The sequence below is a fragment of the Scyliorhinus torazame genome, chromosome 9 (assembly GCF_047496885.1).
Source record: "Scyliorhinus torazame isolate Kashiwa2021f chromosome 9, sScyTor2.1, whole genome shotgun sequence".
Taxonomy (NCBI): Eukaryota; Metazoa; Chordata; class Chondrichthyes; order Carcharhiniformes; family Scyliorhinidae; genus Scyliorhinus; species Scyliorhinus torazame.
The window spans coordinates 68004555-68554601 of NC_092715.1; the positions used below are offsets into that span (position 1 = coordinate 68004555).

The 550047-nt window shown below is 49.4% G+C and overlaps 5 protein-coding genes and 1 long non-coding RNA gene across 9 annotated transcripts; 5 read left to right on the forward strand and 1 right to left on the reverse strand.

The window, feature by feature from the left end:
* Positions 1-548: 548 nt before the first annotated feature.
* Positions 549-95246, reverse strand: hmgcra (3-hydroxy-3-methylglutaryl-CoA reductase a). 3 transcript variants are annotated; one of them, XM_072516064.1, is made up of 20 exons: positions 95060-95246; positions 77464-77649; positions 74720-74831; positions 74483-74570; positions 73717-73801; positions 70904-71009; positions 70447-70553; positions 70180-70299; positions 69717-69877; positions 67610-67821; positions 65657-65847; positions 57599-57793; positions 43612-43770; positions 43337-43494; positions 32073-32178; positions 27532-27702; positions 26926-27066; positions 25674-25832; positions 11041-11195; positions 549-4107 (listed from the first exon to the last, which is right to left on the reverse strand). In XM_072516064.1, exons 2-20 carry the CDS (start codon positions 77626-77628, stop codon positions 4053-4055), a joined length of 2646 nt encoding a protein of 881 aa, XP_072372165.1. In that variant the 5' UTR covers positions 77629-77649; positions 95060-95246; the 3' UTR covers positions 549-4052. The 3 variants fall into 3 exon arrangements, with proteins under 3 accessions (XP_072372165.1, XP_072372166.1, XP_072372167.1); XM_072516065.1 differs by lacking the exon at positions 95060-95246 and adding an exon at positions 94979-94994; XM_072516066.1 differs by lacking the exon at positions 95060-95246 and adding an exon at positions 94642-94658.
* Positions 95247-142088: 46842 nt separating this feature from the next.
* Positions 142089-232830, forward strand: LOC140429276 (uncharacterized). The gene is made up of 7 exons (XM_072516067.1): positions 142089-142218; positions 144499-144581; positions 148694-148782; positions 155167-155232; positions 190784-190830; positions 212134-212225; positions 230248-232830. Exons 2-7 carry the CDS (start codon positions 144500-144502, stop codon positions 230493-230495), a joined length of 624 nt encoding a protein of 207 aa, XP_072372168.1. The 5' UTR covers positions 142089-142218; position 144499; the 3' UTR covers positions 230496-232830.
* Positions 230839-278358, forward strand: LOC140430110 (uncharacterized). The gene is made up of 7 exons (XM_072517626.1): positions 230839-230982; positions 234401-234530; positions 236311-236499; positions 257781-257851; positions 266781-267518; positions 276090-276209; positions 278272-278358. The coding sequence occupies exons 1-7, from the start codon at positions 230839-230841 to the stop codon at positions 278356-278358; spliced, it is 1479 nt and encodes a 492-aa protein (XP_072373727.1).
* Positions 278359-281186: 2828 nt separating this feature from the next.
* Positions 281187-302469, forward strand: LOC140430111 (uncharacterized). The gene is made up of 4 exons (XM_072517627.1): positions 281187-281754; positions 292216-292421; positions 293977-294162; positions 302315-302469. The coding sequence occupies exons 1-4, from the start codon at positions 281264-281266 to the stop codon at positions 302467-302469; spliced, it is 1038 nt and encodes a 345-aa protein (XP_072373728.1). The 5' UTR covers positions 281187-281263.
* Positions 302470-322988: 20519 nt separating this feature from the next.
* LOC140430112 (uncharacterized) lies at positions 322989-445669 on the forward strand. The gene is made up of 17 exons (XM_072517629.1): positions 322989-323118; positions 329904-330046; positions 332135-332264; positions 340509-340582; positions 346244-347999; positions 349370-349546; positions 360505-360647; positions 390210-390366; positions 394434-394574; positions 397057-397145; positions 397274-397373; positions 411497-411593; positions 422594-423830; positions 439139-439279; positions 440202-440346; positions 440993-441118; positions 444653-445669. Exons 1-17 carry the CDS (start codon positions 322989-322991, stop codon positions 444814-444816), a joined length of 4950 nt encoding a protein of 1649 aa, XP_072373730.1. The 3' UTR covers positions 444817-445669.
* A 16449-nt stretch (positions 445670-462118) lies between these two features.
* LOC140429992 (uncharacterized) lies at positions 462119-478125 on the forward strand. Of its 2 annotated transcripts, XR_011949258.1 has the most exons (3): positions 462119-462266; positions 472834-472974; positions 477565-478125. It is a non-coding gene; the product is annotated as an uncharacterized lncRNA (long non-coding RNA). The 2 variants fall into 2 exon arrangements; XR_011949259.1 differs by lacking the exon at positions 472834-472974.
* The last annotated feature ends 71922 nt before the right edge of the window (positions 478126-550047 follow it).

The window sequence follows — 550047 nt, forward strand, 5'->3', positions numbered from 1 at the left end:
TCCAAAAAGGCATTGTGAATGGATGTCAGTGCCAAGTGCATTGGTCAGTACACCCCAATGAATGGCTGATCAAATAGCACATTCCCAAGTTCATAATATGCAGAGAACATACTGCATTTAACCAACTCCATGCTTGTGAAACAGCTGTTTGATTAATGCAGTGTTCCAATAGCTAGATAACCTACTTAAGATAAGTCACACTCATACCAAGGCTCTGCAGCCACCCATCTGCTAACAAAAGGAATATGTTCAAGAAGCCTTGCACCTTTCTTGAAATACCCAGGAGCTTGTAGAGGCTATGGTTAGCTGTTGCCTTCTCAATCAGTCAACTTATCAACCCTTTCACCTGTAGTATTAAGTGAGATTGTTTGAAATTACATTTTTTCTTTGATCCTGATGAGTGAAATATAAAAAGCTTTAGTAACGTGTCTCTTTTCAGCAATACTTGGAAACATATTAGGGAGGGACGAAATCTTTAAAAGTCTAGCTTGATCAATATCAGAGACAAATACATTCTATATAAAATGGTGGAATAACATTTTTAAAACTTTTTTTTTACAAAAATGTATTTAATGAACATACATTGTAAAAGAACTTACTAGAATTATGCAATACTGGTAGTTGTTTTCAATGTGCTTTCATTAGCAAAAAAACTCCTCAGTATTTTTACAATTTAAATACATCACAGTACAGTCACAATTTTGTTATAGTTTCAAGCATATGAAGTGCCTCAGGGTTGAGTCTAAATACATCATGTCCCATTAGGTAGTGTACAACACCAGAGCCAACCAGAAGTCAATATATGTATTATATATAATTTACTGTTCAAGAGCAGTAGAGGGAAGTAACAATGAGAAAATAGGTACTCATCCACTAGGGGTTTTCTTTGTAGCAGAGAGAACATCTGCTGTCAACAGTATGCAGTTTTGTTTATATTTTATAACGAGCAGGGCTAAGTTGGACCTTTCATCAAATGCCTGACTTATTCTAAGGTGATGTTGTCCAGTTAGCATTTTTGATTGATAATTGGTCATGTGATCTCAATTACGTAGTGTTTGCATGTATATTTCAAAACCGTTAGGAAAGTGAGAAACAACCAATTTTTCAAATTCTCGAGAACTTATACTTCCTGGTTAAAGAGTAATACTCAAACTGTAAATGAGGATTAGTGTATGAGACGCATTTTCTGTTTTAGTCAAATGAATTTTCAGTAATGTTGACATGGCAAATTGAAGGCTAGTCAGTGACTATTCAATGGATCACCATGTTGAGCATTCTAGGTAGCAACATTGCAGAAAACTCTTACCAACTGTGGCTGGAAGATTTGCGTGAACAATCCACATCTACCACAACTTCAAATATCTGGAAAAGTTGGCGCAAGAATTTGAGTGTGATGTTTTAAGATTTTATTTTAAAGAAAGACAGTGAACCTTCTCAGCAGAAATGGATGATCTAGAAAGGGACTACGCAGAAATGTTCAGCCCATCCTCAGCACAAGTAGGATGTTAAAAGACAATGTAACCTGGAGGTAGATAATTAATTTTAACTACAAAAGTGTTACTTTGAAATGGAGTAGACAGCCTAACGGGGGATTATTTCATATGTCAGATTGACATCTCATTTCACGTGTGCAAACCTTGATACCCATGGATAGATAGAATGATTTGCATGTAGATTAGTTAAAAATGTAGCGTTGTTTAAGAAATCACGTATAATGGAAGTAAAAATGTGAAATCACCCAATTTCATAGATTATCATAGAATTTACAGTGCAGAAGGAGGCCATTCGGCCCATCGAGTCTGCACCGGCTCTTGGAAAGAGCACCCTACCCAAGGTCAACACCTCCATTCTATCCCCATAACCCAGTAACCTCACCCAACACTAAGGGCAATTTTGGACACTAAGGGCAATTTATCATGGCCAATCCATCTAACATGCACATCTTTGGACTGTGGGAGGAAACCGGAGCACCTGGAGGAAACCCACGCACACACGGGGAGGATGTGCAGACTCCTCAGACAGTGACCCAAGCCAAAATCGAACCTGGGACCCTGGAGCTGTGAAGCAATTGTGCTATCCACAATGCTACCGTGCTTTCTGGATGAAAGAACATAAAAACATTCATCAATGTCAAATGGTGAGAGGACATACACAAGAAAGCAATTTTCCAACACCAGGAAGCAATTTTCCAACATGTCTCACATAGATGCAAGTTAATGCAGGGTCAGAAGTTCTTGAAAAAGGATAGCTGGCAATTTATGTTAAAATCTACTGTGAGTCCTCCTAATGCATTTTGGTGAAATTCTCACTCATTTCCATACACTGGAACAAATTGGTGTAAATATGGGAGACGGAGGCATCCAGAACCAGGGGCCACAGTCTAAGGACACAGGGTAGACCATTTAGGACAGAGATGAGAAATTTCTTCACCCAGAGAGAGTGGTCGTCCTGTGGAAGTTGTTACCACAGAAAGTAGTTGAGGCTAAAACATTGTATGGTTTCAAGAAGCAGTTAGATATAGCGCAATGGGGATCAAATTGTATGGGGGTGGGGGGGCAAGGCAGGATTAGGCTACGGAGTTGGATGATTAGCCATGATCATAATGAATGGCGGAGCAGGCTCGAAGGGCCAAATGGCCTCTTCCTACTCTCAGTTTCTATGTAATCCTAAGGAAAGCATCAAACATGCACCACATTCCTGCAAGAATGAACATTTGAAACCAAACACAAGGCACTGTTTTGAAAAGTTGTTCTATTTACCATGCAAATCATTGATGCCGTAAAGATGAAAAAGATAGTCAATCCAAGGACTTTTAAAATACCAAGACCAGCAGACGTAATTTGCAAAGTTCTGTTGTGCCTAATCTTTGATGACAATAATTATAGCTTGGTTAGAGAGGTGGTGTAAATTCTGGAAATGCGTGCAAACTACACTTGAACATGGGCTGGAACCAAATTAATGCACAGGGGTTCACAGAATCAGCACTAAAAGGTCAAGGAGATACCCATTAAAAACTAGGTGCAAGTCACACACAGGTTTTCCTTGATCTTTTGTGCCATGCACAATGGTCAGGAAATTCCAGGTCAATTATTGGCAAAGATTCAATGCAGTTTTCAAACATGCAGCCTCTAGGACCAGTAGATTACTTCAGGTAGCTGATAAACACATTAAAACGGTTGGTTAAAATTCAGTTTTCTTCAAGCTACAGTGGAATTAGCAGCAAGAGGCAGGGAATGTTTTATGTTCACATTATCACATATTCTGGCAGCAATTTCTAAATGAGTAGTTTTCCCTTATTTGAAAAAATGCTTTAATCTCTATTTTTGGCAATGGCTAAGACCTGAATACAGTCTGTACCGAGTATATTTGAAGTTAGGGGTAGATTGGATGAAATGTCAATGTACTTAATGTCTTGGGCATGTAACTGTAATTTCTCCTGAGAAGACACTGCAAAGAGCAATGTACATTGCACAAAGTTAACTAAATTTTCAAAAGCAAACGGTAAAACCGGTTTTATTCTGGCTAGATTAGCCGCACTATACAACCAAAAGAAAAAAGGCCTGCCGCCAGGAGTTTTCTTTTGATCACGAGACTGCCATATTCTTCTTAGTAACTCTTTCACCGAAGACACTGGTTTTACTGCAAGCTTTGAAACCAAGTCAAACTTCAAAAATACACACAAATAACATAAAGACAAAGAAAGCATCATAAGACCATCGGAATATGTAGGAATAGCAAACATTCGCAAGGTCCTTTTATTTTGTAGTTTCTTCCCATGTTATGTCCCACAGGCTACTCAGTCCTATGTACCACTGTACAATTTCTGGTCACGACCATTGGATACTGGTATTTTTGCTTTGGGAGTAACCCTTGTGCATTCAATTTCAGATATACTGGCTGAACAAGAACATTCCAGCAATCCTGAAAATTGACCATGAAGCAACACCAAACTGTCCCATTATTTTAAAAGAGAAAAATCCAAAGCATCTTTCCAGTGTACAAGTGCCCCTCTTTACAGTGAATCCCTTTTGATTTGCAAGATCCTACAGCGATCAAGCTGCTTTCTTCATACAGTTGCCAGGGAGCTCCTGGAGATTAACTTTTGACCTGCAGAAACCAGATTTAAGCACATCGTTAGGATCAGTTATCTTCACATGCTGTAGGTTCAACAAAGACTCGACGGTAGAAGAGGCAGTTTAGCTTACATATAGTTACTTTAACCAATAAATATAAAATAGCCCTTACTTTCCAATTTCCTCGTTTAAAAAGGTATAAATTTCTTGCTGAACTATGGATTTGATCTCTCAAGCAACTGTCATTATGTTTGTCTCCTCAGCGAGTGGAATATTTAACAGCACTCAAAAGATGAACTTCCAGCATGGACTTCGATTGGAACGAAGGACAAGAGCCCTCTCAAGGAGATATGTAGAGGCTGAGATACGCCAAGTCAGCATTGACCAGGGATCAAAAGTGGGGTCTTCCAGGTCTGCATGGTTCAACCATTATAACTACATAAACTGAAGTGAGGTAGTAGCAGGCAGAGTTATTCAGGACTGCCATGCTTCTGAAATTTATGGCAAACTTCCATGATTTGGTTGACTGCATGCTTTGGTGAGGTTGGGATATGTCAAGCTGACTGTCCACTAAGCAGATGATGAGGGCACAGCACAGTAAATGTCCTCAGCACCCCATTGGAGGACAGAAAACAACTTCCAGATTCATTCCTTGTTGCAGTTCAGTGACCCTTTTTGGCTTCTGCTTGGATAAATGTCCCCTTCCATGGTGATAAAATGCCTGCTGACACTCGCCATTGAATCACATGCATTAAGGACACATTGGACAAGGTTCCAGAAGATCATCGCCCATGACACTGGATTCCAAGGCATGTAACCATTGTGTGCGTGTGGGCAGTTCTATAATTCAACTGCGACTTCCGAGAGCTAGGTCGCATATTCGGTAGCTCCCGCTTGGAACGGACTTTTGGGCTCTTTTACAGGCCCCCCACGGCATTTGTTTGACATTTACCGGTGTGGGAAGAAGACTGCAACATTCCACTGACAGTGTCCCCCAGGAATGGTATATCTTTTGGTTACCAGACCCGGCAGAAACAGTAAAAGATTTGGCTGTAACTGCAGGGGAGAGAGGGGCCTCGTCCAGCATGCAGGCGGGGGAAGGGCAAGCTTAAAGCTGCAAGCTGACTTGAGGGCCTCTATTAAAAGGTGAATTCTAGCAGCAGAGGGAACAACTGTGAAAAGATCTACCAAGGCCATTGAAGAAGCGGGGACGAGGCTTCCGGTGGCGGCCATGGAGGAGTAGGTCGCGCATTCGGCAGCTCCCGTCTGGAACGGACTCTCAGACCTTTTTCAGGAGTTTCCATAGACTTTTTGGGGCAGATTGGTGAAGCGAACACTGCCAAAAGGATTCCCTCTCGAGACTTCCGGTTGCGGCTATGCGGAGCTAAGTCGCACATTCGGCGGCTCCCGCAAAAACGGACTTTTGGGCTCTTTTCAGGGCCCCCAAGGGCACTTTTTCAACGTTTCCCGGTGTGGCAAGGAGTTAATAATAGCTCCCCGGCAGTATATGGCTTTAACTAGGAGCGGGGCGACAAAAAAGGTGGTGGTGGACCAGAAGAAAGGAGGGAAGAAGGACAAAATGGCGGCGGGCGGAGACCAGGCAGCGTGGAGGCAGTGGGGGGAGGAGCAACAGGAGGGTATCCAGCGCTGCCACAGAGAGATTAAAATGGACCTGCTGGAGCCGATGAAGGCTTCTATTGATAAGCTGCTGGAGACACAGAGGGCCCAGGGGGTGGCGATCCGAAAGGCTCGACAAAAATCTCTGACAATGAGGACGAGATATTAGGCCTGGCGGTAAAGGTGGAGGCGCACGAGGCGCTCCACAAGAAATGGCAGGAGCGGTTCGAGGAGATGGAGAATCGGTCAAGGCGGAAGAATCTGCGGATTCTGGCCCTCTCAGAGGGGCTGGAGGGGCCAAACGTGGAGGCCTATGTGGTCACCATGTTGAACTCGCTGATGGGAGTGGGGTCCTTCCAGGGGCCCCTGGAGCTAGAAGAGGCCCATAGAGTGTTGGCGAGGAGGCCCAAGGCTAACGAGCCTCCGCGGGCGGTGCTGGTGCGGTTCCATCGGTTTGTCGATCGGGAGTGTGTGCTCAGGTGGGCCAAGAAGGAGAGGAGCAGCAGGTGGGAGAACGCGGAGGTTCGGATATATCAGGACTGGAGTGCGGAGGTGGCGAAGAGGAGGGCCGGGTACAATCGAGCGAAGGCGGTGCTGCACAGGAAGGGGGTGAAGTTTGGCATGTTGCAGCCGGCGCGACTGTGGGTTACCTACAAGGACCCGCACCATTATTTTGAGTCTCCGGAGGAGGCGTGGGCCTTTGTTCAGGCCGAGAAGCTGGACACAGACTGAGGGTCGGGATGGGCGATTGAGGACTGCGGTGGATATGTTATGCCTATTTTTGGTTCGGGGGCCTTTGCATTGTTTGGGGTTTCTTTTTCTCTGTGTTTTTCTCTTTCGGGTTGGGGAGGGTGGATGGGGCGGGTTGGGCACTGTTTTGGTTGGTGGCGGGGCCTGGTAGGTGGAGAGCGTGGGCTTTTTTCCCGCGCCGAAGACTGGGGGCGGCGGGGAAGTGAGGATTGTTTCCCACGCTTAGAACGGAGGGGGGAGGGGGAGAGCCTGTGGATGGGGAGCGGGAGAGGAGAGTGTGCCACACAATGGGAGGAGTCGAAGGGGAGGCTGAAGTGGCCGGGGTCAGCAGGAGTCAGCTGACTTGCGGAAGTGCAATGGGGGGAGTAAACCAGCTAGGATGGGTGTGGGTGGGGGGGGGGGAGGGGGAGGGAATCGAGTTGCTGCTGCTAAGGTTAAGGAGGAGCTGGAGCGAGGGGGGGGGGTCGAGACGGGGGTATGCCACTGTGGGGAACGGGCCGGGAGTGGGGTGCGCGCGTGTGGCTGGCCGAGGAGGGGGGGTCATGGCTAGTCGGCGGGGGAGGGGGGCGGGTAGCCCCCGATCTGGCTGATAACCTGGAATGTAAGGGGACTGAATGGGCCGGTTAAGCGGGCCAGCATTGTTCGCGCACCTGAAGGGGCTCAAGGCGGATGTGGTTATGCTCCAGGAGACACACCTGAAGGTGGCAGACCAGGTAAGACTGAGGAAAGGGTGGGTAGGTCAGGTGTTTCACTCGGGGCTAGATGCCAAAAATCGAGGGGTGGCGATCTTGGTGGGAAAGAAGGTGTTATTCGAGGCGTCGAGCATTGTGGCAGATAATGGCGGTAGGTACATAATGGTAAGTGGCAAGTTGCAGGGAGAGAGGGTGGTACTGGTCAATGTGTATGCTCCGAACTGGGACGATGCGGGTTTTATGCGGCGTATGTTGGGTCGGATCCCAGACTTGGAAGTGGGGGGCCTGATAATGGGGGGAGACTTTAACACGGTGTTGGATCTGGCACTGGATCGCTCCAGGTCCAGGACGGGTAGGAAGCCGGCGGTGGCTAGAGTGTTGAGGGGATTTATGGAGCAAATGGGAGGGGTGGACCCTTGGAGATTTGCAAGGCTGGGGGCTAGAGAATTTTCATTCTTCTCACATGTCCATAAGGATTATTCTCGAATCGACTTTTTCGTTTTGACTAGGGCGCTGATAGCGAGAGTAGAGGATACGGAGTATTCGGCAATAGCCATTTCGGACCACGCCCCGTATTGGGTGGACTTGGAGATGGGGGAGGAGAGGGACCAGCGCCCGCTGTGGCGCTTGGAGGTGGGGCTGTTGGCGGACGAGGAGGTGAGCGAGCGGGTCCGAGGAAGTATAGAGAGGTACTTGGAGACCAACGACAACGGGGAGGTCTGAGTGGAGGTGGTATGGGAGGCACTGAAGGCGGTGGTGAGGGGAGAGCTGATCTCCATCAGGGCCCACAAGGAGCGGAGGGAGCGGGAGAGGCTGGTGGGGGAGATGGTGAGGGTAGACAGGAGGTATGCGGAAGAGCCTGAGGAAGGATTGTTGAGGAAGAGGCGCAACCTCCAGGCAGAATTCGACCTGGCGACCACCAGGAAGGCGGAGGTGCAGTGGAGGAAGGCCCAGGGGGCGGTCTACGAGTATGGGGAAAAGGCAAGTCGGATGCTGGTGCATCAGCTTCGGAAGCGGGACGCAGCTAGGGAGATCGGGGGAGTTAAGGACAGGGGAGGGAGCGTGGTGTGGAGTGGGGTTGGCATCAATGGGGTCTTCAGGGACTTCTACGAGGAATTGTACCGATCCTAGCCCCCACGGGAGGAGGGAGGGATGGGCCGTTTCCTGGACCAATTGAGGTTTCCAAAGGTGGAAGAGGGACTGATGGCGGGACTGGGGCCCCGATTGGGCTGGAGGAGCTGATCAAAGGGATAGGAAGCATGCAGGATCCCCTGCAATGTGGGTCTTACAGACCGATTTCCTTGCTAAATGTAGATGCCAAGGTGCTGGCGAAGGTCTTAGCCACGAGGATTGAGGATTGTGTGCCGCAGATCATCCATGAAGACCAGACGGGGTTTGTGAAGGGGAGACAGTTGAACGCGAATGTACGGAGGCTTTTGAACGTTATCGTGAAGCCGGTGAGGGAGGGGGAGGCGGAGATAGTGGTGGCGATGGACGCTGAGAAAGCCTTCGATAGGGTAGAGTGGGGGTACCTGTGGGAGGTGCTGAAGAGGTTCGGGTTTGGGGAGGGGTTTGTCAGGTGGGTTAGGCTATTGTACGAGGTCCCGATGGCGAGTGTGGCCACAAATAGGAGGAGGTCAGAGTACTTTCGGTTGCAACGAGGGACGAGACAGGGGTGTCCCCTGTCCCTCGCACTGGCGATTGAACCCCTGGCTATGGCACTGAGAGAGTCGAGGAACTGGAGGGGGTTGGTGTGGGGTGGGGAGGAGCATAGGATGTTGCTTTATGCGGACGACCTGCTGCTGTATGTGGGAGGAATGCCAGAGGTAATGAGGATCCTTAGGGAATTCGGGGACTTTTCGGGGTACAAGCTCAATATGGGGAAGAGCGAGCTGTTCGTAGTTCAGCTGGGGGACCAGGAGAGGGGGATTGGCGAGCTCCCACTAAAAAGGGCGGAGAGGAGCTTCAGATATTTGGGGGTCCAGGTGGCCAGGAGCTGGGGGGCCCTGCATAGGTTTAACTTTACAAGGCTGGTGGAGTGAATGGAGGAGGACTTCAAGAGGTGGGACGCGTTGCCACTGTCCTTGGCGGGTAGGATGCTGTCAATCAAAATGACAGTGCTCCCAAGGTTTTTGTTCCTGTTCCAGTGTCTCCCCGTGTTTATCCCGAAGGCTTTTTTCAGGCGGGTTAAGAGGAGTATAATGGGGTTTGTGTGGGCGCGAGGGACTCCAAGTGTGAGAAGGGTGTTCCTGGAGCGGAGTAGAGAAAAGGGGGGGGGCTGGCGCTGCCCAACCTCTGTGGGTACTACTGGGCCGCCAATGCGACGATGGTGCGCAAGTGGGTGATGGAGGGGGTTGCATGGAAGAGGCCGGAGACGGCGTCCTGTGTGGGCACGAATCTGGGGGCGCTGGCAACGGCGCAGCTGCCGCTCCCTCCAAGGAGGTATACCATGAGCCCGGTGGTGGTGGCGGCCCTCAAAATGTGGGGGCAGTGGAGGCGGCATGGGGGGGGGGGTGGGGATGTTGGGGCCTCGCCCCAGGAAGAACAGGTGGAGGGTTTTCGGGGTGGCACAGGGCAGGGATACGAAAGTTGGGGGATTTATTTGTGGATGGGAAGTTCGCAAGCTTGGGTGAGCTGGAGGAGAAGTACGGGCTCCCCCCCGGGGAACACCTTCAGGTACGGGCGTTTGCCAGACGGCAGGTGGTGGAATTCCCACAGCTACTGCCACCCACAGTACAGGACAGGGTGCTCTCGGGGGGGGGGGGGGGGAAGAGAGAGTGGGGAAGATCTCGGAAACTTACCAGGTGATGCAGGAGGAGGAGGAGGCCTCGGTGGTGGAGTTGAAAGGTAAGTGGGAGGAGGAGTTGGGAGAGGAGATCGAAGAGGGGACGTGGGCAGATGCCCTAGGGAGGGTGAATTCTTCCTCTTCGTGTGCGAGGCTCAGCCTCATACAGTTTAAGGTGCTGCACAGGGCACACATGACCGGGACAAGGGTGAGCCGGTTCTTTGGGGGTGAGGACAGGTGTGTTAGGTGCTTAGGGAGCCCAGCAAATCACACCCATATGTTCTGGGCGTGCCCAGCGCTGGAGGAATTTTGGAAGGGCGTAGCGAGGACGGTATCGAGGGTGGTAGGATCCAGGGTCAGACCGGGCTGGGGGCTCGCAATATTTGGGGTGGCAGAGGAGCCGGGAGTGCAGGAGGCGAAAGAGGCCGGAATTCTGGCCTTTACGTCCCTGGTAGCCCGGCGAAGGATTCTCCTTCAGTGGAAAGATGCGAGGCCCCCAAGCGTGGAATCCTGGATCAGCGATATGGCAGGGCTCATTAAATTGGAGAGGGTGAAATCCGCCTTGAGTGTCGGTACAAGGGTTCTTTAGGCGGTGGCAACCGTTTCTGGCAGAACGATAGACATTGGTCAATGGCAGCAGCAGCTCCAGGGGGGGTGGGGATTATTTTATTTTTGTTTATGTTATGTACACTGGAGGGTCTGAGGGTGTATACACCTGTTGTGTTAAGTCGGGGTGTTAATGTTAATTTATTATTTATGTATAGGGGGCGGGGGGGGGGGGGGGGGGGGGGGGTTTGGCCGGTTGCTTTTTTAGATTGTGTTTTGTACTTCACCCTGTTGGGTTCTTTTTTCTTTCTCATTTTGTTATTGATATTTTATGAAAACCTTTAATAAAAATTATTTTTTAAAAAAAAAAATATATATATATATATATAATTCAACTGCATTATCGTTTTTTAAAAATGCAACAAGAAAAACACAGGTTTAGCATAGCATCCCAGCACAATGGGTTGAATAGTCTTTCTAGGTGCCAAGTCATTAACAATTGTGTGGTAAATGTATACATTACATTTGATTTTCAAAACTAACTACTAGCAAAAAATTAAATGAAAACCCACTTTACCTGTTGTGGATCATGTGGCTCTTTACCAGATGTCCAGCTGCGAGTGCTGCCATGAGGGACAGCTCCCCTGCCATTACTGTGCCGCAAACAATCTCTGCCAGCAGACGTGCATTTTCACCAGGAAATGTTCTACTGGCACCCTGAACACCAAGCATCTATGAGAAGAAAATAAGTCTGGGTATTTCTTTTAAACAGAATTTTCCATTAGGTTACCACACTGACTGGCGGCACAGTGGCGTAGTGGTTAGCACTGCTGCCTCACGGCGCTGAGGACCCGGTTCGATCCCGGCACCAGGTCACTGTCCGTGTGGAGGTTGCACATTCTCCCCATGTCTGCGTGGGTCTCAATCGCAAAACCCAAAGATGTGCAGGGTAGGTGGATTGACCATGCTAAATTACCTTTAATTGAAAAGAAAAGAACTAGGCACTTTAAAATTTTAAAAAGGTTACCACAACTGAACAACAGCTCATCTGCACATATTGCAGTTAACACGCAAATTTCCAAATAATTTGAAGTTGCGTCAGGGCCAGAATACTCCCAATCGTCTAGTTCAATTGGCATACAGGAGCTTCATTAATAAGATATGAATTCACAGCCCCCATGATTATGACTGTGCACATAATTCAAATAGATGGTGCTATCTTTTGCCTTTTGTTAATGGTGTGTGGGTGTCATTGGCAAGGCCAGCCTTTATTGCCCATCCCTAATTGTCCTTAAGCGAGTGGATTGCTAGGCCATTTCAAAGGTTAGCTATGAATCAACATCATTGCTGTGGATTTTGCGACACATGTAGGCCAGACAGAGTCAGGATGGCAGATGAAAGACATTAGTGAACAATGTGGGATCAATCAATGATAATTTCATGGTCACCATTACTGAGACAAGCCTTGTATTCCAGATGTATTCATCAAATGTAAATTCCACCAGCTGCCATGATGGAATTTGAATGCTTTGGGAACTAAATGATGTTTCAATCTACTTTTACTAAAGGGAAATCTATTAAGAATTTTTTTTTTGAGGATGTAACTAGTAAGGTAGGTAATGGGGAATTAATTGATATAGTATCTGGATTTTCCAAAAGGCATTTGTTAAAATACCACATGGGATTTATCCTAGGATTCTCTGGGAAGCTAGGGAGGAGATTGCTGAGCCTTTGGCTTTGATCTTTAAGTCATCTTTGTCAACAGGAATAGTGCCAGAAGACTGGAGGATAGCAAATGTTGTCCCCTTATTCAAGAAGGGGAGTAGAGACAACCCCGGTAACTATAGACCAGTGAGCCTTACTTCTGTTGTGGGCAAAATCTTGGAAAGGTTTATAAGAGATAGGGTGTATAATCATCTGGAAAGGAATAATTTGATTAGACATAGTCAACACGGTTTCGTGAAGGGTAGGTTGTGCCTCACAAACCTTATTGAGTTCTTTGAGAAGGTGACCAAACAGGTGGATGAGGGTAAAGCAGTTGATGTGGTGTATCTGGATTTCAGTAAAGCGTTTGATAAGGTTCCCCACGGAAGGCTACTGCAGAAAATACGGAAGCATGGGATTCAGGGAGATTTAGCAGTTTGGATCAGAAATTGGCTAGCTGGAAGAAGACAAAGGGTGGTGGTTGATGGGAAGTGTTCAGACTGGAGTCCAGTTACTAGTGGTGTACCACAAGGATCTGTTTTGGGGCCACTGCTGTTTGTTATTTTTATAAATGACCTGGAGGATGGCGTAGAAGGATGGGTGAGTAAATTTGCAGATGACACTAAAGTCGATGGAGTTGTGGCCAGTGCGGAAGGATGTTACAAGTTACAGAGGGACATAGATAAGCTGCAACGCTGGGCTGAGAGGTGGCAAATGGAGTTTAATGCAGAAAAGTGTGAGGTGATTCATTCTGGAAGGAATAACAGGAAGACAGAGTACTGGGCTAATGGTAAGATTATTGGCAGTGTGGATGAGCAGAGAGATCTCGGTGTCCATGTACATAGATCCCTGAAAGTTGCCACTCAGGTTGAGAGGGTTGTTAAGAAGGCGTACGGTGTGTTAGCTTTTATTGGTAGAGGGATTGAGTTTTGGAGCCATGAGGTCATGTTGCAGCTGTACAAAACTCTGGTGCGGCCACATTTGGAGTATTGCGTGCAATTCTGGTCGCCGCATTATAGGAAGGATGTGGAAGCATTGGAAAGGGTGCAGAGGAGATTTACCAGAATGTTGCCTGGTATGGAGGGACGATCTTATGAGGAAAGGCTGAGGGACTTGAGGCTGTTTTCGTTAGAGAGAAGAAGGTTAAGAGGTGACTTAATTGAGGCATACAAGATGATCATAGGATTGGATAGGGTGGACAGTGAGCCTTTTTCCTCGGATGGTGATGTCTAGCACGAGGGGACATAGCTTTAAATTGAAGGGAGACAGATATAAGACAGATGTCAGAGGTAGGTTCTTTACTCAGAGAGTAGTAAGGGTGTGGAATGCCCTGCCTGCAACAGTAGTGGACTTGCCAACACTAAGGGTATTCAAATGGTCATTGGATAGACATATGGACGATAAGGGAATAGTGTAGATCGGCTTTAGAGTGGTTTCACAGGTCGGCGCAACATCGAGGGCCGAAGGGACTGTACTGCGCTGTAATATTCTAAATACAAGACATATTTTCCTCGAAATACATAGAAGATTAATTAGGCAAAATAAGGGCTCATGATGTTGGGATAACATATTAGTGTGGATAGGGGATTGGTTAATGGATAGAAAACAGAGAATGGGCACAGACAAGGTTTTTTCAAGTTGGCAGGCTGTGACTAGAGAAGTGCCACAAGTATCAATGCTGAGACCTCAGATATTTTACAGTCTATATTAATGACTTAGAAGAGAAAGAGAGTAACACATCTAGGTTTGCTGATGATACCAGGCCAGGTGGAAAGGGACGCTATGGGGAGGACACAAAGGATTCAAAGAGATACAGACAGTTTAGGTGAGAATAAAGCAAGATGACAGGTGGAGTATAATATTGGGAAGTGTGAAGTTATTCACTTTGGTTGCGGAATTGAATAAAAGCAGATTTAAAAGGTTAGAAACTTTTAAATGTTAATGTTGAAGCTATTTGGGATCTGCTCATGCAAGGAACGTAGAAGGTCAGCAAGCCATTTGGGAGGTAAACAGCATGCTGGCTTTTATTGCAGGGGGATTGGACGACAAGAATAAAGAATCATAGAATCATCATTGAATTTACATTCGGCCCATCGGGTTTGCACCGGCCCTTAGAAACAGCTCCCTACTAAGCCCACGCCTCCACCCTATCCCTGTAACCTCACCTAACCTTTTGGGGCATTAAGGGCAATTTAGAATGGCCAATCCACCTAACCTGCACATCTTTGGACTGTGGGAGGAAACCGGAGCACCCGGAGGAAACCCACGCAGACACTGGGAGAACGTGCAGACTCCACACAGTCAGTGTCTCAAGCCAGGAATCAAACTTGGGACCCTGGCGCTGTGAAGCAACAGTGCTAACCACTGTGCAACCGTAGTCTTTCTACAACTGTACAGGGTTTTTCGGGAGACCACATCTGGAATACTGTGCACAGTTTTGGTCTCCATAATTGAAGGATATACTTGCAGTGGAGGCAGCACAGCAAAGGTTCACCAAATTAATCCCAGAGATGAGGGAGCTATTCTCTGGAGTCTAGAAGAATGAGAAGCTCATTGAAACCTACAATATTTTGAAGGGACTTGAAATGATGAACACAAATTAGAACCATAGAAACGTGACAGCACATTGGGAGGCCATTTGTTCCATCTTTCCATGCTAGCCCGAGGACACCCAGGTGCCCTTTCTAATCCCACCTTCCTGCACCCAACCTATAGCCCTGTAGCTTACAGCACTTAGTACTTTAGGGGGAAAAAAAAGAGTTTAGGGTCTCTGCCTCCACCACCAACACGGGCAGCAAATTCCAGCCACCCACTACCCTCTGCATTAAAAGTTCTTCCTCATGTCTATACCTTAGGGGCTGGTTTGGCACAATGGGCTAAACAGCTGGCTTGTAATGCAGAACAATTCCAGCAGCGCGGGTTCAATTCCCGTACCGGCCTTCCCGAACAGGTGCTGGAATGTGGTGACTAGGGGCTTTTCACAGTAACTTCATTGAAGCCGATTTGCGACAGTAAGCGATTATTATTATTATTCTGCATCTTGATTCTATGTCCCCGGTTCTCGAATTCTCTGCCAAGGGAAACAATTTTATCCTGTCCACTCTATCACTTCCCCTCATAATGTGTATACCCCAATCAGTCACCCCTCAGCCTTCTTTGTTCCAAGGGAAATAATCCCAACCTATCCCATCTCTCCTTGTAGTTACATATTTTCCTAGCCCTGGCAACATTCTTATACACCTCCTCTGCACTCTCTCCAGAGCAATTTGATTCCTCTGGTAATTGTTTCTGCTGGTTAGGGAATCTAAATCAAAGGTTGTGAATCTTTGGAATTCTCTGTGGGCTGTGGATCTCCAATGTTGAATACATTTACGGCTGCAATAGGCAGATGTTTGGTATCTCGGGAAATTAAGGGATGTGGGGTGTAGGTTGGAAAATGGAATAAAAGCCAAGATCTGCCATGATCATTCTTAACTGTGATGTGGACGTGTGATCTACTCCGGCTCCCATTTCTTGTGTTGCTGTTTCCCCCCCACTTTAGAGAAACATGGACATTTGCAAAGGCTCAAGGGACATATGGCCAATACAAGATTCAGGCAGGCTCAGAGCCTAAATGTATATTTGTAAGCAGAGAACCAGACAGTATCGAAACCCCCAGCCGATTTGCATTCTAATGACTCATTTCCCTAAGACAAAGGACTGGTACTCAGGTATCCGATACAGATTCGGACAATGGCCACTGTTCCTCTGGCCTAAGCCGGGTGCCTGAAGTTAAGTACAGGTTGTCATAGTGTTAGGTGTAATTTAGCTCGTAGTGTTTATGTTGCATGTATAAGTTAATCTTGTGTGTGAATAAAGTATTATTGAACTTGAACTAACTGGCTGTTGGGTCTTTGATTGATATCGGGCTGAACCTTGTGGTGGTATCATTTGATACTTGGCGACTCTGAAAGCAATATAATATCAATATCTAGACAAAAGGGCAACCTTATTGACTGCCATATTTATAGCGAGTATATATATATATATATATATATATATATATATAGCAACATTATTGGCGACCTCTGACGGGACTCGACCCAGAAGTGATTTTGACACTGAGAGAACCCACAAAACGTTTGAATTAGAAACCCAATTGGAAAAGTGAAAGAAACCACAAGTGTAAGACCAGTATCGATCAAATCTCCAAGATTCGGAAGTGTGTAGTAATTTGCATGCGTACTAACAGGGATATAAGGTAAACTCGTTAGATTTTGTTGAGTAAAACTTTCGGGAGTTGTGTGAACCGGAAAATAGCTTAAGCCGTACCCACTGTCTGCATCACCGCTTTATTCCCCCCTGTCCCAAATTCACGGTAGATACAGAGATTACGGTAGGAAAAGATATAATCGTAGAAATGGCAACGAAGGCAATGGAATGCCTTATGTACCCACAGGAACCAGAGGTCACAGCGACCAATAGAGCAGAGCAGTGTCCCATATGGGAAGAGGAAATTAGGAAGTACCTAAAGGGGAAAGGATGGCCCCTATGGTCTGAGTTTTGTGCAAATGAAGGAGACAGGTCATGGTAGTATAGGACAAACTTGGTGTGATAACCTGACCAAGAACCATAAAAAGAGTTTAGGTAAAGTTCGTAAGCCGATGGCAATCGTGGCCCATTTGGCACAATTGCGAGGCACAGAGGAGGTCGTGAGGACGCTCCACCGACAGCTTGTAGAGAAAGAGAAGAGTAGTGAGGGAAATGTTAGTGAATGCGAAAAAGTAAATGAGCAACTCCGAGAGCAGCTAGCAGTGAAGGACAAGGAGATGGCTGATGTTAAACGGGCACAACAATCTGGTCTAGCTCACCCAAGCAGCTTTCAGACACAATATGATAAGGCCTACCAAGACACGCAACTCGCAGTTTTGGTAAGGGAAGAAACGGAACACCAAGCAGAGCAATTAAAGAAGCAATGCAAGGACTTAAAGGCAGCCCTACGAGCACTCCACAGTTCCACAACGGAACAAAGGCAGAGTTCGGTAGACCACGCCAAATGCAGGCAGCAAATTTCACGGTTACAGTCACTGCTCTCTGTGCAAAATGGTTTCAGAGACACCTTTGGACCAAATTAAGACCAGGACGATGGCCCCAATTGGCAGGAATGAAACTGCCTATCGATACGTAAACAGAACAGAGATTCAGAATAGAGCCCCCCAGACCCCAAAAAGGAAAGCACCCGCACCACCGACTACACAGGCAGCACCCAACCCTATGAATCCAGTCACCACGCAGCGCAGAGTACCGACAGAAGACCAACCCGATTTTGTGTACACCACCCCACTAACCATCACCCAGTTAAGGGATGCCCGTGATAAAATAGAAACCTTTCAACCCACATCAGACCCACACCATTTCTTCGAACGAGTTAGACAACAGACAGTCATGTACGGTCTGGACGAACAGGAGCAAGTGAAACTCTTAGTAATGAGCCTTGGCCCATCCGTTAGTTCAGCCCTTCCCGACCCACAAAATGTAGGAGGAGGTAGCCTCCAGGATATGAAGACAGCTATCCTAGATGCAATTGGCTATAACCGATGTAGGCAGGAGAAAGGAGAGCATCCAACAGCATTTGCTGGATGCCTCTGGATACACTTCACAGCAGTATTTGGAGATTTAGCGCACGCCCATTTAACTGCAGACAATACGGCCAAATGGACCCGTATTTTAGTCTCCCACGCCCAGATGCAGGACAAAAAGCATGTGCAAATTATGACCCCTCAGACGCCACACACAATGAAGTGTGGGTTCTGAAGAGACTCTCTAGAGCATGGGAACAATCCCTACATAAAAAGGCAGAGCAGGAGAAGGTAGAAGCAAACATGAATCCAGTAAGGACACATCAAGACCCCGCATGGGTAAATGAAGGTAGAAATGACACACAGCACCATAAAGCACAGGGATGCTACAATTGTGGACAGAAGAGACAATACGCCCGAGAATGCAATGCCCCCCCGAACCAGCAACGGAATCAGCATGCAAATGCCCCACATAGGAACAATGCCAGGCCTATCCACCGCGTCAGCGCACGTTCAGATAATTTGGCCATAAATGACACCGATTGACGGTGTTCGGACTCCCCAACTTGGGTCTGCGACACACATTGGGACAAGTCCGGAAAACCGGTAGTCACAGGCACAGTCCGGGGACACCCCGTTTGGGACACAGGAGGGTCCCGGACCACGTTAAACTACTCCATGATGTACCAGCGAGATATATGGCCCACTACAGACACTATCACTCTTAGTGGATTTAAACATCAGAACCAAGCACTCAGTCGTTTTAGTAGATTTACCCCAGACAGCAGAGCACATCTTGGGGATAGATTTCATGAGCTCACACCACCTTTTTTTTGACCCTGTGAATAAGTGTGTGTGGAAAATGACTAGAGCAGCACGAGCCCCCGCCACGCTCACAGTAGGAGACTACGAACACAGGATTAGCTCAGTGGGAGATTACTGGTTTGATCCACAAACCATTACCACAGACAAAACAATTAGAGAAGTCTTAAAGAAACACAAAGCATCTTTTGCCCAGCACAAGCACGATTGCTGTAAAATTCCAGGAATGGTCACCATTACAGGTCCCGATCCGAAGCCCTAGAAACAACATGGTTTTCCACAGCAAGCCGAGGGAGAAATAGCTACGGTAATTCAAAGTTTATTGGATCAAGGTGTAATTCGGCCCGTAGCCTCAACAAACAATGCCCCAATTTGGTCCATAAGTAAACCAGATGGTTCATGGAGACTGACCATAGACTATAGAGAACTCAAAAAGTAACTCCATTAGCAGCCCCCACCGTTGCCACGAGTCCCGAGACAATGTTAAAGCAGGGAGTTAAGTCAAAATATTTTACGGTTCTGGACATTAGCAATGGGCTTTTGGTCCATTCCGTTGGATACAAATTGCCAGTATAAATTCGCGTTCACCTTCCAGGGACAGCAATACATAGGACATGCCTTCCACAAGGTTTCCACAACGCCCCCTCCATTTTTCAGACAATTGGCGAATGGATTATCGAAATTTTCCCGACCCGAATGCCTCATTCAGTATGTGGACGAATTGCTCCTACAGATTGACACCAAGGAAGAGCACATTTCGCTTCTTTCCGATCTATTAGGTCTCCTAAAAGAAATTGGATGTAAATCAACCCCCAAAAAGCCCAAATTCTCCAAGAAAAGGTCATTTATTTAGGAACAGTTATAACGCATGGTAAACGTGAGATAGAGCAAAAACAATTGATTCAATTGTTAAATTGCCCTTGTCCCATAATGTTACAGCACTCCGGTCATTTTTAGGACTGGTTGGTTATTGCAGGAACCATATAGATGGTTTCGCCACAAAGGCAGCCTCACTTTTTGAGCTCCTTAAGAAACAGGCCCCATGGAAATGGCTTCCACAGCACACGGATGCCATTGATGCACTAAAACACGCCCAAGGTACACCTCCCGCTTTGCAGGCACTAGACCCACACCCCCCAAACGCAATAGAGGTAGCGACCACCGACCGATCCCTTTCGGCCGTACTTCTCCAGGAAAAGCACGATTGTTTAATACCTGTAGCCTATGCCTCACGAATTTTAGATCCGGTAGAGCAAGGATTTTCAGCCTGCGAAAGGCACTTGCTCAGTTTTTTGGGCTGTTCAGTACTTCGCTTACATAACATAACTCAACCCCGTAACCATTTTGACTGAGCACACCTCAGCATAGCTACTGTAAGACGGTAGGCTGAAGGACGGTACAGTTAGCCAAATTAGAGCAGCGCGCTGGACCCGACCCCGACAAGGACGCAACATCACAGTGAAAAGGACAAAGACACACATGTTTTTGGCAGATAATTTACAGTTTGCAGGAGCCCCACAGGAGTGTGAAATCATTGCAGCCAGGCACAACACAGGACCCTTTGTTCCTGAATCATTACCGACAAAAGCAGGCATCAGACCACAGAGAACCCAGCCCACAGATAATTCTCTAAAAATCTATGTAGATGGTTCCTCCACCATTGGTAATGGGAAAAAGATTACAGGATGTGGCATATATGTAGAAGACGTGCAGGGACGCGCATTAGAGGAGATATCATTAAAGTTACCAGGACATTTAGGTTCGCAGGCAGCCGAGTTAGCAGCCATCGCATACATTGTGCAGCATCCAAATTCGTTCCCAACCCCCAGAGATATATTCGAACAGTCTATATGTCTGCAACAGTTTGACGGAATTCCTGCCCCTGTGGGAATCTAGAGGATTTATATCTGCCGACGGTAAACCCCTACCCTCAGCGCCATTATTCTCGAAGGAGCTAAAGATCGCAAATATGGCATCATAGAGGTTAGAAGCCATCATTGTTCCGCCCCACCCGGTAACATAAAAGCAGACGCCCTAGCAAAAGCTGGATCACGACATGGTCACTTTTGGCAACCCCCCGAGAGTGCCCCAGTTAACGCAGTCCAGATCTCACAGACCAATATTCAAGATTTAGCACAGGCGCAAAAAGCAGACAACATCCTTAAGGAAATTAAAAAAGGTGATTATCCAGCACCCTACGACAAATTCAACGACACGATTCAGGACAGAATTATATTAAAGAATGGTATTTATGTGGTCCCCACCCAGGACAGGAACAGATTATTTGCCAATGTCATGACGGACACGGACATCAAGAGATAGAAACCACCCTTGCCCACCTAAGACCTCTTTGCTGGTGGCCCGATTTAAAAACAGATGCCACCCTTTACATTGAAAACTGTTTAATGTGCGCTCAGAACAACCCAGACAGATACACAAAGAAAGGTCAGCTAAGACACACCCACCCTGTTAATGGCCCATGGACGAACTTACAACTAGATTACATTGGTCCCCTTCCCCCCTGCAGAAATGGTTTTAAATATGTGTTAGTAGTGATCGATACCTTCACAAAATGGGTGGAAGCATTTCCTTCCAGGACAAACACGGCTAAAGTGACAGCAAAAATTCTAACTCACCAAATACTTACAAGATGGGGACTCCCCCGTAGTACTGAATCGGACCAAGGTTCGCATTTTACAGGAAGAGTGATGAAAAATGTTCTCACAATTTTCAGCCTTAAAAAAAGTTTCATATTGCCTATCACCCACATTCCAGCGGCATTGTGGAACGCATGAGCCGAACCCTAAAAACGATTAGGAAAATGGCACAACAGCACAACACGACATGGGACACAGTTCTCCCATTTGCACTGATGTTTATTAGAAACACGGTGTTAGAGTTCAACAGGCTACATCCCCCACACCCACAAGGCCGGACGACCCATGAAGGGAACCGAGCATTTATTTGGACTTGATTTGGCCAGCCCCACAGTCACCGCCCTTACCCACGAAAATGCGGTCCAACAAGTAATGGAAAATATTAAAGCTGCACAGCTCGCTACAGCTGCTCGACTAGGCGCTAGGAAAAAGCAGAGTAAGGCCTGCTTTGATACAACAGTACACCCGGTAGAATATACAGTCGGACAGCAGGTGATGGTCTCCCTGTAGAATCAGAGTTCATTCCTCTCTCCCAAATTTGCAATTTCGGATAAAGTAACCCCCTCAGTATATAAAATTACGTATCCAAACGGAAAAGCAGGATGGTTTCATATAAACCAACTTAAGGGGTGGGATTCTCCACTCCCACGCCGAAGTGGCCGCGCCGTCGTGAACGCCGTCGAGAGTCACGACGGCGCAAAACGACCCCGATCCCGACAGATTCAGGCCCTGACAATGGGCTAGGATCGGGGCCGCGTCATCTACACGCGCCAGGCCTTGTCGCCCGCGTAAAGGCGGCACCGCATAGATGACACGGCCGGAGCTGCATAACTGGCGTCATCCGCGCATTGGCCGGCGCCAACCTGCGCATGCGTGGTTGCCGTCCTCTCTAGGTCCGCCCCGCAAGAAGATGGCGGACGGATCTTGTGGGGCCGCGGAATGAAGGAGGTACTCCTTTGGAGAGGATGGCCCGACGATCGGTGGGCACCGATCACGGGCCATGCCACATTTAAGGTAGGCCCTGGTGCAGGATCCCCCCTCCCGCAGGCCGCCCCCCCAGCGTTCACGATGACAGCGACCAGGTGTAGACGGCGCCGGGGGGAACCCGCCGTTTTGGCCTGGCCGCTCGGCCCATCCGGGCCTGAGAATAGCGGGGGTGCCGGAGAATCGGCATTTTGGGCGTCTCCGACGATTCTCCGGCCTGCGGAACTCGACCGGGCCGTCCCCGCCGCTTGGGATAATCGCGGGAGGGCGTCGGACCTGTGTCCCGGGAAATTTTGGCGGCCCAGGCGATTCTCCCAACCGGCACGGGAGTGGAGAATCTCGCCCAAGGTTTATGGAACTCAGTGCAGCTACTCACACCACATTTCACTGACAACCCGCCCACTGGCAACCTTATCGAACTCTCCCCCAGCCAGGACAGTATTTCCACAGACACGACTTTGACTCCACCCCCAGGGACGAGTTTCCACCTCGGACTGGATTCGGCCGATAGAGAGAGCAACAGCACAACGGACTTACTTGAGATCCCCGACCAATGGCAAAACAGACCAGGCCCCAGTCACTACAGCCCCAGTAACACCAACCAAGATATGTTTGGCCCCTCAGATACCATTTATTTGCCTCAACCAGAACCAGACCCACTGCCCGACGATACAACTTCCCCCTTTGCCAAGAAACAATGGCATCCTGATAACTCTTGTCGGTTGACAAGAAATTATGAAATGGATCCCATGACGGCCCACGCGGCCATGGCACAGAAACGCCAGACACGAGTTTGGCAACCAGGAGGTGGTGATGACTCAGAGTCTGACTCCCACCATGGTAACCCATTTACGACCCTTTTCGGAATGGAATCCTGAGGTGTCCAGATGATGAGAGAAAGGAACCGATTGAGATTTACAGTGTCCTATTTTCTGATGGAGCCTGCCCACTTTTCTTTCTTTAATTTGTTATTTTTAAATGTTGAATGTTTGTCTTTTGTATGACTATTTGTGTCGACCTCTCACTAAATTTTTGATACAGTTTCTTCTTTCGGTCTCATGCTAAATTTCTTGATGCACTCATAACTACTCTTTTGCCGCCAAAATGGTTGTTAAAGGAACAAGTTTTTCGGAAGTCTATAGATATTCAAATTCTTTCCGTTCTTGTAAGGTCACCCAGGCAATGGAGTAACGGCACTAATCCCATGCCCTGCCTGAGGACCTCCTATGTATTTGGTCAGCCAAGCTCGGGTATTGGAGCAATGGCACTGATCACCGCCCTACCCGAGGATTCCACCCATTCTTGCCCTGCCGATACGCACCCCATGTCCCACTGATTTGAAAAGTTATTTTCAAAACACTTTTAGCGTTCTTATAGGTGTGGTTTAAAGAATGCACTCTGCCAGTTTTTTTTTTGCTTTCAGACGACCTTTCGGTCGCTACCCCCCCACAACTGCTATTTACATATTCAACACACTTGGTTGAAACAAAATGAAAACTACCCCAACACTGGACGGAGAAACTGTCCGCCCACTTAACGCATCGACCACTGGCTGCGAGATTGCTCGCACTGTGACAGAATTTTTTTTCTCCCTCAAATGTCTCGTCTCCAAAATGGTTGGTTTAAAAAAAAAAGAGGGAGTCACACATGGTGACAATTCTAATGGGAAATTGATATTAAAGAGAAACGGACAAACGAGATATTAAACAAAGGTAATAATAGATATTATGCTAGCACCCCCAGGAATATACGAGGATACAAAGAACAAAAGGCAAGATGAAGACAGAACTGATGACCTCCATCATGATCATCGTTGGATCACTACAGTTGCGCGCCTCGACGGCCCCTGTAACCCACACCACATTGGCCCCAACACAAACATACCACACAATACCCCTAGCCCGGACACCACACCTCACATGGAAATAAACATTGATACCCCCACATGGTGCGATATCATAAAATGGTATTCCCTCTCATACATGGTAGAAGCCCTATTAGTTATTGCAATACTATGCAGTGTCGTTCAGACACTTCGACTTCAGAAATGGCAAAGGAGAGCCTCCTGCTCCCCAATATATACACTCAGAGCCCCTTTTCTCGGACTTAACAGACCCCGCACTGTTTTTGAACCCTTTTTCTGACTTAATAAATTCTGCGGTTTTCAATAAAAGTTGCATTTGCTGTAAATGTTACAAGTTTAAGTAGAAATGTGATGCTGCTATTGTTTAAATTTTTGTACTGTAATATAAGTTCTTTTGGTTATTAGCTAGCAGCATAAATGTAGTTTAGGTAAAGACAGTTAGAGGTTCCCCTTTGTGTAAAGAAGTTAAATGAATGGTTCAATGTTATAGTGCCCCTTAGAATTTTTATAGATGTGTGATGTATTAAAAAAAAAACTTGGGTAAATGTTCCAATCCATAGGACAGAGTAGTATAGAACCTGTCCTTGATTAAGGGTACCCGGCACACCAAAGAACAGATGAAGATTCAGTATCGTGTTTAGGATCAAGAGGACGGACTGTAGCCATCTGGGATGACCATTTACAAAGAAACATGGGCTTTTGCAAAGACTCAAGGGAAATATGGCCAATACAAGATTCAGGCAGGCTCAGAGCCTAAATGTATATTTGTAAGCAGAGGACCAGAAAGTATCAAAACACCCAGCTGATTTGCATTCTAATGACCCATTTCCCGAAGACAAAAGGACTGGTACTCAGGTATTCGATACAATTCCAGACACATCGGCACCGCTCCCTTTACTCAGGAAGCATAAACAGCCAAGGTCAATGACCGCTTAGGACACGCCCAGCCATCAAGACACCCGCCCCTTTATTGGCTCAGATCGAAGGCAGTGATCGACGTCTGCCGAATTATTGGGTCCAAACCCAAGGACCGCCCAAAAGAGCACAAAACCTCCCAAGGATAAAGAGAAACACTGCCATGTGTTCAATCTCTTTTGGACCTGGCGCTCCGGCAATGTCCATCTCCAACTGCAGCACCACGACCAGAAGTAAGTCCAAGTTCAACGTTCGCTACCAGACGGATGAGCCTAGCTGAACCGCAGTTACTTCTCCAGATCCAGATTCGAACAAAGGCCACTGTTCCTCTGGCCTAAGCCGGGTGCCTGAAGTTAAGTACAGGTTGTCATAGTGTTAGGTGTAATTTAGCTCGTTATGTTTATGTTGCATGTATAAGTTAATCTTGTGTGTAAATAAAGTATTATTGAACTTGAACTAACTAACGGGTTGTTGAGTCTTTGATCGATATCCGGTTGAACCTTGTGGTGGTATCATTTGATACCCGGCGACCCTGAAAGCAATATAATATCGATATCTAGACAAAAGGGCAACCTTATTGACAGCCATATTTATAGCGAGTAAATATAGCAACACCCCCAAATGCCTTGGCGTAGTTAGCAATGACAATCCTAATCTTTAGTAAGAAACTGAACATTAAGAACAAAATATGTGCAAGAGTCCTCACCTGCAGGCAGGTTTGTTGTGGTGGCAAGTTGGTCCCTCCTCCAACAGTACCAACCTCTATGGATGGCATGGTGCAGCTGATGTACAAATCTTCATTACACATGCCAGTTGATTCCATTAACGTAATACAATTTGAGCTACTAACATTCTGGGCTGCGTCCTAAATTAGAAAAACATAGCATCAACTCCTGTTGTACAGTACCTAGGCACCTGCAAATTACAACAATCTTGGTAGATTGAATGTTTTTTTTTAATGATTAGACAAAATTGTGAGATACCGACCCAGATTAGGTTTTTCACCAACACTTTAAATATGCATACAGGTGGTTTGTAAAGCTTAACTACCAAGAGGTTACATTCAGTGTGGCAACATGCTAGTTCACTGTGCAAATCATGGAAGAAGTTTTAAGGAGTCAAAGTCAGTGAATAGGAGACATTCGTAGCCTATTTACATTTCAGAACTGCATCAGTAACTGGTTATTTGTAGGATTCCACCAAAGTCAAACTGATCATTTGAGTTTCTGTTCTTTTTCTTTATTCATTCTTTCATGGGATGTGGGCATCACTGACAAGGCCAGCATTTGTTGCCCATTCCTAACTGCCCTTGAGCCGAGTGGCTTGCTAGGCCATTTCAGAGGCAATTAAGAGTCAACCACGTTTCTGTGGGCCAGGCCGGATAAAGATGGCAGATTTCCTTCCTTAAAAGGACATTAATGATACATGGGTTTGGTGGTTATTCCATGGTTGCAATTACTGAGACCATCTTTATACTCCAATGTATTAATTGAATTTTAATTCCACCAGCTGCCATGGTATGGTATGAACACATGTCCCCAGAGCACTAGCTTGGACCTCTGGATTACTAACCGAGTGACAATATCACTAGTAGCGCAATGGTTACATGGTCTTGGAAAGGTGGACCTCAGGCTCTTGAGGCAGCATCTGTACTCTATACTATTAAGTAGCTTTATGGTAAACCACATGGTTTCCCAAGACACTGTTGCCCTAAATTTATTAATCAAAGTCTATTCAACAGAGACATCAACTACAGTCGAATTTCTGATTTACTAGTTTTCCACATCAAGATCTGAACACTTACTCCTTAGATAGCTACTATACAAGTATATATTCCGGTAAGGTCTTTGTGAAGAAATGTTAATTTTAATTATTGGAAAATTGCTACGTTCTGTTAGTCCCACCAATGCAAACTTATAAGCAGTAAAATAAAAGTTTCAAAGGATCCCTGCACCTACCTGCCCACATGCAATATAAACAGCGGTAACAATATTTGCAGCATGTGCATTGTAACCACCAAGACATCCAGCCATAGCTGAGCCCACCAGGTTTTTGCTGATATTCACTTCTACAAGAGACTCCGTAGAGGTTTTTAATACCTAAAGAACATAAAATGTAAAGATGCAAAGAGGGTAAGTTGTAGAGCAAGGTAGGCGAGACTTACAATAGCAATACATGCCATTTTAAGAAACTTAATTGAATGCTCAATCAGCTCTACAATTGAAGTGTGCCCCGCCACGTCTGGCTGTTCATAAAAACAAAATCTTCCATTAGAGTGCTCTATTCTAGTATGACGAGTCTTGCCTTGTTAACAAAATCCCAGGCTTAAAGGTTAACGGTCATCAGAAATATCACGTACAAGAAAAGAACCATCAGGAACATGGCAAGCTTTTCCTCTGCCTCCCACCGTGTTATGGGACTCCAATACCATCCTTGCTTTGCAAGTTAAGTACATTAATTACAGACCATTATTGGAAAACCCTAGATGAAAGCTTAAATACTATCCATTCATCCATAACTCTTTCTGAAGAAAGATGAAATAATCCAAAACTGTGTGGAAATACCTCACGCACAACTTTGGCTGGAATGACTGCTTCACAGACTATAGATTTCCCCCTTCCCTCAATCCAATTAATTGCAGCAGGTTTCTTGTCTGTGCAATAGTTGCCACTAACTGCTAGAACACGCATAGATGGGAATTCTTCCTGCAACCTGGTGAGAGCCATCTCTGTGCCCTAAAAAAAAAGAGGGAAAAAGACGATGTTAAAATCTGGACCACTGCAAAAGGATTTCTCTCTAGTCATCCATCCATCTCACAGAAAAAGGCTCAGTTTGCACAGCATTTCCAGTTCCTGCTTTCCACAATATAGTGCTTATCTGCATGAATACACACGCTTCATCAGACTGAAGCTTACTAACATATTTAACAGCAAAGTTCACAGAATTCCTTCAGGTTGAAATCAAGTAATATTCAGGTGCTGCAGATTAAAATGGTAGCCTTGGATTGGATGTGTTTATCGTCAGGTGTACCGAGGTACAGCGAAAAGTATTCGTAGCCTGTTTCATTGTTTTTCACTTTCTCTCTCTACCTTCTCCATCAAAGGTAGGGTGTGGAGCCTTTTAGGATCATATTCTGTTCTCAGCTGACACAGAACTCATTGACAAAAATAGTAGTTAAATGGCATGCATGCCTTCAGTGCATTGTGTAAAAACTGTTTATTAACGAGGTGTAAATGTTAATGAAGAGACTATTGTGCTATCTGAAACAGGCATGGGCATAAACATGATCTTAAAGGCAACATGGTTAAGTTATAAAATTACTGTGTGTATGACACTTTCAGAATAAGTATTATGGAATTGATAGGCAAAACACAAGACCACCTCTATAGAGAAACTCTTTTTCTCTCTGGGAAAACACAAAGAGTCCGTAGAAATGTTGAGGTCTCTTGGTTCCGGCTTCTAATGTTGACATTTCCAAGTCGTCGTATCGGTAGGACAGCACCTTTGGGGTCCTTTTTATTGATAAGAGTGTTTGGTAGGAGCTAGCATATGATCCTCAACGGGGGAAGGGTGTGGACCATGTTGAAATTTTGGGTACCAGTCCTGCACTCATTGGTTAGCAAGGTTTAAACAAGTATCAGAACCTTGAAATATAGTATATTAATGAGTGCTCGAAGATGAGGGGCATTCCTTTGTAACACCTTGGACAGAAAGTATGATATTGCTAATGAGATCAACACATTCCATGCCAACTATCCATTCGTCTTCTGGGATTAGTGAACCTCTCTCATCTGTCATGGGTTGTAAAGTTTTCTTGTCTATTTAGCTAATGCATCATAAAGTTGTTTGTAAAACAGGTTGAGAAATCCCTCATCTGAAATCCGAAAAACTCCAAAATCTGCACTTTTTTTTCAAGCGCTGACATGATGTCAAAAGTCCCTAGGTGATGTGCAGTTCCCAACACGCCATAAATGCACATTATATTCTGAAATTCGATACACTCAGCCCCAAGCATTTCAGATATGGGCTGCTCAATTTGTTCAGAACTAGAGCATCACTGTAAAAACACGGGCGGCACGGTAGCACAGTGGTTAGCAATGTTGCTTCACACTGCCAGGGTCCCGGGTTCGATTCCCGGCTTGGGTCACTGTCTGTGCGGAGTCTGCACGTTCTCCCATTGTCTGCATCGGTTTCCTCTCAAGTCCTGAAAGACGTGCCTGTTAGGTGAAATGGACTTTCTGAATTCTCCCTCAGTGTACCCGAACAGGCGCCATAGTGTGGCAACTAGGGAATTCACAGTAACTTCACTGCAGTGTTAATGCAAGCCTACTTGTGACCCTAATAAAGATTATTATTAAAAGACATATCACAAGATTACCAACATTAAAGGCAACAATTTACACTGCATGAAAAGAATGTTGATTGGCTGGAAAATGGATTCTAGGAGAATGCAGAAGCAAAAGGCTGTTCCCAAGCTTGTGTTTAGTTTGAAAAAAAGAGTAAAGGACAGGGTCCTTTGTGAATACACGTAACTTGTAGCTTGTGTAAGTGAGCCATGCTGTAAGTCCAACAGAATTACAAAGTGTTTTTTAAAAATAGTATAACAATGAGGATTATTTAGTCAGTGTTGTCCAATCACGAATCACATCTAATATTGGGCGCTATATTTGGAGTTTTGCAAACATGGGCTGGTTGGGTAGTCAGTGTTTTGCCCGTTTGAACAGCCAAAGTTATGTGTTGTTTGTACAAACTATTAGTCACTGAGACGTACAGCCTACATACATGGCATCACATCTGCATTGAAATTCTTATACCACATTTGTGTGATAGGCAGAATGTCTTTTTGGTTTGATCATGTGAAGACAAGGTATGTAGCAAAACAACTATGGCACAATGCCCAGACACAATTGGACACTTAAGAATTGGACATTATAAATTAAAACCACAGACAGGCCTGATGGGAAGTCAAACAGCCAAACTCGAGTACACTGGACAGAGACAGACAGCGATCACATTCATCGGCACAGGTAGTGTTAAGACTCTTGGGCATATTCTAATTGGGATAACTTGGGGGGGATAACGGTTTTATTGTGTTTGAAAATAAACTTCAGTTGAATTGTTAACTTGTGCCTGTCCTTTGTTCATCTTGCAAATAAGGGTACCTGGTAAAACACTTGAATAATAAACTGGTCAAAGTGTCTGAATTTTACAGACAGCACAACCAATCAGCACCCTTCTTATGCAGTATAAACTGTTGTTCTGTTTACTGTTGGTAATCTTGTTATCATTGAAGAGACAAGGAACAATAGAGGAGAACCAGAGAGGTGGTGAGGAGGCAGGGGAATGATAGCCGGAAGGAGGGCACGAGAAACTATAACAAACTTGGCATCTACAGGAACAAAGAGCAAGGAAAACCCAGGCGGTGACCCCCCCCCCCCCCCCCCCCCACACACACACACCACAAAGAGATGCCTACTTATGTGTTGTAAATAATATTGCCAATTGTACAGAGTTGCTGCTGTTGAGTTGGTGCATAATACCTTACCAGTTATTTTATTTTATATTTCTTTATTATTTTTTTGTGGTATGTTTGTGTGTGCCCTTCTCTTCTATATATCTTATTCTGTGTACATAACGGTAAATATACTTTGTTCAAAAACCCAATAAAAACATTTAGATAAAAAATAAAAATGTTCACGTCTGTACTCTATTTTGGTTTCAGTATCACTTTCATAAGAACATAACAACATAAGAACTAGGAACAGGAGTAGGCCATCTGGCCCCTCGAGCCTGCTCCGGCATTTAATGAGATCATGGCTGATCTTTGTGGACTCAGCTCCACTCTCCGGCCCGTACACCATATCCCCGAATCCCTTTATTCTTTAGAAAGGCATCTATCTTTTTCTTAAAAACATTTAAAGAAGGAGCCTCAACTGCTTCACTGGGCAAGGAATTCCAGAGATTCACAACCCTTTGGGTGAAGAAGTTCCACCTACACTCCGTCCTTAATCTACCTCCCCTTATTTTGAGGCTATGCCCCCTAGTTCTGCTTTCCCCGACCAGTGGAAACAACCTGCCCGCATCTATCCTATCTATTCCCTTCATAATCTTATATGTCTCAATAAGATCCCCCCTCATCCTTCTAAACTCCAAGGAGTACAGTCCCAGTCTACTCAACCTCTCGTCATAATCTAATCCCCTCAACTCTGGGATCAACCATTCAATACTGTAATAGACTGCACTTCAGAGAAATATTTGCACAATTGTTCTTGAAAATGCTGCAAACGTTCAAGAATTTAACTAACAAGTAGCTGCCTGTCAACTGCGGTGCTGACTCATGTTTAAACTGCAGGTTGTTATTTTAGTCAGACATTTTTATTGGCAAAGACAAAATATTGTGAATGCTGGAAATCTGAAATAGAATAGAAAATGTTGAGATACTCAGACCTGGCAACATCTGTGGAGAGAGAGAGATAAAAGTTAAGGCTTCAAGTTTGTGATCTTGTCAGAAGTGGAAAGTATTATAATTTTTAAACAACTGCGGAGGGAAGGAAGGGGAAAGAGGAGGAGGAAGAATGAACAAAAGGGAAGGTCTGTGATAAATTGTAAAGCAGGAGAGATTACATGACATAGCAAAAGGGGGCAGTAACAGAATGAGAAACAGGTGAGTCCAGATGGACTGGAAAGGGTGACAGCAGAACCATTACTAGGACCTGCTCCTGGAGATGATAATGATCTGAAAGTGCTAGTTTGGAAAGCTGTAAAGTGCTTAATCGAAACAAGAGATGCTGTTCATCAAGCTTCATTGGAAAGTGTAGGCGGAGAGACAGCGAGTCATAGTGGGAGTGGGACAGAGAATCAAAATGCAAGCTGCTCAAAGCTCAGGATCACAGTAGCATTTTCCATTTTGGCATATCAGACCTTCCCTTTGTTTTCTAACCACCCCTTTGACCTGCCTGCCTTTGTGGTTGCCTTAAATCTGTTTCCAGTTTTGACAAAAGGTCATAAATCTGAACATCAACACTGCTCCTCTCTCCACAGATGCTGCATGACCTGTTGAGTCGTTCCAGTATATTTTGTTTATATATTTAAAAATTGTACTTACCTTTGAGATCATGTTCATGCCCATGGCATCTCCAGTCTTGGATTGAAAACGGATATAAAGGTTGCGTCCAGCAAGTCCAATCTGCAGCTTTTCAAGCCGGGCAAACCTAAGTATTAGAATTGAAAACATAATGTAGACATTAAAAAAACTTGGGATTTGACGCAAGACATATAGTTGATTTGTGCAGGTCAGAAGTTGAGCCACCTGATATCATACAAATACTGTCTGGTTTCACAGAGCAATCCAATGATTTATGGGGCTACGGTTTTGGGCTGGAATGGGTAGCGGGCTCGAGATCAAGAATCCTCCACGTCTCCTCCAATCCGCCAAGCTGAGCCGAGGGGAATTCTGACAATTATACAAGTTCAGCCAAAATGAATAAGTGCACTGAAAAAAGGTCTAGTTGGGATTGTGAGGAATGCTACATATTGGTTGAAGCAGAAGTCTCTCAAAGGGTTAACAGCAGCAGGCCAAGTTGAAAACAGACAGTGCTTCTCACTCAGGCTTTGAGATAACAGCACCAGTCTGTAGTGTAATCGGATACCTTTCCTTTGAGTCAGTGAACACCAGCAAAGTTACGTTTTGAATTAATTAAAGGAAACCAGTGGGTTTCTCCACCTCTTTGATAAAAGTTATTATTTTCGAAAGCAATTGATGGAGATTAATAGAAACTTAAAGAAGATCATGGACACCATTTTAAAAAGTGTCAATCTGGAGATGATAGTTGATTTTGCTAATACTTATGTGTATGTAAAAGAAAAAAAAAAACTTGTTAAAAGAAAAATTGTTAAGATAAAGAAATAATTAAGTTGTAAATGTTATACAAGTTTGTGTTAAGCAAATTGTAAATTTAGTTCTGAGTTGAGATCAGAGCTAAGCTTGCAAGTTGCAGTAATTCAATTTGAATTTTCAAACATTTTTAAGTTTAAAAAAAAAAAGAGCAAATAGAGAAAAGAAGGACACAGATCTTGAATGCGTTGAATAGCACATTTCAAAGGCCCATAAATCTTTCTGTTATCTTAGACCTAAAACCTAGGAAGACTGAAGAGACAGAGGAATTTCTGGAGCGTTTTAATGAAATCTACCGGGGGCAGTCAGGCGATTTGCTGTATCAAAATGGTCAGAATTCCCCTCAATACTGTGCTATGTTAATGCATTGCCTTCTGTGGTTACTGCTGTGAAATGTAATAACATGAATTGGACAGAGAACGACCCTTCCCAGATGGCAAGGGCAGTCAGATTTTACTGGAAGGAGGGTGTAGGCCAAGAAGGAGGCTCAGTTACAAAGGTTAAGACTGAGTATGTAATGAAAAAGGATGATCTGCGACCCCAACAAGCGGCAGAAATGGTAGTTTACCAGCAGGAGCCCCAATATAGTGACTTTGGGTGGGTGGATCAGCGAAGAGGAGGATGAGACAACAGTGCTATATTTCTATCACCCCCCCAGTGGTGGACGTTCGATGTTGAACAGTCACTGCATCACGTTACCCTGGCCTATGACAGAACTGGACGAAACAGGGAGTTGGAGGACAAATACCGGCCATTACTTGAGACCGAATGGCCAGTCAAGGTTACGGCCACAGTCACGGGAAAAGAAGGTACAGCCGATTTTGTTACAATATCACCACATTTATGGCCACAGTCAGCTTTGGTAAGCCCTCATATTACACGTCAGGTCCATGACCAGTACCATGCCAGGGATATGGGGCGAATGGTCAGCATCTTACCGCAGCTCGTCAGAATAGGTATGAGATATACCTTTTGAACAATCCACGTCTGACATTTAAATACTGTACCACTATCAATCCAGCCTGTTTTCCTAGCGGTCCCCCTGTCCATGAGGACGCGCCAGGTCAAGAATGTTTAGCCTTGATTCAGGAAACTACCACAATAAGGGGTGATTTGAGTGACATTTCGTCAGAACAACCTGACATGATTATGTGTGGTCAAATATCGCACCGGGGTTTAGTTAATGACCTACTGCAGGCCCTCCTTATGCCAGCGCAGATTTCCGTTATTAAATGCGCTGCCCACACGAATGGTACAACCCCAGTTGACGTTGGTAATGAACGAGCAGATCGTGCAGCGCGAACAGCCGCGCAAATTCAGCAAGTGATGGTGCCTAAGATGTTAAGTCAGACTAAACGATCTCCTATAAATATGTCTGCTTCTGACAAGTCAATGCCAACCATCCAAGACGTCATAAGGTTACAGGAGGACGCTCCTGAGAGTGATAAACAAATGTGGAAACGGTTAGGTTGTACATATGATTCTGTTTCCTCTTTATGGACCACGTCTGCACATCAGACTTGTATGTCTGATGTGCTGGCTTTATGGGTCATTGAATGTGTACACTTTGCAACTCATTGTGGGGCTCGAGGGACTAGTGATTTGTTGCTGGACACTTGGTGGCACCCTAAAATGCAGGGGTTGGCCCAAAGTATCAGTAATCGGTGTTTGATTTGTCAGCAAGATAACACCGGAAAAGGTATCCCTTGTGGGAAGGGGCAAACCCCGTTGCCCAGTGGTCCCTTTGAGACGCTCCAAATGGATTACATTGAGTTGGAAAGGTGTCAATGTTACAAATATGTTTTGGTCATTGTGGATGTGTTCAGCAGATGGGTCGAGGCGTATCCGACTATCGATAATAAAGCTGCTACTGTGGTTAAAGTCTTGATGAGGGAAATCATTCCCCGGTACGGTATACCAGCTCAGTTAAGTTCTGAATATGGGCCTCATTTTATTGGACAAATTAACAAGGAGTTTTGCTCCCAGTTGGGCATACGCCAGCAGTTACACTGTGCTTACAGACCGCAGGCGGCCGGGTTGGTTGAGAGACACAATCAGACCCTCAAAACTAAATTGGCTAAATTAAGAGCAGACACGGGACTGACATGGCTTAAGTTGCTCCCTGTTGCCCTCTTCCAGCTGCGGGTTACACCTGTGGGACCGGCCCGGCTCTCTCCCGCCGAGATTCTTTATGGCAGGCCTCTTAGAACTCCCTGGAGCCTGCAGGTTCCCAGACTGGTTCAGTTTCATCAGATGACCGAAGAAATGACCGCCTATGTTCTAGCCCTCACGCAAGTGCTCAAGGAACTCCATGGCCAGGTCCGCGCGGCTCACCAGCCATTGCCCCCAGTACCTAGCTCACTTTCAGTCCAGCCCGGTAGTTACGTCATGGTCAAAAATTGGACTAGGAAGGGGTCGGAGTCGCGATGGGACGGGCCCTTCCAAGTTCTCCTTACCACCCCCACAGCAGTTAAAGTGGAGGGGCGAAGTGCTTGGGTCCACCTACATCACTGTAAATTGAGTCCATCTCCACTACTGTAAAAGGTCGGATACTAACCTGCCTCCCTTCTCCAGTGCTATTTTACAGGTGTGGAGCATGATGGAGTGGCTACGCATCGTCTGTCTGATATTTGGTCTCACTTCGCTTGGCGTGTTATTGGCGATGGACATGGAAAAGGGGAATATTATGTATCTGTGTAGCCCCAACCAATCTACAAGGATACATCGCCTATGCAAAGGTGATGTTCTTCGCTGCCCCCATATACGAGGACATGGTATCGACTCATGGAAGGTCATCAAAGTTAAGGAGAATGCAGGAGTCATGAAGCAGTTGCACCGGTCCCGGCGATGGGAAGGGAACATTATATGGACATTGCCTTGTTTTTGGAATACATGTAAATTTGATTTTGGATGTGTTAAGAGTGGTGCAATAAAGGTAATATCAGGCTGTCAGAAGAGCGTAGGAAGAGGCTATGAGGAAGTGAAAGGGACTAGAGAGAGGACAGGGCGTATGAGAAGGGAAGTACAGCTAGAACGTAGGTTACCGGGAGATACACTTACGTTAATTAAAGGCCAAACTGAGGAAAACCCGGGTAGTATGAATCTCTTCTACCAGATTTACCACCGCTTGTATGGCCAGGGACGGGTTGTCTGCTACCCAAACCCCGCAGCGGTGTCTAGGTTATTTTCTGTTTCACTGCTTTGGGGCACTCCCCAAACGGTGGTTCATTGTCAGCATTCCGAACCACTGCCCGATCAGGTCACTCTTCCTTACGATCCGGGTTCAGCACCACCGGCTATTTGCCTTCTCCTTCCTCGGTATAATTCCCATTCACAGTACGATAGGCTGCGACGGTGGAGGGCGCACATACCTAGCCACTTCACTCCCAATAGGGATTCCCGGTCGTACGAGAATTGCTTCAGCAGTGAAGGATATGGCTGTTTGCTGGTAGAGGTGGACACAAATATAACACGTCTGTTTCCCACCTGTACGGACAGGAGGTGCCATATCACCCAGGCGTCTGGCCAATGCGTCTGTTACAACACCACTTGCGTTCCATTGAACGCCGGCCTCCAGCTCCTCTGTGGCTGGGCGAATGTCTCTCATATCACTGTTGGGACTAGGGCTTTCCGCATTGCTGGGCGGCCCGAATGGCATTTCAAAGTTGGATAAACTGGGAGGTGTGGGGGGTTCCTTGGCTGTCAGTGATCGGAATTATTTTATTTGCGGCCTTACCATTTTGGGAAATGAAACCTTGGGAGCCCTCGGGGCAATAACCAAGGAGTTGTCTCAGCTACGGTTGTTTGCAATGCAGAACCGGTATGCTCTTGACTATCTTCTGGCCCGTGAGGGTGGGGTATGCGCCATAGTACAGGGCAAGTGTATCATGGGAGTTCAGGACTTGACCGCTAACATCACTAAATTTATGGATCGCATACGGGATCACTTGGACGGGATGCAGGATCCTGGCTCTTGGGGTAACTGGGGATTTGGAGGATGGAAGGACTGGTTGATAAATATGGCCATGTATCTAGTGGTAGCTATCGGCTGCATCTTTGTGGGCCTGGCCATCCTTAAATGTGTGATGGGTAGAATGCGGGGTGCACTGGATCAGATCACCGCCCCAATCACCAAAAAAAAAATTTAACTGTTAAAATCCATGAGGGTGACTTCCGGGTGCGGCGATGACCAGCTGAGTCGCACGTTTCGGCAGCTCCCTGTGAAACGGACTTTTGGGCTCTTGATAGGAGCCCCAACGGCAATTTTGACGGCTAAAAACACTGTGCGGTAAACCAGAAGGGAATCCCCCCTGGATACGGATGGAAAAAGGAGGAGAGACTGGCCAGATTGCAGTGGATCCTTTAGAACAGCGGCAAGGAAGGCAAGCAAAAACCAAGATGGCGTCGGAAGGTGGCAGTTTAACATGGGGCCCTGAACAACAAGAGTTCTTGAAATGCTGTGTGGAAGAGATCAAAAAGGAAATGAAGAAAGAGCTGTTGGCCCCGATACTACAGGCGATCGAAGGGCTAAAGGAGGAACAAAAGACCCAGGAGCGGGAGCTTCGGGTCGTGAAGGCAAAGGCAGCCGAGAATGAGGACGATATACAGGGCCTGGTGGTGAAGACGGAGACGCAGGAGGCACATCAGAAACGATGTGTGGAAAGGTTGGAGGCACTGGAAAACAACGCAAGGAGGAACAACCTGAGGATTCTTGGTCTTCCTGAAGGTGTGGAGGGAGCGGACGTCGGGGCATATGTGAGCACGATGCTGCACTCGTTAATGGGAGCGGAGGCCCCGGCGGGTCCGTTGGAGGTGGAGGGAGCATACCGAGTGATGGCGCGAGGACCGAGAGCAGGAGAAATTCCCAGAGCCATAGTGGTGAGATTCCTCCGATTTAAGGATAGAGAAATGGTCCTTAGATGGGCGAAGAAAACTCGGAGCAGTAAATGGGAGAACGCGGTGATCCACGTTTATCAAGACTGGAGTGCGGAGGTGGCGAGAAGGAGGGCGAGCTTTAATCGGGCCAAGGCGGTGCTTCATAAAAAGATAAAATTTGGAATGCTGCAACCGGCAAGACTGTGGGTCACATATCGAGGGAGGCACCACTACTTTGAGACGGCGGATGAAGCGTGGACTTTTATTGTGGAAGAAAAACTGGAATGAGCGGGTTATTAAAAAGAACGTTCGAACAAAGTGATGGGGCGAATGTGGGGGGCAAAGAGGGGTTTTATGTACTAATCCTGCGATGTGGTAACTTTTCTCTCTCCCACAAGTGGTGATGGGGGGAGGAGGGGAGGTGGAGGAGATGGGGCGTTGGCCATTGGGGGCGGGGCCAAGGGAGAAGCGCGGGCTTGGTTCCCGCGCTATGATAATCATGGCGGGAATAGAGAAGCAGGAAGGAGGGGGCGTCGCACGGTGCGAGCCGAGGTCACGGGGGGAAGCCGAGGTCAGCCAGAGTTTGCTGACTTCTGGGAGCAACATGGGGGGAGTAATTACGCTAGCGGGGGATCTAGCAGGGGGGGGGGGGGGGGGGGGGAGGGGGGAATTACTGGGTTGCTGCTGCTGGGGAGAGGGGGGAGCTGGTATGGGAGAGGATGGGTGGGGGGGCACCGCCTGGGGGAGATACAGCTGCGTGGGAACCGGGTGAGGAGCTGGAAAAAGGTGATGGCTAATCGACAAGGGGGGGGGGGGGTAGGAAGCCCCCCAACTCGGCTGATCACGTGGAACGTGAGAGGGCTGAACGGGCCGATAAAGAGGGCACGGGTACTCGCACACCTTAAGAAACTTAAGGCAGATGTGGTTATGTTACAGGAAACGCACCTGAAACTGATAGACCAGGTTAGGCTACGCAAAGGATGGGTGGGGCAGGTGTTCCATTCGGGGCTAGATGCGAAAAACAGGGGGGTGGCTATATTAGTGGGGAAGCGGGTAATGTTCGAGGCAAAGACTATAGTGGCGGATAACGGGGGCAGATACGTGATGGTGAGTGAAAAACTACAGGGGGAGACGGTGGTTTTGGTAAACGTATATGCCCCAAACTGGGATGATGCCAATTTTATGAGGCGGATGCTAGGACGCATTCCGGACCTAGAGATGGGAAAGCTGATAATGGGGGGAGATTTTAATACGGTGTTGGAACCAGGGCTGGATAGGTCGAAGTCCAGGACTGGAAGGAGGCCGGCAGCAGCCAAGGTACTTAAAGATTTTATGGAGCAGATGGGAGGTGTAGACCCGTGGAGATTTAGCAGACCTAGGAGTAAGGAGTTCTCGTTTTTCTCCTATGTCCATAAAGTCTACTCGCGAATAGACTTTTTTGTGCTGGGTAGGGCATTGATCCCGAAGGTGAGGGGAACGGAGTATACGGCTATAGCCATTTCGGATCACGCTCCACACTGGGTGGACTTGGAGATAGGGGAGGAAACAGGAGGGCGCCCACCCTGGAGAATGGACATGGGACTAATGGCAGATGAGGGGGTGTGTCTAAGGGTGAGGGGGTGCATTGAAAAGTACTTGGAACTCAATGATAATGGGGAGGTCCAGGTGGGAGTGGTCTGGGAGGCGTTGAAGGCGGTGGTTAGAGGGGAGCTGATATCAATAAGGGCACATAAAGGGAAGCAGGAGAGTAAGGAACGGGAGCGGTTGCTGCAAGAACTTTTGAGGGTGGACAGACAATATGCGGAAGCACCGGAGGAGGGACTGTACAGGGAAAGGCAAAGGCTACATGTAGAATTTGACTTGCTGACGACAGGCACTGCAGAGGCACAATGGAGGAAGGCACAGGGTGTACAGTACGAATATGGGGAGAAGGCGAGCAGGTTGCTGGCACACCAATTGAGGAAAAGGGGAGCAGCGAGGGAAATAGGGGGAGTGAGGGATGAGGAAGGAGAGATGGAGCGGGGAGAGTGAATGGAGTGTTCGAGACATTTTATAAAAAATGATATGAAGCTCAACCCCCGGATGGGAGGGAGAGAATGATGGGCTTCTTGGATCGGCTGGAATTTCCCAAGGTGGAAGAGCAGGAAAGGGTGGGACTGGGAGCACAGATCGAGGTAGAAGAAGTGGTGAAAGGAATTAGGAGCATGCAGGCGGGAAAGGCCCCGGGACCGGATGGATTCCCAGTCGGATTCTATAGAAAATATGTGGACTTGCTCGCCCCGGTACTGACGAGGACCTTTAATGAGGCAAAGGAAAGGGGACAACTGCCCCCGACTATGTCTGAAGCAACGATATCGCTTCTCTTAAAGAAGGAAAAGGACCCGCTACAATGCGGGTCCTATAGACCTATTTCCCTCCTAAATGTAGATGCCAAGGTCCTGGCCAAGGTAATGGCAATGAGAATAGAGGAATGTGTCCCGGGGGTGGTCCACGAGGACCAAACTGGGTTTGTGAAGGGGAGACAGCTGAACACGAATATACGGAGGTTGTTAGGGGTAATGATGATGGCCCCACCAGAGGGAGAAACGGAGATAGTAGTGGCGATGGATGCCGAGAAAGCATTTGATAGAGTGGAGTGGGATTATTTGTGGGAGGTGTTGAGGAGATTTGGTTTTGGAGAGGGGTATGTTAGATGGGTGCAGCTGTTGTATAGGGCCCCAGTGGCGAGCGTGGTCACGAATGGACGGGGATCTGCATATTTTCGGCTCCATAGAGGGACAAGGCAGGGATGCCCTCTGTCCCCATTATTGTTTGCACTGGCGATTGAGCCCCTGGCGATAGCGTTGAGGGGTTCCAAGAAGTGGAGGGGAGTACTTAGGGGAGGAGAAGAGCACCGGGTATCTTTGTATGCGGACGATTTGCTACTATACGTGGCGGACCCGGCGGAGGGGATGCCAGAAATAATGCGGATACTTGGGGAGTTTGGGGATTTTTCAGGGTATAAATTGAACATGGGGAAAAGTGAGTTGTTTGTGGTGCATCCAGGGGAGCAGAGTAGAGAAATAGAGGACCTACCGTTGAGGAAGGTAACAAGGGACTTTCGTTACCTGGGGATCCAGATAGCTAAGAATTGGGGCACATTGCATAGGTTAAATTTAACCCGGTTGGTGGAACAGATGGAGGAGGATTTCAAGAGATGGGATATGGTATCCCTGTCAATGGCAGGGAGGGTGCAGGCGGTTAAGATGGTGGTCCTCCCGAGATTCCTCTTTGTGTTTCAGTGCCTCCCGGTGGTGATCACGAAGGCTTTTTTTAAAAGGATTGAAAAGAGCATCATGGGTTTTGTGTGGGCCGGGAAGACCCCGAGAGTGAGGAAGGGATTCTTACAGCGTAGCAGGGATAGGGGGGGGCTGGCACTACCGAGCCCAAGTGAGTATTATTGGGCTGCTAATATTTCAATGGTGAGTAAGTGGATGGGAGAGGAGGAGGGAGCGGCGTGGAAGAGATTAGAGAGGGCGTCCTGTAGGGGGACTAGCCTACAGGCTATGGTGACAGCCCCATTGCCGTTCTCACCGAGGAACTACACCACAAGCCCGGTGGTGGTGGCTACACTGAAGATTTGGGGACAGTGGAGACGGCATAGGGGAAAGACTGGAGCCTTGGGGGGGTCCCCGATAAGAAACAACCATAGGTTTGCCCCGGGGGGAATGGATGGGGGATATGGAATGTGGCAAAGAGCAGGAATAACGCAACTGAAAGATCTGTTTGTGGATGGGAAGTTCGCGAGTCTGGGAGCGCTGACCGAGAAATATGGGTTGCCCCAAGGGAATGCATTCAGGTATATGCAACTGAGGGCTTTTGCGAGGCAACAGGTGAGGGAATTCCCGCAGCTCCCGACACAAGAGGTGCAGGACAGAGTGATCTCAAAGACATGGGTGGGGGATGGTAACGTGTCAGATATATATAGGGAAATGAGGGACGAAGGAGAGACTATGGTAGATGAACTAAAAGGGAAATGGGAAGAAGAGCTGGGGGAGGAGATCGAGGAGGGGCTGTGGGCAGATGCCCTAAGCAGGGTAAACTCGTCGTCCTCGTGTGCCAGGCTAAGCCTGATTCAGTTTAAGGTATTACACAGGGCACATATGACTGGAGCACGGCTCAGTAAATTTTTTGGGGTGGAGGATAGGTGTGCGAGGTGCTCGAGAAGCCCAGCGAATCATACCCATATGTTTTGGTCATGCCCGGCACTACAGGGGTTTTGGATGGGGGTGACAAAGGTGCTTTCAAAAGTAGTAGGAGTCCGGGTCGAACCAAGCTGGGGGTTGGCTATATTTGGGGTTGCACAAGAGCCGGGAGTGCAGGAGGCGAGAGAGGCCGATGTTTTGGCCTTTGCGTCCCTAGTAGCCCGGCGCAGGATATTGCTAATGTGGAAAGAAGCCAAGCCCCCGGGGGTGGAGACCTGGATAAATGACATGGCGGGGTTTATAAAGCTAGAGCGGATTAAGTTCGTCCTAAGGGGGTCGGCTCAAGGGTTCACCAGGCGGTGGCAACCGTTCGTCGAATACCTTGCAGAAAGATAGACGGAATGGGAAAAAGAAGGCAGCAGCAGCAGCCCAGGATCGGGGGGGGGGGGGGGGGGGGGGGAGGAACCAGAAGGACTCTCAGGGTTGTTAATATATACTGTATAGTGTGTATAGGTCGTTGCTACAGATAATTATATATTGGACTGTTAAATTATATTTTTGGAGAGTGTTACTTGTGACAAGGCAGTTGCCAATTAGGGCTAGTTTTCATTTTTGTTATTTATTATTTATTCATTTTTTTTTTTTGTTTATAAAATAGGTCATTGTTATTTGTGTTGTTATAATATTGTGTAAAGGATGCACAATGTACTGTGTTGGTTGACCAAAAATTTTCAATAAAATATTTAATAAAAAATAAAAAAAATCCATGAGGGTGAGGCAGATGAAGGGGGGCCAAGACAGGAATTGGAAATGCAGCGACGGATCTTTTAGATGAGGAACCGTAGCTATGGATTGGATAGTTCGGTTATCATGGAATGATAAAAGGAGGGAATGACGAATGTGATATAAAATAGTTACTTTAGAGATACTAGTTAATGTAATGTAGAAATAAGCCACTTTGATTCTGGCAGTTAGGGACAAAGGGATTTGAGACCGCATGGAAAAAGCAGGAAGAGGTGTGTCTATGAGAGTGATGCTGCATTGATAGGGGCCAGAGAAAGGGATTGGAAGTGAGCCAATCAGAATAGATCAAACAGGTCAGGAGGGATATAGGCTGACCTATGGGCGTCGAGTATGTGAAACTTGATACCATTTGAATTGATTTGCAGAGATCCCTTTGTTTCTTTGTTCATTCGCTTTCTGGAGTATAGGAGACTGGATGTCTCTTATGTTTCTATGAAATGAATCAAGCTTGCAAGCTAAATAAATAACTTATTTTTACGTGCAAATCCATCTCAACTTTTATTGAGGCCAGACTGACAGAGAAAGAAATTTGGGAATCGACATGGCAGCCAAATGGCAACACTGACAATTACCAAGAGTCTCACTAATTTGGAAGGGTACACAAAAGCTCACCTGCTAGTGCTATCAAACATCTCTTTTATAATCTGAAAACCATCAGGGCTGTCCAGCCAAGCTTTCACTTCTGCAGCCTCACACGCTGTCGGCAGCCTTACAACTGGCCCTCTAGTCATTCCATCTGCCAGTACACGGCTCTGTGCTCCACCACCAAGCTTAAATAAAATGTGATAAAGTATTTTAAACAGATTGCATTAAAATTCTGATGCAAGAAAGTATTCAGTTACAAAGCACTTGTGCAATAATACTGGCAATTTGTTTTTCCAACTTACACATATTGCCCTGCAACCTCGGTTAGTACTGGCCACAAGACAGCCTTCAGTAGTTGCCATAGGCACTTGGAACTCCTTCCCGTTCAGACAAAGTGGTCCAGCAACACCCACAGGAATGGGCATGTAGCCAATGATATTCTCACAGCAAGTGCCCATGACCTAAAGATTCATGTTAGATGAAATAGACAAACACAAATTAAGAATTAAATTTGCAAACCCAACAGCAACTATAAATCCTAGATTTAAACAACTTCTGCTAAAGCTCTGCAGGTTATGGATGAGTTGTTAACTGGATTCTCCTGGTTTGATCTCCAGTCAGAAGTTCAGTGGCAGTATAAATGTCCTCAGAGCCCTTGATTAAAAATAAATTAACCAAAGATTTCCATTCCAGAATACAGTACCGTATACACATTTGGATGTCAAGTAAAAGGTCACGATGAAACTTCACTGGTTTGTTAGAAGTCTCGAGCACTCACCATCTACCCTTGCAGGTGAAACATGGCACTTGAATGAAGATGAAAGGAATGGGAAAAGCTTCTCCTGTGTATTTAACTGTACTACAGAAAAAAAAAGTCAAGCATTGAGTGGTGGTGGGCGCATGAGGGAGGTGCAGGTGTAAAGGAAAAAAGGCAGGTGGGGGAGAATAAAATTCTTTCCTTAAATGTTGCTGAAGAGACATGTTGCTGAAACCGTTTGTCTTTTCACTCAATCAGGATGAAAGCAAGGATGACAAATTGTACTACAGAGAAAAGGATGCGGATTGAGTTCACTCTGGTGTTCCATGGAGAACTAGGCTCCCCAAGCACCCGGATAATTCAAAAAAGGTTCAAGGATTGAACGTATTCATTTTGATTGCAGAGAGCGGATCCCTTACAAGGTGCGCAAGTGTTGAGAGACCTATTTACAGGAATGTTGAGGCCAATTTTAATAATGTGAGGAGCTATATGAATCCCAACATATATATTGACCGTTTGGTAGGCTTGCGGTAGAACACAATAGAGAACACTTCTAAAAATATATATTTTTATTATAGATTTTTCATTTACACTGCACTGAGGACCCTGGTTTGATCATGGCCCTGGGTCACTGTCTGTGTGGAGTTTGCACATTCTCCCCGTGCCTACGTCGTCTCACCCCACAACCCAAAGATGTGCAGGGTAGGTGAATTGCCCATGCTAAATTGCTCTTCATTGGGAAAAAAAATGAATTGGATACTCTAAATTTAAAAAAGATTTTCCATTTACAATAAATTTTATAACAAAGCCAACATCACACAACCGCGGATGTAACAGAACAATGTAACAAAAACACCAACCATATGCACCCAATAATAATATCTTGTATTATTACAAGTAGGCTTACATTAACACTGTAATGAAGTTACTGTGAAAAACCCCTAGTCGCCACATTCCGGCACCTGTTCGGATACACAGAGGGAGAATTCAGAATGTCCAAATTACCTAATAGCATATCTTTGAGGACTTGTGGGAGGAAACCAGAGCACCCGGAGGAAACCCACGCAGACACGGGGAGAACGTGCAGACTCCGCACAGACAGTGACCCAAGCCGGGAATCGAGCCTGGGACCCTGGCACTGTGAAGCAACAGTGCTAACCACTATGCTACCATGCTGCCCACCCCACAAAAGAACGGAAAAATACCACCCCCCCTCAGCAAAGGTGACTAATTCCCTAATGTAAGCAATGAATAGCTGCCATCTCAGGTAGAACCCCTCAACCGATCCCCTGACTGTGTATTTGACTTTCTCCAGGTACAAGAATTCCATTAGGTCACCCAACCATACCAAGGCACTGGGTGGAGCAGACCTCCACCCCAGCAGAACTCTCCATCGGGCAATCAGCGAGGCAAAGGCAAGGACACCTGCCTTCACCCCTGGCGGGTCCGACACCCGAAAATGGTCCCAATAGGACAAGGCTCCAGATCAATATTCAGAATTGCCTCATGGTGCTAAAGGAGACCCAAACGCTTACCAGTTTGGGACATGACCGGAACATATGTGGTTCGTAAGCCCTCCGGCGCGCCGTTCACACCTGTCCTCTACCCTCTACCCCCCGAAAGATGCTGCTCATCTTAGCCATGGTAGGGTGACCCCTATGCAATACCTTCAGCTGGATTAGGCTGAGCCGCTTCACCCTATGAAGAGCTTCACTCCACACTTCTGCATCGAAAATAGGTCACAAATCTCCCTCCCACTTCAATTTCCCTCATCCACCAGAACAGATTCCTCCAACAGGATCTGCCGCCTATCGATGCCAGTCGTGCTGGGAAACCTGCTATTAATGGATTTCTCAACTAGTACATTGAGGAAAGGAAATGAGTTAGACAGCTGTAGGAATGAATTTGAGCCTGGGTTGAAGCATATTAAAGATGTAGAAGGAAATATTTCAACGCAGCTGCACTTAAAGATTCCGAACATATCACCCGCATATCAGACACATGCACAGGGTTAGGGTTCATTTAATCAAAAATATGTTTCTTACAGAAACCAACAAAAAGAACGTTAACGAGCACTGAACCTAGAGGGAATTGAAATTAATCAATTGAGCTCCAAACGTGGCGCAGTTACATACGCTGTGGAGGCATACGTTCGGACACAGGGACCCATTTTCTGCTCACAAAAAGGAATAAGTTCAAGCCTTATGCATTTGTTGAATAACCCAGGAGATTGAGGAGCTGACAGTTCCCCGTTGCTTTTTCCATGGCAACACCCTGGCCAGAGTCACAAGAACTAGGAGTAGGCAATTCAGCCCCTTGAGCCTGCACCTCCATTAAAAATGATCATGGCTTGCACCCCCCCCTCCCGTCTGCTTGGACAATATTGGCCCATTGGTATTCAAAATCTTACCCTCCCCTATCTCGGCCAAGGACAGGACCCTGTCCAAGAGCGAGGGCAACAGTGCCAGGGAAAAGGAAGAAAGTTCTTTATGCGGTGAACGGTGTCCTGAACGGTGAATCCAAGCCGAACAGCACCAACCTACGGCTTCTGCTTTTGCAGCCAAAAGCGACATGGAGCCCAGTTTAAAATACTGTCTAAACTGATCCAAATCGTCAAAGCGGCTGTCATCATCAGGCTCCAAGGGAATGTTGCAGGAGAAAACTGGAGTGAAGCAGTAAACAGGGCCCTCAGACTCAACCCTGTGCACGCACCCTCCCCCTTCCGCCCCGGTATAGAACCTGGATTCCTGAGCCACCCCTACACCTCATCAATATTTGCTGCCAAATAGTAACAGAACAGATTAGGTAGTGCCAACTCCTCCAACTGCTTATCCCTCTGCAGAAATGTCCTATGAACGTAATGGCTAGCGGCTCAATCCAAAGGCAAACAAAAGCGAGGACAATGACACTCCTGTCTTGTACCTCTATTCAGTTGAAAATAACCTGAGCTCAGGGCATTAGTTGTCACATTCGCAGTGGGGGCCCTGTACAAAGGCCCATGATATAAATTTTGGCCTAAAGCCAAACCTTCAAGGATTTCAAAGAAGCACCCCCACTCAACCCTGTCAAATGCTTTCTGCGAGTCAATCAAAATAATCACCTCTGGCCCAGGCCCCAAAGAGGCCGACAACTTAACTAAACTCCTCAGAAATCACCCCAGGAAGGCAGGGCTCCAAACGAGTTGCCAACACTGTAGCCAACGTAGCGACAGCGTTTAACAACGAAATAGGCCGATACGACCCACATTCCATGGGATTCTTACCTTCTTCAGGATCAAGGAAATCAATGCCTGCACCAACGTGGGTAGCAACACCCCCGGGACACTGATTCGATAAACAAATCCAGGAGTGGGACCAACTGACCAGCAAACTGCGTGTAAAATTCAATAGTGAATCCATCTGGACCCAGTGCTTTACCGGTTTATATTAACCTAATACAGTTCATGACCTCCTTTGGCCCTCTCAACACCTACCAACTCCCTCCTTCTCTCCTGCTCCACCTCCGCGGGAAGGTCAACTCATCCTAAAACTGCATCATTGATGATCTCTCCTCTGGGGGCTCTGACTTATACAGTTCTAGTTAGATGGCCTCATTAACCTTCCCTGGGGCAGAAACCAATCCATAGCCTGAGTCCCTGATCTACACTATCTCCTGGGAGGCAGCCTGCCACCTCAAGTGCACAAACACCAAGGACCCTTTTCCTGGGCCGTTTAACCCAATTTCATTCCAAGTTATCAGCTGGACAGGCCCGGCTCAGACCACCCCCTTCCCCACCCCCCCAAAAAAACTCACGATCAGTCATATCCACCCTGGGAGGCAATCCAGCAGTCCTTCAGCCTGCACCAGCTCTGGGCCCACCAAGATGGCCACCAAACCCCACAAAGCCAGCACAAAGACAAATAAACAGTCACCGTCAGCAGTCTACCCCTGCCCCCCCCCCCCCCCAGTCCAACTCCAATTACCAAACAAATGCTAAAGAACAAAAGCCCCCTTTCCCAATCCAAAACAAACTGAAAACAGAAACCCTGAGCTCATTTCCTTTAAAAGGAAAAAAAAACACCCCAACAGTAACAAGCTGTGGATACCCCTCCTTCTCCACTCCCATTAACTAGCTTTACAGCTAACAGGGTGACCTGGCACAGGGTAAAATCAAAGACTAAACAGAATACCAGCAATCAGCCTCCCACCAACACAAAACTTTAATACAAAACATTAGAGGAAAATCCCAACCCCCATCCCACAAAAAAACCCCAACAGTGCAATATTAAAAACACCAACTTCACCCAGAAAAAGCACCCAACAACAGAGCCCTATAACAACGCCATGTCCTCTCCCACAGTACAAAAATCCCACAAGCACAGATACGAATGAACCCAACAGTGAACAAGTATCTAACTTAAGTCCACGAGCACTTTCAGCCCCAGTCCATGTTTCTTGACAAAACCTTTCGCAATTACTACTGGTGCAGAGTAGTAATCTCCTTGAAAGTCACCCAAAGACGAACTGGATAGACCACACCAAATCTCATATTATTCTTGTACAACGCGGCCTTGACCTTATTGAATGCCGCACGCGTTCTCGCCAGCTCTGCCCCAACGACCTGCTAAATCCCAATAGCATGGCCCTCACATCTATACTCATGGTAATCTTTCACCGACTTCACGACCCATTCCTGGTCTTGGTACCGGTGAAATCTGACGATCGCCCGTGGTGGCTCTCCAGATCTGGGCTTCTGCCTCAGCGACCGATGGGCCTGGTCCAATTCAGGAGGGGCCGGCAAAACCCCTCCCCCTTTCAAAACATCTTGGAAATATAGTCCATGGAGTTTGAGCCCTCCAGTAGCCCAACGAGATTTGCCGCCTGGAGCGGTTCTTCAGGTCATGTACCTTGGCCGTCAATGCTTTATGCTCTTCAGCCAGCAAAGTCATCTCTGCCTCCAGGGAGACAATCTGGTCACTATGATCTGAGAGCACCACCTACACCTTCTATCATCACACGTTACTCCTCTATCCACCGGTCCACCTTCTCCAAGGCCACCCGAATACGGGTCAAAGTCATTGCCTTCTCCAGGTCCTCAGGGATCGCCTGCCGCGGTTCTTAAATTCGTCCGACAAAAAGCTAGCTAATGTCTCGACCATGGAGAGGCCAACGACACAGCAAAAGCCTCCACCCTGTCCCCAACCCCCCATCCAAGGCTCGACGGGCTTCGGAATCCGACGACGATCTCTTGCCCAACTTCTGCCTTGTATCGTTCTTCCGGTTGCAGCGATGCGGAGCTAAGCCGCACATTTTGGCAGCTCCCGTGATAATGGACTTTCGGGTTCTCCAGAGGAGCCCCAACGGAACTTTTGTGATTTGATCCCGTGTGGGAAGGTGCAGTAAGGTCCCCCCTTACGGTATATGGCCGAGATTAGCGGTGGAGCGGTGAGAAAAGAGGCTCTGGAGCAGCGGCAAAAACTAGGGGGAAAAAGCAAGATGGCGGAGATCGAGCAGCATGGGGGCCGGACCAGCAGGAGTTCCTTAAGTGCTGTGTGGAGGAGCTTAAAAAGGAGGTGCTGGCGCCAATGCTGTTGGCGATCGAGGGGCTGAAGGAGACTCAGAAGGCCCAGGCGGTGGAGCTTCGTGAGGTGAGAGACAAAACGAATGATAACAAGGACGAGATCCTGGGCCTGGCGGTAAAAATGGAGGCGCATGAGGCGGTGCACAGGAGGTGGGCCGAGAGAATCGAGGTCCTGGAGAACAGGTCGAGGAGGAAGAACCACCGGATTCTGGGTCTCCCCGAAGGAGTGGAGGGAGCTGATGCCGGGGCGTATGTGAGCACGATGCTCCATTCACTGATGGGAACGGAGGCCTCTCCGACCCCCCTGGAGCTGGAAGGGGCTCACCGGGTCCTGGCGAGGAGACCCAAGGCTGATGAGCCGCCAAGGGCGATAGTGGCAAGGTTCCATCGCTTCGCGGACAAAGAAAGTGTGCTGAGATGGGCCAAGAAGATGCGGAGCAGTAGATGGGAGAATGCGGTGATCCGAGTTTACCAGGATTGGAGCGCGGAGGTGGCAAGGAGGAGAGCTGGCTTCAACCAGGCCAAGGCGGTGCTGCATAAAAAAAAAAAGAGTTAGGTTCGGCATGCTGCAGCCTGCGCGACTGTAGGTCACTTATCAGGACCGACACCATTATTTTGAAACACCAGAAGAGGCTTGGACCTTTATTCAGACGGAAAAACTGGACTCGAACTGAGGGGATGTAGTTGTGGGGGGAGATGTTGGTTGTATATGGGGTTGTAAATATGGGTAAAGAATACTTCCTGGGTGAGATGATGGACAGGGATGTGGGTAGAGTTCTGGTTAAAATTCCTTTTTTCTTTTCTGTAGACAAGGTGATGATGATGAGGAATGTGGGCGTCGATGCTGGAGGGAGGTGAGACTCGGGGATGAGGGAACTGGGATAATGGCCGCAACAGGAGCTGCGCCACAGGGGGCGGGGCTGGTTCAGGAAAGCGTGGGCTTTTTCCCGCACCAAAAAAAAAAGGGGGGGAGGGAAATGGAGGAAGGGAAGGAGGAGGAGAGACTCCCACACGGGGAGATCAACGGGAAGGCGGGGTAAGCCGGGGTCAACAGAAGTCAGCTGACTCACGGAAGTAATATGGGGGGAGCAAAAGAGCTAGATGCGGATCTAGCGGGAAGGGGGGGACATTAGGGTTGCTGCTGCACTGTCCGAGGGGGAACTGAAAATGGAAGAGGTGGTCGGGGCGGGGGTGTCCCCGCCTGGGGGACTGGAGGGTGCGGGAGGCGCGAGCACGGGACTGGCCTAAGATAGGAGATGGCTAGTCGGCGGGGGGGTGGCCCCCCAATCCGACTGATCACGTGGAATGTGAGAGGCCTAAATGGGCCGGTTAAGAGGGCCCGAATGTTCGCGCACCTAAAGGGACTGAAGGCAGACACTTCTGAAGATGGCAGATCAGGTCAGGTTAAGAAAGGGATGGGTAGGACAGATGTTTCATTCGGGGCTGGATGCGAAGAATAGAGGGGTGGCAATACTGGTGGGGAAGCGTGTCGTTTGAGGCCAAGAACATAGTAGCGGACAAGGGAGGTCGATACGTGATGGTGAGTGGTAGGTTGCAGGGGACGGAGGTGGTACTGGTGAATGTATATGCCCCGAACTGGGACGATGCTGGATTCATGAAACGGATGTTGGGGCGTATTCCAGACCTGGAGGTAGGGAGCTTGATAAAGGGTGGGTATTTTAACACGGTGCTGGACCCAGCATTAGATCGCTCCAGATCTAGGACGGGGAAGAGGCCGGCTGCGGCCAAGGTGCTTAGGGGGTTTATGGACCAGATGGGGGGAGTAGATCTGTGGAGATTTGCCAGGCCTTTGGCCAGAGAATTTTCTTTTTTCTCCCACGTTCATAAGGCCTACTCCCGGATAGATTTTTTTGTTCTGGGTAGGGCATTGATCCCGAAAGTGGAGGGAACGGAGTATTCGGCCATAGCCATTTCAGACCATGCCCCGCATTGGGTGGAGCTAGAGCTGGGGGAGGAGAGGGACCAACGCCCGTTGTGGAGGTTGGATGTGGGACTGCTGGCAGACGAGGAAGTGTGCGGGAGTGTATTGAAAGGTATCTGGAGGCCAACGACAACGGGAAGGTACAGGTGGTAGTATGGGAGGCGCTGAAGGCGGTGGTCAGTGGAGAGTTAATCTCCATCAGGGCTCATAGGCTGAAGAGAGAGAGCAGGGAAAGGGAGAGGTTAGTGGGGGAGATTTTAAGGGTGGACAGGAGCTATGCAGAGGCTCCTGATGAGGGACTACTCAGGGAGAGACGAAGTCTCCAGACGGAGTTCGACCTGTTGATCACAGGGAAGGCAGAGGCACAGTGGAGGAAGGCACAGGGGGCGATATATGAATATGGGGAGAAGGCGAGTCGGATGCTGGCACATCAGCTCCGTAAGAGGATGGCAGCGAGGGAAATAGGTGGAGTCAAAGATGGCAGGGGAACTACGGTGCGAAGTGCGGGGAAAGTGAATGAGGCTTTTAAGGCCTTTTACGAGAATCTATATAGGTCCCAGCCCCCAGGGGGGAAAAGAGGGGATGCGGCAATTCTTGGACCAATTGAGGTTCCCAAGGGTGGAGGAGCAGGAGGTGGCTGGTTTGGGGGCGCCAATTGGGGTGGAGGAGCTGGTTAAAGGACTGGGGAGCATACAGGCAGGGAAGGCCCCGGGGCCGGATGGGTTCCCGGTGGAGTTTTATAGGAAGTATGTTAGCCCCGTTGCTGGTAAGGACCTTCAATGAAGCACGGGAGGGGGGGACCCTGCCCCCGACAACGTCGGAGGCGACGATCTCTTTGATCTTGAAGCGGGATAAGGACCCACTGCAATGTGGGTCGTATAGACCCATCTCGCTCCTTAACGTAGATGCTAAGTTGCTGGCAAAAATGTTGGCTACGAGGATTGAGGACTGTGTCCCGGGGGTGATTCACGAGGACCAGACGGGATTCGTAAAGGGTAGGCAGTTAAATACTAATGTGCGAAGGCTCCTAAATGTGATAATGATGCCATCGGTGGAGGGAGAAGCGGAGATAGTGGCAGCTATGGACGCGGAGAAGGCCTTTGACCGAGTAGAGTGGGAGTATCTCTGGGAAATGTTGAGGAGGTTTGGGTTCGGGGGAGGGTGTATTAGTTGGGTTAAGCTCCTGTATAAAGCCCCGGTGGCGAGTGTGGTCACGAACCGGCGGAGGTCGGAGTATTTCCGGCTGTATCGAGGGACGAGGCAGGGGTGCCCCCTGTCCCCTCTGCTGTTTGCATTAGCAATTGAACCTTTGGCCATGGCGTTAAGCAAGTCGGGGAAATGGAAGGGGGTGGTTCGAGGGGGAGAGGAACATCGAGTGTTGCTGTACGCAGACGACCTGTTGCTGTATGTGGCGGATCCAGTGGAGGGGATGGTTGAGGTAATGCAGATCCTAAGGGAGTTTGGAGACTTTTCGGGCTATAAGCTCAATGTGGGAAAGAGTGAGCTCTTTGTGATACATCCGGGGGACCAAGGAAGAGGGATAGACGACCTACCGTTGAGGAGGGCAGAAAGGAGCTTTCAATGCTTGGGGATTCAGGTGGCTAGGAGCTGGGGGGCACTGCACAAACTTAATTTGACGCGGCTGGTGGAACAGATGGAGGAGGATTTTAAAAGGTGGGACATATTGCCGCTCTCGCTGGCGGGCAGGGTACAGTCGATTAAAATGGTGGTCCTCCCGAGGTTTCTTTTTGTATTCCAATGCCTCCCAATTGTGATTACTAAGGCCTTCTTTAAGAGGGTAAGCAGGAGCATTATGGGATTTGTGTGGGCGAGCAAGACCCCGAGGGTAAGGAGGGGGTTCCTGGAGCGTAGCAGAGATAGAGGAGGGTTGGAGTTGCCGAACTTGGGTGGTTACTATTGGGCAGCCAATGTGGCGATGATCCGTAAGTGGGTGATGGAGGGAGAGGGGGCGGCGCGGAAGAGGCTGGAGATGGGGTCCTGCAAAGGAACGAGCCTGGGGGCGCTGGTGACGGCACCGCTGCCGCTCTCTCCGACAAGGTACACCACGAGCCCGGTGGTGGCGGCAACGCTAAAGATCTGGGGGCAGTGGAGACGGCACAGGGGTGCAACGGGAGCCTCAGTGTGGTCCCCGATCGAAGACAACCATCGGTTTGTCCCAGGAAGGATGGACGGGGGGTTTCAGAGCTGGCATTGGGCAGGGATTAGAAGAATGGGGGACCTGTTCATTGACGGGACGTTTGCGAGCTTAAGGGCGCTGGAGGAGAAGTTTGGGCTACCCCCGGGAAACGCTTTCAGGTACATGCAAGTGAGGGCGTTTGTGAGGCGACAGGTGAGAGAATTCCCGCTGCTCCCGGCACAGGGGATTCAAGATAGGGTGATTTCGGGCCTATGGGTCGGAGAGGGCAAGGTGTCGGCGATATACCAGGAGATGAAAGAAGATGGGAAGGCTTTGGTAGAGGAGCTGAAGGTTAAATGGGAAGAGGAGATTGAGGAGGGGCTATGGGCTGATGCCCGAAGTAGGGTTAATTCCTCTTCCTCGTGTGCCAGGCTTAGCCTGATACAATTTAAGGTTGTTCACAGAGCGCATATGACGGGGGCGAGGCCGAGTAGGTTCTTTGGGGTGGAGGACAGATGTGGGAGGTGCTCAAGAAGTCCGGCGAACCATGTCCGTATGTTTTGGTCATGCACGGCACTGGAGGGGAGTTGCGGGAACAGTATCTCAGGTGGTGAAGAGATTGAGGAGGGGCTATGGGCTGATGCCCGAAGTAGGGTTAATTCCTCTTCCTCGTGTGCCAGGCTTAGCCTGATACAATTTAAGGTTGTTCACAGAGCGCATATGACGGGGGCGAGGCCGAGTAGGTTCTTTGGGGTGGAGGACAGATGTGGGAGGTGCTCAAGAAGTCCGGCGAACCATGTCCGTATGTTTTGGTCATGCACGGCACTGGAGGGGAGTTGCGGGAACAGTATCTCAGGTGGTGAAAGTCCGGGTCAAGCCAAGCTGGGGGCTAGCACTATTTGGAGTAGTGGACGAGCCGGGAGTGCAGGAGGCGAAAGAGGCCGGCATTCTGGCCTTTGCGTCCCTAGTAACCCGGCGAAGGATCTCGTTAATGTGGAAAGAGGCGAAGCGCCCCCCAGCGTGGAGGCCTGGATAAATGATATGGCCGGGTTTATCAAGTTGGAGAGGATAAAGTTTGCCTTGAGAGGGTCTGCGCAGGGGTTCTACAGGCGGTGGCAACCGTTCCTAGACCATCTCGCGGAGCGTTAGATGAAGGTCGGACAGCAGCAACCGGGGGGGAGGGAGAGGAGAGGGAGAAGGTTTTTTTTCTGGGGGGCATCTGAGCAAGAAAACACATGAACGATCCGGAAACTGACATGTACGGGAAGAATCCAATGTACAAAGTTCTGTATCTTACTGACTTGCCTGTTCATGTCTTGCCACACAAGCTTTCTTTCTTTTCTTTGTTACGGGGGGGGGGGGGTTGTTTGGATAGTGGAAAATATTGCTGAAAAATTCTTCATAAAAACATATTTTAAAAAAAACTTCTGCCTTGTATTGTACTTGCTGGCCATTACCTTTGTGAGGGGACCCTATCCCATCAAACAAAACAAATTCCCCCCGCCCCCAAACATCGCGCATAAGCTGCCCAAAAAGAGCCAAAACCAAAGTGCCCTAGCGGGAGCCACTGCATGTGCGAGTGCTCACCACAGAGCTGCCACCGGAAGTCAGCTTGTTACATCTTCGAAGAACTCCAGCAAATTAGTCAAACACTATTTACCCTTCATACAACCATGTTGGCTCTGATGGGTTGCATTTTGACTTTCCAAATGCCTTGTGTCATGTGAGAGTACCTTTAAGAAATGTGTGCTTAAGAAATGTACCTTTAAGAAATGGGTGTTTATCAGTGATGTCAGAGTGTGGGTGGAGCTGGGCTCTGTCGGCTTTTTACTTTCGTTTTAGGCTGTTTGCTGCAGGGTGTGTTTTAGTTTCGTTTTCAGTGTTGGAGCTGAAGCCAGACCAAGCAGGTGTACTGCTGTTCGCTCTGCCATCAAAAGACTATCTCTTGATCATTTGGTGAATTCAGAATTATAAATGTTCTCAGTAGTGAATGTAAACCTAATGTGCTTCTGTTAAAAGGTGTTTCTTTTGTCTTTTGGATGCTGTTTGGGAAGTTATTAAGCATTACTTAGTGTTGTATTCTTTGGGGGTTATATTTGAATTAATGGTTGCTAAGATGTTCACTGTATGTTTTAAAAAGGTTAACTTGAGTTCATAGAATAAACATTGTTTTGCTTTAAAAAATACTTTCCATTTCTGCTGTACCACACCTGTAGAGTGGGCCATGTGCTCCCCATACCACAATCTATTAAAAGTTGTGGGTCAGGATACACTTTGGAGTTCTCTAAACCTTGGCCCATAACACCTGTTACTGCTTTCTTAATAATGGATTCCAACAGTTTCCCAACAACAGACACTAAACTAATTGGTCTATAATTTCTTACTTACTTTCTGCCTTTTCCCCTTTTGAACAGGGGTGTTTTTCATTGAAACATTCCAGAATCCAGGGAATTCTTAAATATTAAATCCAACGCCTACATTATCTCTACTACCACGTCCTTTAATACCCTGTGATGTAGACAATTAGATCCTGGAGATTTGTATGCCTTTAATCCCAAAAACTTGCTCAGTGATGACAATAATTTTAAGATCCTCCTTTTCAACAATCTCTGCACCACCTGTTACTATTGGGATTATTCTAGTGTCCTCCACCATGAAAACGGAGGCAAAATATTGATTTAGTATCTCTGCCATTTGTGTTTCCCATTGTTAACTCCCTGGTCTCATCCTCTAAGGGACCAAAGTTGATTTTAGCTACTCTCTTTCTTTTTACACATCTATACATGGGGGCTGGTTTAGCTCACTTGGTTTGTAATGCAGAGCAAAGCCTGCAGCGCGGGTTCAATTCCTGTAGCTGCTGAGGTTATTCATGAAGGCCCTCCCTCGCCTTCTAAACCTTACCCCTCCCTTCACCCAGAGGTGTGGTGATTCTCAGTTACATCACCACTTGTCAGCTCTCCACCTCAAAAGGGGAAAGCAGCTTATGGTCATCTGGGACTATGGTGACTTTACCTATATATTTATAGAACCTTTCTATCAGTTTTTATATTTTTTGCTAGATTGCGTTCATAACTTACCTTCGCTCCCTTTTAAAAGTTTCCCAATCCTCCAGTCTGTCACTGACCATTGCAATATGGTATGCCTTAATTTTTGCCTTGCTTAGCGACAGATGCATTTCACCCCCTTACAATCTTTCCTCTCTGTTGACTAGCCAATCAGCACCCGTTTCTCCATTAGTATAAATTGTTGCGATTGTTTGAAATTTGATGTTCTTGCATTGATCCCGTGTGCACGATGAAAGGTTTCTGCAACTTGTTGCTTTTCAGCAACATTCAAAATAATTTACATTCATGTAACTTTACACTTAAGTACTAGAAAAAAATAAGTACAGCAGTATACCTGGAAGATGTTGTAGAGTAGCATGATATAAATTTGATCCCCTAATCTATGGATTTAAGATCCTGGAGGAGGGATGATTCTTTATGGAGATGTGAAGAGTTCCATTGGTGTGGAAAGTCTCTACTCTCTTCCTATCTCAGGCTCCTCAGGTTACATGGTTGAGTCATTAAGGACCAAAATAAAGTAAACTAAAGTAGCACACAGCAACATATCAAGTTAGTGTAAATCTTCAAAGAAAAGTTGGGAAAATCAATTTCCTACTAAAAAGTAAAATTAGCATCACTAAAAATAACCAAAGGTTAAAACTACAACCTTGAGAAAGGTTTTCCTTTTAAACACATGCTTAGCCTATTAACCCTTACCTCATTTGGAGTCAAACTAATAATGGCTCACCTCCCATTTCTTAACAAAACACACTTCCACATTTCAATGTGTTTGCAACCTGCCCCACTCTTCCAGGTCGTAATTGTCTAATACGGAGAGCTCTGACTTACCAACGAGTAATCGTAGTCCCTATAGGGAAGAAGCTGTAGTGCAGTGGGTTTTGGGAGTTTTGGAGCCAGAAGCTGTCTACGTATGAACACACCACGCTCGGGGCTTTCCATCATATTCTCCAGTTTGTAAACTGGAATATGTTTGGCATTCACCAAACAAATTACCTCAGCATCAGTAAGGCATTTTGCTCCTCTCTAGAGAGAGAAAAAAACCATTAAATCACTGGTATCTTACACCTAATTCAATCACAAGGGTTCTACAATAAATGTTTTTTCATAATTCTATAGAAATTAGATACAATCCAGGAAGTAAAACTGCCAGTTTACAATGCAGTATACAAGAGTTCATTAAAGATTATTTCAAAGTTAGGGGGTTTCTGCAACGCGGCAGGGGGTGAGAGATGACATGGTCAAGGGCGAAGAAAGGGGCCATCTGGGATGGGCTAGGTACAGAGTGGAATTAAAGGGGCAGGAGTTAATTGGGGAAGATGACGGACGGTAGAGGGGATTGGAGGCGCAAGCCTCCGGTAAGGTTGATAATGTGGAACGTCCAGGGACTGAATGGGCCGGTTAAAAGGTCGCGGGTGTTGGCACACCTCAGGAGCTTGAAAGCGGGGGTTGTCTTTTTGCAGGAGACACACCTCCGTGTGAAGGACCAGGTTAGGTTAAGGAAGGGGTGGGTCGGGCAGGTTTTTCACTCGGGATTTGATTTGAAATCAAGGGGTGTGACGATTTTAATGAGCAAACTAATGGGATTCATGAGTGCGAAGGAGGTGAGGGATCCAGGTGGGAGATATGGGATTGTGAGTGGGGTATTGGAAGGGGCACCGGTAGTGTTGGTAAATGTGCATGCCCCAAATTGGGATGATGTGGGTTTTATGAGCAATCCCAGATTTGGCCACATACCAATTGATCATGGGAGGAGATTTTAACTGTGTCCTGGAGCCGAGTGTGGATAGATCGAGCCCCAGGTCGATGGGTAGCGTACGAATGGCAAGGGAGCTGGAGGTTTATGGAGAGGATGGGTATGGTGGATCCATGGTGCTTTCAGAACCCAGGGGGAAGGGAGTATTCCTTCTTTTCACACGTCTATAAGGTGTATTCGAGGATTGATTACTTTGTAGTGAGTCGGGAGATTTTGGTTGGGGTGGAGGGGGCAGAGTGTGCAGGGATAGTTATCTCGGACCATGCTCCCCACTGGCTGGATATTCGGTTCAGTACGGGATGAGAGCAGAGGCCGGGGTGGAGGTTTGACTCGGGGTTGTTGGCGGATGGAGGTTTTTGTGATAAGGTGCGGTTGGCGACTAGGGATTATGTGGAGTGCAATCAGAATGGGGAGATGTCGGCGGGCATTTTTTGGGAAGCACTGAAGGCAGTGGTCCGGGAAGAAATGATCTCATTTACAGTTCGCGAATAAGGAAAGGAGGGCGGAACATGACCGTCTAGGGAGCGAGATAGTGGAGGTGGCCTGGGAACATTCGAGGGTGCCCACCGTGGCAGGATTGGCGAGGAGAAAAAAGTTGCAGGGGCAATTTGATAGGCTGACAATGGGGAGGGTGGTAGGAAAACTGCGTGGGGCAAGAGGGGTGCAGTACGAGTATGGGGAGAAGGCGAGCCGCTTGCTGGCGCACCAGCTGCGGAGGCAGTTTGCGTCCAGGGAAATATTGAAGATCCGGACTGGGGCTGGGGATGTGGTGTCAGAGCCAGGGAAGATAAATGAGGCATTTAGAGAGTATTACCAGGGACTTTATGAGGCAGACCCAGGAGGAGAGGAGGGGGACATGGGGTGGTTTCTGGACGAGCTGGAATTTCCCCAGGTGGAGGAAGCAAAAAGGCAGGCGTTGGAGGAGCCCCTGGGGCTGAGGAAGGTGCTGGATAGTATCAGGGGTATGAAGTCGGGGAAGGCCCCTGGGCTGGATGGATACCCGGCAGAATTTATAAAGAATTTGCGGCGGACCTGGCACCACATCTGTTGGGGGCGTTTAATGAAGCGCTGGAGAAGGGGGAGTTGCCGGAGACGATGAAGCAGGCAGTAATCACACTAATCCCCAAAAAAGGGAAGGATCCGGTGGAATGTGGGTCGTACAGACCCATATCACTATTGAAGACGGATGTGAAAGTATTGGCCAAGTTGGTGGCGGGGAGGATGGAGGATTGTGTCCCGGGGGTGGTTGCAGAAGATCAAACAGGCTTCGTGAAGGGCAGGCTGCTCGCGAGTAATAGAAGACGACTGTTGAAGGTGGTGATGAATCCGTCGAGAGCTCTGGTACCGGAGGTGATGGTGTCGATGGACGTGGAGAAAGCATTCGATTGGGTGAAGTGGCGGTACTTGTTCGAAGTTTTGGGAAGGTTTGGGTTTGGGCCGAGATTTGTGGCATGGGTGCGGTTGCTGTATGTGGCACCAAGAGCGAGGGTGAGGACGAATGATATGAGCTCATGAAGCTTTGAGTTATACAGGGGTACGATGCAGGGGTGCCCGCTGTCGCCGCTGCTGTTTGCGCTGGCCATAGAGCCATTGGCGATAGCTCTCGGGGGTTGGCAGAGTGGCAGGGGATAATGAGGGGACAGAGGGAGCATCGGGTGTCGCTCTGACCTCTTGCTATATGTTTCGGATCCGTTGGAGAGTATGGGATGCATTATGGGCCTGTTGGGGAGGTTTGGAGGGTTCTCGGGATACAAACTGAATGTAAGGAAAAGCGAGGTATTCCCGGTGAATGAGCTGACACTGCGGGCTAATTTAGGGGGGATGCCATTTACGAGGGATAGGTTTAGATACTTGGGGATTCAGGTAGCGAGGGAATGGACGGGGCTCCATAAGTGGAACGTAACAAAGCTGGTGGAGGATCTTAAGAGGTGGGATACACTGCACTTAACGTTGGCGGGGAGGGTCCAAGTGGTGAAAATGAATATTCTGCCACGGTTCTTGTTTACCTTTCAGGCCCTCCCGATCTTTATACCAAAGGCCTTTTTTCGGAAAATGGACACAATCATCTCTGACTTTGTATGGGCAGGGAAGGTGCCGAGGGTGGGGAGGACCCTGCTAGAGGCAGCAGCGGGGGTTGGCGTTGCCAAGCTTGCTTCATTATTATTGGGCGGCGAATGTGGACAAGGTGCGGCGGTGGTGGGAATGAGAAGGGGTAGAGTGGGTTAGGATAGAGGAATCTTGTAAGGGGTCTAGTTTGAGGGCTATGGTTACGGCAGCATTGCCAATGACTCCGAGTAGGTATTCAGGGAGCCCAGTGATGCAGTCCACGGTGAAGATATGGAATCAGCTGAGGAGGCATTTTCGGGTGGAAGGGATGTCGGTGCGAACGCCGCTGTGCGTGAATCATGGGTTTGAGCCAAGGGGGGGGGCAGTCTGGATGAGCTAAGGGAGAGGGTAGAGCTGCCGAGGGGTAGTGAGTCCAGGTATCTACAGGTTAGGGATTTTGCACGAAAGGTCTGGAAGGGGTTCCCTAGATTGCCGGGATACACCCTGCTGGAGCGACTGCTGCTTCTGGATGTGGAAGGGGAGAGAAGAATTGGGAATATATATAAGTGGCTGGGGGAGCAGGGAGGCGAGTGGGTGGTGAAAATCCAAGGAGAAATGGGAAGCGGAATTGTGAATGGAGATCAATTGGGGAGCATGGAGTGAGGCACTGCGAAGGGTAAACGGGATCTCCTCTTGTGCAAGGATGAGCCTGATATAGTTTAAGGTGGTGCACAGGGTGCATATGACTCGGGCGAGAATGCGTGGGTTCTTTCAGGGGGTAGCAGATGAGTGCGAGAGGTGTGGGCGGGGGCCAGCGAATCATGCGCACATGTTTTGGGGTTGTGAAAAATTGGGACGATTCTGGGCAGGGGTGTTCGCGGTCTTAGCCAGGATAGTGGAGGAGGGAGTGGACCTGGACCCTTTGGTGGTGATATTTGGGGTTTCAGAGAAGCCGGAGCTCGTGGAGAGGAGGAAGGCCGATGTCATGGCCTTTGCCTCTCTGATTGTATGTCAACGTATTTTGCTGGAGTGGCAGTCGGCATCACCACAGGGGGTAGCAGCATGGTTGGGTGACCTGTATGACTTCCTACAGTTAGAGAAGATAAAGTATGAGATATGGGGCTCAGCAGGGGAGTTTGAGAAAAGGTGGGGGATGTTTGTGACCGTGTTTGAGGAGCTGTTTGTCGCAGGGGGATGGAGGGTGAAAAAGGAGAAAAATCTGTACAAACTGTATTGTTGATTGTTGGGAAGAATGTTTCCCGGGGTGTTTATTTGCTGTAACCTACTTTGATTCAAGTTTGAATAAAATGCGTTTTAAAAAAATGATTACTTCAAAGTTAATAATAATCTTTATTGTCACAAGTAGGCTTACATTAACACTGCAATGAAGTTACTGTGAAAAGCCCCGAGTCGCCACATTCCGGCACCTGTTCGGGTACACAGAGGGAGAATTCAGAATGCCCAATTCACCTAACAGCACGTCTTTCGGGAGGGAGGAAACCGGAGCACCCGGAGGAAACCCACGGAGACGTAGGGAGAATATGCAGACTCCACACAGACAGTGACCCAAGCCGGGAATCAAACCTGGGACCCTGGCAATTTGAAGCAACAATGCTACCCACTGTGCTACCGTGCTGCACTAGTTTGATTAATTCAGATTATAGTCACGTATTTTAATTAACATTAAAAGCCACTGGAAATTTAATTAACTGTATAATCTGCTTAGCTGTTGACAAACATTACCAAGTAACTAAACATTCAAGTTTATCTCAAATGAACAATTCCCAAACAATCATCATTCTAGCAGGACAGACAATAAACTTCAGAGAATTGCAATGTTCAACACGACTACTGAAGACATACAGGATAAAAATTGATGTACTCAACACTCAGCATCTAATATCTACAATAAGTCACTGAATCTATTGTAATGGAATTTAATAGAGGCCTAATCATTTTCAGCATTTAACAAAACTGATGGTCACTGAATAAGATTCAAATATAGGAGCACAATCAAATGGAAAAGTTTCTAAGTGTCATTTGTGGTGGGTTTTACTGGGTGTTTCTCACCGGCTCGATCGGCGAGCTCTCCAGCACTATCTAACGACACTTAAGTCACCTTTTTGGGCCCTAGAGAGTTTCTCACCGCTTTAGCTCACACTTAATTATTTATATCACCGGGAGCTGAATTTGCTTGCCAGAGCAGTTCCTCAAGAGATCGGATCGCCATTTTGAAAGGGTGCCCGATCTCCAAGTGAGCTGGATTGCGCCCCCCACCCCCACGCAATGTCACCTCCCACACACATTGGCATTAGTACCCCAGACCACCCAAACTGAGGACACCCCGCTATGGGGACCCTGAGGGGCTTCCCATACCCCATTACAAGAACCTCCCAGAGGTCCTGGTATGGCAGTGCCAAGGTGCCCATGTTCCAGGGAGAGGGTCAGGGGGCCACCCTGCCCTTGGCCATCCAGGGGCCCCTGATAGCCTGAGAGATCCCCTGGGTTGTGTTCCGCCTGGTTGTGTGGACCAGTACTGAACGACACCTGGCTGGGGTCTCAAGATCCTGGGTGGGCATGCCCAAGTAGGTTTAAACACTACCTAGAAACGCGTGGCCTAGTCACATCCATTGTGCGTGTGATCCTGATTCTGATGCCTTGCGAGATCTGGATAGATCTCGCGGCATATTGACTGCCAGGAATACATTCCAGAACACATTCAAATTCCTTCAAGAGACCAATTAGGTGGCTCAGTGGTTAGCACTGCTGCCTCACATGCCAGGGACACAGGCTCAATTCCAGCCTTGGGTCACTGTCTGTGTGGAGTTTGCACTTTCTCCCAGTGTCTGTGTGGGATTTCTCTGGGTGCTCAGGTTTCCTCCCACAGTCCAAAGATGTGCAGGTTACGTGGAATGGCTATGCTAAATTGCCCCTTGGTGTACAGGGATGTGAGAGAATGGGTCCAGTTAGGATGCTCTTTCAGAGTGTCGGTGCAGATTCGTTGGGCCGAATTGCCTCCGCCTGCATTGGAGGAATTCTAATACAAAGTAGTTGAGACCATGACTAAATTAAAAATACCAGGTTAAAGTCCAACAGGTTTGTTTCGATGTCACTAGCTTTCGGAGCGCTGCTCCTTCCTCAGGTGAATGAAGAGGTCTTTTCCAGAAACACATATATAGACAAATTCAAAGATGCCAAACAATGCTTGGAATGCGAGCATTAGCAGGTGATTAAATCTTTACAGATCCAGAGATGGGGTAACCCCAGGTTAAAGAGGTGTGAATTGTATCAAGCCAGGACAGTTGGTAGGATTTCGCAGGCCAGATGGTGGGGGATGAATGTAATGTGACATGAATCCCAGGTCCCGGTTGAGGCCGCACTCATGTGTGCGGAACTTGGCTATAAGTTTCTGCTCGGCGATTCTGCGTTGTCGCGGGTCCTGAAGGCCGCCTTGGAGAACGCTTACCCGGAGATCAGAGGCTGAATGCCCTTGACTGCTGAAGTGTTCCCCGACTGGAAGGGAACATTCCTGCCTGGTGATTGTTGCGCGATGTCCGTTCATTCGTTGTCGCAGCGTCTGCATGGTCTCGCCAATGCACCACGCTTCGGGACATCCTTTCCTGCAGCGTATGAGGTAGACAACGTTGGCCGAGTCGCACGAGTATGTACCGCGTACCTACTGATGACATTTTTTTCCTTTGGACCCACGGCGAAGAATCACTGAAACGACTACACGATGACATTAATAAGTTCCATCCAACCATCAGACTCACCATGGACTACTCTCCAAAATCAGTTGCATTCTTGGACACACTCATCTCCATCAAGGACGGTCACCTCAGCACTTCGCTTTACCGCAAACCCACGGATAACCTCATGATGCTCCACTTTTCCAGCTTCCACCCTAAACACATTAAAGAAGCCATCCCCTATGGCCAAGCGCTCCGTATACACAGGATCTGCTCAGACGAGGAGGAGCGTAACAGACATCTACAGACGTTGAAAGATGCCCTCGTACGAACGGGATATGTCACTCGACTCATCGATCGACAGTTCCAACGCGCCACAGCGAAAAACCGGACCGACCTCCTCAGAAGACAAACATGGGACACAACCGACAGAATACCCTTCGTCGTCCAGTACTTCCCCGGAGCGGAGAAACTACGTCATCTTCTACACAGCCTTCAACACGTCATTGATGATGATGAACATCTTGGCAAGGTCATCCCCACACCCCCACTACTTGCCTTCAAACAACCGCGCAACCTCAAACGAACCATTGTTTGCAGCAAACTACCCAGTCTTCAGAACAGTGACCACGACACCACACAACCCTGTCATGGCAATCTCTGCAAGACGTGCCAGATCATCGACATGGATACCACTATTACACGTGAGAACACCACCCACCAGGTACGCGGTACATACTCGTGCGACTCGGCCAACGTTGTCTACCTCATACGCTGCAGGAAAGGATGTCCCGAAGCGTGGTACATTGGCGAGACCATGCAGACGCTGCGACAACGAATGAACGGACATCGCGCAACAATCACCAGGCAGGAATGTTCCCTTCCAGTCGGGGAACACTTCAGCAGTCAAGGGCATTCAGCCTCTGATCTCCGGGTAAGCGTTCTCCAAGGCGGCCTTCAGGACCCGCGACAACGCAGAATCGCCGAGCAGAAACTTATAGCCAAGTTCCGCACACATGAGTGCGGCCTCAACCGGGACCTGGGATTCATGTCGCATTACATTCATCCCCCACCATCTGGCCTGCGAAATCCTACCAACTGTCCTGGCTTGATACAATTCACACCTCTTTAACCTGGGGTTACCCCATCTCTGGATCTGTAAAGATTTAATCACCTGCTAATGCTCGCATTCCTAGCATTGTTGGGCATCTTTGAATTTGTCTATATATGTGTTTCTGGAACAGACCTCTTCATTCACCTGAGGAAGGAGCAGCGCTCCGAAAGCTAGTGACATCGAAACAAACCTGTTGGACTTTAACCTGGTGTTGTAAGACTTCGTACTGTGCTCACCCCAGTCCAACGCCGGCATCTCCACATCATAAATTAAAAATATTTTACCTCTGGGCTTTTGAATATGAACAAGCATTCTTCAATTGACCTTGGCTCTAATGGAAACTCAGTATCCAGCTCTTCAGGTGTTCCTGAAGATGAAGAGCTAGGCGGAGTGAAGTCTCCCAACATAAAATTTGCTTTCGACATACATTTGGTTGAATTGGGGATAAAGCACGCAATGGGCTTAATTACTTCATCTACAAGAAAAATAACTTACGATTAGTTTATGTGGAAGCACAGGCTTCACAATAGAAATAAATTGTGTCTCATTGCCAATAACATGTAAACAAGATTAATATGCGCAGTGCCTGATGGATAGAAGAAATATGTTAACAATTACATTTATGGAAAGGCTTTAATAGCTTCAATTATGGTTGGTCCCAAAACGGAGGGAATATTGAGAGGACAGTTTGTTTTCCGGCAACTTGCATGGGAGAAAATGTAGCAGTGTGGGATTTTAAAGAAAAAGCTCCTGTGTGGGTGGGGAAAGAACGAGAAGGGAGCAAGGTAGCCAAAAAACATCAACCTTTACTCTCACTTGAGCTTGCAACAAAATCCAACTTAAATTACTGCATAGGAAAAATACAAATTAAACTTCATTAGTTGTTGCCAGTCTTTCCTTATTTTGTACTTCCTTATCAAAGTCAGTATCAGTACTGCAGAATGGGACATTTTCTTATGTTTTGCACTATCCTTGGTCACCAGGATTTTAGCCAACAGTTGAAATGTGTGTGTTACATCGACATGTGCAAGAAAAAGTATTTATAGGTTTTGCCCTACCAATTGGGGGCATGGTCTGGGAGAATAATTAGTACTGTGGTGGAATAAAGTATTGTTGGTTCAAATTGGTCAGGGTTCAGGTTAGAAGAAACATATTTAATAATAATAATATCGCTTATTGTCACAAGTCAATGAAGTTACTGTGAAAAGCCCCTAGTCGCCGTATTCCGGCGCCTGTTCAGGGAGGCCGGTACGGGAATTGAACCCGCGCTGCTGGCATTGTTCTGTATTACACGTCAGCTGTTTAGCCCACTGTGCTAAACCAGCCCCTATTTGAACTGATTCAAGCATATGTATAAATTCTCTAGTGCATTGGTTCAGAAGGCTATTTAAACCCAGTCACAACATATTTGAGTTTGCCTCCGGTAATATATCAAACTGTATGGTAATGTAGTGATTATATGACTGGACTAAGAATCCAGGAGAACAGGGGCGGGATTCTCTAATCCCGCGGCAGTGTATCCACGCCGTTGTAAACGCGTCGCGTTTTACGACGGCATGAACGGGCCGACGTGACGACTAATTCTGGCCCGCAAAAGTGGCCAGCACGGCACCGGAGCGATTCACGCCGCTCCAGCTGCTGATCCCTGCTCGAACTGGGCGCCAATGCGCAGTGACAAGGAAGAAACGAGGCCCCCAGCCAGACAGGCCGGCCCGCCGATCGGTGGGCCCCGATCGTGGGCCAAGTCATAGCGGAGGAACCCCCCCTACCCACCCATAGGCCGCATTCCCGCCGGCTGAGAGCAGGTGTGGACGGCGTCGGCGGGACTCATTGATTTCACGACGGCCGCTTGGCCCATCTCGGGCCAAGATTCGGCAGGCCTGCCGCGTGGAGCAGCCCCCGACCGGCGCCACGCCAACACCAGTTCTCCGCTCAGCGGAGAATCGCGTGCCGACGTGGAGCAATTTGCGCCAGTCGCGGGGATTCTCTGGCCTGGCCACGGACTGAGAGAATTCCGCCCCAGATGTTCAAAGCTCAGAGTGATAGTTTGAGAATTTAAATTGTTAAAAATATGAAACAAATTGTAACAACCCAACTGGCTCATTAAATTACTTTCAGAAAGTAAATCTGCCATCCCCAAACAGTCCAGTTTATGTGTGTCCCAGTCCCTCAACATAGAGCTCTAGTTAAAGTTCCATTACAGTGCACAAAATTCTGTAACAACATCTGTAACTCACCTGTATTTTCTTCACTGGTTAATTCCTCATCTGCTGGACAAGACTGGAATCTAGTAGCTCCAGTATTATTCATGCAATTACCAGTATTCTTTTTCTGCACCACCAGTGAGAAAGGGGATTGAGTTTCTGCTTTCTCAAAGAAGATGTATTTGATAGCGAGGAAGAGTGCCAAGCCAAGTGTAATTACTTGTTCAATATCCATGCTGACCATCCTGTAGAATGAAATAAAACACAAAATGTATTAACTAGCTGTGATAAGTTTTGTTAGGCACAAACTTTATCTTGTTCGGTACCCTGGCTAGAATAAATTTACAACACTGCGTCTTGCACACACGGCAGGCAATACAAAAGCTTTAAAAAGTCACAAGGATAATCACTATCTTAAAATATCCTAGTTATACAGAAATACGTAAAAGACTATCTATTGTTACGACACTCTGGGCAAGTGCACTGTAAATTCCAGTCCATTGTCCCCGAGTCACAACACAAGTGGATTAACCAATAATTCTTATACAAATGCCCAATTATTGGTTGTCCAATAATTAGAGCCACCAGGTATGTAAAAGTAAACACAATTAGTTTATTTATAACAGCTATGATGAATTTCACTTCAAAATATTGCTTTCAATTTATGGTTTGTCTTCAGGCCTCTGTAGTTCCAGGAACACAGCACCCACAGGCTACTGGAGAGAGACAGCCCTTCCAACATGCTATCTGGAGAGAATTAGCTGGGTCAGTTCACAGTGCTGCCAGAATCAAAACTGAATCCTCCTTGGGTCTCTGAACCATCCCACTGGGATAACATCCATCACCCCTTACCAGGGAGAGCACAGTCTTTTAGGCCAATTCATTAGCCACCAGCCAGAGTCCCAGCCCACATCACTCACTCACTGATGCCAGCAAGTCTGCAACTCCAGTTTAAACCAGCAGAGGTTCCTGGATTCTTCTGCGGGAATTAAAGATATAGGCTGCCTGCCTTAAAGACATGCCCATGGATTGAAAGTTTTAAAAAAGGGAGATAAGGGAATAAACCGGGATCCTTACACTATTCCCTCTAGTAGACATAAAGGTGATTTGATAGAGATATACAAAGATTAAGCATCTTCATTCCTGTGCCTTGAGGTTATTTCAACTAGACAGACAGAGATCTTGTGTAAAAGCAATTCAAGGGTTCGACTAGGTTAGATGTTATGCATTTCTTTCTCTCGCCCTTCCCCCTGCATGTTAAACGACCTACAGATACAACTTTTGATTCATTTGGTGAGGGTAGACATTTCATATGCATCAGTTCTAGGTGGAAAACCACGTCTTGTAAAAGGCAAGTAAAATATGCTATATGTTATATCAGGCTATAGTTGTCTACCACTTAAGTGATCTGGGCGTGGGTGCCTAATCATGCTTCAGGTGCCACAGTTAAGATGCTACTGGCTCAATGAACCAGCTGGCCTTCACCGGCTGTTAATTTCCACATTTCCAAGTTTGGAGCTTCTATGGTTTTAGAATGAAAATTATTCCCAGCGTACTATTTCATTACAAATACTTAATCCCAGAGGTCGAAATACCCCATTTTACACTTTTACAAGGCATTTGCATCAATGTATTCTGATTCTAATGTTTTAAACATTCAAATATACCGTTACTCTTCTGATGGATATCTTAGGATTTACAATAAAGGAATCACGGGTCCACATATTGAAGAATGTTATGATGTTAGATCGCCAAATGCAAGTGATTAGAAAGTTTGTGAGTTCCTCAGTCTATTTTCAGAACAGGGCAGACTTGGAAGTCATTTATTGTGGTGCTTCTTCCCCATAGCTCAACAAAAGAACTAATTTCCAGTTCTTCCCCATCACAATAACAACTGGATTGCTTAGGCGTTAGTAAGATGGGCGGATTAGATTTTGAAGCACAGCACGCTGAACAGAAGCACCCAGACAACTGTACTTGTACAACTTGGTAGTGGTTTCTCCTAAGGATGGCCGATATACTGGACAACTTAAATTACCTTGTCCAAGTAACTTCCGCATTTGCTTGATGTAGCTATTTATGGATGCAACGACGTCAGAATATTTTAAACTGACAATTGGCTGACGTTAATTTCAGTTACCTGGAAAGATAAAATTGCCAGAGTGGTACTCCTGGATCAATTCGTTTTGGCATACTCTCATCAAGTCCTGTTCCAGATTTAGGCATCTGTAAGGTGTTATCCTGTGAAGATGGTTCTGCTATCCAGCGACTATGAGCATGAACTAGAACTAATCCTAGAGACTGAATACAGACAAAACAAAAATTCATAATTTATTTATCCAGCCACAAGTAATTACAGTTCAATCTTTCATTTGATGATCAGCAAAACTACAAAATTCAATAGATTAATTTAGCAGTACAACACTTAAAATATCTAAACACCTAGATATTGGTTGAGCCACTTACTTGGAAAGTTTTGGCTTGTATGCATAATTTTGCAATATTGACAGAAACTGAATTTGTTGCAAAAAAAGTTAGTTATGCAGAATTGGGAGTGAAATCTATTACCACATTTTATCCAGAAAATGCCTTTGAATACTGACCATGATGACTTTTACTCTCTGTGTTACAGGATTTGGTTTGTTATCTTCCTCTTCCTCTAAGACACGAGCAAAATGGCCAAGCTGCCAAATTGGACGACCCTCACGGCTTTCTCGGGAAAGCTATGGGGGAAAATGTGATGTTTAAGCTGCTAAAGAGTTTCAAAGATTTGTTTGAAGAAGAAAAAAATCAAATTATGCAATAAATGCATGTTGACAGGCATCAAAATCCTGTTAATGTTATTGGAAAATGTCTAACTTCATGCTTACCTCTAATACCAAGGAGACACAAGCTGGGAAGAAGGTCATGAAGACAAAATAGTTTGCTAAAACAGACATACAGCCAAAGCAGCACATGATCTCTAACTGTCGCACCCCTGAAGGAAGAAACAAAAATGTTAATGAGTGTTTTGTTTCCTGCTTTTTAAGTAAATATTCTCACCTTCCACTTAAACAGGCTGCTGCTCTAATATCACTGTTAAATGATTTTCAACAATGCCTTCCTAACTCCACAAGCTGTTTCCTTCTGAATCGTGCTGAGAACAGTAACACACTCATCATAAAAGTAGTTTCAAATCCACATTCTACCAGAAAAAAATGGAACAGCTTAAAGATTAAAATTCACCTTTCCACAAAACCCCGTTTAAACTAACTTTTCAGCAACTTCCTATGAAACTAACAATAGACACACTCATGCACGCAAGGAGGAAAATTTCATGTGACCTACCAGACATAGTACCAACACCTATCACAAGACATTCCACAAGGGCATCAAGAGTAAAAGTGGGACCCAGAATGGCCATTCCACGTGCAATGTTTTCCCTTACTTCATCCTGTAAATCAAAATATGTACATTTAGAATCTGCTTCTAAAGAACTACTGCAGGCCTGACTGAACAAAAGATAAAACTAACAGGCGCGCTTCAACCAAAAAATATCTAAGTGGCATTTTAGGCGAGTTTGGCGGGGTGATTTTCAGCAGCTTTTTCGGGCACATCCCAACCACTTTTCAACTACACAAAGTCATTTACTTTCAGCCTTGAGGAATTTCTCCCCAAACAAGTTTTTCCATCACTGGGGAGCTGAACTCACTGGTTCCTTGGAGATCGGGCGACATTTTGAAAGGGTGCCCGACCAAGTGAGCTTGAAGGCCCTCCCCCACCCAACTGCACACATTGACATTACCCCCCGCCACCCTAAGTGAGGACACCCTGCCGCTGAGGGCCCTCTCCCTTTTCAGGTCTCCCCACAGCACCTCCCCTTTATTAGGCCCCTTCATACCTGCCCTTCACCCCCCCAACCTTCCTCCCATCACCTTTCATGGGCATGGTCCCTCAGAACCTTGGCAGTGCCGCCTTGGTACCGAGGCACTCTGGCAATGCCACGGTACCAGGGCACCCTGGCAATGCCATGGCACCAGAGGGAGAGCCACAGGACCACCCTGCCCCCGACTACCTAAGCGTCTCAAAAGGCCTGGGAGCCCCCCCCAGCAGCCGTTACGCCTGTGGTCCACATTAGTGAGGACTAGGACTAAACAGCGCCCGGTCGAGGCTTCGCTGGCGAGGCTGTTAGTTCCTGGGCCCCGGGAGAATATAGCACATTGATATGTGCTGATCTGGACCTCGATTAGAGATCCGGATTTATCTTGTGCATCTCAAGTATCGAGAATCTCACGAGAGGCCCCTTGTGAGATTCATCGGCTTCGTCATGCCACTAGGTTGGGCGCAAGAAGGCCGTTAAACCGCACCCAATGTGTTAAAGTTTGCATTTACAGAGTAAGTCATAAAAAAATTATTTTACAGCAGAACATTTAAAGACAGGACTGAGTGAAGAAATGTCTTCTCATCTCAATCCGAAACGATCAGCCCTTTATCCTGAAACTGTGCCCAGTGTTTTGGTTGCTTCCAGCGGCTGGGATATTTCAGCTTCTACCCTGTCAAGCTCCTTCAGAATTGTGTGTTTCATTGAGATCACCTCTCATCCTTCTAAACTCAAGAATAAGGGCTCAATTTATTCAGCCTCGCATCCTATGACAACCTTCTTATACAAAGAGCCAATCGAGACAACCTTTACTGCACTTCCTTAAATATGGGGATCAAGATTGGACACTACTCTAGGTGTGGTCTCAAAGCCCAGTGCAAGGCTTTTTCACTCCTACACTTCAATCCCCTTCCTCCAATCCTCTTGCAATAAAAGGTCAAATGCGATTTTCTTCCATTTTGCTAACTGGGACTTTGGTTAACGTTCCTTGTAAAAGAACATCCACATCTCTCTAAACATCACATTTAGAAGTTTCATGTCCTTTTGAAATTATCCTGCTTTTTTTTTTACTACCAAAATGACTAATCCCCACTTCCTCACATTATACTCCATCTACCATCTTGTTGCCTATTCATGTAACCAGTCATTATTGCTTTGCAGCCTCCGTGTCCTCCCACAGCTTACATTCCCACTAACTTTGTACCATCAACAAATTTAGATGCATTACTCTTGGTCTTATAGGAGTGCGATATTTGTTAATTTCAAATCCACTGCCACCATTCTAGAATCAATGGCATTTTGGAAAATTATAATCAGCCCATCCTCTCTCTGCAGCTACAACGTTTAGAACTCGAGGATGTACACTAAGGGTCCCGGAGATTCCGACTTTAGTCCCTCAAATTTCTCCAATACTTTTTCCTCTGCTGTTAACATTTCTCACTCTTACTGGTCTCTAGGTTATCCTCTATTTCTGGTATATAATTTGTGTCTTTGTTCAAAGTCTCTGCCCACTTCCTAATTCCCATAAATATTTCTTCTTTCTTTGCCTCCAAGGAACGTTTACTTTAGCTACTCACTTCCTCTTGATACACAAAATTTGGTTTTCATATTCCTGGCAAATTTACTCTTAAAATCAAATCTTTAAGAGGCCCGTTGCTGTTGGTGACGCTGCCTTTACCATTCTGCCCATCTTTTTCAATCATCTGTACCCTGGAATATTTTCCAACCTTGGTCACCTTGTAACCATGTCTCTGTAATGGTGATCAGCCCAAAATCATTCATCTCTCTGCCACTATAAATAGATGGTACTGCGTACTCCACTATTCAGATTATAATCTAGAAAAAGTATTTCTCTTCAGTTTACATATATAAACTGAAATATAGAATACTATTTTAAGTTGCTACTATACCAAACAACTTTCCGTTAAGTAATTTGGAACTACACACGAACGCAGGGATCGATTCAAAATGAAACACATCATTAAAGACGCTAGGAGAGAAAGGGATTCACAGAGCATGGTGTGTAGATTGCATTGATTCCCCAGAGGGTAAGCAGCACCGCAGGCCACTAACTGATATCAATGAAGAATGCGATGGAATGAAGAATGTTCAGTGGGCTCCACAGAGAGCAGCCCACTGCATGGTGTCAGGCAAACAAATTGCTCCCATTTTGTTTATTTGTAACCAGTCCTCAGTCTGGATTTACCAAAATTGTTTAAATCCAGTTTTTGATTCAATACCATCTGCAAATAATCCATGACAGGCAAATGTAGTACAGTACCTGGCAGTTTGAGCTCAGTGCAAATTTGGCCAGAGCACTGGCTTTGGACAGATCAATCAGCAACAAGAAGAAAGGCAAGGCTTCACTGTGAAGAAATAAGAATTTAGTGTTAATCTTGGTGCAAACATTCCTGAGAAATTAATAAAATTCTTAAGTATCTCAAGCTCATGACTTTCTGACTCTGAGAGGGTGGAATGCTACCATTAAGCAGAGTGTCGGCCAGTTTGGCATATGTCAGTTACACCAAGGGTATGCTCCACTGGAGATGCCCTCTTTTAGAGGTGGTGTTAAACTGAAGTTTGATCTACCCTCTCAACAAGCAAGTTCTCATCATTGCACTTTTCAAAGAAAAGCTGGACAGCTCTCCTGGTGTGCAGGTAGCATTATCCCTCAACTATCACCAAGGAGAGTTTAATTGATCATTTATTTCATTGCCATTATGGGAATTTAATATGCACAAGTTAGTTGCCAAATTTCCTACATTGCAACAGCACTTAATTAGCTGTGAAGCACTCTGGGACCTCCCAAGGTGGTGAATGACACTATTTAAATGGAAATTCTTTATTTCTTTGTCTGCTTGTCCGCAATTTTAATTACTGGTCACTTAAAATGTCAAAACATAGTGTACATTCTATTAAATATAAAACAATCTGGTCCATTGTTGACTTAGTACAAATTTGCACTATGAAAGTAGTAATGTGAATGCACTATCACATCTAAAATGTTCTGCAAAGCAAAATGTAGAGTTGAGGATTGTTTTACTCACTTTAAGCCAGTTAGTTCTTTATCCAGAAAATGAATCACAACCGTACTAAAAACAAAGCTGGAGAAAATGGTGAAGAGACCAGCAATCCCTAAAAAGAACAGATTAAGTTAAAATTCAATTGCATAAACACTACAAATAGGCATGCATAGGCAAATTCAAATGTTAGTTCAGATTTAAGGGAGTGCACTCAGTCACTGGTCACACATTTTGTTTTTAAAAAAGATGTTTCGAACATACCTAGCATATACTTGGAACCAAGTTGTCGAAGATTCTGGAACTGGAAGTATATGTACAAGATTGCCAAGCAGCGTGTGATGGTCAGGATGATGATATCACTGCTCAATATCTCCTGTAAAACAAAATCACAACAGTGAAATTTGGTCAACACCGTAAACCACTGACAGTTACAGGAAAAGCTGTGCCTCAAAATTGTACCTCCGTAAAAACATATTTAAAATTTTCCCCAGATGTATGTCAGACTGGCCAATGCAAAAATATGCAAAAGATTCTCAGCTTGCTGAAAAGTGATTTTAAAAAATAAAAATAGTGCACTAGTAAAAATTAACCACATTTTTGAGATTCAGGCCATTCAGGAACAAAATTCAAATACAAGAACTGTTAACAACTTAAACATATAAACAAATAACATTCAATAACTTTCAACATGGAAACAAGTTCAGAGCTTCAGCTGCTTCTTGGGTTGGAGCTTGGGTGAAATAGAAGTTAATCGTCCAGAAATCAAACCTGAGGCCCACAAGGATCTCAACACCTCTGTTCAGTCTACATGATCAAGTTTCTGGTCATGTGTCACTGTAATTCTCCCACCTTGCTTGCAGACAGTGCTCCCTGTCCTCAGGCCTTCTGCAGTGTATAAAGCTCAGTGCAAGTGAAGGACACAGCTCAATTTTTTATTATGGCACTTCAGCTTTCTGGATACAATATACAGTTCAATAGTTTTAGATTGTAATCTCTGCCCTTGTAGTGTCCTTTTTCTCTGTAGGTTCTGGATTTACTCTCAATTTTCCCTCATTTTTGTTTATGGCAGCTGTTCATCATTCTGCCATTCAGAACTTCACTGAACACATCTTCTTCATTTGTCCCATTTGGCCTTGCACCTCACACTCGTCATTTACCCTCCCCATGTCCCACCCCATCACAGATCATCCCTTTTCACCACCTTCCTCTTCCCTTTCACTTGCTTAAAACATGCCTAACTTTTCCCTGTTTTGATGTTAAGTTAGCAATCTAAAACACAACTCTGCTTTTCTCTCCATGGATGCTGCCAGACTTGTTCAGTATTTCCAGCATTTTCTGCTTTGATTTATAAATATTGTCAACATCAACATCCAAAACATTGCCAAGCATATTTGTGACAATAAAGATTATGTAAAAAAAAAAGCTCTGCCCTACCTCAGCATAGCTGTCGTTAAAACCTGCATCCATACTTCTGTGACGTCAACGCTCAACTATTACAGTTCTCATTTTAAATTAATAGAGCTTATGAGTACATCACCCCACTTCTTTCTATGCGTCATTAAGGATGGTGCCTTGAATTCACTCTGATCGTCCCAGTATCTTTTTCTTTAGTTCACCACCCATTTTTGTGAAGCAGAGACATTTTTCTATGGTAAAGACACTATAAAATGGAAGTTGTTGTATTCATTCTTCAGTGGAGAGGCAAAGTACCACTTCAAAGTCAATGCAAGTGGGCAAGATTTAGAGATGTGGGTTTTTGCTTTTGCATTGGTTATTGGATTTCAAAAAGTATCAAGCCCCCAGTTGAGGCAGGAGGAAGAAATAAAACCTAGGCGAATAATAGTTGAACAGTCATCCAGACTCGAAACATTAGCTCTGATCTCTCTCCACAGATGCTGAGAGCATTTCCTGCTAAAAGCCGTTTATACTTGGGTCACAATTTCTATGCAAGGTTTTAGGTTAACAAAGAACATGATTATAAAGTACGTGGAGCAACTAAAACCATTCAGAGGGCATTTAAGAGTCAACCACCTGGAGGCCTAAAGGACATTAGTGAACCAGATGGTTTCAATGACAATCGACAATGGTTTCATGGTCATCATTAGACTTTTAATTCCAGAGTTCTTTTTTAAAAACAGCAAATTCCACCATCTGCTGTGGCGGGATTTGAACCCGGATCTTGCTCGGAATTACTAGTCCAGCAACAATACCTCTGCGCCACTGCCTCCCTATACAAGTCCCAGGCTTTGTTCTTAAATCTAAAATACAACAGAAATCTAGATGACACATCAATCTGTTTGCAATGGATTTATGAGTATACCAAGTGGACTCAAATTATTGACATTAAACTTATTCCAAAGAGAATGGTTATTTTTGAAATATTAGAATGGCAACACCCAAAATTTTATCCACTACTCTTTTTAATAATAATCTTTATTGTCACAAGTAGGCTTATATTTCAATGACGTTACTGTGAAAAGCCCCTAGTCGCCACATTCCAGCACCTGTTGGGGTACACTGAGGGAGAATTCAGAATGTCCAAATTACCTAACAGCCCGTCTTTCGGGACTAGTGGGAGGAAACTGGAGCGCCCGGAAGAAACCCGCACAGGCACGAAGGGGACGTGCAGACTCCACAAGCGGGATAGTGACCCAAGCGGGAATCGAACCTGGGACCCTGGAGCGGTGAAGCAACAGTGCTAACCACTGTGCTACCATACTCAACAGTAATTTTAGGAAAGAAAATATGGGTTATATAGTTTTTAGGATGCATTTTGCTTGAATATGTTTAAATATCCAGTAACTGTACATGACTCCCATTACATAATCTTGAAGCACTCACTTCCTGCAAAAATAATCTTCTAATACTTTCTTTGGCCGTTACTGGTTTTCAATTGCATGTAGGAAGCATTCTCTGCAAAACAAACCTGCTCTGAAAAAAACAATTAAAGTCTGTAACAATATTTCAGAGGCTCAGGAAAGAAATATTTGTGGTAGTGTCCTTACCTCTTCAATCTTTGGACATTCAAAATTCCATCCACAAATCTGATTATTGCCAGTAAACATATTCATGGACATCATACAGATGGTGATTGTAACTGTTCCTACAATCACCTCCCAAGGATGAGAAGCAACAAAAAGTCCATGCATGCGGAACAATCTGGACAGCATTTTTCCGTTTCAAATTTAACCCTGTTTGGAACGGTAGAAGAAAAAAAAAATCAATGAACATTAAGAGTCAAAAATATTACTCACTATTGCTACCAAATGAAGTGATCTTTGGAAGGGACCACAGCAGAAAAAGTAAAGTTTGCTCAACTGTCAATATAGTGAAGACGTATAATTTTATAGAAAGCATTAAATTCCTATTTTCTCCATATGTCAAAAGCTACCTGGATCTCTCATACAATCTTGCTCTAAATTGACCACCAGGAAACTTGGACCAGTTGGTTTGCAGAAAAAGAATATACTTCTTTAAAACAGATGCAATGAAGGTTTATTAGTTGTTCCCTAGGATGACTTACAAGGAGGAGATAGAGTAGAATGGGCATTTTGAAAAAGTACATGTGATCTCATGGAAACAAATAAAATGAAGACTTGGCAGAGTAGATGCTGAGAGCCTGTTTCCCCTGGTCTTAGAGTCTAGAACGAGAGGGCATTGTCTTAGAATAAAGGGGTTAGAATCATATAATTCCTGTACTGCAGAAGGAGGCCATTTGGCCCATTGAGGCTGCACCGATCCTCCGAAAGAGCACTCTATCCAGGTCCACTCCCACCACGGCAGCATTGTGGATAGCACAATTGCTTCACAGCTACAGGGTCCCAGGTTCGATTCCGGCTTGGGTCACTGTCTGTGCGGAGTCTGCACATCCGCCCCGTGTGTGCGTGGTTTTCTCCGGGTGCTCCAGTTTTCTCCCACAGTCCAAAGATGTGCAGGTTAGGTGGATTGGCCATGATAAATTGCCCTTAGTGTCCAAAATTGCCCTTAGTGTTGGGTGGGGTTACTGGGTTATGGGGATCGGGTGGAGGTGCTGGCCTTGGGTAGGGTGCTCGTTCCAAGAATGGCTTCCTTCTGCACTGTAAATTCTATGTTAATCTATGTTAACCTGCCCTATCCCCAAAGCCCGTAACCTAACCTGCACATCTTTGGACTTGGGTTGGCCACTTAAGACTGAGATGAGAAATTTCTTGACTCAAGAGGGTTGTGAATTAATTCTCTACATCAGAGGGTTGCTGATGCTCAGTCAATGACTGCACTCAAGACTGAAATCAATAGATTTTTGGGCACTAAGAGAATCAAGGAGTATGGAGAAAGGGCAGGAAAAGTTGAGATGATGGTATGGACAGTGAGTTTACTGGGCGGTACGTTCTTAAAAAAAATATTCTTATTTACCCATGAATGATTGACTGGTTCTGAGATTGTGTCTCATCCATTTGAAAAACCACCCACGTCGGCGCTACGACCAAGAAAGCACAACAGCGTCTATACCTTCTCAGGCAGCTAAGGAAATTGGACATGCCCACATTGACTCTTACAAATTTTTTAGATGCACTATAGAAAGCATCCTATCTGGCTGCATCACAGCCTGGTATGGCACCTGCTCGGTTCAAGACCATAAGAAACTATAAATTGCATAAATAAGAAACACCAGCCATTGGTGGAAGATAAAAAGGCTGATCCTAAACACTTACTTGGATAGTATATTAAACATTCAAAATTTGGCTGTTTATGCCTTTGATTATCAATTTTGTGGCTGGCAACAGTACATGCTGGGTATTTGCAAAGTCGCCATAGTCCCAGATGACCACAGGCTGCTTTATCGTTTTGAGGGGGAGAGTTGATTGGTGGTGATTTAACCCGAGGATCACACCTCAAGCGAAGGGCAAAGTTGAGAAGACGAGGCCTTCATGAATATATGTAGCACCCGCATAATTAAATCTTCAAAAGATGGTTTTGAATTCTGAATACAAACCAAAGAAAGCAAGCTGTGATAACCATTTGTATGTAACCCATGTGCTTTCTGAGCCAGTCACTCAATGCAAAAAAATATGCAACTTCATAGTTTTATTTTAGCTTCTCTGTTTCTTTAACAAAAAGCACACAGGGAAAAGCCACGCAGAAATTACAACTTTGAGGGAACAGATTGCCTGTCAATATTAAATGTGCCTTTTTCCAAGTGAAACTTGCAGAATAAAGTCTAGTCTTATCACAGCACAACGAAAAGCACACATCCACTTAGAGGGAAAGGAATCATACTAATTAATACATGTTAGACAATTGCCCACCCACTCTGCAGATCCTGAAAATTGCAGGCACAGATGTATTTGCAACACTCAATAGTCTTGGGTAAAATCAATTGCAACACCAGTCTTTTTTTTTAAGATTACAGGTATATCCAGAAATCCAAAAACAGGAACAGTCAAAAAACAATATTAACCAATCCATAATACAGTAACAGTGCATATAACACTATAGCAATATAATAGCAGGAACCCCCCCCCCATATATACATCAGCCCCCACCCCCCAAAGGAATTTTTAGCCTAAATAAAATATCCACACACCCAATAACCAATAGTTGCTATACCCTGCCACCGACCCCCCACTGACATTCTTATACGTCTTGAAAAAGTCACTGAACAGCTTCCACCTCACGAAGAACCCCTCATCCATTCCTCTAATGGTGAACTTAATTCTCTCCAAATGAAGAAACTCAGTAAGGTCTCGCACCCGATACTTGGATAAAACAGTGGACTGCCAGTTTAGCAAGATTCTCCTCCGGGCCAACAGGGAAGCAAAAGTCACAACATCGGCCTCTTTTCCCACCAAGACACCAGCATCTTCAGACTCCCCAAAAATAGCTATCCATGGAGAAGGAGTGACCATTATTCCCATCACCCGAGACAAAACATCCGTGACTCCCTCCTAGAACCCCACCAATTTTGGACAGGACCAGAACATGTGGGCATGAATCGCAGAAGCCCTAGCACATCATGCACACTGATTAACCACTTCTGGGAAGAATCGGCTCAGCCTTGCTGGTGTCATATGAGCTCAGTGTACAACTTTAAGCTGAATAAGATCAAGTCTGGCACATGACAAGGATACACTAATCCTATGCAGAGCTTCTTCCCAAATCCAACCTTGCAACCCACCTCTCAATTCTTCCTCCCATTTTTGTCACATTTCCATCCTCCTCCCTCCTGGTCAGCTCAGCGTACATTTTGGAGATCTTGCCATCCCTAATATCAACCCAAGGGCTGCAACATTGGGAACGAACCCACCTCCTTACTCAAAAAGGCCCTTATTTGGAGGTATCCAAACCCATTACCGCTGCGCAATTAATAAGCTTCTGTCAACTCAGTAAGGTGCGCACATTTCCCACCCAGAAACAGGTCCTCGAAGCATTTGATCCCCAAACGATCCCACTCCTTAAACCGGACATCCAATCTTGCTGGGACAAATCTATGGTTACCACAGATCGGGGCCTTTCTCTACATGCCCTCCAAGCCAAAATATGGACGGCACGGATTCCACAAAACTACCAATGGATTCGATGAGTACCTGTTCGGTGAGAACATTAGAGGAACTGAAATGAAATGAAAACCGCTTATTGTCACAAGTAGGCTTCAAATGAAGTTACTGTGAAAAGCCCCTACAGCGCCCTTAAGGAGGTCTCTCCACACAAGGCCTCCTCTACCCTGCACCACACTGACGTTTGGTCTAAGGCCCATTTCTGGGCCATGACAATATTGGCAGCCCAGAGTAACTCTAAGTTAGGGAGAGCCAAGACACCATTCCGTCTATCCCTCTCGAGATAAACTCTCTTAATACGGAGAATCCTCCCCATCCACACAAAACTCAGAAAAATAAAGATTTAGGCAAAAACATTGGAAGATTCAGAAATACAAAAAGAAACCTCGGCAGTAGACGGCACGGTTGCGCAGTGGTGAGCACTACTGCCTCATGGCACCGAGTTCCCGGGTTCGATCTTGGCCCCGGGTCACTGTCCTTGTGGAGTTGGCACATTCTTCCAGTGGCTGCGCGGGTCTCACTCACACAACCCAAAAGATGTGCAGGGTAGATGGATTGGCCATGCTAAATTGTCCCTTAATAGGGAAAAAAGAATTGGGTACTTTAAACTTTTTTAAAAAAAGAACATCGGCCAGATCACCAGTTTTAATTTCTGGATTTGTCAGGGGGGGGCACGGTAACACAGTGGTTAGCACAGTTGCTTCACAGCTCCAGGGTCCCTGGTTCGATTCCCGACTTGGGTCACTGTTTGTGCAGAGTTTGCACTTTCTCTCTCCCCGTCTCTGCATGGGTTTCCTCTGGGTGCTCCGGTTTCGTCCCCACAGTCCAAAGATGTGCAGGTTAGGTGGATTGGTCATGCTAAATTGCCCATGTCCAAAAACGTTAGGTGGGGTTACTGGGATAGGGTGCAGGTTTGGGCTTGGGTGGGGTGCTCTTTCCAAAGGCCGGTGCAGACTCGATGGGTCGAATGGCCTCCTTCTGCACTGTAAATTCTATGCTTCTCCTGGACAACCTGTCCCATCTTTGAAACTCCTCTTTCATCCCCTTCATTCAACTTGCCAGATTTAACTTTTGAAGCTATACCCAGTCCTGTGTCACATGGATCCCTAGATAATGAAAGCTCTTTCTTGCCAAGTGGAACGGGAGCGCACTCAAATACCCCTTCTGCCTTCTGGAGCCAATCAGGAACATCGCTCTCGTCATACTGAGCTTGTATCCGGAGAAGGAGCCGAACTCACTCAGAACCCCCAAAATCTTGTCAAATGATTCCGTCCAGAATCTTGTCAAGTGGGACGAGAAATGTACAACAGGAGGTCATCCGCATACAAAAAGAGAGCCAGTGCTCTACTCCTCTCACTCAATACCCTTTCATTCCCAGGACGCTCGAAGCCCCAAACCCAATCGCAAGGGCAAAGAGCAGAGGAGAGAGTGGATTTCCCCACCTCATCCCGTCTTGCATGGTGAAGTACTCTGAATTAATCCCATTAGTGGAGATGCTTGATTTCCACAACCTCCATCTCACTTCCACCTGCGGGCATCATGATTACGTGTAATAGCTTTCGTATGTTAGTCACTAATAATCTGTCCTTTACGAACCCGGCTTTGTCCTCTCCAACCACGTCTGGCACATACCCCTCATTGGGCGGCACAGTGGTTAGCACATTTGCTTCACAGTGCCAGGGACTCGGGTTTGATCGCTTCATTGTACATCCGCACCATTAACGGACCCAGCAACACGCCAAAGTGTTAGTAAAATTTGGCTGGAGATCAGTTTGGACCCGGGGCCTTCCCTGACTGCATCAAACTCACATAACCCAACACCTCCCATAGACCCATTGGGTCTCCCACCCCCTCGCCTGATCCACCCTCAAACTCCAATCCATCCAAAAATTGCCATCTCAGTTCATCCCCTGGCGGAAGTTCCGATTGGTATAGTCTCTGATAGAAAGACTCAAAATGTTATTGATCCCTACTGAGTATGTTACCATCTCGCCCCCTTCGACCCTCAGCCTACCTATTTCCCTAGCCGACGTCCGTTTCCTCAGTTGGTGGGCGAGCGTTCTGCCAGCCTCCTCTCCGTATTCATACACAAACCTCCAGCTCTGCGCAGTTGTATCACCGCCTTATCTGAGGTGACCAGATTAAACTCCATCGGGAGCCTCTGGGATTCCTTCAATGGTGCCTCATCACGTGATTCCAGGTAACTACGATCGACTGCCCAGATCGCCTCCACCAATCCTGTTTGCTCCTCTCGCTCCACCCTCAGTCTGCGCACCCGGATCGAGATGAGCTCTCCCTTAACCACAACCTTCAGTGCCTCCCACAGCATCCTGGCAGAGACCACCCTCATGTCATTCTGATCCACAGAGTTACGGACGGCCCTTCCAACCTCACATATTTCCTTATCTGCAAGGAGGCCAACATCCAGTCTCCAAGGAGATGGCTTTTCTGCCCTCAAGTCTTCCCAGCGCAGAGCGCATTCAGACATCACCATTGCCGAGTACTCTGTCCCCACAATTCATGAAATCATCTAAAAACAAAAAGGTCTATCCGGGAATAACAATTGTGAAAATAAAGAAAACTCCGTTGTCTTAGGTTTCCTAAAACACCATGACGGATCCATGTCACAATCTGTGTGTATCCAGATCAGGAACTAAACCTGCCTCATAAAATCCACATCATCCCAGTTTGGAGCGTATACATTGCGGGGAACCCTCCAACCACCCACTCACCAGCACAATCTTCCACTTGGATCAGCAATGAGCTTCATCATTGAAAAAGCCACCCTCGACTGGTGGTGGACTGAGAACTTTTGAACTTTGCTGCAACGTTCATGTTTTTCTCCCTTTTTGTTTCTCTTCTTGAAAAAAAAGTTTCTCGTTTGTGTGGAAGCTGTTTGTAATGCCTTCTGTATGGGTTTGGGACTAGTGGCAGAGCTGGGAGAGTTAGGTATTCATTTGCACTGTTGGGGGATGGAGGTGTGCTTGTTCAGATTTTGGCATTTTTTCTGTCAGGCAATTGTGTAATGTTGCAGAATATTTGTATGGGGGGGGGGAATAGGTGGGAGACTATCCAGCGCCAGGGGGCCACCAAGCTAGCTGGGCGGGCTAGCTCACGGAAGCGCAGTGGGGGGTGTGCATATGCTCAGCTTATCAAAGGGGTTGCACGGAGCATGGGCTGGAGGCGGGCCCAAAAAAGGGATGGCTGAGCGGCAGCGGGGGGGGGGGGGCAATGAGCCCCCCAACTAGGCTGATCACCTGGAATGTTTGAGGGTTAAATGGGCCAATCAAGAAGGCACGTGTGTTTGCGCATCTTAGGGGACTGAAGGCGGACGTGGTAATGCTGCAGGAGACGCACCTTAGAGTAACTGACCAGATTAGATTGAGGAAAGGCTGGATCAGTCAGGTCTTTCATTCGGGACTGGATTCAAAGACTAGAGGGTCGCGATCCTGATCAATAAGCGGGTGGTGTTTGAGGCGGGTAGAATAGTTTCGGATGTGGGAGGTCGATACATTATGGACAGTGGGAAACTGGAGGGGGTGCAGATGGTATGTGTATGCGCCAAATTGGGATGATGTGGAGTTTATAAAGAGGATGCGGGGGAAGATACCGGACCTGGACTCACACACGTTGGTCATGGGAGGGGACCTCAACACAGTTATTGACCCTGGCTTGGACCGGTCAAGTTCGAAAACAGGCAGGGTGCCAGCAATGGCAAAGGAACTAAAAGGTTCACGGAGCAGATGTGGCGGGGGGGGGGGGGGGGGGGTGGATCCATGGAGATTTGGGCAGCCGAGGGTGAAGGAGTTCTCCTTCTACTCACACGTGCATAAAGTGTACTCCCGGATAGATTTCTTCATTTTGAGCAGGGCCATACTGGCAGGGGTGGTGGATACGGGGTACTCGGCGATCACAATCTCAGACCATGCTCCGCACTGGGTTGACCTGCAGGTTAGCAAAGACAGTAACCAGCGCCTGCACTGGAGGTTAGACGTGGGACTTTTGGCTGACGAAGGGGTGTGCGAACGGCTGAGGAAATGTATTCAGAACTACCTGCAGGTCAACGACACGGGGGAAATTTCAGTAGCGATGGTCTGGGAAGCACTAAAGGCGGTGGTCAGAGGGGAGCTGATCTCGATACGGGCCCATAGGGAAAAGGGCAGAGAAGGACCGACTGGTTAAGGAGATACTACAGATCGATAGGATCGATGTAGAGACCCCAGAGGCAGGGCTTTTAAGGGGACGGCAGAGGCTACAGGCGGAGTTCGGCTTGTTAACCACAGGGAGGGCGGTGGAGCAGCTGGTAAAGGCGAGGGGGGCGATCTACGAGTATGGAGAGAAGGCCAGCAGAATGTTTGCAGAGCAGCTTAGAAAGAGAGAGGCAGCCAGGGAGATAGGGAAAGTAAATGACGGAGATGGGAACCTGGTTGGAGATTCAGCAGGGGTGAATAAGGCGTTTAGGGATTTCTGCAGTAGGCTGTATAGGTCGGAACCCCTGACGGGGCTGGAGGAGATGAGGCACTTCTTGGGGGGGGGGGGGGGGGGGGGGGGGGCTGAATTTCCCAAAGGTGGACAAGGAGCTGGTAGAAGGGCTGGGGACCCCGATCGGGTTAGAAGAGATAGTGGAGGGTCTGAAGGCCATGCAGGTGGGTAAAGCTCCGGGGCCGGACGGGTACCCAGTAGAGTTTTACAAAACGTTCTCTGGGATATTGGGGCCAGCGTTGATGAGAATGTTCAATGAGGCAAGGGAAAGAGGGGTGCTGCCCGGACGATATCACAGTCCACGATTTCGCTGATTCTAAAGCGGGACAAGAACCCGGAGCTGTGTGGGTTCTACAGGCCGATATCCCTGTTGAATGTGGACGCCAAACTGCTGGCCAAAATTTTGTCCTCCAGGATTGAGGATTGTGTTCCGGACGTTATTGGGGCGGACCAGACGGGGTTTGTTAAGGGTAGGCAGTTGGTGGCCAACGTAAGAAGGTTTTTAATGTGATCATGATTCCCGCGGAAGGTAGGGAGGTGGAGGTAGCGATCGCAATGGATGCAGAAAAGGCTTTTGATCGGGTAGAATGGGATCATCTGTGGGAGGTACTGGGACGGTTCGGATTTGGACGGGGCTTTATTGACTGGGTCAGGTTGCTGTATCAGGCTCCTGTGGCAAGTGTACGGATGAATAGGACAACATCGGACTATTTTAGACTGCACCGAGGGACAAGACACGGATGCCCCCTCTGCCCACTGTTTTCACCTGCTTCTGTATCGGACCCATTAGAGGGGATGGAAGAAATCATGAGGATTCTAGGGGAATGTGGCCGGTTTTCGGGGTACAAGCTAAATATGGGGAAAAGTGAGATGTATGCGGTCCAGGTGAGGGGACAGGAGAGGCGATTGGGGGAGCTGCCGTTTAGATTAGTAGGGGGAAGCTTTAGGTACCTAGGCATTCAAGTGGCGCGGGAATGGGACCAGCTGCAAAATTAAATCTGGCCTGGCTAGTAGACCAAATGAAGGACGATTTTCGGAGATGGGATGCGCTCCTGTTGTCATTAGCTGGAGAGTGCAGATGGTGAAGATGACGGTCCTCCCGAGATTCCTGTTCGTGTTTCAATGTCTCCCCATCTTTATTCCGCGGTCCTTTTTTAAACGGATCAACAAAGTGATCTCTGGCTTTGTTTGGGCGGGCATGGGAGCGTATGGAGGCGGCTTCATGCAAGGGCACGAGCTAGTTGGTAACTGCGCCTCTACCGTTCCCACCGGCACAGTACTCCACCAGCCCCATGGTCGTGGCGGCCCTGAGAGTCAGGGGGCAATGGAGAGACATGTGGGAGCAGAGGGAGCATCGGTCTGGTCCCCAATTTGTAATAATCACTGGTTTGCCCCGGGATGTATGGATGGGAGGTTCCGGATATGGCGGAGAGCAGCGATTGAGAGGACGGAGGATATGTTTATAAAGGGGAGTTTCAGAGTAAGAGGGCACTGGAGGAGAAGTTTGGGTTGGCGAGGAGAAATGAATTTAGGTCTAAGCAGGTGCGGGACTTCCTACGTAAACAGGTGTCAACCTTCCCGTTCCTACCGCTAAGGGGGATTCAGGACAGGGTAGTATCCAGAGGGTGGGTAGAAAGGAGCGTCTCGGACATTTACAAGGAACTTATGGGGTCAGAGGAGACGCAGGCCGAGGAGCTGGAGGTGAGATAGAGAATGGCCTATGGGCAGATGCGTTGAGTAGTCAACGTGTCTGCAACATGTACCAGGCTCAGACTGATACAATTTAAGGTCGTTCACCGGGCTCACATGACAGTGGCCCGGATGAGCAGATTCTTTGGGGTGGCAGACAGGTGTGCAAAATGTGCGGGAGGACCAGCGAATCATGCCCACATGTTCTGGGCATGTCTGAAGCTTAGGGGATTTTGGCAGGGGTTTGCAGATGTCATGTCCACGGTGTTAAAAACAAGAGTGGCGCTGAGTCCAGAGGTGGCGATTTTCGGGGTGTTGGAAGACCCGGGAATCCAGGAGGAGAAAGAGGCAGACGTTCTGGCCTTTGCTTCCCTGGTAGCCCGGAGACCGATACTATTAACTTGGAGAGACTCAAAGCCCCCAAAGTCGGAGACCTGGCTATCGGACATGGCTAGCTTTCTCTGTTTGGAGAAAATTAAGTTCGCCTTGAGAGGGTCACTGTTAGGGCTCGCCCGGAGGTGGCAACCGTTCGTCGACTTCTTCGCAGAAAATTAATCGTCAGCAGAAGGGGGGGGGGGGGGGTGTTAGTTTAGCTTAGAGTAGGGGGTTAATAAAGGTGGGACCTGTAAGGGAGGGAGACAGCTTTTGCACTATGTTTATAGTTTCATGTACATTGTTTATTGTGTTGATGTTATAATTCCAAAAAATACGTCAATAAAATGTTTATTAAAAAAAAAGAAAAAGCCACCCTCTTACTTATTAACACAGCCACCCCTCTCACCTTCATGTCAAGTTCTGAGTGGTAGACCTAGCCAACTCACCCCCTTCGCAGTCTTATCTGGTCTTCCACCTTTAAGTGAGTCTCCTGGAGAAACATCAAGGTGCCCCCAGTTTCTTCAAATATTCAAAAGGTTACCCTCCTTACTCCACCTCGTCCCCCACATCCCTTCTGTTTACTGGTTCTCACATCAGTATGGTAGCCCCCGCATGAAGCCTGCGACTACCCTGAACCTGCCATATCATCCAAATCCGATGAAAAATGACCACTATCCCACCCTCTACATCTCCCCCAACACACCTCAATAAAAAGAAAACAGGAAGGAGAATGATAGAAAGGGCATAACAAAGGTATAGAAATCCACAGCAACCAAACTATCAACATTATCACAGAACTGCCACATTTCAACATATTTATAGATTCCCAATCCCCTGGTCTCGAAGAAACTGGTCTGCCTCCTCTGGGATGTCTAAAAAGTACTACTGGTTACGAAAGGTGATCCACAAACAGGCCGGATACTGTATTCCAAATCTCACACCTTCCTTATGCAGGACAGCCTTGACTTTGTTGAATCCGGCTCACTGTTTAGCCAGTTCCATACCCCAAATCAGGTTATATTCCGATTACACCCCTCCCACAAGCTCATCTTCGCCTGCCGAGCCCATCTCAGAATTTTTCCCTTGTCCGGGAAATGGTGCAGTCGCACCACCATCAGTCTTGGTTGCTCGCCCGCCTTTGGCTTTCTTCTTAGTGCTCTGTGTGCTCGAGCAATCTCGAGAGGTTGGCCGAAAATGTTCTCACCTACCAGCTTTTCCCTTTATCAGATTCTGTAGCACCGGTGCAACGTAGTCCCTGAAGATTGCAAGCCCTCCAACCCCTGTGGCAGACCCACTATTCAGATATTTTGCCGATGATCGCGATTCTCCAAACTATCAGCCACCAAAGAAACCTCTGCTTCCACCGAGGCCAGCCTGTCCTCGTGTTTGGCGACGGACTCTTCCATTTTCTGTATTGACGCACCCTGAGCCTCCAGATGCTGCTCAATACTTTCCACTGCCGCCTTAAAATCGAATCAATGGCCCTCACCAGATCATAAGAGGTTTCCAACCTCTGTTTTTGGAATTGAGCTGTTAAAAAATCCACCAGCTGAGATGTGGACCATTGGGCTGGAAGTGCCGACTCCGGGCCCATCGCCAACGTGCCTTCCACCATGCTCTCCGGTGCCTCGCAGTCTGCTTGCCGCTGCTTTTTTTTTAACCATTACTCTTGGTCATGTGCATGCCGGACCCTCACTCAAAAGATTGCCGATGCCGTTAGATACAAGAATTGGGACGTTGTTCAAAGGTTTGATTGGGGTCTTCGGGGCGAAATAAAGTTTCCCCGCGTGGGAGTCACCAGATACACGACCGTCTAACGCATGGCCACTATCGAAAGTCCACAACCCCAGTCTTGAGGGGCCGAGGTTTCCAAAATAAAAATATTAAGACAAATTATTAATTGTATGGCAAGTTGAATCAGGTTATGAAATACATACGTTTATGTTAAAAACTTTATCGTGAATCTGCAGTTGGCAAGCTGAGGGGAAAAGTGCAATTATTTTGCTGTTGAACAAATTGAGCAGAAGCGGTGAACCCTACAGGGTTTATTGTTTTAACCCTCTAGTTTCTTTTTTTTTAATTAAGGGGCAATTTAGTGTTGTCAATCGAACTACCCTGCACATCTTTGGATTTTGGTGGTCAAACCCACGTAGACGCGTGGAGAATGTGAAAACACCACACAGACAGTGACCCAGGACCGAAATCGAACCCGGGTCCTCAGCGCCCTGAACCTAGTTTCTTGTTCATTGTTTCCCAACCACTTTTGATTTCCCAATCTCCTCCACTTTAACCCATTACATGAAGGATGTTGAAATATGGAAAAAGTGCACCACTGATTCATCACATTATTATCACTATCTGATAATTTGTGTTCATTGGTCAGACAGATAGGTAGAAATTTCAGATTATCACTAAACAATTAAATAAAGACAGATTTCTTTAAATATACAAGATGTGGATGCAAAGTGAATCTCTCGGCCAAAACTGGTGCTAAACTAGAATCCATACATACTTTTAAAAAAGGAAACCCATGGGGAAAGGTATCAGATTTCATGGGTGAAGTGCCCTTCTATGGATAAACAGTAGCCGTCGCAACTTGAAATTTGTCAAAGAAGCAATGTATTCGCTATAAATTTAACATTTTAAAAAATAAATGTGATTTTATTAGCAGGGGTTTCATCAGCCAAGAATTCAAACTAGTTATAGCAAGTCAGTCAGCATAGAGGAATGAGAAACTATTAAATTTAAGACTGTCAAGTGCCAAACTACATTTTTCTCCCAGCTTTCACTTTCTTTACTGGTAATGTTGCCAAGTTTTATTGGGAGGGAAACAGCCGCACCTTTTTACACTAAACAGTGGAAATTCCAAGCTTCCTTTCCAATATTCCTCAAAAGACACCTTTGATATCCCTCTGACAAATATTTAGAGAAAGGAATGTGAATGCAGATGAATATAATCCAAACTTTTCGGCAATAAAGAGACAGGGTCAGATAAAGAAAGCAGAAATGGAACACGAGCAGGTTTACTTGATATTCTGCTAGAATCAACAACATCAATCAACAACTAGAATAAACAACAACACCTCCTCCACGATAGTCCTCAATACCGGGGGCCCGCAAGGCTGCGTACTTAGCCCCTTACTATACTCGCTATACACATATGGCTGTGTGGCAAAATTTGGTTCGAACTCCATCTACAAACTTGATGATGACACGACCGTAGTAAAGCGGATCTCAAACAATGATGACTCAGAATACAGGAGGGAGATAGAGAACCTAGTGGAGTGGTGTAACGACAACAATCTCTCCCTCAATGTCAGCAAAACTAAAGAACCGGTCATTGACTTCAGGAAGCAAAGTATCGTACAAACCCCTGTCTACATCAATGGGGTCGAGGTGGAGATGGTTAACAGCTTCAAATTCCTAGATGTGCACGTCACCAACAATCTGTCCTGGTCCACCCACATCGACCCTACGACCAAGAAAGCGCAACAGCATTTATACTTTCTCAGGAAACTAAGGAAATTCGGCAGATCCACATTGAATCTTACCACCTTCTACAGATGCACCATAGAAAGCATCTTATCTGGCTGTATCATAGCCTGGTATGGCAACTGCTCGGCCGAAGACCGTAAGAAACTACAGAGTCATGAACACCGTGAGTCCGTCACACAAACCTGCCTACCATCCATTGACTCTGTCTACACCTCCCGCTGCCTTGGGAAAGCGGGCAGCATAATGAAAGACCCCCTCCCACCCGGCTTATTCACCCTTCCAACTTCTTCCATCGGGCAGGAAATACAAAAATCTGAGAACACACGCTAACAGATTCAAAAACAGCTTCTTCGTCGCTGTTACCAGACTCCTAAATGACCCTCTTATAATGGACTGATCTGATCTCTTTACACATCTTCTCTACTGAGTAGTATTACACTCTTGTATGCTTCAACCGATGTGTGTTTATGTATTTACATTGTGTATTTCACGTTTGCCCTATGCATTTTTTTTTCATGTATGGAATGAACTGTAGGCGCAACAATATTTTCACTGTACCTCGATAAACATTATAATAAACAAATCCAATCAAATCCTAGTGCCTAGTATATTGGGGTGACATGAAAGGGCAGAACTGAACTGAAGTGAATTATGACAACAAAAAATGTTTTGTTAATCACTGGCTAGCATTAATGTAGAGCATGAGAATGTATGAAATCATGCAAGTTATTTCAGTTCCCAATGGGCAGGATTTTCCATACGACTTTATGGAACAATTAAGCTTATTTAACAGATCAAACCATTACTCTATGCATGGTAATATCCCAATTATGATGCACATATAAGCAGGGAGCAACAGTTCTAGCAACGTGTAGGGCATGTGTACAGGGTGTAGCAAAGAAGGCATGTAATCAAGTACAGAATACTGTTGAAAGAGGTGCGAGGAAGCCAAGAAACAAGAACTATTCAGTAAAATCTGATGTATCCTTATGAATATAGAATCGTAGAATCCTTACGATGTCCATTGAGTCTGCACCGACCCTCTGAAAGAGCACCCTACATCGGTCCACTTCCCCAACCACCATGCCCTATCCCCGCAGCCTAACCTGAATATTCCTGGACACTAAGGGGCAATTTACCCTGCCAATCCACCTAACCCGAATATCCGTCGACTGTGGGAAGAAACCGGAGGAAACCCATGCAGACACAGAGAGATTGTGCAAACTCCACTCCACACAGACAAGGCTGGAATTGAACCTAGGTCCCTGGCAATGTGAGGTAGCAGTGTTAACAACTGTGCCGCCCCATATACCTGTGAACTAATTTTGAATGACAGGTTTTCTAAAACGGAATCCTACATACGCACACATAGAAGCAAAGAAAGGTTATAGCACAAAAGAGGCCATTCAGCCCATTTTGTCCATGCCAGCCAGAGGACACCCAGGTACCCTTTCTAATCCCATCTTCCAGCACCCGGTCCAGAGCCCTGTAGCTGAGAACACTCAAGGTGCAGATCCAGATACCTTTTATAAACTTTAGAGTCTCTGCCTCCACCACCAACTTGAGCAGCGAATTCTAGACTCCCACTACCCTCTGCGTAAAAATATATTTCCTCATGTCCCCTCTTCACCTTCTGCCACTTAACTTGAATCTATGTCCCCTGGTCCTAGAATTCTCCATCAAGGGAAACAATTTTATCCTGTCCACCCCATCTCTTCCCCTCATAATTTTGTACACCTCAATTAAGTCATCCCTCGGCTTTCTTTATTCCAAGGAATATCCATTCTCTCCTCGCCACATCTTTCTGACCCTGGCAACATTTTTGTAAACCTTCTCTGCACTCTCTCCCAAACAATAATGTCTTTCCAGTAATGTGGCGACCAGAACTGCATACAATGGGGGGGATTCTCCGAAATGTTCGCGCCGTCGTGAAACACGATGGCGTTTCACGACGGCTCGAAACAGGCACGAGGACAACCGATTCTGTCCCCGACAGGGGGCCAGCACAGCGCTGGAGCGGTTCACGCTGCTCCAGCCTCCCTTCCCGGCGCCAAGCCAACCCGCGCATGCGCAGTTGGGCGGCACCAACCTGCGCATGCGTGGGGGACTTCTTCAGCGCGCCGGCCCCGACTCAACATGGCGTCATGGTTCAGGGACCGGCTGCACAACAAAGCAGGCCCGGGAGGGGGGGGGGAAGAGGCTGGGCCGCCGATCGCGGGCCAGACCCCATTGGAGCCCCCCCCCCCGCCGAAGGAGCGCTTTCCCCCACCCTTTCGCGCACAGTTCCTGCCGGCAGTGACCAGGGGTGAACGGTGCCGGCTGGACTCTGCCGTATCTGCGCGGCCCATTTGGGCCCGATTCCAGCGGCCTGCAGCAAACGCGCCGGCACAAATGGCGCCGATTCTCCGCATGTCGGAGAATCGCGCACCGGAGAATTGTGCCCAATATTCCAGCTGTGACCTTACTAGTGTTTTATACAATCCAAACATTAGATCCTTATCTCTGTCAATGAAGGGGCTGTTTAGCACTGGGCTATATCGCTGGCTTTGAAAGCAGACCAAGGCAGGCCAGCAGCACGGTTCAATTCCCATACCAGCCTCCCCGAACAGGCGCCGGAATGTGGCGCCTAGGGGCTTTTCACAGTAACTTCATTTGAAGCCTACTTGTGACAATAAGCGATTTTCATTTTCATTCAATATGCTTTAACAACCTTGCCTACTTGAATTGCTGCCTTAGGGACCTGTGTAGCTGTACGCCAAGATCTCTCACTTCATCTACCCCTCTTAGAATATTCCCATTTATTGTGTACTCCCTATAACTTTGTGACCTCCCGAAATGTATGACCTCACACTTCTCTGCATTAAATTCCATCAGTCACATTATCGCCCACTCCACCAATCCATCTATATCATTTTGAAGATTATAGTTATCCTCTACAGTGTCGGCCAATCTTTGTGTCATCTGCAAAGTTCCCAATCATTAATATAGAACACAAATATATATATAGTGCCATTTTGTCCAAAACTTCAAATATTTGCTTTTCTTCAGCTATAAACCAAGTCAATGGGATTTTTTTTTTTAAAGGCAGGTAAAAATATAAAAACAGAAACCGATCGAGAAAGCAAATATGGATCATCTATAGACATCCAAGCTTTGGTGGCAGACTCACACTTAAAATTTAGAGAATGTAGGCTGCCTTTTGAATGACACATCAACTACGTCAAATCTCCGCGGGTGTTAAAAATAACAGAACATTGGCCGCAGTTCGGGGCGGGGGTTTGCAAATATACATCTGCACACTGTAACTGGGTTGGAAAAGGATGAGGTGCAGTCAGCAACACCAGCTTTCAAAGCACGTTCTAAAAAAAAAACAAATCAGAAGGAGGAGGATGGAGAGAGTAAGCTGGCTTCGAATTCCACAACAGAACTAATAGGCATATTATTAAAATAAACAGGACGGGCACAAATAGACAGGACAAGCAGCTAATGGTGATCAGCATCGTTAACAACAGCGTCCACATGAGACTAATACAAAAAAAAAACAGGTCAAAGGGATATGGGGAACAGGTGGGGAGGTGGATTTGAGACCAGAAAGAGATCAGCCATGACCTGATTGAATGGCAGAGCAGGCTGCTCCTCATTCCTATATTCCCGGCCGATGGCGATGTTGCAGGGAAGAGCGAGAGGGTCCAGCCACACGGCTGCTGTGGGTCACCTTCAGCGGGGATGGGAGCCCGGGTTCTACCTGTCGTGCGTGAGTGTCTACAGCCCTGGACCACGGACGGCCCTGCCGATGATGATGAACATCCCCAACCGTCCATTGAGGACCCCGTTAAAAATAGCCCCCCCCCCCCCCCCCCATATCCTCCCGCCCGCGAAAACAAAGTGGCGGCAGTTACATCACAGTCAGCGGCTCAGCGGCCTTCCACCCGCCCCAGGGCCTTACCGGCAGCAACGACGACACCTTTACCACGTAACCGTCCAGAAATAAACACCCGACGTTTAAAAAATAAATAAATAAACTCACCCCGGGATTTAAAACAAAGCCCCGAAAACGGCTGATAAGCGATCACGTTTTTTTTTTTATAAGCCGGATGGGTTTCCTCCACCGCCCAGGCGCCGCCAATCCGTCTCTGTCTCTCCCGGCTGTCCCCTCAGCCTCAACCGCAGCGTCGATCCGTTTCTCTGGGCTATCTCCTCATCCGCAGCACTGCGCAGCCGCAGAACACCACCGCTCCCACAGCCGAAGATGGCGGCCCCCATCGCCCGATCCGCTTCGCCCTCTGATTGGCCGACCTGTTGATTCCCCGCTCCTCCGGATTGGCGGTTCCGGTCATCTTCCGGAATCTTGCGAGGGCAGGCGAACCAATCAGGGCCGGGGGCTTCGGGCCGCGCACGTACCGATTGGCCTGACCGGCACTGACGCCAGGAACTTGCGGCGGGCCTTGATGAATACATTAGCATAAGCAGCAGCAGCATCTGTCAGGCTGCGGGAGGGCTGAGCGCTTTGCTCCCTCTGCAGCATTCACCAATGCGATACATAATACAGCGCGGATGAGAAATCTGAAATAAAAACAGAAACTGCTGGAAACATTTAGCAGGTCTGGCAGCATCTGTGGAAAGAAACAAAGTTAATGTTTGGAGTCAGATAAAGAGTCAATCTGGTGGAAAAGGTCACACTGTCTCGAAACATTGGGCGCGATCTTCCCAAAAGGGAACAAAGTTCCCGAGGGAGCGCATTTAGCCGCATGTTTCCCGGCACTCAGTGTCGACGAACACATGGCTATTCAACACAAATCACTTTGAATAAGGGGCCTAAACGCGGAATGTGGGGCTGAGGCTGCACAGAGGTTTGTTTTTTTTACAATTGGGAGCTCCGCTTGCCGGATCTCCCCGTTGTAACGAGAGATCGGGACATCGTTTTTAAATGGCGTACCAATCTCCGAGGCCCACAAAAAAAATCCCCAACCTCCCCCCAGCCCGAACGCAACATGGAAGGGCCCCCTGGCACACACTCCCCAACACTCATACTGGCAACCCCGGCCCAATCATGAAAAAAATGCCAGCCTGGCAGTACCAAACTGGAAATGCCACCTTGGCAGTGCCAGGCTGAAGCCTGGTTCAATGAAGAGTGCAGGAGGACATGCCTGGAGCAACACCAGGCATACCTAAAAATAACATGCCAACCTGATGAAGCTACAACATTGGAATACTTGGATGTCAAAAGGTGGAAGCAGCATAAGCGCTCTCACAAGCAACAGATCAGATGTAAGTCCTGCCACATCCAATTGTCAATGGCTGTGTACAATTAAACAACTGACTGGAAGATGTGGGGCCACAAAATATCCCCAACCTCAATAATAGAGGAGCCCATTACATCAGCGCAAAAGCCACAGCTGGAGCATTTTCAGCCATCTTCAGCCAGAAATGCTGAGTGGATGATCCATTTCTGCCTCATTCTGAGGTCCCCAGCATCACAGATGTTAGTCTTCAGTCCACATTCGATTCACTCCACATGATACCAAGAAACAGCTGAAGGCACTGTATGCTACACAGGTGGTGCGCCCTGACAATATTCCGGTAATAGTACAAGGAAGATGGTTGTGGTTGTTGGAGGTCAATCATCTCAGTTCCAAGATAGCACTGCAGGAGTTCCTCAAGGTAGTGTCTGAGGCCAACAGTATTCAGCTATTTCATCAATGACCTTCCCTCCCTCAGAAGTGGGCATGTTCACAGATGGTTATACAACATGCAGCAACATTCCCAACTCTTCAGATACTAAAGCAGTCTGTGTACTCATAGAGGTTTACAGCACAGAAAGAGACCCTTCAGCCCATCATGTCTGTGCCAGCCATCAAGCACCTATCTATCCTAATCCCATTTTCCAGCACTTGGTTGTATGCTATGTATCTAAGCTTGTATGCTATTGTGTTTCAAGCATTCATCGAAATACTTCTTAAATGCTGTGAGGGTTCCCACCTCTAGCACCCTTTCAAGCAGTGAGTTCCAGATTCCTCAAATACCCTCTAAACCTCCTGCCTTAAATCTGTGCCCCCTGATTATTGACCCCTCAACTAAGGGAAAAGGTTTCCTCCCATCTACCATAGCTACATCCTTCATAATTTTCCGCACCTCAATCTTCTCAACCCCTTCAGCCTTCTCTGCTCTAAGGAGAACAATCCCAGCATAACCAGCCTCTCTTCATAGCTGAAACACCCCAGCCCAGGCAACATCCTGGTGAATATCCTCTACACTCTTTCCAGTGCAATCACATCCTTCCTATAGTGTACCGACTAGAATTGCACAATCCCCTAGCTGTGGCCTAACGAGCATTTTATACAGCTCCATAATAACCTAACTGCTCTTAATCTATGCCTCGGCTAATAAAGGCAAGTCTCCCATATGCCTTTTTAACCACATTATCTACCTGTCCTGCTGCCTTCAGGGACCTATGGAAATGCACCCCAAGGTGCCTCTGGTCGTCTGTATTTACCAGCAGCCAACCATTCATTGTATAGTCCCTTGCCTTGTTAGTCCTCCCAAAATGCATCACCTCACACTTTTCAGGGTTAAATTCATTTGCCATTGTTCTGCCCATCTGACCGCTTGTTTATAACACCCTGTAATCTAAGACTTTCCTCCTCGCTATTTACCACATCCTAATTTTTGTGGCATCTGTGAACTTACTGGCCATACCCCCAATATTCCCATCTAGATCATTAATATACACTATAAACAGCAAAAGACCCAGCACCGATCCCTGCAGTACATCATTAGACACAGGCTTCCAGTCACAAAAACAACCCTTTGCCTCTTGCCACTTTTGGATCCAATTTGCCAAATTGCTCTGGATCTCATGGGCTCTTAACTATTTGATCAGTCTCCCATGCGGGACCTTGTCAGAAGTCCATGTAGACTACAACAACTGCACTGCCCTCAGGGAGTGGTGTAGTGGGATTGTCACTGGTAAAGGTAAATTCGCCACAGTCCCAGATGACCATAGGTTGCTTTCCCCTTCGAGGAAGAGAGCTGATTGGGCAAGTAGAACGGGATTGATGTGGTTGATGTACGATCAATTGCACAAATCTAAAGTTGGGTACAACTGTGGCTTTATTACAGTCAGATGCGTGGCCTCCTGCTGCAGCTGGCGAAATGGCAGGGCACTGGAGGTCATGCATATTTATACAGTTCTCCGTGGGTGGAGCCAGCCAGCAGGAGCTACCGGCGAACCTGTAGTGCAGGTCCTACCTAACAGCTCCTATTACAGTGGTTCACCACATTCACCCCATGTTAAAAACGAGTCCGGCGGGGTTGACGTGAAACTATATACAATTAGTGCAATTATGTACAGTGGTAGGGAAAGAAAAGTTGATGTTGACGGTCCGGAGTCCGTCAAAGGTTCAGCCGGTCCGGTGCTTTGGTGCTTCATTGGGAGCGGCGTAACGGTGGCGGCAAAGTCGGTGCGCCGATGGCGGTGGTGGCGCTGCTGATGCTGGCCAGTCATCGGGGAACTCCGGGAGCGTGCAGAAGTCCTCTTCGTCCTCTTGTGCGGAAAAGGGGAGGGGGGGGTGGTCTGGTGGGGTCAATATTGGCGGCGCGGTGGGAGGTGGGGGCGCATTGGTGGGTAGGGTGTGTTGGGGTGGAACCTGACGGTGCCAGGTCCCTGAGTGAGACAGTATCTTGGCGGCCGTCGGGGAACTCAACGTAGGCATATTGAGGCTTGGCATGGAGTTGAATATAAAATGCTTTAATTGATTTGATTTATTGTCACATGTACCGAAGTATAGTGAAAAGTATTTTTCTGCGGCCGAGGAACGTGCACAGTACATAGTAGACACAAGAATAATCAATAGAGAACATTGACAAATGTCCACCAAGGAGTCCGCCTTGTGGAGTCGGACGTGCCCATGGGGAAGGACCGGTCCTGGAGCAGCGTGCCAAGTCGGGAGCGACACCCCGGATGTGGACTTCCTGGGGAAGGTAAAAACACGTTCATGGGGTGTGTTATTAGTGGCGGTGCACAATAGTGACCGGATGGAGTGTAGAGAGTCAGGGAGGACCTCCTGCCAGCGAGAGGTTGGGAGGTTCCTGGATCGTAGGGCCATCTGGACGGCCCTCCAAACCATCCCATTCTCCCGTTCTACTTGCCCATTTCCCTGGGGGTTGTAGCTGGTCGTCCTGCTGGAGGCTATATCCCTGCTGAGCAGGAACTGACGCAGCTCATCACTCATGAATGAGGATCCCCTGTCACTGTGGATGTAGGCGGGGAAACCGATCAGAGCGAAGATGGTGCTGAGGGCCTTGATGACAGTGGCAGACGTCATATCGGGGCATGGGATGGCGAAGGGGAATCTGGAGTACTCATCGACCACACTGAGAATGTACGTGTTACGGTCAGTGGAGAGAAGGGACCCTTTGAAATCCACGCTGAGGCGTTCAAAGGGGCGGGAAGCCTTCACCAGGCACGCACGGTCCAGCCGGTAGAAGTGCGGCTTGTACGCCGCACAGACCTGGCAGTCCCTGGTGACTGTCCTTACTTCCTCAACGGAGTAGGGCAGATTGCGAGCTTTGACCAGATGGTACAATCGTGTGACCCCCGGGTGACAAAGGCTGTCATGTAGGGCCCGGAGTTGGTCCACTTGTGCGCTGGCACATGTACCTCGGGAGAGGGAGTCTGGGGGCTCATTGAGTTTACCGGGGCAATACAAGATCTCGTAATTATAGGTGGAGAGCTCGATTCTCCACCGCAAGATTTTCTCATTTTTGATCTTGCCCCGCTGTGTGTTATCGAACATGAAGGCTACCGACTGTTGGACCGTAAGGAGAGTGAATCTCTTACTGGCCAGGTAATGCCTCCAATGTCGCACAGCTTCAACGATAGCTTGGGCCTCCTTCTCGACGGATGAGTGTTGAATTTCCGAGGCATGAAGGGTGCGGGAAAAGAAAGCCACGGGTCTGCCTGCCTGGTTTAGAGTGGAAGGACATAGAGGCGGATGTTACTAAATTCTACACCCTGGACCGTGAGGGTGACTGTACAAAAACCTCTGATGGGGACGGAGTGAGATCCGGAGGCTAGGGAGATCCTTTGCTTGGCAGGGTGGACCGCAAGGGAGCAGCGCCTTACCGTATCTGGGTGAACGAAGCTTTTGGTGCTCCCGGAGTCCAGCAGGCACGAGGTCGCGTGGCCGTTGATTTTAACCGTCGTCGACGTGGTGGCCAGGTTGTGCGGGCGACATTGGTCCAGCGTCATCGAAGCGAGCTGCGGGTAGCTATCGGATGCTTCGGGTGGCAAGCGTGTGCGGTTCCGATGTCGGGATGTCCGGAGACTCTGTGGGGGACAAGGTGGCGGCGCCCATTGGTCGCACATGGACCTGGGAGGAGAAGATGGCGGTTCCCATTGTGCATCTGGCGTGGGGGAGGGGGCGATAGCGGGCGCGATTGCAGCGACTGCGTGGGCCTGGCACACCGCTGCAAAGTGGCCCTTTTTACTGCAGGCTTTACAAACGGCAGTGTGGGCCGTGCAGTGTTGGCAGGGGTGCTTCTGCTGGCCGCAGAAGTAGCAGCGGGAACCCCCGGGGTGCGCGGGTCGGCGTGCGGCGCAGCCGTATTGGAAATGCAGGGCCCCGGCTGAGGAGGTCATCGGCGGGGTCCAGGGGGGGTAGGAAGGTGTAGAAGGGTGGGCAGCGCGGCGGGAAGGGTACAATTGTACGTTACGGGATGCGACCATCATGGAGAGCGCCAAGGTTTTCGTCTCCGCCAGTTCGAGCGTGGCCCCTTCCAGTAATCGTTCTCGGATGCGGTCCGACGCAATCCCCGTCACAAAGGCATCGCGCATGAGGAGATTCGCGTGTTCGGCGGCCGTGATGGCCTGACAGTCACAGTCCCGGACGAGTGGAATTAGGGCCCGCCTGAAGTCTTCGATGTACTCACCAGGTAGTTGCGAGCGGGTGGCGAGTACATGCCTGGCGAAGAGCGTGTTCGCCTTCTGCGCGTAGTGTTCCTTAAGGAGCTCCATTGCTTCTGTGTAATTCGTGGTGTCTTGGATCAACGGGAACACGCTGGAGCTCAGTCTGGAGTACAGGACGTTTATCTTCTGAGCCTCCGTTGGCTCGGGGTCTGCAGCCTTGATGTAGGCCTCAAAACATGCCAGCCAGTGCGTAAAGTATTTTCTGGCGTCGGGCGAGTGCGGATCCAGCTGCAGGCGATCGGGCTTAATTCTGATATCGATTCTGTGGAACATCTGACTGTAATAAATTGATGCACGATCAATTGCACAAAGACTAAAGTTGGGTACAACTGTGGCTTTATTACAGTCAGATGTGTGGCCTCCTGCTGCAGCTGGCGAAATGGCAGGGCACTGGAGGTCATGCATATTTATACAGTTTATCCAGCCGGCAGGAGCTACCGGCGAACCTGTAGTGCAGGTCCTACCTTACATCTCCTATTACAGTAGTTCACCACAGTGGTTTAACCTAAAGTTCACCACAGCTCAGGTGAGGGGCAAGGTTGAGAAGACGAGGCCTTCATGAATAACCTCAGCCGGTACCGGAACCTGCGCTGCTGGCCTTGGTCTGCATCACCAACCAGCTGTTTAGCCTACTGAGCTAAACCAGCCCCGACTCGTCACTGGACTAGTAATCCAGAGACCCAGGGTAAAGCTCTGGAGTCCCGGGTTCGAATCCCACCACAGCAGAAGGTGAAATTTGAATTCAATAAAAACCTGGAATTGTAAGTCTTACAAAGTCATACAGCACAGAAAAGACCCCTTGGCTCATCGTGTCTGCGCTGGTCAAAAACAACCACCTAACTTTTCTAATCCCTTTATCCAGCACCTGGCCCAAAGCCTTAGGATTGCAAGTGCACATCTAAGTACTTCTTAAAAGTTTTTTAAAAATAAATATTTTTATTCTCCTTTTTCACATTTTCTCCCGCATTTACACCCATCAACAATAAACAATAATCAACAACAGATATGTCAATCCCCATAACAGTAACAAAGCTCCCATCCTCCCACCAACCCCCAAACATCAGCCCGCATGGTTACATAAACAAATGACAAAAAGGAATCAGGGATTACCCATAGTCCCCCTTAATCTACACAGCTCCCCACCCCCACCCCAACTAATGTTCGATGTTATCCAGTTCTTGAAAGTGCATAATAAATAGTGCCCATGACTTGTAAAACCCCTCCGAGCTTCCCCTCAGTTCGAACTTAACCTTCTCAAGGGTCAAGTATTCCAACAGGTCCCCCCGCCACGCCAGGGCACAGGGTGGAGAGGCTGCTCTCCATCCCAACAGGATCTGCCTTCGGGCGATCAACGAGACGAAGGCTATGATATCTGCCTCCGCACCCGTTTCCAACCCTGGCTGGTCCGACACCCCGAATATGGCCTCCCGGGGACCCGGGTCCAGTTTCACGTGCACCACCTTGGAAATTACCCTAAACACCTCCTTCCAGTACTCCCCTAGGTTTGGACAGGACCAAAACATATGAACGTGATTAGTGGGGCCCCCCCTCCGCAATGCTCCCACACATTCTCTACTCCTTCAAAAAATCGGCTCATCCTCGCCCTCGTGAGGTGCGTTCTATACACCACCTTCAGCTATATCAGCCCCAACCTCGCACATGAGGTGGAGGCATTCACTCTCCGGAGCACCTCACACCAGACCCCCTCCTCTATAACCTCTCCCAGCTCTTCTTCCCACTTTGCTTTGATCCCTTCCAGTGGTGCCTTATCCTCTTCCAAAATAGCTCCGTACACCGCTGACACTGCCCCCTTCTCCAGTCCCCTTGTCGTCAGCACCTCCTCCAGCAATGTGGAGGCCGGTTCCTCTGGGAAGCTCTGTATCTCCTTACTGGCAAAATCCCGAACCTGCATGTACCTAAACACTTCTCCCTGCTCCAGCCCAGACTTCGCTTCCAGCTCCCTCAATCCTGCAAACCGACCCCGAAGAAACAAATCTTTTAGCGTCTTAATCCCCCTCTCTTCCCATTTCCGAAAACTTCCATCCCGGGCTCAAATCTATGGTTCCCCCGAATCGGCATTTCCCTTGACACTGCCCCCAACCCGAAGTGTTGATGAAACTGCCTCCAGATTTTCAATGAAGCTATTATTACCGGACTCCCTGAGTATTTCCCTGGAGCTATCGGGAACGGCGCTGTTGCTAGTGCTTTTAGCCCCTACCCCCTGCACAAACTCTCCTCCATTCTGACCCACTGGGAATCAACCCCTCTGACCCAGCTCCACACTTTCTCCACATTTGCCACCCTGTAGTAGTACAACAGGTTCAGGAGACCCAAACCCCCTGCCTTCCCCCCTGTAGCGGCACCTTTCTCACTCTGGCCACCTTCCCTCCCCATATGAACAAGGTAATCCTTCCCTCAATCTCCCTGAAAAAAGACTTTGGCAGGAAAATCGGTAGGCATTGAAAACTAAACAGGAATCGCGGCAACACATTCATTTTAGCCGCCTTTACCTGACCCGCCAGTGACAGAGGAAGACCATCCCACCCTGCCAGATCGGCTTTCACTCTCCCCACCAAACTAGTGATGTTGTACCTGCGAAGCCTCCCCCACTCCCGGGCAACCTGCACCCCCAGATACCTAAAGTGAGTCCCTGCCCTACGGAATGGCAGCCCCCCCACCCCTGCCCCCAACCCCGGCCGAGACACCACAAAATACTCACTTTTGTCCAGGTTCAGCTTGTACCCAGAGAAAGACCCAAATACCCGCAGTAGCTCCAATATTCCTCCTATCGACGCATTTGGTTCCGACACATACAGCAGCAAGTCATCGGCATATAAGGACACCCTATGCACTATCCCCCCGCCCACACTATTTCTTTCCATGCTCCCGAACTTCTCAATGCGATGGCCAACGGCTCAATCGCAAGTACAAACAGCAGGGGGGACATAGGACATCCCTGTCTCAACCCACGGTGGAGAGAAAGGTATCTCGAACTGATATTATTTGTGCGGACACTCGCCTTCGGCTCCTTATATAATAGCTTTAACCAGTTCACAAATCTTGGTCCAATCCCAAACCGCTCCAGCACTGCCATCAGGTACCCCCATTCTACCCGATCAAACACCTTCTGGTGCCATAACGACGTTCAAAACCTCCTCATGTTCGAAAACAGCTGCCTCACTTTCACGAACCCCGTCTGATCCTCCCCTATCACCTTCGAGAGGCACTCCTCCAGCCTACCCGCCAGTACCTTCACCAACACTTTTGCGTCCACATTCAGAAGTGATATGGGCTGATACAACCCACACTCCGTCGGATCCTTGGGCGGGATTCTCCGACCCCTCGCCGGGTCGGAGAATCGCCGGGGGCTGGCGTGAATTCCGCCCCCGCCGGTTGCCGAATTCTCCGGCACCGGATATTCGGCGGGGGGCGGGAATCACGCCGGTTGGCGGCCCCCCCCCCCCGGCGATTCTCCGGTCTGCGATGGGCTGAAGTCCTGCCGCTGTCAACCCACGCCAGCCGGCGTGGATTGAACCACCTTTGGGACGGCGGGGGACGGCGGGGGACGGCGGCGCGGGCGGGCTCCGGGGTCCTGGGGAGGGGCGCGGGGCAATCTGGCCCCGGGGGGTGCCCCCACGGTGGCCTGGTCCGCGATCGGGGCCCACCGATCCACGGGCGGGCCTGTGCCGTGGGGGCACTCTTTTCCTTCCGCCTTTGCCATGGTCTTCACTATGGCGGAGGCGGAAGAGACCCCCTCCACTGTGCATGCGCGGGGATGCCGTGAGCGGCCGCTGACGCTCCCGCGCATGCGCCGCATGGCAAAGTCAGTTTCGCGCCAGCTGGCGGGGCACCAAAGGCCTTTCCCGCCAGCTGGCGGGGCGGAAATCAGTCCGGCGTGGGCCTAGCCCCTCAAGGTGAGGGCTCGGCCCCTCAAGATGCGGAGAATTCCGCACCTTTGGGGTGGCGTGATGCCGGACTGATTCGTGCCGTTTTTGGCACCGGTCGGCGGACATCGCGCCGATACCGGAGAATCCCTTATCTTTTTTTAGCAACAGTGAAATCGATGCCTGCCCCAAGGTTTGCGGCAACACCTCCTTCCCTATTGCCTCCTCAAACATCCCCACCATCAGGGGTGCCAGCCTATCCTTGAATTTTTTATAATATTCCACCGGAAACCCATCCGGCCCTGCCACCTTCCCCGACTGCATCCTCCCAATCACACCCTTTATCTCCTGCTCCACGATTGCTCCTTCTAATGTAGCCCTGTCCCCCTCCCCTAGCCTCGGGTACTCCAACCCATCTAGAAATTCCTGCATCTCACGGTCTCCCCCGGGTGGCTCTGACTTGTACAACCTCTCATAAAACTCCTCAAAAATCTTTTTTTTTAATTTAAAATTTTTTTTTAAAATTTAAAACAAATTTGTAACATTTTCAGAGAGATCACAGGGCCTATGCTAAGGGCCTTAACATAGTGAAAACAAACAGTGGGAAAGAATAAACATGTTAACAAAACATTTCCCCTATCAACTCTGTTTGCCATGCCCCACATGTTCAACTAAACTAACGTGGCTCTAACCCCCCCCCCCCCCCTCGGGTGCTGCTGCTATTGGTTTCCTGCGCTGCTCCTTGAGAGTCTGCAGCGACTCTCTCCCTCAGGGGATCCCTCAACACCCACCCCCCCCTTGCCCCTTAGGTCTTCTCTGCTCCCCTTCCCGTCTGCCCCCCGCCCCCCCCCCCCGACCTCTCCCACCCCCCTGAGTCCTGACCTGCCAGGCCAGCCCCGCACCTGGCCCTAGCCCGCCCCTCCTCCTACTCTCCCTGGTGCCCCCTGACCTACACTAGCTATGCTGACCCCTGCCCTTGGCGCCTGTCTGTCTCCTACCCGAGCACTCGGGCCCTCCCCTCACACACCAAGGACCCATTAACCTGATCGTATCTCCCCGTGCCCTTCCATGTCCCCTGACCAGCCCCTAGCCCACCCCCCTCTCCGAGGCCCTGATCTCCCGCCAAAAGTTACCAAGCGCGGGACACCCTTTGCAGGGCCCTACAGCACTGAAAAAACTAAGTGCCCTTTAGTTCAAGTCCAGCTTCTTTTCTTGATAAAAGTCCAAACCTGTTCCGGTGTCTCAAAATAGTAGTGGAGTTCCTCAAACGTAACCCAAAGCTTCGCAGGATACAGCATTCCAAACCTCACCTCCTTTTTGTAGACCTTTTTGTACAGCATTCCAAACCTCACCTGCCTTTACCTTGATGAATCCTGCACGCCTCTTGGCCAGCTCCGTTCCCAAGTCCTGGTAGATGCGCATCGCACAATTCTCCCATCTGCTGCTCCTCTCCGCCTTGGCCCATCGCAGCACACGATCCCTGTCAGCAAGCCGGTGAAAGCGGACCACCAAGGCCCTCGGTCGGTCACCCGTCCTGGGCTTCCTTGCGGGGGCTTTATGCGCCCCATCCAACTCCAGGGGTCGGGGGAAGGCCTCATCAGCGCCTCGAGCATACCTTTCACGTATGCACCCACATCCGACCCCTCGCAGCCCTCGGGGAGGCCAATGATCCTCACATTCTGCCTCCTGGCTCTGTTCCCCAGCTCTTCAAGCTGCTCCTGCATCCTCCTCTGGCGGGCGTTCAGCTCTTCCACCTCGTGCTCCAGCTCCGCCACCGTGTCCGCCTGGCTGGAGAGCTTCCCCTCGACCTCCCTGAGCGCCTTCTCCTGGACCAGCTGCGCCTCGACCATTCAGTCCATTACCGCCCTCATCAGGTACAACGTGTCCCTCTTCAATTCGGCAAAGCAGTTCTTAAAAAACTCCATCTGCTGCTCCCTTGGCCAGTGAGCCTCCGCTCCCTGGTCCCTGCCGTCCACCATGTTTCGCTTCCCGGCCTGGAGTCCCTGCTGCTCCCGCTTTGAGCCCTGCCGCTCCACTCGACCACTTCTGGTCCAGCTGCCCATACCCCGGGGGGGGGGGGGGAAGCCTCTTCCCTATCGTCTCCTGTAGCCACCTAAAATGGCTGATTCCCGAGTAAAATGGTCAAACCCCGATCTAAAATGGCGAACAAAAGAGGCTCATGGGAAAATCAGCCAACAGGACTCAAACGGACAGCTGTAGGCAAAGCACTGTATTCGGCTCTGGGGAAGTCGGCCCCGATTGATACCTGGGGAACAATTGCTACATCAGCAACATAAAGCCGATCCAGACTTTTCGGCGCCAGCAGTGGCTGAGACAAAGAAAGGTGGACGACCACCCCCCGATCAAGAAATCGCCCCATTATTGGAGCATATCGAACCCAGTGATTGGGACCAAATCCAATCACTTGGAACCAGGGTCAAGGTCCGCCCTGAGAGGCGGGAAGCCCCTGGGAACTATAAAAATAAGGGGCCAAGTTCAGATCGACCCTTCTTCTCCTACTCGCAACCTTCGAGACCCTTCAACGAAGAAACAAGTAAGTGTTACTCCAGCGATCGCTACCAGATAGGTGCTCCTGACTATCGACTCGTACCAGCCTTTTTGAATCCCGCAGGCCAGACCCAATTCGATAGACCATTCGTTTCCCTGACCTGGTGGGCCATCACCAAAGTTAAGTAATGGCCTTTAGTGGTCGGTAATAGTCTAGAAGTAGGATTATTGTATAAGTATTTATTGCTGTATATGATAAATGATCGTTGATTTAACTTTTACTAAGTGGTGTGCTGCATTATTAATCATTACTTGAGCTTGAACCACGTGGCGGTATCAGAAAGATACCTGGCGACCCGTGAGCAAAGGTGACAGAATTAGAGCTAATAAAACTAAGGCTCATAAGAGCAACATTTTGGCGACTCCGCCGGGACCCGATCTAGAAGTGGAAAACCACTCCGGGAGAACCCAATAAATTCTGAATTAGAATCCAATTGGAAACAAAAACCCACAAGTGTTCAAGCGGTTCTAATTAATAATTCATAATTCGGAAGTGTGTGTATGCATGCGAAACTAACAGGGCTTTTAGGCAAAACTGATAGATTTTTGTTGCGTCAAAACTGTCGGAAGTCTGTATTTTCGGAAATTAGCGCAAGCTGTACCCGCATCTACGACACCACCTTAGCCCCCTGTTCCAAATTTAACCGAAGCAAGCGGATAGGAGAGATGGCCATGCAGGCAATGCAACGCCTCATGAACCCCGAGGAATTTGCGGTTGCAGCAACCAGCAGCAGTAGAGTGGGACAGTGCCCCACTTGGGAAGAGGAAATTCGGAAATACCTCAAGGGCAAAGGATGGCCCTTGTGGAATGATTTCTGTAATAATGACGACTCAGGTCCCGGAAGTATAGGGCATACTTGGTGGGAGAACATGAGTGAGATCCATAAAAAGAACTTAACAAAAGCTCGCAAGCCGATGGCAATTGTGTCCTGTCTGGTACAATTGCGAGGCACAGAGGAGGTCGTCAGGACGCTCCGCAAAGAAGAAGAGGGCATAGATCGTATGAGTAAAGTCGATGTATGCGAGGTGGAGAAAGAGAATCTGGAATTAAGGCAGAAATTAGCAGCAAAGGACGAAGAGGTGGCTGACGCCAAACGGGGTCACCAGTCTTGTCTGGTGCATTTGAGTAGTTTCCAGTCCAAGTACGAAAAGGCTTATCAGGACACGCAGCGTGCAGTCCTGGTAAAGAAAGAAACAGTGAAGCAGGTGGAGACGCTACAGAAACAATGTAGTGATCTCAAGGCAGCCTTGAGAGCGCTCCACGCTGCAACCACGGAACAAAGACAGAGCACCATAGACCATGCAAAGTGCTGGAAGCAAATTGCAGACCTGCAGTCACTGCTTTCTGTCCAGAAGGGATTTCAAGAAACCTTTGGGGAAAAGTTAGACCAGGAAGACGGCCCTAATTGGGAAGAATTACAGGAAACAGCGCAGAGATATGTACAGGGAACATGTGCGCAGGGAAAGCCCCAAAGGAGAAAAGCACCCCCACCCCCCACATAGCAGGTAGTTCAGGCTCCAATGAACCCTGTAACAACCCACCGCACAGCCACATCAGACGAGGCGGAATTCCTATATTCCACCCCCCTAACAGTGACCCAATTACGGGACGCGTGTGCAAAAAATCACACCGTTCCTCCCCGCTTCAGACCCACAACATTTCTTTGCCACCATCAAACATCAGGCGACCATGTACGGCCTGGATGAGAGAGAGCATGTAAAGCTCATGGTTCTAAGTTTGGATCCATCGGTAGCAGCAGCCCTTCCCGACCCACAGAACGTAGGAGGAGGCACCCTTGCAGAAATGCATACCGCGATCCTGGATGCAATCGGGTATAACCGGGGTGACCCCGTAGATGGCCGAAATAAGTGTAGGCAGAAGAAGTCTGAGCACCCCACAGCATTTGCAGGACGCCTGTGGATTCACTTCGAAGCCGTTTTTGGAGGCGTAGACCGTGCCCATTTGTCCCCAGACAATATGGCCAAATGGACCCGCACCCTTATCTCCCATGCCACAGAGGCAGGACAAAATGCCTGTAGTAGTTATGATCCCTCGGAGGAGGCTCATAACGAGAAGTGGGTGGTTAAAAGATTGTCCCGCGTTTGGGAGCAGTCTGTTTACAATAGACCCGCCGCTAAAACCACCGAGGAAAAGCAAGCCGCCGCAGACATGCAGGCAGTTAAAGCCACACCTCACAACCCCGCCTGGGTAAATGAGGGGAAGAACAGCCCCCCAACAAAATCACAAGAATGTTACAACTGCGGACAGTTGGGACATTTTGCAAAAGAGTGCAATGGCCCTAAAAAGCCACCGAGAGCCCAGCAAACAGGCGCTCTGAGTAAGAAAAAGGCAGAGCCCATCCATAGCGTTAGCGCCCGTTCGGATCAGACGGACTTGACCGGAATGGATTGACGGTGTACAGGCTCCCCCAGTTGGCTCTGCAATACCCTTTGAGATAGGTCAGGACGACCCGTAGTCGCAGCGAAAATTCGGGGACAGCCCATCGAGTTTCTTTGGGACACAGGTGGGTCCCGCACCACCATAAATTCCTCCACCCTTTTTCAGGACACGTGGCCCACTACAGCCACTATCACCCTCAGCGGCTTTACAGGCCACTCACAGCAGGGACACATCACAGCCCCTGTACCCATTCAAATAGGAAACATAACCACAAAACACCCCGTAGTTTTAGTAGACCTGCCCCACACAGCAGAACACATTCTGGGAATTGACTTTATGAACTCCCACCACCTATCCTTCGATCCAGTCAACCAGTGTGTCTGGAAGATGGCGAAATCCGCTAGAGCCCCCGCAACGCTCAACATAGGGGACTATATGAACAAATTTAGCGCAGTAGGTGAGTTTTGGTTCAACCCCACCACACTCAGCACGGACCGGCAGGTTAGGGCAGTCCTGCAAAAGAACAGGGCAGCATTCGCGACCCACAAGCACGACTGTGGACGGATGACTGGCTCCGTACAACTAACAGGACCGTACCCTAGACCCCCAAAACAGTACGGATTCCCCCTAGAAGCAGAGGGAGAAATCCTAAAAGTTAGAGAGAGCTTATTAGAGCAGGGCGTACTAAGACCGGTAGCCTCTACTAATCATGCCCCGATTTGGCCAGTGAGAAAGCCCGACGGATCATGGCGCTTGACCATTGATTATCGGGAACTCAATAAAGTCACCCCCGCAGCAGCCCCCACCGTAGCAGCCCCCATGCTCAAACAGGGACTCAATTCCCGATATTTCACGGTTTTGGACGTCAGTAATGGATTCTGGTCCATTCCATTGGCAAAGGCGTGCCAGTATAAATTTGCCTTCACTTTTAAAGCGCAGCAGTACACGTGGACATGCCTGCCACAAGGCTTCCACAACTCCCCCTCCATTTTCCACCGACAGCTGGCAAATGGACTAGCAAAAGTTTCTCGCCCCGAATGTCTGGTACAGTATGTAGATGATCTACTACTGCAGACAGACACAAAGGAAGAGCACATTGAGCTTCTGTCCGAACTCCTGGAATTGTTACATTCCATTGGCTGTAAAGTAAACCCCAAAAAGGCTCAGATTTTGGAAGAAAAAGTGGTATATTTGGGTACAATTATCACACACGGCAAACGCGAGTTCGAGCATAAAAGAATTGACTCGATCGCTAAATTGCCCCTTCCCCAGAACGTTTCAGCCCTCCGGTCGTTTTTAGGACTGGTTGGCTACTGCCGAAACCACATCGACGGTTTCGCCAGCAAGGCAGCGCCCCTCTCAGACCTCCTAAAGAAAGGAGCCCCCTGGGAGTGGCTTCCACAGCATACAGATGCTGTGGAATCATTAAAACAGGTGCTCATAGCCGCCCCCGCACTACAAGTTCCAGACCCGCTTTTCCCTTACGCAATAGAGGTAGCGACCACATACCGCACCCTTTCAGCCGTGCTCCTGCAGGAACGGCACGACCAGTTAAGACCCGTGGCTTATGCCTCCCGAATTTTAGATGCTGTGGAGCAGGGGTTTTCAGCCTCTGAGAGGCACCTGCTCGCAGTTTTCTGGGCAGTCCAGTACTTTTCCTATATTACCGGACTGAACCCCATCACCATTCTGACCGAGCCCACCCCCACCCAACTTTTACTGGACGGACGACTTAAGGACGGTACCGTCAGCCAAATACGCGCAGCTAGGTGGACCCTTCTCTTGCAAGGACGGGACATCACAGTCAAACGGACAAAGACCCACACATACTTAGCGGACAATTTACAGTACCCCGGAGCCCCCCATGAATGTGAAATCATCTCTCCACACCACAACACAGGCCCCTTTATAGCAAAAACACCCCCCAGAAAAATAGGTACTCCATCTCAGAGCCCCCTCACCCGGACACGTCTGACCCCATTAAGATTTATGTGGATGGATCTTCTACAGTCTTAGATGGGCAACGCATAACAGGTTGCGGGATTTATGTTGAGGACGCACAGGGACGCGCCCTCGAGGAGATAGCATTAAAACTCCCCGGACACTTAGGCGCGCAGGCAGCACAGCTTGGAGCCATCGCCTACATAGTAGACCACCCAGATTCCTTCCCCAGCCCAGCAGACATATACTCAGACAGCCTATATGACTGCAACAGCCTTACAGAATTTCTGCCCCTGTGGAAACAAGAGTATTTGTTTCCGCGGATGGGAAACCCCTCCCCTCAGCCCCATTACTCCGACATATTTTACAAAAAGCCCAGAACAGGACTTTTGGGATCATAAAAGTCCGCAGCCACCATCGTTCCTCCCCCCCTGGAAATGTAAAAGCCGACGCACTTACTAAGGCAGGATCCAGGCATGGGTATTTTTGGAAACCCCCCGAAAGCGCGCCAGTGAGTGCAGTTCAGGTCATGCAGACTAGGATCGAGGATCTAGTAGAGGCTCAGAAGCAGGATAGCGCTCTCACTGAGATTGTGAAAGGGAAGTTTCCAGCCTCCTACGAGAGGTTCAGAAATACACTAACCACACATGACGGTGTGGTGTTAAAGGACACCCTTTATGTAGTTCCTGAGCAGGATAGGAACCAATTAATCTGTTTATTCCATGATGGTCATGGACACCAGGGAATCGATCCCACCACAGCCCACCTCAAACAGCTTTGTTGGTGGCCAAATCTCAAGGAACATGTAAGCCATTACATTGAGAATTGCCTTATCTGTGCGCAGAACAACCCCGATAGATATGCCAAAAAGGCCCACCTCAGCCACACCCGACCCGTTAACGGCCCCTGGACTAACCTCCAGATTGATTTTATAGGTCCATTGCCCCCTTTCAGGAATGGCTATAAATATGTTCTGGTGGTCATAGACACTTTTACAAAGTGGGTGGAAGCATTTCCAGCCCGCACCAACACCGCGAAAACCACAGCCAAGATCCTAACCCACCACATCTTTACAAGATGGAGAGTCCCCCGCAGTATTGAATTGGACCAAGGTTCGCACTTTACGGGACGGGTCATGCAGAACGTCCTCACGATATTTGGCACTACCCAAAAATTCCACATTGCGTACCACCCACAGTCGAGTGTATAGTGGAGCGCATGAATCGGATCCTAAAAACCACCCTCCGAAAAATGGTCCAGCAGAACAACACCACTTGGGACTCAGTCCTCCCTTTTGCGCTGATGTTTTGCGTCACATTGTTTCCACCTCCACAGGTTACACCCCACACACTCTTAACCGGACGCCCCATGAAAGGGACAGAATACTTGTTAAGTTTAGACCTGACCAGCCCTGAAGTTACGGCCCTCACCCACGAGAAAGCCGTGGAGCAATTAGTTGCTAATGTAAAAACGGCTCAGTTAGCAGCCGCAGTTAAATTGGGCACCAAAAAAACACAGAGCAAGGCCTGTTTTGATAAGGCAGTGCATGCAACGGAGTATGATATAGGACAGCAAGTGATGTTGTCTGTATATAACCCCAGCACATTCCTGTCTCCAAAATACTCGGGTCCATACTCCATTACGGATAAAGTAAGCCCATCGGTATACAAAATAAAATACCCAAATGGTAAGACTGCGTGGTTTCATATAAACCAGTTAAAGACTTATGGAACACAGTCAAACCACGCCCACCACGTCATGCTTGACACAGCAGACCACACCCCGCCCACAGCCAACGTAACCAGACCAATCCCCACCACGTCCAGCCCAGACACAGACTCGCCCTCGACTCCACCCCCAAAATTTACACTCCGCCCCGGAACGCCCACAGACTGCAGCAGCAGAGACAGCGACTGTGACTCGGACGATAGCCACAGCACGCCCCCCTACTATCCCCATACAACCGGACCCACACCCAGCGACTCCGATTTCGACTCCAGTGACCCCTTCATGATCACTTTTCTAAACAAATCCCACCACCGACCCCCGAACCACACGGACGACCCCGACTTTGTCCCCACACAACTCGACACAACTTATTGGCACCGCGACAATTCCTACAGACTCGTCCGGAATGACGAAAGCAACTCCAACTCACACCAAGCAGCCCTTTCAGCCTTAATTCACTCCAGAGTTTGGCACCCGGGAGAAGGGGACGACCTCGAGTCCGACTCCCAAACCGCCAACCCCTTTGCGACCCTGTTCGCAACAGAGAACGGAGGTATCCACATGATGTTTAAAGGAAACGCTTGGGAGAAGTGTTGTCCTTCCTGATGGAACCTGCAGGGTGTTTTATGTTGTTCGTATGTTTGTTTAATGTTGTTTGTCCGACAGGAGAATGTTTCTCACTGTCACACACCCATTCACCTGAAACATCTGAGCTCTTGCCCTCAGAGACCCACCGCGGCCAGACGCTTGTTCAGCGGTACCAACTTATCTGCAGATACCTGGTCAGCAGACCAGACGCTTGTTCAGCGGAACTAGCTTGTCTGCAGACACTTCGCCTGATACCGGTTCGGGTACCAGACGCCCGATCATAACTGCTCTTCTGATTCAAGGATAGAATCACTATAGCAGCCCCACCACGATGACTACATTTTTGCCCGTTCTTGTCGGTTGCTCAGCCAGTGGAGAAACGGCGTGAGACCCGCCCTGCCTGGGGATCCCCCCGTTGGTCAAACACGCTCGGGTAGGGGAGATACGGCATTGGTAGCCGTCCTACCCGGGGACTCCATCCAAATCTTACCCGTAGCAGCCCATACGCACCTCATTTGACATTTTTCATTTCAAAAAGTTTTATTTGTTTAGGCGACCTTTAGGTTGCTGCCATATGCTATTTACATCCTGGAACATTTGGATGGTAAATCAGCACTGGTCCGTCATTGGGAAGTGTGCCGTGTCCTAAAATTTGTTTTTGGGGAAACAAAATGAGGGAGTCACACATAGTGATAATTATAAGGGAATAATTGGCCCCAAAGGACAGACACACTACCACACCGGATATTAAACCAAGGTAGTTACAGATACTACGCTTGTTTTTACAGAACTCCAGAGGCTCCAGGACCGGAGAAAACAAAAGAACACAAGGATCCTGGGATTATATTCATTGGAGTTTAGGAGGTTGAGGGGAGATCTAATAGAAACTTACAAGATAATGAATGGCTTAGATAGGGTGGATGTAGGGAAGTTGTTTCCATTAACAGGGGAGACTAGGACCCGGGGGCACAGCCTTAGAATAAAAGGGAGTCACTTTAGAACAGAGATGAGGAGAAATTTCTTCAGCCAGAGAGTGGTGGGTCTGTGGAATTCATTGCCACAGAGGGCGGTGGAGGCCGGGACGTTGAGTGCTTTTAAGACAGAAGTTGATAAATTCTTGATTTCTCAAGGAATTAAGGGCTATGGAGAGAGAGCGGGTAAATGGAGTTGAAATCACCCATGATTGAATGGTGGAGTGGACTCGATGGGCCGAATGGCCTTACTTCCACTCCTATGTCTTATGGTCTTAACACAAGAAGGAAAAGGAAAGAGGACAGCCAGGACAGCCATGAGGACTTCTTTCATCGTGCTCAACACTCTTTTTGTGGACATTTGGTTGCGTGGGAACGCAACTTCAAACCTCCCTGCCGTTAATGTTTCACTGCCCCGCAGTACCCAAAGCCCAGTCACCAGCGACACTGCATCTTCCTGGTGTGCCAGGTTCATAACCTGGTACTCCCTGTCCTACGTGATTGAAGCACTGTTAGCGCTGGCGATACTCTGCTGTGTAGTGCAGACTATGTGCCTCCGCAAATGGAGAAGGAGAGCATACCGCGCTCGAACCCCGGTATATCGGATCCGATCCCCTATATTCGGTTATGACCAGACCCCCGATCCCCGTGACCTATAACAAAATAATAAAGAGCATGCACTTGCGTTATTACTGTAAATAAAAAGATGTACAAAACTTTTCATCAACAAAAAAAAAAGTATGATCCTGAGCTTGACTGCCAAGCCAGGAAAGAGTATATTAAATGTTGTGATTGTTGTTGTATGTTTTAGGAAGATAGGGTAATGCAATGTTTAGTGAGTATAGTGTATTTAGGTAAAATTAGAGGTTCCAAGTTTGTTATTTTGTAAATGCATGTCCCTGCCTGACATAGCGCCCTTAGAATTGTTTAGGTAAAAACATTTTGTGCATAGCTAGGGTCAGAGCAGTGGCCATGTAGGAGGTGTCCCCCCCCCCCAGTCAGGGAATGGAAAGAACAAAATTTATGTGATCCTTCACGCTTCGCGTTAGGATCACAAGGAGGGAAAGTAGCCACCTAAAATGGCTGATTCCCGAGTAAAATGGTCAAACCCCGATTTAAAATGGCGAACGAAAGAGGCTGATGGGAAAATCAGCCAACAGGACTCAAACGGACAGCTGCAGGCAAAACAGTGTATTCGGCTCTGGGGAAGTCGGCCCAGACCGATACCTGCAACCATTAACAGCACATCAACCCAGCCATCTGCATAGTAAGCAGCCATCCCCTGGAACAATTGCTACACATTAGCAACATAAAGCCGATCCAGACTTTTTGGCGCCAGCAGTGGCTGAGACAAAGAAAGGTGAACGACCACCCCCCGATCAAGAAATCGCCCCATTATTGGAACATATTGAACCCAGTGATTGGGACCAAGTCCAATCACTTGGAACCAGGGTCAAGGTCCGCCCCGAGAGGCGGAAAGCCCCTGGGAACTATAAAAATAAGGGGCCAAGTTCAGATCGACCCTTCTTCTCCTACTCGCAACCTTCGAGACCGTTCGACGAAGAAACAAGTAAGTGTTACTCCAGCGATCGCTACCAGAGAGGTGTTCCAGACTATCGACTCGTACCAGCCTTTTTGAATCCCGCAGGCCAGACCCAATTCGATAGACCATTCGTTTCCCTGACCTGGTGGGCCATCACCAAAGTTAAGTATTGGCCTTTAGTGGTAGGTAATAGTCTAGAAGTAGGATTATTGTATAAGTATTTATTGCTGTATATAATAAATGATCGTTGATTTAACTTTTACTAAGTGGTGTGCTGCATTATTAATCATTACTTGAGCTTGAACCACGTGGCGGTATCAGAAAGATACCTGGCGACTCGTGAGCAAAGGTGACAGAATTAGAGCTAATAAAACTAAGGCTAATAAGAGCAACACTCCTCAACCTAACCAGGTCGCCAGGTCCTGCAAAAGTCCCTCAAAAACCTTGTTAATCAGCACTGGAGCCACCACCAACTTCCCTGCCCTATCCCTCACCTTAAGAATTTCCATTGCTGCTGCCTCCCTCCAAGCTGACCTGCTAACATGTTCATAAACTAACATGCTTATCTCCATGTTCATAAACTGCACCCCTTGCTCGTCTCAGTTGGCGCACCGCCTTCCTGGAGGACAGTCGGTCGAAGCTCGCCCGTAGTTCCTTCCTCTTTTCCAGCTTCGCTGGTTCACCATCTTCTGCATACCTCCTATCTACCTCCAACATCTCATCTATTACCCTCTGCCGCTCCAACCTCTCCTCTTTGTCCACCCTGGCCTTAAAAAAAATTACCTCACCCCTCACCACCGCCTTTACGGCTTACGCCTTTACGAAGACGACTGCCTTCGACACCTCACCCGCACAATTGAAACCTACATATTCCTTAATTACCTTTTCAATTTTCTCACAGAACACTTGGCTCCCCAAAAGCCCCACATCCAGTTTCCACTCCGGTCTCTGTGCTACCCCCTTCTCCAGCACCATATCCACCCCACGTGGAGCGTGATCTGACACTGCAATTGCAGAGTATTCTGATCCCTTGACGCCAGCCAGCAAAGCCTTTCCCACTGCAAAAAAGTTGATCTGCGAGTATACCTTATGGACCGCTGAGAAAAACGAGTACTCCTGTTCCCTTGGGTGCAGGAACCTCCAAGGGTCCACCCCTCTCATTTCCACCTTTAGCCCAGCCAGCGCCTTCGCCCCCCCCCTGATGGGACCAGCGAGCGTGGCCGTGATCTGTCCAACCTTGGCTCCTACACCAAGTTCCAGTCCCCCCCCACAATCAGCTCATGCGTGTCCAAGTCGGGAATGGCCCCAAACACCTTCCTCGCGAATCCCACATCGTCCCAATTGGGACCGTATACACTTAACAGTGCCACTAATCTCCCCTCCAGTACCCCTGCCACAATCACATATCTACCCCCCTGATCTGCCACCACCTTCTCCATCTGGAAGAGTACCCTTTTGCTGACCAACACCTCGAGCCCTTCCATCAAATCCGGAATGAAACACTTGGCTAACCCAGCCCTTTTTAAGTCTCACCTGGTCTTTCACCCTCAAGTGAGTCTCCTGCAGCATTGCTACATCGGCTTTCAAATTTTTAAGATGCGCAAGCATCCTTGACCTCTTGACTGGACCTCCTAGCCCTCTCACGCTCCACGTGACTATCCTTACTGGGGGCCTCTCACCCCCCCCCCCCACCTTTCTTATCCACCATCACCATACCACCGGGTCCTGCCCCATAAGCCTGACCCGCCCCAGTCCATTGTTAACATCGAACCCCTTCCCCCCCTCCCAAGAACCCCCCCTACAAAAACATCACCCAACATCCATCCCTTCCCCCCTCTCGCTCGCCTCATAGGCCCATTGAAGCCTGCTATCCAGGCTCCAACGTTCGCAGCCCTCTTCTCACCTCACCCCCGTTCACTAGCTGACTTTAGTTAGCTAGCGCGGGTGGCTCCCCCCGCCAAGACATCTCGCCCCCTTCCACCCAGTCCCAGAGAAAGAAACACCAAAACAAACCCAACAATCCAACACCTACAATTCACTAACATAACATTTAACCGTCGCAACACAGAACGCCAATCAACACACCATTAACTTGAACTCTGTAACAATGCAAAGAGAAGTAAATTGCAATACAAATCAGTAAAAAGAAAGTTGTAACATTTGTACATTTTCCAGCCGCTCAAACACAGTCCACAGTCTCTCTTCCAGTTCCACTCTTTACGTCTGTCCCAAGCCTTCTGCCCTCACGAACGCCTCAGCCGCCTCCGCTGTCTCAAAATGAAAGTCTTTGGTGTTATATGTTACTCTCAACTTCGCCGGGTACACCATACCAAATCGTACCCCCTTGTACAAAGCCACCTTCACTCGCCCAAACATCACTCGTCTTTTTGCTAACACCACCGTCAAGTCCTGGTAGATCCGACCTGCAGTACCATCCCACAGCACCTCACGCTTCTGCTTCGCCTAGCTTAATACCTTTCCTTCATGCAAAACTTATGGAAGCAGATAATTACTGCCCTTGGCGGCTCGTTCACTTTGGGCTTCGGCCTTAATGACCGATGAGCTCGGTCTAGCTCGTACAGGATGGGGCTCTCACCCTCCCCCATCAGCTCCGCCAACTTCTTAGCGAAGTATTGCGTTGGCCTTGGGCCCTCTGTCCCTTCGGGCAAGCCCACAATTCTCAAATTGTGCTGTCTTGAGCGGTTTTCCAAGTCTTCCAGCTTTGCTCGGAGTCCTCTGTTAACCTCCACCACCCTCCGCAGCTCGTCCCCCATCGAGGTGACCTGGTCGCTGTGTTGTGACACGGCCTCCTCCACCTCCTTCATCTTCTCGCCCTGCTCTCTCACCTCGGCCAGTGCCTTTGCCACCTCCACCCTCATCAGGCCGATTGCCTCCTCCACCAATGACTTCAACGCGACCGTTGTCTCCGTCCTCAAGGCCTCCATGTGCCTCGCAAACTGTTTTTCCAGCTCCACCGCCAACACCTCGGTCATCTTCTCCACCGTAAGTAGTGCGGCCCCGCCTTGCAGTTCGGCTTCCGCCATCCTGTCAACACTTTTGCTCGTCTTCTCCTTCAGCGGCGAACCCGCGTTTCCTCCTTTCTTCGACGCTGCTCTTCGCATCCTTTAGTGGCTTTTTGTTTTTTATTTTCTTTCTTTTCTCCTCTCTCCCCCTTCACCCTCCTGACCTTCATCAATCTGACTTATTCTTTTTTTGAAAAAAAAGGGGGAGAAAAAAACTTTTACCAAACTTCCTTAAACCTTCTTTCTTTCTCCTCTGCATTCACCCAGAGCTCCCCTGGGACCAGGCTTCAGCCTTCTTTCTTCCTCCTAGGTGGGAGCCATCCGACGTGGAGCACCCTCCCTACATAGTGCCCTGGCCTCGGGCCTGTCGCCTCGACCTCCTCGTAGCTCTGCCCCACTGCTCTGACCTCGAAGCCACGCTGGGCCAGCGCCTCAGCCCCCACCGCCCGACACCCGCGCGGGGTTCTTCGCCGGTTTTTAAACCGGCCCCGCTGGCTGCTCTTGACGGCCCCAAAGGCCGACAATAGTCGGGGGTGCGTGAAGACTCGGGAATTTCCCCGAAATCGCCGCGAATCGCGGCCACCGGCGGGAGCTCTTGTTGCTGCTGCCACCCTGCTCGCCCATGCCACCGGAAGTCCCATACTTCTTAAAAGTTATGAGGGTCTCTGCCTCTGTAGCCATCTGGGATGGCCATGTCCCGATTACAAAATGGACACCCGCGAATGCAGGGAAAACTGGACAATGCTAAGAAACAAGCAGGTGCAAGCTCTGTCTGTTGATTAGAACCTTAAACGCTCAGACAGGACAGAAACTACCCAACGATCTACATACTAATGAGCCATCTCCGGGGACAAAAGGGAAACATTTAGATACACAATGTTAGGACAGACTCCCACCGGTGCCATAAGAAGCAAAGACAAAGCAGACTGACAGTCACCAGGACACGCCCAGCGATCAGGGAACCACCCCTCTATTCGAGGAAAATCGATACAACTGATTGAGAAAGACCCAATTAGTTGAGGCCAAGTTCAAAGCCCGCCCAAAAGAGCGCAAAGCCCTTTGCAGTATAAGAGGTATCACCCAAGGCAGAATCTTCCTCCTTTGGCTTTGGCTCTCGCCGAAGAGAGAGACCTGACTAGCAGCTGCATCAGACCAAGTAAGTCCCAAGTCAACGCACGCTACGAGATAGACGCTCCTAGTTGCTACCCTGTAAACAGCTCAACCCAGCAGCCTTAGAACCGAGCAACGGCCATTGTTCCTCTGTGACTCTGGATCAGTCCCAGCCTCGAACACTCTCAACTGCTACAACGACTGTATTTATCAACGGGCATGAGAAGTCCTGCCTAATCGACTCTGGGAGCACGGAGAGCTTCATACACCCTGACACGGTAAGGCGCTGTTCTCTCCTTGTCCACCCCGTGAATCCAAAACTCTCCCTGGCCTCCGGTTCCCACTCAGTAGAGATAAAGGGGTTTTGTGTAGCAAACCTCACAGTCCAGGGAAGGGAGTTCAAAAATTACCGGCTCTTTGTCCTTCCCCACCTCTGCGCGGCCACACTCCTGGGTTTAGACATCCAGTGTAATCTCCAAAGTCTAACTTTCAAATTCGAACCCTATACCCCCCTCACTGTCTGCGGCCTCGCGACCCTTAAGGTCGACCCGCCTTCCCTGTTTGCAAACCTCACCCTGGATTGCAAACCCGTCGCCACCAGGAGCAGATGGTACAGTGCTCAGGACCGGATCTTTATTAGGTCAGAGGTCCAAAGGCTACTGAGGGAAGGAGTCATTGAAGCTAGCAACAGTCCCTGAGAGCTCAAGTAGTGGTGGTAAAGACCGGGGGGAAGGATAGGATGGTCATTGACTACAGTCAGACCATCAACAGGTTTACGCAGCTGGGTGCGTACCCCCTCCCCCGCATATCCAACCTGGTAAACAGGATCGCGCATTATAAGGTCTTCTCCACGGTGGATCTTAAGTCCGCCTACCACCAGCTCCCCATCCGCACTAGTGACCGCAAATACACTCCCTTCGAGGCAGATGGGCGGCTCAATCACTTCTTAAGGGTTCCTTTCGGTGTCACCAACGGGGTCTCGGTCTCCCAGCGCGAGATGGACCGAATGGTTGACCGGTACAGTTTACGGGCAACATTCCCATATCTCGATAATGTCACCATCTGCGGCCACGACCAGCAGGACCACGACACCAACCTCCGGAAATTCCTCCAGACCGCAAAGATCCTTAACCTTACATACAACAAGGATAAATACGTGTTTAGCACCGACCGCCTAGCCATCCTCGGCGACATAGTGCGAAATGGAGTTATAGGCCCCGACCCTGAACGCATGCGCCCCCTTATGGAGTTCCCCCTCCCTCACTGCCCAAGGCCCTGAAGCGCTCAATAGGGTTTTTCAGTTACTACGCCCAGTGGGTCCCCAACTATGCGGACAAGGCCCGTCCCCTGAACCAATCCACAGCTTTTCCCCTGTCGATAGAGGCCCTCCAGGCCTTCAGCCGCATCAAAGCAGACATTGCAAAGGCCATGATGCACGCCATTGACGAGTCCCTCCCTTTCCAGGTCGAGAGCGACGCATCTGACGTCGCCCTGGCGGCCACCCTCAACCAAGCGGGCAGGCCTGTGGCCTTCTTCTCACGTACCCTCTATGCTTCTGAAATCCGCCACTCCTCAGTCGAAAAGAAGGCCCAGGCCATAGTAGAAGATGTGCGAAATTGGAGGCATTACCTGGCCGACAGGAGATTCACTCTCCTCACTGACCAACGGTCGGTTGCTTTCATGTTCGATAATGCACAGCGGGGCAAGATAAAAAACGATAAGATCTTGCGGTGGAGGATTGAACTCTCCACCTACAACTACGAGATCTTGTATCGTCACGGGAAGCTAAACGAGCCTCCTGACGCCCTGTCCCGTGGCACATCTGCCACCGCACAAGCGGACCGCCTCCGAGCCCTCAACGAGGACCTCTGCCAGCCGGGGGTCACTCGCTTTTTCCATTTCGTTAAGACCCGCAACCTGCCCTACTCCATCGAGGAGGTCAGGACAGCCACCAGGGACTGCCAAATCTGCGTGGAGTGCAAACCGCACTTCTATCGGCCAGAGAGAGCGCACCTGATAAAGGCTTCCTGTCCCTGTGAACGCCTCAGCATGGACTTCAAAGGCCCCCTCCCCTCCACCGACCGCAACACGTACTTCCTGAACGTGATTGACGAGTACTCCCGGTTCCCATTCGCCATCCCCTGCCCTAACATGACCGTCATCAAGGCCCTCCATAGCATCTTTGCACTGTTTGGGTTCCCCGCCTACATACATAGTGATAGGGGGTCCTCTTTTATGTGCGATGAACTGCGTCAATTCCTGCTCAGCAAGGGCATCGCCTTGAGCAGGACGACAAGTTACAACCCCCGGGGTAACGGACAGGTAGAGAGGGAGAACGGAACGGTCTGGAAGACCGTCCTACTGGCCCTACGGTCCAGGAATCTCCCAGTCTCCCACTGGCAGGAAGTCCTCCCGGATGCCCTCCACTCCATCTGGTCACTGCTTTGTACCACAACCAACCAGACACCTCACGAACGTCTCCTTGTCTTCTCCAGGAAGTCTTCCTCAGGGACCTCGCTCCCGACCTGGCTGGCAGCTCCCAGACCCATCCTGCAAAAGCTCCGCCGATCACAGAGGACGACCAGGGCCCCCGATCAACTGATTGCTTCATTTTAAATTGTAAATTTATATCATAAATTGTAAATAGTTATTAGAATTGTAAATAGTTACAAAACACTGTACAGAGGTATTACAGTACCTCCATAACTAATTCTACCACGTTGCCATGTTTGTAGTATCAGGCCACCACCCCAGCCGGACTATTTTTTAACAGGGGGTGAATGTGGTAGTAGAGGTATCACGGTACCTGGTAATGCTGGAACACCATTGGTAGAAACTGTATGCTTCCTATTGGTCAAGATGTATGGTAGCTCCTCGCTGCTAGGCGGGGTATAAGAGCCCGTGCCACCCCAGCAGCCTTCATTCTGTAACTGAGCTGCTGGGGGAAACATCTAGCTTATTAAAGCCTTCAGTTGGACTACAACCGCGCTTTAGTGATCATTGATCGTGCATCAGGGCCTTAATAAAGTGGGTAGCCCAGGTGACCCCCCGGGTGACAGAGGTGATCGTGGATAGCCCAAAGTCGGTCATCTTGCGCGCTGGCGCATGTGCCGCGAGACAGGGCAGCTGGGCGCTCAGTGAGCTTCCCAGGACGATACTTGATATCGTAATTGTAGGTGGAGAGTTCGATCCTCCATCTCAAGATTTTGTCATTTTTAATTTTGCCCCGTTGTGCGTTGTCAAACATAAAGGCAACCGACCACGGCTTCCACTATGGCTTGTGCTTCCTTCTCGACCGAGGAGTTGCGGATCTTGGAAGCATGGAGGGTTCTAGAGAAGAATGCTACTGGCCTGCCCGCCTGGTTGAGTGTGGCGGCCAGTGTGATGTCTCACGCATCGCTCTCTACCTGAAAGGGGATGGACTCATCCACCACGTGCATTGCGGTCTTAGTGATATCGGCCTTGGTGCTGCTGAAGGCCGCGCGGGCCTCAGCCGTCAGGGGAAATGTAGTGGTTTTAATCAGTGGGCGGGCTTTGTCCACAAAGTTGGGGACCCACTGGGCAGAGTAGGAGAACAGCCCCAGGCATCGTTTGCGGGCCTTGAGGCTGTGGGGAGGGAGAAGTTCCGTGAGGGGGCGCATAAGGTTGGGGTTGGGCCCTAGGACTCCATTCTCCATGACGTAGTCGAGGATGGCTAGTCGGGTAGTGGGAAAACGCACTTCTCTTTGTTATATGTGAGGTTGAAGGATTGGGTGGCCTGGAGGAACCTCTGAAGGTTGGCGTGATGGTCCTGCTGATCATGGCCGCAGATGGTAACATTGTCCAAGTACGGGTATGTAACCCCCAACCCGTACTGGTCCACCATTCGGTCCATCGTTCTCTGAAAGACCGAGACCCAGTTAGTGACGCCGAAAGGGACCTTGAAGAAGTGGAAGAGTCAGCCGGCTGCTTCAAAGGGAGTGTAGTGGCGCTCTTCCGGTGGATCGGGAGCTGGTGGTAGGCCGACTTCAGATCGACCGTTGAGAACACACGGTACTGCGCGATCTGGTTGCGTACGGGAGGGGGTACGCATCCAGTTGCGTGAACCGGTTAATGGTCTGCCTGTCGTCCACAACCATCTGATTCTTTTCCCCGGTCCGGACGACCACCACTTGCGCTCTCCAGGGGCTGTTGCTGGTCTCAATGTTCCCTTCCCTCAACAGTCGCTGGACCTCCGACTTGATAAAAATCATGTCTTGGGAACTGTACCGCCTGCTCCTAGTGGCGACGGGCTTACAGTCGGGAGTGAGGTTCGCAAAGAGCGAAGGGGGGGGGAACCTTAAGGGTCGCGAGGCTGCATACCGTGAGGGGGGGTAAGGGTCCGCCGAACTGTAGGGTCAGGCTTTGGTGACTGCATTGGAAGTCTAATCCAAGCAGTAGGGGGGCGCAGAGGTGAGGGAGGACGTACAGCTTAAAACGAGCGTACTCGGCGCCCTGCATCGCGAGGTTTGTGATACAGTACCCCCGCATCTGAACCGAATGGGATCCGGAAACAAGGATGATTGTTTGGGATGTGGGGTAGATGTGAAGGGAGCAGCGCCCGTGTCAGGGTGAACGAAGCTTTCCGTGCACCCGGAGTCGAAAAGACAGGGGGTCTCGTGCCCGTTGACCCAGACGACCATCATAGAACTTTTCAGGTGCTTTGGCTGCGACTGGTCGAGGGTGACTGTGCCAAGCTGCAGGTAGCCTGCGTGGTCGGCGGTATCGGGGTCACAAAATGGCGGCCCCATGAGTTGCACTTGTCAGGCGGGTCGAAGATGGCGACCAAGATGGCCGCCCCCATTGGTCGCACGTGTCGGTCAGTGCCGGAGCCAGCGGCCAAGATGGCGGCCCCCACAAGACGCACGTGTCGGTCAGTGTTGGAGCCGGCAGCCAAGATGGCGGCCCCCACGTGTCGCACGAGGCTGATGACGCGTCTGAAGGGGGCGTTTCCGGCAGGCACGCAGCAACATTGCGGAGTCTGCGGGCCTGTGAGTCCATGGGTCGGGCTTGGTGAGCTTTCGACTTCTGGGCATTAGGTCGGCCCAGACAGACTCTGGCGAAGTGTCCTTTTTTTGCCACAGTTGCTACACGTCGCTGCGTGGGCTGAGCAACGCTCCCGTGGGTGTTGACCCAGGCCGCAGAAGTAGCACTGCGGTTCCCCGGTCTGGACGGGCAGCTGCGCGGCACAGGCCTGTGACGTAGTCTGATCCGGTGGGGGCCGCGACGATGGTGTCCATGCGGGGTTCGCCGGGTCCGCGGGGAATTCACTGAGGCTCTGGTAGGCCACCTCTAACGAGGTGGCTAGTTTTACCGTGTCCTGCAGGTCAGTGGTCCCATTTTCCAGCAGGCGCTGCCTGATGTAGTTAGATCGGACCCCAGCCACGGTGGTGTCCCGGATCTGTTAGCTTCATGTGCTCCTCTGCCGTCACATCCCGATAGTTGCAGTTCCTTGCGAGTAGGGTCAGGTTTTCCAGGTACTCGTCCAGAGATTCCCCAGCGCGTTGATGACGAGTAGTGAGGAGGTGTCGCGCAAACACCTCATTTACGGGCTTCACGAAATGCGCCTTGAGGGTCGCGACTGCCGCGTCGTACGTGGCAGCTTTCTCTATCATTATAGAGATTCGATGGCTCACCTGAGCGTGGAGGAGTTGCAGCTTGAGGGTTTCATAAGAACATAAGAACTAGGAGCAGGAGTAGGCTATCTGGCCCCTCGAGCCTGCTCCGCCATTCAATGAGATCATGGCTGATCTTTTGTGGACTCAGCTCCACTTTCCGGCCCGAATACCATAACCCTTAATCCCTTTATTCTTCAAAAAACTATCTATCTTTATCTTAAAAACATTTAATGAAGGAGCCTCTACTGCTTCACTGGGCAAAGAATTCCATAGATTCACAACCCTTTGGGTGAAGAAGTTCCTCCTAAACTCAGTCCTAAATCTACTTCCCCTTATTTTGAGGCTATGCCCCCTAGTTCTGTTTTCACCTGCTAGTGGAAACAACCTGCCCGCATCTATCCTATCTATTCCCTTCATAATTTTATATGTTTCTGTTTCTGTAAGATCCCCCCTCATCCTTCTAAATTCCAACGAGTACAGTCCCAGTCTACTCAACCTCTCTTCGTAATCCAACCCCTTCAGCTCTGGGATTAACCTAGTGAATCTGCTCTGCACACCCTCCAGTGCCAGTATGTCCTTTCTCAGGTAAGACCAAAACTGAACACAATACTCCAGGTGTGGCCTCACTAACACCTTATACAATTGCAGCATAACCTCCCTAGTCTTAAACTCCATCCCTCTAGCAATGAAGGACAAAATTCCATTCGCCTTTTTAATCACCTGTTGCACCTGTAAACCAACTTTTTGCGACTCATGCACTAGCACACCCAGGTCTCTGCACAGCGGCATGTTTTAATATTTTATCATTTAAATAATAATCCCTTTTGCTGTTATTCCTACCAAAATGGATGACCTCACATTTGTCAACATTGTATTCCATCTGCCAGACCCTAGCCCATTCACTTAGCCTATCCAAATCCCTCTGCAGACTTCCAGTATCCTCTGCACTTTTTGCTTTACCACTTATCTTAATGTCGTCTGCAAACTTGGACACATTGCCCTTGGTCCCCAACTCCAAATCATCTATGTAAATTGTGAACAATTGTGGGCCCAACACTGATCCCTGAGGGACACCACTAGCTACTGATTGCCAACCAGAGAAACACCCATTAATTCCCACTCTTTGCTTTCTAATTAACCAATCCTCTATCCATGCTGCTACTTTACCCTTCATGCCATGCATCTTTATCTGATGCAGCAACCTTTTGTGTGGCACCTTGTCAAAGGCTTTCTGGAAATCCAGATATACCATATCCATTGGCTCCCCGTTATCTACCGCACTGGTAATGTCCTCAAAAAATTCCACTCAATTAGTTAGGCACGACCTGCCCTTCATGAACCCATGCTGCATCTGCCCAATGGGACAATTTCCATCCAGATGCCTCGCTATTTCTTCCTTGGTGATAGATTTTAGCATCTTCCCTACTACTGGCCTATAATTACCCGTTGTAGCGCACAAAGACTCCGTGAGACGAATAGAGTGAAGTCGATGAGGCTTTATTAAGCGTGTCTGTTCCCCCGCAGCTCGATAGTAGAATGGCCTGCGGGGGAGGACTCCGGCTTCTTATACTCCGCCTTCAGGCCGGAGCTAGAGGTCAGCGGCCATCCAGGACCCGGGATCTGTCAGCCAATGACATTAGGGCTTCCAGTCCCACATGACCCCTAATACATACTACCACATTCACCCCTTGTCAAAAATGAACCCGGCGGGGTGATGCTTCGCATGGTGGTAAGGGTTTACAGGGCTGGTCCTGGGAGGAAAACATTCATATGGCAATACAGTATGTCCAATTTTGTCCTGTTTCAACTATTTACAGAAGGTATCGGGAGAAAAGCAAAATGTTCTTGTGAAAAGTCCATATATTGATTTAGATCGACACCACGAGTCGGTCGGGCGGTCTGGTCGTCCGTGTCGATCGCCTCGGCCCCGGTGGTGGTGGTGGTGCTTGTACCGGTGTTGTCGTCTCCGGGAGCCTTACGGTTTCAGCTTGGGCTTTATTCTTGGTCGGGCCTGAGGGGAGGGGAACCGATCCTCCTGGGAAGGGGACGGTCGCGGGGTGCGGTGGTGGCAGGAAGGGGGGGGGGGTTGGGTGAATGGTGTCGGGGGGGTGTGTGTGTTGCCGGCGGGCACCAGATCCCGCAGGGAGACCGTGTCCTGTCGGCCGTCGGGGTACTCCACGTAAGCGTACTGCGGGTTCGCGTGGAGGAGGTGAACCCTTTCGACCAACGGGTCTGCCTTGTGTGCCCGCACATGCTTTCGGAGCAAGATGGGTCCTGGGGCCACCAGCCAGGTCGGCAGCGACGTTCCAGAGGAGGACCTCCTAGGGAAGACAAGGAGACGCTCATGAGGCGTTTGATTAGTGCTCGTACATAATAGCGACCGGATGGAGTGGAGAGCGTCCGGGAGGACCTCCTGCCACCGTGAAACTGGGAGGTCCCTGGACCGTAGGACCAGTAGGACGGTCTTCCAGACCGTGCTGTTCTCCCTCTCTACTTGCCCGCTCCCCCGGGGGTTGTAGCTGGTCGTCTTGCTTGAGGCTATGCCCTTGCTGAGCAGGAACTGGCGCAGCTCGTCACTCATGAAAGAGGACCCCCTGTCGCTGTGGACGTATGCGGGACAACCGAACAGTGTGAAGATGGTGTTCAGGGCTTTAATGACTGTGGCCGCGGTCATGTCAGAGCAGGGAATGGCGAATGGGAAGCGGGAGTATTCGTCCACCACATTAAGGAAGTATGTGTTGCGGTCGGTGGAGGGGAGGGGCCCTTTGAAATCCAGACTAAGGCGTTCAAAGGGGCGGGAAGCCTTAATCAGGTGCGCAGAATCCGGCCTGAAAAAATGCGGTTTGCATTCCGCGCAGATGTGGCAGTCCCTTGTGACTGTACGGACCTCCTCTAAAGAGTATGGGAGATTGCGGGACTTGATAAAGTGGAAAAACCGAGTGACCCCCGGGTGGCAGAGGTCATCGTGGAGGGTTTGGAGGCGGTTAATTTGTGCGTTGGCACATGTGCCGTGGGATAGGGCATCGGACGGCTCGTTCAGCTTTCCGGGACGATACAAGATCTCGTAGTTGACGGTGGAGAGCTCGATCCTCCACCTGAAGATCTTGTCGTTTTTGATTTTGCCCCGCAGTGCATTATCGAACATGAAGGCTACCGACTGTTGGTCGGTGAGGAGAGTGAATCTCCTGCCGGCCAGGTAATGCCTCCAATGTCGCACAGCTTCCACTATGGCTTGGGCTTCCTTTTCCACTGAGGAGTGGCGGATTTCTGAAGCGTGGAGGGTTCGAGAGAAAAAGACCACGGGTCTGCCCGCTTGGTTAAGGGTGGCCGCTAGAGCTACGTCGGAGGCGTCGCTCTCGACCTGGAAGGGGAGGGACTCGTCGATGGCGCGCATCGTGGCCTTTGCGATATCCGCTTTGATGCGGCTGAAGGCCTGGCAAGCCTCTGTCGACAGAGGGAAGGTCGTGGTCTGTATTAGGGGGCGGGCCTTGTCTGCGTAGTGGGGGACCCACTGGGCGTAGTATGAAAAAAACCCCAGGCAGCGTTTCAGGGCTTTTGAGCAGTGCGGGAGGGGAAATTCCATGAGGGCGCGCATACGTTCGGGGTCGGGGCCTATTATCCCATTGCGCACTACGTAGCCCAGAATGGCTAGCCGGTTGGTGCTAAAAACGCACTTGTCCTCGTTGTACGTGAGGTTCAAGGCTTTGGCGGTCTGGAGGAATTTTTGGAGGTTGGCGTCGTGGTCCTGCTGGTCGTGGCCGCAGATGGTTACATTGTCGAGATACGGGAACGTGGCCCGCAACCCATGTTGATCAACCATTCGGTCCATCTCCCGTTGGAAGACCGAGACCCCGTTTGTGACGCCAAATGGGACCCTTAGGAAATGGTATAATCGCCCGTCTGCCTCGAAGGCTGTGTACTTGCGGTCACTTGGGTGGATGGGGAGCTGATGGTAGGTGGACTTGAGGTCCACGGTGGAGAAGACTTTATATTGGGCAATCCGATTGACCATGTCGGATATGCGGGGGAGAGGGTACGCGTCTAGTTGTGTGTACCTGTTGATGGTCTGGCTATAGTCTATGACCATCCTTTGTTTCTCCCCTGTCTTCACTACTACCACCTGTGCTCTCCAGGGACTATTGCTGGCCTGGATTATGCCTTCCTTTAGTAGCCATTGGACTTCGGACCGAATGAAGGTCCGGTCCTGGGCGCTGTACCGTCTGCTCCTAGTGGCGACGGGTTTGCAATCCGGGGTGAGTTTCGCAAACAAGGACGGGGGTTGCACCTTGAGGGTTGCGAGGCCGCAGATAGTGAGTGGGGGTATTGGGCCGCCGAATTTGAACGTAAGGCTCTGTAGATTGCACTGGAAATCTAATCCCAGTAATGTGGGGGCGCAGAGTTGGGGAAGGACGTGTAGTTTGTAGTTTTTGAACTCCCTCCCCTGCACCGTTAGGGTAACTATGCAGAAACCTTGGATCTGTACGGAGTGGGATCCTGCAGCTAGGGAAATCTTTTGTGCGCTGGGATAGGTGGTCAAGGAACAGCGTCTTACCATGTTGGGGTGGATAAAGCTCTCCGTGCTCCCGGAGTCGACTAGGCATGGTGTCTCGTGCCCGTTTATTAGCACCGTTGTCGTCGTCGTCTGGAGTGTGCGGGGCCGAGCTTGATCGAGCGTAATTGAAGCGAGACGTGGTTGTAGTAGTGGAGCGTCTTCCTCGAACCCTGTGGAGCCGTCGACACTGGGGTCCGTTGTTGCCGTCCAAGATGGCGTCGGGGATGAACAAAATGGCTGCCCCCATACATCGCACATGGCTGGGGGGTCGCAAGATGGTGGCGGGGGTGGACAAAATGGCCGCCCCCACGCGTCGTACAGGTCTGGGGTGGTCCAAGATGGCGGCGCCCTTCCTCCCCTCGTGGTGGCCTGCACCCAAAATGGCGGCGTCTGCGGGTCGCACATGGGGCGCTGGGGGGGTTGGGGAGCGTTAGGACCGCGCGGGGCTACCTCATCTCTGTGGACAGCGGTGGTCGGGACCAAAATTGGAAGCGCCGGCGGGTCATACGTGGGGACGGGGGGGGGGGGGGGGGGGGTTGGGGAGCGTAAGCGGCGTGCAGGGCTCCCTGTTCTCCCGGGACCGCGGTGGTCGGGACCCAGAGCGGCTGCGCCTGCGGATCGTACATGGGGCGCCGGGGGGGTTGGGGAGCGTAAACGGCTTGCAGGGCTCCCTGTTCTCCCGGGACAGCGGCGACCTCGCGGGACCGGCACACAACCGCGAAATGGCCCTTTTTCCCGCAGCTCTTGCAGATTGCTGCGCGGGCCGGGCAGCGCTGCCGGGGGTGTTTCGCCTGGCCGCAGAAATAGCAGTGGGCGCCCCCGGTGGGACTTGGCGTTTGGACTGCGCAAGCCTGTGGGGTGTCCGGGGGGGGGGGGGGTTTGTCGCGACGGGTGCGTACGGAGCCCAATGGGCTGCCGCACGGTCGGGGCCGTAGGCGCGGGTATTAAGCGCGGCCACGTCTAGGGAGGCTGCTAGGGCCCGTGCCTCTGAGAGTCCTAGCGACTCTCTTTCTAGAAGTCTTTGGCGGATTTGGGAGGAATTCATACCTGCCACAAAAGCATCGTGCATTAACATGTCCGTGTGTTCATTTGCGTTCACCGAAGGGCAGCTGCAGGCTCGTCCCAAAATCAGCAGCGCGGCGTAGAATTCGTCCATCGATTCTCCGGGACCTTGCCGTCTCGTCGCGAGCTGGTAGCGAGCGTAGATTTGGTTAACTGGGCGGGCATAGAGACTTTTCAGTGCTGCGAATGCCGTCTGGAAATCCTCCGCGTCTTCGATGTGGGAGAAAATCTCCGTGCTTAACCTCGAGTGCAGGACCTGTAGTTTTTGGTCTTCTGTGACCCGGCTGGTGGCCGTTCTGAGGTAGACCTCGAAACAAGTCTGCCAGTGCTTGAAGGCTGCTGCCGCGTTCACTGCGTGGGGGCTGATCTTCAGGCATTCCGGGATGATCCTGAGCTCCATAGTCCTTTTTAGGCAAGCTTAATAAATTGTAGCGCACAAAGACTCCGTGAGACGAATAGAGTGAAGTCGATGAGGCTTTATTAAGCGTGTCTGTTCCCCCGCAGCTCGATAGTAGAATGGCCTGCGGGGGAGGACTCCGGCTTCTTATACTCCGCCTTCAGGGCGGAGCTAGAGGTCAACGGCCAACCAGGACCCGGGATCTGTCAGCCAATGACATTAGGGCTTCCAGTCCCACATGACCCCTAATCCATACTACCACACCCGTTTTCTGCCTACCTCCTTTTTTAAACAGTGGTGTCACGTTTGCTAATTTCCAATCCGCCGGGACACCCCAGAGTCTAAGTGAATTTTGGTAAATTATCACTAGTGCATTTTCAATTTCCCTAGCCATCTCTTTTAGCACTCTGGGATGCATTCCATCAGGGCCAGGAGACTTGTCTACCTTTAGCCCCATTAGCTTGCCCATCACTACCTCCTTAATGATAACAATCCTCTCAAGGTCCTCACCTGTCATAGCATCATTTCTATCAGTCACTGGCATGTTATTTGTAGCTTCCACTGTGAAGATTGACCCAAAAAACCTGCTCAGTTCCTCAGCCATTTCCTCATCTCCCATTATTAAATCTCCCTTCTCATCCTCTAAAGGACCAATATTTACCTTAGCCACTCTTTTTTGTTTTATATATTTGTAGAAACTTTTACTATCTGTTTTTATATTCTGAGCAAGTTTTCTCTCATAATCTTTCTTACTCTTCTTTATAGCTTTTTTAGTAGCTTTCTGTTGCCCCCTAAAGATTTCCCAGTCCTCTAGTCTCCCACTAATCTTTGCCACTTTGTATGCTTTTTCCTTCAATTTGATACTCTCTCTTATTTCCTTAGATATCCACGGTCGATTTTCCCTCTTTCTACCGTGCTTCCTTTTTGTTGGTATAAATCTTTGCTGAGCACTGTGAAAAATTGCTTGGAAGGTTCTCCACTGTTCCTCAACTGTTTCACCATAAAGTCTTTGCTCACAGTCTACCTTAGCTAGTTCTTCGCACATCTCATTGTAATCTCCTTTGTTTGAGCACAAAATACTAGTGTTTGATTTTACCTTCTCACCCTCCATCTGTATTTTAAATTCCACCATATTATGATCGCTCCTTCCGAGAGGATCCCTAAATATGAGATCATGAATCAATCCTGTCTCATTACACAGGACCAGATCTAGGACCGCTTGTTCCCTCGTAGATTCCATTACATACTGTTCTAGGAAACTATCGAGGATACATTCTATAAACTCCTCCTCAAGGCTGCCTTGACCGACCTGGTTAAACCAATCGATATGTAGATTAAAATCCCCCATGATAACTGCCGTACCATTTCTACATGCATCTGTTATTTCTTTGTTTATTGCCTGCCCCACCATAATGTTACTATTTGGTGGCCTATGGATTACTCCTATCAGTGACTTTTTCGCCTTACTATTCCTGATTTCCCCCCAAATGGATTCAACCTTATCCTCCATAGCACCGATGTCATCCCTTACTATTGCCCGGATGTCATCCTTAAATAACAGAGCTACACCACCTCCCTTACCATCCACTCTGTCCTTCCGAATAGTTTGATACCCTTGGATATTTAACTCCCAGTTATGACCATCCTTTAACCATGTTTCAGTAATGGCCACTAAATCATAGTCATTCACGATGATTTGCGCCATCAACTCATTTACCTTATTCCGAATACTACGAGCATTCAGGTAAAGTACACTTATGTTGGCTTTTTTTTACCTGTTTTGAATCTTAACACCTCGATCAGTAACCTTTCCTAAGTTATATTTCTTCTTAATTTTTCTCCTAATTTTCCTTGTCGTTGAACCTATATCTTCATGTAACAACCTGCCGCGTCGCTTACCATTAATGTTTTTACTTCCCGTTTTATTCCTTTTAGTATTACTGGTCCTATTCACTGAGCTCCCCTCAGTCACTGTACCTTGTACTGTCGCCCTTTTTGATTTTTGACTATGGCTTCTCTGCCTTACACTTTCCCCCTTACTGCCTTTTGTTTCTGTCCCTGTTTTACTATCTTCCAACTTCCTGCATTGGTTCCCATCGGTTTCAGAGGGAGGCGTTGCGGAGGAGTCGAGGTAGGCCTCGAAACAGTGAAGCCAGTGTGAGAAGATCTCCTTGGCCTCTGTTGCTCACGCGTCGAGTTCGAGTTTATCTGGCTTTAGAGCGGCTTCCATGGTGCTGTCGCTGGATAATAAATTGTTATACCGTCAATTCACTGCGAGACTGTGAAAACGAGTGAATATAAGGCTTTATTATCCAGGAACTCGCCTGCCAGTGTCTGCTGTACAAATGAGTGCCACCCACAGGTGGCCGGTCTATATATCGCAGGTCATAGGTCACAGCACTATATAGACAGTTCCTACTTAGGTGAATACATTCACCACAAAACCCAAAAGGACGATGGAGGAATGAGAAATTTGGAAAATATTCTAGTTTTAAAAGGAAGATTCTGTTATGGTTGCTAAAAATGATGATATCAAAGATGAAAGTAATGTAAAGAAATCTGTATGTTTTCATTGTTATAAGCTGGTACATGTAAAAGTGAATTGTTGAAAGTTTCAAGCAAAATCATTTACAGTAATAGGACACACAATTTGTGTTCTGCCAGGGTCATTCAGTTCCTGACCTCATTACATGCAGCCTTGTTTCAAACATGGACAAAAGAGCTGAACTCCAGATGTTAGGTGAAAGTGACTGCCCATGATAGCAAGGCATCATTTGACCATGAGTGACATCAGCCCTAGCAAAGCTGGAGTCATTGAGAATCAAGTGAAAATCTAGCTACTAATTGGAAGATGACTGTGGTTGTCGGAGGTCAGTTATCTCAGCTCCAGGGCATAATTGCAGGAGTTCCCCAGTGTAGTGTTAAAGAGGACAATTTGGGCATCCTTAGATGAGAGCATAAACTGCAGCCATTTTAAAACCTACATTTCCACCATTTTGGTGGAATTGAATTCTTCAATTTCAGACTATGGAATTGTCATGTGAACAGATATAACAAGGACACAGTGTGTCTCTGAGAAGCCAGTTTTCAATCAGATAAACTGCATGTTACAATTCAAGGTCTATCTTACAATGTGTAACAAGGTACTCTTGTGATGGCTCTACTAAAGCTGCTGATAGCAAAAGGGCTACACCCAGATATCGGACCACCGATATCATTAATTGCAAGACAACATACGTGCCTTTGTAATGATTGGATGGTTTAATTAAGCATGCGGATCTTTAATGCGATTGGTTAAGTATTCTCATATACTATGCATGATGTAACCTTAATCGATAATCATGATTGGATATAGATAACTAGTAACAAATGATTGGTATATGCTAATGGCTTGTAATCGAATCTTAAAGTATAACTGTCTGTACCATTCTTGAATTGGGGCGTTTTGCTGTCCTAATTAGAATGCCGAAAGCTCTCGTTATAGTCTGTAAATAAAGACTAGATTTTAACTCCAAGTGTCTTCATCTGGTCTCTCATGAGAGTGAAGGTGAAGTACACTACAGTCAAATGGCTGTGGAGTTTTTCCTTCAACAAGTGTTCTAGGCTCAACCATCTGCAGCTGCTTCATCAAAGACCTTCCTTCCAGCATAAGGTCAGAAGTGGGGATGTTCACTGACGATTTCACAATGTTCAGCACCATTCGTAACTCAGATACTGAAGCGGTCCATGCCCATATTATGCAGCAAGACCCAGACAATATCCAGGCCTGAGCTGACAAATGACAAGTGGTATTCGCGCCACACAAATGCCAGGCAATTACCATCTCGAACAAAAGCAAATCTAGCCATAGCCGCTTGACATTCAACGGCATTAACATTGCTGAATTCCCCGCTATTCTTAATATTTTGTGAGATACTGGATCAGTTCATTGATGGTTGCTAATGATGCCATTTCTCTTACAGATAGTCCAGTGAATGCTAGGGGGCATTCATGGGAACCTGTTTCCTTAGATAAAATTCTGCTATTAAATGACTTAATGCACAATAGTTATAGTAGGAATTGTTCCTCGCTTACCTATTGAAAGGGCAGATTTTTTTATTGGGAAATAATTTGGCAGATGATGACATTTTCAATAGTTTCAAGAGAGCTGGTTGCAGTGAAAGAACATTGAAACATAGAACCTGGATTGTTCCCAGATTGTGTAGTAATAAGGTATCAAGCTCATAAAGCAAGACAGGAGGAAGAAAATTCAACTGAAAGGGAAGATGATTCAGGTGTTGGATTAGCCAATATTTTTTATTTATTCACTCTTTCGCGGATTATTCTTTTGCCACCGGTATTTATTGCCCATCTCTAACTGACCCTGAGATGCTGGTGATGAGCTGCCTTCTTGAACCCTGCAGACCATGTGGTGTAGTACATCCACAATGCTGTTAGGAAAGCATTTCCTGGATTTTGACCCAGTGACAGTGAAGAAACAGCAATCTAGTTCCAAATGAGAATGGTATGAAGCTTATAGGGAAACTTACAAGTGGTGATGTTCCATGCATTTGCTGCACTTGTCCTTCTAGATGGTAGAAGTCATGGGTTTGGAAGGTGCTGTTGAAGGAGTCTTGGTGAGCTGCTGCTGTGCATTTTGTAGTCAGTACACATGGCTGCCAATGTGCATTGATGGTGGAGTGAATTTTTAAGGTGCTGAATGGGGTGCCAATCAAGTGGACTGTTTTGTCCTGGATGGTGTCAAGCTTCTTGAGTGTTGTTGCACTCATCCAGGAAAGTGGAGAGTATTCCATTACACTCCTGACTTTTGTATTGTGGATGGTGGACAAGCTTTTGGAGGACAAGGGGTGAGTTGACTCCCTGCAGAATTCACAGCCTCTGACCTTCTCTTATAGTCACAGTATTTATATGGCTAGTCCAGTTCAGTCTGTGACCAGCAATAACTCCCAAGATGTGGATAATGGGGAATTCAGTGATGGTAATGCCACTGAACATCAATGGCAGATGATTAGATTTTCTCTTTTTGGAGATGGTAATTGCCTGGCACTTGTGTGCACAAATGTTACTTGCCACTATCAGTCCAAGCCTGAATATCGTTCAGGTCTTGCTGCATAATATGGGCATGGACTGCTTCAGTATCTGAGTCACAAATGGTGCTGAACATTGTAAAATCATCAGTGAACATCCCCACTTTTGACCTTATGATGGAAGGTCTTTTTTGAAGCAGCTAAAGATGGTTGGGCTTAGCAAACTACCTTGAGAAGTTCCTGCAGCGATGTCCCAAACTAAAATGATTGACCTCCAGCTACCGCATTCACCTTCCTCTGGGCTAGCTATTACTCCAACCAGAGAAGATTTCACATAATCAACATTATAAGTATTTTCTATCCACCATGGTAGTGACTCACCAAAAAATGTAACTAGATTAGTGGATGATAGTTCTCTTTGATCAACTTGTTTAAGTTATGTCTCCAATGATAGATTCCAGTAATTAATGTTAAACTGACAGGATTATTATCTGGTTTCGTTTACCCTCCTTTGTGATTTTCCAATCCAAAAGCGCAATTCATGTATCAAAAAAGCTTTAGAAAATTGTTATGATAATGAGAAATCTGGCATTCGTGTTTGTCCTGATGAGTGCAAGACAAAAAGCTTTGGCAACATGTGTCTCTTTTTGGAACTATTGATTCTGTAATTTCTATTCTTGCATGTTTTAATATGCTAGTATGGAAACCGTAATATTAGAAATAGGCCAGAGAATTGTCAATTCTAAGTCCAATTAATTTCTCCAATCCAGTTTTGCCCAGAAGTTCCATCATTTGACGTATTGTAGGTTCCCTTGCAAAACTGGTATTTGCCCTTTTCCACTATTGTGAATAAGGTTTGAATAAAGCTATAATATTTTGACAAGACTTAATTGCACTTTTTATTGATATTTGCAGTTGAGATTTGAAGGAGCTTTTCAACTGGGGGGAACATTGATGGTTGACATGAAATACAGAATGCTGTTGGCTGCACACAGCTGAAAATGTTTTTCATGACAGATAATGTCACTGGTAAAACACTTGCAGAAATGTTTAGCAAAAGAGACAAAAGCTGTAAAATTGAGATTTAACCAATAAACTGACATTCTTTAAAGCTATACTTTGCTTTGATGCCTAGTCAGAACTCTGGAGAATCTTATATAGTCGTTGCAAAGTTATGCAATGCTTAAGTCAGGTGGCTTGTTCAGCAAGCTAGACGGTACAATTGGGCAGGACGTTGACCACTCATTGGGTGATCGTATGTATGATTTCTTGTGACATATTTGTGACTAATGGGGCATATTATTAATCAATGTATTGTAATGGGGTATTATTCAAACCTGGTAAAGCTACTAGTGTCTAATTTGAGCTTTGAGTGTTGTTTCATTATTCCTCGTAATGTCTCATGTCTGAACAGTAATCTGCCAGGGGTTCAAGGTTTGGGCGTGATTATCTGGCCTTGTTATGCTCGCGCTCAAGTGACACAAGGCCGGTAATAGCAGGAGAGGCCAAAAACGAGAACCATGCCAGGCGCCAAATAGTTTGCGACGCTACCGGCCTGATTCTGTAGGCGAAATCGGGATCAAGCCGCAGCGTGGTGATAAACCAATTATCACCACTTAAGCCCTATTTCCATACAATTAACAGGAGCCACCCCATATCCAACGGCCTCCGTCATTCAGCGGCCTCCCCAGCAAGTGGTGCCAATTAGTACTCCTTTTGAAAAACGTGAACCTGGCGGAAGGGCTTCTACGGGGAGCCGAGGAGGTGAGTAGCCATCTTTGCTCACAGGCAAAGAGCCCGGGGTTGCTGGGCGTGCCACCCAAGTGCTAAATGGGGGGCCCTCGCTGGGGGTGGGGGATCCTCCGCAAAGGTGGGACGCCATAGGATTTGGATTTGTTTATTGTCACGTGTACCGAGGTAAGTGTTTTTCTGCTTGCAGCCCGAACAGATCATTTAGTACATGTCCACGGCCAGAGGGGGGGTGGGTGCCACAAGGACAGGGGATTTGCCTGGAGAGATGGGCCAAGTGTTCGAAGGTCGGCCCGCACTGCGGAAGGAAGTGACAGAGGCATCAAAATGGATGTGCCCCAAGGGTTTTTAAGGAGTAATACAAGTTTCCACTCTCCGGAAGGTGCCACTCTACACCCCCCCCCACCCCAGTTCCCTCAGTGATTCTCAACATGCTTTGCCCCTCCTAACTCTGCTACTATGTCTAGGTGTTTTCCTCAGGATGCACATCTGAGGTGGAGGCAGCCAGCTGCTTACCATGTCCCGTGGCCTTCGATGCCCCTGGCCGACGTCCTCTGGGGGCTCTGGGATCAGAGGGCCCTGGCGCACTTGTCGAAGCACATGCACAGCCATGCCACCCTGTACCGTGTGCTAACTTCGAGACGTGGCCTCATCAGAGGGGTGGAACTCGGGGGAGCTGGTGGCCTGGTTCCGGGTTGGCACCCAGCGCCCCCTCCTCCCTGTTGGTAACCCATAGGGCCCTAGGGTTCACCTTGGGATGAAGGGGCAGCTAGTTCAAGCCCTGGCTGCCCCTTCATCATCTGGCTCTGCCAGCTTCCGTGGTCTACACCATTGTGTCGACGCCCTCTGCGATGCACCTGTGATTGGGCTATGCTCTGCAGCGCCTCGGCAATGCCCACCTGCCGACTGGAACAAGCTCCGCAGTGTCTCAGCCATGCCCATCTGAGAGCGGAACATGTCCACAGACCTCATCAACGTTAGGCCTGGTACTGGTAGACATCCCCCGTGAGTTGGACACTCTTCTGACCCTCACCGACTGCTCGACACCTTCACTAATAGTACTGATGTTGTGCACCAGGCTTTCCACTGCGGTTGCCACCCTTGCAGTTGTTGGCTTCAGTGCCACGCATTGCTGGCGACATCTGCGCTCGTAGCCTCTGGGACTCCTCAAAGTGGCTATGGATCTGCTGGAGTGATGCTGACATCTCCCTCTGAATGTCCCGGCTGCTCCCTATCGTCTCATCAGCTCCGGGTAACTCTGTGACAACATCAGGCTGGGACACAGCTGAGTTCTGGGATCCAGCAGCCCGCCGATTGCTGTCTCGCCTGGGGGTTCCTGCCTCTACCTGATATGCCATCGGCAGCAGTGTGGTGCTCACCAGATTGTGCCTCCGAAGCCTGTCCACTAACAATTCCCACCAAGGTGTGTGTATCTGTACTGGTGGAGGATGGGGATGGCAGCTGTGCCGCGACTATAATGGTTGCATCTCGGAGCTCCCATGGGAGGCAGGAGAGGGTGCTGTCGCCTGGAGGATCTGCGGGAAAATGGACATGTGGTCATTGGGAGGAATGGGTCAGTCAGTAAGGCAATAACGACTCACGTTTGACAGGTCCCCCGGGTGGAGTCTGGTGCTTCCTCACCTCTGCAGTGTCCGCCCAGCCTTCGCATGGGTGACTGCCCTGTCCTCGGCCACCCCAGTCACCTCCAGGACATGCCCCTTGAAGGAGGTGAGGATTATTAAGTCCGGCACCCCCTTTCCTGAGAAGGGGCAACTTTCCACAGTGGTAGGATGGAGGTCTGAAGGGAGGTTTACCGAGGGTGGAGGGAGGGTTGGGGGGGGGATGGATGGGGACATTGGTGTCTACTCACTCGTGCTGGCCCAGTGTAGGTCGTAGACCTTTTTTCGGCACTGGAGATCAGACCTCCTGGTCACCTCGTCCCAGGCAGCACTGGCTACCCTATGGTTCACCCTCCGGACCCTTTCTGGGATCCCTCCTGGCATCCACCACATCTAGGAGTCTTCTCAAGTTAGCGTCCCCGAATTTTGGTGCCGGTCTCCTTGGTGCCATTATTGTGAGCTGGCTGGGGTTGGTTGAGCAAGTGCAGCTTAAGTGCTGCTCGACCTTGTTAGCGGGGGAGGAGGGGGGGGGGGGGGGGTCGTGAGTGCAGTGCCTGCGAATCAGCTGGCGAGTCTTCATTTGCCTGCAAGGGTTCGTTAAGTGGATCGTTGAATTGCGTTGCCAGCCTCGGTGGGCTGAGCACCGGGACGCTCACGGCAATTCCCCGCTCGCCACCAGACTTAGAATTGTTTCTGGAGAATCGCACCCTTTGTTTTACAGCTTAAGGTATTCATTTAGTAAGTGTGCCATTTTCTTATCCCCTGCATGGCACAGACGCATCCTCGAACATTATAGAAGAGCAAATTGGACCACATCAGATGCACTTGTGTAACACAAACATTGTCATAATTGTCCCGGTAATGTATTGCACAATAAACAATCTAACATCCTTTTTCTTATCAAATAGCATACATATTGATGTTGCATCATAAACATACATAATATTTCGCAAGCCAATAAAACCCTTGAAAAAAGTTTACAAAAAACCCAGAAAGTCACATTCACAAAAATATTTCTCATTGGAGAACCTGGAGTTTAAGGGGCATTAGCTGCTTCATATTCAGCAACCTATTAATATCCCTCCCCTCTCCTCATCTGGTTAACACCAAAACGACTGCTTGCACCATTCTGCACACAACTCAGGAACTTGGCAAGTGCGCTTGCGCTTGGGATGCCGCGCGATGCATTTTACATAGGACGCATGCGCATGTCCTGTTGAGTGAGTTGCGGGTCCGCAGCCTGATCGGCAGACACGCATGCGTAGATGTTGACACCTGACTGGCGCATGCTCTCAGAGACGCCGCTTTCAGCGCGAGGATGGAGCTGGAAGCGATGTCGGACTGTGAGAGTGAGGAGACCATCGTGGAGAGTTCCGTCTCAGGACAGTGAGGGCGAGGAGGAAGAGCTTCACGTGGAGAGGTATCCAAGCGAAAGTTGGAGCCAGAGATCTCTTCGTGTCACAAGATAGCCCGAGAACTCAGTCCCCTCCTCTCCCCCCTCACTTTCTCCCCTCTCCCCCCACCCTCACTTCTCTCCCCCCCCCCACCCTCACTTCTCCCCCCCCCCACCCTCACTTCCTCCCCCCCACCCCTCACTTCTCCCCCCCCCCACCCTCACTTCTCCCCCGCACCCTCACTTCTCCCCCCCCCACCCTCACTTCTCCCCCCCACCCTCACTTCTCCCCCCCCCCACCCTCACTTCTCCCCCCCACCCTCACTTCTCCCCCCCACCCTCACTTCTCCCCCCCACCCTCACTTCTCCCCCCCCACCCTCACCTTCTCCCCCCCACCCCTCACTTCTCCCCCCCCACCCCTCACTTCTCCCCCCCCACCCTCACTTCTCCCCCCCACCCTCACTTCTCCCCCCCACCCTCACTTCTCCCCCCCCCCCTCACTTCTCCCCCCCCCACCCTCACTTCTCCTCCCCCCCCACCCTCACTTCTCCCCCCCCCACCCTCACTTCTCCCCCCCCACCCTCACTTCTCCCCCCCCACCCTCACTTCTCCCCCCCCACCCTCACTCTCCCCCCCCACCCTCACTTCTCCCCCCCCACCCTCACTTCTCCCCCCCCACCCTCACTTCTCCCCCCCCACCCTCACTTCTCCCCCCCCACCCTCACTTCTCCCCCCCCACCCTCACTTCTCCCCCCCCACCCTCACTTCTCCCCCCCCACCCTCACTTCTCCCCCCCCACCCTCACTTCTCCCCCCCCCACCCTCACTTCTCCCCCCCCCACCCTCACTTCTCCCCCCCCCCACCCTCACTTCTCCCCCCCCCACCCTCACTTCTCCCCCCCCCACCCTCACTTCTCCCCCCCCCACCCTCACTTCTCCCCCCCCACCCTCACTTCTCCCCCCCCACCCTCACTTCTCCCCCCCCACCCTCACTTCTCCCCCCCCCACCCTCACTTCTCCCCCCCCACCCTCACTTCTCCCCCCCACCCTCACTTCTCCCCCCCCACCCTCACTTCTCCCCCCCACCCTCACTTCTCCCCCCCCACCCTCACTTCTCCCCCCCCACCCTCACTTCTCCCCCCCCACCCTCACTTCTCCCCCCCCCCCTCACTTCTCCCCCCCCACCCTCACTTCTCCCCCCCCCACCCTCACTTCTCCCCCCCCCACCCCCCCACCCTCACTTCTCCCCCCCCCACCCTCACTTCTCCCCCCCACCCTCACTTCTCCCCCCCCACCCTCACTTCTCCCCCCCCACCCTCACTTCTCCCCCCCCACCCTCACTTCTCCCCCCCCACCCTCACTTCTCCCCCCCCACCCTCACTTCTCCCCCCCCACCCTCACTTCTCCCCCCCCCACCCTCACTTCTCCCCCCCCCACCCTCACTTCTCCCCCCCCCACCCTCACTTCTCCCCCCCCCCACCCTCACTTCTCCCCCCCCACCCTCACTTCTCCCCCCCCCACCCTCACTTCTCCCCCCCCCCACCCTCACTTCTCCCCCCCACCCTCACTTCTCCCCCCCACCCTCACTTCTCCCCCCCCCCACCCTCACTTCTCCCCCCCCCCACTCTCACTTCCCCCCCCCCCCCACTCTCACTTCCCCCCCCCACTCTCACTTTCCCCCCCCCACTCTCACTTTCCCCCCCCCCACTCTCACTTTCCCCCCCCACTCTCACTTTCCCCCCCCACTCTCACTTTCCCCCCCACTCTCACTTTCCCCCCCCACTCTCACTTTCCCCCCCCACTCTCACTTTCCCCCCCCACTCTCACTTTCCCCCCCCACTCTCACTTTCCCCCCCCCACTCTCACTTTCCCCCCCACTCTCACTTCCCCCCCCACTCTCACTTTCCCCCCCCACTCTCACTTTCCCCCCCCACTCTCACTTTCCCCCCCCACTCTCACTTTCCCCCCCCACTCTCACTTTCCCCCCCCACTCTCACTTCCCCCCCCCCCCACCCTCACTTTGCTCTCCACCGATTCTCTCTGCCCACCCTTCCTCCACGTATATTATAAACCACATCTTAATTGACAGTGAAATCAACACATTTTTGAATGATACCAGTATTGCTTACTTGAGTACATAAATGCGTGCCTCCATCCAAGCTGTGATTTTGGTGAACATCGTCCATAGCAATGGGCCTGAATTCAGCAGTGTCATTTGTCTGTCGTACATATCCATGGCTGTTGTAACTTGTCAAATTACACTTTTCAATATTGCTGTTATAAATAGATTTCTATGCTTTCATGTAGGATGCTGTTTATTCACAAAAATGCTTTTCAGCTGTACCATACAATGAGTGATTTTACTTCGGGCACAGAAGCCGTGTTTGGAGGTAATTTTTTGGGTTTTATATGTCTAACTTTATCAAGAGGTACATATGCTCATATTTTCCCCACTATCTTTTTGTTCCTTTTGTCCATTTATTCACACCCATGTGACGATATTGACATTTCTTTAAAGATAAAATTCACTGGGTGTCAGCAAATCGTATGGTACCTCACCCATGAGTACATCCTTTGTGTGAGCTTAAACAGTGATATTGAGCTGACTAACGCCCTATTAAAGGCATCATAGCTCATTCCAAATCTTTCTCAATGTTTACACAGGCATAAATATCAGGAGGAGTCTCAACTTCACGATTAGAATTGGAATAGGGAATCGGAAGAGATCGTTTAGAATAAGAATCTATAAATACTAAATATAATGAGGATAAGAAACTTAAAATACGAAATGTGACAAGGGAATTTGGACACTTTTTGAATAGCAAAGGTTAAGAGGATATATGCCAACTGTTTAAAATTAAGGCTTGACTAAGGGAAAGAGAAAAGTTATTTCCACTGGTCGTAACTCGGGTAACAGAAGGAATGCACTTAAGATGATAAAAAATGAGGGGGGAACTTAGGAGAACTGTTTTAATAATGCAATCGGTTATTAAGACATAAAATAGATGAAAATGTTTAATAGCCCTCTTAATGAGAAATGGATATATATTTGAAAAAATACAAATTAAGTCTGGAGACACAAATATGGGACTAAATTGTCTGAAAGCTGATACACCGGCATGATCAAAAAATAGCTGCCTTTTTCATTTGATTCTAAATTGGGTGGCACAGTAGCACAGTGGTCAGCACTGTTGCTTCACAGCGTCTTGGCCAAACCCAACCTTGCCCCTCACCTGAGGTGTGGTGACCTCGGGTTAAATTGATACAGTCAGCCAGGAGCTGGGGGGGCCCTACATAAACTGAATCTGACGAGGTTGGTGGAGCAAATGGAGGAGGATTTTAAAAGATGGGACATGTTACCGCTCTCGCTGGCGGGTAGAGTGCAATCGGTCAAAATGGTGGTCCTTCCGAGGTTTTTGTTTGTGTTTCAGTGCCTTCCCATCGTGATCACTAAGGCCTTTTTTAAGAGAGTAGGCAGGAGTATTATGGGGTTTGTTTGGGCGAATAAGACCCCGAGGGTAAGGAGAGAGTTCCTGGAACGCAGTAGGGACCGAGGAGGGTTGGCGCTGCCAAACCTGGGGAGCTACTACTGGGCAGCAAATGTGTCGATGATCCGCAAGTGGGTTATGGAGGGAGAGGGGGCGGCATGGAAGAGGCTGGAGATGGCAAAGGAACGAGTCTGGGAGCGTTGGTGACGGCACCGCTGCTGCTCTCGCCGACAAAGTATACCACGAGCCCGGTGGTGGCGGCAACGCTAAGGATCTGGGGCCAGTGGAGACTGCACAGGGATGCAATGGGAGCATCGGTGTGGTCCCCGATCAGGGGTAACCATCGGTTTATCCCGGGGAAGATGGACGGAGGGTTCCAGAGCTGGCATCGGGTGGGGATCAGAAGAATGGGGGACCTGTTCATTGACGGAACGTTTGCGAGCCTAGGGGCACTGGAGGAGAAGTTTGAGTTACCCCTGGAAATGCCTTTAGATATATGCAGGTGAGGGCTTTTGTAAGGCGACAGGTGAGGGAATTCCCGTTGCTCCCGGCACAAGGAATTCAAGACCGGGTGATCTCGGGCGCATGGGTTGGGGAGGGTAAGGTGTCGGAAATAGACCAGGAGATGAAAGAAGAAGGGGAAGCGCTGGTAGAAGAGTTGAAGGGTAAATGGGAGGAGGAGTTGGGGGAGGAGATCGAGGTAGGTCTGTGGGTGGATGCCCTAGGTAGGGTTAATTCCTCCTCCTCGTGTGCCAGGCTCAGCCTGATACAATTTAAGGTGGTTCACAGAGCTCACCTGACGGGGGCGAGGTTGAGCAGGTTCTTTGGGGTAGAGGACAGATGTGGAAGGTGCTCAGAGAGCCCGGCGAACCATGTCCATATGTTTTGGTCATGCCCGGCACTGGGGTTCTGGAGAGGAGTGGCGGGAGCAATATCTCAGGTGGTGAAAGTCCGGGTCAAGCCAAGCTGGGGGCTAGCAATATTTGGAATAGTGGACGAACCGGGAGTGCAGGAGGCGAAAGAGGCCGGCATTCTGGCCCTTGCGTCCCTAGTAGCCCGGCGAAGGATCTTGCTAATATGGAAGGAGGCGAAGCCCCCCAGCGTGGAGGCCTGGATAAACGATATGGCTGGGTTCATAAAGTTGGAGAGGATTAAGTTCACCTTGAGAGGGTCTGCGCAGGGGTTCTACAGGCGGTGGCAACCGTTCCTAGACTATCTCGCGGAGCGTTAGAGGAAGGTCGGTCAGCAGCAGCAGCAACCTGGGGGGGGGGGGGGGGGGGGGGGGGAGCTGCCTGGGGGGTGGATGAGCAAGAGATAACATGAAGAGTCGGGGAAACTGGCACGTACGGGAGAGAGCCAGTGTACAAAGCTATGTAAATATACTATTTTGCCATGTATATATCTTGCTCCGCGCGATTTCTCGTTTTTTTTTGTTACGGGGGGAAGGGGGGTTATTGTTTGTAAGGGAGAAAAATTGTGTTAAAAACTTTAATAAATAAAAAAAAAATTGATACAGTCAGCTCTCCCCCCTCAAAGGGGAAAGCAATCCATGGTTATCTGGAGCTATGGAAGCTTTACCGTACCGGATTATAATGCTGAGGCTAATGCACTGGGAACATAAGTTCAAATCTCACCATGATAACTGGTGAAATCTAAATTTGATTAATAAATTTGGAGATGGAAGGTGTTCTTAGTAATGCTGACAAAACTATCATCACATTTGTAAAAACATATCTCGTTCACTATTGCCCTTTAGGAAAGATATCAGGCCACTTGTGACTCCAGACTCACAGCAAAATGAGTCTTAACTGCCCTCTGAAATGGTCTAGAAAGTCACTCGGTTGTACTGAACCATTACAGAAGAGTTAAAAAGGAATAAAACTGGATGGGCCAGTATTGACTTAGGCACCGAAAATGACAACAGCCCACCAACCCTGTTGACCGTGCAAAGATCTCCTTAGGAACGTTTGGAGGCTTGTGCCAAAATTGGAGAGCTGTCCCAAAGAATGGTCAAGCAACAGCCTGACATAGTCATACGAACAAGGATCAGGAGTAGGCCATTCAGCCCTCCCACCTGCTCCACCAATTAACAAGATCGTGGCTGATACGACGGTAACCACAAATCTGCATCCCGCCTACCTCCGATATCCTAGGAGCAGGATTAGGCGTTTACAGGAATTCCAAACACTTAAAACCCTATAAGTGAACAAATTCCATCTCATCTCTGTTTTAAATGGGCGATTCCTTATTTTTAAACAGTAACTCCTTGTTCTAAATTCTCCACATTCACCTTGCCAAGACCCCTCGGGAGCTTGTACGTTTCAGTCAAGTTGCCGCTTATTCTTCTATTCCGAGTAAATGCTTTGAGTCCAATGTGACTATTCTCCCGAAGTTTCCCAGAAGAGTCATATTGGAGTTGAACTGGTAGCTATTTCTCTTTCCACAGATGCTGCCAGATCTGCTGAGCTTTTCCAGCACCTCACCTGGTCTTATTTCAGATCTCTAGCACCCACAGTATTTTGCTTTTATTTTACCATTTCTTAAAACTCGACTTGGTTCTCCTATCACAGACTCGCTTTCTTCTCCGATTGCTGGGAATCATTCCCATGGGATGTCGTTTTAGCCAGCTTAAAAATGGGAAATGAATTGGAATGCTAAACAAGGGGGTGATAGATTATCAGGGGTAGCAGGATGCAGATTTGAGTTTATAATCTGATCAGCCATGATCTTATTTAATGGTGGAGCAGGCTCGAGGGGCTGAATGGTTTACTGCTCATTGTTTGTGTCTTCAGCAGGACCGCAAAGTCCCTACCTAGCTGGGTTATTCAGTTAGCTTCAGCCTTCGTTGCACTCTCCACGTTAACATTAAAGTCCCTGTCTCCTTTCTCTTTCTACCAAAATCTATTCAATGAACAATTCTATTTACATTTTCCTGCATGAGGTTAATGCATAGAATAAATAATTTGAAGAACGATGACCAATCAAAAGTGAATAATCTTTTTTTCTTATTTTAGGAAATTCTTCACCTGTGATACAGATGATTCCTAAAAGTAAATGTTTTCGATTGCATGTGGAAAATCGTCAACAGCAAGTGAAAACTCTGGTACGGATTACATTATCAAAGTTAGAAATTGTCTTGAAATAGAGGACGAGTGTCAGATTTCTGAGCCCTGAAATTGCTCTGGAAATAGTGGCTGATCCTGAGGAACCTGGACCGGACCCTAGTTGTGCTGGATCCGCTGTCCTTTTTTTTTTTTTGATTAAAATAACAAGTTCCACTGGAAATCTGAACAAAGTTACAGTTTCCCCATCTAAACCTTAATTGAATTGAGGGTAGGAATGCATCACTTGTCAGAATTCCTGCCAGTTTCCCTCTTCCTCTCGATTGCCTCCAACCTGGGATGGTTTGTGTATGGCAGCCAATGCATTTATACTGGGACTGTTCATGGTGACCACCTGTGCACTTTGAACAACATTTCTTAACTCAGAACAAATGTCCCCTGTGCTCATAATTGCAAAGCTACAAATGGCAGGAGTCATTTGATTTCTTATCATTCACACTTCATTCTAATATGTCCATCCATGTTTGGACAGCATCATTTTCTGCAAGTGTAGGAAGCCAGCTGAGTGCTGATAAATACTTAAATTCCTGCGTGTTGTTGGAAGGAAGCTTTAATTTTCTGAGGCCAATACTGTGGCAGTGTACAAATTAGGAGCAGCAAGATTCCATTTGGTCCTTTGACCCTGCTCTGCCATTCAGTAGAATCTTGGTTGACCTGACTGTTACCTCAACTCCACATTCTGCCTACTGCCGATAACCTTTGGCTTTTTTGTTAGTCAAGAATCCATCTACCTCTGCTTTAAAAATATTAAATGATCCTACCTCCACCATTCTCCGGGGAAGAGAATTCCAAAAACTCATGTCCCTCTGAGACAAAACAAAATTACTCCGCATCTCCATCTTAAATGGGAGACCCTATTTTTAAATTGTGTCTCTAGTTCTATTCCTTCCCACATGGGGAAACTCATCCTTTCAGCATCCACCCTGCCAAGTTCCCTCAGGATATTTTTCAATAAGATAACTCGTCATTTTTAGCTCCAATGGATACAGGCCCAGCCTATCCAACTTTTCCTCATAAGATAAATGAGAGAGGGCAGCACGGTGGCGCAGTGGTTAGCACTGCTGCCTAACGGCGCCGAGGTCCCAGGTTCGATACCGGCTCTGGGTCACTGTCCGTGTGGAGGTTTGCACATTCTCCCGTGTTTGTGTGGGTTTCAGCCCACGACCTAAAGGTGTGCAGGGTAGGTGGATTGGCCACGCGAAATTGCCCCTTGGAAAAAATGAATTGGACACTAAATTTTTAAAAAGTAAATAAGCTAATGAGAGAACACCTCCAACCAAGGTGTCAGTTGAGTAAACCTTCTCTGAACTGTTTTTAATGCATTTATATCCTTTCTTAAATAACCAGACAAAAACAGTATTCCAGATCTGATCTCACCAATGATCAGTACAACTGCAGCAAAACATCCCCATTTTTATGTTCCATTCCCCTTGGAATAAATGACCACATTCCATTTGATTTCCTAATCACTTACTGGGCCAACATACTAACTTCATATGATTCAGGACATCCAGGTCCCTCTGTAGCTCGGGGCCAAGAAATGCCAATCCCTTGCCATTTAAATAATCTGCTGCTTTTCTATTCTTCCTGCCAAAGTGGACAAGTTCACATTTTCCCACATTATATCTATTTGTCAAATTTTGGCCCACTCACTTACCCTATCTTTGTCCCTTTGCAGACTCCTTGGCCGGAATTATCACAATATCCAGGCTTGGGGTGACAAGTGACATGTAACATTTGCGCCAGGCAGTGACCTGGACTTAGGAGCCTGGAGATTGCTGCAAATCTCAGAATTCTTGCAACCTAGCCAGCTTCGTTCACTGTGAAAATATAATGATGAGCGTTACTGTAGAGGGCACTGCCTTTACACATTTATGTGTTGAGGACTGAGGAATGCCACATAGATTCTGTGTTGCTCCTTGGAATGAGCAGCTTGCAAGAAAAACGTGGAGTACGGCTGTGACCTTTAGGGGCACTGAAAGGGAATGGCCTCGCCTCAGATTTCATGTGGCGTCAGATTCTCCTGCATGCTGTAGCATGTATGATCCAGCCATCTATTGACAAAAGTAGACATGTGTTGAGCTGCCTGTCTCATCTCCAAATAGGAGAGATGTTTTTGGTAGACCTTGATTACGTCAGTTGGCCTCCATGGGATGGGACTGACCTCAGTCTCTGGGTCATGGGCACATCTGGATCATGCGCCTCAAGCCGCGGCTCTTTAAGCAGTACAAGATGGTGCCTGGCCTTCCTTCTCCTCACCACTGCCATCAAGAAGGCAGCATTGATCGCAGCCTGCATTCTGCAATCTTCTTTGCTATGGACAGATGCATTCATCACTTTGGTCTGTCTCCTCCAACAATTACAGACCTCCCACTCCAATCCAGAAAGCTACTGTTATACCCTTGTGCTGCGCTTGTGGTACCTTATTTTCCCAGGCCACCCTTGAAACTGAGATCCTCCCACACAGATCATAGATGTTATAAGAAGTCACCCTAATAACTAGTGGAAGAGCACAACCCTAAAGTAATTTTGACGTTCACTAAAGGCACTTATCCGGTTCCTAATTTGGATTTGAGATTATCCCTGCCATGAACTTTTCCCGAGAACGGATGCTTTGTTCCCTGTGATTCATGTTAAATGGGCAGTGCAGTTTGCATGGTTTGATAGAGCTTCTTGCATATATCCAGCAGGTGTGCTTCCTTAATGGCTGGCTGCCACATTTCCTTCTCCGATGCCACAGGCGCTCAATGAGACCACCTCTATTGTGACCCCAATTCCTAATGTAGTCTCATGTAAAAGCATACCAGCTTCAAACCGTCCCCTGTTATCGTGCACGTGCCTCCAATCATCCTGGATTCCTGTGAGGTAGACCTTCCTTTGGTCACTCCAGCCTACCCCAGTAACCCTGGATCCCATAATGATTGTTGTGGACATTCCTGTCCTCCCCCTGAACCCATCACTGTGTTTGTCCCCATGCCTCATGTGGACCTCATCCCTCACCCATCTTGCCCAACCAGAGATGCCCTTCCTCCCACCCCACCTCCAAATGAGTTTGGAGTACACCCTTTATTACATTTTCCCCATATACAGGCAAGGCCTGTCTGATCAATGGGATCATGCAGAATATGGTGTGCAAGGCTTGGTCAGTACCACACACACAGTGATCCTGGGGATGGTTGGCTCAGTATAGTCATGAGTTGAATTTTTAATGAGTATTCATGCTAATGCACTCAAATGAAGCTCCCGACATGGATCAGTGGGAAAGTTGAGTCACCATTACACCTCCATGAAAGGACCATTCTTGACTTTTTCACATTGGTGGAAATCCGACTTTTGGCCTCAAAATTTTTAGTGCCTGCCTGCCATGGCTCATGCCGCTGGCAGGACTGGAAAACTCTATGCCTTCTGGTATATCCAGATCTGGTATACCATGTTCTCTGGTTGGTGCTAGAACATACTGCTCTAAGAAACTGGCCCGAAAACACTATGATCTCATCATCCAAGCTACCTTTGCCAATCTTTCACCCATTCTATATGTAGATTAAAATCACCCATGATTCTATCCATATCTTTTTCACAAGCTCCAATGGTATCTTTCTGCACACCCATCTTCCAGTGTGGTTATTGTTTTGGCAGGGGGGGGGGGGGCTGAAAATCATCCCACAAGTGACTTTGTACCTTTAGTATTTTTCATCTCTAACTAAACTGATTCTATGGGTGAGTTTTCCTCCCATTGGACTGGGAGTGGGCATCAACAGTAGCATTCTAGTTGCAATTATTTTTTTCACGATGTATCGTTCACTCCATGCCACTTTAATGATGCAAGCATGGGAAACATGTTGGGTCACTGGCATGTGGCCTCTGATTTGCCCATCCTGCCGTCACCTCACCGCTTCTTCACTCTGCGCATCTTTTTCAAAAAGTGCAGATGCACACAGTCTTCTCAATGTTGGCGGCCCAGGATTGCTCCACTGAAGGCTTGACCTTGAAACCCAAGAAGATGGCAGCCCCCAAGTTCAGTGACACTTCACTGGCGAGCCTACAGGATGCAGTCAAGGCCTGTCACCATGTCCCCTATCGCTATCCTGGCCGCAGGAATTCCAGCAATGTGATCAATCCAGTTTGGGAGACGGTGGCAGCATTGGCTAGTGCCAATGTGCTACAGAAGAGGTCAGCCACCCAGTTCAGGGGGAGGATGAATGATTTTGTGTGTGGCAAAGTCGATCATCTCATCACTCAATTTGCACTCTGGGCCCATCACACATTCGCTGGCATCTCTCATACTGCCAGTTCAAGGGACATCACCACTCACTCTTTCACTCACACCTTCACATCTCTATTTGACCTAATTTCCATTGGAAGTTGTGTCCTCATCATGTCCATGGCTCCACACACCACCCACACATGTCGTGCGTTCCTACCATTTGCCCTGGCATGTGTCTTGCTCACAATCTCTTTGTCTGTCTTTATGCAGGATGAGCTTGCGCACAATTGCAGGGAAAAGTCCCAGAATAGGGGGTGGAGTGCTGGAAATCAAGATCCTCTCTGTTTGAAAATAAAGAGAGCTGAATGGAGAGAACATTGTACATGCCTGTGTCTACAGTGAGGTGAGTGGCAAAGTCCTAAATGAGGAACATGCACCAGCTCATCCCTCAGACAATGATACTGTGAGTGTTTTGTTTTATTTGTCATGCAATGATTATTTCTCCTTTCTTTCAGAGGCACTTCTGAAAATCTTCTGAGGGCATCCACAAGCCAGGTCCTCGCCTCCAGCCCCAACACCACCTCCGATGAGGAGCCACTGGACAGCACAGCGGAAGACCTGTTGGAGCATTCACTCCCAAGCTCCACTACCATAGAAACATATACCTCAGTGGGGCCTAGTTCTAGAACATGCTCAAAGTCACAATGTGGTGAGCACAGCACATAATCTGGTCCACAGCAGGCAGAGGATGGGGTTATCTGAGGTTGCCAACACTCTGAGGACAGCTGACGGTCACGATTCTGCTGTGTCTGAGTCAGATGACGAGCCTCTGAACTGGATCTTAAATCAGTTGGTGGATCTGCATGTGACAAATCATGGGAGCACCAGGAAGCAATGTCAGCTGTATTCTTCAGATTGCAACAATGGAGGAGTCTGTCCGGCTTCAATCTGAGGTGATACTGCTGACATCTCAAAAAACCGATGTCAACACTGGTATGATGGCAGCTGTCATGGAGTGCCCCGATCTCACTCCAACTGCCCCTTCTGAAGGAGTCAGCCAGGGACCCTCAGCATCAATAGGCAGGATGACCAGCAGCTGGACACCAGTGGGTCATCCACCCAGGTGCCTCTGGGACTCTCCGGCTCAGGCAAATCCCCTCATCCTGTGACCCTTTTCACCTCCGAGGAGGGTGCACCTGCCCCACAGCAGAACATACCAAAGCAGGACCCGGTCCCTCGAGGGTGCCCACTAAAATCACAGTCAACAGGGCTTGGCAGTCAGTAAGCTGCCTTTACCTCGACTGTGAATGTTGGGATGTAGCAGTAGGGTTCGGGAAGTTTAAAAGATTTAGGAGAACAGCTTTGGCATGGGTGTTCATAATATCTATATAATGTACACAAATGTAAATAGAATTGCATCCATTTCACATCTCCTGTGTACGCCTCCTTTCTGTGATGAGCTGTGTTGCTGTCGATCTGGGGGAAGGGGAAGAGTGGAGGAGAAGAGTAAGGAAAGGGAGAAGGTGGGGTGGAGAAAGAGAGGGGCAAGGGGGAAGAGGGAGTGGGAAACTAGGTGGAGACAGGATTGTGCTGCATGGGTTACAGATTATAAAGAAAAACGTAAAAGTATCTCATCAAAACAGGGTTTGCATTTTCTAAAGTTAGCTCACTTTTATGATAAAAGCAAAATACTGTGGTTTCTGGAGATCTGAAATACAAGCAAAATGCTGGAAAAACGCAACAAGTCGGGCAGCATCAGTTTTATGATGTTTGAAGCTATTGAAATTCTGAAATATAGAAAATGAACTCTGATCATTTTTGGTGTCTGAATGCTTAAGTGATGTTGCTAATCGCAAATGTTTGAGCAAATAGTTTGGGCAACTGATGATATTAATGTCAGTTATGTTACATGTAATGTTAAATTAAAGTTCAATGATTGTTTTTGAGTGCAATTGATGTTAAATGATAGTTAATTAATTTCTATTGAGCACAATTGATATCAAAGAATGCAAATGAACACTTCAATGTTTCTTCTTGGCTGAGGTGTTCTCCTATCTCGTCTGCATTCTTGAAATGTGATGGTCTAGTGTACAAGAAATATGTGCAAAGATGGAGAAGGATCATATACTGTGCAACTCAATGTGCTCTTTATCGTTGGCAGAGTTTTCATGATGTGAGCCCCTCCTCTGAGCTTGTGTGTGCTGCCATCAGCCAACCGTGTTTTCAGGTTTGTGTGTACATCTACTAAGTTCACCAATAAGTGGGACCACCTTGCCACTTCAAGGCGATGAAGCTCAGCCAAATTATTAACCTGAATCTTAAGCGCCCATCCTTGAACATGTCACATTTGAGAGGGAGCCTGAGACTTCTGTGAACTGTCCAGCTCCAATTTTCTAACAGGCTTCTGGGGTTTGTCCATTTGCCTAATTGCTCTGGAGTTTGTTATTACTGGTGAATTTCCATACTGCAAACAAGGGACGCAATTCTCCCAGCCCCGCGCCGGGCTGGAGAATCGCTGCAACCGTGCCACGGTGTGCGATTCTCCGAGGAGCGGAGAATTTGCGCTGGCGTGTTTGGCGCGGCGCCGGTCGCGGACCCCTGTACGAGGCCGGACCGCCGATTCACCGGCCCGGATGGGCCGCGCGGAAAAAGCAGAGTCCCGCCGGCGCCGTCCACACCTGGTCGCTGCCGGCGGGAACTCTGCGCGAATGGTCGGGGGACGGCCTGGGGGGGCGGGGGGAGGGAGGTGGGCTCCAACCCTGGAGGGGGCCTCCGATGGGGTCTGGCCCATGATCGGGGCTCACCGATCGACGGGCCAGCCTCTCCTCTCTCCTCTCTCTCCCTCCCCCCCCCCCCCGGCCTACTTTGTTGGTCCGGCCCCGGAACCCCTGTGCCATGTTGTGTCCGGGCCGCCGCGTTCTGTAATGCCACAGCGCATGGGCGGGTTGGCCCCCAGTGCGCACCAGGAAGTGAGGCTGGAGCGGCGTGCTGGCCCCCTGTGGGGACCAGAATCGCTAGTGCCCGCGTCCGTTTCGCGCCGTTGTGAAATGCGACGGCGTTCACGATGGCGCGGACACTCTGTCCCGCGATCGGAGAATTGTGCCCAAGGAGTTTATGCAAGGAGATCAATTAGAGTCACTTTACGAGATTAGTCTCGCGTGAATGGGCATCGTTGCTTCACTTTACTGATTCTCTTGTGTTGTCATTAAAAGACTCCTAGCATATCTTAGCTGTGCCTCTCTCCTTCAGTTCAGTTGAATGCCGATGTAATCAGCCTCTCCCCACACCCCAATTATATGTAGCTGCCCTCCAATCCACCCACAGAGCCCTCATCAGCAGAGCTTTGCCTTGTTTTAATTTTGTACTGCACCATTGCTGCACGAAGATGGTTGGTGCAGAACTCACTGCCAGACCAGCTTGGACCCTGCTTGTGTGAGTATGGAAATCCCCCTCCGTGACCTTGATGTTCAAGTATCCATCCCTCACAGACCTTTCAATCATCCCCTTGTATTACTTGATCCCATCGTGTTTGAGGTGCATATCCGTTAGTTAACGCCTGAACAGTTTGAAGTGGATGTGCCTTTGCCCTGTTTGAACCTCACCCATCCCCATCTTGAGGCCGCTTAAACAGTAACCCAATTCCCACCCCCTCACACCCTCGGATAGCTGCACACCCTGAGATACCCCCTTTTCCCCAGATGAAGGCAGCAGATGCCTCCCCTGACTGAGCTGTGGCCCATTATGATTCCAGAAATTCCATGGGCCAAAACATGATATATTATGACCATGCTCTGTGCACAACATGTTGGGCATGTCTGAGTTAGCCTGACGTGTCCTTCTCCTCCATGGACTGGGTCAAGGACAATCTTTGCTAGCTCAACAACTTCTTTATTCTATGCTCCTCCCATTCTGGCTCCATGTGGCTTATGCCAATCAGTGAAATTTTCTCTGATGATTCCTATGTGGCTGAATGTAATGTTTTGCACTCATAGCCCCCAGTGGAGCCCTAGCCCTGCAGCCCATTAAAAGCCACCCCTGCCTAATGAACCCCTTCCGGAGTGAGAGTTCTCGTATTGAGCGAGTAGTGGTCCACCCGGTAGGGGTTTGCTAGCGGGACCTTAAATACCGTGACCAGACCTGGACTGAGTTCCCAATGGTCCTGGGCTGAGACGATTGTGTTGTACGCTGTGGCTTTTCTGTTCAAGAATAAACCTTTGTTATGCCTACCCTGGCCTCTCCTAGAGTTATTAAATTGGTGACGAGGCGCAAGAATAGCATTCTGAACAGCCGAAAGTAAAGAAAACTACTCCGGTAAGGGGGCAAAAATGTAAATGCGTTTCTTTGGCAAACTTGAGCCATGATGCAAACGTAAAATATTGGGCCTAATATGCTGAGTGCAAGCATTATTTCTTTTGCGCCAATAGCATTGAAGGTTGAGAAGCAGACTGTAATCTTCCTGACTATGGGGCTCTGCTGTTTAGCATCATAAAAAGCCTAACTTAACCAATGGTCCCAGATTCCAAAACGTTTGTTGAGCTCGTAGATCTTGTACGAAATCACTATGACCTGAAGCCTTCAATCATCCTCCAATGTTACTGTTTTAATTCAACTGGGCTTGTAGGATTATTTAAGATTATTATTAAATACCCAGACATCTTCCAAGAGGGCCTCTGTAAAATAAAAGTAACAAGGGCCAGGATCTATATTGACCCCGATGCCATGCTGAAATGACCAGCCCTATTATTACTCGAGAAGGCGGAGACTAAGCTTGGGCCTGAATAAAATATTTTTAAAAGCTGGGATGAAGAAAGGACGACCGGATCCATGGAGACAAGGTTGGCAGAATTCCTGTTTGATAATAGCACCACACCCCATACCACGACAGGAGTTGGCCCGGCAGAACTGCTGATGGGACGACAACTTCGCACCAGGCTGAGCCTGCTATTTCCCATTTAGCGGAGAAGGTAAAGACTAAACAGAGAGTCAAAAGAGAAGTTATGACGCCAGGAGCCTGAGAGAGCATTTAAGACAGGGGTGCTGTACAAGTGCAAAACCTCAGCAAAGGGTCCCTGGAGTCGCATTAGAGAAAATGCAACCTGTCTCCTACAATGTTACGGTCCAACATAAAATTCCTTAAAAACACCTGGACCATCTTAGGAGTAGTGTTGCCTTTTCTCCTGGCTCTGCTCTAACTACGGCAATCAGTGGGTTTGCCATCCTTTCTTTTGGTACCTATATTCTAATGCTCAGAGTCGCCAAAGATAGCCAGAAACGGCTATCAATCGAAGAGCCAAACACCAGTTAGTTCAAGGTCAAGGGTATTTTATTTGCACATAATTAGTCATGCAACATAAACACAACTAGTTAACTACACCTATCGACTAAGACAACCTTTACTTAACTTCAGGCACCCGGCTTAGGCCAGAGGAACAGTGGCCGTTGTTCGATTCTGGATCTATGGAGTCTGGAGAAGTAATTGTTGCTCAGCCAGGCTCATCCGTCTGGTAGCGAGCATTGAACTTGGACTTGCTTCTGGTGGTGCTGCACTTGGAAATAGTCGTAGCCGGGGCGCCAGGTCCAAAAGAGGACGAATACATGGCGGATTCTCTTATGTTTGGGGGTTTTCGCGCTCTTTTGGGCGGTCTTTCTGTTTGGACCCCACTAATTGGGTGATCCCTGATCACTCTGTTCAATTTCTAACCAATAAATGGGCGGGGGTCTGGATGGCTGGGCGTGTCCCAAGCGGTCACTAACCCATTGTTTAAGCTTCCCTAGAACAGGAAGTGGCGCTGAAATGTCTGGGACTGTACCGGTCGCTCGAGTACCAGTCCTTTGTCTTGGTGAAGATGGGCCATCAAATGCTAATAGGCCCATCAAAATGCTAATTGGTCGGAGTTTCGATACTTTTCAACTGGCTCCGCTCTAACTACGGCAATCAGTGGGTTTGCCCTCCTTTTGGTATCTATATTCTAATGCTCAGAGTCGCCAGGTATCAAATGATACCACCACAAGGTTCAACTGGCTATCGATCAAAGAGCCAAACAGCAGTTAGCTAGTTCAAGGTCAAGGGTACTTTATTTGCACACAATTAGTCATGCAACATAAACACTACTAGTTAACTACACCTATCGACTAAGACAACCTGTACTTAACTTCAGGCACCTGGCTTATATACATTTCAGGCTCTGAGCCTACCTGAATCTTGCTTTGTCCATTTTACCTGCCAGGCTTTGCGAGTTTCTCTGTTCCTGGTTGTAAGTGGCCATCCCAGATGGCTACACTCCGTCCTCTTGATCCTCAACGTGAAGCGTTGAAGGATCACACTACTGGGTCTTCTCCTGTTCTCTGACATGCCGGGTACCCTCAATCAAGTACAGGTTCTATCCTACTCTGTCCAATGGGTCAAAACATTTACCTAAATTTCCCTAATACAACACATCTCTAAAAATTCCTAAGGGGGCATTTAACATTCAAACCTATATTCCATTCTCCTTACACAAAAAGGGGGACCTCTAACTGTCTCTAACTAGACTACACTCATGCTGCTATTTAACAATCAAAGATCTTATCTTACAATACAAAAAATATAACCACTAGCAGCATCACATTCCTACTTATCAAATGTCTACGTACAAAGAAGTAACTTTATTAAAGAAACAACAACCGCGGAATTTATTAAAGAGGAAGGTTCAGAAAGAGTGTGGGGTTTGCTGGAGTCCAAGGAAAAGGGCTCTAAGGGTGTATACTGGAGGGCGGGAGGCTCTCCGTCTCCATTTCTGCAGTCTGATTGTCTGGATGACACTGCGCAATATAGCTAGCACCAGTAAGGCTTCTACTGTGTATGACAGGGAGTACCATTTAATGAGATTCTCACACCATGTGGGGATATCAGTGGCTGGGTCTATGTATGGTGTGTCCGGGCTGGGGATGTTGTGTTGGGTAGTCGTGTTTGGGGCCTGTGTTGTGAGGGAGGTAGAGGTGGGTAACGCGCGCAACTGTACTTTTCCAGCGACGATCATGATGCAGATCATCAGGTTCGTCTTCATTTTGTTCAGGCTTTTCTCCGTCTTTAAGTATCTTTGTATCTTCCTAGAGGTACAAGCATAATATCTGTTATTATCTTGTTGCTTAACATCTCGTGTGTCTGTCTGTTGCTCCTTAACGCCAATTTCCCTTTAGAATCGTCACCATATGTGACTCCCTCATTTTTTTTTAAAACCACCATTTGCGGAGACTAGACAAATTCTGTCACAGTGCGAGCACTCTCGCAGCCTGTGATGGGCTGAGTGGGTGGACAATTTCTCCGTCTCTGCAAACTCGTTTTTCCAACCAAATGATTCTGACATGTAAATAGTAGGTGGGGGGGGATAGCAACCGAAGGGTCGCCGGAAAGGGGCAAAAGTTGTGGCAAAGTGCATTCTTTAAACCACAGGTATGAAAAAGAACAGCAAAAGAGTTTCGAAAACAATTCTCCGAATGGGGTGGCGCAGCAGGGCAAGAATGGGTGGAATCCCCGGGTTGGGCGGTTGACCAGTGCCGTTGCTCCACTACCTGAGTTTGGCTGACCAAATGTATAGGGGGTCCTCAGGCAGGGTGGGGATAAGTGCCATTACTCCACTGCCTGAGTGACCTTCCAAGAGCGGTAAGAATTTGGTAATATATGGGCTCAACAAACTTGTTTCCTTCACTGCCATGTGGCGTCAGAAGAGTAAGTATGACTATCAAGAAATTATCCGTGAGGCTGACACACAAAATCGTACAAGAGAGAACGTACAACATTTAAAACAAGCTAAAGAAGAAAAGTGGGCAGGTTCCATCAGAGTATAGGACACCGTAAATCTCAATCGGTTCCTGACTCTCATCAAGGTTCCATACCAAAAAGGATCTCAAAGGGGTTACCATGGTGGGAGTCAGATTCGGAGTCATCACCATCTCCCGGGTGCCAAACTCGTGCCTGGAGTTTCAGTGCTAACGCGGCGTGTGCCGATGTGGGGTCCATTTAGTCATTTTGTGTCAGATGACAGGAATTATCGCGGTGCCAATGTTTCGAATTCTGTAGGGCGGTCGGAGCAAGGGGAGTGTCGCTATCGCCGGGTGATGGGTTAGATTCCGGGGTGGGTAAATAAATCGTCTCAACGGGGCTGAACATATCATGGTCGGTGTCTCTGGGACTAGTGACTGGGGCCTGGTCTGTGTGTCCATTGTTCGGGTCTCGTCGGACGTCAGTTGTGCTGTCGCTATCGCTGTCGCTTGCAGCCGAATCAAGCGTTAGGGTGACATTTGATCCTGGGGGCGGGGTCAAGGGTGTGTCCTTGGACGTGCTGTTGCTGCTGGGGGAGGGGGAAATTGGGTTGTCAGTGAGCGGGTCTTGGTTGTTTGCCATTGCCAATGAGAGGTGGTGCGAGTGGCTGCACTGCGTTGCATAAACCTTAAGCTGATTTACATGGAACCATCCTGATTTTCCGTTCGGATATGTGATTTTACAAACTGAGGGGCTTACTTTGTCCGAGATTGACTAGGGTCCTGCAAATTTAGGGGAGAGGAATGAGCTGGGGTTGTATAAGGAGATTATGACTTGCTGTCCGACTGTATACTCTGTCGGGTGTACTGTCTTACCAAAGCAGGTCTTACTCTGCTTTTGTTTAGCGCCTAATCGAACAGCTGCAGCGAGCTGTGCTGCTTTAATATTTTCTAACATGTGCTGGACGGCTTTCTCATGGGTCAGGGCGGTGACTGCGGGTTTGGCCAAATCAAGTCCAAATAAATACTCGGTACCCTTCATGGGTCGTCCGGTCATGAGGGTATGCGGGGTATATCCCCCATACTCGGCACCGTGTTTCAAATAAGCATCAGTGCGAATGGGAGCACTGTGTCCCATGTCGTGTTGTGCTGCTGCACCATTTTTCTAAGTGTGGCCTTCAGTGCCCGATTCATGCGTTCCACAATGCCGCTGGACTGCGGGTGATAGGCAATGTGAAACTTTTGCTTTATACCAAAAATGGTCATGACATTTTCATGACCCTGCCTGTAAAGTGCGAACCTTGGTCCGACTCAATACTACGGGGGAGTCCCCATCTGGTGAAAATTTGCTCGGTTAGGATCTTTCCCGTTGCCTTGGCTGTATTTGTTTTCGAGGGGAAAGCTACGACCCATTTTGTAAATGTGTCGATTACGACCAACACATATTTGTATCCATTTCTGCAGGGGGGGGGCAGGGGACCAATATAGTCTAACTGTAAGTTTGTCCACGGGCCATTTACAGGGCGGGTGCGTCGTAGCTGGGCTTTCTTCGCATATCTATCCGGGTTGTTCTGTGCACAAATCAAGCAATTTTTAAAGTAATGGGATACGTCGGTTTTTAACTCAGGCCACCAGCAGAGAGGTCTGAGGTGGGCAAGGGTGGATTCTATCCCTTGGTGTCCATGACCGTCATGGCATTTACAAATGATCTCATTCCTGTCCTGGGTGGGGACTACATAAATGTCATCTTTTAAAACGATTCCCTCATGGATCGTTAAAGAATTCCTAAACTTTTCGTAGGGAGCTGGGAAGTTTCCTTTCAAAATTTCCTTCAGTGTCTCATCTTCCTTCTGTGCCTGGGCTAAGTCTTGAATGTTGTTCTGTGAGACCTGAACTGCGTGTACTGGGGCACTCTCGGGAGTTTGCCAAAAGTGGCCATGTCGTGAGCCTGCCTTCGCTAGGGTGTCAGCTTTTACGTTACCGGGTGGGAGGAATGATGGTGACTTCTTACTTTATTTATCCCATATTTTCTGCCTTTCGCTGTCTGGAGGATGTAATGGCGCTGAGGGTAGAGGTTTTCCGTCGACGGAAATAAATCCTCTAGATTCCCACAGGGGTAGGAATTCTGTTAGGCTGTTGCAGACATACAAACTGTCTGTATATATGTCTGCTGGGGTCGGGAACGAATCGGGTGCTGGACAATAAGGGCAGCACGGTAGCATTGTGGATAGCACAATTGCTTCACAGCTCCAGGGTCCCAGGTTAGATTCCGGCTTGGGTCACTGTCTGTGCGGAGTCTGCACATCCTCCCTGTGTGTGCATGGGTTTCCTCCGGGTGCTCCGGTTTCCTCCCACAGTTCAAAGATGTGCAGGTTAGGTGGATTGGCTATGCTAAATTGCCCTTAGTATCCAAAATTGCCCATAGTGTTGGGTGGGGTTGTTGGGTTATGGGGATAGGGTGGAGGTGTGGACCTTGGGTAGGTTGCTCTTTCCAAGAGCCGGTGCAGACTCGATGGGCCGAATGGCCCCCTTCTGCACTGTAAATTCTATGAAATGTAAGCAATGGCTGCTAACTCGGCTGCCTGAGAACCTAAGTAGCCAGGCAACTTTAAAGCTTTCTCTTCTAAAGCGCGTCCCTTCGCATCCTCTACAAATAATCCCATCTGCGGAGCAGCCATCTACATAAATTCTCAAAGCTTTGTCTATGGGCTGGGTCGTCTGTGGTCGGATGCCTGTCTTTTTTGGTACCGACTCGGGAACAAAGGGGCCTGTGCTGTGCTTGGGGGCTATGATCTCGCACTCGTGGGGTTCCTGCATAGTGCAAATTGTCGGCCAGAAACGTGTGCGTTTTTGTCCGTTTTACAGTAATGTTGCGTCCTTGTCGGAGTATGGTCCATCGTGCTGCTCGAATTTGGCTTACTGTGCCATCTTTTAGTTTGCCGTCCAATAAAAGCTGTGTCGGGGTGTGCTCGGTCAAAATGGTTACAGGGTTGAGTCCGGTTATGTATGAGAAGTACTGTACCGCCCAGAAAACTGCTAGTAGGTGCCTTTCGCAGGCTGAACACCGCTGCTCTATTGGATCTAAAACTCCTACTACGATTGTGCCTTTCCTCTAGGAGTACGGCCGAAAGGGTTCGGTCGGTGGTCACTACCTCTATCGCATATGGGGAGTGTGGATCTGGGGCCTGCAAAGCGGTGGCTGTGCTCGGGGCACGTTTCAACGCATCCATGGCACCCGTGTGCTGTGGAAGCCATTTCCATGGGGCCTGTTTCTTTAGGAGCTTGGAAAGTGGGGCTGGTTTTGTGGCAAAACTGTCTGTGTGGTTTCTACAATATCTAACCAGTCCAAAAAATGACTGGAGTGCTGTAACGTTTTGGGGCAAGGGCAATTTTACAATTTAGTCTATGCCTTTGTGTTCTATTTCACGCTTCCCATGCGTGATGACCATACCTAAATATGTGACTTTGTCCTGGAGGATTTGGGCTTTCTTGGGGTTAAATTTGCATCCAATTGTTGTGGGTAGTCCTAATAATTCCGAAAGAAGCGAGATGTGCTCTTCCTTGGTGTCAGTCTGTAGGAGCAAGTCGCCCACATACTGAACAAGGAATTCAGGGCGGGAAAATTTTGATAAGCCGTTCGCCAATTGTCTGTGGAAAATGGAGAAGGAGTTGTGGAAGCCTTGTGGAAGGCACGTCCACGTGTACTGCTGTCCCTGGAAAGTGAAAGCAAATTTATACTGACTTGCTTTGTCCAGTGGTATGGACCAAAAGCCATTGCTAATGTCCAATACCGTGAAAAAGTTCGACTGGAGTCCCTGTTTTAACATGGTCTCGGGACTCGTAGTGGGGTTTGCTAGGGGAGTCACTTTGTTCAATTCCCTATAATCGATGGTCAGTCGCCATGAACCATCTGGTTTTCTTACTGGCCAAATCGGGGCATTGTTTATCGATGCTACGGGTCGAATCACTCCTTGGTTCAATAAACTTTGGATTACTTTGGCTATCTCTCCCTCGGCTTGCTGGGGAAAGCCGTGTTGTTTCGAGGGCTTAGGATCGGGACCTGTAATGTTAACCACTCCTGGGATTTTGCTGCAGTCGTGCTTGTACTGGGCAAACAAAGCCTTATGTCTTTTCAAGACCTCTCTAACCGCGTTGTCTGGTAATGGTTTGTGGATCAAACCAGTACTCTCCTACTGAGCTAATTCTGTGTGCATAGTCTCCTACTGTGAGCGTGGCAGGGGCGCGCGCTGCTCTAGCCATTTTCCATATACATCTATTAACTGGGTCGAACGAAAGGTTGTGTGTATTCATGAAATCTATGCCCAGGATGTGTTCTGCTGCCTGGGGTAAATCTACTAAAACAATCGAGTGTTTTGTTTTAATATTGCCAATCTGTACATCCACAGGGGCTGTGATGAGTCCCTGCTGGAGGTGACCTGTAAAGCCACTAAGGGTAATGGTGTCCGTAGTGGGCCATATCTCTCTCTGATACATGGTGGAGGAGTTTAACGTGATGCAGGACCCTCCTGTGTCCCAAAGGAACTCTACTGGGTGTCCCTGGACTGTGTCTGCAACTACCGGTCTTCCGGACTTATCCCAAAGGGTATCGCAGACCCAAGTTGGGGAGCCCGAACACCGTCAATCGGTGCTGTTCATGGCCAAATTATCTGCTCGGGCGCTAACACCGTGGATGGGTCTGGCATTGTTTCGAGGAGGGGGCATTTGGGTGTTGATTCCGTTGCTGCTACGGGGGGGGGGGCTTGACATTCTCGCGCGTAATGTCCTTTCTGTCCGCAAGTATAACATTCCTGTGCTTTAGGGTGCTGCACGTTGCTTCTGCCTTCATTTACCCATGCGGGGTCTTGGTGTGCCCTTACTGGATTCATTGTGGCGTCTACTCTCTCCTGCTCTGTCTTTCTCCGCATAGACTGTTCCTAAGCTCTTGAAAAGTGTTTCAGAACCCACACTTTATTGTGTGCCGGGTCTGAGGGGTAGTAATTGGCACATGCTTTCTGTCCTGCCTCTGTGGCATGGGATACTAGGGTACGGGTCCATTTGGCCGTATCCTCTGCTGATAAACGGGCGCGGGCTAACTCACCGAATACCGCGGTAAAGTGGATCCAGAGGCGTCCAGCAAACGCTGTTGGATGCTCTCCCTTTTTCTGTCGGCACCGTTTGAATCCTTCTACCTGATCTCCTCTATTATAGCCAATGGCGTCTAAAATGGCTGTTTTCATCTCTTGGAGGCTACCTACTCCTACATTTTGTGGGTCGGGAAGGGCTGAACTAACTGACGGGTCAAGGCACATAACTATGAGCTTTACCTCTTCCTTCTTGTCTAAACCGTACATGAGGGTCTGTTGCTTCACTAATTCGGAAAAGTGGTGTGGGTCTGATGTGGGGTGGAAAGTCTCAATCTTATCGTGGACATCTCTTAACTGGGTGATGGTTAATGGGGTTGTATACACAAAATCGGGTTGGTCTTCTGTGGTGACCCTGCACTGCGTGCTGATGGGGTTCATTGGGTTGGGTGCTGCCTGTGCAGTTGGTGGTGCGGGTGCTTTTCTTTCCAGGGCCTGGGGGGCTCTATTCTGATTTTTGGTCTCACTCACGTACTGTTGGGCCGTTTCACTGAGTTCCTGCCAATCGGGGCTATCTTCCTGATCTAGCTGTGGGCCAAAGTTGTCTCTGAACCCATTCTGGATGGATAGCAGGGATTGCAATCTTGCAATTTGCTGCCTGCACTTGGAATGATCCACCGAACTCTGTCTCTGTTCCGTGGTGGAACTGTGGAGTGCCCGGAGGGCTGCCTTCAAATCATCACATTGTTTCCTCAATTGTTCTACCTGGTTCTCGGTTTCTTCTCTTACCAGTACCGCACGTTGCGTGTCCTGGTAGGCCTTATCATACTGAATCTGGAAGCTGCTGAGGTGGGCGAGACAAGATTGGTGTGCCCTCTTGACATCATCCGTTTCCTTGTCCTTCACCGCTAGCTGCTCCCGGAGCTGCACATTTAATCCCTCGCTTTCACTAATGTCTCCCTCTCTACTTCTCTCCTTCTCCTCAAGCTATCTACGGAGCGTCCTCACGTCCTCTGTGCCTCTCAATTGTGCCAAGCAGGACACGATTGCCATCGGCTTGCGAACCTTACGTAAACTTTTCTTGTGGATCTCGGTCAGGCTGTCCCACCAAGTCTGTCCTCTGCTGCCAGGACCTGTTTCCCCATTTGCGCAAAATTCCGACCATCGGGGCCATTCTTTCCGCTTTAGGTATCTCCTAACCTCTTCTTCCCATACGGGACACTGTTCTGATCTGTTGGTCGCTGCGACCTCGGGCTCTTGTGGATGCATAAGGCATTCCATTGCCTTCATGGCCATCCCTACAATTACTTCTGTCTACTGGAAATTTGTAACAAGGGGGAATAAAGCGGTGGTGCAAACACGGGTACGGCTCAAGCTAATTTCCGGTTTACGCAACTCCCGAAAGTTTCACGCAACAAAATCTATCGAGTTTACCTTACATCCCTTTGTTAGTGCGCATGCAAATTACACACTTCTGAATTTTGGAGGTTTGATCAATACTAGTTTCGCTTGTGGTTTCTTTTACTTTGCCAATTTGGATTCTAATTCAAACACTTTTTTTTTTAAATAATATTTTATTGAAAATTTTTGGTCAACCAACACAGTACATTGTGCATCCTTTACACAACATTGTAACAATATAGATAATAATGACCTTTTTTAAATTTAAACAAAAACAACAACAAATAAATAAATATTAAATAACAAAAAATAAAAAAACTAGCCCTAATTGGCAACTGCCTTGTCTCAGGCCACACCCCCCCCCCATCCCCCCCCATCCCCCCCCCCCCCCCCCCCCCCCCCAAGTCCTGGGCCGCTTCTGCTGCCTTCTTTGTTCTCCCCTATCTATCTTTCCGCAAGATATTCGACGAACGGTTGCCACCGCCTAGTAAACCCTTGAGCCGACCCCCTTAGGACGAACTTAATCCGCTCTAACTTTATGAACCCCGCCATATCATTTATCCAGGTCTCCACCCCCGGGGGCTTGGCTTCTTTCCACATTAGCAATATTCTGCGCCGGGCTACTAGGGACGCAAAGGCCAAAACATCGGCCTCTTTCGCCTCCTGCACTCCCGGCTCTTGTGCAACCCCAAATATAGCCAACCCCCAGCTTGGTTCGACCCGGACTCCTACTACTTTCGAAAGCACCTTTGTCACCCCCATCCAAAACCCCTGTAGTGCCGGGCATGACCAAAACATATGGGTATGATTCGCTGGGCTTCTTGAGCACCTCGCACACCTATCCTCCACCCCAAAAAATTTACTGAGCCGTGTTCCAGTCATATGTGCCCTGTGTAATACCTTAAACTGAATCAGGCTTAGCCTGGCGCACGAGGACGACGAGTTTACCCTGTTTAGGGCATCTGCCCACATCCCCTCCTGAATCTCCTCCCCTAGCTCTTCTTCCCATTTCCCTTTTAGTTCGTCCATCATAGTCTCCCCTTCGTCTCTCATTTCCCTATATATATCCGACACCTTACCGTCCCCCACCCATTTCTTTGAGATGACTCTGTCCTGCACCTCTTGTGTCGGGAGCTGCGGGAATTCCCTCACCTGCTGCCTCGCAAAAGCCCTCAATTGCATGTACCTGAATGCATTCCCTTGGGGCAACCCATATTTCTCGGTCAGCGCTCCCAGACTCGCAAACTTCCCATCCACAAATAGATCTTTCAATTGCGTTATACCTGCTCTTTGCCACATTCCATATCCCCCATCCATTCCCCCCGGGGCAAACCTATGGTTGTTTCTTATCGGGGACCCCCCCAGTGCTCCGGTCTTTCCCCTATGTCGTCTCCACTGTCCCCAAATCTTCAGTGTAGCTACCACCACCGGACTCGTGGTATAGTTCCTTGGTGAGAACGGCAATGGGGCTGTCACCATAGCCTGCAGGCTGGTCCCCCTACAGGACGCCCTCTCTAATCTCTTCCACGCCGCTCCTTCCTCCTCTCCCATCCACTTACTCACCATTGAAATATTAGCGGCCCAATAATACTCACTTAGGCTCGGTAGTGCCAGCCCCCCCCTATCCCTACTACGCTGTAAGAATCCCTTCCTCACTCTCGGAGTCTTCCCGGCCCAAACAAAACCCATAATACTCTTTTCTATCCTTTTTGAAAAAGCCTTCGTGATCACCACCGGGAGACACTGAAACACAAAAAGGAATCTCGGGAGGACCACCATCTTAACTGCCTGCACCCTCGCTGCCATTGACAATGCTACCATATCCCATCTCTTGAAATCTTCCTCCATCTGTTCCACCAACCGCGTCAAATTTAGCCTGTGCAATGTGCCCCAATTCTTAGCTATCTGGATCCCCAGGTAACGAAAGTCTCTTGTTACCTTCCTCAACGGTAGGTCTTCTATTTCTCTACTCTGCTCCCCTGGATGCACCACAAACAGCTCACTCTTTCCCATGTTCAATTTATACCCTGAAAAATCCCCAAACTCCCCAAGTATCCGCATTATTTCTGGCATCCCCTCCGCTGGATCCGCCACATATAGTAGCAGATCATCCGCATATAAAGATACCCGGTGTTCTTCTCCTCCCCTAAGTATTCCCCTCCATCCCTTGGAACCTCTCAGCGCTATCGCCAGGGGCTCAATCGCCAGTGCAAACAGTAATGGGGACAGAGGACATCCCTGCCTTGTCCCTCTATGGAGCCGAAAATATGCCGATCCCCGTCCATTCGTGACCACACTCGCCACTGGGGCCCTATACAACAGCTGCACCCATCTAACATACCCCTCTCCGAACCCAAATCTCCTCAACACCTCCCACAGATAATCCCACTCCACTCTATCAAATGCTTTCTCGGCATCCATCGCCACTACTATCTCCGTTTCACCCTCTGGTGTGGCCATCATCATTACCCCTAACAACCTCCGTATGTTCGTGTTCAGCTGTCTCCCCTTCACAAACCCAGTTTGGTCCTCATGAACCACCCCCGGGACACATTCCTCTATTCTCATTGCCATTACCTTGGCCAAGACCTTGGCATCTACATTGAGGAGGGAGATTGGTCTGTAGGACCCGCATTGTAGCGGATCCTTTTCCTTCTTTAAAAGAAGCGATATCGTTGCTTCTGACATAGTCGGGGGCAGTTGTCCCCTTTCCTTTGCCTCGTTGAAGGTCCTCGTCAGTAGCGGGGCGAGCAAGTCCAAATATTTTCTGTAAAATTCAACTGGGAATCCGTCCGGTCCCGGGGCCTTTCCCGTCTGCATGTTTCTAATTCCTTTCACCACTTCTTCTACCGTGATCTGTGCTCCCAATCCCATCCTTTCCTGCTCTTCCACCTTGGGAATTTCCAGCCGATCCAAAAACTCCATCATTCTCTCCCTCCCATCCGGGGGTTGAGCTTCATACAATTTTTTATAAAATGTCTTAAACACTTCATTCACTCTCTCCGCTCCCCGCTCCGTCTCTCCATCTTCGTCTCTCACCCCCCCTATTTCCCTCGCTGCTCCCCTTTTCCTCAATTGGTGTGCCAGCAATCTGCTCGCCTTCTCTCCATATTCATACTGTACACCCTGCGCCTTCCTCCATTGTGCCTCTGCAGTGCCTGTGGTCAGCAAGTCAAATTCCACATGCAGCCTTTGCCTTTCCCTATACAGTCCCTCCTCCGGTGCTTCCGCATACTGTCTGTCCACCCTCAAAAGTTCTTGCAACAACCGCTCCCGTTCCTTACTCTCCTGCTTCCCTTTATGTGTCCTTATTGATATCAGCTCCCCCCTAACCACCGCCTTCAACGCCTCCCAGACCACTCCCACCTGAACCTCCCCATTGTCATTGAGTTCCAAGTACTTTTCAATGCAACCCCTCACCCTTAAGCACACCCCCTCATCCGCCATTAGTCCCATGTCCATTCTCCAGGGTGGACGCCCTCTTGTTTCCTCCCCTATCTCCAAGTCTACCCAGTGTGGGGCATGATCCGAAATGGCTATAGCCGTATATTCCGTTCCCCTCACCCTCGGGATCAATGCCCTACCCAACACAAAAAAGTCTATGCGTGAATAGACTTTATGGACATAGGAGAAAAACGAGAACTCCTTACTCCTAGGTCTACTGAATCTCCACGGGTCCACCCCTCCCATCTGCTCCATAAAATCCTTAAGCACCTTGGCTGCTGCCGGCCTCCTACCAGTCCTGGACTTCGACCTATCCAGCCTTGGTTCCAACACCGTGTTAAAGTCTCCCCCCATTATCAGCTTTCTGGTCTCTAGGTCTGGGATGCGTCCTAGCATTCGCCTCATAAAATTGGCATCGTCCCAATTCGGGGCATACACGTTTACCAACACCACCATCTCTCCCTGTAATTTGCCACTCACCATCACGTATCTGCCCCCGTTATCCGCCACTATAGTCTTTGCCTCGAACATTACCCGCTTCCCCACTAATATAGCCACCCCCCTGTTTTTCGCATCCAGCCCCGAATGGAACACCTGCCCTACCCATCCTTTGCGCAACCTAACCTGATCTATCAGTTTCAGGTGCGTTTCCTGTAACATGACCACATCTGCTTTAAGTTTCTTAAGGTGTGCGAGTACTCGTGCCCTCTTTATCGGCCCGTTAAGCCCCCTCACGTTCCACGTGATCAGCCGAGTTGGGGGGCTTCCCACCCCCCCCCCCCTTGCCGGTTAGCCATCATCTTTTTCCAGCTTCTCGCCCAGTTCCCACGCGGCTGTATTTCTCCCAGACGGTGCCCCCCCGCCCATCCTTTCCCGCACCCACTCCCCCCTTTCCCCAGCAGCAGCAACCCAGTAATTCCCCCCTCCCCCCCCCCCCCCCCGCTAGACCCCCCGCTAGCGTAATTACTCCCCCCATGTTGCTCCCAGAAGTCAGCAAACTCTGGCTGACCTCGGCTTCCCCCCGTGATCACGGCTCGCCCCGTGCGGCGCCCCCTCCTTCCTGCTTCTCTATTCCCGCCATAATTATCATAGCGCGGGAACCAAGCCCGCGCCTCTCCCTCGGCCCCGCCTCCCATGGCCAACGCCCCATCTCCTCTCCCTCCCCACCTCCCCCCATCACCACCTGTGGGAGAAAGAAAAGTTACCATACCGCAGGATTAATCATACAATCCCTCTTCGCCCCCCCCCCCCCCCCCCCACTCGTCCCACCACTTTGTCCAAACGTTCATTTTCGTAGTCCAATCATTCCAATTTTTCTTCTACAATAAAAATCCACGCTTCATCCGCCGTCTCAAAGTAGTGGTGCCTCCCTTGATATGTGACCCACAGTCTTGCCGGTTGCAGCATTCCAAACTTTATCTTTTTTTTGTGAAGTACCGCTTTGGCCCGATTAAAGCTCGCCCTCCTTCTCGCCACCTCCGCACTCCAATCTTGATAGACGCGGATCACCGCGTTCTCCCATTTACTACACCGAGTTTTCTTCGCGCATCTAAGGACCATTTCTCTATCCTTAAAACGGAGAAATCTCACCACTATGGCTCTGGGAGCTTCTCCTGCTCTCGATTCTCGCACCATAACTCGGTATGCTCCCTCCACCTCCAACGGACCCGTCGGGGCCTCCACTCCCATTAACGAGTGCAGCATCGTGCTCACATATGCCCCGACGTCCGCCCCCTCCACACCTTCAGGAAGGCCAAGAATCCTCAAGTTGTTCCTCCTTGCGTTATTTTCCAGTGCCTCCAACCTCTCCACAGATCGTTTCTGGTGTGCCTCCTGTATCTCCGACTTCACCACCAGGCCCTGTATGTCGTTTTCATTCTCTGCTGCTTTCGCCTTCACGACCCGAAGCTCCTGCTCCTGGGTCTTTTGTTCCTCTTTCAGCCCTTCAATCGCCTGTAATATCGGGGCCAACAACTCTTTCTTCATTTCCTTTTTTATCTCCTCCACGCAGCGTTTCAAAAACTCTTGTTGTTCAGGGCCCCATATGAAACTGCCACCTTCCGACGCCATCTTGGTTTCTGCTTGCCTTCCTTGCCGTTGTTCCAAAGGATCCGCTGCAATCCGGCCACTTTCCTCTCCTTTTTCCATCCGTGTCCAGGGGGAACACCCTTCTGGTTTACCGCACGGTGTTTTCAGCCGTTAAAATTGCCGTTGGGGCTCCTATCAAGAGCCCAAAAGTCCGTTTCACAGGGAGCTGCCGAAACGTGCGACTCAGCTGGTCATCGCCGCACCCGGAAGTCTAATTCAAACACTTTTATGGGTCGCTCGGAGTGACACGGTCACTTCTGGGTCGAGTCCCATCAGATGTCGCCAATAACTGTTGCCTTTTCTCCTGGCTCTGCTCTAACTACGGCAATCAGTGGGTTTGCCCCCCTTTCTTTTGGTATCTATATTCTAATGCTCAGAGTCGCCAGGTATCAAATGATACCACCACAAGGTTCAACCAGCTATCAATCAAAGAGCCAAACACCAGTTAGTTAGTTCAAGGTCAAGGGTACTTTATTTACACACAATTAGTCATGCAACATAAACGCTACTAGTTAACTACACCTCAACTAAGACAACCTGTACTTAACTTCAGGCACCCGGCTTAGGTCAGAGGAACAGTGGCCGTTGTTCGATTCTGGATCTATCGAGTCTGGAGAAGTAACTGCTGCTCAGCTAGGCTCATCCGTCTGGTAGTGGGCGTTGAACTTGGACTTGCTTCTGGTGGTGCTGCACTTGGAAATGGTCGTAGCCGGGGCGCCAGGTCCAAAAGAGGACGAACACATGGCGGACTCTCCTTATGTTTGGGGGTTTTCGCGCTCTTTTGGACGGTCCTTCAATTTGGACCCCACTAATTGGGTGATCCCTGATCATTCTGTTCGATTTCTAACCAATAAATGGGCGGGGGCCTGGATGGCTGGGTGTGTCCCAAGCGGTCACTGACCCATTGGTTACTCTTCCCTTGAACATGGAGTGGCACCGAAATGTCTGGGACTGTACCGGTCGCTCGAGTACCAGTCCTTTGTCTTGGTGAAGAAGGGCCATCAAATGCTAATCGGCCCATCAAAATGCTAATTGGTCGGAGTTTCGATACCGTCTGGACTCCTTGCTGGCAAATATACATTTCAGGCTCTGAGCTTGCCTGAATCTTGCTTTGTCCATTTTACCCGCCAGGCTTTGCGAGTTTCTCTGTTCCTGGTTGTAAGTGGCCATTCCAGATGGCTACAGTAGGGAGCCTGCTCCAGTTGAATCCATATCTCTAACCCCGGTTGCAGCCATGGGAGCACTCTTCCCCCAATGGTGAAGACTCAATGTTTGATATGGAGGCTTGTGTCTGATATGGAGGCCAGTGAAACTTGTCTACCCACAGTGACGAGAACCTGCATCAGTGACCCTCAGGTGCTCCTTGAGGAAATGAAGGTTACCTGATCACTATACAGCCCCCTGATCCAGCTCCACCTGCCACAGACTCAGCCTAGCGCTAAAAGGCGGAAGAGACCTCATTGTTGCAGGAGCAACGGGGCTGAAACAAACTTAAGAGTGAGGGAGGGATGTTATATCCCCCAAAAAGACACAGAGATAGTCGATAGATCTCCCTGTATGATTCATGGAGTACGAGTTCCCATATTAAGCGCGTGGGAGATCCACCCAATAGGGACCTTAAATACTGTGACCCAGATGCAGACCAACATTTCCGATGGTCCCATGCTAACATAAACGGCCCATCTAGTCTGCACCAGCCCTCGGAAAGAGCACCCTACCTAAGCCCACACCTCCACCCCATCCCAGCAACCACACCCAAACTTGTTTGGACACTAAGAACAATTTAGCATTGTCAAGCCACCACCTAACCTGCACATCTTTGGACTGGGTGGAAACCGGAGCACCGGGAGGAAACCCACGCAGACACGGGGAGAAGGTGCAGACTCCGCACAGACCCAAGCCAGGAATCGAACCTGGGACCCTGGAGCTGTGAAGCAACAGTGCTAACCACTTTGCTACCGTGCCACCCCATATGTTGGTATGGCTGGTCTGGCCAAGCTTCTGGCTTGATGGGTGCAACTGCAATGGTGTTGTGTTGCTTCCTTTAGTTTGAACAGGTCAATTTCTGACAATTAATTCATTACATTGTTTAAGATGTATAGCAGACGTAAATTAAGAAATAATACGTAGTTGGAAGCTTGTTACTGGAATATATTACTGAGGCCAAAGTGACTTGAACATTTGGACAAATGAGCTGATCAGTGCGCCAGCAAGGATTTGTAATTGTAAGTCATATTTAACAAAACTGGATGAGTTTTTTTAGGAGTAAATAGGGAATAAAAACAAAATGCTGTAAATAATCAGCAAGATTGCCATCATCTATGAAGAGAGAATTATTTACAAGATAAAACATACCAGAAGTATCCCAAAACCACAGACTATTGTAAATTACTAGCTGCAGACAGCCTTCAATGTACTTTTATAATTCAATAAATGTGACACAGCCTATTGCAAAATTGCTGTATCTGGCACCTGGATCGCTGATACCAATTCCTGCAGCTCGCTTTGTTTCTCCTGTCGATTGTGAATTCAATATGAATTAGTCAGTGTGAGGTGGAGCAGGTTTTGTGAAGTGATAGGCCATTGGAAAATGGCAATCTCTGCCCACATGCATAGTGGCAGTAAAAATGCTAAATTTCTGCGTTTCCATAGCTCTATTCCAGGGAAGGAGCAATTCTTCTGCTACTATCTTTTGTAAATCTTCACCATGTATTTTTTCATAGGGCCTCAACATCTTATCTGAAGCGCGGTGCCTAGAATTGTCTATAGCTCTCCAGCTAAGGCCTAACCAGTTATTTATAAAGTCCTAGTGTCATGACACCTTGGGGTAGTGCGCGGTCAATTCCAGCCCCACTTGACCCAGAGTCACAACACAGGTGAAATTGTAATTTATTTAAAGTACCCAAGATCCTTGGTTGAGCCCAATAAATTACAGTCATCAGGTTTGTAACTTTAAAACACAAGTAACCTTTTATAATGTACAGTATTATAATTAAATGGACAGAAAATGTAACTGACTATCTGCTAACCCTTTCCCTACCCCCCTTTCCTAACTTGCTCCACTCTCTAGACACACGCACACACAGACAAACAACACGGGAAAGGATGGTGGAAAGGGAAAGAAAATGTAAATAAAAATAGAAGGATAAGGATATTTGCGTGGGATGACTTCCAGTCAATGTCTTTCTGAAGTTCAGGCTTTTGTTTTGGTACTTCTTCCTTGATATGGTTTTCTCTGGCAAGGTATCTAGTTTCTCTGCAGACTCAGCATAATTTCAGGTTCACAGTAAAGGTTGTACCAGGCACTAACTCTTTTCAGAACAATAGAGCAGTTCTTTCACTTCAGCAAGCAGGAGAGAGAGAGTTCCTTTCAGTTACAAGGTCGAGATACTTCTGCTCAGTTCTCTCAGAAATTACCACGCTGGAACCAATCACTGACCGTTATCAGGTAGAACACTGTCCCTTGCCTACCCACCAGTTGCTAGTTAACCAATTGAACCAACTCCCTCCAAAACTGGTTCCTAAGATCCACTTGGTGCCAACGAGTCTGACTTATGCCTTTCAAAATAAAAATACTGGGAACACAGTGCCTTGGCAAGCAAGCTGCTTCAACTTTGAATCTCCTGCTTAAAGACAACATGCTGAACGAACGTGTTCCACTTTATTGCAATGGTAACACTTAGGCTTTCGAGTCTCACCTCCACCCTCTGTACCTTTCTTCCTGGTCTGAGGAGGGGGTCTCGGATTCCCAGCTATCCATTCCTTACCTTGGCTGCCTGCATTCCTTTCATTCTTCCACTTCCTATCCTTTTTAAAATATGGAGGTGACAGAACAAAAGTTTACATTTATGCATCAGCTCATAATCATCTGCCATTATTGCTGCTTGTCCAGCGGTTATAACCCTTTGGTCTTCAACAGGGTTCTTATTACAGAGGATAGTGAATTCTTAAAATTTCCCCAAAGCCTGATAGTTTCAAGTCCCGATGCTTGTACCCACCTATTAAAATTGATTTGCTTAACCCTTTCAAATTCAGCATAAGTCTGTCGTGGCTGTTTCCTTAAATTCGGAAACAGTTGTCTATATGCCTCTGGATCTAATTCATATGCACGCTGAATTGTCTATTTTACCTTGTCGTAATCCTGAGATACCCTCTCTGACAGGGATGCAAAACTTCCTGACTTCCTGCGGGGTACACCATCAATAATAGACGACGAGTGATAAACGTAACTGAGGCTTTAATACACTAAACAGCAAGCCTCCTGCTTCTGGACCCGAACTGGGTCCGGAGGCGGAGACTTGCCACTTTTATACAGAAGCTCCGAGGGGAGGAGCCACAGGCGGAGCCAGCCTGGACAAGCCCAGGCATGTACAACACAGCACAGTGAATATAATACAATAAACACAATAACATGGTTTACCACATTCACACACTGTTTAAAAAAAAGTCCGGCGGGGTTGAAGTGGTGTTAAAGGTTAAGTCTGTCGTGGGCCTTGACCTTCTGCTGTGACCTCCACAATCCCCGCTGTGGTGTTGGCGCCCAGATGTTGAGTCGGCGAAGGGGGGACGGTGTATGGGGTGGTGGTGCTTGTCCTCGATGGGCCTGCGGGAGTCAGTTCGTGAGGGAGGTGGGCGGAGGTGGGGGGGAGACGTTGTAGAGTGGGGTGTGGTGGTGATTGTCGCTGGGGAGCCTGCAGGAGTCAAATCCCGAAGGGAGACCGTGTCCTGCAGCCTGTCTTGGTGTGTCACGTAGGCATATTGGGGGTTTGCATGAAGCAGCAGGACCTTCTCGATGAGGGGACCGGTTTTATGGCTCCTCGCATGCTTGCGGAGAAGAACGGGCCCCGGGACTGTCAGCCAGGACGGAAGCGAGACCCCGGAGGTGGACTTCCTGGGGAAGGCAAACATAGGCTCATGAGGAGTCTGGTTAGTGGCCATACATAGAAGCGACCGAATGGAGTAGAGCGCATCGGGGAGGACCTCCTGCCAGCAGGAGACTGGAAGACTTTTCGACCGTAGGGCCAGGAGGACGGCCTTCCAGACTGTCGTGTTCTCCCTCTCCACCTGTCCGTTTCCCCGGGGGTTATAGCTGGTCGTCCTGCTGGAGGCGATGACTTTGCTGAGCAGGAACTGATGCAACTCGTTGCTCATAAAGGAGGAGCCCCGATCACTGCGGAGATAGGCGGGGAACCCGAACAGGGTGAAAAGGCTGTGCAGGGCCTTGATAACGGAGGCAGAGGTCAAGTCAGAGCAGGGGATGGCGAAGAGGAATCTGGAGTACTCATCAACGATGTTGAGGAAGTACACGTTACGGTCAGTGGAGGGGAGGGGCCCTTTGAAGTTCATGCTGAGGCGTTCAAAAGGGCGGGAGGCCTTTACCAGATGTGTTCTGTCTGGCCGATAGAAGTGCGGTTTGCACTCCACGCAGACCTGGCAGTCCCTGATCACGGACCTGACCTCCTCGATGGAGTAGGGCAGGTTGCGAGCCTTGCTAAAGTGGAAAAAGCAGGTGACCCCCGGGTGACAGTTGTGGAGGGCCCTGAGTTGGTCTACTTGTGCGCTGGCACATGTACTGCGGGAGAGGGCATCTGGGGGTACATTGAGCTTCCCGGGCCGATACAGGATGTCATGGTGTAGGTGGAAAGCTCGATCCTCCACCTCAGGATCTTGTCGTTCTTGATTTTGCCCCGCTGTGTATTGTTAAACATGAAGACAACCGACCGTTGGTCAGTGAGGAGAGTGAATCGCCTGCCGGCCAGGTAATGCCTCCAATGTCTCACAGCTTCTACTATGGCTTGGGCCTCTTTTTCGACGGAGGAGTGTCGAATGTCAGAGGCATGGAGGGTACGGGAGAAGAAAGCCACGGGCCTGCCCGCCTGGTTGAGTGTAGCGGCCAGAGCAAAGTCCAACGCATCGCTCTCCACTTGGAAAGGGATGGACTCGTCCACAGCGTGCATCGCGGCTTTGGCGATGTCTGCTTTGATGCGATCGAAGGCCAGTCGGGCCTCAGTCGCCAGAGGAAACGTGGTGGACTTGATCAGTGGGCGGACCTTGTCCGGTTAGTTGGGGACCCACTGGGCAGAGTAAGAGAAGAACCCCAGGCATATCTTCAGGGCCTTGAGGCAGTGGGGAAGGGGGAGTTCCAGGAGTCGGAGTCGGGCCCTAGGACTCCATGTTCCACGACATAGCCGAGGATGGCCAGGCGGCTTGTGCGAAAGACGCATTTCTCTCTTTTATAAGTGAGGTTCAGGAGTTTTGCGGTGTGGAGGAAGTGCCGGAGGTTCTCGTCATGGTCCTGCTGGTCACAGCCGCAGATGGTGACGTTGTCTAGGTATGGGTACGTGGCCCGCAGCCCGTACTTGTCAACCATTCGGTCCATTTCCCTTTGGAAGACCGAGACCCCGTTGGGGACGCCGAAGGGAACCCTGAGGAAGTGATAGAGGCGGCCGTCTGCCTCGAAGGCAGTGTATTGGCGGTCCTCCGGGTGGATAGGGACGCAGACTTCAAGTCGACTGTAGAGAAGACTCGATACTGCGCAATCTGATTGACCATGTCAGATATGCGGGGAAGGGGGTACGCATTGAGCTGCGTGTACTGGTTGATGGTCTGGCTATAATCGATGACCATCCGGTGCTTCTCCACAGTCTTGACGACCACCACTTGGGCTCTCCAGGGGCTGTTACTAGCCTCAATGATCCCCTCTCGCAGGAGTCGCTGGACCTTTGACCTGATGAAGGCCCTGTCCTGGGCACTGTAGCGTCTGCTTTTGGTAGTGACGGGCTTACAGTCCAGGGTGAGGTTTGCAAAGAGGGAGGGTGGGGCGACCTTAAGGGTTGCGAGGCTACAGAAACGCATGCGCCGCCTGGCAAAGTCATTTCCGCGCCAGCTGGCGGGGCACCAAAGGGCTTTCCCGCCAGCTAGCGGGGCGGAAATCAGTCCGGCGCGGGCCTAGCCCCTCAAGGTGAGGGCTCGGCCCCTCAAGATGCGGAGGATTCCGCACCTTTGGGGCGGCGCGATGCCGGACTGATTCACGCCGTTTTTGCCACCGGTCGGCGGACATCGCGCCGATTGCGGAGAATTCCGCAGAGGCCTATAATATGGGTCCCACTCAAATTAGTTATGTCAGCACAGGCATTCCTCCAGTTCACATATGATATATATATATCTTTGCTGAGTTACAAATGATACAAATATCGCTTCTCTGCCACTTTTATGAATAGTTCTGCCTTTACTTGAGTCTCCTTCTTGTTTTCACCTTTGCTGTTGCAAAACATGAGTGATGAATATGAACACTTTCTTGACAGGCTTTGATTACCGCCTTCGACGTGAGGTCGGACAGTTTCACCACCTCTGGGTAACTGGAGAAGTAGTCGACCAGGTGTACGTAGTCACGCCCCTTGGCGTGGAAAAGGTCTCCACCTACTTTGGACCACGGAGAGGTCACGATCTCGTACTGCTGCAGCGTTTCCTTGGGTTGAGCTGGTTGAAACTTCTGACAGGCAGTTGAGGACTGTCGGCAATATCCTGGCTGATGCCCGGCCAATAGACTGCCTCCCGAGCTCTGCCTCGGCATTTCTCGACCCCAAGGTGACCCACATGGAGTTGGCCCAGCACCATAGCCCGCATGCTCTGAGGAATTACGATCCTGTTGAGTTTGAGAAGGATTCCCTCCACCACTGTCAGGTTGTCTTTTACGTTATAGAACTGGGGACATTGTCCCTTCTGCCAGCCATTGGTAAGGTGCTGCATCACACGCTGAAGCAGAGGATCCTTGGCCGTTTACTCATGAATTTGGACCACCCGTTCGTCAGAGGCCGGAAGGTTGGTGGCACACAACTGTACTTGCGCTTCTATGTGGCAGATGAAGTCACTTTGTTCACACGGTGTGGTAATGGACCTGGAGAGGGCATCTGCAACGATCAGCTCTTTGCCTGGCGTGTAGACAAGTTCGAAGTCGTAGCGGCGTAGCTTAAGTAGAATTTGCTATAACTGAGGTGTCATGTCATTTAAATCCTTTTAGATTATATGGACTAGAGGCCTGTAGTCCGTTTCTACCGTGAATTTTGGCAGGCCATAAACGTAGTCGTGAAATTTGACTATCCCTGTCAGGAGGCCCAGACACTCCTTCTCAATCTGAGCGTACCGTTGCTCAGTGGGCGTCATGATCCTGGAGGCATATGCCACTGGAGCCCAGGACGAGGACTCATCTCGCTGAAGGAGCACCGACCGCCCCAATGCCGTCCTGGCTTGCATCAGTTGATATCTTGGTTTCCTTGGTTGAGTCGAAGAATGCTAGAACCGGGGCTGTGGTGAGCTTTGCTTTCAGCTCACGCCATTCCTCTTCATGCGTGGACAGCCAGTGGAATTCCGTCGACTTCTTGACGAGATGGCGGAGGGCCATGGTGTGGGATGCCATATTGGGAATGAATTTCCCCAGGACGTTGACCATCCCGAGGAAGCAGAGGACTGGTTTCTTGTCCTCCGGGGTCTTCATGGAGTTGATATCCGAGACCTTGTCGGCATCTGGCCGCATGCCTTGCCGCGAGATGTGGTCACCTAGGAACTTAATATCAGATTGGCCAAATGAGCACTTGGCCCTGTTGAGCTGGAGACCATGTTCATGAATTCTCTGGAATACCTGCTTGAGGCGAGCGATGTGTTCCTGGGGCGTTGTGGACCAGATGATTACGTCGTCAACGTATACTCGCACCACCTCGATGCCCTCCATCATCTGCTCCATGATGCGGTGAAATACTTCGGAGGCAGATTATGATACTAAAGGGCATCCGTTTGTAGCAGTAGCGACCGAACGGGGTGTTGAACGTGCACAGCTTGCGACTGGACGCGTCGAGCTTTATTCGCCAAAAACCCTTGAAGCTTAGTAAAGAATTTGGCATTAGCCATTTCACTGGTCAACTCTTCATGTTTTGGTATCGGGTAATATTCCCGCATGATGTTGCGGTTTAGATCCTTCGGGTCAATGCAAATGCGAAACTCCCCTGACGGCTTCTTTACGCAGACCATGGAGCTGACCCAGTCTGTTGGCTCTGTGACCTTCGATATGATGCCCTGGTCTTGGAGGTCCTGTAATTGCTTCTTCAGACGATCCTTGAGAGGTGCCGGCACCCGGCGTGGTGCATGAATACAGGGGTGGCGTTCGGCTTGAGCAGGGTTTTATATCGGTATGGGAGTGCGCCCATCCTATCGAATACGCTGTGGTACTGCGTGATAATGTCATCTATGTCGGCTTGCAAGTTACCATCAGGCGAGGCCGTCGCCGGTGATGATGACATGGTGTGGACTCGCTGAACCAGGTTAGGGAGCTTGCAGGCACGAGCACCGAGCAGGGACGCTCTGTCAGGCCCGACGATTTCAAACCGCAGCGTCGCCTTCATCGCCTTGTTGGATACCGCTAGTTGACACGAGCCACTGGCAGCTATGGCATTGCCATTGTAGTCAAGGATCTGGCAGACTGGTGGAAGAATGCTTGGTCTGGTGCGGATGGTGTTGAGGTCGGATTTTGAGATGAGGTTCGCCGATGCGCCGGTGTCCAGTTTGAACCGGATGCGGGCCTTGTTAACTGTGAGGACAGCACACCACTCGTCGTCGGGATCCACACTGAGGATGGATAGGCGTTGTGCCGTTGTGGTGGAAGGCAGCGCATGTGTAGTTATGATGCCCACCCAGTGCGGGGACTTGAGGCACTCAACATCAGGGTCTGTTGGGCTGTTGGGATTGGAATCTGGCATGCCTTGCTGTATTGAGCGGACACTTTGCGCCACAGCTGGGATCGCTGGCTGCTGAGCGGTGGAGCAGATCTGCAAAGGGCTGCGTAGTGGCCAAACTTGCCACACTGTAGACACCGGCGTCCTTTTGCCGGACATTGCCGCTTTAAATGGGCGGAGCCACAATTCGGACACGTCATGACGCCGACGTCAGCGCGTTCTGTGCGCCATCGTGCATGCGCAGTGCGGTCGGTCGACGTAGGGCACCTGCGCAGTCGGGTTGTCGGCCTCGTCGTCCACTCGGTCGTGGCGCGCATGCGCAGGGACCCTGGAAAAGCACGCAAAAAGGCCACTCTCCACGATGCTCAGGCCCTGCATCTGTGCAATGGCCTGCACCCGTTCCGCCTCGTGGGAGGCCAGCTTAACAGTTTCTGCTGCCCTGATGTGGGAATAACGATTCTTAGCATGCTCATGGACAACGCATGTCTCGATAGCGACATGGAGGGTCAACTGTTTGACTTTCAGGAGCTGCTGCGGAAGGGAGTCGGTGTGTACCCCGAAAACGATCTGATCCTGGATCATGGAATCAGCCGTCGAGTCATAGTTACATGACTGCGCTAGGATGCGGAGATGGGTCAAGAAGGACTGAGAAGGTTCACCCTTACCCTGAAGCCTCTGCTGGAAAACGTACCGTTCAAAGCTCTCATTCACCTCAATGTCGCAGTGGCTGTTGAAATTTAGCAGAACTGTTTTGAATTTTGTTTTGTCTTCGCCTTCAGCGAACGTAAGGGAATTGTAGATGGCGTGGTCCCCCGCTGTTAAGAGAAATAGCGCGATCTTTCTGGCATCCGATGCGGCCTCGAGGTTGGAGGCCTCGATGTACAAGAGGAACTTTTGCTTGACGATCTTCCAATTGGCGCCGAGGTTGCCGGAGATGCGGAGCTGCGTAGGAGGCTGGACGGCGCTGAGGTTGCCGGAGATGCGGAGCTGCGGAGGAGGCTGGATGTTTTCCATTTCACCGGATGGCTGCTTACTGGTCAATGCTGATTCGCTAGAGGTAGGTCCGTCAATATCAGTATCACTCCTGTACCATGATGTGTTAGGCTGACTGGTTCGATGTGGACTGCACTTGATGCAGGGAAGCTAGAAGCAGACGGCTAACACTGGAGAAAATCCAACACTGTTTTATTCAACGATAGAACTGATATACATGTTCAGCTGTGGGTCGACGCTATACTGAACTGACTGGAGACCTTGTATTAGCCTGACCAGACTCACTAGCTACCGCATGGTGTTTGCACTGTGCTAGTTTGTGGACTCTGACTGTCTCAGTGGCTGGGTCCAGAGAGCGAGGGAAACCTAGTGCCCTCTGGCTTTATAGTGGTAGTGTCCTGTCTGGTGATTGGCTGCACTGTGTTGTGTGCATATTGGTCGTCCTGTATGTCAATCACTGCCTGTCTGCACTTCTGTATATACATGAGTAGATATTATGACACTTCCTTTTTCCCCAAAGTTTCATATTGATCTTATCCTTTATTTTCTGCAAACAAATGCTAAGGCTTTACAGTCTCCATCTTATCTCTTCCATTGTGATTACAGGTTTTTAACAGAGTATATCCTTAAAGAAATTTCACAATAAAGCAAACTGACACATAATTAGTTGTTAGTTTAACAGTTTTTTTACAAGCATAAAATATGTTATTGTCTGCACTCTTTTCTTGAACTGTATGAGTCAGCATGTGGCTTTTTTTAACTGCATAACTTCCTCTTTCTTAGTGTGAGCAGTTTCTCTCTCTATTTCACACAAACATATTCCGAAAGTGACAAATTGCAATTTTTCAGTGAAGCTAACCATCATGCTTTGTTGTCCAGCCTTGAGATTGCATTTTTTAAAGACTATTACAGAATTATTATTGTAGGAAAATCATAAAAATCTACTAAACCCAACAATAGTCTCTGCTCACATCCACAAAATGCACCATTTTATAGCACTCCGTGTTTTCATATTAGTCCTTACTTCCCACTTCTCCACATTGAACTCGACATACCATGCTTCTATTCATTCCGTCAACCTGAAGCCTATAACTATCCTTGTTACTCTCTACTATTTTAATAGTAATCATTTGCAAATGTTATAGTCCTGCTCCCTGCATCTGTCTAAACCATTTATAAGAACATCACCATTAAAAACCACCTTTCAGTCTGATAAATATACATTCACCACCATCTTTTGCCTGCTATGGTGTCATTTTGCATTCATATCACCATTTTCCCTTTATTTCATGGGCTTCCAACTTCTTAATAAGTGTTGCACTTTGTCAAATAAATCTATCACACTACTTTGATTCCTTACCTCAAATAACCTCATCATACAATTCTATTATTTTAGCCAGCACAACTTCTGTTTAACAAGCCTGTTCTGGCTTTCCTTGATTTACTTGTACCTTTCCAAATGAAAGTTTATTTTGTACTGGATATCGGTTTGAATACAATTATGGCTGATCTGATCCAGGCCTCACCTATACTTTGCTCAATGTTCCCATAGCCCTTGCCTTCCCGATTGCTTAAAAATCTGACTATCTCAACTTGAATATATTCACTCATATAGTCTCAATAGCTCTCTAGGATAAAGAATTCCAAAGACCCACGACCCTCTGAGAGAAACAATTCCTCCTCATCTCTGTCTTAAATGGCGACCCTTTTTCTGAACAATGCCCCCCAATTCTACATGTCCTCATTAGACAAAACATCGTCTCAGTACCTACTTTGTCAAGCACCCCCAGAATCTTAAATATTTCAAAAACATTTCCTCTCATATTCTAAACTTCAATGTGAACACTGCTCAACCTCTTAACCCAGGACTGCATCAGCTTACCTGAACAACCGGAATGTGGACTAGGGGCTTTTCACAGTAACTTCATACTTGTGACAATAAAAGATTATTATTGTTACCTTCAATGCAAATAATAAGCCCAATTTCAGGCAGCACAGTGACACAGTGGTTGGCACTGCTGCCTCACGGCAGCAAGATCCCAGGTTCGATCCCGGCTCTGGGTCACTGTCCGTGTGGAGTTTGCACATTCTCCCCGTGTCTGCGTGGGTTTCGCCCCCACAACCCAAAGATGTGCAGGTTAGGTGGATTGGCCACGCTAAATTGCCCCTTAATTGGAAAAAGAAATGAATTGGGTACTCTAAATTTATTTTAAAAAGAAAAAAAAATAAGCCCAATTATTTCCCTTGCTAACCACATCCACTTTATGGGGGCAGATTCTCTGCCCACGGTGCACCTGGCACACACATAGCTATTCCCGGAGAATTGTGGGAGAGCCCCTAAATGGGCGATGCTCCCTGCTCACATTTAAGCATTAAAATATGCTCCACCGGTTTCAAGCCGGAGTTTCCTGGCTACTGAGATTCCCCACACCCGCCAGCACAGAGTGAGGCTGGCGGAAATAGCAAGAATGGCATGATTCTAATCCCCGCTGTGTCCAGTGCACATCCTGTTATTCCTGGAAAATAGCCGAGGGCCACTAAACGGGATTCGGGCTGGGCGCAGAATCCCGGCCCGTGGCACCCGATGCGTTCCGTTTCTCACTCTCACTGGGCATGAGCCAGACTTGCATATTTAAATGAGTTTTTAAACTCATTTAAATATGCTGAGCCCATTCAAGGCTGGAGTCTCCTTCTTCCGCGATTCACCACCCACGTAGGCACAGTCTGCGGCCGGCGCGAATGAATACCAAAAACGGAAACCAGACATGATGGCCACGCTGAAGGTCTTGGAGGCTATTGGAGCCCCCGGTTGGTCAGGGACAGGGCGCTGCCAAGGGGCGTGGTCTGAAAGTGAGCATAGCCAGAACAGGAAAGCATGAAAGGAGCCATGAAAGACGGGGGAGGGGGGGGGGAGCATTGAGGGGGCCACGAAGGGGGGCGGATTGGGGCGGCCATGAAAGGGGTTATGGGGGCAACCCCATAACAGTGTGTCTCTGATGTGGAAGGGGACGGGGGAGTGGGTGACTGGGCACTCTGGTGTAGTCGATTGGCATATGGTGCTTGAAGAGAAACCCGTTGGCAAGGTGGGAGGGTCCCAATGCCAACAATCCTGCACTCTCACTTTGAGATTGGGATGCCGATCTCTGTGAGGCCCAGCTTACTGGGGTGTTTGGGACTCACACACCAGGGTGAATTCTCTGTCTCCCCAGCCCAAATGTTCCTTGGTGACGTGCTGTCGCTGGCAGCAGGATCCTCCATTCCTGCCGCTGGCCAATTGAATTTCCCATTGTTGCCACCCCATACAGCTGGGAAACCCGCAGGCGGGTGTGTGCTGCCGCCTGAAGTAAAAAACTCACCACTATTCTTAGAATTTCCCCTATACCAAAAAGGGTCAATAAGACATTCTAAATGATGAACAGGGGGCGAGATTCTCCACTTCCGCGCCGGTTGGGAGAATCGCCTGGGCGCTGTCGTCGGGAACAGCGCGGGAACGCTGGGGGGAGGGGGATCCTATACCGGGGGGTACCTCAAATGTGGCATGGCCCGCGATCGGTGCCCACCGATCATCGGGCAGTCCTCTCTGAAGGAGGACCTCCTTCCTTCCGCGTCCCCGCAAGATCCGTCCGCCATCTTCTTGCAGGGCGGACTCAGAGAGGACGGCAACCACGCATGCGCGGGTTGGAGCTGGCTAACCCACGCATGCACGGGTGACACCAGTTATGCGGCGCCGGCCGCGTCATCTATGCGACGCTGCCTTTAAGCGGCGACAAGGCCTGGCGCGTGTAGATGACGCGGCCCCGATCCTAGCCCATTGTTGGGGCCTGAATCGGTCGGAATAGGGGCCGTTTCGCGACGTCGTGAACCTCAACGGTGTTCACGGCGGCGTGGGCACTTCGGCGCGGGAGTGGAGAATCCCGCCCAGGGATTCTCACTCCCTGACTCCTATAGAGACTTAGGTGGGTGCTATTCGGGTCAATCTATATTTTCAAGTTATCCCCCCGGTATAACCCATATCGTCATAGAAGATTTAATCTACTTACCACTTAGTAGCTGGGTCCCGCATTGCTAAGTAAGTAAAGTAGACTTTGTAATAACCACTGTTTCAGGTTAAAACTTTAAGCTATTTTATTTATTATTTTTTTTTCTTTTAAAAGATAAAATAACTGTCTATACAGAAAAATAAAAAGATCTTGCTTCTGGATTCTCCTGGTTGGTTGAAAAGACCTTCAGGTCTACCTTGACAATCTCTCTATCTTTTGGTTTTCTCGTGATGGATTCGCTGTTTCGGTTTTCGTGTTCTATCCTTCCCATGACCGAGGGCAGCTATGAGAGCTGACTCTGCTGGCTGTTACCGATTTTGGGTTTATATTTCCCTTCTAGCAGTTATTAAGTTTATATGACATTATCGTAAAGTAACTTTGTTTTGCTCTTGATTGTTCAATGTACCTTTAATCTTAATTACTTCTAATACGACTATGTATTCATGTTGAGCATGACTTTAGTTCATCGAACTCTGATTACATTTTTTTCCTTTGTAATGTTCAAAAGTGCTTTGATCCGAGAGGGGTTCTGGTTCCTGTCACTTCTAAAGTTGCTTTATTACCAAATAGCGCCCTTAGCTTGTCAGAACTCTGACTCCGATTTGGGATTAACTTGTGCTCTCGTGGACACGTCGTCTCCGGCTTCCCATATTCAACTGGTGTCAGCAAAATTTTACACCTAAACATTTGTCACCTAATTCAACTGAAGATCCTGGCAATTCTTTAATAACTGCTTACTAAAATAATTAACTTCAAAGAAGGTGCAAAATATTGTTTCCCTTCATGTAACTAAAAGTTCAATCTGCTTTAACTTGAAAGACAGCTTGAGCAGTCACAAGCTGTTTTCTTAATGCCTGTTTGATAAAGGCTATCTGCATTTCAAAACCTTCTTTTGCTGCTGTTAACCCTTCGTGGGATTTTTCCCTACATTTGCCCATGTACCCTCAGGTCAGGTTTTGTCAGCCTTCCATGTTTCAAATGACATATTTTCCCATTTTTACTTTACTTGCCGGAACAGAAAATTCACCCCAGCCGAGAGTTTACCCCATCATTTCTTGCCGGGTTTCACCCCTGGTTCCAAAAAAAAAAAGACTAAATGTGAGAGAATTATGATGGGACTCGCAACGGAACAGCTGGTGGGATTCTCACCAGTTTTCCCTCCCGAAATGACACTTGGGGCAAGCTTTTTCCACCGTGTTGCGGCCAGCATCGGTGCCATTATGCTGGGTGTATAGCGAGAGACTCCAAAAACGGGTTTTGTACCGGGTGACGAGACAGCATGCGATACACCCAACCCGCTACACCCGACGCAATCTGGATCATGCCCTCACTGGGCGTGATCCAGATAAGCATATTCAAATGAGTCACTCGGCTTATTTAAATATGCACAGCTGGTTTCGAGGCTGCAGTCTCCTGGTTCCTGGCTCCTGGTATTAACCAGCCCCACCAGCCGCCATGAATTAGTGTTGGTCTCCAGAAACGGAAACCAGACGTGATGGCCAGGGGACTTGGAGGCCGTACTGTTTTGTCACAAAGGACTTTATAAAGAGGTACCCAGTACTTTTCCTGGTTGGTTGAAGGAGCGCACACAAAATATGTGCTTTCAATCTCAAGAATTATTATTCCATAGAATTGTACTAGAACTACCCTGCTTGCAGCGACTGTGATTCAAAATGTTGTGGGTGGCATGGTAGCACAGTGATTAGCACTATTGATTCACAGTGCCCGAGTTCCAGGTTCGATTCCCGGCTTGTGTCACTGTCTGTGCAGAGTCTGCACGTTCTCCCCATGTCGCCGTGGGTTTCCTCCGGGTGCTCCGGTTTCCACAAGTCCCGGAAAATGTGCTTGTCAGGTGAATTGGAGATTCTGAATTCTCCCTCAGTGTACCCGAACAAGCGCCGGGATGTGGCGACTAGGGGATTTTCACAGTAACTTTATTGCAGAGTTAATGTAACCCTACTTGTGAGAATAAATATTATTATTATTATTATGTACTTCCATAGAATCCCTACAGTGCAGAAGGAGACCATCTGGCCCATCGAGAGTGCATCAACCCTCCGAAAGAGCACTCTAACTAGGCCCATAACCCCGCCCTAACCCTCAACCCCCAACATTGATCATGGCCAATCCACTGAACCTGCACAGCTTTGGACATTTGTATCATTATTCTTAGACCTAAGTTGAGCAATGAACCTCTTTAAGTCTTTGTGGGTCATTTTAATCTTAAACTGTACCAATAAATAAATTAAAAACCTGTGTTATGCAATCACTTTAGTCATAAGATTTGGCGCTGCCAGTCTCACTTCCTTGCCCATGACCGACCTCCACCCCAGCGACCTCCCTTTCCTCCGGGCCACCGACCACATCCAGGGCCCTCTGCTCTGCCATGGTCAGTGGCCGCAGTTCCGGGAGTCCCCATCCAGTTTTCTCCCGCTCCCGGTGGTTATGAGCGGCGTTCTCCTGGTGGGGGGAAATGAAAATGACATTGTTGGACAGTCCGAACGCATGCAGCCCAGGGGGTGGGTAGCTGGTGGCCTCAGTGACCAGGGCACTCGGTCATGGTGGCCGGTGTGGGTGCCGGCATGTGGTGCAGGGTGAGGGTTCGGCTGCCCTCCGTGTTGTGGGGGGGAAGGGGGTGGGGCTTGGGTTATGGGTATGTGGGAAGTGGTAAGTGCCAGGAGCATAGTGCTGCCTACTCACCCTGGCCGCCCTGACGAGGTCGTGCAGTTTTTTACGGCACTGCTGGCCAGTCTGGACAGTGTTGCTGATGGCGCTGACCACCTCTGCCACCAGCGCCCAGGCACGGTGAATGGCGGCGGCTGGCAGCCTCCTTCCCAGGTCGGGGTACAGAGTCAACCGTCTCTCCTCCACCGTGTCCAGGAGGGTCTCCAGCTCGGTGTCCATGAATCTCAGGGCCTCTCTTCCCACTGCCATCTTGTTGGCTGGGATGGTGTGTGTGGGGTGCAATGTGTGTAAATGCAGCTGCAGCTTGTCAGCTTCTTGAGTGTCAATTGCGAATCTGGCACTGTTTCTCATTGGAATCGATTGTGTTCCATGTGGCGCCGGTGCTAGCCCCTTAACAGTAGTGGAATCAGTCCAGGTGCGGCGCTAGTTTTGCTGTCATGGAAATCCACGAATCTTGTGCCGGCCTCAACACTTAGTCTCAGGAATGGAGAATCCCGCTGAATGAGTTTCATCTTCCTCGAATAGAAAACATCTTTGATTCAGGTCTCAGTAACCTCCTTACTCTGTCTTTCTTTCTGTAGGCTTATGATCGGACAACACAACCTGAGCAATCTCAGTATTTACTAAGGTAGGATTGTATAAGATACTTAAGAGACCAAATCTATTTTTCAAAATAGCCGCTGGCTGGAGATTATTATTGTGTTTTGTTAAATGATGACTAAGTATAAATTATTTTAATTTCTGAATTGTCAGCAATTCAAAGGGCCGATTCTGCCTGATTTCTGTAAAGAGAAATGACAATTATGCACTCTTCTAGTGAAATGTACCTGGGGCGGGATTCTCTGACCCGCCGGGGGTCAGCGTGAATCCTGTCCCCGCCGGCCGCAGAATTCTCCGGCCCCCCAAAAATCCCCCCGTCGTGAATCGCGCCACCCGCCTTGGAGAATGGCGAGGACCAGCGTGACTCAATGGGCCTCGGGGCCCGAATTCTACGACCCGCGATGGGCCGAGCGGCTGCCCGTTTTAGGCCCCTCCCGCCGGCGTAAATTAAGGTAGGTACTTACCGGCGGGACCCGGCTCCACGGGCGGCCTCCGGGGTCCTCGGGGGGGGGGGGGGGGGGGGGGGGGGATCTGGCTCTGGTGGGTGCCCCCGCAGTGGCCTGGCCCGCGATCAGAGCCCACCAATCCACGGGCGGGCCTGTGCCGTGGGGGCACTCTATTCATCCACGTCGGCCGCTGTATCAGTCCGCGATGGCCGACGCGGAGATGAACCCCTCAGCGCATGCGCTGGGATGATGCCAGCACACGCTGGCGCTCCCGCGCATGGGCCAACTCGCGCCGGCCGGCGGGGGCCCTTTGGCATTGGTTTGCGTGGCGCCAAGCCCTTTCCCCGCCGGCCGGCGTGGCGCAAAGCACTCCGGCGCCAGCCTAGCCCCTGAAGGTGCGGTGGCCTTCGAGGTGGCCTGACGCCGGAGTGGTTCACGCCACTCCTTCGCGCTGGAGTTGCCCGCCCCGGTTCGCGGAGAATCCCGCCCCTTAGGTTTCAAAAAGGTTGAGCTTGCCCACATTTCCTGCCTGAGACTGATAAAAAGGGACTGATAAAGGGAAACCCTATCTTCAGTCAGTCTCTATTTTTGGGTTGCTTCTGCATTGCCTGGTCCCTCAACCTTCTCAACCCACATGAGCTAAGCATAACAGCTGGTTATGAACCTGTGGAGATTCATGTACAATGTCACCAACGTGAGCCTTGAGCATGCAAATCTGTGTGGCATATACTTGCTTGTTTATAGCTGTATGTGTGTATACTACTAGATTTATTTACATGATAGGGATGAGGGTAACCCTGGTCTTAAGGTGCTAAACTGGGAAACAGCAAATTCCAATAACATTATGTGGTGAATGTATTGCTGCCACAATTCACCACTATTGTATTGTGTTATTTTGATGCCCTTGTGGGCTCCACCTGTGGCTCCACCCCCTCGGGGGTGGTATATAGATCTGCAGCCTTTAGGCGGCACTCAGTACAGAGCAGTCGCAGGCAGGCACAGATCTAGCTTATTAAAACCACTGTTCACTTCTACTAATCGTCTCGTGTGAATTGATGGTCGCATCAATTTAATAAGCTAAGATATCGCAATGGAAGCTGCCCTCAAACCTGATCGACTGGAACTCGACCCACAGGCAGCTGAAGCAAAAGGAATCTTTTCACACTGGCTCCGCTGCTTTGAGGCCTACCTCGCCGCCTCCTCCTCGCCCGCCATCACCGAGGCACAGAAGCTGAGTCTCCTCCACGCCCAGGTGAGCCACAGAATCTCTGTACTAATGGAAGACGCGACCACGTACGCAGACGCGGTCGCGATCCTGAAAAGACATTATGTGAGGCCGGTGAACGAAGTGTTCGCGTGGCATCTCCTCACCACACGTCGTCAACGCCCCGGGGAATCGCTGGAGGAATATCTACGCGACCTGAGGTACTCGCTCAAAACTGCAACTACAAGGACGTCACGGCCTCGCAGCACATGGAACTCGCCATCCGGGACACCTATGTGGCTGGAGTCCGGTCCAACTATGTCAGACAGCGCCTGCTCGAAAAGGGCGCCCTTGAGGTAGCCTTCCAGAGCCTAAATGCTTTCCCCTCCGACCACATGATTTCCTCGTGGGCGGCGGAGACGCAACCATCACCCGGCCCGAGGGTGTCCCAGGCCTGTGTCGCGCGGCTGCCCACCCAACCCAGGGGGCCGCCTTGCTATTTCTGCGGTCAGAACCAGCATCCCAGGCAGCGTTGCCCAGCTCGGAACGCGACCTGCAGCGACTGCGGCAAGAAAGGACATTTTGCCAAAGTCTGCTTGGCCCGACCCAAAGTTCCAAAATCGCAGGCCCGACTCACAGGCGCGCAGACCCCGCAGCGTGGCTGCGTGTCCGACACGTGCGACCGATGGGGGCCGCCATCTTGGGACCACCCCGCTACCACCGACCACGCTGGCTACCCGCAGCTTGGCGCTGACACTCTCGACCAGTCACAGCCCAAGCACCTCAAGATCTCCATGATGACCGTCCGGGTCAATGGGCACGAAACACCCTGTCTCTTTGACTCTGGGAGCACGGAGAGCTTCATCCATCTGGACAGGGTAAGGCGCTGTTCCCTCCAGATTTCCCCTACACCCCAAACAATCTCCCTTGCGTCCGGATTACATTCAGTGCAGATCTGGGGGTACTGTGTCATGAACCTCGCGATACAGGGCGCCGAGAATGCTGATTTTAAACTCTATGTCCTCCCCCATCTCTGCGCTCCTCTCTTGTTAGGACTGGATTTCCAGTGCAACCTCAGAAGCCTGACCCTGAAGTTCAACGGACCCCTACCCCCTCTCACCGTATGTAGCCGCGCGACCCTTAAGGTCGCCCCTCCCTCGCTCTTCGCGAACCTCACCTCCGACTGTAAACCCGTCGCCACCAGGAGCAGGCGGTACAGTGCCCAGGACAGGGCTTTTATCAAGTCAGAGGTCCAGCGGCTCTTGAGGGAGGTGATCATCGAGGCCAGTAATAGCCCCTGGAGAGCCCAAGTGGTGGTCATCAGGACCGGGGAAAAGAACCGAATGGTTGTAGACTACAGCCAGACCATAAATCGTTACACACAACTTGATGCGTACCCCCTTCCCTGCATAGCGGACATGGTTAATCAGATTGCACACTACTGGATTTTCTCCACGGTAGATCAGAAGTCTTTATACCACCAGCTTCTGATCCGCCCGGAAGACCGCCACTACACTGCCTTTGAGGCAGACGGCCGCCTCTTCCACTTCCTCAGGGTCCCCTTCGGCGTCACCAATGGGGTCTCGGTATTCCAAAGAACGATGGACCGAATGGTTGACCAGTACGGGCTGCGGGCCACGTTCCCGTACTTGGATAACGTCACCATCTGCGGCCATGATCAGCAGGACCACGACGCTAACCTTCCGAAGTTCCTTCAAACCGCCCAATACCTTAATCTCACTTACAACAGGGAAAATTGCGTTTTCCGCACAACCCGACTAGCCATCCTCGGCTATGTCGTGGAAAACGGAGTCCTAGGGCCCGACCCCAACCGCATGCGCCCCCTCCTGCAACTTCCCCATCCCCACTGCCCCAAGGCCCTGAAAAGACTCCTGGGGTTCTTTTCATATTATGCACAGTGGGTCCCCAACTATGCGGACAAAGCCCGCCCACTTATCAAAGCCACCATCTTTCCCCTGATGACTGAGGCCCGCCTGGCCTTCAGCCGTATCAAGGCAGACATTACCATGGCCGCGATGCACGCGGTGGACGAGTCCATCCCCTTCCAGGTGGAGAGCGACGCGTCGAATGTCGCCCTGGCTGCTACCCTTAACCAGGCAGGCAGGCCCGCGACTTTCTTTTCCCGTACCCTCAACGCCTCCGAGATTCGACACTCCTCTGTCGAAAAGGAAGCTCAAGCCATTGCGGAAGCTGTGCGGCATTGGAGGCACTACCTCGTCACCGACCAACGATCGGTAGCCTTTATGTTCGACAATACACAGCGGGGCAAGATCAAGAATGATAAAATCTAGAGGTGGAGAATCGAACTCTCCACCTATAATTACGATATCGTGTATCGTCCTGGGAAGCTCAATGAGCCCCCAGATGCCCTGTCCCGCGGCACATGCGCCAGCACGCAAGATGACCGACTTCGGGCCATCCACAATGACCTCTGTCACCCGGGGGTCACCCGGCTTCTCCCCTTCATCAAGGCCCGCAACTGATGTGTTGGGTATGCCAGGTCTGCGAGGACTGTGTTCATTGCAGCAGTGAGACAGACAGGCTTCCAACACTTGAAGAAATGCAACTCGATTTTATTGAACTCTTAACTATCATACATACTTTAACTGTGGGTTGACATTATGCTGACTTGACTGGAGACCTGAGGTTAACCTGACCAGACTATCTTAGTACCACATGGTGTATGTTCTAGTTGCTGCTCACGGGCTCTGACTGTCTCAGAGGCTGGATCCCAAGAGAGTGGGAAAACTAGTGCCCTCTGGCTTTATAGTGGTTGTGTCCTGTCTGGTGATTGGCTGCTGTGTTCTGTGTGTTCACTGGTCATCCTGTGTGTCAATCACTGCGTGTCTGTGCACCATCATATACCTGCGTGTATATTATGACATCTCCCTTTTTTTTTACTTATTTAAAAAAATATGTGTAGGTTAATAAATAGTGTGTGTATACAGGAGCCGGACTATATACAAAGTATGTTAACGTATTTACATGGGAAGGTGTCTAGTGCAGATAGAAGGCAGATAACAAATTAGGAAGAAACAATATACAGATGTGTAAACGGATCACAAGGTAATGCAACATTCAGTCTATAAATTCAGTCTCTGTGGCGGGCGACGAATTCTGGTTGACCGCCTCAAGGGTGGGTCAGGGGCCGCCTGCACTTGAACGGGCGGAACTGCCGCCCATGTAGAGGTCGGTAAAAGAACTGGCAGATCGGTGGCTTCGTGGAAGGGCCCCCTGAGGAACCAGCATGCGAGGCGGGACATCACGTTCAGGTGGCGGGCGTGGAAGTAGCCGCAATGCCCGCCTATTACGCCGAAGAAAGGAGCCATCATGCATGCGAACGAGGAACGATCTCGGGGCCACTTGCTTAACCACCTCAGCCGTGGCAGACCAGCCACCGTCAGGTAGCTGAACACAAACTCGGTCAGCAGGAGCCAGAGCAGGGAGATCTGTGCCGTGGGCGTCGTACGCCGACTTGCATTGATCCCGAGAATGTTGCATCCTCTGCTGGACTGGAAAATTGTCAAGGTCCGGGATGTGGATAGCTGGCACCGTCATCTGTAGTGTGCGGTTCATTAGCAGCTGTGCTGGGGACAGGCCAGCGGACAAAGGAGTCGCCCTGTAGGCTAACAGCGCCAGGTTAAAACCCGAACCCGAGTCAGCAGCTTTGCACAACAGTCTTTTAACAATGTGGACCCCCTTTTCAGCCTTCCCATTCGACTGGGGGTAGTGGGGGCTTGAAGTGATGTGCGTAAAGTTGTACAGCCGGGCAAAATCCGTCCACTCCTGGCTGAAGAAACAAGGGCCATTATCAGTCATCACTGTAAGTGGAATGCCATGAAGGGCAAAAGTCTCTTTGCATGCCTTGATGACCGTTGCTGATGTGAGGTCAGTCAGTCTGACCACCTCGGGGTAGTTGGAAAAGTAGTCCGCGAGGAGGACATAGTCTCGGCCCTTTGCATGAAAGAGGTCAATACCAACTTTGGACCATGGAGAGGACACCAGTTCATTAAATGAAATGAAATGAAATGGAAAAAAAATGAAATGAAATGAAAATGAAAATCGCTTATTGTCACAAGTAGGCTTCAAATGAAGTTACTGTGAAAAGCCCCTAGTCGCCACATTCCGGCGCCTGTTCGGGGAGGCTGGTACGGGAATTGAACCGTGCTGCTGGCCTGCCTTGGTCTGCTTTCAAAGCCAGCGATTTAGCCCTGTGCTAAACAGCCCCTGTCGAGTCTCTTTGGGCTGAACCGGCTGGAGCCTTTGACACGCTGGGCAATTGAGGACCGTGTTGGCGATATCCTGACTGATGCCTGGCCAATATACTGCCTCTCGGGCTCGACGGTGACACCTTTCGACCCCCAGGTGACCCTCGTGGATTTGGCCGAGCACCAGCTCTCGCATTCTCTGTGGGATTACTCCCTGTCCAGCTTCATTAATATGCCGTTCACTACCGCTAGATCGTCCTTTATATTATAAAACTGGGGGCACTGCCCCTTCTGCCAACCATCCGTGAGATGTCGCATTACCCGCTGGAGTAAAGGATCCCTTGCCGTCTCCTGACGAATTTGCACGACCCTTTCATCAGTGGCCGGAAAGTTGGATGCACAAAACTTTACCTGAGCGCCCATCTGACAGACAAAGTCCGACTGCTCACACGGCGTGGTGATGGATCTGGAGAGTATGTCAGTCACAATGAGCTCTTTGCCCGGGGTGTAGACCAGGTCGAAATCGTAGCAGCGGAGTTTGAGGAGGATACGTTGTAGCCGTGGCGTCATATCATTGAGGTCTTTTTGGATGATGTGAACCAATAACCTGTGGTCTGTCTCGACCGTGAATTTGGGGAGTTCATACATGTAATCATGGAATTTGTCAATCCCTGTGAGGAGGCCCAGGCATTCTTTTTCAATCTGAACGTATCGTTGCTCAGTAGGTGTCATGGCTCTAGAGGCATATGCGACTGGGGCCCAGGAGGAGGATTTGTCCCGCTGGAGGAGTACTGCCCCAATGCCAGCCTGGTTCGCGTCGGTGGAGATCTTCGTCTCCTTGGCGGAGTTGCAAAACGCCAGTACCGGGGCCTTGGTGAGTTTGCTCTGAGCTCACGCCATTCTTGCTCATGAGCGGGGAGCCACTGGAAATCCGTAGTTTTTTTGACAAGATTGCGGAGAGCTGTGGTGTGTTATGCAAAGTTGGGGATAAATTTCCCAAGGAAATTGACCATCCCTAGGAAGCGGAGCACTGCCTTCTTGTCCTCCGGGGTCTTCATGGCGTTGATCGCCGACACCTTGTCTGCACCTGGCTGCACACCGAACTGCAAAATATGGTCGCCAAGGAACTTTATTTCTGCTTGACCGAATGAGCATTTGGCTCTATAGAGTCGGCGGCCATGCTCGTGGACCCTGTGGAACACTCGCTTGAGGCGATCGATGTCCTCCTGAGGAGTTGTGGACAAGATAATAATATCATCGACGTACACTCGCACCCCCTCGATGCCCTCCATCATTTGCTACATTATGCGGTGGAACATCTCCGAGGCGGAGGTGATGCCAAAGGGCATCCGGTTGTAACAGTAGCGACCGAACGGGGTGTTAAATGTACACAACTTTCGACTGGACGCGTCCAGCTGTATTTGCCAAAACCCCTTGGAGGCATCCAGCTTCGTGAAAAGCTCGGCGTGAGCCATTTCGCTGGTGAGCTCTTCTCGTTTAGGTGTAGGGTAGTGTTCCCTCATGATGTTACGGGTAAAATCTTTGGGGTCGAGCCAAATGCAATGTTCCCCTGACAGTTTTTTGACACAGACCAGGAGCTAACCCAGTCCGTAGGTTCAGTGACCTTAGAAATGATGCCCTGGTCCTGGAGGTCTTGCAGCTGCTGCTTGAGGCGGTCCTTGAGGGGTGCCGGCACCCGACGCGGTGCATGAACCACAGGTGTGGCATTCGGCTTCAGTATCTTGTATCGGTAAGGTAGTGTACCCATACCTTCGAAGACGCTGTGGTATTGTGCTATGATGTCATCTAATTGGGCTTGGAAGTTGACATCTGGCGAGGCCGTTGCCTCTGCGGACGACATGATGTGAACCCGCTGCACAAGATTCAGGATTTTGCAGGCCCGGGCACCGAGCAGGGAAGCTCTGTTGGTTCCTACAATTTCAAAACGCAGGGTTGCTTTTGAAGAACGATGGGATACCTCAAGCTGGCATGAGCCACTGGCAGCAATGGCATTGCCATTGTAGTCAAGGAGCTGGCAGGCCGGTGGAAGAATGCTTGGCTTGACGCGGATGGTGTCAGGGTCAGACTTTGAAATGAAGTTCGCTGAAGCGCCGGTGTCCAGCCTGAAGCGTATGCGAGCCTCGTTGACTGTAAGTGTGGCACACCACTCGTCGTCCGGATCAATGCTCATCACTGGGAGTTGTTTTACCTTCTTCGCTGAAAGCATCGTATGCTTGGTGATGATGCCCACCCGGAATGGGGATGTAAGGCCCTCAGTGTCGGAATCTGGAACCATGTCGGAGTCTGCAACGGGTTGCTGTACTGACCGGACGTTCCTGCACTGAACTGGGATCGCTGTGTATTGGGCAGTTGAGCAGATCTGCACAGGGCTGCGTAGTGGCCAAGCTTGCCACAGTGGAGACAGCGTCGAGATTTTGCGGGACATTGCCGCTTTAAATGGGCGGAGCCACAGTTGTTGCACGTCATGGCGCCGAAGTCAGGACGCTCCGTGCCCCAACGCGCATGCGCGGTGCGGTCGAATGATGTGCGCACCTGCGCAGTTCGGTCATCGGCCTCGCCGTCCCCTTGGTTGTGGTGCACACGCGCAGGAGGCCAGGAAAAGCGCGCGAAATGGCCGCCCTTATCCAGACTCAGGCCCTGGAGCTGTTTTACGGCCTGAACCTGCTCCGCATCGTGGGGCCTTGCAGCACCATCTCTACCGCCTTGATATGGGAGTATCACGTGTTATTAGCGTGCACGTGGAGGACGCAGGTTTCGATGGCGATGGTAAGGGTGAGCTGTTTAACTTTAAGGAGCTGCTGGTGAAGAGGTTCGGAGTGGACCCCGAAAACGATCTGGTCGCGGATCGTGGAGTCGGAAGTGGAGCCGTAGTTGCAGGACTGCGCGAGGATACGGAGATGGGTTTAGAAGGACTGAAAAGGTTCATCCTTACCCTGAAGCCTCTGCTGGAACACATAGCGTTCAAAGCTCTCGTTGACTTCGATGTCCATGTTACCGGATGGCTGATCGCTGGTCAAAGGCAGACTATCTCAAGGTAGGTCCGTCAAACACGAGCATGACTCACTGGTACATAATGTGTTGGGTATGCCGGGTCTGCGAGGACTGCGTTTACTGCAGCAGTGAGAGAGACAGGCTTCCAACACTGGAAGAAATGCAACTCGATTTTATTGAACACTTAACTATGATACATACTTTAACTGTGGGTTGACACTATGCTGACTTGACTGGAGACCTGAGGCTAACCTGACGAGACTATCTTACTACCACATGGTGTATGTTCTATTTGCTGCTCATGGGCTCTGACTGTCTCAGAGGCTGAATCCCAAGAGAGCGGGAAAACTAGTGCCCTCTGGCTTTATAGTGGTTGTGTCCTGTCTGGTGATTGGCTGCTGTGTTCCGTGTGTTCACTGGTCATCCTGTGTGTCAATCACTGCCAGTCTGTGCACCATCATATACCTGCGTGTATATTATGACAGCAATCTGCCCTACTCCACCGAGGAGGTCAGGGCCGTGACCAGGGACTGCCCAGTCTGCGTGGAGTGCAAGTCGCACTTCTATCGGCCAGACAAGGCCCACCTGGTGAAGGCATCCCGCCCCTTTGAGCGCCTCAGCGTCGATTTCAAAGGGCCCCTCCCCTCCACTGATCGCAACGTGTATTTTCTTCACGTCGTTGACGAGTACTCCTGCTTCCCCTTTGCCATCCCATGCCCCAACATGACCGCGGCCACTGTCACTAAGCCCCTGCACAGCATCTTCACCCTGTTCGGTTTCCCCACTTATGTCCACAGTGACCCTGGCTCCTCAATTATGAGCGATGAGCTGCGTCAGTATCTGCTTGGTAAGGGCATTGCGTCGAGCAGGACTACCAACTACAACCCCCGGGGAAACGGACAGGTGGAGAGGGAGAACGCGACGGTCTGGAAGGCCGTCCTTCTGGCCCTTTGGTCTAGAAGTCTGCCAGTTTCCCGCTGGCAGGAGGTCCTCCCCAACGCGCTCCACTCCATTCAGTCGCTCCCCTGCACAGCCACGAACGAGACCCCTCACGACCGTCTATTTGTCTTCCCCAGAAAATCCACCTCCGGGGTCTCGCTTCCGTCCTGGCTGACAGCACCGGGGCCTGTCCTCCTCCGAAAGCACGTGAGGAGCCATAGGTCCGACCCCCTGGTCGAGAGGGTCCAGCTCCTACATGCCACCCCTCAGTATGCGTACGTGGCGCACCGCGACGGCCGAAAAGATACAGTCTCCTTCCGGGATCTGGCACCCGCCGGTTCTCCAGCGACCATCACATACGCCTACACCGAACACCGCCCCCGCCCCTACATGGCCTACACCCCCCCCTCCTCCCATCGCCGACCCACCGTGATGAATCTCCAGACGACACGCTCCCGGAGTCAACGAGCCCAACACCCGATCAAGGCGCCGGACAGACTCGATCTGTGAGCCCACTTCACCCCCGTTGGACTTCAGTTTTTTAACAGGGTGTGAATGTGGTGAACGTATTGCTGCGACAATTCACCACTGTATTGTATTGTATTATGTTGATGCCCTTGTGGGCTCTGCCTGTGGCTCCGCCCCCTTGGGGGTGGTATATAGATCTGCAGCCTGTAGGCGGCACTCAGTACAGAGCAGTCGCAGGCAGGCACAGATCTAGCTTATTAAAACCACTGTTCACTTCTAGTAATCGTCTCGTGTGAATTGATGGTTGCATCACATTAGACAGGAATTGAAATCTGGATTGGGTGCAGCTGTTGCAGAGTAAATCAACATCGGACATGTGGGAGTCTTTCAAGCGACAGTTGATTAGGATTCAGGAAAGTCACGTTAAGTATGGGAAATTTAGGGAGCCTTGGATAACGAGGGATATTGTGAACCTCGTCAAAAAGAAAAAGGAGATTTTTATATGGTCTAGAAGGGTGGGGACAGTCGAAACCCTTGAGGAGTATAAAGAAAGTAGGAAGGTACTTAAGCGGGAAATTAAAAGGGCTAGGAGGGGGTCATGAAAATTCCTTGGCAAGTAGGATTAAGGTGAATCCCAAAGTTTTTATTGTAAAAAGCAAGAGGATGGCCAGGGAAAGGATTGGACCACTTAAGGACAGCGAGGGGAATCTATGTGTTGAGCCAGAGGAAATGGGCGAGGTACTAAATGAGTACGTTGCATCAGTGGTCACCAAAGAAAAATACTTTGTTGGAAGATGGTTCTTGGGTAGGGTGTGTGGTCAGTCTGGGTCATGTTGACATCGAAAAGGAGGAGGTATTGGGTCTTTTAAAAGATATTAAGTTAGATACGTCTCCTGGGCCTGATGGGATTTACCCCAGAATACTGAGGGAAGCAAGGGATGAAATTGCTGGGGTCTTGACTGACATCTTTGTATCCTCATTGGCTACAGGTGAGATTCCAGAGAATAGCTAATGTGGTACCGCTATTTAAGAAAGGTAGCAGGGATAATCCTGAAAACTATAGGCCGGTGAGCCTCACGTCGGGAGTAGGTAAATTATTGGAGAGAATTCTCTGGATAGGATTTATACCTATTTGGAAACAAATGGACTCATTAGCGATAGACAGCATAGTTTTGTGAAGGGGAGGTCGTGCCTCACTGATTTGATCAAGTTTTTTGAGGAGGTGACAAAGATGATTGATATGGGGAGGGAGTGGATGTTATTTATATGGACTTCAGTAAAGCCTTTGACAAGGTGCCTCATGGCAGACTGGTACAAAAGGTGAAGGGACACAGGATCAGAGGTGAGGTGGCAAGATGGATACGGAACTGGCTCAGTCACAGAAGGCAAAGGATAGCAGTAGAAGGGTGTTTTTCTGACTGGAAGGTTGTGACTAGTGGTGTTCCACAGGCATCGATGCTTGGGCCTCTGTTGTTTGTAGTGTACATAAACAACGTGGAGGAAATGTAGTTGGTCTGATTATTAAGTTCGCAGATGACATCAAGGTTCATGGAGTGGCAGATAGTGTTGAGGGTTGTCAGAGGATACAGCGGGACATAGATAGGTTGGATAGAACGGCCTCCCCACCGACTGTGGCGGCGCTGGACACAGTCTTCAGCTGCCACTTCAGGTTTATGAAAAATGAGAGGACACACGACCAACGCTGTTGGGAAGTTGGCCCATCGGGGCGGAGCATCAGGGGAGGGCCTCAGGTGACGTCCTGAGGCTGTCCCAATGGGTGCGCCGTACGCCTCGAGTCCGCCGTTTTTGAGGGGGCAGAGTATCGGAAAAACGGCGCCGTCGCTCGATTTTGCCGTAAAAATTGATTCTTCGGACGCGATATCGGCAATCGGAGAATCCCGCCCCCTGTTCTCCCGCTGGAGGTGATCTGCAACTGGCTAACGACCCCCCTGGGAGTGCAAGCCGGCAAGCAATTCAGTATTCCCCGGCATGCAAATTTATACATGGCATGAAATGTGAGGGATTCCCGACGGAATCCAGTTATCGGGTCGCCTTTTTGAGCGAGCGACCCTATAGCGAGGTCCTGCGGCTAGCCCCCCATGCCCGCACCATAAACCAGCCCCGAACCTCCGAACCCCACACCCCACACTGGCCCCCGCACCCCCCGGATTACCTGGGTGCCCCCATTCCCAAGATTGGGGATGACCCGATCTGCCCCCACCCCAAGAAACCCTGTAACAGGGAGTACCCCTCCAGGAACCCCTATAATAGGGAGACACCCCACAGGGACCCCTGAAGTACAGAGACCCCCCGCGGACTCTTGGAATAGGGAAACACCCCCCAGGGACATGGGGAGAGAACGTGCAAACTCTGACAGTCACCCGAGGCTGGAATTGAACCTGGGTCCCTGGAGCTGTGAGGCAGCAGTGCTAACCACTGTACCACCGTGCTGCCCCGTCAAGGGCGGATATGTCATGCGCGCACATGGACATTGTTGACAGTGTGTTGCAGAGCTTGTCCCATTCACACAGTGTCATGGCTGAGGCCATGAGGGGACGACGAGGCATCCATGGCAGATGAGGGAAGTCAAGGACAACATTAAAGCAAAAGAAAAAGCATACAAGTGGCGAGGATTAGATGGAAACCAGAGGATTGTGAAGCCTTTAAAAGCGAGCAGAGAACAACTAAAAAAAGCAATAAGTGGGGGAGAAGATGAAATATGAGTGTAAGCTGGCTAGTAATATAAAAGATACTGTGGGGCTCTGGCTCCCGAGGGAGGTTTCGGGCTTGGGAGAATTCTGTCCGAATAGGGATCCGTTCAGACTGTAGTCCACCGCACACCTGCTCTTCCTCAAGACTACGAGTGCGGTCAGGTCCGAGCATGACCGCTTTAAGGTCACAGACGGCATCGACTGTGAGCTGGACGCCCATCGGCGCTTGATATCCCAATTCACAGGGTGTCATCCAACCCACTCCTCCGCTATCCAACACGTCACGACCCTGGTCACCTGACAGCCATAGCCCTCTGCTTAACCAGCCATTAGAAATGGTACTGGTAGAGGTGCGGATTCCTGAGTAGTGACTCCCTGACGACAGACACTACTTCTGACGGAGGTGAGTTGTGGTGCGAGGCGACCATGTTCCAAACTTTGAGCAGATGATGGTAAAAGACGGGCAGCGCCTGGAGAGAATAACGAAGACTCCTCAGGTCTAGGAACAGAAGCTACACATCATAGTTCAGGCCGTGCACCTGGCAGAAGAAATACACCGCCAGAGCACACCATTGTGGAGGAGGCTTTAAGTAGAGGGATTGCTGCAGGATCTGAAGGTGGAAGGAAAACTAGCACCTGACCGTCCTCCCTAAGCGGGAGACTCAGAACCTCAGCAGCGACCCAGTACAGTCTCCCAGAAGAAGCGAACGAGCATTCTCTGGAGTTTTATGACAAAGTCAGGGAGAAGGATCAAAGTGACCAGCTGGTACCAGAGTATGGAACCAATCAGCTGGTTTATGAAGAGAACTTGGCCCCTGTAAGGCAGCACTCAGAGCAGTCCTGTCCAGCGTCACAAACAAGCGGTGACATTGGCCTTTAGTTCCTGCCAGTTTAACGGCCAGGATTCCTCAACCGGACGAGGCGACTCCCAAGTAGAGGATGTTGGTCCTTGCTCCAGGTTAAAGGCCTGAGCTCCTCTGGGAGGGTGTTAATCTGCTATGGACCGATCAGGAGTCCGGAACATTTGGCCTAGTTGATCCTGGCCGAGTAGAACATAGAACATAGAACATAGAAAATACAGCACAGAACAGGCCCTTCGGCCCACGATGTTGTGCCGAACCTTTGTCCTAGATTAATCATAGATTATCATTGAATTTACAGTGCAGAAGGAGGCCATTCGGCCCTTTGAGTCTGCACCGGCTCTTGGAAAGAGCACCATACCCAAACTCAACACCTCCACCAAACACCAAGGGCAATTTGGACATTAAGGGCAATTTATCATTGGCCAATTCACCTAACCCGCACATCTTTGGACTGTGGGAGGAAACCGGAGCACCCGGAGGAAACCCACGCAGACACGGGGAGGACGTGCAGACTCCGCACAGACAATGTCCCAAGCCGGAATCGAACCTGGGACCATGGAGCTGTGAAGCAATTGCGTTATCCACAATGCTACCGTGCTGCCCTTAAGAACAAATAAATCTACACTATATCATTTTACCGTCATCCATGTACCTATCCAATAGCTGCTTGAAGGTCCCTAATGTTTCCGACTCAACTACTTCCACAGGCAGTGCATTCCATGCCCCCACTACTCTCTGGGTAAAGAACCTACCTCTGATATCCCTCCTATATCTTCCACCTTTCAACTTAAATTTATGTCCCCTTGTAATGGTGTGTTCCACCCGGGGAAAAAGTCTCTGACTGTCTACTCTATCTATTCCCCTGATCATCTTATAAACCTCTATCAAGTCGCCCCTCATCCTTCTCCGCTCTAATGAGAAAAGGCCTAGCACCCTCAACCTTTCCTCGTAAGACCTACTCTCCATTCCAGGCAACATCCTGGTAAATCTTCTTTGCACCTTTTCCAGAGCTTCCACATCCTTCCTAAAATGAGGCGACCAGAACTGTACACAGTACTCCAAATGTGGCCTTACCAAAGTTTTGTACAGCTGCATCATCACCTCACAGCTCTTAAATTCAATCCCTCTGTTAATGAACGCGAGCACACCATAGGCCTTCTTCACAGCTCTATCCACTTGAGTGGCAACTTTCAAAGATGTATGAACATAGACCCCAAGATCTCTCTGCTCCTCCACATTGCCAAGAACTCTACCGTTAACCCTATATTCCGCATTCATATTTGTCCTTCCAAAATGGACAACCTCACACTTTTCAGGGTTAAACTCCATCTGCCACTTCTCAGCCCAGCTCTGCATCCTATCTATGTCTCTTTGCAGCCGACAACAGCCCTCCTTACTATCCACAACTCCACCAATCTTCGTATCGTCTGCAAATTTACTGACCCACCCTTCAACTCCCTCATCCAAGTCATTAATGAAAATCACAAACAGCAGAGGACCCAGAACTGATCCCTGCGGTACGCCACTGGTAACTGGGATCCAGGTTGAATATTTGCCATCCACCACCACTCTCTGACTTCTATCGGTTAGCCAGTTCGTTATCCAACTGGCCAAATTTCCCACTATCCCATGCCTTCTTACTTTCTGCATAAGCCTACCATGGGGAACTTTATCAAATGCCTTACTAAAATCCATGTACACTACATCCACTGCTTTACCTTCATCCACATGCTTGGTCACCTCCTCAAAGAATTCAATAAGATTTGTAAGGCAAGACCTACCCCTCACAAATCCGTGCTGACTATCCCTAATCAAGCAGTGTCTTTCCAGATGCTCAGAAATCCTATCCTTCAGTACCCTTTCCATTACTTTGCCTACCACCGAAGTAAGACTAACTGGCCTGTAATTCCCAGGGTTATCCCTAGTTCCTTTTTTGAACAGGGGCACGACATTCGCCAATCTCCAATCCCCTGGTACCACCCCTGTTGACAGTGAGGACGAAAAGATCATTGCCAACGGCTCTGCAATTTCATCTCTTGCTTCCCATAGAATCCTTGGATATATCCCGTCAGGCCCGGGGGACTTGTCTATCCTCAAGTTTTTCAAAATGCCCAACACATCTTCCTTCCTGACAAGTATTTCCTCGGGCTTACCAATCTGTTTCACACTGTCCTCTCCAACAATATCGCCCCTCTCATTTGTAAATACAGAAGAAAAGTACTCGTTCAAGACCTCTCCTATCTCTTCAGACTCAATACACAATCTCCCACTACTGTCCTTGATCGGACCTACCCTCGCTCTAGTCATTCTCATATTTCTCACATATGTGTAAAAGGCCTTGGGGTTTTCCTTGATCCTACCCGCCAAAGATTGTTCATGCCCTCTCTTAGCTCTCCTAATCCCTTTCTTCAGTTCCCTCCTGGCTATCTTGTATCCCTCCAATGCCCTGTCTGAACCTTGTTTCCTCAGCCTTACATAAGTCACCTGTTTCCTCTTAACAAGACATTCAACCTCTCTTGTCAACCATGGTTCCCTCACTCAACCATCTCTTCCCTGCCTGACAGGGACATACATATCAAGGACACGTAGCACCTGTTCCTTGAACAAGTTCCACATTCCACTTGTGTCCTTCCCTGCCAGCCCATGTTCCCAACTTATGCACTTCAATTCTTGTCTGACAACATCGTATTTACCCTTCCCCCAATTGTAAACCTTGCCCTGTTGCACGTACCTATCCCTCTCCATTACTAAAGTGAAAGTCACAGAATTGTGGTCACTATCTCCAAAATGCTCCCCCACTAACAAATCTATCACTTGCCCTGGTTCATTACCCAGTACTAAATCCAATATTGCCCCTCCTCTGGTCGGACAATCTACATACTGTGTTAGAAAAGCTTCCTGGACACACTGCACAAACACCACCCCATCCAAACTATTTGATCTAAAGAGTTTCCACTCAATATTTGGGAAGTTAAAGTCGCCCATGACTACTACCCTATGACTTCTGCACCTTTCCAAAATCTGTTTCCCAATCTGTTCCTCCACATCTCTGTTACTATTGGGGGGCCTATAGAAAACTCCCAACAAGGTGACTGCTCCTTTCCTATTTCTGACTTCAACCCATACTACCTCAATAGGATGATACTCCTCGAACTGCCTTTCTGCAGCTGTTATACTATCTCTAATTAATAATGCCACCCCCCCCCCACCTCTTTTACCACCCTCCCTAATCTTATTGAAACATCTATAACCAGGGACCTCCAACAACCATTTCTGCCCCTCTTCTATCCAAGTTTCCGTGATGGCCACCACATCGTAGTCCCAAGTACCGATCCATGCCTTAAGTTCACCCACCTTATTCCTGATGCTTCTTGCGTTGAAGTATACACACTTCAACCCATCTCCGTGCCTGCAAATACTCTCCTTTGTCAGTGTTCCCTTCCCCACTGCCTCATTACATGCTTTGGCGTCCTGAATATCGGCTACCTTAGTTGCTGGACTACAAATCCGGTTCCCATTCCCCTGCCAAATTAGTTTAAACCCTCCCGAAGAGTACTAGCAAATCTCCCTCCCAGGATATTGGTGCCCCTCTGGTTCAGATGCAACCCGTCCTGCTTGTACAGGTCCCACCTTCCCCAGAATGCGCTCCAATTATCCAAATACCTGAAGCCCTCCCTCCTACACCATTCCTGCAGCCACGTGTTCAACTGCACTCTCTCCCTATTCCTAGCCTCGCTATCACGTGGCACCGGCAACAAACCAGAGATGACAACTCTGTCTGTCCTGGCTTTCAACTTCCAGCCTAACTCCCTAAACTTGTTTATTACCTCCACACCCCTTTTCCTACCTATGTCGTTGGTACCAATGTGCACCACGACTTCTGGCTGCTCCCCCTCCCCCTTAAGGATCCTGAAGACACGATCCGAGACATCCCTGGCCCTGGCACCCGGGAGGCAACATACCTTCCGGGAGTCTCGCTCGCGACCACAGAATCTCCTATCTATTCCCCTAACCATTGAATCTCCTACAACTATTGCTTTTCTATTCTCCCCCCTTCCCTTCTGAGCCCCAGAGCCAGACTCCGTGCCAGAGACCTGACCGCTAGGGCCTTCCCCCGGTAGGTCATCCCCCCCAACAGCATCCAAAACTGTATACTTGTTTTGAAGGGGAACGGCCACGAGGGATCCCTGCACTGTCTGCCTGTTTGTTTTCTTCCCCCTGACTGTAACCCAGCTATTCTTGTCCTGTACCTTGGGTGTGGTTACCTCCCTGTAACTCTTCTCAATCACCCCCTCTGCCTCCCGGATGATCCGAAGTTCATCCAGCTTCAGCTCCAGTTCCCTAACACGGTCTTTGAGGAGCTGAAGTTGGGTGCACTTCCCGCAGGTATAGTCAGTGGGGACACCGGTGGTATCCCTCACCACCCACATCCTACAGGAGGAGCATGTAACTGGCCTAGCCTCCATCCCCTCTTACCTTAAAGAATATAGCTGCTGTGTGGACTAACTAGATCTCCGCCCTCCGACTCTGCTCCCAGTCAGCTACACTTCCTGTAAACTCCAGGCTCTCTTCGCACTCTTTGCGGAAATGTCGGAAACAAAATGAAAGGAGCACCTTACTCCCTCCTCACCTAACTCCCTCGGTCACCAAACTCTCACTATCGCACTCAAAAAGCACCAAATTCAGCACTCAGTGGCAGAGTACACAGCCTGGCACTCGCATATCCTCTGCAGGTCAGCAGGGTCCGTGAACATTAATAATAATAATAATAATAATAATAATCTTTATTAGTGTAACAAGTCGGCTTACATTAACACTGCAATGAAGTTACTGTGAAAATCCCCTTGTTGCCACACTCCGGCGCCTGTTCGGGTACATGGAGGGAGAATTCAGAATGTCCAATTCACCTAACAATCAGGTATTTCGGGACTTGTGGGAGGAAACCAGAGCACCTGGAAGAAACCTATGCAGACACGGAGAGAACATGCAGACTCCGCACAAACAGTGACCCAAGCCGGGAATCGAACCCGGGTCATTGGCATTGTGAAGCAACAGTGCTAACCACTGTGCCGCCTTTAGAAGCATGTCATCAGCTTAAGCCGAAAGGATGCCCAGCCCACGCAGTTAGTCCCGATAATCTCCTCCTCAGGAGGCACAAATGGAGTAGAGTTGGCCAGACAATGGGTAGCCCTGACACACTCCTCTCCCAAAGCGAAGGGTGCCGTCAGGGACACGTTAATCTCCGCAGTAGTGTCCTGAAATCAGATCTGGGCGACCAAAAGCCTTCCGAACCCGAATGCTTCCAGAGTCCCGAGTAAATACTTCTGATCTACCCTGTCGAACACCTTCTCCTGATCAAGGGACAGGACGGCACCCAACAGACCAGCCCTCTGCGAGTGGTGGATCAGGTTCCGGCCCAGATGAATATTATCATGAATGGTTTGACCCGGACTGTGGAGGACTGGTCAGGGTGGGTCATGTGGTCAGCACAGTGCCAAAGCACAAAGACAGAGCCTTAGCGAGGATTTTGTAATCCATGCTGAGGAGGGAGACCGGTTCCTGTTCTTAAGTAGGCAGAGTGCCCCCTGCTTGGGAAGATACCAGTATCCAAATCAATCCACCACTCCTCCCCCTCCCGCATCTTGCAGCAACAGACCAGCCGGGAAGCTATACAGACACAGAACATGGCAGAAGAGAGGGAGAGCACCCCATTCCCAGACTCCCACCACAGACAAAAAGGTTGCGTTTGACAAACATACGGGCTCCAAACAGGAAACGGTCAACAATATAGTGAGGTTACCAGCATCTGAGCCAACTCTCACTCTCTCCTACCTGCAGCTTCTAGCCACAGGACATAGCGAAACAGCGAGTGGATACCCATTTCCAGACTCTCGCCTCTGCCAAAAGGGGCTGCAGCTAACATACACACGGTCTCCAGACATAGACCATTAAACAGCCACCAATATAATAAATTTGCCAGCATCCGAACCAACTCACCCTCTCTCCCCTTCCCATAGGGCCCAGCTGCACAGATTGGTGGAACACTGAGTGAAAACCCCTTTCCAGTCTCCCGCTCAGACAAAAGGGGCTCCAGCTAACAAACACAGGGCCTGCAGACATTGAACATTAAACAGCAAGGTACCAGCATCCGAGCCAACTCACCCTCTCTCCCCTTCCCACAGTGTCTAGATGCAAAGCATGGCGGAAGAACAAGTGAACACCCCTTTCTGAATTCCCACCTCAGACAAACAGGCTGCGGCTAACAAATACACGGTCTCCAGACATCAAACAATAAACGGTCAATAGTGTAACACTGCAATGAAGTTACTGTGAAAAGCCGCTAGTTGCCACATTCCAGCACCTATTCGGGTACACAGGGAGAATTTAGAATGTCCAAATTACCTATCAGCACGTCTTTCGGGCCTTGTGGGAGGAAACCCGAGGAAACCCACGCAGATACAGGGAGAACTTGCATACTCCGCACAGACAGTGACCCAAGCCAGGAATCGAGCCTGGGACCCTGGAGCTGTGAAGCAACAGTGCTACCCACTGTGCTACCGTGCTGCCCCTGGTTTCTCGCTATGCCACGTGGGATCCGGATCTCCCAATGGGAGCGGACTGGTTAGATTGGAAACCAATTGGTGCCCGGCATAGTTCCCGATTTCGGCCTTTCCCTCTATCTATCCGCCCCCCTCGTTTTCGTGGCCGGCGTGACGTGGCCAGTAGATCGGGCCCTCAGTCTCCCTAGCGGAGAATCGTGCTCTATATAAAGCTAATATATAGCTAAGGCTCCAGTACCAAAGAGTCTCTCAATTTGAAAATGCCCTGTTTACCTCTACTCTTGCTCCCTGACCTTTAACCAATTATCTGTCGATGATAATATATTAATCCTAAAGCCCTTTCAGATGTCTAGTTTAACCCATTGCAGGCTCATGCACAGTCTGTGTCTGAAGGTGAAGATGTTGGTTCAAGGAAAATAAAATGGCACTACAATTCTCCTTGCATTCCCGTGCACTTTGCTTGGTGACTCTTGCATATCAGAAAATATTGTCTATTGCACATGATGGAGCCATATGTTGTGGCTTTCACACTTCAATACAACTAAAGTACCAGAAAAATGCTCCAAAATGTAACTTGCATTATTTGTATAAGAGTGCGCTTAAAGCCTAACAGCAGCTGGGGTGTGTACAGGACATGTCAGCCCCTAAAATTTAAACTTACATTTTTAAAAATCATTTAGCGAACAGAAACTTTACAATGGATTCTAAGATGTGACTTATACAAGAGATGTAGCTCAATATCTCATTGCTTATAAATTTAAATGAATTATATTTCCGAATATAATATTAGGATAGATAAGCTGGCTTGGAGGTGTTAAAATGTTAATAAACTTTTAGCTTAAGAAATACTATTTTGTCATAACGCATTTTGGTTTATTAAGTACAACAATTTTTCTTAGGTCTGGTGTGACCCATTTGGCTGGTACATCAAGCAGTGGAAGAATTAGCCCCCCAGTGACCCACATTGATATTGATCATAACTATAGTCGAGGTATGTAACCGATTTCTGTAACAGAAGATTACATTAGAATGCTGGTCACTGGATTTGCTGATAGATTTACACTTATTATACTCTAAATCATATTTTTAAAGAGAATTGTAACAGTACAAAATTAGTTAGCAAACAAAAATTGCACCTAAAGCTATGCCATTGTTACCTTCCCTGTCTGATCCATATAAATTGAGAAGATCATTGATTTGATCCTGAGTTTGAATTGATAGCTGATTTCAGCTGTGGCAGTAATGCCTGAGGTCGTGACTTTGGGCTCTCGGGGGAAAATCTGGCCAGATTTCCAGCTCGTTGTCACTTCAATTTTGCTGTGCCTGTCCGTCACAATGTAGTTGTAGGCTCTGGGCAGTAGATGGCATTGTGGAATGCATTTGTCTCCCAATAACGACCTGAACATAAGAAATTGGAGCTGGGCTTTAGGTCTGCTCCATCATTCATCAAGATCTTGGCTAATCTTCTACCTCAACTTGACCTTCCTGCACCATCCCTTGGGTTCCTTTGTACCCAAAAGTCTATTGAACACTATACTGAATATACTCAAGGGCTGAGCATCCACACTTCTGTGGTGGAGAATTTCAAAGATCTCAACCTTTGAGTGTAGAAATTTCTCATCATCTCGGTCAGAACTGGCCAACCTCTTATTCTGAAACTAGCCCTGTGATCAAGATTCCACAGCCAGCGAAAACATTTTCTCAGCATCTACCCTGCCAAGCCTCTTAAGAATGTTATATTTCAATTAGCTCACCTCTCATTCTTCTAAACCTGAGAAAATATAGGCTATTGTTTACTCAATATCCCCTCATAAGTGAATCCCCTCATCCAAAGAACCAATCTAGTGAACCTTTGTTGTATTAGACAAGATGAGGAGACCAAAATGACACACAGCCTCAAGAAAGGGAGGGGTGAGGTGACATGGGGCATGGGAATGGTTACTTTATAGATCTCATGAACACCACAGAACGGAGAGTTGAAACCACTAAGTACGGGCTGGCACAGGGGTTAACATTGCTGTCTCACAGTGCCAGAGACCCGAGTTCAATTCCGTCCTTGGGTGACTGCTTGTGTGGAGTTTGCATTTCTCCCTGTGTCTGTGTGGTTTTTCTCTGGGTGCTCCGGTTTCCTCCCACAGTCCAAAGATGTGCAGGTTGTGGTAGTCACCACTAGTGGTATATTATATGTATTACGGCACTGCCCGTATATTAGAGGTACAATGGTAAATCCCTGCCTGCTGGCACCGCCCAGCAGGCGGCGTATAAAAGTTTGTGCTCTCCGCGCTGCAGCCATTCTGGTTCCAGCTGCAGGAGGCTCAACATCTTGTTCAATACCTCTGCCACCTGGGGGTCACCCGGTTCTTCCATTTTATCAAGGCCCACAATCTGCCCTACTCCATTGAGGAGGTCAGGACCGTCACCAGAGACTGCCAAGTCTGCGCAGAGTGCAAGCCCCACTTCTACTGGCCAGATAGAGCGCACCTGGTGAAAGCCTCCCGCCCCTTTGAACGCCTCAGCGTGGACTTTAAAGGGCCCCTCCCCTCCCCTTCACCGACCGCAACACGTATTTCCTGAATGTGATTGGTGAGTACTCCCGGTTCCCCTTCGCCATCCCATGCCCCGATATGACTTCTGCCACAGTAATCAAAGCCCTGTAATCTTCACTCTGTTCGGTTTCCCCACCTATATCCACAGTGATCGGGGATCCTGTTTCATGAGCGATGAGTTGCGTCAGTTCCTACTCAGCAAGGGCATCACCTCGAGCAGGACGACCAGCTACAACACCCGGGAAAATGGGCAGGTGGAGAGGAAGAACGGGACGGTCTGGAAGGCCGTCCTGCTGGCCCTGTGGTCTAAAAATATCCCGGTCTCCCGCTGGCAGGAGGTCCTCCCCGACGCGCTCTACTCCATCCGTTCGCTCCTCTGCACCGCGATAAATGAGACTCCTCACGAACGTGTGTTTGCTTTCCCCAGTAAGTCCACCTCTGGGGTCTTGCTCTCAACATGGCTGACAGTTCCTGGACCCGTCCTCCTCCGGAAGCATGTGCGGACCCATAAGTTGGACCCCTTGGTCGAAAAAGTCCACCTCTTACATGCAAACCCGCAGTACGTCTACGTGGCACACCCTGGCGGGCGCCAAGACACAGTCTCCCTCCGGGACCTGGCACCCGCTGGATACCTACCCATGACCCCCAACCTGACACCCCCACCCCCCCACCCCCCGGTTGCCTCATTCATCCCTGCGCCACTCACCCTCCCTCCAGCGAACCTCACCGCAGCCCCACCCCAGCAGGATCCGTCCTCCCACTGATTCCACTCAGGGGTGACGAAGACGAGGACAACACGCTCCCGGAATCGCAGGTGACCAAGTCGGTGCCCACATCACCACCAGGACTGAGGCGATCGCAGAGGAGGGTCAAGGCCCCAGACAGACTTAACTTGTAATGTTTCCACCACCAGACTCTTTTTTTAACAGGGGGTGAATGTGGTAGTCGCGACTAGTGGTATATTATATGTATTACGGCACTGCCCGTATATTAGAGGTACAATGGTTAATCCCTGCCTGCTGGCTCCGTCCATATGCTTTTGCTCAAACTATGAAGACAGCCCAGTGTTGATTAAATAACATAACTTGTAACCCTCAAGGAAAAATGAACACACACAAATGTATGGTAAGGCCTAACTGTTCCGCACTGAAGGTGCAGACACTCGCAGAAAAGAGCTTGACACATCTCCCTGACATTACACAAGGGGCGGGCAATTAACATGAATCTGCTGAACATCACTTGAATCTGAGGCTCATAAAGGTAAGTAATCACAGAATGAGAGCTTGGGTCACGCTCGCAATAAGGGGGCACATAGATGCATAGGAATGATGTGTTCAAATCATGAGACAAATGTCAGGAACAGGAAACAGTTGCATGATAGGTACAGTGAGTGAAAACCCGTGCCCCCATAGTGATCTCAGAATTTAAAATATTTTTTTCCTCACTGTACTGCTCCAACTTGGTACATCCCTGACACCTGGAGCTGATGTGGAGGAAGACTGCTGACTGCTTTGCCCTACTGTCTTTGATCACTTTGATCTGTGATCATTCTGTGGAGGTCTCTGGCCTGCTTTGGGTGTGAGACAGGTGCATTCTACTCTGCCTGTGAAGCTGGAGGTGATGGGATCGCAATGATAGGATATCAGAAGTGGTTGGACACTCAAAGTCACCTGGGTAGATGCCCAGGAGTGTCCAGTTGATGTTCCTCCTCCCTGTGAGTGTCCAAGAGCCCCTACCTGACACCTTGTGGAGATTGGGTTCCTGGAGGGATGTTTAGGTGCCCCACCTCCTCTTGACTGGCCATTGATGGATCCCACCTATGTCTAGAGCAATGGAGTGCATGTCCAAATGCAAATTTGGCAGAACCTAATAGACCAAGGTTTCCAAGGCAGCCATCACCCTTCCCATAGAGACCTCAAAGCACTCACATATTGGAGCCATGACATTAGACAGAATGCAAATGGACACCTCCATCCTTTGCTCTAGTTTGTTCACTGCCTCTCTCAATTCTGTCTGATGTTTCACTACCTGACATTGAATCTTCAGCATGTCAGTGATGGCCACTTCCAGAGGCTGGTCATCTAACATGGTCTCAGCAGGTGCTTGTTCTGCAGCAGTCCTTTGAGTGTCAGAGACCTGGCTGTTACTGCCTCCACCTGCTGCAGAGAACTGTCAGTGAGATGTTCTCCAGGATGTGACGAAGAGCCTAACCTAGATCTATGAACTACCAGGGTGTGTATCTCTGCGCTGGTGGAGAGTGCAGGTGAATGCAGTGACATCATCTGCAGCATCCCCAGCATCCTCCATTGAAGTGGCCTGGGGGATGGGGCTTATGTCACCTCTGGTGATCTGTCTTGGAACAGAGGGTGGGAAGCATGCAAGCAAGTCTGTGTGTGCCTAGCCCTCCCCATTAAGCGCTGAAGATGCTGCTTGTGCAACGTGATAGAGTAGAGGCTGGTGATGTAAAGTGTCCATAAGAGGCTAGGAATCCTCCTGACTCCCCAAAGTCTGTCCACCATCTACAGGGCAGAAGTCAGAAGTATGATGGAATACTCTCCACTTGCCTGGATGAGTGCAGCTCCCAACAACACTCAGGAAGCTTGTCACCATCACGTACAAAGCAACTTGTGTGATTGGCACCCTTTCTGCAAACATTCATTCCCTCCACCACCGATGCACAGTGCAACATTGTGTACCATCCACAAGATGCGCTGCAGAAATTCAACAAAGCTCCTCAGACAGCACTTTCCAAACACACGACCCCTACCATCTAGGAGGACAAGGGTGGCAGGCACGTGGAAGCACCACCACCTGTAAGTTACCCCCAAGCCACTGACTTTGAAATATATTGCCGTTCCATCACTGGGTTAAAATTTTGGAAGTCCCTCCCTAACAGCACTGTGGGTATACCCACACCACGTGGACTGCAGCAGTTCAAGAATGTAGCTCATCACCACAAGGGGAATTAGGGATGGGCAACAAATGCTGGTCCAGCCAGCGATGCCCACATCTCATGAATGAATTTTTAAAAAACATTCAACGCTGATATCCTCCCACTAGTGTGAGATTCCTGAGGAATGTGATTCTTTGAATGCATGATGCTTTTACGAGAGTGACAGATCAGAGTAAGGTGAAGGTTGTCTTACCCTGGCAGTGCAGTTGAGATCATTCATCCTCTTCCTGCACTGCAGGATATTTTGTTGAGAGTTGCCCAGAAAACGTAGGCTGGCAAGGTGAGGTTGGTGGACCTTCTGGAGCCATTTCTTTGGTAAGAAACATCCTGGTGTTGCCAGACACACTCTTATTAAAGCCTGGAGTTATGGTTTAAGCTCAGAGATAAACTCTGTGTCCTGAGGACCATCTTGGGGTTGTTGATGAACACAGCTGGGTTATAGAGGGGGCACATGAGTATACAAATGGCGTTTTAAGTATGGTTCAACCCCATTCGGTGATGGTGGGGTGGAATCAGTGCCCACCACACCATTTGATTCAGAGAGTTGCTCACCGATACATAATTAATAAGGTTCAAAGTGTAAAATCAGGTGCGATATCCCACAGCACAGCGGGAAACCTGCCACTTAACCCATCCGCCGCTACACTTCGCCTCCGGAGCAGAAAAGTCCACCCATTATAAGCCTCTTTTGATCTGATGCTATCCGTAAATTCTCATGTTAGCAACAGTTGGACCACTTGACTTGGGTTTTGTCTCTTAAAATAATGCACATGTGTTGCACATTATTTATTATTGATATGCTAGCGATTGCTTGTTTCTCAAAATACCTTTTAGGTGATTTTCCAATTTGCCTTAGCTGATTTGCCTTTCATACCTACAGTTTGCTTTGTTTAGATTTAAGATCCTAGTTTCAGACTTAAATAAATCACTTTCAAACTCAGTATGAAACTCTATCATGGTCACTATTCCCTCGAGACCCTCATACTAAAAGATTATTCATTAACCCTTCCTTTCTGATTGCACAATACTAGCTGGATCCAAAATAACCTATCACCCAGTTGCTTCTTTGACATACTGATCGAGAAAACTATCTTGCATACATTTCATGAACTTGTCTTCAATGGCACATTTGATTTTCCTCGTCTACTTGAAGGCTAAAGTCCCCATTGATTACTGTGTTACCCTTGTTATATGCATTTTAATTTCCTGATTTATACTCCGACTTACACCACAACTAATGTTAGGGGGAGCCTATAAACAATTCCCACCTATGTTTTCCATTCAAACTGATTCTACTTTGTTATTTTTCTGAGCTAATATCCTTTTTCTCTCTTCTCTTTGTACTATCCTTTATTGTCAAAAGTATCCCTCCTTCAACTCTTTCAGTACTGTGAAAACCCAGAGCTCATTAAATGGTGGCTTGAGGGCAGCACGGTGGCGCAGTGGTTAGCACTGCTGCCTCACGGCGCCCAGGACCCCGGTTCGATCCCGTCCTGGGTCACTGTCCGTGTGCAGTTTGCACATTCTCCCCGTGTCTGCTTGGATCTCACCCCCACAACCCAAAGATGTGCAGGGTGGGTGAATCGGCAACGCTAAATTGTCTCTTAATTGGAAAAAAGAATTGGGTACTTTTAAATTTATTTATTTTTAAATGGTGGCTGAACTGTTTCCACCGTGGCACACACAGTGCCCTGTGATTGTAAGGACACTCGAGCATGAATACAAAACATGTAGAGTGGTCTGATTGTGACGTCAAACAACATCTAATGCTGATTTGGTGAATGACAGGCCATTTTGTATCTCACAGGTATTGTTACCACCCTCTCTTGAACATACATTCAGTTACACTAATGCTGTTTAAGTGATCATTGTGGTAAACCACTGTAATAGGCGATGTAAGGTAGGACCTGCACTACAGGTTGGCCGGTAGCTCCTGCCGGCTGGCTCCACCCATGGAGAACTGTATAAAAAAGCATGACCTCCAGTGCCCTGCCATTTCGCCAGCTGTAGCAGGAAGCCACACATCTGACTGTAAAAAAGCCACAGTTGTACCCAACTTTAGTCTTTGTGCAATTGATAGTGCATCAATTTATTACAGTCAGATTTTCCACAGAATGGATATCCGAATTAAGCCCAATCGCCTGCAGCTGGATCCGCACTCGCCCGACGCCAAGAAAGACTTTGCTCACTGGATAGCATGTTTTGAGGCCTACATCAACGCGGCGGACCCCGCGCCAACAGAGGCTCAGAAGATAAACGTCCTGTACTCCGGACTGAGCTCCAGCGTGGTTCCCGTTGACCCAAGACGCCACGAATTACACAAAAGCAATGGAACTCCTTAAGGAACACTACGCGCAGAAGGCGAACACGCTCTTTGCCAGGCATGTACTCGCCACCCGCTCGCAACTACCTGGTGAGACCATCGAAGACTTCTGGCGGGCCCTGATTCCACTCGTCCGGGACTGTCAGGCCGTTACGGCCGGCGAACACGCGAATCTCCTCATGCGCGATGCCTTCGTGACGGGGATTGCGTCGGACCGCATCCGAGAACGATTACTGGAAGGGGCCACGCTCGAACTGGCGGAGACGAAAACCTTGGAGCTCTCCATGACGGTCGCATCCCGTAACGTAAAATCGTACCCCTCCCGCTGTGCTGCCCACCTTTCTGCTCCTTCTTACCCCTCTTGGAACCGCCGACGACCTCCTCAACCGGGGCCCTGCCTTCCCAATACACCTGCGCCACACGCCGATCCGCGCACCCCGGGGGTACCCACTGCTGCTTCTGCGGCCAGCAGAAGTACCCCCGCCAACACAGCCCGGCCCACACTGCAGTTTGTAAAGCCTGCAGTAAAAAGGGCCACTTCGCAGTGGTGTGCCAGGCCCGCGCAGTCGCTGCGATCGCGCCCGCTATCACCCCCTCCTCCAGACGCACAATGAGAGCCGCCATCTTGTCCTGACCCCGCAATGTGCGCACCATGGGCGCCGCCATCTTGTCCCGACCCCGCAATGTGCGCACCATGGCGCCGCCATCTTGTCCCCCACAGGATCTCTGGACATCCCGACATCGGAACCGCACACGCTCGCCACCTGAAGCATCCGATGGCTACCCGCAGCTCGCTTCGATGACGCTGGACCAATCTCGCCCGCACAACCTGGCCACCGCGTCGACGATGGTTAAAATAACGGCCACACGACCTCGTGCCTGCTGGACTCCGGGAGCACTTGTTCACCCAGATACGGTAAGGCGCTGCTCCCTCGCGGACCACCCTGGCAATCAAAGGATCTCCCTAGCCTCCGGATCCCACTCCGTCCCGATCCGAGGCTTTTGTACAGTCACCCTCATGGTCCAGGGCGTAGAAATTGGGGAGAAACACAGGATGGTCGTGTACTACAGCCAGACCATCAATCGGTACACGCAGCTCGACGTGTACTCCCTCCCACGCATATCTGATATGGTCATTCAGATTGCGCATTACCGGGTCTTCTCAACAATTTACCTGAAATCCGCCTACCACCAGCTCCCTATCCGGAAGTCAGACCGGCCATACACTGCCTTCGAGGCAGACGGTCGCCTCTACCACTTCCTTAGGGTCCTTTTCGGTGTCACAAATGGGGTCTCGGTCTTCCAAAGAGAGATGGACTGAATGGTCGACCAGTACGGTTTGCGGGCCACCTTTCCGTACTTAGATAATGTCACCATCTGCGGCCATGACCAGCAGGACCACGATGCCAACCTCGATAAATTCCTCCGCACTGCCACTCTTCTCAACCTGACCTACAACAAAGAGAAGTGTGTGTTCAGCATGACCCGGTTAGCCATTCTTGGCTATGTAGTCCAAAACTGACTTTTTGGGCCCGACCCCGACCGCATGCGCCCCCTCATGGAACTTCCCCTCCCCCACTGCCCAAAGGCCCTCAAACGCTGCCTGAGGTTCTTTTCCTACTATGCTCAGTGGGTCCCAAACTATGCAGACAAGGCCCGCCCACTCATTCAGTCCACCCAATTCCCCCTCGTGGCCGAGGCACAACACCCTTCACCCGCATCAGAGCAGACATCGCCAAGGCCGGGATACACGCAGTGGACGAGTCACTGCCTTTCCAAGTAGAAAGCGACGCTTCAGACGTCGCCCTTGCCGCCACTCTAAACCAGGCAGGCAGACCCGTGGCATTCTTTTCCCGCACCCTTCATGCCTCTGAAATTCGGCACTCATCCATCGAAAAGGAGGCCCAAGCTATCGTTGAAGATGTGAGGCATTGGAGGCATTACCTGGCCGGTAAAAGATTCACTCTCCTTACGGACCAACGGTCGGTAGTCTTCATGTTCGATAACACACAGCGGGGCAAGATCAAAAATGATAAAATCTTGCGGTGGAGAATCGAGCTCTCCACTTATAATTACGAGATCTTGTATCGCCCCGGTAAACTCAACGAGCCCTCAGACGCCCTCTCCCGAGGTACATGTGCCAGCGCACAAGTGGACCAACTCCGGGCCCTACATGACAGCCTTTGTCACCCGGGGGTCACTCGATTGTACCATCTGGTCAAAGCTCGCAATCTGCCCTACTCCGTTGAGGAAGTAAGGACAGTCACCAGGGACTGCCAGGTCTGTGCGGAGTGCAAGCTGCACTTCTACCGGCCAGACCGTGCGCGCCTGGTGAAGGCTTCCCGCCCCTTTGAACGCCTCAGCGTGGATTTCAAAGGGCCCCTCCCGTCCACCGACCGTAACACGTACATTCTCAGTGTGGTCGATGAGTACTCCAGATTCCCCTTCGCCATCCCATGCCCCGATATGACGTCTGCCACCGTCATCAAGGCCCTCAGCACCATCTTCGCTCTGTTCGGTTTCCCCGCTTACATCCACAGTGACAGGGGATCCTCATTAATGAGCGATGAGCTGCGTCAGTTCCTGCTCAGCAGGGATATAGCCTCCAGCAGGACGACCAGCTACAACCCCTGGGGAAACGGGCAAGTAGAACGGGATAATGGGACGGTCTGGAGGGCCGTCCAGCTGGCCCTACGGTCCAGGAACCTCCCAGCCTCTCGCTGGCAAGAGGTCCTCCCTGACGCTCTACACTCCATCCGGTCACTATTGTGCACTGCCACTAATAACACATCCCATGAATATGTTTTTACCTTCCCCAGGAGGTCCAATTTAATAATGGGAGATGAGGAAATGGCTGAGGAACTGAACAGGTTTTTTGGGTCGGTCTTCACAGTGGAAGACACAAATAACATGCCAGTGACTGATGGAAATGAGGCTATGACAGGTGAGGATCTTGAGAGGGTTGTTATCACCAAGGAGGTAGTGATGGACAAGCTAATGGGGCTAAAGGTAGACAAGTCTCCTGGACCTGATGGAATGCTTCCCAGAGTGCTAAAAGAGATGGCTAGGGAAATTGCAAATGCACTAGTGATAATTTACTAAAAATTCACTAGCCTCTGGGGTGGTCCTGGCGGATTGGAAATTAGCAAACGTGACACCATTGTTTAAAAAAGGAGATAGGCAGAAAGCGGGTAATTATAGGCCAGTGAGCTTAACTTCGGTAGTAGGGAAGATGCTGGAATCTATCATCAAGGAAGAAATAGCGAGGCATCTGGATGGAAATTGTCCCATTGGACAGACGCAGCATGGGTTCATAAAGGGCAGATCGTGCCTAACTAATTTAGTGGAATTTTCTGAGGACATTAACAGTGCGGTAGATAACGGGGAGCCAATGGATGTGGTATATCTGGATTTCCAGAAAGCCTTTGACAAGGTGCCACACAAAAGGTTGCTGCATAAGATAAAGATGCATGGCATTAAGGGGAAAGTAGCAGCATGGATAGAGGATTAGTTAATTAATAGGAAGCAAAGAGTGGGGATTAATGGTTGTTTCTCTGGTTGGCAATCAGTAGCTAGTGGTGTCCCTCAGGGATCAGTGTTGGGCCCACAACTGTTCACAATTTACATAGATGATTTGGAGTTGCGGACCAAGGGCAATGTGTCCAAGTTTGCGGACGACATTAAGATAAGTGGTAAAGCAAAAAGTGCAGAGGATACTGGAAGTCTGCAGAGGGATTTGGATAGGCTAAGTGAATGGGCTAGGGTCTGGCAGATGGAATACAATGTTGACAAATGTGAGGTTATCCATTTTGGTAGGAATAACAGCAAAAGGGATTATTATTTAAATGATAAAATATTAAAACATGCTGCTGTGCAGAGAGACCTGGGTGTGCTAGTGCATGAGTCGCAAAAAGTTGGTTTTCAGGTGCAACAGGTGATTAAGAAGGCAAATGGAATTTTGTCCTTCATTGCTAGAGGGATGGAGTTTAAGACTAGGGAGGTTATGCTGCAATTGTATAAGGTGTTAGTGAGTCCACACCTGGAGTATTGTGTTCAGTTTTGGTCTCCTTACTTGAGAAAGGACGTACTGGCACTGGAGGGTGTGCAGAGGAGATTCACTAGGTTAATCCCAGAGTTGAAGGGGTTGGATTACGAGGAGAGGTTGAGTAGACTGGGACAGTACTCGTTGGAATTTAGAAGGATGAGGGGGGATCTTATAGAAACATATAAGATTATGAAGGGAATAGATAGGATAGATGCGGGCAGGTTGTTTCCACTGGCGGGTGAAAGCAGAACTAGGGGGCATAGCCTCAAAATAAGGGGAAGTAGATTTAGGACTGAGTTTAGGAGGAACTTCTTCACCCAAAGGGTTGTGAATCTATGGAATTCCTTGCCCAGTGAAGCAGTAGAGGTTCCTTCATTCAATGTTTTTAAGATAAAGATAGATAGTTTTTTGAAGAATAAAGGGATTAAGGGTTATGGTGTTCGGGCCGGAAAGTGGAGCTGAGTCCACAAAAGATCAGCCATGATCTCATTGAATGGTGGAGCAGGCTCGAGGAGCCAGATGGCCTACTCCTGCTCCTAGTTCTTATGTACATCCGGGGTGTCGCACCCGACTTGGCTCGCTGCTCCAGGACCTGTCCTTCTCCGTAGGCACGTCCGACTCCACAAGTCGGACCCCTTAGTGGACAGGGTTCACCTGCTCCACGCCAACCCTCAATATGCCTTCGTTGAGTTTCCCGACGGCCGCCAAGATACTGTCTCACTCAGGGACCTGGCACCGTCAGGTTCCACCCCAACACCCCCCCCCCCCCCCACCAATGCGCCCCACCTCCCACCGCGCCGCCAATATTGACCACCCCCCACCCCCTCCCCTTTTCCGCACAAGAGGGCGAAGAGGACTTCTGCACGCTCCCAGAGTTCCCCGATGACTGGCCAGCATCAGCACCGCCACCATCGCCATCGGTGCCACCTCCACCACCGCCAGCACCGACTTCGCCGCCACCGTTACGCCGCTCCCAATGAAGCACCAAAGCACCGGACCGGCTGAACCTTTGACGGACTCCGGACCGTCAACATGGACTTTTCTTTCCCTACCACTGTACATAATTGCACTAATTGTATATAGTTTCACGTCACCCCCGCCGGACTCATTTTTAACAAGGGGTGAATGTTGTGAACGATTGTAATAGATATAAGGTAGGACCTGCACTACAGGTTCGCCGGTAGCTCCTAGAGGCTGGCTCCGCCCACGGAGAACTGTATAAATATCCATGACCTCCAGTGCCCTGCCATTTCGCCAGCTGCAGCCGTAGGCCACGCATCTTGACTGTAATAAAGCCACAGTTGTACCCAACTTTAGTCTTTGTGCAATTGATCGTGCATCAATCATCATGGGCCTTACAGATAAGTTGCTTTTAATTTTCTTTGCTAGTGCAGAATGAGTGGAAGTACAAAGTTCACTGTTGTTGGAGGACTTTAGAAAAGGTGGTGGACTTTCACAAAAGAGATCAGAGGATTTTGAAGTTCTTGTAAGAGATAATCTGCATTGCGGAAGCAGACAAAGTTGCAATTCCTCAGGCTGAAGCTTGATGAGCATTGTATCCAGGCGGCAGAGAGGAGATTGGGGTCTCAAAACCTACTAAGGGTTTTCAGGGAGTCCGTCTCCAGGAGCAGTGTCTGAGTTTGCTCCATTTGGTACATTCAAACTTGGTCGGGTCAGCATAATTTCTCTTACTTGCAAGTTTCAAAATGATACTTTTATTGATGACAATGGTTACATTTTATTGAGTATAAGCAAGACTACTCTTTCATGGGATGTGGGTGTCGCAGGCAAGGCCTGGACATAGCCCATCTCTAATTGCCCTCAAACTGAAAGGCATTTTTTTAAGAGTCGGGATCTGGAGTTGCTTGCAGGCCAGACCAGGTAAGGACGGCAGATTCCTTCCTTAAAGGAAATTAGTGAGCCAGATGGGTTTTTACAACAATGTTTCATGGTCATCATTAGAGCTTTAATTCCAGATTTTTATTGAATTCAAATTTCACCATCTGCAGTGGTGGGATTCGAACCCAGATCCCCAGAGCATTACCCTGGATGTCTGGATTACCAGTCCATTAACCATACCACTCCACCATTAGCTCCCCTACTGATTAGTATCAAAGCATAACGGTATTACCATTATACTCTGGATAGATGTGCGATATCTATGTGCTTTCTCTGAACGATTGTGTCCAGGCATTGTTGTGTCATTCAGTGCTATGCTTGCACATGTATTCCCTCTGCAGCTCATTCTTTGGCATGGAATCATTTCTTGGTTGGTCCCAAACCTTTGACCAAATACCTCTACATCTTAAGTGCTTAGATTACCTTTTCTTACACACTTTTTCACACAGTAGCCTGTCTATTTTCATATAATTCGGTCCCCAAAATCTTTGGGGTCAATAAAATATTTAGCTAATGAAGGTCCACGCCACAGTTTGCCATCAAGTCAATTTCCAGTCATTTCTAACCAGGGATCAATCAGGATTAAAAAATATAGTTCAGTATAAGCAGTATCATATTACAATTATGGAAAACTCATAAATTACAATCAGTCAGTAATTGTATTTCAGTTAACTCTTGTTAGTTAGCAAAAATATCCAATGTCGGGATTTCTTAGCACTCTTAAGGGCATTCACTGAATTATAACTCCCACAACTGGATTTGCAGCCCCATAACAGGCCAAGGATGGCAGTGCCAAAGACCATGGACAGTACCCATTGCCCTCAATTTCTACATTAGCAGAGTCTTCTAAATGAGAGCTGATGGCATTACCAATGTATCACAATTTAATGCATGTCTTGCATTAGGGGGCTGACAATGGGCATGTATACCAAGAGAGGAGCTTTATAGTCTTCTCACTTACTAGGCAGAAATAGGAGGAGCGGGCAATTGACTTTGCCGGGCTAGTGGCAAAGGGAGTCATCAACTGCATGCATATGACTGCAGACTCCTCATATTAACAGGCAGGTATACTGCTACTGCACAGGCTATCACTCCCTGAATGTAGAGTTGGTATTTGACCACACACAGAACATTATGCTGATGAATGCCCGCTATCCTGGTAGGAGCCACAACTATTTCATCCTGTAGCAGTCAGCTTTATGCTATCATATTTGAACCATTAGGCCGAAGCCAGGGTCTGACTTCTTGACAGCTCTACACTGTTATGATCCCAACATGTCATCCAACCACATGTGGACAACATGCCTACAATGCCACCAGAAGCCTTGAGCAAACAATTGGTTCTGCTGCCTAGACTGCATTGGGTGGGGAGGGGTAGGGAGAGATGGAATTCCTTCAGTACTCATCAGGATTTATCTCCAAATATATGGTAGTCTGCTGCATTCTCTAGATTTGCTGTCACCAGACCTTTGGCAGGCACCTCGGTAAGAGGAAGGAAGGTGGCGTTTGGGATCCGTTCACTTCGGATGGGCTACTCAGTTCTCTGAAAATCTCATCGCGTTGTGATCCCAGTTGAATTTTTAGACTATTGTCTTTAATTAAATAGTAATAATTGCTTAAAAGATCTGCAAGAAACCTGCATATTATTTTCTTAAAATACTTCCATAACAATAAAATAATTCCAACCAAATATTTATCCTTCTTCCTCACAAGAACATGCCAGTTGAAAGGAATTCAGGACCGGCATGTTCCTGTGAGGAAGAACGATAAATATGGCAAATTTCAGGAACTTTGGATAACGAGATATATTGTAGGCCTCGTCAAAAAGAAAAAGGAGGCATTTGTCAGGGCTAGAAGGCTGGGAACAGAAGTGTGAAATATAAGGAAAGTAGGAAGGAACTTAAGCAAGGAGTCAGGAGGGCTAAAAGGGTCACGAAAGTCATTGGCAAATAGGGTTAAGGAAAATCCCACGGCTTTTTACACGTACATAAAAAGCAAGACGGTAGCCAGGGAAAAGGTTGGCCCACTGAAGGACAGGGGAGGGAATCTATGTGTGGAGCCAGAGGAATGGGCCTGGGTCACATTGAGATCCAAAAAGATGAGGTGTTAGGCGTCTTGAAAAATATTAAAGTGGATAAGTCCCTAGGGCCTGATGGGATCTACCCCAGAATACTGAAGGAGGCAAGAGAGGAAATTGCTGAGGCCTTGATCTTTGGATCCTCACTGTCTTCAGGTGATGTCCTGGAGGACTGGAGAATATCCACTGTTGTTCCTTTGTTTAAGAAGGGTAGCAAGGATAATCCAGGGATCTACAGGTCGGTGAGCCTTACGTCAGTGGTAGGGGAATACTGGAGAGAATTCTGCGAGACAGGATCTACTCCCATTTGGAAGCAAGTGATTGTAATAGCGAGAGGCAGCACGGTTTTGTGAAGGGGAGGTCGTGTCTCACTAACTTGATAGAGTTTTTCGAGGAGGTCACAAAGATGATTAATGCAGGTAGGGCAGTGGATGTTGTCAATATGGACTTCAGTAAGGCCTTTGACAAGGTCCCTCATGGCAGACTGGTACAAAAGGTGAAGTGACATGAGATCAGAGGTGAGCTGGCAAGATGGATACAGAACTGGCTAGGTCATAGAAGGCAGAGAGTAGCAATGGAAGGGTACTTTTCTGATTGGAGGGCTGTCACTAGTGGTGTTCTGCAGGGATCAGTGCTGGGACCTTTGCTGTTCGTAGTATATATAAATGATTTAGAAGAAAATATAACTGGTCTGATTCGTAAGTTTGAGGATGACACAAAGGTTGGTGGAATTACGGATAGCGATGAGGACTGTCAGAGGATACAGCAGGATTTAGATCGTTTGGAGACTTGGGCGGCGAGATGGCAGATGGAGTTCAATCCGGACAAATGTGAGGTAATGCATTTTGGAAGGTCTAATACAGGTAGGGAATATATAGTGAATGGTAGAACCCTCAAGAGTATTGACAGTCAGAGAGATCTTGGTGTACAGATCCACTGGTCACTGAAAGGGGCAACACAGGTGGAGAAGGTAGTCAAGAAGGCATACGGCATACTTGCCTTCATTGGCCAGGGCATTGAGTATAAAAATTGGCAAGTCATGTTGCAGCTGTATAGAACCTTAGTTAGGCCACACTTGGAGTATAGTGTTCAATTCTGGTCGCCACACTACCAGAAGGATGTGGAGGCTTGAGAGAGGGTGCAGAAGAGATTTGCCAGGATCTCGCCTGATATGGAGGGCATTAGCTATGAGGATAGGTTGAATAAACGTGGTTTGTTCTCACTGGAACGAAGGAGATTGAGGGGCGACCTGTTAGAGGTCTACAAAATTTTGAGGGGCATAGACAGAGTGGATAGTCAGAGACTTTTTCCCAGGGTAGAAGGGTCAGTTACTAGGGGACATAGGTTTAAGATGCGAGGGGCAAGATTTAGAGGAGATGTACGAGGTAAGATTTTTACGCAGAGGGTAGTGGGTGCCTGGAACATGCTGCCGGAGGAGGTGGTGGAAGTAGGACGATAGTGATGTTTAAGGGGCATCTTGACAAACACATGAATAGGATGGGAATAGAGGGTTACGGACCCTGGAAGTGTAGAAGATTTTAGTTTAGACGGGCAGCATGGTTGGCGCAGGCTTGGAAGGCCGGAGGGCCTGTTCCTGTGCTGTACTTTTCTTTGTTCTTTGTTCAATGGACCAGAGAAATAAATAGTATGGTTATAAAAGCTGTGTTCTCTTTTTAACTACCACTTCCTATGAGGCAAACGTAATAAATAGTGGGCGGGATTCTCCGACCGCCCACCGGGACGGAGAATCGCCGGGGGACGGTGTGAATCCCGCCCCCGCCGTCCTCTGAATTCTCTGGCCCCCCAATAATCGCCCCGGCGTGAATCTCGCCACCTGCCTTGGAGAATGGCGGGGACCAGTGCGGCGCAATGGGCCCCGGGGCCGCCCGAATTCTCCGGGCCGCAATGGGCCGAAGTCCCGCCCGTTTAACGAAAGTCCCGCAGGCATAAATCAAGGTTGGTCCCTACCGGCGGGACCCAGCTCCGTGGGCGGCCTCCGGGGTTCTCGGGGGGGCGCGGGGGGATCTGGCTCCAGGAGGTGCCCCCACGGTGGCCTGGCCCGCGATCGGGGCCCACCGATCCGCGAGCGGGCCTGTGCCGTGGGGGCACTCTATTCCTCCGCATTGGCCACTGTGGTCCTCTGCCATGGCCGATGCGGAGACGAACCCTCCCGCGCATGCGCCGGGATGATGCCAGCACACGCTGGCGCTCCTGTGCATGCGCCAACTCGCGCCGGCCGGCGGAGGCCCTTTGGCGCCGGTTGGCGTGGCGCCAAGTCCCTTCCCCGCCGGCCGGCGGGGCGCAAACCACTCCGGGGCGAGACTAGCCCCTGTAGGTGTGGAGGATTCCGCACCTTTGGGGCGGCCTGACGCCGGAGTGGTTCACGCCACCCCTTGGCGCCAGGACTCCCCGCCCCGCCAGGTAGTGGAGAATGCCGCCCGGTATCTTTATAATGTGCATAAATGATTGTCATGGGTTATCACTTTGAAGTACAAAATATACACTCATACACATTCTATACTCGTTACTTAACAAAAGTCTGTGAGAAGACTTGCTTTATGAAATTTAGAAGCAATACAATTACTTGCAGCTAACATAAGACAGAAGTAAATGACATGTAATGTAATTCAAAGAAAACTAATGCTTAAACATCTGATAGGCTCAAAAACGTGGCCTACCATAAAGTCAAGAAATAATTATATCCATTTAAATTTTGTGGATATTTATGAAAGTCACAGCAAAAGAGATAATAAAGTTTCTGAAAGAAGGATGCAGAAAAAGGGCACAGACATCACTTGAATACCTGAATACCAACTCGTTGGATATTCATGAAACTCTTTCAGGACCATAAAATCTCACATTTGATGGAGCCACTCTGGATGAGACTAATCCATGTGATACGTTAGGTATGCTCTTTTTTTATTTTATTCCACATCAACATAATTAAATACATTTGTTTTCTAATCACTTAAACAGGAAAATATTTAGTAAAATAGCAAATAATTTTAACATTCAAGTTGAATGCCAAAGGACATCCTGCAAGTTTAAATAGTTTTTTGTAGACCTCCGATTTGCTTTCACAGCTAATTTGAGTGATAATTATAGATTAAATCAAATTAGAGAGACAGCCACTAACCAATAACAATAGCATTGTCATTCCTCTCCTAAAGGAATTCAACAAAATTCAACAGATATGCATTTGGAACTTCTTCAACTGAAGAAAGAGAAGTTACAGTTGGAAATACTGAATGCCAAACTATGGAACAAGGTGCTTGTTCTACAAAAAGATGTTTTGGACATTCAAAAACAGAACCTACAGACTTCAAGCACTGCATCGCCAGTTCAGTCCCCCAAAATAGCTTTCCCTCTTACAAATGATGTTCCATATGTTTTGCCAAAATTTTCTGTAATAGGTTGAGTAATGGTTTTGCATTAATTTTTTTTTATGTACGTAAAAACTTAAATTTGTCAAATATTAACCAAGAGTGTTACGTTTAAAAATGTAAGATGAAAGTTTTAAAAATTATCAAGTTGGTGAAGTATCCTTTATTAGTTAAAGAAGTTATAATTTATTGTGAGATACTATATATAATATACATAGAGGATATTTTGTTAGGAGCAGTGAATATTTTAGTTCACTGACATTAGCATGGTTCCTTATAAAAGAAAACAAAATGGTTATCTGGTTAGTCCAAAGTTATAAACTGGGAAATTGTGCTATGTGGTGGCATCGGATTATTTTTTATCACTCTTTAGTAGAAATGATTAACACCTTTAAAATAAGTGGGTTGAAGACTCCAAAATTAAAGGAATTTGATACAAAAGCATTAATTCAGTACTATCACTGTATGATTACAAGAGAATACAGCATAAAATATGTCATTCGGTATATCCTCCGAGTACAGGTAGCCCTTTGTTTAGTTTTTGAGTTTTTATCAGTTGAACTCTCAAATAGAATGTGTAAGAGAGAAAAAGCCAAGGGAGATTGGAAGGCCCAGAGTGGTGATGGGGAGAGTTTGAAAGGGTGAAGGAATTGGAAGTGGTGGGATGCTGAGCACAGAGGAGGAAGGGAGAGATCAGAAAAAGTGGGAATAATGTAATCTAAAAGTGTGCCCTCGCCCTCCTTTACCTGCTGTATTCCTGAGGCCTGGGTAATAAGGCCAGCCAATGTAAAGTTTAAAATGGAGGTGAACTCTGAGGGACGCAGTCATTTGCCTGTCCTGCTGCCTTTAGCAGTGAAAATGGATGGGATGGGTTTGGATTTGAGATTTTTAAAAAAATGAACATTCCACCTGACCCCAAATCACCCATATATTTGGAGATTAAAATTCTTCCTAATGCATATAACTAGAAATATAAAAAAAAGTTTAAATTAAATTTAACCCACTTCAAGCGCAGAGATTTAAAAATTATTCATAGGCAGTATGAATGACCTTTCAAATTGCATTACCACAATACTGAAAGTTTTCCTCGATGAAACAAAGAATTAAAAGTATGGGGCTAAATGCCCCAAAATAGGTCAGATTGGAAATTGAATCCCTCTTAGAATTTTCATCCGTCCTTCTGTGCTTTCTTTTAACCAAACAGACATTCTGTGTTTTTAAAAAAAATTTCTCCCCCCTTAATTAGAAACAAAAATACATGCATATATAAATTGGCAAAGTCCTTCACAATTTCAAGTGTCAATTAAATACATTTGCAGTATTGTGCTTGGATATTAGAGTAAATATTTAAAACAATTCAATATTGCATCATACTGCTGGTATTGTAAGAAGCAATTGGTTAAATACAGTTAAACTTAATATACTGTAATATATTTAAGTACACCATTTCTATGTAACATACATTTGAAATTAGAAGCCAAATTTTGTGGTGTAAAACGCACGCAACATTGTGCTTCAGATCACATGATCTAATCATAATCGCTTATCAGTATATATGGTAGAGATTAACAATTCAGAAATGTTTCAAAACCATAAAGACTTCTTGTGGTATGACTAGTTTTGCTCTTGTAGTTTATGGTGCCATCGAAATGCTTTAGTGTACTTTGTAACGTAATTTAGATATATCCCAAACCTAAGGGAGAATTTAAGTATTTTTTATTAGTAATTTATCTTCACGTGCCATAAAGGCTTTACATTACAACTGGAGAAAAGCATTCTTATGTCAAGAATGTTCTGTGGTGGTGTTGCCAAACATTATGGTAATACGAAAAAGGTTGAAGTCCACCAGCTGTTTTGGAATACAAATTAGCCAATCAATTATTTGATGCATAATTTAGATTTTTAACATTCTATTATTTTACCAGTACATAGCTACTATACCTGTGTATGCCTATGTCATACTTACAGTCTTCACTGACTTGCATTATCCTGTAGCACAATGATCAAAACACTTGTGCACATCAGACATTTCTGAACTCATAAAATGAATCTCAGGGTTTAGATGACTTGCATGAAACCATTCATTCAAGTTGTGACATGACATTCAACTCTGCTGCTATATTAGTCTTTTGTCTATAATGTTGAAAAATTATTTATATAATGTACTGCTCGATTTATGTATATACATTTTAAGAATACTAAAAGTTATCTTGAAAACTTATTCCACTTTTTTATTTATTGTACTACATGATTTGAATGTCTCTTTTGGCTGTTTAATTCCACTGAATCTCCTTGAACCACAAATGTAAACTTTGCTTATGGATATATCTACAACCAGTGTTTCTCAATTACGAGCCAATAAAAGATTTGAGCTGACTTCTAGCAACTGATAATGAACAAAATATAGTTACTTCAGTGCTTATACTCTGTTCAATTATGAACATTCCTACAAGAGTTAAACTTTGGGTAGTTGCGGCTGTTGGTGGTATTGTAATTACTCTAGAATTTGGGCAAAAAAACTCATTAAATTCTAATGAAATGTGCATCCACAGTACCTATCACCCACTTGAAGTAGAGGAAAGGATATCTGACTTAACAGCAAAATACAGACAACATGGTCGACACTTAAGTATTTAAGCTTATTCACAGTTGATTTGAGTAAAGGGTACAAATGGATGCCTGCTGACTGAGACCATCAATCAAAGACATTTCTACAGTGAAAGTTACATAGATGTTTTGTTTCTCCTTTATAATTGCACATGTTATTAAGTTCAGGACTGGAAGCAATTTTATCCACTTTCCAGAGTAGCTTTTAAATCTAAATATTAAGATAGTTTGGGTACAAAGAACTAAATGGGTTAAGATGTCAGAGACTAGTTGAAATAATCTTTCATCATCTATACAAACTTAGTGAAAATGTATATCCTGATTTCTGTAGAACGGAATTAAAGACAAATCAATTAGACGTTTAATTTCTGCAATTTGAAATCATAGATTCAAGTCCAGAAAATTATTTTGCTACAGGTACTGGAGACAGCTTCGGAGACTTTTAAAGAAATGAAGCATTAACCAATTAACCCTATACCTGCATCAACTACTGTTTTTCGGTTCCAATCAGCCCCCATTAAATAGGGGGCTGAAAACTATAATGCTACAAAGAGCCCAGAGTTTTGTCATGTTGTGGTGGAATGGCCAAAAGTTCTAAGTCCCATCCCTGAACATGATGCACCTAATTTCCCATTCAAGGTTTAAGATACTAAGTGCGATGGCGGACAGGTTCTGTGGCATGTTTCTCGCTGGGCAGTGTGGTGGGAAATTGTGGCTGATTTCATGCTTGGAAGCTCATTAATTATGCATCGGCAAGTTTCTCCCAATCACGTGGTGGACGGGAACCATATTTAAATGCTACCCTCACTCTCGCCAACCCATCCTTGAAAAGAAGACATTTCCAGATGGCTACGACAAAGAAGAAAGCTGCCCTAAAGTTCAATAACAACTTCCTGGAGGCTCTCATCAATGGTGTGTGGCAACACCAGGATATCCTCTACCTCTGGGTTGGCTCTAGGAAGCCTACCAACCTTAGCTTGCTGGCCTGCGAGGTCATTGCAAGTGTGGTCATTGCTTCGGGCTACCGCACCAGAAACACCATCCAATGTAGGAAGAGGATGGATTAACTCATCTGTTCTGCCAGGGTAAGTCAAACTTCAGCTCACTCCAGTCTCACACTTTCATAATGGCATCATGCACTCAAAGGATTACACTACTCAGCGATCTCACACAAATTAGTGGAAAACATATCACAATTGTTTGTCTCACGGGCACTCATCTCATCTATCATACTGCACAACCTCCATCCTTACTAGAGAAGGCTCAGTACACACAGAAGACAACCTCGTCTCCATCTCTTCTCACCACACTTCATTAATTTGTCTTTATTTAGGTAAAGCTTTCCCACAACAAAAGGAAGAGATCCCAGACTGGAGAAAGGAGGGCGAACATGGAGATAACCAAATTTAGGGAGGATGCCGCTGGGCTGATGAGCGAGGATAGGGACCACCCCTGTGGGGAAGGTGAGATTAGCCTGTCTGAGAAAGGTAGTATGAATGAGTCCTCCATGAGTTAATCGCATCCTGACATTCTCAGTGAATGACTTGCAATGCTTTATGCAGTCTATTCATGAATTAAATCTATCTGCTCTCTCTTGCTGGCACCAGCAAGTCCAGTCACAGCTCCAGACCCTACATAAACCCCAGCCCCCAAGCCACCATAGATGAAGCTGAAGAGCCAATAGAAGAAGACCCATCACTGCGTTCACCTACACCCTCCACCAGCTCAGAGACATGGGGCGTCATTCTCCGACCCCCCGCCGGGTCGGAGAATCGCTGGGGGCTGGCGTAAATCCCGCCCCCGCCGGTTGCCGAAGTCTCCGGTACCGGATATTCGGTGGGGGCGGGAATCGGGCCGCGCCGGTTGGCGGGCTCCCCCGCTGGATTCTCCGGCCCGGATGGGCCGAAGTCCCACCGATAAATTGCCTGTCCCGCCGGCGTGGATTAAACCACCTTTTGAACGGCGGGACAAGGCGGCGTGGGCGGGCTCCGGGGTCCTGGGGGGGACACGGGGCGATCTGGCCCCGGGGGGTGCCCCCACGGTGGCCTGGCCCGCGATCGGGGCCCACTGATCCGCGGGTGGGCCTGTGCCGTGGGGGCACTCTTTCCCTTCCGCCTCCACCACGGCATCCACCATGGCGGAGGCGGAAGAGACTCCCTCCACTGCGCATGCGTGGGAAACTGTCAGCGGCCGCTGACGCTCCCGCACATGCGCCGCCCCGAGATGTCATTTCCGCGCCAGCTGGCGGGGCAACAAAGGCCGTTTCCGCCAGCTGGCGGGGCGGAAATTCCTCCGGCGCCGGCCTAGCCCCTCAATGTTGTAATTGTAATTTAAATTATGACAATTGCTAATTAGCCCCAAAGTATGGGCTAAACCAAGAGGAACGTCTTATTGACATAGCACCCACTCTTCCCACAAAGACTTTAAACATTCAATTTAATGGAATAATTAAATGATAGTTAACTTGCAAGGGTCTACGGTTCTGTAGAACCATATTTAAAAATTGTAAGTAAGTGGGAATCAGATAATTGATAATAGTACTTTTTGGCAATACACGATTATTGGTTTTGGTTTTGTTTTTACGACGTTACGTCGGTGAGGTTCACAACAGCTTTATGAAGACAGGAAACAGCTGAGTGCATCCCGCTGGGGTTGCCACGGTCACTATAGGCCTCAGAAGGACAGGGGTACGCCAGGGACACTACCCGGCACTGTCCCTGGCAGGTTGGCATTGCCAGGCTGTGCCGGGGCGGGCCCTCTGGGGAGCCTATTTGTTGGGGGGTTCCCGGTTAGATTTGAAACTGATCGCTGCCCAGCTCGGTTCCCTATTTCAGACTCCCGCGATCTAACTGGCTCGCTCTGTCTCACGCCCCGCGTGTCGCGGCCGTTAGATCGCTCCCACTATCTTTAATATTCTTAGTTGACCACAGATAATGGACCCTCCCCTTGTAATTTTTATTTTTTATTGGAATGTGTCTATTCTGTGTATTCTGAAATATTCCTTTAAATGTCTGCCATGAACCTCTAGTTAATCTAGCCTGAAGCATATTCGCCAATTCATTTTAGCTAACTGCTTTATTGCCCTCATAATTGCCCTTATGTAAGTTTAAAATACTATTCTTGGATGCACTCAAACTGAATGTAAAATTCAATCATATTATGATCACTGCTACCTATGGGTGCCTTCACTATGAGACTATCAATTAATCCTATGAGGTTATCAATTAATCCTATCTCATTCAGAGCTTGTGGTCAAATTCTGGGAACACCTCATGGACACATCTCCAAAGCAGGTGGAGGCAGTGACAGCCCATGTTTCTGGAACTCAGAGGAGAACTGGAGATGAGACACCCACTGATTCCGAGCCTGATAATGTGCCGCTGGAAACAGTTTCACATGCTGGAGATGCAAAAACAGGTGGCAGAAAGTCAGGTAGAGTTGCAAGATGCAGTCAACAGGCTAGAATGGAGGAGTAGTGCATCGACATTCTGTCTGCTATTGTGGCTCTGATATGTGAGTGTCCAAGGGAAGTGTGGCGACCACCTTGGAGACCTTGGTCCAGCAGATACTGCTGGATTTGCGCTTGGACCTGCATTCCATCGCTATAGGCAATGGCGGAATCCATCAGTGAGTGGACAAGATAGGGGTAGGACACCTTGACCTTTCTAAAGGTGCCCCTTCTCCTCATGATGTGGAGATGCCAGCGTTGGACTGGGGTGAGCACAGTAAGAAGTCTTACAACACCAGGTTAAAGTCCAACATATTTGTTTCAAACACTAGCTTTCGGAGCACTGCTCCTTCCTCAGGTCACCCTTCTCCTCAGGGAGACAGACAAGGGTCCAGGCAAGGGTCCTTGGACATCCACTGGGAGGAGGACCAGCAGCTGGAGACCCTGTTACCATCCACCTGAATGACTTCGGGAATGCCCAGATGATCTGCCTGTGACTCTTCCCTTGTGTTATGTAAGGGAGATGTGTCAAAACCTTTACTAAATTGTCTTCAGAATGCTTCAGCTCTGGTAGTTGAGACACCCCAAAGATCGCCATCACTCAAACGGCGACATCTTCACCCCCAGCACTTTCGATAATGTTTCAAACATCGAGCCCCAGAACTCCACCAATCACGTACATGACCAAAACATGTACTTTGCTGGCCCCCCTCCACATTACTCACACTTATCCTCTACCTCCGCAAAGAACCCACTCATCCGTACCTACGTCATATGGGCCCTGTGCACCAACTTGCAACTGTACCAAGCTCATCCTGAATGACATAGCATTGACCAGATGCATAATCTCACTCCACAACGCCCATCCCAACTCCATGCCTAGCTCCTCCTCCCACTTCTGCTTTACCTCCTTGATTGGTGCTTTCCCTGTGCCCACCAGCTATCCATAAATATTCACGATCCTCCTGTCCCTCAACTCATGAGTGAGCTCCAGAGCCTCTGGTGAACAACCCATTAAGAAGATGCTGAAGTCGTGAACAAAGCAGTATAAACATGATTTCTTGAGCTATACCTTTATTAATTGTGCCATTCCAAATCAGAATGCAAAGCCCATGTGCGTTATATGCAGGGAAGCTCTGGCAAATGAAAGATTAAAGCCCTCAAAACTTCACAGGCGTTTGAAGACTGAAGCATGGTGAGTTCAAGGAGAAACTTGTTTTTTTTTCAAATGATGCAGCAAGAACTTAAATCGGCAGTTGAAGTCTTTAGCAGAAATGTAACATTGAATGACAAAGCAAGTGAGATTGTGAGGACCCAACAGGCTCACATGTCGCATTAATATGAGTGAAAATGGTGGGTCGTAAAGTCCGGGGGATTGGGTCGCCAAGGTCAGCCGTGTGGATGGCCAGTTGGTAAAAATGGGTCCCAGGAAAAAGTTTGAAAAACACTGCCTTAGACAGCGTCATAATCACATTTAATAAATGTCTAATATTACTCAACAGTTGCCTCCCCTTCACAAAACCTATCTGATCCGCTGACACCACCTCCGGCAACCACCCTCGAGGCGCCTCACCAATGCTTTAGCCAGCACCGTCACATCCGTGTTTAATAGGGAGATGGGCCTATAAGACCCACACTCCACCGTGTTCTATCTTTCTTGGGGATAACAAAATCGGCGCCTGAGCAAGCGTGGCCAGCTGCTCTTCCCGTGCCAATGAGTTGGGAAACATCTCCAGGAGATGTGGGCTCAACTCCGCCTCAAACAGTTTGTAAAAATTAACCAGGGAACCATCAGGTTCCGACGCCTTCCCTGACTGCATCGACCCAATTGCCTCCATCTCACCTCCTGTAGCCCCAGTGGAGCCTCCGATCCCTGTCCCTTCTCCCTTTCAACTTCTGGGAACACCAGCCCATCAAGAAATTGCCCCATCTCAGCCCCCTCCCCCAGCATCTAGACTTATACAGCCCCCTATAGAAGGGCTCAAATGCTTTATTAATTCTCTCCAGCATTGTCACCATCACACCCTCCTCACTTCTACTATCTCCCACGCAGCAGCCTTTCGCCTCAGTTGATGTGCTAACAGGTAGCTGGCCTTCTCTCCATACTTATACAGAATCCCCCTTGCTCTCTGAAGCTGGCCCACCGCCCTCCCTATCATCAATAAATCAAATTCCCATTGCAGCTTCTTCTGCTCCACCAAGGGACTCGATCAGTCCAGCTGAGGCTCCATCACTCAGTTAAAATTGACACATATTATTAATTTATTCGAGTCTAGATCCGGATGTCTGCAAATATACGCTTAACAAATTCCCCATCGTCCCAATTAGGCGCATAAATGCTTACTAGCACAACCGGGGCCCCCTGCAAAACCCCACAAACCGACCCCCGGGGTCCCGCACAACTCTAGCCAGCACAAACGTCACCCTCTTACTAAATAGAATAGCAATCCTTCTCGACTTGGAGTTAAATCCCAAATTGAATGTCTGACCCACCCACCCATTTTGCAACCTCACTTGGTCCTTAATCTACAAGTGTGTGTCCTGAAGAAATATCACCACCACCACTGTGCACTACTAACTATTGACCACCAACGCGCCTGTATCTGTGTTGGGGATTGGTGCAGAGAGAGGGTGTGACACGGGCAGATCTGAGCAGCGACACCTCCTCAGGTGTTAATGGAAGATTCTGGGGGTCCTGGCTGAAACTGGAGAATGGCTCATCTGAGGGAGGAAAATAATCGGTCAGTAATATTATTCATCACACAATCAATGTCCATGCTCGGCAGCCGGGTTCAACTGATATCAACGGCATCATAGTGGCATCATTGTGGCTCAGCGTTAGTGTGTCTTCTCTTCTGCAAGTTCAAGTGTCCATTCATTTCTTAACCCTCCATCTCCAACACCAGACAATCTCTTCCACCCCCTTCATGTTGAAATTCCTGACATCTTTGCATATCTGACCCTTAAATAGACCTACAGCTTCCGACCATATCTCCCAGTCCCATGTGCTCTGCGACTCTGATCCCTACTCCTCTGAGCACTGCTAAAGGTGGGCACCCTTCCACACTTCTCCACACTGGACCAACTAGATACTCATCCTTGCCACGTGCAGAAGATAATTGAACCTTTTATGGCACTGCAGCCAAGTCCGATGCACCACGTCATGCTTACTGACCTTGGTTGCCACCGCTGCCCAGGCCTTTGGTGGGTGACCTTTTCTTGCTATCGTGTGGCATCAGGTTGTCCTGCCTGGTACTCACCACCTCCATGAGAGCATGCAAGCAGTCATCTGAAAACCAAAGTGGGGAAGGGCACTGAGTGCCCGCCTGAATTGCCCTCCCCACATCGTATGTCTCCGCGTGGTGCTGCTGACCATCTGGAGAACTCACTGCCTCATACGATAGCTTCAACGGCCTAATTCAGCTGCATTTGAACCTCTTTCCAGGACCCCATTGGACCGTGCACCTGCCACGCTCCCATCTCTGCCGGCCTCACAGCGTTTATGTCGGGGCACGTTTCATACTGGCCTGGGGTTTCACGATATCACAGTGGTTAGACTGTTGCTTTACAGCGCCAGGGTCCCAGGTTCGATTCCTGGCTTGGTTCATTGGCTGTGCGGAGTCTGCACATTCTCCCCGTGTCTGCATGGGTTTCCTCCGGATGCTCCGGTTTCCTCCCACAAGTCCCGAAAGATGTGCTTGTTAGGGGAATTGAACATTCTGAATTCTTCCTCTGTGTCCCCGAACAGGCGCCGGAGTGTGGCGACTAGGGGATTTTCACAGTAGCTTCATTGCGGTGTTAATTGCCTACTTGTGACACTAATAAAGATTATTGATTGGCCGGCAAGTATGATCGTTTGATCATTTGGTTGATCTTGGGAAGAGGCTTCCGGTCTCGCCCGCTGTGCACGTCTGGCATGGTGGTTTAAAAGTAGCCTGGATTGTTTGATATTTTAACTCATTACTCTCTGTTGGATTGAGCAAACCTCCGACTGCTGTTGGTCATCCCTGCCTCTGCCTGATATGCATCAGCAACTGCCGCAGAAGCCTGTCTACTAATGTCGCCCCTGGAGGTGTGTGTCTCTGTGCTGGTGGAGGGTGGGTTTGACAGCTGTGATGCCTCGCTGGTGGTCTGCGCGGAACTCTCCTCCAAGTTGTTCTCTTGGGTGGTGGGTGGGGGGCGGGGCGGACCTGACCCCGGATAGCTCGGCCCTATCAGAGGGAGATCCTGCAAGAGAATGGACATGTGGTCAGTGAGAGGGAAGGATCATTTTGTTTGACATGAACAACTCACTTGAGTCATTTGGGTGAAGGGGCAGTGGATCCTCACCTCTGCAGCATGGGCCAACCTCGCTGTCAGTGACAGCGCTCTCCTCGGTAAACTCCGCGATCTCCAGGGCCCGTTCCTCATAGGAGGTGAGGACTCTGATGTCTGGTATCCCTCTGCCCATCTGAGCCTTTTCCCTCATATTATGGGCTAACTTCAGCCAGTTCCACCGTGAAGCTCGTGGGGGATCTTTTCCAGCACAATGTGGGTTAAATACGGACTGCAGTTGTCGGGAAGCACCCAGAATGTCACGTCTGATACGCACTTAGAACTTCTACCGTTAAATCGCTCCCAAGATTTCAAATATAGCACATGTCACGGTGTATGAATGAGATTAGTGACAGGAAATAATGGTAACTGCAAAATATACACTGACCCGGATCACGATCATTCACGTACTTTTTACGTTTATGAATTATGTATCCAACATCACTTGGGGCTTTATAATTATGGAGTGCAGGTTGAGTATCCCCTACCTGAAACCCTTGGGGCTGATTGCATTTCGGATTTCAGATAATTTCAGTTTTCGAATACTGCATATAGGACTAGGCTATTTACATTACAATGTTTGAAACCTAGGGTATCATCTAAAGTAAATTAAATGGCTAGAAGAGCAAGATGTACCACTGAATAATGGATACCTGTAATAATTTCCCACCCTTGGAGCCATCTGTGATTCTGCTTGCTTGACAAGGTTTGCTAGGTAAACAGTACACATAAAAATTGCAAGGTAAACAGTGCAGACAAACAACTAATTTCCTTGTGCTAAATGCTTAGTGCTGTTGGCGAGGTTCGTATCGGCTGGGGTCGTGTTGGCACGGGATAGAGACTCCCCACGCTAAAGGTTGGGTGTAGTTAGTGAGGTTCGTGTCAGCTCGGGTTATGTCGCCTTGGGTCAGAAACTTTGGGGGGGGGGGGGGGGGAATTTGTCGCTCCTGTTTTCAGTGGGGGGGGGAATGGGAATAGCGACGGGTGAAAAATCCCATGGAAATCACAACATAACTTTCATGCCGGTGTTTCATGCCAGGATTTCCCTGATCATTTGTCTCTGCCCCTGCCAATTGCGTAATGGAAATCCCAGTTATCAGGCCATTGTATCTGATAGTCCTCCCTGTGCTGGATTGTCCATTCATGTTGGGGTGAAGGTACATCAACCTGAATCACGACAGGTCTCCACGATGTGCACCTGGAAAGCAGAACCCGCCGGAGGTGCACAGGTGAGTACAGCCCCCAGGGAGAGATGGTCATGTCTGGGAAGTACCCTGGCACTGCTTGCTGGCACTGCCTGAGCACAGATCCCTGGTACAGCCCCTGATACTGCACCTTGGCACTGCCACAGGCACTGCCCTGGTATTCCCTGGCACTGATCCTGACTATATAATCCTGCTGCTGCCCATCGCACTGCCCTGGTGCTCCCCTGGTACTGTTCTTGACACTACAGTGCAAGTGAGTAGCACCAGGGAGTAGTCTGTTGCAGGGGTTCCGTTTCTGTGTCGGGGGGACTCCGTGCAGCTGTTGGGTGACGTTTTGTGGGGTAGGGGGGTGGGTACATTTAAAAAAAATATTCTTAAATCAGGATGGATCCTGCCTACACTACATCATGGCGCCCGTCCTGCAACTGTTTTTATATTGAGGGTTAAAAGTATGATGGAGGAAGCCGTCCTTGCGTCCAGCAGCTTCCCACCCGTTTTTCCCGCCTGCTGCTCCACTCTGCAAAAAATAAAACATTCTGTCCTTTGCGCATTAAAGGTTGGCGTGGTTCAAAAAAAATGTTGTTTTTGGATGTGTTCGGATTTCGAATTTACGGATAAAGGATGCTCGATCTATAATCATAGAATCCGTACAGTGCAGAAGGAGGCCATTTGGCCCATCGAACATAAGAACATTTGTATCCAAAGATTCATTAATTTGCATGCAGTTTCTTTGCCACTTTCAGAGACCTGTTTAAATATATCGGTTAACACCTTAGTTACAAAGAAATTTAATAAAAATGCATTCAGGATTACTATATTAATATTACCAGTTCAGCTTCAAGACTATTTTTTTTTCAGTAAACCTGCCATGTATGGCAGAATCAAACTAATTTGGCAGGGGAATGGGAACCGGATTTGTAGTCCAGCAACTAAGGTAGCCGATATTCAGGACGCCAAAGCATGTAATGAGGCAGTGGGGAAGGGAACACTGACAAAGGAGAGTACTTGCAGGCACGGAGATGGTTTGAAGTGTGTATACTTCAACGCAAGAAGCATCAGGAATAAGGTGGGTGAACTTAAGGCATGGATCGGTACTTGGGACTACGATGTGGTGGCCATCACGGAAACTTGGATAGAAGAGGGGCAGAAATGTTTGTTGGAGGTCCCTGGTATAGATGTTTCAATAAGATTAGGGAGGGTGGTAAAAGAGGTGGGGGGGTTGGCATTATTAATTAGAGATAGTATAACAGCTGCAGAAAGGCAGTTCGAGGAGTATCACCCTATTGAGGTAGTATGGGTTGAAGTCAGAAATAGGAAAGGAGCAGTCACCTTGATAGGAGTTTTCTATAGGCCCCCCAATAGTAGCAGAGATGTGGAGGAACAGATTGGGAAACAGATTTTGGAAAGGTGCAGAAGTCATAGGGTAGTAGTCATGGGCGACTTTAACTTCCCAAATATTGAGTGGAAACTCTTTAGATCAAATAGTTTGGATGGGGTGGTGTTTGTGCAGTGTGTCCAGGAAGCTTTTCTAACACAGTATGTAGATTGTCCGACCAGAGGAGGGGCAATATTGGATTTAGTACTTGGTAATGAACCAGGGCGAGTGATAGATTTGTTAGTGGGGGAGCATTTTGGAGATAGTGACCACAATTCTGTGACTTTCACTTTAGTAATGGAGAGGGATAGGTACGTGCAACAGGGCAAGGTTTACAATTGGGGGAAGGGTAAATACGATGTTGTCAGACAAGAATTGAAGTGCATAAGTTGGGAACATGGGCTGGCAGGGAAGGACACAAGTGGAATGTGGAACTTGTTCAAGGAACAGGTGCTACGTGTCCTTGATATGTATGTCGCTGTCAGGCAGGGAAGAGATGGTCGAGTGAGGGAACCATGGTTGACAAGAGAGGTTGAATGTCTTGTTAAGAGGAAAAAGGAGACTTATGTAAGGCTGAGGAAACAAGGTTCAGACAGGGCATTGGAGGGATACAAGATAGCCAGGAGGGAACTGAAGAAAGGGATTAGGAGAGCTAAGAGAGGGCATGAACAATCTTTGGCGGGTAGGATCAAGGAAAACCCCAAGGCCTTTTACACATATGTGAGAAATATGAGAATGACTAGAGCGAGGGTAGGTCCGATCAAGGACAGTAGCGGGAGATTGGGTATTGAGTCTGAAGAGATAGGAGAGGTCTTGAACGAGTACTTTTCTTCTGTATTTACAAATGAGAGGGGCGATATTGTTGGAGAGGACAGTGTGAAACAGATTGGTAAGCTCGAGGAAATACTTGTTAGGAAGGAAGATGTGTTGGGCATTTTGAAAAACTTGAGGATAGACAAGTCCCCCAGGCCTGACGGGATATATCCAAGGATTCTATGGGAAGCAAGAGATGAAATTGCAGAGCCGTTGGCAATGATCTTTTCGTCCTCACTGTCAACAGGGGTGGTACCAGGGGATTGGAGAGTGGCGAATGTTGTGCCCTTGTTCAAAAAAGGGACTAGGGATAACCCTGGGAATTACAGGCCAGTTAGTCTTACTTCGGTGGTAGGCAAAGTAATGGAAAGGGTACTGAAGGATAGGATTTCTGAGCATCTGGAAAGACACTGCTTGATTAAGGATAGTCAGCACGGATTTGAGAGGGGTAGGTCTTGCCTTACAAGTCTTATTGAATTCTTTGAGGAGGTGACCAAGCATGTGGATGAAGGTAAAGCAGTGGATGTAGTGTACATGGATTTTAGTAAGGCATTTGATAAGGTTCCCCATGGTAGGCTTATGCAGAAAGTAAGGAGGCATGGGATAGTGGGAAATTTGGCCAGTTGGATAACGAACTGGCTAACCGATAGAAGTCAGAGAGTGGTGGTGGATGGCAAATATTCAGCCTGGATCCCAGTTACCAGTGGCGTACCGCAGGGATCAGTTCTGGGTCCTCTGCTGTTTGTGATTTTCATTAATGACTTGGATGAGGGAGTTGAAGGGTGGGTCAGTAAATTTGCAGACGATACGAAGATTGGTGGAGTTGTGGATAGTAAGGAGGGCTGTTGTCGGCTGCAAAGAGACATAGATAGGATGCAGAGCTGGGCTGAGAAGTGGCAGATGGAGTTTAACCCTGAAAAGTGTGAGGTTGTCCATTTTGGAAGGACAAATATGAATGCGGAATACAGGGTTAACGGTAGAGTTCTTGGCAATGTGGAGGAGCAGAGAGATCTTGGGGTCTATGTTCATACATCTTTGAAAGTTGCCACTCAAGTGGATAGAGCTGTGAAGAAGGCCTATGGTGTGCTCGCGTTCATTAACAGAGGGATTGAATTTAAGAGCCGTGAGGTGATGATGCAGCTGTACAAAACTTTGGTAAGGCCACATTTGGAGTACTGTGTACAGTTCTGGTCGCCTCATTTTAGGAAGGATGTGGAAGCTTTGGAAAAGGTGCAAAGAAGATTTACCAGGATGTTGCCTGGAATGGAGAGTAGGTCTTACAAGGAAAGGTTGAGGGTGCTAGGCCTTTTCTCATTAGAACGGAGAAGGATGAGGGGCGACTTGATAGAGGTTTATAAGATGATCAGGGGAATAGATAGAGTAGACAGTCAGAGACTTTTTCCCCGGGTGGAACAAACCATTACAAGGGGACATAAATTTAAGGTGAAAGGTGGAAGATATAGGAGGGATATCAGAGGTAGGTTCTTTACCCAGAGAGTAGTGGGGGCATGGAATGCACTGCCTGTGGAAGTAGCTGAGTCGGAAACATTAGGGACCTTCAAGCAGCTATTGGATAGGTACATGGATTACGGTAAAATGATATAGTGTAGATTTATTTGTTCTTAAGGGCAGCACGGTAGCATTGTGGATAGCACAATTGCTTCACAGCTCCAGGGTCCCAGGTTCGATTCCGGCTTGGGTCGCTGTCTGTGCGGAGTCTGCACGTCCTCCCCGTGTCTGCGTGGGTTTCCTCCGGGTGCTCCGGTTTCCTCCCACAGTCCAAAGATGCGCAGGTTAGGTGAATTGGCCAATGATAAATTGCCCTTAATGTCCAAAATTGCCCTTGGTGTTGGGTGGAGGTGTTGAGTTTGGGTAGGGTGCTCTTTCCAGGAGCCGGTGCAGACTTGAGGGGCCGAATGGCCTCCTTCTGCACTGTAAATTCAATGATAATCTATGATTAATCTAGGACAAAGGTTCGGCACAACAGGGCCTGTTCTGTGCTGTATTTTCTATGCTCTATGTATCTGCTGTTTTTTTAAACATTCATTTATTGGATGTTGGCCTCGCTGGCTGGGGCAGCATTTATTGCCCAACTCTAATTGCCATTGAACAGAGTGGTTTGCTATGCCACTCCTCCGGGTGCTCCAGTTTCCTCCCACAGTCCAAAGGTGTACAGGTTAGGTGCGGATCTGGAGTCACTTGCAGGCCACACAAGAGAAGGATGGTAGATTTCCTTCCCTAAAGGAAGGAAATTAGTGAAACAGATGGGTTTTTACAACAATCGACAATGGTTCCATGGTCATTGCTCGACTCTTAATTCTGTTTTTTGGGGTTTTAAATTTAAATTCCGCCATCTGCTGTGATGAGATTTGAACCCAGGTCCCTAGAACATAACCTGCGTATCTGGATTACTAATCCAGTGACAATTCCACTACACCAGTACCTGGCTGAAAACATCAAACATGTTAAAATAAGGTAACCGTGAGATAAGACGGCTTTTCACAGTAACTTAATTGAAGCCTACTTGTGACATTAACTGATTATTATTATTATTTAGCATGGCCAATCCACCTAACCTGCACATCTTTGGGTTGTGGGGGTGAAACCCACGCAGACATGGGGAGAATGTGCAAACTCCACACGGACAGTGACCCAGGGCCGGGATTCGAACCCGGGTCCTCAGCGCTGTAGTCCCAGTGCTAACCACTGCACCACATGCCGCCCTCATTTGAAATTTTTGACGACAATCTTCAGACACCTACTTGCAGATTCAATTTCGGAACCTCCTCTTCGCCACAATAACCAAATCAAGCAATAAACACTCGGGTAGAAATTGGCCATCATTGCACCAAACAACCAATGAGCTGAAGTTAGTAATTTTGGAGCTTATGCTCTGCTCCCTAAGACTGAAAAACATCCAATGCCAAATTGACTTTGGATAATAATAACCTTTTATTGTCACAAGTATGAAGTTACTGTGAAAAGCCCCTAGTCGCCACATTCTGGCGCCTGTTCAGCTAAGGCCGGTACGGGAATTGAACCAGCGCTGCTGACTTTGTTCTGCATCACAAACCAGCTGTTCAACCCACTGAGCTAAACCACCCCTAAACCAGCCCTGGATCACTTCCAGATGTCCAAGATAACCACCCTAAAACAAGCATTAGGCCCCTGTGTGCTAAAAGAGGGCCCAACACCATCCAAAAAATAAGACCCCCCTGATTAGAGCTGATTTTGGGCCTGCGTCTCTCAGGATTTCTAATTGTGCGGCTAAGGATTGGCTGCCAGCAAAAAGATTAATTTATAAAGTAATGTGGAACCGTGATAGGCAGACATGCTTCACACAGCCGCAAGGTATTCCTGCTGGCAGCATTTGCTCCTCCCACTTCCTGCTTTTCTTCCACCTACACCGCCTGTTGCGTCCCTGCTAGGCAATCACCTGATGTCCATTGGTTGATCATTGACCGGTGGAAATACAAGCAGCCTGAAATTATAGAATCATAGAATAGGTACAGCACAGAAGGAGACCATTTCATTGATGTGCTGCATTGAACAAGCTACCTGTTACTTTGGAAAAATTAAGATTACAGAATGAAATTAGGGTGCAAATAAAACAGGGAATTGATAAGGGCAGCTGTCTGAAATGGTTTTGATATATGAAATGGCATAGCAGTGAGAAAAGCAAGGGCGCCATCTCCCCAAAAATGACAAACGGCGCAATTCTCCAGCCTCGTTGCTCTCTCGCTCGAGCGAAACGAGGCCGGTGAATAGCGGGAGAGGCTGAAAACAAAAACCACGCCAGACGCCAAATAGCTTGCAATGCAATCAGTTTGCTCCCGTAGGTGAAATCGGGAACTTGCCATAGCATGGCGAGAAAGCAATTATCACTACTTAAGCCCTATTTCCATACAATTAACGGGAGCGACTCCATATCCAACAGCCTCCCGCCATTCATCAGTCTCCCCAGCAAGTGGTCACGCTAGCGCCGTTTAACACTCCTTTTGAAAAACCTGAACCTGGCGGCAGGACTTCTGTGGGTAGCCGAGGAGATGACTAGCCATCTTTGCTCACAGGCAAAGAGCCCAGGGACTTTGGCTGGGGCTGGGGGCTGGGCTGGGCTTGGCAATCCAGTGCTCGGCGGGGATGGGGGTGGGTATCCTCAACTGTGGGGGAGAGGGAGGGCCCTCCACAGGGGTGGGCCACCATGGGAGGGTGGGGGGGAAACGCTTGCGGGGGGCAACTGGTGAGCAACCACGTGTGGCATCACCATGCCAACCCCTGGATCGTGTGTACCCATTCTGGGGACAAACCTAGCCCCTGCCTGTCTGCCCCACTGACCACCCATAACTCCCCCGACTGCCAAGGCCTCTGGCCGTGTGGCTGAGGCAATTACTAATAGGGAATTGGCAATCTTGGTTGTGAGCACTTCACACAAGCTAAGTGGATTCCCGTGGGTGTTCAGGCCATGTAGCGTGCGGGAGTCATTGCCTAGCATCCCAATCAGACCGTGATGCCTGGACACTGTGCCTGAACAATGCTGAAGGCAACATCACACACGCAGCAGTCTACATCCGAACATCCAGGGGATGGGACACAGTACCAGGGACATGTTCACGGCCTCAGGATGGGTGAGTGCCACAGGGAGGAAACCAACGCCTGGTCCAGGTGACGTTATGTGCAGGTGTCTGGGTATAGGGTCTGGGGTCAGGTGAAAGGGGCCCGTTGCAGCCGGGTATATGTGGGCAGGGTGTTCTGGGGGGTGTTCTGGGTGGTGGGGAGGCGGGGTCAATGGGGGAATGGAGGGTCCCAGGTTGGGAGCCACTGCAGTTTCACAGTCTAACACCCTCTCCAATGCCTCACAGATATTGAAAGCTATGGCATAGATTTTGGACCCAGAACTTGCCCTAGTGGTGCTGCTACAAGGCCGGGTAACCAGACACCGGAGACGGCAGCAGCAACAGTGTCTGCAGTTACTTGAGGAGGCGGACCATGTGCCGGACCCCACCCCACACCCTGAGGACATGGACAGGGAGGGACCCAATGGGGGAGTCCCGCGACGGCCCATGGTGTACAGGCATCGCTGGTTGTTTGAAAAGATGACGGACTGCGCGTGCCGCAAAAGACTCTGCCTCAATAAGGAACCAGTGCGACACCTGTGCCATGTCCTCGCGGACGTGGCTCCACATGGCGGAGGAGGAGGACACCCACTCCCGGTGGCCACCAAGGTCACTGCAGCTCTGAACGTTTATGCCTCAGGACTGTGACTCCAGCGGGGACCTGTGTGGTATCTCACAGCCCACCGGTGCATCTGACAGGTCTGTTATGGGTCCGGGTTTACAGAACCCCAAAGTGTTTCATGAAGTTCAACCGACCCACAACTTTTAATAGATTGTGGTGTGGGAAGCACACGGCGTACTCTCCAGGTGTGATACAGCAGAAATGGACAAGTGGTTTTTAAACCAAAACAATGTTTAGTCTATGAACTCAAGTTAACCTTTTTGAAACAAACATTGAATATCTTAACACCCATTACTTCAAAGATAACCCCAAAAGACTACAACACTAAATAATCCTTCAAACTGTTCCTTTAAACATCCAAAAGACTTCAAACCTTCAAAAATAGGAGCACATTAGGTTACATTCAATATATTTATAGTCTTTGGATTGCAGAAATCAACAGACCAGCTCTGTGTTTCTTCATGCAGCTCACAGTAAAACACACAGACACTCCCAGCTGTCTTCTCAAACTGAAACTCAAAAAGCAGAAGTGAGCTCAGCTCCCCCCACCCTCTGACATCACGTCAGTAATATGATCAGCTCCATTTCTTAAAGGTACATTGCTTAAACATCCATTTCTTAAGGTACTCTCACATGACAGGTCACAGATGCCCTGTTTGCCCGTGCGGAAATCTACGTCAACTTTGACATGGACCTTGCCCAGCAAGATGCCCAGGCAGCAGGTTTCTCCGCCATCACCGGGATGTCCCAAATCCAGGGGGTAATAAATGCCACGCATGTTGCCCTGTACACACCGAGCCATCTGGGAGTGCCCTGTGTTAACAGAAAGTGGTTCCACTCCTTCAACGTACATCTCGTGTGAAACCACGTGACGATCATGCATGTGTGTGCAAGCTTCCCGGCGAATGTCAAGACAGCTACATCCTGCGGCAGTCGGTCATCCCCGGCTTCTTCGAGGACCACCCCAGGATGGGCGGCTGGCTCTTGGAGGATAAGTGGTACCCGCAGTGAACCTGGCTAATGCTGCCGGTATCGATGCCAGAGACTGAAGTGGAAACCTGGTACAACAAGGCCCATGTGGCCACCCGGGCTGTGATTGAGCGGTGCATCGGACCCTTCAAGATGCGGTTCCGATTACGCGACCGCTCCACTGGTGCACTCCAGTACACCCCCCCCAGAGTGTCGCCCACTTTGTGGTGGTCTGCTGTGCCCTCCACAACCTCGCACAGCAGTGGGGCGATGAGGTTGGTGATGGGGAACCTGTGGCCACCTCCATGGAGGAGGAGGACAAAGATGATGAGGTCCTGGACTGGCAGGGATTGGAGGACAAGCACTGGAAGGATCTGGAAGGCCAGCCGGAGGCTGCAAGACAGGCAGCGACGATGAGGGAGGCCCTCGTACTCACCTGCTTCACTTAGGACGTGGCCTGGTCCATCATCGCTACGTTACCCACTCAAACATCTCTATTTCCCATGCTTCCAAGGTCTATGTCATATCACTCCAGGGTGCTGAGACTATGTCAGCACTGTCAACGGATCACTGTTGAGGGGAGTGGGGGTGAAGATAGCCCACAGAGAGCTGAGCCCCAGTGCTCCTTAATCTATGCCATAGTCTGACCCCTGCCTGTCTGCTGAGTGCTCGCTCATATCCATCACCTGCACGCAGTGTGCCCGGGGAGGGGGAGATACCTGGGGAGCTGGCCTAGGGTTCGGAGGCCAGACCCCATTGCGGAGGAAAGTGACAGAGGCATCATCTTGGTTGTGCACAAGGATGTTTATTGTTTTTTCATGTGAATGTCCCTTTAAGAAAAGTGTGCTTTAGCAAATAGCTGCAGTGATGTCATTGTGTGGGTGGAGCTGAAAGCTCTTTTTGGCTCTGTGTTTAGTTTCGCTTTCAGTTGGGGAGCTACAATCAAACCAAGCAGATGTGCATTGATCTCTCTCTCTCTTTGCAATCTAAAGAATGTCTCCAGATCACTTGATGATTTCAAAGTAATACCCGTTTCTGTAAGGAATGCAAATTTACTGTCTTTGTTAAAAAGGTTTTTTTGACTTATGGATGTTGTTTGGAAAGTTACTAAGGGTTATCTATAGAGTACAGTATCTTTTGGGTGGTTATCAGCGTTGGTAATTGATAAACTGTTTAATGTGTGTTTATAAAATGTTAACTGGATTCATAGAATAAACATTGTTTTGTTTTTAAAATACTTTTAGTTCTCTGTTGCATCACACCTGTAAAGTGGACCCTTGTGCTCCCCATAACCAAAATCTAATAATAATTGTGGGTCAGGTGAACTCCATAATATACTTTGGTGTTCTCTAAACCTTGGCCCTTAATAGTTTTTAATACTTCCCCACTCTCCTGATGGTGCCATCCCCCCCCCCCATCCCCTACCCCCTGCCCATCGCCTCCCTCTTCCCCCAGAGCCCTGGGTGATCCTCGATGTGCTTTGCGGGGGGCTCTACCGCTACATCTAGGTGTGTCCCCAGGATGCACGTCTGAGCTGGAGGCAACCAGCTGCTTACCTCGCCCTGTGGCCTTCGATGCCCCTGGCGGACACCCTCTGGGGGCTCTGGGGCAGGACGGCCCCGGCTCACTTGTCGGCGGCATATGCACAGCCGTGTCACTCTGTTCTGGGTGCTGACCCGGAGATGCGGCCTCATCAGAGGGGCGTAACTCGGGGGAGCTGGTAGCCACCGTCGCCACTCTATGGGACGGGTCTGGGTTGGCACAGCACCCCCTCCTCCCGGTCAGTGCCCATAGGGTCCTGGGGCTCACCTTGAGACAGAGGGGCAGCTGGTTTGAGTAGCGGCTGTCCCAGCATCATCTGGCGGCTCCCATTGGTCTGCACCATCATGTCAACACCACTAGCGATACTCCTCAGTGACTGGGACATGCCCTGCAGTGCCTCGGCAATGCCCCCCAGCTACTTGGACAAGCTCCGCAGCGCCTCAGCCATTCCCATCTGAGAGAGGGACATCTCCCTCAGCACCTCATCAAGGTCGGCCTGGTACTAGGTCACATACCCCAGCGAGGTGGACATTCTGTTGGGACACTCAGTGATGGCCGTCAGCGACTGCGCAACGTCTTGGACACCTTCATTAATAGTGCCGTGTCGTGCAGCAGGCTCTCTACTGCAGTTGCTACCCTTGTTGGCAGTGTTGGCCCCAGTCAAACGCATCGCTAGAGGTATCTCCTGTGCTCGTAGCCTCTGGGACTCCACTAATCGGCCATGGGTCTGCTGGGGTACCGCTGACATCTCCCTCTGAATGTCCTGACCACTCCCTATCATCTCCATCATATCCAGGATTACCACTTCCATAGGCTCAGCATCTGGCTGGGACCCAGCTGGGTCCTGGGATCCAATAGACCTCCAACTGATGTCTCGCATGGGGGTTCCTGCCTCCACCTGATGTGCATCAGCAGCTTTGTGGTGCTCATCAGAATGTGTCCCAGAATCCTGACCACTATCATTTCCCACGAGGTGTGTGTATCTGCGCTGGTGGAGGGTAGGGATGACAGCTGTGATGCCTCGATCGTGTTTTCTGGTCTTCTGGGAGGCTGGAGAAGGTGCCACCCAGGAGCACATGCAGGAGAAATGGCATGTGGTCAGTGGGAGGGATTGGTTAGTCAGTAAGGCAATAACAACTCCCATTTGACAGGTCCCCTGGGTGGTGCCCGGTGGTTCCTCATCTCTGCGGCATCTGCCAGCCTCTGCGTTGGTGACTGCTCTGTCCTCAGTCTCCCCAGTCATCTCCAGGGCCCGCTAGGTGAGGATTCTTATGTCCGGCACACCACCGCTAGTCTGGGCCCTTTTACGACGATTGTGGGGGAGTTTTATCTGAGGAGACACAGAGAGGGCATCGTTAGCCACATGCATGGTTCACAGTAGTGGGAGGAGTTGAACTGTGAGGGGGTGTGGAGTGAGAGTTGGGGGGTTGAAGGGGGATGTGGAGGGAGGGTTGGGCGTTGCATACAGAATTGGTGGGGTGGATGTTCACGTGGGGGCAGAAAGGTCTCTGGGCTGCGGGGGTGGGGGGGTGGGGGGGGGGGAGGTGGGGGGGCGGGAACTCACTTGTGCTGCCCGGTGTAGGTTGTTGACGTTTTTCCAGCACTGGGGGCCAGTCCTCCTGGCCACACTCCCCGAGCTCACTGCCGCCGCTACCTCGTCCCAGGCAACACTGGCTGCCCTGTGACTGACCCTCTGGGCACCCGGGGGAACAGGACATCCCTCCTGGCCTTCACTGAGACTAGAAGCCTCCCCAGATCTGCTTCCCCGAATCCTGGGACCGCTCTCCTGGGTGCCAATGTTGCGAGGTGGCTTTGGTTGGTTGAGCAAGTGCAGCTCATGTGTTGCTCGCCCTTGTTAACGGGGGCTGGCGAGCGTGGTCCCGGAGAATTGGCTGGCGAACCTTCATTTGCAGCGAGAAGCCCGTGAGGCCTTGTTAAATGGACCAGTTAATGTTGAATAGTGTTGCTGGCCTCACTGGGCCGAGTGCCGGGAAGCTTGTGGCAGTTCCCGCTTGCTACCGCACTTAGAAATCTTTCCGCAGAATCACGGCCTAAGTGTCATTTTGTGTGGGTTTCGCAGGGTGATTCGTGCTAGATGTCTGGGTACGATGCGGATCTGTATTCACCCACACTTAGTCATTTGTTTGGAGCTTGGGGAGTTTCTCACGGAGAACTCCCACACTTGAATTATTTTCTGTGGTGGGGAATTAAAGACTCCGGCCAAATTGACTCCTCAGAGATCAGGGCGCCATTTTTGAAGGGTGCCCAGATTTCAAAGTTAGGTTGAGACTCCCCCACCGTCCCACCCACGAACATTGCAAACCTGCACAGACATGGACAACACCTCCAACCCTTGACCTTGGAGGGGCAAACTCCCCCATTCTTAAAAGTCTGTGTGCCCCCACGGCCCAGGCATGAGGGTCACCTGGCCCCACATCCATCTATACTCATCGGCACCGGGGCATTGCCCCTCCCTCAAATGGGCAGACGCCTCATTGAGGTTCCCCCCAAATTTAAGGAACCTCCCATTCACAACCCCCCACATACTCCTTTCACCCCCCCCACCCTTCATAACCCCAGTTAACCCACCCTTTGATGTGTATGGCCCCCTCAAACCCCACCCTTTGTAATGGCCCTTGGGACCCTGGCAGTGCCAGGTTGGCATTGCCAGGCTGGCACTGCCTGGATGTCAGGGCAGAGCCAGGGCACAGCCGTGACTTGACCCTGACCACTGGGTTGTTCCAATTGGCTTCAAACCCCCTGGTGTGGCCATCACATCCGGTCTCCATATTTGGCGACCTGTACTAACTCGCATCAGTGTCAGGCCTCGCCAGTGGGGTTGGTGAAACCCGAGATCTGAGAGATTGTAGCCTTGAATGGGCTGCACATATTTAAATGAATCTAATGACTCATTTAAATATGTTGATATGGATCACGCCGAGTGAAGGCGTGATCCAGATTGCATTGGGCGTAGCAGGTTGGGTGCATCGCATGCGACTTGGTGCCTGGAGTGAAACCTGTGCGTGGTAATTACCTGCAGGATTTAACTCACAGAGTTATATTGGATGTTGTTTGTGAAAGGGGTATGTCAGAGTTCAGGAAACACTGAGAGCAAAGGGATAATTCCATGTGATACTGTGTGTGTATAGTCATCCTTGGAGTTAAGTGTACTGTTTCAGTGTATTATAGTCTTTCTTATCGTATGTTTTTCTTTTAAGTTAATAAATATTCTTTATCAATTGATCACAAAGTGGCATGAATTCCTCTTTGGTTTGCATATCTTTTCTTACTGTATACCAAATTGAAAATATACACCATTAAGATCTGGTGTTCCAATTTATCCTTCTGGGTTTTGGGATAGCCTCACATTTAACATCAGTTGGTTCTTAACACTGTGGAGGTGCGGCAGGTGCCAGTTTTGCTCACCTATATTGAAGTGGTTGTAGGGTCCAAAATGGTACTTGATAAACTCTATTTCAGTCTCACAGCACTGAATTATTCATGAAGTGATGGAGTAAATTTATATAGTCATCAATGATATGTAGACTGTGCAGATTTCTAGCTGTGTGAGTGATTGCCCAGATCTAAGAGTATCTAGACAGATTTAAGAATGCATTTTGCATTGGATGTTACCGCACTGCACATCTTGCAGTCACATATAAAGTTATTACTAAAATTTTTGGTTCTTAACGTCATGGTGAATGATGTACATCGAACATCAAGAATGTAGGACTTCTCAGAGGCAATCATCAAAAATGCAACAGTATTTGCAGAATTTTGATACTTGGGTGCTTCTCAAATATTTCATAACTATAATGTTACAGTATTAAAATTTCTATATAATTCTAGACCAGTTGACACCAGCCACTTTAGGATATATTGCCATCTTTTAACATGCATAAACCTTCTTCCAATTTTATTAGTTCTAAGCTATTCATTTTACATTTTTTAATCTAATTTTTTGTTCAGCCTTAAAGAATTTGAAGTAACTTCAGCCCAGTGAGAATTTTAGGTGTGAGAAAACAAGTAAGACCATAAGACCATAAGACATAGGAGCGGAAGTAAGGCCATTCGGTCCATCGAGTCCACTCCACCATTCAATCATGGCTGATTTCAACTCCATTTACCCGCTCTCTCTCCATAGCCCTTAATTCCTAGAGAAATCAAGAATTTATCAACTTCTGTCTTAAAGACACTCAACGTCCTGGCCTCCACCGCCCTTTGTGGCAATGAATTCCACAGACCCACCACTCTCTGGCTGAAGAAATTTCTCCTCATCTCTGTTCTAAAGTGACTCCCTTTTATTCTAAGGCTGTGCCCCCGGGTCCTAGTCTCCCCTGCTAATGGAAACAACTTCCCTACGTCCACCCTATCTAAGCCATTCATTATCTTGTAAGTTTCTATTAGATCTCCCCTCAACCTCCTAAACTCCAATGAATATAATCCCAGGATCCTCAGACGTTCATCGTATGTTAGGCCTACCATTCCTGGGATCATCCGTGTGAATCTCCGCTGGACCCGCTCCAGTGCCAGTATGTCCTTCCTGAGGTGTGGGGCCCAAAATTGCTCACAGTATTCTAAATGGGGCCTAACTAATGCTTTATAAAGCTTCAGAAGTACATCCCTACTTTTATATTCCAAGCCCCTTGAGATGAATGACAACATTGCATTTGCTTTCTTAATTACGGACTCAACCTGCAAGTTTACCTTTAGAGAATCCTGGACTAGGACTCCCAAGTCCCTTTGCACTTCAGCATTATGAATTTTGTCACCGTTTAGAAAATAGTCCATGCCTCTATTCTTTTTTCCAAAGTGCAAGACCTCGCACTTGCCCACGTTGAATTTCATCAGCCATTTCTTGGACCACTCTCCTAAACTGTCTAAATCTTTCTGCAGCCTCCCCACCTCCTCCATACTACCTGCCCCTCCACCTATCTTTGTATCATCGGCAAACTTAGCCAGAATGCCCCCAGTCCCGTCATCTAGATCGTTAATATATAAAGAGAACAGCTGTGGCCCCAACACTGAACCCTGCGGGACACCACTCGTCACCGGTTGCCATTCCGAAAAAGAACCTTTTATCCCAACTCTCTGCCTTCTGCCTGACAGCCAATCGTCAATCCATGTCAGTACCTTGCCTCGAATACCATGGACCCTTATGTTACTCAGCAGTCTCCCGTGAGGCACCTTATCAAAGGCCTTTTGGAAGTCAAGATAGATAACATCCATTGGCTCTCCTTGGTCTAACCTATTTGTTATCTCTTCAAAGAACTCTAACAGGTTTGTCAGGCACGACCTCCCCTTACTATTTTAGTATTTAACCCTTTCAAACACATTTTATACCTTATTTATTCAGCTTTAATATTTTCCCTTCCTAGATTTCTCTATCACCCCTCCACTGACTGTTATGATGGACAGGTACTCCACTCCAAGTCCTCTACCTATTTTTTTCTTGAGCAAACATTATGTGCTGCATTTTAGCCTTGATTGACGGTACTTTGCATTTGAGTCATGCCTTGCACCTGCTTGATGGCGCATAACTGACAAACAGCTGAGTTTAGGAACAGGTGGGCCCATTAGCCCCTGAACTGAAGTGTACATAACTTACTGAGCAGCTCAGTCATTGCTTGATGTGCCAGTACAGCTGAAAGTTGGTACACTGATATTTAGAAGGAAAAGTTGGCTTAAAAACTTTGCAGTTATGTAACACCCCCCCGCCCCACCACCACCACCGTCCCACCAAATGTTCTTAATGATACAGGAGCAGAATTTTAAAATTATGTATTATTTGTTCATTCATGTTACTATTCAGAAAATTCACAAGACTCAGATGAAACAATGTTGGATATGAACGATGATCTGCCAGCAGAAACTAATGAACATGTGAGTAAATTATTTTTGACAACAAACAAAATGTTGAATGTTTTAAACTTACAATATGACAAATGTCTTTTTGCCTATTCGTGTTCGCTCATTTATGTCAGACCCGCTCTTGGGTCTGAATTTTTTTTCTATTCATTTGTGGAATGTGGGCATCGCTAGCTGGGCCAGCATTTATTGCCTATCCCTATTTGCCCTTGAGATGCTGGTGGTTAGCTGTCTTTGTGAACTGCTGTGGTCCCTGAGGCGCAGGTACACCCACAGTGCTGTTAGGGAGGATATTCCAGGGTTTTGACCAGTGATGGAACAGCGATACATTTCCAAGTCAGTGTAGTAAATTGCTACCCTTGTCTGTCGTGGGTTTGTTTGGAAGGTACTGCCGAAAGAACCATGGTGAGTTCCTGCAGTGCATCTTGTAGATGGTACACACGGCTGCCACTGTTTTTGGTGGTGCAGGGATTGCATGTTTGTGGAAGGGCTAGCACTCCTTTATCCTGGATGGCGTTGAACCTTTTAAGTGCTGTTGGAGATACAGTCATCCAAGCAAGGGGAGAGTATTCCATCACGCTCCTGACTTGTACCTTGTAGATGATGGACAGGCTTTGGGGAGTCAGGAGGTGAGTTACACGCTGCCGGATTCCTAGAATCTGATCTGCTCTTGTAGCCACAATATTTATATAAGACCATAAGACATTGGAGCTGAATCAGGCCATTCGGCCCATTGGGTCTGCTCCGCCATTCATTCATGGTGGATGTGTTTCTCATCCCCATTCTCCCACCCCCTCCGCATAACCCTTGATCCCCTTATTAATCAAGATGGCTAGTCCATTTCAGTTTCTGGTCAATGGTATCCCCAGAATGCTCTTAGTGGGAGATTCAATCATGGTAATGCCATTGGATGTCAAGGGGTGATGGTTAAATCCTCTCTTGTTGGAGATGGTCATTGCCTGACACTTGTGTGGTGCAAATGGTACTTGGCACTTGTTAGCCGAAGCCTGGATATTGTCCAGGTCTTGCTGCATTTGGACACGGACTGCTTCATTATCTGAGAAGTCACGAATGGTGCTGAACATTGTGCAATCATCAGCTAAATTCCCTACTTCTGACCTTATGATGAAAGGAAGGTCATTGATGATGCCACTGAAGATGGTTGCGCCTAGGGCACTACCCTGAGCAACTCCTGCAGTGATGTCCAGGAGCTGAGATGATTGACTTCTAACCACCACAACCATCTTCCTTTGTGCCAGCTATCACTCCAACCAGCGGTGTGTTTCCCTCTGATTCCCATTGACTCCAGTTTAGCTCGGGCTTCTTGATGCCATATTCAGTCAAATGCTGCCTTGGCGTCAAGGTACCTCAACTCACCTCACCTCTAGTGTTCTGCTCTTTTGCCCATGTTTGAACCAAAGCTGTAATGGTGTCAGAAGCTGAGTATCCGTGAGCAGGTCACTGCTGAGTAAGTGCCACTTGATAGCACTGTTAATGACCCCTTCCATCACTTTGCTGATGATCGAGAGTAGACTGATGGGTATTTGGCTGGGTTTGATTTGCCCTGTTTATTGTGTACAGGACACACTGGGCAATTTTCCACATTGCCAGGTAGCTTCCAATGTTGTAGTTGTACTGGTACATCTTGGCTAGGGGCACGGCAAGTTATGGAGCACAAGCCTTCAGGACTATTGCCAGAATATTGTTAAGGCCCATAACCTTTGCAGTACCCAATGCCTTCAGCCAGTTCTTGATATACATAGAACATAGAATATACAGTGCAGAAGGAGGCCATTCGGCCCATCGAGTCTGCACCGACTCACTTAAGCCCTCACTTTCACCCTATCCCCATAACCCAATAACCCCTCCTAACCGTTTTGGACATTAAGGGCAATTTATCATGGCCTATCCACCTAACCTGCACGTCTGTGGGAGAAAACCGGAGCACCCGGAGGAAACCCCCGCAGACACGGGGAGAACGTGCAGACTCCTCACAGACATTGACCCAGTGGGGAATCGAACCTGGGACCCTGGCACTGTGAAGCCACAGTGCTATCCACTTGTGCTACTGTGCTGCCATAATCATGTGGAATAAATTCAATTGGCTGAAGACTGACATCTGTGATGCTGGGGACCTCTGAAGGATGCCAAAAGGGATCACCCACTTGGCACTTCCGGCTGAAGATTGTTGTGAATGCTTCATCCTTATCCTTTTTACTGATATGCTGTGCTCCTCCATCATTGAAGATGGGGATATTTGTGGAGCCTCCTCCTCCAATGAGTTGTTTAATTGTGCAGCACTAGGGCAGCATGGTGGCGCAGTGGTTAGCCCTGCTGCTTCACGGTGCCGAGATTTGATCCCGTCTCTGGGTGACTGCCCGTGTGGAGTTTGAACATTCTCCCCTTGTTTGCGTGGGTTTTGCCCCCACAACCCAAAGATGTGCAGGGTAGGTGGATTGGCCATGTTAAATTGCCCCTTATTTGGAAATGAATTGAGTACCCTAAATTTATAATAAATAAATATTGCGCAGCGCCATTCACGCTGGATGTGACATGACTGCAGAGCTCAGACCTGATCCAATGGTTATGGAATTGCTTAGCTTGTCCATTACTTGCTGGTTCTGTTGTTTGGCATGTAAGTAGTCCTGTGTTGTAGCTTCACTAGGATGAGACCTCATTTTGAGGTATGCCTGATGTAGCTCCTGGCATGCCCTCCTGAACACTTCATTGAACCGGGGTTGATCCGAGGAGGAATTTCTTCAGCCAGAGGGTGGTGAATCTGTGGAACTCTTTGCCGCGGAAGGCTGTGGAGGCCAAATCTCTGAGTGTCTTTAAGACAGATATAGATAGTTTCTTAATTAATAAGGGGTTCAGGGGTTATGGGGAGAAGGCAGGAGAATGGGGATGAGAAAAATATCAGCCATGATTGAATGGCGGAGCAGACTCGTTGGGCCGAGTGGCCTAATTCTGCTCTATGTCTTATGGTCTTATGATCCCCCTCCTTGGTGGTAATGGTGGAGTGGGGATATGCCTGGCCATCAGGTTGCAGATTATGGTTGAGTACAATCTACTGTTGCTGATGGCACATGGTGCCTCATGGATGCCAAATCTTGAGCTACTAGACCTGTTTGAAGCCCAACCCACTTAGCATGGTGGTAGTGCCACACAGCACGATGGAGGGTATCCTCAATGTGAAGACAGGACTTAGTCTCCACAAGAACTGTGCGTGGCCATTCCTACCAATACTGTCATGGACAGATGAACCTGTGTTTAGAACATAGAACATAGAATCCCTACAGTGCAGAAGGAGGCCATTCGGCCCATTGTGACTGCACCAACTCTCTGAAAGAGCCCCCACCCTATCCCTGTAACCCAACCCAACCTTTTTGGATACTAAGGGGCAATTTAGCATGGCCAATCTACTTAACCTGCATCTTTGGACTGGGAAACCGTAGTACCCGGAGGATGCCCATGCAGACACGTGGAGGAAGTGCAAACTCCACACGGTCACCCAAAGCCAGAATTGAACCCAGGTCACTGGTGCTGTGAGGCAGCAGTGCTAACCATCTATGGAAGGCAGGTTGGTGAGTGTGAAACCAAGTATATTTTTCCCTCTTGTTTGCTCCCTCACCACCTGCTGCAGTCCCAGTTTAGCAGCTATGTCCTTTAGGACCCGGCCAGCTCGGTCTGTGGTGGTACTATTGAGCCTCACTTGGTGATGGACATTGAAGTTCCCCGCCCTAGAGTACATTCCGCACCCTTGCAACCCTCAGTGCTTCCTCCGAGTGATGTTCATGGAGGAGTACTGATTCATCAGCTGAAGGGGGGTTGTACGTGGTAATCAGCAGGAGGTTTCCTTGCCCATGTCTGGCCTGGTGCCATGAGACCTCATGGGGTCCAGAGTCGATGTTCAGGTCCTCCAGGGCAACTCGCTCCCGAATGTATATTGTGCCGCCACCAACTTTGCTGCGTGTTTCCTGCAGTGGGAAGGACGTACCCAGGAATGGGGATAGTGGTGTCTGGGACATTACCTGCAGGATATGATTCCATCAGCATGACTATGTCAGTTGTTGCTTGACTAGTCTGGGAGACAGCTCTCCGTATTTTGTTACAAACCCCAGTTGTTAGTCAAAGGACTTTTCAGGGTCGACAGGAATGGGTTTACTTCATTCATTTCTGATGCCTAATGCTTAATGGCAGTCTTAAAGTCTTGGAGGATTTATGCCTCTGGTCAATAGTCATAAAAAGGAGTTAAAATAAGACGCATAATAGAAAATAGGAAAGAGAAGTGAACATTCAGCAACGCATGCTGAGTTTTTCCAGCATTTTCTGTTTTTATCTGAATATTTATCAATGCTGCCTTCACAATAAAGCCATGATGTGGAGATGCCGGCGTTGGACTGGGGTGAGCACAGTAAGAAGTCTTACAACACCAGGTTAAAGTCCAACAGGTTGGTTTCAAATCACTAGCTTCTGGAGCACTGCCCTTCCTCAGGTGAATGAAGAGGTATGTTCCAGAAACATATATATAGACAAAGTCAAAGATGCAAGACAATGCTTAGAATGCGAGCATTTGAAGGTAATTAAGTCTTTACAGATCCAGAGATACAGGTAACCCCAGGTTAAAGAGGTGAGAATTGTCTCAAGCCAGGACAGTTGGTAGGATTTTGCAAGCCCAGGACAGATGGTGGGGGATGATTGTAATGCGACATGAATCCAAGGTCCTGGTTAAGGCCGTACTCAAGTGGAACTTGGCTATAAGTTTCTGCTCAGTGATTTTGCGTTGTTGTGCGTCCTGAAGGCTGCCTTGGAGAATGCTTACCCGGAGATCAGAGGCTGAATGCCCTTGACTGCTGAAGTGTTCCCCGACTGGAAGGGAACATTCCTGCCTGGAGATTGTCGCGCGATGTCCGTTCATCCGTTATCGCAGCTTCTGCATGGTCTCGCCAATGTACCACGCTTCGGGACATCCTTTCCTGCAGCGTATGAGGCAGACAACGTTGGCCGAGTCGCACGAGTATGTACCGCGTACCTGGTGGGTGGTGTTCTCACGTGAAATAGTGGCACCCATGTCGATGATCTGGCACGTCTTGCAGAGATTGCCATGGCAGGGTTGTGTGGTGTCATGGCCGCTGTTCTGAAGGTTGGGTAGTTTGCTGCAAACAATGGTTTGTTTGAGGTTGCGCGGTTGTTTGAAGGCAAGTAGTGGGGGTGTGGGGATGACCTTGGCAAGATGTTTATTTTCATCGATGATGTGTTGAAGGCTGCGAAGAAGATGTTGTAGTTTCTCCGCTCCGGGGAAGTACTGGACGACGAAGGGTACTCTGTCAGTTGTGTCCCGTGTTTATCTTCTGCGTTCTTTTGCTGTGGCACATTGGAACTATCGATCGATGAGTCGAGCGCCATATCCCGTTCGTACGAGGGCATCTTTCAGCGTCTGTAGATGTCTGTTATGCTCCTCCTCGTCTGAGCAGATCCTGTGTATACGGAGGGCTTATCCATAGGGGGATGGCTTCTTTAATGTTTTTAGGGTGGAAGCTGGAGAAGTGGAGCATCATGAGGTTATCCGTGAGCTTGCGGTAAAGCTAAGTCCGGGAGTTCTTCCACAGACTATAAGAGGCCGACAGCGAACCCAATGAGTCAACCAATGAACCGAACAGCAGACTGAGAGATCTGAGGTGCGGCAACCGAAGAGGAAAGAGTCGGATTGGACCCCTCCGGAAGGCCGCTGCCCTAGATTCAACATGTATGCTCAAGCCGTCAGGAGTCGCGTCAATGCCAGATTCATCAGTCGCATTCACAAGACAGCGCCGAACGTTACCCAAGCACAAAGCAATGCCTTCCGCGATCTCAAGACCAACTGCAACATCGTCCTCAAACCAGCAGACAAAGGAGGGGCCACCGTCATACTGAACAGAACGGACTACTGCAAAGACGTGTACCGACAACTCAACAACCAGGAACACTACAGACAGTTACCCGCAAATCCAACCAAGGAACACACCTGCCAACTCAACAGACTGATCAAGACCTTGGATCCAGACTTTCAGAGCACCCTACAGGCTCTCATGTCACGTACACTCCTGGGTGGAGATCTCTACTGCCTCCCGAAAATACATAAGGCCAACACACCAGGCCGCCCTATAGTTTCAGGCAATGGGACCTTGTGTGAGAAAGTCTCTGGCTACATCGAAGGCATCTTGAAACCCATCGTACAAGGTACGCCCAGCTTCTGTCGCGACACGACGGACTTCCTGCAGAAACTCAGCACCCATGGACCAGTTGAACCAGGAACATTCCTCGTCACAATGGACGTATTGGCACTCTACACCAGCATCCCCCATGACGACGGCATTGCTGCAACAGCCTCAGTACTCAACACCGACAACTGCCAATCTCCAGATGCAATTCTGCAACTCATCTGCTTCATTCTGGATCACAATGTCTTCACCTTCGACAACAAGTTCTTCATCCAGATGCATGGAACAGCCATTGGGACCAAATTTGCATCTCAATATGCCAACATCTTCATGCACAAGTTTGAACAAGACCTCCTCACCGCACAGGACCTTCAACCGACGTTATACACCAGATACATCAATGACATTTTTTTCCTTTGGACCCACGGCGAAGAATCACTGAAACGACTACACGGTGACATCAATAAGTTCCATCCCACTATCAGACTCACACTGGACTACTCTCCAAAATCGGTTGCATTCTTGGACACATTTATCTCCATCAAGGACGGCCATCTGAGCACTTCGCTTTACCGCAAACCCACGGATAACCTCACGATGCTCCACTTCTCCAGCTTCCACCCTAAACACATTAAAGAAGCCATCCCCTATGGACAAGCCCTCCGTATACACAGGATCTGCTCAGACGAGGAGGAGCGTAACAGTCATCTACAGACGTTGAAAGATGCCCTTGTACGAACGGGATATGGCGCTCGACTCATCGATTGACAGTTCCAACGCGCCACAGCAACAAACCGCACCGACCTCCTCAGAAGACAAACACGGGACACAAGAGTACCCTTCGTTGTCCAGTACTCCCCCGGAGCGGAGAAACTATGACTTCTTCTTCGCAGCCTTCAACACGTCATCGATGAAGATGAACATCTTGCCAAGGTCATCCCCACACCCCCACTACTCGCCTTCAAACAACCGCGCAACCTCAAACAAACCATTGTTTGCAGCAAACTACCCAGCCTTCAGAACAACGACCATGACACCACACAACCCTACCATGGCAATCTCTGCAAGACGTGCCAGATCATCGACATGGGTGCCATCATTACACGTGAGAACACCACCCACCAGGTACGCGGTACATACTCGTGCAACTCGGCCAACGTTGTCTACCTCATACGCTGCAGGAAAGGATGTACCGAAGTGTGGTACATTGGCGAGACCATGCAGAAGCTGCGACAACGGATGAACGGACATCGCACGACGATCAGCAGGCAGGAATATTCCCTTCCAGTCAGGGAACACTTCAGCAGTCAAGGGCATTCAGCCTCTGATCTCCGGGTAAACGTTCTCCAAGGCGGCCTTCAGGACGCACGACAATGCAGAATCGCCGAGCTGAAACTTATAGCAAAGTTCCGCACACATGAGTACGGCCTCAACCGGGATCTTGGATTCATGTTGCATTACATTCACCCCCCACCATCTGGCCTGGGCTTGCAAAATACCACCAACTGTCCTGGCTTGAGACAATTCTCACCTCTTTAACCTGGGGTTACCCGTATCTCTGGATCTGTAAAGACTTAATTACCTGCAAATGCTCGCATTCAAAGCATTGTCTTGCATCTTTGACTTTGTCTATATATAAGTTTCTGGAACATACCTCTTCATTCACCTGAGGAAGGAGCAGTGCTCCGAAAGCTAGTGATTTGAAACAAACATGTTGGACTTTAACCTGGTGTTGTAAGACTTCTTACTGTGTTCACAATGTAGAGTTGAGGTTGAAGGGAGTGAAGGTAAGGAGAGTGATTGCTAGTGTCTTTGGAAAAATCATTGAGCTAACTATCCTTTTTGAGTCCAGCTCTCAACCGGGAACACAGGATTGGTGAATGTGCGCTGATGCAGCTATCCATGGGTACTTTTTATCCCGTCAGAAGTCATTTTCGGGTTTGATCTAGAGACGCCCACTGTTTTTCATATACAGTAATGATTTGGACAAGAGTGTAGTAAGGAGATTCACCAAATGTAAACCAAAGTAGGAGACAGGATAGATGAATTGAACTAAATTCAGAGAGATGACAATCTGTGACCCTTGCAACCCATTGGACCAAGTCTTGGCTATTTTTCAAGAAGCCTCACATCCCCAACCTCCTGCCACCGACAAACTCCAGTCCCATTGTGGGACCTGACTGCCGTCCAGAAAATCTAGATGGTTCGTGAAGAGTGCACCCAATTGGCACTTTAATTTATCTGATTGGTGACCTGCAGCTGACCCCAGAAACCCATCTTCCTGAAAATAGGCTGGAAGTGGGAATGGGTCAGCAGGTGAACACACTGGTTGGCAGCGAAAAATTGCTAAAATTACCACTTCCAATTTCACCTTCACCACCTCATTACAATTCCGGCTAGAGTGCCTAAGTGAATGCATTGACATTAAAATGCCTTAATAATGTTTTGGTTGGGGCAATTTTAACCTAACCCCTCAGTTGGAAAACCCATGGGAGGAGTTGGAACTCTGCCCAATATTACTCGTTGACTTCAGTGGAGAGTAAAATAGGCTGGAGTCTAAAACCAACATTTCACCCAATCCCATCAGTTTCCCGCCTGGTGAAATAGGTTAAAATTGCCCCATTGGGGAGGATGTAAGATTAACATTTTATCTGATTCCATGGGTTTCCCACACAGGGAATTAAGTTAAAATTGTCCCCATCATGTTTGTCAGCAACCAAAGTAAGACGTTTAATTTTTCTTAGATCATCTCCGATGAAGACAATTCTCCAGAAATAAATCTGCTCACTGGTGCCGTTATCACCCCAAGTACATTGACAAAAGCAAAGAGGATATCATCAGCTAAGGAGTTGTCAGCAACAGACTGCACAACACCAGATATGTCATCAGTATTCTCAAGACATGCAACTTCGCTGGGACCAAGTAAATTGCCCCTAGCGGAAACATTAATATCAAAGACATTATCACCAGAGGCAGAAACAGCTGTACAGCCAATATGGGGATCACTAACACAAAAAATCATGTTACCTCAGGGAGAGAACTTGGTAGCACGAGGCAATGTTGAACACAAAACAAACTCACAATCAAGAGGCAGCGAATTGCCGCTGGTAGATTTGTTGAGACCATTGAGCAGTGAATCTCTGACTAACTCACTTACATCAATGAATATGTCACCTGAGATTGGATCGACAGTTGAACCATTGGCAGAAAGAAGGAATGCATTTCCTGTGGAGTTGTTGACAGCACTGAACAATGTGCCATTAATGGTGTCAATTACACCAGCCATTGAGGCATTGCCATCAGCAAATGGCAAATCTGCAATTGATTCATCCACTCATGACACCCCAGGAGTCAAGACTGGAGCACTTACACTGCATGATAATGATACACAAGATGATGATGATCTCACACAAATATCACATTATGAACCAAGCTCTCAATCTCCAAAGAAAACTGAACACCTGGAGCAGACAAGTATTGAGGTAGAGATCCACAAGACATGTGACTGGGTCATGATTTTTTTTTGTCACCACTTAGAATTGAAACTGCATACATCAACGTTTATAATTGATTTCTGTTTGTTAACATTTATTAGAATAAAATCCCATCTCAGGTCAACATTTTGCAAAGGTGCAGACCATATCCAGTGCCATCAGAGCCCGCTATTGTTTCCAGTATGGCTGACCCTGCTCCCCATACTGAGTACTGTTATTTCTAAGAGCTCAGAATAACACTCTTTCTGGAAGCAGAATTCAGGCTCAGTTGGCGGAGGTATTAGAATTTGGGGTAGAACCTACATCCCTTCAAATTTCTGTCCCTTCTGCTAAACAGGGGCTGGTTTAGCACACTGGGCTAAATCACTAGCTTTTAAACCAGACCAAGGCAGGCCAGCAGCATGGTTCAATTCCTGTACCAGCCTCCCCGAACAGGTGCCGGAATGTGGTGACTAGGGGCTTTTCACAGTAACTTCATTGAAGCCTACTTGTGACAATAAGCGATTTTCATTTCAATTCATTTCACTACAGCAAAACAGAAAGGGGAGAAAATGATTCTTTTTCTGACTATCCCTTATGCCCCCAAATCAGCCTGGGGAGAGAATGAAGACACCGATGCTGTTCTAATTAATGAATAATCTCTATTGTCATAAGTAGGATTACATTAACACTGCAATGAAGTTACTGTGAAAAGCCCCGAGTCGCCACATTCCGGCGCCTGCTCGGGTACACAGAGGGAGAATTCAGAATGTCCAAAATATCAAACAGCACGTCTTTTGGGACATGTGGGAGGAAACCGGAGCACCCAGAGGGAACCCACACAGATACAGGGAGAACGTGCAGACTCCACACAGACAGTAACCCAAGCCGGGAATCGAACCTGGGACTGGAGCTGTGAGGCAACAGTGCTACCCACTGTGCTACCGTGTTTCCTCTGGGTTGTATGTGCAGTCCACGATACAAGAATTGAATGATAAGTGACTCCAGGCCCATTTTGGAAGTCGACTGGAATTTTTTCTGGCAGGTAGGTACCTAACTCAAGCTATAAAAACCTTGCATTTCATCTTGCAGTGAATGCTAGAAACGAGAAGATGGAGAATCGTGCAATATTGAATAAAATCAGGGATGGGATTCTCCGTCCCGCTGCACCCGTTAACGAGTGCCCCTGTGGGCAGTGGGATTCTCTATCCCGTCTCATGCTCCACGTCTCCGTGATGCTCCACCCCTCTTAGGCGGATGTCACACTGTTGTGTATTGGTGCAAGTATCTACAAGTGGGGCCTGGCCGCCGCGCCATGAGGGGCGAGCGAGAAGGCAAGAAAACTCTCAAAAAGTCTCCAAAATTGTCGAGCTTGCTGGGAAGTGGTTGCCTGGGCTTGGGGGAGGAGGGGAACAACTTGCCAAGTCCGTGGTCTATGCCAAAATCGCATTCTGTGGTCAGCCGGAGAATCCCCATTGGCGCCGTAATCGGGGGCGGCGTCCCTTTTGCGCTTCTCCGCCCCTTCCAAAACGGCGCCCTCGCAGAATACGCCGCATGCCTATGGATGGCTTTCAGGATGTTACTGAGGCCCTCCCCCGATGCTCCGCCCCCGATGGGCCATGTTCACGATGGCGTGGGCAGTGTGTTATTTTTATTCGGGAACCCAATGTGGCGGCTGTGGACTGAGTCCAGCGCCGCCACAGTCGAGGGGGATCCGATCCCCTGGTGGGGGCACTAATGGGGAGTAGTCCGGGGGTGGCGAGCCTGGCCAAAGGGGGGCACTATTTGGCAGGCCGGGTCCGCGCGCGGCCGGCGCCACGTTGCACAGTGTCCGCTGCCATGCGCATGCGCGACCACGGACCCAGCAATTCTCCAGCCGTATCTGCAGCTAGAGCCAGGGGCTCTATGCTGTGTGCCTGCTAGCCCCCCCACCAGTGGAAGAATCGGTGCAGGTTTTGCGCCGTTTTTTCGCGCTTAAAACGCCACTGTTCCCACGCTGATGTTAGCACATAGTCTCCCAAACGGAGAATCCAGCCCGGGGTGTCTCTTGATGTGTTGGGTACTCTGGATCTGTGGAGATTGCGTTTACCTTAGCAGTAACATAGACAGGCTACCAACACTTGTAATAGTACAACACTATTTTATTAAGCTAGAAATTGTTGAACATACTTTCACTGTGGGTTAACATGATGTTAGACTAAACTAAAGACCTATGCCTGTCCTAACCAGTCTATGCACTCAGCACATGGTGAAGATCTGTGTTGTAAGCTGTAGGCTCTGTCCTTCTGAGAGGCTGCATCCCGAATGAGCGGGAACTCTGATGCCCTCTGGTTTATAGTGAGTGTGCCCTAACTGGTGATTGGCTGCGGTGTTGTGTGTGTTGATTGGTCTTGCTGTGTGTCCATCAGTGTGTGTGTCTGCACCATGATATACTGGTGTATATTATGACAACCCCCCTTTTATAAAAAAAATGTATGTTTGTGGCAATAAATAATGTGTGGTGACAAATGTTCCTAACTACGTGTGGGGTGTGAAGACATATTTACAGGACTATGTACATGAGAACTAAGCTATTTACATGGGAAGGTGCCTGGTGCAGAGAAGCAGTATGCAACAAGAGTAATGAGATCAACGCTATATATAAGCCAGGGAAACGATCAAACAAAGCAACAAAACAATTCAGAGAGTCCATAAATTCGAAAAGTTCTTAAATATAGTCTCTGAGATGGACGACGAATTCTGGTTGACCGCCTCAAGGGTGGGTCGAGAGCCGCCGGTTCAGGAGCGGGCAGGACTGCGCCAAAGTCAGGGGGAGGCAGAGTGACAGGGAGCTCTGCATAGTCCGTGGCAGGGTCAGCAGGAGGGCGAGGCGACACTTGAGGATCATGTGGCGAGCGAGGAACAAGACGAAGGGCGCTTCGATTGCGGCGCAGAATAGAGCCATCCAGTAGGCGAACCAGGAACGAGCGAGGGGCCACCTGCCGAAGGACAACAGCGGTTGCAGACCAGCCACCATCCGTATGGACGCGGACGTTGTCATCTGGAGCCAAAGCAGGGAGATCAGCTGCAAGGGAGCCATGAGCCGCCTTGTGCTGTGCATGAGACAGCTGCATCCGGCAAAAGACCGGAACGTGGTCGAGGTCTGAGACATGGATGGATGGCACCGTCGTCCTCAGGGTGCGATTCATGAGTAATTGAGCTGGCGACAGGCCAGTGGACAGTATGGCAGAGCGATAGGCCAGCAAGGCAAGGTAGAAATCAGACCCAGCATCGGCCGCCTTGCATAGGAGCCGTTTGATGATATGTACTCCCTTCTCTGCTTTGCTGTTGGATTTGGGGTACAGGGGACTGGACGTCACATGGGCAAAATTGTACCGCCTGGCAAAGTTGGACCATTCTTGGCTGGCAAAGCAGGGGCCATTGTCCGACATAACCATGAGCGGGATGCCGTGTCGAGCAAAGGTTTCTTTACATGCACGAATGACTGCCGACGAGGTGATGTCGTGCAACCGTATCACCTCCGGATAATTCAAAAAGAAGTCCACGATCAGGACATAGTCTCTACCCAGCGCGTGGAACAGGTCAATGCCCACCTTGGTCCATGGTGACGTGACCAACTCATGGGGCTGCAGGGTCTCACGTGGTTGGGCCGGCTGGAAGCGCTGACAAGTGGAGCAGTTGAGCACTGTTTTGGCTATGTCCTCATTAATGCCGGGCCAGTACACTGCCTCTCAGGCTCGTCTCGGGCGGCACTTTTCCACGCCAAGGTGGCCCTCGTGTAGTTGTTCCAGCACAAGCTGGCGCATGCTATGCGGGATGACAATGCGGTCCAGTTTTAGAAGAACCCCGTCTACTACCGCCAGATCATCTCTGACATTATAGAATTGAGGGCATTGGCCCTTGAGCCATCCGTCCGTTAGGTGGCGCATGACACGCTGTAGCAAGGGGTCAGCCACCGTCTCGCGGCAAATTTGAATGAGGCGTTCATCCGAGGCAGGTAGATTGGAGGCCGCGAATGCCACATGGACGTCAACCTGGCAGACAAATCCCGCTGGGTCACATGGAGTGTTCACTGACCTGGAGAGAGCGTCAGCAATGATGAGGTCCTTGCCTGGGGTGTATACCAGCTGGAAGTCATATTGCCGGAGCTTGAGAAGAATACGCTGGAGGCGTTCAAGTCTTTCTGTATTATATTGACCAGCAGGCGATGGTCGGTCTCGACGGTGAATTGAGGAAGTCCGTAGACATAATCGTGAAATTTAACAACACCAGTCAGAAGGCCCAGGCACTCCTTTTCTATCTGCGCATAGCGCTGCTCTGTGAGGGTCATCGCATGCGACGCATATGCAACGGAGGCCTCATCACATTGAAGGAGCACTGCCCCAATGCCGGATTGACTGGTATCGGTCAAAATTTTGGTCTCCTTTGCTGGATCAAAGAAGGCTAAAACCGGGGCCGTGGTCAGTTTTGCCTTGAGTTTCCTCCATTCACGTTCGTGGGCGGGGAGCCATTGGAAGTCTGTCGTCTTCCTGACCAGGTTCCTGAGAGCCGTGGTATGAGTGGCGAGGTTAGGGATGAATTTCCCTAAAAAATTGACCATGCCCAGAAATCGGAGGACCACCTTCTTGTCCTCTGGTGTTTTCATAGCTGTGGTGGCAGCTACCCTGTCCGCGTCCGGCTGCACGCCCAATTGGGAGATGTGGTCCCCGAGGAACTTAATTTCTGTCTGACCAAAAGAGCATTTGGCCCTGTTGAGGCGGAGGCCATGCTCATGTATACGTCTGAATACGCGCTGGAGGCGACTAACATACTCCTGCGGGGTGGTGGACCAGATGATTATGTCATCAACATAGACACGAACACCTTCAATACCTTCCATCATTTGTTCCATAATCCTATGGAACACTTCTGATACAGAGATGATCTCAAATGGCATCCTGTTGTAACAATATCTTCCAAAGGGGGTGTTAAACGTGCAGAGTTTCCTGCTGGACTCATCGAGCTGGATTTGCCAGAATCCTTTTGAAGCGTCGAGTTTGGTGAAGAGCTTGGCGCGAGCCATCTCAAATGTGCGCTCTTCGCACTTGGGAATTGGATAGTGCTCTCTCATAATATTGCGATTGGGATCCTTGGGATCAATGCAAAGTCTCAATTCGCCGGAAGGCTTTTTTTACACAGACCATGGAACTGACCCAATCGGTCGGTTCCGTGACTTTGGAAATCACTCCTTGGTCCTGGAGGTCCTGCAGCTGCTGCTTGAGGCGGTCCTTAAGGGGTGCTGGGAACCTGCAAGGTGCGTGCACCACAGGCGTGGCATTCGGTTTTAATAAAATCCTGTAGGGAACATGCCCATGCCCTCGAAGACGTTGTGGTACTGGTTGATAATGGCGTCGAGCTGCGCCCTGAAGTCGGTGTCATGAAAGGCAGACGTGTCAGCAGGAGGGTGAGAGTGAACTCTCTGGACTAGGTTCAACAGCTTGCATGCCTGCGCGCCAAGCAGGGAGGCTTTCGAGGAGCCCACAATTTCAAAGGGAAGAATGGCTTTGCGTGACCTGTGCGTCACTTCAAGTTAACATGAGCCTCTGGCAGCAATGGCATTGCCATTATAATCTAATAGCTGGCAGGCTGATGGCAGGATGGCTGGTTTGACACGAAGGCTTTGGAGGTCAGACCGCACAATGAGATTGGCGGAGGCACCGGTGTCCAGGCGGAATCGTGTGGCACACCACTCATCGTTCGGATCGATGCTGTATACTGGTAGAGGCTGGATTCTTTGCTTCGGGGACACCCTGTTTTTTGTAATGATACCGACTCGAAAAGGCGCCTTCGGGTCCTCGGTGTCAATATCGGGTAGCAGGTCCGAATCGGGCTCGGTGACCGTGGGTTGAATGGCCCAGACATTCATGCGAGGCTGGCTGGAGCAACGAGAGTTGGCAGGCTGAGCTGATCTGCATATAGCAGCATAGTGGCCAAGTTTGCCACATTTCAGGCATCGTTGGGATTTGGCAGGACACTGCCGCTTTAAATGGGCGGAGCCACAGTTGCCGCACGTTGTAGCTTCAGTACGCTCGCTGCGTCACCGCGCGTGCACGGCGCGGGCGTACGTGGTGCGCGCCAGCGCAGTACGTTCGTCGACGTCGCCGTCCCCTCGTTCGGTGCACACAAGCGTGGGAGTCTGCGAAAAGCGCGCGAAATGGCCGCCCTCATCCAGGCTGAGGCCCTGGAGTTGCTCGATTGCTTGGACCCATTCTGCCTCGTGGGGACCTTGCCGCGCTGTTTCAGCCGCTTGGATGTAGGAATACCGACTAGTGGCGTGTTCATGTAGCACGCAGGTCTCGATGGCAATCGCTAGGGTGAGCTGCTTTACCTTGAGGAGATGCTGGCGTAGGGGGTCCGACTGAACACCGAAAACGATCTGGTCGCGTATCATGGAGTCGAAGGTGGACCCGTAATTACAGGACTGCGCAAGGATGCGGAGGTGGGTGAGAAAGGACTGGAAAGGTTCATCCTTACCCTGCAAACACTGTTAAAATACATAGCGCTCGAAACTTTCATTCACCTCGATGTCGCAGTGACTGTCAAACTTAAGGAGGACCGTCTTGAATTTTGATTTATCTTCAACAGCAAAGGTGAGAGAATTGAAAATGTGGATGGCATGGTCCCCGGCCGTGGATAGGAAGAGAGCGATCTTCCTGGTGTCTGAGGCAGCTTCCCGGTCTGTGGCTTCAAGGTACAGCTGGAAGCGTTGTTTGAATATCTTCCAGTTGGCCCCTAGGTTACCGGTGATGCGGAGTGGCGGTGGGCGGACGCTGTCCATTTTGCAGGATGGCTGTATGCTGGTGGAAGGCAGATCACTTGCAGGTAGGTCTAAGAAGTTCTAACATCCCTCAACTACTGGTACCATGATGTGTTGGGTACTCTGGATCTGTGGAGACTGCGTTTACCTTAGCAGTAACATAGACAGGCTACCAACACTTGTAATAGTACAACACTATTTTATTAAGCTAGGAACTGTTGAACATACTTTCACTGTGGGTTAACACGATGTTAGATTAAAATAAAGACCTATGCTTGTCCTAACCATTCTATGCACTCAGCACATGGTGAAGATCTGTGTTGTAAGCTGTAAGCTCTGTCCTTCTGAGAGGCTGCATCCCGAATGAGCAGGAAAACTGATGCCCTCTGTCTTTATAGTGAGTGTGCTCTAACTGGTGATTGGCCTTGCTGTGTGTCCATCAGTGTGTGTGTCTACACCAGGATATACTGGTGTATAATATGACATCTCTCTCATTATTGGTTTGGCCTGGTTCAGACTGCCATTGCTCAAGTCTGTGTTTTAGATGCACCCCTTGGTGCAAGTTACAGTTCCCTGGCCTTTCACTTTGCTGATTGCTCATGTGTCCTGTAAATGTTCAGAGGGCCTCTGGGTATCTGGGAGCCAATCCAGGCTGCCCCTCTGGAAAGCCTCAGACCCCAGTTGAATCATCAATGGAATGAGCATGGCCAAGTTCAATCAATGGCATACCAGGTGCTGGCACTCCTCAGTTCACTCATCAAGAGCACAGCCCCATTGCGATGCTGAGGACTTTGGCACCCTCCCTGGCACAGCCCCTATCAGGGCAGAGGCCTCACCAGTGACACTATCAGCTAGCCCATCCTTAGGATCATGGTCGCCATGATGGCACAGTGGTGAGCACTTTTGCCTCACAGAACCAGGGTCCCGGGTTCAATTCTGGCCTTGGGGGCCCATGTGGAATTTGCTGGTGCTCCCCGTGTCTGTGTGGGTTTCCTCCAGGATTGGCCATGCTAAAATGCGCCTTAACATCCAAAGATGAGCAGGTTAGGTGGGATTACAGGGTTACGGAGATAGGGTGGGGGAATCGGCCTTGGTAGGGAACTCTTTCAGAGGGTCGGTGCAGGCCTGATGGGCCGAATGGTCCCGTTTCTGCACTGAAGGGATCCTATAGTCTCCAAGCACTGCCTGTGCACTGCGCCCTTGCTCCCAATCACCCTGCCCGGTTAGGTGTCAGGTTGCCACAACTTATGTGTCACACCCAGGACCCACATCATACTGGACGTAAGCTCCCAGCAGACACACACGTCCCTGACTCGCTCCCATCTGTAGAACCTGCCCACACACAAACCTCTAAGCATGGAGGCGATTGGCGGCGCACGGTGACCTTCTCCACCCCACAATCAGTTGTCTCCCTGATGGCAGGATAACACACGATCCCTGGTGAGGTAATCCGCAGTAGACCCCACTGGGGAAACAGGACAGGGACCACAGAGCCTATCACTGTCAGGGATTGCGGCAGTCATCAGTGTTCCTGTTGAAAGGGACGGGTGCTGAGGATGGAAGATCCCCACATCACAGGCCCGGTGTACTCACTGATGGGGACAGGGGTGCAGCGCCGACGAGAACATATCGAGGAGGCCGGGTTGGGGGCAGGGGGGAAACGTGTTGGGTGTGGCACAGCAGTACAACTCAGGGACGCAGCGTGACTATGTAACCTGGTGGCTTTGGATGGGCAAGGGAATACTCATCTTGCTAATATGTCTTTTCTTTGTCCCCCCCTACAGAGAAGAATGTCAGAGTACAGCCAGCCAGCATGGAGGCTGGAGGAGCAGGGCAAGCTCAGGGAGGACCCTGTACAAGAGGAGCTTGCCCCAGAAGAGCAGGCGCCAGCCGATGAGACTCAAGTACCGGCCGGACAACAGGACGAGGAGGAGCTGCAAAGGAGGTGCTGCATCAGAGCACGTATATACCTTCAGTGCCTGTCCTTCGAGGAGCTGCCACACTGCCTGTGCTGCCGAGGACTTTGGCTAATCAGTGAGACAATGTGCCACTTGTGCCAGGTGGTGGCACAACTGGCACCACAGGAGTTTGGAAGAGGATACCCGTTCCAGGTTCCACTCCCTGAATGTGCAATTGGTGTGTGACCACAAGTTGCACATCATGCATGTCTGTGCTCGATACCCAGTCAACATGCACAACGCATACTCTGAGATTCCTGGCACCTGTGAGGCGAGGGGTTGGCTCTTGGACGACAAGGGTTACCTGCTAAGGTCATGGCTAATGACCCATGCAGCAAGCAGGAGCATCATTGAACGGTGTATCAGCATCCTCAAGGTGCCCTTCCGATGCCTGGACTGCTCTGATGGAGTTCTTTGCTATAGCCGCAGGAGGGTCTCATGCATCGTGCTGGCCTGCTGCGTCCTACACAACATTGCTCAGCAGAGGGGTGACATGCTGGAGAAGGAGGAAGAACAGCAAGCCACCTATGACGAGGAGAATGAGGATGGTTCCAGGAAGAACCAGGCGTGGAGCCTGAGCTGGCCGGGCAGGCTGCCAATGTGTGCTACAGGGCCACCGCACACAGGGCAACCTCATCACCTCCTGATTTGCCAACTGAGGCCTGGCCACCAGCAGCTTTGCCGCCCTGTCCCACTCTTCCATCCCCCCCCCGCCCCGCCCTCAACTTCCCCCACTATTCGAAATGCAACCCACTTCCCCATAACTGCCCACCAATTCTTTGTCCATCATTCCCAATACAACAACTCCTCCTCCGAGTGTCCTACCAGCATCACCACAGGGTGTTGGCCTTTGGTAGTCAGTATCAGCAGGTCTTGTGCAAGGGACAGATGATGATGACAATTTGCTGTGAGATGAGATCTGATGCTCCTCATCATTTGACAAAGTCTGACTCATGCATTTAGCATCACATTCCACTGTCTGCCAAGGTGACCCCTGCATGTGTGATGGCCAATCCATCTCACTTGCCCATACATCCTTGGAGGCAGGGGTGTTGTGGGATTGGGTACATGGTAAACAGTTAGGGCTCGTTCACTGAGTAAGCTGTCGTATGAGGCGGGCCCACACTTCTGGCCTTGTGCCCTGCACTTTGCTCTTCGGGTGATACCAAATGGGATGTTCATGAGTCACAAGAGCCGAAGGGCCAGGAATCCCCCCCCCCCCCCACCCCCTCTAAGCCCAGGCCCAGACCATCCCTTACACCCATCAGACAGAGGTTAGAGCATCATTTTCAGTTTATTGGGGAGGGTGAAAGCTGATCTGGCAAGGTGGGATGGTTTCCCTCTGTCACTGGCGGGTGGGGTACAGGCGGTTAAAATGAACGTGTTGCCGCGATTCCTGTTTGTTTTCCAATGCCTGCCGATTTTCCTGCTAAAGGCATTTTTTAGAGAGATTGTAGGGATGATTACCTCGTTCATATGGAAAGGGAAGGTGGCCAGAATTGGAAAGGTGCTACTACAGAGAGGAAGGCAGGCAGAGGGTTTGGGTCTTCCGAACCTGATGTATTATTACTGGGCGGCGAATGTGGAGAAGGTACGGAGATGGGTCAGAGGGGTTGACTCCCAATGGGTCAGAATGGAGGAGAGTTTGAGTAGGGGGTCGGGATTGAAGGCGCGAGCAACAGCGCTGCTCCCGACGGCCAAGGGGAGATACTCAGGGAGTCCGGTAGTAATGGCTTCGTTGAGAATTTGGAGGCAGTTACGCCAGCACTTTGGGTTGGGGGCAGGGTCAAGGGAAATGTCGATTCGGGGGAATCATAGATTTGAGCCAGGGAAGTTCCTAATCCACTGCACTCTGGGCTAGTGAATTCCACAGATTCACTTTAGTTGGGTGAAATTGAATATCTCCTTAAATAACTGCCACTGCTCATCAGTCTTTTAGTCTTCCTGCCCAGTCCACTAGGGCCAGATCTGTTCTCATGCCTACGTAATTCCCTTTGTTTAATTCCAGAACGCTAGTGTGGGACTCCAGTTTCTCACCCTCAAGCTAAAATTCTCTCATGGTATGATCACTTTTCCCAATGAGATCATGAATTAATCCTTCCTCATGACACAATACCAAATCCAGAATAGCCTGTTCCCTGATTGGTTCCAAAACCTATTGCTCCAAGAAAAATCTCTAATACATTCAATGTACTTTCCCTCGAGGCTACCCTTGCCAATTTATTAATCCAACCCATAAGCGTATTAAAATCACCCATGATTATTGTTGTACCTTTCTTACAAGCCCCCCCCCCCCCTCCCCCAGTATTTCATGGTGTATACAGCGTCCCATTGTGGAACTACTTTTTGAAGAACTATGGATTACTCCCACCAGGGACTTCTTTCCTTTGCTATTTCTTATTTCTACCCAGACTGACTCCACATCTTGACCTCCAGTGCCTATATAATCATTTCTCACTGCAGCACCGATTCCTTCCTTGACTTGCAAAGCTACATCACCTCATTTTACTTTCTGTATATCCTTCTGAAATACTGAGTACCCTTGGATATTTAATTCCCAGACCTGGTCTCCTTGTAACCATGTCTCAGTAATCACCACCAAATCATACCACTTTGTCTCTATTTGCGCTGTTAACTCATTAATTTTGTACCAAATGCTTTATGCATTAACAAATTTCCCTAGTCTTGTATGATTTCATATGACGTTCACACGTTCTGCACTGTTCTTTCATTTCTGATAACAATCTGCATCATCACTAACCTTCACTCCTACCTTCTACCGTTCTAATTTTCCATGCAACTGAACACTCTCCCCCACTATTAAGCTAAAGCCCTTTCTACGGCCCAAGTTATACGATTTGGCAGGTCTCTGGTCCCACCATGATTCAGGTGGAGCCCGTCCCATCGGAATAGCTCTCTCCACTCCCAGTCCTCTTGCCAATGTCCCATGAATTCAAATCCATTTCTCCAACGACAATTTTGAGCCAAGCATTTACCTCTTTAAATCTTAATGACCCTGTGCCAATTAGCTCATGGCACAGGTAGTAATCCAGAGATTATTATCTTTTTGGTTCTACTTTTTAATTTAACCCCTAGCTGCTCATAATCCCTCAGCAGAACCTCTGTCCTTGTTCTACGTATGTCATTGGTACCTCAGTGGACCAGGACAACTGGATCTTTACCCTCCCACTCCAAGTTCCTCAGCAGCCCAGATAAAATATCCTGAACCCTGGCACCAGGTAGCCAACACAACCTTCGGTATTCCTGATTGTGGTTACAGGCAACAGTGTCTATGCTCCTAATTATACTATCCCTGATTATGACTACATTTCTCTTCTCTCCCCCCACCTGAATGGCTCCCTGTGCCACAGTCAGTTTGCTCGTCCTCCCTACAATCCGTTCTCGCCCACACAGGGAGAAAGAATCTTGAACCTGTTGAATAAAGATAAGGGCTGAGGCTCCTGCAACCCTATCACCTGGATCCCTCCTCTATCTGCCTCACTCAGTCACACCCTCCTCTCCTTGACCACTGGCTGTATTCAAGGTAATTAATCGAAGGGGTGTGACTGCCTCCTGAAACACAGCATTTAGGTTACCCACCTCCCTCTCTCTGATGTGTCCGAAGCTCAGACCCCAGCTCATCAAGCCTAAGCCAATGTTCCTCGCGCAACCAAGACTTGCTACAGAGGCGGTGGCACTGGTATTGTCACAGGACTAGCAATCCAGAGACCTAGAGTACTCTAGGGTCCCAGGTTCAAATCTCACCACTGCAGAGGGTGAAATTTGAATTCAATAAAAATTAGGAATTAGATGTCTAATGATGACCATGAAACCATTGTCGGTTATCGTAAAAACCTATCTGGTTCACTAACGTCCTTCAGGGAAGGAAATCTGACTTCCTTACCTGGTCTGGCCTGTATGTGACTCCAGACCACAGCAATATGGTTGACTCTTAACTGCCCCTCAGGGGCAATTAGGGATAGGCAATAAATGCTGGCCCAGCCGGTGACATCCACGTCCCATGAACGAATGAAAAAAAATGATGTGGTCACTAGGAAACACAATGGGGCCCACCAGCTCCCATATCATGCAGTTACAACAAACCACCTGGCCTTGCATCTCTATTTTATTTAATTAGTTTTTAATTTGGTCTTCTTAAATTTCCAACTGGTTTTTCGTTTTTTTAATCTGTAGAATATTTCTCTTTTTTGCCTTTAATCTGAAAACAATTTAGAATAGGTAATTCAAATTAACAGTTACTTACCAACCAATGAACTCACCGCTTTCCTGTGGCATCACTCCTGGGTTGATATTCAAATTCAGCCCACTGCCCGAGTTGAGGTGTTCCCCGCAGGCCTGGCTGTCTCCACTCCCGGAAGGGAAGTGAAGGCCCCAAGCCTTGCGCTGTTTTTACCCTCTGCTTGAGTTGAGGTGTCCCCTGCAAGTCAGCCTGTCTCCGCTCCTGGAAAGTATGACAAGGAGGATAGAATGTATAGAAGACCAGCACCAAAGGAATGGAGATTACAGAACATAGAGAGGGAAGACTGTGGAATGATTTATAGATATAAAGTGGGGATTTAAAATTTAGTGTGTTGCACAACAAGGTGCCAGTGAAGGTCTAGGAAGACAAGGGCGATGGGTCTCTCGGACTGGGTGTGGGAAAAGTTATGAGTGGCCAAGTCTTGGTTGAGTGGAATTTATGGAGGGAGGAGAAGAACATTGGAATAGTCATAGCTGGAGGTGACAAACATGTATCGGATTTTTAGCAGGGAATTATTAAGATAAAGATGGAAATGTGCAATGTTGGGAAGGTGGAAACAAGGAGTCTTGAAGGCCAGGAAGTGGCATATTACATTGAAAACATGTTGAGCGATGACTCCCTCGGTATGATAGTCAGCTGTTAAAGGAAATTAAATTCTGGGGTAAACTTGTTCCTTTTCTTTATTCTACAGTTTTCAAAAAAGAATGAAACGGAGTCAGAGACTTCTAAATGTGAGGCAATGGATAAGTTAGCGAAAGGGCAAATTCTCAGTACGACAGCCAGAAGTTTGATAACCTCTGCCCGAGAAGATAATTTGGCTGATTCTACTGCTCTACCAAAATCAGGCAGGAAAAGAATTGCAAAAGACGTTGACTGCCCCTGCAATGAGCATCCTGCTTCTAGTAGACAAAACTTTCATTTTAACGAAAAATCAGCAGATAAAAAGAGAAAAGTAATGTCTCCTGTACGTGAGAATTTCTCCGACAAGCCATTCGGATGTAGTGGGAGGAAAAGAATACCACGTTCACGAAACTCAAAAACATCTTTCATGAATAATGTAACACCCAAAGCAACATGCAATGAATTATCACACAATAAGAAGACTACACCTTTTAACAATGCACAAGATGCTAAAATTGGTAATAGCTTTATTTTTCAGCCATTGAACCATCAAATGCAATCCAGACAAACATTGAATCATGCACAGGATTCCACGAATGTCAGGAACAGGTGAGTGTTATATGTGCTGTTATATGTTGCTTTGCAAAAAATGCTCCATTAGTGATATTTGCCCTTAAAATTGAGGATTTCGCCACTGTAAGTACATAATAATAGCTTATTGCCACAAGTAGGCTTCAATGAGGTTACTGTGAAAAGCCCCTAGTCGCCACATTCCAGCGCCTGTTCAGAGAGGCCGGTATGGGAATTGAACCCGCGCTGCTGGCCTTAATCTGCATTACAAGCCAGCTGTTTAGCCCACTGTGCTAAACCAGCCCCTACATGTTATAATGACCGAGTTGAGTACAGGGAAAACAAATCTATGGGAATAGCAGGAAAGGCTGGAATTTGAGCTGAAGCAAAGACTAATTTTTGATAATAAATCAAATGGATACAGAATGGACAATTTTTAAAAATTCATTCATGGGATGTGGACGGCACTGGCAAGCCCACAATTTCTTGCTCATGTCTAATTGTCTCGAAGAAGGTGTTAGACTGCTGCAGTCCTTCTGGTCTAAGTAAATGCATGGTATTTGCAATGCTGTTTGTATATGCACATACAGTGCTGTTTGTGTATGCACATGCAGTGCTGTTTGTATATGCACATGCAGTGCTGTTTGTATGTGTACATGCAGTGCTGTTTGTATGTGTACATGCAGTGCTGTTTGTATGTGTACATTCAGTGCTGTTTGTATGTGTACATGCAGTGCTGTTTGTATGTGTAACTGCAGTGTTGTTTGTATGTGTACATGCAGTGCTGTTTGGGGGAGCATTCCAGGATTTTGACCAAGCAACAGCAAAAAATTGCAATATATTTCCAAGGCAGGGTATTTGTGACATTGGGCGGAATTTACTGCAACTCCCCTGCTGCCCGCTGTGGGTTTTGCAGCGGTCGAGGTAGCTTGCCATTGGCTCGTGGCAGGATCTTCTCGTGCTGTCAATGGGGTTTCCTTTTGTTCGCACCCTCCACTGGCGGGGAACCTGCACTATGGGGGGGGGGGGGCTCCGCCCACGTTTATAAAGTCTGTTCATCAAACCAGTAACTAACCAGTTTGGAGGAATGAGCCTTTTAAATAGTATCCCTGTTGATGCCTTGATTTGCAGAGTAAGTTTAAACCGTGGAGACTGCATCCGAATTTCACAAAAGACTCATATATCTAGCTTAGGAACTTTATTTAAATATTATCACAAAAGGCTAAAAGGCAGACAAAGCAAGTAATTAGTAAAAGTAACAGAATGTTATCATTTATTGTTTTTGTTATTCGGGATGTAGACGTCGCTGACTGGGCCCAGCATTTTTTGCCCATCCCTAATTGCCCTCGAACTGAGTGGCCTTTCAGAAGGGGGCAGTTAAGTGTAAACCATAATGCTGTGGTTCTGGAATCGCATGTAGGCCAGACCGAGTAAGGACAGCAGATTTCCTTCCTTCAAGGACATTAGTGAACCAGCAGGGTTTTTATAGCAATCGACTCATGGTCATCATTAGATTTGTAATTCCAGATTTAAAAAAAATGATTTCAGATTTCACCATGGTAGGATTCAGGGGCCCCCCACAGCATTAACCTGGGTCTCTGGATTACTAGTCCAGTGACAATGCCACTAAGCCACCAGCTCCCTTAGCAGGAAATTGAACATAAAAGTAGGGAGGTTATGTTTCAGTTGTACAGAGCATTGGTGATGCCACGTCTGGAGTATTGTGTACAGTACGGTTGTCATACAATAATAATCACTTATATTCACAGGTAGGCTTCAATAAAGTCACTGTGAAAAGTCCCTAGTCACCACATTCCGGCGCCTCTTCAGGGAGGCCGGTACGGGAATTGAACCCGTGCTGCTGGCCTTGTTCTGCATTACAAGCCAGCTGTTTAGCCCACTGTGCTAAACCAGCCCCTTATTTAAGGAAGAATGTAAATGTGTTAGAAGCAGTTCAGAGAAAGTTTACGAGCCTGAAACCAGGATGGGCAGATTGTCTTATGAGGAATGGTTGAATGGGTTAGGCTTGTATCCACTAGAGCAGGGTTTTTCAAACTCAGGGTCGCAACCCAAGGGTGGGTCGCGGATGGGTGTCGGGTGCGTCGTGAAGCGATCAATCGTGGCATTCTCGATCGCGGGAGAATCGTCCAATTGCTGCGATCGGCTTTTAAGAATGCTGGCTGCGGCTGGCCTTTAAATACAAACGATGGAGTCTTCCCACCAGAATCGATGGCAGAGAGCAAGTCACGAGCGCAGCACGTACACTGACACCACACTCCCTGCACGTCCGTGATTTGGGAGCAAAATCATGAAGGAGAGATCCCTCCATTTGTAACTGCCAGCAAGCAAGCAACAGGACTGTATGAAGAACTGAAGATGGGTCAATTTGTAATAAGGAACAGAGGGCCAGAGTCACAAACGGGCCAGGATCTCGCAATTGAATCTGTTGGAAAGATCTTAACAGGAGAGTCCAGGGAAGGACAAAGCAGTGCTGGTATGAGCTGTATGCAAAGCTCGAGGGCTTCTGGTGAACACCCGGCAAAGAAAAAACTGAAGTCAGGTACAAAACAATCTAAAAATAATTTATTGAGGTGTGGCTTTCTTAATTGTGCCAATGAAAATCAGGATCCAAAGCCCATGTGCGTTATATGCAGGGTGTTACTGGTAAATGAAAGTTTAAAACCCTCAAAATTTCAAAGGCATCACGAGTTCGGGAACAACTCTCTTGATTTTTGAAGAATCATAGAATTTACAGTGCAGAAGGAGGCCATTCGGCCCATCGAGTCTGCACCGGCTCTTGGAAAGAGCACCCTACCCAAGGTCAACACCTCCACCCTATCCCCATAACCCAGTAACCCCACCCAACACTAAGGGCAATTTTGGACACTAAGGGCAATTTATCATGTCCAATCCACCTAACCTGCACATCTTTGGACTGTGGGAGGAAACCGGAGCACCCGGAGGAAACCCACGCACACACGGGGAGGATGTGCAGACGCCGCACAGACAGTGGCCCAAGCCGGAATCGAACCTGGGCCCTGGAGCTGTGAAGCAATTGTGCTATCCACAATGCTACCGTGCTGCCCTGGATGCAGGATGCAGATGCAGCAAGGAAGAAGGATGCAGCAAGAACCTAAATCATCAGCTGAAGTCCTCAGCAGAAATGTAACATTGCATGACAAAGCAAGTGAGATTGTGAGGATCAAGCAGGTAAGAAATAAGGATGGGCCACCAAGGTAATCCCATGTGGGTCACGAAGATCGGCTGGCCTGGGTTGTGAAGGTCAACCGGCATTGGTCGTTAAGATCGGCCTTCATGGGCCCCGAAGGTTAGCCAGTTGGTAAAAGAGAGTCCCGGGAAAAATAGTTTAAAAACACTGCACTGGAGTTTAGAAGAGTGAGAGGCGACTTGATTGAAATCTTAAGATCCTGAGGGGTCCGGTCAGGGTGGATAGGATGTTTCCACTTGTGTGAGAATCGAGAACTAGGGGTCACTTGAAAAATAAGGGGTCGTCTATTTAAGACAGAGATGAGGAGAATTCTTTTCCTTTCAAAGAGGTAGATGGGAGGTTACAGCCAGTTCAGGAATGATTTATTGAATGGTGGAGAAGACATGGGGGTGAGTGGCCTACCCCTGCTCCTAATTCGGATGTACGCATGTTCATCTGTTATTTGTGCCTCTTACATAATTCTGACTTGCTCCTTGGAGGACCCTGATCCAAGTTAGTGGGCAACACATTTCCATCATGGAATGAGCGTGCCGATGTTACTCACCATGCGGGATCATTTGGGGAGTGGTGGCGCAGCGGTATTATCACTGGACAATGCACGTGGGGCGGCACGGTGGCACAGTGATTAGCACTGCTGCCTCACAATACCAGGGATCTGGGTTCAATTCCCACCTTGGGTAACTGTCTGTGTGGAGTTTGCACGTTCTCCCCGTGTCTGCATGGGTTTCCTCCGGATGCTTGGGTTTCCTCCCACGGTCCAAAAATGTGCAGGTGGATTGGACCTGATAAATTTCCCCTTAGTATGTCCAAAGGTTAAATGGGGTTACAGGGATAGGGTGGGGGAGTGGGTCTGGGTAGGGTGCTCTATCAGAGAGCCGATGCAGACTTGATGGCCGAATGACCTCCTTCTGCACTGTAGTAATTCTATGACTAGTAATGTAGAGACCATGGGCGGGATTCTCCCCTACCCGGCGAGGCGGGGGGTCCTGGCGGGATTGAGTAGTGTGAACCACTCCGGTGTTGGGCCGCCCCAAAGGGACGGATTTCTCCGCATCTTTAGGGGCCAAGCCATCACCTTTAGGGGCTAGGCCCGCGCCGGAGTGTTTGCCGTCCCGCCGGCTGGCGTGGAAGGCCTTTGGGACTGAAGGGACTCTGCCGGCTGGCGGAAGTCCGCGCATGCGCGGGAGCGTCAGCGGCTGCTGACATCATCCCCGCACATGCGCCGGGGGGGGGTCACCTCCGCGTCGACCATTGGGGAGGAGAAAGTGTGCTCCCACGGCACAGGCCCGCCTGCGGATCGGTGGGCCCCGATCGCGGGCCAGGCCACCGTGGGGGCACCCGCTCGGCGCCAGATCGCCCCGCGACCCCCCCAGGACCCCGGAGCCCGTTCGCGCCGCCTGGTCCCGCCAGTAAGGGAGGTGGTTTAATTCACGCCGGCGGGACCGGCATTACAGCAGCGGGACTTCGGCCCATCGCGGGCCGAACAATCGCTGGGGGGTGCTCGCCGACCGGCGCGGCGCGATTCCCGCCCCTGCCGAATCTCCGGTGCCGGAGAATTCAGTGGCCGGCGGGGGCGGGATTCACGCTGCCCCCCGGCGATTCTCCGACACGGTGGGGGTCGGTGAATCCCGCCCCAGGGTATTGATATAGCGACCCCAGTTCTAATCTCACCATGGTAAACGGAGGAATTTGAGTTCAATAAAAAAACCTGGAATTAAAAGTCTAACGATAACCAACAAAGAACAAAGAAAAGTAGAGCACAGGAACAGGCCCTTCGGCCCTCCAAGCCCGTGCCGACCATGCTGCCCGATTAAACTACAATCTTCTACACTTCCTGGGTCTGTATCCCTCTATTCCCATCCTATTCATGTATTTGTCAAGATGCCACTTAAATGTCACTATTGTCCCTGCTTCCACCACCTCCTCTGGCAGCGAGTTCTAGGCACCCACTACCCTCTGTGTAAAAAACTTGCGTCGTACATCTACTCTAAACCTTGCCCTTCGCACCTTAAACCTGTGCCCCCTAGTAATTGACCCCTCTACCCTGGGGAAAAGCCTCTGACTATCCACTCTGTCTGTGCCCCTCATAATTTTGTAGACCTCTATCAGGTTGCCCCTCAATCTCCGTCGTTCCAGTGAGAACAAACCAAGTTTATTCATCCGCTCCTCAGAGCTAATGCCCTCCATACCAGGCAACATCCTAGTAAATCTCTTCTGCACCCTTTCTAAAGCCTCCATATCCTTCTGGTAGTGTGGCGACCAGAATTGAACACTATACTCCAAGTGTGGCCTAACTAAGGTTCTATGCAGCTGCAACATGACTTGCCAATTTTTATACTCAATGCCCCGGCCAATGAAGGCAAGCATGCCGTATGCCTTCTTGACTACCTTCTCCACCTGTGTTGCCCCTTTCAGTGACCTATGGATCTGTACACCTAGATCTCTCTGACTGTCAATACACTTGAGGGTCCTACCATTAACTGTATATTCGTACCTGTATTAGACCTTTCAAAATACATTATCTCACATTTGTCCGGATTAAACTCCATCTGCCATCTCGCCACCCAAGTCTCCAAACGATCTAAATCCTGCTGTATCCTCTGACAGTCCTCGTCGCTATCCGCAATTCCACCAACCTTTGTGTTGCCCGCAAACTGACCAATCAGACCAGTTACATTTTCCTCCAAATCATTTATATATACTACGAACAGCAAAGGTCCCAGCACTGATCCCTGCGGAACACCACTTATTCACAGCCCTCCAATTAGAAAAGCACCCTTCCATTGCTACTCTCTGCCTTCTATGACCTAGCCAGTTCTGTATCCACCTTGCCAGCTCATCCCTGATCCCGTGTGACTTCACCTTTTGTACCAGCCTACCATGAGGGACCTTGTCAAAGGCCTTACTGAAGTCCATATAGACAACATCCACTGCCCTACCTGCATCAATCATCTTTGTGACCTCTTCGAAAAACTCTATCAAGTTAGTGAGACACGACCTCCCCTTCACAAAACCATGCTGCCTCTCACTAATACGTCCATTTGCTTCCAAATGGGAGTAGATCCTGTCTCGAAGAATTCTCTCCAGTAATTTCCCTACCACTGACGTAAGGCTCACCAGCCTGTAGTTCCCTGGATTATCCAAGAAACCATTGTTGATTGTCGTTCAAAACCTATCTGGTTCACTAATGTCCTAAAGGGAAGGAAATCAACCATCCTTACCAGGCCTGGCCTACATGTAACTCCAGATGCACAGCAATGTGGTTGGCTCTTAAATGCCCTCTGAAATACAGATCCATCATGGTGGCACAGTGGTTAACACTGTTGCCTCACATCACCAGGGATCTGAGTTTGATTCTGGCCTTGGGTGACTGTGCAGAGTTTGCATGTTCTCCCCATGTCTGCCTGGGTTTCCTCCGGGTACTCCAGATTCCTCCCACAGTCCAAAGATGTGCACGTTATGTGGATTGGCCATGATAAATGTGCAGGATTATGGGAAAGGGTGGGAGGAGACCTTGGTAGAGTTCTCTTTTGGAGGGTCGGTGCAGGCTTGATGGGCCTATTGGCCGTCTTCTGCACTGCAGAGATTCTATGAATCGTGCGCTTATAAGGGTGGCATTGTGACATAGTGGTCAGCACTGCTGCCTCACAGCTCCACGGACTCGGGTTCTATTCTGACCTTGGGTGACTGTGTGGAGTTTGCATGTTCTCCCTGTGTCTGCATGGGTTTCCTCCGGTTGCTCCGGTTTCCTCCCACAGTTCAAAGATGTGTGGGTTAGGTGGATGGGCCATGCTAAATTTCCCCTTAGTGTCCAAAGATGTGCGGGTTAGGTGAGGTTGAGGAGATGGGGTGGGGCCTCTGTAGAATTTTCTTTCGGACGGTCAGTGCAGACACTATTGTCTGAATAGCCTCCTTCTGCACTGCAGGGATTCTATGGCCTCGCAAGCCACTCAGTTCAAGGGCAATTAGGAATGGGCAATAAATATGATGCCCACATCCCATGAATGAATTTTTAAAAATCATTAAGCACTCGAATACTTATAAACTGGGCACTGCACAATTAAATGTCAAAGGCAATATACTTCTTTTGTCCCCTGCAGGTTAAGAGAATGGTCAGAATTAGTTCATTGGCATAAAGTGTACTCCCGGATCGATTTCTTTATTCTGAGCAGGGCTTTACTGACAGGGGTGGTGGACACGGGGTACTCGGCGATCACAATCTCAGACCATGCTCCGCACTGGGTTGACCTGCAGGTTAGTAAAGACAGTAACCAGCGCCCGCACTGGAGACTAGATGTGGGACTTTTAGCTGACAAAGGGGTGTGTGAGTGGCTGAGGAAATGTATTCAGAACTACCTGCAGGTCAACGTCACAGGGGAAATCTCAGCAGCGGTGGTCTGGGAAGCACTGAAGGCGGTGTTTAGAAGGGAGCTGATCTCGATACGGGCCCACAGGGAGAAGGTAGACAGGCAGAGACGGACCGACTGGTAAAGGAGATACTACAGATCGCTAGGAGGTATGCGGACACCCCAGAGGCAGGGCTTTTAAGGGAAAGGCGGAGGCTACAGGCGGAGTTTGGCTTGTTAACCACAGGGTGGGCAGTGGAGCAGCTGAGAAAGGCGAGGGGGACGATCAATGAGCATGAAGAGAAGGCCAGCAGAATGCTTGCTCAGCAGCTTAGAAAGAGGGAGGCAGCCAGGGAGATAGGGAAAGTAAATGATGGAGATGGGAACCTGGTTGGAGATTCAGCAGGGGTGAATAAGGCGTTTAGGGATTTTTACAGTAGGCTGTATAGGTCGGAACCCCCAACGGGGGGGATGAGGCACTTCTTAGGGGAGCTGAATTTCCCAAAGGTGGACGGGGAGCTTGTAAAAGGGCTGGGGGCCCCAATTGGGTTGGAAGAGATAGTGGAGGGTCTGAAGGCCATGCAGTCAGGTAAAGTCCCGGGTACCCAGTGGAGTTCTATAAAACGTTCTCTGGGATATTGGGACCGTTGTTGATGAGGACGTTCAATGAGGCAAGGGAGAGAGGGGTGCTGCCTCCGACGATGTCACAGGCCACGATCTTGCTGATCCTGGAGCGGGACAAGAACCCGGAGCCGTGTGGGTCCGAAAGACCAATATCCTTGTTGAATGTGGACGCCAAACTGCTGGCTAAAATTTTGTCCTCCAGGATTGAGGATTGTGTTCCGGACGTTATTGGGGAGGACCAGACGGGGATTGTTAAGGGTAGGAAGTTGGTGGCCAATATAAGAAGGCTATTAAATGTGATCATGATGTCCCCGGAAGGTAGGGAGGTGGAGATAGTGGCTGCATTGGACGCAGAGAAGGCTTTTGATCGGGTAGAATGGGAATATTTGTGGGAGGTACTGGGATGGTTTGGATTTGGGCGGGGCTTTATTGACTGGGTCAGGTTGCTGTGTCAGGCTCCTGTGGCGAGCGTACGGACAAATAGGACAACATCGGACTACTTTAGACTGCACCGGGGGCCGAGACAGGGCTGCCCCCTCTCCCCACTGTTGTTCGCGCTAGCTATCGAGCCACTGGCAATTGCTCTGAGAGCTTCAAGGGGCTGGTCCTGGGGGGGGGGGAGGTGGAGCACAGAGTCTCGCTTTATGCAGACGACCTGCTTCTGTATGTATCGGACACAATAGAGGGCATGGAAAAACCATGAGGATTCTAGGGGAATTTGGCTGTTTTTCAGGGTATAAGCTAAATATGGGAAAAAGTGAGATGTTTGCAGTCCAGGGGAGGGCACAGGAGAGGCGATTGGGGGAGCTGCCGTTTAGATTAGTAGGGGGAAGCTTTAGGTATCTAGGCATCCAACTGGCGTGGGAATGGGACGGGCTGCATAAATTAAATCTGGCCCGCCTTGGGGTGTAGAAGACCCGGGAATCCAGGAGGAGAAAGAGGCAGACGTTCTGGCCTTTGCTTCCCTGGTAGCCCGGAGACGGATACCATTCGCTTGGAGGGACTTGAAGCCCCCGAAGTCGGAGACCTGGCTATCTGACATGGCTAGCTTTCTCTGTCTGGAGAAAATTGGGCGTCATTCTCCGACCCCCCGCCGGGTTGGAGAATCGCCGGGGGCTGCCGTGAATCCCGCCCCCGCCGGTTGCCGAAGTCTCCGGTACCGGATATTCGGCGGGGGCGGGAATCGGGCCGCGCCGGTTGGCGGGCCCCCCCGCTCGATTCTCCAGCCCGGATGGGCCGAAGTCCCGCCGATAAATTGCCTGTCCCGCCGGCGTGGATTAAACCACCTTTTGAACGGTGGGACAAGGCGGCGTGGGCGGGCTCCGGGGTCCTGGGAGGGGCGCGGGGCGATCTGGCCCCGGGGGGTGCCCCCACGGTGGCCTGGCCCGCGATCGGGGCCCACCGATCCGCGGGCGGGCCTGTGCTGTGGGGGCACTCTTTCTCTTCCGCCTCCGCCACGGCATCCACCATGGCGGAGACGGAAGAGACTCCCTCCACTGCGCATGCGTGGGAAACTGTCAGCAGCCGCTGACGCTCCCGCGCGAATGGCCCGCCCCGAGATGTCATTTCCGCGCCAGCTGGCGGGGCAACAAAGGCCGTTTCCGCCAGCTGGCAGGGCAGAAATTACTCCGGCGTCGGCCTAGCCCCTCAATGTTGGGGCTCGGCCCCCAAAGATGCGGAGCATTCCGTACCTTTGGGGCGGCGCGATGCCTGTCTGATTGCCGCCATTTTGGGTGCCAGTTGGCGGACATCGCGCCGTTTCGGGAGAATTTCGCCCATTAAGTTCGCCATGAGAGGGTCAATGTTAGGGTTTGCCAGGAGGTGGCAACCATTCGTCGACTTCTTTGCGGAAAATTAATCGTCAGCAGAGGGGGCTAGTTTAGCTTAGAGTAGGGGGTTAATAAAGGTGGGACCTATAAGGGAGGGAGACGGCTTGTGCACTATGTTTATAGATTCATGTACATTGTTTATTTTGTTATTGTAATACCAAAAATACCTCCATAAAATGTTTATATTAAAAAAAAGAATTAGTTCATTGCAAATTGCTGATTGTTTAAAATAACAGCAAAATAAAATATCGTAAGAGCTGCAGTCTCTCATGTTGTAGCTGTGCTCCTGTTTCCTGCTGTGCGTTCTGACTGATTGGTACAGGTAGGCTGCACTTTTCAAGCATCTAATGTACACCCAGAGAAAAAAAACAACTCGATCATCTGGCTCGGAAACTGTAAAAGCTTCAGATGCTAAAAACTCCTGAATTAGCAGAATAATATCGATTGTAATCAGGTGTCTTTTTTGATTCAGGGTAACTGTTTTGTTTAGGAAGGATAATAATAAGAAAGAAATGGAAAACACAGCTGATAGAAAAACTGAAAATCGACAAAGAGCCTCACAACATGGGATGATATCTGCAACGAATCCACGTCAGAGTTCAAGAGTTAAAGAAGAAAACAGCATTCATTGTCACAATCAATGCCAGGATACAAATCATAGGAATGCAGCAGAATCTGGTGAGAATTAGCACCGTGATGTACTTCACAAGTTTATGATGTGAAGATTCAGGTGCTGTGGCAGACCAATTTCACAAGCTCCCACAATTAGTATATGACCCTTATTTTAAAATAATGATGATGTGGAGATGCCGGCGTTGGACTGTGGTGAGCACAGTACGAAGTCTTACAACACCAGGTTAAAGTCCAACAGGTTTGTTTCGATGTCACTAGCTTTCGGAGCGCTGCTCCTTCCTCAGGTGAGGAAGGAGCAGCGCTCCAAAAGCTAGTGACATCGAAACAAACCTGTTGGACTTTAACCTGGTGTTGTAAGACTTCGTACTTAAAATAATGAAGTTTTGAATACTTGAAGTATCACCCTGGTTGTCTATGTGTGCACATAGAGATGGACGACTGTGCACTGCCTATCATATTTACTCTTAAGTGTCTGTTTCACATCTGAAAATTAGGACAGCTGAATCCAATCTCTAGGCAAGAGAGCCAGAGGAACATAGAGTATCTTTCCTCATTGAAGTATCTTTTTGCATTTTGGAATCAAAGTTTCCAGATTACCTATTTGTAAGCTAATTTTTGGTGAACATTAGAAAGTGAGATACAGTGAGAGAAGTAGACATAGAAAGATAGCAACAGAGAAAGATAATGACTAGAGAGAGAGATAAACAGATAGATACATACATATAATAAATAGAAAAGGGGATTAAACAGGTAGACACACATGCAACCCGTCCCATCTAGTACCTTCACCTTCCCCTCACTACTGACTGACCAGTGCACCAATCACATATTCCCTCCCTATTCCTGTCAAACTCGTGGTTCCTGCCCCATTGTGATGCCAGACCAAAGGACCTCTTGTGCAGCAAAACACTGGGAGCTCCTCTACAAGCTGCCAAACTCCAGAATTCCTCCTGCAGTTCTACCAAAATCTCAGGATCATCTCCCCATGCTGCCAATACCCAGTTCTTCCATTATAATACCACAGTGACTACACTTAATAAAGATTACAATGGTTCTAGATCACTTTAGCATGCCCTGAGGTCATGAAAGGTGTTAAAAAATGCAATTATTTTTCAAAGCTTAAGGCCACTCCCAGAAGCTACCAAAGCACAGGACTGCTCCCTGTGTAGCCAAATCACAACCCCCTATCCAAGACTGCTGTATATCAGATATCAGGCCCATGGATCTTATATACTATCTTGCTATCTATTCTTAACATTAAAATTGATGAGGGTAAAATTGGTAATTACATGTCTATAAAGATCACTCATTTCTGGTTTTCAAAATAATGGACAGAGTCAATATCAAAAGCAATTGAAATCTCACAATACTATTTACTATTTGACTTATTAAATCCCTGTTAATTAGCTGCCAGCTGCTATTTCCTGTGTGGTACATGTGGGAATTGGTATAGCGTGTATTCTATCTCACTGAGAAACACCACAGGAAATCCACAAATATTTTTTTTAAAAACCTTTGTCAGGTGCAAGCAATATACTTGTTTTTAAGCTGTAGAAAATACTATTATGGTTAATATTTCTTAATTTATTATTTTTACCAGGTGGTGAACATATCCTGACTCGATCTGCTTCTAGCCTTTCTGCCATCGTAAAGTGTCGCCATAATATGAATAGGAGGAACATTTATGGAGAGACAAAGTTCCACGAAGCTGCATTGAGTGGGAATGTACATATGCTTCGTGCTTTCATTCAAGCAGGTGTCAACGTAAACCTGCCAGATTATGCGGGTAAGGAGTATTTCTTCACATTTGAAAGTTTAAAGCTGCAAACATGTTGACAATTTTTAAACCTAAGGCGCAAGCTTTTATTGACCTCTAATGCCATGTGTGGTTTCTGATTTGTTTGGAAGTTGTCAGTGAATCCAGTTTTAAACATGAGTCTCTTCAAGAGAGTGCGGAAGAGAAAAAACAATCAAATGATACAGACTACTGCACTATCTACGGCACTAATTTAATTAAACTGAAGATAATTGGGCTGCAAGGTTTAGGACATGAAACGGTGCAGGTGTGAAAGGATGCACTTGCAGTACATAAGACCAACTTTAATTTTATATAAGAAATAAGCTGTGTAGAAATTTGCATTAGGAGCTCAGGGAGGATTTGGATTTTAGATGTTAAATTGGAAAGGGGAGTATAAAGGAGTTTACAACTTAGAAAAGGTCATAAATAAATAAAGTAAGGTTTTTAAATTTTATTTGGTCCAGTAGGGGAATAAAGAGAGCGTGGAAGATTTTTATATTCTGAGAATATAACAAGAGGGGTAAGGATAATGGTATCATAAAGTAAAAGAGAGAAGTGAGAGCTGTGTTGGGGGTATCCACGTAAGACCACCTGGTATGCTGCTTTGATCTGGGAACAGAACAGTGAAGTAGCAAAGTGAAGCACCTTTTCCAGCCAACCCAGCAAAAAGTGTCTATTTTTCAGAAAGCAGAGTTTTGTTTTAAAGTTTCTTGAATTTCCACAGCAAAGTGGGAGAGGGTGAGCAATCATATGCCACACCTTCCCTACAGCAACAGTGGGTTTGCCTTGTGGTGATATGACTGAATTTTATAGAATAAATGAGGTTGACTCTTAAATGCCCTCTGAAATGGCCTAGCAAGCCACTCAGTTATATTCAACCGCTACGAAAACACATAAAAGGAATGAAACCAGACGGACCACCCAGCATTGAACCAGGTACTGAAAACGACAACAGCAAACCCAGCCCTGCCAACCCTGCAAAGTCCTTACTAACATCTGGGGGCTTGAGCCAAAGTTGGGAGAGCAGTCTCACAGACATGTTAAGCAACAGACTGACATAGTCATACTCACAGAATCATACCTTACAGACAATGTCCCAGACACCATATCACACCATTATCACCATCCCTGGGCATGTCCTGTCTCACCAGCAAGACAGACCCTGTCATAATATACACCAGTATATCATGGTGCAGACACACACTGATGGACACACAGTGCGACCAATCATCACACACAACACCGCAGCCAATCACCAGTTAGAGCACACGCACTATAAAGACAGGGGGCATCAGAGTTCCCGCTCATTTGAGTTGCAGCTAGCTAGGAGGAAAAAGCTCACAGCCTGCAACACAGACATTCACCATGTGCTGAGTGCACCGACTGGTTAGGACAAGGCAAAGGTCTTTAGTTAAAGCTAGTATCGTATTAACCCACAGTCTGAGTATGTTTAAACAGTTAATGATTCAATAAAATAGTGTTGCACTATTTCAAGTGTTGGTGACCTGTATGTGATCCAGAACACCCAACACATCATGATACCAGGAGTTGAGGGATATTAGCACTTCTTAGACCTACCTGCAAGTGATCTGCCTTCCGCCAGCATTCCGTCATCCTGCAACATGGACAACATCAGCCCGCCGCCGCCGCTCCGCATCACCGGCAACCTCGGGGCCAACTGGAAGATTTTCAAACAGCGCTTCCAGCTCTTCCTCGAAGCCACAGACAGGTAGGGCGCCTCGGATACCAGAAAGATTGCTCTTCTGCTCTCCACGGCCGGGGACCATGCCATCCACATTTTGAATTCTCTCACCTTTGCGGATGATGAAGATAAAACAAAGTTCAAGACGGTCCTCCTCAAGTTTGACACTCACTGCAACGTAGAGGTGAATGAAAGTTTTGAGCGCTACATGTTCCAACAGCGTTTGCAGGGTAAGGATGAACCTTTCCCATCCTTTTTCACGCACCTCCGCATCCTTGCGCAGTCTTGCAGCTACGGGCCCACCTTCGACTCCATGATACGCGACCAGATCGTTTTTGGTGTTCAGTTGGATCCCTTACGTCAGCAGCTCCTCAAAGTAAAGCAGCTCACCCTAGCGACCGCCATTGAGACCTGTGTCTTACACGAAAACGCCACGAGTCGGTATTCCCACATCCAAGCGGCTGAAATGGCGCGGCAAGGGCCCCACGAGGTGGAACGGGTCCAAGTGATTGAGCACCTCCAGGGCCTCAGCCTGGATGAGGGCGGCCATTTCGCGCGCTTTTCGCGGACTCCCGCGCTTGTGCGCTCCAAATGAGGAGATGGCAACGTTGAGGAATGTAATGCGCAGGCGCGCACCACGCACGACCGCACCCCGCATGCGCGGTGGTGCAATGAATGTGTGGCAACTGTGGCTCCACCCATTTAAAACGGCAATGCCCTGCAAAATCTCGACAATGCCTACGATGTGGCAGACTTGGCCACTATGCTGCCTTCTGTCGAGCAGCTCAGCCTGCCAATTCATATCGCTTCAGCCAGCCTCGCAGGAATGTCCGGGCAATTCACCCCACGGTCACCGAGTCCGACGTAGACCTCCCACACAGCAGTGACACAGAGGATCCGAAGGCGACTTTTCGAGTCAGTGTCGTAACAAAAAACAGGCTGTCCCCGAAGCAAAGACACCAGCCGCTGTCGGTATACAGCATCGATCCAGACGATGAGTGGTGTGCCACCCTGACGGTCAACCAGAATTCGTCGCCCACCTCAGAGACTTAATTTGTGAACGTTGTGGACTTTTGGACATTCTGATTTGTTCTGTTCTTCCGTTTAATCGTTTACGTGGTTTGTATATAGTGTTCATCTCGTTATACTTGTGACATACTGTTTTTCTGCACCAGACACCTTCCCATGTAAATATCCTGTAAATATTTCGCACACACGTAGTCAGGGACATTCACCATACACTATTTATTGCCACGCAGGTACATTTTTTTAAAGAAGGGGGGATGTCATAATATACACCAGTATATCATGATGCAGACACATACTGATGGACACACAGTGGGACCAATCAACACACACAGCACTGCAGCCAATCACCAGTTAGAGCACATGCACTATAAAGACAGGGGGCATCAGAGTTCCCGCTCATTCGAGTTGCAGCTAGCTAGGAGGACAGAGCTCACAGCCTGCAACACAGACATTCACCATGTGCTGAGTGCATCGACTGGTTAGGACAAGGCAAAGGTCTTTAGTTAAGGCTAGTATCGTATTAACCCACAGTCTGAGTATATGTAAACAGTTAATGATTCAATAAAATAGTGTTGCACTATTTCAAGCGTTGGTGACCTGTATGTGATCCAGAACACCCAACACATCAGACCCAACAGCGGAGGAGGCTCAGTGGTATACAGTGGGAGGGAGTTGCCCTGGGAGTCCTCAACATTGGCTCTGGATCCCATGAAGCCTCATGGCTTTAGGTTAAACATGGGCATGGAAACCTCCTGCTGATTACCATATACCGGCCACCTTCAGCTGCTGAATCAGTACTCCTCCATGTTGAACATCACTTGGAGAAAGCACTGAGGATGGCAAGGGTGCAGATATACTCTGGGTTGGGGATTTCAATGTTCATCATCAAGAATGGCTCGGTAGTACCATCACAGACTGATCTGGACGGGTCCTGAAGGACCGCTGGCATGGCCCCATCTGGTCTATCAAAATGCAAGCCGCTTGGAGGCTCAGCGACTTGACAGCGAGGCAGAACAGCGGCGGCAGAGGAAGGAGAGGGAAGCCAGCCCAGGGCTGCAAATTCAACTCATGCCCCCACTGCATAAAAATGTGTGGCGCTAGAATCATCTGAAGACTCACAAAGCTTGACGGATGTCATCCTTAATTTTGATGGACTGCGAGAAACCCCTTGAAATAAACGTCAACTTTCCATTTATCTTCCTAATCAATTGCTGCACCTGCATACCACCTTTTTGTGATTTATGTACCAGACACCTAGACCCTTTTATACTACAGAGTTCTGCAATTGCTCTCCATTTGAATAAACTACTTTTCTATTCTTCCTGCCAAAGTAGACACGTTCACTTTTTCCCAAATATACTCCAATCTGTCAATTTTTTGTGATCACTCACTGAGCCTTTCTAAATCCCTTTGTGTAATCTTTACGTCATCTTGACAACTTTTTCCCTACCTATCTTTGTGTCATCATCAAATTAAGCTACCACGCTCTGTCCCTTCGTCCAAATTATTGAGATAGATTGGGAATAGTTGAAGCCCCAGTACTGATCACCGTGGCACTTCACTAGTTACATCTTGCCAACCCGAAAATGGCCCATTTATCTCTGATCTCTGCTTCCTGTTAGCTAACCAATCTTCTAAAAATATTAGTATGTTACCCCCTATCCTATGTACTCTTATCTTGTGTGGTAACCTTTGTTGGAGCACCTTTTCAGATGCCTTTTACAAATTCAAGTACATGATATCCATCTTCTTCTTCAGCTTCACTCGCTAACGAGTATGCTTGTCCACCTGAGTAATTATGTGTTACTGGTCATGGGTTTTATGGGTCCTTGCGTGACTGATGAGCCCGATCCTAGAGCTGCATCTCTGGCTGCGCATTTCACAGTGTTTCCTGGAAGTGGGATTGGTCCTTGGCTCTAGCTCGCTGGTATTCGCTGGTATTCCTTCTCAAGTTCCTTTTCCAGGTCTCTGCTCTGGTGTCCCCGAATAATTGTGTCCCTTCAATCAGGAGGTTCGTCCAAGTAGGTCTCTTCTGAGCAATGGTCTCCCAGGTGTTGATGTCTATGTTACATTTCTTGAGGTAGGCCTTTAGGTGTCTTTGAAATCATCCCTTTGTCCTCCTCTTGTTTGGGAGCCTTCCTTGAGCTAGGCGAAGAAGATTTGCGTTGACAGTTGGGACTCTGACATCCTAAGCACTTAGCCGGCCCAACAGAGTTGGTTTTGGATGATCATGGCCTTGATGCTGATGCTGTTGGCTCCTTCCAGGACGGTGATGTCGGTATGCCTGTCCCCCCAGCTGATGTGGAGAATCCACCTTAGACAGCGTTGATAGTACCTCTCCAGGGCCTTGAGGTGGCGTCTGTACATAGTCTACGTTTTTGAGCTGTACAAAAGTGTTTGGCCTTACACATGAGGATCTTGGTGTCAGCACGAATTTCGCGGTCGTCAAAGACTCTCACCCTTAGGCGTCTGAAGAAGGCGCTTGCGGATTGGATACAATCAATGTCAGCCTTAGATGGGAGGTGTCTCCCAAGGAAGGGGAGGGTTTCTCCGTTGATCTTGCTGGAGAAATACACTGGATCTTTCCCTAGAGTGGGTTAGTAAAGGACTGGAGTCTTCTTGAGGCTGAGACCAATTCTTCTGCCATTTCTTTGTTCTCATTTATAATTTCCCTAGCTCCTGACTATGGAATCTACATTTGCCTTTGCAAAACTTTTTCTCTTCACATATTTATAGAAGGTTTTATGGTCAGTGTCTATGTTCTCTGCAATTTTATTTCCATACTCTATTTACCCCTCTTGATCAAATGTATTATCTTCTTTTGCTGAATTCTAAAATGCTCCCAATCCTCAGGCTTTCTGCTTTTTCTAGCAATTTTATATGTCTCCTGTTTGGATGTAATATTATTCCTGATTTCTTTAGTAAGCCATGGTTGAGCCACCTTTCCTCTTTTATTTTTGCACCAGACAGGAATGAATAATTGTTGTAATTCATGCACACATTCTTTCAATATGAACCATTGTCTATCCACCGTCAACCCCTTTAGTAATGCCCCCCAATCTATCCTTGCCAATTCACGCCTCATACCCACATAGTTCCCTTTATTAAGATTCACGAGCCTAGTTTCGGATTCGACTACTCCACTCTCCATCTTCATGAAGAATTCTATCAAGTTAAGGTCGCTCTTCTCCAAGGGACCTCGCAGAACAAGATTGTTAATGAATCCTTTCTCACTACACAGTACCCAGTCTAGAATAGCCTGTTCTCTGGTAGGTTCTTCAAAGTATTGGTCTAAAAAACCATCACGCACACACACCAGGAACTCTTCCTCCACTATACCATTGCTAGTTTAGCCTGTCTATGTGTAAAATAAAGTCTCCCATGATTACAGTGCCTACCCTTGTTGCATGCACCTCTGATTTCTTTTTCAATACCTTCCCTTATATCTTCACTACTGTTTGGGGACCTATAGACAACCCCCAACATCATTTCTTGTGCCTTGGTGTTTCTTAGCTCCACCCATACAGATTCCACATCATGATTTTCCAAGCCAAAATCCTTCCTCACTACTGTATTGATTTCCTCCTTTACTAACAGTGTTACCCACCTCCTTTCCCTTTTTGTTTGCCCTTTCTAATTAATGAATACCCCTGGATGTTCAGTTCCCATCCTTGGTAACCCTGCAGCTATGACTCTGTAATTGCAACTATATCATAACCAGTCATATCTATTTGCACTATTAATTCATCTACGCTATTGCGAATCCCGCGAATTAAGGCACAAAGCCTTTAGACTTTCCTTTTTAGCCATGTTAGTCATCTTAGCATTATTTTGCATTCTGACCCCATTTGTTTCTCGTCCTTCCTTTTTCTGCCTTCAACCTTTGCTTCTTACATTTCTGTCACTTGTTTCTGCTCTTGTTTCTCCTTTATCTGTCTCCCTGCTCAGGTTCCCATCCCCTTGCCATTCTAGTTTAAATCCTCCCCGACAACACTAGCAAACAGCCCCCGAGGATATTGATCTCAGACCTTCCCAGATCCAACCACTCCTGCAAGTACCGGTCCCACTTTCCCTTGAAACAATCCCAATGTCCTAGGAATCTGGGATATTGAAGAATCTGTGCATGAGGGGCTGGACAGAGTAGATAGGGCGAAACTGTTCCCACTGGGAAAAGAATTGAGGATGAGGTGGCACAGATTTAAAATGATTTACAAAAGAAGCAAATGTGATGTGAGAAAAAACTTATTTATACAGCGAGTTGCCGTTCGTCCTTCAGCATTCAAGCTGACCATCTTCATTTGTCATCCAGGCATTGAGTCGTGTGGGTGCGAAGGTGGCAGCTAAGAGCTATTTTAGCACAAAAAGTTCTAATGCAATGTGGACAGGACAATGCGGTTGGTAGGTAGTTGGGGCACCGTTCTTATGGTTTGTACATGCCTTGCGCTTGTTCTGAACTGACACTATTCGTTACTCCTCGTATGCTGATGCGCTGTTGGCAATTACACTTCTCCAGTCTGAGCAGACCTGGACAAGGATCTCATATGATGCAGTATCAATTTTGATGTCCTTAAGGGAGGCTTTCAGGATGTCCTCAAAGCATTTCTCTGGCCGCCACGGGTTCCTGCTCCATTGTGCAATTCATCATCAAAAATTCGCTTAGGGAGTCATTTGTCAGGCATTCTGGTGATATGTTCAGCCCATCGGAACAGTTTTTTGTCATGACATTGTGGAGATGTTGACCATCCCGGTTCTCCCAATGACCTCTCTGTCTGGCACTTTGTCTTGCCACTTGTTGTTGAGGAGCTTACAGAAATAGCAAAAGTGGAAGTGATTGATTTTCTTTGCGTGTCGCTGGTAAACAACCCAGGTCTCACTCGGGTAGAGAAGAGTGGCGAGGACAACTGCTCTGTAAACCTTGAGCTTGGTTTTAATGCTCATCCCGGTATGTTTCCATACTGAACGGTGAAGTCTTTTGAAGGACACACTGGCCTTGGCAATTCTGGTGTCGGTCTCGGCACCAGTATGAACACAGCGGGAGAGAATGCTGCCTTGGAAGATTAACTTTCCCACAGCTTTTGGTCATTTACTCTCTCTGTTGGCTCTTGATGGAGCTTTCCTGGGGCAGGTTCTTTGTGCTGATGGTGAGAATGCAGACAACAGTCCATAATGTGCTGCATATCTACCTCGCTTCCAGTGTTTAGTGCACAGCCATCAACAAATAGAAAATCACGTAGTCTATCAACGAGGACTTTGGTCTTGCCCTGGAGATGCCACAGATTGAAATCCCTGCCATCTATGTGGTAGTTGATGGGTCCTCAAGCTGGAAGGAGTCAGTGAGCATGGCTGAGAACGTGATGCTGAAGAGGGCCAGTGCAAATTCGCAGCCTTGTTTCACTCCATTGGTTACAGGGAAGGGATGTCGAAGTTTCATTGTCATCAAGATTGCGGGCCTGCATGCCATTGTGGAACTGTCGAACAATCTGAATGAATTTGTCTGGGCACCCATACTTGCTCATAATCTTCCAGAGCCCTTCATGGCTAACAGTGTCGAAAGCTTTGGTTAGGTCAACAAAGATGGTGTGTGGATCAGCATTTTTCCTGCAGTTGGCGAGCAGCAAACACTATGTCGATGGTTCTCCGACCTTTTCTGAAACCACACTGGTTCTCCGGAAGTAAACCCTGCTCAAGATGTAATAAGAGCCAGATTAGAAGGATTCTGGCAAGAACTTTTCCAGCAATAGACTGGAGAGATATTCTTCTGTGATTGTCACAGGACCGGCAGTTACCTTTGTGTTTGTAGATGTGAACAATGAAGGTGTTTATAAAATCCAGGGGAAGGATTCCTTTCCTCCAAATGATTTGGAAGAGCTGGGCGAACTTTCTGAGCAGCTGTGATCCACGGTATTGATAGATCTCCACTGGAATTTGATTGGCTCCAAGGGGGTTGCCACTTGATAATTGCTCTACAACTTTCTCTGTTTCCAGCAGTGTGGGTGGAGTGTCCAGGGCAGGGTTGGTGTTAATCTGGGGCAGTTTATTTATAGCTTTGTCATTGATGTGGGATGGCTGGTTGAGGATGTTATTGAAATGTTTAACCCATCTCTCCAGGATCTGAGATTTATCTGTGAGTAGCATGGTCCGATCAGCACTGAGTAGCTGAGAGGAGCTGAATGACTCAGGACCATCGACCATCCTGACAGACCAATAGAAGCACGTCATGTCATTTTTGTCAGCGTGGGCTTGTATTTCATCTGCCTTTTGACTCAGTCACTTGTCCTGCATCTCACATCAACAAAATGATTGATCTCAGCGTGATTTTTATTAAACCAGTCCTGGCATTTACACTTGGTGGGACCGAGTATCTCCTAAGCTGTGGTGCACACAGTATCCCGTAGGGAAGCCCAGATTTCCTCAATGGTGTCTGAGGGGGTCTGAAGGTCATTTAGCCTCCTCTCCACATCAGCTGCTGTTGCGTTTGTCGACCTTCAGTCTTGAGATGTTCAGGCACTTGGGAATCTTCTTCCCTTGAGGGCGTCACTTTGGCTAAACTTTCAGACACATTTTGGAGATGACAAGTCTGTGGCCAGTCCAGCAGCCAGCACCACACATGGTCTTAGTCACCCTTACATCCCGTCTGTTATTCTTCCTGACAATGACAAGGAGGAGGAGCAGTCTCTGTCAGGGAGAGAACCTGAGAACATCTAAGACACTCAGAGGGTAAGAAGGTAAGTAAGTGATTTTTACTCATTTTTACTTTTATACCTTTTTCAAATTGTGTGTGTCGGGGAAACTGAAGTGACATCACAGAAAAGCTGTGGCCTGAGTGGCTGGTTGGGAATCTACACTAAATTAAAAAAATTAAGCATTGGTAACTAATTAAACATAATTACTTAATTATAATTTAGAGGGATATCTAAGCCAGAGATCGGAGAGTACTATATTTAGCTTTTGCATGTCTATTAGAAATCTAGTGCTAGGAAACAGATAGTTAACAGTAACTTTGAAATTTAAAAAAAAATATTTTAAAAAAAATTTAAATTTAAATTTTAATTAATTGACGCAGTGTCAGTTAGAGGGGTGCAGTGCTCTGACTGTGAGATGTGGCAGGTCCGGGAGGCTTCCAGCGTCCCGGATGGCTTCATCTGCAGAAAGTGCACCCAACTGGAGCTCCTCACAGACCGCATGGTTCGGTTGGAGCAGCAATTGGATGCACTTAGGAGCATGCAGGTGGCGGAAAGCGTCATAGATCGCAGTTATGTAAATATGGTCACACCCAAGGTGCAGGCAGAGAAATGGGTGACCACCAGAAAGGGCAGGCAGTCAGTGCAGGAATCCCCTGTGGTTGGCCCCCTCTCGAACAGGTATACCCCTTTGGATACTGTCGGGGGGGATAGCCTATCAGGGGAAAACAGCAGCAGTCAGAGCAGTGGCACCACGGCTGGCTCTGATGTTCAGAAGGGAGGGTCAAAGCGCAGAAGAGTAATAGTAATAGGGGACTCTATAGTCAGGGGCACAGATAGGCGCTTCTGTGGACGTGAAAGAGACTCCAGGATGGTATGTTGCCTCCCTGGTGCCAGGGTCCAGGATGTCTCCGAACGGGTAGAGGGCATCCTGAAGGGGGAGGGCAAACAGGCAGAGGTCGTTGTACATATTGGTACTAACGACATAGGCAGGAAGGGGCATGAGGTCCTGCAGCAGGAGTTCAGGGAGCTAGGCAGAAAGTTAAAAGACAGGACCTCGAGGGTTGTAATCTCGGGATTACTCCCTGTGCCACGTGCCAGTGAGGCTAGAAATAGGAAGATAGAGCAGCTAAACACGTAGCTAAACAGCTGGTGTAGGAGGGAGGGTTTCCGTTATCTGGACCACTGGGAGCTCTTCCGGGGCAGGTGTGACCTGTATAAGAAGGACGGGTTGCATCTAAACCGGAGAGGCATAAATATCCTGGCCGCGACGTTTGCTAGTGTCACATGGGAGGGTTTAAACTAGTATGGCAGGGGGGTGGGCACGGGAGCAATGGGTCAGAAGGTGAGAGCATTGAGGGAGAACTAGGGAATCGGGACAGTGTGGCTCTGAGGCAGAGCAGACAGGGAGAAGTTGCTGAACACAGCGGGTCTGGTGGCTTGAAGTGCATATGTTTTAATGCAAGACGTATTACGGGTAAGGCAGATGAACTTAGAGCTTGGATTAGTACTTGGAACTATGATGTTGTTGCCATTACAGAGACCTGGTTGAGGGAAGGGCAGGATTGGCAGTTAAACGTTCCAGGATTTAGATGTTTCAGGCGGGATAGAAGGAGATGTAAAAGGAGAGGCGGAGTTGCGCTACTGGTTCGGGAGAATATCACAGCTGTACTGCGGGAGGACACCTCAGAGGGCAGTGAGGCTATATGGGTAGAGATCAGGAATAAGAAGGGTGCAGTCACAATGTTGGGGGTTTACTACAGGCCTCCCAACAGCCAGCGGGAGATAGAGGAGCAGATAGGTAGACAGATTTTGGAAAAGAGTAAAAACAACAGGGTTGTGGTGATGGGAGACTTCAACTTCCCCAATATTGACTGGGACTCACTTAGTGCCAGGGGCTTAGACGGGGCGGAGTTTGTAAGGAGCATCCAGGAGGGCTTCTTAAAACAATATGTAGACAGTCCAACTAGGGAAGGGGCGGTACTGGACCTGGTATTGGGGAATGAGCCCGGCCAGGTGGTAGATGTTTCAGTAGGGGAGCATTTCGGTAACAGTGACCACAATTCAGTAAGTTTTAAAGTATTGGTGGACAAGGATAAGAGTGGTCCTAGGATGAATGTGCTAAATTGGGGGAAGGCTAATTATAACAATATTAGGCGGGAACTGAAGAACATAGATTGGGGGCGGATGTTTGAGGGCAAATCAACATCTGACATGTGGGAGGCTTTCAAGTGGCAGTTGAAAGGAATTCAGGACCGGCATGTTCCTGTGAGAAAGAAGGACAAATACGGCAATTTCCGGGAACCTTGGATGACGAGAGATATTGTAGGCCTCGTCAAAAAGAAAAAGGAGGCATTTGTCAGGGCTAAAAGGCTGGGAACAGTGGAAGCCTGCGTGGAATATAAGGAAAGTAGGAAGGAACTTAAGCAAGGAGTCAGGAGGGCTAGAAGGGGTCACGAAAAGTCATTGGCAAATAGGGTTAAGGAAAATCCCAAGGCTTTTTACATGTACATAAAAAGCAAGAGGGTAGCCAGGGAAAGGGTTGGCCCACTGAAGGATAGGCAAGGGAATCTATGTGTGGAGCCAGAGGAAATGGGCGAGGTACTAAATGAATACTTTGCATCAGTATTCACCAAAGAGAAGAAATTGGTAGATGTTGAGTCTGGAGAAGGGTGTGTAGATAGCCTGGGTCACATTGAGATCCAAAAAGATGAGGTGTTGGGTGTCTTAAAAAATATTAAGGTAGATAAGTCCCCAGGGCCTGATGGGATCTACCCCAGAATACTGAAGGAGGCTGGAGAGGAAATTGCTGAGGCCTTGACAGAAATCTTTGGATCCTCACTGTCTTCAGGGGATGTCCCGGAGGACTGGAGAATAGCCAATGTTGTTCCTCTGTTTAAGAAGGGTAGCAAGGATAATCCCGGAAACTACAGGCCGGTGAGCCTTACTTCAGTGGTAGGGAAATTACAGGAGAGAATTCTTCGAGACAGGATCTACTCCCATTTGGAAGCAAATGGACGTATTAGTGAGAGGCAGCACGGTTTTGTGAAGGGAAGGTCGTGTCTCACTAACTTGATAGAGTTTTTCGAGGAGGTCACTAAGATGATTGATGCAGGTAGGGCAGTGGATGTTGTCAATATGGACTTCAGTAAGGCCTTTGACAAGGTCCCTCATGGTAGACTAGTACAAAAGGTGAAGTCACACGGGATCAGGGGTGAGCTGGCAAGGTGGATACAGAACTGGCTAGGCCATAGAAGGCAGAGAGTAGCAATGGAAGTATGCTTTTCTAATTGGAGGGCTGAGACCAGTGGTGTTCCACAGGGATCAGTGCTGGGACCTTTGCTCTTTGTAGTATATATAAATGATTTGGAGGAAAATGTAACTGGTCTGATTAATAAGTTTGCAGACGACACAAAGATTGGTGGAATTGCGGATAGCGATGAGGACTGTTGGAGGATACAGCAGGATTTAGATTGTTTGGAGACTTCGGCGGAGAGATGGCAGATGGAGTTTAATCCGGACAAATGTGAGGTAATGCATTTTGGAAGGTCTAATGCAGGTAGGGAATATACAGTGAATGGTAGAACCCTCAAGAGTATTGAAAGTCAAAGAGATCTAGGAGTACAGGTCCACAGGTCATTGAAAGGGGCAACACAGGTGGAGAAGGTAGTCAAGAAGGCATATGGCATGCTTGCCTTCATTGGCCGGGGCATTGAGTATAAAAATTGGCAAGTCATGTTGCAGCTGTATAGAACCTTAGTTAGGCCACACTTGGAGTATAGTGTTCAATTCTGGTCGCCACACTACCAGAAGGATGTGGAGGCTTTAGAGAGGGTGCAGAAGAGATTTACCAGAATGTTGCCTGGTGTGGAGGGCATTAGCTATGAGGAGCGGTTGAATAAACTCGGTTTGTTCTCACTGGAACGAAGGGGGTTGAGGGGAGACCTGATAGAGGTATACAAAATTATGAGGGGCATAGACAGAGTGGATAGTCAGAGGCTTTTCCCCAGGGTAGAGGGGTCAATTACTAGGGGGCATAGGTTTAAGGTGTGAGGGGCAAGGTTTAGAGTAGATGTACGAGGCAGGTTTTTTACGCAGAGGGTAGTGGGTGCCTGGAACTCGCTACCGGAGGAGGTGGTGGAAGCAGGGACGATAGTGACATTTAAGGGGCATCTTGACAAATACATGAATAGGATGGGAATAGAGGGATACGGACCCAGGATGTGTAGAAGATTGTAGTTTAGTCGGGCAGCATGGTCGGCACTGGCTTGGAGGGCCGAAGGGCCTGTTCCTGTGCTGTACATTTCTTTGTTTTGTTCTTTGTTGACATCATCGGTGAGATGCCAGTGCCCAGAGTGAGAGTGTGCCCAGGACGTCTTATTTTGGTTTGGGAGCTGGAAAACTGTGTTGGTGAGAAGCTCATGCTCAGCGCAGAATTGCAGGAGTAGAAGACTATTTCTATTTCCTTTTCCAACTTCGTGTTTGCTGATAACTCCTTCCCAGGTAATTTGGCGACCTGTGCCGACTCTGCCGTTAAAGTCACCAAGTATGATCAGCGTTTCTGACTTTGATGCCGCTTTAGGCAGGCAGTGTAGGTCTTCATAGAATTTCTCCTTGATGACTTCAAGTTGGTCACTGTGGGGGTATATACACTGTTGGTCATAGTTTGCTTCTTATCTGCCAGTGGGATATTGAATATCATGAGGCGGTCATTTAGACCCTTGGTTCACCAGTTCACACAGTGTGTAGTTCGGGCCTAGAATGCACTGCCTGGAAGTGTGGTGGAGGCAGGTTCAATTGAGGCATGAAGGAGGGCAGTAGATGATCATTGGAATAGAAACAATGCGCAAGGCTAAAAGCCAGGGGTATGGCACTAAGTTATAATGCTGATTTGGAGAGCCAATGCAGACGTGATGGGCCGAATGGCCTCCAGTGTAACAATTCTGTGATTCTCTGTAAAATGTTATTCAGACATAACATAAGAACATAAGAACTAGGAGTAGGCCATCTGGCCCCTCGAGCCTGCTCCACCATTCAGTGAGATCATGGCTGATCTTTTGTGGACTCAGCTCCACTTTCCGGCCCGAACACCAGAACCCTTAATCCCTTTATTCTTCAAAAAACTATCTATCTTTATCTTAAAAACATTTAATGAAGGAGCCTCTACTGCTTCACTGGGCAAGGAATTCCATAGATTCACAACCCTTTGGGTGAAGAAGTTCCTCCTAAACTCAGTCCTAAATCTACTTCCCCTTATTTTTCCATTGTTTTCCATTGCACAAAACAACATTGACCCTTCTTGATTGTATTATAATTTTCTCAATATCCTGTTGTTACCTTGTTAATAATAAACTTGAGCACTTCTGCTCTGACAGATGTTAGGCTAACTGGCCTATAGTTTCCTGCTTTTTGTCTCCCTCATTTCTTGAATAGGGATGTTCCCTCATTTCTTGAATAGGGATGTTACATTTGCAATTTTCCAATCTGCTGGGACCTTCTCCGAATCATTAGGAATTTGGAAGATCACAATTAATACATCAACTATCCCCACAGCCACTTCTTTTAAGAGCTTATGACGCAGATCATCTGGTCCAGGAGACTTGTCAGCTTTGAGTTCTAATCATTTTTTCAGTATCTCTTCCGTAGTGATTGTTTTAAGTTCTTCTCTCTCTTTTAACTTTTGATTTTCAAGTGCTTATGCAATGTTTTTGTGTCTTCTACATCGTGAAGACAGACACATTTATAAGGCCACGAAAGAGTCCACACCAAGTAGTTCAAAGAAACTTAGTTTATTTACAGTAACTGTTATTATACATCACATGGTAGACCGGTCTGCCTTGCCAATGTCTAACTGGTCAACTTTATATATACAACAGCTTGTTTAACAGGGGGGGGCTCATATTCATAGAGTCATAATAATAATAATCATCACTTATTGTCACAAGTAGGCGCCAATGAAGTTACTGTGAAAAGCCCCTAGATGTTTACAGCATGGAAACAGGCCCTTTGGCCCAGCTTGTCCATGCCGCCCAGTTTCTATCACTAAGTTAATACCACTTGCCCGCATTTGGCCCATATCCCTCTTCTGCAAAGTTCACCGGGAAGTTAATTGTTCCCACCCTGTAAGAAACCTGTGGGTTATAACAGGCACAAACTCCCTGTTCAGTGGTTCTGCCATTTACTTATTTCCTTGGTCTTACTCTCTAAGCGACCAACATTCACTCTTTTGCTATAGTTGTAGAAGCTCCTGATCTTCCTTTTTGTATTTCTAGCTAGCTTTCTCTCACACTCTAATTTGTTCCTTCTGATTTTTTATTAGTCATTCTTTGCTGATTTCTAAATTCTGTTAAATCTTCTGACCTACCAATAATCTTTGCAGATTCCGTGCATCACCCTAACACCGTCTCCGCGTAGACTGCCCAGTAATAATATAGCAAGTTTGGCGGCGGCAGACCCCTTGACTGTCTATCCCTCTGAAGGACCCCCCCTCCGAATCCTCGGGACCTTATCCACCCAAATAAAGCTGGAAATAGGCCGCTCGGCCCTTTGGAAAAAAGATTTGGGCAGGAAGAGTAGGAGACGCTGAAATAAAAACATAAATCTCGGCAAGATGTTCATCTTAATCGATTGGATCCGGTCCGCCAAAGATAGTGGGAGACCATCCCACCTCTGCAGGTTTGCCTTAACTCTACTCACTAACCTCGGGAGCTGCACCCAATCCCCAGCCACATAGATCCCTAAGAATCGAAAAGTAGTCCCCGTTAACCGAAACAAAGGCTACCCCGCCTCCCACCCCAAAATTTGGCTCCTCTCCATAACGCGCGACCACAAAATATTCGCTCTTCCCTATATTTAGCTTGTAACCGCAGAAGGCCCCGAAGCTCTGCAAAATACCCATAATATTGCCGTTAGATAACCTCGGATCCCTCACATACAGCAGCAAATCATCTGTATTTAACAACACCCTATGCTCCATCCCCCCTTACAATCCACTCCACTCCATTTGAGTCCCATAAAGCAATTGCCAACGGCTCAATTGGCAACACAGACAACAGGGGAGACATCGGACACCCCGAGTCATCACCTGATGGAACCAGAAAGTCCCAGAGCTCATGGTGTTGGTACAAACGTTAGCAAATGGGGCCATATACAATTGTCATACCCACAACACAAACCCAGCACCAAACACAAGCACTCAACCCGGTCAAAACACCTTTTCTGCGTCCAATGACACAGCCGCAGCAGCCTCCCCGAACAGGCGCTGGAATGTGGCTACTAGGGGCTTTTCACAGTAACTTCATTTGAAGCCTACTTGTGACATTAAGCGATTTTCATTTCATTTCATTTTCATTTCAATTATCTCCGGTTCTGGCCTGGCCACAGGGTTAGCACCGCGTTCAACAACCGCCTCATATTGGACGACAGATTCGCCCTGTCACAAACCCTGTCTGGTATTCCCCCACCACCTCCGGAAGGCAAGACGGCCGTAATGCTGACACCTTTGCCAATAATTTGGCATCTACATTTATCAGTGAGATCGGACTTCCGGTTGCTGCTATGCAGAGCTAAGTCGCACGTTCGGCAGCTCCCGCTTGGAACGGACTTTTGGGCTCTTTTCAGGGCCCCCAAAGGGATTTTTTCGACATTTCCCGGTGTGGGAAGAAGATTGCAATATTCCCCCGACAGTGTATGGCTTGGACCAGGAGCGGGGAGACTAAAAAAGTGGTGGTGAAGCCAAAGAAAGTGCGAGGGAAGAAGAGCAAGATGGCGGCGGGCGGGGACCAAGCAGCGTGGATGCAGTGGGCAGAGGAGCAGCAGGAGGCTATCCAGCGCTGCTTCAGGGAGATCAAAGCGGACCTGCTGGAGCCGATGAAGGCTTCTATCGACAAGCTGCTGGAGACCCAGACGGCCCAGGGGGTGGCGATCCGCGAGGTCCGACAAAAGATCTCCGACAACGAGGACGAGACCTTAGGCCTTGCGGTAAAGGTGGAGGCGCACGAGTCGCTCCACAAGAAATGGCAGGAATGGTTCGAGGAGATGGAGAATCGGTCGAGGCGGAAGAATTTGTGGATTCTGGGCCTCCTGGTGGGGCTGGAGGGGTCGGACGTGGGGGCCTATGTGGTCACCATGTTAAACTCGCTGATGGGAGCGGGGTCCTTCCAGGGGCCCCTGGAGCTGGAAGGGGCCCATAGAGTGCTGGTGAGGAGGCCCAAGGCTAACGAGCCTCCGCGGGCAGTGCTGGTGCGGTTTCATCGGTTCGCTGATCGGGAGTACGTGCTCAGGTGGGCCAAGAAAGAGAGGAGCAGCAGGTGGGAGAATGCGGAGGTTCGAATATACCAGGACTGGAGTGCGGAGGTGGCAAAGAAGAGGGCCGGGTACAACCGGGCGAAGGCGGTGCTGCACAGGAAGGGGGTGAGGTTTGGCATGCTGCAGCCGGCGCGACTGTGGGTCACCTATAAGGACCGGCACCATTATTTTGAGTCTCCGGAGGAGGCGTGGGCCTTTGTTCAGGCCGAGAAGCTGGACACAGACTGAGGGTCGGGATGGGGGTTCGGGCATGGGGATGGTCGGGGATTGTTGTTGTTGTGTTACATTTTGAGGGGGGATTCTTTGCTCTTGTTTCTTTTTGGTTCGGTGTGGGTGATTAGGGTGGGTTAGGCACTCTTTTGGTTGGGTCTGTCGGGTGGGCTCTTGGAGGGGGGTAAGTAAATGGAGTAGGGGTGGATGGCCGGTAGGGGGGGTGGGGCCCTGCGGGGGAGGGGGAGGCCCGAGTCGGGGGTGAGGGGACTGGACCTGTCAGAGGTGGCGGGGCCAGGCAGGTGGAAAGCGCGGGCTTTTTCCCGTGCTGAAGGCTGGAGGGGGCGGGCGGGGAAGCGAGGGTTGTTTCCCGCGCTTGGGATGGAAGGGGGAGGCGGAGAACCTGTCGATGGGTAATGGAGGAGGAGGGTATGTCCCACAATGGGAGGAGTTGAAGGAGAGGTGGGAGTGGCCGGGGTCAGCAGGAGTCGGCTGGCTTGCGGGAGTGCAATGGGGGGAGCAAAGCAGCTAGGAGGGGTCCTAGCTTGGGGGGGGGGGGGGGGGGTGGAGGGGTGGGGGGTGGGTGGGTGGGGAACCAGGTTGCTGCTGGTATGGTCAAGGGGGAGCTGGAGCGAGTAGAGGGGGTTGGGACGGGGGTCTGCCGCCGTGGGGAACGGGCTGGGCGTGGGGTGCGGGCGCGTGGCTGGCCGAGTAGGGGTTATGGCTAGTCGGCGGGGGAGGGGGGGGGGGGGGCGGGTAGCCCCCTGATCCGGCTGATAACCTGGAATGTAAGGAGACTGAACGGGCCGGTCAAGCGGGCCTGGTTGTTCGCGCACCTGAAGGGGCTGAAGGCGGATGTGGTCATGCTCCAGGAGACACACCTGAAGGTGGCAGACCAGGTAAGATTGAGGAAGGGGTGGGTAGGTCAGGTGTTTCATTCGGGGCTGGATGCCAAAAACCGGGGGGGTGGCGATCTTGGTGGGAAAGAGGGTGTCGTTCGAGGCGTCGAGCATTGTGACAGACAATGGCGGTAGGTACGTAATGGTATGGGTAAGCTGCAAGGGGAGACGATGATGCTGGTCAACGTGTATGCCCCGAACTGGGACGATGCGGGTTTTATGCGGCGCATGTTGGGTTGGATCCCGGACTTGGAAGTGGGGGGCCTGATAATGGGGGGAGACTTTAACGGTGTTGGATCCGGCACTGGATCGCTCCAGGCCTAGGACGGGTATGATGCCGGCGGCGGCTAAAGTGAAATTAAATGAAATAAAATTGCTGAGGGGGTTTATGGACCAGATGGGAGGGGTGGACCCTTGGAGATTTGCAAGGCTGGGGGCTAGGGAATTTTCATTCTTCTCGCATGTTCATAAGGCTTATTCGAGGATTGACTTTTTTATTATGAGTAGGGCGCTGATAGCGAGAGTAGAGGATACCGAGTACTCGGCGATAGCCATTTCGGATCACGCCTCGCATTGGGTAGACCTAGACCTGGGGGAGGAGAGGGACCAGTGCCTGTTGTGGCGCTTGGAGGTGGGGCTGTTGGCAGACGAGGAGGTGAGTGAGCGGGTCCGAGGAAGCATAGAGAGATACCTGAAGGCCAACGATAATGGGGAGGTCCGAGTGGGGATGGTATGGGAGGCGCTGAAGGCGGTGGTTAGGGGAGAGCTGATCTCCATTAGGGCCCATAAGGAGAGGAGAAAGCAGAGGGAGACGGAGAGGCTGGTGGGGGAGATGGTGAGGGTAGACAGGAGGTATGAAGAGGTGCCTGAGGAGGGACTGTTGAGGGAGAGGCGTAGCCTCCAGGCCGAATTCGACCTGTTGACCACCAGGAAGGTGAAGGCACAGTGGAGGAAGGCCCAGGGGGCGATTTATGAGTATGGGGAAAAGGCAAGTCGGATGCTGGCGCATCAGCTTCGGAAGCGGTACACAGCTAGGGAGATCGGGGGAGTTAAGGATAGGGGAGGGAGTGTGGTGCGGAGTGGGGTTGGCATCAATGGGGTCTTCAGGGACTTTTATGAGGAACTGTATCGGTCGAGCCCCCACTGGAGGAGGGAGGGATGGGCCGCTTTCTGGACCAATTGAGGTTTCCGAAGGTGGAGGAGGGACTGGTGGCGGGATTGGGGGCCCCGATTGGGCTGGAGGAGCTGGCTAAAGGGATAGGGAGCATGCAGGCGGAGAAGGCACTGGGGCCAGACGGTTTCCTGGTCGAATTCTACAAGAAATATGTGGGCCTGTTGGGCCTGTTGCTGGTTAGGACCTTCAATGAGGCAAGGGAGGGGTGGGGCTTTGCCCCCGACGATGTCCCGGGCACTGATCTCCTTGATCCTGAAGCGGGATAAGGATCCCCTGCAGTGTGGGTCTTACAGGCCGATTTAGTTGCTAAACGTAGATGCCAAGGTGCTGGCGAAGGTCTTAGCCACGAGAATTGAGGATTGTGTGCCGCAGGTCATCCACGAAGACCAGACGGGCTTCGTGAAGGGGAGGCAGTTGAACGCGAATGTGCGGAGGCTCCTGAACGTTATGATGCCGGCGAGGGAGGGGGAGGCGGAGATAGTGGTGGTGATGGCGCTGAGAAGGCCTTCGATAGGGTAGAGTGGGGGTACTTGTGGGAGGTGCTGAAGATGTTCGGGTTTGGGGAGGGGTTTGTCAGGTGGGTTAGGCTGTTGTACGAGGTCCCGATGGCGAGTGTGGCCACGAACAAGAGGAGGTCTGAGTACTTTTGGTTGCATCGAGGGACGAGGCAGGGGTGTCCCCTGTCCCCCCTGCTCTTCGCACTGACGATTGAACCCCTGGCTATGGCACGGAGGGAGTCGAGGAACTGGAGGGGGTTGGTGCGGGTTGGGGAGGAGCATAGGGTGTCGCTCTATGCGGGCGACTTGCTGCTATATGTGGCGGACCCGGTGGGGGGAATGCTGGAGGTAATGAGGATCCTCAGGGAGTTTGGGGATTTCTCAGGGTACAAGCTCAACATGGGGAAGAGCGAGTTGTTCGTGGTTCACCAAGGGGACCAGGAGAGGGGGATTGGCGAGCTCACACTAAAAAGGGCGGAGAGGAGCTTCAGGTATTTGGGGGTCCAGATGGCCAGGAGCTGGGGGGCCCTGCATAGACTTAATTTCACGAGGCTGGTGGAGCAAATGGAGGAGGTGGGACGCGTTGCGGCTGTCCCTGGCGGGTAGGGTGCAGTCAGTTAAGATGACGGTGCTCCCAAGGTTTTTGTTCCAGTGCCTCCCCATTTTTATCCCGAAGGCCTTCTTTAGGCGGGTCAACAGGAGCATAACGGGGTTTGTGTGGGCACGAGGGACTCCGAGGGTGAGAAGGCTGTTCCTGGAGCGGAGTAGGGTTGGGGGGGGGCTGGCACTGTCCAACCTCTGTGGGTACTACTGGGCCGCCAATGCGGCGATGGTGCGCAAGTGGGTGATGGAGGGGGAGGGGGCTGCATGGAAGAGGCTGGAGACGGCGTCTTGTGAGGGTACGAGTCTGGAGGCGCTGACAACGGCGCCGCTGCCGCTCCCTCCAAGGGGGTGTACCACGAGCCCGGCAGTGGCGGCTACCCTCAAAATCTGGGGGCAGTGGAGGCGGCACAGGGGGGAAGTTGGGGCCTCGGTGTGGACCCCAAGACGGGGGAACCACCGGTTTGTCCCAGGGAGAATAGATGGAGGGTTTTCGGGGTGGCACAGCTCAGGGATAAGAAGGTTGGGGGACCTGTTTGTGGATGGGAAGTTCGCGAGCCTGGGTGAGCTGGAGGAGAAGTATGGGCTCCCCCCGGGGAACACCTTTAGATATTTACAGGTAAGGGCGTTTGCCAGGCGGCAAGTGGTGGAATTCCCGCGGCTGCTGCCACGCACAGTACAGGATAGGGTGCTCTCGGGGGGGGGGGGGGGGGGGGTGGGTTGGAGAGGGGAAGATCTCGGAAACTTACCAGGTGATGCAGGAGGAGGAGGAGGGCTCGGTGGTGGAGTTGAAAGGTAAGTGGGAGGAGGAGTTGGGAGAGGAGATCGAAGAGGGGACGTGGGCAGATACCCTTGGGAGGGTGAACTCTTCCTCTTCGTGCGTGAGGCTCAGCCTCATACAGTTTAAGGTGCTGCATAGGGCACACATGACCGGGACAAGGATGAGGCGGTTCTTTGGGGGTGAGGACAGGTGTGTTAGGTGCTCAGGGAGCCTAGCAAATCACACCCATATGTTCTGGGCATGCCCAGCGCTGGAGGAATTTTGGAAGGGCGTAGCGAGGACAGTGTCGAGGGTGGTAGGATCCAGGGTCAAACCGGGCTGGGGGCTCGCAATATTTGGGGTTGCAGGGGAGCCGGGAGTGCAGGAGGCGAAAGAGTCCGGTATTCTGGCCTTTGCGTCCCTGGTAGCCCGGCGAAGGATTCTTCTTCAGTGGAAGGATGCGAGGCCCCGAATCTTGGAATCCTGGATCAACGATATGGCGGGGTTTATTAAATTGGAGAGGGTGAAATTTGCCTTAAGGGGATCGGTACGAGGGTTCTTCAGGCAGTGGCAACCATTCTTGGACTTCCTGGCAGAACGGTAGACAATGGCCAGCAGCAGCAGCAACCCGGGGGGGGGGGGGGGGGGGGGTCTATTTTATTTTTGTTTGTTTACACTGGGGGATCTGAGGGGGTGTATATATTTGCTTTGTGTTAATTTGGGGTGTTAATTTATTATTTATGTAAAAGGGGAGGGGGGCACAGGGGTTGTTTTATTTTGTTCAGTATTTAATTCTATTGGGTTCCTTTTTCATCCTGTTGTTGATATTTTGTGAAAACCTCAATAAAAATTATTTAAAAAAAAAAAAAAAATCAGTGAGATCGGGTGATACGACCCACACTCTGTGGGATCCTTATCATTTTTCAGGAGCAAAGAGATGGATGCCTGCCCCAGCATCTCAGGGAGGGAGCCCCACGCTAAAGAGTCCCTAAACATGCCCAGTAACAACACACCCATCTGATCCACAAACTTGTTATAATATTCCACTGGGAACCCATCCTGCTCTGGTGCCTTACCATGTGCCTCAACGCTATCTGAATCTCCTCCAGGCCCAGGGGTGCCTCCAGATCCTCCCGCAATTCCTCCCCCACCTTGGGAAACTCCAGACCCTGTACCCAACAGGCGCCAGAGTGTGGCGACTAGGGGAGTTTCACAGTAACTTCATTGCAGTGTTAATGTCATCCCACTTGTGACACGAATAAAGATTATTATTATTAAAAAAATAACTCCGCCGATTAAAATGAATGTGTGGCCTCGGTTTTTGTTTATATTTCAGTGCCTGCCGATCTTTTTACCAAAGGTGTTTTTTAAGGAGGTGGAGAAGATTATTGTTTATTTTGGGGGGGGGGGGGCGGGGTGGTGGCTAGGATTAGGAAGGTACTTTTGCAGTGAGGATGGCATGCAAGGAGATTGGGCCTCCCGAATCTATTATATTATTATTGGGCGGCGAATGCTGAAAAGGTGAGGAGCTGGATCGGGGTGGGGGGGGTGGGGGGGTGGTCCCAGTGGGTCAGAATGGAGGAGAGTCTGCGCAGGGGGTCGGGGCTGAGGGCATTGGCAACAGCGCCGCTCCTGATGGCCCCGGGTAATTATTCGGGGAGTCCCGTGGTGGTGGCAATATTGAAAATCTGGAGGCAGTTGAGGCAGCACTTCAGGCAGGGCGGAGAAGAGAGGAGGCAGTTGGAGGCAGTTGAGGCACCACAGTTGTGGGCGGGGTCAAGAAAGATGACGATTAGGGGGAACCATAGATTTGAGCCAGGAAGTGGCGTGGGAGATTTCGGCGATCGGAGGAGAGGGGGAGTTAGGGTATTAAAGGATTTGTTTCTGGGGGGCCGTTTTGCGAGGCAGGAGGAGTTGGGGGAGAAATATGGGTTGGGGCAGGGGGAGGTATTTAGTTATCTGCAGTTCTGGGATTTTGCCAGGAAGGAGGTTCAGAGCTTCCTGATAGAGCCGGCCCCCACATTGTTGGAGGAGGTATGGCCGGCAGGGGGAATGGAGAGGGGGGTGGTTTCGTCGATTTATGGGAAGATTCTGGGGGAGGACAAGGTATCATTGGAGGGGATTAAAGTGAAGTAGGAGGAAGAGTTGGGGGAGGGTATGGAGGACGGGCTGTGGTCTGAGGTGCTCCGGAGGGTGACTGCCTCAACCTCGTGTGCGAGGTTGGGGCTGATACAGTTGATGGTGGTATATAGGGCGCACCTCACGAGGGCAAGGATGCCGACTCTTTGAGGTGGTAGAGGATCTGTGTGAGCGTTGTGGAAGGAGTCCCGCAAATCATGTTCACATGTTTTGGTCCTGTCCGAAACTGGAGGGGTATTGGGGGGAGGTCTTTAAGGTCATCTCGGGGGGGGGGCGTATGTGATGTTCGAACCAGGGCCCCATGAAGCCATATTTGGGGTGTCGGACCAGCCGGGTGCGAAGGCAAATGTCTTAGCCTTCGCCTCACTGATTGCCCGAAGGCGGATCCTGTTGGGTGGAGGTCAGCTTCTCCGCCCTGTGCCTCGGTGTGGCTGGGGGGATCTGTTGGAATTTTTGATGCTCGAGAAGGTGAAGTTTGTGTTGAGGTGAGGATGGAAGGGTTCTACAATTCATGGGCATTTTTTATCCTGCACTTTCAAGAATTGGATGCCATCGAACATTGGCAGGGGAGGGGCGGGTTGAGTGTATTGTTTATTGTTTATCATGAATGTGATGACCGTGGATTCTTTTTTGGTCTTTCTTATTTTGTATTTGGGATACGGGGGGAGATTTGGGTTTGTATGTTGAAGGGGATGCTGGTTGGGGGATTGCTATGGTATTTGTTATTGTTGGCTATCTTTTGATGGGTGTATTTTGATGAAAATGTGGAAAATGAGGAGACTAAAAATATTTTTTTTTAAAAGAACTCCGCCATTCCCCACCCGTCTTCCAGCAGCTCCGACCTATACAGCCTCTCGTAAAAGGCCTTAAACACTCCATTCACCATACCTGGGCCAAGACCAGTCTTCCCACCAAATCCCTAACCTGAACAATCTTCCTGGCCACCTCCTGCCGCCTTAGTTGTTGAGCCAAGAGACATATGGCCTTCTCCCCATGCTCGTACATTGCCCCCTTTGCCCGCCTCAATTTACGGACTGCCCTGTCTGTGGACAGCAGGTCAAACTGCATTTACAGTTTTTTCCTGCACGCCAAGAGCTCCGGGGTCGGGTCCCTTGCATACGTACGATCCACCCCAGGATCTCCGCTGCCAATTTTTGTCGCTCCTCCCTCGCCTCCCCTTCCAACTGAACTACCTTTTCACCTATTTTTCCAATTCATTTTAGTCAACTCTGTCTTCATACCCTAGTAATTGCCTTTATTCAAGTCCAAGACACTAGCCTTAGATACACATTTCATTCTCAAACGGAATGCGAAATTCTACCATGTTACGATCACTTTTACTGAGAGGATACTTTACTATGAGGTCATTAACTAAACCTGTTTCATCGCACATTATCAGGTCTAAAATAGCCTGGTTGGTGCTAGAACATAAAACCAAATGACCTCAGATGCTGGTGAGGGAAAAACTGATCGATAGAAGAAATGAAAATGAAAATGAAAAATAGGGTGACGGTGGAGGAGAGAGTTCACAGACTGAAGTTGTTGAACTCAAGTGTTGAGTCTGGAAGTCTGTAACGTGCCTAATTGGAAGATGAGGTGCTGTTCCTCCAGTTTGCACTGGGCGTCACTGCAACATTGCAGCAGGCCAAGGACAGACATGTGGACACGAGAGCAGGTTGCTAAGTTGAAATGGCAAGCGACAGGAAGGTCTGGGTCTTGATGCAGACAGACTGAAGGTGTTCTGCAAACAATCACCCAGTCTGCATTTAGTCTCTCCAGTGTAGAGTAGGCCGCATTGGGAGCAGCGAATACAATAGACCAGATTGAAGGAGGTGCCTCACCTGAAAAGAGGCCCTTGGATGGTGAGCAGGGAGGAGGTAAAGGGGCAGGTGTTACGCCTTCTGCGATTACATGGGAAGAGGGTGAGGTGATGGAGGAATGCACCAGGGTATCCTGGAGGGAACAGTCCTTGTGGAATGCTGACAGGGGGAGTGAAGGGAAGATGTGTTTGGTGGTGACATTGTGCTGGAGTTGACGGAACTGGCGGAAGATGATTCTTTGAATGTGGAGGCTGGTGGGGTGAAAAGTGAGGACAACGGGGCCCTATCCTGGTTCTGGGAGGGAGGGGAAGGGGTGAGAGCAGAGGTGAGGGAGATGGGGCGGTCATGCTTGAGAGCCCTGTTGACCACAGTGGGTGGGAAACCATGATTAAGGATGAATGAAGACATGTGCGGGAGTGTAATTACTGCTGTAAGAAATTGTCATAAAACACTCTATGAACTTAACTACCAGGAATGAGGGACTATCTGTTTTGTCCAATCAATATGAAGATTATTACATAAGTATTACAGTTTCTCTCTTGTAAGCCCTCATTATTTCTTCCGTATACTGTGTCCTACAGTGTAGCTTCTTTTAGGGAGCCTGTAAATTATTCCTAAGTGCCTTCTTACATTTATTGTTTCTTATCTCTTGATTCTACAAATATTTTTTACCTGTCTTCATGGTAGAAGACAGTAAAAGCATCCCAATAATAGTAGGAAATCAGGGGCAAAATCAGGGGCAACTTAATCTTGGTTACTTGTGAAAAGTACGAGGTAAACCAATGGGATTAAAGTCTCCTGGACCTGATAGCCTGCATCCAAGGGTCATTGAAGAATTTGCTGCAAAGATAATGGATGGGATCTTACCAGAATTTGGCTAAGTGTCAGGCTCAGGCTGACCATAACACCACAAGAGAGAGGAGCAGGATTAGGCCATTCAGCCCATCACTTCTGCTCTGTCATTCAATCATGGCTGATATGTTTCTCACCCCCATTCTTTTGCCTTTTCCCCATAACCCCTGAGCCCCTTATTAATCAAGAACCTAGCTATCTCTGTCTTAAAGACACTCAGTGATTTGCCTCCACAAACGTCTGCGGCAAAGAGTTCCACAGATTCACCACCCTCTGGCTGAAGAAATTCCTCCTCATCTCAGTTTTAAAGGATCGCCCCTTCAGTCCTGGACAATGCCCTCAGGATCTAGTCCCTCTTATTTGAGGAAACATCTTTTCCACGTCCAGTCTATCTAGACCTCTCAGTATTCTGTAAGTTTCAATTAGATTCCCCCTAATTCTTCTAAACACCAAAGAGTGAAGGCCCAGAGTTCACAACCACTCCTCATATGACAACGGCGGCACGGTAGCACAGTGATTAGCACTCCTGTTTCACAGCTCCAAGGTCCTAAGTTCGATTCCTGGCTTGCGTCACTGTCTGTGCAGAGTCTGCACATTGTCTGCGTGGGTTTCCTCCGGGTGCTCCAGTTTCCTCCCACAGTCCAAAGATGTGCAGGTTAGGTGGGGTGGCCATGCCAAATTGCCCCTTAGTGTCCAAAAAGGTTAGGTGGGATAACTGGGTTATGGGGATAGGGTGGAGGTGTGGGCTTAAGTAGGGTGCTCTTTCCAAGGGCCAGTGCAGACTCGATGGGCCGAATGGCCTCCTTCTGCACTGTAAATTCTATGAAACTTCTGTGATTCCCAGGATCATTGCTGTGAACTTCCTCTGAACCCGCTCCAAAGCCAGCACATCCTTCCTTAGATACAGGTCAAAACTGCACATAATATTTCAAATGGCGTCTGACTAGAGCCTTAAACATCCTCAGCAGTATATCCCTCTCTTGTATTCTCGCTCTCTGAAAATGAATGCTAACATTTATATTCGCCTGACTTCCGGTGACGGCGATGTGCTGAGTAGTCGCACATCAGGTGGATCAGCTCCTATGAACCGGAAAATAGGGGGCTGGATTCTCCGATTTTGAGGCTATGTCCTGACACTGGGCGTGGGAACACAGGTGTTTTGCGACCGAAAAAGCAGCGCAAAACGGCCACCGATCCTCCGTCTGGTGGGGGGCTAGCAGGCACGCAGCGTAGACCACCCGGCTCTATCTGTGGATACGCCGGAGAATTTCCGGGTCTGTGGCCGCGCATGCGCCCAGCGGCGGCCTGCAGCAGCGGTAGCCTTGTGGATAGCACAATTGCTTCACAGCTCCAGGGTCCCAGGTTTGATTCCGGCTTGGGTCACTGTCTGTGCGGAGTTTGCACGTTCTCCCCGTGTGTGTGTGGGTTTCCTCCGGGTGCTCCGGTTTCCTCCCACAGTCCAAAGATGTGCAGGTTAAGTGGATTGGCCATGCCAAATTGCCCTTAGTGTCCAAAATTTCCCTTAGTGTTGGGTGGGGTTACTGGGTTATGAGGATAGGGTGGAGGTGTGGACATTGGGTAGGGTGCTCTTTCAAAAGAGCCGGTGCAGACTCGATGGGCCGAATGGCCTCCTTCTGCACTGTAAATTCTATGATAACATGGCACGAGCCGCGCGCGGACCCGGCCTGCCAAATAATGTCCCCCAGTAGCCCCCTTGCCACCCCCAGACCACTCCCCACCTGTGCCCCTGCCAAAGCCCCTGCCAAAGTCCCGCCTGCCCACGGATCGGCTCTCCCCAGACAGTGGTGGCGCTGGGCTCAGTCCGCAGCCGCCACGCCAAGTTCCCGGAAAAAATTGCATGAGAGACGCACGCCGTTGGGAACTCGGCCAGTTGGGGGTGGATCATTGATGGGAACCTCAGGTAATGTCCTGAGATCGTCCAAATGGCGTGCGGCGCACTCCTAGAGTACGCCGCTTTGGAGGAGCAAAGGTGGCGCCACCCCCGATCTCGGTGCCAACGTGGATTCTCTGGCCGAACGCGATTCCGGCACCGGAGACTGGAGAATCCCGCCCAGGCTCTTTTATCCAAAATAGCCTGCTAAAACAGGAAAAAAGTATCTCGTCCCCCTAGCTAACAATACGAGGATGCCAAACAGCAGTAACACAGAGGCTGTAAGGGGACAAGAAATGGAAGAAACCAGGAGAAACAAGCAACTGAGACAGCAGATGCACAAGGCGACAAAGCGCCAGCCACACCAGGCAAAGCACACATGGGGTACCAGACGCAGATGGAAGAAGTTTCTCTCCAGGGAACTTGGAGAACATAGGGAAGAGAAAAAGACCGATATCTAAGCTGCGATTAGGGTGGCGGTCAAGGAGGCTCTGGCAACTTTGCAGGTAACCTGGAGAAGGCAGAGAGGTGACTGGAGGCCCAGGGAACACCATCAAAGAATTAGAAAATGCCTCAACAAACCAGAGCAACCAGATCGCCGCCCTGGAGAGGGCAATCGAGAGGTTGGTCGTGACGTAGGGAAGTCCGAAGGGGAAAGTAAGAGATCCAGAAGAACCGGACACGGTGCCAAAACATAAGAATAGTGGGCCTGCTGGAAGGGATCAAAGGCAGAGCCCGCACGGACTATATGGCCCAGATGCTGGGTAACCAGCTGGGAAGAGACAGCTTTCCCAACTCGCCAGAAATAGACAGAGCTCATTGCTCACTCCGGCTAAAACCCAAGACATGAGAACAGCCAAGGGTGGTAATCGCCAAGGTGCACCGGTACCAGGATCTGGGAAAGAATCCTGCTCTGGACAAGGACCTACAACCGGATCAGGATTTACCAAGACATTGGGGCAGACCTGGCCAAGCACTAGGCGCAGTTCAACAGGGCGAAGGCGTCCCTGTACAAAAGCAAAGTAAAATTTGGGATGCTGTACCCGGCTAAACTCTGGGTTACATTCCAGGGCAGGGAGCTTTTCTTCACGACTCCTGTGAACGTGGACAAATATTTGCAGGAAAATGGGCTGGGAAAACAGCAGCAGAGACAGCAGTGCGAAGATCCCCGAAGGGACTGAATTAACCTGAGAGACAATTTGTAAGGGATTGCACTGTCTCGCTCGGAATATGGGAAACAAACAGTAGGAAGGAAGGGACGCGTGCCGCGGAGCACAGGAGAGGGTGAGAAGATGGCAGAAGGGGAAACCAGATAGCGAGTGAAGGGTAGACACATAGCTGACCCCAGGAGGCTGTGTGCCTTTGAGCCCCCCCCGGAGGGAACTTAGGGATGAAACAGTTCCTTGATGGACTGGACAAACCAGTTGTGCGAGAGGATAGGAAATGGGGAATGGAAGCACCACTAGAACTGGGAGAAGTCATGGAAAGCATCAACACCATGCACGCGGGGAAGGCGCTGGAACCAGACGGATTCCTGGCAGACTTCTAGAAAACATTTGCGGCAGCACTGGTCCCGCACTTGCAGGAGATGTTCGCAGACTCGCTGGCGAGGGGCACCCTACTCACTATGCTAAAACAAGCCTCAGTTTGCTGATGCCCAAAAAGGACAAAGACACAACAGAATGTAGGTCCTACTGACCCATTTCGCTGATAAACATAGATGTGAAAATACTGGCCAAAATACTAGACAGGTGACTGGAGAACTGCGTATCAGAGGTGGTGGAAGAAGACCAGATGGGTTTTGTCCAGGCTAGGTAGCTAACATCGAACACCAGGCACCTGCTTTACATGATAATGACCCCATCTGGGGAGAGAACACCAGAGGTGATCGTCTCCCTGGAAGCAGAAAAGGCCTTTGACAGAGTCGAATGGAAGTCCCACAAAGAGATACTGGAGCAGTTCAGACTTGAAATGGGATTCACCACCTGGGTGAAACTCCCATACAACGCTCCCATGGTGAGCGTGCGGACAAACACCACCAGCTCAAAGTACTTCCAGTTGCGCAGAAGCACAAGGTAGGGATGCCCATCGTCCAGCTGTTGTTCGCCCTAGTGGTCAAACCACTAGCAAGTGCGCTCAGAGTGACAAAGAATTGGAAGGTGGATCCGGAGAGGAGACAGAGAGCAGGGTATTGCTCCATGTGGATGGCCTGCTCCTCTATGTCACAGACCCACAAAGCAGCATTGCGAGAATCGTGGCGTTCTTAAAAGACTTGGAACCTTCTTGGGCTACAAACTCAATCTGATCAAAAGTGAGACCTTCCGGTGAACCTGCAAGGGGGAAGGGCAGAGCTGGAGAGACTGTCATTTAAACAGGCCAGAAATAAATTCCGCTACCTGGGGATCCAAATTACCCACGTCTGGATACAGATCTACAAGTGGAACCTTACCAGCCTGGTGGAGGAAGTTGAAAAGGACCTGCAGAGGTTGGACACACTCCCACTCTCCCTTGCGGGGAGGGTGCAGATGATCAAGATGAACATAATTCCCAAGTTCTTCTTCCTATTCTGATCTATACCGATCTACAATCCCAAGGCCTTTTTCAACTCAGTGGAAAAATCGATCATGGCGTTTGTGTTGGGGGGGAATCCTACGATCCTCAATAAAGTCCTGCAATGAACTAGCAGCATGGGGGGCCTAGCCCTCCAAATCCTGCAGTATTACCACTGTGCAGCAACAGCAGAAAGAGTAAAGAGATGGACAAAGGAACCGGAGGCTGAATGGTAAACCACACTTTGGTCGTGGAATCAGCTATGACAGCACTTCAGTCTAACCAAGATGTTCATTAAGGCCCCAATCTGCAACAACCACATGTTCGCGCCAGCCAAAATGGACACCACCTTCAAAAGTTGGTGACAGGACGGGGGGACGTTCAGTTAGGGACGTCTACACAGACAACAGACAGCACTAGCGGAACTGACAGAGAAGTTCCAACTGACCAGGGGAAACAAATTAAGACACATGCAAGTCAAAAACCTCTTATGTAGGGAAATAAAGACATACCCACGGTCACCGCAACAATCGCTATTAGAGGACCTATTGGACATGGACATCCTAGGGAGGAGAAACTGCGGGACCTGAATGGGCGACTACTGGGAAAGACACGTTCTCCACTAGACAAGACAAGGAGAAAATGGGAGGAGGACCTAGGGTTTGAAATAGGGTGGGGGCTCTGGAGCGAAGCAATTCACAGGGTCAACTCCACCTCCACTTGCGCGAGGCTAAGCCTATGCAGCTGAAAGTGATACACAACTCACTTAACCAGAACCTAAATGCCTGGGTTCTTCCCGGAGGTGGAGGACAAATGTGAACAGTGCCAAGGAGGCTTGGCCAACCATGCTCACATGTTCTGGTCCTGTCCCAGACTTGTCGGGCTCTGGAAAGCCTTCTTCGAGATAATGTCCAAGGTTAATTAGGTTATTTAGTTAATTAACTTAAAAGTTGCTGTTTGGGTTCAGAAGAAGGTGAGTTTTCGATCAGCTTTAAACAGAGGTTCTACTTGCAGCTATTTGCAGCTGGGGCTTGTTAATTAGTTAATTGGATTAGGCCAGTTTTCAGAGGCTCGTGTAACACAGTATAAAGGTGATCCAGCTTACATTGCACTGAGTGCTGAATTTGGGTGCATTTGAGTGCTATAGTGAGAGCTTGGTGACTGAGGGAGTGCTGAATTTGGGTGCATTTGAGTGCTATAGTGAGAGTTTGGATTACTGAGGGAGTTAGATGAGGAGGGAGCAAGGTGCTCCTTTCATTTCATTTCCTACACTTCCTCAAAGAGCGTGAAGGGTTTACAGAGAGTGCAGCTGACTGGGAGCAGACTCGAAGGGCGGAGTTCCAATTCTTTCACAGGGCAGCTACATTCTGTAAGATCAGAGGGGATGGAGGTTAGGGCACTTGCATGCTCCTCCTGTAGGATGTGGGTGGTGAGGGATACCACCGGTGTCCCTGCTGACTACACCTGCGGGAAGTGCACCTAACTCCAGCTCCTCAAAGACCGCGTTAGGGAACTGGAGCTGGAGCAACTTTGGATCATCCGGGAGGCAGACGGGGTGATAGAGAAGAGTTACAGGGAGGTAGCCACACCCAAGGTACAGGACAAGAGTAACTGGGTTACAGTAAGGGGAAGGAAAACAAACTGGCAGACAGTGCAGGGATCCCTCGTGGCCGTTCCCCTTCAAAACAAGTATACCGTTTAGGATGCTGTTGGGGGGATGATCTACTGGGGGAAGGCCCTAGCGGCCAGGTCTCTGGCACTGAGCCTGGCTCTGTGGCTCATAAGGGAAGGGGGGAGAATAGAAATAGTGATAGGAGACTCAATGGTTAGGGGAAGGATAGGAGATTCTGTGGTCGGGAGCGAGGCTCCCGGAAGGTATGTTTCCTCCCGGATGCATGAAATGGAGGGGCATCGGGAGGAATGTGGGGAAGTTGAGATCAGGAGGCCTAGTCAAAACTAGGCACTTGCTGAGAAATATAAATTGTAACTGATGTATATAGTGAATGGTAACTGATGTTTATAGTTTCTGTATATGTTCATGTTCATCTTTGCTTTGTACAAAAAGAAAACTCCTAATAAAAACATGTTTAAAAACTTTGCATTTGCTTTCCCAACTACCAACTGAACCTGCATGTTAACCTTAAGAGAACCCAGAACTGGGACTACTAAGTCCATTTGTGCTTTAGATGTCCAAAGCCTTTCCACATTTAGAAAATAGTCTACGCCTCTATTTTCCCTACCAAAGTGCATATCCTCACACGTTTCCACATTGCATTCCATCTGCCACTTCTTTGTCCACACTCCTACCCTGGATTGCAATGGGATCTGAATCAATTGGGCCAGTGGGCCAATGAATGACAGATGGAGTTTAATTTAGGTAAATGTGAGGTGATGCATTTTGGTCGATCAAATCGGGGCAGAAGCTACTCAGTTAATGGTATGGTGTTGGGGAGAGTTACAAAACAAAGACGTTGAGGAATACAGGTTCATAGCTCCTTGAAAGTGGAGGCACAGGTAGACAGGTTGGTGAAGAAGGCATTTGACATGCTTAGTTTCATTGGTCAGAACATTAAATACAGGAGTTGGGACGTCTTGCTGAAGTTGTACAAGATATTAGTAAGACCACAATTGGAATACTGTGTACAGTTCTGGTCACCCTATTGTAGAAAGGGTATTATTAAACTAGAAAGAGTGCAGGAAAGATTTACTAGGATGGTACTGGGACTTGATGGTTTGAGTTATAAGGAGAGACTGGACAGGACATTTTTCCCTGGAGCATAGGAGACTTAGGGGAGCTTTACAGTAACTTGATTGCAGTGTTAATGTAAGCCTACTTGTGACAATAAAGATTATTATTATCTTACAGAGGTCTATAAAATAATGAATGGCATAGATAAGGTAACATATTTTCCTAAATGTAGGGGAGTCTAAAACAAGAGGGCATAGGTTTAAGGCAAAAGGGTCCTCAGGGGCAATTTTTTCACACAGAGGGTGGTTATTGTCTGGAATGAGCTGCCAGAGGCAGTAGTAGAGGTGGGTACAATTTTGTCTTTTAAAAAGCATCTGGACAGTTATATGGGAAATATGGGTATAGAGGGATATGGCCAAATGGGGGCAATTGGGACTAGCTTAACAGTAAAAACTGGGTATAGCATGGACAAGTTGGGCCGAAGTGCCTATTTTCATGCTGTAAACCTCTATGACTCTATGATCAGTTTTCTCTCCTGATCTTCAGCCTCTTAAAAGAAAAAAATTGAGTGTGGTTTATGCCGTCCCTCTGGCAGGACCGGCTTCACAGATATCGGGGCGCTCCATTCAGCAATGAAATGTAACGACCCCAGCCCACACCATGGAGGTATCATGGGTTCCCCCCCTTCCCCCCCCTCCCCACTCCTCCACCACTACCACCCGACAATCATTTGACAATCATCATCAGCATTGCCGCCGACAATCATCACTGGCATTCGCTCCTGCCGTGGCAGCGGATGTATTGCTGGCATTCCAACCCCCCTCAGTGCCTGCTCCCCACGCTACACTTTGTCTTCAACTCAGGCTGCGCATAAAAAGTGGGTGTATCAGACCTGCTTGAGCCTTGCCCCTGAAGATGCTGTATTAGCGAGAGAATGTGAGTTTTAAATTTCCTTTGTGGGGAGAGATTTCTGTCTGTTTTCTGCATGTTGCTCCATGCATTAATTGTTTTAACTACATGCCCTGTATTTTTTATTTTTTGTTGCTCACCATAAGAGCATAGGAACAGGAGTAGGCCATTCAGCCCCTCGAGCCTGCCCGACATTCAATGAGATCATGGCTGATCTGTGACCAAATTCGAGATACCTGCTTTTGGCCTATATCCCTTAATATCTTTGCTTAACAAAAATCTATCTATCTCAGATTTAAATTGAACAGCTGCAGCAATACTATTATAGGTAGCACAGTGGTTAGCACTGTTGCTTCACAGCGTCAGGGACCTGGGTTTGATTCCCGGCTCGGGTCACTGTCTGTGGAGTCTGCACATTCTCCCTGTGTCTGCGTGGGTTTCCTCCCGTTTCCTCCCGAAAGACATGCTTGTTAGGTGAATTGGACATTCTGAATTCTCCCTCAGTGCAACCTGAACAGGCGTCGGAGTGTGGCGACTAGGGGATTTTTGCAGTAACTTCATTGCAGTGTTAATGACAGCCTACTTGTGACACCAGTAAAGATTATTATTATTTTAAAAATTATTTTAAATTGTTTGTCACTTTCATCCACTACATCTGAAGACGTGAGGACGGACATTCCTTTGGGTGGGGTGGGAATGGGTAGCGGTGGCGCCTTTCAATGCACATTGCAAATACAAATTGAGGGAGAAGTGCTTGTGCAATAGCCAGCGGATGAAGCTGTAGCCATGCTTGAGAAAATTTGACAAATTCATCACTTACGCTATACCTGAGCAGGTCACAGACAACCTCTCGTCACCACCCCATTTCAGAAGAGATTTGTGATTGTAGCATTATCAATGTGATTCCTTAATTGATTACTGTACCATAAATGGTCCCAACCTAGTTTCATGGTTAATGGGAGCATAGCCCAAGATTGTTACGTCTCAATATTAGTCTTTGAAATGTTTTCCTTTCATATAGGTTGGACAGCTCTGCATGAAGCGAGCAGAAAAGGATGCCATGATGCTGTGGAGTTACTGTTATCAGCCGGCGCAGATATAGATTGTAAGGGGTTGAATGGTGTGACTCCTCTACAGGAAGCAGTGATCAATGGACACTTTGAGGTACTATCATCGAAACATAGAAAATAGAAGCAGGTGGAAGCCGTTCGGCCCTTTGAGCCTGCTCCGCCATTCATTATGATAATGGTTGATCATCAAATTCAATACTGATTCCGCCTTCCCCATGTCCCTTGAGCTATATTTAGCCCCAAGACTTATATTTAAATCTTTCTTGAAATTATACAACATTTTGGCCTCAACCGCTTTCTTTGGTAGCGCATTCCACTGGAGCTGGAGCAGTGGCCTCTCCCCCACTGCTCGTGCGGAAAGCTCACTGTGAGTGCGCTTTGAAGCTCCTGCCTTAAATAGAGCTGAGAATGTCTGAGATGACTCATACACCAGTTAAGTTTCAAATTATGTAATCAACACCTCTTGCCTGCTAATCAGGCTTCAGGAGATTGACAGAAAACTGCCACCCAGCTATTTGGTGCAGCTCCTTATTAACCCTTAATCTTTTTAACTGGATAACTAAACTTATAGAAAATGGAAATTAAAATGAATTGACTTACCAATTCAATCCCAACTCTGCTTCAAATTCCCAAGTTTAAAGCTTAAAGCTCACTCTCCCTGTGGCCTCATTCTGTATGTGGCCTCTCTGTGTGGCCCACTGCTAGTGTGCATAGCTCACTGTTATTATGAAGCACCCATTACCAAGTTCTGAAAATTATAATTCACATCCCTTGGGTGGTCTGACCTGATAATTAATTAGAACCACAGTTTGATGGGTGTGGGGCTAGCCACAACAACCTGACACCCAAGAAATATTCATGTTAAGAATTGAGGAAAATCAAGATTAAAAATGAAATCCAGATAAAACGCAGTAATGAAATGGGATAACAATGGAACTGATGAGTATGGCTGTCTGAAGTGATGTTTTTGATATGGGAATTAGCATAGCAGTAGGAAAACAAATGTTTACCTAAGCGACTAAGGGAAAACAGAAAAGGTGATTTCAAAGTAGAAATAAGGGAATAATTAGCACCTATATGCTAAACGCCTGCTCCACGGGGTGGGTAACATCAAAGGGACTAATCAATATATCCATAGCAAGATAAGTGGAGAAGACAGTGGAGAAGCAGCTACCTTCACAGCCACACCCAACTGTAGAAATCAGGCTCTCCTGAAGAAGTTGTTGATAAAATGTTGCTGTTTAAAGCAAAACTCTAACAGAGAATAATATATGCCCAGAACTGAAGACTGCTTTCCCAAACCTGAACAATAGCCTGTGGAGTGGTAAATATCTGCTGGATTTAGCTCATAGAGCTATGTAATATTGGACGTTGTTTGAGAAAAGGCACATTTCTCAGAGTTCAGGAAACGTTGGTAGTTGGGAACAAGGGGTAACTTCATGAGATACTCTGTGTGCATAGCCATTATTATAGTTAAGTGAACTGTTGTAGTGTATTATAGTCTTTCTTGCTGTATGCTTTCTTTTAAGTTAATAAATATTCTTTATTAATTGATCACACCAAGACTGGATTATTCCTCACTGGTTTGCATTTATTTTCTCACATTATACCTAATTGAAAATATATACCACCAAGAGCCGGTGTACCAATTTACCCTTCTGGGTTTAGGATACACTTGCATTTAACATCAGTGGGGTTCGTAACAATAATGACACAGGGCTCTTCTAGCCCAATGTTAATTAGGTGCCCTCACCCTTACCCTGCGTACTCTCGCAGTGTTGCCTTGTTGATTTTTGGTCCCCAATATAATATAAAGGATGAAACTATAATTTCAAACTGAGTGATTATTATTAATTCCTATTAATTCACAAATATATATCTTATTTATGTTTAAATAAAGTAAAGTGGATAGCACTGATGTGCATACAGTTTGATGGAGAAGTGGGAGAGTCCCAGTAGAAATATTTTCCTGTTTGCAAATGGACTCCTTTGTGGTCTAATGGTGGAACAGTTATGATTTTGTAACAGGCCTAATAGGAACCTGAGGTCTGGTGGTTACCAGAGAATAGTAGAAAACAGACAGCATGATGGCTAAGCAAACTTATTAACAGAAGCAACCATTTGCTACCTGTCCGCAGGAATATCCAGGCATTAAGGTTTTAATTATCTGTTATACCCATAGGTGGTCAGGTTCCTGATGCAGCATGGAGCTAATCCTTTTGAAAAGAATGAATTCGGCAAATGCGCATTGCAAGAAGAAACAGACATCTATATGAAGAGATTAATCAAAAGCTATCAACAAAAACAAACAGGTATGAATGTACTCTGTAGAGGATATTTGACTGTCATCAATTGTATGCTGAGTTGCATCTTTCAACCATACTGCCATGGAAAACATATGATGTGGAGATGCGGCGTTGGACTGGTGTAAGCACAGTAAGAAGTCCAACAACATCAGGTTAAAGTCCAACTGGTTTGTTTTGAATCACTAGCTTTTGGAGCACTGCTCCTTCCTCAGGTGAACAAAGAACAAAGAACAAAGAAAAGTACAGCAAAGGAACAGGCTCTTCGGCCCTCCAAGCCCTTGCCGACCATGCTGCCCGACTAAACTACAATCTTCTACACTTCCTGGGTCCGTATCCCTCTATTCACATCCTATTCATGTATTTGTCAAGATGCCCCTTAAATGTCACTATCGTCCCTGCTTCCACCACCTCCTCCGGTAGTGAGTTCCAGGCACCCACTACCCTCTGTGTAAAAAACTTGCCTTGTACATCTCCTCTAAACCTTGCCCCTCACACCTTAAACCTATGCCCCCCAGTAATTGACCCCTCTACCCTGGGGAAAAGCCTCTATCCACCCTGTCTATGCCCCTCATAATTTTGTAGACCTCTATCAGGTCGCCCCTCAATTCCGTTGTTCCAGTGAGAACAAACCAAGTTTATTCAACCGCTCCTCATAGCTAATGTCCTCCATACCAGGCAACATCCTGGTAAATCACTTCTGCAACCTCTCTAAAGCCTCCACATCCTTCTGGTAGTGTGGCGACCAGAATTGAACACTATACTCCAAGTGTGGCCTAACTAAGGTTCTATACAGCTGCAACATGATTTGCCAATCCTTATACTCAATGCCCCGGCCAATGAAGGCAAGCATACCGTATGCCTTCTTGACTACCTTCGCCACCTGTGTTGCCCCTTTCAGTGACCTGTGGACCTGTACACCTAGATCTCTCTGACTTCCAATACTCTTGAGGGTTCTACCATTCACTGTATATTCCCTACCTGCATTAGACCTTCCAAAATGCATTACCTCACATTTGTCCGGATTAAACTCCATCTGCCATCCTCCAACGCCCCCAGGCTCGCAAACGTCCCATCGATGAACAGGTCCCCCATTCTTCTAATCCCCGCCCGATGCCAGCTCCGAAACCCCCCATCCATCCTTCCCGGGACGAACCGATAGTTCTCCCGAATCGGGGACCAAACCGAGGCCCCCACCTCGCCCCTGTGACCCCCCCACTGCCCCCAGATCTTCAGCATCGCCGCCACCACCGGACTCGTGGTGTACCTTGTCGGCGAGAGTGGCAGCGGTGCCGTCACCAGCGCCCTCAGGCTCATGCCCACACAGGACACCTCTTCCACGCCGCCCCCTCTCCCTCCATTACCCACTTACGGATCATCGCCACATTGGCTGCCCGATAATAGCCACACAGATTCGGCCCCCGGTACAGCCGAAAGTACTCCGACCTCCACCGGTTCGTAACTCCACACTTGCCACCGGGGCTCTATATAGCAGCCTGACCCAACTGATGAACCCCTCCCCGAACCCAAACCTCCGCAACACTTCCCAAAGATACTCCCACTCCACCCGATCAAAGGCCTTCTCTGCCTCCATAGCTGCCACTACGTCCGATTCCCCCTCCACCGAGGGCATCATAATCACATTGAGGAGCCTCCGCACATTTGTATCTAGCTGCCTACCCTTCACAAATCCTGTCTGGTCCTCATGAATCACCCCGGGGACACAGTCCTCAATTCTCAGCACCTTCGCCAGCAACTTAGTGTCAACATTGAGGAGCGAGATCGGTCTATACGACCCACATTGCAATGGATCTTTGTCCCGCTTCAAGGTCAAAGAAATCAGCGCCCTGGACATTGTCGGGGGCAAGGTCCCCCCCCTCCCTCGCCTTATTAAAAGTCCTCACTAGCAACGGGTCCAGCAGGTCCCCGTATTTCCTGTAGAATTCAACCGGGAACCCATCCGGCCCCGGGGACTTCCCCGCCTGCATGCTCCCCAATCCTTTAACCAGCTCCTCCAGCCCAATCGGCGCCCCCAAACCAGCCACCTCCTCCTCCTCCACCCTCGGGAACCTCAGCTGATCTAATAATTGTCGCATCCCCTCCTCCCCAGCTGGGGGCTCAGACCTGTACAGATCCCCATAGAAGTCCCTAAATACCTTGTTTATTCTCACCGCACTCCGCACCGTATTCCCCCCTCTATCCTTAACTCCACCAATCTCCCTCGCTGCCTCCCTCTTACGAAGCTGATGTGCCAGCATCCGACTCGCCTTCTCCCCATACTCATACGTCGCCTCCTGCACTTTCCTCCACTGTGCCTCTGCTTTCCCCGTGGTCAACAAGTCGAATTCTGTCTGGAGGTTCCATCGCTCCCTAAGTAGCCCCTCCTCAGGGGCCTCTGCATAATTCCTGTCCACCCTTAAAATCTCCCCCACTAACCTCTCCCTCTCCCTCCCCTCTCTCTTCTCCCTGTGGGCCCTAATGGAGATTAGCTCTCCCCTGACCACCGCCTTCAACACCTCCCAGACTACCCCCACCTGCACCTCCCCGTTGTCGTTGGCCTCCAAATATCTTTCAATACACCCCCGCAGCCGCCTGCACACTCCCTCAACCGCCAACAGTCCCACATCCAGGCGCCACAGCGGGCACTGGTCCCTCTCCTCCCCCAACTCCAGCTCCACCCAATGCGGGGCGTGGTCCGAGATGGTTATGGCTGAATATTCCGTTCCCTCCACTTTCGGGATTAACGCCCTACTCAAAATGAAAAAATCTATCCGGGAGTAGGCTCTATGGACGTGGGAAAAGAAAGAAAATTCCCTGGCCAACGGCCTGGCAAACCTCCATGGATCCACTCTCCCCATCTGGTCCATAAACCCCCTGAGCACCTTGACCGCAGCCGGCCTCTTACCCGTCCTGGACCTAGAACGGTCCAGTGGTCCAGCACCGTGTTGAAGTCCCCCCCCATTATCAAGCTTCCTACCTCCAGATCCGGAATCTGACCCAGCATGCGTTTCATAAATCCGGCATCATCCCAATTCGGGGCATATACGTTCACCAGTACCACCTGCACCCCTGCAACCTACCACTCACCATCACATATCGACCTCCATTATCCACTACAATATTCAGTGCCTCGAACGACACCCGCTTCCCCACCAGTATTGCAACCTCTCTGTTCTTCGCATCCAGCCCTGAATGAAAGACCTGCCCTCCCCATCCCTTTCTCAGCCTAACCTGATCTGCCACCTTCAGATGTGTCTCCTGGAGCATAACCACGTCTGCCTTCAGTCCCTTTAAGTGCGCGAACACCCGGGCCCTCTTGACCGGCCCGTTCAGGCCCCTCATCACATTCCAAGTTATCAGCCAGATCGAGGGGTTACTCGCCCGCCGCCCCCCCCCCCCCCCCCCCCCGCCGACTAGCCATCTCCTATTCTAGGCCAGCCACATGCCAGTGCCTCCTGCACCCTCCAGTCCCCCAGGCGGCGGACCCCCACCCCGACTACCTCTCCTACTTCCAGCTCCCCTTTGGTCAATGCAGCAGCAACCCAGTTCCCCCCCTCCCCCCGCTAGACCCTCATCTAGCCATTTTGCTCCCCCCCATGACACTTCCGTAAGTCAGCTGACTCCTGCTGACCCCGGCCTCTCCCGCCATTCCATCGACCGGCCAATGTGAGAATCCCCCCACCCCATGGCAGTCAGTGTGCGCCCCCCTTCAGCACCACCCTTCCCCCCCGGCCCCGCCCCCATCCTTCCCAACTGTGGGAAAAAGCCCGCGCTTTCCTGAGACCCCCCCCCCCGGCACAGCTCCTTTTTGCGGCCTTACCCCAACTCCCCATTCCCGGGCCTCCACCCCCCCTCTTCCTCCGTGGGGCCCTGCCCTTCTAACACCGACAACTTCACTCTCCCATAGTCCCCCCATCAAATCCATTCACCCATCCCCACCTAGCACTCAAAAAGAACATTCCCCAAACGCAGTAAACACAGTAACATCCCCCCATGACAAACCCTCAATTTGAGTCCAACTTTTCAGTCTGTATAAAGTTCCATGCCTCATCAGGCGTTTCAAAATAGTGGTGCCGATCTTGGAACGTGACCCACAATCGTGCTGGCTGCAGCATCCCGAACTTCACCCCCTTCCGATGGAGCACCGCCTTAGCCCGGTTGAAACCAGCCCTCTTCTTAGCCACCTCCGCACTCCAGTCCTGGTAAATTCGGATCTCCGTGTTCTCCCACCTGCTGCTCCGCTCTTTTTTGGCCCATCTCAGGACACACTCTCTGTCCATAAAGCGGTGTAACCTCACCACTACAGCCCTTGGCGGCTCGTTGGCTTTGGGTCTCCTTGCCAGGCCTCGATGAGCCCCATCCAGCTCCAGGAGCCTCCGGAAAGCTCCCCCGCCCATCAGCGAATTGAGCATCGTGCTCATATATGCCCCGGCATCGGGCCCCTCCACTCCTTCAGGGAGACCCAGAATCCGAAGATTCTTCCTCCTCGACCTATTCTTCAGGTCCTCGAATTTTTCTGCCCACCTCGTGTGCAGCGCCACGTGCGCCTCCACCTTCACCGCCAGGCCCAAGATCTCGTCCTCGTTCTCCAAGGCTTTTTCCCGCACCTCCCGGATCACCGCCCCTTGGGCCTTCTGGGTCTCCACAAGCCTCTCAATCGCCGCCTTCATTGGCGCCAGCATTTCTGTCCTCAGCTCCTCAAAGCAGCGTTTAAGAAACACCTGCTGCTCCTGCACCCACTGCGCCCACGCTGCTTGGTCGCCACCCGCCGCCATCTTGCTTTTCCTCTCTCGCACTTTTCGCTGCCCCAGGATCACTTTTTTAACCACTCCACTCCTGGCCCACACCATATAATATCGGGGGGGACCTTGCTGTCACCTTCCTACACTTGAAGCCGTCGAACAATTGCCGTTGGGGCCCCTCTGAAGAGCCCAAACGTCCGTTCCCGGCGGGAGCTGCCGAACGTGCGACCTACCTAGGCATAGCCGCAACCGGAAGTCCTGACTTCACCTTGTGTACCAGTCTACCATGAGGGACCTCATCAAAGGCCTTACTGAAGTCCATATAGACAACATCCACTGCCCTACCTACATCAATCATCTTTGTGACCTCTTCGAAAAACTCTATCAAGTTAGTGAGACACGACCTCCCCTTCACAAAACCATGCTGCCTCTCACTAATATGTCCATTTGCTTCCAAATGGGAGTAGATCCTGTCTCGAAGAATTCTCTCCAGTAATTTCCCTACCACTGACGTAAGGCTCACCGGCCTGTAGTTCCCCGGATTATCCTTGCTACCCTTCTTAAACAGAGGAACAACATTGGCTATTCTCCTGTCCTCCGGGACACCACTTGAAGACAGTGAGGATCCAAAGATTTCTGTCAAGGCCTCAGCAATTTCCTCTCTAGCCTCCTTCAGTATTCTGGGGTAGATCCCATCAGGCCCTGGGGACTTATCTACCGTAATATTTTTCAAGACGCCCAACACCTCGTCTTTTTGGATCTCAGGCTATCTACATACCCTTCTCCAGACTCAACATCCACTAAGTATTCATTTAGTACCTTGCCCATTTTCTCTGGCTCCACACATAGATTCCCTTCCCTATCCTTCAGTGGGCCAACCCTTTCCCTGGCTACCCTCTTGCTTGTTATGTACGTGTAAAAAGCTTTGGGATTTTCCTTAACCCTATTTACCAATGACTTTTCGTGACCCCTTCTCGCCCTCCTGATCCCTTGCTTAGGTTCCTTCCTACTTTTCTTATATTCCACACAGGCTTCGTCTGTTCCCAGCCTTCTATCCCTGACAAATGCCTCCTTTTTCTTTTTGACAAGGCCTACAATATCTCTCGTTATCCAAGGTTCCCGAAATTTGCCGTATTTATCGTTCTTCCTCACAGGAACATGCCGATCCTGAATTCCTTTCAACTGACATTTGAAAGCCTCCCACATGTCAGATGTTGATTTACCCTCAAACATCTGCCCCCAATCTATGTTCTTCAGTTCCCGCCTAATATTGTTATAATTAGCCTTCCCCCAATGTAGCACATTCACCCTAGGACCACTCTTATCCTTGTCCACCAGCACTTTAAAACTTACTGAATTGTGGTCACTGTTCCCGAAATGCTCCCCTACTGAAACTTCTACCACCTGGCCGGGCTCATTCCCCAATACCAAGTCCAGTACAGCCCCTTCCCTAGTTGGACTGTCGACATATTGTTTTAAGAAGCCGTCCTGGATGCTCCTTACAAACTCTGCCCCGTCTAAGCCCCTGGCACTAAGTGAGTCCCAGTAAATATTGAGGAAGTTGATGTCTCCCATCACAACAACCCTGTTGTTTTACTCTTTTCCAAAATCTGTCTACCTATCTGCTCCTCTATCTCCCTCTGGCTATTGGAAGGCCTGTAGTAAACTCCCAACATTGTGACTGCACCCTTCTTATTCCCGATCTCTACCCATATAGCCTCACTGCCCTCTGAGGTGTCCTCCCGCAGTACAGCTGTGATATTCTCCGTAACCAGTAGCGCAACTCCGCCACCCCTTTTACATCCCCCTCTATCCCGCCTGAAACATCTAAATCCTGGAACGTTTAGTTGCCAATCCTGTCCTTCCCTCAACCAGGTCTCTGTAATGGCAACAACATCATAGTTCCAAGTACTAATCCAAGCTCTAAGTTCATCTGCCTTACCCGTAATACTTCTTGCATTAAAAGAAATGCACTAAAGGCCACCAGACCCGCTGTGTTCAGCAACTTCTCCCTGTCTGTTCTGCCTCAGAGCCATACTGGCCCTATTCCCTAGTTCTCCCTCAATGCTTTCACCTTATGACCTATTGCTCCGGTGCCCACCGGAGGCTAGTGTTTCGAAACAAACTTGTTGGACTTTAACCTGGTGTTGTAAGACAGGTCCTCTTTTCTAGACTTGCCTATGTTGTTGGTACCGACATGGACCACAACAACTGGATCCTCCCCCTCCCTCTCCAGTATCCTTTCAAGCCGGTCAGAGATGTCCCGCACCCTAGCACCGGGCAGGCAACATACCATGCGGGACTCTTTATCCTGCTCACAAAGGATACTATCTATCCCCCTGATAATAGAATCCCCTACAACTACAACTTGCCTATTTACTCCCTCCCCTTGAATGGCCTGCTGAACCATGGTGCCTTGGTCAGCTGACTCATCCTTCCTGCAGCCCTGTTCGCCATCCACACAGGGAGCAAGTGCCTCATACCTGTTGGACAGGGTCAAGGACTGAGGCTCCTGAGTTCCTGACTGCTGGTTCCCTTTACCTGCCTGACTTGCAGTCACACCCTGCTGTCCCTGGCCACTGGCAGGATTTAAACTACTTACCCTGACAGGTGTGACAGCCTCCTGAAACACAGTGTCCAGGTAAGTCTCCCCCTCCCGGATGTGCCTCAGTGTTTGAAGCTCAGACTCCAGCTCATCAACTCTGAGCCGGAGCTCTTCGAGCAGCCAACACTTACTGCAGATGTGGTCGCTGCAGCTCGCAATGGGATCTGCCAGCTCCCACATCAAGCAGCTGAAGCACATCACCTGACCAGCCATCACTAATTAATTAATTAGTTTAATTTAGTAGCTGTGGGGATCTTATAGAAACATATAAGATTATGAAGGGAATAGATAGGATAGATGCGGGCAGGTTGTTTCCACTGGCGGGTAAAAGCAGAACTAGGGGGCATAGCCTCAAAATAAGGGGAAGTAGATTTAGGACTGAGTTTAGGAGGAACTTCTTCACCCAAAGAGTTGTGAATCTATGGAATTCCTTGCCCAGTGAAGCAGTAGAGGCTCCTTCATTAAATGTTTTTAAGATAAAGATAGATAGTTTTTTGAAGAATAAAGGGATTAAGGGTTATGGTGTTCGGGCCGGAAAGTGGAGCTGAGTCCACAAAAGATCAGCCATGATCTCATTGAATGGTGGAGCAGGCTCGAGGGGCCAGATGGCCTACTCCTGCTCCTAGTTCTTATGTTCTTATGTAAGAAGCTGTTCCTATGTCTGGGATGTGCGGGTCTTCAGACTTCTGTATCTTCTGCCTGATGGAAGGGACTGGAAGAGGGCAAAGCCTGGGTGTGAGGGGTCTCTGACAATGCTGTCTGCCTTCCTGAGGCAGTACTAACCCTAGTCCTTAACAGTCCTAATTCATGGGTCCACCCACCACTTTCCCACCTGTGCTGGGCCTGTAAAGATTCAGCCGTAGAGTGGAGGAGATACTTTATTTGCTTCTTTTTTTGTTACCGTAGCTGCTGTCAAAGTTGGAAGTCAAATTATAAAAGGTGCAAATCTTAAAAATGCGATGGACAATAGGACATTTGAGGTAAGTGTCAAATATATTTTGCCATCTGGAGAATGAAGTTTGAAGTCGAAAAGCGGTGAGAGATTCGGTATAATTATTGAACAATTTTCACAACTGGCTCCTGATGAAAAGGTAACAGCACTGGCAATGTTTCATATTTCCTTCTGTTCTGTAAAGCCTTACTTAATATCTTGCATGAAGTGTATCTCCAGTACTTGCGTAAAATGTGTATCTCATTTTCTGATTGCCTGGAATAATACTCTCTGTGAGGATGGCCCATGATGTTGAAATGTTGGTAAGTCAGGAAAGCTAGCAATCAGGAACCATCAGCCCCAAAAAGCCAACCAATTAAGTGTCTCCAACAATCATTTTCTAACTTCTTTTCATGGCTGTGTTGCTTGTTCTGCCAGCCAGCTGTAAAAACTGAAAATAGACTAAACAATCATCACTTTCTGTCAAAGTTAGAGCAGAAAATCTGGTGAAACCCATAAAATTCGACACCAACGTTTACAACATTAAACTTAAATAATTCACAAAAATATTTAAATTTGTCCATAAATTTGTCAGGCGCCTGTTGGGCGGTCATCCTATAATTTGGCAGAGGGGAGCTTCTATTGCATGGAGCTTTTGTTTTGCTCTTGTTAGAGCTTGTTCATTTCCATTCAGCCATCTCAAACTCCATGCTTATGCAAGCTTTCAACTCTCCACGGAAGCAATACCAGTTCCAAATGACATGGCTGACCAGCAAGCCATTCGAACACCTGCATCAACCTCCAAAGAATAAACAGTCATGTGTTTCTAGAACTGGACTGTTTACTAAACTGAAAAGGGATATGGGTAAATCCCGGTGCTTTCAATGTGTTACTCTAGCTTCCATCATTGTGGGGTGCTGTGAATGGATGACAAAGCGTTTATAGTGGCAGTGTGGGAGAAGGTTTGTGGGGCAAATCATTGAGTCATTGCATCATCTTGTGAAAGCTGTGTTGCAGCACGTTTTACTGTGAAGGCAAGGGGAGCCTTCCGGTGGTGAACAGCAAGGGTTGCAGTCGCTACGAATAAAAATCTGTACATTTCTGCTTTGAAGTAAACCTATGTAGTTACAGGCAGTCCTCTGACTGATGGCACAGTTGGTTTCTGAAACCACCTTGTGAGTCAAAACGTCGTAAGTTGGAACTGGTTTCCCCATAGGAACAATATGAACCAAGGCGCGATACCCTATTTTCACTGAGTAGTTTAAAGTTTTTTAGATGGGGCTGAATTTTATCGAAACATAGAAAATAGAAGCAGGAGGAGGTCATTCGGCCTTCGAATCTGCTCCGCTACACATTATGATCATGGCTGATCATCAAGTTCAATACCCTGATCCCGCATTCCCCCCATATCCCTTGATCCCTTATGGCCTTGTCACAGAGTGGGTGAGGCTGGAAAATGCAGCGAGCCATTCAAAAGACCATTGACTTCAGTGGGAGCAGAAAATCCCATTGGCGGAAAATTCCACCCCATGCTCAGTATAATTGCCTTATAGTAGTGTATTTCCCATGATTGTGTAGTGCCTACACTTTCAAAACCACTGTATACTGTTTCTGATAAGTAATTTGCCCTTTCTACGGTTGTGAAAGTGGAACATAATCAACAGTTATGTTGGTAAAGACCATCAGTTCACTGGCGTGGTGTCATGGAATCCCTACAATGGAGAAGGAGGCCCATCGAGCCTGCACCAATCCTCTGAAAGAGCATTCTACCCAAGTCCACTCTCTGTCCTATCCCCGTAACCTAACCTTCACGTCTTTGGACTCTCCGGACCCGCTGGAGTGAATGAAGGTTTGGCTGTGCGCCGTACTCGCTGTTCTCGCGAGCAGCAGTGGCAGGACAAATGGAATCAGAGAAACCCGGCCATTGTGAATGACGTTCGTTGTAACTCGAACGTTGTAAAGTCGAGGACTGCTTGTACTACAAGGAGTTCTCACACTCTTAAAATAGTATTTGGAATACTTTCTTCCCTTGCTCCACTTACTCTATTTTGGTTCTGACTACTTCACACATGCTCTCGGATCCACGTAAGACCCACTTATAGAATTCATTCCACTCTCGAAAGCTTTGGTTCATTTGCTGTTGCTGTGCCATTAGACTGACTTCCTATGCCAGACTTCACACCCCTTGCACCGTGGCCGCCACTACAATACTGCTTCTACTGAGTGCCTCTTTCCGCTGTATGCTCTCCTATACAGAGCGCCAGCTCCCACCACTTCATCCGCCTTCTCAATGTCAGCATCTTGTAATTCTGGGCTCTTTATATTAAAATATCGGTAGCTTTGGGCATTGATTTCATTGCAAGTTGGCAACGAAAGAAAAGAAATAAGCAAGATAAATCATTATAACTAAAGTAGTTGAACAAAAGACTCAAGGGATGATGTATAATATAAAATTATGTGAAAATGAATTACCAAGGAAACATAATATTTTAAAAAACAATACAAAAACCCAATGGAGGGAAATATGTAAAGAAAAGCAATGAAATGAGACAAACAAGATTCAAAGGAAACAAAACAACACAGCAAGCTAGAAGACACAGAAATTAGAGAGGTTGAATAAACTCGGTTTGTTCTCACTGGAACGACAGAGGTTGAGGGGCGACCTGATAGAGGTCTACAAAATTATGAGAGGCATAGACAGACTGGATGGTCAGAGACTTTTTCCCAGGGTAGAGGAGCCAATTACTAGGGGCATAGGTTTAAGGTGCGAGGGGCAAGGTTTAGAGGAGCTGTACGAGGCAAGTTTTTTACGCAGAGGGTAGTGGGTGCCTGGAGGAGGTGGTGGAAGCAGGGACGATAGTGACGTTTAAGGGGCATCTTGACAAATACATGAATAGGATGGGAATAGAGGGATATGGACCCAGGAAGTGTAGAAGATTGTAGTTTAGTCGGGCAGCATGGTCGGCATGGGCTTGGAGGGCCGAAGGGCCTGTTCCAGTGCTGTACTTTTCTTTGTTCTTTGTTCTGGACATTAAAGGATTTATAGTGTCCGTTTTTGTATTTGAATTTCTGCGGCGGTTCTCCCAATCATTGCGATTGATTGTTGATGCTTCTTTAAAATGATCCAGATCATAGATCATCAAAGGTTACAGCCTGTTTGGGGCGGCACGTGGCACAATGGTTAGCATTGCTGCTTAGGGCGCTGAGGACCCGGGTTCAAATCACAACCCTGGGTCACTGACGTGTGGAGTTTGCACATTCTCCCTGTATCTGCATGGGTTTCACCCCCACAACCCAAAGATGTGCAGGTTAGGTGGATTGCTAAATTGCTCCTTAATTGGAGAAAAATAATTGGGAACTCTAAATTTACTTAAAAAAAGGTTACAGCCTGCTATGCCCTTCATAGCTTTGCTGGATTTTTATTAATAATAATAATAATAATAATAATAATAATAATCTTTTATTAGTGTCACAAGTAGGCTTATATTAACACTGCAATGAAGTTACTGTGAAAATCTCCTAGTCGCCACACTCCAGCACCTGTTCGGGTACACTGAGGGAGAATTCAGAATGTCCAATTCACCTAACAAGCATGTCTTTCGGGACTTGTGGGAGGAAACCGGAGCACCTGGAGGAAACCCACGCAGACACGGGGAGAACGTGCAGACTCCGCACAGAATGTGACCCAAGCCAGGAATCGAAGTTGGATCCCTGGCGCTGTGAAGCAACAGTGCTAATCATTGTGCTCCATGCTACCCTATGATATATTGGAAAGGAGGCTCTGGCTTCTTTGGGGCCTGAACCAATCGAGGAGACCAAGAAGATGTCCAACAGTCAGGGGATTCCTCTGTGACTGCTGCAACTGCCTATATATTTTTCTAACTATTGTGATGTTTACTCTAAACGGAACCTCAGGATCAGTATAGTCAAAGCTGACGGCATCTCATGCACTAAGAAAGGGTTCTTCTTGCACGATTAGTTCTGCTCCTGGAACTACTGCTGGCTGTGGGCTGGATTCTCCGTTTGGGAGACTAAGGGTGGGATTCTCTGGCCGCACCCACCCAGAGACCAGAAATTCCCGCCCGAGGTCAATGGACCATTACATGGTCCGTGTCCCGCCTGTGGCGATCTTGCGGTGGGAGTGACAAAAGAATCCAGTCCCAAGTGTTCCTGCCGGAACTGAATAGCGTTATAATTTACGCTCTGTTGGGGGTGCTATTTGCTCCAAGAATCAGGGCGTGTAAATGAGCCAGCACTCTGCCAGCGTGAATTGGAAGCAATTCCCATCCCCGCTGGGGCCAGTATTCGCACTAAAGAGCAAGCTGGAGCTGCTTATAAGCACTCAACTCGCCACACACTCATTTCAGCCATGAAGGTGGGTCAGAGAATACCTGCCCCCCTATTTTGGGAATCTGAAGTGCTCGATGCCAATGGGGAACGGAGGAGCACCCTCTTCCCTAGGGTTGGCCGCAGACTCAAGCTCACCCTCCTGAATAGCAGCTGGGAGGAGGTGGCAGAGACAGTCCGCACTGCCAGCCTCACCAGGAGGAGACAGCTTGTAATCCTAAGGGGTAGGTGTCACTGGTGAGGCCTCTTCTCTGTGCCAGAGAGGGTTCCAAGGCCACGGTGCAGGTGTACTTTGCTTTGGGTGAGCTCCGTTAATCCCCTGCTTCATCTGCAGTGGGGCTGCGCTTCTGAAGAGTGCCAATGCCCGATGGGCCAGTAATTGAGCATGGTCTTGCCCATCCGCTTGATGATACTGCTGGGGTCTGAATGTTTCCAGAGGGGTGGCTTGTGTGGGCTCCCACATGACTAGATGCTCTGTGAACATTTACAGGACACAGAGAGCAGTCACCTGTGTGAACAGACAGGAGCTGCTAGAAGCACCAGAGGGGTGCGTTTTAATCATATACTGCAGCAATAGTGGTCTGAGCCAGGCCATCCCGATCCTGAGGGGGACACCTCGCATGCACGGACTTGGCACCAAGTTGATCCCTGCTACTCCACCCGGCCCAGGCAGTCACCCCTCAGCCCGGCAGGTTTTGATAGTTTTTGAGTTTCTTTAACCTCTCCCCCTCCACAGCCATGGTGCCCATGCCCCGCTTGTAAATATTTGCACCTGCGTGAAGTCCGCCTGAGAGGGGTGGAACATGGCGGAAGGGTGGAGCATGCAGTGTCGAGCCTGTTAATGAGATTTAAATCTAATCAAATGATGGTTTTGCATGGACCCCCAGCGCGGGGTGCAAACTTCACTGATGCCCCAACCTGGGAACCAAAGCTTGGCATGATCATCTGGATGACTGGCCTAATGGCAGCAAATGGATCCTGGAAGTCCATTGTCTGGAGTCTGCAATGCCTGCTGCTCTCTTTATTCTCTTCCTCATTGTGACCAGAGGTGCAGTCTATTCCTTTATGAAGGTGGAGGTGCTGGCCAGTTTCTGTTTCTTAGTTGGGGCCTGCCTCAGATCCCAATGAAGCCAACTTACATTAGAGCCTTGAAAAGAAATAAGGAACCACAAAGGAGCTGTAGACTCAAGAACCATCCCTGTCAACTGCCACACACACTCAGATACTCACCTCAAAGCCTGGGCATTTATATTTATTTGTTCATGGCATGGGAACAGAAATATGAGAAGCTATTACTGTTATTGTTAATTTGCATTGTTTATTAAAATTAATTATGTTTATTTTTTGTTGCCTTCAATTCTAGGTGTGCAGGATTTCTAAAACGGGTGCACTGAGTGGTAATTTTGACACAACGCGGCGAAAAACAGAAAGGACCCATCAAACAGAAAGGACCCAAAATGGAACAGTTACCGTCAATGTAATGGAAAATAAGTCCACTTTTGTAGATGTGGGACAGCCTCAGAGAACGATTACTACTCGTTACATGGTGAAATTACAGTCTCAGTTTGGTAGTCATTCAGAGCAGCAGAACATGCAATCTAATCCTTTTAAGAGTGCACCTCAATCTGCAGACAGGGATGACATTCAGACCAAAGCAGCCTCTGTAACAATGAAAACGACCAAGCCTACCAGTTTCAATTTTAGCTCTCCGACTGCTGTAGTCACTGATAGTACAACTGAAGCTTCAACAACACTGAGACAATCCGCAAGGATCCGAAACTTAACATGTGGCTTCATAGGCCAAGCTGGGAAAATATCCGGAGAGCCTAGCCATGAAACTTCCCAGCAAAATATATGGGCACTTAAACCCTTTGCTGCTGCGAGTAACAGTAAAATGAGAGCTACTGTGAACTGTCAAGAAAGGTTTGTGGGACTTACTGCAAGTCGATTAACTACTCCAAATCCAAAAACTAAGTTGGCTGGCAAATCTTGCACATTGAACACGCTAAAAAGTGTGAGTAGCAAACCCACTGTCAATGACACGGCAAATGGCAAATTAGATGCAAATGAAGTGCTGAATGCAGGCAACAATAATGAGCTATCAGCCCAGCTGGAAAACCATTCAAAACATTCACAACAACCACCAGCAAAAACCCTAGCCAATGACGATTTGATGAGTATAAAGGCCATTTGCAATATTAACACAGAAATGGCACCGAAAACACATGATCAAAGCGAGACAGGAAACACCATCGACCACACAACTTCACTGGAAACCAGGACAAGTAATTTGCCTGATTGTGTTAAGTCAACTGAGGTTTCTCACTCTGCTGAGCACAGGTCAAATACTGAATATAGTGGCACCGCTGAACTTAGTATGATGGGTGATGAATTTCAAAAAGGTGAGATAAGGCAGTGGGAAAGCACCAAGAACAAAACCGTAGACGAGGGTTCTGATGGCAGTGTGGAAGGTTCTGTTGTCTTAGAACATAGATGTAGTTACCCAGTGATTTCTGAACACGAATCTGGGCAGATGCCAATTGCACCTGTAATCTCAGCATCAGATTCTGAAAGACTTGATAATGTGACCACAGAATATAAACTTAGCAGCAATGTGGTCCCCATTGGAGACTGTAGCGTGACAACGATACAGGAACCAGTCACCCCATGGAGAAAACCCAAAGAAGTTACGACTGCGACTGATCATCATTGTGGCCCAGTCTCAGGTTACAAGCTTAATGCCGCAACTGCAAATTGGCATTCGGAACCTCAAACTTGCATGGGCAAATGTAATATAACTACAGCTGGACATTTTATCAGTAATGTAAATGTTGCAGATCCGTTGTTCACAAAAATTAACATAGAAACAGGTAAAGAAGTCAATGTAAATGAAGCCAGGGACAGCTTTGCAAATAACCAATGCAGTGTACCAGCACAAGACATCATTAAAAATGACACTGCCCAAGTGGTTCAAACAGGAAGCAAAAATAATAAAAGGAATGCACTGCAAATGACTGAGGGAATGCACAGCACATACTCTGCTGAAGTAAACACAAATAAAAAAATTGAAGAGCAGAGAACAAAGCGATCTGGCAGGCAACGAACCATCAAACTTCCAGGTGCTTCCGAAGGACACAAAACTTTGTTGCATTGCAGAGTAAACCTGGGGAACGATTCTCCGGCCATGTTATGCTCAACGCAAATCCCGCTATATCGGGAAAATCCCAGGAGAGGACCGCAACGGGATTTGCGCTGGGCATCAAGCAGTACGTGATCCTCTCGACCAGCTCCAGCTGTTGTGATCTGGTTCAAGCTCTCAATGGACGTGAAGCAGATTAGCGTATTAAAAACAGAATTAAAATTTTGTTAGAGTACCCAATTCATAAGGGGCAATTTAGCATGGCCAATCACCTACCCTGCACATCTTTGAGAATGTGCAAACTCCACACAGACAGTGACCCAGAGTTGGGATCAAACCCGGGTCCTCGGTGCCATGAGGCAGCAGTGCTACCATGCTACCTCTAAAAGTAGAATTTAAATATTTAAAATTGGCTTTCAGCGAAACTCTCCCAATTCCTGCTATTCACCCACCTGCCAGGGTGACGTGAAGCCTGCACGAATCACTACCGATTTCCATGACCGGAGACCAGCTGTGATGACCATGCTGTGGAGCTCCGAGGCTCCGGGAGGTTGGGGACATGGCCTGGCACCCTTGCAGTGCCAGCCTGATGCTAGGGTTCCAGGAGGCTAAGGTGCCATGGGGCAGTGCCAACCTGGAATTTTTGGGGCGAATTGCAGCATCTGTATATGTTTAATCTCATACTTAGATCTTTCTCTTGAGTTGAGTTCTCCAGTGAGTCATTCCATCTGCTGTCAGGGCTCCATCCCTTTCCGAGGTGATAGGAGGACTGTTCTAATTAGAATGTACCATGACCATGTGCGAAAATGGGGGAACTGCTTGAATGTCAGGGGCTGCACATACATAGTTACCGCAACAAACGGTTGAAATCCCCTTTCTATTCAGCCTTTATTCTTTATTTCTGGAGTAATTCCGAAATCTAAGCTCGATTTGTCCATTTTCAACTCCAGTTTACCGACCTTCATCTATTGTTTCTCAATGACCTCAAACCTCCTTCTGACTCTTTCAGTTTGATCACAAAATATGCTATTATATTCATTCCTGCTGCTTCCCTTGAAGTGCCTGAATTTGACATACCCTCCCTCATCCCACTGGATTGATCTGGCCCCCTTCTGTACTGTAGGAATTCTATGGTTCTATGGTGTTGCTCGTACTCTCCCAACATTGATAGTTCCAAATTTTTCATGTTGGTCTGGTAAAGAGACTATCGTTATGGACACAACAATGTCTAATTCCTACTCCAATAACTGTTAAAAGCAATAGATATTTTTGATTCAGAATAATGGAAACTCGCAATTGTGAAGAACGAATAATGAACAAGTTTCCTTTTCTTGTTTTTAATTGTAACAGGATATCCAGTACCTAACATCGTAAGATCTTGGTCTGATATTCCAAAATTAAGTCCACTGAACAAGAAAAATGGCAAAGGAGAGACTCGCCTACATCTTGCTGTGATGAAGGGAGACTTATCTTCTGTGAGATCTCTGATCGCAGCTGGAATCCACGTAAATATCAAGGACAATGCAGGTTGGCTGCTTTTTAAACATAATTACTTTACAAGCTCTTTGCATTCAGATTAACTCTTTATATTATTAGCAAAGGAAATTTGTATTCATTTGCTCAGATATTATCAGTTACTCCTCAGTGTTTCTTCAATTCCTTCAATCACACACAAATAAAACATCTTTCTCGTAGCCTATAGGGGAATGGAAAACTGCATTGTACTTGTCACTGATAGTAAATCTATCTTTTAAGCCCCAGAATTCCAGTAGGTCTCTAAATCACAGTCTTTCAAATGCAATTTAATCAGGAATTGAAAACCCATTGTTTCTTTCAGTTCGAATCATAGAATCATAAAATCATAGTTCTTAAGATGTACTTTTTAAAAGTCATTCACAAGGATAACCAGCAGACACTTTTGATGCCTTCAATTTGCCTTCATCTACCTGTGTGGAATATAAGGAAAGTAGGAAGCAACTTAAGCAAGGAGTCAGGAGGGCTAAAAGGTGTCATGAAAAGTCATTGGCAATTTGGGTTAAGGAAAATCCCAAGGCTTTTTACACGTACATAACAAGCAAGAGGGTAGCCAGGGAAAGGGTTGGCCCACTGAAGGACAGGGGAGGGAATCTATGTGTGGAGCCAGAGGAAATGGACGAGGTACCAAATGAATATTTTGCATCCGTATTCACCAAAGAGAAGGATTTGGTGGATGTTGAGTCTGGAGAACGATGTATAGATAGCCTGGGTCACATTGAGATCCAAAAAGTCGAGGTGTTGGGCGTCTTGAAAAATATTACGGTGGATAAGTCCCCAGGGCCTGATGGGATCTACCCCAGAATCCTGAAGGAGGCAAGAGAGGAAATTGCTGAGGCCTTGACAGAAATCTTTGGATCCTCACTGTCTTCAGGTGATGTCCTGGAGGACTGGAGAATAGTCAATGTTGTTCCTTTGTTTAAGAAGGGTAGCAAGGATAATCCGGGGAACTATAGGCCGGTGAGCCTTACATCAGTGGTAGGGAAATTACTGGAGTGAATTCTTTGAGACAGGATCTACTCCCATCTGGAAGCAAATGGACAAATTAGCGAGAGGCAGCACAGTTTTGTGAAGGGGAGGTCATGTCTCACTAACTTGATAGAATTTTTCGAGGAGGTCACAAAAATGATTGATGCAGGTAGAGCAGTGGATGTTGTCTATATGGACTTCAGTAAGGCCTTTGACAAGGTCCATCATGGTAGACTGGTACAAAAGGTGAAGTCACACGGGATCAGAGGTGAGCTGGCAAGATGGATACAGAACTGGCTAGGTCATAGAAGGCAGAGAGTAGCAATGGAAGGGTGCTTTTCTGATTGGAGGGCTGTGACTAGTGGTGTTCTGCAGGGATCAGTGCTGGGACCTTTGCTGTTCGTAGTATATATAAATGATTTGGAGGAATATGGGGCGAGATTCTCCGACCCCCCGCCGGGTCGGAGAATCGCCGGGGGCTGGCGTGAATCCCGCCCCAGTCGGTTGCCGAATTCTCCGGCACTGGAGATTCGGCGGGGGCGGGAATCACGCCGCGCCGGTTGGTGGGCCCCCCCCGCGATTCTCCGGCCCGGATGGGCCGAAGTCCCGCTGCTAGGATGCCTGTCCCACCGATGTGGATTAAACCACCTCTCTTACCGGCGGGACAAGGCCGCGTGGGCGGGTTCCGGGGTCCTGGGGGGGGCGCGGGGCGATCTGGCCTGGGGGGTGCCCCCACAGTGGCCTGGCCCGCAATCGGGGCCCACCGATCCGCGGGCAGGCCTGTGCCGTGGGGGCACTCTTTTCCTTCCGCTTTCGCCACGGTCTCCACCATGGCGGAGGCGGAAGAGACTCCCTCCACAGCGCATGCGCGGGGATACCGTGAGCGGCCGCTAACGCTCCCGCGCATGCGCCGCCCGGCAATGTCATTTCCGCGCCAGCTGGCGGGGCACCAAAGGCCTTTTCCGCCAGCTGGCGGGGCGGAAATCAGTCCAGCGTGGGCCTAGCCCCTCAAGGTTAGGGCTGGGCCCCCCAAGATGTGGAGGATTCCGCACCTTTGGGGCGGCGCGATGCCCGACTGATTTGCACCGTTTTTGGCGCCGGTCGGTGGACATCGCGCCGACACCGGAGAATTTCGCACATGTAACTGGTCTGATTAGTAAGTTTGCAGACGACACAAAGGCTGGTGGAATTGCGGATAGCGATGAGGACTGTCAGAGGATACAGCAGGATTTAGATCGTTTGGAGACTTGGGCGGAGAGATGGCAGATGAAGTTTAATCCGGACAAATAGGAGGCAATGCATTTTGGAAGGTCTAATGCAGGTAGAGAATATACAGTGAATACACCCTCAAGAGTATTGACAGTCAGAGAGATCTAGGTGTACAGGTCCACAGGTCACTGAAAGGGGCAACACAGGTGGAGAAGGTAGTCAAGAAGGCATATGGCATGCTTGCCTTCATTGGCCGAGGCATTGAGTATAAAAATTGGCAAGTCATGTTGCAGCTGTACAGAACCTTAGTTAGGCTACACTTGGAGTACAGTGTTCAATTCTGGTCGCCACACTACCAGAAGGATGTGGAGGCTTTAGAGAGGGTGCAGAAGTGATTTACCAGGATGTTGCCTGGTATGGAGGGCATTAGCTTTGAGGAGAGGTTGAATAAACTCGGTTGTTCTCACTGGAACGATGGAGGTTGAGGGGCGACCTGATAGAGGTCTACAAAATTATGAGGGGCATAGACAGGGTGTATAGTCAGAGACTTTTTTCCAGGGTAGAGGGGTCAATTACTAGGGGGCAAAGGTTTAAGGCGCGAGGGGCAAGGTTTAGAGGAGATGTACGAGACAAGATTTTTTACACAGAGGGTAGTGGGTGCCTGGAACTCGCTGCCGGAGGAGGTGGTGGAAGCAGGGATGTTAGTGACGTTTAAGGGGCATCTTGACAAATATATGAATAGAATGGGAATAGAGGGCTACGGACCCCGGCAGCATGGTCGACGAAGGCAAGGAGGGCCGAAGGGCCTGTTCCTGTGCTGTACTTTTCTTTGTTATTTGTTCAACATTGTTGTCCTTGAATGGAACTCCCACACCTCTTGCACTGATGTAGAGATGCCGGCATTGAACTGGTGTCAGATGCAATACGATACTTGAATGTTGTCTACCTCATACGCTGCAGGAAAGGATGTCCCCAACCTCCTCCCCGGCACGGACCCCTCCCCGCCAATCCCCCTCCCCGGCACGGACCCCAACCTCCTCCCCGGCACGGACCCCCCATCCTCCTCCCCGGCACGGACCCCCCATCCCCCTCCCCGGCACGGACCCCCCATCCCCCTCCCCGGCACGGACCCCCCCCCCCCCCATCCCCCTCCCCGGCACGGACCCCAACCTCCTCCCCGGCACGGACCCCCCATCCTCCTCCCCAGCACGGACCCCCCATCCTCCTCCCCGGCACGGACCCCCCTCCCGGCACTCCCCCGGAGCCCAGCCCACTCTAACCACCCCCCCCGCCGCACACACACACACACAACCCGAGACACACCTCTCCCCACACATTCAAACTGCGGCCACGCCATCGCCTGCCCAGCGGCCAACCCCCAGGCTGGTCACTCACCTCCACGCTGGTCGGCGTGAACCTGGAGCACAGGTTCACGCCGATGAAAAGGAGGTTTGATTTACGTCGACGTGAACGGTCATCACGTCGACGGAACTCCGGCCCATCCAGAAGGGAGAATATCGGCAGGCCCAAAATCGGCTGCCTTGCGCAGACCCGTGCCATTCTCCGACGTCAGCGGCGCCATTAATGCCCCGCCGACTTTTCTCCCTTCGGAGGCTTCGGCAACCGGCTGGGGCGGGATTCACGGCGGCCAACGGACATTCTCCGACCCTCTGGGGGGTCGGAGAATGACGCCCTTTGTATGCCATCTGAACAGTTTAAACATTGTCATCAGGGGCGTCATTCTCCGACCCCCCGCCGGGTCGGAGAATGGCCGTTGGCCGCCGTGAATCCCGCCCCCGCCCCCGCCGAAGTCTCCGAAGGGAGAAAAGTCGGCGGGGCGTTAATGGCGCCGCTGCCGCGGAGAATGTCACGGGCCTGCGCAAGGCAGCCGATTTTCGGCCTGCCGATATTCTCCCTTCCGGATGGGCCGAAGTCCCGTCGACGTGATGACCGTTCACGTCGACGTCAATCAAACCTCCTTTTCATCGGCGTGACCCGGTGCTCCAGGCTCACGCCGACCAGCGAGGAGGTGAGTGACGGCCTGGGGGGTTGGCTCTGGGCAGGAAATGGCGTGGCCGCAGACTGATTGCCTGAGAAGAGGTGTGTCTCGGCTTGTGTGTGTGTGCGGCGGGGGGGGGGGGGGGTGGTTAGAGTAGGCTGGGCTCCGGGGGAGTGCCGGGAGGGGGTCCGTGCCGGGGTGGAGGTTGTGGAGGGGGTCCGTGCCGGGGTGGAGGTTGGGGGTTGTGGAGGGGGTCCGTGCCGGGGTGGAGGTTGGGGGGGGGGGGTCCGTGCTGGGGTGGAGGTTGGGGGTTGGGGAGGGGGTCCGTGCCGGGGTGGAGGTTGGGGGTTGTGGAGGGGGTCCGTGCCGGGGTGGAGGTTGGGGGTTGTGGAGGGGGTCCGTGCCGGGGTGGAGGTTGGGGGTTGTGGAGGGGGTCCGTGCCGGGGTGGAGGTTGGGGGGGGGGGGTCCGTGCTGGGGTGGAGGTTGGGGGTTGTGGAGGGGGTCCGTGCCGGGGTGGAGGTTGGGGGGGGGGGGTCCGTGCCGGGGTGGAGGTTGGGGGTTGTGGAGGGGGTCCGTGCCGGGGTGGAGGTTGGGGGTTGTGGAGGGGGTCCGTGCCGGGGTGGAGGTTGGGGGTTGTGGAGGGGGTCCGTGCCGGGGTGGAGGTTGGGGGTTGTGGAGGGGGTCCGTGCCGGGGTGGAGGTTGGGGGGGGGGGGTCCGTGCTGGGGTGGAGGTTGGGGGTTGTGGAGGGGGTCCGTGCCGGGGTGGAGGTTGGGGGTTGTGGAGGGGGTCCGTGCTGGGGTGGAGGTTGGGGGTTGTGGAGGGGGTCCGTGCCGGGGTGGAGGTTGTGGAGGGGGTCCGTGCTGGGGTGGAGGTTGGGGCGGGGGGGGGGTCCGTGCCGGGGTGGGTGATGGGAGGGCAAATGAGTTGGTCCACCTGGCCAGGTGCCAGCCTCCAACAGTTGGACCCATGCGGTCCATGCCACCTGGCTGGGGGGAGGAGGGGATATGGGCAATGATGACATGTCGTCGTTCCCCTCCCCCCCACCAGGTCGTCATGTTTTCAGATCATCCAGCGATGTTGGCCGCCGTGGTGGCAGCCGCTCATGTCTATGTTGCCCTGGATGAGGAGGAGGAGGAGGAGGAGGAGGAGGAGGAGCGTGCCAGAGAGGCGGCGCAGGCTGCCGCAGAGGGGCAGGCGGCAGCCGCCCAGGCTGGAGGGACACCTGACCGACAGGACGAGGAGGGGGAGGAGGACGTCGCGGCCCCACGGCAACGGAGGCACCCGAGGGCGCCCCGTGTGTACCGGCCCCGGCAGTCATACCAGGACCTCACGGACCGGGAATGCAGGAGGAGACTCCGGATGAGCCGGGAAACCGTGGCACACATCTGCCACCTGCTGGCACACCTGTCACCGCGTGGCACTGGCGGGGGACACCCTCTCCCCGTGTCCGTCAAGGTTACGGTGGCCCTGAACTTTTATGCAACGGGGTCATTCCAGGCACCGAGTGGGGACCTGTCCGGCATATCGCAGACATCGGTGCATCGGTGCATCCGGGCAGTGACAGATGCCCTTTATGCCATGGCGCACCGCTACATCCGCTTCCCCGTGGACCGGGCCAGCCAAGATGCCCGGGCCGTGGGCTTCTCTGCCATTGCCGGGTTCCCCATGGTCCAGGGCGCGATCGATGGGATGCACGTCGCCGTGCGGCCACCTGCAGATAACAGGGCCGTGTTCACTAATAGGAAGGGGACCTATTCGATGAACGTACAGGTGGTCTGCGACCACCGCATGATGATCCTGCACGTCTGCGCCCGTTACCCAGGCAGTGTACACGACTCATTCGTGTTGTCGCGGTCATCCATCCCCGGCATGTACGAGGGACGCCATCCCCGGCTGAGGGGCTGGTTGCTGGGCGACAGGGGCTACCCATTGCGATCGTGGCTGATGACGCCTATACGGAGGCCACGCAATGAGGCGGAGAACCGCTACAATGATGCCCATGTAGCGACAAGGGGAGTGATCGAGAGGTGCTTTGGCGTGCTGAAGATGCGTTTCAGGTGCCTGGACCTCTCTGGGGGCGCCCTCCAGTATCGGTCAGATAGGGTCGGCCGCATCATTGTGGTGTGCTGCGTCCTGCACAACATAGCCCAGCAGAGGGGCGATGTGCCGCAGGCAGAGGAGGGCGGAGTGGAGGAGCAGCAGGAAGAGGCCCAGTCCTCCCCAGATGAGGGGGATGGGGGCAATGGTCAGGGCAGACGGGGTAGACACAGACGGGTGGCTGTCCACCGTTACCGGCTGGCCCAGCGGGCACGGGACAGACTGATAGACGCCCGCTTCACTGACTAGATGGGCGTGGGAATCGGGTAGTATGGCCACAGACCGCACACCATGACAACAGCCGACCACCCACACCCCCCACCCATCCATCCACCCAGCACCATCACCCCCCTCCCCAACCCCACACACCCCACCCGCATGCACACCACCCCCCCACTCCCAATTGCCGATCCACCGGCGGCACAACGGGCCGGGCTCACCCAGTTGCGGGTGGACGCGTGTCTATCGCAGGCCATGGAGAATGATGACAGCCCGCCTCCGATGAGCTCCTGGCTCTACATCGTTGGACTATGTCTGACCCATGGCCACAGTACCACCATCCACCCGGACCATCCCTGCATGCGGCTGTGATACTGCAGCGCACGGTCCCGTCCTCTGCCCGGGGGATGTTGATGGCGGCCCAGGGGGAAGGGGGCAGACTCACCTGGGGCTGAGGTAAGACCACCCCTCACACACACACTTGCGCTCAACGTACATGACACCCCCGCACACTTTGGACAGAGCATAAAGGCAGCTTCGGTAGGTGTAACATTGACTTTAATAACCAAAGGAGTTCATGCACGTGCCCTAGCGCCTAAAACTCATCTGTGCCCTGCACCCGTGCCAACTTACTCAGTGTCTAATTGTTTGGCCTTACGGGCCCTTTGACTACGTCTACGTGGTTCCCCAGACGGTACAGCAGAACTGGAGGTGGACTCCTGTGATTCCTGCCCTCTGACACTGGATCCCTTTGGCGGCCGTTTCCTGGGGCGTCCTGGCCTAGATGGGCCAGGCTGCGGCCCGGGCGACTGGGATGGCGAGCTGCCAGCCTGTCCTGCCCGTTGCCCACCCGATGCACCTGGGACGGAAGGGGGGGAGTCCGAGGTGTCGCGGTGTACCGGGACCTCCCCTACAGAGGGAGCCGGGATGGACCACACCACCTCCTCCTCCCTCGGGGTGCCCGATGGCCCCCAGGCCTCTACATGGGTGGGGGATGCGAACGGACTGGCCATCCGACGCGCCCCCGACATCTGGCGCTGCCAGTCCTGGAGGCCCGTGCTGGTATCGACAGGGGTCTGCAGGTTTGCAGCCATGGAGCCCAGGGGGTTGTCGAACCCTGTCTGCGACAGTGCGACGCCAGCTCGCACATGGCCACTGGCGCCGATGCCCTCAGCGATGGCCTGCTGAGACTGGGCCATGGCCTGCAGAGACTGGGCCATGGCCTGCAGAGACTGGGCTATGGCCTGCTGAGACTGGGCCATGGCCTGCTGAGACTGGGCTATGGCGTTGAGCGCCTCTGCCATCTGGCGCTGGCACTGGCTCATGGCCTCCTGTGAGAGGGCAGCCATTTCCTGGGCCACAGACGCCGCCTGCACGGAAGGCCCCAGGCCTCGCAAACCGTTCCCCATGTCTGACACCGTCGCACCCATTGCCTCCACCGCGGACGCCACCCGTGCGGTGTCAGCCTGGGTGGCACGCATGACCGGGACCACTCCCAGCTCCTGGACGCGGGTGGACTCCTCCACCTGCGACCGCAGCCGCCGCAAGCCACCCGTCACCCTATTCGCTCGTCTCCGTGTCGGTGGTTGCATCGGATCTATGTGTGGGTGTGGTAACTGCAGGAACCCGGGATCCATCTGGGCGGCAGATGTTCGCTTGGCCTGGGCTGCCCTCCGACCGCCCGGTCCCTCTGCTGCTCCTACCTCCACCTGCTGTACCGGGACGGCTGTGTTGTGCGCACCAGTGAGTGTACCAGACGCCTCATCACTAAAGTGCCCAACCGTGGTGAGTGTTTCTGCGATGGTGGAGGGTGTTGGTGACAGCAGTGGCGTTGTGTCGTGCTCTTCGTCCCACTCTGAGTCCATGGCACTTTGGGGTGGGGGTTCGTCTCCACCCATCCACTCTGAGTCACTGTCCGGTATTTCGTCTTCCCGGGTAGGGGTGTCCTGGGTAGTGCTGTCCCGGGTAGTGCTGTCCCGGGTAGGGGTGTCCTGGGTAGTGGTGTCCCGGGTAGGGGTGTCCTGGATAGTGGTGTCCTGGGTAGTGGTGTCCTGGCTCGGATGTGACGGGGGCCTGTGGCTGCCCCCCTCATCGCTGGGTGGTCGCTCCCGCACGTGACGGGGGTGTCGTCTCCCTGTTGCTCCAGGTCTCTCCGTCTCCCGTGGTCTCCGAGGGGCATCCTGCGGGCGTCGCATGCTGGAGGGTTCGGGTCTCTCCGTCTCCCGTGGTCTCCGAGGGGCATCCTGCGGGCGTCGCATGCTGGAGGGTTCGGGTCTCTCCGTCTCCCGTGGTCTCCGAGGGGCATCCTGCGGGCGTCGCATGCTGGAGGGTTCGGGTCTCTCCGTCTCCCGTGGTCTCCGAGGGGCATCCTGCGGGCGGTCTGCATCTGCGGGGATGGGTGCCTGGACGTTTGGTCCTGCGATACACAATGAAGCATGCATGGTTAGACATCAGGCAGTGATCAGGTGATACGGGAGAGGGGGATATAGGGGAGGGGGGATATGGGGACGGGCTGTTGGTGGCTCACTTGCTCGTGGGGCCCCGACCTCTGCATCAGCAACCTCCCGGTCGTCAGGTCCGCCAGCCAGTTCCAGGGCCCTTTCCTCGTGTACGGTCAGCGGCCTCTCATCAGCGGGCCCTCCTCCAGTCCTCACATGCTCCCTATTGTTGTGTGCGCGCTTCTCCTGGGGGGGGGGGGGGGGGGGGTGGTGGCAGGGGTAAAAGGCAACAGTGTTAGGCAGGTATATGAATGCACGCCATCGGTTGCGCGTGCATTGCAGAGGTTAAGGTTAGGGCTGGATTCACTTGGGGATATGGGGGATATGGGGGAGGGGGGATATGGGGGAGGGGGGATATGGGGGATATGGGGGAGGGGGGATATGGGGGATATGTGGGAGGGGGGATATGGGGGAGGGGGGATATGGGGGATATGGGGGAGGGGGGATATGGGGGAGGGGGGATATGGGGGAGGGGGGAATATGGGGGATATGGGGGAGGGGGGATATGGGGGAGGGGGGGATATGGGGGAGGGGGGATATGGGGGATATGGGGGAGGGGGGATATGGGGGAGGGTGGATATGTGGGAGGGGGGGATATGGGGGAGGGGGGATATGGGGGAGGGGGGATATGGGGATATGGGGGAGGGGGGAATATGGGGGATATGGGGGAGGGGGGGATATGGGGGAGGGGGGAATATGGGGGATATGGGGGAGGGGGGATATGGGGGATATGGGGGAGGGGGGGATTTGGGGGAGAGGGGATATGGGGGATATGGGGGACGCTCACCCTGCCTGCTCTGACGAGGTCGTTCACCTTCTTGTGGCACTGGGTGCCTGTCCGTGGTGTCAGGGCCACAGCGGTGACGGCCTCTGCCACCTCCCTCCACAGACGCCGGCTGTGGCGTGGGGCAACTCTGCGGCCGTGCCCGGGATACAGGGCGTCCCTCCTCTGCTCCACCGCATCCAGGAGCGCCTCCACATCGCGTGACTCGAACCTCGGGGCTGAGCGACGGCCAGCCATCAAGTCGGGTGTTGCGGTCGGCTGTTCCGGTCGGGTGGGGGGGGAGCTGCGCGGCCTTATGAGCCGTCACGCCGTGCAGCGCGTATGACGCTGCACGGCGTGAACCACTGCGCAAGCGCGGATCCCGTTACGTCGCTGCTAGCCCATTTCGGGCCGCAGACTATCGGCCCATTTTTATGACGTGACGCAAGTGGGATTTGCGCCGTTTTTTGCGCCGATCGGCGGAGTTTCCGCCGATAACGGAGAATTTCGCCCCAGGTTTTCAATATTTTCCTTATTTCAAACCCCTCCCCCCTCCCTGTCCCCGCAAATTCAGGCGTATGCTGCACTTTCTGGCTGTCCGGTGCTTTGCAATTAGGTGCCCTTTGGCTGCCATCACAAAACTCAGCAGGATCAGTGCAGAAGGGAACAGGTTGGTGCAATAGCAGGGTAACTGTCATAGAATCCCTACAGTGCAGAAGGAGGCCGTTCGGCCCATCGAGTCTGCACCAACCCTCTGGAAAATCACTCTACCTAGCCCCACCCTATCCCAGTAACCCCACCTAACCTCTTGGACACTAAGGGCAATTGATCATGGCCAATCCACATATCTGAACTGTGGGAGGAAACTGGAGCACCTGGAGGACACCCACGCAGACACGGGGAGAATGTACAAATTCTACACATTCACCCAAGGTTGGAATTGAACCTGGAAACCTGCACTGTAATGCAGCAGTGCTAACCACCGTGCTACTGTGCCACCCATCATCGTACTGACAGCCTGTGCGTTTCGTGGGCCTTTGTCCTAGTGTGTATCTCCCTGCTGACTGTAACACACTAAGTCATGTCAGGTCAGGCATGGGAAATCACGCTGTGTGCGTTTAGACTGAAGCCAATGTAGATATGCTTCATAGCTTTGGCAGTATCTTATTTTGCATATTCTACAATTTTCCTCCAAGGTTGGACACCGCTTCATGAAGCTTGCAGCAGAGGCTTTACTGATGTGATTCAAGAATTATTAAAAGCTGGTGCCGATGTCAACAGTAGAGGAATGAATGGGATGTTACCACTGCATGATGCAGTCAACGGGTCTTATTATGAGGTAGTGTGCTTCGTTATAACTATGACTACTTCCAAAAATTTAATTTTTGAATAAAGAATTTTCAACTCATCTTTTTAAAACAGGCAGGTTTGTGTGGCAGGGGTTGGCAGCTCTTCGGAATAGTGTTATTGAGGCCTGAGGCACACTGTGGCAAACCCACTCAAGCCTCTAAAACTGGCTCAAAGGAATTTCCATTCTCACTATTCCAGTGTTCCAAATCACAAGAGTACCTGTTAAAATATGGATGTAACAAATAATAAATTATGAAATGCAATAAAAAGAGAATACACAATGGAACTTTGCTTTCCTGAGCTGAATGACCTGAGGCCAGCCTGAAATTGGGTTTTAGGACTCAGTAACCTTTGTCGATTCCCAAATTTCTTTCTCTGTCAGTCTGGCCTCAATAAAAGTTGAGATGGATTCGCAGGTAAAAATAAGTTATTTATTTAGCTTGCAAGCTTGATTCATTTCATAGAAACATAAGAGACATCCAGTTTCCTATATCCCAGAAAGCGAATGAACAAAGAAACAAAGGGATATCTGCAAATCAATTCAAATGGTATCAAGTTTCACATACTCGACGCCCATAGGTCAGCCTATATCCCTCCTGACCTGTTTGATCTATTCTGACTGGCTCACTTCCAATCCCTTTCTCTGGCCCCTATCAATGCAGCATCACTCTCATAGACACACCTCTTCCTGCTTTTTCCATGCGGTCTCAAATCCCTTTGTCCCTAACTGCCAGAATCAAAGTGGCTTATTTCTACATTACATTAACTAGTATCTCTAAAGTAACTATTTTATATCACATTCGTCATTCCCTCCTTTTATCATTCCATGATAACCGAACTATCCAATCCATAGCTACGGTTCCTCATCTAAAAGATCCGTCGCTGCATTTCCAATTCCTGTCTTAGCCCCCCTTCATCTGCCTCACCCTCATGGATTTTAACAGTTAAATTTTTTTTTCGGTGATTGGGGCGGTGATCTGATCCAGTGCACCCCGCATTCTACCCATCACACATTTAAGGATGGCCAGGCCCACAAAGATGCAGCCGATAGCTACCACTAGATACATGGCCATATTTATCAACCAGTCCTTCCATCCTCCAAATCCCCAGTTACCCCAAGAGCCAGGTTCCTGCAACCCGTCCAAGTGATCCCGTATGCGATCCATAAATTTAGTGATGTTAGCGGTCAAGTCCTGAACTCCCATGATACACTTGCCCTGTACTATGGCGCATACCCCACCCTCACGGGCCAGAAGATAGTCAAGAGCATACCGGTTCTGCATTGCATACAACCGTAGCTGAGACAACTCCTTGGTTATTGCCCCGAGGGCTCCCAAGGTTTCATTTCCCAAGATGGTAAGGCCGCAAATAAAATAATTCCGATCACTGACAGCCAAGGAACCCCCCACACCTCCCAGTTTATCCAACTTTGAAATGCCATTCGGGCCGCCCAGCAATGCGGAAAGCCCTAGTCCCAACAGTGATATGAGAGACATTCGCCCAGCCACAGAGGAGCTGGAGGCCGGCGTTCAATGGAACGCAAGTGGTGTTGTAACAAACGCATTGGCCAGACGCCTGGGTGATATGGCACCTCCTGTCCGTACAGGTGGGAAACAGACATGTTATATTTGTGTCCACCTCTACCAGCAAACAGCCATATCCTTCACTGCTGAAGCAATTCTCGTACGACCGGGAATCCCTATTGGGAGTGAAGTGGCTAGGTATGTGCGCCCTCCACCGTCGCAGCCTATCGTACTGTGAATGGGAATTATCCCGAGGAAGGGGAAGGCAAATAGCCGGTGGTGCTGAACCCGGATCGTAAGGAAGAGTGACCTGATCGGGCAGTGGTTCGGAATGCTGACAATGAACCACCGTTTGGGGAGTGCCCCAAAGCGGTGAAACAGAAAATAACCTAGACACCGCTGCGGGGTTTGGGTAGCAGACAACCCGTCCCTGGCCATACAAGCGGTGGTAAATCTGGTAGAAGAGATTCATACTACCGGGGTTTTCCTCAGTTTGGCCTTTAATTAACTTAAGTGTATCTCCCGGTAACCTACGTTCTAGCTGTACTTCCCTTCTCATACGCCCCGTCCTCTCTCTAGTCCCTTTCTCTTTCTCATAGCCTCTTCCTACACTCTTCTGACAGCCTGATTTTACCTTTATTGTACCACTCTTAACACATCCAAAATCAAATTTACATGTATTCCAAAAACAAGGCAATGTCCATATAATGTTCCCTTCCCATCGCCGGGACCGGTGCAACTGCTTCATGACTCCTGCATTCTCCTTAACTTTGATGACCTTCCATGAGTCGATACCATGCCCTCGTATATGGGGGCAGCGAAGAACATCACCTTTGCATAGGTGATGTATCCTTGTAGATTGGTTGGGGCTACACAGATACATAATATTCCCCTTTTCCATGTCCATCGCCAATAACACGCCAAGCGAAGTGAGGCCAAATATCAGACAGATGATGCGTAGCCACTCCATCATGCTCCACACCTGTAAAATAGCACTGGAGAAGGGAGGCAGGTTAGTATCCGACCTTTTACAGTAGTGGAGATGGACTCAATTTACAGTGATGTAGGTGGACCCAAGCACTTTGCCCCTCCACTTTAACTGCTGTGGGGGTGGTAAGGAGAACTTGGAAGGGCCCGTCCCATCGCGGCTCCGACCCCTTCCTAGTCCAATTTTTGACCATGACATAACTACCGGGCTGGACTGAAAGTGAGCTAGGTACTGGGGGCAATGGCTGGTGAGCCGCGCGGACCTGGCCATGGAGTTCCTTGAGCACTTGCGTGAGGGCTAGAACATAGGCGGTCATTTCTTCAGTCATCTGATGAAACTGAACCAGTCTGGGAACCTGCAGGCTCCAGGGAGTTCTAAGAGGCCTGCCATAAAGAATCTCGGCGGGAGAGAGCCGGGCCGGTCCCGCAGGTGTAACCCGCAGCTGGAAGAGGGCAACGGGGAGCAACTTAAGCCATGTCAGTCCCGTGTCTGCTCTTAATTTAGCCAATTTAGTTTTGAGGGTCTGATTGTGTCTCTCAACCAACCCGGCCGCCTGCGGTCTGTAAGCACAGTGTAACTGCTGGCGTATGCCCAACTGGGAGCAAAACTCCTTGTTAATTTGTCCAATAAAATGAGGCCCATATTCAGAACTTAACTGAGCTGGTATACCGTACCGGGGAATGATTTCCCTCATCAAGACTTTAACCACAGTAGCAGCTTTATTATCGATAGTCGGATACGCCTCGACCCATCTGCTGAACACATCCACAATGACCAAAACATATTTGTAACATTGACACCTTTCCAACTCAATGTAATCCATTTGGAGCGTCTCAAAGGGACCACTGGGCAACGGGGTTTGCCCCTTCCCACAAGGGATACCTTTTCCGGTGTTATATTGCTGACAAATCAAACACCGATTACTGATACTTTGGGCCAACCCCTGCATTTTAGGGTGCCACCAAGTGTCCAGCAACAAATCACTAGTCCCTCGAGCCCCACAATGAGTTGCAAAGTGTACACATTCAATGACATATAAAGCCAGCACATCAGACATACAAGTCTGATGTGCAGGCGTGGTCCATAAAGAGGAAACAGAATCATATGTACAACCTAACCGTTTCCACATTTGTTTATCACTCTCAGGAGCGTCCTCCTGTAACCTTATGATGTCTTGGATGGTTGGCATTGACTTGTCAGAAGCAGACATATTTATAGTAGATCGTTTAGTCTGACTTAACATCTTAGGCACCATCACTTGCTGAATTTGCGCGGCTGTTCGCGCTGCACGATCTGCTCGTTCATTACCAACGTCAACTGGGGTTGTACCATTCGTGTGGGCAGCGCATTTAATAACGGAAATCTGTGCTGGCATAAGGAGGGCCTGCAGTAGGTCATTAACTAAACCCCGGTGCGATATTTGACCACACATAATCATGTCAGGTTGTTCTGACGAAATGTCACTCAAATCGCCCCTTATTGTGGTAGTTTCCTGAATCAAGGCTAAACATTCTTGACCAGGCGCGTCCTCATGGACAGGGGGACCGCTAAGAAAACAGGCTGGATTGATAGTGGTACAGTATTTAAATGTCAGACGTGGATTGTTCAAAAGGTATATCTCATACCTATTCTGACGAGCTGCGGTAAGATGCTGACCATTCGCCCCATATCCCTGGCATGGTACTGGTCATGGACCTGACGTGTAATATGAGGGCTTACCGAAGCTGACTGTGGCCATAAATGTGGTGATATTGTAACAAAATCGGCTGTACCTTCTTTTCCCGTGACTGTGGCTGTAACCTTGACTGGCCATTCGGTCTCAAGTAATGGCCGGTATTTGTCCTCCAACTCCCTGTTTCGTCCAGTTCTGTCATAGGCCAGGGTAACGTGATGCAGTGACTTTTCAACGTCTAATGTCCACCACTGGGGGGTGATAGAAATATAGCACTGTTGTCTCATCCTCCTCTTCACTGATCCACCCACCCAAAGTCACTATATTGGGGCTCCTGCTGGTAAACTACCATTTCTGCCGCTTGTTGGGGTCGCAGATCATCCTTTTTCATTACATACTCAGTCTTAACCTTTGTAACTGAGCGTCCTTCTTGGCCTACACCCTCCTTCCAGTAAAATCTGACTGCCCTTGCCATCTGGGAAGGGTCGTTCTCTGTCCAATTCATGTTATTACATTTCACAGCAGTAACCAAAGAAGGTGGTAGGCAATGCATTAACATAGCACAGTATTGAGGGGAATTCTGACCATTTTGATACAGCAAATCGCCTGACTGCCCCCGGTAGATTTCATTAAAACGCTCCAGAAATTCCTCTGGCTCTTCAGTCTTCCTAGGTTTTAGGTCTAAGATAACAGAAAGATTTATGGGCCTTTGAAATGTGCTATTCAACGCATTCAAGATCTGTGTCCTTCTTTTCTCTATTTGCTCTTTTTTTTTTAAACTTAAAATGTTTGAAAATTCAAATTGAATTACTGCAACTTGCAAGCTTAGCTCTGATCTCAACTCAGAACTAAATTTACAATTTGCTTAACACAAACTTGTATAACATTTACAACTTAATTATTTCTTTATCTTAACAATTTTTCTTTTAACAAGTTTTTTTTCTTTTACATACACATAAGTATTAGCAAAATCAACTATCATCTCCAGATTGACACTTTTTAAAATGGTGTCCATGATCTTCTTTAAGTTTCTATTAATCTCCAGATAAAATGAGATAAACCTTATTTCAAGTAAGTAAAACTTAAGATTCTGGCAATTTCAATCAATTGCTTTCGAAAATAATAACTTTTATCAAAGAGGTGGAGAAACCCACTGGTTTCCTTTAATTAATTCAAAACGTAACTTTGCTGGTGTTCACTGACTCAAAGGAAAGGTATCCGATTACACTACAGGCTGCTGCTGTTATCTCAAGGCCTGAGTGAGAAGCACTGTCTGTTTTCAACTTCGCCTGCTGCTGTTAACCCTTTGAGAGACTTCTGCTTCAACCAATATGCAGCATTCCCCACAATCTCAACTAGACCTCGGAACTGCATTTTTCGCCAATACAGTCCAAGGAGACAATTTTAGCTTAATCAACTATATATTTAAAACACTCACACATAGAGTTGAACCATCTTCAGATTTAAAAACAGTTATACTGGACTGAACCTTCATCTACTGAAGTCACATCAGCCCCTGAACCCATATAATAGACTGAACCTTCATTACTGAAGTCACATCAGCCTCTGAACCCTTATACTTGGAATTGAATCATCATTTGAGATGTCCCATCAACCCAAAACCCTAACCCAAGCCGAAACAACAATATGAAATCCCATCAATTAAATTGCTAATCCCCAGACTGACCTGTGATTTCGTCGAGTCGGTCTTTCTGTGCCAACCGCGAGTGACCAGACTAATCAGACGATAAGAAGAGGGGAACAATCAATGCGCGGTCATTTTCCAGTTCTACATTGAGGGCCCTTTGTTCCCCATCCTCCTGTTCATAATCAGTCTAATTCTGATTTCGCAGTTGGATCAGGACCGCCCTGAGAAATCCCGGTTTTCGGCACCAAATGTCGATTCCCAAATTTCTTTCTCTGTCAGTCTGGCCTCAATAAAAGGTGAGATGGATTTGCACGTAAAAAGAAGTTATTTATTTAGCTTGCAAGCTTGATTCATTTCATAGACACATAAGAGACATCCAGTCTCCTATATCCCAGAAAGCGAATGAACAAAGAAACAAAGGGATCTCTGCAAATCAATTCAAATGGTATCAAGTTTCACATACTCGACGCCCATAGGTCAGCCTATATCCCTCCTGACCTGTTTGATCTATTCTGATTGGCTCACTTCCAATCCCTTTCTCTGGCCCCTATCAATGCAGCATCACTCTCATAGACACACCTCTTCCTGCTTTTGCCATGCGGTCTCAAATCCCTTTGCCCCTAACTGCCAGAATCAAAGTGGCTTATTTCTACATTACATTAACTAGTATCTCTAAAGTAACTATTTTATATCACATTCGTCACCTTTTATGTGCAAGCTCTGACACCTGTTGTGCCTCCCACAGGCAGCTCAGGCATTGCAGTTCATGAATATTGGGCCACTTTCCTTGTCAACCACAACCCAAAGGTAACCTGATCGAAAGGCTAATATGCCATATGGTCACACCAAACCAAACTCCAATCCTGTGCTAGATCCAGCCTGTGTTAGGGAAGGAGGAAGTCCCAGTCTAGCGAGCCCTTATTCCCAGAATAGCCCCCGTACATATTGGATTAGGAGTTATGCAGCCAACAAAATTTACCACAAAAGAAATTCCCAAATCAACAGGTGTCCCAAACAACCAGATGGCTGCTGCTTTTCAGTGAATTGCCACAGACTCCTGTCAGCGCCTGTAGAATGTCTCTGACACTTCTGAGAAAATCTGATGCCCTGACCCTGCTGTTATTTCGGATAAGAGGCGCATGGGGTTGTGGGGGGTGGGCATTGGGGATGGGTGCGGCACTTTAATCTGGAGCAGTGTGTGGGTTTAGATATGGATAGGGAATGTTAAGGAAGCCAAAAATGTGCTCCAATGTGTCACCTTCTGAGTATAACTTGGTCGCATTTAGCTGGTTGCATGTAACCCCCTCCAGAGAGGCAGGTCAGCAATTTAAATGTTAATTACTCAATAGTAGATACTTCAACCAACGTTCAAATTGAACAGCACGTACACAGGTTTCCCCGGCCCTCTGAAACTCACCATTGAAACTAAGGCAATTCATTAAAAGTCAGACAAATATAGCAATAAATACTTAATGCTCACAGGTGCTTACAGGCGCTAAACACAGAATGCAAAATTAACTTTCGTCCGACTGCAATGATGGCAACAGAGCAACTTTGTGCTGCCAGTTGTTTCAAATGAATTCAGTGTCAAATCAGCGTTAACTGGCTGGATGCCAGAACAGGGGGCTCATATCATGACTGGCGAGCATCAGTTAAAACAGTCTGGAATGCTGAAAGAAAACTTGAATTCTTTGAAAGGGTGATGCACGATCCATGACCACCAAAGCGAGATTGTAGTCCAACTGAAGGCTTTAATAAGCTAGATGTTTCCCCCAGCAGCTCAGGTACAGAAAGAAGGCTGCTGGGGCGGCACGGGCTCTTATACCCCACCTTGTAGGGCGGAGCTACCATACAGCTTGACCAATAGGAAACATACAATATCTACCAATGGTGTTCCAGCTTTACCAGGTACCGTAATACCTCTACACAGACTACCACATTCACCCCCTGTTAAAAAAGAGTCCGGCGGGGGTGGTGGCTTTATATTACAAAATGGTAACGTGGTAGAAATTATAGTTATGGAGGTACCGTAATACCTCCGTACAGTCTTATTGTCGTACTATTTACAGATTCACAATTAACTATATACACTTTAAAGTAAAGCAATCAATCGATCGGGGGCCCTGGTCGTCCTCTGTGATCGTCGAAGCTCTGGTGGTGACGCCGGTGGAGGCTCGGGCGTCTGCGGCTCCGGGAGCGTGGCCTCGATCTCTGTGGCAGCTTCGACACCCCTAGACGGCGCTGGTGGGGAAAACGGTTGACCTGGGAGGGGAGCGTCTGCGGGGTGCGTCGGTGGGTGGGGGGGCCTAGACGGGGCCGGCGGAAGGACCGATCCTCCTGGGAAGGGGGCGGCTGTAAGGTGCACCAGTGGGGGGGAGGGTAGGACTGGTGGCTGGGGTGTGTGTGGGGATCCGGAGGGCGCCAGGTCTCGTAGGGAGACCGTATCTTGCCAGCCGTCGGGGTACGCCACGTAGGCGTACTGGGTGTTAGCGTGGAGAAGATGGATCCTCTCGACCAACGGGTCCGACTTGTATGCCCGCACGTGTTTTCGGAGCAGGATGGGTCAGGGAGCTGCCAGCCAGGTCGGGAGTGAGGTCCCAGAGGAGGACTTCCTGGGGAAGACAAGGAGACGTTTGTGAGGTTTTTGGTTGGTTGTGGTACAAAGCAGTGACCGGATGGAGAGGACGGCATCCGGGAGGACTTCCTGCCAGCGGGAGACTGGGAGATTCCTGGACCGTAGGGCCAGAAGGACGGTCTTCCAGACCGTTCCATTCTCCCTCTCTACCTGTCCGTTACCTCGGGGGTTGTAACTGGTTGTTCTGCTCGAGGCGATGCCCTTGCTGAGCAGGAATTGACGCAGTTCGTCACTCATAAAGGAGGACCCCCTATCACTATGTATGTAAGCGGGGAACCCGAACAGTGCAAAGATACTATGGAGGGCCTTGGTGACGGTGTTTGCGGTCATGTCGGGGCAGGGATGGCGAATGGGAACCGGGAGTACTCGTCAAGCACGTTCAGGAAGTACGTGTTGCGGCCGGTGGAGGGGAGGGGACCTTTGAAGTCCATACTGAGGCGTTCAAAGGGACGGGAAGCCTTTATCAGGTGCGCTTTCTCTGGTCGGTAGAAGTGCGGTTTGCACTCCGCGCAGATTTGGCAATTCCTGGTGGCTGTCCTGACCTCCTCGATGGAGTAGGGCAGGCTGCGGGTCTTGATAAAGTGGAAGAAGCGAGTGACCCCCGGGTGGCAGAGGTCCTCGTGGAGGGCTCAGAGGAGGTCCACTTGTGCCTTGGCACATGTGCTGCGGGACAGGGCGTCAGGAGACTCATTTAGCTTCCAGGGACGATACAAGTTCTCATAGTTATATGAGATACCACCGCAAGATCTTATAGTTTTTTATCTTGCCCCGCTGTGCATTATTGAACATGAAAGCAACCGACCGTTGGTCAGTGAGGAGAGTGAATCTCCTGCCGGCCAGGTAATGCCTCCAATGTCGCTCAGCTTCTACTATGGCCTGGGCCTCCTTTTTGGCTGAGGAGTGGTGGATTTCGGAAGCATGGAGGGCACGTGGTCACGGGTCTGCCCCCTTGGTTGAGGGTGGCCGCCAGAGCTACATCAGACGCATAGCTCCCGACCTGGAAGGGGAGGGACTCATCGGTGGCGTGCATCGTGGCCTTTGCAATGTCTGCTTTGATGCGGCTGAAGGCCTGGCGGGCCTCTATCGACAGGGGAAAAATTGTGGATCGGATCAGGGGACTGGCCTTGTCCGCATAGTTGAGGACCCACTGGGCATAGTAAGAGAAAAACCCGAGGGCCTTGGAGCAGTGAGGGAGGGGGAACTCCATAAGGGGGCGCATGCGTTCAGGGTCGGGGCCTATAACTCCATTTCGCACTACGTAGCCGAGGATGGCTAGGCAGTCGGTGCTAAACACGCATCTATCCTTGTTATACGTAAGGTTAAGGATCTTTGCGGTCTGGAGGAATTTTCGGAGGTTGGTGTCGTGGTCCTGCTGGTCGTGGCCGCAGATGGTGACATTATCGAGATACGGGAACGTTGCCCGTAAACCGTACCGGTCAACCTTTCGGTCCATCTCGCGCTGGAAGACCGAGACCCTGTTAGTGACACCGAAGGGAACCCTTAAGAAGTGGTAGAGCCGCCCATCTGCCTCGAAGGCAGTGTACTTGCAGTCATTAGTGCGGATGGAGAGCCGGTGGTAGGCGGACTTAAGATCCACCGTGGAGAAGACCTTGTAATGCGCGATCCTGTTTCCCAGGTCGGATATGCGGGGAGAGGGTACGCATCCAGCTGCGTAAACCTGTTGATGGTCTGACTGTAGTCGATGACCATCCTATGCTTCTCCCCGGTCTTTACCACCACTATTTGAGCTCTCCAGGGACTGTTGCTAGCTTCAATAACTCCTTCCCTCAGTAGCCTTTGGACCTCTGACCTAATAAAGATCCGATCCTGGGCACTGTACCGTTTGCTCCTGGTGGCGACGGGTTTGCAATCCGGGGTGTAGTTCGCAAACAGGGAAGGCGGATCGACCTTGAGGGTCGCGAGGCTGCAGACAGTGAGAGGGGGTATAGGGCCGCCAAATTTGAAAGTTAGACTTTGGAGATTACACTTAAAGTCTAACCCGAGGAGTGTGGCCATGCAGAGGTGGGGAAGGATGTAGAGCTGGTAATTTTTAAACTCCCTTCCCTGGACTGTGAGGTTTGCTACACAAAACCCCTTTATCTCTACTGAGTGGGAACCGGAGGCCAGGGAGAGTTTTTGATTAACGGGGTGGACGAGGAGGGAACAGCGCCTTAACGTGTCGGGGTGTATGAAGCTCTCCATGCTCTCAGAGTCGATTAAGCAGGACGTCTCATGCCCGTTGATTAGTACTATTGTTGTAGCAGTTGAGAGTGTTCGAGGTCGGGACTGGTCCTAGGTCACCGAGGCTAATCGGAGCAATTGAGTGTTCTCTTCGGGTGGTGTGCGGTCAGCTAAGCTGGGGTCCTGGGAGTCCATCCAAGATGGCGGCTCCCATTGGTCGCACATGGCTGGGGGTGCACAAAATGGCGCCGCCTATCCATCGCATGTGGCATCCGCGGGACAAGATTGCGGCGCCCGGGGGCCGCACGTGGCCCTGGAGGAGGAAGATGGCGGCGCCCGCTGGCCGCACGGGGACCGTGGAGAGGGTTGTGGTGGCATTCTGCATTCACCACCGGAGACCGCAGCGACCGCACGGGCCTGGCATACCACTATGAAGTGGCCCTTTTTACCGCATCCCTTGCAGATGGATGCGTGGGCCGGGCAGCGCTGCCGGGGGTGCTTGGCCTGCCCGCAAAAGTAGCAGCGGGGCCCTCCGGGGTTGCCAAGCCGCCTTGCAGCACAAGCTTGTGGGGGGATGGGAGATGTCTCGGGGTCTGCTGCGGAGGGGTTCCACGCTGCCCAGGGGGCTGCCGCGCGGTCGGGAACGTAAGCGCGGGCGTTTCGGGAGGCCTCATCCAGGGAGCCTGTAAGGGCCCATGCCTCCTTGAGGCCTAGGGTGTCTTTTTCCAGCAATTGCTGGCGGATTTGGGAGGACTGCATACCTGTCACGAAAACGTCCCGGATCAAACGTTCTGTGTGGTCGCTCGCCGAAACTTACGGGCAGCTGCAGTTTCTCCCCAACACCAGGAGCGCACGGTAGAATTCTTCCAGCGATTCACCAGGGATTTGTCGCCTCATTGCTAGCAGATGTCGGGCGTAGACCTGGTTTACCGGGCGAATATAATGTCCTTTTAGCAGCTCCATTGCTGCATCGAAGTCGTCCGCGTCCTCGATGAGGGTGTACATTTCTGGGCTCACCCTTGAATGCAGGACTTGCAATTTCTGTTCTCCCGTGGGTGTGTTTTCGGCCGTTCCGAGATATCCTTTAAAACACGCCAGCCAGTGCTTGAAGATTGCCGCTGAATTCGCCGCGTGGAGGCTGAGTTGCAGACACTCCGGCTTGATTCGGAGCTCCATCCTTTTAAATCTAGCTTATTAAATTGATGCACAATCAATGACCACTAAAGCGAGGTTGTAGTGCAACTGAAGGCTTTAATAAGCTAGATGTTTCCCCCAGCAGCTCAGGTACAGAAAGAAGGCTGCTGGGGCAGCACGGGCTCTTAAACCCCGACTTGCAGGGCGGAGCTACCATACAGCTTGACCAATAGGAAACATATGGTGTTCCAGCATTACCAGGTACCATAATACCTCTACACAGACTACCACAAAAGGAGGTAAGTTGTGACTGGAGCAGTGTTGGGAATCTTGCGGAAGCCGTATCTGACCTGAGAAAGACAGAAGAATGGCAAAATATTCTTCAGCGGGCTCCAAGATCTTTGAATATTGAATTAGAGGCTTTGGTGAAGTAGGTGTGAAGAAGAGATGGCCTGCCTGCACCTCAGGTTGGTGTGAAGAAGAGATGGCCTACCTGCACCTCAGGTTGGTGTGAAGAAGAGATGGCCTACCTGCACCTCAGGTGAGGAAATCCTTTAGGCACACACAGTAGGATTTAGTAGCCATAGTGGCAGTGATAGGCAACCTAGGCTAGTGAGTGGGCCGCTTGAGTGATCCTCTTTCATCCCAGTGGGCAACAGATTGAAATCAGGCTTGTTGACTAACCAAGACCCCATGAATATGATTGGATACATTTAATACACGCTGAATGTTTCAAAACAAGTTATAAACAATGCTTAATCATTCATATATTAACAGAACCATCATTGACTTCAAATGGTAAAAACAGAAGAATATTTACACTTTGGACGCAGAAGGAGCGCACGGCTCTCACAGTCAATGTTGTGAGCAATCAGCACGCACTTCACTTCACTTTCCCTTGCTTTATGTATGTATCACTTCAGTCATACCAGTGGGAAAAAAAACTACGTGGATGGAAACCAGCGTAATGTGGCAATCCCACACGTAGGCAACGGTCAACAAAATGCCTTGTGGGCCGCACTCGAAACCCAAATGGGCCGCATGTGGGCCCAGGGCTGCAGGTTTCCCTCCACAGCATGGTGCTCAATACCGGAAGTCAAACTTTGAGGATGTAGTGCAGCACTGCAAGACGTTCAGTGACTGCCAAAAGTGGTCAAGGTCAGTGACTGCATCTCCAATCGCAATATTCTACCAACTGCACCACTATCCACAAACATTGCTCGAATCACCACCTTCCTGACCCTCAACCACCAGCCCCCCCCCACCCCCCCCCCCCCCACACCCCACCATGTTCCTTCCCCTCATCTATCAACAATTTATATTAAACAGAATTTACAGCTGACATTCATACGCTACTCTGTGCCCTGACACGCTTAACACTGGTGTCAGCCTCACACCCATATCTCACAGCTTACACGCACTGAAACTGACTGCCACATCAGCCAAACAGATAGTGTGACAGTCACTGACAAGCTGCCTTCTCTCTTGCAGGATAAGGTAACACACAATAGGAGGTAGAAGGAAGTAGTTGTAGGGGGAACAGGCCAACCTGCATATCCAGATGTCCTGCCCCTTCCCAATAGAGGAGATAGTGCTGACCACTATTGGGATGGCTGTTGCTGAGCGAGCAGTGGGGTTGGAATCATTAAACGTTTCAATGAAGTTTTCAATTGAAGAATCATTAGTGGCGGCACAGTGGAATAGTGGTTAGCACTGCTGCCTCACAATGCCAGAGACCTGGGCTCCATTCCAGCCTTGGGTGACTGTGTGGAGTTTGTACGTTCTTCCCGTGTTTGCGTGTGTTTCCTCCGGGTGCTCCCGATTTCCTCCCACAGTCTAAAGATGTATAGGTTAGGTGGATTGTCCATGTTAAATTGTCCCTTAGTGTCCCAACAGTTTTAGGGTGGTGGTGGGGTGGGGGGGGGGGGGGCAAGATAGGGTGCTCTTTCAGAGGGTCGGTGCAAACTCAATGGGCAAAATGGCCTCCTTCTGCACTGTAGGGATTCTAAGTTGACAATATCCTTATACTCCTTATACCTAATCCTTCTTCCCACCTCCACTCTGTTCTGATTTTCAGGCTGCAGATGATTTGGGCAGTAGCCTCTTACTTTGGCTCCTCCTTGCATTGCAAACTTACACTTTGCTTTTCACCTTTCAGATATCCAAGAAGTGTAACTGATCAAGCAGTGAAGGAAAACAAAGAAGGCAGTGAAGATTGGGATGGGGAGAACGGCGGCATAATGTTAATGTCAGTGGTCTAGTAATCTAGAAGACCATACTAATGCTCAATAGGGTCAATTGGGTTCAAATCCTACCATGGCAGCATTGAAATTCAATTGATGTACCTGTAATTGAAAGCTAATCTTGGTGACTGTCATTGGTTATCGTAAAAATTAATCTTGTTCACTAATGGGAAATCTGCCATCCCTTACTTGGTCTAGTCTACATGTGACTCTTGACCCATAGCAATGTGGTTAAACCTTAACTGCCCTCAGAAAATGCCTAGCAAGCCACTCAGGTCATGGACAGTTGGGCATGGGGAGTGAATGCTGGCCTTGCCAGCAACACCCACGTTCCATGAAAATAATTTTTAAAAACTGTCACTTGATTTTACACTTGCAGCTCCAGCTCAGAGATGGTCACTGCATCTAATTTAGAGGAAAGCATACTGGTGTGGGACACTGGAGTGACCTGCAGCCAGGACAGGGTCATGCAGAGTCCAGTTGCCAGTTAATCGGAGGGCAAGGTTTCACACAAGTTCTGCTGCAGAGGACACAGATGAGCACATGGATAGGGCAGTTTACAGGAGAAGGCTGATGGGCATATACAGTGCTCAGTGCATTGGGAAACCTGCCAGAAGGTTATCAATCTCAAGGAGCGTTAGTGGGGTCCAGCACTAAATTGGCACAAGGCTTTATGTCGAGCTTTAAGTCTATTTATTCCAGCATGAAACTGGTGGCCAACTCCATCCAAACATTAAACAGTCTGCACTAAAACAAGCCATGGCGCAGTGACTAATGATCGCCTCCACCAGAGTGCTGTAGTGGAAGCTGAGACCAAGGCAATATAGTGTAAACTTGGTGCCATGCAAAGTCAGACGGCTGCCAGCATGGCCCTGGATGAAAGGGCACAAAGAGTTTGCAGAGTAACATAGCAGTTCAGCAATCTGTCCTCCAACAGATTACTAGAATTGCTGTGTCATTACCCCTGGGGCAAGGCAGTACCACCATTTTCCAATCCTGCCACTCCTCCAGTGGTGAAATGGTGTAGTCCTGAACCGGGCCTTCTAGCTGCTGAATGCTGTCCTCAGAGGCCTTCTACAGTCTCGTCTGCTGAAAATCAGCAAACTTCCACTAAGCATGCTGCAGCTAATGGGGTAGGGAGGGATCACTAGGATAGTCACACAGAAGACAGGCACTAAGTTGATTTTTGTATGCAATGTGGAATAATTTCACTTATAAATTTTGTTTAGAATTTTAATTTTGTGGTGGCTTTATTTTTGTATTGAGGCCAAGCAGAAACTGATATTGAGTGGCAAAGAGAAGGTAGATTTGCAATGACTGGCAGTGAATTGGAATGAGTTCTTCACGGACAGCATGGTCAGACAGCAGCTGACTAGCTTGCATCCTCGCTTCCACTTTTCTCTCTTCCTCCATCATCCTCCTATCCTGAGGTCACCCGTAGGTGCGAAGGGCTGTCCACACATAATGGTTATGCAGCTTGCACTAAAGCATGACAAACCTTGTCATCTGCTCCACCAATTCCTTCCATGCTCCCTGAGGGTGGTTGAAGCAGCAGGAGCATTATTTCAGCATATCATTGTTCTGTTCTTTCACATTTCATGTGGCAACACAGCCTTCATTGTACACATGCTGTGCACGGGTGTTGCGTATTGCTATCGTCAGCCATGTGGTCAGTTGATAGCCCTTGTGGCCCAGTATCCATCGTTTACATTGGTTCAAATGCAACGAGCACAGTTGGCCATGCAGAATAAAGGCAACATGACTACTGTGAGGACATTGGGCATTGACCTGCAGATTTGTGCGTATGGTCACACACCAACTGTACATTGAAGAAGTGCGTGGAGTCAACGGCACCCTGCATCATTGGGAAGCCTGCATTCCTAGTGCAGCCACATGCTCACTGTCTGCACCTCTCTGGTAATGAAGAATGAATATAGTTAGCTCTTAATTATTAGAGAGCATTGGTGAGCTCCTTCATGTATCAATGAATGTCAAGCTGGAAGCCTGGTTGGAATCAAGCACATGGAGATAGATTTTCCAGACCTGCCTCCTGGAAGGAATCGTAACTGGTGGGACGGAAAATTTGGCGGAGTATTTTAAGGTCCGTTGACCTTAGGTGTGAATTTCCAGTCAGATTTCAGTGACTTTCTGAAGTGCAGACATTGCATGTGCTGTTCTTTGCTAATATTCAGTTAAAAGAATTGCTACCTGAGCATCCTGTGAAGGGCCACCTTCCAATTCCCCCCTCCCCCCTTCCTATTGTTCTTCACCCTACAATGGGGGAAAGAACAGCCCTATGAGTGACTAATGGCATGTGCTCACCAGATGGCTGTGGTGAGGGTGATTATTGGATGTGTGATGTGATAGATGAGGCAGAGTTGGTAGAGAATGGATGCAGTGGCAGTGATATATACAACAGGTTGTAAGTGAATGTACAACATTGCAAACCTTTCCTAATCTGGTTAAATTATTAAAGTTCTTCCCGCAGTGAAATTGGAATGTGGCACAATGTTGCTGCTACCGACATCCTGGGCCATTACCAACCACATCTTCTTAGTGGCAATGGTTGATTTCTTCTTCCCTTTAATGGGTAAGATTATCTTTCTCTGCTTCCTCATTACCCACAGCAGGAAGTCAGGATTGAAACTTGGTCTAACCTGAGTCCATATCTGCAATTGCTGAGCTTTGTACTGTACCTTCCCACCTCTCCAAATTTATCTTTGGATTTGCCCAGGGCGGCATGTGGCGCAGTGGTTAGCACTGGGAATGCGGCGCTGAGCACCCGGGTTTGAATCCTGGCCCTGGGTCACTGTCCGTGTGGAGTTGGCACATTCTCCCCATGTCTGCATGGGTTTCACCCCCACAACCCAAAGATGTGCAGGTTAGGTGGATTGGCGATGCTAAATTGCCCTAAATGGGAAAACAATAATTGGGTACTTTAAATTTTTAAAAAATTTTTTTGATTTACCCTTGAAATACTGGAGCCTTGATTGCGTCATGTGGATCAGCAACTCTCATCTGCTGTGACATCAATGCCAAACCCAGTGATAAAGTTGAGACGGCTGTTGTAAAATGCTAGACAAATGTACTGAAATTTCTTCAAGAGCACGATCTAACCAAATTGCAACAGAGACCCGTATCGAGCACGTATAGCCAGGTGTTTCCCAGTGCTCATAGCACCAACAAAGACCACCCCCCCCATCTCACGTGGGCAGGGAAACCTCAGGCACGATGCTTGCCATGGGCACAATGCCAGTGTGAGGCTGGCATACAGATGGCACAAGCAGGGTGCCAGGATGGCAGTATCAAGGTGCCCAGGTGGCATCAGCAATCCCAGAGTTCTACTATGCCCGGCCAATCACCCAGGGGCTTCCGATCCCCTGGGAGACCCTCCCCCAAGTGCCGTTCCATGTGGTCCCTATTTATGGGGACCAGTACTGAACGCCACTCGCCGAAGGTCTCCAAAGTGAAGGGGTTAAATCCCAAAGCCTCGGATAGATCAGGCGTGCTGCATATTAGAGTGAGACTAGCTACTCACTCTATGTGCAGATTTGCCAAATACTGATCTCGCCCACAATGGGCAGGATCCAGATTGCGACAACTTGCGGTATTCCGTTAAATCTTGCGAGGTATGGTGAGCCAGGTAAATCCCAGAAGAGGCCTATCCGGCCACATCGCACCTCTGTTTGAGTGGGACGTGGCTGGAAGATCACACCCCAAATGTTTTCATGTGATATCAGCCACCCTGCACAGAATAAGCCTCAAAGTTAATAACTGGCACCCTTGTGGTTACTACATTTGTAGGTATTATTCTCAACTATCATTGAGATGATTCATGTGTGGTGATGGGAAGTTGTTGCTAACTTTTGGTTGGTTCAATTGGCTCTGTTTTATAACCTTTGCTCTCGAGTCGCCAGGTATCTTTATGATACCGCCATGAGATCCAAGTTCAAGTAATGATCAATAACTCAATACACCAATTAGTAAGATTCAAAGCAAAGCACATTTATTTACACACAGTCAAATCTACTCATGCATAAACGCTACTTTCTAAGCTACTTCTACAACTAACAGGCCTATACTTAGCTTCGGACTGGCCCACCAGGTCAGGGGAACAAATGGCCTTTCGTTCGGGTTCTGAGTCTGCGGGATTCAAAAGCTGGTATGGACTGGTAGCTAGGAGCGCCTATCTCGTAGCGAGCGTTGACTTGAGACTTGCGGTCTTTTGGCGGCAGCTGAACAGGTCACTGTCAAGGGTTGGTTCGCGTTGCTGAGTGACCCTGTCAAGAATCATAGAATCATAGAATTTACAGTGCCGAAGGAGGCCATTCGGCCCATCGAGTCTGCACCGGCTCTTGGAAAGAGCACCCTACCCAAGGTCCACACTTCCACCCTATCCCCATAGCCCAGTAACCCCGCCCAACACTAAGGGCAATTTTGGACACTAAGGGCAATTTAGCATGGCCAATCCACCTAACCTGCACATCTTTGGACTATGGGAGGAAACCGGAGCACCCGGAGGAAACCCACGCACACACGGGGAGAATGTGCAGACTCCGCACAGACAGTGACCAAAGCCGGGAATCGAACCTGGGACCCTGGAGCTGTGAAGCAATTGTGTTAACCACGTGCTGCCCACAAGGGCGATTTGAACTTGGGGGTTTTACTTTATAGTCCCCAGGGGCTTCCTGTCTTTCGGGGCGGACCCTGTACCTGGTTCCAAGTGATTGGACTTCGTTCCAATCGCTTGGTTTGATTTCTCCAATACTGGAGCAGTTCCCTGATCGATGGGCAGTCTTTAGGTGTCCGTTAACCTCTTTTGTGTTGGCTCCTGCTGGCACCGAGGAGTGTGGCTTGGCCTTGTTTATCTCAAATGTTTCGATTGTTCCCGGGGATCGCTCATTAGTATGTAGATGGCCGCTACATTATTATGCAGATGGTTGCTGGTATCGATGCTGTCTGGGCTTTTGCAGAGTTTAATACACAGTATATGCTTTTCTAATTGGTGGGCTGTGACCAGTATGTTCCACAGGGATCAGTGCTGGGGACCTTTGCTCTTTGTAGTATAGAAATGATTTGGAGGAAAATGTAACTGGTCTGATTAGTAAGTTTGCAGACGACACAAAGGTTGGTGGAAGTGCGGATAGCGATGAGGACTGTCAGAGGATACAGCAGGATTTAGATTGTTTGGAGACTTGGGCGGAGAGATGGCAGATGGAGTTTAATCCGGACAAATGTGAGGTAATGCATTTTGGAAGGTCTATTGCAGGTAGGGAATATACAGTGAATGGTAGAACCCTCAAGAGTATTGAAAGTCAAAGAGATCTAGGAGTACAGGTCCACAGGTCACTGAAAGGGGCAACACAGGTGGAGAAGGTAGTCAAGAAGGCATACGGCATGCTTGCCTTCATTGGCCGGGGCATTGAGTATAAGAATTGGCAAGTCATGTTGCAGCTGTATAGAACCTTAGTTAGGCCACACTTGGAGTATAGTGTTCAATTCTGGTCGCCACACTACCAGAAGGATGTGGAGGCTTTAGAGAGGGGGCAGAAGAGATTTACCAGAATGTTGCCTGGTATGGAGGGCATTAGCTATGAGGAGCGGTTGAATAAACTCGGTTTGTTCTCACTGGAACGAAGGAGGTTGAGGGGCGACCTGATAGAGGTCTACAAAATTATGAGGGGCATAGACAGAGTGGATAGTCAGAGGCTTTTCCCCGGGGTAGAGGGGTCAATTACTAGGGGGCACAGGTTTAAGGTGAGAGGGTCAAGGTTTAGAGTAGATGTACGAGGCAAGTTTTTTACGCAGAGGGTAGTGGGTGCCTGGAACTCGCTACCGGAGGAGGTGGTGCAAGCAGGGACGATAGTGACATTTAAGGGGCATCTTGACAAATACATGAATAGGATGGGAATAGAGGGATACGGACCCAGGAAGTGTAGAAGATTGTAGTTTAGTCGGGCAGCATGGTCGGCACGGGCTTGGAGGGCCGAAGGGCCTGTTCCTGTGCTGTACATTTCTTTGTTGTTGTTGTTAAACTTGCACCTGCTAGTTTCTGCCTGTGTTGGCTGAATTTCCCTTCAGCCTTTGCTGTTCTCCCTTTCACGTCGGGAGTTGGCCAACCCAGGTGGCTACACACCCTCCTTGTGATCCTAACGCGAAGCATGAAGGATCACATAACTGCGTTGTTCTTCATTCCCTGACCCGGCGAGCACTCTTCTATGGCCTCTGCACTGACTATAACTATGCAAGAAATTTTTAACTGACAATTCTGAGGGGCGCTATGTCAAACAGGGACATGCATTATAAAATAAGAAAATCGGTATCTCTAACTATCCTTAATAAACTACATTCACTCAAACATTCAATCATACTAACTTCCTAAACAATATACACAAAATCATAGCAGTATTATACACATTTTCCCTGGCTTGGCAGTCAAGCTCAAGATTGTACAATCGCTCATGAAACATTTCTTTATTCAGAAAAACGCAAACGAATGTTCTTTATTATAGATCGCGGGGGTCGGGGGTCTGGTCATATCCGAAAATAGGGGATCTGATCCTATATACCGGGGTGCGAGCGCGGTAGGCTCTCCTTCGCCATTTTCTCAGACGAATAGTCTGCACTATGCAGCAGAGTATCGCCAATACTAGTAGGGATTCTATCAAGTAGGACAGGGAGTACCAGGTTATAAACCTGTCACACCAAGATGGTGTGGTGTCGCTTGTGACTGGGCTCTGGGTGCTGTGGGGAAGTAAATCATTAACGGCTGGGGTGGGGGGTTGAGGTCAGGGGGTTCACGTTCGCATGCAACCGAATGTCCATTATGGTGATGAGCAACGCGGAGGATGTCCTCATGGTTCTTCTTTCACTTCTCTTCTGTTCCTGGAGCTTCTGGAGTTCTGTGGGATCAAGCATAGTGTCTGTTACTATCTTGGTTTAATGTCTGGTATGATAGCCTGTCTGTCCTTCAGTGCCAATTACTCCCTTTATAATTGGTCACTATGTGTGACTCCCTCATTTTTTCCCCCAAAATCAAATTTCAGGACAAGACACACTTACAAATACTGTACCAGTGCGAGCCGTCTCGCAGACTGTGCGATTTACCATCCAAATGTTTGTGGATGTAAATAGCAGAGGGTTGGAAACCTAAGGGTTACCTGAAAACAAAACAAAACTTTTTGAACAAAACTTGCCGAAATGATGTGCGTATGGGCCGCGATGGGTAAGATTTGGATGGAGTCCCTGGGTAGGACGGCTACCAATGCCGTGTGTGCCCTACCTGAGCGTAGCTGACCAGAGGGGGGTTCCCAGGCAGGGCAGGTCCCAATGCCGTTTCTCCACTTCCTGAGCAACCGACAAGAACGGGCAAGAAATGTAGTCATCGTGGGGGGTTGCCGTATTGGTTCTTCCTTTGAACCAGAAGGGCAGTTACGAACGGGGGTCTGGCAAGCTCTCAGAGGTTTCTGCTGATGAGCGTGCTGACAGGTTCTCAGAGGTTTCGGCCGAAAAATAAGGCATGGGGCTGTGGAAAAATTTCCGATTTCACAAACAACATTTAACAGTACAAGTACAAACAACATTAAACATGCTGCAGGTTCCATCAGAAAGGACACCGTTTTCTCCCAAGCGGTTCCTTTTAAAACACCATCTGGACACCTCAGTTATCGGTTGCGAACAGGGTCGCAAAGGGGTTCTCATTTTGGGAGTCAGACTCAAAGTCGTCATCTTCTCCCGGATGCCAAACTCTCGAGTGTATCAGGGCGGATAGGGCTGCATGGTGTAATTTGGGATCCCTCTCGTCATTCCAGACGAGTCTGTATGAATTATCTCAGTGCCAAAAGGTGGTGTCTAGTTGTGTGGGGACGGAATCGGGGTCGTCATTGTAGGTCGGTGGTGGGGTTTGTTTAGGAAAGTGATCGTGAAGGGATCACTCGAATCGTTGTCAGATTTGCTGGGTGTCGGTCCTGTTGCATGGGGATAGTAGGAAGGCGTGCTGTGGCTATTGTCCGAGTCACAGTCGCTGTCGCTGCTGCAGTCTGTGGGCGTTCCGGGGTGGGGTGTATATTTCGGGGGTGGAGTCGAGGTTGAGTCCGTGGCTGGACTGGACGTGTTCGGGGAGGGTAGGGTTACGTTGGCTGTGGGCGGGGCGTGGTCTGCTGCATCGAGCATGACATGATGTGCGTGGTTAGACTGTGTTCCATATGCCTTCAGCTGGTTGATATGGAACCACGCAGTCTTTCCATTGGGGTACTTTATTTTGTTGACGGAAGGGCTTACTTTGTCTGCAATGGAGTATGGACCCGAATACTTAGGTGACAGGAAGGTGCTGGGGTTGTATACGGAGAGCATGACTTGCTGTCCTGCACTGAACTCAGTCGCATGCACTGTCTTATCGAAACAGGCCTTGCTCTGTTTCTTTCTTGTGCCCAATTTCACTGCGGCTGCTAGCTGAGCCGTTTTAACATTCGCCACTAATTGTTCTACTGCTTTCTCGTGTGTGAGGGCAGTCACTTCGGGGCTGGTCAAATCTAATCGTAATAAAAATTCTGTGCCTTTCATGGGGCGTCCGGTCATGAGAGTGTGTGGGGTGTAACCTGTGGATGTTGAAACTGTATTTTGCAAAAACATCAGCACAAAGGGGGGGACTGAATCCCAAGTGGTGTTGTTTTGCTGGACCATTTTTCTGAGGGTGGATTTTAGGGTCCGATTCATGCGCTCCACGATACCACTCGACTGGGGGTGGTATGCAATTTTTGGGCAATGCCAAATATCGTGAGGACGTTCTTCATGACACGTCCCATAAAATGGGAACCTTGGTCGGATTCAATGCTGCGGGGGAGTCCCCATCTCGTAAGGATGTGGTGGGTTAGGATCTTGGCTGTGGTCTTTGCCGTGTTCGTTCTGGATGGGAATGCTTCCACCCATTTTGTAAACGTGTCTATCATCACGAGTACATATTTATAACCATTCCTGCAAGGGGGCAATGGTCCACCATAATCAATCTGGAGGTTAGTCCAGGGGCCATTAACGGGTCGGGTGTGACTAAGCTGAGCTTTTTTGGCATATCTGTCCGGGTTGTTCTGGGCACAGATAAGGCAATTCCCAACGTAGTGAGTTACATCTTCTTTCAAACTCGGCCACCAACAGAGCTGCCTGAGGTGGGCTGTAGTGGGATCGATTCCCTGATGTCCATGACCGTCATGGAATAAACAAATGAGCTGATTCCTGTCCTGTTCAGGAACCACATAAAGAGTGTCTTTTAACACCACACCGTCATGTGTGGTCAGTGCATTTTTAAATCTCTCATAGGGTGCTGGATAGTTTCCTTTCAAAATCTCCTTGAGATTGCTATCCTGCTTCTTGGCCTGCACTAAATCCTCGATATTAGTCTGTGAGACCTGAACTGCATTCACTGGTGCGCTTTCGGGGGGTGTCCAAAAATATCCGTGCCTGGAACCTGCTTTATCCAGTGCGTCGGCTTTTACATTTCCAGGGGGGGGTGGAAAGATGGTGACTATGAACTTTGATGATTCTAAAGGTCCTGTTCTGTGCTCTTTCTAAAATGTGGCGGAGTAATGGGGCTGAGGGGAGGGGTTTTCCGTCTGCGGAAACAAATCCTCTTGCTTTCCACAGGGGTAGGAATTCCGTAAGGCTGTTGCAGACATAGAGGCTGTCCGAATATATGTCTGCTGGGCTGGGGAAGGAATCTGGGTGTTCCACTATGTATGCGATGGCCACAAGTTCTGCCGCCTGCGTGCCTAAGTTTTCTTGCTATTTCTTCTAGGGCGCGTCCCTGCGCCTCCTCGATGTAAATGCCGCATCCTGTTATGCGCTTCCCTTCTAATACTGTGGAAGATCCATCCACATATATCCTAATGGGTTCGCACGTGTCTGTGTGCTTGGGGCTCTGGGTTGAACTACCTATCTTTCTGGGGGGGTGTTTTAGCAATAAAGGGGCCTGTGTTGTGGTGTGGAGAGATAATTTCACATTCATGGGGGGTTCTGGGGTACTGTAGATTATCGGCTAAAAAGGTGTGGGTCTTTGTCCTTTTAACAATGATGTCCCGTCCCTGCAAAAGAAGGGTCCATCTAGCTGCTCTAATCTGACTAACTGTACCGTCCTTGAGTCGTCCGTCCAGTAAAAGTTGGGTGGGGGTGTGTTCCGTCAGGATTGTGATGGGATTTAGTCCGGTAATGTAAGAAAAATACTGTATTGCCCAAAAAACTGCGAGCAGGTGACTTTCACAGACTGAAAATCCCTGCTCCACGGCATCAAAAACTCTGGAGGCGTAAGCCACGGGCCTTAACTGTTCGTGCCGTTCCTGGAGGAACACGGCCGAAAGGGTGCGGTCTGTGCTTGCTACCTCTTTTGCGTAAGGGGAAAGCGGGTCTGGAACTTGTAGTGCGGGGGCTGCAATGAGTGCTCTTTTCAACGCGTCCACAGCATCCATATGCTGCGGAAGCCATTCCCAGGGGGCTCCTTTCTTTAGGAGGTCTGAGAGGGGCGCTGCCTTGCTGGCGAAACCGTCAATGTGGTTTCGGCAGTAGCCAGCCACTCCTAAAAACGACTGGAGGGCTGAAACATTCTGGGGAAGGGGCAATTTGGCATTCGAGTCAATCCTTTTATGCTCGATCTCGCGTTTACCGTGCGTGATAATTGTTCCCAAATATATCACCTTGTTTTCCAAAATCTGGGCCTTTTTGGGGTTAACTTTACATCCAATTGCTTGTAGGAGTTCCAGGAGTTCGGACAGAAGCTCGATGTGCTCTTACTTGGTGTCTGTCTGCAGTAGTAGGTCATCTACGTACTGAACCAGACATTCGGGGCGAGAAAATTTGGCTAAAACATTTGCCAGCTGTCGGTGGAAAATGGAGGGGGAGTTGTGGAATCCTTGTGGAAGGCATGTCCACGTGTACTGTTGGTTTTTAAAGGTGAAGGCAAATTTGTACTGGCACGCTTTTGCCAATGGAATGGACTAGAATCCATTACTGATATCCCAAACCGTAAAGTATCGGGAATTGAGTCCCTGCTTGAGCATGGTCTCGGGACTTGTGGCTACCTTGGGGGGTGCTGTGGGGGTGATTTTGTTGAGTTCCCGGTAATCGATGGTCAGTCGCCATGATCCATCGGGCTTTCTCACTGGCCAAATCGGGGCATTATTAGTAGAGGCTACTGATCTAAGTACCCCCTGCTCTAATAAGCTGTCGATTACTTTTGCGATTTCTCCCTCTGCCTCTTGGGGAAATCCATATTGCTTTTGGAGTCTAGGGTCAGGTCCTGTGATTTGTATTGAACCAGTCATCCGGCCACAGTCGTGTTTGTGGGTCGCGAATGCTGTCCTGTTCTTTTGTAATACTGCCCTAACCTGCTTGTCCATGCTAATCGTAGTCGGGTTAAACCAAAATTCGCCTACTGCGCTAATTTGGTTTGCATAGTCCCCTATGGTGAGCGTTGCGGGGACTCTTGCAGATTTTGCCATTCTCCAGACACATTGGTTGACTGGATCAAAGGATAGACTGTGGGAATTCATAATGTCTATGCCCAAAATGTGTTCTGCTGTGTGGGGCAGGTCGACTAAAACTATGGGGTGCTTGGTGGTGATGTTGCCGATTTGAATGGGTACAGGGGCTGTGATGTGTCCCTGCTGTGAGTAGCCTGTAAAGCCGCTGAGGGTGATGGTGGCTGTAGTGGGCCATGTGTCCTTTTGAAACATGGTGGAGGAATTTATTGTGGTGCAGGACCCTCCTGTGTCCCAGAGAAACTCGATGGGCTGTCCCCGTATTTTTGCTGCAACTACCGGTCGGCCGGACCTATCCCAAAGGGTGTCGCAGACCCAACTGGGGGAGCCCGAACACCGTCAGTCCGTTCCGTTCAGGTCCGTCTGATCTGAACGGGTGCTCACACTATGTATGGGCCCTGTCTTATTCTTATTCAGGGTGCCTGCCTGCTGGGCTCTCTGTGGCTTTCGTGGCGCATTGCATTCTCTTGCAAAGTGTCCCAACTGTCCACAGTTGTAACACTCCTGTGACTTTTGTGGGGGCTGTTCTTGCCTTAATTTACCCATGCGGGGTTCTGGTGTGTTTTAACGGCTTGTATGTCTGCTTCTACCTGCTGTTCTTCGGGATTTTTAACTGCGGGTTTGTTTTGTACAGACTGCTCCCAGGTGCGGGACAATCTTTTTACGATCCATTTCTCATTATGAGCCTCCTCTGAGGGATCATAATTCGCACAAGCTTTTTGTCCTGTTTCTGTTGCATGGGAGATAAGGGTGGGGGTCCATTTGGCCATGTTGTCTGGGGACAAATGGGCGCGGTCTAAGTCTCCGAAAACTGCTGCAAAATGGATCCACAGGCGTCCAGCAAACGCTGTGGGGTGCTCGGTTTTCTTTTGCCTGCACTTATTGAGGCCATCTACGGGGTCACCCCGGTTAAACCCGATCGCGTCTAGGATCGCGGTATGCATTTCTGCAAGGGTGCCTCCTCCTACATTCTGTGGGTCGGGAAGAGCTGCTATGACCGCAGGGTCTAGACTCAAAACTGTGAGCTTCACATGCTCTCGCTCGTCCAGGCCGTACATGGTCGCTTGCTGCTTTACTCTGGCAAAGAAGTGGTGGGGGTCTGAAGTGGGGAGGAACAGTGTGATTTTCTCACACGCATCCCATAATTGGGTCACTGTTAAGGGGGTGGTGTACAGAAATTCCGTGTCGTCTGATGTGGCTGTGCGGTGGGTGGTGACTGGGTTCATTGGAACCTGAACTATCTGCTCTGTGGGGGGTTGGGGCGCTTTTCTCTTCTGATGCTTTCCCTGCGCTTATGTTCCCTGAACATATCTCTGCGCTGTCTCATTTAACTCTTCCCAATCAGGGCCGTCTTCCTCGTCTAACTGTGATCCAAAGGTTTCCTGGAATCCTTTTTGAACTGAAATCAGAGATTGCAATTCTGCAATCTGCTTCCGGCACTTTACATGATCTAATGAGCTTTGTCTTTGCTCCATGGTAGCAGCATGGAATGCTCTTAATGCTGCCTTCAGGTCACTACACTGCCTCTGCAATGCCTCTACCTGCTTCTCGGTTTCCTCTCGTACCAGGACTGCACGTTGCGTGTCCTGATAGGCTTTTTCGTACTGGGACTGGAAGCTGCTTAGATGCGCCAGACAAGACTGGTGTGCCCCCTTTGCATCATCCACCTCTCCGTCTTTTGCTGCCAACTTCCTCCTTAACTCTACATTCTCTCTTTCTACCTCACTGTCATTGACCTTGCTCATTCGGTGTACGCCTTCTATCTCTTTCCGGAGCGTCCTAACGACCTCCTCTGTGCCTCGCAATTGTGCCAAGCAGGACACGATTGCCATCGGCTTGCGAGCTTTTCCTAAGCTCTTCTTGTGAATCTCGCTCAGGTTCTCCCACCAAGTATGTCCTATACTCCCGGGACCTGTTTCCTCATTGTTACAGAATTCGCTCCAAAGGGGCCTTCCTTTCCCTTTGAGGTACTTCCTGATTTCCTCTTCCCATACGGGACATTGTCCTACTCTACTGCTGCTGGTCGCTGCGACCGCAAATTCTTCTGGGTTCATGAGGCGTTGCATTGCCTGCATTGCCATCTTTCCTCTCTGAATACTTTCTTAAATTTGGAACAAGGGGTATTATGGCGGTGCTGTAATTACGGGTACGGCTTTCGCTATTTTCCGGAATAGAAACTACCGACAGTTTTGTCGCAATAAAAAATCTATCAGTTTACCTTATCGCCCTGTTAGTTACACATGCATTTAACACACTTCCGAATTATGAGGATTGATCAGATCTGCTTGAACACTTGTGGTTTTCTGTTCCCAATTGGATCTCTAATTCAAATTTTTGGGTTCTCCCGGAGTGGTGAAGCCACTTCTAGATCGGGTCCCGTCAGATGTCGCCAGTAATATGTTGCTAACTTTTGGTTGGTTCAATTGGCTCTGTTTTATAACCTTTGCTCTCGAGTCGCCAGGTATTTTTATGATACCGCCACGAGGTTCAAGTTCAAGTAATGATCAATAACTCCAATAACACCAATTTGTAAGATTCAAATCAAAGCACATTTATTTACACACAGTCAAATCTACTCATGCATAAACGCTACTTTCTAAGCTACTTCTACAACTAACAGGCCTATACTTAGCTTCGGACTGGCCCACCAGGTCAGGAGAACAAATGGCCTTTTGTTCAGGTCCTGAGTCTGCGGGATTCAAAAGCTGGTATGGACTGGTAGCTAGGAGCGCCTATCTCGTAGCGAGCATTGACTTGAGACTTACGGTCTTTTGGCGGCAGCTGAACAGGTCACTGTCAAGGGTTGGTTCACGTTGCTGAGTGACCCTGTCAAGAAGGACGATTTGAACTTGAGGGCTTTACTTTATAGTCCCCATGGGCTTCCCGCCTTTTGGGGCGGACCCCGTACCTAATTCCAAGTGATTGGACTTTGTTCCAATCGCTTGGTTTGATTTCTCCAATACTGGAACGGTTCCCTGATCGATGGGCAGTCTTTAGGTGTCCGTTAACCTCTTTTGTGTTGGCTCCTGCTGGCGCCGAGGAGTCTGGCTTGGCCTTGTTTATCTCAAATGTTTTGATTGTTCCTGGGGATCGCTCATTAGTATGTAGATGGCCGCTACATTATTATGCAGATGGTTGCTGGTATCGATGCTGTCTGGGCTTTTGCAAAGTTTAATACACAGTAAACCTGCACCTGCTAGTTTCTGCCTGTGTTGGCTGAATTTCCCTTCAGCCTTTGCTGTTCTCCCTTTTACGTCGGGAGTTGGCCAACCCAGGTAGCTGCAAAGTAGAATTAAGTGCTTCCAGCAAAATCTTGTATAAAATTAACCAAATTAATGAGTGGCTACTTTAAAAATAAAACATTATCGATTATTGCTTCTGTGATGAATGTCTCCTCTTTCATATGCAGAAGAATTAGTTTCTGCAAATCAGTGGTTGGTCTCTGATCCAAGAGCAATTTATTGAATTGATGTTAAGATAAAGTGGGTGTGCCTCATGAATGCAAACTTTTTGGCCGAGCCTCCCTCCCTCCATTACTCCACTTATCTCCCTTCCTGGGGATCCAGTGACAGTGCCTGGTGTGGGCATGTTATGGTAGCTCTGCCAGTGATTGAGAGGTGCCGACCTCTGATTGGTCAACAACTGTCCCACTGGGGGGGCGTTATTCGACAGGAAGCCCGATGCTCTCCTGTTCCAGCTTACTTGGTAATAGCGTTGGGCCTTCTATTGATAGTGGATGTCTAGTTCCCAGCATTCCTCCAACTGGTGAGCGTGACACCTATTGCCACAACTAAATTCCACTCACAGTAACAGATTTACCACAAACAAGTACATATTCCTTCTTGGAAACGGTAAATCACAGGACCAGGATCCTAATTTGATAGTTTAAATGGAGGAATTTGACCCTATAAGTGCAGAAATGAAGTTGTTATAAAGTGATCTTAACCCAAAATGTTTGCATTTTAGCTGAAAGAGTTCTCATGGTGATGTACTATATATTTCTAGGCTGTGAAACTCCTACTACAGTATGGAGCTGACCCCAAGCTGAAGAGTGCAGATGGAAAGAATGCTTTTGCTGAACTTGCTGATGATAAGATTAAGGATCTACTTGAGACCCACTGTAATCGTGAGGTGACTGTTTCTGAACAACCACAGCCAATAGGTTGGTTCTGCAATGGCTCATCAATAATGAAATGTCTGTTTCAAAAGGCTCTGCTGAGATTCTGAAATATTGTTCTGGTAGACTTTTTCTTATAATGGGCTGAAAATTATTCCTTGACAAGACAATAACACAGCTCCCAGGACATATAAACATAGAAAAATAGGTGCAGGAGGAGGCCCTTTGGCTCTTCTAGCCTTCTCTGCCATTCATTTTGATCATGGCTAATCACACAACTCAATAGTTTAATCCCGCTTTCCCCACATACCTTTGATCCCCTTCACCCTAAGTGCTATATCTAACTGCTTCTTGAAAACATGCAATGTTTTGGCCTCAACATTTTCTGTGGTTTCTATGAGATCCCCCCTATTCTTCTGAGCTCCAGTGAATACAAACCTAACCAATTCAATCTCTCCTCATACATCAGTCCCGCCATCCCAGGAATCAGTCTGGTAAACCTTCGCTGCTCTCCCTCTAGAGCAAGAACATCCTTCCTCAGCTAAGGAGACCAAAACTGCACACAATATTCCAGGTGTGGCCTCACCAAGGCCCTATATAATTGCAGCAAGACATCCTGGCTCCTGTTCTCGAATCCTCGCGCTATGAATCCAATATTCCATTTACCTTCTTTACCGCCTGTTGTACCTGCATGCTTACCTTCAATGACTGGTGTATGAAGACACCTAAGTCTCGTTGCACATTCTCCTCTCCTAATTTATAGCCTGTCTTCTCCTTTTTGCTACCCAAAGTGGATAACCTTGCATTTCTTCCAATTATACTGCATCTGCCATTTATTTGCCCACTCATTCAACTTGTCCAAATCACAGTGAAGGATCTCTGCATCCTCCTGACAGCTCACCCTCCCACCCAACTTGGTGTCATCTGCAAATATAGAGATATTACATTTTGTTCCCTCACCTAAATGATTAATATATATTTTGAATAGCTGGGGTCCGAACACCGATCCCTGTGGTATTCCACGAGTCACTGCCTGCCAATTTGAAAAAGACCGGTAATTCCTACTCTTTGTTTCCTGTCTGCCAAACAGTTTTCCATCCATCTCAATACACTACCCCTAATCCCATGTGCTTTAATTTTACACACTAATCTCCTCTGCGGGACTTTGTCAAAAGCCTTCTGAAAGTCCAAATATACCACATCCACTGGCTCCCCCTCGTCAACTCTATTAGTTACATCCTCAAAGAATTCCAGTAGATTTGTCAAGCATGAGTTCCCCTTCATAAATCCATGCTGACTCTGACTGATCCTGCCACCATTTTCTAAGTGCTCTGCTATAAAATCTTTGATAATAGATTCTAGAATTTTCCCCACTACTGACATCAGGCTTATTGATCTATAATTCCGTTTTCTCTCTACCTCCGTCTTTAAGTAGTGGAGTAACATGAGCTACCCTCCAATCTTCAGAAACTGCTCCAGAGTCTATAGAATCCTGGAAGATGACCACCAATGCATCAACTATTTCTAGAGCCACTTCCTTAAGTACTCTGGGATGTAGATTATCAGAACCTGGGGATTTATCGGCCTTCAATCCCATCAATTTCTCAACACCATTTCTCTACTAATATTGATCTCCTTCACTTCCTCCCTCTCACTAAACCCAGAGCTCCCCAATATTTCTGGTATCTGATTTGTGTCCTTATTTGTGAAGACAGACCCAAAGTATATGTTTAGTTGCTCAGCCATTTCTTTGTCCCCTACTATACATACCCATTTCTGACTGTAATGGACCTACATTTGTCTTCACCAAACCTTTTCTCTTCACATACTATAGAAACTTTTACAGTCAGTTTTTATGTTCCCTGCAAGCTTACTCTCGTACTCTATTTTTCCCTTCTTAATCATAAAATTTCATAGAATTTACAGTGCAGAAGGAGGCCATTCGGCCCATCGAGTCTGCACCGGCCCTTGGAAAGAGCACCCTACCTAAGCCCACACCCCACCCTATCTCCGTAACCGAGTAATGCCACCATTTTGGACACTAAGGGCAATTTAGCATGGCCAATCCACTTAACCTACACATTTTTGGACTGTGGGAGGAAACTGGAGCACCCGGAGGAAACCCACACCAACACGGGGAGAAAGTGCAAACTCCGCACAGACAGCGACCCAAGCTGGGAATCGAACCTGGGACCCTGGAGCTGTGAAGCAACTGAGCTAACCACTGTGCTACCGTGCCCCCCTAATCAGTCCCATTGTTCTTCTTCAGGACAGGTCCTGATGCCTGCCTCTGCCTTGATGATGGGCTGGAGTCAAAAATTCTCATTGCTGACCACGGCCTCTGAAAGGACCAACTGTGCCGGAAGGGGTGGGTATAAACATTCGCCTGAGCAGGATTTCCCATGACACAAGTTCATTATTTTATAAGAAGAAAGCAATCTGTGCCAGGAATGATTGGCTACATGGCCCCAAGCTAATCACTCAGCACATTGAAACATCGGACATCATCAACCCTGTGGAATTGTGCCAGATCCTCCTGGGACTAAAGGTTAATTGCCTGGACAATTCTGCACACAATCTGGGAGTAAAATCATAGAGGTGTTAAAATGTCTAATGTTTTTCATATTATTTCAACAGTTTTGTTGATGGCTTTTACAAATATTGGGGATCTGGGGAAAAATGGCTGTTTGACTAGGTGGGGAAATTAAGGGGGCGATTCTCCAAGCCCCGCGCCGGAGAATCGGCGCAACCACGCCACGACGCCCCAACGCCGGCGCGTGATTCTCCGAGGTGTGGAGAATCGGCGCCGGCGCGTTTGGCGCGCGCTGGCTGCGCCGATACGACACAGTCCCGCCGGCAGCGTTCACCCCTGGTCGCTGCCGGCAGGACCTCTGCGGGAATGGTCGGGGGCAGCCTGTGGGGGGGGGCTAGTGCGTCGTGAACCGCCGCTATGGGGGCCAGAATCCGTCGTACCCGGTTCGCGCTGTCGTGAAACGCGACGGCGTTCACGACGGCGCGAACACTTGGGCTCAATATTGGAGAATCGCCCCCTAGAAGTGTACGGTCATCTCAGGGAACATCAAGGAATGTGTCCAGTCAGAGTTGGCAATCCTAGGTAACGGTGCTGCATTTGATAGAGGTCGCTTATTTAAATAATTAATATAAGTCCCAGGATAGCTTCTCTCCAGAGCCAACTGCTAGCCTGATGGGGCTGTTGAAAAATCTGGATAACAGTTCAAACTTGAAGGGGTGTATGCATTCAAAAAAAATGGATACCATGGAAGCAAATATTGGGGTACAAAGTCGGAATGTTTGCAGAGAGGACTATTTGTCTGACCAGGAAAAGATAGTTAAATTCATCGAGAACACCCATTCTAATTAAATATGTGGGCTGCCTGCATTAGTCCTGCTGTTCATTGGCAGCTCGCCTAATATTTCAGTTTCTGGTATGCGTAGAATCCCTACAGAGTAGAAGGAGGCCATTCGGCCCATCGTGTCTGCACCGACCCTCTGAAAGAGCACCCCAGCTAGGCCATTCCCCCACCCAATCCCACCTCACCCGGACATCCCTGGACACTATAGGGCAATTTTATCATGGCCAATCCACCTAACCTGCATACCTTTGGACTGTGGGAGAAAACCGGAGCACCCGGTGGAAACCCACAGACTCGGGGAGAAAGTGCAAACTCCACACAGTGACCCAAGGTAGGAATTGAACTTGGGTCCCTGGCGCTGTGAGGCAGCAGTGCTCACCACTGCACCACTGAGCCGCCATATTCAAGCCACTATTTAAAAAGCAGATGGCTCATTTTAAAGGGAGGTTCGCTTTGGGCGCATGCAAGCTGTAGATAGTGACAGGAGGTTTCAAAGCATCTGTTCAGGTCCTCTCCTTGTTCAAGAGATAAATCATGGAGATTATGGGGATTGCAGGTGGCTGGCCGGAGTATGCATCCCATGGGATTCTTTGCAATCTTTCACTCTTTCCTTTTTCACTGAAACCCCATCCCCACATGTCAAGCATGGTGAAATGCAGCTTTTTCCAGCTGCCACTCATCCGTCTCTGCTCATTCATTAGTCTAAAACCTCATCCTTGTCCCTCTCTTCCCTTTCAGAGCAGCAACATTTTGAGAACCAGGAGTATGAGGAGCTGACAGAAAAAATCACAGAAGATTCAGCTGCGCCACATGACCTAGCTGTACATACGGCAGAGGATAGGCCAGTCGTGTCTGCACCGGGAGATTCATCTTGTGCTGGTATGGCAGGGTAATGGGATAGTCCAGGAAGCAGCTAGTCGGAGGGAGAGCTCATAAACTAGCTTTGCTTAAGAGGCTAGAGAAGATGATCTCGAGGGCTCAATAAAAATTAAAAACCTCACGGCGCCAAGGACCCAGGTTCGATCTTGGCCCCGGATCACTGTCCATGTGGAGTTTGCACATTCTCTGCGTGTCTGCGTGGGTCTCACCCCACAACCCAAAAAGATGGTGAATTGGCCACACTAAATTGTCCCTTAATTGGAAGAGAATTGGGTACTCTAAATTATGGAGTGAGTGGTCAGCTCTATGAACACTGCAGTATTGTTTGACTTTGTTGACGGATTGGACGGCTTCATCAGGAGCTCAGACTGCTGCCATCAAGGTTCGCTCAAATGCCCTCAGAGGCTGATCAAGCACCTCCCACCAATCACAGACTCCTGAGACAGGAAAAATACTTTGTAAGATCACTAGAATATGTTAACACTAATGGAGGATAGGTGCAAAGAGATTGTATTAAGGTGAATTAATTTTAACGTGAAGAAGAGGGAGATTTATTGCCCAGAATTTGCGAAATCGTCTCAGAGTTATTGGGTAGACCTGACTTCTGGCACCGACCGGTACATGTGCAGTTAAATGTGGAGATTCAGAAATTGCTGTCGGAGAGGCTCTGCTTTTCCCTGGAGTGTGTTTTTCAGTCTTCACAGATGGAACCAACACAGAATTACTGGTTTAACATGAACTTCACTTAAGCCCCCACTATTCTGGCTGTAAAGACTGATGAAAAATTGAAGTTTTGTTCAATCAGGAGTAACTGAGTTTGTAATTATGCACTAAATCATAATTACTGCTGAACAAGCTGTGCCTGAAAGAGTACTTTTAGTGTATAACTGTGATGTCTCATTCCATCAGAAGAAAGTTTAAAGGTTGCCAATATTAAAAATTATTAAATTTATATTTTACTGTTTTAAGTTTTTTCTTGTGCATGTCCCAATCTTAGTTTCACGTGCTGAACAATGTTTTAAATATGATTTATATTTCCTGTTTTTTACTACCTACACTTTGTGAGTGTGTTGTGTATGAATGAAACAAAGGTTAGTTGTTGTGCACAGCTATTTCATAAGTCGCTACCTTTCTTTGCCGCTGAGTTGAGGAACTCCATACCCTCTATGGGCTTGGTCTTGCATGGTCAGGTGTCCGTTTCTTGTTGTAAAGCAGCAAAAGTGAGCAACATCAAGGCTCAGAACTTACTTTCCCCGTCCCCGAAGATACACCTCTAGCTATGCCCCTGGTTGGTAATTGACAATAAGCAAGGAGTTAAAACACACAGTAATCAAATCACTCTTCTTTATAACCAGCCCTGTACTGGCAAGTATTTAGAATGACTGATCATCCCATACGGGAAATCATGCAGTGCAACCTCCTGGAACACGTCCAAATAGATTTGGCAACGCACTTAGATATAATTGCTTACACAGCTTTAAAACTTTGTCAGCTGTCACCAAGCCGGAGGAGATGAAACAAATCCAAACTGGAAGCATGAACTAGACTCTGGGTAAGCAATCTAAAAAGGAAACACAGACAGAGCTGGAAATACTCAGCAGGTCCGACAGCATCTATGGAGAGAGAAACAAAGTTAACTTGGGTCAATGACCTTTCATCAGAATGTTTACGACATCCCTGTGGCCACAACTTGTCAGCAGGCCACTCTCCAAGGGATAGAATAGCCGTGTGAAGGTGTGAAAACAGGTGATCTCTGATATGAAACATTTTTATCTACCGGTATAGTTTGAATTTTTTTTTCTGTCATGGTGCTATACCGTGTGAATTTAATAAATGTTGCATCGCACAAGGCACTGCTGCAAAATCAAGTTGCATCACAGGAGAGATACCAACCCCCTCTGTCCAGTAAACAAGGATTACTGTTTGGTAAATTTAGGTTTGATGTCTCTCCAAATAGACACATTTGCAATGTTCTCTGTAGGCACGAATGGCAAGGTCTTTGTAGTTGAAGTGATCAGAGAGCATATGGCTTTGTAAATGAACAAAACTGTTTATTAATTAACTAAAACACTAAGGGGTTTCTATGATGTCCACTAAGATTACAGTTGGATACAAACAACTATGATTAACTATCATTAATTACTGTTGATTGATGTGCTGCTCGATCTGTGACTGCAGTCTGTGACTGCTGCCCAGCTTGTCTCTTTCTGTGCTGTCCAGGAGAATACATCTCTCATATGTAGGTGTCTTCCAGTGACCGTCTCCTGTCACCACGCCACCTGTGGTCAGATGCTAGAATGCGTCCTGTCTCACCATGTGGCCATCTTCCAGTAACCTTCTCCTGTCGTCACAACGCCTGTGGTCGGATGCTAGAATACTAATCTCTACATACAGGCACTAATGTTTACTTACGGTTTGGTTATTATATTATATTCATAAATGATAGTTCACATAGCATCACAACATGATATATATTTTACAGGTTCTTCAACTGACAACCGTGTCTCTTTGGATGATAAACAAACTCCACCAACTCTACAAAATGCAAGGGACTCAGGGAGTCCGCATTATGTAAGTGCCACAAACAGGACATTAAATGCTTTATACGTCTGAAATGTTTGACTGACGTGGTCTGGTAAGAGTACAAGTCTTACGTAATCTCTACACTAGTGAACAAAAATGCTCATTTGTTATTCCAGGATATTTTACGGCATGAGTCAATTACATTAATGTTGAATGAAGTAGAAATGAAGCAAGAAAGAATGATGAAATGTAAACTCAAGGAGCCTGAAAATGCAGGTCAGTAAACCGTAGAATCTACAGGTGGCATGATTTGTGAAAGGTCAGTAAAGGCGCAATATAATTGAGAATGGTATCATCGGCCATGATAAAGGCTCCAGGAAAGTCAAGGTGGACAAGGACGGGTAATGCACCATTGTCAAAGAGAATGTTATTCTTGGCTTTTGGTGCTGTGGCAGTGGAGGACGTTATAAAGACTTTGGAGAAGAAAAGGAGATTAGAGTTGGAACAGTAGCTTGTGAGGACCGAGGAGTCAAGGGTGGGTTTTTTGATGAATTTTGGAAGAGATGGAGCAGTGCTTGAGAAGAGGGAATCCGTTATAGTATATACTTTTATAATTTCTTTCATGGGATTTGGACAGCGCTGGCTAGGCCAGCATTTATTGCCCACCCCTAATTGTCTTTGAGAATTTTATGTTGTGTTGTCTTCTTGAACTGCTGCAGTCTATGTGGTGGAGATACAGCTAGCAATTCGCAACATCAGTTAGCATGGTGGCCAGGAAGGGAAGGTAGTCCATTGGAAATGTGATTAGTAGAACAAGAATAAGATGAACTTGGAAAGGCCTGAGGGAGAATCCAGAGAGCGATGCATGTTCAGGGATAGCATAGAGGGTCATGAGGTAAAGGTTTGGCTTGAGTAGGAGTAGAAACTAGCAGAGGCAACTGAATATAGGGTCTCAATCTTGGTGACAAAGACTTTCATGAATCCCATACTTATTAGGCAGGGAAGAGTGATGTCAGAATATAGGAACAAAAAGAAGCTGCGGGATATCTTTGCTGTTCAGGATAATCCTTGAGTGGTTTTGGTAAATGAGGGTGAGGCCTAGAAGAACAGATCTGCTGTTATTTGGGCAAACCACCTCTGCAGGATATGCAGAGGTGGATTTACACTTTATTGGGCACCACATTCAACTTCATCATTAGCACACAGCCGCCCCCTCCGCCCTTTCCCCCCCACCGCATGACGGCTAGCTCACAGTTTGGCTTTCATCATGAGGTGAGTTGCTGGCTGGCCTGTCCTCCTCAGCACTGGAGGTGTAGTCACCCCTTGTCTGCTTGCCTCGCTCCTCGATGGCTGGTGACTGGCTGTCTCACCTTGGCTTGTGGCTTTCACCTGGCGCCTCACCTCACTGTTGCTGGCCTGCCCTCCTCAGCCCTGCAAGTTGGGTTTCCCCTCGCCTGCTCCCCCTCGTTCCTTGATGACTGCTGATAGCTCCTCCTCCACAATAGTCCTCAATACCGGGGCCCCGCAAGGCTGCGGACCTAGCCCCCTACTATACTCCCTGTACATACACGGCTGCGTGGCAAAATTTGGTTCCAACTCCATCTACAAGTTTGGTGACGATCCGACCATAGTGGGCCGGATCTCGAATAACGACGAGACAGAATACAGGAGGGAGATAGAGAACCTAGTGGAGTGGTGCAGCGACAACAATCTATCCCTCAATGCCAGCAAAACTAAAGAACCGGTCATTGACTTCAGGAAGCAAAGTACTGTACACACCCCTGTCAGCATCAACGGGGCCGAGGTGGAGATGGTTAGCAGTTTCAAATTCCTTGGGGTACACATCTCCAAAAATTTGCCCTGGTCCACCCACGCCGACGCTACCACCAAGAAAGCACAATATCGCCTACACTTCCTCAGGAAACTAAGGAAATTCGGCATGTCCACATTGACTCTTACCAACTTTTACAGATGCACCATAGAAAGCATCCTATCTGGCTGCATCACAGCCTGGTATGGCAACTGCTTGGCCCAAGACCGCAAGAAACATCAGAGAGTCATGAACACCACCCATTCCATCACACAAACCTGCCTGCCATCCATTGACTCCATCTACACCTCCTGCTGCCTGGGGAAAGCGGGCAGCACAATCAAAGACCCCTCCCACCCTTCTTACTCACTCTTCCAACTTCTTCCATCGGGCAGGAGATACAAAAGTCTGAGAACACGCACAAACAGACTCAAAAACAGCTTCTTCCCCGCTGTTACCAGAGTCCTAAACGACCCTCTTATAGACTGAGCTGATTAACACTACACCCTTGATTCCTTTAACCGATGCCGGTGTTATGTAGTTACATTGTGTACCTTGTGGGGGTTTTCTTTCTTTTCATGTACTTAATGATCGGTTGAGCTGTCCAGAGAAAAATACTTTTCACTGTAACTCGGTACACATGACCATCAACAAAATCCAAATCCAAATCCCGTCCAGCTGGCTTTTGCCCAGCCCCAGCGCCTTGCACCTCGCTGTTGCTGGCTGGTCTTCCCTCCTCAGCCCTGGCTGGGTTGTGTCGCTCCCCTCACTGCTTTCTGGCTGGCTCAACTTGGCTTATGGCTTTCACCTGCCGCCTAGCCTCGCTGTTGCTGACTGGCCTGCCAGTGACACGGTGGTATTGTCACTGGACTGGTAATCCAGAGACCCGGGGCAAGATCTGGGGACCAGGGTTCAAATCTCATCACGGCAAATCTGAAATTAAAAGTCTAATGATCACCATGAAGCAATTGTCATAAAAACCTATCTGGTTCACGAATGATATTTAGGGAAGGAAATCTGCCATCTTTACCTTGTCTTGCCTACTTGTGACTCCAGATCCACGGCAATGTGGTTGACTCTCAAATGCCCTCTGTAATGGCATGCTGTAAATGAATAATAAAAAAAGGATAGAGGTGAGAGCATGGTTGAGCAAATCATCTGTGACATCTTGATGAACGAATGGCCAAAGTTTAAAAGTGGAGTTGTAAGCAACTTGGTGAGAGATTATTCCAGGAGCAGATGTAGAAAGAAGAGCAATTGGAATGAGTAAGCAGGGTTTGCGGTGGTCTGACAGAGAAAAAAACGATCATCAGTGGTCAAAATGATTTGATCAAAGACAATGTTAGCTGGCAATATTTGGGGATGGTGATTAATAGCGATGGGAAAATTTTAGAGAGAACAAGAAGGTAGTGAAAAGAAGAGTGCAAAGTGTTCTGGGCCAGGGTTTAGAGAACCCCAAAGTGTATCATGGAGTTCACCTGACCCAGAACTTTTAATAGATTGTGGTATGTGGAGCACACGGCCCACTCTACAGGTGTGGTACAGCAGAAATGGAAAAGTATTTTTTTAAGCAAAACAATGTTTATTCTATTAACTCAGGTTAACCTTTTTAAAACGTACAGTGAACATCTTAGCAACCATCAATTCAAATACAACCCCCAAAGAATACAACACTAAGTAATCCTTTAAGCTTTTCTTTTAACATCCATAAGACTTTAAAAAAACCTTTAAAACACAAAGATCAGGTTTAAATTCAGTATTGAGAGCAGTTATTAGTTTTAAATCACCAAAGGATCGATTTACAGTCTTTAGATAACAGAGAGAGAGACTAATACACCTTCTGGCAGTGATTGCAGCTATCCAGCTCTGAAAACGAAACTAAAACACGCCCTGCAGCAAACAGCCTAAAACGAAAGTAAAACGCTGACAGACAGCCCAGCTCCACCCACACTCTGACGTCACTGATAAACACCCATTTCTTAAAGGTACTCTCACATGACAAAAGAGTTGGCGGTTGAATTCAGCAAAGGTGAATATAGATGCAGAGGGTTGCAAGGGTGGAGGATATCTCATGGAGAGGCGGTGGCCTAGTGGTATTGTCACTGGACTAAGGACTAATAAACCAGAGACCCAGAGTAGTGCTCTGGTGACCCAGGTTCAAATCACTGCAGATGGTGAAATTTGAATTCAATAAAAATCTGGAATTAACAGTCAAATGATGACCATGAAACCATTGTCGATTGTCGTAAAAACCCATGTGGCTCACTAATGTCCTTTAGGGAAGGAAATCTGCCATCCTTACCTGGTGTGGCCTACATGTGAATTCAGATCCACAGCAATGTGTGTCTTAACTGCCCCTTCAAGGGCAATTGGGGATGAGCAATAAATGCTGGCACATGAACGAATAATAAAAAAAGAATCATGAGAGTTGGTGCACAATAATGATTTTAATGCAGAAAAGAACAGGGTGGACCAGGTTATGGTGTTTGAAGAAATTGCAGATGCCATAGGAGTAGGAATTAGACCAAGGTGTGACTTGGTGATATAGTTCATGACATTACTTGGGCTACGCTCCATTTTGGCTACGCTCCCACTTGGGGAAAGCTATGGCTAGGCAGAGATACTTTAGAAAGGGGCATATATTACAACTGAGTTGTCTGAGCTTTTGGGGCAAAATATGTAGTTCCATAAGCTGCAATTTTGACATTAGGACATTGACTTGTGCTTTAAGTGCATCAGATAATTATCCATCAGAGACCGTGCTTAGTGCCTCCACCATACTTGGCACCTAATAAAATAAAGAACTCCACACTTCTGAAAGAATCCAGGCCACAACGAAGTCATGGCTTCTGAAAGCCGCCATTGAAGGTAGTACAACATATAAGCATCGATCACAATTAGCCTAACTAAAACTGTTGACATACTGCAAGCAAAAACAGAGTGCCTGAAACTTTTGATTCTCCAACTAACCATTAACTCTCCCACAGTCGTCCACCCCCAAGCATCCTAACCAGCAACAGAAAAGTGGCTCGTGAAATTTACCAAGGTTTTCAAGGTCAGATGCTGTAGGCATATACAGGGGTAACATAGTGTAACAAAAAGTGGAATGTTTAATGTGGCCAGTGAAATACTTATTTGTTCATTATTGAATTGAATTCCCGATAAGCTGCAGTTGGGACTGGATTTGTTTCCTTTTGCTTGAGATTATTAGCAGGAATTTATGATCGCGATCGTGCTTTTTGATTTTGCTTTCCAAAGGTACTATTGCATTCTTTAAAACAGAGAGAAAAATAACTGGAAAGATTTTGTGGGGGACATGTTTTATGAAACATTGCAGAAGTGCTGTGAGTTGGGACTTCCTTCAGTTAGTGTAATGTTCCAGTGATAGCATCTCAGTTCCAGGGAACAAGGTTATTTAAATACTAGGGTTAAATGCAGCATAAATATTGGCGCAACAGAGTAACCTGATCTGCAGAGGCTATACAATTTTGGAGCAGCACCCATTGCAAGGGAAAGGCAGAGGTTGGATTAGCTTGAGGGCAGCAGGAATCTATTTAAATTTATCATCTGGACTTCCACTCTGGAATATTGTTACAATTACAATCAATTCCTTTGGAAATGCTAATCCCTGCAGATTAATTCCCTTGGCTCAGCATGAGGCCCATCAAATTTAAATCTTATTAGGCCTATCAGACGCTTCTGTCAGATTTGCCAGGGTAGTATGTAACACCTGAACAAATGCCCAAAGTGTCCCGTCCATGAGCACAATTTGATGATTAGTGTATACAGGGAGAAAACACGGTGGATCCAAATTGCATTTCTTCCTTCCATTGCTCCACCGGAATCACAGATTTTGTTGGATTCCTGTGTTCGCCACACAAGTGTACAAACTTTCACAATATCACAAAGCAGGTTTAAATGAACATGACTCTTGGCTCGCTAGATCTCATCCTCCAGGAATACCAACCTTCCTCCATGCTCAGCTGTTTTAAAACAAATCCAGTCAGTGTTCTGGTTTCTAAAAATTTGTTTCCGTTGTTGATCATCCTTTGAGCAGAGATCTGTTCCTGAATTTTATGCTCAGCTTGATCTTCCTCGTCCTGATCATAGCGTCTTTCTCAATCTGAAACTAGAGAGGTGATTTTGGCTGCTCAGCATTTTTGGCAGGGCAGTGCCAAAAAAAGTTCAATAATCTCACCATGCATAAGAACATAGAACTTAAAAACTATGAACAGGTGTAGGCCATTTGGTTCCTCAAGCCTGCTCCTCCATTTAATAAGATCATGTGTAACATCTACAAGATGCTCTGGAGGATCTCATCAAGGCTCCTTTGACAGCACCTTCCAAATCTGGAACCTCTACCACCAAGAAGGACAAGGGCAGCAGAGGTATGGAAACTCCAACACCTGGAACACGTATCGTCCTGACTTTGAATGATATCGCTGTTCCTTCACTGCCACTGTATCAAAATCCTGGAACCCCCAACCAACAGCAATGTGAATGTACCTATACCTCATGGCCGGCAATGTTAAGAAGGAGGCTCACCACTACTTTTTCAAGGCAATTAGGGACGGGCAACAAACACTGGCCTTTCCAGCGATACCCACATTCCATGAAAGACGAAAAATGTCCCAGCTGTCTCCAGTTGTTGAACGTTCTCCTATTCCTAATGCTGTTATGTGCAGCACCTATGACCCCAATGCTTACCTTTTTTGAATATGCACCGCATATTGTTCCCTACCTGACCTAGTGGTTATTCTAACAACGACTCCAGTTGCACTGGAGTTTGGCTGATGTTCGTCCATAATTCTTGGAGTTGAAACAAAGAACAAAGAAAAGTACAGCACAGGAACAGGCCCTTCTACCCTCCACGCCTGCGCCGACCATGCTGCCCATCTAACCTAAAATTCCTCTATTCCCATCCTATTCATGTATTTGTCAAGTTGCCCCTTAAACGTCACTATTGTCCCTGCTTCCACCACCTCCTCCGGCAGCGTGTTCCAGGCACCCACTACCCTCTGTGTACAAAACTTGCCTCATACATCTACTCTGAACCCTGCCCCTCGCACCTTAAACCTATGCCCCCTAGTAAACGACCCCTCTACCCTAGGAAAAAGTCTCTGACTATCCACTCTGTCTTTGCCCCTCATAATTTTGTAGGCCTCTATCAGGTCGCCCCTCAACCTCTGTCATTCCAGTGAGAACAAACCAAGTTTATTCAACCTCCCTCATAGCAATGCCCTCCATACCAGGCAACATCCTGATAAATCTCTTCTGCACCCTCTCTAAAGCCTCCACATTCTTCTGGTAGTGTGGCGACCAGAATTGAACACTATACTCCAAGTGTGGCCTAACTAAGGTTCTATATAGCTGCAAACAAAGAACAAAGAACAAAGAAAAGTACAGCACAGGAACAGGCCCTTTGGCCCTCCAAGCCTGCGCCGACCATGCTGCCCGACTAAACTACAATCTTCTACACTTCTGGGGTCCGTATCCCTCTATTCCCACCCTATTCGTGTATTTGTCAAAATGCCCCGTAAACGTCACTATCGTCCCTGCTTCCACCCCCTCCTCCGGCAGCAGGTTCCAGGCACCCACTATCCTCTGTGTAAAAAACTTACCTCGTACATCTCCTCTAAACCTTGCCCCTTGCACCTTAAACCTATGCCCCCTAGTAATTGACCCCTCTATCCTGGGAAAAAGTCTCTGACTATCCAGTCTGTCTATGCCCCTCATAATTTTGTAGACCTCTATCAGGTCGCCCCTCAACCTCCATCGTTCCAGTGAGAACAACCGAGTTTATTCAACCTCTCCTCATAGCTAATGCCCTCCACACCAGGCAACATCCTGGTAAATCTCTTCTGCACCCTCTCCAAAGCCTCCACATCCTTCTGGTAGTGTGGCGACAAGAATTGAACACTATACTCCAAGTGTGGCCTAACTAAGGTTCTATACAGCTGCAACATGACTTGCCAATTTTTTTACTCAATGCCCCAGCCAATGAAGGCAAGCATGCCATATGCTTCTTTTTTTTTTTAAATAATATTTTATTGAAAATTTTTGGTCAACCAACACAGTACATTGTGCATCCTTTACACAACATTGTAACAATACAGATAATAATGACCTTTTTAAATTTAAACAAAAACAACAACAAATAAATAAATATTAAATAACAAAAAATAAAAACTAGCCCTAATTGGCAACTGCCTTGTCTCAGGCCACACCCCCCCCCCATCCCTCCCCCCCCCCACCCCCCCAAGTCCTGGGCCGCTGCTGCTGCCTTCTTTGTTCTCCCCCATCTATCTTTCCGCAAGATATTCGACGAACGGTTGCCACCGCCTAGTAAACCCTTGAGCCGACCCCCTTAGGACGAACTTAATCCGCTCTAACTTTATGAACCCCGCCATATCATTTATCCAGGTCTCCACCCCCGGGGGCTTGGCTTCTTTCCACATTAGCAGTATTCTGCGCCGGGCTACTAGGGACGCAAAGGCCAAAACATCGGCCTCTTTCGCCTCCTGCACTCCCGGCTCTTGTGCAACCCCAAATATAGCCAACCCCCAGCTTGGTTCGACCCGGACTCCTACTACTTTCGAAAGCACCTTTGTCACCCCCATCCAAAACCCCTGTAGTGCCGGGCATGACCAAAACATATGGGTATGATTCGCTGGGCTTCTCGAGCACCTCGCACACCTATCCTCCACCCCAAAAAATTTACTGAGCCGTGTTCCAGTCATATGTGCCCTGTGTAATACCTTAAACTGAATCAGGCTTAGCCTGGCGCACGAGGACGACGAGTTTACCCTGTTTAGGGCATCTGCCCACATCCCCTCCTCAATCTCCTCCCCTAGCTCTTCTTCCCATTTCCCTTTTAGTTCGTCCATCATAGTCTCCCCTTCGTCTCTCATTTCCCTATATATATCCGACACCTTACCGTCCCCCACCCATTTCTTTGAGATGACTCTGTCCTGCACCTCTTGTGTCGGGAGCTGCGGGAATTCCCTCACCTGTTGCCTCGCAAAAGCCCTCAATTGCATGTACCTGAATGCATTCCCTTGGGGCAACCCATATTTCTCGGTCAGCGCTCCCAGACTCGCAAACTTCCCATCCACAAATAGATCTTTCAATTGCGTTATACCTGCTCTTTGCCACATTCCATATCCCCCATCCATTCCCCCCGGGGCAAACCTATGGTTGTTTCTTATCGGGGACCCCCCCAGTGCTCCGGTCTTTCCCCTATGTCGTCTCCACTGTCCCCAAATCTTCAGTGTAGCTACCACCACCGGACTCGTGGTATAGTTCCTTGGTGAGAACGGCAATGGGGCTGTCACCATAGCCTGCAGGCTGGTCCCCCTACAGGACGCCCTCTCTAATCTCTTCCACGCCGCTCCTTCCTCCTCTCCCATCCACTTACTCACCATTGAAATATTAGCGGCCCAATAATACTCACTTAGGCTCGGTAGTGCCAGCCCCCCCCATCCCTACTACGCTGTAAGAATCCCTTCCTCACTCTCGGAGTCTTCCCGGCCCAAACAAAACCCATGATACTCTTTTCTATCCTTTTGAAAAAAGCCTTCGTGATCACCACCGGGAGACACTGAAACACAAAAAGGAATCTCGGGAGGACCACCATCTTAACCGCCTGCACCCTCCCTGCCATTGACAATGCTACCATATCCCATCTCTTGAAATCTTCCTCCATCTGTTCCACCAACCGCGTCAAATTTAGCCTGTGCAATGTGCCCCAATTCTTAGCTATCTGGATCCCCAGGTAACGAAAGTCTCTTGTTACCTTCCTCAACGGTAGGTCTTCTATTTCTCTACTCTGCTCCCCTGGATGCACCACAAACAGCTCACTCTTCCCCATGTTCAATTTATACCCTGAAAAATCCCCAAACTCCCCAAGTATCCGCATTATTTCTGGCATCCCCTCCGCTGGATCCGCCACATATAGTAGCAGATCATCCGCATATAAAGATACCCGGTGTTCTTCTCCTCCCCTAAGTATTCCCCTCCATCCCTTGGAACCTCTCAGCGCTATCGCCAGGGGCTCAATCGCCAGTGCAAACAGTAATGGGGACAGAGGACATCCCTGCCTTGTCCCTCTATGGAGCCGAAAATATGCCGATCCCCGTCCATTCGTGACCACACTCGCCACTGGGGCCCTATACAACAGCTGCACCCATCTAACATATCCCTCTCCGAACCCAAATCTCCTCAACACCTCCCACAGATAATCCCACTCCACTCTATCAAATGCTTTCTCGGCATCCATCACCACTACTATCTCCGTTTCACCCTCTGGTGGGGCCATCATCATTACCCCTAACAACCTCCGTATGTTCGTGTTCAGCTGTCTCCCCTTCACAAACCCAGTTTGGTCCTCATGAACCACCCCCGGGACACATTCCTCTATTCTCATTGCCATTACCTTGGCCAAGACCTTGGCATCTACATTGAGGAGGGAGATTGGTCTGTAGGACCCGCATTGTAGCGGATCCTTTTCCTTCTTTAAAAGAAGCGATATCGTTGCTTCTGACATAGTCGGGGGCAGTTGTCCCCTTTCCTTTGCCTCGTTGAAGGTCCTCGTCAGTAGCGGGGCGAGCAAGTCCAAATATTTTCTGTAAAATTCAACTGGGAATCCGTCCGGTCCCGGGGCCTTTCCCGTCTGCATGTTCCTAATTCCTTTCACCACTTCCTCTACCGTGATCTGTGCTCCCAATCCCATCCTATCCTGCTCTTCCACCTTGGGAATTTCCAGCCGATCCAAAAACTCCATCATTCTCTCCCTCCCATCCGGGGGTTGAGCTTCATACAATTTTTTATAAAATGTCTTAAACACTTCATTCACTCTCTCCGCTCCCCGCTCCGTCTCTCCATCTTCGTCTCTCACCCCCCCTATTTCCCTCGCTGCTCCCCTTTTCCTCAATTGGTGTGCCAGCAATCTGCTCGCCTTCTCTCCATATTCATACTGTACACCCTGCGCCTTCCTCCATTGTGCCTCTGCAGTGCCTGTGGTCAGCAAGTCAAATTCCACATGCAGCCTTTGCCTTTCCCTATACAGTCCCTCCTCCGGTGCTTCCGCATACTGTCTGTCCACCCTCAAAAGTTCTTGCAACAACCGCTCCCGTTCCTTACTCTCCTGCTTCCCTTTATGTGTCCTTATTGATATCAGCTCCCCCCTAACCACCGCCTTCAACGCCTCCCAGACCACTCCCACCTGAACCTCCCCATTGTCATTGAGTTCCAAGTACTTTTCAATGCATCCCCTCACCCTTAAGCACACCCCCTCATCCGCCATTAGTCCCATGTCCATTCTCCAGGGTGGACGCCCTCTTGTTTCCTCCCCTATCTCCAAGTCTACCCAGTGTGGGGCATGATCCGAAATGGCTATAGCCGTATATTCCGTTCCCCTCACCCTCGGGATCAATGCCCTACCCAACACAAAAAAGTCTATGCGTGAATAGACTTTATGGACATAGGAGAAAAACGAGAACTCCTTACTCCTAGGTCTACTGAATCTCCACGGGTCCACCCCTCCCATCTGCTCCATAAAATCCTTGAGCACCTTGGCTGCTGCTGGCCTCCTACCAGTCCTGGACTTCGACCTATCCAGCCTTGGTTCCAACACCGTGTTAAAGTCTCCCCCCATTATCAGCTTTCCGGTCTCTAGGTCTGGGATGCGTCCTAGCATTCGCCTCATAAAATTGGCATCGTCCCAATTCGGGGCATACACGTTTACCAACACCACCATCTCTCCCTGTAATTTGCCACTCACCATCACGTATCTGCCCCCGTTATCCGCCACTATAGTCTTTGCCTCGAACATTACCCGCTTCCCCACTAATATAGCCACCCCCCTGTTTTTCGCATCCAGCCCCGAATGGAACACCTGCCCTACCCATCCTTTGCGCAACCTAACCTGATCTATCAGTTTCAGGTGCGTTTCCTGTAACATGACCACATCTGCTTTAAGTTTCTTAAGGTGTGCGAGTACTCGTGCCCTCTTTATCGGCCCGTTAAGCCCCCTCACGTTCCACGTGATCAGCCGAGTTGGGGGGCTTCCCACCCACCCCCCCCTTGCCGGTTAGCCATCATCTTTTTCCAGCTTCTCGCCCAGTTCCCACGCGGCTGTATTTCTCCCAGACGGTGCCCCCCCCGCCCATCCTTTCCCGTACCCACTCCCCCCTTTCCCCAGCAGCAGCAACCCAGTAATTCCCCCCTCCCCCCCCCCCCCGCTAGACCCCCCGCTAGCGTAATTACTCCCCCCATGTTGCTCCCAGAAGTCAGCAAACTCTGGCTGACCTCGGCTTCCCCCCGTGATCACGGCTCGCCCCGTGCGGCGCCCCCTCCTTCCTGCTTCTCTATTCCCGCCATAATTATCATAGCGCGGGAACCAAGCCCGCGCCTCTCCCTCGGCCCCGCCTCCCATGGCCAACGCCCCATCTCCTCTCCCTCCCCACCTCCCCCCATCACCACCTGTGGGAGAAAGAAAAGTTACCATACCGCAGGATTAATCATACAATCCCTCTTCGCCCCCCCCCCCACTCGTCCCACCACTTTGTCCAAACGTTCATTTTCGTAGTCCAATCATTCCAATTTTTCTTCTACAATAAAAGTCCACGCTTCATCCGCCGTCTCAAAGTAGTGGTGCCTCCCTTGATATGTGACCCACAGTCTTGCCGGTTGCAGCATTCCAAACTTTATCTTTTTTTTGTGAAGTACCGCTTTGGCCCGATTAAAGCTCGCCCTCCTTCTCGCCACCTCCGCACTCCAATCTTGATAGACGCGGATCACCGCGTTCTCCCATTTACTACACCGAGTTTTCTTCGCCCATCTAAGGACCATTTCTCTATCCTTAAAACGGAGAAATCTCACCACTATGGCTCTGGGAGCTTCTCCTGTTCTCGATCCTCGCACCATAACTCGGTATGCTCCCTCCACCTCCAACGGACCCGTCGGGGCCTCCACTCCCATTAACGAGTGCAGCATCGTGCTCACATATGCCCCGACGTCCGCCCCCTCCACACCTTCAGGAAGGCCAAGAATCCTCAAGTTGTTCCTCCTTGCGTTATTTTCCAGTGCCTCCAACCTCTCCACAGATCGTTTCTGGTGTGCCTCCTGTATCTCCGACTTCACCACCAGGCCCTGTAAGTCGTTTTCATTCTCTGCTGCTTTCGCCTTCACGACCCGAAGCTCCTGCTCCTGGGTCTTTTGTTCCTCTTTCAGCCCTTCAATCGCCTGTAATATCGGGGCCAACAACTCTTTCTTCATTTCCTTTTTTATCTCCTCCACGCAGCGTTTCAAAAACTCTTGTTGTTCAGGGCCCCATATGAAACTGCCACCTTCCGACGCCATCTTGGTTTCTGCTTGCCTTCCTTGCCGTTGTTCCAAAGGATCCGCTGCAATCCGGCCACTTTCCTCTCCTTTTTCCATCCGTGTCCAGGGGGAACACCCTTCTGGTTTACCGCACGGTGTTTTCAGCCGTTAAAATTGCCGTTGGGGCTCCTATCAAGAGCCCAAAAGTCCGTTTCACAGGGAGCTGCCGAAACGTGCGACTCAGCTGGTCATCGCCGCACCCGGAAGTGCCTCTGCCATATGCTTCTTGACTACCTTCTCCACCTGTGTTGCCTCTTTCAGTGACCTGTGGATCTGTACACCTGGATCTCTCTGACTGTCAATACTCCTGAGGGTTCTACCATTAACTGTATATTCCCTACCTGCATTAGACCTTCCAAAAGGCATTACCTCACATTTGTACGGATTAAACTCCATCTGCCATCTCGCTGCCCAAGTTTCCAAACAATCTAAATCCTGCTGTATCCTCTGACAGTCCTCGTCGCTATCCGCAATTCCACCAACCTTTGTGTCGTCCGCAAACTTACTAATCAGACCAGTTACGTTTAATTGTCCTCTTAATCATTTATATATACGACGAACAGCAAAGGTCCCAGCACTGATCCCTGCGGAACACCACTAGTCACAGCCCTCCAATCAGAACAGCACCCTTCCATTGCTACTCTCTGCCTTCTATGACCTAGCCAGTTCTGTATCCATCTTGCCAGCTCACCTCTGATCCCGTGTGACTTCACCTTTTGTACCAGTCTGCCATGAGGGACCTTGTCAAAGGCCTTACTGAAGTCCATATAGACAACATATAAACGGTACGTCAACTTTTTTTGCTGGGTGCCATTGTCTCGGTGGCTGAATAATTCTGGGTGAAATGTGGGATACTGTGAAATCATTGGAGCTAACAACTGGCTGGGATGATACAGTGCACCTCTGAGAAACAGTCTCCTAGCTTGTTCCTGATCTGCTGGGCCGATTACCAACATTAGCTCTGCTTTCCTTCTTATCTGCTTTGATAACTTTTCTATTTGCAATTGCTCTTGGATTTTTTTGGGACAGATTACAAGAAGCTTACAAATCCAGCGTGGTCGATTTCAATTGGACATCAAAATAAGCTAATAAAACTGTATACTGTTAATGGGATTCCTATCACAGTGATTATACAATAGATAAATGTCAGCGGAGCGTAATATAGATTTAGTCACATTGAATAATCTAATCTTTTTTTTTGGAACAGCTCAGTTTGAACTGGAGTTGTCACAGGTGCAGACAGTTTTAAATGAAATACTTACAAAGCATAAAGCTGAAAAGGAAGATCTTGTCAAAAAATTTGGGTAAGATACAAACTATGAACTAAAGAAACTACAAATATGATGATAGATTTTACTAATCACGTATATTCTGTAGCACACCAGCGCGCCTTACATGGTTTTCTGTCTATTTGTTTTATTAAACATAAAAACGGTGGGTGTGCTATCTAATAATAATAATCTTTATTGTCAGAAGTAGGCTTACATTAACACTGCAATGAAGTTACTGTGGAAAGCCCCTAGTCGACATATTCCGGCACCTGTCTGGATACACAGAGGGAGAATTCAAAATGTCCAAATGACCTAATAACTTATCTTTCGGGACTTGTGGGAGGAAACCGGAGCATCCGGAGGAAACCCACGCAGACACGGGGAGAATGTGCAGACTCCGCACAGACAGTGACCCAAGCCGGGATATGAACCTGGGACCCTGGTGCTGTGAAGCCATAGTGCTAACCACTGTTCTACCGTGTATGGGTGCCTGGTTCATGCTGCGACCCTGCAAATCTCTGCACTAGAAATTCTCATTTCGTTGTGGAGTGTAATTCAAAGCCAATGGCTAACATAAAAGAAAAGGGATGGTAGGAATGAACAAAAAAATATTGCTGGCAAGATGAAATGGAGGGAGTTCACCGCATCAGAGATTATGATCGGTATTAAAGGATCCAATAAACACACGTCTTATTGTTTGATACTGTGATTAAATTATAAATTTGTTATTTTGTGCTTGAAAGGATACTATTGCACATTGCTAATGCACTGTAAAGGGGAAATGGGCGAACAGCTGCAAGATAAAGCACTCACAGGCAGCAAATTAAATTTCAAATGAACATGCTGGATTTGTAAACAAAATTGGAGCCAATTACATCATTTCTATTCTTTTGCCAGTAATATAATTATATTTTGCATCTACCCTGTATAGAATTCAATTTTTCTAAGCTACTACTTTGTAAATCAATATTTTCAGCAATCTTTTCTTCCTGCTGACAGCTCTCAGGTCTGTCTGTCTGTTTATGTTTAGTAATACAAACTGTAAACAACAGCACAAGGAAAAAAAAATTATATCAACAAGGACTGAAATGTGAGCCAGTTCCCAAATAAAATGTTGTGCACATAAATAGAATACAATTTTCACCCGAAGGAGTGGATTCCAATGAAGGCTCACATTTTATTGGTTACTGTCTAAATTGGGCAGATTGCTCAGTCCCTGAGGGCATTAATAATCAAACAGATAAGGGGCAACTTTAACAGGGGAGGTGGGTTAGAGTACGTACAGAGTGTTAAGCCTGCTCAAAGGGATCATGAACCGGGGTCCCAACATCATCATGTCCACTTCCAGTTTTCACATTGGTGGGTCTGCAAGCAAGCGGGAAACCTCATGAATCTGCTGGAAAACTAAAATAGCGTTTTATAGAAGTAATCAGTTGCTGTTTTAAACAACATTCTGGCTTTATTAACATTTTTAGCAGTCAGAGCACCCATACACTAAGCTGTCAGCATCTTGCCAAGGTCAACCCCCTGAATACACAGGGAGTGAGTACTTCTTCAGTAAAACTGACAGACTGGGAAGGCTTTGAATAGTGACACTGACGGGCTGAAGCCATGGCCAGGTGAATGCATTCTCAAAATGTCCTTGCACTTCTTAATAGGTAATCACCAAGAAGTCAGTCTTGCGCTTCACTCATATGAGCTAGATATCCTTGTTGGCCGTCTTCACCACGGCATGGAGAAAAGGTAGAGAGCTATAAGAAGTTTATTGTGTGGAGAGGAGAGAAGGATAACATCATAGAGGGTTCCTTGAGTAGCACAAATGGACTTGGGAGTCCTTGGGCGGGATTCTGCGGGAATCAGCACGGCGGGCAACTCCGGCGTGAAGGAGTGGCATGAACCACTCCGGCGTTGGGCCGCCCCGAAGGTGCAGAATCCTCCACACCTTCAGGGGCTAGGCCGGCGGCGGAGTGGTTTGCGCCATGCCGGCTGGTGGGGAAGGGGCTTGGCGCCACGCCAACCAGCGCGAAGGGCCTCCGCCGGCTGGCGCGAGTTGGCACATGTGCGGGAGCGATCGCAGCGCATGCGCAGGGGGGTACAACTCCGCGTCGGCCATCGCGGACTTTTAAACCAGCCGATGCGGAGGGCCGTCCGATCGCGGGCCAGGCCACCGTGGGGGAACCTCCCGGGGCCAGATCCCTCCGCGCCCCCCCGACGACCCCGGAGGCTGCCAGTGCAACCAGGTCCTGCCGGTAAGTATCTGTTGTAATTTACGCCGGCGGGACCGGCCTAAAACGGGCAGCATGGTAGCATTGTGGATAGCATAATTGCTTCACAGCTCCAGGGTCCCAGGTTCGATTCCGGCTTGGGTCACTGTCTGTGCGGAGTCTGCACGTTCTCCCCGTGTGTGCGTGGGTTTCCTCCGGGTGCTCCGGTTTCCTCCCACAGTCCAAAGATGTGCAGGTTAGGCAGAATTGCCATGCTAAATTGCCCTTAGTGTCCAAATTTGCCCTCAGTGTTGGGTGGGGTTACTGGGTTATGGGGATAGGGTGAAGGTGTGGTCTTGGGTAGGGTGCTCTTTCCAAGAGCCGGAGCAGACTCGATGGTCCGAATGGCCTCCTTCTGCACTGTAAGTTCTATGTAAAACCGACCAGTGGGGCGCGATTCCCGCCCCCGCCAAATCCCCGGCGTCGGATAATTCGGCAGCCAGCGGGGGCGGGATTCACGCCGCCCCCTGGCGATTCTCCGACCCGGCGGGGGGTCGGAGAATCCCGCCCCTTGTTCACGATTCTCTTCAGGTTAACGTGCAGGTTCAGTCGGCAGTTAGGAAGGCAAATAAAATGTTAGCATTCATTTCAAGAGGGCTAGAATACAAGAGCAAGGATCTACATCTGAGGCTATATAAGCCTCTGATCAGACCCCATTTTGAGCATTGTGAGCAGTTTTGGGTCCTGTATTTAAGGAAGGATGTGCTGGCCTTGGAAAGGGTTGTGGTAAACCACTTTTGCACCTGTATTAGGTGATATAAGGTAGGACCTGTACTATAGGTTTGCCGGTAGTCCCTGCCTGCTGGCTTCGCCCAGTAGGCGGAGTATAAATATGCGTGTCCTCCATTCAGCAGCCATTTCGCCAGCTGCTGTGGGAGGCCACACATCTTAGAGCAATAAAGCCTCAGTTGTATCCAACTCTAGTCTTTGTTCAATTTATTGCTCGACGATTTTCTAAAAGATGGACCTCTGAATCAAACCAGATCGCCTGCAGCTGGATCCGCAATCAAGCAAAGCCAAAAAGGACTTTAATCACTGGCTAGATTGCTTCGAGGCGTACATCAACTCAGCAACCACCCCTGTTCCGGAGGCTCAGAAGATACAGATCCTGTACTCAAGGTTGAGCTCCAACATGTTTCCGCTGATCCAGGACGCCCCGAACTACGCCGACGTCATGGCGCTTCTCAAAGAAAATTACGCACAGAAAACGATAAAATCTTGCGTTGGAGGCTCCAGCTCTCTACCTATAATTACGAGATTATGTATCGCCCCGGCAAACTCAACGAGCCCCCAGAGGCGCTAACCCGAGGTACATGTGCCAGCGCACAAGTAGACCGACTCTGGGCCCTGCACGACAGCCTTTGTCACCCGGGAGTCACACGGTTGTACCATTTCATAAAGGCTCGCAACCTGCCCTACTCCGTCGAGGAAGTACGGACAATCACCAGGGACTGCCAGGTCTGTGCGGAGTGCAAGCCGCACTTCTACCGGCCGGACCGTGCGCGCCTGGTGAAGGCCTCCCGCCCCTTTGAACGCCTCAGCGTGGATTTCAAAGGGCCCCTCCGCTCCACCGACCGAAACATGTATATTCTCAGTGTGGTCGATGAGTACTCCAGGTTCCCCTTCGCCATCCCATGCCCCGACATGATGTCTGCCACCGTCATCAAAGCCCTAAACACTATCTTCGCTCTGTTCCCCGCCTACATCCACAGTGACAGGGGATCCTCATTCATGAGCGATGAGCTGCGTCAGTTCCTGCTCAGCAGGGGTATCGCCTCCAGCAGGACGACCAGCTATAACCCCCGGGGAAATGGGCAGGTAGAGAGGGAGAACAGGATGACGTGGAGGGCCGTCCAACTGGCCTTAGGGCCAGGAACCTCCCAGCCTTTCGCTGGCAGGAGGTCTTCCCTCATGCACTCCACTCCATTCGGTTACTACTGTGCACCGCTACGAACAACACACCCCAAGAACGTCTTTTTGCCTTCCCCTGGAAGTCCACATCTGGGGTGTCGCTCCCGACTTGGCTCGCAGCTCCAGGACCAGTCCTGCTCTGTAGGCGCGTCCGCCTCCACAAGGCGGACCCGTTGGTGGAAAGGGTGCAATTGCTCCAGGCCAACCCCCAGTATGCCTACATGGCTTACCCCGACGGCCGCCAAGATATGGTCTCCCTCAGGGACCTAGCACCAGCAGGTTCCACACACACACACCTCTCCGGCCCGGCGCCACCCTCCCCTCCCCCGGCGCTCCCAGCATTAACTCCACCAGGACCATCTGTCCTTCCCCTGCCCACGCCCGAGGATGAAGAGGATTTCGGCACGCTCCCAGAGTCACCGAACACCAGGCCAGCATCGACATCGCCGCCACCACTACGTCGCTCCCAGCGGAACATCAAGGCACCAGACCGGTTAAATCTCTAACTGGCACCAGACTTCAAAAGACATTTTTTTTCTGATTGAATACTGTAAATATAAATTCATTGCTGTATATAGTTCTCCTCCACCCCCGTCGGACTCAATTTTAACAAGGGGTGAATGTGGTAAACCACTGTTGCACCTGTATTAGGTGAGGTAAGGTAGGTCCTGTACTACAGGTTCGCCGGTAGTCCCTGCCTGCTGGCTCTGCCCAGTGGGCGGAGTATAAATATGCGTGTCCTCCATTCAGCAGCCATTTTGCCAGCTGCTGTGGGAGGCCACACATCTTAGAGCAATAAAGCCTCAGTTGTATCCAACTCTAGTCTTTGTTCAATTGATCGTGCCTGAAGGGTCCAGAGGAGGTTCATAAGAATGATCCCTGGAATGACGAGCTTGTCGTATGTGGAACGTTTGAGGACTCTGGGTCTGTACTTGTTGGAGTTTAAAAGAATAAGGGGGGATCTTATTGAAACTGACAGGATACTGCGAGGCCAGGATAGAGCGGACGTGGAGAAGCTGACTTGTAGGATAAACTAGAACCAGAGGGCATAATCTCAGACTAAAGGATGATCTTTTAAAACAGAGATGAGGTGGAATTTCTTCAGCCAGAGGGTGGTGAATCTGTGGAACTCTTTGCCACAGAAGGCTGTGGAGGCCAAATCACTGAGTGTCTTTAAGACAGAGATACATAGGTTCTTGATCAATAAGGGGATCAGGAGTTATGGGGAGAAGGCAAGAGAATAGGGATGAGAAAAATATCAGCCATGATTGAATGGCGGAGCAGACTCGATGGACTGAGTGGCCTAATGTCTTATGGTCTTCTGGTCTATGTGCCAGAATGCATTAGGATGAGGGTGACTGTAAGTGTTGGCTGCTCAGGTGGGGATATAAGGAGGTGCCTGGGGAGGTGCGTGGGCCTAGATAGGGTGCTCTTTCGGAGGTTCGGTGCAGACCTGATAGGCCGAATGGCCTCCATCTGCACTGTAGGGATTCTAATATTCTGCGATTTGTGAGCCTGGCTTCTTCCTTGCAGATCAATGCTGCGTCCTTCTAATTAGACAGATTCAGCACATCATACTGCCCATCCTCTCCGATTGGCATGGAAACCCAGAAACAGGATACTATTCCATTAGGTAAAGAGCTCTGGCAAAGCTTGCTCCAGCAGTAGTCAGTTCCTGACCCGAATTCCATTCTTTTGGCACTGACTAAGCCTTGAAAATTCTGCCCATAGTGTGGAACTGGAATTATGTTCAGGTCAGATTGTATAGAGGTGATATGTCCCCTTCCTTGAGAATATTAGTGAACCAGTGGGTATTTACAACAGTCTGCCAATTCCACTGTCATTTTTCTTCTGCTTGCCCACAAAACTCCAGCCATAAATAAGTCTTTCTCACTGTGAGCTCCCTTTATAAAGGAATAGGTCACCTGTAACTAGTGGCTGAGTTCACCACTGTGGCTACCACCAACCCCCACAACAAGAAACCACTCGCTGTCTACCTGATGCAGGCACACCCACAATGCTATTAGGAAGGGAGTTCCAGGAGTTTGATCCAACGACAGTGAAGGAACAGAGATATAGTTCCAAGTCAGGATGTAGTATGGTTTGGATTGGAATTTGCAGGTAATGTTCCCATGTGTCTGCTGTCTTTGTTCTTCTAGGTGGGAGAGGTTTCAGATTTGGAAAGTGCTGTCAGAGGAGCCTTGGTGAGATCCTGCAGTCCATCGTGTACATGGTACAGTGTTACTTGCCACTTACCAGCCCAAGCTTGAATGTTGTCCAGCTCTTTCCCTGGTTATCCTCTTCCCCTTGATATACCCATGGAATATCTTGGGATTATCCCTAATCTTACCTGCCAGAGCAAAGAGTGGGCAAGAAAAAGCACTGGCTGGAAAGATTAGGGAAAATCCCATGATATTCCGTGGGTATAACAAGGGGAAGAGGATAACCAGGGAAAGAGTAGGACCCACTGGGGACCGAGGGGGTAATCTGTACATAGAGCTGAATGACAATGGGAGCGTGTTAAACATATACTTCACATCTGTCTTCACTTTGGATAAGGAGGATGTCGGTGCAGAATTCAGACAGAGAGACTGTGAGGTTCTTGAGCAGTTTGACATAGGGAGTGAGGAGGTACTGGAGATTTTGGCAGGCTTAAAAGTGGACAAATCCCCAGATCCAAATCAGTTATATCCTGGCTGCTGTGGGAGGAAATTATAGAGTCTCTGACTCAAATTTTTAATTCCTCTCTGGCCACAGGGGAGGTACTGGAGGATTGGAGGTCAGCTAATGTGGCTCCACTTCTCAAGAAGAGTGGTAGAGATAAACCTGGGAATTACAGACCAGTGAGTATCACATCTGTAGTGGGGAAACTATTGGAGAAAATTCTGAAGGACAGAATCAATCTCGACTTGGAGAGGCAAGGTTTGATCACGGACAATCAGCATGGCTTTATCAGAGCGAGATCATACCTAACAAATCCGATTGAATTTTTTGAGGTGACCAGGTTTGTAGATGAGGGTATTCTAGTTGCTGTGGTTTATATGGATTTCAGCAAAGCCTTTGACAAGGTACCACATGGGAGACTGACAAAGAAGAGAAAAGTATATGGGATCCAGGATAACATGGCAAGTTGATTCCAAAATTAGCTTAGTTATAGGAGACATAGGGTGGTGGTAGAATGCTGCTTTAGTAACTGGAGACCAGTGTCCAGTGACGCACCAGAGGGATCAGTGCTGGGTCCTTTATTGTTTGTGATATATATAAACAATATAGAAGAAAACATGGTGGTGTGGGGTGATAAGTACTTTTGCAGATGACATGAAGATTGGTCGGATGGTTGACAGTGAAGAAGAAGATCTTAGGTTACAGGAGGATATAGACGAATTGGTCAGATGGGTAGATCAGTGGCAGATGGAATTTAATCCTGAAAAGTGTGAGGTGATGCACTTTGGAAGGAGTAACATGACAAGGGACTTCGCTAGGACATTAGGAAGCTCAGAGGAACAGAGGGATCTTGGGGCGCTTGTCCACTGATCCCTGAAGGCAGCAGGGCAGGTGAATAGGGGAGTTAAGAAATCATATGAACCGGGATTCTCCCTTCCGGAGACTAAATCCCCACACCGGAGGGAAAACCGGCGCAAACGACTCCGGCGCCAACGGGCCCCCAAGGTGAGGAATTCTTACCTGTCTCGGGTTAGGTGAACGGCAGAGGGTTTGGCGCCGCACCAGCCGGTGCTGAAGGGACGGCGCAAGTTGGCGCATGAGTGGAATGGCCGTTGTGATCTCGCGCATGCGCAGAACCGCCGGTGTGATTCTGCGCATGCGCAGACCGGCCAGCGTATTTTGACGCATGCGCGGGGAGTTCTCTTCTCCGCGATGGCCATGGCGGAGCCCTACCAGGGCCGGCGCGGAAGGAAGAAATGCCCCCATGGAACAGGCCTGCCCGCAGATCGATGGGCCCCGATCGCGGGTCAGGCCCCCGCAGCCATGGCGGAGCTCGACCGGGGCCGGCGCGGAAGGAAGAAGTGCCCCCACGGAACAGGCCCACCTGCAGATCGGTGGGCCCCGATCGCGGGCCAGGCCCCCTTGGAGGCCCCCCCGGGGTCGGATCCCCCCCCCCCCTCCGAGGACCGCCCCCGCCGACTTACCTGCCAGGTCCCGCCGTGTGGAACCATGCGTAACCCACGCTGGCGGGACTGGGCAAAAACGGACGGCCGCTCGGCCCAATGGGGTCTGGAGAATTGCTGGGGCGGGCTGGTGCCAACGGCCCCCGACTGGCGTGGCGTGAATCTGCGCCGGCCCACAAAACGGCGCCGAAGAATATGGCAGCCGGCGTCAGGGCGGCAGTGCGGGATTCACGCCGCCCCCCCGGGGATTCTCCGACCCGGCGGGGGTCGGATAATCCCGCCCGTGGCCTTTATCAGTCTTGACATTAATTTTAAGAGCAGGGAGATTATGTTGGAACTGTACAGGGCTTTGGTTCGGCCACAATTGGAGTACAGTGTTCAGTTCTGGTCACCGCACTATAGGAAGGGTGTGATTGCATTAGAGAGAGTGCAGAAGAGATTCACCAGGATGTTGCCTGGGGTGGCGCATTTTAGCTATGAAGTGAGGCTGGGTAAACATGGGTCGTTTTCTTTGGAGCAGAGAAGGCTGAGGGGGGACCTGATTGAGGTGTGAAAGTTTATGAGGTGCATGGAGAGGGTGGATAGAAAGGAGCTGTTGCCCTTAGTTGAAGAGTCAATACCAACTGGGCACAATTTTAAGGTGAAAGGCAGAGGGCGGGATTCTCCGTTGGCTGACGTCAAAATCGGGAGGCGCGTTTGGGCGGAGAATCGGTTCCGATGCCAAAATCACTGCTGGTGCCGATTTGAAGCCAAATCGCAATTCTCCGACACCTCAACAGCGGCGTCAATGCGTTCCAGAACGCATGTACAGTAAACACTATTTGCATATCATTAGAGGGCCTGACCTGCTATTCACTGGAGACTCCGTGATTCCCTGCTTCTGATGGGCCGAGTTCCCGACAGCGTGGTTCATTTGTGCTTTTAAAAATCGGGACACCGGCATTGTGGCTGCTGAAGGAGACTGGGGACGGAAAGTGTCCAACACCGCCATGGTGTGCTGACAGTTATGCCGCTGACCGGGGGGCTTCTGCCAGGTGCGGGGAGTAGCGGGGGACCAGGAGGTGGGCTGTGGGGTCGGGGTGAACGGCAGCCGTGTAGCTGTGCACGCACCGACAGTTCACTGTGAACTTAGGGCCACCGGTCATATAGGTCCCCCCCAGACAACTCCCCCAGGTGCCCTGTGGCCCCAGTCGACCCATCAGCTGTATGCACACGTTCCAGCGCAACCAGTGCCATCTTGTTGGCTGGGATGAGTGTGTGTATGGAGTGTAATGTTAATGTGCGGCTGCAGCTTGTCAGCCTCCAGAGTGTCAATCACGGACCTGGCGAATCCCGCATAGTTTCTCATTAGAATCGATTGTGTTCCATGTGGTGACGGTGCTCGCCCTTCCACAGTTGCTGAATCTTGGCGTCAAATTTGCTGTTATGAAAGTCCACAAATCCTGCCCCGGCGTCGCCACTTAGGGTGGGATTCTGCGGTCTCCGATGCCGAAATTGTGTTCGCCGATCGGCTGGAGAATCCCTGTTTGCGCCAAAATCGGGGGCGCAGCCGCTTTTGTGATGCTCCACCCACTCGAAAACATGCCGCACACCGTCGGGATGGCCTCAGGACGTCACCTGAGGCCCTCCCCCGATGCTCCGCCCCCGATGGGCCGAGTTCGCCACGGCGTGGAACACATACCCTAATTATTTTCATGAACCCGGTGTGGCGGCTGTGGACTCAGCCCAGTGCTGCCACCACGGGCAGGGGGGACTTTGGCAGGGGCTGGGGGCACTAGTGGGAGGTGGTCCGGGGGTGGCGAGCCTGGTCAAAAGGGAGCAGTTTTTGGCAGACCGGGTCCGCACGCGGTCGACGCCATGTTGCACGGCGCGGCTGCTGCAGGCCGTGCGCAGGCGCGGCCACGGACCCGGCAATTCTCTGGCCGTATCCGCAGGTACAGCCGGGGGCTTTACGCTAATGCCTGTGAGCCCCCCACCAGACGGACGATCGGTGCAAGCTTTTGCGCCGTTTTTTCAGGCGTAAAACGTCACTGTTCCCATGCCGGCGTCAGCACTTGGTCTTCAAATCGGAGAATCCAGCCCAGGAGGTTTAGAGGGGATTTGAAGAAAGATCTTTTCATCCAGAGGGTGGTGGGAATCTGGAATGCACTATTGGGAGGTTAGTAGAGGCGGGAGATCTCACAACCTTCAAAAGGTACTTGGATGCACACTTGAGATGTCATGAAATTCAATGCTATGGACCAAGTGGTGGGAAGCGGGATTCGTGTACATTCAGAGTAGTTTTTGTCAGTTAGGCTTGATGGGCCGAAGGGCCTCTTCTGTATTGTATTCTGAAACCTAGTCCATGTGTGACAAAAAGCACTGCTGGAGCGTGATCTGTTCAATTACTTCTTGGTTTGCGAAAGATTATGTTTTAGAACTTAAATGTTGGTAGGAACAGCACGCAAAGCAACCGTATCACCTTGACTGACATATTCTACTTGACAGTAAAACAGCATTAAATTAACGACATTTATCTACTTCTTTGAGTTTATTTGCAATGACGTCTGTCATAGGGCTGTGATAAATTAAATTAACAAACTCAAAAAAAGAAATAAAAGCTACACTTACACAGCGTAGAACAATAGTAAGTGCAACTAAAGTAATTTGTGCTGAGATGCATGCTGCCATTTGTCAAGAACTATATGCCACATAAAAGAAGTATCAGCTTTCCCCCATTTTTTATTTACAGGGTCTCTCCAGCATCATTCAGACAGGGTACATTACAGAAACAAGTAACAGCTCTGGCCTCTCGGCAAAGGAGATTCCTAAATCTGCTACAGAAACGGAGAGCATTAGATCAGAAGTTGCAAGAATACAAATTAAAATTGAAACAAACGCAGAAAGATAATTCAGCAAACCCGACTAAAAGTTTGACTTGTACGATTGAGAGCTGCACGAGGACAGACACCCGTTCTAATGAAGCACAGGTTTTGAGTCAGAGTGAGGAACCGAGTGCTAGTTCTGTCAGTGCGACCTCCAGAGAAGCAGGAATAACCTGTCCATCTGCCGAAGCAGAATGCATGCAAAAGCATCGTTTGGACAAGATGGGCTTTGTTGCTATTCAGGATACAAATAGACAGGGTGCTCTTCAGGAAAATACAGCCAGGTATAGCAATGAAAGAGCTGCTCCCATTTGCGTCCTTGACACAAGCAGTGACAGCAGTATATGTGCAGCAAGTCCTTCTAAATCTGTCTCAAGCAAAGGAGAAGCAAATGCTTTGCAGTCACATTCTCTAGATACGTCGCACATTCAGAGGGAAACATTAAACGCAAGCCAGGCTGACAATGGAGATTCAACAGCATGCAGTAACTCTGGCCAGAATGATCTTTTGAGTACCACACAGTCAACCCATAATCCAGAAAATAACTTAGAAATTACTGATGATTGTACAGTGTTGAACACCAGTGTTGAAAAATCCAATGCTATTCACAAGGAAGTCATCAACACAAATCCAATTGAAACCAGCCGTAACAGTCAAAATAGTCGATTAACATCAGCTGCTACACGACCTACAATAACATTGCTGCCAAAGAATACAATGGAGAAATTTCTTGTTCAACCCCAAACATTTCAACAGAAGTCTAGCCATCAGCTCATTGCCTTGCCAAGTACATCGCAGTGGGGTGGGAATCGACAACAGACTTTACAGTTTAACACTGTAGGATCGAGTGGCATATGCCAGGCTAGGTTAAATGCTGTTCATCCAAACAATCAGTGCACAATGCAGGTAAATGCCACTCAGGTTACCAGGAACAGTGAAGATAACAGCCTGGTGGGTGTGTCTACTCCATCTGGGAGGCAGCATGATGCAGAATCTCTACCAGAGGATAAAGGAAGTGGACAGAGAAAACTGCTACACTTAATAGATCTAATCAATCACAGATTAATTCAACCAGGAAAAGATGTTCTGCAAGTCAAACTGCAGGTATGTCATTAAAGCAAAACAATTTTGTGGTAGAAAGTGTTTTTGGTGCAAAATGATCCTTTCACGTATAGTTTGCAAATAAACTGATGATTCCCCTGCTGGATAGGATATTCCAAAAGTGGAAATATGGAACTGTTGTCCCCAAAAGCTTGATAGATCCTTGTTAGGTAAAGGTCATGTTGGAGTTGTATAGAACTTCGCTGAGGCTACAAAGTACTGTATGCCGTTCTGGTCGCCACATTATAGGAAGGATGTGACTGCACTGGAGGGGGTGCAGAGGAGATTCACCAGGATGTTGCTTGGGATGGGATATTTAAGTTATGAAGAGAGGTTGGATGGGCTTGGCTTGTTTTCATTGGAGCAGAGATGACTGAGGGGCGATCAGATCAAGGTTTACAAGACAATGAGGGGCATGGACAGAGTGGAGAGGGAGCAGCTGCTCCCCTTAGTTGAAGGCACAGTCATGAGGGGACACAAGTTCAGGGTGAGGGGCAGGAGGTTTAGGCGGGATGTGAGGGAAAACCTTTTTACACAGGGTGGTGACGGTCCTGAATTCACTGCCTGGGAGGGTGGGAGAGGTGGATTCCCTCACATTCTTTAAAAAGTATATGGATCATTTTATAGTAGAGTGCTTAGAAGATAATGGCAGGACAGAGTCCTCATGGATTTATGAAGGAGAAATCATGCTTGACAAATCTACTGGAATTCTTCGAGGATGTAACTAGTAGAGTTGACAAGGGGGAGCCAGTGGATGTGATATATTTGGACTTTCGGAAGGCTTTTGACAAAGTCCCGCATGTGTAAAATTAAAGCACATGGGATTAGTGGTAATGTATTCAGATGGAGAGAATACTGGTTGGCAGACAGGAAACAAAGAGTAGGAATTAACGGTTCTTTTTCAAATTGGCAGGCAATGACCAGTGAGGTACCGCAGGGTTCTATGCTCGGACCCAACTATTCACAATAAATATTAATGATTTAGATGAGGGAACAAAATGGCATATCTCTAAATTTGGAGATGACATCAAGTTGGGTGGGAAGGTGAGCTGTGAGGAGGATGCAGAGATCCTTCAGTGTTATTTGGACAAGTTGAATGAGTGGACAAATGAATGGCTAATGCAGTATAGTGAAGAAATGCGAGGTTTCTTCCACTTGGTAGCAGAAACGAGGCCTCTTAGCCTCCTTCTCTCCAAGGAAAATATTCATAATCTCTCCAATCTATCCTCATAACTGAAGTCCCTGGAACCATTCTGAGTCTAAGAAAGAATAGAAAATTATGGCCAGTGCCTCCTGAGTATCGCTTGGATGCAATTATCTGGTCCTGGTGTACTATCAACTTTTATGTACAGACAGCCTATCTAAGTTGGGCAGCATGGTAGTACAAGTGGATAGCACTGTGACTTCATAGCGCCAGGGTCCCAGGGACGATTCCCCGCTGGGTCACTGTCTGTGCGGAGTCTGCACATTCTCCCCGTGTCTGCGGGGTTTCCTCCGGGGGCTCCGGTTTCCTCCCACAGTCCAAAGATGTGCAGGTTAGGTGGATTGGACATGCTAAATTGCCCTTAGTGTCCAAAAAGGGTAGGGGGGGTTATTGGGTTACAGGGATAGGGTGGATGTTAGGGCTTGAGTGGATCGGTGCAGACTCGATGGGCCGAATGGCCTCCTTCTGCACTGTATGTTCTATGTTCTAATACCTTCTCTTTGTCAATTTTAAACCCTTCTTGTGTCTAAATTACCTCCTCTTTCACCATGGTCTGTGCAACTGCAACATCTTGTGAGGTAATGCCTTTTGGGTGAAGAAACATGGGAGACAATACAGGCTTAATGGTACAACTTTGAGGGGAGTACAGAAGCAGAGTGACCTCTGGGTTCAAGTGCATAATTCTCTGAAGGTGGCCAGGCAAGTTGAAACAGTTGTTAAGAAGGCTTATAGGATCCGTGGATTTATAAAGAGAGGCATAGATTAGAAAAGCAAGTGAGACGCTACACCTCTACAAATCATTGATCAGACCACCGTTAGGATATTGTGATCAGTTCTGGGCACCCTATTTAAGGAAGGATTTTAAAGCCCTAGAGAAAGTGCAAAGCAGATTTACTGGAATTATACCAGGAATGAGGAATTTTAGATACAAGGAAAGATTAGAGAAATTGGGCTTGTTCTCCTTAGTGCAGAGAAAATTAATAGGTGACCTTATTGAGGTGTTCAAAATTATGAACAATTTTGACAGGGTAAAGAAGGATATTTTGTTTCCATTAGTTGGTATGTCAGTGACTAGGGGGCAGCACGGTAGCACAGTGGCTAGCACAGTTGCTTCACAGCTCCAGCTTCAATTCCCGGCTGGGTCACTGTCTGTGTGGAGTCTGCAGGTTCTCCCCATGTCTGCGTGGGTTTCCTCCGGGTGCTCCGGTTTCCTCCCACAGTCCAAAGATGCATAGATAAGGTTGATTGGCTATGCTAAATTGCCCTTAGTGCCCAGAAAAGGCTTGGTGGGGTTCCAGGGATAGGGTGGAGGTGTGGGGATAGGGTGGGGGTATGGGCTTGGGTAGGGTGCTCTTTCCAAAGGCTGGTGCAGACTCGATGGTTCAAATGGCCTCCTTCTGCACTGTAAATTCTAGGATTCTATAATTTCAAGATAGTCAGCAAGACATAGAGGAGCAAAATGAGGAGAAACCTCTTTACTCAGAGAGTTGTTGGGATTTGGAATGCGCTGCCTGGGAGAGTGGTGCAGGCGGATTCCAGAGGAGGTTTCAAAAGAGAGAACAAAGAACAAGGAAAAGTACAGCACAGGAACAGGCCCTTCGGCCCTCCAAGCCTGTGCAGATTATGATGCTCGAACTAAGAAACAACCTTCTGCCCTTACTCACCCCGTATCACTCTATTTCAACCTTATTTATGTGCCCATCCAGATACCTCTTAAATGTTGCTAATGTATCTGCTTCCACCACATCTTCTGGCAGTGCGTTCCAGTCACTTATTCTTCTCTGGGTTATCCTTTATCGTTTTCAATTGGCAACCTAATCCTCATGATACAATGATCACTGTCCTCTAAGTGTTCCCCTACTGACACTTGATACACTTGGTCCACTTCATTCCTTAGAACCAGATCTTGCAGTGCCTCCTTTCTTACTCGACTGGAAACATGCTGCTGAAGAAAATTTTCCTGAACAGACTCTAGGAACGTTTGCCCATCTCTGCCCTTTACACTACTCCTATCCCAGCCGAAATTCAGATCATTAATGCCACCCACGATGACAACTGTATAATTCTTTCACCTCTCTAATTTCCTTGCAAAAAACGTCTTTCCTACTAATTGGTCACTGAGCAATGTTAATGCACCTTTTTTGTTCCTTAGCTCTAACCATATAGATTCTGTTCCTGGCTCTGGCAGGATTCTCTGTTGGCTGACGGCGAAATTGCGGAACGCGATTGGGTGGAGAATAGGTTCTGACGTCAAAATCACGGCTGGTGTCGATTTGATGCCAAATCGCAATTCTCCATCATCTTGACAGCGGCGCCAATGCGTTCTCCCAGAATGCATGTACAGTAGACACCATTTCCATGTCATTAGCGAGCCTGACCCGGTATTCTCTGGGACCTCAATGTTTCACCGCCTCCAATTGGCTGAGTTCATGACCGTGCGGTTCACTTGTGCTTTTAAAAATCATGAAACCGGCAATGAGGGAGAGAGAGAGGAGGTAGGACACAGAGATGAGTGACTGTGGACTGCTGGGCCGGACACTGACAAGGCTGGCTGGGATGGAGGGGCAGAGGGCCAAAGGGGGGCAGGGGTGGGGACGGGGGGGGGGGGGGGGGGGGACAGGCTGTGTGGCCGGGGTGATTACCCCCCCCAGTTGGGGCGATGTTCAGGCATGGACCGCAATTGCCGCAGCCTGCAAGGCAACTATCTTGCTGCGCGCCCCACTGACTACTCACTTTGGCCCTTGGTTCTGCAGGTTGACACCGGCCGTTTGGGTGCCCCCACCCTCCACCATAACCCCACCACCCACCCGGCTGCAACACGCCAGCAGCCAACCCAGGGCAACGGTCACAGTAGCCCCTGCGGGAGTGGAGCGTACCGCTTGGAAGGAAGCCAGCCGACAGTACCCCTGGCATCAGGAACTGCAGCAGGGCCAGAGGCTCCCACGGTGCCAGCCACCGACTGGGGTGCGGAGGTGGTGGGGTGACATCTGGGGGCAGAGCTCCCGGTGTCAACCAGGCCACCATGTAGCCCATTGGACCTGGTTGGGCATGGGGGTAGGCACCATGCTAACATGTCTGACTCTCACGCCTCGCAGACAATGGTTATTGGAATTCAGCCAACAATGGTGGCCTTCCTCCAAGTCGCCACAGCATTGGGGAATGGCCTGCGGCTGTATGAGCTGGAGTTGCTCGAGGAGCAGGAAGCTGCAGCAGCAGAGCCTTCCCCAGAGGAACAGGAGCAGCCGCCCAACAGACCGAAGAGGAAGAGGTGCCAAGGAGGCGCAGCATGAGGCCTCGTGTGAACCGGCACCGCCTGTCATTCGAGGACATAACGGACCGGGCATGCCGTTGAAGAATGCAGCTGAGCAGAGACAATGCAACATATCTGCCAGATCATGCCACACCTGGCACTGCGGGCATATGGGGGAGGACACCTGCTTCTGGTGGGCGTCAAGGTTACGGTCACCCTGAACCTCTATGCCTCGGGGTCTTTCCGGGCACCAAGTGGGTACCTGTCCGGGATCTCACAGACCTCGGTGCACCGGTGCATCTGTGCCATCACGGATGCCCTATATGCCCAGGCAGCTCAATACATCCATTTCAATTGTTATGGGCCAGAGTGTAGAGAATCCAAAAGTATATCATGGAGTTCACCTGACCCACAACTTTTACTAGATTGTGGTCTGGGGAGCACACGGCTCACTCTACAGGTGTGGTACAGCAGAAAATGGACCAGTGGTTTTTTAAAACAAAACGTTTATTCTATGAACTCAAGTTAACCTTTTTAAAACAAACAGTGAATATCTTAGCAACCAGTAAATCAAATACACCCCCCAAAGAATACAACACTAAGTAATCTGTAAGCCATCCTTTTAACATCCAAAAGACTTAACAGACCTCCAAACAGGAGCACATCGGGGTTTACATTCAAGACTGAAAACATTTATACTTCTTCTGAATTCACCAAATGATTCATAGACTCCTTCAACTGCACCTGGATGCTCGTCGACAACCCATCATGTAGTCTGGCTCTGCGACTGCATCTCCACAATCGATGGGAATGTCCATTCCAGAAGCCCGAAACCCGTCTAGACGGCAGCTAGTCCCTGGGGTTGACCTGCCCTCCGATTGTCCGCCCCCTCGGCAGTTCCTACCTCCACCTGCTGTATTGGAGCAGCTGTGTGGTGCGCAGCAGAGTGTCCCAGGAGCCTCTTCACTGAAGTGCCCAACCTAAGTGAGTGTCTCTGGGATGGTGGAGGGTGTTGGAAACACCTGTGATGGGAAAATCCGTGTCATCCTCAGACTCGAACTCCGGGGTATCCTGAGTCTCGGGCGGAGGTCTGCCGTCCGAGCTGCTATCCTCGTCGCATCTCAGCTCAGTGAGGGGCTCGGCTGTGGCACTGGCTGGGCATGGGGATGTCAGATGGACCTGCCCCAGCTCTGGCAGGTCCTGCAAGACACAAGACAAGACGCATGATTAGACCGAGTGCTGGGGGGGGGGGGGGGGGGGGAGTGCGGGGGACAAGGGTGAGGGGTGAAGGTGGGCGTGGTGTGGGGGTGAGGATGGCTGTGAGGGTGGGAGTGGTGTGGGGATGAAGGTGACGGTAGTGCTGGGGTGGTGTTGGTGGGAGGGGTTGACACATGTGTCACACGGAACCACAACTCCGCAGGGTCTCATTTCTTCGACCGCGGCTGAACTCCACCCTGATGACCTCCCGTTCCTTCGGGCCGCTGACCACATCCAGGGCCCTCTGCCATGCCACGGTCAAAGGCTGCAGGTCCAGTCTTCTCCTGCCTGCTCCCAGCGGTTGTGGGCATCCTGCGTGGCCGGTATGGGTGCCAACATGTGGTGCAGGTGGGGATTCTGCTGCCCTCCGGGTGGGATGGGCGGGTTGGGTTATGGGTGTGTGGGATGGGGGTGAGTGCCAGGGACTCAGTGCTGCCTACTCAGCCTGAGGAAGTCGTACAGTTTGTTCTGGCACTGCTGGCCGGTGCGGACAGAGTTGCTGGTGGCGCTGACTGCCTCTGCCCCCTGCACCCAGGTACAGTGAATGGCGGTGGCTGGCAGCCTCCTTCCTGGGCCAGGGTACAGAGTCACCCGCCTCTCCTCCACCGCGTCCAGGAGGGTCTCCAGGTCGGCATCTGTGAAGCATGGGGTCCTGTGTCTTTTTGCCATCTTGTTGACTGGGGTGGTGTGTGTGGGGATTGTAATGTGGATATGCGGCTGCAGCTTGTCAGCCTCTTAAGTGTCAAACGCGAAACCGGCGAATCCGGCACCGTTTCTCATTGGGATCGATTGAATCATAGAATTTTTTAACATAGAATTTACAGTGCAGAAGGAGGCCATTCGGCCCATCGAGTCTGCACCGGCTTTTGGAAAGAGCACCCTACCCAAGTCCACACTTCCACCGTATCCCCACCCAGCACTAAGGGCAATTTTGGACACTAAGGGCAATTTATCACGGCCAATCCACCTAACCTGCACATCTTTGGACTGTGGGAGGAAACCGGAGCACCCGGAGGAAACCCACGCAGACACGGGGAGAACGTGCAAACTCCACACAGACAGTGACCCAGCGGGGAATCGAACCTGGGACCCTGGAGCTGTGAAGCAATTGTGCTAATCGATCCAGATGTGGCGCCAGTTTTGCTATTGTGGAACTCCAAGGATTCTGTGTCGGCGGTAACACTTAGGGCTGGATTCTCCGACTTTTATGTCCGAAGCATGTGTCTAGTCTTACGATTAAAAAATTGGCGCCACCCTCGCACCGATGCCCCGCCCGGTGGGGGGGCTAGCAGCCGCGCCACGTAAAACCCCCGGCATTCCCGACAGAGATGGCCGGAGAATCGCTAGGTCCATGGTCGTGCATTTGCACACCGATCACCTGCAGCGGTTGTGCCGTACGACATGGCTGATATTTTTCTCTTCCCCATTCTCCTGCCTTCGCCCCATAACCGCTGAACCACTTTGGAGGCTCCCTGAACAAAGGAAAACCCCAGAGTGCAGGGGGGAATCCACCAGCTACGTATGGTTGATCCACAGGAACGGGTGGACAAAAAAACCCCATCAGGATGGTCACCAGGAACGTCAGGGGACTTAACTGTCCAGTGAAAAGATCCAGGGTCTTCACCCATCTGAAAAGTATGAAAGCTGATATTGTCTTCCTCCAAGATATATACCCGAGAGAGAAGGACCGACTGCGGGTAAGGTAGGGCTGGGTGGGACAGTTCCTGCTACGGGACGAGGACCAGGGGGTAGCCATACTGTTAAATAAGAGGACGATGTTCATGGTGTCAAGGACGGTTACGGACCCAGGGGGACGGTATGTCATAGTCAGCGGTGTCCTGGACAGGGCACCAGTAGTATTGGTGACCGTGTACGCTCCCAACTGGGATGAAACATAGAAGATAGGAGCAGGATAAGGACATTCGGCACTTCAAGCCTGCTCCGCCATTTGTCACGATCATGGCTGATCGTCCAACTCAATAGCTTAATCCTGCTTTCTCCCCATAACCGTTGATCTCATTCACCTATATCCAACCGCCCCTTGAATATATTCAATGTCTTTGCCTCAACTACTTCCTGTGTTAATGAATTTCACAAGCTCATCACTCTTTGGGTGAAGAAATGTCTCCTCATCTCTGTCCGAAATGGTTAACCCCGAATCCTCAGACTGTGACCCCTGGTTTTGGACACACCCATCATCAGGAATATTCTCCATGCATCCACCCTATGACGCGGCGTTTGTAAAGAAGACCATGACGGAAATCCCCCGACATAGACACACACCGACTGATCATGGGGGCGAACTTTAACTGTGTGCAGGGTCCACGGACGGACACGTCAAATCCCAAAACAGGAAAGACCTCCAACATGGCGAATTAACTCGGCATATTCATGGAGCAGATGCGGGCGATGGACCCATGGTGGTTCACCCACCCAGGGGAGAAAGAATTCTCCTTCTTCCTCCAAGTACATAATGTCTATACACGGATCGACTTCTTTGTAGTGGGGAAATCGGTCCTTCCAGGGCTAGTAAAAGCGGAATATTCCGTGATCATAATCTCGGATCACGCTCCACATTATATGGAATGAGAAAATATCACAGGCCATAGATGAATAGATGAGTATGTTACTAACAACCAGAATGGGGAGGTCTCACCCTCCATGTTCTGGGAGGCGCTGAAGGCTGTGATTGTTAGCCGTTTTAGTTACTGTGATATGAAGAGTCTAAAGTTCTTGTTCCTTTTCACCAAACACCATTTATTTCACTTCCACAGCCTCTGCACAAAACTCTTAACACACCACCTGACAGAGGCCACCTGAAGCCCCTTTACATATCAGTGTCAATTAATGGACACTTAACATAAATGAGACAACTAAATGCCTCTTAACCCATTACTTAACAGTGATCAGAGGTGAAGTTATAGCGTACAAAGCACAAAGAGATAGGAAAGAGAGGGTGACTAGGCAACAGCTAGTCAACTACAAACTGGAAGTAGACCGGCAATACTACGAGGCTGCGACGGTAGAGCTGGCAGAGAGGAAGAAGCTACAAAGGAACTTTGACCTGCTTTCCACGAGGAAAGCCGTGTACCAACTCCTTCAGGCATGGGGACCCTGTACGAACATGGAGACAAGGCCAGTCTCCTGCTGGCTGACCAGCTGAGAAAGCAGGCAGCCACAAGGGAAATAGCTCAGATTAGGGACAGGCAGCAGAGGCATATTAGTAGCGGAGCTGGAAAAGGTGAACAAGGCATTCAAAATCTTCTACCGGAGGCTATACACCTCCAAGCCCCCAGCAGGGGACTTGAGGACGAAGCAGTTCTTCGATGGACTGGACATGGCAGTCGTGGGGGAGGATAGGAGACTGGGTCTGGAAGCACTGCTAGAACTGGGAGAGATCATGGAGAGTATTAGCTCCATGCAGGCGGGGATGGTGCTGGCACCGGATGGTTTCCCGGCGGAATTCTACAAAAGATTTGCAATAGCTCTGGCCCCACACCCGCGGGAGATGTTCACAGACTTACTGGCGAGGGGCACCCTGCTACCTACGCTAGCACAAGCCTCAATCTCGCTGATACCTATGAATCACTAGACGGGCTTTGTCAAGGGTAGACAGCTAACATCGAACATCAGGCGCCTGCTGAATGTGATCATGACCCCAATCTGGGGAGAGAACACCTGAGGTGATCATCTCCCTGGACGCAGAAAAGGCCTTCGACAGAGTCGAATGGAAGTACCTCATAGAGGTACTCGGGCTTGGAACAGGGTTCACCTCCTGGGTGAAACTCTTGTACAATGCTCCCACGGTGTGCGTACTGACAAACACCACCAGTTCCAAGTACTTCCAGCTGCATCGAGGCACATGGCTGGGATGCACATTGTCCCCGCTGCTGTTCACCCTGGCAATTGAGCCACCAGTGATTACACTTAGGGCAGCAAAGAACTGGAAAGGGAGGAGAGGAGATAGAGAGCACAAAGTCTGGGTCAATGCGGATGACCTCCTCCTCTATATCACCTCTACAAGTGGAACCTGACCAGCCTGACAGAGGAAGTTAAAAAAGACCTGCAGAGATGGAACATATTTCCACTCTCCCTGGCGGGGAGAGTGCAGATGATCAAGATGAACGTACTGCTCAGTTTCCTCTTCCTGTTTAGATCCATCCCAATCTACATCCCAAGGCCTTTTCCAATTCACTGGACAAACTGGTTATGGCATTTGCGTGGGGCGGGAAGAACACAACGATTCCAAAGAGAGTACTGCGGAGAACGAGACCCATGGGGGGACTAGTCCTCCCAAACCTGCAGTATTACCACTGGGCAGCAACCACAGAGAGGGTAAGGGGGTGGATAAAGGATCCAGAGGCTGAGTGAGTGCTTATAGAGGAGGGCTCCTGCAGAGCAATCTCTCTCCGGGCCCTAGCCACGGCGACACTCCCATCCCCACCTAATACATGTTCAATGAGCCCAGTGGTGGTAGCAACATTCCAGTCATGGAACCAACTCCGACAGCACTTTGGGTTAACTGAAATGTCCAACAAGGCCCCCATCTGCAACAACCACAAGTTCATGCCGGCGATTATGGACGCCATCTTCAAAAGATGGAGACAGGATGGGGCGGTACGTTAACAATTAGGCAGTGGAATTCTCCGGTCTCCGACGCCGAAATCGCGTTCGGCGATCGGCCGGAGAATCCCCGTTTGCGTCGAAATTAGGGGCGATATTTGCGATATCCGCCCCCTTGCCGTTGGGACAGCCTCCGGACGTTACCTGAGGCCATCTCCCAATGCTCCGCCCCCGATGGGTCGAGTTCACGATGGCATGGAACACTTATCCTATTTATTTTCGTGAACCCGGCATGGTGGCTGCGGTCTAAGTCCAGCGCCGCCATAGTCGGGTGGGAGCCATTCCGCAGGCCGGGGGGGGCTTTGGCGGGGGCTGGGGACACTGGTTGGGGGTGGTCCGGGGGCGGCGAGCCTGGTCAAAGGGGTGCAGTCTTTGGCAGGCCTGGTCCTCACGCGGCCGGTGCCAGGTTGCACGGCACGGCCATGGACCCGGCAATTCTCCGGCCGTATCCGCAGGTAAAGCTGGGGGCTTTATGCTGCATGCCTGCTAGCCCCGCACCAGATGGAGGATCGGTGCAGCTTATGCGCAGTTTTGTTCGGGCGTAAAACACCACTGTTCCCACGCCAGCGCCAGTACTTAGTCTTCAAATCAGAGAATCCAGCCCAGTTTACACCAACAACAGGCTAACAATGCTCGAGGAACTGCCAAATAGATTCCAGCTGACGGGGGTGGCGGGCGGGGGGGGGGATGAACTAAGGTACCTACAGGTCAAAACCTCCTGCAAAGGGAACCAAGGACCTATCCATGACCACCACGACAATCACTGCTAGAGGACCTGTTGGATGCAGACATCCTAGGGAAAGGGAAGTGTGGTGATATGTATGGGCGACTGTTAAGGGGGGCCAATACCCAACTGGATGAGACAAGGGAGAAGTGGGAGGAGGACTTGGGGTTTGAAATAGGGTGAGGACACTGGAGCAAAGCACTGCACAGGGTTAACTTCACCTCCACATGCACAAGGCTAAGCCTAATGCAGCTGAAAGTGGTACACAGAGCCCACTTAACCAGAATCCGAATGAGCAGGTTCTTCCCAGAGGTGGAGGACAAATGCGAAGCAGGCCCGGCCAACCACATCCACCTGTTCTGGTCCTGCCCCAGATTCGTTGGGTTTTGGATAGCCTTCTTCGAGGCAATGTCCAAGGTGGTGGAGCCGTGCCCAAGAGTGGCGGTCTTTGGGGTCTCAGAACAGCCAGATCTCTTCATGGGGAAGAGGGCCGACACCCTTGGCTTTGTCTACCTAATCGCCCGCCGGAGATTCCTGAAACCGACTAATATGTAAATATTTTTCTTTATCCTCTGTCTCCTACTGTTTGTCCACACTTATTTTGTATACCACAAAAAACTCAATAAAAACATCAAAAGAAAGAAACAGAGAATCCCGCCCCCCTTCTCTCTCTCTAACTTTTCTCCTTAATCAGTACCGCCAGCTCCCCCCAACTTGTCTTCTTTTCCTATCTTTCTTGAACACCTTGCATTCAGGAATATTTAATACCCAGTCCTGTCCTTCTTTGAGTCAGGTTTCTGTTATACTCGCAACACCATGGATTGGATTGGTTAGTTAGGAGCCCACCCATGAAAAAACCTGATGCCCCACACTCATTTTATGCTCAGAGGGATGATAATTACCTCAGGATGAAATCTCTGTTATATTTTAAATTATGACTTATCTAAAATATATATATTACTCTTGAATTCACCAGGATGATAAAATGACCAATAGTCTTCTTGTTGAAAGATGAACTATTTAATGAGTAATAAAATAATAAACTGTCAGTCCTTTTACTCAATACTAAACTAACAATAAAGAAATAAAGTACAGTTCAGATAATGATATAACTATACACTATTATAACAAACTAGTTCTAACTGCACTCACTCTAGCTATTCTATGTCTTACTTGTTCACTGTTCTGAATCATCATCATCTGACTTAGAAAAGGCAGGAATCCAGTTCTTATAGTATCTGACTGTGAGACATCTAATGTTGAAATGACTGTACTACATTTACATACATTGATCATGTATTTTGATATCTGAATATCACTACAATCTCCCGAAAGAAAGTTCCACCTTAAAGAGCTGATGGCCAGAAGATGGTATTTCTGGGAGCTGGAATGAATGTGATTCAGGGGTATTGACAGTGTTACTGCAATGCATCTTGTAGATGGAACATACTGCTGTGCGTATTACAGGCTGTGGATACTACAATAGGCTGAAAAACTGCTATATGGGTTCCTTTGGCTGGAAGAAAATATTTGACCTGAGATATACATAGGTCTATTAGAAAGAAATTTAATTTTTAAGGCGTTAGATCGACTCCTTCCCAATTCTGGATACAAATCCTAAAGTTCAAAGGCCAGGAAATCCCATGGAGCTGCTCTCGCTCTGCCAGTGGAGTGAGACCAGCTCTGAAAAACTTTATATGTCTAAGAAAAATTATAATTAAACAAATAAATAGCTTTTATTGACAGTCATTTCCACATCCTAAATTTAAACGTAGACTGTAATCATTTCTGTCTAACCTTATATAGTTCAGCAAGTCTGAGCATTATATATTGCTGCCGTTTTTCCTTACACTGGTTTCACAGAAGTGCATTGCCCCCACCCCATGAGCAGCACTTGTAACCTCATGTACCCATACAGCCTTTCCGTATCCGTGCCGGAATTCTCTGGTCGACACCCGCTGGCAGACCCCCCCCACCAACGGGTACCACGGTGGTGTGGGGTGATTTCAATGGGAAATTCCATTGGCGAGCTGAGTAATACACTGCAGTGCCGGTTGAACCAGAACTGGCTGGCATGCAGACCTCTAAACTCAGGGCCCAAAGACGCAGAATAAATAGTCAGTTGGGTGCTGGTTGGGTTCCGGGCTGTTACTGAGAATATCCCGCCCAGTGAGAGCAATAGGGCAGAATGTCTGGTGTTGGATTCGTCAGCCATGACCCTGATTAAGGTCACGGTCTGTAATTTAAAGTACCTCTTTGGCCTCTTTAGCAGCCTCATGGACCTCTTTGCATGATGTCTCAGGTTCTTAAATCATGAATTTGAGTCAGTGTACATCTACTTCCACGAAGCACTTCCAGTAACCAAAGAACACTGAACAACCAAGATTCAACTCTGCCCTCAGGCAACCCACCATTACAGTCTGCCTAATGGAAATAACGGGAAATGTGGCTGGTGGAAATCCCATTCTGAAAGCGTTTAATTCCATTCTGCTTGTATTATGGCAGCCGATTGCCTTCTTAATGAGCTCAACTAGGCAATTACCTTCAATTTGCGTAACATGGGTGGGTGCCCAATTCCAGACCTGCCAGCTAAGCATATTTTCCTAATAATAATAATAATCTTTATTGTCACAAGTAGGCTTACATTAACACTGCAATGAAGTTACTGTGAAAAGCCGCTAGTAGTGATATTCCGGCGCCTGTTTGGGTACACAGAGGAGAATTTAGAATGTCCAAATTACCTAACAGCACGTCTTTCAGGACTTGTGGGAGGAAATTGGAGCACCCGGAGGAAACCCACACAGACACGGGGAGAACGTGCAGACTCCACACAGCCAGTGACCCAAGCCGGGAATCAAACCTGGGGCCCTGGAGCTGTGAAGCAACAGTGCTACCTATTGTGCCACCATGCCACCCACTGGCATAATGAACCTGGGAACACACTCCAGCATCTTTGGGCCCGATAATACGTTGGCACCGTGCACATTTTGCCCCCAGCAATGCTCTCTGCTTGAAATCTATTACATTTTAGTTCATATCTGTGCCCTCTCATTTAGGTTAGGTTGGGATACGGGGATAAAGGTGGAGGTGTGGGGCTTAAGTAGGTGCTATTTCCAAGGGCTGGTGCAGACTCGATGGGCTGAATGCCCTCCTTCTGCACTGTAAATTCTATGATTCTATGATTTAAGTTGAAGATCCCACATTGCTTACATTTTGTGAACAAATAATTTTTAATGCCCAAAGCCATTGTGAAAACATTTCTTATTTCCATTCGATTTTTTGGCACATTATTTTAAATCTATGATATTTCATTATTGACCAACTTGGCCAAAGTAAACAGTTGAACCCTACTAAAACCCTATTAAAACCCCTCATAATTTTGAGTACGTCTATCAAGTTTCCCTTTAATTTTCTCTGGCCTAAAGTGAACAACCACCTTCTCCAGTCTTTCCATAATAACTAAAATGCCTCATTCCTGGCAGAATCTTGGTAAATCTCCCCTATAAACTTTGACCTGCCTCTTAAAGTGTGGCTCTCGGAATTGTACAAAATACTCCGGCTGAGTGGTACAGAACTTGAGTATTGTTGAAAAATTTATTTTGTTGAAGTTTTCCACCTTGCACTCCCCAGGGCAATCGCAGGAATACCAATGTCAGGGGAAACAACAACTTTATACTCTATGAGTGGAAAGTGCCGATTGGTTGGCATGTGCGTTCTGAGTGACAAAAGTGTTGCCATGGGGAATGCGTATTTCTTGAAACTTAAACTGTTGCACCCCCTCATTTAGATTTTTCGGAATACGCTACCTCTTCATGTTGCTCCTCCCGAAGCACATCACTTCACACTTATCTGAATTAAATTATGTCTGTTCACTTCACCAGCCTGTCTATGTTTTTCTGAAGTCTGCTATTGCCCTCCTTGCTATTTACAACATTGCCAAATTTGGTATCATCCATAAATTGCTAAATTGTTATTCCTATACTCAAACCCCAGGCCATTTATTAGTAACAAGCAAAGCAAAGGGGCCCCATTGCATACTTTTCTCCAGTCAGGAAAAACTGTTCGTGATTTCTTTCTCAATGAGTAAAATGTATGCCTTATGCTTTACAAAGCTACCATTTAGGAACAAGTACAAGATAGGTATAATTCCACAATTATGCGCAAATGATTAACTTGTGGATCAGTATATTTGTGTTTGGTTTTGTTTTAACAGAATGTCCAGATAATGAGAAATGTTTGTTCCTTATTCTTAGGGAACTTGTTATAAAGCTGAATTACTGGCTTCTGGTTTAATTAGAAGTGAAGAAGGAGTGATTCATCGTAATCCTGTGCATTGGATAAAAGTGCTTCTGGGAGACCAAATACCAGTCAGCAGGAAATTTGCTTGGAGCAAGGTATTATAGGAATGATAACTACAGCAAGCAAAATTGCTGTGATCATTTGGTCAATTGTAGTTGAGGAATAGTCCTGGCTTATCCTTCAATATATTCACAAAATAGACGGTTAAAACATTAGCAATGCTTCATATTTCAAAGTCAACAATTTGTAGCTGCCAAAAAAATGAAAATAAAATACTTACTTGTCCGATTTTAATCCTATTTGTCATGCAGACATCAGATGGTGGGAAGTTAAGAATGAACATGTTACTTACCCACTCAGATTATGATGATTTCTGATTTTAACCTGCCGTGTTTTCCAAGCGGATGAACTATCTGCCTAAAGTAGGCGGGAGTTTCATAGATTGACGCACATTCACATCACGAACCAAAATACCAGCATGGGACCAAATGACCAGCTACCTGGGTGCTTTGTACCCTCTTAATCCCAGATAGGACAATGACCGACAACATTTACATGAGGCCCAGGAACTAAAATACCTCATGCCTGAACATAATTTTAGGTGTTCCACATGCTCTGCCATCTTCTGTCCAAGAACCGCTCATAGTTAAAATTTAGCCCAATGCTGTCATGTCTTGGTCATTGAAATGAGTTTTCTCAGATCATTGTTGTGCCGTTTTCCAAGGCGTCTGCATTCCCCTTAGCCGAATAAGTGAAATATTGATCGTAAACCACAATCTAACTGCCAAGGAATTGTGAAAGAATTAATATTGAAGGTGCCTCATAACCGGACAGTTTTCTTTGCTCATTTCCACTGAATTGAAATTGCTTGGATCCTCAGAAAAATTAGGATTCTCTTTTGCCGAATTACAAAAATATGGTCATTTTGTTCACATGAAGGTTGGAGACCTCATCGCTGGGAAAATAACCTTTTTTATTTCAAGGTCATGCATTGCATGAATTTGTTTTACTTTTCAGGTTACTTACAGAAACAAAGAACTTTCAGAATACAGTTCAATAATTAAATCATCATTCAAGCCTCCAGATACGCAGAATATTTCACAGCCAACCAGGTCAACAGATAAAACATCTTCAATGTCCCCACAGTGTGGAATTTCCAGAGGTTTGTTTATAGCAAACAACTAATTTTTTTTGATTCATTGGATGTGGGAATCATCTCACTGGCTGGGTCAGCATTTATGCCCATCCCTGAGAGCATTTAAGAGTCAACCACATTGCTGTGGATCTGGAGTCACATGTGGCCAGACCAGGTAAGGATGGTAGATTTCCTTCCCTAAAGGACATTAGTGAACCAGATGTTTTTTACAACAATCGACAATGGTTTCACGGTCACCTTTAGACTTTTAATTCTAGATTTTTTAATATTGAATTCAAATGTCATCATCTGTCATGGTGGATTTGAACCGAGGTTCCCCAAGCATGACTCTGGGTCTCTGGATTACTAGTCCAGCGACAATACCACCATGCCACTGCCTCCCCTAACTTATTCTATGCCTGTATTTATGACTTATCCTCCAGTTGATAGGTTTCATATTTTTTTACTCAATACGTTAGAAATCCTTTTGTTCCCTTTGTGCAGACTTTCAATCATTAATCTCCTCTCTTGAAACAAACTGACTTTCTTTCCGATATTCCTGATATGGATAAAAAAGTTCACATTGATCCAGGCAAGAGTGCATTTTAATGTAATTGAAGTTAGTTACAACACTTCACATATTAATTTAAATTTTTGCCTTTCATATCTACAGTCTCGACCAGCATTGAACAAAGAACAAAGAACAAAGAAATGTACAGCACAGGAACAGGCCCTTCGGCCCTCCAAGCCCGTGCCGACCATGCTGCCCGACTAAACTACAATCTTCGACACTTCCTGGGTCCGTATCCCTCTACTCCCATCCTATTCATGTATTTGTCAAGATGCCCCTTAAATGTCACTATCGTCCCTGCTTCCACCACCTCCTCCGGTAGCGAGTTCCAGGCACCCACTACCCTCTGCGTAAAAAACTTGCCTCGTACATCTACTCTAAACCTTGCCCCTCTCACCTTAAACCTATGCCCCCTAGTAATTGACCCCTCTACCCTGGGAAAAGCCTCTGACTATCCACTCTGTCTATGCCCCTCATAATTTTGTAGACCTCTATCAGGTCTCCCCTCAACCTCCTTTGTTCCAGTGAGAACAAACCGAGTTTATTCAACCACTCCTCATAGCTAATGCCCTCCATACCAGGCAACATTCTGGTAAATCTCTTCTGCACCCTCTCTAAAGCCTCCACATCCTTCTGGTAGTGTGGCGACCAGAATTGAACACTATACTCCAAGTGTGGCCTAACTAAGGTTCTATACAGCTGGAACATGACTTGCCAATTCTTATACTCAATGCCCCGGCCAATGAAGGCAAGCATGCCGTATGCCTTCTTGACTACCTTCTCCACCTGTGTTGCCCCTTTCAATGACCTGTGGACCTGTACTCCTAGATCTCTTTGACTTTCAATACTCTTGAGGGTTCTACCATTCACTGTATACTCCCTACCTGCATTAGACCTTCCAAAATGCATTACCTCACATTTGTACGGATTAAACTCCATCTGCCATCTCTCCGCCCAAGTCTCCAAACAATCTAAATCCTGCTGTATCCTCTGACAGTCCTCATCGCTATCCGCAATTCCACCAACCTTTGTGTCGTCTGCAAACTTACTAATCAGACCAGTTACATTTTCCTCCAAATCATTTATATATACTACAAAGAGCAAAGGTCCCAGCACTGATCCCTGTGGAACACCACTGGTCACAGCCCTCCAATTAGAAAAGCATCCTTCCATTGCTACTCTCTGCCTTCTATGACCTAGCCAGTTCTGTATCCACCTTGCCAGCTCACCCCTGATCCCGTGTGACTTCACCTTTTGTACTAGTCTACCATGAGGGACCTTGTCAAAGGCCTTACTGAAGTCCATATAGACAACATCCACTGCCCTACCTGCATCAATCATCTTAGTGACCTCCTTGAAAAACTCTATCAAGTTAGTGAGACACGACCTCCCCTTCACAAAACCATGCTGCCTCTCACTAATACGTCCATTTGCTTCCAAATGGGAGTAGATCCTGTCTCGAAGAATTCTCTCCAGTAATTTCCCTACCACTGAAGTAAGGCTCACCGGCCTGTAGTTCCCTGGATTATCCTTGCTACCCTTCTTAAACAGATATACCTAATTGATATACCTAACGCCTTTCTTCAGTGACATATCGTTCAGGGAGTATTTTAGGGGAACTGACTGACAGCATTGCTAAAGACAGGATGGTGGTGTGGTGTATTGTGGTGGTAATTATACTGAATTAGTAACCCTGAGGCTCAGGCTAATTTTCTGGAGGCGAGGGTTCAAGTTCCATCCTGGTAACTGATGCAATTCAATTTTAATTAGTAAAAATTGAATTTTTTTTAAAAAGCTCATTTCAGTAATGGTGACAATGATAGTGCCACATTGTCACAAAAAACCATCTGCTTCACTGATGTCCTTAGGGAAGGAAATCTGCCATCCTTACTTGTTAAGGCCTAGATGTGACTCCAGATCCTCACAATGTGGTTGACACTTAACTCCTCGCTGATATGGCCGAGCAAGCCACTCAGTTGTTTGTCCAAGCTGTGACAGAAAAGTCAAAACGGATTAAAACCGGGCAGACTGCCCAGCATCAATCTGGGCACTGGAAAAAGAATGGCACCTCATGCCCAGGTGACCCTGCAAAGCCCTCCTCATCAATATCTGTTGACTGGTGCCAGAATTGTGAGAACTGTTCCACAGACTAGTCAAGCACCAGCCTGACATAGTCATACTAACCAAATCATATATTCTAACCAATGCTCAGACATCACCATCACCATCCCTGGGTATTTCCTGTTCCAATGGCAGAACAGACCCACCAGAGGTGGTGGTTCAGTAGCGTACAATCAGGAGTGAGTTGCCCTGGGAATCTTCAACATTGACTCCAGACCTCATGAAGGTTCATGGCATCAGGTTACATGGGCAAGGAAATCTGCTGATTTGACCATAAGACCATACGACATAGGAGCAGAATTAGGCCATTTGGCCCATCAAGTCTGCTCTGCCATTCAATCATGGCTAAAATGTTTCTCAACCCCATTCTCCTACATTCTCCCCAGAACCATAAATTGCCCTTAGTGTCCAAAAAAGGTTAGGAGGGGTTAATGGGTCACGGGGATTGGGTGGATAAGCTTAAGTGGATCGGTGCAGACTCGATGGGCCGAATGGCCTCCTTCTGCACTGTATGTTCTGTGTTCTATGTTCTAACCCTGACCCATCTATTAATCAAGAACCTATGTATCTCTGTTATAAAGACACTGTGATTTTTCCTCCACAGCCTTCTGTGGCAATGAATATTAGCAAATGGAATATTAGCATTTAGTTAGCACACTGGGCTAAATCGCTGTCTTTTAAAGCAGACCAAGTCAGGCCAGCAGCACGGTTCAATTCCCGCACTAGCCTCCCTGAACAGGCGCCGGAATGTGGCGACTAAGGGTTTTTCACAGTAACTTCATTGGAGCCTACTTGTGACAATAAGTGATTTTCATTTTATTTCATTTCATTATTGCACTAGGACTGGAGTATCAAAGTAGAGAAGTGTTTTGTACTTAACCCTGTTGGATTCTTTTTTTCTTTCTCATTTTGTTATTGATATTTTATGAAAACTTTTAATAAAAATTTTTTTTTTTAAAAAGTAGAGGAGTGTTATTGCAATTGTATAGGTGTTGGTTTAGAGTATTGTGAGAAGTTTTGGTCTCCTTATTTGAGGGAGGATGTGTTAGCATTGTAGGCAGTTCAGAGGAGATTCACCAGATTGATTCCAGAGATGAAAGGGTTGACATCCGAAAATAAATTAGACTGTTTGGATTTAAACTCGCTGGAGTTTAGAAGGATGAGAGGGGATCTGAAACATTTTAAACACTAGTTGGACCACAGCAAGGGTGCTATAGGTCACCACATTAGGGGCCTACAAGCTGCACGGTGGCATGGGGGTTTGCACTGCTGCCTCACAGCACCAAGATTCCAGGTTCAATTCCAGCCTTGGGTTACTGTGGAGTTTGCACTTTCTCCCCGTGTCTGCGTGGGTTTCCTCCGGGTGCTCCAATTTCCTGCCACAGTCCAAAGATGTGCAGGTTAGGTGGGGTTATGGTGTTACGGGGGCCGAATGGTCTCCTTCTGCACTGTAGGAATTCTATGGTTCTATTACAGGAAGGATATGATTGCATTCAAGACAGTACCAAGGAACATACAAACAATGTGGTTGCTTTTATTTTAAAGAATCAGTTATTTATCTGTGTGATTTCTACATCTTTCTTTTGTTACCTTTCAAACCAGATTGTTGGTGCCAATATATTATATTTTAACCCCATACAGAATCCACTCCCAAGTCACAGAACGAGAAATCTAGCAGCAACTTTATGCAGCTTCATGAGATTCTCCTGATAAGAAATGAAGAATTTCTGCCATGTCACATCATGGATCAGCACTGGAAGTTTTACACAGAGTGTGATGATTGGAATTTCTGCAGTTCCTCTTAAGACAATTGTACTTCATAATGATAAATCGGGGCAATGTCCACTTTTTCTAAAAATTAAGTTTCAAAGATAGTAACAAACCATTGCAGCAGAAACATGGATGTCACAATTCTAAATCAGGGTTGAGTACTTCCTGATTTTTAAAACCTTCCCCAGCATTAGCTGCAATAGAAATGAATATCCAGTCAGTGTTTTTCTTATTTGATATTTTCCCATGTTAAGCGTAGTGCTAAGTTGAAAGCAGAGGTTTTTGGGATAGTTGAATGACATGACGATTATTGTTCCACTTAAAGAAAACTTTTGTTGAAACAATCCACTTACCCTTTTGCCTTTGCAAAATAAAATATAAACAATTAGTATCAACATGCCAGCGAAAGATTAAAATGAACTATGAAAACAATGTGACTACATTCCTGAAAAATATTAAAAAGTACCGGCATGGTTAAGCTTTAGTTCAATTGTATTATTTAAAAACAGACAATGCTGGATAAACCCAGCAGGTCTGGCAGCATCTGAGGAATGAGCAACAGAGTTAACATTTTGTGTCCATATATCCCTTCTACAGAACTGAGAAGGGTCATATGGACTGGAAACGTTAACTCTTTTTCGCTCTCCACAGATGCTGCCAGATCTGCTGAGTTTATCCAGCATTGTTTTTATTTCAGTTTACCAGCATTTGCAGTCTTTGAAAGACTGTATTTGCTTTGTTATTGGCCCTTTTTCAAGAAGCAGCCACATTTTCCTATTTAGTGGAATATATTTCAGCTGAAGGTTTTGTCATTTGGTCTTTCCAGTTTACTTTACCAGAATGGTTGCATATTACAATGTCGTTCAATTAAAATTGTTGCCTGTAGCATTTATTGGTTTTGTTGTTCTTGTACTGAATGTTTTAGCAGAATAAGAGGGACACTGAATTATTTGTGAAGGAATCGTACTTCACTGCAGGCTGACCATTTTACTTTCCATTTTCCCTCTACTCCATTTACACTGAAGTGAAAGGTACATTATGAAAGTTTAGGGATAACTTTTTCAAAGCAGTTAATACTTAAAACTGAAATTGGAAGTTAACGGATGCAAAATTTAAAATAATGCACATTTTCGCTGCAACAGGTAAACTATATATGTTATTTAACAACAACTTGAATTTATATAGCACCTTTATAATATATTACCGCATTCCAAGGCACTTCACAGGAATTGTAATCGGGAAACAATTGACACAGAGCCAAAGAAGGTGGTATTAAAACAAGCAACATGGTCAAAATAGCATGTTTTAAGCAATGTCTTAAAGGAGGAGGAAAAGAGCAATATGGGGATTCGGGGAAAAATTGCCGTGTTTTTGGATTATCCAGATGTATTTACTGCTACCAATGGTGGGACAAAGGGAGTGGGGGATGCAAAAGAGACCAGGGGCAAAATTCTCCGTTATCGGCGGAAAGTCCACCGATCGGCGCAAAAAACGGCGCAAATCCGACTTGCGTCACGTCGGAAAAATGGGTCGAAAGTCTCCGGCCCGAAATGGGCTAGCAGCGACGTAACGGGATCCGCGCTTGCGCAGTGGTTCACGCCGTGCAGCGTCATACGCGCCGCATGGCGTGACGGCTCATAAGGCCGCGCTGCTCCCCCCCACCCGACCGGAACACCCGACCGCAACACCCGACTGGATGGCTGGCCGCCGCTCAGCCCCGAGGTTCGAGTCACGGGATGTGGAGGCGCTCCTGGACGCGGTGGAGCAGAGGACGGACGCCCTGTATCCCGGGCACGACCGCAGAGTTGCCCCACGCCACAGCCGGCGTCTGTGGAGGGAAGTGGCAGAGGCCGTCACCGCTGCGGCCCTGACACCACGGACAGGCACCCAGTGCCACAAGAAGGTGAACGACCTCGTCAGAGCAGGCAGGGTGAGCCTCCCCATATCCCCCCTCCCCCATAATCCCCCCCTCCCCCATATCCTCCCTCCCCCATAGCCCCCTCCCCCATATCCCCCCTCCCCCATATCCCCCCTCCCCCATATCCCCCCTTCCCCCATATCCCCCCTCCCCCATATCCCCCCTTCCCCCATATCCCCCCTCCCCATATCCCCCCTCCACAATATCCCCCATATCCCCCCTCCCCATATCCCCCCTCCCCCATATACCCCCTCCCCCATATCCCCCTCCCCCATATCCCCCCTCCCCCATATCCCCCCTCCCCATATCCCCCTCCCCCAAATCCCCCATAATCCCCCACTCCCCCATATCCCCCCTCTCCCATATCCCCCCTCCACAATATCCCCCATATCCCCCTCCCCCATATCCCCCCTCCCCCATATACCCCCTCCCCCATATCCCCCCTCCCCCATATCCTCCCCCATATCCCCTCTCCCCATATCCCCCTCCCCCATATCCCCCCTCCCCCATATCCCCCATATCTCCCCTCCCCCATATCCCCCATACCCCATATCCCCCCCTCCCCCATATCCCCAAGTGAATCCAGCCCTAACCTTAACCTCTACAATGCACGCGCAACCGATGGCGTGCATTCATATACCTGCCTAACAGTGTTGCCTTTTACCCCTGCCACCCGCCCCCCCCCCCACAGGATAAGCGCGCACACAACAATAGGGAGCATGTGAGGACTGGAGGAGGCCCCGCTGATGAGAGGCCACTGACCGAACACGAGGAAAGGGCCCTGGAACTGGCTGGCGGACCTGACGACCGGGAGGTTGCTGATACAGAGGTCGGGGGCGTAGTAGCAAGTGAGCCACCGACAGCCCGTCCCCATATCCCCCCTCCCCTATATCCCCCTCCCCCATATCACCTGATCACTGCCTGATGTCTAACCATGCATGCTTCTTTGTGTATCGCAGGACCAAACGTCCAGGCACCCATCCCCGCAGATGCAGACCGCCCGCAGGATGCCCCTCGGAGGCCACGGGAGACGGAGAGACATGAACCCTCCAGCATGCGACGCCCGCAGGATGCCCCTCGGAGGCCACGGGAGATGGAGAGACCCGGACCCTCCAGCATGCGACGCCCGCAGGATGCCCCTCGCACACCACGGGAGATGGAGAGACCCGCACCCTCCAGCATGCGACGCCCGCAGGATGCCCCTCGCACACCACGGGAGACGGAGAGACCCGGACCCTCCAGCATGCGACGCCCGCAGGATGCCCCTCGGAGGCCACGGGAGACGGAGAGACCTGGAGCAACAGGGAGATGACAACCCCGTCACGTGCGGGAGCGACCACCCAGCGACGAGGGGGGCAGCCACAGGCCCCCGTCACATCCGAGCCAGGACACCACTACCCAGGACACCACTACCTGGGACAGCACTACCCAGGACACCCCTACCCGGGACAGCACTACCCAGGAAGACGAAATACCGGACAGTGACTCAGAGTGGATGGGTGGAGACGAACCCCCACCCCAAAGTGCCATGGACTCAGAGTGGGACGAAGAGCATGACACAACGCCACTGCTGTCACCAACACCCTCCACCATCGCAGAAACACTCACCTCGGTTGGGCACTTTAGTGATGAGGCGTCTGGTACACTCACTGGTGCGCACAACACAGCCGTCCCGGTACAGCAGGTGGAGGTAGGAGCAGCAGAGGGGCCGGGCGGTCGGAGGGCAGCCCAGCCCAAGCGAACATCTGCCGCCCAGATGGATCCCGGGTTCCTGGAGTTACCACACCCACACATAGATCCGATGCAACCACCGACCCGGAGACGAGCGAAGAGGGTGACGGGCGGCTTGCGGCGACTGCAGTCGCAGGTGGAGGAGTCCACCCGCGTCCAGGAGCTGGGAGTGGTGCCGGTCATGCGTGCCACCCAAGCTGACACCGCACGGGTGGCGTCCGCGGTGGAGGCAATGGGTGCGACGGTGTCAGACATGGGGAACGGTTTGCGAGGCCTGGGGCTTTCCGTGCAGGCGGCGTCTGTGGCCCAGGAAATGGCTGCCCTCTCACAGGAGGCCATGAGCCAGTGCCAGCGCCAGATGGCAGAGGCGCTCAACGCCATAGCCCAGTCTCTGCAGGCCATGGCCCAGTCTCAGCAGGCCATGGTCCAGTCTCTGCAGGCCATCGCTGAGGGCATCGGCGCCAGTGGCCATGTGCGAGCCGGCGTCGCACTGTCACAGACAGGGTTTGCCAACCCCCTGGGCTCCATGGCTGTAAACCTGCAGACCCCTGTCGATACCAGCACGGGCCTCCAGGACTGGCAGCGCCAGATGTCGGGGGGGCGTCGGATGGCCAGTCCGTTCGCATCCCCCACCCATGTAGAGGCCTGGGGGCCATCGGGCACCCCGAGGGAGGAGGAGGTGGTGTGGTCCGTCCCGGCTCCCTCTGTAGGGGAGGTCCCGGTACACCGCGACACCTCGGACTCCCCCCCTTCCGTCCCAGGTGCATCGGGTGGGCAACGGGCAGGACAGGCTGGCAGCTCGCCATCCCAGTCGCCCGGGCTGCAGCCTGGCCCATCTAGGCCAGGACGCCCCAGGAAACAGCCGCCAAAGAGGATCCAGTGTCAGAGGGCAGGAATCACAGGAGTCCACCTCCAGTTCTGCTGTACATTCTGGGGAACCACGTAGATGTAGTCAAAGGGCCCGTAAGGCCAAACAATTAGACACTGAGTAAGTTGGCACGGGTGCAGGGCACAGATGAGTTTTAGGGGCTAGGGCACGTGCATGAACTCCTTTGGTTATTAAAGTCAATGTTACACCTACAGAAGCTGCCTTTGTGCTCTGTCCAAAGCGTGCGGGGGTGTCATGTACGTTGAGCGCAAGTGTGTGTGTGAGGGGTGGTCTTACCTCAGCCCCAGGTGAGTCTGCCCCCTTCACCCTGGGCCGCCATCAACATCCCCCGGGCAGAGGACGGGACCGTGCGCTGCAGTGTCACAGCCGCATGCAGGGATGGTCCGGGTGGATGGTGGTACTGTGGCCATGGGTCAGACATAGTCCAACGATGTAGAGCCAGGAGCTCACCGCAGGGCGGGTTGTCATCATCCTCCATGGCCTGCAATAGACACGCGTCCACCCGCAACTGTGTGAGCCCGGCCCGTTGTGCCGCAGGTGGATCGGCAATGGGGGGGGGTGGTGTGCATGCGGGTGGGGTGGGTGGGGTTGGGGAGGGGGGTTAGGGTGCTGGGTGGGTGGGGGGTGTGGGTGGTCGGCTGTTGCCATGGTGTGTGGTCTGTGGCCATACTACCCGATTCCCACGCCCATCTAGTCAGTGAAGCGGGCGTCTATCAGTCTGTCCCGTGCCCGCTGGGCCAGCCGGTAACGGTGGACAGCCACCCGCCTGTGTCTACCCCGCCTGCCCTGATCATTACCCCCATCCCCCTCATCTGGGGAGGACTGTGCCTCTTCCTGCTGCTCCTACACTCCGCCCTCCTCTGCCTGCGGCACATCGCCCCTCTGCTGGGCTATGTTGTGCAGGACGCAGCACACCACAATGATGCGGCTGACCCTATCTGACCGATACTGGAGGGCGCCCCCAGAGAGGTCCAGGCACCTGAAACGCATCTTCAGCACGCCAAAGCACCTCTCTATCACTCCCCTTGTCGCTACATGGGCATCATTATAGCGGTTCTCCGCCTCATTGCGTGGCCTCCGTATAGGCGTCATCAGCCACGATCGCAATGGGTAGCCCCTGTCGCCCAGCAACCAGCCCCTCAGCCGGGGATGGCGTCCCTCGTACATGCCGGGGATGGATGACCGCGACAACACGTATGAGTCGTGTACACTGCCTGGGTAACGGGTGCAGACGTGCAGTATCATCATGCGGTGGTCGCAGACCACCTGTATGTTCATCGAATAGGTCCCCTTCCTATTGGTGAACACGGCCCTGTTATCTGCAGGTGGCCGCACGGCGACGTGCATCCCATCGATCGCACCCTGGACCATGGGGAACCCGGCCACGGCAGAGAAGCCCACGGCCCGGGCATCTTGGCTGGCCCGGTCCACAGGGAAGCAGATGTAGCGGTGCGCCATGGCATATAGGGCATCTGTCACTGCCCAGATGCACCGATGCACCGATGTCTGTGATATGCCGGACAGGTCCCCACTCGGTGCCTGGAATGACCCCGTTGCATAAAAGTTCAGGGCCACCGTAACCTTGACGGACACGGGGAGAGGGTGTCCCCCGCCAGTGCCACGCGGTGACAGGTGTGCCAGCAGGTGGCAGATGTGTGCCACGGTTTCCCGCCTCATCCGGAGTCTCCTCCTGCATTCCTGGTCCGTGAGGTCCTGGTATGATTGCCGGGGCCGGTACACACTGGGCGCCCTCGGGTGCCTCCGTTGCCGTGGGGCCGCGACGTCCTCCTCCCCCTCCTCGTCCTGTCGGTCAGGTGTCCCTCCAGCCTGGGCGGCTGCCGCCTGTCCCTCTGCGGCAGCCTGCGCTGCCTCTCTGGCACGCTCCTCCTCCTCCTCCTCCTCCTCATCCAGGGCAACATAGACAGGAGCGGCTGCCGCCACGGCGGCCAACATCGCTGGATGATCGGAAAACATGACGGCCTGGTGGGGGGGAGGGTAACGACGACATGTCATCATTGCCCATATCCCCTCCTCCCCCCAGCCAGGTGGCATGGACCGCATGGGTCCAACTGTTGGAGGCTGGCACCTGGCCAGGTGGACCAACTCACTTGCCCTCGCATCCCCCTCCCCGGCACGGACCCCCCATCCCCCTCCCCGGCACGGACCCCCCCCCCCAACCTCCACCCCGGCACGGACCCCCCATCCCCCTCACCGGCACGGACCCCCCCCAACCTCCACCCCGGCACGGACCCCCCCCCAACCTCCACCCCGGCACGGACCCCCCATCCCCCTCCCCGGCACGGACCCTCCCCAACCTCCACACCGGCACGGACCCCCCCCCCTAACCTCCACCCCGGCACGGACCCCCCATCCCCCTCCCCGGCACGGACCCCCCCCAACCTCCACCCCGGCACGGACCACCCCCCAACCTCCACCCCTGCATGGACCCCCCATCCCCCTCCCCGGCACGGACCCCCCCCCAACCTCCACCCCGGCACGGACCCCCCCCCCAACCTCCACCCCGGCACGGACCCCCCATCCCCCTACCCGGCACGGACCCCCCCCCAACCTCCACCCGGCAGGGACCCCCCCCAACCTCCACCCCGGCACAGACCCCCCATCCCCCTCCCCAGCACGGTCCCCCCCCCCAACCTGCGCCCCGGCACGGACCCCCCATCCCACTCCCCGGCACGGACCCCCCCCAACCTCCACCCCGGCACGGACCCCCCATCCCCCTCCCCGGCACGGACCCCCCCCCCCAACCTCCACCCCGGCACGGACCACACATCCCCCTCCCCGGCACGGCCCCCCCCCAACCTCCACCCCGGCACGGATACGGATCCCCCATTCCCCTCCCCGGCACGGATCCCCCATCCCCCTCCCCGGCACGGACCCCCCCCCAACCTCCACCCCGGCACGGACCCCCATCCCCCTCTCCGGCAAGGACACCCCCCCCAACATCCACCCTGGCACGGACCCCCCATCCCCCTCCCCGGCACGGACCGCCCCCCAACCTCCACCACGGCACGGACCCCCCATGCCCCTCCCCGGCACGGACCCCCCCCAACCTCCACCCCGGCACGGACCCCCCCCCAACCTCCACCCCGGCACGGACCCCCCCCCCAACCTCCACCCCGGCACGGACCCCCCATCCCCCTACCCGGCACGGACCCCCCCCCCCAACCTCCACCCCGGCAGGGACCCCCCCCAACCTCCACCCCGGCACGGACCCCCCATCCCCCTCCCCGGCACGGTCCCCCCCCCAACCTCCGCCCCGGCACGGACCCCCCATCCCCCTCCCCGGCACGGACCCCCCCCAACCTCCACCCCGGCACGGACCCCCCATCCCCCTCCCCGGCACGGACCCCCCCCCCAACCTCCACCCCGGCACGGACCACCCATCCCCCTCCCCGGCACGGCCCCCCCCCAACCTCCACCCCGGCACGGACCCCCATCCCCCTCTCCGGCAAGGACACCCCCCCCAACATCCACCCCGGCACGGACCCCCCATCCCCCTCCCCGGCACGGACCGCCCACCAACCTCCACCCCGGCACGGACCCCCCATGCCCCTCCCCGGCACGGACCCCCCCCAACCTCCACCCCGGCACGGACCCCCCCCAACCTCCACCCCGGCACGGACCCCCTCCCGGCACTCCCCTGGAGCCCAGCCTACTCTAACCCCCCCCCCCCCGCCGCACACACACACACACACAACCCGAGACACGCCTCTCCTCATGCATTCAGACTGCGGCCACGCCACCGCCTGCCCAGAGCCAACCCCCCAGGCCGTCACTCACCTCCACGCTGGTCGGCGTGAGCCTGGAGCACGGGTCACGCCGGTGAAAAGGAGGTTTAATTTACGTCGACGTGAACGGTCATCACGTCGACGGGACTTCAGCCCATCCGGAAGGGAGAATATTGGCAGGCCGAAAATCGGCTGCCTTGCGCAGACCCGTGACAATCTCCGACGGCAGCGGCGACATTAACGCCCCGCCGACTTTTCTCCCTTCGGAGACTTCGGCAACCGGCGGGGGCGGGATTCACGGCGGCCAACGGCCATTCTCCGACCCTCTGGGGGGTCGGAGAATGACACCCCAGAAGTAGAGCAATGCAGAGCTCAAGGAAATCTTGGCAGAATTCTGCGTTTGGTAGACCAAGTGCGCGATTCAATGACCACATTGTGCCCGGCATGGATCGGGCGCAACGAGTGAATCACATGATAGCTCCAAATCGGGCTCCACGCGGGCCGATCGCGAGTCACCCGACTCACTCTGCCCGGCACTCTCACTGGGCGAGATCCAGATCTGCATATTTAAATGAGCCATTAGGCTCTTATAAATACCCGGATACAACTTTCACCTTGTGCCCAGGAGTCAAAGGCCATGCCTGCGAGACCGTGCCAGGGTGCTGTTTAGCACTGGTTTACAGAAATGTGGGCCAGGCGTGGCGGCATCTCGAGGGGTGGGGTATGGGGGAGGGGGTGGGGGGGACTCGCAGATCACTAGAGACCCCCAGGTGGTCCAGGACAGGGCAGGGTAGTAGCCTGGCACTCCCGCTGGTACCTGGGCACCTTGACACTGCCAGCTGGCACCTTGGCAGTGCCAGCCTTGAATTCTCAGTGTCCCCAGGGGGCACTACCTGCCAGGCTGGCATTGAAATCCATGCAAATTATGGTTTTGCCTTGATCCGCTGGCGCGGGCTGCAAACATCAATATCGTCACCAGTGAGGGACTGGAGCATGGCATTGGAATCGGTGCCGAGCGCAATCCTCAAATTTCTGATCACCCGTGTGTGGTATTATAGGTATTACGGTACCTGATAGGCTGGAGCACCATTGCTGGAAACTGTATGCTTTCTATTGGTTAGGATGTATGGTAGCTCCGCCCTGCTAGGCGGGGTATAAGAGCCCGTGCCGCCCCTGCAGCCTTCATTCTGTACCTGAGCTGCTGGGGGAAACATCAAGCTCATTAAAGCCTTCAGTTGGACTACAACCTCGCTTTAGTGGTCATTGATCGTGCATCAATTTAATAAGCTAGTTTTTTTTAAGAAAAAAGGATGGAGCTCCGAATCAAGCCGGAGTGTCTGCAACTCAGCCCCCAGGCGGCGAACTCAGCGGCAATCTTCAAGCACTGGCTGGCATGCTTTAAAGGGTATCTCGGGACGGCCTAAAACACACCCATGGGAGAGCAGAAACTGCAAGTACTGCACTCAAGGGTGAGCCCGGAGATTTACACCCTCATCGAGGAAGCAGTAGACTTCAATGCAGCAATAGAGCTGCTAAAAGGACACTATATTCACCCGGTAAACCAGGTCTACGCCCGGCACCTGCTTGCAACAAGGCGTCAAACCCCTGGGGAATCGCTGGAAGAATTCTACCGTGCTCTCCTGGTGTTGGGGAAAAACTGCAGCTGCCCGCAAGTTTCGGCGAGCGAACACACTGAACTCTTAGTCCGGGACGCTTTCGTGGCAGGTATGCTATCCTCACAAATCCGCCAGCGACTGTTAGAAAAAGACACTCTGGGTCTCAGGGAGGCACGAGCCCTTGCAGGCTCCCTGGACGTGGCCTCCAGGAATGCCCGCGCTTACGTTCCCGACCGCGCGACAGCCCCCTGGGCAGCGCGGAACCCCTCCGCAGTCGACCCCGAGCTTCTCCCATCCCCCCACAGGCCTGCGCTGCAAGGCGGCCTGGCAACCCCGAGGGGCCCCGCTGCTACTTTTGCGGGCAGGCCAAGCACCCCCGCCAGCGCTGCCCGGCCCGCGCATCCACCTGCAAGTGATGCGGCAAAAAGGGCCATTTTGTGGGATTTTGTCAGGCCCGTGCGGTTGCCGCGGTCTCCAGTGGCGAATGCGGACCGCAAGCACAAACTTCTCCATGGTCCCCGTGCGGCCAGCGGTCACCGCCATCTTCCTATTCCAGGGCCACGTGCGGACCCCGGGCGCCGCCATCTTGTTCAGCGGACGCCACGTTGGAGGGATGGGTGCCGCCATTTTGTGCACCCCCAGCCATCTGCGACCAATGGGAGCCGCCATCCTGGATGAACCCCCAGGACCCCAGCTCGGCTGACCACGCACTGCCCGAAGAGAACTCTCAACTGCTGCGATTAGCCTCGGTGACCCTGGATCAGTCCCAGCCTCGAACACTCTCAACTGCTACAATGACCGTATTCATCAACGGGCACGAGACGTCCTGCCTAATCGACTCTGGGAGCATGGAGTGCTTCATACACCCCGACACGGAAGTCCTTCTCTGGGACCTCGCTCCCGACCTGGCTGGCAGCACCCGGACCCATCCTGCTCAGAAAACACGTGCGGGCGCATAAGTCGGACCCGTTGGTCGAGACGGTCCATCTGCTCCATGCTAACCCCCAGCACGCCTACGTGGCATACTCCGACGGCTGAGAAGATATGGTCTCCCTACGAGACCTGGCGCCCGCCGGAGCCCCACGCACACCCAGCCACCAGTCCCACCCTCCCCTCCACCGGGGCACCTTACAGGAGGATAAGTCCTTCTGCCGGCCCCATCTAGGCTCCCCCACCCACCAACGCTCCCCGCAGGCGCTCCCTTCCCAGGTCAACCGTTTACCCTACTAGCACTGCCTAGGGGTGCCGAAGCTGCCATGGAGATCGAAGCCACGCTCCCGGAGTCACAGACGCCCGAGCCTCCACCGGAGTCACCGCCGAAGCTCCGACGATCACAGAGGACAAACAGGGCCCCCGACCGACTGATTGCTCCATTTTAAATTGAAAACTGTAAACTGTAAACTGTAAATGTAAATCATGAAATGTACATAGCTATCAGAATTGTAAATAGTTACAAAACACTGTAGGGAGGTATTACGGACCTCCATAACTAATTCTACCACGTTGCCATGTTTGTAGTATCAGGCCACCACCCCCGCCGGACTCTTTTTTAACAGGGGGCGAATGTGGTATTATAGGTATTACGGTACCTGATAGGCTGGAGCACCATTGCTGGAAACTGTATGCTTTCTATCGGTTAGGATGTATGGTAGCTCCGCCCTGCTAAGCGGGGTATAAGAGCCCATGCCACCCCTGCAGCCTTCATTCTGTACCTGAGCTGCTGGGGGAAACATCTAGTTTATTAAAGCCTTCAATTGGACTACAGCCTCGCTTTAGTGGTCATTGATCGTGCATCACCGTCATTCTCCGCCCAATCGTGATTCAAGTTTCCAGTGCCGTGAAGCGAAGAATCCAGGCCCTTATGTCTGAAGAGACTTACAGAGATTGGGATCGGTCTCACTCTGAAGAATAGGGGGCGAAATTTTCCGGTATCGGCGCGATGTCCGCCGACCGCTGCCCAAAACGGCGCAAATCAGTCGGGCATTGCACCGCCCCAAAGGTGCGGAATCCTCCGCATCTTGGGGGGCGGAGCCCCAACCTTAAGGGGCTAGGCCCGCGCCGGAATAATTTCCGCCCCGCCAGCTGGCGGAAAAGGCCTTTGGTGCCCCGCCAGCTGGCGCGGAAATGACATCTCCGGGCGGCGCATGCGCGGGAGCGTTAGCGGCCGCTCACGGCATCCCCGCGCATGCGCCGTGGAGGGAGTCTCTTCCGCCTCCGCCATGGTGGAGACCGTGACGAAGGCGGAAGGAAAAGATCGCGGGCCAGGCCACCGTGGGGGCACCCCCCGGGGCCAGATCGCCCCGCGCCCCCCCCCCCCCCAAGGACCCCGGAGCCCGCCCGCGCCGCCTTTTCCCGCCGGTAAGGTAGGTGGTTTAATCTACGCCGGCGGGACAGGCATTCTAGCAGCGGGACTTCGGCCCATCTGGGCCGGAGAATCGCGAGGGGGGGCCCGCCAACCGGCGCGGCGCGATTCCCGCCCCCGCCGAATATCCGGTGCCGGAGAATTCGGCAACCGGCGGGGGCGGGATTCACGCCAGCCCCCGGCGATTCTCCGACCCGGCGGGGGGTCGGAGAATCTCACCCCATATGTGTAAAGTCTGGGGGGCAAAAAAGGTATGAATCAGAGTTTTGTTAACTGATGGGCTGAAATAGGGAGCGAGATGGGGGCTATTACACTGGTCGGTATGGTGGCACAATGATTAAGTTATCGGACTAGTAAACCAGAGGCCTAGACGTATGGTCCACAGACATGAGATTGAATCCCTTGATAGCAGGTGGGAAAATTTAACATAGGAACAGGTGGGGCCATTCAGCCCCTCGAGCCTGCTCTGCCATTTAATGAGATCATGGCTATTCTGTGGCCTAACTCCATATCCCTGCCGTTGGCCCATATCCTTTAACATCTTTGCTCAACAAAAATCTATCTGTCTCAGATTTAAAATTAACTGACCGAGCATCAAATACCGTTTGTGGAAGAGAGTTCCGAACCTCTACCGCCCTTTGTGTGTCGAAGTGCTTCCTCAAGTGTCTCCTGAACGGTCTGACCCTAACCTTTAGACTATGCCTCGTAGTTCTAGTATCGCCAATGAGTGGAAACAGTGGGTGGGATTCGCCTTTGTGAATCCGCCGCATTACTGTTGTCAGCGACGTTGGAAAATTTGGCTCAGCCAAATCTCCATTCACTGCAGCGGGAATGGAGAATCAAAATCCATGGGTGGATTCTCCGACGCCAGACAGGTAATGGATAGTGACCATCTCCAGTAAGATTTTTGGATTTGATTTGTTTTCACGTGTACCGAGGTACAGTACCAGCCTCCCCAAACAGGTGCGGGAATGTGGCGACTAGGGGCTTTTCACAGTAACTTCATTGAAGCCTACTTGTGACAATAAACAATTATTATTATCATTACAGTGACGAATATTGTTCTCCATACAGTCCAGATAAGTCGTTCCATACATGAAAAAACATAGGATATATGATAAATACACAATGTAAATACATAGACACAGACATCGGGTGAAGCATACGGAATGTAGCACAACACAGTAGAGAAGATGTGTTCAGCCCAAAAGAGGGTTATCCAGGAGTCTGGTAACAGCGGGGAAGAAGCTGTTTTTGAATCTGTTAGTGCATGTTCTCAGACTTTTGTATCTCCTGCCCGATGGGAGAGGCTGGAAGAGAGAATAACCTGGGTGGGAGGGGTCTTTTATTAAGCTGCCTGCTTTCCCAAGACAGCGGGAGGCAGAGAGAAATTCTGACGACCGCCCCTTCACATTCAATTGCATTATTATCAATTGGTGTGTTGGGTATGCCGGGTCTGCGAGGACTGCGTTTACTGCAGCAGTGAGAGAGACTGGCTTCCAACACTTGAAGAAATGCAACTCGATTTTATTGAACTCTTAACTGTCATACATACTTTAACTGTGGGTTGATACTATGCTGACTTGACTGGAGACCTGAGGCTAACCTGACCAGACTATCTTACTACCACATGGTGTATGTTCTAGTTGCTGCTCACGGGCTACGACTGTCTCAGAGGCTGGATCCCAAGAGAGCGGGAAAACTAGTGCCCTCTGGCTTTATAGTGGTTGTGTCCTGTCTGGTGATTGGCTGCTGTGTTCTGAGTGTTCACTGGTCATCCTGTGTGTCAATCACTGCCTGTCTGTGCACCATCATATACCTGCGTGGATATTATGACATCTCCCCCCCTTTTTTTTACTAATTAAAAAAAATGTGTGTAGGTCAATAAATAGTGAGTGTGTGTACAGGAGCCGGACTATATACAAATTATGTTAACGTATTTACATGGGAAGGTGTCTAGTGCAGATAAAGGGCAGATAACAAATTAGGAAGAAACAATATACAGATGTATAAACGGATCACAAGGTAATGCAACATTCAGTCTATAAATTCTGTGGCGGGCGACGAGTTCTGGTTGACCACCTCAAGGATGGGTCAGGGGCCGCCTGCACTTGAACGGGCAGAACTGCCTCCAATGTAGAGGTTGGTAAAAGAACTGGCAGATCGGTGGCCTCATGGAAGGATGTGTCCTGAGGAACCAGCATGCGAGGCGGGACATCACGTTCAGGTGGCGGGCGTGGAAGTAGCCGCAATGCCCGCCTATTACGCCGAAGAAAGGAGCCATCATGCATGCGAACGAGGAACGATCTCGGGGCCACTTGCTTAACTACCACAGTCGTGTCAGACCAGCCACCGTCAGGTAGCTGAACACGAACTCGGTCAGCAGGAGCCAGAGCAGGGAGATCTGTGGCGTGGGCGTCGTACGCCGACTTGCACTGATCCCGAGACTGTTGCATCCTCTGCAGGACCGGAAAATTGTCACGGTCCGGGATGTGGATAGCCGGCACTGTCGTCCGTAGTGTGCGGTTCATTAGCAGCTGTGCTGGGGACAGGCCAGCGGACAAAGGAGTCGCCCGGTAGGCTAACAGCGCCAGGTTAAAATCCGAACCCGAGTCAGCAGCTTTGCACAAGTCTTTTAACAATGTGGACCCCCTTTTCAGCCTTCTCATTCGACTGGGGGTAGTGGGGGCTTGAAGTGACGTGCGTAAAATTGTACCGCCGGGCAAAATCCGTCCACTCCTGGCTGAAGAAACAAAGGCCATTATCAGTCATAACTGTAAGTGGAATGCCATGACGGGCAAAAGTCTCTTTCCATGCCTTGATGACCGTTGCTGATCTGAGGTCAGTCAGTCTGACCACCTCGGGGTAGTTGGAAAAGTAATCCACGAGGAGGCCATAGTCTCGGCCCTTTGCATGAAAGAGGTCAATACCAACTTTAGACCATGGGGAGGACACCAGTTCATGCGGCTGTAGAGTCTCTTTGGGCTGAGCCGGCTGGAACCTTTGACACGTTGGGCAATTGAGGACCATGTTGGCGATATCCTGACTGATGCCTGGCCAATATACTGCCTCTCGGGCTCGACAGCGACACTTTTCGACCCCCAGGTGACCCTCATGGATATGGCCGAGGACCAGCTCTCGCATTATCTGTGGGATTACTCCCTGTCCAGCTTAATTAATATGCCGTTCACTACCGCTAGATCGTCCTTTATATTATAAAACTGGGGGCACTGCCCCTTTTGCTAACCATCCGTGAGATGCCGCATTGTCCGCTGGTGTAAAGGACCCCTGGTCGTCTCCTGATGAATTTGCACGACCCTTTCATCAAGTTGGCCAGAAAGTTGGATGCACAAAACTTCACCTGAGCGTCTATCTGACAGACAAAGTCCGACTGCTCACACGGCGTGGTGATGGATCTAGAGAGTGCATCGGCCACAATTAACTCTTTGCCCGGGTGTAGACCAGGTCGAAATCGTAGCGGCGGAGTTTGAGGAGGATACGTTGTAGCCGTGGCATCGTATCATTGAGGTCTTTTTGGATGATGTGAACCAATGGCCTGTGGTCTGTCTCGACCATGAATTTGGGGAGACCATACACGTAATCATAGAATTTGTCAATCCCTGTGAGGAGGCCCAGGCATTCTTTTTCAATCTGATCGTATTGTTGCCCAGTAGGTGTCATGGCTCTGGAGGCATATGCGACTGGGGCCCAGGAGGAGGATTCATCCCGCTGGAGGAGTACTGCCCCAATGCCAGCCTGGCTTGCGTCGGTGGAGATCTTCATTTCCTTGGCGGAGTCGAAAAATGCCAGTACCGGGGCCTTGGTGAGTTTCGCCCTGAACTCACGCAACTCTTGCTCATGAGCGGGGAGCCACTGGAAGTTCGTAGTTTTTTTGACAAGATTGCGGAGAGCTGTGGTGTGTGATGCAAGGTTGGGGATAAACTTCCCAAGGAAGTTGACCATCCTTAGGAAGCGGAAGACCGCCTTCTTGTCCTTCGGGGTCTTCATCTCAGGGCCATTGGCACCTTGACAGACATTGGCTGCCCCACCCTCACCCACGTCAGGTCCGGGCCCAAGAGGTGGGTGGCAGAATTCTATGACTTAGTGAAGATCAGCCACTGAATGTATTGCTCCCCGCTTTAGGTGTGTAGAAGTCTTCCCTAACAACTTTACATGGGTAAAGCTGCCTGCTGAGAGCCATCCTCCTCCCTCTGTGAGCATCACATTTTCTTTGCTGCTGCTGGTCCACCTCCCTCTGATGTTGCAACCCAAGAGGCTATAGCCATACACCCCATGACTGGGAATGGGCGACACACTTGGATGCCTTTCAGTAGCCTTATTAATATTTCAGCACCACTTCCTGCACAATTGATCAAATTTTAGGAACTCCTCCAAACACCCAGTACTTCCACAAACTCAGCGAGAGCCAACTGGAATAATAAACAACCAACTTGCAATTTGGATGATGCCTATAAATAGCAGTGGTGGGGGGAATCTGTTCAGCTGTGCATGCAGAAGAGATGGCATTAACTAGAACAGTGAACCCGGGTTCGGATCTCGGCCCCGAGTCACTGCCCGTGTGGAGTTTGCATATTCTCCCTGTGTCTGCATGGGTTTCACCCCCACAACCCAAAGATGTGCAGGGTAGGTGGATTGGCCAAGTTAAATTGCCCCTCAATTGGAAAAAAATATTTGGGTACTCAATATTTATTAAAAGAAATTTAAAAAAACTAGAACAGTGAGATCAAAGTAGGAAGTTGGGCATCAATTTAGCATTACACACTGGCTAACGTCATGTTCTGTTTACAACGATCCGGATTAATACCCTCAACAAAATGATGTTCAACACAATGACACAGGTACTGTTTGTCTCTGTTTTTCGCTGGAGTGCTGAAGCTGCCCACAATACAGAGACAGATTTTGTTTGAGATTTTCAGACGGTTAATTATTAATGCAATTGCGTTTCTTCGTGCTTTATCTTGCAACAGAGGATGACTAAGTGCGGACTCTGGCCTCTTGTGTGTATCGTTGTCCCTTTGCCTCGTCATTGGCAACCATGCCTTCACAGACAAGAATTTCCTTCCGAGACTCTTCCACCTCTCAACCTCACTGTCTTCTTTATACCATCTTGAGAACTTGTTAAAATCCCTAGTCATTTTATGTTTTCTTAAATTTATTTTTATTTCTTTGTGACATGGCTTCAGATGTTTTCCTCTGTTCGAGGTACTATACAAATACAATTTTTTGTTGTTGATATCGTAACACTAAGTACATAAGTTTGCAATCATAGGCGGGATTCTCCCCTACCCGGCGGGGCGGGGGGTCCCGGCGGGACAGAATGGTGTGAACCACTCCGTCGTCGGGCAGCCCCAAAGGTGCGGAATCCTCCACACCTTTAGGGCTAGGACCGCACCTTTAAGGGGCTAGGCCCACCCTGGAGTGGTTGGCGCCCCGCCGGCTGGCGTGGAAGGCCTTTGGCGCCAAGCCAGCCGGGGCCGAAGGGACTCCGCCGGCCGGCGCGAGTCCGCGCATGCGCGGGAACGTCAGTGGCTGCTGACGTCATCCCCGCGCATGCGCAGGGGGGGGTTCACCTACGCTTCGGCCATGGCAGAGGCTGATGGTCGGCGCGTAGGAAAAGAGTGCCCCCATGGCACAGGCCTGCCCGCGGATCGCTGGGCCCTGATCGCGGCCCAGGCAACCGTGGGGATCACCCCGCGTCACCCCCAGGACCCCGGAGCCCGCCCGCGCCGCCAGGTCACGCCGGTAAGGGACCTGGTTCAATTTACGCCGGTGGGACTGGCATAGAAGCAGCGGGACTTCGGCCCACCGCGGGCCGGAGCATCGCCGGGGGGGCCCGCCGACCGGCATGGCGCGATTCCCGCCCCCGCCGAATCTCTGGTGCCGGAGAATTCGGCGGCCGGCGGGGGCGGGATTCACGACCCGGCGGGGGTTCGGAGAATCCCCCCCATTATCTTTAAGAAGGGCTGTAAAGATAAGCACAGTGGCTCGCGCTGTTGCTTCACAGCGCCAGGGACCCAGGCTCGATTCCTGGCATGGGTCACTGTCTGTGCAGAGCCTGCACCTTCTCCCCGTGTTTTTGTGGGTTTCCTCTGGGTTTTTTTGTCCACAGATCTCTGAAGGTAGAAAGGCAGGTTAATAGGGTGGTTAAAAAGGCATATGGGACACTTGCCTTTGCCATTGAGGCATAGATTACAAAGGCAGGGAGGTCATGATGGAGCTGTATAGAACATTATAGGAAGGATGTGATTGCACTGGAGCGGGTGCAGAGGAGATTCACCAGGATGTTTCCTAGGATGAAACATTTAAACTATGAAGAGAGGCTGGATAGGCTTGGGTTGTTTTCGTTGCAGCAGGGAAGACTGAGGGGCGATCTGGTCGAGGTGTACAAGATTATGAGGGGCATGGACAGGGTGGATTGGGAGCAGCTGTTCCCCTTAGTTGAAGGGTCTGTCACGAGGGGAGGGACATAGTTCAAGGTGAGGGGCAGGAGGATGTAAGGGAAAACATTTTTAGACAGAGGGTGGTGAGGGTCTGGAACGCACTGCCTGGAGGGTGGTAGAGGCGTGCTCCCTCACATCCTTTACAAAGTACCTGGATGAGCACTTGGCATGTCATAACATTCAAGGCCAAGTGCTGGTAACTGAGATTAGGAGGCAGGTCAGGTGTTTTTCCCGTGTCGGTGTCGACTCGATGGGATGAAGGGCCTCATCTGCACTGTGTGAGCTCTGATTTAAATCAAATTTTCACAGTAATAGGTGAACAAAAGAGCGGATGTTTAACCTCGCCTTTCATTAATGTTTGACATGAATGTTTAAACTGAAAAAGGGCAGCAGTGTACTTTGGAAGCAGCTTTGAAGTAGCCAGCTGAACTTATATTTATAATGCATGTTCAATAAACATTGCTGCTGGTATCTGACTCCTAAAAATCGCAAAGGAATGCACCAAGCTGATTTAAATTAAAATCAAAAAGTTCTAAATAGGTGGGGGGAAACCAAGAGCAGTGGACTAGAAACGCGATCGCTCTTGCTCTCAACTTGTCCCTCTCAAACAGTCTGGCCAGTTGTTTGAAGCCATTTCCGGAGGCTTCATGGTTCTCCTCGTGGGCCACCTCTGTACTCGGATTCCAAACAGGAGTCATGAACCAGATTTGAAGGGACGGCCACTTGTCACCACCAGCCGGCCTATGATCCAACAGCTTGGTTAGAATAAAAGAGACACTAAGGGCTGGTGCAGAATGAATGACTAGATTACATAAGATTACATACACAGCATGGAAACAGGCCATTCGGTCCAATAGGTCCATGCCCAGGTTTATGCTCCACTCATGCCTCCTCTAATATTTCCTCATTTATGTCGACCATCGGAACCACCTATTCCCTTCTGCTCAAATGCTTGTCTAACTTCCTCTTAATTGCACCTATCCAGATGGCAGTGAGTTCGACATTCTTACTACTCTTTGGGTGAACAAATTTCTTCTGAATTTCCTATTGGATTTATTGTTCATTGTCTTATATTAATGGACTCGAGAGGAAACACTCTCTCTCTTACCAGTCCATCAAAACCTTTCAGAATTTTAAAGACTTCTATTCGGTCACCTCTCAGCCTTCGTTCTTGATATTTATAGCCACACATTCCTCGTAGCATCCTTGTAAATATTCTCTGCACCCTCTCCAATGTCTCCATATCATTTTTATAGTATGGCAACCAGAACTCCATGCAGTAATCTAAGTGCGGTCACTGATGTGAGGGCGCTGGATACAGCCAAATTGCTGCCGCTTGTGCTCGCAACTAGGCTGGAGGTTAAGGGAGTGGAAATATTCAACAAGGTTCCAGGATAGTGATATTTCTATGGGTCCAGTAGCACCCAAACTCCAAACCATGTTTGTGCTTGTCCTCATAATTTTACATTTTATTCCTGATTAGATGCTTGTTCTGCCCTTTGCAAAGAAGCTAATCAATTAATGAATCTAAGATCTTCCACATATGTATTACTTTGCTGATAAACATTCTAACTTCTAGCATTGCTTGAATTTGTATTCATACCTTCCAGTTCTTTAATCACACTTAAGTAATCATGCTATTTATTATTTTAATGACGTTGTCGGAAGATTAATTTCCTGAAGTTGCATTGCCAGACAGGAATATTCAACAATTATTTTAAAATAGGAGGAATATTGCAGGCAGTGCAGTGAATTTCCAATATGGATGGTTGTTCACCGGTAGCCCAAATTTGGGAAATACCTGACATATTTTGGAAGTAATTGGATAGTTCTTTCAAAGAGCTGTTGTCCCATGCATGATGGGTTGAATGGCATCAGGTAGCTGTCCATCCATTTAAAGTGGATGTCGATGAGTAGCAGGGACATTGACCTGAAGAAGGGCCCGGCAAAGTTGGTGTGCAGCCGCATCCAAAGCCATCCTGGACATTCCCAGGGGTGGAGTGAGACTGAATGTGGGGGCATTTGATGCTCTTGGCATGCTGCACCAACCTCATTATATCATCATCAAGCCCTGGCCACCACCTGTAACTCCTGGTGAGCATCGTCATTATGGACACCCCTGGATGTCCATTGTTGTAGAATGGCTTTCCTGCCTTGCCTTGGAACTAAAACACGGGCTCCCCACAGGAGAATGCCGTCTTCAAAACTAAGGTCCTGTTGCTTGGTTGTGTATGTGGTGATGTGCATTAATGTAAATGCATGTAGGCTAGCTAGACACTAGAGGGAGCACCAGAAACATCACACACCACACTCAACCAATAGATCAGGTAGATAGGACGCGACCAATGGACATTCAAGATACACAAGGTGACACGACCACATGGGGCATTACACCAACCCATATATAAAGGACACCACACACATGATCTGCCTCTTTCCAGTGGAGACAGTCAGTGAGTACAGACACAGGGTTGATTCAATATTACACCAACCACGTGGATTGCAGCAGCTGGCTAGTCAGTCTGGGTAGCTATAGTAGGATTAGCAATAGTATTGAACCCGAGTCATAGAAGTGTAAATAGTTTAATAAACGTGTTGAAGTTATCTCCACGTCTGAACCTTCCTTTGTCAAGTGCACCACAAGGAAGCCGCTTATCTTACACTACAACATAACAAATCATGGTACCAGGACTGAACTGTTTCAATCCAGATAGCCATACCTCAGCGTACAGTGACAACCAGCAACGATACCCAGGCAAGATGTTTGAGATCCGGGTTCCGCAGCAGCTCCAGTGCCACGGCGATCTCCGCGAAAACTGGCGGGCATTCCTGCAAAAGTTTGAAATCTTCCTGGTGGCAGCCGAACTAGAAGAAGTGGCCGATCCTGAAAAAACAGAGCTTCTCCTCACCATCGCCGGTGCCAGAGCAGAAGAAATCTTTTAAAAATTCAAGTTCTCCAAAGGGCAACACAGGAGCGACTTCCAGGCAGTCCTGGACAAATTCAGCAAATACTGTGAGGAAAACACACTCCAACCAGCAAGAAAAGGTAAGAGAAGCGCCAGTACTCACCTCGAGGCCGAGATCCCGGAGCAGAGAACGATTTTGGTCAACGGCCATCTTTCTAAAGGATCTGCACTTGCACAGTTGCGCGAGAAGTGCGCAGAACGGGAAGGTCTGTTTGCGCATGCGCAATCGCTTCCTACGTGCTATGTCACATGCGTCATGACATCAGAGGCCCCGGACCACGCCCAATAAAAGGGGAAACGTCCCAAATCAAAGAAAAAATCTTTTAAAGCTGTAAAACAACCTTTCTTCAACTGGAATGACAGCACAATGCCTCAAATTGAACCAGGGAATGAAATTAACCTCCGAAGAAACCTGCAACAAGCAGTTACCTACTCCCAAACCGATGATTCTGACCTTGAATACTTCGATACCGACCTTTACATTTTCTCTGGACCTCGCGAGCCCAATGCCAACTCCGACGCAAACATTGATGATATGGTCCTAGAAGGCTACGACTCGGACGAACCTTTCACCTTGGGAGGCTACCCCAGTACCAAATCCGAACCGCAACTAGACGTGTTGCACATTGGCGCCCCCGTATTGAATCCAACGCAGACGCGGATTCGTTCTTCGGATTTGAGGATCTTCAACCCAGCAGAGATGGCATCCCAACTCGTGAGTGCAGGATGATGCTGCAGCCTGACACCAAGAGATAGCGAATGGTACAAGCCCACAGAGAGCGGCCTGATGCCTCACAGAGCGTGGTCCACGCACCGCTCAGGGTTCCCGACTCTATGAAAGAAGAAACGCAAGACTCCAGAGCGCAGTCCCTGCACACACAAGACGTGACTCCAGTGTCACAAGCCTCCGCAGCGAGCTCGTGGACAGCTTCCACGATAGAAGCAACGCAAGACTCCGACGCGCAGTCCTTGCAGGTACAAAACCATGAGGGGCTAGCAACCTCCTCTGACCAACTAGTGGCATACGATGCAAGTCTGCCATGCTCAAGTAAACAGCAAGAAGACTATGACAGTCTACCACACTCCAGAGCACAGCAGGACGACCATGACGGTCTATCATGCTACAGTGAAGAACAAAACGACGATGACAGTCCAAGCCCAAATGAAGGACAACAGCAAGACAATGATAGTCCACCCACATTGCTTGCGCCACCAGATGAAGACTCTGACAATTTACCCAACCCAAGTGAACAACAAGCAGCTACTGAGGCTCGACCCACGGTATGTGAGACGAGTGACGACAGTATCCCACTTCCCATGCAAGATGTGCAAAGTGACAGACCTCAGCTAGTGTGTACAGAGGCGTTCGACGATCACTGTGAGACCACTGGTGACTCCGGTGACACCATGATACTTCCACCCTCATTCACTCGAACCTCTCCACAAGTCAATGCATTCCTGCATGTTCCGACTCCAGACGTGCAGCTTCAAGAAATCTTAGCTGACTCCAGTGAACCTGCTAAGACTCCGGACGGGGAGCATCAACAAACCAACACTGTCTCAGCTAAAACAGACCAGACTCCAGATGAGGAGCAACCAAACGCCGACTCTGATTCACGTAAGCCGGACTTTACTCCAGACAGGGAGTGCCGCAACCTCAGTGATGGTGACAGCAGATGCCACAATGACAGGAGATTGGTTACTTAACAATTACACTGGGTCAGTAATAACAAGCAGCAGCGGCTACAGTCCAAGAGGAATACACCAATATTCACCACAGCTATATCTACACATTGTTTCCACACCAGAAGTGCAGCCAATGACAGCTGATGCTGGACAAGCCCAGTATTCAGGCATGCAGCAGCCAGCAGTCTATGCAGCATATTCTCAAACAGGCCAGCACTATGGATTGCCCACTAATAGAATCAAGACCGAAGGAGGACTATTGCAAGCGCAATCTGCACTACAGACTGGATGCCTTAGTTACAGCCCAGGATTTTCTGCACCCCAGCCTGGCCAGACGGCACATTCCTATTGGATGCAAGGTTCTAGTTTCACACCATTACCAGGTATTTATGCGAGCAGCAATTCTGTTACCAATTCAACAAGCTTCAACGGTTCTCAGCAGGACCACCCTTCCAACACAGCACGTGGCCAGAACCAGTATATACAGTTTTATCCAACTTCAACATATGGCACATCTATGACCTCGAATGATACTGTTGATGGTACCTCTTCAACATCAATACCTTATCAGCCACAAGATGCCATCGACAGCACCATCACAAACATCGATCAAAGAAAGACTCCAAATCAGACAGCGAAGTGATTTGACCACTTCTTGGTTCTTGTGGCACAGGGACGTTGATGGCGTTCATAACCAAGAGAGACATTTGACCATGATGATTGATGGTTTTTGGACTCACACAAATGATTTGGACTTATTGTTTAATCACTGTTCCCATTACTTGTATATATCTAACCTTATCTACCTGTTCTTTGTTCAATTTTCTCAAAGTGTGCAGAAAATATGTAACATATAAAAAAGGGGGGATGTGGTGATGTGCATCAATGTAAATGCATGTAGGCTAGCTAGACACTAGAGAGAGCACCAGTGACATCACACACACACTCAACCAATAGATCAGTTAGATAGGACACGACCAATGGACATTCACGATACACAAGGAGGTGACACGACCACATGGGGCATTACACCAACCCATATATAAAGGACACCACACACATGATCTGCCTCTTTCCAGAGGAGACAGTCAGGGAGTACAGACACAGGGTTGATTCAATATTACACCAACCACGTGGATTGCAGCAGCTGGCTAGTCAGTCTGGGTAGCTATAGTAGGATTAGCAGTAGTGTTGAACCCGAGTAATAGAAGTGTAAATAGTTTAATAAATGTATTAAAGTTATCTCCACGTCTGAACCTTCCTTTGTCAAGTGTACCACAAGGAAGCTGCTTATGTTACACCTATAACATAACAAATCAGTGTATGCCCGCAGTTCTTCAGGCAGTTACCCCTGTAGTCCCCATGCAGGAGGACGTGACGCAACTTCCCCCACGTAGGATCCTTTTTCATCCACACACGAATTTGCGAGGCCGTTACAGGCAACGTGTGCATAAACTTTAGCGCCAACACGACTTTGCTACTGGTGGGGACGGGGGAGCATGTAGGCAATGGGAGTCAACTAAGGGCATCCACTTGTGCAATCTGCGCGCCCAGGCGATACTCAAAGGTATACTCATATACTGCCAACAGTAATGCCCATTGCTGCATCCTGGCCGGCACCATTGGTGGTATCACCTTGTCTTCTGTGAAGAGGCCGAATAAAGGTTTGTGGTCCGTGATGATTGAAAAGTGTCATCCATACACTTACTGATGAAATCTATTGACCGCGAAGGTCACAGCCAGTCCCCCCTTTTCAATCTGAGTATACTCACCCTCTGGTCATCCAAGATTCTCAAAGCATAAGTATCAGCCTCTCTGTCCCACCGATGGGACAAACTGCCCCGATGCCACATGGGGAGGCATCGCACGTTATTATGAGCGGTTTAGAGGGATCGTGATGCGTTAATAGCTTAGAGAACAACAGTTGCCGACTGCCCCGATGCCACATGTGGAGGCATTGCACGTTACTATGAGCGGTTTAGAGGGATCGTGATGCGTTAATAGCTTAGAGAACAACAGTTGCCGACTGCCCCGATGCCACATGCGGAGGCATCGCACGTTACTATGAGCGGTTTAGAGGGATCGTGATGCGTTAATAGCTTAGAGAACAACAGTTGCCGTTTTATTTCAGCAAATGCCTCTTGTGGTGCCTTCCATGCCCATTTCTGGTGTTTCTTCAAGAGCGCATGAAACAGTGCCAGTATGGTCACCAGATTTGGAATGAACTTTCCCATAATAATTAACGAGCCCTAGGAAAGATCTTTGCCCCGTGTATTCTCTGGTGTAGGGGCCCACTTGATAGCTCAAAGCTCCTCTTCCACCGGGTGTAAATGGTCCTTGTCAATCCGGTACTCCAGGTGTATGACCTCTCTTGTCTGGAAGACACACTTGTCCCATTTCAGGCAGATAGCTACCTCCGAGAAACAGTGGAGGACTTCCTCTCAGTTATCTAGGTGTTCTTTCTCGGTGGCTCTTGCAACCAATATGTCATCCTAGTAGACTGTCACCCTTGGCAGCCCTTGAAGGATGCGCTCCATAACTTGTTAGAAGATTGCACAGGCAAATGATGTTGCAAATGGTAGCCATGTGTATTCATACAGTCCGCTGTGGCTATTGATTGTCACATATTTCCTGGATGCCACATTCATCTCCAACTGGAGGTATATATGACTTGTATCCAGCTTGGAGAAAGAATGACCCCCAGTCAACTACTTATAGAGGTCCTCCACAAGTGTCATTGGGTACTCGTCCAACCCGGAGGCCTTGTTCGCCGCACAGACTACAGCACCGGGACCACTGGCGCTGTCCACTCTGCGACCTGAACTGGGAGAATACCCCCCAAGTTTTCCAGCCGGCCGAGCTCGTTTCCACTTTCAACAGTAGGTCGAATGGAAGTACTTGTGTTGGGCCTCTGGGTCCACGTAACGTTTGGCCATCTTCTCTAAACCGCCTTGGAAAACCTCTAGGTATTTTCCCAGGACCTCATACAACCTGTCTGTACCCATTTTAAAAATCTGCTGCCAGCCTAGGCAAAATCTCTGTCACCAGTTGCGACCCAAAACACCGGGTCCAGGCCCCTAAACTACAATCAGTGACAGGCAAACTACTGCTGCCCTTAGGAAACCAGAATTGTCATTGTCCCAATAATTCTCCAGTGCCTTAGTGTCTCTTCGGCCCAGGTGCTGTATCCCTGTACAAACTTTCCAGTATGTTTGCTGTCCAATGACCAATACAGCAGCCCCTGTATCTATTTCCATCTCTGATGGGTGGCCGTTTACCTGGATGGTGATCTTCATGGGGGCTACTTTTGGTGCTGTAATGCAATTTAGTTGCATGCAACCATCCTCATCAGGCTGTGCTAAGTGTAAAGCCCTGACTCTGGGGAGATGTGTCACCCGACCAGGGCGATGTGCTCACTGTCGGTTCTGGTGTTCCCCACACACATGGTATCTGTGACCACAGGTGCAGCACCTTTGCGAGTTTTCTTCCTGGACCTCAGGAGAGATGTCTTGTTGGGCTGCAATGGCTCTTGATGAATGGATCTGACCACAACGTTGCGGTGCCAATTGGATCCCATAGGCCCTGTTCTTGGAGATGTTACTCACCGGAATGGGAGGCGGCCAATGCTATGCACATCCATATCCATGGAGCCTTGAGTTCCTGGACTCCCTCTTCTGCGTCTTCACATGAGAGGGATAATCCTATGGCCCTTTTCAGTCCAAAGAAGGTTCTACCGACAGCATATGTTGGGTCGTCATGTTGTTAATGCCACACACTAGGTGGTCTCACAATGTCTGCGAGGTATGGCCCGCATTCGTAATGCTCGGCCAGCTTGCAAAGGTGCATCAGGAATTCCATGACAGACTCTCCCGGAGTTCACCCAGCCGTGTTGAACTGGCACTGCTGCACGATCAACGATGGTTTGGGGTGGTAATGGTCTGCAACAAATGCTACCAGCTCATCAAAGGTTTTTGAATCTGGGGCCGCTGGGTAGGTAATGTTTTTGTCACACTGAAGGTTAGCGTTCCGCTGGTGGTCAGGAGTACTCCCTTTTGTCGGTCCTCTCCTATAATAGCATTCGCCTGAAAGAAACACCGCAAACACCGCAAAAGTCTCAAGTCTCCCAAAAAGTGGCATTTTTAAATTCGCTCCGACTTTGCTCTCGTGCTGAGGAATTGATATGCGGTCCAGATCTACAGAACCGCAGCCGTAGTTTGTTTATTTGTAAAGTAAAGTTATTGCTGCATCGTGGCACACAGCACATAGGTCCCAGCTGGGACTACCGATCATGCCGGTGCCAATCTGGGCTGGCTTTTAAGCATTTGTTTCACAAGCCTCTGCTAGGCCTCCACCCCTCAGTGGGGGAACTCGTACCCCATGAGCTCCAGGGGTGATCAATTAGGTCATCCTCGTGGGTCTCATAAGGGTTATTGCAATAGCACACAGCATACTTGGAATTATCAACAAAGGCAAGCAACAAGGAAGTTATTTTAAACCTGTACAAAAGACTGGTTCAGATGAACTAGAGTACTGCGTTCAGTTCTGAGCATTACATTTTAGATGGGATATGAGGGCATTAGTGAGGGAATATAAATGATTCATGAGCATAGTTCCAGGGATGCAGAATTTCAATTATGTCGGAAGATTGAAGAAGCTGGAATTTTGTTTTCCTTGCAGAAATGAAGTTTGAAAGGAGATTTGATAGAGGTGTTCAAAATCATGAGGGAACTGGACAAAATAGCTTGAGAGGGAACAGATCTAAGGTCATTGGCAAAAGAAAAGAAGCAGTGGAGACAAGAGGAAAGCCTTCTTTCAGAGGTGAGGTGAGATTGACTGCCCTTGACTTCAAAACAACATTGATCAGCACGGTAGCACAAGTGGATAGCACTGTGGCTTCGCAGTGCCAGGGTCCCAGGTTCAATTCCCCGCTGGGTCACTGTCTGTGTGGAGTCTGCACGTTCTCCCCGTGTGTGCGTGGGTTTCCTCCGGGTGCTCTGGTTTCCTCCCACAGTCCAAAGATGTGCAGGTTAGGTGGATTGGCCATGATAAATTGCCCTTAGTGTCCAAAAAGGTTAGGAGAGGCTACTGGGTTACAGGGATAGGGTGGAAGTGAGGGCTTAAGTGGGTCGGTGCAGACTTGATGGGCCGAATGGCCTCTTTCTGCCCTGTATGTTCTATGTTCATGGCTGAGTGTGGCATCAAGAAGCCCTGCTAAAATTGAAGACAATTTGAATCAAAGGCTAAATCAATTGGCTGAAGTCATACTTAGAACAAAATAAACTATTTGTGATTGTTGGAGGCCCATTGACCTCTTTAATAATAGATTCTAGCACTTTCCCTCTGAATATAGATGTTACATTCATTATTTTGCAAGTTGATGGGATCTTCCCAGAATCTAGGGTATTTTGGAAAATTACAACAGTTGTTTCTTTTCAGACCCGAGGTTGAAATTCATCAAGTCTTGAAGACTTGTCAGTCTTTAGTTCTAATAATTTTCTCAATGCCCTTTCCCTGGTGGTTATTTTTGTTTTATGTTCCTCCTTTTTCACCTCTTGGTTTACAAGTATTTCTGTGAGTTACTTGTGTCTTCTACAATGAAGTCAGACGTAAAATATCTATTTAATACTTATGCTATTTCCTTAGTTCACATTATTAATTCCCCAGATTCACTCTGTAGAGGACCAACACTCAATTCAGTTATTCTTCTCCTTTTTAAATACTTATAGAAACTCATACTATCTGTTTTGATGTTTCCAGTTAGCTTTCTCTCTGACCCTAATTTCTCCCTCATTATTTTCTACTTATTCTTTGCTGATTTTAAATATCTAGACAATCTTCTGATCTACCACTAATCTTCGCACAATTGTATGTATTTTCTTTCAATTTGACACTATTTTTAACTTCCTTATTAACCATGGATGGCGCAATCATCTGGAGCCTTTAGTTTTTATTGGAATATATCTTTGCTGAGTGTTATGAAATATCTCCTTAAATGTCTGCCACTGCTCCTCTAAGAGCTATCCCTTAACTTACTTTCCCAGTTCACTCTAACCAGCTCTGTCTTCATTGCCTTTATTTAAGTTTAAACACACTATTATTGCACCTGCTCTTCTCTTCCTCAAACTGAATGAAAAGTTCAATCATATCACCGTCACTGCTACCTAGGGGCACCTCCACTACAAGGTCAGTAATTAATCCTATCTCATTGCACATTACCAGGTCTGGAATAGCCTGCTCTCCGATTTGCCCCAGAACATGCTGCTCTAATAATTAGTCCTGAAAGCACTACATGGCTGGGTTTTTTTGCCCCCATTTGAGGCAGGCATCATGGTGGTCAGGTGCTGAAAATTTCAGGAGATTGCAAAAACTTGTTTTATGTTGTCACAAAACCAGTTTGCAATTGTCCTCTCTTCCTGACTGCGGCGAATCACGTTTCCTGCCTCTGCATGTCAGAAATGTCTTTGAAATACATTTGCATCTCATTATCGGGCCTACTCACCAGAACCATTCACCCATGTTGGATCGTGAGCCGCACGCCAAGGTGTTTCACAATTGTATCTAAGTGACATGCACCTAGTGACCTGCACTCTACTCCTCAATTTGAGGTTTGTTCGCCTACCTTGTTTTGGGCAGAGCTCGTGATATTCAGCACTAAGCTTTGGTGGCAGCATCACATCCATTTCAGGGGCGGCTCACAGACAGGTCTCGACCTACCAGACCAACAGTAAGGCAGGGGTGTCATTCCAATGTCTGTGCTGCGAGGGCTTACTTGGTATGAGGGGAAGTGAGTGGCTGGAGGCCAGGTACGAGCCTGCAGGACGAGACCTGGCTAGGCGAAGGGAAAATCCCAGGATGTGCGTGTGAAGGTACATGTTTAACGGTGCAAGTTGCATCAAGAAAGTGAGAACTCAGGGGGACACCCATAGAACATAGAGCATAGAACATAGAACATTACAGCGCAGTACAGGCCCTTCGGCCCTTGATGTTGCGCCGACCTGTGAAACCACTCTAAAGCCCATCTACACTATTCCCTTATCGTCCATATGTCTATCCAATGACCATTTGAATACCCTTAGTGTTGGCGAGTCCACTACTGTTGCAGACAGGGCATTCCACACCCTTACTACTCTCTGAGTAAGGAACCTACCTCTGACATCTGTCTTATATCTATCACCCCTCAATTTAAAGCTATGTCCCCTCGTGCCAGACATCACCATCCGAGGAAAAAGGCTCTCACTGTCCGCCCTATCCAATCCTATGATCATCTTGTATGCCTCAATTAAGTCACCTCTTAACCTTCTCGCTAACGAAAACAGTCTCAAGTCCCTCAGCCTTTCCTCATAAGATCTTCCCTCCATACCAGGCAACATTCTGGTAAATCTCCTCTGCATCCTTTCCAATGCTTCCACATCCTTCCTATAATGCGGCGACCAGAATTGCACGCAGTACTCCAAATGCGGCCACACCAGAGTTTTGTACAGCTGCAACATGACCTCATGGCTCCGAAACTCAATCCCTCTACCAATAAAAGCTAACACACCGTACGCCTTCTTAACAACCCTCTCAACCTGAGTGGCAACTTTCAGGGATCTATGTACATGGACACCGAGATCTCTCTGCTCATCCACACTGCCAAGAATCTTACCATTAGCCCAGTACTCTGTCTTCCTCTTATTCCTTCCAAAATGAATCACCTCACACTTTTCTGCATTAAACTCCATTTGCCACCTCTCAGCCCAGCACTGCAGCTTATCTATGTCCCTCTGTAACTTGTAACATCCTTCCGCACTGTCCACAACTCCACCGACTTTAGTGTCATCTGCAAATTTACTCACCCATCCTTCTACACCCTCCTCCAGGTCATTTATAAAAATGAGAAACAGCAGTGGCCCCAAAACAGATCCTTGTGGTACACCACTAGTAACTGAACTCCAGTCTGAACACTTCCCATCAACCACCACCCTTTGTCTTCTTCCAGCTAGCCAATTTCTGATCCAAACTGCTAAATCTCCCTGAATCCCATGCTTCCGTATTTTCTGCAGTAGCCTACCGTGGGGAACCTTATCAAACGCTTTACTGAAATCCATATACACCACATCAACTGCTTTACCCTCATCCACCTGTTGGTCACCTTCTCAAAGAACTCAATAAGGTTTGTGAGGCACGACCTACCCTTCATGAAACCGTGTTGACTATGTCTAATCAAATTATTCCTTTCCAGATGATTATACACCCTATCTCTTATAAACCTTTCCAAGATTTTGCCCACAACAGAAGTAATGCTCACTGGTCTATAGTTACCGGGGTTGTCTCTACTCCCCTTCTTGAACAAGGGGACAACATTTGCTATCCTCCAGTCTTCTGGCACTATTCCTGTTTACAAAGATGACTTAAAGATCAAAGCCAAAGGCTCAGCAATCTCCTCCCTAGCTGCCCAAACAATCCTCGGATAAATCCCATCCGCCCAGGGGACTTATCTATTTTCACCCTTTCCAGAATTGTTAACACCTCCTCCTTATGAACCTCAAGCCCTTCTAGTCTAGTAGCCTGAATCGTAGTATTCTCATCGACAACATTGTATTTTTCCTGTGTGAATACTGACGAAAAATATTCATTTAGCACCTCTCCTATCTCCTCGGACTCCAAGCACAACTTCCCACTACTGTCCTTGACTGGCCCTACTCTTACCCTAGTCATTCTTTTATTCCTGACATATCTATAGAAAGCTTTAGGGTTATCCTTGATCCTACCTGCCAAAGACTTCTCATGTCCCCTCCTGGCTCTTCTTAGCTCTCTCTTTAGGTCCTTCCTAGCTAACTTGTAACTCTCGAGCGCCCTTACTGAACCTTCATGTCTCATCTTTACATAAGCCTCCTTCTTCCTCTTGACAAGTGTTTTGACTGCTTTAGTAAACCACGGTTCCCTTGCTCGACCACTTCCACCCTGCCTGACAGGTACATACATATCAAGGACACGCAGTAGCTGTTCCTTGAACAAGCTCCACATTTCCATTGTGCCCATCCACTGCAGTTTTCCTCTCCATCTGATGCATCCTAAGTCTTGCCTCATCGCATCATAATTGCCTTTCCCCCAGATATAACTCTTGCCCTGCGGTATATACCTATCCCTTTCCATCACTAAAGTAAACGTAACCGAATTGTGGTCACTATCACCAAAGTGCTCACCTACCTCCAAATCTAACACCTGTCCTGGTTCATTACCCAGTACCAAATCCAATACGGCCTCGCCTCTCGTTGGCCTATCTACATACTGTGTCAGGAAACCCTCCTGCACACATTGGACAAAAACGGACCCATCTAAAGTACTCGAACTATAGCGCTTCCAGTCAATATTTGGAAAGTTAAAGTCCCCCATAACAACTACCCTGTTGCTTTCGCCCCTATCCAGAATCATCTTTGCATCGAATCATCGAGGATGCGGACGATTTCGAGGCCGCGTTGGCCCTGTTGAAAGGACACTGCATTCGCCCAGTAAACCAGGTTTACGCCCGGCATCTGCTAGCGACAAGGCAACAAATCTCAGGGGAAATCGCTGGATTAATTCTACTGCGCGCACCTGGTACGGGGTAGGAACTATGACTGCCAGCAGGACCACGACACCAACCTCTGCAAATTCCTCCATACCGCAAAAACCCTTAACTTGACCTACATCAATGACAAATGTGTGTTCAGCACTGACCGTCTAGCCATCCTCGGCTTCGTAGTGCATGATGGAGTCATCGGCCCAGATCCTGAACGCATGCGCCCCCTGTGGTATTATAGGTATTACGGTACATGAGAGGCTAAAGCACCATTGGTGGAAACTGTATGCTTTCTATTGGCTAGAGTGTATAATAGCTCCGCCCTGCTAGGTGGGGTATAAGAACCCGTGCCGTCCCAGCAGCCCTCATTCTGTACCTGAGCTGCTGGAGAAACATCTAGCTTATTAAAACCTTCAGTTGGACTACAACCTCGCTTTAGTGGTCATTGATCGTGCATCAATTTAATAAGCTAGATTTTAAGAAGAAATGATGGAGCTCCGAATCAACTTAGCCCCCACGCGGCGAACTCAGCGGCAATCTTTAAGCACTGGCTGGCGTGTTTTAAAGGTTTTTCGAGACAGCTGAAAACGCACCCACGGGAGAGCAGAAACTGCACGTCCCTGCACTCAAGGGTGAGCCCGGAGATTTACACCCTCATCGAGGAAGCGGAAGACTTCGATGCAGCAATCAAGCTGCTAAAAGGACACTATATTCGCCTGGTAAACCAAATCTACGCCCGGCACCTGCTTGCAACAAGACGGCAAACCCCTGGGGAATCCTTGGAAGAATTCTACTGCGCACTCCTGGTGCTGGGAAGAAGCTGCAGCTGCCCGCATGTTTCGGCGAGCAACCACATGGAATTCTTCGTCTGGGACGCTTTTGTGGCAGGTATGCTTTCATCACAAATCCGCCAGCGCCTGTTAGAGAAGGACACCCTGGGTCTCAGGGAGGCACGGGCCCTTGCAGGCTCCCTGGATGTGGCCTCCAGGAACGCCTGCGCCTATGTTCCCGCCCGCGCGGCAGCCCCCTGGGCAGCGTGGAACCCCGCAGCGGCCGACCCCGAGACTTCCCCCGTTTCCTGCAGGCCTGCGCTGCAAGGTGGCCTGGCAACCCCGAGGGGCCCCGCTGCTACTTTTGCGGGCAGGCCAAGCACACCCGCCAGCGCTGCCCGGCCCGCGCATCCACCTGCAAGGGATGCGGCAAAAAAGGCCATTTCGTTGGGGTATGTCAGGCTCGAGCGGTGGACGCGGTCTCCAGCGGTGAATCCGGACCGCCACCACAAACTTCTCCACGGGCCCCATGTGGCCAGCGGTTGCCGCCACCCCCATATCCCAGGGCCATGTGCGGACCCCGGGCGCCGCCATCTTGTTCAACGGACGCCACGCTTGAGGGATGGGCGCCACCATTTTGTGCACCCCTGGCCATGTGCGACCTATGGGAGACGCCATCTTGGATGAACCCCCAGGACCCCAGCTCGGCCGACCACACACTGCCTGAACAGAATTCCCAACTACTGCGATTGGCCTCGGTGACTCTGGATCAGTCTCGACCTCGAACACTCTCAACCGCTCCGACGACCGCTTTTATCATCGGGCACGAGACGTCCTGCCTAATTGACTCTGGGAGCACGGAGAGCTTCATACACCCCAACACAGTAAGGCGCTGCTCCCTCCTCATCCACCCTGTTAATCAAAAAATCTCACTGACTCCGGTTCCCACTCAGTGGAGATAAAGGGGTTTTGTGTAGCAAACCTCACAGTCCAGGGAAGGGAGTTCAAAAATTTCTGTCTCTACGTCCTTCCCCACCTCTGCGCGGCTACACTCCTGGGTTTAGACTTCCAGTGTAACCTTCAAAGTCTGACCTTCCAATTCGGCGGCCCAATACCTCCCCTTGTGTCTGCGGCCTGGCGACCCTTAAGGTCGACCCGTCTTCCCTGTCTGCGAACCTCGGATTGCAAACCCGTTGCCACCAGGAGCAGATGCTACAGTGCACAGGACCGGATCTTTATTAGGTCGGAGGTCAAAAGGCTACTGAGGGAAGGGGTCATTGAAGCCAGAAACAGCCCCTGGAGAGCTCAATTAGTGGTGGTAAAGGCTGGGGAGAAGCATAGGATGGTCATCGACTACAGTCAGACCATCAACAGGTTTACGCAGCTGGACGCGTACCCCCTCCCCCGCATATCCAACCTGGTAAACATGATCGCGCATTATAAGGTCTTCTCCACGGTGGATCTCAAGTCCGCCTACCACCAGCTCCCCATCCGCACTATTGACCACAAATACACAGCCTTCGAGGCAGACGGGCGGCTCTATCACTTCTTAAGGGTTCCCTTTGGTGTCATTAACGGGGTCTCGGTCTTCCAACGCGAAATGGACCGAATGGTTGGCCGGTACGGTTTACGGGCAACATTCCCGTATCTCGATAATGTCACCATCTGCAGCCACGACCAGCAGGACCACGACACCAACCTCCGAAAATTTCTCCAGACCGCTAAAATCCTTAACCTAACATACAATAAGGATAAATGCGTGTTTAGCACCGACCGTCTAGCCATTCTCGGCTACGTAGTGCGAAATGGAGTTATAGGCCCCGACCCTGAATGCATGCGCCCCCTTATGGAGTTCCCCCTCCCTCATCGCTCTAAGGCCCTAAAACGCTGCCTAGGGTTTTTTAGCTACTACGCCCAGTGGGTCCCCAACTATGCGGACAAGGCCAGTCCCCTGACCCAATCCACAGCTTTTCCTCTGTCGATAGAGGCCCGCCAGGCCTTAAGCCGCATCAAAGCAGACATTGCAAAGGCCACGATGCACGCCATCGACGAGTCCCTCCCCTTCCGGGTCAAGGGCGATGCGTCCGACGTCGCTCTGGCGGCCACCCTCAACCAAGCGGGCAGACCCGTGGCCTTCTTCTCCCGTACCCTCCATGCTTCCAAAATCCGCCACTCCTCAGTCGAAAAGGAGGCCCAGGCCATAGTAGAAGCTGTGCGACATTGGAGGCATTACCTGGCTGGCAGGAGATTCGCTCTCTTCACGGACCAATGGTCGGTTGCTTTCATGTTCAATAACGCACAGCGGGGCAAGATAAAAAACGATAAGATCTTGCGGTGGAGGATTGAACTCTCCACCTACAACTACGAGATCTTGTATCGTCCCGGGAAGCTAAATGAGCCTCCTGACGCCCTGTCCCGCAGCACATGTGCCATCGCACAAGTGGACCGCCTTCGAGCCCTCCACGAGGACCACTGCCACACGGGGGTCACTTGCTTTTTCCATTTCGTCACGACCCGCAACCTACCCTACTCCCTCGAGGAGGTCAGGACTGCCACCAGGAACTGCCAAATCTGCACGGAGTGCAAGCCGCATTTCTACAGGCTAGAGAAAGCACACCTGGTAAAGGCTTCCCGTCCCTTTGAACGCCTCTGTATGGACTTCTAAGAGTCCCTCCCCTCCACCGACCGCAACACATACTACCTGAACGTGATTGACGAATTCTCCCGGTTCCCATTCGCCATCCCCTGCCCCGACATGACCGCAGCCACCGTCATAAAAGGCCTCCACAGTTTCTTTATCCTGTTCAGTTTCCCCGACTACATACACAACGATAGGGGTCCTCCTTCATGAGCGACGAACTGCGTCAATTCCTGCTCAGCAAGGGCATCGCCTCGAGCAGGACAACCAGTTATAACCCCCGGGGAAACGGACAGGTAGAGAGGGAGAACGGAACGGTCTGGAAGACCGGCCTACTGGCCCTACGGTCCAGGAATCTCCCAGTCTCCCGCTGGCAGGAGGTCCTTCCCGATGCACTCCACTCCATCCGATCACTGTTGTGTACCACGACAAACGAAACACCTCATGAACGTCTCTTTGTCTTCCCTAGGAAGTCCTCCTGCAGACCCTCACTCCCAACATGGCTGGCAGCTGCTGGACGCAATCTGCTCCGCAAACAGGTGCGGCCGCACAAGTCGGACCCATTGGTAGAGAGGGTCCACCTCCTTCACGCTAACCCTCAGTACGCCTACGTGGCGTACCCCAACGGCCGGCAGAATACGGTCTCCCTACGGGAACTGCCGCCCGCTGGATCCCGACCCACACCCCCCCCCTCCAACCCCACCCTCCCTCCCACCGGCGCACCCCAGGGCTGCCCCCTTTCCAGGTGGATCGGTTCTTCCACTGGTCCCACCCAGGGGTGATGAAGCTACCGAAGACGCTAAAGCCACGCTCCCGGAGTCATGGATGCCCGAGCCGGCGCCTGCATCACCGCCGGAACTGCGACGATCACAGAGGACGACCAGGGCCCACGATCGACTAATTGCTTCATTCTGACATGTACATGTCAAATGAATACTATAAATAGTTGTGACATGTAATAAGGCAAAACACTGTACCACCGACGGGTATCACCATAACCTCTACCACTGTATGACACAAGACCACCACCCCCGCCGGACACTTTTTTAACAGGGGGTGATTGTGGTAGTCTCTATTAGGGGTATTACGGTACCTAGGTTGAGGCTGTAAGACCATTGGTGTGGGAGGTACCTGAGACATGAAGATCATTGGTGAAGCCTGCCTGCTGGTTCCGCCCAGTAAGGTGGAGTATAAGAGTCTGTGTCTCCCTAGCAGCCGCATTCTGTACCTGCGCTGCTGGGGGAAACATCTAGTCCAATAAAGCCTTCAATTGTCATCCAATCTCGCTTCAGGAGTTGTTGATCGAGCATCAATGTGTAATACATTCCAATTAAAATTTCTACGCTTCAAATTCTTAATTTCTAACACTAGGGTCCTCAATTGTACTTGACCTAACATGGTACAAATAACTAGTATTTATGAATCAAATACAATTTACTGAGCAACATTTTACATATACTTAACAGAAATCAGTGAATACAATATAGAGGTTCCTCATTCTTAAGCTCCTAGGAGTCTTTGAGCATTGCCAGCACAGACATCGCCCTTTTCTTTGGGCGCGATTTAACCAATGCATCTCGACAACAAGGATTCCTAAATCAAACTCCTATTTATTGACTACAGCTCCGTCTTAAACACCATAATCACAGCCAAGCTCATATCAAAGCTCCAAAACCTAGGACTTGGCTCCTCACTCTGCAACTGGATCCTCGACTCTCTAACCCACAGACCACAATCAGTAAGAATAAACAACAACCACCTCCTCCACGACAGTCCTCAATACCGGACCTCACAAGGCTGCCCCCTACTATACCCCCGATACACACACGACTGCATGGCAAAATTTAGTTCTGACTCCATCTATAAGATTGCTGACGATACGACCATAGTGGGTCGGATCTCGAACAACAATGAGTCAGAATACTGGAGGGAGCTAGATAACCTAGTGGAGTGGTGTAATGACAACAGTCTCTCCCTCAATGCCACCAATACTAAAGAGCTGGTCATTGACTTCAGGAAGCAAAGTATTGTACACACCCCTGTCAGCATCAACAGGGCTGAGGTGGAGATGGTTGACAGCTTCAAATTCCTCGGTGTGCGCATCATCAAAAATCTGTCCTGGTCCACCCACGTCGACGCTACCACCAAGAATGCCCAATAGCACCGATACTCCCTCAGGAAACTAAAGAAATTCGGCATGTCCACATTAACCCTCACCAACTTTTACAGATGCACCATAGAAAGCATCCTATCTGGCTGCATCACAGCCTGGTATGGCAACTGCTCGGCCCAAGACCGCAAGAAACTTCAGACAGTCGTGAACACAGTCCCGTCCATCACACAAACCCGCCTCCCATCCATTGACTATACACAGCTCCCGCTGCCTTGGGAAAGACCCCTCCCACACGACTTACTCACTCTTCCAACTTCTTCCATCAGGCAGGAGATACAAATGTCTAAGAACACGCACAAACAGATTCAAAAACAGCTTCTTCCCTGTGTAACCAGACTCCTAAGTGCCCCTCTTATTGACTGACCTGATTAATACGACACTCCTGCATGCTCCACCCAATGCCGGTGTCCAGGCATTTACATTGTGTACCTTGTGTTGCCCGATTATGTATTTTCTTTTCATGTACAAAATCATCTGTTTGAGCTGCATGCAGAACAATACTTTTCACTGTACCTCGGTACACGTGATAATAAACAAACAAAACAAACAAAATCCTGGCACAGATCTGAGCTTGCTGATTAAATAGTGGGAAAGGCCAAGATCAAGATTTGTGCAGAGCGCGAATCAGTTTGCTAACTAACCGACCTGCTCCCGATGCAATGGCCTCCCAGGAATTAACCGGCTCCCCAGTGAGAAATCACGCGGGCGTTGTTTATTATTCCTTGCAGCTGACCTAATGGCTGCTGAGGGGATCTGAGGAAGTGAGCAGCCATTTCCATTTTCCGACATACAGTTCAATGGTGCTGGCGCTACTGCCTCTGTGCTTGGAGGTTGGGGAGGGGTGGGGGGGGGGGGGGGGGTGGAACCCTTGGAGAGGTTGGACTTGGTTGAGGGGAGAGGCTGAAGCGTTCAAAGTCTGGGGTCGCCCCTGGGCTGGGGGGGGGGGGTGGTGGTGGTGAGGGGCTTTGCATCTGTGAGGCCTTCAAGCCATCTTTAAATATGGTCACTACCCATATCAGGGGCAATCACAGCTGCAGCCTGTCTATCCTACCAAACACTTCCTGGACAGAGCCCTGCTCTTGGTTCCATGCTGGAGGTCACTTGAACTCCTTTTGATTGTGTGCAGTCTCTAGCTTCACAGCTGAAGGCTATTGCAAATGACCAAATAGCCTTGTTAGTTGTGAGAGCACTTCACAGCTGCAGGTTGTGTTTGCTGCTTGTTCCTGCTGGAGACTGCAGATGCCTGAAGGCTGCTGTGGCTGTTTCCTTCCTTTTCTGTAGGTGGAAAGGAGGACAATTATTTCTCAGACACCTGGGACCTGAGACCTGGAACATTGGGCTCAGGGAAACGTATGAGTCCAGAAGGCAATCTGGTTTGAAGCAAGAAGACACGGTGCAACAATGGTTAGCACTGCTGCCTCACAGCTCCAGGGATCCGGGTTCAATTCCAGCCTCAGGTGACTGTGTGGAGTCTGCACATTCTCTCCGTGTCTGCGTGGGTTTCCTCCGAGTGCTCCGGTTTCCTCCCACAGTCCAAAGATGTGCAGGTTAGGTGGATTGGCCATGATAAATTGCCCCAGATGCCCAAAAGGTTAGGTAGGGTTATGGGGATAGGGTGGAGGCGTGGGCTTAAGTAGGGTGCTCTTTCTAAGGGCCAGTGCAGACTCTATGGACTGAATGGCCTCCTTCTGCATTGTAGATTCTATGATTCTATAATAAAGGTGCTGCAGGACTTGGTGCGTGACATTGGTCCAAATGGGCCACCTGCTAACACCATTGAAGAAATGCTTTTGCAGATTGCTGATGGTTTTATAGAACATAGAACATAGAACAATACAGCGCAGTACAGGCCCTTCGGCCCACGATGTTGCACCGAAACAAAAGCCATCTAACCTACACTATGCCATTATCATCCATATGTTTATCCAATAAACTTTTAAATGCCCTCAATGTTGGAGAGTTCACTACTGTAGCAGGTAGGGCATTCCACGGCCTCACTACTCTTTGCGTAAAGAACCTACCTCTGACCTCTGTCCTATATCTATTACCCCTCAGTTTAAAGTTATGTCCCGTCATGCCAGCCATATCCATCCGCGGGAGAAGGCTCTCACTGTCCACCCTATCCAACCCCCTGATCATTTTGTATGCCTCTATTAAGTCTCCTCTTAACCTTCTTCTCTCCAACGAAAACAACCTCAAGTCCATCAGCCTTTCCTCATAAGATTTTCCCTCCATACCAGGCAACATCCTGGTAAATCTCCTCTGCACCCGCTCCAAAGCCTCCACGTCCTTCCTATAATGCGGTGACCAGAACTGTACTCAATACTCCAAATGCGGCCGTACCAGAGTTCTGTACAGCTGCAACATGACCTCCCGACTCCGGAACTCAATCCCTCTACCAATAAAGGCCAACACTCCATAGGCCTTCTTCACAACCCTATCAACCTGGGTGGCAACTTTCAGGGATCTATGTACATGGACACCTAGATCCCTCTGCTCATCCACACTTTCAAGAACTTTACCATTAGCCAAATATTCCGCATTCCTGTTATTCCCTCCAAAGTGAATCACCTCACACTTCTCTACATTAAACTCCATTTGCCACCTCTCAGCCCAGCTCTGCAGCTTATCTATATCCCTCTGTAACCTGCTACATCCTTCCACACTATCGACAATACCACCGACTTTAGTATCGTCTGCAAATTTACTCACCCACCCTTCTGCGCCTTCCTCTAGGTCATTGATAAAAATGACAAACACCAACGGCCCCAGAACAGATCCTTGTGGTACTCCACTTGTGACTGTACTCCATTCTGAACATTTCCCATCAACCACCACCCTCTGTCTTCTTTCAGCTAGCCAATTTCTGATCCACATCTCTAAATCACCCTCATTCCCCAGCCTCCGTATTTTTTGCAATAGCCTACCGTGGGGAACCTTATCAAACGCTTTGCTGAAATCCATATACACCACATCAACTGCTCTACCCTCGTCTACCTGTTCAGTCACCTTCTCAAAGAACTCAATAAGGTTTGTGAGGCATGACCTACCCTTCACAAAGCCATGCTGACTATCCCTGATCATATTATTCCTATCTAGATGATTATAAATCTTGTCTCTTATAATCCCCTCCAAGACTTTACCCACTACAGACGTGAGGCTCACCGGTCTACAGTTGCCGGGGTTGTCTCTGCTCCCCTTTTTGAACAAAGGGACCACATTTGCTGTCCTCCAGTCCTCTGGCACTATTCCTGTAGCCAATGATGACATAAAAATCAAAGCCAAAGGTCCAGCAATCTCTTCCCTGGCCTCCCAGAGAATCCTAGGATAAATCCCATCAGGTCCCGGGGACTTATCTATTTTCAGCCTGTCCAGAATTGCCAACACCTCTTCCCTACGTACCTCAATGCCATCTATTCTATTAGCCTGGGGCTCAGCATTCTCCTCCACAACATTATCTTTTTCCTGAGTGAATACTGACAAAAAATATTCATTTAGTATCTCGCCTATCTCTTCAGACTCCACACACAATTTCCCATCCCTGTCCTTGACTGGTCCTACTCTTTCCCTAGTCATTCGCTTATTCCTGACATACCTATAGAAAGCTTTTGGGTTTTCCTTGATCCTTCCTGCCAAATACTTCTCATGTCCCCTCCTTGCTCGTCTTAGCTCTCTCTTTAGATCCTTCCTCGCTACCTTGTAACTATCCATCGCCCCAACCGAAACTTCACACTTCATCTTCACATAGGCCTCCTTCTTCCTCTTAACAAGAGATTCCACTTCCTTGGTAAACCACGGTTCCCTCGTTCGACGCCTTCCTCCCTGTCTGACCGGTACATACTTATCAAGAACACGCAGTAGCTGATCCTTGAACAAGCCCCACTTATCCAGTGTGCCCAACACTTGCAGCCTACTTCTCCACCTTATCCCCCCCCAAGTCACGTCTAATGGCATCATAATTGCCCTTCCCCCAGCTATAACTCTTGCCCTGCGGTGTATACTTATCCCTTTCCATCATTAACGTAAACGTCACCGAATTGTGGTCACTGTCCCCAAAGTGCTCTCCTACCTCCAAATCCAACACCTGGCCTGGTTCATTACCCAAAACCAAATCCAACGTGGCCTCGCCTCTTGTTGGCCTGTCAACATATTGTTTCAGGAAACCCTCCTGCACACACTGTACAAAAAACGACCCATCTATTGTACTCGAACTATATCTTTTCCAGTCAATATTTGGAAAGTTAAAGTCTCCCATAATAACTACCCTGTTACTTTCGCTCATATCCAGAATCATCTTCGCCATCCTTTCCTCTACATCCCTAGAACTATTAGGAGGCCTATAAAAAACTCCCAACAGGGTGACCTCTCCTTTCCTGTTTCTAACTTCAGCCCATACTACCTCGGAAGAAGAGTCCCCATCTAGCATCCTCTCCGCCACCGTAATACTGCTCTTGACTAGCAGCGCCACACCTCCCCCTCTTTTGCCTCCTTCTCTGAGCTTACTAAAACACCTAAACCCCGGAACCTGCAACATCCATTCCTGTCCCTGCTCTATCCATGTCTCCGAAATGGCCACAACATCGAAGTCCCAGGTACCAACCCATGCTGCCAGTTCCCCTACCTTGTTTCGTATACTCCTGGAATTGAAGTAGACACACTTCAAACCACCTACCTGAACACTGGCCCACTCCTGCGACGTCAAATCTGTGCTCCTGACCTCTATACTCTCATTCTCCCTTACCCTAAAACTACAATCCAGGTTCCCATGCCCCTGCTGCATTAGTTTAAACCCCCCCAAAGAGCACTAACAAATCTCCCCCCAGGATATTTGTGCCCCTCAGGTTCAGATGTAGACCATCCTGTCTGTAGAGGTCCCACCTTCCCCAGAAAGAGCCCCAGTTATCCAGAAATCTGAATCCCTCCCGCCTGCACCATCCCTGTAGCCACGTGTTTAAATGCTCTCTCTCCCTATTCCTCATCTCACTATCACGTGGCACGGGCAACAACCCAGAGATAACAACTCTGTTTGTTCTAGTTCTGAGCTTCCATCCTAGCTCCCTGAAAGCCTGCCTGACATCCTTGTCCCCTTTCCTACCTATGTCGTTGGTGCCAATGTGGACCACGACTTGGGGCTGCTCCCCCTCCCCCCTAAGGACCCGGAAAACACGATCCGAGACATCACGTACCCTTGCACCTGGGAGGCAACATACCAAACGTGAGTCTCTCACGCTCCCACAAAATCTCCTATCTGTGCCCCTGACTATAGAGTCCCCAATTACTAATGCTCTGCTCCTCTCCCCCCTTCCCTTCTGAGCAACAGGGACAGACTCCGTGCCAGAGGCCCGTACCCCATGGCTTACCCCTGGTAAGTCGTCCCCCCCACAAGTATCCAAAGCGGTATACTTGTTTCTCAGGGGAACGACCGCAGGGGATCCCTGCACTGACTGCTTTTTCCCAGTCCCTCTTACAGTTACCCACCTATCTCCAATCTTTGGTGTAATTAATTCCCTGAAGCTGCTATCTATGACCCCTTCTGCCTCCCGAATGATCCGAAGTTCTTCCAACTCCAGCTCCAGTTCCCTAACTCGGTCTTGGAGGAGCTGGAGATGGCAGCACTCCCTGCAGGTAAAATCAGCAGGGACACTAACTGCATCCCTCACCTCAAACATCCTGCAGGAGGAACATTGCACTCCCTTCCCTGCCATTCCTCTTACTTTCTACCAAGATCTGGCTAACAACTAAATTAAATTTTTATAAAAAATAATAATAATAAAATATGGTACTTACCTCAGACCAATGGGTTTTATTATTAGGTTAGAGGAGGAGGGCGGGTGGGAGACACTACACGTGTAGTGTCTCGGGTTTCCTCTCCACCAGAATTTATTGGTGAGGGTCTTCCCAGATGTCCGCGGGTCGACTTCCTGTTCCCGCCTAAAAAACTAATTTAAAAAAAAAAGAAAAATTCTCAGCTCCTGCTGAAATTGACTAACCAGCCAGCTCCACTCCCGCCGAAATTGACTGGCCTGCCCCTGCAAAGACAAGTGCTTTTAAAGGTTGACTTACCTCCCAGCAGCCACTTCCGCAATGCTCCCGCTGAAACTGACTCACCAGCTGATTCTCCCGCCGAAATCGACTGGCCTGCCCCTGCAAAGACAAGTGCTTTTAAAGGTTGACTTACCTCCCAGCAGCCACTTCCGTAATGCTCCCGCTGAAACTGACTCACCAGCTGATTCTCCCGCCGAAATCGACTGGCCTGCCCCTGCAAAGACAAGTGCTTTTAAAGGTTGACTTACCTCCCAGCAGCCATTTCCGTAATGCTCCTGCTGAAACTGACTCACCAGCTGATTCTCCCGCCGAAATCGACTGGCCTGCCCCTGCAAAGACAAGTGCTTTTAAAGGTTGACTTACCTCCCAGCAGCCACTTCCGCAAGCTCCCGCTGAAACTGACTCACCAGCTGTTCTCACGCCGAAATCGACTGGCCTGCCCCTGCAAAGACAAGTGCTTTTAAAGGTTGACTTACCTCCCAGCAGCCACTTCCGTAATGCTCCCGCTGAAACTGACTCACCAGCTGATTCTCCCGCCGAAATCGACTGGCCTGCCCGTGCAAAGACAAGTGCTTTTAAAGGACAGACTTACCTCCCAGCAGCCACTTCCGCAATGCTCCCGCTGAAACTGACTCACCAGCTAATTCTCCCGCCGAAATCGACTGGCCTGCCCCTGCAAAGACAAGTGCTTTTAAAGGTTGACTTACCTCCCAGCAGCCACTTCCGCAATGCTCCCGCTGAAACTGACTCACCAGCTGTTCTCACGCCGAAATCGACTGGCCTGCCCCTGCAAAGACAAGTGCTTTTAAAGGTTGACTTACCTCCCAGCAGCCACTTCCGCAATGCTCCCGCTGAAACTGACTCACAAGCTGATTCTCCCGCCGAAATCGACTGGCCTGCCCCTGCAAAGACAAGTGCTTTTAAAGGTTGACTTACCTCCCAGCAGCCACTTCCGTAATGCTCCCGCTGAAACTGACTCACCAGCTGATTCTCCCGCCGAAATCGACTGGCCTGCCCCTGCAAAGACAAGTGCTTTTAAAGGTTGACTTACCTCCCAGCAGCCACTTCCGTAATGCTCCTGCTGAAACTGACTCACCAGCTGATTCTCCCGCCGAAATCGACTGGCCTGCCCCTGCAAAGACAAGTGCTTTTGTTGCTGGTGTGGTGGGTGCTGCATGTAACAGGCATGTCACCATGGATTAAACACGCTGAAAGTCAAGGATGTTCAACTTCACCTTGAATGCCAGTGGAATCTGTGGATGGCAGGATTTGGTTCCGGTGAGATTGGGCCTTGTGGGAGGGCCTGCACAGCTGCACAGCACTGATACGTGGAACAAATCACATTGATGGCCTGATCATTTCTATGACAAAGTTCTGGACACAAAAACACAATCTCAGGCTTATCCCCCATTTCTGTTGGGGAACTTGTGAGGGGTAATACTGTTTTTTTGGGGGGGAACATGAGCTGATGTGGCTTTGTATTGGTCCCAATATGGAATGGTGAAATCTTCTTGTTGTTTAATGGTTAGTGTTTTATGTGCAATGTTGATTTTCAAATCTTTGTTACTGTTGACCGTTTAATCAACAAAATATTCTCAAGTGGTGCTGCAGGTTGTTTGCTGCTTCCTACTAATAATAATGTTGATTGTCACAAGTAGGCTTACATTAACACTGCAATGAAGTTACTGTGAAAAGGCCCAGGTCACCACATTCCGGAGCCTGTTCGGGTACATGGAGGGAGAATTCAGAATGTCCAAATTACCTAACAGCACGTACTGCTGCTTGTGGTTGCAAATGCCTGGAGGCTGCAGTTGCTGTTTCCTTCTTTTTCTGTAGCCTGGAGAAAAGAAAGGAAGGATTGAAGGTGACCTGCTGCCTGGGCTGGAGAATTTGAAGGGGAGCACTTTCTCTCTTCTGATGTGCTCGGCGTCAATGTGATTTTCCCCTGCTGAGGAGTCTACTGCTGGGAGCTACAGGAGGGAGAGATAGAGAGAGGTGGATTGATCCGAAAGAGCAACTTGATGAAGGTGTTGAACAAATGCTTTTTCAGATTGCTGGTGACTTTATTGTACCGTTGACTGTTTAATGCCTAGAAGCTGTATGTTTGTTTGCTGTCGCCCCTTTGCTTTTGTGTTCTGGAATAAGAAAAGGGAGGATGGTAAGATGACCAGCTGCCAGAGCTGGAGAAGATGAAAGAGAGCTCTTTCTTTCTTCTGGTGTGCTCTGCATCAGTGTGATTTTATTGTAAGCATGATGAGTGCTGCATGTCGATAGGCACATCATTGTGAGTCAAACATGCTGGACATCGAGGCTGTTTTATTGTACCTTGAACATCAGTGCGCACCAAATTTTGGTTTGGAAATTTTGCCGTATTAGAAGGCCTGTACAATGGAGGATCGTGGTCGTTGTTTGATACATAAAACAACCGACCAGCAAGGATCCTCCGTTCTGTTGAGGACCTGGGACGGGTGATACAGTGTGTTTGGTTTTCTTTGTACATATGGGCCGGGATTCTCTGATCCTGCGCCAGGTCAGAGAATCACCGGGGGGCTCGAGAATCGGGCCACGCCGCTCCGATGCCGGGCTGCCGATTCTCCGCTGCCCGCGGGGTCGCCGCCGCACCGGTCGGGGGCCGTTGAAAGCGGCACCCCCGGCGATTCTCCACGCCTCGACGGGCCGAGTGCCCGACGAGTTCGGATGACTCCCGCTGGTGTGGGTTACGTATGGTCCCACCCGGCAGGACCTCAGAGTTCTGTCTGCGGAGCCGTCCTCCACGGGGGGGGGGGGGGGGGGGGGGGGGGGGGGGGCTACCCGTGCTGTCATTGAGTGGTAATCAGACTGTTCAAAATGTGGTTCCGATGCCTGGACCGCTCTGGTAGTGCCCTGCAGTACATCCCCCAGAAGGTCTCCCACTTTGTGGTGGTCTGCTGTGCCCTCCATAACCTGCCACAGCAGCGGGGCGACCTGCTGGAGGAGGAGAAGGGACTTGCAGCCTATTCTCAGGAGGAGGGGCCGGACCAGGAGGGGATGGAGGACGGGCCCAGGGAGGACCCGCAGGAAGAGCCCAAGGATGGATGACAGGCGTCAGCAAAGGCCCAGCATCCCAGAGAACTAGGGAAGCTCCAGGTTTTCCACTGCGGACGCCACCCTAGCAATGTTGGCCTCAGTGTCACGCATTGTTGGCCCAATCCCTGCACCCGTCGCCTTTTTTACTCCACTAATCGGCTAAGCACCCGCTGGAATGTTGCTGACAATCCCTCCTGAATCTCACGGCTGTGTCCTATTGTCTGCATCAGCTTTGGGATTACCTTGTCAAGAGGCCAGTGTGTGGTGCTCACCAGATTGTGCCCCAGAAGCTTGTACACTAATGTCGCCCAACGAGATGTGTATCTCTGCGTTGCTGGAAGGTGGGGTGATAGCTGTGATGCGTCGATGGTGGTCTCCTCGGAGCTCTCCTTCGAGCTGGTCTCTTGGGCAGCTGGGGGTGGAACGACTCGTGTTGGCCCGGCCTCATCAGATGGAGATCCTGTTGGACACGTGGCCAGTGAGAGGAAAGGGTAATTTTGTCTGACATGAACAACTCACTTAAGACAGATCATCTGGGTGAAAGGGCAGTGGATCCTCACCTCTGTAGTGCATGCCAACCTCACTGTCGGTGACTGCTCTCTCCTCAGTCAACCCCGTGTCTCCAGGGCCCATTCCACACAGGGGGTGAGCGCTCGAATCTCTGCATCCCCTTCCCCATCTTGGCCCTTTCCTGCTTATTATGGGCTATCTCCTCCTGTGGGGACAAAGAGAGTCCATTGTGAGCCGCAGACTTGATGGGTCGGGGGGGGGGGGGGGGGGTGTTCTAAAGCAGACGGCATGTGTGGGCATCGCACCTGGACATTAAAGGGTTTTGCTGGTGGATGCCAGTGGGTTTTGAGGAGCAAGCAAGAAGATAGGATGTGGGGAGGGTGCGACGTGTGGGGGTTCGGGGGGGATTGGAAAATTGAGGGATGACAGGCAGAATTGATGCCAGGAGAGAGGTGGGAACTTACCCTTGCAACTCAGTGGAGGTTGTTGGTCTTCTTCTGACGTTGGACGGTGGACCTCCTGGTCATGCTGCCTGCACTGCCAGCCGCTGCCAGCACTGACTCCCAGGTGGTATTGGTGACCCTGCTGCTGGTCCTCCGACCCCCTCGGAGTAACAGGATATCCCGGCTCTCATCCACAGTATCAAGAAGCCTGGTCAGTTCGACATCGCCAAAGCGAGGAGCAGATCTGCGCACTGCCATGCTTGTGTGTTGACTGGGTGTGAGTGTTCGCAGCAAGACACTGAGGCACGAGTCCGGTGAATTAGATGGTGAGACAGCCAGTAATGGCAATACGTTCATCGGGGCTCACTTCCGGCATTAAGTGCCATTAAATACGGGCCGCGCTCTCGCCAACACGGCAATCGAGGAACACACCGCAAGTTGCGCTCAAGATCACACTTAGAAATGTTTCCATTAAATTACGCCCTTTGTCTTTACGATGATGTTGAATTGTGTCCAGAAGAGTCATAGTGCAGAAGACACTGTGCCAATAAAGATGACAATTTTCCAACTTTTATCCTCACTTCTCATTATTTCTCCTCCCTTATTTGGAAATAGTCAGAATTCACCTCTTCCATTGGCTTAGGCTGTGAATCACCTCCTGTTCCCCCAGCTCTGCTACTAGAACCACATAGACCAAAGTCAAATGTTCATCCCTTGAACCCCAAGTGTTTACATTCCATCATGAATGAATAATAAGTTTCCTCTAGAAACAGTAGTCACAAAGTCACATCCTCTTGTCAACATATTTTAACCCATTCCTACAAATGCTAAAAATGTTATAAACACTTCCTATGATAATGTCAAAACAGAAAGAAGTTCTAGCCTACAAATATAGTTACGCAATTAAATTAATGCATGGGTTTTGTTTAAAGATAAAGGCTGTGATTTAGCCGCTGCGTTAGCCGTTGGCACAATTCCTGTAATGGCCACTAAATCCCGCGAGATGCTGACAACACGCTCCTGACAGTGAGATTCAACTTTGCGGTCTTCCCAGCACCCCTCCGATGACGTGATCAAGTTCCCACGTTGTCACCCCACCCACCCGCTCCTCCGACCACTGTCTGTCCCACCTGTACGTTACGCGTGGGATTCCTCCGTCAGCTGAGAACTCATTTTTAATGAGGAAGCGAGTCATCCTTGACTCTGACGTACTGCCTAAGGGAAGAAGAGAGGATTCGTAGCATGGAATCTCTGGCAGGTGACAGAATGCATAGAATTCTCGAAATCTGACCCTGCTCCGCACATTAACACTTCTGCCCTTCTACACTAAACCTTCACCTTTCAATCATGCATATGGGAATGGAGAACAGCTTTGCTTCGATGTCACACAGTCAAGAGTGAAGATGGAACCACCCTGCTGAGTATGTGAATGTTGTGCCTTCTGCAAGCACAGATGAAATTACGGCCGAGGCACCATTGGTGTTGAAATTGATATGAAATTGGCCTGAATTTGTGATGAAATGTAGGTGAACTGCACAGTGGACAGGCCCATGATAGTGGCCTCTGCAATAGGTGAGGGGTGAGACCATGTTGTGCCACCTGATTGAGTGTAACAACTCTTAATAAAAAGAGACTTACACAAGAGGGGATGTGGAATGGGTGACATTCTCTTTACAGTTGTGCACATTACGTACAATTTGTGACCAGCCGTGTAACCACTGTGTTTCCACATTTTCTTAATTTAGTTCTTCCCCGACATCCATAGCAGAGGTGGAAGCTGCCTGCTGTCTGATATACCCTGTTGAATGTAATGACCTTGGCGGGTGTCCTCTGGAGGGTCAAGCCCTGGAGAGCCTTGAGCTGCTTTGGGTGTTCTGCTATGGGGCAGGTGTACCTATCTCGCCTTTGGAGGTGGATCTTAAGGGATCACAGGAAGATGGGATTAGGATTCGGCTGACACTCAAAGAGTCATTTGGGTGAATGACCTCAGGGCGTCTAGCTGCTGGGTCCTTGTCCCTATGATTGTTCGAGAGCCCCTGGCTGGCTCCTTGAGGAGAAGATGCAGCTGGAGTGAGATTGAGCTGGCCCATTCCCCTTTCAAATTGACGGCGCTGGAGGCGAAACTGAGACCCTGGCGCTGTCAAGCAACAATGCTAACCACTGTGCTACCATGCTGTGTAACAGATTGTACGCTAGGCCCCACCGTGTGAATCTGTGCTGGTGGAGGGTGTGGGTGAGCGCTGTGACAACTCTTCATTGATGCTCTCCCCAGAGTCCTCATCCGGGGAGCCTGAGGAGCTGGAACCAAGGGCCTGGCTGATTGAGAGCAGCAGGCCTCAAACAATATTATATACTACATTCATTTATTAGCCCTGATTTTAACTTGGAGTTCGGGATTTCAAGCTGCAAGATTCAGTCGCCAGGGAGCTGAGTCAATAAACCCCAACTGTAACGATGCAATTGGATGGACTTCATTAATCAACACAAAAAGGATTTATCAATAAGTTTTGTTCAGCAGCCACAAGGCTGCAGCTAGCTCCTACCAGCCACCCGCCTTAGAAGGCTCTAACCCCTGGAGTGATTTCTGAGTCACAATTGGTCTCCCAAGCCAGGTGACCCTTAAAGAGACAATCCCCACATACCTCCCCCTTTAACTCCTTTATGCAATCTTCAACAATGAATTTCCTCAGTCCTAAATTCTAACTAAACATTTACATATATGTGTTGGACAATTATAAATTGAGTCTTTGAGGGTTTTTCCTATTTCTTTGTTGAGCAGAGGAATTCTGTAGTTTGAGATGCTTCCACAGGATCGACATTAACATGAATTGCAATAACAGGTACCTCTTCTGGCACAGGTAGTTCATTACTACTTGCTTCCTCAAGTAGACCTCAACCATGGGCAGCACGGTAGCACAGTGGTTAACACCAGTTGCTTCACAGCTCCAGGGTCCCAGGTTTGATTCCCGGCTTGAGTCACTGTCTGTGTGGAGTCTGCACGTTCTCCCCGTGTCTGTGTGGGTTTCCTTCGGGTGCTCCGGTTTCCTCCCACAGTCCAAAGATGCGTGGGTTAGGTGGATTTGTCATGCTAAATTGCCCTTGGTGTCCAAAAAAAGATTGGGTAGGGTTACTGAGTTACCTGGATAGGGTGGAGGTGTGGGCTTGGGTAGGGTGCTCTTTCCAAGGACCGGTGCAGATTTGATGGGCCGAATGGCCTCCTTCTGCACTGTAAATTCTATGATCTATGTCCACAACAGGTCGATCAGGCATTTTGGTGCTTACAGTTCGAAGACGTTTCTTGATGGCAACACTGATTGCTGCAGCGGGTCTCTATTCCTCAAGTGATCCACATGTTTGTTAATGATCTGCCCCTCCGTGTCCACTTGGTCCAACAGGGGTCTGACCTTAGAGGTGATTGTTCTGGGTATCTAACTTGATGCACGAGTGAAGTTTCATATTATGTACTCAACATGTTTTTTTTATTGTTGCAGTGGTGTTGGCTCATTGGTGAGATCTTGAGGCCTGTGTGTTTAAACATGAACACTTTAATTGGTCGGCTTTAACTATGTACAGTTCCAAATATTGTCTTGCATGGATCTGTTCCATGCAGGCTTGCTGCTTACCGAGATCTGTACTAGACTCTTCTCTGACCATGTGACTACATACTCTGTGGGTGGTGCCACTCTCCAGTTCCTCGTTGACACTTGCTCTGCCGAGTACCTTACATTATAATGCATACAGGCACATACCACAAACAGAAATGTCTTCTGCCTTTCACAATTTTGGTCTGCCAAGTGTGAAGGAATGGTCTGCGACTTGGGTCGTGTGATAAACTTTCTTCTCTTTTCAATCTTTCAACTTTTCTTTTTCATCGACCATTAACGTGACCATTTCAGCACCCTGCTCTGGCACGTAATCACAGTTTCGTTCTCTCCCTGAATTGCTGATTCTGTTGTCAATTTCAATGTTTTTATCTCTTCGGTTAATTTCTTATTGCAAAGCTTTCCTCCTTCAAACTCTTAATGTCCAAGTTCAATTCTTCACTGGAATTGTTCTTGTTTTCTAATTGCTTTTTCGTGGAGTTTAGCTTATTCTACATTGTCTCATTAATTTCTCCTTCTTCTTAACTTTGTTTTGTCATTTTTTTTGCAAATTCTTTATTCTCCAAGTTTCCTGTCAGTCATTTCATCCTGTTGTTTCGGAGGGCTCGATTGTCCGGCCTCGTTATGCTCTTGCCCAAGTGAAACGAGGCCGGTGAATAGCGGGAGAGGCCAAAAACGGGAACTGCAGCAGACACCAAACATTTTGCAATGCGACCGGCCCACTCCCGTAGGCGAAATCGTGATCTCGCTGTAGTGTAGCGAGAAACCAATTATCACTACTTAAGCCCCATTTCCATACAATTAATGGGAGCCACCCAATATCCAACGGTCTCCTGTCATTCAAACTCCTCAGCAAATGGTCACGCTGGCACCGATTAGTAAAAATGTAAACCTGGTGGAAGGGCTTCTGTGGGGAGCCGAGGAGCTGAGTAGTTATCTTTGCTCACAGGCAAAGAGCCCGGGAGTATTGGGCTTGAGACCCCAGTCCTCGACGGGGGGGTGGGGGAGCCTCGGCTGAGGGTGGGTGACCCTCCGCACTGGTGGGTCGCTATGGGAGGGTGGGAGGGGCTGCTGGGGGGGGAAACCGGGGAGGCAACTGCAGGCGGCACCACCATGTCAATCCCTGGATCATGTGTAGACAGACCAGGTGCAACCCTTGTCCCTGCCCGTCTGCCTCACCGACCAGTCATAACCCCCACCGACTGCTGAGGCCACTGGCCATGCGGTTGAAGGCTATTGCTAATAGAGAATTGGCAATCGTGGTTAAGTGAACACGTCACACAACCCAAGTGGATTCCCATGGGTGGGCGGGCCATGTAGCATGTGGGAGTCATTGCCTTGCATCCCAATCACACCTTGCTGTCTGGACACTGCGCTTGAACACTGTGGGAGACAACACCACGCACGCAGCAGCCAACACCTGACCACCCAGGTGATGGGACAGAGCTCCAGGAGACATGTCCACGGCTGGAGGGTGGATGGGTGCTACGGGGAGAGGGAGATGCTTGGAGAGATGGGCTGAGGGTTCAGAGGTCAGCCCGTATTGTGGAAGAAGGTGACAGATGTCATAATATACACCAGTACATCATGGTGCAGCCACACACTGATGGACACACAGTGGGACCAATCAACATACACAACACCGCAGCTAATCACCAGTGAGAGCACACGCACTATAAAGACAGGGAGCATCAGAGCTCCCGCTCATTCGAGTAGCAGCTAGCTAGGAGGACAGAGCTCACAGCCTGCAACACAGACATTCACCATGTGCTGAGTGCATCAACTGGTTAGGACAAGGCAGAGGTCTTTAGTTAAAGCTAGTATCGTATTAACCCACAGTGAGAGTATGTTTAAACAGTTAATGATTCAATAAAATAGTGTTGCACTATTTCAAGTGTTGGTGACCTGTATGTGATCCAGAACACCCAACACATCAAGAGAGACATCATACTGGTTATACACATTGTGTTTGACAGTTTGCCACCCTCCTGATGGTGCAGCCCCCCCGTGCCCTCAGTGATCCTCAATGTGCTTTGCCCTCCTAGCTCTACCACTATGTCTAGGTGTGTCCCCAGGGTGCACACCTGAGGTGGAGGCAGCCGGCTGCTTACCACGTCCCGTGGCCTTTGATGCCCCGGGCGTTCTCTTGGGACTCTGAGGCCGGAGGGTCCTGGCTGACTTGTTGGCAGCACATGCACAGCCCTGTCCCGTGTGCTGGTGGCCACCGTCACCGCTCCATGGGAAGGGTCCAGGTTGGCACCCAGCATCCCCTCCTCCCGGTCAGTGCCCATAGGGCCCTTGAGTTCATCTTGGGATGGAGGGGCAGCTGGTTCGAGCCCCAGCTGCCCCTGCATCATCTGGCTCTGCCAACGGTGGTGGTTACCCATGATCTGCACCATTGTGTCAATGCCCTCGGCGATGCTCCTCAGTGACTGGGCGATGTCCACCTGCGACTGGGACAAGCTCCGCAGCGCCTCGGCCAATGCCATCTGAGAGCAGGACATGTGCTGCAGAACCTTATCAACGTCAGCCTGGTACTGGGTGATATCCCCCAGGGAGGCGGATATTCTGCTGAGACCCTCAGCCATGGTCATCGGACAACACCTTGTCATCGGACTGCGCAACACCTTGGACAGCTTCACTAATGATGTCAGTGTTGTGCAGCAGCCTCGTCACTGCGGTTGCCACCCTAGCAGTAATGGTACGCATGCCAGAAACATCTCCCGTGCCCGTAGCCTTTGGGACTCCTCCAAGTGGCTATGGATCTGCTGGGGTATCGATGACATCTCCCACTGAATGTCCCGGCCATTCTCTAACGTCTCAATCAGCTCCGAGATGACGTCTTCCGTCGGCTCAGCATCAGGCTGCTTCCCAACTGGGTCCTGGGATCCAGCAGACCTCTGACTGCTGTCCCGTCTGGGGGTTCCTGCCTCCACCTGCATCAGCACAAATTTGGTGCTTACCAGATTATGCCCAGAAGCCTGACCACTGACATGTCCCAGCGAGGTGTATGTATCTGCATTGGCAGAGGGTGGGGCTGACAGCTGTGACACCTCGATCGTGGCATTGTCCGAGCTCTCCTCCGAGGTCGTCTCCCAGGAGGCTGGAGAGGGTGCCGCCTTCTGGAGGACCTGTGGGAGAATGGGTATGTGGTCAGTGAGAGGGATGGGTCAGTCAATAAAGCAATAACAACTCATGTTTGACAGGTCCTCTGGGTGGTGTCTGGTGGTTCCTCACCTCTGCGGCATCCGCCAGCCTCTGCGCTGGTGATCACCCTGACCTTGGCCACACCAGTCACCTCCAGGGGCACAAAGGTGGTGAGGATCCTGATGTCTGGCACACCACCAGTCTGGACCTTCTCCCGACAATTGTGGGAGAGCTTTTCCTGAGGAGACACAGAAAGGGCATCGTTAGCCACATGTGTGATTCACAGTGGTGGGGGGAGAGGTGTGAAGGAGGGGTTGGGGGTTGAAAGAGAGAGGGGGTGGAGGAAGAGTTGGGGTGGTTGAAGGGGATGGGGGTAGATGCCCCTATGGGGGGGAGGGGAGTGATCTCAGGGAAGGGGGGTTGGTGTTGGGAGGATGCTTTGGTGTCTACTCACCCGTGCTGCCCGGTGTGGATCATTGAGCTTCTTCCTGGACTGGAGGCCAGTCCTCCTGGTCACACTCCCCGAGCTCACTGCCGCTGCCACCTTGTCCCTGGTGGCACTGGTTGCCCTCTGGCACACCCTCCAGGACCCTCAGGGGGGCTGTATATCCCTCCACAGAATCTAGCAGCCTCCCCAGGTCAGCGTCCCGAATCTTGGGGCTAGTCGCCTTGGCGCCATTGTTGCGAGCTGGCTGGGGTTGGCTGAGCAAGTGCAGCTTAAGTGCTGCTCGACCTTGTTAACTGGGGGGGGGGGGGGGGGGGGGGGGGCGAGCGCAGTCCCGGCAAATCAGCTGGCGAGCCTTCATTTGTGGTGTGAAGCCCACAAGGCCTCGTTAAGTGGACCAATTAGCGTTGAATAGGGTTGCCGGCCTCGCTGGGCCAAGCGCTGGAAAGCTCGTGGGAATTCCCGCTCACCACAACACTGAGAAATCTTTCTGGAGAATCGTGCCTAATGTCTTCCCTCGAGCTTTAATTCGTTTTGCTGATTCCGTTTTATGTTCAATAGCTCCTAGTTTCTTTTGAAGTCTCTGATTTTTGCCTTTCTGCCAAGGGGAATCCATCAGAAACATTTCACAAATGGAATCTTCATTCCTACTTGTCTTAACTTCTGCCAAACCCTTTTTGGCTTCACTGTTGTGAAGTCTGACTCCGACAAAGTGTTGACTTGTTTCCACTCCTCAATTCTCTCGTTGCACTCCTTCTGGGATCTTTCAGTGCCCTCCTTCTGGGGTCTTAAGGGGACAATCACCACACCAACAGCAAGGTAACTTAAGGGGTGATCGGGTCAGGGGGGGTTGGTAGTGGGCGGCTATCGGAGTTGGAGGGGTGTGAATGCCGAAGGAAAGTTGAGGCTTAAGATTTCCTTGTGTAACCTGGAGAGGTTATAGTCTGTCATACTCTGACTGGGCCACAGAAAAACTATATGAAAGAAGCTAAAGTAAACCTCCCTGGTCTCTTCCTGTTTGCTACTTGGTGGGTCTGGCAGTTAGCATGACATGCACTACCTGGGGTTAAACTTCATGTTGGGTCATAGGACCTTGCCTTTGCCATATTTATGAGACCCCCGCCTCTGACCTCTTGCACACCTGGGAGTTAAAATAGCAGTGAGCAGGAGTGGAGCATGAATGTGGAAATGAATTATCTCTCCTTATCTTAACCTTCAACACTGTTCTGGTTGGTAACCGTGATTGTGCAAGATAGTTGAATCAAGTTATCATCTGTCTAAAGTACATTTTCCATTGCGTAACAGCCTAGTTCTGTCTGAAATAATAGTTGCTCAGGTTGCTATGTGCAGTGACACCAGAAACACTTATCATTGATGCATTTAATCTGCTTTAATATTGGTGAGCAGAAAGATTCCTCCCCTACATGTCTTATGCTGACAGTAAGCAATTCTTTGGAAAAAGCCTCAAGAATTGCAAACTCTACTTAAGGAAATCTCCAGGATGAAATTTACAAATGGCCTTGAATTTTTAAAAATGAAGCATTATTTATTTTCAAGAGGGGGCAGCACGGTAACATTGTGGTTAGCACAATTGCTTCACAGCTCCAGGGTCCCAGGTTCGATTTCGGCTTGGGTCACTGTCTGTGTGGAGTCTGCACATCCTCCCCGTGTGTGCGTGGGTTTCCTCCGGGTGCTCCGGTTTCCTCCCACAGTCCAAAGATGTGCAGGTTAGGTGGATTGGCCATGATAAATTGCCCTTAGTGTCCAAAATTGCCCTTAGTGTTGGGTGGGGTTACTGGGTTATGGGGTTGGGTGGAGGTGTTGACCTTGGGTATGGTGCTCTTTCCAAGAGCCGGTGCAGACTCGATGGGCCAAATGGCCTCCTTCTGCACTGTAAATTTTATGAAATATGTAATTCAACTTATTTATTGGTGATAAATGGTTCTCTGATTTAAAAATATCGGTGAAGAGCTATGTGAGGCCTACTAATTAAAGTCAGCATTTTTGGTTCATTGTAAGTTTGTATAGAGGCTTGTTGTCTGTAAATTATCAGACACTTGGGCCAGTTTATGAGTACAATGTTTCACCCAGGTGCCTTTATTTGCGAGATGAACAAAGGACAAACACAGGGTCATGGTTCAACCAAATTTATTCACAAACACAATAAAACATTTACTCTCCCAAATTATCCCAAATATTATCTGCCCAAGATTCTAATACTATCCGTGCTGATGAACTTGATCGAGCTGCAGGCCCAATGCTCTGAGCTTCAGTCGCCACGGGACCTTCAGATGCGAAGGTGGTCTTCACACACCTCTTCCGTTCGTCCCTGGTTTGCCATTGAGTCTTCTCCATCGTCTCCGTGTAGATTCTTCACCGGGCAGGGTCTCTGGGTGTCCTTTCTTATCTCCCTCTTTGCGCCCTTCCAGATGTTTCTCTGACCCTCAGCCAATGAGGTCACTGGGTGGGGGTCACAACACCCAATAGAGTTGCCGATTCCAAGTTTGCAGGTCACCAAGAACTTCCACATGTAACCTTATCCCACATAAGGTAATGGCAAGAAATCAAGGTGCCAGAAAGTCTGGCTGCACCTGAGCAATACACATCAATCGATCTATGTGGTAGTCGATATTAGGGGTGTTAAGGTAGCCTGAATAATGCTGTAAGACCATTGGTGTGGGAGGTACCTGAGACTGCTCTTTTCATTGGTGAAGCCTGCCTGCTGCTCCGCCCAGTAAGGCGGAGTATAAGAGCCTGCGTCTCCCCAGCAGCTGCATTCTGTACCTGCACTGCTGGGTGATGCTCGATCAATAACTCCTGAGACGAGATTGGAGACAATTGAAGGCTTTATTGTACTAGATGTTTCCCCCAGTAGTGCAGGTACAGAATGCAGCTGCTGGGGAGACACAGACTCTTATACTCCGCCTTACTGGGCGGAACCAGCAGGCAGGCTTCACCAATGAAATAGCAGTCTCCGGTACCTCCCACACCAATGGTCTTACAGCATTATTCAGGGTACTGTAATACCCCTAATACCTACTACAACATTCACCCCCTGTTAAATAAAAGAGTATGGCGGGTGTGGTGGTCTCGTGATATACAGTGGTAGAGGTGTAGGTTATGGTGGTACCCGGTATACATTAGCACAGTGTTCTGCCTCGTTACATGCCGCAACTATTTACAGTAACTATTTCCAGTCAGAACAAAGCAATTAGTCGATCGGGGGCCCTAGTCGTCCTCTGCGATCGTCGTAGCTTCGGCGGTGATGCAGGCGCCGGCTCAGGCATCCGTGGCTCCGGGAGCGTGGCTTCGGCTTTTTCAGCAGCTTCATCGCCCCTAGATGGGACCAGTGGAAGGACCGATCCACCTGGTAAGGGGGCGGCTGTGGGGTGTGCTGGTGGGAGGGAGGAAGGGGTCGGCAGTGGAGGTGTGGGTGGGGATCCAGTGGGCGCCAGATCCCGTAGGGAGACCGTATCCTGTCGGCTGTCGGGGTATGCCACGTAGGCGTATTGAGGGTTAGCGTGCAGGATGTGGACCCTCTCGACCAATGGGTCCGACTTGTGCGCCTGCACGTGTTTGCGGAGCAGGATGGGTCCAGGAGCTGCCAGCCAGGTTGGGAGCGAGGTCCCGGAGGAGGACTTCCTAGGGAAGACAAGGAGACGTTCGTGAGGGGTTTGGTTGGTCGTGGTACACAGCAGTGATCGGATGGAGTGGAGAGCATCCGGGAGGACCTCCTGCCAGCAGGAGACTGGGAGATTCCTGGACCGTAGGGCCAGTAGGACGGTCTTCCAGACCGTTCCGTTCTCCCTCTCCACCTGCCCGTTTCCCCAGGGGTTGTAACTGGTCGTCCTGCTTGAGGCAATGCCCTTACAATTAAGAATAGACCATGTGGTATCTCCCATATTTTAATCCATTGTATCTTGGGGTGCCCAAGAGCCAACGTGACTGAATGGTCTCTGATTTGTTATGTTGCAGGTGTAACATAAGCGGCTTCCTTGTGGTACACTTGACAAAGGAAGGTTCAGACGTGGAGATAACTTCAACATGTTTATTAAACTATTTACACTTCTATTACTCGGGTTCGACACTACTGCCAATCCTACTATAGCTACCCAGACTGACTAACCAGCTGCTGCAATCCACGTGCTGGGTGTGATATTGAATCAATCCTGTGTCTATACTCACTGACTGTCTCCACTGGAAAGAGCCAGATCATGTGTGTGGTGTCCTTTATATATGGGTTGGTGTAATGCCCTCCTGTGGTGCTGTCACCTCTGTGTGTATCGTGAATGTCCATTGGTCATGCCCTATCTAACTGATCTATTGGTTGAGTGTGTGTCATGTCTCTTGTGCTCCCTCTAGTGTCTAGTTAGCCTACATGCATTAACATTGATGCACATCACCACAGTCTCCACCTGTGCAATAAAGATTCTCTGCATCTATGTGACACATAATCCTGAAGCAGGCAGAAAGATCTATTGTTGCAATCTGCATTCCCCCTCCACAGTGCAGGCTCTATACAGAGCCTGCTGAAAATATTCCAATCAGTCTGATTGCAAGACCCTGAGATGGGATAGGGAATAGCCCACTGCCATCAAGACCAGAAGGAAACTTGCTCTGAATAATTCACTCCTGAAGCAGGCAGATCCACAGTGTACCAGAGCACTCTTTCTTTTCATAAAACATTTTATTGAGGCATTTGTGATTTTGTAACAATAACAGAAGAAACAGTGTACATACAAATATAAATGTAGTGCAAAGGCCGTCTTCCTCCCTCACAGGTCCACAGGTCCCACCTTTCTTACACACTAATCTAAACTAACCCCCCCCCCCCCCCCCCCCCCCTCTCTGCTGACAGTTAATTTTCTCTAAAGAAGTCGACGAACGGCTGCCACCTCCGGACGAACCCCGACATTGACCCTTTCAGGGCGAACTTGATTTTCTCCAGACAGAGAAAGCCAGCCATGTCAGTAAGCCAGGTCTCTGACTTTGGGAGCTTTGAGTCCCTCCAAGCTCATAGTATCCGTATCCGGGCTACCAGGGAGGCAAAGGCCAGAACATCTGCCTCTTTCTCCTCCTGGATTTCCGGATCTTCTGACACTCCAAAAATCGGTGTGCAGGGGAGGTGGGGTTATGGGGCTAGGGCGGGGAGTAAGTCTAGGCAGCATGCTCTTTCTGAGGGTCGATGTAGACTCGATGGGCCGAATGGCCTTCTGCACTGTAGGGATTCTATGATTCTATACTGGGGACTGCAGGATTATCTGGAGTTGAATGGGAACATGTTCAACCCAAGTGAGTGCCTGTTCACCCTAGGTCCACTTGTGAGTCAGGCAGGCTAGTTAATCATCAAGTTGCTCTGGTACAGGGGAGCAGATTTCGATACGGGCCCAAAGGGAGAAGGTAGATAGAGCAGAGACGGATCGACTGATAGGGGAAATACTTCAGGTCGAGAGGAGTAATGCGGAGACTCCAGTGGCAGGGCTTTTAAGGGAACGACGGAGGCTACAGGTGGAGTTTGGCTTATTAACTACAGGGAAGGCGGTGGAGCAGCTGAGGAAGGCGAGGGGGGTGACATATGAATATGGAGAGAAGGCCAGCAGGATGCTTGTGCAGCAGCTCAGAAAGAGGGAGGCAGCCAGGGAGATTGGGAAAGTGAAGAACAGAGATGGGAACTTGGTTGAAGATTCAGCAGGGGTTAACAAGGAGTTTTATAGCATTCTATATGAGTCGGAAACCCCTGCTGGGCCGGAAGGGATGAGGCAATTCTTAGGGGGGCTGAGGTTCCCGAAGGTGGAGGAAGGGCTGGTAGAAGGGCTGGGGGCCCCGATGGGGATTGAAGAAATAGCAGAAGGGCTGAAGGCCATGCTGTCGGGTAAAGCCCCGGGAGTTTTATAAAAAGTTCTCTGGGATGCTGGGGTCGCTGCTGATGAGGACATTTAATGATGCAAGGAAGCGAGGGGTGCTTCCCCCAACAATGTCACAGGCCACGATCTCACTGATCTTGAAGCGGGAGAAGGACCCGGAGCTATGCGGGTCCGACAGACCGATCTCCGGATTAAATGTTGACGCCAAACTGTTGGCCAAAATCTTGTCCTCTAGGATTGAAGACTGCATTTCGGATGTGATTGGGGAGGACCAGACGGTATTTGTTAAGGGCAGGCAGTTGGCGGCCAATGTTAGAAGACTGTTGAATGTGATCATGATGGCACATAATGTGCCAGGCTCAGCCTGATACAATTTAAGGTCGTTCACTGGGCACACATGACAGTGGCCCGGATGAGCAGGTTCTTTGGGATGGAAGACAGGTGTGCAAGGTGTGCGGGAGGAACAGCAAACCATGTTCATGGGCATGCCCGAAGCTTAGGGGATTCTGGCAGGGGTTTGCGGATATCATGTCCACGGTTTTAAAAACAAGGGTGGCACCGAGTCCAGAGGTGGCGATTTTTGGAGTGTCAGAAGATCCGGGAATCCAGGAGGAGAAAGAGGCAAATGTTCTGGCCTTTGCCTCCCTGGTAGCCCGGATACGGATACTATTAGCTTGGAGGGACTCAAAGCCCCCAAAGTCAGAGACCTGGCTTACTGACATGGCTAGCTTTCTCTGTCTGGAGAAAATCAAGTTCGCCCTGAAAGGGTCAATGTCGGGGTTCGTCCGGAGGTGGCAACCGTTCGTCGACTTCTTTAGAGAAAATTAACTGTCAGCAGAGAGAGGGGTGGGGGGGGTTAGTTTAGATTAGTGTGTAAGATAATAAGCCAAACTCCGCCTGTAGCCTCCATCGTTCCCTTAAAAGCCCTGCCTCTGGAGTCTCCGCATATCTCCTCTCGACCTGAAGTATTTCCCCTATCAGTCGATCCGTCTCTGCTCTATCTACCTTCTCCCTTTGGGCCCGTATCGAAATCTGCTCCCCTGTACCAGAGCACTCTTGATGATTAACTAGCCTGCCTGACTCACAAGTGGACCTAGGGTGAACAGGCACTCACTGGGGTGGAACATGTTCCCATTCAACTCCAGATAATCCTGCAGTCCCCAGTATAGAATCATAGAATCCCTACAGTGCAGAAGGCCATTCGGCCCATCAAGTCTACAGTGACCCTCAGAAAGAACATGCTGCCTAGACTTACTCCCCGCACTAGCCCCATAACCCCACCTCCCCTGCACACCAAGGGGCAAATTAGCATGACTAACCCACCTAACCTGCACATCTTTGGGCTGGGGGAGGAAACCAGAGCACCTGAAGGAAACCCACGCAGACATGGGGAGGGGGTGCTGAGTCCACACAGTCGCCCAAGGCTGGAATTGAACCGGAGTGCCTTCTGCTGTGAGAAGCCGTCCTAGCCACTTTGCCACCATGCTGCCCAGGAGTTAGGACTGTTTTTAGGTGTGACCAGCAATGGAAGTTTATAATCTTCAGCAATATGCTATGCACATGTGTGAGCTTCATAGACCTTTGACTTTGCATTCTGGAGTTTGTTAACCCTCTTTAGGTAAATACGTTTACTCCATATCAACAAGTGAGTGTAGATTTTTCATTGCTTGGTTTGGAGATTCCAACTCTGATCTCCACTCCATCTGACATATTGTTTAAAGCAACGTCCCTCAGTGTGCGACAGTGACACCAGCATCAAGACTCTAAATAGGTTCACCATGGACACCCATATGGCACTATCAGCATTTTATGCCGGGAGGTGGTGACGATGTGGAGAGGAGTAGCACTGCTAAAAATGTGAAACAATATCTAGGATCAAACTGAAAAGAACATTAGTTGAATGTTTAATAGTTAATATAGTGCTTTTCCAAGAAGAGAATCATTGGCGCAAGTTATGTCAAGAAAAGGTCAACTTGACAATCTTAAAACAGATGTTTTTATTTATAGCCATGTAAAAGCCCATAGTTACTTTTCTAAAATGTTTTTCAGCAAAGACAAGGCTGCCACCAAATAGATTTTACCGAGTTTTCTTTCATACTAAATCATTTATGTCACAAAGTTGAAATAACTGTATTACTGTGTAAGATAGCTTTCTATTTTCTGTAAAGTGCTTTGCCCCACTCAGCATTGTGCTGTGCGGCAAAACCAGGGATTAGTATTCCACTTAAAGAAGTGGAACAGATGGCAGGGGAGTTTGAAATGGAAAGTGTGCAGACATGCAGTAACTTTTCAGGGTTTGTTGTCATCATTTAAGTTTAGGGATTACGTTGCATGAGGTGGCTTTGCGGAGGTAACTTTGTGCATTTTCCTACACATACAACCAGGGCAGGAGGTAGTCCCACAGCATGACTTGAAATCTAACAATTGCCAAACAACTGTCCGTTCCCAACCTAATTTTAATAATAATGATTAATGCAACTTAGTTATGAAGCCGTATGTTCTCACAAAGGTTTAGCCTGCTGCCTGCGGCCTGCTGCCTGCAACCTGACGCACACAAGGTGCTTCAGTTTCTCATCATCACCATCTTCTCTCACTACTGTTAGGTTCTGTGTTGTGGCCAGGGTAAAGATGCACACAGAACATCTAGTTCTTTGACTAGTCAGATAGTTTATTGACAAAACAAACACGTGGAAAGATAACTAACAAACTATAATACAAGCGGTAACGAATAAGTGCATTCTCTTGGAGCTATTTCTAATGCGACTGTCCTCTAGTACGACTTATTACCAACTGCACTTTTCCTCCCCTCAGAGCCAATGCCCGTACCCATGCCATGTCCACTGCCCTCTGCTGTTATCTGAGCCACCTGTTTACTTTTGCTCCATGATCCCACCAATGAGACCTTTACATACCAGGCTCTCATCTGGACCTTTCACCTTACCACATCCCACTTCTCCCTCTGACTGTGACAGCCTGCTTCCCCTGTCCATCCTTCACTCCATTGTTCCACCCTTTCTTCTCCTTTCTATCCTTCGCTTGCCTACAGTGTCCAGCTTCGGTGCAACGATTACTGCCGGCACTAGAATCATAGAATCGCTACAGTGTAGAAGGAGGCCATTTGGGCCATCGAGTCAACACCGTCCCTCTCAAAGACCACTCGGCCAAAGCCCACTTCCCTGCCGTATTCCAATAACCCATTAACCTAACCTACGCATTGGACATTAAGGGGCAATTATACGTGGCCAATCCACCTAATCTGCACATCTTTGGGCTGTGGGAGGAAACCGGAGCACCCGAAGGAAACCCACACAGACACGGGGAGAACGTGAAAACTCCACACAGACAGTCACCCAAGGCCAGAATTGAATCCGGGTCCCTGGCACTGTGAGGCAGCCGTGCTAACCACTGTGCCACCGTGCCATCCCAGTATGATTGAAGTTAAGCGAGGTACCGCTGAAGGTGAAAACTACATCTACTCACCTCAAAATCATGGAAGAAGTGAAACCTGCCAAGTGCATACCACTTAAATACACTTGTAAAATCTCTCTGTTGGGGAGCTTACTTTGGAGGGCAAACTTAATTCCAGCGAGGCGTCCTATTAATAAGTATGCATGAGGTGCTAATACATGCAAGTGGGATTCCCAAAGCTGTTCATTGGGATGCTCAACCCGCCTTTAATCAGCCTTGAAAGAGGGAGGACAAAAAAGTTTTCCGGCCATCTGGAAATAGATATTTTGGCTCCTGCCAAATGAAGTGCCCCCAGCTGTCATCATTCCCGCTGATGGCGGGACTGGAAGATACCGGAGAACCATTAGCGATAGCCAGCACCTTGGTGGTTCCTGTCGGGTATGGGCAGCAGTCCGCATGTTTACCCTGAGCGATGTTGCAAGGTGCTAGCCCCAGTTTACTGGGTTGAGATAGGCTGAAACATTTCCGTTCGACTGGCAGCGGGTTTGCCAAATGTGCCCGATGGGACGAAGTTCCCCGAGGTTTTCCAAAAGAGACTGGGAACCATCCGGGGGCCACGGTGAAGATGAGTGTGAACCCAACAACACAGCCGCATTATTTCTGTGCTCACCTGGTTCCATATGCGTTTGGCTGAAGCTAGGCGCTGAGAGTTTGGGCATCATTCACTCCATACAGTTTATCAATTGGGCAGAACCAGTCACGCCCGTGCTAAAGCCCGATGACACCGTATGCCTTTGCGGGGATTATAAAATGACAGTAAACTGGGTTTCCCATTTGGACCATTATCCAGTGGATTGAGAACCTTTACGCGAGGCTCAGCAGGGGTCACTCTTTCACAAAGCTTGACATGAGCCGTGCTTAACTTCAGTTGGTCTTGGACCCCGGATCCAGGAAACACATGATGCTAAATACTCACATTGTTTGTATGAATATACCAGATTGCCCTTCAGGATATCATCGGCCTGCATAATATTTCAGCACGTAATGGAAAACATATTGCGCAGTTTGTGTAACTAAACCTTTTGTTTTACCTCCATCATTGTTTCCTTGTGGTCACCCTGTCAGCATCCAATACGCACGTGCCTTATATCCTCAGACATCATCATTTCCTTACCTCCTCTTCTAGCCATCTGGGATGGCCACTTCCAACTAAGCACAAAGCAACTCGCAAAGACTGATGGGGAAAATGGACAAGCCAAGAGTCAGGCAGGTTCTGAGCCTGAAATGCATATTTGTCAGCAAAGTCCAGACGGTATCGAAACCCCATCCCATTAGCATGTTAATCAGGCCGATTAGCAGGTGATGGCCCATCTCCCCCAAAGGACTGGTACTCCAGCTACCGGGACAGTCCCAGACATTTCGGCGCCACTCCCTGTCCAAGGGAAACACAAACAACGGGGTCAATGACTGCTTGAGACACGCCCAGTCATCCAGATTTCCACACACTTATTTGCTGAGGAATCGAACGGAGTGATCACGGATCACCCAATTAGTAAGGCCCAAATCGAAAGACCGCCCAAAAGAGCGCGAAAGCCCCCAAGTATAAAGGAAGAGTTCGCCATATGCTCGCTCTCTTTTGGCCTTGGTACCCCGGAAAAGGTCATCGCCAATTGCAGCAACACCAGAAGCAAGTTCGAGTTCAACGCCCACTACCTGACGGATGAGCCCAGCTGAGCAGCAGTTACCACTTCGAACCCGAGAGATCCAGAATTGAACAGCGGCTACTGTTTCCTGATCTAAGCCGGGTGCCCAAAGTTAAGTACAGGTTGTCTTAGTAATAGGTGTAGTTAACTAGTAGTGTTTATGTTGCATGATTGATTGTCTGTAAATAAAGTACCCTTGACCTTGAACTAACTAACTGGTGTTTGGCTCTTTGATCGATAGCCGGTTGAAACCTGTGGTGGTATCATTCGATACTTGGCGACTCTAAGCATTCGGACATAGACAATATAGAAAGAAGGCAAATTCACTGAATTCCCTAATTGTAACAGAGCCAGAGTAAAGAACATAGTAAAGAGAAATCGGCAACAGTTATTGGCCACATCTGACGGGACTCGACCCAGAAGTGACCGTGTCACTCCGAGAGAACCCACAAAAGTGTTTGAATTAGAATCCAAATTGGCAAAGTAAAAGAAACCACAAGCGAAACCAGTATCGATCAAACCTCCAGAATTCGGAAGTGTGTAATTTGCATGCGTACTAACAAAGGGATATAAGGTAACCTCGATAGATTTTGTTGCGTGAAACTTTCGGGAGTTGCGGAAACCGGAAATTAGCTTGAGCCATACCCGTGTTTGCACCACCGCTTTATTCCCCTTGTTCCAAATTTCCGGTGGAAAGAAGCATTTGTAGGGATGGCCATGAAGGTAACGCCTTATGCATCCACAAGAGCCCGAGGTCGCAGCGACCAATAGATCAGAACAGTGTCCCATTTGGGAAGAAGAGATTAGGAAGTACCTAAAGGGGAAAGGATGGCCCCTATGGTCAGAATTTTGCTCCAATGAAGAGACAGGTCCTGGCAGCATAGGACAGACTTGGTGGGACAGCCTGACCGAGGTCCACAAAAAGAGTTTAGCTAAAGTTCGTAAGCCGATGGCAATCGTGTCCTGTCTGGCACAACTGCGAGGCACAGAGGAGGTCATGAGGACGCTCCGCAAGCAGCTAGAGGAGAAAGAGAAAGGTAGAAAGGGAGATTTAAGTGAGTGCGAGAAGTTAAATGTACAGCTCCGGGAGCAGTTAGCAGCGAAGGACAAGGAAATGGATGATGTCAAGAGGGCACATCAATCCTGTCTCGTCCACCTTAGCAGCTTCCAAATCCAATATGATAAGGTCTACCAGGACACACAGCGTGCTGTACTGGTACGAGAAGAGACAGAGAATCAGGTACAGATCCTAAAGAAACAATGCGATGATTTAAAAGCAGCCCTCGGAGCACTCCACAGTTCCACCACGGAACAGAGGCAGAGTTCAGTGGACCATGCCAAATGCAGGCAGCAAATTGCAAGGTTGCAATCCCTGCTATCAGTTCAAAATGGGTTTAGAGACACCTTTGGCTCTAAGATGGCCCTGATTGGCAGGAACTGAGTGAAACGGCCCGACGGTATGTAAGTGAGACCGAGAATCAAAATAGAGACCCTGAGGCCCCAAAGAGAAAAGCACCCGCACCACCGACTGCACAGGCAGCACCCAACCCAATGAACCCCATCACCACGCAGCGCAGAGTGACCACGGAAGGCCAACCTGATTTTGTATACACCACCTCATTATCGATCACCCAGTTATGTGACGCCCGAGAAAAGATGAATACGTTCGACCCCACATCGGACCCACATCACTTTTTCGAGTTAGTAAAACAACAAACCCTGATTATATGGTTTAGACGGGCCGGAACAGGTTAAGCTCATAGTTATGTGCTTACACCCCTCAGTTCAGCCCTTCCCGACCCACAAAATGTAGGAGGAGGTAGCCTCCAAGAAATGAAAACGGCCATTTTAAACGCTATAGGCTATAACAGAGAGATCCGGTAGACGGACTCGACCGGTGCAGGCAGAAAAAGAGAGAGCACCCAACAGCGTTTGCTGGACGCCTTTGGATCCATTTTACTGCTGTATTCGGTGAGTTAGCAGACAATACGGCCAAATGGACCCATACTTTAGTGTCCCACGCCACAGAGGCAGGACAGAAGGCATGTGCCAATTATGACCCCTCAGACCCAACGCACAATGAAGTGTGGGTTCTGAAACGATTGTCCAGAGCTTGGGAACAGTCGGTACAGAAAAAGACGGAACCTGACAGAGTAGATGCCACCATGAACCCAGTAAAGGCACACCAAGACCCCGCATGGGTAAATGAGGGCAGACGTACAGCGCCACACCCCAAGACACAGGAATGCTACAATTGTGGACATGAGGGACATTACGCCCGAGAATGCAATGCCCCCCCCCGAAGCAGCAAAGGAATCACCACCCAAACGCCCCCCCCAGAAACAATAACCGACCCATTCACAGCGTTAGCGCCCAACCAGATAATTCGGCCATGAAAGGCACCGATTGACGGTGTTCGGGCTCCCCAACGTGGGTCTGCAATACCCTTTGGGATATGTCCGGAAGACCGGTCGTTGCAGGCACAGTCCGGGGACACCCCATAGAGTCCCTTTGCGACACAGGAGGATCCCGAACCATGTTAAACTTCTCCATCATGTTCCAGAAAAAGATTTGGCCCACTACGGATATCATTACCCTTAGTGGCTTTACAGGTCACCTCCAGCAGGGACACATCACAGCCCCTGTGGACGTACAGCTCGGTAATATTAGGACAAAACATTTGTTTGTTTTAGTAGACTTGCCCCAGGCAGCAGAACACATTCTAGGTATCGATTTCATGAGTGCACACAACCTTTCATTCGACCCAGTTAACCGATGCATCTGGAAAATGGCTAGAGTAGCACGAGCCCCCGCCATGCTCACAGTAGGAGATCATGCCCAAAGAATCAGCTCAGTAGGAGAGTACTCATTTGATCCACAAACCATTACCACACACAAAGCGGTTAGAGAAGTCTTGAAAAGACATAAAACAGCGTTTGCCCAGCACAAGTGTTGCTCTCTTTGGTTGGCTCTGAATATGGCGGTCAATATGGTCGCCTTCCTTAATCCTAATTATGTTTGCTTTAGAGTCGCCAGGTATCTTTCGATGCCGCCACAAGGTTCAAACCCGAATCTTGATCAAATAGCCAATACACCAGTTAGTTAGTTCAAAGTCAATACTATTTATTTACACACACAGCAATATGTACTCATGCACGAAATACTACAGACAAAACTATCACTACTGCTAAAGCCTATACTTAGCTTCGGGCGCCCACTCAGTCAGAGGAACAATGGCCGTTGTTCGGATCCAAGGCTGCTGGGGGCGAAGTGATGAAGGGGAACAGCTAAGGTCGTCTGTCTGGTAGCGACATTGACCTTGGACTTACTTGCTTCTGGTGCAGCTGGTGGATGGGTCTCTCCACTGTGAGAGCCAATTCCAAGAGATCGATTCTCTCTTGGGAGCTCCTTCTTATACCCGGAGAGGCTTTGCGCTCTTTTGGGCGGGCCTTGAACTTGGTCCCAATTAATTGGGCCGTTTCTTGATCATTCTTATTGATCTTGACCAATAAAGGGGTGGGTGCCCTGATGGCTGGGCATGTATTATGTTGGCCTGCTTTGTTTCGGTCTCCTCTGGCGCTGGGGTATCGGTTACTCAAATGTTACTCTTTTGTTCCCGGAGATGGGCCAGTAGTATGCTAATGGGCCTACAGTTTTGGTCTTGGCTGGGAGCTGCGGCTCCAATATACAGACAAGCTCTGAACCTGCTTGTTTTCTCAGCATTGTCCATTAACCCTGCAATCTTTGCAAAATGTCCATTTTGTAATCGGGATGTGGCCATCCCAGATGGCTACACACCCTCCTTGTGATCCTCAACGTGAAGCGTGAAGGTACACAGTACCGCGTTGTCTTCATTGTCTGACCAAGCTGGGCACCCATAAGCACTACACAGGTTCTTCACTGCCCTATCCTATGAATTGCAACTTTTACCTAAAATTATTTTATATACATACATCATTATAAAACTCTACGGGGCGCTATGACATTCAGACATGCATTAAAAAAATTAAAAACAGGAACCTCTACCTATCCTAAATAAACTATCCTCACTTAAACAATCAAAAATAATCTACAACATTTTAAATTGTACAAATAGCAGCAACACAAGTCTCTCTGGCTTGGTAGTCAAGCACAGAGGTTTACATTTCTTTATTAAACGAACAAAACACACACAAAAACGGATGCACTTTAATTCACTTAAAGGGGTTGGGGGGTTTGTTGGAGTCCGAAGATAGGGGATCTAAATGTGTATACCGGAGTGCGGGAGGTTCCCTCCGCCATTTTCTGAGTCTAAGTGTCTGCACGACACTGCAGAGTATCGGCAGTACTAATAGTGCTCCTATGATGTAAGATAGGGAATACCAGGTGATAAAATTGTCACACCAGGTCAGTGTATCGGTAACTGTCTCGGGGCTAACTATCTCGGGGTGCAGTGTATGGCAGGGTTGGGATGGTAGGGGTCAGGGGAGTAGCGTCCACGCGCAACTGGAGGGATCCCGCTAAGATCCAAGTGTAGAACATGAAGGTTGTCTTCATCTTTCCTTCTTTCTGTCTTCTTCTTTTTCTTCCTCTGGGGTCCCTGAGGTTCCGGAGTTCTATGGACACAAGCATAATATCTGTTATTATCTTGCTTAAGATCTCGTACGTCTGTCTGTCTGTTCTTTGTTGCGAATTACCCATTATAATTGGACACCCATCTGTGACTCCCTCATTTTTCTTTTCACCGAATATTTGGACAAGACATCCGAGAAAAATACTGACACAGTGCGAGCCGTCTCGCAGCCTGTGCGATCTACCATCCGAGTGTTTGAGGATGTAAATAGCATGAGAAAGCAACCTAAGGGTCACCAGAAACAAACAAAAATGTTTCGAACTAAAAGTACCAAAATGGGGTGCGTACGGGCCGCGGCGGGTAAGATTGGGTGGAATCCCTGGGTAGGACAGTGACCAGTGCCGTATGTGCTCTACCCGAGCGTAGCTGACCAGAGGGGGGTCCTAAGGCAGGGCGGGGACCAGTGCCGTTTCTCCACTGCCTGAGCGACCGGCAAGAACGGAACGAATATGTGGTCGTCGTGGGGGCTGCCTCTCGTGATTACCTTCAAATCAGGAGAGTAGCTATGATTGGTTGTCTGTCGACAAACGTGTTCCATTAACTGCCAGTGGGCGTTAAAAGAGTGGTGGCATGGGGCCATGAAAACTTTTAAATTCACAAACAACATTTAACATGTACATTAAACAAACAAACATACGACAAACATAGTGCAGGTTCCATCAGAAAGGACACCGTATCTCTCCATCGGTTCCTTTTTACCATCAAGGTGGACACCTCATTGCTCAGTAGCGAACAGGGTCGCAAGGGGATTCGTTTGGTGGGAGTCAGACTCTATGTCAAAGCCTTCTCCCGGCTGCCATACTCTTGACTGGAGTAGTTTGGCTAAAGCTGCTTGGGGCGAATTGGGGTCCATCTCATCATTCCGGATGAGCCTGAACGAATTGTCGCGGTGCCAGAATCATGTGAGAGGTTGGAGCTACTAGGTTTTAATCCGTAATTGTCGGGCGGTGGGTCTGGGTCAGGTGCTTTGATATTAGTGATCTCAAATGGTTCATAGAATCATGCTCGATTTAGCTGGGAGTGGGGCCTGGTACAGGGGGATAATCGTAACGTGGTGTGCTGTGGCTGTCGTCATTGCTATCGCTATCACTGTCGCTGTCGCTGCTGGTTGAAGGAAGGGAGAGGCAGAGTCATGCCTCTGGGGGTGGAGTTGAAGATGTGTCTGAGGACGGGCTGGACTTGCTGGGGGAGGATAGGAATGCGTCATCTGTGGGCGGGGCGTGCTCGTCTGCTGCTGCGAGCGAGATGTGGTGTGCATGGTTGTTCTGCGAGCCATAACCTTAAGCTGGTTTATGTGAAACCACACAGACTTGCCATTGGGATATGTGATTTTGTATACAGAGGAGCTGACTTTGTCTGAAATGGAGTACGGTCCGGGAAATTTGGGGTAAAGGAATGAACTGGGGTTGTATAGGGAAAGCATCACTTGCTGCCCTACTGCAAACTCGGTGGCGTGTACCATTTTATCGAAACAAGCTTTGCTTTGTTTCCTCCTGGTCCCAAGTCTCACAGCTGCTGCGAGCTGGGCTGCCTTTATATTCTCAATAAGCTGCTGTACAGCATTTTCATGCGTGAGGGCGGTGACTGCAGGGCTGGCCAAATCCAGTCCTAATAAATACTCTGTCCCTTTCATGGGGAATCTGGTCATGAGGGTGTGGGGGGTGTATCCTGTGGACGTGGATACTGTGTTTCATAGGAACATTAAAGCAAATGGGAGAACTGAATCCCAGGTGCTGTTGTTCCGTTGTACCATTTTCCTGAGAGTGGCTTTTAGAGTTCTGTTCATCCTCTCTACAATGCCGCTTGACTGGGGGTGGTATGCTATGTGAAACTTCTGCCTAATTCCAAAAATTGTGAGGACGTTCTTCATTACTCGTCCTGTAAAATGGGAGCCTTGATCGGACTCTATACTGCGTGGGTGGCCCCATCTTGTAAAGATGTGCTGTGTTAGGATTTTAGCTGTTGTCTTGGCCGTATTCGTTCTGGATGGAAAAGCTTCCACCCATTTTGTGAAGGTGTCGATGACCACCAACACATACTTAAAACCATTTCTGCAAGGGGGTAGGGGTCCTATGTAATCTATCTGCAAATTCGTCCAGGGGCCATTAACGGGGCGGGTGTGACTAAGCTGAGCCTTTCTGGCATACCTGTCCGGATTGTTCTGGGCACAGATCAAGCAATTTTCAATATAATGGGTTACATCGGCTTTTAAATCAGGCCACCAGCAGAGAGGTCTGAGGTGGGTTAGGGTGGGTTCAATGCCTTGGTGTCCATGATTGTCATGGAACTACAAATAATCTGGTTCCTGTCCTGGCTGGGAACTACATAAATGCCGTCTTTCAAAATCACACCGTCATCTGTGGTTATTGCGTTCTTAAACTTATCGTACGGGGCTGGGAAGGTTCCTTTTAAAACTTCCCTGAGCTTTTCATCTTCCTTTTGGGCTTTTGCTAGATCCTGAATGTTGGCCTATGAGACCTGAACCGCGTGTACTGGGGTGCTCTCGCGGGGTGGGGGGGGTTCCAAAAGTAACCATGTCTGGAACCTGCCTTTGCTAGGGCGTCTGCTTTAACATTACCAGGGGAGGAAGAACGGTGATGACTGCGAAACTTAATGATACCATATTTCCTATCTTTAGCTGTCTCTAGGATATGCCGGAATAATGGGGCTGAGGGTAGGGGCTTTCCGTCTGCGGAAATTAATCCTCTAGTTTCCCACAGGGTAGGAATTCCGTTAAACTGTTACAGACATATAAACTGTCCGAATAAATATCCGCTGGGGTCGGAAACGAGTCAGGGTGATCAACAATGTAAGCTATGGCTGCCAGTTCTGCTGCCTGCGAGCCTAGATGTTCTGGCAACTTTAATGAAATCTCTTCAAGGGCGTGTCCCTGCGCGTCCTCTACATAAATGCCTCAACCGGTGATTCTCTTTCCATTCAAAACTGTGGAGGAGCCATCCACATAAATTTTCAGGGGTGTGCACGTGTCTGTGGGCTGGGGTCTCTGGGGTGTATTACCTGCTTTCCTGGGAGCTGACTTCGGTATAAATGGGCCTGAATTATGGTTTGTGGTGATGATCTGACACTCATGTGGGGTACCTGCATATGGCAAATTGTCGGCTAGGAACGTGTGGGTTTTGGTTCTTTTAACTGTAATATCCCGTCACTGTAAAAGAAGGGTCCAACGGGCTGCGCGGATTTGGCTGACTGTGCCATCCTTAAGTCGACCGTCTAACAATAGCTGTGTCGGGTGTGTTCAGTGAGGATGATGATGGGGTTGAGTCCTGTAATGTAGGCGAAGTATTGTACTGCCCAAAAAACTGAGAGAAGGTGCCTTTCGCAGGCAGAAAATCCTTGCTCGACAGGATCTAACACGTGTGAGACGTATGCCACGGGGCCTAATCGGTCATGGCGTTCCTGGAGGAGCACGGCCGAAAGGGTTCAGTCAGTGCTTGCTACTTCGATTGCGTACGGGGAAAGTGGACCTGGGACCTGTGCTGAGGGCTCTCTTTAAAGCATCCACGGCATCCGTGTGCTGTGGAAGCCATTCCCAAGGTGCCTGTTTCTTGAGAAGGTCGGATAGGGGCGCTGCTTTTGTGGCGAAACCGTCAATATGGTTTCTGCAGTAGCCAATCAGTCTTAGAAATTACCATAGGGTTGAGACATTATGGGGAAGGTGCAATTTGACGATCGAGTCAATTCACTTTTGCTCGATCTCGCGTTTACCATGTGTGATTACTGTACCCAAGTAAATCACTTTTTCTTGCAAAATCTGGGCTTTCTTGGGGTTGACTTTACATCCAATCTGTTTTAGGAGTCCTAGGAGTTCGGCGAGAAGTGAAATGTGCTCTCCCTTTGTGTCCGTCTGTAGTAGCAAGTCATCTACATACTGGACCAGACAATCGGGTCGGGAAAATTTTGCTAATCCATTTGCCAGCTGTCGGTGGAAAATGGAGGGGGAGTTGTGGAAGCCTTGTGGAAGGCACGTCCACATGTATTGTTGTCCCTGGAATGTAAAGGCGAATTTGTATTAGCACGCTTTATCCAATGGAATGGACCAAAAACCGTTGCTAATATCCAAAACCGAAATTCTTTTTGACTGGAGTCCCTGTTTGAGCATGGTCTCGGGACTCATGGCTATGGTGGAGGCTGCTACTGGGGTTACTTTGTTCAGTTCCCGGAAATCAATGGTCAGTCACCATGATCCATCGGTTTTCCTGACGGGCCAAATTGGTGCGTTATTTGTGGAGGCTACTGATCTGAGTACGCCTTGATCAAACAGACTCTGTATTACTTTGGAGGTCTCTCCCTCTGCTTCTTGGGGAAAACCGCACTACTTTTGGGGTCTGGGGTCGGGACCTGTAATATTCACTAAGCCAGCTATCTTGCCACAGTCATGCTTGTGCTGTGAAAATGCTGCTTTGTGTTGCTGTCTGACTTCCCTAACCTGTTTGTCCTGACTAATGGCACGAGGATTGAACCAAAAGTCTCCTACTGCGCTGATTCTGTTTGCATACTCTCCAACTGTGAGCGTGGCGGGGGCTCGTGCTGCCTTTGCCATTCTCCATACACATTTATTTACCGGATCAAATGAGAGTTTGTGGAAGCTCATAAAGTCGATTCCTAGGATGTGTTCAGCTGTCTGGGGTAGATCGACCAAAACTACGGGGTGTTTAGTCGGAATGTTCCCTATTTGTATCGCTACAGGGGCTGTGATGTGTCCTTGTTGTAAATGACCTGTAAAGCCGCTGAGTGTGATGGTGTCTGTTGTGGGCCACGTGTCTAGTTGAAACATCGTGGAGGAATTGAGCATGGTGCGGTATATTCATTTAGAGCCCCTTTCCTCAGACTCCAGCAGACCCCACACTCTTTCTGAACCTTTTCTTTAATAAATTCTGCGGCTGTTGTTTTTGTTAATAAAGTTGATTTTTCTGTGTTTGTAAGTGTCAGTGATAGGAAATGCAATGCTGCTATCGAAATTTTTGTATTGTAACATAAGTTTTTGGATTGTAAATAGAAGCATGAGTGTAGTCTAGTTAGAGGCAGTTAGAGGTTCCCCTTTTACTGAAAGTTAAGTGGACCCCTAGAGATTCTTAGAGATATGTTGTTTAGGGAAATTAGATAAATGTTTTTGAACCCATAGGACAGAGTAGAGTAGAACCTGTCCTTGGTTAAGGGTACCCGGCATCCCAAGAGAACAAAGAAGACCCAGTATTGTGATCCTTCACGCCTTGCGTTGTGGATCAAGAGGACGGAGTGTAGCCATCTGGGATGGCCACTTCCAACTATGCACGGGGCAACTCGCAAAGACTGATGGGTAAAATGGACAAGCCAAGAGTCAGGCAGGTTCTGCGTCTGAAATGCATATTTGTCAGCAAAGTCCAGACGGTATCGAAACCCCGTCCATTAGCATGTTAATCAGGCCGATTAGCAGGTGATGGCCATCTCCCCCAAAGGACTGGTACTCCAGCTACCGGGACAGTCCCAGACATTTCGGCGCCACTCCCTGTCCAAGGGAAACACAAACAACGGGGTCAATGACCGCTTGAGACACGCCCAGTCACCCAGATCCCTGCCCACTTATTGGCTAAGGAATCGAACGGAGTGATCAGGGATCACCCAATTAGTAAGGCCCAAATCGAAGGACCGCCCAAAAGAGCGCAAAAGCCCCCAAGTATAAAGGAAGAGTTCGCCATATGTTCACTCTCTTTTGGCCTCGGTACCCCGGTCACAGTCATCGCCAATCGCAGCAACACCAGAAGCTAAATCGCTGGCTTTGAAAGCAGACCAAGGCAGGCCAACAGCACGGTTCAATTCCCGTACCAGCCTCCCTGAACAGGCGCCGGAATGTGGCGTCTAGGGGCTTTTCACAGTCACTTCATTGAAGCCTACTTGTGACAATAAGCGGTTTTCATTTTCATTTTCAAGTTCGAGTTCAACGCCCCCTACCAGACGGATGAGCCCAGCTGAGCAGCAGTTACCCCTTCGAACCCGAGAGATCCAGAATTGAACAGCGGCCACTGTTTCCTGACCTAAACCGGGTGCCTGAAGTTAAATACAGGTTGTCTTAGTAATAGGAGTAGTCACCTAGTAGCGTTTATGTTGCATGATTAATTGTGTGTGTAAATAAAGTACCTTTGACCGTGAACTAACTAACTGGTGTTTGGCTCTTTGATCGATAGCCGGTTGAAACTTATGGTGGTATCATTCAATATCTGGCGACTCTAAGCATTCGGACATAGACAATATAGAAAGAAGGTAAATTCACTGATTGCCCTAATTGGAACAGAGCCAGAGTAAAGAACATAGTAAAGAGAAATCAGCAACACCCTGAAGCTGTTCGCCATGATCAACTTCCCAAGAAAGATTGTACTTCAAAGCCAACTTATAGAAGTTTTGTTTTTTGTATCTGTTCTTAACGTTTCATGTAAGTAAGGGGGCCAATGGCCCGTTTAGCTCAGTTGGTTGGACAGCTGGGGCGAAATCTCCGGTATCGGCATGATGTCCGCCGACTGGCGCCCAAAACGGCGCAAATCAGTCGGGCATCGCGCTGCCCCAAAGGTGCGGAATGCTCCACATCTTGGGGGGCCAAGCCCCAACCTTAAGGGGCCGGACTAATTTCCGCCCCGCCAGCTGGCGGGAAAGGCCTTTGGTGCCCCGCCAGCTGGCGCGGAAATGACATCTCCGGGCGGCGCATGCGCGGGAGCGTTAGCGGCCGCTGACGGCATTCCCGTGCATGCACAGTGGAGGGAATCTCTTCCGCCTCCGCCATGGTGGAGACCGTGGCGGAGGCGGAAGGGAAAGAGTGCGCCAACGGCACAGGCCCGCCCGCGGATCGGTGGGCCCCGATCGCGGGCCAGGCCACCGTGGGGGCACCCCCCCGGGGCCTGATCGCCCCACGCCCCCCCCCCCCCCCAGGACCCCGGAGCCCACATGCGCCGCCTTGTCCCGCCGGTAAGGTAGGTGGTTTAATCTACGGCGGCGGGACAAGCATTTTAGCAGCGGGACTTCGGCCCATACGGGGGCGGGACCCGCCAACCGGCGCGGTGCGATTCCTGCCCCCGCCGAATATCTGGTGCCGGAGAATTCAGCAACCAGCAGGGGGCGTCGAAGAATCTCGCCCCTGGTTTGTGATGCCACGGGAGGCCAGCAGCGCAGGTTCAATTCCTGTACCGGCTGAGGTTATTCCTGAAGGCCCCACCTTCTCAACCTTGCCCCTCACCTGAGGTGTGGTGACCTTCAGGTTAAATCACCACCAGTCAGCCCTCTCTTCAAAGGGGAAAGCAGCCTACTGTCATCTGGGGCTGTGGCAATTTTACTTCACTTTTATATTAAAGGGCATTTGTAAGCCCAGCTAATGCGCTGTTCATAACAGCCATTCAGTTCTGTGTTTCCTATCAACCTTTTGCACCATGGAGTGATTCACTAAAGTAACTCCTATTGTAACTTCACACATTAATTCACTTACGTATTTCATCAAGCATCTTAATTAAGCAAGGTTAATTTAAAAGCCTAATACTGCTTAGTAGTCAAGGTTGTTTGTTATAAATATCTACCAGCCTCGTCAGACCATGATTCCCTTTCTGGTCTAGCAACAGATGTCATCACCCAAGAGTAATTATTCCACTGCTTTATTTATAAAGAAACAAAACCTGAAGCAGTTCCCAGGAAAATAAAGCTTGCAGCACTAAGCTATTACTTTACAAGCTGATCATCTGTCTACTATGAGGGACTTGGACATCACACTGTATATTTTTAACAAATATATTTGGATTTGTGCATTGCTATTTCTAAAATTTTAAAACTGAATAAAGCTCTTCAAAATGGCTGAACCAATGTCTGTCTCTAACCTCAGAACAGAAGAAGCTACCTGACAGTTTTGGGAAAGCCGTGCCTCATTATCTCTGAGGAGCCAATAACGACCACATGTGGACATCAAAGAGAGCTATACAAAGGCCACCTACATTCAATAACCCAGGCTGGCCAACAGGTGATGGATCGTCTGCTAAGATCAAGGTCCAACAACCTTCCTTTAGATTCCAAACAGCAGAGATATTTAACAGTCTTTGGAATCCAGACAATGGATCACATCCTTTGACAAAGGTGATGTAGAGGTGGGAGTCATGCGCCATCTGCCCCAGGCTTGTGGAACGAGCAATATTGCCTTGCTGAATTGAAAAGCTCAGTCTGTTGTTTCCCATCTAACTAGCAGCCATACAGACAAGGAACTCTGCCCAGATGCATTACCTGGCCTCCATCTACATTGCTTCTGTTGGAAATTCGGTACCATCACCTACAAGACCCATTTGTCTCTACGTACCTATCTTATTGAGTGAAGTCAACACTTCTGGAAAAGTGAATTATCCAGCATTAAATTTCAACGCACTGTCCTCCGTGAAGGAATATTGTGTTGGAATTTGGTTCTGTGCTCTGGAACTCACGTAAACCAATATTTATTTTCTCTGTGACCTCTGTACTGTAAAACCTTCTTTTCTCTGTTCCTCTCTTTAGGGCAGGGTGGCACAGTGCTTAGCACTCACTTGCCGTAAATCTGGGATTCCCTTCCCTAAAGAGTGGTGAGACTAGACCAATTGAAAATGTCAAAACTGAGAATGGAGAGCCAAGGCAAGCAGGTGGCATTGAGATGCTCGATCTAATTGGATGACTTGAGGGGCTGAATGGCTGAATGGCCCACTCTTGTTGCTTTGTTACTTACCATGACAACCTTGTCATTCTATTCTTAATTTCTGATAATGAAGGGATCCATAAAGAGAACATTGCTGAAATCCTAATAATACTAAGGGATTGGACATACTGAAATTGCTTCACAGCTCCAGGGTCCCAGGTTCGATTCCCGGCTTGAGTCACTGTCTGTGCGGAGTCTGCACATCCTCCCCGTGTGTGCGTGGGTTTCCTCCGGGTGCTCCGGTTTCCTCCCACAGTCCAAAGATGTGCAGGTTAGGTGGATTGGCCATGATAAATTGCCCTTAGTGTCCAAAATTGCCCTTAGGGTTGGGTGGGGTTACTGAGTTATGGGGACAGGGTGGAGGTGTTGATCTTGGGTAGGGTGCTCTTTCCAAGAGTCGGTGCAGACTCGATGGGCCGAATGGCCTCCTTCTGCACTGTAAATTCTATGGTTCTATGGTCTATGCTGAGGTGTGAAAAGTCTTACTTGTTTTTAATGTATTCTATTAAATTTAAAACAAAAAAGCTTAGCTTTGTTGTATGAAAACCTTGAATAAACAGACCCCCTTTTGTGCAATTATTGTCAGGAAGTTTTGGGCGATGGTAAACTGGTATATTATGCTCCTGGGACACAGTTTAAGCTTTGCTGGTTTTTGGTTGGCATTTATGACTGATCTATTCATTATGAGTTGCTCCACGTGTTCACAAAAATAAGCTCAGCAATTACAATTCAGGAATTTATATTTTATAATTTGTAGTCTTGGCGTTTGTGAGAGATTCTGTAAAATGTGCCGTACTTTAAAAAGGAGACCAGAGAAGGTTAAAATAGACCAAACGTCTCTGAGTGTTTCCTTTTGTTTCAAAGAAAAACCACGGAAATTCAAAATACCTCATGAATTTATGTGAACCGCTGCCTCACGGAGTCAGAGACCTGGGTTTGATTCCGACCTCGGGTGACTGTCTGTGTGGAGTTTGCACGTTCTCCCCGTGTTTGCATGGGTTTCCTCCAGGTGCTTCGGTTTCCTCCCACAGTCCAAAGATATGTAGGTTAGGTGGATTAGCCATGCTAAATTACTCCTTAGAGTCAAAAGTTGTGTGGGATTAGAGGGCTAAGGGTGGGTGGGGGGGGGGGGGGGAATTCTATGATTCTAACCAGGCAGAGTAGCGGGAAGCATTGTGGTACAGCGAATAACACCTGTGCTTCTGAACCTGAAGCTTTGGGTTCGATGAACAGGACTTGATGACCAAGGAAGGTGCATTCACAACATGGCCAACAGGTTGAGTATGAACATGCAGAATTCTTCCAACCTCACTCTGGGGACAGGGGAAAGCCTGCCTTGTGTACCACTAGGTTTGAGAAGAGAAACAATGTTAACGATGCAGAATGGATACCTGGGGCGCGATTCTCCGACCCCCCACCGGGTCGGAGAATCGCCGGGGGCCGGCGTGAATCCCGCCCGCGCCGTGTCCTGAATTCTCCGCCACCGGAGATTCGGCGGGGGCGGGAATCGCACCGCACCAGTCGGCGGGCCCACCCCCGGTGATTCTCCGGTCCGCGATGGGCCGAAGTCCTGTTGCTGTCAACCCACGCCAGCCGGCGTGGATTGAACCACCTTTCGAACGGCGGGACAAGGCGGCGCGGGCGGGCTCCAGGGTCCTGTGGGGGGGGGGGGGGGGGTGCGGGAATCTGGCGGGTGGTTGCCCCCACGGTGGCCTGGCCCGTGATCGGGGCCCACCGATCCACGGGCGGCCTGTACTGTGGGGGCACTCTTTTCCTTCCGCCTTGCCATGGTCTTCACTATGGCGGAGGCGGAAGAGACCCCCTCCACTGTGCATGCGCGGGGATGCCGTGAGCGGCCGCTGATGCTCCTGCGCATGCGTCGCATGGCAAAGTAATTTCTGCGCCAGCTGGCGGGGCGCCAAAGACTTTTCCCGCCAGCCGGCGGGGCAGAAATCACTCTGGCGCGGGCCTAGCCCGTCAAGGTGCGGGCTCGGCCCCTCAAGATGCGGAGAATTCCGCACCTTTGGGGCAGCGCGATGCCAGACTGATTTGCGCCGTTTTTGGCGCCGGTCGGCGGACATCGCGCCGATTGCGGAGAATCCCGCCCCAGGTATCAATGAGAAAAAAACATTACAAAATGTATAATTTTAACACCAGTGCCAGACCATTTCAGCAGCTTTGAAGCAAAGGTAGTTCAAGGATGAATGGAGTTTGATATGACTGATATTGTTGATCTTATTTAATGTTTGTGACCTTCACTGTTGATTTCTTTAAGACAGTGGCATTCAAATGTTCCCCCATTCCTATCCCAAAGTCCTGCTCATCTATTCCCAAGTCCTCGCCAACTTCCACACCCTCCAGATCCTCCAATGCATTGATTTCAAAATCCTCAATCTTTTCAACAAATTGTCTCCCTCCACCGTACCCCAGCTTCCAACCTGAATGCTGGTACATATATACACTTACTTGTATATTAGTACATATTAGGAATGCGCCCCACCACCATTACCACAAACTCTGGAATACATTTTCAAATCCATCATCTGTCCCTTGGTCACTGTACTGAGCCTTCACTGTGAAACACCCTATATTAAACAGATTGTATGGCACTGTCCAAAGTGTATGTTTGGAACAATGCACATTGCTGTTGAAGATGTTATGGGGGTACCAAAGCATAAATGTCTATTATTTTCCTTTTCCCACAAAATCAATTTTGTACACTTTCATCTTTACGTAAAGAAAGCTTGTTCTTCCTCTTGGAAGAAACCAACGTTAAAAACATATTTTGCACCACCTCTAAGTTTGTGGAGTTAAGACAAGTTCAAATATATCTGCTTTGGACAGTGGAAAACTCAGGTCCACACAAAGTGATGGAAGAACCTCAGTGCACAATCTGATTAGGCCTGATTCAGGACAAATTCCTGAGGCTCTTTAAATTCCACTGGCATTGGGGAATTTACTGTGGGCAGCTATCCAGTCATCCCCTCCTACACTAAAGGGATGTGTCAGGGGAATTGTGAGGTTCTCTTGGGATTTTTACCTTATATCCCCTCCATAGGCCTCGATGAAACCCAAAATATTGGGTGTGGGGGGCTGTGTAGAGTCTCACTGAAGCCCTTGAAAGATTCTCCGCCCGGGATGGGCCGAGTGGCCACCCAGAAAAACCCGGGTCCCGCCGGCACCAGTCACATCTGGTCTTACCCGGCGGGACCTCGGCATCCATCCTGCGGGGGGCTGCCAGGGGGGGGGGCTCCACCGTGGCCTGGCCTGCGATCGGGTCCTACCAATCGGCGGGCCGGCCTCTCGGGCTGGGGGCCTCTTTTGCTCCGCCCCGACCCCTGTACCCCTAGGCCATGTTGCATCGGGGTCGGCGCAGAGAATGGAGCTGTCGCGCATGCAAGCATTCGCTCCAGTCACATTGCGCATCCACAGACCTGCGGCGCCCATTTGACGCCTGTATCGGAAGCTGGAGCGGCGTGGGTCGCTCCAGTGCCGTGCTGGCCTCCTGTAGGGCTCAGGATCGCGGCTCCTGGGGGCCTGTTCACACCGTCGTTAAACGCGACGGCGTTTACGACGGTGTCAACACTTAGCCTCAGGATCAGAGAATCCTGCCCCCCACCAAATCTTTATTCGGGATGTCACTGCTTCAGAATTGATTACCGTCCAAAGTGGTCCACTTACTTCATTGGGAATAGAAGAGCTGAGGACTTTCTTTAAGACCGAACCACATCTCTGTTTATCATTGAAGAAACATAGCATGGCTATGATAACCTGACTGAAATGTTTTCAGTTTTAATAGCGGTCTTCGCAATTATGAAGGGTTTGGATAAAGCAGGGAGGAGCCGTTTCCACTGGCAGGAAACAGATTTGAAATAATTGGCAAAAGAATCAGAGGAGAAATAAGGAGAAACGTTTGTGTGCAGCAAGTCATCATGGTCTGAAATGCGCTGCTTAGAAGGATGGTGGAAGCAGGTTCAGTTATAACTTTCAATGGCTCTTTCAAAGGAGCTGTACAAGCGTTGAATGAAGTTTAGAAGCAGCAGTCCAGCCGACTGCAACGTCTTAGGTTGGCCAACCTTCTTCTGTCGTAAAATACGAGCCCCCCCCCCCCCCCATGCTACTACGGGTGAAACACCAGCAGAACTACTGATGGGTGGTCATTTAAGGACACGGTTGGACTTGGTCATCCCAAATTTGGCGGGGAGGGTGGAGGCATGGCAGGCCTCCCAGAAGAAACAACACATTTTGCAAAAATTGGACAGATCATTCCATGAAGGGGGCCTGGTCCATGTCAGAAACTTTGCCTCAGGTCCACTATGGTTACCAGGTCAGATCGTGTCTAAGTCGCGGCCAGTTTCACACGTAATGGACTTGGGTGGCAAGACTGTAAGGAAACGCTAAGGCCACGTGAGAAGCCGGGGGACTTCAACCCCAATCTTGGACAGTTGGAGCTGGCGGGTAACCCCAGGGCTCCTGTTGTAGAGCTGGAATGAAGGGGATCCAGGAGTCTCGAGGAGCTCCCATCGTTGATTCAGGATCAAGCTACCCCTGCGAGGTTGATGGACCCGCAGGAACATTCTGCTCAGAGTGACAGCACTGTTACCTCTGAGCTGGAGGAGCCAGTTGGGGGATTAAGACAGTCCTCGAGACCCAGGAAATCTCTTGATATGTTAACACTCTGATGGACTGTTGGACTTTCTTCCCTTTTATTCCTCAGCCTTATGTTGTGTACAATTATTGTATATAGCTTGTTTATACATATGCTATTAGAGGGACTTAAGGGACTTTAAGGGGCATGTCCTCGCAGTCCATGTGACTGGATCAGGGCCTATTGTGTGGGAGCACATGAATGCTGATAAATGAGGGATCAGCGTGGGTCCCTGTACGTAAATTACACTTGTTAATAAACATTTTGTTCTTCATTACTGCCATCTACCTGGCATTGTCTCGAGTCACCACAATGTGAAAGCGTTGAAGGAGTGTGCAGAAACGATTCAGGAGACTGCTTCCAAGGTTGAGAAATATCAGTTATGAAAATAGAATGGAGAAGTTGGAACGGTTTTCCTTGGAGAAGAGAAGGGGTAGAAAAGCTTTGTTGGAAAAATTTAAAATCACAAGGATCTGGTCAGTGGAGATAGGGAGAAATTGGCCCCATTCAGGAAAGAGGAAAGGATTGAGACTGAGAGGGCGCAAATTTGAAATAATTGGCAAAAGAAGCAAAACGACATGCGGAAAAACGTCTTCACACAGCGAATGGTTAAGGTCTGGAATGCACTGCCTGAGACTGTGGTGGAGGAAGGTTCAATCGAGACTTTCAAAAGGGAATTTGACTGTTATCCACAGAAGAAGACTGCAGGTTTACGGGGGAAATGGCACCAGGTGAATTGCTCATTTGGAGAGTTCCTGCAGACTTGATTGGCTGAAAGACCTCCCCACCTGTTCTGTAACAATTTTGTGATTCTGATTTAACATGGAGCCAGCTGCCATAAATTGAGGGCCAACTCAGTCTCATAATCCCTTTGTGCAGCATGGGGAATCAGCCACCTCTTACACTCGGTGAGCACTTAGTCACTGCAGCACGATAAGGTAGGAACAAAGGGGAAACTCGGTGCTAAAGTACAATGTAAGAAACAATATTACTTCTGTAAATAAAATCTGTTATTTGGAATATATTGCGCTTTGAGCCTCATGGTTTCGATAGTCGGGGAAAAGAGCACTGCTTTGTGTAGGTTGCTGCAATCAGATGATATCTGTTGGGGAAAAGAGGTTTACTGTGCTGGGGGAAGTGGGTAGAAGAAGGCTGAAGTGCTTTTACAGCAGCTGATCAGTTGATGAAGATGCTTTCCCATGGCTACATTGGGCGAAATTCTCCGTTATCGGCGCTAAGTCCGCCGATCGGCGCAAAAAACGGCGCAAATCCGACCTGCATCACGCCACCAAAAACGTCGCGAAGTCTCCGGCCCGAAATGGGCTAGCAGCGACATGACGGGATCCGCGCTTGCTCACGTGGTTCACGCCGTGCAGCGTCATACACGCCGCACGGTGTGACGGCTCATAAGGACGAGCTGCTCCTCCCCACCCGACCGGAACACCCGACTGGATGGCCGGCCGCCGTTCAGCCCCGAGGTTCCAGTCACGGGATGTGGAGGCGCTCCTGGACGCGGTGGAGCAGAGGAGGGAGGCCCTGTATCCCGGGCACGGCCGCAGAGTTGCCCCACGCCACAGCCGGCGTCTGTGGAGGGAGGTGGCAGAGGCCGTCACCGCTGTGGCCCTGAAACCATGGACAGGCACCCAGTGCCACAAGAAGGTGAACGACCTCGTCAGAGCAGCCAGGGTGAGCCTCCTCCCCCCCTGCCCGATATCCATATCCCCCTCCCCATATCCCCCCTCCCCCATATACCCCCTCCCCATATCCCCCCTCCCCCATATCCCCCTCCCCCATATCCCCCTCCCCCCATATCCCCCCTCCCCCCATCCCATATCCTCCCTCCCCATATCCCCCATATTCCCCCTCCCCCATATCCCCCCTCCCCATATCCCCCCTCCCCCATATCCCCCCCTCCCCCATATCCCCCCTTCCCCCATACCCCCCCTTCCCCATATCCCCCCTTCCCCCATATCCCCCCTCCCCCAAATCCCCCATATCCCCAAGTGAATCCAGCCCTAACCTTAACCTCTGCAATACACGCGCAACCGATGGCGTGCATTCATATACCTGCCTAACAGTGTTGCCTTTTACCCCTGCCACCACCCCCCACAGGAGAATCGCGCACACAACAATAGGGAGCATGTGAGGACTGGAGGAGGCCCCGCTGATGAGAGGCCACTGACCGAACGCGAGGAAAGGGCCCTGGAACTGGCTGGCGGACCTGAGGACCGGGAGGTTGCTGATGCAGAGGTCGGGGGCGTACTAGCAAGTGAGCCACCGACAGCCCATCCCCATATCCCCCCTCCCCTATATCCCCCTCCCCATATCACCTGATCACTACCTGCGTGTCTAACCATGCATGCTTCGTTGTGTATCGCAGGAGCAAACGTCCAGGCACCCATCCCCGCAGATGCAGACCGCCCGCAGGATGCCCCTCGCACACCTCGGGAGACGGAGAGACCCGGACCCTCCGGCATGCGACGCCCGCAGGATGCCCCTCGCACACCACGGGAGACGGAGAGACCCGGACCCTCCGGCATGCGACGCCCGCAGGATGTCCCTTGGAGACCACGGGAGATGGAGAGACCTGGAGCAACAGGGAGACGACGCCCCCGTCTCGTGCGGGTGCGGCGACGCAGGCGTGTGCCAACCAGCGATGAGAGGGGCAGTCACAGGCCCCCGTCACAGCCGAGCCAGGACACCACTACCCAGGACACCACTACCCAGGACACCACTACCCAGGACACCACTACCCAGGACACCCCTACCCGGGACAGCACTACCCAGGAAGATGAAATACCGGACAGTGACTCAGAGTGGATGGGTGGAGACGAACCCCCACCCCAAAGTGCCATGGACTCAGAGTGGGACGAAGAGCATGACACAACGCCACTGCTGTCACCAACACCCTCCACCATCGCAGAAACACTCACCTCGGTTGGGCACTTTAGTGATGAGGCGTCTGGTACACTCACTGGTGCGCACAACACAGCCGTCCCGGCATAGCAGGTGGAGGTAGGAGCAGCAGAGGGGCCGGGCGGTCGGAGGGCAGCCCAGCCCAAGCGAACATCTGCCGCCCAGATGGATCCCGGGTTCCTGGAGTTACCACACCCACCCATAGATCCGATGCAACCACCGACCCGGAGACGAGCGAAGAGGGTGACGGCCGGCTTGCGGCGGCTGCAGTCGCAGGTGGAGGAGTCCACCCGCGTCCAGGAGCTGGGAGTGGCGCCGGTCATGCGTGCCACCCAGGCCGACACAACACGGGTGGCGTCATCGGTGGAGGCAATGGGTGCGACGGTGTCAGACATGGGGAACGGTTTGCGAGGCCTGGGGCTTTCGTGCAGGCGGCGTCTGTGGCCCAGGACATGTCTGCCCTCTCACAGAAGGCCATGAGCCAGTGCCAGCGCCAGATGGCAGAGGCGCTCAACACCATAGCCCAGTCTCAGCAGGCCATAGCCCAGTCTCAGCAGGCCATGGCCCAGTCTCAGCAGGCCATAGCCCAGTCTCTGCAGGCCATGGCCCAGTCTCAGCAGGCCATAGCCCAGTCTCAGCCGGCCATAGCCCAGTCTCTGCAGGCCATGGCCCAGTCTCTGCAGGCCATGGCCCAGTCTCAGCAGGCCATAGCCCAGTCTCAGCAGGCCATAGCCCAGTCTCTGCAGGCCATAGCCCAGTCTCTGCAGGCCATCGCTGAGGGCATCGGCGCCATTGGCCATGTGCGAGCCAGCGTCGCACAGTCACAGACAGGGTTTGCCAATCCCCTGGGCTCCATGGCTGCAAACCTGCAGACCCCTGTCGATACCAGCACGGGCCTCCAGGACTGGCAGCGCCAGATGTCGGGGGGGCGTCGGATGGCCAGTCCGTTCGCATCCCCCACCCATGTAGAGGCCTGGGGGCCATCGGGCACCCCGAGGGAGGAGGAGGTGCTGTGGTCCGTCCCGGCTCCCCCTGTAGGGGAGGTCCCGGAACACCGCGACACCTCGGACTCCCCCCCTTCCGTCCCAGGTGCATCGGGTGGGCAACGGGCAGGACAGGCTGGCAGCTCGCCATCCCAGTCGCCCGGGCCGCAGCCTGGCCCATCTAGGCCAGGACGCCGCAGGAAACGGCCGCCAAAGGGATCCCGTGTCAGAGGGCAGGAATCACAGGAGTCCACCTCCAGTTCTGCTGTACCGTCTGGGGAACCACCTAGCGTAGTCAAAGGGCCCGTAAGGCCAAACAATTAGACACTGAGTAAGTTGGCACGGGTGCAGGGCACAGATGAGTTTTAGGGGCTAGGGCACGTGCATGAACTCCTTTGATTATTAAAGTCAATGTTACACCTACAGAAGCTGCCTGTGTGCTCTGTCCAAAGCGTGTGCGGGTGTCATGTACGTTGAGCGCAAGTGTGTGTGTGTGAGGGGTGGTCTTACCTCAGCCCCAGGTGAGTCTGCCCCCTTCCCCCTGGGCCGCCATCAACATCCCCCCGGGCAGAGGACGGGACCGTGCGCTGCAGTGTCACAGCCGCATGCAGGGATGGTCCGGGTGGATGGTGGTACTGTGGCCATGGGTCAGACATAGTCCAACGATGTGGAGCCAGGAGCTCATCTCAGGGCAGGTTGTCATCATCCTCCATGGCCTGCAATAGACACACGTCCACCGGCAACTGTGTGGGTGGTGGGTGGGTGGATGGGTGGGGGGTGTGGGTGGTCGGCTGTTGCCATGGTGTGCGGTCTGTGGCCATACTACCCGATTCCCACGCCCATCTAGTCAGTGAAGTGGGCGGCTATCAGCCTGTCCCGTGCCCGCTGGGCCAGCCGGTAACGGTGGACAGCCACCCGCCTGTGTCTAGCCCATCTGCCCTGACCATTGCCCCCATCTCCCTCATCTGGGGAGGACTGTGCCTCTTCCTGCTGCTCCTCCACTCCGCCCTCCTCTGCCTGCGGCACATCGCCCCTCTGCTGGGCTATGTTGTGCAGGACGCAACACACCACAATGATGCGGTCGACCCTATCTGACCGATACTGGAGGGCGCCCCCAGAGAGGTCCAGGCACCTGAAACGCATCTTCAGCACGCCAAAGCACCTCTCTATCACTCCCCTTGTCGCTACATGGGCATCATTGTAGCGGTTCTCCACCTCATTGCGTGGCCTCCGTACAGGCGTCATCAGCCACGATCGCAATGGTTAGCCCCTGTCGCCCAGCAACCAGCCCCTCAGCCGGGGATGGCGTCCCTTGTACATGCCGGTGATGGATGACCGCGACAACACGTATGAGTCGTGTACACTGCCCGGGTAACGGGCGCAGACGTGCAGGATCATCATGCGGTGGTCGCAGACCACCTGTATGTTAATCGAATAGGTCCCCTTCCTATTGGTGAACACGGCCCTGTTATCTGCAGGTGCCCGCACGGCGACGTGCATCCCATCAATCACGCCCTGGACCATGGGGAACCCGGCCACGGCAGAGAAGCCCACGGCCCGGGCATCTTGGCTGGCCCGGTCCACAGGGAAGCGCCATGGCATATAGGGCGTCTGTCACTGCCCGGATGCACCGATGCACCGATGTCTGCGATATGCCGGACAGGTCCCCACCCGGTGCCTGGAATGACCCCGTTGCATAAAAGTTCAGGGCAACCGTAACCTTGACGGACACGGGGAGAGGGTGTCCCCCGCCAGTGCCACGCGGTGACAGGTGTGCCAGCAGGTGGCAGATGTGTGCCACGGTTTCCCGCCTCATCCGGAGTCTCCTCCTGCATTCCCGGTCCGTGAGGTCCTGGTATGACTGCCGGGGCCGGTACACACGGGGCGCCCTCGGGTGCCTCCGTTGCCGTGGGGCCGGAACGTCCTCCTCCCCCTCCTCGTCCTGTCGCTCAGGTGTCCCTCCAGCCTGGGCGGCTGCCGCCTGCCCCTCTGCGGCAGCCTGCGCCGCCTCTCTGGCACGCTTCTCCTCCTCCTCCTCCTCATCCAGGGCAACATGGTCATTAGCGGCTGCCGCCACGGCGGCCAACATCGCTGGATGATCGGAAAACATGACGGCCTGGTGGGGGGGGGGGGGGGAGGGGGGGGAGGGAACGACAACATGTCATCATTGCCCATACCCCCTCCTCCCCCCAGCCAGGTGGCATGGACCGCAAGGGTCCAACTGTTGGAGGCTGGCACCTGGCCAGGTGGACCAACTCACTTGCCCTCGCATCCCCCCTCCCCGGCAACGGACCCCCCCATCCCCCTCTCCGGCACGGACCCCCCCATCCCCCTCCCCAGCACGGACCCCATCCTCCTCCCCGGCACGGACCCCCCCATCCCCCACCCCGGCACGGACCCCCCCATCCCCATCCCCCTCCCCGGCACGGACCCCATCCTCCTCCCCGGCACGGACCACCCCATCCCCCTCCCTGGCACGGACCCCATCCTCCTCCTCCCCGGCACTGACCCCCCCATCCCCCACCCCGGCACGGACCCCACCCCCCCCCCTCCCCGGCACGGACCCCATCCCCCCCCTCCCCGGCACGGACCCCACCCTCCTCCCCGGCACGGACCCCGTCCCCCCATCCTCCTCCTCAGCACGGACCCCGTCCCCCCATCCTCCTCCCCGGCACGGACCCCGTCCCCCCATCCCCCTCCCCGGCACGGACCCCGTCCCCCCATCCCCCTCCCCGGCACGGACCCCGTCCCCCCCATCCCCCTCCCCGGCACGGAACCCCCATCCCCCTCCCCGGCACGGACCCCATCCTCCTCCTCCCCGGCACGGACCCCATCCTCCTCCCCGGCACGTACCCCGTCACTCCATCCTCCTCCCCGGCACGGACCCCCCCCATCCCCCTCCCCGGCATGGACCCCATCCTCCTCCTCCCCGGCACGGACTCCCCCATCCTCCTCCCTGGCACGGACCCCCCATCCTCCTCCCCGGCACGGACCCCGTCCCCCCATCCTCCTCCCCGGCACGGACCCCCCCATCCTCCTCCCCGGCACGGTCCCCGTCCCCCCATCCCCCTCCCCGGCACGGACCCCGTCCTCCCATCCCCCTCCCCAGCACAGACCCCCCCATCCCCCTCCCCGTCACGGACCCCCCCATCCCCCTCCCCGGCACGGACCCCATCCTCCTCCTCCCCGGCACGGACCCCCCCATCCCCCCTCCCCGGCACGGACCCCATCCTCCTCCCCGGCACAGACCCCGTCCCCTCATCCTCCTCCCCGGCACGGACCCCCCCATCCTCCTTCCCGGCACGGACCCCCCCATCCTCCTCCCCGGCACGGACCCCGTCCCCCCATCCCCCTCCCCGGCACGGACCCTCCCACCCCCCTCCCCGGCACGGACCCCATCCCCCTCCCCGGCACGGACCCCGTCCCCCCATCCCCCTCCCGGCACGACCCCGTCCCGCCACCCCCCTCCCCGGCACGGACCCCGTCCCCCCATCCCCCTCCCCGGCATGGACCCCCCCATCCCCCTCCCCGGCACGGACCCCATCCTCCTCCCCGGCACTGACCCCCCCTCCCGGCACTCCCCCGGAGCCCAGCCCACTCTAACCACCCCCCCCGCCGCACACACACACACACAACCCTACACACACCTCTCCCCACACATTCAGACTGCAGCCACGCCATCGCCTGCCCAGCGGCCAACCCCCCAGGCCGTCACCCACCTCCTCGCTGGTCGGCGTGAACCTGGAGCACAGGTTGACGCCGATTAAAAGGAGGTTTGATTTACGTCGACGTGACCGGTCATCACGTCGACGGGACTTCGGCCCATCCGGACGGGAGAATATCGGCAGGCCCAAAATCGGCTGCCTTGCGCCCACCCGTGACATTCTCCGACGTCTGCGGCGCCATTAACGCCCCGCCGACTTTTCTCCCTTCGGAGGCTTCGGCGGGCGACGGGGGCGGAATTCACGGCGGCCAACGGTCATTCTCCGACCCGCTGGGGGGTTCGGAGAATGACGCCCATTATCTGCATACTGGAGTCATGTTGACAATGGCCGGGCGGCCAGTTTTCTGAGTAAGCTCACCCACAAGTTTCAACTGCATAACGAAGCTTAGTGAATGAGGTTGGAGTGATGTTGGTTTTGGACTGAAAGCAGTGTCGCTGAATAGTTTCCTGTCTGTTTTGTGGGCTATCTTCATGCCTGTGGGTAGTTTTTCGGAGGTGAGGCGCAGTATTGCAGTGAGGAAAATTGGACTAATCTGTTCCCTGTAAGAACACTATTCACAACGCCCTGCTCTTGTTTGGCCTTGTTCTGCACTGTAACCAATCACAATTTGTCGTCGTACCATCTGTCAATGTACTTCGATTCTTCTTTTGTCTACCATGTACATACTGTGTACGTTTCCTTGGCCGCAGAAAAATACTTTTCATTGTACTTTGGTGCATGTGACAATAACTATCAATCAATCAATCAATCAATCAAAATGGAGGAGATGATTGGTACCAATGGCACAGACTTGTTTGACTCCAGTCTTCACTGAGATAGGTGGTTCTGTTGGTGAGGATGTCATTGCGGAGTCGGCCGAGGATGGTGACAAATTTCTGAGGGCAGGCAGATTTGAGGGGGGATATTCCATTTTCATTGGTGGATCAGCAAAGAAAGTATTGATATGCAACCAAGATCTGTGGCCATTTAGGTTATAGGCATCAGTGTGTTGGATGAATTGAAGTTTAGGGTGAAATGAGGATGATATCGGACAGCAGGAGAATTTTGAAATAGTCAAATAAAGTAATTACAAAGGCATGAAGATGGTGGGAGATGAACTGAGTAGTGGGGATGGGTGCGACAGAGATCTTTATGATAGAGAGGATGTGGGGTGAAGATCAAATAGGATCAGTAAACAGTCTGGTTTAACTGAAAATAATAGGTAGAGAAAGCGTTAGAATTGATGGCTACTGCGCAGGACTTTTGTGTCAGGGGCTGAAGGCAAAGCCTTTAACCTTTCCCCTTTGGATTTCGGCGGGAGCGGTGCGCAAGTGATTTCTGGGAGGTAAGTTTTTCCTTTAAAAACACTTACCTAGTCCCGTTTCTGTTTTATTTTTTTATTTTTATTTTTTAATACAAGGCAGGAACCGGAAGTTCGACCTGCGGACTTCTGGGAAGGCCCCCCCCCCCCTCTCCCCCCCCACCAATAAATCCTGGTGGAGAGGAAACCCGAGACACTACATGTGTAGTGTCTCCCACCCACCCTCCTCCTCTAACCTAATAATAAGATCCATTGCTGTGAGGTAAGTGCCATATTATATTATTATTATTAGCATTATTATATTATATTATTAGCATTGCGCAAGTCAAGGAGACACAGCCTGAGTGAGAGAGATACAGACAGTGAGAATTTGGTAGTTTGGTGCAGTGAGGTAACCAGGAAAGGTAAGTGGTTAATCTAATTGTGCTGTTTTTCAGTTAAAAGTGCAGTGTAGATTAGTGTCTGATTGGCTGAAGCTGCCCCCACCATAAACTTAAATTAAACTAATTAATTAATTAGTGATGGCTGGTCAGGTGATGTGCTTGAGCTGCTTGATGTGGGAGCTGGCAGATCCCATTGCGAGCTGCAGCGACCACATCTACAGTAAGTGTTGGCTGCTCGAAGAGCTCTGGCTCAGAGTTGATGAGCTGGAGTCTGAGCTTCAAACACTGAGGCACATCCGGGAGCGGGAGACTTGCCTGGACACTGTGTTTCAGGAGGCAGTCACACCTGTCAGAGTAAGTAGTTTAAATCCTGCCAGTGGCCAGGGACAGCAGAGTGTGACTGCAAGTCAGGCAGGTAAAGGGAACCAGCAGTCAGGAACTCAGGAGCCTCAGCCCTTGACTCTGTCCAACAGGTATGAGGCACTTGCTCCCTGTGTGGATGGCGAACAGGGTTGCAGGAAGGATGAGTCAGCTGACCAAGGCGCCATGGTTCAGCAGGCCATTCAAGGGGAGGGAGTAAATAGGCAAGTTGTAGTTGTAGGGGATTCTATTATCAGGGGGATAGATAGTATCCTTTGTGAGCCGGATAAAGAGTCCCGCATGGTATGTTGCCTGCCCGGTGCTAGGGTGCAGGACATCTCTGACCGGCTTGAAAGGATACTGGAGAGGGAGGGGGAGGATCCAGTTGTTGTGGTCCATGTCGGTACCAACAACATAGGCAAGTCTAGGAAAGAGGACCTGTTTAGAGATTATAAAGAGCTAGGATTTAAATTAAAAAGCAGGTCCTCAAGGGTCATAATCTCCGGATTACTGCCCGAGCCACGTGCAAATTGGCATAGGGAGGCAAGAATAAGGGAAGTTAACACGTGGCTGAAAGAGTGGTGTGGGAATGAGGGGTTCCTTTTCATGGGACACTGGCATCAGTTTTGGGACGGGGGGACCTATACCGTTGGGATGGTCTCCACCTGAACCGAGCTGGGACCAGTGTTCTGGCGAAAAGAGTAAATAGGGTGGTCAATAGGACTTTAAACTAAAGATTGGGTGTTATGTAATGAGCCAGACTTGATTAAAGATCTTAAAGTAAGGGAGCACTTAGGAGGCAGTGATCATAATATGGTCGAATTCAATCTCCAATTTGAAAGAAAGAAGGTAGAATCAGATGTAAAGGTGTTACAGTTAAATAAAGGTAACTACAGGGGCATGAGGGAGGAACTGACGAAAATCGACTGGGAGCAGAGCCTAGTGGGAAAGACAGTAGAACAGCAATGGCAGGAGTTTCTGGGAGTAATTGAGGACACAGTACAGAGGTTCATCCCAAAGAAAAGAAAGGTTATCAGAGGGGGGATTAGGCAGCCATGGCTGACAAAGGAAGTTAGGGAATGCATCAAAGCAAAAGAGAAAGCCTATAATGTGGCAAAGAGTAGTGGGAAGTCAGAAGATTGGGAAGACTACAAAAACAATCAGAGGGTAACAAAGAGAGAAATAAGGAAAGAGAGGATCAAATTTGAAGGTAGGCTAGCCAGTAACATTAGGAATGATAGTAAAAGTTTCTTTAAATACATTAAAAACAAACGGGAGGCAAAAGTTGACATTGGGCCGCTCCAAAATGACGCTGGTAATTTTGTGATGGGAGACAAGGAAATAGCTGAGGAACTGAATAAGTACTTTGCGTCAGTCTTCACAGTAGAAGACATGAGTAATATCCCAACAATTCTGGAGAGTCAGGGGGCAGAGTTGAATATGGTAGCCATCACAAAGGAAAAAGTGCTAGAGAAACTAAGAGGTCTAAAAATTGATAAATCTCCGGGCCCAGATGGGCTACATTCTAGAGTTCTAAAGGAGATAGGTGAAGAAATAGTGGAGGCGTTAGTTATGATCTTTCAAAAGTCACTGGAGTCAGGGAAAGTCCCAGAGGATTGGAAAATCGCTGTTGTAACCTCCCTGTTCAAGAAGGGAACAAGGAAAAAGATGGAAAATTATAGGCCAATTAGCCTAACCTCGGTTGTTGGCAAGATTCTAGAATCCATTGTTAAGGATGAGATTTCTAAATTCTTGGAAGTGCAGGGTCGGATTAGGACAAGTCAGCATGGATTTAGTAAGGGGAGGTCGTGCCTGACAAACCTGTTAGAGTTCTTTGAAGAGATAGCAAATAGGTTAGACCAAGGAGAGCCAATGGATGTTATCTATCTTGACTTCCAAAAGGCCTTTGATAAGGTGCCTCACGGGAGACTGCTGAGTAAAATAAGGGCCCATGGTATTCGAGGCAAAGTACTAACATGGGATAAAAGGTTATTTTTCGGAATGGCAACCGGTGACGAGTGGTGTCCCGCAGGGTTCAGTGTTGGGGCCACAGCTGTTCTCTTTATATATTAATGATCCAGATGACGGGACTGGGGGCATTCTGGCTAAGTTTGCCGATGATACAAAGATAGGTGGAGGGGCTGGTAGTATGGAGGAGGTGGGGAGGCTGCAGAAAGATTTAGACAGTTTAGGAGAGTGGTCCAAGAAATGGCTGATGAAATTCAACGTGGGCAAGTGCGAGGTCTTGCACTTTGGAAAAAAGAATTGAGGCATGGACTATTTTCTAAACGGTGACAAAATTCATAATGCTGAAGTGCAAAGGGACTTGGGAGTCCTAGTCCAGGATTCTCTAAAGGTAAACTTGCAGGTTGAGTCCGTAATTAAGAAAGCAAATGCAATGTTGTCATTCATCTCAAGAGGCTTGGAATATAAAAGCAGGGATGTACTTCTGAAGCTTTATAAAGCATTAGTTAGGCCCCATTTAGAATACTGTGAGCAATTTTGGGCCCCACACCTCAGGAAGGACATACTGGCACTGGAGCGGGTCCAGCGGAGATTCACACGGATGATCCCAGGAATGGTAGGCCTAACATACGATGAACGTCTGAGGATCCTGGGATTATATTCATTGGAGTTTAGGAGGTTGAGGGGAGATCTAATAGAAACTTACAAGATAATGAATGGCTTAGATAGGGTGGATGTAGGGAAGTTGTTTCCATTAGCAGGGGAGACTAGGACCCGGGGGCACAGCCTTAGAATAAAAGGGAGTCACTTTAGAACAGAGATGAGGGGAAATTTCTTCAGCCAGAGAGTGGTGGGTCTGTGGAATTCATTGCCACAGAGGGCGGTGGAGGCCGGGACGTTGAATGTCTTTAAGACAGAAGTTGATAAATTCTTGATTTCTCGAGGAATTAAGGGCTATGGAGAGAGAGCGGGTAAATGGAGTTGAAATCAGCCATGATTGAATGGTGGAGTGGACTCGATGGGCCGAATGGCCTTACTTCCCCTCCTATGTCTTATGGTCTTATAGTATTCTGCTGGAGGAGAGTCTGGTTATTCCAGACTGATATCTGACAAGTAATGTGGAGTGCAGGAGCAATAGAGGAGTCAATGTAAGAAGGCAAGGCCTGCCTTCTCTGTGACCCTCCTCTGGCCATACAACCAGCTCCAAAGCTTCCAGTTGCTCTGACTTTTACTTCTTGTACATCACTTTCACCATTTTGATATGTAAACTGTTAGCTGGATGATTTATGACATTTGGCGACCATGATTTCAGAGGCCTAGCCGCCATGTTCAAGATCCCTGGCTGAACCTCTCCATTACCTGATAAATTACCAAATTTATCATTCTTCATTACCTTTGCATCTGTGACTTGCCACCTGTTTTCGCTTAGATGTCTGTGAAAGGTCTTGAGGCATTATTAGCATCTCCTAAGTGTCCCTGGTCATGTCAGATACCTCTGCTCAATTACTCTGCCAGCCTCAGTTTCTGGTCCGATACATATTCAGCAGGGCAAGGCATTTTCCCTTGTCCAGCCTGCTGGACGATGGGTCCTTCTCCTTCTCAGTTGCCTGATTACCAGGATCAACACAACATTGTCTACTCCATCCATGACACACTTGTACTCGTCTCTACGGAAACACTAAATAGAAACATAAAGGAACGAGGGAGTCATTGTGAAGCCATGGGTTGCTTTCATCCCAACCAACAAATCATCAATTCATGCTCTGGAGTGCTAGTACTGTCTTCTGGATCAACAGCAGGACACTCATTCCCCCAAACACCCATACCCCCAAACACCCATACCCCCAAACACCCATACCCCCAAACACCCATACCCCCAAACACCCATACCCCCAAACACCCATACCCCCAAACACCCATACCCCCAAACACCCATACCCCCAAACACCCATACCCCCAAACACCCATACCCCCAAACACCCATACCCCCAAACACCCATACCCCCAAACACACATACCCCCAAACACACATACCCCCAAACACACATACCCCCAAACACACATACCCCCAAACACACATACCCCCAAACACACATACCCCCAAACACACATACCCCCAAACACACATACCCCCAAACACACATACCCCCAAACACACATACCCCCAAACACACATACCCCCAAACACACATACCCCCAAACACCCATACCCCCAAACACCCATACCCCCAAACACCCATACCCCCAAACACCCATACCCCCCAAGCACCCATACCCCCCAAGCACCCATACCCCCAAGCACCCATACCCCCAACACCCATACCCCCAACAGTCATACCCCCAAACACCCATACCCCCAAACACCCATACCCCCAAACACCCATACCCCCAAACACCCATACCCCCAAACACCCATACCCCCAAACACCCATACCCCCAAACACCCATACCCCCAAACATCCTTATCCCCAAACACCCATACCCCCAAACATCCATATCCCCAAACACCCATACCCCCAAACACCCATACCCCAAACATCCATATCCCCAAACACCCATACCCCCAAATACCCATACCCCCAAACACCCATACCCCCAAACACCCATACCCCCAAACACCCATACCCCCAAACACCCATACCCCCAAACACCCATACCCCCAAATACCCATACCCCCAAACCCCCAAACAACCATACACCCATACCACCAAACACCCATACCCCCAAACACCCATACCCCCAAACACCCATACCCCCAAACACCCATACCCCCAAACACCCATATCCCCAAACACCCATACCCCCAAACACCCATACCCCCAAACACCCATACCCCCAAACACCCATATCCCCAAACACCCATATCCCTAAACACCCATATCCCTAAACACCCATATCCCCAAACCCTCATACCCCCAAACCCTCATACCCCCAAACACCCATACCCCCAAACACCCATACCCCCAAACACCCATACCCCCAAACACCCATACCCCCAAACAACCATACACCCATACCCCCAACACCCATACCCCCAAATACCCATACCCCTAAACAACCATACACCCATACCCCCAAACACCCATACCTCCAAACACCCATACCCTCAAACACCCATACCCCCAAACACCCATATCCCCAAACCCCCAAACACAAGTGCTTTGACACAGGGGCTTCTCTCTGGCTGAGATTTTCCAGGTGAGAGAATCCTCAGTTGGGGCACTGTCAGACTGGTATCCTTTGATTTACAAATTAGCCCCCACATGCACTCATGTTATGAGAGTACTGGGTTAGGGTGGGGTGCTATTCAAATCCTGAACTTGACAGCTGAAACATTTAAATATCTTTGGGCCATTAGGCAGATGCATTTTGGCCCATTGTCCCCTTTTCAGTTGGTTGTTTCTGACACTTAGGACTGCCTGGGAGAGGGACAAAGGGGCTTTGGAAGCCAGTCCCAAAATGGCCCCAGTTGGGTTTATAATCTTGCAAGAATGCACAAAATAAGTTTGGATGCCACATTCCCTAAATTGGCATTAGACTGTTCCTGACATGTCCCAGTTATGCCTTCCTCTCCATTTACAAGAGCAGAGGCAAGTAGGGTACACCTTCAATTGGCCCACAACTTCAGTGGTCGACTGTCAGCCTCCTTCCTCCTCCTCTAATCCTTTATTCTATCCTGATAGTTGTTAATATCTCTGTTCCCCCCCCCCCCACTCCACCCGGATCGTTTGATGTTGATGTCCCAATGTCCCATGTAGACATGGGGCGAAATTCTCCGTAATCGGCGCGATGTCCGCCGACCGGCGCCAAAAACGGCGCAAATCAGTCCGGCATCACGCCGCCCCAAAGGTGCGGAATCCTCCGCATCTTGAGTGGCCGAGCCCTAACCTTGAGGGGCTAGGCCCGCGCCGGACTGATTTCCGCCCCGCCAGCTGGCGGGAAAGGCCTTTGGTGCCCCGCCAGCTGGCGCGGAAATGACATTGCCGGGCAGCGCATGCGCAGAAGCGTCAGCGGCCGCTCACGGCATCCCCGCACATGCGCAGTGGAGGGGGTCTCTTCCGCCTCCGCCATGGTGGAGACCGTGACGAAGGCGGAAGGAAAAGAGTGCCCCCACGGCACAGGCCCGCCTGCGGTTGGTGGGCCCCGATCGCAGGCCAGGCCACCGTGGGGGCACCCATCGGGGCCAGATCGCCCCGCGCCCCCCCCCCCCCCCCAGGACCCCGGAGCCCGCCCGCGCCGCCTTGTCCCGCCGATAAGAGAGGTGGTTTAATCCACGCCGACGGACAGGCATTCTAGCAGCAGGACTTCGGCCCATCCGGGCCGGAGAAACGCCGTGGGGGGCCCGCCAACCGGCGCGGCGCGATTCCTGTCCCTGCTGAATCTCCGGTGCCGGAGAATTCGGCAACCTGCGGGATTCACGCTAGCCCCCGGCGATTCTCCGACCCGGCGGGGGTCAGAGAATCTCGCCCCAGATCCTTCCCAATTTGAGGCCCATTGTACTGTGACTTACTGAGAGTCCTCCCACTTCCCATGAGACCATCTAGTGCTCCTCCACCTCTCCCACCTGCAATATTGCCTGTTTCCCCTCTGCAGATGCGTCTCCTGACTGTGACTGTGCCACCTGCGGCCCGGTATCAAGCGACCACATTTTAGGACTGACATGTGGGAGGCACTGACCAGGGCATAACCGACACAGGACAGACAAGCCTTCTTGGACTCGGTCTAGGACAGACGTGGCAAGCACAGGCCTCTAAATTGTGGCACGTGGCACAGGACTGACTATACTTTCTGGCCCCGACTAATTTCCACGCACTGTAACACACACACACACCACCACCACCACCACCTCAGTCATGCTTCTCTGTGCTCTCGTCCCTTGTTATGCACCCATCGATTATGTGCCTCAATGCACTCTTTCCCCCTGGCTCCATTGGCACTCCCCTCCCATCCCCAGTCAACCCTCCCACTGGTCTTGTATGGTAGGCCTTGGCTCTGAAGGATGGGAGATATGTGGTCCCGGGATCGGATCCAGAGAGTCTATCAATATCACGATGTCCAGGGACACCATGGTGTAAATACAACTATGGAAAGAATTAAAATGTTATGTTGGTGGCCCAAAGTAGATGGAGATGTAAAGCATTATGTGGAAAATTGCCTGATTTGTGCCCAAAATAATCCAGACCATTATGCTATGAAAAGAGCTTAGACAAGTCAGGCCGTTAAATGGGCCATGGATGGATTTACAAATAAACTATGTGGGCCCCTTGTCATCATGTCAGGGGGAGGAGGTTACAAATCATTTTTGTCATCATTGATATCTTTAGTAAATGGATTGAAACATTCCCTACCAGGACGAACATGACAAAAGTGACAGCCAATGTACTGGTACAGCAGGTGTTAACTAAATGGGAACTTCCTCGCAACATTGAATCAGACCAAGGAACTCATCCCACTCCCCAGGTGATGTAGAATGTAAAGGTCCTATTCGGAATAAAACAGAAATTCCACATCGCCTACCCCCTGCAGTATAGTGGAAAGAATGAAACTAACTTTGAAAAACATGATTCGGAAAACTGTCCAACAAAATTACTTGAAATTGATGTAGTTCTGCCCTCTTTTCTTTTTTTTGAAAAATATTTTGAGGGCATTTATATATATATATACATCAAACACAACCATAAAAAAGCAAGCAAACAGGAATCCATGCCCTTTTTTCTAATGATCGTACAAAATACCATATCCAACTCAACAGGTTTCATGCCCCATGGCCTGATGACAGGATCTCCCGTGAGATGGGCAGAACCCTTGTTGGATTAGATATGTCAGAGCCAGAACTGAAGCTGTCAGCCATGAAAAGTGATAATATCCAACCCGCCCATATGGCCGATGCATATAAAATGGGTTAGAAAAAGAAGGGCAGCAAAGCATATTTCGATGGGAGGGTAAACCCTGTAGAGTATGAGATTGGGAAAACAGTCATGCTCCAAATTCACCAACCTGGACTGTTTCTGTCCCCTAAATACAGTGAGCCACATTTTATAGTAGACAACGCAAGACCCTTGGTTTACAAAGTTTTATTAGACTCTGGTAAGACCGGGTGGTACCATGTAAACCAGTTAAAGCTATTCAACCCTCAGGGCAATCAGCAGCACCATATGTTGCTGGATGCGGGTGAGGGAGACGCAATTCCACCCCCCGCTCCTCTCCTAGCAGAGAATGGAGCACCAGCGAGCGCTGCCGCTAGCTCTGATCAGACAACAGGCTTGCAGAAACGCTGAATGACAAAGTCTCGAAGGAGGTCTCAGATTATGAACCCCCCACCGCTCTCCCCCCGCCCACCCAGGTTGTGAGAGAAGAAAATAGGGAAATGGGAGACGATTAGTCCAACAAGATCCCAGTGATGAAGAAATTTGGGCCAATTGGCTAGCAAGGTTGACACTGTAAATAAGAGCACATACTCTCTTGATCTCAATAATAGGTTCGAAAAAATGGACTGGGAAACAAAAATTGAGAATGGTAACAAAACAAGCAAAATGTATATTAGGAAATTAAACAAAACGTGAAACAAGAAACTGAGGAAAATTAAGAAACAAATCAAGCAGGATTAGATATTATGAAAAAACTGAAAGGCCATGCAAAACTGATTAACCAGATAATAAAAGAGAGGGCTAATGATTCAGACCAGAATCAGAATCTAATTCTTTGCAGTAATTATGGAAATTGGATGACAGAACAATTGAGGGGAAATTTGGAAGAAGTGAATAAAGGATTAGTGCCATCATAAGAACATAAGAACATAAGAACTAGGAGCAGGAGTAGGCCATCTGGCCCCTCGAGCCTGCTCCACCATTCAATGAGATCATGGCTGATCTTTTGTGGACTCAGCTCCACTTTCCGGCCCGAACACCATAACCCTTAATCCGTTTATTCTTCAAAAAACTATCTATCTTTATCTTAAAAACATTTAATGAAGGAGCCTCTACTGCTTCACTGGGCAAGGAATTCCATAGATTCACAACCCTTTGGGTGAAGAAGTTCCTCCTAAACTCAGTCCTAAATCTACTTCCCCTTATTTTGAGGCTATGCCCCCTAGTTCTGCTTTCACCCGCCAGTGGAAACAACCTGCCCGTATCTATCCTATCTATTCCCTTCATAATTTTATATGTTTCTATAAGATCCCCCCTCATCCTTCCAAATTCCAACGAGTACAGTCCCAGTCTACTCAACCTCTCCTCGTAATCCAACCCCTTCAGCTCTGGGATTAACCTAGTGAATCTCCTCTGCACACCCTCCAGCGCCAGTACGTCCTTTCTCAAGTAAGGAGACCAAAACTGAACACAATACTCCAGGTGTGGCCTCACTAACACCTTATACAATTGCAGCATAACCTCCCTAGTCTTAAACTCCATCCCTCTAGCAATGAAGGACAAAATTCCATTTGCCTTCTTAATCACCTGTTGCACCTGAAAACCAACTTTCTGCGACTCATGCACTAGCACACCCAGGTCTCTCTGCACAGCAGCATGTTTTAATATTTTATCATTTAAATAATAATCCCTTTTGCTGTTATTCCTACCAAAATGGATAACCTCACATTTGTCAACATTGTATTCCATCTGCCAGACCCTAGCCCATTCACTTAGCCTATCCAAATCCCTCTGCAGACTTCCAGTATCCTCTGCACTTTTTGCTTTACCACTTATCTTAGTGTCGTCTGCAAACTTGGACACATTGCCCTTGGTCCCCAACTCCAAATCATCTATGTAAATTGTGAACAGTTGTGGGCCCAACACTGATCCCTGAGGGACACCACTAGCTACTGATCGCCAACCAGAGAAACACCCATTAATCCCCACTCTTTGCTTTCTATTAATTAACCCATCCTCTATCCATGCTACTACTTTCCCCTTAATGCCATGCATCTTTATCTTATGCAACAACCTTTTGTGTGGCACCTTGTCAAAGGCTTTCTGGAAATCCAGATATACCACATCCATTGGCTCCCCGTTATCTACCGCACTGTTAATGTCCTCAAAAAATTCCTCTAAATTAGTTAGGCACGACCTGCCCTTTATGAACCCATGCTGCGTCTGTCCAATGGGACAATTTCCATCCAGATGCTTCGCTATTTCTTCCTTGATGATAGATTCCAGCATCTTCCCTACTACTGAAGTTAAGCTCACTGGCCTATAATTACCCACTTTCTGCCTACCTCCTTTTTTAAACAGTGGTGTTACGTTTGCTAATTTCCAATCCGCTGGGACCACCTCAGAGTCTAGTGAATTTTGGTAAATTATCACTAGTGCATTTGCAATTTCCCTAGCCATCTCTTTTAGCACTCTGGGATGCATTCCATCAGGGCCAGGAGACTTGTCTACCTTTAGCCCCATTAGCTTGCCCATCACTACCTCCTTGGTGATATCAATCCTCTCAAGGTCCTCACCTGTCATAGCCTCATTTCCATCAGTCACTGGCATGTTATTTGTGTCTTCCACTGTGAAGACCAACCCAAAAAACCTGTTCAGTTCCTCAGCCATTTCCTCATCTCCCATTATTAAATCTCCCTTCTCATCCTCTAAAGGACCAATATTTACCTTAGCCACTCTTTTTGTTTTATGTATTTGTAGAAATTTTTACTATCTGTTTTTATATTCTGAGCAAGTTTACTCTCATAATCTATCTTACTCTTTATAGCTTTTTTAGTAGCTTTCTGTTGCCCCCTAAAGATTTCCCAGTCCTCTAGTCTCCCACTGATCTTTGCTACTTTGTATGTTTTTTCCTTCAATTTGATACTCTACCTTATTTCCTGAGATATCCACGGTCGATTTTCCCTCTTTTTACCGTCCTTCCTTTTTGTTGATATAAACCTTTGCTGGGCACTGTGAAAAATCACTTGGAAGGTTCTCCACTGTTCCTCAACTGTTTCACCATAAAGTCTTTGCTCCCAGTCTACCTTAG

Excerpts from the sequence above, each read along its gene's own strand:
- hmgcra (XM_072516064.1), bottom strand. The coding sequence starts at position 77,628 with ATGCTGTCCAGATTGTTCCGCATGCATGGACTTTTTGTTGCTTCTCAT. Across the intron at positions 43,771-57,598 it reads GGGACTACGATTACTCGTTG|GTCATGGGCACTTGCTGTGA; the intron begins GTAAGTCAGAGC and ends ATGAATCTTTAG. Across the intron at positions 43,495-43,611 it reads GAGGTTGCAGGGCAATATGT|CTTGGTGGTGGAGCACAGAG; the intron begins GTAAGTTGGAAA and ends ATTTTATTTAAG.
- LOC140429276 (XM_072516067.1), top strand. The coding sequence starts at position 144,500 with ATGCTGTTTATTCACAAAAATGCTTTTCAGCTGTACCATACAATGAGT. Across the intron at positions 155,233-190,783 it reads TCAGCCAACCGTGTTTTCAG|GCTTATGATCGGACAACACA; the intron begins GTTTGTGTGTAC and ends TTCTTTCTGTAG. Across the intron at positions 190,831-212,133 it reads CAATCTCAGTATTTACTAAG|GTCTGGTGTGACCCATTTGG; the intron begins GTAGGATTGTAT and ends AATTTTTCTTAG.
- LOC140430110 (XM_072517626.1), top strand. The coding sequence starts at position 230,839 with ATGATTAACACCTTTAAAATAAGTGGGTTGAAGACTCCAAAATTAAAG. Across the intron at positions 236,500-257,780 it reads AACAGGTGGCAGAAAGTCAG|AAAATTCACAAGACTCAGAT; the intron begins GTAGAGTTGCAA and ends GTTACTATTCAG. Across the intron at positions 257,852-266,780 it reads CAGCAGAAACTAATGAACAT|ATCATCTCCGATGAAGACAA; the intron begins GTGAGTAAATTA and ends AATTTTTCTTAG.
- LOC140430111 (XM_072517627.1), top strand. The coding sequence starts at position 281,264 with ATGGATAAGTTAGCGAAAGGGCAAATTCTCAGTACGACAGCCAGAAGT. Across the intron at positions 292,422-293,976 it reads TAGGAATGCAGCAGAATCTG|GTGGTGAACATATCCTGACT; the intron begins GTGAGAATTAGC and ends TATTTTTACCAG. Across the intron at positions 294,163-302,314 it reads AAACCTGCCAGATTATGCGG|GGAAGGGATGTCGAAGTTTC; the intron begins GTAAGGAGTATT and ends CATTGGTTACAG.
- LOC140430112 (XM_072517629.1), top strand. The coding sequence starts at position 322,989 with ATGCCAAACAGCAGTAACACAGAGGCTGTAAGGGGACAAGAAATGGAA. Across the intron at positions 332,265-340,508 it reads CTATCAACAAAAACAAACAG|CTGCTGTCAAAGTTGGAAGT; the intron begins GTATGAATGTAC and ends TTGTTACCGTAG. Across the intron at positions 349,547-360,504 it reads AAATATCAAGGACAATGCAG|GTTGGACACCGCTTCATGAA; the intron begins GTTGGCTGCTTT and ends TTTTCCTCCAAG.